The following is a 474,699-nucleotide window of genomic DNA, read 5'->3' as shown; positions in this document are numbered from 1 at the left end:
ATTTTATTTTTTTTAATCCCCTTGTGATTATTTACCTCTGCAAAGGCTCCATATTGAGGTACTGGAGAGAGTGCAGAGGAAGGTGATGAAGCTGGTGAGGGGTCTGGAGCACAAGTGCGATGGGAGCGGCTGAGGGACCTGGGGGGTTCAGCTGGAGAACAGGAGCTGAGGGGAGACCTTCTGATCTCTGAACTGCCTGAAAGGAGACTGGAGCATGGAGGGGGTTGGTCTCTTCTCCCTAGTAGCAAGTGATGAGAGGAAACAGCCTCAAGTTGTGCCAGAGGAGGTTTAGATCGGATATTAGGAAAAAATTCTTCCTGGAAAGGGTTGTCAGGCATTGGAACAGGCTGCCCAGGGCAGTGGTGGAGTCACCATCCCTGGAGGGGTTTAAAAGGCATTCAGATGAGGTTCTTATGGACATGGTTTAGTGCTAGAGTTAGGTCATGGTTGGACTCCGTGATCCTGAGGGTCTCTCCAACTGAAACAATTCTATGACTCTATATTAGGGAAATGGAGGCTGGGTTCGGCTCAGAAGGAAAATCCACTTGGGTGTCATCGGTGATCTGATTGACCCTCATGAGTAGGTCAGCCCTGTTGACCCTGGGTTGGTGTGTTGGCACATGGCTGTAAGTGAGCTGTGTGCCAAATGTCCTTCCACCCGCCACATGGCAGAGCCCTGCTCCCCTTCGCTGTGTTCCTGCAGGCACCAAGCCACGTGGTTGAGAATACAGCTTTGTGGTCAATAAAGAAGGCCTGATCTTGTGATTTTTCAAGTGCTGTCTGAGATTTAAGTGATTCACGGTGAAATACTGCTCTGAGTTTGTGGCAAAAGGAATTTCCCTGGGTTCAGCTGTCAGGTCAGCCAGTGGCTTCCTGTGCAAAGCTGCTGGAGATTTAATGTCCAAGCTCCTTGGCTCCCCACCTGCGGGGCAGGCAGCCCTGGGAGAAAGCTCAGGAGCAGCGAGGTGCTCGGCATTCCAGCAATGCTGTGGCCTCAGAGGAGTCCCAGATATATAGCAGCATAGAAAGAAACATGGGGAGCTCTGCCAGGTGCCAGGTTTGGGACACACCTCCCCTTTTGGGCCACTTTTGCTAAAAAAGGCTCACCAAGGCAGTAACTGGAAATGGAACAAATGTGGTGGCTCAGCTTGGTTTCGACTTGAAATTAGAGCCGTTACCTCGCAGCGGGGGGCACCAGCCTTGGCACATCAATAGAAACGTCTGACTTTGGGCAGGACCCTGTCGTGCATCCAGACGCTTTGGCTGGATGCTCCCCTGGGAGCTGGTGATGGCCAACATGGCCAGAACATCAGTGAATCCCTTTCTTACCACTGCATTAAATGCTGCATGAAAGTCTCTGAGGCATTTTTCATCAAAAGTATATATTTATTTATAAAAAGGAATGGAGGAAAAAATAGACCAAAGTGCTTTTTTTTTCTATAAAACACAGTTCCTTGGAGGTTGAATGTCCTAGACCTGAGTTCACATGGCATTGTAGTCCATAGCTGTAGATGGCTGATCCAGATCTGATACCAGGGAAATTTGGAATTAGGTGGTCAGCACAGGATTTTTCCACTGATGACTAAGGGACTTAACCACGCATCTCCTACAGATTTCGGTTAGAGATGTATGGCCAAGTCCCTTCAGTGGCTTAAAAATTCAACGCAGAGAAGGAAAAATAAAGGTAATTTTTGATTCTAGGCCTTAATTTGTCTCATCATCTGAGCTCATCTCTGTACAACAGACAAACGGGCAGACCCTTGTCCGGTGTAAAGCGTGTATCTCACCCATGTCATGTACACACTCCAATGCGTGGGTCAGGCTGAAGAAACCCTTTTGACTCCTGTTCTAGTATCTCTTCAGTGTCAGGTGCACAATACCAGAGGTTCATGGCTATACCTGAATTTTCCGTTAAACTAAATCAGCAGTTCAAGCGAATTCGAGGCTCCTCATTGCTGTGCGTGCTCACTTTTGGTTTCAGAGCCTGTGGGCAGCTGCTGGGGTGTAACTCCGAGCTGGCTCTAAGGTACCTTTTGACACCACAGAGGAGAGGTCACACGGTGACACAGGCAGTGGGATGGCTTCTCAATGCTGAAGCAGATTTTGACATGAATGGCAAGATCAACCAGTAAGGAAAAACCCCACAATTACCTCACACTGAGAAAAAGACCTTTGTCTGGAGCAGTGTCCACACTGGTCGCCAATGTCTTCTCTGAACAAGTAGTTTCCCTCAGCTCTAAGCCTACGCGATTTTTTTGGCCTTATGTTCACAGTATCACACAGTATCACAGTATGTTTGGGATTGGAAGGGACCTCAAAAGATCATCTAGTCCAATCCCCCTGCTGGAGCAGGAACGCCTAGGTGAGGTCGCACAGGAAGGTGTCCAGGCGGGCAGTGGTGCAAAGTGTATTCTATTTTCTGCCTCAGCTTCCCCCAAATTTTGAAATGGATGCAGTTCTGAGATTTCCCAGCTATGAAACTCCAGCAAACTGTTTGACTTGGAGGTTGTCTTTTTTTTTTACTTTTCCATAAAGCTCTATAACCTGCCGTGCTGTGAGAACAGCACCCCGTTTTGCATTAAAAATAATCTGGATATCCAGGTCTTCAATGGTAGGGCTGAAGCTGAAAGTAGAAACCTGGAAAGTGTTGCTGTGAGCTGACAGTCATTTTTAATTTGACTTGCTATGAAAATCTGAAAGATAATTTAATTATTACTTTAAGGTCTGGCTCATGATTTTTAAGCACTTCCAATCCATACTGCTGAACCTTCTCCTTATTTTTGAGCCACCTGACAGACTGATCCACTGTGAGCAGCTGCGGCATTTGGGAAGTGAAGCTGCTAGAAGAGAGCATGTTCTCTATCTGCTGTGATGGTCCATCATCATCTTCAGCAGACAAATTAATCTATGGTGTATTTTTAAAAAGCACCAAGAGGGTTAATGTCAGCCTCTCACGGACTCTGCCTCCAGGGCAGTTTGATGATTTTCCTTCATGACAATTTTATACCAGGGTACACTACTATGTTTACTTCTGGCAGATGCATCACATCGAAGTGTATCTGGTGAGCATGTTCACTTGCACTCTCCCCTTTGTTATTATCCATTCAAACACTGCAGCTCAGCTGTGCCAAAACAAATCAGCCAAATTCTCCTTTGGACGGATCTTTTGTTCCTTCTGGCAGACTTCAAGGAGCCTCCTTTGAATCTGAAACATTGCTAAAACTACAAAAACAATCTGTACCACAAAAAAGCCCTCCTGGCTCCTTTCCTGTGAGCGTGTTTTGGCCTGGTTTCTGCTGTTTGGTTTATACTTTGTCTATTTCATTTTTTTTTTATATGCAACTGATTGGTATCTTCATTTGCTTTCAATATTGTGTGCCGGTTTGCTGCATGTTTGATTCTGAACCATCACCACCACAACCCCGGAATCTTTTTTTTCCAGACATACCTCATACATAGAGAAGAGCTGTTATGGGACAAGGCCAAATTTAACAGCAGCAGCACTGCCCATGGCTTATCTCCTTCACTAGACATGAGCTAATTGGTATAAATAGTAGTAAGGGAGTGTCGCTTGCGTGTCTGGCATCTGAGTAGGTGCAGTATCTGTGCAACTAACTTTGCACAGGCAAGGAAGAAAGCACCAACACGCTCCTCTTCCAACGGCGTGACAGCCAGGCAGTCACTCATTGTTTTACACCGAGGGTGGTGAAACACTGTCCCAGGTTGCCCAGAGAGGTGGTGGATGCCCCATCCCTGGAGACTCCCAGGCCAGGCTGGACGGGGCTCTGAGCAACCTGAGCTGGTGAAGATGTCCCTGCTCATGGCAGGGGTGGGACTGGATGAGCTTGGAAGGTCCCTTCCAACCCAAACTATCCTGTGATTATACAATTGTAGCCCTTGGTCTGGTACATAGTGCTGAGTTTCTGGGGTACCAGCAAGAACCCCCAACATCCAGCTCTTTCTTCAGTTCTACGCATTATATTACCATTCCAGGCAAATACACACCTCTAAGTTCTTCAACAAATCTCTGCTAATGTTGTTTTTCCTTTGTGAGTGCTGCTTCTTTACATGTGAGTTCCCTTGTCTTTGCACACCAGTATAAAACTGCTGTAAAATCTTCTGCATAAAACAGGAGTAAATTCATAGTCTAGCCCCAGTCAACTGCCAAATCAATGCAAATGACGTTGTGTACTCAATCCAGTTAATCACACAATTGCCCAACACAATTCCACCATGGAATATCACTGGAAAACCCTTTTTCTTTGAGTCTCTGCAATGAAGGCACCTGTGAATGCTGTTAAAGATGATGATATTCCAGAAAGTTTGCCAGGAGCTCCAGCACTTAATGGCACTTTTGAGAAGGAATCTGTGAGTAAGAGGAAACACATATGCCAATTGCTGGCAGAGGAATAAAATGCACAAGGTTTGCATTAAGAAAAAAAGCATTCATGCTTAGTCCTCTGTAATACAGTAATAGCAGCAAAAAGTTTTTTTGGATTTGAAGTGGATGCTGAATAACAAGCCTTTCTGATTTTGAGCATTAACAGATGCTATAAAAGCCAGCAGCTCTCACTATTCAGTGGCTGCCTTATAACTGTATATGAAAGTTGTGCATGTGAATAGCTAGTCTGAGAGCTTGGAAATATTCATTAGAAATGGGACAGCAGGCTATGCATATCACCTTGTTTACTAAAGTCTTTTTTGCAAAGTCAAGAGCAAACCCTCTTGCTGTTAAAGTAATTTTCAAGCTTCTGATGTAGTTCTGTTTGTTTTGTTTTGTTTCGTTTTGTTTTTCGTTTTGTTTTCAATACCATTTGTCAGGTGGGTTGCTGCCAAACACCGTTTCCTAGTTGGGATCTGGCAGGAAAGGTAAATGCTTTGAGGTATGGTTCCACAGCTGCCTAAACTAACTAAGATCAGCATCACCATGCTGCTCCCAAAAGCAAAACTGTCAGAGAGATAATTGCTTAATTTAGGGAAGAGCACTGGTACTACTGTGAGAGGGTAGGACATTGAGCAGGAAGGGGGGAGATGAGACTGCAAGAGCAGTGACACAGAATGGCTTAATAACAGGTCATGGAGCCACAGCCTTTGTAGAGATGGTGCCTGCATGAAATTCTGCTTCCTCTGAAACAAAGGGCAAGACAGCAACAGATTCACTCACACCCTGACAACATTGTCCCCATCTTTGACCCCTCCATTTCCTTTCCACACTGTGTACATAACTTTGGGGATTAAAAAGCTACAGAAGGAAGCCAGGTTCCACAGGCTTATGCTGCGGAACGTGACGCTCAGCACATTTGAGGCGTGTGGACCCCAGCTGGGGAGAAGCTGATCACCAAAATCCTCATTTGGGCCTTCAGGTACCTGATGCTCATGGCATGTGTTTTGGCAGAACCCAAGGTAGTGGCACCAGCCCCAGGAGCTCGGTCCTGAGCCCAAAACTGAATCTCATGTTGCGTCCCTCCTTACCGAACTACAGCTTTGACTCAAGGAAGAATTAAGAGGGGAGTTCTGGTTTAAAAGGCCATCAGGGCTTGCCTGTCTGAAAGCCGGTCCTACCATGACAGCCAGTGGCCCAACACTTCTGTGCACACATGGGTTTTACAAGTGCTGGCAGAGCTGCCCTCTGCATCAGAAATAAGGCCCACTGGCTATTCCCATAGAAAGGAAGGGCAAAGAGGGATAGAATTAACGAAAAAGGAAGTAAACAATGTATCAGGAAAGCATAGGGAACGTGTCAAAGGTAATCAAGCTGCTGTTGTGCTTCACGGGACCTGTGTCATGTGAGATACTTGTTGCTTTGTTACAGGCAAAGGTGTAAACTCTGCTCTGTTGCAGCCTGCATCAACCACACCAGGAAAGTCAGCTTCTCCCACTGGAACTGGAAGCCCGAGTCAGCCCTGGGCTTTCGGTGCTTTGTCCTTTCAGCCATTTTTAACCCTTAAAAATCAGGGCAGGTAAATCCAGACACAGCAGCCAATGCCCATTTGTCACCCAGTGACAACGCCACCAGGCAAAGGCTCTGTGCAAATCCCGACTCTGGTGAGACACGGTGGCGTGAGCTGTCCCCTCTGGTGGGCTCGGCATGCAGTTCCGAAAACAGCGAAGGCACTAATTAGCAGCTGGCTGGTCCCAGGTGATCGCTCAGCACCATGGGCTGGGATCAGGATGGGATTTGATGCCGCAACAGCCCTCAGAGCAGCAATTCCAATCTGCACTCCACAGGTAACTCACTGACTAGGAGACTGTTTCTTTTCCTTCCAGCACTGTGTTTTGCTTTCCACAGATGCAGGCTCCCTGGGGTTGGTGGGAAAGAGCTAAGCGCCATGTAGTCAATATACTGTTGCCCACCATGGTCCAGAAAAAGCTGGGAATCATTCTCTGAATTTGTGTTTGTCCATATTGCTTGTTCAGTGCGTGGAACTGGTTCTACAGCAGCAACCTTGTGCTCTGTGGAGGATTGTGACTGTCCCAGGTAAAAGGGAAACTTTCAGTTGGTGAGAGGTGGGAAGGAGCTATCCTAGGGCAGGGCAGGACAGAGGCACTTGCCACAGATGTTCCTCATTTGAAGAATGAAGGAAAATAATATAAAACTGACTTTTCCTTAATTTCCCCTCTGCCTTTGCTTGATGTCATGCCTGAGGGCTTAAATGTCATCAATATAAAAATATATACTGCAGGTCTGCAGGTGATGGCCCTGGGCCACAGTTTGAGAAACACTGGCAGCATCTGCTTCCCAGAGAAATTCTCCAAGACGCCTTCCTTGCTTTCCTCCTCTCCCCCACCCTCCCCTATGGCTCTATGACTGTCTGGCTGCTTCCCTGGGGCATTTCAGTCCTGAAAGAAGTCAGGGTGAAAGCCTCTCTCGCCAGTTCCTGGGAAAGTAACGTTGACGTCTGGCAACAGAACAATATCAGGAACGTCGCAGGTCTGTGTTGGCTTCTGCAAGCGCAGAACCTCTCCCCTTGGCATTCCCATCTACACGGAAACCAGCAGTGATTCTCAGGACTTTCCATTCCCAGATGCTGGCAGCAGTCTCACACACTAGCTAAAGCAAGAAAGCCCTTAGCAATGCCACTGCCCTTCGCGTTCTAGGAGCAGTCCTCGTTGGAATGGAGGCCCAAGAGCTCCTCAGCCAAGCTGATGAGACTATTTTCTTCCAGGGCTGCAATCAGCCGCGCTATTGTGGCCTTCTTCCCCTCCGACTGGATAAATCTGAGAAGCATCTGATAGGCTTGTTCATATAGTCCCTCTCGGTCATATTCGAGGGCCAGGTTATCAATGACAGGATCACGCAGGGCCCGGCAGTTCTTCTGCAAAGAGCGACCCACTTGCTTCCATTTCTTGGACACGAGCTTGGCGAATTTCTGGTGGTCATCTGGGGTGAGCGTTCTGTTGGCTGAAAGGGAGAGAGGGCAGGTAAAACACGGGGGTTTTGTGGCTGCCGTGATGCAGCGTGAGCCAATACAAGGTTTGCTCGTTATTCTGTGGATCAGGGAATCTGTTTAGGGTCCACAGCACATCATTAAACTGCTGTAGAGCTGGTCTGCTTGTCCTCCGGTGCTTTACCACCAGAGCAGGACCATGAGTTTGGAGCAGAAGTGCAAGAGCAGTGAAGCTAAAGGACTGTCCCACCATGGGCAGGTGCTGTACACACAGCTCTGAAATCCTCCCACCACACCAGAGTATCTGGGCTTGCCCCCCACCCTGCAAGCCTTTTTTATTATTATTTTTTCCCTCATGGTCATCCTTTTTATTTGTTTCAGCCTTTCAAAAACAACTTCTGACCAAGTTGCCTATTCCCTACCTAAGCATCCTCAAAATACTGAAACACAGACAGGAGTCCTCTCTCCTTGGCTCTTTAGCACTGAAGACTGTATACATGGCTTAAGCACACTCAGAAATGACCTAGCTGATGTCAAGCTAAAATTGCAAAGTGAGACTGTCTCAAAGCTCTTTGTAGGGGACAGATGGCAGAGAAAGCCACTGTGCTGCAGGGAGCCTGGAAAAATCAGTCCTGGTGGAAAGCAGGACTGATGGCATCCGCAGTAACCTTCCCAGTCCGATCCAACCTCTGCTCTGAACTAATCTCAACCAAATTACACAAAGGAAGAGAAAACTACTCTGTATTCTTCCTTTTGGTATTAAGAAGTTTTAATATGTGAGGAACATGGAAATGACACAGGCTCTCGAGCATCTGGTTTTGTGCCACCCGAGAAAGGAAACAAGTTGAGGCCTGATCTGAGGCAGTTCGGCAGTATCCTAGGACAATTATAACTCCTTCCTTACAGAATGCTGAGAAATCCTTGATTTATCTGAGGTAGACCCCAATATGTAGTCACGTTAACCTTCCCTTTCAGGTTTTGAGGCAAGGAGGACCAAGGGCTCTCTTGGTCAGTTCCAGCTACTCACCGAACTGTTGTCCCTGAAAGATGAAGGTGACTTGTGGGGAAAGGGAGCTGCCTGGAGAAGGAAGAGGTAGAGATGGGGAGTTCAGAGATGCGCAGTCTTTTACAGCAACGTTGTTGTTGATGCCCTCGTGGACAATCAGGCTCTTGAGGCATTCCTCCAGCTCTGTGATTTCTTCGTCCCGCAGGCGGTCAGGCTGTAACGCAAACAGCATCAGTGATTCCTGACAGCTTCACCTTCTCACAAAGCTGTAGATGCTCAGCTGGAAGGTGCAGCTAAACATGATGGTGTTGAGAGAAGAGCAATGAGAATAACTATAGCCTAAGCTGTAAACTGATCAAATGAGATAGTCTAATGGAGTTCTGGCGGTAAATCTGTGAATACGAATCTGTAATGTGGTATGAAACAGGCAAACTCCCCGTCCTGGGTTTCTCACGTGCACCAGTGAGTGCTTACAAGTTGCACAAAACTGCTACTAGTCCATGTTTACTTTCAGCAGCCCTCTGCAAGAATTCACGTGCACTGTGTGGCTTCTCTGACTTGCTCCACATGAGGGTCAGACCCACAGAATGGGGTGACTTGATCCAACAGCTCATGGCCACCAAAGCAGGCAGCTCCTGCTACCCCCCTTCTCTCTTTCTCTGGCCCTTCTTTCCCTAAGTTTTGCGATTTTTGGATCCTCCCCAAGGCATTTTTTCTCACTAACCAAGAGAAAACTAGTCTGACCTCCAAAAAGCAGGTAATAAGAAAAGGAGTAAAAAAGACAAAACACATGTGAAGCCTCAAACCTGGCAAGTGCTCTGACTCAGTCCAGTGTTTAGCTTACATTCAGCAGGCTGGGACCAAGTCCCTGGGCACTGGTGGTTGTGCCCAATGTCACCTCTCTGACTGTTGCACTGTCAAGCAGAGGTCAGACTGAGTCAGTTTTGGGGAACTAAGCCCATCTCTGTTGTCCAGTCAGCTAGTTCAGCAGACGGAGGGAGCAGCAAGCAGAAGTTGACTGGGCATGGGATATCACATGTTGTTTGGTCCAGGGCTGTAAGGCTTGCATTTCATTCTCTGTGCTTGCAGAAAAGCAATCCGGCAATAGATGCTCTTGTGCCTAATCTTCCTGAGTAGATGGTTGCTATCTGTTTCTCAGGACTATCTAGAGGGAGCCAGAGCTATAAGGTATTGCTAGTTCCAGGTGGAATGAAAGAGGAGAGAAAGGCAATGAGTTTAGTCATGTCAAATGCTTTGGTTTTGTGGTGAGATGAAAAGATCTCCCTGTTCTTGCTAGCAGGGTTAGAATGCCAGTGCCAAAGTGTGTGATGAATTAGACACTAGGTATAACCCCTGAGAGACTTTGCCTTCAGAAGGGCCGCCTGCTCCCACTGGCAGCAGATGCTGCGTGTCCCCACCCTGTCACACATCGTTGGTATAATGTGCAGTGGTTGCACTCAGGCTCATGTCTGGGCACAGGTGCTGTTGCTGCTCTCTGTGGAGGTGGTGTGCGAGACAGGGCAGGAAGATGCTGAGCAGCAATGGTTCCACACAGGACTGCTGTCCTCTCTCCCTGCCTCACAGGTGTGTTGAGGAACACCTCAACTCTACTGCACCTTCTATAATTCCTCCTCTCGGCAGTGGTAACACTCATACTAATTGTTATACAGAGAAATCATAGTGATTTAGCAGAATCTCTGTAGGCTGCTTTAGGTAACTCTATTGCCCTTCCAGAAAAGTGCACAGCTCTTCTGTGGGCAAGGGCAGAGCTGTTTCTCCATATGATGGTTGAGAACTGAAGGATGGAGAAGTCAACAACCCAGCATTCTGCAGCAGAGCCAGATTTGCACCCACCTTCCATGCTACCGCTCCTCATTGCTGCCCAGCCCTCTCCCTCTCTCATTCACCTTTTCTCTGTAGATGCACTCCAGGCAGCGATCCTCATCCTTCAGCATCTTGTCGAGGTTCTCGTTGCCAGCCTTCAGCTCCGTTTCAAGAGGCACTGTGGTCGTGGCCAAAGAGAGCTGGAGGTGATTCTGGAGGGACTTCTGGAGCGCTCCTTCCCGGTAACTCCGCAGGAACTGGCGGCAGTTCTCCTGCTTGAGGAACTTGAGCTGGACGATCAGGTGCGGGTGGCTGCAGTGCACTTTGAGTATTTCCACACTATTCATGCTGCCGGTGGAGTCTGGCAGGGAGAAGTGAGCAGAGTCACTATCCAGGTATGAGACAGACAACCCAGACCCACTCCCATCCACCACTAAGCCTGCAATGGAGCGGCTTTTGAATTCTCTTCTCTCTCTGATAAAGTCCTCTGGGACAAAAAACCTGTATGTAAAACCAAGAGGAAAGGATTAAGTTTTTGCTGCCCTGCCATCATCAATCCTCGTGAAATATGGAAGCCATATGGTACTACAGCCCAGGTAGTTATTCTAACATGGTTTAGTGGTGGAGGCTTTAAGTTTGAGGTTCCATTTCCAGGACAGAAATGGCTACACTAAACCAATAGCACAGGGAGGTTTTACAGATGAAAGTGTATAGTTCAGCTCAGTGCTCAGTCAGACTTCAGTCCTTGGGACTGGACTTTTAAGCAGTGATGAAGGTCCCAGAAAGAGACACAGCGTTTCCTCTCCACCTCATGCCCAGAAGTACCTTTCGGCTGGCTCAGAGCCTTCAACACATCTCACAAATGGCAAATGATAGTTTCGGCCACAGAAAATGAGGATGCTTGAGACTGGGACTTGACTTGTTAAGCTCTTTTGCACAGAGAATTAATTAAGGGTAAAATTTAAGCAAGGAGAAGTCATGGATGTACCTTCTAATGTCAGTGTGGGGGGAGCATGAGTGACATGAAAAACAGAAATTGGTCGGGCTTTCATTCTTCCTCCTCCCAGCAAAATTTAATTTTGATTAGCTGTGCACATCGACCTTGTCTCCACAGGGATTTTATATGCTGATGATGACAGTTTAGAATATGTGTTTTTCTCGTTTTTGCAGCAGAGGCCTGTGGGAGGCTCACTGTACTGCTTCCAGACCCAAATTAACCTCTTGGCCTGTCATTTCACAGGGCTAGATGGAGGTGCCAGCTCAGACTGGCGCCACATCGGGTATTTCTAAACCACGCATTATTTAGACATCCCAAGAATCCTAAAGCAAAGCAGACTTGTGTGCTCCACATTAGGCAGGACAGGTGACCTGGCATTTAGAAGTATGTGATCTAACAGTGGCCTTACAGGGTTCACTGAGCCCTGGCTGCATCAGAAAGTCTAGTTGGGACCAGATGTGTAACTGGGACAGGGGGCTAGGTACCTAAAAGCAGCATTTTAATTCACCCTGGCTGACAAGAAAAGTATCTTTATTGCTTCCTTCATGCTTCATTTTTTGTGAGTGCTGGTTAAAAACAAGAGGTTCCTTAAGAAGGTAGAAGGGCTGGGGAAGGAAAAGCTACACAAGCTTGTTAATGTCTGCACACAGGCTGGAGTAGGACACAGCTTTATAGCTACCTCAGAAGAGAGGACTTTGCACACATTTCTTCACGGAACTTCAGACGGCTTCAGATTTCATGTCCTTTTTAGGTCTGAATAAGCATGGTAGGATTTAGTGGTTTTGTGGGCTTTCCTTTAAATGCGTGAGCGGATTCACATTCCAGTGACACAAAGCACGCATAAATCGAGCCTAACTGGACAACTGTGTTGGGCTTCCTGCTGCTTGACATCTTTGGATTGAGCTGCAAGATGAGCAGGCCTGTGATGGATAAGCTAGCTGACTTCGTTAGACTGATGATTACCAGAAGAAATTACAGCATAGTTACACAAGCCCAGTTACATTGTATATAGGTTCAGCTGTATGACAGGTAAAGAATACCATGAGAGTCATTCTAGGTAAATATTATAAGCTTTTCAAATTACTATTATTCTGCAGTCAGACTGGTGCGAAGTCGGGTAGACAAACACAGTTTTAAAGCCATTTGCATCTCAAGTCTTTTTCTGATATGAATACTGTTAAATACAGTTGAAGCTAATGTAGTTATGCCTGTTCATATCAGAAAAGAATTTACACTGACTATCACTCATTTTAAAAATCGGCTTCTCAAAGTAGAAATCATGTTTCTGTGGTGGTATAAAGACAGAAATTAAATCTTCTTTCATAGCAATTGCAGTATCTTCCCCTCTTACGTAAATGGGTTTAAACAAACATTCATAAAGGATGATAACTCGTAGGAAAGTTCAGGTTGGAAGGAAGCCCAGGAAGTCTCGAGCCCAACCTCCTATGCAAAGCAGGGTCAGCTCTGAGGTCAGACCAAGTTGCTCAGGGCTTTATCCAATCCTGTTTTGAAAACTGCCAAGGATGCAGAATACACACTCACTCTGGACAACTGTTCGACTGTCCTCATTGGAAAAATGTTTGTCCTTATGTCTGGTGTCTACTTCTTGTTTCAATTTATGCCAGTTGTCTCCCATTCCCCATGCACCACTGCAAAGCATGGCTCCATCTCCTCCTCCCCATAGGCACTGGCAGGCTGTTAGCATGTCCCACCAAACCTTCTCTTCTCCAGGCTGAACAGGTCCAGCTCCCTCAGCCTCTCCTCACACGACAAGTGCTCCAGTCCTCAAGCATCTTGGGGCACCTCTGGTGAACTTGCTCTACTTTACTGTCTTTCCTAAACACAGTGAGCACCAGCTTTCCTTACCCAGGAATGTGAGGTTAAAGAAAGGCATGGCTTTGCACGAAGAGATGAGACAGTGTGCCAAGATATCAGAGAGGATGGGTACCTGTTAATGCCAGCGTCAGCGCCTTGAACACGCTAGGTTTCTTCTGGGAGCTTTCGTAGAGAGATGGCAGAACGATGGTCTTGGACGTGGACTGGAGGAAGAGATAAGCACTGCCGATCCAAGGAGCGCAGCTGCCTGCCATTTTCAGCACTCCGCGAAATCACACAGGTGAGCTGAGAGACCAGAGGGAAAATGGCCTGATGCCAGGTGAGTGTTCAGAGCAACCATTAAGCACAAGCATGATGGGATTATGGGGATTTATCCCTATTTCCTAGACGAGGTGGTGAGTTGTTAAAGCAAGTGTAACCATTAAGGAGTTTAGTTATTCTGTAAAGCACTGCACAGTGGGACGTGATAACCTCAAGACTCAGCAACTTACAAAGCTCTGCTTTAGTTTTCCAGCAGAGTCCATTAATTTTACAGTTTAAAGAGACTCTGAAGCAAAGAGTTTGAGTCCTTGTGCCTCTGACAGCCAAGCCAAGACTCATAATGGGGCGCCCCAGGGAGCACTCAGCAGCCCTTGTTCTGGCACGTTCACACAGACTGAAGCCTTGTTGCAGGCAGAGGCATTTTGCCCAAGGTCCTGGTCCCCTGATTGTCCTCACTAAAGGACATGTTGCAGAGTCCAGGGCTCATGCAGCAGGACACTCTGGGCTATCTCTTTGCTCATTCATTATTCTGTTCACCTCTTGCAGCAATGCACCTAGAAGATGGCACATCCATCTCTACATTCTCATCACGCCTGTTCCTCGCTGGACAGCTAATGCAACCCGTCGAATGCAGCCGCACCCGACTCTGCTCCCAACGCAAAGACAAACCACACCACCTCCCAGGCTAATAGGGATACCTGGAATGGAAAAACTACTAGATTGGACAATGCCAGATTGAGGTGCAACAGCTGGAGAGCACTTCTCTGACAGCCCAGAGACAGGCATGGCCACCTCTCCTTCCTGGTGCATACACACAGCACGTCCACAAGCTGGTCACTGCAAGTCCCCTGAAGCCATAGAGAGCAGCGCTCAGAGCTAGCCCTGCCATCCCATCATGGTGACAAGTAGTCTGGGGCTACTGGCTCAGTCCTGGCCCCAAGTCCTTCCCCCTCTCTCTGACGGCTTGCTTGCACCTCTGTCCCATGATCAGTTGCTTCCCTGCAGACATCCCTTCCTTCCTGCTTTCTGCCCTGTTGCTCAATCCCAACAGCCTTCCCTTGGCTGCCAAGCACTGGCCTGACAGTATAACTGCTGGCTACATCACTGTCCCTTCTCCTCAGATGTCCTTTAGCTTGTGGGTGTGAAGGTCTTTTGTCACTAGGGGCTGCCAGACTGAGGCTGACCTCCCATGGACAGGCTGTCCTCCAGGTGGTAGCTGGGGCTGGGAACCATTTCCATCCCGTGTAGCACGTCAAACAGAGCACTGGGATGTATGGCTCACTCTGTTTCCTTACTATATCCTTAAACTGTCCCAAGCATGGAGCCTTTTGCTTGTTCAGAAAATACAGGAAATAACCAGTGAATCTTAAAATTCAAAAGGAAATTCAGGAGTTCCAGGAGTGCCTGCGGGATGCTGAGTGTTTCCAGGCCAGGAATTCCCATGTCACACAGGCCTTTTAGAAAAGCATCTCATAAAGAAAAGGAGGATGTGTTGCTGCTGCAAAGCCCAGGTCTGGTCTGAGCCTCCAAACACCATGAAGTTTGGGATCTGGGCACCCATCTCCTAGCATTTCGCAGAAGGGTAACAGAAAACTGAGTAACATCTTAGGAAACTACAGATGTGGAATATTTAAAAGATTTAACACACAGAAAAAATTATCTTTTGCAGTGCAAATGCCAGAGAGCTCCCTACCAGCCCAGAGGCACATGAAATACAAGGATCCTGTTTCATCCTGGTCCTGTCACAGCAGCACAGATCCTGCTGCCCCTGCACCCCCTCCCCACACAGACCATGCTCTTGCTCCTCAGCAACTGCCTGGTTTGACTCAGCAGTGCTGGGGAGTCTGGAAATTTACACCAGGCTTGCAAAAACTCAGGTAAGGAGCCCTTTGCTGTTGTGCCACTCTGGTGTTATCACAGCAAGTTTTCCAGCCCACAGTAAGTGCTGCCTATAGAATGGAATGGAATGGAATGGAATGGAATGGAATGGAATAGAATAGAATAGAATAGAATAGAATAGAATAGAATAGAATAGAATAGAATAGAATATTGAGTTGGAAGGGACTTTCAAAGCTCATCCAGTGCCACCCCTGCCATGTTGCTCAGAGCCCTGTCCAGCGTGGCCTGGGATGTCTCCAGGGATGGGGCATCCACCACCTCTCTGGGCATCCCGGGCCAGTGTTTCACCACTCTCAACGTCAGGCGGCTGCCTTCCTGTAACAGACTAACTGGGAGGGGACTCTATTTTACAGGAGAGCTGGGGCGGCGAGGCCGCAGCAGCCACTAGCCCTGGGCACCACCTTCTCCCCGCTGCCGGTATGTCCCCACTGGCTCAAACACCGTTGCCTGCGGACCTGTCCCGGCACCGCCGTCCAGCGAACGGGGCAGCACCGCGGGGGGGGCCGGGGAGCGCCCCGCCAGCCCGACCGCGCCCGGCACGGCCCGCGGCCCCCGACGCCCGCAGGGCCCGACGCCCCGCGGCTTTCGCGCGCCCCCCGTCCCCCGCCCCGGCAGCCCCGGGCCCCTCCAGCGGCTCCGGGCGGCTTTTACCTTCTGCCACCGCCGCCGCCCGGCCTCGGCGCCGCCGCTTCCGCCTCTGCGCGGCACCGCCCGCTGCTCCGCCGGGACGGGCCGGGCGGGCCCCGCTAGGGAAACCGGGCCGTGTGCGGGCGAAGGGGGTAACGGAAAAGCAACAGAACAAAACAAAACAACCATTGGAATGCCAGGGGTCTTCTGCTTACCATGAATGTCTTCTGTTTTTCTCATGCTGCCACCAAAATCCACCCCAGAGCTGGATTTCAGCCCACGTTACTCACATCAAAACCAGCGGCAAGGCCAGCAGAAAATGCTGCTTGCTGAGGTCTGAGCGGTTCTTGCCGCGCCTTGACACCTCCAGGTCTCTGCACCACAACCCGGCTGGTGGCTCCGGCGGCAGCTGAACGCCCACACAGCTTCAGTCACTTGGTCGCTCGTGTAGGTGAGGATATGTAAGATGGTCAGAAATTATTCTGTTTGGAAACCTGAAGAGCTGCCCACCGGCTGGGACTGCTGTGCATCCCTATCTGGTAGGGATGGAGGAAAGCGGGGTTGCTTGAACCCCCTGCGTAGCTTGTGGATGATGGCACCGCAAAGCTGGTGGGTCACTGCCGGCACTCCTCAGCTTTGCCCCATGACGCTGCTAATAAGGGTGAAAATGAAGATTGTTTGGGTTAATAATTGCTGAACAGTGGAGGAAGTTCAGATCTTACACCCTCCCTTCCCTGGAGCTCATTATGAAAGGGTTTCCCAGGATAAGTTGATTGTGGAACGCAGTAACCGCAGCTTCTGTAACAGCATCCAGGGGAGTCTGTTTTCTCAGGAGGGAAGAGGGTTGCCCAGAGAGGTGGTGGATGCCCCATCCCTGGAGACATCCAAGAGTGAACTGGGCTCTGAGCAACTTCATCTAGTTGAAGATGTCCCTGCTCATGGCAGGGGAATTGAACTAGATGACATTTCCCTTCCAACCCGAACTATTCTATGATACTATGTTAATGATGTAGTTTCTTTCTCCAGGCAAATCCATCAGGTTTGACGATCATTGCCATCCAAGAGTGCAGTGAGCGAAGGAGGAAAGCTCCCAATATAAATGAGCAGGGAGTCAGACACCATTTGTGAGAGCAGTGCTGGTGGAGGAGACCTCTGGGACTTTGCTTAGCAAGAGCAGAGCAGCGTGATACTGAGCACGGTGAACAGGTGAGGACACCTGGGCTGGGCCTCGCGTCTCCTACAGGAGGGGTAAGATGGTGGTGTCAGTAGAGCTGCTGAATTCTGCTAGGCGTTCTGGTTTAGTCCTTCCTGCAGTGATTCCTGGATGATCTTCCACCTCTTTCTGAGAGAGATGAGGCTGTTAACTCCCCTGTACTCCTCTGACAAGCTGAATGGACAGGTAGAGAGAATAAAGCAGCTTTTCTTAAGTACATGAGAGGTTTTGTGACAAGCAAAGTGAGGAGCTGCATTTGGGTCTCCATCACTCAACCTTGAGTAGCAGCCTCCTGCCCAGGCTGCATTTATCCTACCACAAGCAGAGGGGTAACAGCAGCTCCCATGGTTGTTCCCAGCTGGTGAGAAGCTGGCATGGGCTTGGGTCCAGAGTTTGTGGCCACGTGCTAGTGACCATCGCTCTGGCTTGGCAGTCAGTTTGTGCCAACTCTCTGGGGAGCTAAACTTCAAACAAAAGTGAAAAACATTATTAAAAAATTACATATACATATATAAAGATGGCTATATATTTAATGGTATTTTACAACCACAGTATTTTGATAATATAAACTATTTTTTTTGCCAAAGGAAAAGCATAATTGAATAAATCCCTGAAGGGGTTAATCCAGGCTGGGACTCTTGGGTGCTCTCCTTTGGAGGGTCTGGGCCACATCCAGGAGACCTTCAGGGTCAGTAGCCTGGTGGTGCCAGAGCTTCTGAAAACCAGGCATTTACCTGCTGACAGTTCAAGAAGAAGCTCATGAGTTCATGCATTTAACAGTTAACGGGGTTAAAAAGACCAGACATCCCAACCTTCCTGTATAAAACAACAAGCCTGAGGCAGTGCTGATTCCCAGAGCCAGGCAGGAACAACAGGGACCATCAACCACACATGTCCTGTTAACATTTTCTACTGGAAGCTAGCTGTTTGCTGTATATTGCAGGGGTAAAAAAGGAAAGGGTAGCTGAGACCCGAGTTTCTCTTCTGCTAATGCTTGCTGAGTTTGTGCTTTCAGGGAGGTTCCCGTGTGGGGAAATCAAAGTGCTTGATAAGCACTTGGAGTTTCACCCTCTTGTTTCCCACTCGGGAAGTAAAGATGCTGGTGAGCGGAGAGGCGGTGGCTCAGAGCGGCTCATCCAGCACAAGATTTTGTGTGTTGGGATTCAATGGTGTGTGTGGTTGGGGAGAGAATGGGCTCTGGAGCCCTGTGCTCCCCCCAAGCCTTGCCCGTAGGGAAGCGGGGTGTTGGGTAACAGGGGGGGGGACAGGCGGTGAGGGAGGAGGATGACAGAGCTATTATATTAATCTGTGCCTTCCCATACAGGAGAGCGCAGCATCCCGGCTCCCACCGCGGGCAGGAAAGGCGCCTCACTCTCAGCTGCTGTTTTCCACAGCTCTGCTGCTATTTTTCCGCCTCTCCTCCTCCGCTCCTCCCTCTGGTGCACAGTCCGCACTGGGAGCCGCAGCCAGGGGAGCGCGGAGGACGAGAGGCTCTGCTCCGAGAGGTAACGCTGGGCCCCTCCCCGGGCTGCCACGGCTGGGGGTCCCCAGGCTGGGGCAAGAGGCAGTTGGCCCGGGCGCGTTGGGCGTCTGGCCCGGGTTTGGCACCGCCTGTTCCTGCTGGGGCCACGGCTGCTCGCTCCCTGTTCTGGCTGCCTGGGGCCTGCTCTGCCGAGAGCTGACAGCTCAGCACAGCACCCGGCAGCTCCTCCATCGTCTGGTTAATACATCATGGAGATCCTCGATGGCTCATAACAGCCGATCCGAACCCGGCTATCCAAACCCGGCTGTCCGCACTGGGGCAGGCACCTGAGGTGGGCCAAAGCCCGAGCGTGCTTCTTGCTGACTCAAAACCATGCAATTACTTAAAGTAACACTGATAATTTTCCCTGCCTTTCTGCTCTCAGGCCACGTTTTTAAGCTTTTCTAAGCAATCACCACAGCTAGAAATGCACTCTTACTTTCTGAAAGACTCAAGGTCCTTTTCACATGACTCCAAGGGCTTGTATTTTAATGAAAAATATAATGAAAACGAAAGGAGCTGAACACATAAGATTTCACGTATGGCAAAGAGCAGTTTAACATTTTGACAAATGTGTATTATTATAGAATATGGTAGTAAAAGCAGCTATTAAAAAAAGTAGAAGAGCAGAGTCCAAGCTGTCAAAGTGGTTGTCAGAGAAAATAGTGAGTTCCCAGGAAGGAAGCAGGACGGTATCGCTTGGCAGTGGGTGGAAAGGGGGTTGTTGCCGATACGATGGTAGATAAGATAGTATAGCTGCTATGCTACTGCCACCTCACACTCAAAATAATGAGTCACACTTCAAAGCAGCATATTCTAGAAAAATGCGCAATTGTGTTGCTCTCTGCATTATGCTTTTTGCATCACTGTTCTGCACTTGCTTCATGTTTTTCAACTCTTACCCTGTTTCGAGGATATCTAGAAGTGCAGGTTTTCATTTAAATGAAACCTGCGATGCTGGGATAACGCTGTGACTCCAGGGGGCGTGAGGGCATGCCAGGAAATTCAGAGGGAGACTGGGAGAATTGGCCCATGCTCCAGTGCCAACCTGAGAAGGGGAAAGTTTGCAATTAAAAATCCCTCACTTGTTTATGAGAGGGTTGAAAAAAATCTATCATGCTGATAGTTTTATTTGTGCAGAAATCAAGAAGGTGCGTACCACACATTTTGCAAGAAGGTGAATGAAAAAGCTCAGTAATGGTGTGATGCTATGAACCTCAGCCTTCTCGGGTGCTTATTCTTTTGCATTATAGTTCACATGGAAGGGTAATTAAAATATAGTTTCCATTTCTGTGTCAGACATGTATAAATGCTGAAGTCACCGTAATAAAATGTTGGGTTTTTTTTTCAAACTGCCCCATATTATCATAGAGAAGGACCACTCTAATTAAACTACCGGTTCTATAATACTGTAGGCCTTCTCTCACTATCAGTAAAAAATGGGTATGTGAGGCTGTTTTCTGTACAGAGCTCCTGCTTGCAAAGAGGTTCCCCCCTGCCCAGTTTGAGAAATCTGTCTCAGCTTTTTGAATACCAGTGCAGCGGTGCTAGAACATTCCCTTGCATTTTTATTTCTCAGAGTAGTGAAACCTCACTGCAGGAAAAAGACTTTTTCTGCCCCCCCTTCCCCCCCCCCCCCCCCGCTTTGATCTGACATCTTTAACTCTTGAAAAGTACCATGCAGCTTCTCTGGATTGATTGGAAAAAAAAAAAGTGCAAAAAAATTGGCCAACAGATTTTCCTCATTTTTATGTTGCATTTCAAAATTTGTTGAAATTTCATGTTTGAGAAAAAATATTAACCTTCTTTGTGACCCAGTTGCATTGGTTTGATTTGTGAAATAACTCCTAATATGTATGTCTTTCCCCCCCCCTTTCTCTTTACAGGGACTTTTGAGAAGTAAGTGCAGTTTTGGAAGTTTTTCCCATTTTTAAATCTGCCTGAATTGGCAAAATGCCTGCTCCGGTTCCAGAACTGTGGAATTACATCCCAGAAGAAATCCTCATCCAAATTTTCTATTATCTTTCTCTTCGAGATAGATACACAGTCTCCCAGGTGTGCAGGCAGTGGGCTACAGCTGTTTCTTCGAGCTCTGTTTGGCATTTCACAGAGATCAGGTAAGAGGAGCAGGTTTCTAATGTCCAATCATCTCTGCAGGTGTAACAAGATCATTATGTTTCCAGTGCCTGCCAAACACTTACACCACTCTACTATGATATTATTGACATTCATTTTGATTTATGAGTGTGATATCATCTTACATGACTAGCACCTTTTTATATAATAAAAGAAAATTGTGTTATATACTGGGTTTTTTTAATTGCTGATGATGATTTGGGTTTTACAGGAAGTATTACAGTATGGTGCTCTAAGTTGCTGTTTGAAAATGGCAGGAGACAGTTACTAGTCAGCATCATCATGACACATTTCTCTGATGTGTCTTTCTGAGGACTGACTTTTCTCACCTCCCAACTCCTTCAGTGTTTGGCCTTATAGTGACTCTCCAGACATCAAGTGAGAAGCATCTAGGGTACCTGTTGATGTTTGTAAAAACACCAGTAAAGGAGAGTATCTGCTCTGTGCTTGCTCAGCTCAGCTTTCACAGTGACTAAGAGTGTGTTTTACCCTTCCAGCTGTGATTCGGAGGATGAGGAAGGCATGCTGCAGAGCCTGCTCCAGTTCCTCAGCCAAATCAAACACCTGAAGATTGTGTTTGACCAGTCCAAGAAGGTCAACAGAGAGAATGTGACACGCATCTTGGATGTGCTGGCAAAACAGAACCACAAACTGCAGCAGTTGTGCATTGTGTGCCACGGGGAGAACCCCTATTTCTACTCTGGCCAGGACATCCTACAGAGCATACGGAATATATGTGACACTGAAAACCAGATAGACCTTCAGCATATTGATTTTCGACAAATGCCCTTCACTCTTGATGGTGAGCTTGTTGAACTCTTAGCTACCGCCAACCCAAACTTGCACAGTTTGTTCATCAACAACCGCACCCTGGTTTGCAATGTGGCACCAGACACTATTAGGAAAGTTCTCAGAGCGTGTCCCAAACTCTCAGCCTTGGGGGTTTACTACGCCAGTTTGTCTGACGATGTATTTCAGGAACTGCTCAAGCCTGAAAGAGCAGCTTTCACCCATTTAGACATCTTCTGTGAGCGCCTGGACAAATATATACCAGTCATCTCAGAAGAGCTCTGGGCTGCTGTAAGTCAAAAGCATCCTCAACTCTGTGTAGACCTCGAGTTTGATCACACAGTCCCTGCCTGCAAAATACCGCTAATCCTAAAGCTGAATATACCTGTGAGCACGCTGCAACTTAATACCTATAACTACATGGTAAATCAGATTAGGTTTGTCACCCAGAGCTACAGCAGTACTTTAAAGAAGCTGACGCTGCAAACCACGTCCTCGGAGGACTTAAATTCCTCTCTAGTAGATCTGGCCAGGCAGTGTAAAAATCTGGTGGAGATCCACTGCTACTGTGTGGTCAGCCAGGAGGTGGTGGAAGCGTTCCTCACGCACTGCCCCGCTCTGAAACGGTACACGCTGAAGGTCACCAAGGAACGGCACCCCTGGAAAGCAGTAACAGTTCAGTGACCAGCTCCTACTGACCTCCTGGGGAAATGGTGGGGATCCACAAGAGAACAGGGAAAGAAGATTTAGGGTTATAAGGAAAACGCTGCAAAATCCCCTCTGCTCTCACAGAGAACATGCTGTTTTGCCAGCACTGGCTGTTACATATGATGCACAACCATTCTGCAGCCATTAATAACTGTGGTCACCTGATGGAAAATCCACTCTAACCTTGGTAATTCCTCTTGTGGCATTTCAGGGATGGTGAGCTCACCCATTATCCAGTTGTCAGGTAGCTTCCAGCTTCAAAGGATATTACAGGAGCTGAATTTTCTTAGGAAATACAAGCAGGAGAAAAAGCACTTAAGGAAAAACATTGACAAGGTATAATAAAAGGTACATGGCCTGAAACTTCCCGTGTCCATCTTGTCTTTCTGTTGCTCAGGAATGCAGATTTCCAGGTCATCATTTGAATGCCTTTTGCAAAGACCATTGCTTTCATTTCATGGTTAGTATTTCTTAGGAGAATCAGGAGAGTTAACAGTTTTTGCATCTGATACCTGCATTCACATGCAAGTTATCTTGCATCTGCATTAGAATATGTGTGTGTTGGTCTGTTGTACCAAAGATTTTGGTGGATGTTATTTGAAGAGTGGTTTCTGAGTTGAAATAATTCTGGCATAAAGATACACTGCAAGCACCTACTTAGAGCTATCAAAAGCATTTATAATAATAATAATTATAATAATAATAATAATAATAAAGCATATTTTAATCTAGATTCTATGTGTAGCTGTTTTCATCACCTTCTCTTCTGACCTAAGAGCCCAGTCATTTCTCGTGACAAATAATATGGGATCTGTAGCCAAAGCAACTTACAATTTGGACTTTTCAGAATCTTGCCAAAGATGTGCAGCCCTGAGGTCTGGCCGAACCATGTTCATCTGTGCCAGCCAACGTTTAGGACAAGAAAATTCAAAAATAACAATTTGGGTGCCTTCGCAAACCTGGCATTGCTGCACCTGGGCATCCCACAGGCGCTGGGCAGGCGGGTTCACTGTGGTGACGTGCGAACCTCCCAGCCTAAGGTGCACAGCACGTGTTCCCTTTGCATGACGCTGCGCATTTATTCACAGCTCTGCGAGATCGGCTGCAGTGCATTTTCATTCTGTGTATTGTTCTCCGGGGCTGGTGATGTGATCGCATTGTGCTGAGTTTTGAAGAGTGCGAGCAGCACTGCTGATGTGACTCCCTGGGAACCTACTTTTCCACTGGCCCCGGGATAAAATTGGGTGATTCATTCTGTGCGGGACGCAGGCGCGTGCAGGGAGGCAGGCACACCGAGAGCGATGGGGTTAGAGGAGCTGGGACACTGAAAAACGATGCAGGATTCCCCCAGCTCTCTGGTGATGGATGGGTACTCCAGCAATGTGCCAGCCTTCCTAACCAAACTCTGGACGCTGGTGGAAGATCCTGAAACGAACCATCTCATCTGCTGGAGCACTGTGAGTACAGCGAATATCGGGTGTCACCGACTGCCCAGGACCAGGGGAAACTGAGGTGCGACGCCCAAGTGATAAAACAGCTTTGCACTTTGCTTTTCAAGTGCTGGCCAGCTGACTGGGAGAGTGAGAGGACAGGTAGTTCACTAGGAGGCCTTTGGGATATACTTTACATTATTTACTTGCAATGTTGTGGCTTTTCTGTTTCAAAGATACAACTGGTTTGGGAATATTTCAATAATAATATTTAGAAATTTCACTTGAAGCATCCTAGAGGATGTCTAATATTGGATCTTCTAACAATCCAGACTAAGAGAGAGAAGTTTTTCATGCTGCTTCAGTCTGCAGTTCCCTAAAATTTTCTAGAAAAGGTGTAAAACCCTTAAAAAAATTCCACTGCTGTTTGTATGATTTCACATGTGTTTCTCAGCAGCCTTTCACAAACGCCTTGGGAGAAGTCAGCAGATACACAGCATTCAGATCTCAGGCTGAAATCTATAGTTTAAGCAGATCTCAGACTGGTGCCCTAAATCACTCCATATTTTTGAAAATCTCTACTTGATGTTTCAACTATTCTGTGTGATGATCTTGGCAATGTGTGTCTGTATTGTCTGTACAGCTTCACAGGGATAGATTGCTTTGCTTTGGCTTCATATTTGTCACTGAGGTGTTAATATACTGAGTGCAATCAGAGAATTAAAATGATTTGTCTCCCTTGTACAACATTTTGATACCATGCTGTGCTTTTGACCTGATTAATACGCACGGCAAATAACGTGATTTGTCTTCAGCAGGGAGTTACCAGATAAGTTGTGTGCATAAACTTGTTCTCCAAAATCCAGAATCTATAACAAAAGCAGGTTAAAAGAAAAAGAAAGCCTAAAGCAGTCTTTCTGTCATGTGTTTGTGTCCAGTAGAGTTTTCATTCAAAACTTGAGATGAGGTTTGAGCTGCATTGTTATCCAAGGCAATGGTTGCTTTCAGATGTTGGTATTACGTGGCCATAACTTTGAGAACCACCAAGTTTCAGTATCCTGTGTTTTAAATAAGGACTTTCAAACTAGGAGGGACTTTTTAATACGTATAAATAGTCCCCCTTCTGTTACACTTCTAACATTGTTATTTTTGATTGACCACCACCACTACGCTCTGCTTTCTTGCAACCTAACGTAGGCTACAGCTGCATTCATGTGAGGTTTAGGTAAGGCTTTTAGATGTCTAAATTTCTCATGTTGCATGTTCCCATGTCTCCCATGTTCTTCCTCTTCTATCTATCAGTGTTGTTGGAGCTGAGAAATTGTCTGCATGCCTAAGATTTCTGAACATAATCGGAACTCTTAGAAAATAGGACCTATAAGGACTTACGAATTCTTTCTTAGCATGAAGCAGAAGAGATGGAGAGGAAATGTGGTAATAGTTTATATATGTGCCTTGAATTGCACCAGAGGAGGTTTAGATTGGATGTTAGGAAAAATTTCTTTATGGAAAAGGCTGTCAGGCATTGGAACAGGCTGCCCAGGAAAGTGGTTGAATCACCATCCCTGAAGGTGTTTGGAAGATGCATAGTTGAGATTCTTAAGGACATGGTTTATTGACAGTGTTGGGTTAACGGTTGGACTCAATGATCTTGAGGGTCTCTTCCGACCAAAGTGATTCTGTGAGATACAATGGAGGCTATGCTAAGGTGGAAAGGAGAAGCTTGCCATCTGCGTTCATGGTAGATTGGACAAGAAGTAATTAAATGAATTTTTGAAATGGAAGATGCAGTTAGGAAGATCTCCTAGCAAATTCCTGGAGTAGCTTGCCTGGGCTGGGCACAGAATGTCTGCTGTCTTTGGTCTGTCAAAAACAGTTCAGAAAAGCATCTGCCAAGGCTGATATGCTGCAGAAGCGGTTTTGCCTTGGGCAGAGAAGTGTCTTGCAGTTTGTGCTCCCATAATATACGAGAAGCAAGGCACAGCTGCTGCCTGGGAACAAGCTGGCACATGCATGGTTCATTGGTGTACACAGTCTCTTTTGTCTGTAGGGACACTTTCGGGGTCCACAAGTTTCTGAGAACACTGCAGCTCTGAATTCAAAGGAATGACCTCTAAAGAGAGGCTGTAAGGAGATTCTCAGGTACACAAAACCCTTGTGTTTCTCATTGTACATCAGCCTGCCCAGCCTGGAGCACACAGCTGTATCCCAGAGAGAGCGAGTGGGCAGAAGCACAAGGCAAACAGGATAAACCAGCTCTGTCTCCAGGGCAACCTTTGCAGTGTTAGGAAACACTGGTCCCTGCTGTCAGGTCTGCAAGCTCAGTCTGTGAGCATCATTCCAGCAAACGGGTTATTAGTGACTCTGTTTAAGCGCTTCATCAGCCTGTGGTCCTGCTGCATGGGGTTAGGAACGATAGGAAAAACCCTGGTGATGGTCAAATGGCACTGTCAAGGCAAAAGTGATGTTCAGTGTTTGCAGCAGTGAACAAGAAGAAGAACTCTGCAAGTTTACAAAAATGCCATGTGTGCCTCAAACACCTTGTCTGAAATCGTGATTCTTCATTCCTCCAAATGTGCTGTCACTCCTATCCAGAGCAGAGAGAGGATTTAAGGTGGCCCCCCTGTCCCCATATCCTGCAGACACCGAGGCTGTTGAGGTTGGGGATTCAGAAAACATTGTTCCTCAGTGTTGATTACAGATGAAAACCAATTGACAATTCTTCTGTCTCTTAAAAAGGTTGCATGAATTGCTGTTTGCAGAATGTTTCAAGGCAGCGTCAGTGCACCGTGTCTCACAGGCCCTCTCTGTACCAGCTCAGCTGCCAGCACGTATTACAGAAGGCCAGGCAGGGACAGCATGGCCCTGCAGTGCGTCTGTCTCTGCCAGCCGTCCCCAGCAGTTTGCATTGCTTTGCAACCACAGATCCTGGCAATGCAACCCCACAAACTGTTATTTTATCTGCTTAACATGCCTGTTACTATCTTGGACTGTAAAGCATGGCTGTTAACATTTTGCAGGTTGCCCTTGTGGCTGTGTGCTTTCCAGAAGTAATCAAGAGAAGGTACATAGCGCTTCTGGATCAGTGTTGGTGTCTTCAGAGATGATTTGCTTTCTTGTCTTGCTGTGTTTCTTGTGCTGTACCTCCAGGCAGCACTCCCTCTGGGACTGCTGTGCTCTGGAGCAGATGGGTTGGTATTAGACCTATACAAGCATATCAAGAGGTTACAATGGCAATTCTCACTTTCTGAAATCTTCTTCAGACATAAGAGTCTTTTTTTGAGGTCCATGCAAGTGAGGATGATCACAGTCTACCAGCTATTTTGATGCAGAAGTCTGCAGTTTCTTTCTCACATCTAAGGCTCTCAACTAAGCAATGGAAAAGCTCAGTAGAAAAAGTTCAGAATTGCAGTCACAGGGGACTGTTCAAGAATGGAAAGGAGCACATCCATCATTGAAGGCTGTTGTCACTCTTTCAGCTTCAAGGTGACAATTCAGAGAGCATGACTTCTCTCACTGTAGGACACAAAGGAATCGCCTCCTCCTGGGTGCCTCTCATGGTCATGGATGCTCCTCTGACTTCACCTCTGTCCGTGTCTCCTTTGCAGAATGGCACCAGCTTCCATGTGTTTGACCAAGGCCGCTTTGCCAAAGAGGTGCTGCCCAAGTACTTCAAACACAACAACATGGCCAGTTTCGTCCGGCAGCTGAACATGTGTAAGTTCAACCTCCAGCGCTGAGGCCGTGGGGGTCCTACAGACATGGGGGGAGCGACAGAATATGCGGGTGGGACAAGAGGCATGGAAGAGAACTGCAGATAGAAAAGCCGAGATCTCACATATCTGTGTTATTGTGGCATTACTGATTTTGCCAAAGAGTATGTGCCTCTGACATCCCAGGGGAGTGATTTACCTGCTTTGATCTCAGATTCCAGCATGACATTTCTGTGAGATTACATTGCAAGATGTGAGGTAAGAAATTTCAGTTACCAGGTATTCTGCTTCTCTTACATCAAATTGATGACCTATTATTATTTCTTGTCCATTTTATTCTATATGGAGCTCTTTCCAGCAGCCTGATACTGCGACACCACCGTCAGAAACTGCTGCTTTTGAGGGTGGCATGCCCAGAGCTTACCCGCCTCACCAGCCCTGTCACTGAGCTCATTACAGACAGTACTTCTGCCTGCAAACCTTGCCTTGCTTTTCAGACATTTTCACCTCCTCATGGATGTTTAGGTGTAGTTTTTAGCCACATCTAAACCACAACTGTATTAAATATGGTTCTTTTCTGATAGTCTTTGGAAGTTTTTAATGACTGATTCACAAAGTTCCTCAGTAAAGTTTTAACTTTGCTATTTAACCATGCAGTAGCACTATTGTAAATTTTAGGCCAGTCTTTAGATACCATTTAGGAACCTTTCTCAGACTTCACAGAAGTACTCAAAGTAGATTTGCAAATGTGCATGTGACCCGTTTATTTTTTTCCAAAACTGGTACCTGATGCTGGTTTGTGCCTTTGAAAAACCTTCCCCTGAATCCCTTTGGCTTGCAAATCATACAAGAGATTTCTCAAGAGCAGATGTTTCAGCTCCTTGCAGACAGACTGACATGCCCAAGGGACTGATGGCGAGGCTTTCATGTTGTGAGCCAGTGGGATGCAGATGGCTCTCCCTTGTGCTGGATTTCTTGTAGATATGGCCTAAAAATGTGCCCAGCCATGGGGAGGGGACATGGCTGTGCCTTGAGCGCTGGAGCGGCTCAAAAGGTGGGGGGAGTGAACAGAAATGTCTTCAGAAGTAATGGGGGTGGGAGGCAAGGAGTTAGGCTGCCAGCCCTTCACCCGCACCCTCTCCACGCAGATGGCTTCAGGAAGGTGGTGAACATCGAGCAGGGGGGTTTGGTCAAGCCCGAGCGGGACGACACCGAGTTCCAGCACCTCTGCTTTCTGCAGGGCCACGAGCACCTCCTGGAGCACATCAAGAGGAAGGTGAGGGGGGCAGGGGGGACACACACTGGCCAGGTCCCCCCGGGCGGGAAGGCTGAGGCGAAGCAGCCCCCGTTCCAGAAGGTTCCATACTACCAGTGTGGAGAGGCTGCGTGGTGCTTTTTCAAAACGTCATTCCACAATATGTCCCGCAATTTAACAAATGGTCTGTGTGGAGATGTAGCTCCCTTGTTTTGCTTTAAACCTGCTTTCTCTTTATTTAATTTGTTTCTCCCAGGCGTTCTGCCAGCAGAGGAGCCGTGGACACTTGTTCCCTGTCCCTCAGACATCTGGAGTGGGAAATGCCTCATTTCTCCCCGAGCAGGAGCCCTGTTGCTGTGGCTCTCTGCCCTGTGCCTTCCTAACCCTCCCATGTCTCTTTTTAGGGGAAGATTGACCAGAACAGCACCCTGTGGCGATTGTGAGGGTTTCTACCACAGTTTCTGCCTCTCTTGATCACCCCCAAAATGCTTGTTTGCTTTCAGATCACAGGCTGCTGTGCTATACGCTGCTCAGCATAACTCCAAGGTCACCCTCTGGTCTGGTTTCTGTCCTCTCCATATAAATGTGTGGTTGGAGGGGATGGTCCTCGGTGTGCAGGGCTTGGCTTTCATCAGAGTTTTGTCTGTGTTTTTTTTGCTCTGTTGCTCAGCGTCATGAGACCTTCATGTAGTGCTGCATGGCTGGGCTGGCTTTGCACCGCTCTGCTTTTGAATCCTTACCTGCTTTTCTAGATAAGTACAGCGTAACTCCTACTGGGTCTCCCAACAGTCATCTCTTGTTATTAGAGAACAAGTAACCTATTCCTGCCCTCTGATTTCTGCCTTTTAAGCTGTTACTGATGCCCAAAAAGGGCTGTTCTCTTACTGAATTAGCATGGCAAATTCAGAAAAGGGACTTCAGTGAAAGTCTTCTGAAAATCCAGGTATAATATATCAATTTGAAGCATTACCTCAGGCTCATCCCTGAAAAGCACAAGGCTGGCTTTGGTCTCTCTGTAGTTAAAATAGAAGGCTTGAATCAAACAAGCTAGTTCCATTTCCCCCAGTACTCCAAGTAACTTTTTTTCCCCTGAGCTGATTTGAAATAAGCCCCACTCTGGCAGAGAAGGTTCTGCTGCCAGCAGACCCTCTGTATGAAAGGATTTGCCCTGCTCTTTGCTCTATTTTATCCCTTTGGCCTTTGCAATAATACCCTAAGGATATTTCAGACTCTTGTACTACACATCACTTGTCCTAGCATTTCAGTGCATCAGAGCCCAGCTGGTGGAATTCCTGCTCCTGAACCACAGCAATGACACTGTTTGTCCATGGCCCTTCTTGCTTCAGCAAAATCCACCTTTGATTTTTCCTCCTCAGGTGTCAGTGGTGAAAAGTGAGGAGACCAAGATGCGCCAGGAGGACCTCAGCAGGTTGCTATACGAGGTACAGATACTGAGAAGTCAGCAGGAGAACATGGAGTGTCAAGTGCAGGACATGAAGCAGTGAGTTGAATTCTACTCAGGCTGCTTCTTATGGACGTTTGCTTCTCGAGAGCTGTTGATCTTGGGGGAATGCTTGAAAGAAGGAGTGTTACACACCTCCCTTCCAGGGAGCACATGCTGAGCCAGTGACTTATCATGGGGACTAGATCTGTTGAGACAATAACATGTAAGATTTCTATGCAGACCTGATGATCTACAAAATAAAAACTAGTGCTCAGCCTCTCTGTCTTCTGTGAAAGGGAGACATATTATCTTAATCTACAGGGTGTTTCAAAAAGATAGACCAAATTTCAAAGCTATAGTGATTTCAAATTGGGTCCATCTTTTTGAAACACCCTGTATATTTTCCATTTACGGATGAGGAAAGCACAGTGGAAGCTGTGCAAGAAATAGTTGTTTAACCTGGGAACTTGACTTAAATAACTGTATTCCCTCCAGATAGAAATGATGGTAAAGACATAAATCTCATACCTAGAGGAGTCCATGGCAGAAATGTGGTGTGCATACTACAATTATTAAAAAAAAAATATTTGCCTAAAGTCTATAAGAATGCAAGAACTGCTGTAGTGTTTAGGCCATCTCTCTGAAGACTGTGTCTTCTGATGTGGCCAAAATTGTTGTATAAGAGCAAAACAAGCATTTGCAATGTTCTTGCATGTGGCTGCCCGACCTCCAGCTATCTGAGACCCTGGCATTTTCTGAGTCAGACATGGTCACAGCTTTATAAATCATGTACTTGGAGGGGTTTTTATTTGCCTCCAGAATTGTAATCCTCATAGAGAACTTATATTTTTCAAGTGCTTTTTAAGCAATAAGACTTAAAACCTTCTTTTATAATGAAAGCTGATATTCATACATCACTAGAGGACACTGGCATCCTGTGCCTTGAGAGAACAGCGGATACTGTGAAACTTCATTGCAACTCAACCCCTTATGTGCAACAGATAAATGTTTTATCCTCCTTCAAATTTTAATGACTCCCACACTTAACGCATGAATGAAATAATTACATCCAGGCACAGTGGCAATGAAAGAGTTTCTAGGCTTGTATCTTATTTAAATTTTAAGAAACTCTGGTATTGATGATTTGGCCTTGCATTTAGTTTGTTCTCCCTTTTGATTTGCTTGCTCCCTCCACCCATTTCTCAGATGTCAAAATTGCATTCAGCTGATGAAAATAATACATTTTTTTATAGACTAAGACAAATTAGAAATCCCAGGCTGAAACCACAGTAAGAAATTTACACTGGAGAAGAACCCTTAGAATGTAACTCCAGTGCCAGCTACCAGACTAAGGAAAGCTGCTTTGCTGAAAATCCTGTCAGTACCAGTACAGAAACTTCACTGCAGAGATTCTTGTTGTACAAGTTGCTTTATCAGGGCAGCTACTCTGCCCTTCCAAGCCCTGGACTTTATCTTCCCTGGTCTAGCATCAATCCACACTAGAAAGACTAAAAATCAAAAGAATTCGTAAATTTCACCTGTATGATAGGTTTTGCTGGCCTGTCAGTTTTGGTACCTCCATATATTCTTGAGATAAATTAACTGGCAAAGGCTTTTTCAGCATGGACTTGGCTGGCACCCAGGTCTGGAGGCAGCACAGCAAATAAACTGCATCTCCCCATCCCAGCTGCTGGCGCTGACTGCTCCAGGAAGCCTGTAACTCTCCTGTGTGCTACATTTGCAGACAGAAAATGACTTCTGCAGTTGCAAGTTGGACACAGGTCTGTGCTGGGTGAAATCAGTGACTCCCTTTAATAGAATCATTACAGTCCTCCAAGTTCAAGGCCCTCAGGTGCAGAAGCATCTCTTTAGCTTCTCCAGTCACTCCCAGACATGCCACCATATGCATGAGGTTTCAGCAGGCAGAGTACATAGGATCTGTATCCGTAGGATCTCCTGGTCTCTGTGGGCACTGGGGGTGCTTGTGGAGGGGCTGGATTTTCTTCCTGCGGGAAGAACAGCCTCAGTGATCCAGATAATTCTAAGTCACGAATCAGGCCTTGCTGAATTTCTGAGTTTGGCCCAAAGGTGCCACTAAAATTAAACACACATGTCCTCTTGTTATCCTCCCCTATAAACTTTGGCTTCTATTTATTTGTTTCTCCTCCAAGCTTTGGTCTTTAGTTCTTTTGAAGTGAATGAAAAACAAGGAAAGTAATAGTGTGACCTTGGTTACGACATCTGAAAAGTGTCAAACACTGCAAAGCAAGACGGACTTCGCACAATTGGGTCTTTTGTGTATCATAGCAGCACCATGGGCTGTTGGGATGTTTCTGTGCTCACAGAAAGTTTCTGTTTCACTTTCAGGCAGAATGAAGTTCTTTGGCGAGAAGTAGTTTCTCTTCGGCAGAACCACTCGCAGCAACAGAAAGTGATCAACAAGGTAGTGGTCATACAAACTCCAAATTCACTTGTACTGCACGGTGTGTGTTCTCCTCTGACTTTTTTTTTTTTTTTCTTGTCCCATAGTCTTCTCCACACTCTCATATCGCAGTACGTTTATTTTCCCTGTCTTTCAAATTGTGTGATGTTCTTACATGTCCTACGGAAAGCGGTCATTAACAAAGCATAGATTGTGCCCTTGAGCAAAAGATTATAATTTCTCTGTCAGTCCTCTCTATGACATTAGAAACCACTTTTCTGTCAAAGTTCTGAGAAAAAGAGTACAACTTCACTAACTTTCCTGTAGTGTCTGTGTTATGGTTGTACCGATGCCTTTGGGCTTCCCAAATCTTTCCTCTTTCCCTCATACAAGAGAAGAGCCTCCCCCTTGTGTCATCATGCCAGTCGCAGGCAGCAGAATTGGCGAGTCATTCCCCCAGTGGGGACCTATAGTGACTCTTACATTTTCTAGTGCCACTGGTATAGTTGAAGAATTACTGTACAAACTTCTAAGGCCAAAGGAGCACTGCAGAGCCATCTGCCTGCCTTAAAATCTAGCATGAGCCATGCTAGAAAAGGCCTCTCCAGTGATTCCCAGATGGTGCTGATGTGACTGAGCATGTCACATTTCCCACTCCCCTTGAGACCCACGTTCTGACACACACGTGGCATCACAGGGTCATGGGACTGGATGGAAACGCATGAGGCTTCAAACCTTCATCGAGCTTTGAGGCTGGACCAGCCACACCACTCATTGTAGAGGCATTTATGCAACTCTATTTTGTTACATTGAGCTATGAGTAAGAGACAACTGTGATATATAATAATAATGCTCTCTTTGTCTGGAGGTCGAAACAGAGCATTAGGCTCAAGCTGACCTGGGAGTATGTTGCTAAGTGATTCCTCTCCAAGGCACCCTGTATTGTTTTTAGTGTCCTGGTGTATCAACACAGAATTGCACTGGGCTGAAAAACTCAACTGAAAGTGCTAAGGCCTCCATCCAGGGTCACCCCTATAGGGGGGTGGCATCTTTCACTTGCAAAGTCTTTATCAGGCTTTATAAAGCCTGTCTAAGTCCAGGCCTGGGAATGTTTGCCTGTGCACTTCACAGGCAGATTCCCAAGTCTAGTAGGGCTAGCTGGAGTTTAGCATGCACAGAGGTGGAGAGAGAAAACGCTGACCACCCAGCAGCCCTTGCACAAAGCAGGCACCTGGCTGTGTTTCTTGAAAGCCAGGCAGGTCGTTTGAATTCTTGGAAAGCTTAATTCTGTTTCAGGCTTCGATGCCTCATGCACTTTGGCTCCTGTATTTCATGGCTGCTCCCAGCTTTGAGGTGGCGTTGGGAGGGAGGAATGCGTGAGATAAGAACAGCTGTGAGTGCAGGGAGTGCTGAATCACTCTGCTGATTAACACCGGATTTTGATCTCTCCTGACAGCTGATTCAGTTTCTGTTTGGCCAGCTCCAATCCAGCCCCAGCAGCACTGGGATAAAGAGGAAGCTGTAAGTACCCTTGTGTGGTGCACACATGCTCACGGGTGCATAATGCTGCCCCCTCACTAAAAGCACAAGCTCAGCTCACCCAGGCAGGCGGTCACCGGACCAGGGCACCATGGTGATGGGAAATGAATGGCCTGAACTGCCGAGTCAGACCTGCTGACATGCCCCATTCAGTGGTCTTTAGAGAAGCACCGTGTCAGCTCATGACCTTTATTTGGGGAACACAGGGAGTGATGGGAGATTGGAACACTAACTCGTGTGAGGGTAAAGGGCAGGACCCCACTGCTGGTCCTACAGGTTCCAGTTTTGCCGCTTGTCATCAGCAGGAGCAGGGCTGAGACCAGACAGCCCACAGGCACCTTTAGTTTGACCCACAGTCACTGAATGGGGGGGTGTGTCCAACACTGGTTCCATGGCATGTACCTGCAGGCCTTACAGAGAGAAAGGTGGACAAAGATTTTAGCTAAGGGCTATCTTTGGAGTCATAAATAAGCTCTTCAAGGAAAGTGAATAGAAGAGCCTGAATTAGGAAGCTTAGTGCCTCCCAGGAGAGCAGCCAAGTATTTCTTGTTCTATGGTGCTTGTGATCTAAAGAGTGGAGAGGGGCTACTAAGAGGAATTTGCCTTTGTGGCTCAGGCTGAGGGCAGGGACCTGCCTCCACTTCCCACCTCTATTACCTGGTAGCCTTTTGCAACTCAGAAGCTTCCCCATACCTCAAAGAAAGGAGACAGACTTCCCAAGAATGGCTGCTCAAGGAAGTTAATTTTCTTTGTCAATGTCCTTGTTTTTGGCTTTAACTATTTACTAAATACAAAGCACTCCTGCTATAGGACCCAGCACACAGACCTGCTTCTTGTTGGCAGTGGCCATCTGTAAAAGCCTGACAGTAATTTTTTTAAAAGCCTGTATGCAGTGAGTTTAGGCTTTGCTTTGTTTTGTGTCTCCCCCTGCTTTATTACTTACTTAGCAAATGGCACGGGTTCCTTTTATGCAGTGCTGTGGATGGAGATATAGCTTTGCCAAAGAGGCACTGAGTGTGAGGGAGCTGATTCCCAGTATTGCACTAAGAATTTCAGACCAGCTACCTCCAGTTAAACAAGCTGAGGATCTGATTTAGAAATTGAAACTACTAGCCATTAGAAGAAAATATGAATTGAATTTGTTCAGTTCAAAATATGAATTGAATTTATTTTAGTTCCATCTTTCAAATAAGATATGGAAAACCCAGACTGTCCCCTCTCTATATGGCTAACGCCCTTTTTTAATGGTGACCTCCTCCAAAACTGTTGTTTCCCTTCCTTCTTCATAACACTGGACAAGACAGTACATTACAGCCGAGGAAAAACGGAGCACCCAGGGGAAAAAAACCCTTAGCTGAGAGACATTTATTATATGAGCAACCAGGAACCAGTCAGTATGTGCGGGGAAAACAAACCTGTTTCTCTTCACAGACCTCTGATGCTTGACAATGGCATCTCAGCTCCACAAGTGTCCAAGCTCAGCCGGCATTTGTCTACAGACCCCCTCCATGAACCCTATTTCATACAGTCGGTAGGTTTACACCAGCCTCTGAGCTTTGTGGAATTTCTTTGGCCAGGGTGGAAAACCGTTTGAAGCAATAATACCGATTACAGAATAAATGGTTTGATGAGAATTTAGCAATGAAGCAGATGATAGGCTTGCAAAGCCGAGTGACATCTCTTATTTCTTCAGCTCCCTTGTTTCAAGGAAGGGTGTTCATGTGGGAGGGAAGGGCAGACCCCACATCCCAAACTCTCCGTGGTGTTACCCCAGCCTGGCTCACCGCAAGGGCAGAGAGGAAGAACTATGTTCTAGAAGCAGGTACTATGATCTTTCTGAGCAAAGCCAGATTTTTGCAGTCGCTGGGGGATCCCCTAACCCACCAAAGCAGACACCAGGCACAGGACATATGCAGTTAAAATACTTGAGCTGGCATGAGAGACCCATAGTCCCATGATGGGCTATATTGGATCTTTCTCTCCAGAGGAAGCTAAACAGACTAGGCAAAATGTCAGACATGGTAAAACTTTACAGTAGCTGACACTTCAGTCATGCTGCTTATTTTACACCTGCATATCTGTGTGGCTGGAGGAAAGACCAGAGGAGATTATAATGTTGTATAGCAGGTAAGAGCTTTCTTGGTTTCCATACAAGGAGGACTCAAGGGCACAGTGAGTAAACTCTTAACTGTCTCAGACAGGGCCTTGGACTTGTTCTGGTCCTCAGAAGGATAAATCTACATGATTTTTGCTTTCCTCTTAGCCATCAGCAGAACCTGCCTCTTGCTTAAACAGCCCTGCAATTGCTGGAGGACCCATCATATCTGATGTTACTGAAGCATCACCATCAAACATAATAAATATGCAATCCCCTCCTGAAAATGACAGGTAAACATGTTTGTGATTAAAAACCAGAGAGTTGGATGTGGACACACATAACTTCAAAAGAGATTTTCTGGCTGTAGTTCTACCAAAATTTCTGTCTGATTTGCAAATCTCTATAGAGATGGTGGGCTGGAATATTGTTTTCCAGTTTGTGGTGTGGGTCAGATTTCCAGAATTAAGGAGGAATAATTTTCAAGACAAAGTCACAATGTTCATGCCGAGAACTTCCACTCACCTCTTTGAGAAGTATTCCGTATTTCTTTATATTTTGTTCTCAAGACAGCAGCTGCCTCAGCCTTTATCAAATAATGAGATACTAACACTTGGGTTTGTTGAGAGAGAAAGGAAGTTTCCTTTTGGTTTTGACAAAGAAGAAACAGAATCAAACTGTACATCTTTCTGCTCATGAGAACAGAAAGGTTGCATCACAGCAACTTCCGATGTTTGACAACTTTTCTGTGAAAAGATCCCAGCAACTTTTAAGAACTGAATGCAGAGGTATTTTAGTGCTTATCTCTTCCTGCCACAGACAGGCAGTGTGTTTAGGGCTAACAGCAGAATAGCTACAAATATGTCAGTGGAAAGTAAGTAGACAGATGAATCATGGAAACAGTTTCTCATGCGTAGAAGCAAGGCAATTATACTCTAGCAATTGCCTGTAAATCTGCATAATCATTGAAACCATCACTATACTATTAGCTAGAAGCATGTGAAGAGCTCCAGATTGAAAAAAACAAAACCAAAAACAAACCCAAAACCAAACAAACAAAATCACCACAACAACAAAAACTAGAAGCCATTTCTGAAGCAGAAAAATGTTAACAATAACCTTCAAGTTGTTTATTTCTACTAATTACTGAGTGCCCTCTGGTGGCCTCTAATCTATGCTGTGTGTGGGAATCGGAGCCAGACACAGCCCCAATGGGTTCAGGAGTGTGGTGTTTCCTAATTCAATGTGAGCTTCTGATGAGAGTTTAGAATTCAACAGATAAGAAGATGATCTGAAAGGAATGCCGAGGAAGGCTTTGTCGTGTCACATACCATCCTGTATGTGTGACACGCTCGTGTGTTGTCTTGCATCAAAACTAGTCTGTAAGTGTTGGGGGATCATTTTTCAATATGTGTTTCCATGCCCTATTGATCTATGTGCCTTTGTCACTTTGGCTCCAGTTGTGCAGTTTCACTGAGAGCTGCAAAGTCTCCTCTAATTAGTACACAGTAGATTTTCACATACAAAATGCTACTGTTCAAAACTTCATATGTCTGTCTAGGGATAATGTGAAGTGCCTTTCACAATGGAAAAAGGCAAATGGCTGCTTCCAAACGAGTAAAACATCTGACTGGGATTGTCAGATCTTGGTAGCTTCTGTTCCAAATCCTGTGGGGCCACAAGATCCTGACCTGTGTCACTGGGATCTCTAGAGTGCTTGCTGGTCCAATACTAACTCCAGCATGGGAAGGTCTTACTGACCCTGATCCCCTTCCTGTGTCTAGGGTGGAGATTTTTTCAAGAGAACCTCTCTAGATTAGTGACCCTTTAACCTGCCTCAAGCCTGAATGATCAAGACATGGAAGTGTATTTTCCATATTTACAAAACAGTCAAATTAAGCAAATTCATTATGGCTGTCACTGATGAAATGACAGAAGATATTCCAGCTGAGCATGTTTCTGGAGCTTGCTGAAAAGAAAACAAGGTTGCTGGTTTCTTTTGCCCATCTAGGGGAACGGAAAGACACTGTGGGGCAGTTTGGAAGTGGAGGTAAACCCATGTGCTATTGCCCTTTACAGCAGCACGGGGACTTTGTGGAGCAGATGTGTGTGTGGTGCTAACTCTTGTCTCCAATACAGAGAGAAGTGCCTCATGCTGATCAAGGAGGAGCCCGTCAGCCCTGGAGTGAAAGCCACCACTGAGCCTGATGTCCCCCTGCCAGGCTGCCGGGCTTGCTCTGAGCCCCCTGTGCTGCCAGTGGCCATGGTTCAGTCGGTTTTGGATGGCAAAGGGAGCTGTGGTGCAGCACCACCAGGGACCTCACAACCACCTGAGAGAAGAGGCAGAAGGGCATTGCTGGACAGGTGAGGGGAGTGAGAGAGAACGGTGGCCCTGCATGTTTCGTGGCAATTTTAAGTCACTTAATGCAGCCCGGTGAGCTCCGTCCTGCACCTGTGGCACCTGCTTAGAGGACCTTTGAAGCCCAGGGGACAGTTCACAGGGGTAGAGGGTCTGTGGATGACTTGCTTGAAGGACCCAACAGAGGAAAACCTGAAAGATCATGTGCATCGGAGTCATAGGAGTGGGAAGAGGCTTTCTGCAGCAAGAGGGATCTGCCAAAGGTCCAAGTGAAAGCTGAAGTCCAGACCAGCATCCATGACTGCAGATTTTCAGGGCACCAGGCTGCACTGCACCTCCAGTAGCTTGTGTGCCCTCTGCTGTTTGTTTTCTTGAGTCTTCAGTTACATAATCATGAGGAAATATTTGTCAGTGGTGCCTCTCTGCAGTGAATTAAGGTGTGACTTGTGTGCTAACATGCAGACGGTGATGAAAGTGACAGTCTATCATCATTGTAACCTCCACTCTATAGTAGGGCATGTATTTGAGAAGATGTCAAAGCGTTTATCAGGCCCAGGCTTGCTGTGAAGTCAAATAGACTTTCCTCTTTAGTCTGTTCTCTCTCTGCAGCTCCTCCTACCACCTTTCCAAGGTGACTTTCCTGAGTCAGAGCTAGATCTGTCTTCAAAGGGCAGCCAGGCACTGTGGCACCATCATGTGGGCCACATTCTGGAGAGGTGCTGGGGAACTGATGCTGCAAGAGATCTTGGTTTCCCCATCTCTGACTAAGAGCGAAACCCCACAAAAAGTAGCTGCCTTGCTGTGCTTCTCTCCTTGAACTAGAGGGGCTCAGTAAAATGGTAGGCAGTCCAAAGCAAGGCTTTATAAAAGGGTATAAAATCATACCTTAAAATAATGAAATTACAAGTGAGGTCACTCAGAGGGATGGAGAGTTGCGAGCTTGTGTTCAAGTCTGTTACAAATGGATGGAGGTGTCATCATTCTGAAGCCAGAGCATGCAAGTAGCCTGCATGTGACAGTCACCCCAAGAATGGTGTCCTCTTACGAGTGGGATTAGCACAGTGCCATTAGGCACAGCCACGGGACGAGCTGCATGAGCAGCCTTTGGAGCTGTGAGGCTGAAATCCCACCAGCACCAATGTCACGGGTGAGTGTATGGCAGGCTCCACCAGCAGCAAGAAAGCGAAGTTGACTGCAGAATTTGTTCTTCATGGCAACAGCAGCGATGTGAGGAGGACTCAGGGTAAAGACCTCACACTCGGCAGAGTTAGCAGTTCTCTTTCCCCTTGGGTCTTTACAGAGAACCAAATTCCTCCTTCTGAAAGGTACTGGCTACTTTAAAGCATTTTATTAGAAGAAAAAACATTTTATTTTAAAGACTCTGGATTTGAAGATAATTTTTAATAGGATTTTGGGGAGGTTAAACCCAGCAGGGCCTCACTTTTGCTCCTTTGTCTCAATTTCTCTGGTAAATGCAACCTGCAGGCTGAATGCCTGAATGCCTGCAGGTACAAGTCACTCCTTTAAAAAACTTTAGTTTCGTTTAGCCATCTTGGACCCACAAGGATAGGGATGCAGCCTTTTCTGGATACCAAGTGCCTCTCTAGAGGGATCTCCTCTAAGAAAAGCTTTGATTTTCCCAGTCTTGAGGAGATGCGCGTAGACTGTCCATCCCCAAACCACACACATCACTCAGGAGAGGAGCAGTCTCACTCCTTTTACCATCAGCCCAGTCCCCTTTGTGCTCTGCTGGGTTGTATTTCTGGGATCAGTCCAAATGAAATGGCATAAACCCAGGCTGACGGGGCTCTTGGTTTCAAAATGAGATTTAGAGAATATGCCTCACGTTGGAAGGCTGCTCGGTCCTGCTTTCTCTATGTATTTATGCACGACTCACTGGTGGCAATATTTCTGCTTGTGTTTCCTCAGAACAGATATTTCAGACCCACTGGAGGGCACCGACTGGAGCGTGGAAGGGCTGCAGCTCCTGCTGAGGAGCCAGCAGTACGGCCTGGAGCCCACCAGCCTCTTGGATGTGAGTGTCGGGGGCGGCGGAGGGGAACGGGTGTGTGGTACCCAGCGGGCTGTAGATCAGATAGGCCACGCTCTGCATCTTCTGGTGTGGCACTTGGTCTGTCACACCCTGCAGATAGAGTCACAGCTCTGCTTTCGACCGGCTCATAGGACCTGGCAGGGCTTCAGACTTTAAATTATTATTTTTTTATATATATTTCTTGTGAAAAATATACATCTTTGAGCTTCTAGAAGGACAAAACATGATACATTTGGTGAAGATAACATCATGAGACCTAGTACATTTGCATAAAATAGGTTTAATACAACTCTAGCTAGTTCTGTAGTTACTTTGGGTGAATTAGTTTATTTTTTGTATATTTTGCATCTTAGATACTCCTAGATTATGTTTAGCTCTACAACCTGCCCCATTTCCTCATGTTCTGAGAAGTGTAGCTGATGCCAAAGTTTCTCTTTGCTGAGATATTTATCTGTCTGCAGTTCTCAGGTCACTTTTCTCTCAAAATGAGTGGTGGCTTTTTTCACTCTCTCCTCATACATATAGTTAGTATAGGAAAGGTTTTTGCCAATAATCAAATAACTGTATGTAGTGAAAGTAACCTATATGTCAAAGATATGCTCCCTTGAGGAGGTACTTCAGATACAGACACATGGTAAACTTACACGGATAAACAGGAATGAAAAAACTTTTTTAAAAAAGAAAATCAATCTTATTATCCTAAATCAAGTTCCCAAGTGTCTGTGATTGATTTTGACTTTACGGAAAGCTTTTCTAATGGCCTGCTCTATCACTGACTCCATTGGTTTCTGTTTCTTATTTCTCATTAGGAGGTGTTTTCCTGTTACTGACACACTTTCTCTCTGTGCAACTGAACGTCACGAGAGTGAGAATGAAACATAAAACTGTGCCCCAGACCAACAGCTCTTTTTCCCAGATTGCTCAGACTTCTCAAGAAATTGCCGCTGAGGCAATGATGCAGCAGCAATCTGCCCTCTGCTACTGCATTTTGGAATGCTTTTAAAAAGTCACATGAATCTGGAAGTGTCCTAGGACCCAAGAGCAGCAAAAAAAAGGGCTGGGCTTGCATATGTGGTGACACAAAGAGCTGCCCTGGTTTACAACATGGCACCGGGTGTCTGTGCTGTCCTTCCACTGGCAGGCAGCAAGGGTCCAAATCAGAACTTGTGCCCACAACATCCCTGGATGTTCTGGCTCTGCTACACATCCACACACACAAGCCTTTGCCTGGAGCTTCGGGTGACATGTCCCAGCAGCCAAGGCACACGCTGGTGTTGCCTTCTGGCAACCCTGCCAGCAGGGCCACCAACTCCAGCAGACAGGCAGGGCAGGAGCTGAGGGTACCAGAGCCCTAATTGGATTTTTCTGCCAACAGGTCTTTAATCCCAATTTATCTTTGAGTGAGTGGAATTTGACTGAAATGGAAGCCAGTCTGTCCCCGGTAAGAGATGTGTATTTCTGAGATATGATGATGATGGTGGTGATGATATTATTATTATTATTATTATTATTATTATTATTATTATTATTATTATTATTATTATTTTGTGAAGCAGAGCTTGTGGATAACTGAAGAATGCTTAGTTATTTTATAGCCAGGGGGGAGAGTGTGGTAAAGCACAGCAAGTACACATCTCCTGAGGGCAGGCTGGGAGTATTATCTTATACTCATGACCTGTCTGTCATGCTCAGGCAGAGCTTGTTTAGAGACATATTGATGTCCTGGAGTCTGTGATTGAAACTGGCCTCTCCAAACTTTTTCTTGATGTGAAAGCCGCTTCTTACTAATGCCATAGATTCATAAAGTGTCTTTTTGACAAAGCCCTTTACAAAATATGCCTTGATAAAGTACAGCCATCTCTGTACATTTCAGGAGCAGTAAAACCACATGCAATTAGAATAGAGGTTCATGCATGCCCATAGAGAAGAAACAAGGGGAAATCTAGTTTGGCAGTATTTGTTTGGAACTGACATTGACACAGACATTTCTGAAGTGCATATGGTGATGTAATAAACAGTGAAGGAAGTGTGGGTTTCATGGCTGGGTTTTTTGCCTACTTGATGGACGATGGATTTTCTGAGCCCTCACTGCCAGCCAGGGCAGGATAAGGCCTGGATGGTTCTGCCGTCTCTACAGACATGCAAGCAAAGTATAGTTTATTCTAATGAGGTGTAAGAGATCTGTAAGCCTTCTTCATGATATCACGCTCTCTTTTACATTTTGATTTAGTAAGTTTGCATTTACTAGGTAACTCCACTTCCTGAGTATTAGGAAGGAGAGTTTCTGAAGAGACCAATAATATCAGCAAGTCTTGGAAGCAGGGAGTGGTCTCTTTATAAAAGGATTACATGAGAGAAAAGGCAGAGAGGGAGGCTGCAATGTTCAATAGCTTAGTCCCTGAGGCCACTGAATTTCCTAGCAACTGGTGCAGCCTATCCTTGCTCATCATACAGAAAATCAGGAGCATAGAGAAGCCTGGAAGTAATATCTGCAGCAGCTCCACACCTAAAAGCACTGTGCAAGCAAAAGCTACTTTTGACAGTCATAGGTAAATGGAAAGAAAATTCCTTTCGGCTTTGTTGCTGGCTGAGGACAGTGGGTTTGCTCTGTCTGACAGCTGGGCAGGGACAACCACAGTGACACCAGCGTGGCCTCCTCATGTGACATGAGCTTCACACCACATTAACCAGGACTAATAGGGGATTAAATCTCCCTTAGCCCTCTGCTTCAGGCATATCTGCCCCTGAACACACACTTCTGGTTGTTTTACCAAAGTACAGGCGAGGCTGGGAGAAGAGGTGGGGCAGGGAGGACAGCTCGCGTTTCTGGTGGATGTTGTGCAGTGTTGATGAAGCACTGCTTTTCAGAAACGGCCTAGTTCTAACAAGCTCCCCTGTCTTTGTATAATTGTACATTGTAGTTTATATTTTTGCATCAAGATGCAGCGACTCACAGTGGATCTGGAGAAGAATGCAACTGAGCTGTCCCCTAAAGTGTTCAACCCACCGCTTAACGCCTGCCCAGGTAGGAGCACCAGCAGCTCTTGCGGACTTGGGAACAGGGTTGGAATTAGGGTGTTAAACATGTCAGCAGCTAGATGCAACATCCAGCACTGACCATGTGCCACTTTGAAGGAACAAAACACGTTCATTATTTTACTTTCGTGATGATCAGTCAACAATGTTTCCACAATGACTACTAAACTAGTTACTGAGGAGCAGGAAATGCATGGGCGATAAACTGAGGTTTAAATGTAGTTGAACTGCCTCTGTTCCTGCTTGTGTCCACATCGTATCTATCAGTGTCTCCACTGTTTTATCTGCCTGTTCATTGTCACCTAAGAGCAACGTGGTGATCTAAGTGAAAGGGGTGGTAAGAGCTGTCAGGGTCCCGTTTCCCCTGGCCCTTGCTGCAGAGGTGAGCAGGTAGCTGCCAGCAGCCAGAGACAAAGGTTGTGTCTCAGTTTCTCCAGACCTCAATGGAGCTGTCCATCTGATATTCTCGCCCTCACTCACTCTGATAAGTGTGTCATTTACCTTACATATGAATCTAGAAGTGTTTGCCTGGTCTTGGAATAGTGACATATTATGATTTTCACATGTATTCAGCTGGGCTAGACCTGAAAGAGAAGCTTTTGTGAGCCTTAGTTTGGTGCTGTAGCCACCTCACCACACCTCAGACTTTTGATGTATTATGTGTAGTTCAAGGACTTCCAGTCTCCACCTTAAGCTCAGCGTCTTGCAGGAGCACCCAAGGTGTTTAAAAGCCCAGCTATGCTGGAGAGAATTATTCAGCAGGTTGGGGCTGAGTTGCACAAGAGGAGCATCCCGTTTGTAAAACCTTTCTGGGCCGTGCACAGGCGTGATGCTGGAATAATGGGACAACTGGCAGATGTCTTCTGCAAAGATTAGAAGAAACAGACAGTTCTTCAGTGGAGAAACTGCTCTTACCCACTTTTCCGTGTCTCCAACCACTTGGTCATCCCTCTTTCCCTTGTGAGGCACCCCCGCATTCAGGCAGAACACAGCTTGGCAACCTGCAGAGATTCTCATTTATTTTAATGGGCTTTTGAGTGAGTCCAAGTTTGACTCAAGTGTTTCCAGCCATTTTCTGCCTGGAGTGACACCTTTCACCTCCTTTTGCAGTGGGAATTTGCCACTTTTCAGTTCTTCATATGTGAAGTCTTATAACTTGCCTTCCAGAAACTGAGATTTCTGTTGTCTGTTTGCATTCCTAGGGAAAGATGTCGTTCTTGAAAGTGCCCAGCAAATCCTCTTTGATCGTCAGTCAATCTTCGGCAATGACCTCATCAGCTTGCCTGAAATTTCATCGCTTTATGTTCCGTCTGAAAATATGGCTTCTTACCTCTCCTCTACGGGTGTCCCCGGGGATATCCCACTAAACCTGAGCTCTTCAACTGACAACAACCAACGATTTAGCTTCCAAGAAACATCGTCTCCCTCCCACCCATCCAAGCATCCACAGGTTTGAATGTAAAGAAACAAAAGTGATTCAGAAACCCACAAGAGAGGGGTTTTTTTGTGCCCTTTCTTTTTGCGTAGATGGAAATGGTCAGTAGCTGTTGCATCACCCTCCCTGCACCTGGATTTCTGTGTTTGCCCAAGATAATACTTTTAAAACAAAATTCTGCTTCTGGCGCTTGGTCCTGTGGGGAGTGAGAACTTGACAAGATATATTTTTTTTAATGCTTTCAGAAATTTCAAATCTTCCAGTGAAATTTAAGTAACAAGTAGCTTGAAAGTATATCAGGGACTTCATAAAATAAAGTCATCCTGACTAGTGTCTGCAATGGCATACTGTTGGATGTTACTGGAGCAACACAGATGAGCTAACTTGCCTGACCCTTCTGGATGCTGTTTTTTAGATAGGAAAATACTCATATATGCCAGTCCAATGCTCTAAATATATTCTTTTATCAATTTTCTGGTTTCGATGGGTTGTACTTGTGCCTCTCCCTTATCCTCCTAGGGTGAGGAGGAAAATTAAGATCTCTCAGGGTATGCAGAAGATCATTTTCTGAGTGACCACTCCAATAATATGTCTCTGGTGCCTACAGGAGCTACATACCATCACAGACCCCAAAACATCCCATAATGAGTTGAGAGGGTTTTGGGGTTTTTTTTGGTTTTGTTTTTGTTTGTTTTTGGTTTTTGGGTTTTTTTGTGTGTGTGGTTTTTTTTCCAAAATTTGTTTTCTCTGACATAAAGGCAGGGAACCCCATACTTAAAAAAAATTAAAGGGATAGCCCCTTCTGCACACATAATTTTCCATGTGCAAAGAGGACTGAGGGAGCGCACTTCAGGTTTTGGTGCTGGCTGAGTATTCCATGTCCAGCCCAATGATTTTTTCCTCAGCCTTGACTTGTTCTGTTTCCCCTGAAGATGTGCCTGTTGGTTTATTGATGTATAAAATCTTATGAACCAATTCAATCTATTGGATCCCCTTTTTAGAAGGACTCAGCTGCTCAATGTAGGAGAGAGGCAGAAGGGTTAGGCCACCATGTCCCGCTAACTTTTCTTCTGTCTTTTGTGCATCTGAGACCAGCCTCCAAAGGCTGAATTAATCCTCCTCTTCCATGTGGTTTCTGACAACTGAGTTTCTCAACAAAGCAGAGCTTTGTTTTTTATGCCGTAGTTCTAGTGAGAATGTATTATTTATCTCAGTATCCTCTAATTCATAGAATCGCTTGCGTTGGAAGGGACCTTTAAAGGTCATCTAGTCCAACCCCACTGCTTTTTCTTAGGAAAGCTACCCAAATGCAGTGAGGAAATTCAGCTAAGTCAGGCCTAAGGGCTTAGTCAGGGAGGTTTAAGCTGTGCCAGTATTAGTTGAAGAAATGCTCTGCCGCCTTTCATTGCTGTGATGATTCTTGGTTCTAAACCATATTTCTGAGCATCTTAAACGGTCAAGTAGCATCCACCCCAAAATGTAGTCAATTGGTCAGATGAATGCGTCTCAAATTTTCCTCAATAAGACAAGGACATTTGAGATGGACCTTCCTGTCACAGCCCTTTCCTCCATCCATTTATCAGTATGTGAACAGATGTGTTAGTTCATAAACATTCACTTTTGACCACATTTTTCCCCAGCTAACTCCTGTGTGCTGGGAGCTCTGTCACCACCTTGGCAGAGCAGTCTTTGCAGAAGCGAGATTGTGAGAGCTTCTGAATTAATTCCAGCCACTGATTTTGTGTTCAGGACTAAGGGAAAATTCAGGCAGTGCCCATTGGCCTGGTATTTAGATAATGTGCTTGAGTGTATCATGGACAATGTTTTCCTTTTTGACGGATTTCTGCTTAGAAAGTTCACCTAGATCAGCCCATTTGCCACTTTATTTTGTCATTTCCAGTGATGAAAAGTTGTTGAGCTGTGCTCTGTTTACTTATTTTCTCATAGGTAATTTAAAACTGTCTGGTGTCTCATATCACCTGACAGTGTATGTCATCTCTGTTTGAGATTTACATCCTTCTCTGAACCTCCACACTCTAGATTACCTTGATGTTAACACTGAATGTATTGATCCAATAAGCTATTTAAGCACGTGCTTAACTTCAAGCTCCTGAGTAGCTTTCCTGTATTTTCATGAAACATATCACATGCTTGAGGTTAGACAGATGCTTTGGTGTCTTACTGGATTGTCTAGTTGGGGTTGAAGAATGAACCATCCTGGGAGAGCTACTTGCAAGGAGGCAGCGGTGCAGCTCAGCTGAGGAGGGTGTCTGACATCGCAGGCTGCAGCATTTTTGAGAGTGCCAAGCAGCAAACTGCACTTGCTGCGAGCAGCCCCTGGGCATGGTTCTTGGGCATTTCTTTAGGCTTTTTGCTCTACTATAAACATGAGACTGGAGCTTGATGGTGAGAGAGGAACCTCCAGGAACAGCACTGGAGAGCCGTTCCGGTGAAGAAGCAAGCTTGTGTTCCTTGGCTTTTTACATTGTTAATTTTACTTGAAGGTGATGTGCTGAGACTGCGTTTTTGCACTATGCTGTACATTTGTAAAATTTTACAGAAAACACTAATTAAACGTATTTCCTTTTTCTCATTTAGTCCTGCTCTGGCATTTCTCTCACTATTGTCACCTACCCCTCACTCCTCTCCTCCTTCCCAAATCTTCACCAAAAAGTGAAAACAGCTTCCAGGAATTCAGGAGATTCACCTGTGAGATAATGTAGGGCCCACTGGTGGGTTGTGATTGTTTGTGGAAAAAACAGGAGCTGGGGAGATCTAACATCTAAAATGTGGCAAAGTAAACGCTGCCCAGAAAGCAGCTGATATTTTCAGACTAAAATGCCAGTCAGTGTGTGTATATCAGGTAAAGTGTAGATCAGAGTAAAAGAATCTATAGTTCTTGAAATGACTTGCATTTTTTATCCTTTTATCATTTTTTCCTTGCCTCCAGTGATAACAGAGCTCACGCTTCACTCTTGGAATTACTTTTTTAAATCTTTTGTTTATAAACATTTTTTAAAATGTGACTTGATAATACGGTTCTTCCAACTTATTTGTTCTTAGTGTAAGAAGCAGGTGCCAGGACAGGCACCAAAACACAGCACAAACAATGCACAACGCAAAGCCCTCCAAGCAGACCTTCTCCAGCTGTCTGTCAGAAAAGGGAAGAAGATAATTATTGTAGAACCAAGCCCACAAACATTGCTGGCAACATTTGCGGCCTTCTAAAGAGGAGGTTTCTATAGAGATGCTTTCAGACAAGCCTGTTCTCCACAGGCTCTTGCCCATCCACCCACCCTGTCATGAAGGCCAAGGATTTTGCCAGCGTGTTTTTACTCATGGAAGGTGGAAAATGGCTGAAGTTTAAAGCAATTGTGTTGTCTTCCCTGAGGGCTTTTACGATTGTTTTGTGTTATGGTTAGAACCAGTTCTCTTACCACCAGATGGCACCTAAGCCCAGCTAATTAGAATTTTTCAACAAGCCCATAGTGATTATTTTTAATGAAGACATTACAAGGCACGCTTAATGATTTGTAGAATTGGAGATTTGCAGAAATATGAAAAAAGACATCCACCTAAAGTTGGGTACGATGAAAGAAGTGAGGTCACCTAAAGTCGAGCTTCTACTGCTGTTGCGATTGTTGATTATATCATAAAACCAACATCAGCCCTCAAAGATGATGCCAAATCTCTTATGTTGTGCTTAAACAGTGTACAATTATTTTTTAACTGACCGGCACAGCCACCTCTGTGTAAGGAAAATGAGAGCCGTTAATGCCTCAGCAGAATTGGCCAAGAGTTGTCCATTTCCCCCAACCCTTTTTGCAGTGTCCCAGAGGAAGCGCTGCTCTCCAGCAGCCTCTACTTCAAGTTTTATTCTCTAGCTCACAAAGGAGAGAAGGAAAAAAAAAAAAGGAAGGGAAGAAGACAGAAGTGGGCTGAGGCATCCATGCTGCTGCCTTCCATTTCACTTTGGCACAAGAATACCACTGCGACGTGAAAGAGAAGCTGATGACAGAAGTCCTTTGGCTGGCTTTTGACACCAGAGCTGTCTTTCTGCCATTACTGACTGGCTGGTTATTTTTCTGTTATATTCAAAATCCAGATCTTGAGACAAATCTCACAATAAAATCAATGAAAACAGTAGATCTAAGTATATGCTTCATCAAAGATTGCCCTAAAAGGTAAAATGATATTTTTTTCCATGCATAAATGCTATTTCTGCATCTGGTTTTGCATAAACAACCATAATGTCTATGAATATTAGATCCGTAAAGGACCATGTTAAGAAGCAATCTTGATTTGTCATTGAAGTCCATCCAGTATGACATATACTGGTAAGGAGATTATACAAGTTAAAAATATTTGTGGTTATGGTAGAATCTTTATTTAGTTCAAGTGGCAGAAACATATAACATTATGGATTGAAACCCTAGGACATAAACATTCAACTAAGTAATTTCTAGAAGTGGAATTTAACCTTAAAACAGTAGTGCCTTCACTTTCAAAGCAGTGAATGCTGCCGGCTGTCCTGAAGAGCTTGGAGGTGAGGGATTTCCAGCAGCGCTGGCAGTGGGAACACAAGGCACTTGTGGGTTACAGAGGATTTGGGGCTTTTTCATGCTGACACAATCAAAAGTTCTGCCCCTGAGGTCAGATGCTGTTGACCACAGCAGCCTCTGACTGATGATAACACTCAGTCCTCCTGTTGAAGCCGATGGTTTTTATGCCACAGGGTTATGCCAGTTTTAACTGATGTCCCATTGCTGAACTCTGCACTTTGAGAGGAACCACATGCAGCCAGCCAGGCACTGTCCTCCAGCTTTGGTCTGGTCTCCTCAAACTGATTTATCGAATCCACTGTCACGGTCCTCATCATCCTGTGCTTCGTGGGGACATCCTTTACCCTCAGCCAGGCCCTGTGCTTCTCCATCATCCCCATTCCCTGTTAAAGCATGAAGGCAAAAAGCAAATGAAACTCATCCATGGTCTTTAATACTGCAAAGAGAAATGTAGAGCTCAATTTTTAAAAAAACATTTAAATACAACTCGGCAAGAAATGATGTGTAGAAAAAGATAAAATAACATTTTAAATCCTAATGTATTAGGATTCCCGCATAAATAAAAGAGGTGATTGTTAACTAACAACGGATTGAAAATTTTTTCAACAAGAGGTGAATAAATCCTTAATTTTAGTGTGCATGTGCCACGGACCTTTTTATCTGTAATTAATACGTCACTGTAATCTTACCAGGGCAAGTAACTGTAATCTTACCATCCTCTTCACGTGGGCTTGGGTCATCTAGTTGATTGCAGACTGGTGACAATAGCAAATTACCCTTGGGCTCAGTGATAATCTCTTGTATCAAGGGTTTCAAGGGGGTTCTTTGATTATCTTTGGTCTCTGGGTATCTTTCTGAAATAGCAGGCTCTGTAAAGAGGCTTTGAACAAGGGGTCTTAAGTTCTCCTTTTCATGCTCTTTATGTATCTTACACACACTCGAAAAAATTGCTGTTGGAACTTCTTCTATTGAATTCTCAAGCATGCTTGTATTGTTTTCCTCTAATGCAGAATCGCTGTCATTTGTCATTTCAGAAATTATTTCAATCTTTGGGAGATAGTCCTGCTGGTAAAAAAATCCAAAGGTAAACAATGTAATTGAAAACTTATTATTTTAGATGTAAAATCTAAAAGATGTGTAAATATCTCTTGGCTCCACATAACAGCTGTCAGCTTTGATGTGCTGTTCTCCCAAAATGTATGGTACGTCTGCTTCACCCATAGCTCTGTTTCTTTGTGGATGAACCTTGGATTAACTATTTCTCAGGCATTAGCAATAAACTGACCATAAGCTGTTAACCGTTCAGAAAAAGAAGTCTGGATTATGTTGGAGGGACTTGTACAAACACGTACTGTATCAGTCTGAAGCCAGGCAAGCGTGAGTCAACATCAGCACAAGAATCAAAGCTGCACTTTGAGTCTTTCTTGTTTTGTTCTTCTTTTTTTTTTTTTTTTTTTCCTGTTTCTGTTTACAGGCTTTTGCCTAGATCAGATTGAGCACAGCACAATGCTAATATGGGCATGAACTGCCTAGTATCTGATCAGCCCCAAGTGGTGCAGAGGAGTTTCAGTCTCTGTGTTTTCAGTTGAAAAGTCTGATTTTATTTAGTAGCAGGCACTTTGTTCTATCTGCTCAGTCCTTTGCAGCATATTAGTACTGGTAAAGTGTATTGTAAGAGTAATCTTAACTAAAACACTACAAGCTACTAAGAAATTAATCTTATTTAACTATTGCATTATTTGATCCTAGTTTTTAATTCTCCTATTTTTGCAACACAATAATATAAAAAAATCAAATTAAAAACTATCTACAAGTAGACAGAGAAGATCTGCTGCAAAATCCCTTTTAATTTATAAATGCATAACTGATTGCATATCCCAAAGCAGTATTTCACAACTGATTATTCTCATTTGCAAAACATTTGTAAATGTGTTTAGAGGCACTTAATCACTGGAATTAATAAGAATCTTACCTTTTGAAAAAAGATTTCCTCTTCTGGGGGAAATTCATTTGTGTCTATATCTTCTAAATCCGGCAGTTCCTGAGGACAGTCACAAGATCATTAATCAGTGGGAAAAGCTACTCTAGCCAATAAAATATGACATCTCTATCTCATTGGCATCTTCTTCAAAGCAATGCTTTTCAGGGTAAGAGGCCACAGCCAGGAACACAGCACTGTCACCCTCTTTGAGATGACAGTTTTCCTCTGTTAAGCACATGTGGGAAAAGGAAAATTCATCTGTCTGCAGAAACAGCAGATGGGAATGAAATTTTCTCCTTTGCTGTGTGATTATGAAAAAAGGAAGATAAAAGGATAAACAGCAAAGCATTAACAGGATTTTAAAAGCAAACATGGTTTATGTCTATTAGCTGTTTCTTATCTATGCAATAGACTTAATATCAACTGCAACCCATCAGTATGGGTAATACCCAAATCCAGGATCTACAGTATACCGGATCTGAAGTTCCCACAAATTGCATCCAATACATACATCAAGATAAAGTTTCTTCAGTGTATCCAGTTTGATTTGTTCATTTTCAGCATATTCATCCAGTTCAGGAGGCAGGGCCTTTTCAGTAGCTGCCATCTCTCCTGGTAGATCTAGAGAATAAACAATAGCCAGTGGCAGAGAACTAACCGAATAAAAGACTTTCTATAATACAGCAAGTACTGTGACACCAGACTGCTGGGGACCTGACTGCCATTGCAGAATTCACAGCTGAATCCCGTGTTTTGTCTTTCAATCATGTTCTTGGTCTTGCTTATATTGTATAAATTAATATTTGCATTTTGCAGTAATGTATTCCACATATCTACAAAAGCATTCTTCCACGTGTGAAGGCACATGGCCACTTCTAGAGTGATTGTGCATTACCGTCTGTCTTCTTGTCGAAGTTTGAGTGTTCATAAGGGTTTGATTCTTGTGCATCCTCTTGAATTCTAGCTGGAATATTTCCAGATGTGAAATCTGTGTTATCTCCCCTATTTGGTTGAAGTGTTATCACTTCATCACGAGCATCAAAATTTTCATTTCTAAATTTCTCAGTCTTCTCTTCAGTTTTTTCCTCTTCTGATACATCTGAAGTCGCTGATGTAGTAGCATTTTGATCACCGTTCCCTGAATTTGCAGGTGCTCCTACAGAAGAAACAAGTTAATCAAAACTGCTGAGTTAATGTACCATTACTCATTCTAAACATATAAACTTTACTACACAGCCTTAATCGTTGGGCCTAAAATAGCAGCAAAAGCTCCTGCTTTGAGCAGCTATGTGTGGATCAGTAGTCCTTCCAAGATTGCAGCAATGTTGTGGGTTGTGCCATTTCAACTCCCTACAAATACAGAACACCCCAGCAAAAGAAAAGCTCATATAGAGAAAACACTATAGTAAATAATAGTCTGGTAGCTACAGTTAACTTTGAAAAGACTGACAAGTGACTACATATTTAAATATATGCTTGAGCGTTTTGATGGATCAGTGACAGATGCTGAAGTTACCCTTTCCTTTATGCAATCTACGTGCTCGCAGAAAAAAGGTTTACTTGTTAGTCTCTCATGTTTCATTTCAAAGCCTGTAAAACTGAGTTGGTATAAGATAAACACTCCTCTGTACTGTAGCCCTGCCTTCTTATTTGGCTTCAGTCCTGTTTATCCTGAAACAGACACTCTTCTCTAGAAAGGTTAGGCTGGGACCTATTACGGGTTATAAATGTACGCCTGGTTGCTCTGGTGAAGAGCACAAGAGCTCAAAACTCTGGGACAGAAAGTGGTTTGTTGTATGGGAAAAGAAGATAATTCATAAATATCTTCCAAAAATTGCATCAGCCTGCTTATGAATGTTTAGGGACTCATCATTTATTTTAAACATTCAAATTGAAGCATACACAGACATCTTCCGAAATAGTAACCACAAACCTTCCAGGATATCTGTTCCATTTCCACATTCTTCACTTGTGCCTCTTTCTTCCATATATTTTTGTCTTTTCTTTTCCGCTATGTTTCGCCTGATTGCTGCTAAAGCATCGATGCTATCTTGGATTTTTTTTCTCTCTCTGGTTTCCCATTTTTCCCTCTCTGCTTTCTCAGCTTCAAGCCCTCCAACAGCCCAGGCTTCTGCACAGGCTCTAATGAAAACACAAAAGCTCACTGTAATATAGCTATAAAAGTCCATCTTTACAATGAAAGAGAAACTTAAAATAGCTGGCAACAGCATAAAATAGCTGCTACACACAGACTTGGTGTAAAATGATTCTGTTTGAGAATTAATTATCTTGTGAAAAAATACATGTTTTCTTCTAGGTATGTTAGATATACAGCTCTGCAGTATAATAGTCTTGTACTCAAAGTCACCCACCCTCAATAAATTACACTGGTCAGTCTTCCTTTCCTTCTATGGCAATACTGACAAAAAATGACGAATGATCATTAGTATTTGAGCTGTGTTGCTGTGTTAAGAATACAGCTCTGTTTCTTACCTATCCTTTGGGAAAACGGGTCTGTCATCCAGATATGTTAGTTCTTTTAGTCGAACAGTAAGTGTTTTTCTATAATTAGCGATTTTCCTTATCACTTGATTTCCCATCAAATTCAGCACACGCTAGAGAAACATGGGAAACAATTTTTAAAGTTGAGTAGCAAAAAAACCCCGATCTGGAGATGCACTTTCCCTATTATTTAAAAAATAATAAGTGAATAAAACATTCTTGGTATTACAGGTAACCTACAAAAACCAATTAATGTTTTCTGAAGTTTTTTTTTTTTTTTAACAAAATTTTTTGTGCGCTAGACTACACAACAAAACCATTTAATAGGATTCATCCATATACATGATACAAACCCTCAGCTATATCTGGCTTACCAAATTAGGCATGGTCTCCAGAATACTTATAATATTTGGATCACTTAGGTAGTTGTGGGAAAGATCGAGAACAGAAATACTTGGGCATTCTTGCAAGTGCTGTATGTCCTCCACTGTTTCTAACTTGTTGTGAGCAATCTGCAGAGTCTGCAGGACTTTCAGACAAGCTGTCGGACAGAAAGGCAAGAGTTATTGCTTCACAGAGTTTTCTGGAGCAAGTAGACAACTGCATTGCCAAAATAATTGTTTCTATCGAATTGTGGGGAGCTTTTTCTAAATCTGTTGTTCTGCTATACATACTTTTTGGCAATGCCTCCAAAGCTGCTTTCTTCACCTTAGGAAAAATAGTTGTTTGGTTTTAGGATGGTGGCTGTTTTCAATTTATTACAAGCTAGTGAGTTACACAAAAGCAAGGGCTTGTGTTTCAAATTACTGCAATGTATACAAATGATAATTTAAAGGAGTTGTGTGTTTTTTTTTTTTTTTAATTTTCTGCTGTAGATAGAATAAATCCTTGAACAGGCAGAAAATATTTGGTAATCATGTCTGCTACTGTCAAAGCACATCATAACTGTAAAGTAAATGGGGAAAACCGGATTGCCAGCCTGCCTGCAACACAGACAAGTACTGAGATGGCATTAAGAAGTGAGGAAAGACTACTCAATTGTTCTAGGTATCCACAAGAAAGCAATTATACTATATCTTTTCTGTTTTCTCATCTATTTAAATTGGAAAACACATAGGTTTGACTCTTCAACAGAAGCCTTGTGGGCTTTGGTATGGTTTATTGTGCAAAATTTTAACATAAATAAAACCCCCTTGAAACTACTGCCACTAATAATAGCTTAGCTTAGTCTATCCATAGGTATATGGGCTCGTTATAACTTAAAACATGTGGCACAAACAGTTCTTACAGAGATTCTCAATGGTCTTGACATAGTTGTTACTGATATTGAGAGCATCCAGTTTTTGTAAAGCTTCAAGGTTTTCAATTTTCTTAATTAAATTGATTTGCAAGTAGAGGCAACGCAACTCTGTCTGAGCCTCCAAATTCTCGATTTTTGTTAAGGCATTGCATTCCAGCCATAAACACTTCAATCCAGTATACTCTTCCAGATTCTCCAGGCGGTCAAATCCTGCAGGAAAAGATGGTTTAAAACGAAGTTGCTTTAGCTGAAAACAAGTCTTTGGAAGAGTAAATTTAACTAAACCAGCACCACTGAAACAGCCTCTGAGAATGGCAGTACTCAAATTGACACTAATATTTCCACTGAATCAATAGTAAAATACTTGGCCCATAAAGAGCAAAAATGTATAGGTACCTATTCTAGTCTGTATCTCAAGCAGCTCTTTAGGTTCTCAAATAATACATATTGAGAAAGCAGCAAAACCAAAGCTAAATGTAAAAGGTAGGATTAGCATGTCCCATTTATTTAAAACTATTCTCATGCAAACCTGAACTAGCTAACCATATTAGCAAAAAACTGCTCATAGATCACAAGAGTATGATCCAGGTTCATTCTAGCAACTTGTTTTTATTTCGGTAGTATCTGAGAACAGGCGCCAAGTGTTTACTGTTTGTTTTCTTCCTGACCACTTTTATTTGGCAGTAAAAAAGTCCCCGAAGCTGGGGTACAGGTTTATAGAAACACATTTAAGAAGAAATACATATATTTTCCTCTAAATGCAACCCAGAGCGTATTTTAAGACTTTTCTCAGAAACTACTCTTATTGGGGGTGAAGTGTCCGTTAATTCCTATTGATCCTTCAAATTACTCCACAAAGTGAATTAGGTCTATAATCAGTTCACTTTTCTACCTGTATATTGACTAATTTTGTTTCACAATTTCATTATTACATAAAATTAAATTATGTTTCTAATTCAAAATATTAGATACCTTACTTCAGTAAGCCATAAAATAAATTATCTGCTAAAATGCTATTTAGAATGATAAAATTAAACAGTCAGGTCTGCATCTTACCTTTATAATGCAAGTAAAGTGTATCATTGAGGTATGGGGTCAAGTATAATTTCTGCTGTTTACAGATGTCTCGCAGAATCTTTTTTGTCATTCTAAAATAACAACGGAAAGCAGAAGCAAAACACAAAATGTATTTCAGTGCACGTTCTGAAACCTTTGGGGTTTTTTTTAACAGATTTCAATGCAACTCAATTAATAGATTTTAGGCAAGAGAAATGGCTACGGCTTTCAAGACTATACTCAAAAAAGCAGTAGGTTTTTTAGAGTGGCTTTCCATCTCTACCTGTTTGAAGTGAGTTACCAGGCTCTTCTGCTAAAAAGAAGAGAGTAAGCAGGGAATTAGAGAGTCCATCTTCTTGGAAAAGAGCAGCAACATAAACTCTGGAAGGTTTCACCAACAAGTAAACAGGTACAGGAACAGAAAGTAAATCGTTATTGTCACTTACATATTACTGCATAACTAGCCTACATGACCAGACTTTCAACAATGTTATTAAATAGTACCAAATATGATTTTTAATTTTATTATTTGCCTGCAATGTGCTTAGTCAGAGTTAACACGGGAATAATCTTATTTTGCAACTATTAATGAGCAGCCATTGCAGCATATGCTGGTTTAGGCTATAACAAAATTAGAGCCAGAGTTTACAAAAGAGTTGTATCTTATTGTTAACCATCTCTGGATTTCCTCTGCTAAAATTTATCTTGACAACTGTAATATTTATATTATGATTAATTAATACAATGCATTGTCTGAATTGATGCTGAGAAATGTCTAAATCTTCTGATAAATCACCCCCAAAGGAGTTTGCACAATTTTCTCCAGATTCACTACCACCTCATGTATTTAGAATGTAGTATGCTCCTGAGGCCATAAAGAAGCTGTACAGATGCTGGGAAATCTCAACAATTCCCAATTTATTGATCAGTCTCAAATTCATCTTCAAAATTGTTCTCTTGAATTAATTTGTTGAATAGCAAAACTCCCATTGCCCTCAATATGTCAAGAGTTAAGTAAAAAACATCCACAAACAATGTATTACCTTACACCGGCCCTCTTTTCTTCTGTCCTTTGACTGAATGAGCTGGTTACCGATTTGCAATCACCATCTGATTTTTGTTCATTTGGTTCTGCTCTGGATGTGCAGCTGATGGCTTTGTCTTGAATTTTAACATCTCCATAAGAAAACAAGTTGCAGTTAAACAGCACAAGTGGGGAAAAAGTGTCATGTTGGCAATTACTTTAGAGAAATGTTGAAGAGCACTTGAATATGAAATTCAAGAAAAGAAGTGCTCTGACCAAGATTTTTGCTGACATTTCTAATGAAAGGAAACATAACTTTTTTAGAAGGTAAAGTAGTAAAATAAGTAGCAGCAAAATAAACTGTTGAAATCTGCATTATTTTTTTTTTTTAGATCTGCAAGTCAGGTAGTGCCCACTAGTCTTAAGATTATTATAACATACAGTAACAATAAAGTAATGGTTCCAATGTTCTCACGGTCTTAGACATCTACTAGGTATTACAGTTAATTAACAATAATTTGAGTTAACAAGACTGCTGACTTTGCATGTAAAGAGACTACAGTTATGGTGTATCTAAGTCACTTCAAGCACAGTTTGTTAGTCTAGCTCTTCTACAAATTTACCCTTTTGCACTCCTTGGAAGGTGTCTCCAGTGCTATACTCTTTAGACTGCCCTTGATTAATTGCATTTTCAGTACTCTTCTCTTCAAATTCTTGTTCTCCACCTTCTAGTTGCACTTTTAGTCTGTATGCTTAAAAAGACACAGTGCAAACAAGGTGATTGTGCCAGCTCAATTAAATATGATTGTAATTAAAACATTTAGAGATCAGGCTAGCTGTATGATTGGAACACAGGAGAAGGTATCCCTCCAGTAAGAAGTAAAGAAAAAAAAGGTACAAGAAGATAGCAATTGAGTAAGCCTCAGTTATGGCAAGATTTTCAGTGACTTTGCTGGGAGAATGAATGCATATTACATCCAGATGAGTAACAATAGACTTGATGTCTAGGCTTTATGTTCACTAAAGTTCCCTAAGTTAGTCCTAGCGAGTCAGCTGGACAGGCTCACCTGCATGAACAGAATTGCCTTCATTTTCTGCTCGGATGTCATTCACAGATTCCTCTGACCCCTCTTGCACAAGAACTTCCCCTCCAAGGCCTTTGTCTGAGTCTCCAATTTGCAATTCCATTTTAAGGTATGTGATTTAGACAAACATCAGCCAAGCCAGTATTTGATTTACAATCCAACTTCTCCAGGTAAAATGTCTAATGTTTTAGAAGGAGAACCTGTTACAGATAAGAAAACCAGTATGAGTAATTATGAAGCTTGGACGGAGCTGGCAACCTGGGTGAAGATGCCAAAAGGCAAGGACAGTTCATCTCCAGCCCTGCCCACAGCAGATGTCACTCAGAGCAGAGGACCACGGCTGAGCCTCCCGAGGCAGAGTAAGATACTTTTTTCCTTTCAAAGCTGTGGAGCTGAGGACGGGTCTCCTTCGAGCTCTTGTGTAACACTTGCCTCACTGCAAGCCGGGTGGGCTCCTGAGACCACTTTTATTGTCCTCACAAGGGCTGCAGATGCTATCAGGTTTCAGCCCTGCGCCTTTTGCTGCTGTAGCCCGGGAGCTCTCCAGACCAGGTGTCCCAAAGCGCGCTGCTGTGTCTCCCGTTAAACCTCCAGCTCCCTTTACCTGACCCGGGCCGCGGCTCACGGGGTCGACGGCCCCTTATGGCCTCTCCGCGGTATCTGCTAGACAGCAGGACAGTTAAACAGCGAGGGACAGGACGGAGGGGAGGCCGCTGAGATACCGCCAGCGTCAGTGCCCTAAAGCGCCGCCGTCGCTATGGCGACGCCGCGCGCCGGCCCATAAGGCCCCGCGGCCGCTCCTGACGGCCCCGCGCAGCGGCGCAGGTGGCGGCGGGCGCGGGGACAGCGGAGACAGCGGAGCCGCGGGAGGGTCCGACCGCACCGGCGGGTCCGGCCCCGCGGACGCGGGTGAGACGCGAGCGGGTAGCGGCCTCTCAGGGCACCGGCTCTATGCGGGTTTTCTCCCCGTGGGCCGCGGCTGGAGGACTTGGTTTCCCTCCGTTACAGCCCGGCTGGGGCCAGGGAGGGCCTCGGGCAGGGGCCTCGGCGCCGGACTAGGCCCTCTTGTCGCTGGGGCTCGCCGGGCCAGGCCCGTTGTGCCTCCCGGGAGGGGTGAGGCCCGCGGCCCGGGCTGCGCTGAGTGTGTAAGGGCCCGAAAGCAGGTGCCGGCTCCGGTTGCAGATCGGGTGCTGCCGAGGATGTGGCCGTTGGGTTTTGTGCTTGTTTTTGAAAAATATATTCGTTAGTAAAAAAACTTGTGAGGCACAGCAGGCTTTCTACTGAAAAGAGATACTTTTTGCTGTCCCGTCTACTGTCCGATTTGATGTTAACGTGTTCCGGGGCTCCCGGATTTTGAAACATGAAGGACGCGGTGGATGTGGTGTATTTGCTGGGAAGGGGTTTAGTGCCTTGTGACAGTGCCAGGGGCTAAAGTTGAGCTTCTGTCTCTGAGCCTGTTTGTCCCTCAGGTTGCTTGGAAGAGCGTGTTGTTTCTTGTGTGCTGAGCTTCCTCTCCTGCTGGTTATCCTTGGCTCTTTTGCAGGTGGATCTTAATCTTCCAAAATCAGTTTTTACATGTTGAGCTTCCCTTATCTGCTTGAATTGTTTTATTTACAGTATCATTGATTGGTGTCATTGTAGTATAATTGACTAGTAGATAAAAACCCATCAACAAAGCCTAAAAAGCAGCTAAACCAGTAAGGACAATGGTAGGTGATACCTAAATTTTAGCAGGCTGGCTTTTCTGCATAAAAATGGTGCTCAGACTGTAAAGTGCTGAATTTCAAAGGTTATTCATTCAGCCTGAAAAGTTAAGTAGCCCCAGAGGAGATTGTAATTGCCTGTGTTTCTTTTACTTTTTTCCAGGCTTCTGATCATCATGGCTGCGGTGGATTGTTTCAGCCTCTTGTACAGAGAGATCAGTCGTTCCTTCAGTTTTTACATGGAGGCCCTGGCTGTTGTTGGAGCTTGCTACACAGTCAGAAAGTGTGTCTCTCTTGCGTTTGACACTTACAGCATGCTTAGGCTGCATTTAATTCCAAAGCTGGGCAGCAGGATTGATCTTGTCAAGCAGTATGGAAAATGGGCTGTGGTCACTGGTAAGAGACTGAAGCAGCATGTTGCTTATGTGCCAGTAGTGTAACACTTGCCAGCTTATACTGATGGGTGAGCCTTATGGCACAAGCTGGGTCCTGTGTTAAGTTGCAAGTTAATCTGCTTGAGCAGGGACAGTTGTTCAGTGCCTTACTAAATGCAATTCCTCGGGAGACAAGTAAGCTCAGTGTGTTGACTAACCGCTGGGAAAGATTCACAGAGGAATTTTTCCCAAAAATTGCAAGGTACACTGCAAATGCATACAGGTGTAGACAGATGTGGACAAGATTGTTTTTTTGTTATGGGCTTTTGCGTGTGCTCATTTCTTCAGTAAAGTTAAAGTCATGTACCTCTGACATCCCCACCTTTCATTAAGGCTCTACTCTAAGCTCTCTGTTGTTGTAATAGAAAATATAAAACCTGTATATGGGGGGATTGCAGCAGTTTACTACCGACAACATTGCCTTTATTACAGTGGTTTTGAGATCATCATGTTCAGTGCCACATGACCTTCAGAGAAGGTAATAAAGGTATAATGGAAAGAATTGTCAAAACAGAAGACCGGGGCTGCTCTGATTTTAACTTTGTTTTTAATGTTCTGTTACAGGTAGCACAGATGGAATTGGGAGGGCGTATGCTGAAGAACTGGCAAAGCGTGGTGTCAACATCATCCTAATCAGCCGAAACAAAGAGAAACTGGAAGCGGTATCTAGAAGCATATCTGAAACCTATAAAGTGGAAACGGATTTCATAGTAGCTGATTTCAGCAAGGGGCGTGAGTCTTACCCAGCCATTAAGGAGGCTCTGAAAGACAGAGAAATTGGGATTTTGGTGAATAATGTAGGAGTATTTTATCCCTACCCAGACTATTTTGCCAACCTATCTGAGGATATGCTGTGGGACATGATCAACATAAATATTGCTTCTGCTAACATGATGGTGCATATTGTGCTGCCGGGCATGGTAGAGAAGAAGAAAGGGGCGATCGTCAATCTTTCTTCTGGATCCTGTTGTCAGCCAACACCAATGTTGACAATCTATGGAGCCTCTAAAGTAAGTTGAGGTGTGGTGTTTAATGGTATGCACTGAAAAATAAATGCGTTGTTGGTCATAAACACATTCAGCAAGGATATCGAAATATACTTGAAAGTTTTCTAGGAATTTGTTCAAATATCAGAGGTGAACATTACATGTAATATGCAGTAAACTCTTTATCCTCACCAATACTTGGCCTTGAACCAAAGTCAGTGCTATTATGAGTAAGTTCCAGCATAACAGTAGTTCTAGGAATAATGTTACCTTCTTCAGAGGATTGATAGACAAAGTGAAGTGGCAGTTCTGTGACTCATTGAAAAGGTCAAGAATTTAATCTCTCTCCTTGATCTGAACTATGTAGACATACCTCAAGCTACTCACACACTGGTATTTGGTAGCAAGAAGGGCTGTAGTCATGGTCAAACCACCACTATGACAAGGGCTGTGGCCAAATCAAGCCACTGTTTCACCTGACACCAAGGGGCAGAAGGCTTCTAACACCATTGTCTGCGCCATATTTGGGGAGAAAAGAACTTCCCCCCCCATAATTATTCTTCATGAGGAGATCCAGTCAATAATTAACAGGATGGGGCAGCTGGGTGATGCTGGGAGTATGAATGCACGTGAGGATGCGGATTTACACTTAATGACTTGCTGCTGAATCCACAAAAGCAACTGAGATTGTAGAAGGATCTCATTGTGATCCATGTCTGAACACAAGCAGTTATCGCTCCTGGCTGTTGGTGGCTGCTCTCTGTTTGTATTGGGTCTGGCTGAGATGGAATTAATTTTTGCCATGGAAGCCTTCATGGTGCTGTGCTGTGTGTTGGTAGTTATTTTCTTCAGTGTGAAAACTAGTTTCTGCTGCAGAGTATCTTGCCCTTTGGTTATGCTAAGTGCATGCGGAACTGCACTCAGAACTAAAACAAAACGCCTGAATGAAAGAGAACAATACAAATGTACCAAAGTTTCTTCCCTTAGCTGGCATCGTTAATCCAAATCCAAGATCAGCGATCCAGTTTACAGCCTGTCCTCTGAACAGTTCCACTGCTATGGCAGTGGGAACAAGCTACTCCAGCATCCTAAGCCTCTTTGTGTGTTAATAGTGTTTCGTGTTTGAAGTAGTTTTTTTATTTTCTTTCCTAGAGCAAGCACAAGAGCATGAACTAAAGGAGATGATACAGATAGACATAAACAAATGCACGTTTAATTTGGCACAAGGGAGTTGCAGGAAGTAATTAAAAGGGCTTCTGGGGAAGACCAGTAGAATATGAAATTCACCTGTAAGTGTATTAAATAATGGGACTTCCTTTTGACCGCAGTATGTATAGTTAGCTTTGGAGTGTCCCCTGCAATGTCCCCAGACTAAACAGGGTGTTTGTTTTAGATGAAATCAAAGTTTCTGTATTGTTTTTAAGCAGAGATTGTCAGACAGCTTGTTAAATTCAGATCAGAGAGTTAAGAGGTTGCTTTGTCCTGCAAGTTACTGTACTGTTTCAAGTTTTTAGCAAATAGCAACAAATAGAAATGTTGGCAGTTCTTTAGAAATGTGTTTATTTTGTACTATTTATTCAAGGGTTTATTTTTTTAGCTGATGTATCAAATATGCCACAACTCTTCTGTAATTTTAATAAAACTCTGCCCTAAGGCTTGATTGTTTAAAAAAAAAAAAAGCCTCTTTCTGCTTTTGTCTTTCTAGAGCTACTTGGACTATTTCAGTAGAGCACTACATTATGAATATGCCTCACAAGGAATTTTTGTTCAGAGTTTAACCCCATTTGTAATTGCTACAAAAATGGCAGCACACAGCGGCACTGCATCAAAAACATCTTTCTTTGTTCCTTCTGCTGAAGAATATGCAAGTCATGCTGTTTCTACTCTTGGGTTATCCACAAGGACTACTGGTTACTGGAAGCATGCAATAAAGGTAATAGAATTCATTACACTATTTTATGTTTGTCAATAAAGTAAAAAAGCTGGTGACTTTCTTAGGAGTCCAAATGAAAATTGTCAGTATTCTGAAAAAGTACCGTATATATTGTAGGACTTAAAGGGATTATGCCATATTTTTTCACTAATTCTGCTTTAGAAAAGAATGCTCAGGCATGCCTGTTTTTGCAATGAGAGAGTGAATCCAGTTCCTACTTGAAATGTGCAGCAAAAAATGAGAAAGAGACAACTTTTTATTCAAACGCTCAGAATATCTAATTTTACTTGGTGTCTTGCTGACTGGGCAAGTGTTTCACTGTCTTCTATGAGCAGAAGTAGCTTTTTTTTCAATATTTATTGAGCATATTTTTGCTTTGGGGAAGAGTGGGTAGGAGGATGGAATAATTGCGGAAAAAGAGAAAAAGCCCTCATTTTTATCCTAAGCTACCTGGAAGCAGGTCCTCTATATGTTAGGTTTTCATTTCCGGGGGAAGACTGTAGGCTCCCAAGTAATTTTATGAACATTTCGTGTCCTATTTAGTGGCTTTCTGTAGCATTAAGTTGAGTAGAAGGAATTGAAGTCGGGATAAAAGAATAAAAGGAATAAAAGAGATGGGAAAGATTATGGCAAGGTGTGGCAGTTAAAGGAAGTTGACAGTGTTGCTGTTGCAAACTTGAACAAATCACTTCAAGATTTATTTGCAGAACCTGAATGTTCAGCTGTGTGCCCTACTTCCAAAATGTCTAAATACTTCTACTTCCAGGGGGCTGGATATAAGGCTTAGTTGCTGATGTTCAAGCGGGTTTTGCCTTGATTTAGTTGTAATTTGACAAACGGTTTGTTTGCTTGTAATATAATGTATTTTAATCTGTCCTTTCTTTTTCTCTCTTTGTGCCTCTTCACAGTTCACTTTGGGTGAGTGCCTACCTGAATGGATTTGGGCATGGTCTGCAATGTATTTTTTCAGAACTATACGCCAGAAAGCTTTAATGAAATAGCAATATCCAGATGTTCCACGTAACAAGTACTATATTCCGATCAGAGTGCTGCAAAATGTTTTAGTGAACCTTGGTGGGCTTACTGTAGCTTATCCATACCTTGCTAAACAAGCTGCGTGTAATCTAATCGTCAGAAGTCTGGATCCTCTCTGTATCCTTGTATTAAGTTGTTCATCTGCTGCTTTCCTCCACCATGAAAAGCTGATCCTGCCGAGGTTAATCTCTGTTCAGTTTCTCTCAAGGTAATTGGGCAGGAGTAGGTACAGTTTTAATTCTGACAGTAAATGACTGCCTCTTGCATAGTGCTATGTGATGTCAGCTTGTGAAGCTGATGGAATTTGAGAATTCTCCAAATCTGTCAGAAACCCAAAAAAAAAAATCACGTTCAAAAAGACGATCCCACTCAAGTGTGTTCTTTCGTTATTATGTAGTTTTGTGTGACTGTTCTAGCCCTGCCTGTACCAGCCGCAGCTCAAGTATTCCTGGTAGGAATTAGGCCCTGCTCAGCCACATCTCAGTTATCAGATTCTCCTCACCGCCCGCAGCGGGAAGCGGCTCCCACGCCGGTGGCCGTTATCGCCGGTGGCCGTTATCGCCGGTGGCCGTTATCGCCGGTGGCCGTTATCGCCGGTGGCCGTTATCGCCGGTGGCCGTTATCGCCGGGCTCTGTCGCGATAAACGCGCGGCTGCGCACTGCAGCACAGACGCTCCGCGCATGCGCACTCCCCCTGTGGGGCGCTCGCGAGAGCCCTGTGGTAAACAGAGCACAAGATGGCGGCGGCGTCCCGGGAGGCGGCAGCGGCACGGTGAGGCGGGGGGAGCGGGGAAGGACAGCGGGACGGCGGCACCGCCGATTCCGCCGCGCCCGTTCTGTGCTCGGGCTGAGGGGATCGCTGTGTTGCCAAGCTTTGGGGGGCGCGGGGTGGGACGGGCAGCAGCCGGGCCTGCAGCACCCGGTCGCGGTTCCCGGTGGTCACTTCCCCGGTCTCAGGGGCTGCCTCGTCCCCCGCCGCGCTCCGGCGGCTGCTGCGCGGGGCCCTCCCGTCTGTCCAGCCGGCTGTCGCTCCTCCTTAGCCTTTCCCGGCCTGGGGGCGAGTTGGGAGCACCAGCGGCTCTCCCGAGGTCGGTGACGGGCACAGAGCAGAGGGGTTCACCCGTTCGCTGGCTGGCGCTGTGGGTGGGAGCAGCAAGATTTTGCTCCCGGAACGGGCTGAGGGGCTGGCTCCTCGGCTGCCCGCAGCGCCCGGGCCGGTGCTCTACGGGCCGCCATCAGCCGGGGCCTCTGCGGGGTTCCCATCGCTCGGGCTGGGTACCCTCTGCTTAGAAAAAGTGGGGAATAACTCCATACCTCGCTGTTCTAGGAGCTGGACAAGTTGGCAAGTTTAAATCCCTGTCCAGCACTGCACAGTAAGGTTATTAAAGAGAATAAAGTTGTGAGTGTGCTGTTCCTTTGCTCATAGTTTCCATCATATTTCAGCATCGTGCTTACATAGAGTCTGTTATCTGTCATAAGGATGTTTATTTTCCTCATTTGTGTAGTTCATTTATTGCTGATTGGGTTATAAGCCTACAGGTGATAGGGTTGGCAGAATGCAGCCAAGATCATGTGCTGTAACTGTGTCTAGTTTTGGGGTGAAGAGGAAACTTTGTAATTGCGGACAGTTCACAGGCTGTCATGGTGTTGTCAATTAGATGGAAATGGAGGGGAGTTCTGTCCCTGTTACAAGGAAATACTTGAGAAGGCTAAATAAAGCTAAATAAAAATGAAGTAACAGCTGTCACATGCAGACTCAATTCTGTTGTTGTGCTATGAGGTCAGCCCATCGTTCTCCTAAATAGTGTGAATCCCCTAATAAGGCTCCTACTTTTCAGTCCTGGTCACTGCAGCAAGTTATAGTTCTGTTTTAATTCTCCACATGGTGTGACAGATGAGACATAAATGTTTCTCTTCGCTATCTCTTAATGGCCTTTTCTATAGTTTCTGGTTAAATGTTTGGAATTAAAAAAAAAAAAAAGCTAATGTTACAGTTCTTTTCACATGCTTCCCTGCACCTTGGAACATAAGGAGAGAGACTTCCCCTCCATTTGAAAAAGACTTGCAACACTTTCCTTAAACTTCACAGTATTATGTCTGCAATCCCAGCCCTTATCTTCTCAGATACCTATATTGTAGTAACACACATTCCTGAAAGACTTTTTTCATGCTGATTTTCTCTTTCAAGCACAGGGACTGCAAGTTTGCTTCCCGTAGTATCTCTTGTCCTTACCAGAGTTTGGCATGGAGTTTGAATCTGATTCTCTGTGTAAAATGATGTACCATAGCAGAATTTTTATTTTCTACATTTCTGATTAGAAAAAAAAAAAACAAAACCAAAACCAAACAAACCCCAACAACAAAAAAACCCCCCACAATCAAAAATAAAAACATCACATGCTTTTTTAAGTGGCTGTGGTAGAGTTTGGTTGTCATCATAACCTGTCCTGTTGTCAGGTTAATACCTCAGTGTTCCACACGTGTTCTGGTGTGAGCAAAAACGAGACTTCAGCATTTGTGAAGTATTACTAAATGAAACGTATGCACAACTTTTTACATTTTATTTCTAATTCTGACTGCCAAAGGTGTCTATCTTTTGTGATTTTTCAGGCTATACAGTTGCACAAACGTGAATCTAATTGTTTTGTGTATCGCCCTGCCTTACAGGTTGGTTTGCAGTCAGCTTTGGTAATTCTTCTAGGGAGCTAACTGTGCCATGAAACATGGAGTACAGGACTCAGCTGCCACATCCTGAGTGACCGAATCCTTTAATACAAAATGGAGAAGAAGCGTAGAAAGAAATGAGCCTGTTTATTAGGCTTTACCTCAAAATACCATGAAATCTCTACTTATTTTGGACACAGCTTTACAAATATCCAGTTGATCAGCGCAGTGAAAACAACGTTTACTGAAATGAAAAAGAACTAGTTTATAAAGAAGAAAATTGTGATTTGAATATATGGAATTTTTGGAATGAAACCATTTTCTTCTATGACCATGAAGTTTGCAAACATCTGGTTTGTTCTGGTTGTTATTTTACTCTGTGGCAAAAAACACTTCGGTACCAGACTAGGGAATTCCTCTCATGAGGCTCACGTATGTCCTGGATGTTCTCACCTTACTTTGAAAGTGGAATTCACTTCAACGGTCGTGGAGCATGGTAAGAAAAAGTTTAGCAATTGTAACATTTGAAGAGTTTCTGTAGAAGCATATTGTATGCTAAATTCTCTATATTCAAAAACAAGAGAAAGAACAGAGGGGGAAATAAAGAGGATGTTAAAAGTTAAAATGGAGTGTGAAGGCTCAGGTGGGCAAGTCTGGTCACTTTGGTGTGTTAGGTAGCTGTTTGCTTTGCCGTGCATGGAAACATTGCAAAGATAAGCAGATGAAAGGCAAAGTGAGGCAGATTTCACTGCTGATACGGCAAAGGATCATAGTAGAATGCCTTGACCCTGCATCCATTTATTGCCTCAGGTACCTGTAATATTCCCACAGTGAAGCCGTGTGTGTGCCTGGGTGCCAACAGACAGGATGTTGCGTTAAAACTCAGTACCATGTAGTGTTTAGATTCTTTAAATCCTGTACGTCAAGAAGCATATTTGAATTGGCATATCGAATAGTTTGTATTGCTGGATGTAACAGTAAGTCTGTTCCCTCCCCTCTGGTCCCCGCACATCATTTCACCTTTTCACTTTTCCGTGGTATGTACAATTCTACCTTCCTTTCAGAGTTTTTTATCACAGTTTGCAGGTTTACTGATTAAAAAAAAAAGGTATTCTGTAGTCCAGACGTGAATTGCAGATTTCTGAAAGCAACAAAAAAGTGCCTCAAATTGTGCATATTTGTTCTAGATCAAGAAAAAAAGAATTATTTGGACTTTTGCAATGTGAATGCTTGAGTAAGCTACTTAAACATCAGTTCTGATAAATTCTGCTCTTGTTCCAGAGTATATTGTGGCTTTTAATGGATACTTCACAGCTAAAGCTAGAAGTAAATTTATTTCAAGTGCACTAAAAAGTAGTGAGATTGAGAACTGGAGGATTGTGCCTCGCAACAACCCAGCCAGTGACTATCCTAGTGATTTTGAAGTTATTCAAATAAATGAGAAACAGAAGGATGGAGTACTGACGCTAGAAGATCATCCAAACATCAAACGTGTAACACCTCAGCGGAAGGTCTTCCGATCACTCAAATATTCAGAGTGTAAGTAATTTTGTTTGTGGTTGCATGAGATCTGCTTTGGAAAAGTCGTCTCAGTTTTATTTCAGACCATCAGCTTAGCATTGCACAAATGAGAAGTGCCCTGCAATTTTTAGTTAATTTAGATAAATCTAGTATTTTGACCATAAAATGATCAGGATTTTGTCATACCTTTGCTAAAATGTGGCAACAGTTCCAACTACAACATAGAAACATTTCTTTTGCAGCGGTCATTTGCCAGAGATTAGGGAACACTATATCTCTAGTAGATATAATGGAAACTTTTATTTATTTTCATCAGAGAAGATAGATACTCGCTTATCTGAAAAAAAATTGTTGTAACAGTATGACACATATATTTGCATGAAAAGCTAATCTGTGGTTTTCCTTACACTCTATTTTCTTCATTCTCATTCTGTGTAGTTGATCCAACATTGCACTGCAATGAAACCAGATGGACTCAAAAATGGCAGTCATCTCGTCCCTTGAGAAGAGCAAGCCTTTCTTTAGGTTCTGGCTTCTGGCATGCAACAGGTCGACACTCAAGCAGGCGTTTGCTGAGAGCCATCCCACGCCAAGTTGCTCAGACCTTGCAGGCAGATGTCCTCTGGCAGATGGGTTACACAGGTCTGCTTTTGTCTGTTACCTTAGAATGATTAGCCTCTTTGAAAACCAAGTGTAAGGAAAGGCTAATTGGCTCCTATGTATTAGTTTCTTATTGGGTACCAGTTCCAGAAAGACGGAGAAATACTTTGTTTTGAGAGGTATTGTATACTTATAGGATTATCTTCTGTGTATGTGTGTGCAGTACTGAACAGCATTTTGTCGTATTTATGCTCTGTGGTGGAATTTCTGAATTGAAATATGAATTTTCTTTAAGGTCTGTAACTTAGCTTGTAAATTGTGTGCTATGTTAAACACAGAAGTTTTCTTTAACTTGATAGACTAGATTTGCTGTGGAACTGAATCAGCAAAAATGATGCTTTTCTATTATAGGTGCTGGTGTAAGAGTAGCAGTTTTTGACACTGGTCTGAGTGAAAAACATCCACATTTCAAAAATGTAAAGGAGAGAACAAACTGGACTAATGAGAGAACCTTGGATGACGGTGAGTTACTGTGCACAATTGTTAAACTATTCCTGATACTGGCATATTCTGTTTTCCATTGTAAAACTGTCATTGCTGCTGTGGTACTAACGTCTGTTGAAAGGATATATATTGAGATTTTAAGCTTAATTTTGCAGTGTCCTGAGCACTTTGTACTCATACTGAATTCAACAAAGAGTATTAAGGTTCCAGGAGGGTGTTGCATTAAGTCCCCTTTGACTTACATGTGGTGTTTCATCGTAGCATTTGGAAAATGTCAGGGCAAGAAGACATTAAGCAGGCATAAATACGTTATTGAAGTATGTGGAGGTGAGAGCAGAGCCCACCTTTATGTAGTTTGCTGCTTCACAGTGTGTACGTATTTCCATACTTACAAGGGACAGCGTTTTCCTTGTTTACTGCACAGTCCTCAATTAACAAGGTTTTGGCACCATCCTGTGAAGTTTTTCTAAGTTCTTAGTTTTTCTAAGTTTTCATCAAGAAACACTCTGCTAGCTCATGTCTGTCAACATTCCAAATAACTTCTTATTTACTGCAGTATATTTGTGTTCCTTTTTCATATGTCGACCTTAACTTGCTCTGACTGTATGCTTTCACAGATTATTAACTTCATACAGTCTGAGTCAGTGAGTCCGTTGATAATTTAGTCTCTTTACAGTTCAAGGTATATGCTCAGCCTTGTGTGCCCCTCTGTAGTTTTATCATGTATAGTATTTATTTGCATTGTAGCACTTCCTATTAGTTCTGTGCCCAGATGGTTGCTGAACAGGCAGAGTGGAGTACAGAAATGTAATGCAGGCAGTCCAATAAAGAAAAAGCTCAAGTATTTTTTGAGGAGAGAAAAAAAAAGTGTTTTCTAGTCTTATTTTTAATCTTAAACAAAATACAGGTATTGCAGAGACAGGATAAAAATATTTTAAGAGATTTACTTAAAAATACATTGGCTTCGTGACTTCTGTTTTCCAAAAGAACCTTTTTTTCTCATGATTGCTTTGTGTGGCTCTTGATTTCATTGGTAGCAATCAAGAGTGGATAGACTGGAGAGTTTCATGAGCTGGTTGCCTGGTTAGACAGTGCTGGAAATTCTGGCCCAGCTCAACCCAGGAGCAAAATATGATTCAAGAAAACTAGGACCGAACCCAGTATTTGTGAGTTTTTGTGAAGTCTGTTAGACTGATGCGATGTTTGGTATAGGCAATGTTTAACGGTGCAAATCCTTGATGATGAAACAGTTTGTCTTCTAACATCTTATTTTGTTTCTGTCTTTCTCTGATAGGTTTAGGCCATGGGACTTTTGTAGCAGGTGTGATAGCCAGCATGAGAGAATGCCAGGGATTTGCTCCAAATGCAGAACTGCATATTTTTAGAGTGTTCACCAATAACCAGGTACCTATTTTACATGTGTTTCAATTTCTGCCTTTCCAGATTACTGCTATATTAAACCTTTCCTTTGGGAATATTGCAAATACTTGTAAATATTGATATAATCTTTTTTATAAGTGAGAAAGATACATCTTTCTATTTATAAGAGACTTAATACAAGATGTCTTACAGTTTCCAAATCTGGTATATTTTTCAGAAATAATGTGTGGAAGTCTGATCTGTGTAGTGCTGGAGCAGTCGTTCAAATGTACACTAGAAATACTAGAGGACCATTGTGCTTTATTTCAGTGTTTTTTTCCTCCTCTCTGAAGTCTCTGTTGTCATGGAATCACTGGCTTTTCCAATGATAGCTTTTTCCCCTGTATTTCTTACATAGGTCTCATATACATCTTGGTTTCTGGATGCCTTTAATTATGCAATTTTGAAGAAGATAGATGTGTTGAATCTAAGTATTGGTGGGCCAGACTTCATGGATCACCCCTTTGTTGACAAGGTTGGTATGAGGAAATAAAGTGGTCGTGGTGTTTATATCCCTCACACGGATGCTGGACTGGCGGAGCTACTTCTTTGTCACAGTTACTGACAGGTTTCAGTGCTGCTGGCAGTTTCTGTGGAGTTTCATTTCCGTTAAAGAAATTCTGTACAGTGTACAGGCTTTTAGGAATATATTTAAGGATTATATTACAAAATATATATATTCACAGAGCTGTGGAAGCATGCACTTTTACAAAATACAGTATGTACTGCTATGTGTGACTCCCAAGCAGGCTCTTAATCAAGAAGCTTAACCAAAATCCACCCTTTTTAAAAAATCTCTACATGGTTAATTTATTTCATGGTGAAAATATGTGTAACGTGAATTTAGCAGCAAAACCTTTAAGAACAAATATGTAAGAAAATACAGGCAGTTGATAGAGCTATGTGATAAGACATTTGTGTCACGATAAGAAGGAATTAGGTTTTTCCCTTTGTAAATTTCATTGTTCCCTGAGTTGTCTTTCAAAAGCACTAAGTGATTTAATTTACATTTTTTAAAGGATAAAATCTTTCTTTGTAAAGGGTAATTAAGGGATTTGAGACACAGAAATTCTTACTTTTTTTTAATGATAACCTGCATTGAAATTTAGTTTGACAGTGACTACTCTCCCCAGAGTATTGCTGGAGGGAGTTCAGAATAGCTTGACTTTGACATTTGGTGTGCTTTGTTATGGGCAGGAGTTTTTCCTTTGGTGCAATCTAAATACATATTATCAGCAGCATTGCTGTCGAGGCCGGGTTATTGGTCACATAATCTCAAGAACTTTCAGAACTTAATATTGAATATATCAGTGAGAAAGAGGGGTTGGACTAACCATTCACTTATGTCAGGCCCCACGCAGTGTATGTTTGTTAGAAAAGTCTCCTTTTTGGTAGCAGAACCTTATTGTGAACATTATTTTTTTGTAGGTATGGGAACTGACAGCTAACAATGTCATCATGGTCTCTGCTATTGGCAATGACGGCCCTTTGTATGGGTAAGTTTCAATGACTGCTTCAAAGAAAAGTAAATATGTTATTATTGTGTGGTTTTGGAAGTAGTTGTGCTTGGTCAGGAAGTTTTCCCTCCTCCTTTTTTCTGTAATTTGTTTATAGAAAGTGACTCAAGTTAAACTCTTTCCACTATCTTGATCACTTGCTGCAGTGGTACAGCAATTTTTCATTGAAACAGTGCAAAGTCAGGGAAAGAATGGCAGTACTTCCAGCAGATATTTCCCTGTTGGTGAGGGCAGACATCTTTGGGTACTAATCTTGGGCTTAAAGAATATAGGAGGGATCAAGCCAGAACAATTTGTGGCATATTTCTAAAATGAATGCCTAAAAATAGATTTTGTTTTGTCTTCAAGACACATGGTTTGGTAGTTGCTGAATTAGTTACTGAGTTCTAGCTGCCTGAAAAGTTGCTCTCCCTTGTAAAGTATAACTGTATTAGGTAGGACCAAACTTTGTTGCTGTGGAGGTTAAAAAGTGTCTGACAAAAATCTTATGGCTATGTCTTGGGTTTTGCCTTCTCTTTTTATTTTTTTTTTTTTTTTTTTTTTTCCTTCTGGTGTTTCTATCTCCTGACTTGTTCTAGGACTCTCAATAACCCTGCTGACCAGATGGATGTGATTGGAGTAGGTGGCATTGACTTTGAAGATAATATAGCTCGCTTTTCGTCTAGGGGAATGACCACTTGGGTAAGACTATGGCCAGCCACATCAAATCAGGGAATCTGCAGCCAAAATAAGGGCCTTGGAAAGGGAGCATTTTTGAAGGGGCAGTACCGTGCAGATGGTACATGTTGGAGCAACCAAGAATAAAATATTGCATCCAAGGTCAGAATAGTTAGAGATCGTAAGTCTTCAAACAAGAAGCTTAGAGTTCTTTGCAGGCTTTCTCATCATTAGTCTTGACCACTATTGACATTCTTGATGTATTTGTAAACTGTCCAGTACCTTTTGATTTATGGTGAGGACTTGCCTGTGTGGTTTAATCTGCTAAAATGAAGGTCTGCTCTTCTCCTTTAGTTTAAAAATCCTGGGATTTCCAACTACTACATGTAACATTGCACTTACGTGCCTGTTGAACTGAGGTGATGGGCACTGCACATTTGATTGCAGATGAGTTTGCACTGTGGTCTTGATTAGGAGAACTATTACGTGTCTCTGTTTGTGCTGTGTCTCATTCATTAGCCAGTTAGCCATGTGGCTGTTTTGTCAGTGGTTTTATGCTCAGCATAAATATTAATCAGCATTAATGTTAACATTAAAACAGTGAGAACTTGTGAAACAACAGCTTTAGGTGTTACTTGCTGTTCCATGATGCTAAACCTCAGCTAATTTAGTCAATAATTTTACTTCTGAATGACCTGCAATTAGTTGCACTGCGCAAATGAAGCCACAGGTATTTATTATGTATTAGGGCAATAATCCATCTGTTTTCTTTCACAGGAGCTGCCTGGAGGTTACGGTAGAGTGAAGCCTGATATTGTTACTTATGGCTCTGGAGTGAGAGGTTCTGGTATGAAAGGTGGATGCCGCTCTCTCTCTGGGACAAGCGTAGCATCTCCTGTGGTGGCAGGTGCTGTTACTTTGTTAGTGAGGTAAGTCTTAAATAAAAATCTCAAAATATGCTGATGCAGGAGGGTCATAAAAGGCCCTTAAAGGAATTCAGCAAATAAACCTACATTGTGTTTAGATGTAGGAAAACAAACTTAAGGAAAAAATCAGGGTGGTTCTGCCTGAGACATTACCTTGTCTGAGTGACTCTGAATTTCCTGGCAAAAACTTTGGAACTGTTTCAAATATTAGTTAACATCCTTAAGAATATAACTAGGGAGAAGAGTACTTTGAAGTAATTCAGTCACATTTTTAAATCATTTTGAATTGCTGAGCTTCTGTCAATTGTGTTGGAGAAGAACGGCTGGTCAAAGTAGGCACCTGTAGCAGAGAATTATGTAAGTCCTTGTAAATTTTATAGGATTCAGGGGTTTATGGCTGTTATCCGGTTGCGTAAGTCATCTGTTGCACGCTGAAAACTTGAAGATAGGAGTTGCAACTCTGTACTTTGTGTTTGTCATTGCTACTATGTAAGGATGACATGAACCTTTATTTGAAAAACACTTGTGCCAAAAATTCAGTCATTATATTTCCGGCTTAAAAAGATGTGTGTTAGTTTGAACAACAAAGCGATTTTTCATTCCAGAAGAGTCATGTTGTGAAAGATACCAGCAAGTTTTCAGTTACAGAAGCTTTGACTTTCAGAATGTTTTATTTAACATGTGAAAATACTACCCTGATAGTAATGACTGCTGGTCATGGAGTACATTGTAAGGAGAAAAATTCATGTAATATTAGTTTTAAAGAGAAATGTGTCAAAAACTTGTCACTTTCCTGCACTTTTTCCAGTGAGAAATCAGGTAATAACAGGCAAATATGAACTGTAGATGTTACTCACAGCAACCTGATTTTAGATCTCATTTTCTTTAAATCAAGTTAAGGCAGAATGATAAACAGGACTAGCTAGAAACTGAAATAACCACCACCTAATGTGATCTTTTGTTTCCTATTTCAGCACAGTTCAGAAACGTGAAATGGTGAATCCAGCAAGTATGAAGCAGGCACTTATTGCATCAGCACGTAGACTTCCTGGAGTCAACATGTTTGAACAAGGACATGGCAAGTTGGATCTTCTGAGAGCTTATCAGATCCTCAACAGCTATAAACCTCAGGCCAGGTTAATTTTAATCCTTAATTAATCAATGCTAACACTATAATTTACTGTATTTCTTGTAAGAGAGTTGGTGATGCATGTGCAGCTCAGTTGAGCAATCTGTGCTTATGCAACAAAGAGAACTTGCACAGATCTTATGTAGTCCTGACACATGAATTTTGACAAGGGTGGATGAAAAGTCAGTGTATTTTCTGCCCATAGTGTTTATAAGAGCTAGATTTATTTTTTCTTCTAGCCTCAAATGTTATCAATAATGGACCCTACAACACTGTGGAAAAGTATTTAAAATTTAACTTACCAGAGTAAGAACATTCTCACTGTGCTGAAAAGTTGCTTTTGTTTTGTGAAAATCTTTTCACAAAGCTTAAAAAAAAATATGGGGGGGGGGGAGGAAGATTTTGGGGCAGACTTGGGAAGAGAGGTGAGAGCTTGATACAGTAACCATGACTGGCATGTTTTATCTGATATGTTCTTCTGGTAATTGATCTTTTTTTTAATTTTACCTCCTCCATTCTTCTGTAGTTTGAGCCCAAGCTATATCGACTTGACGGAGTGTCCCTACATGTGGCCCTATTGTTCTCAGCCCATATATTATGGAGGGATGCCAACCATTGTTAATGTTACTATCCTTAATGGTATGGGAGTCACTGGGAGAATTGTAGACAAGGTAAGACTTCAACATTATTCCACGTCTTGACTATTAATGTTACTAAAAGCTTCCCAGAAAAGCCTATTTTATCTAAATCAGATTTCGTTCTGCTGAGATCAAGAGGTGCAAAATGTTTGATTTTGAAGGACGCACCCAGATTAGTAAGATTTGTCAACATGAGATGTCTACAAGATTTTGAACAATGCATTGGTTTCAGGGGTGTGTAGTGTTTTATCTTTGTAAAACCAGTTGTATCGGCAGGTACTGAGAGTTTTCTTTGTATTCTCTGATTGTATTTAAAATCTTCTGGATAGGCTTTCTTCATATTCTTTTTTTTGTTTGGTCTGGAGCACGAGCAATCTCAGTAAAGGATCATCTGTGGGTCAGAATGACCTGAATGTATTGACTTACCAAGGTCTGCTGCAAAACCTGTTTTTCTACACCAGTGATGTTGAGCATGTTCGTTAACTAGGGAGGTCATTTTCTGTGGTGTGGTTTTTTTTGTTTGTTCTTATTTTTTATTAAGTTTAAAATAAGTTTAAATGTAGAACATATTGGGGAATTGATATAAGTTAAACAAGGCAGCTGTCCTAAAACTCTTGTCAATGTAAATGAGCTTAATTTCAATATTTTATTGTGAATCTGCAGTCCAGTTTGGGTTCAAGCTTGAAGTATATGAAGCTGTCGCCCAGCATCATTAGCTTATGGAAATACTCATATGCAACTGGTGTAATTTGTCTGTGTCTGTTACAGCAATAGCTTTCTTCGTTACTAAAAGGAAATTTTGTGTTGTTCCCAATAAGTTCTTGCACAGGACCCCAGAGTGTTAGAACAGTTGGGCAGCGTGTTTGCTGTTCAGACAGCTTCTGCCTCTGAGAAGCCTATAGTCAGATCATTAAGGCTGTCACAGTTAGGCTGATTCACTGACACAACACAAACCTTCTGGGCTTTGTGAACATTTTTTAATTTTACGTAAACTTCAGAAAAGCTAAGAATATTTGTTTCTTTGTGCGGAGGCAGAGGGCTATGTGCAAAAATTAGTGAGTGAAAACACTGTTTTACTGATGTTCTATATTCTTCATTTCACAGCCAGATTGGCAACCCTATCTCCCCCAAAATGGGGATAATATTGAAGTGGCTTTCTCCTACTCTCCTGTGTTGTGGCCTTGGTCTGGATACTTAGCAATTTCCATCTCTGTAGCAAAGAAAGCAGCATCTTGGGAAGGAATTGCTCAAGGTCATGTTATGATCACAGTATCATCCCCTGCAGAAAATGAGGTAAGTTCTGTGTATTTGGGTTTTTCTATGTTAATAATGATTTTTTAAATAATTTTATTGCTTCCCAATATACAAATACCTTCTTTTAAAGGGATTACTCTGGTCCTGTAATTTGAAACATAAGTTGAATTGGGGTCAGGAAGTTGAAAACTACAAATTATTATCTTTAGAGCAGGATTAACCTGTGAATTTGATATGCTGTAGAACCAGAAAACCTTGCTATGAGACTGACTTCATAATTGCATTTGTTGTGAATTTTAAGTAATGTGTTTTAAAAAAGAGATTACTTAAACGTATTTCTTCTAGAACAATGGTTGTTCCTGAGAAGTTTTGAAGGTTTTGAATGATTGAACCAAATTACAGTTGTAACATATTTTAAGTATTTTACATTCTAAGCATGGTTCTATAAACTGTTTAGCGTAGAAAAAGAATACTATGGTGATTTAAGGCAAGAGTATTCTCTTTGTCTGGAGAGCTGGTACTGGTAACTAAAAGTAGATTTGATACCTCACTTCTTTTGGTCTTTTACAATCCACAGTTAACTGATGAATGTTTTGTGGGGAAAAAGGATTTTACTGTAGTTTGTTCTGTCCTTCAGTCTAAGAATGGTGCAGAGCAGACTTCAACTGTGAAGCTTCCAGTAAAAGTGAAGATTATTCCTACTCCACCTCGTAGTAAGCGAGTCCTTTGGGATCAATATCACAATCTCCGTTATCCACCAGGATACTTCCCCAGGGATAATTTGAGGATGAAGAATGATCCATTAGATTGGTATTTATCTCAGGTTCCATTAAATAAGTATTTCTTGATTGTGTGTTAATGATATGGGATAACTTTACTGAATGCCAGAGAGCTCTGGCCTTTTCAGTGTGCCATGGGATTATCTTTTCTAAGAAATCCATGAAAAGCGCTTGGACTCTGCATGCTTTGGTGCAGGATTTTTTTATGGTCTGTGGTTTTATTCACATGAAATGAAAAGCTTCTAAATGCACATTTAAAACACTGAGATTTTTGTTTGACTTTCAAAGTGTAGCATTTTTGTGCCACAATTTCTCCCAGGAAGTTAAGGGGAATGCTTAATTAACTGCTTCAGCATTCATTTAACAAAAAAAAAAAAAAAAAAAAAAAACATGAGAAATTTGGAAGACTGAATCCTAGAGAAGAAGCCCCATGTCTGTTGAGGGAGATTGTCATCAAAGCAGGGTGAGGCTCAGCTGACCTGTTGTCTTTCCTAGATGGAGAGGGAAAGCATCCATAGGAAGAACTGTGCAACAATGTATAAGTGAGGATTGAGTGGGTCAGTGACCAAGACACAGGCTTTTGGAAAGCTACTTTGAGCATGCAGATAGGTTAAATGGACAGGAACTCTCTGCTGACTTTCAGCAGTTATTTACAGGTGATCTTGTGTACTTCTTCCAGTTAGTTAAAACTGCTTTTACTGGCTCTTTTGTGAGGAGGAAGTTTCGTGAAGAGCACATGGTTTTAATGCAACAGTATTTCTCAGTGGTGTGATGCAAACATGTAGAATTGTGCTCAGTCTCTGGCTTTGCTGTATAGCTCTTCTCTGTAGTACTTGCAACCAATGTCATTTGTGAAGAAGAATTTTGCAAAGAGGAGATTGTGCTTTCAAAAAACATAACTTTTAGAAAGGAAGGTAGGAAGTTACCTATAATTAGTTATTAAATTGGATTTCTGCATGCCAGATCTAAATGTCTCTAACACCTTTCTCTTTTCCTAAGGAATGGTGACCATATCCACACAAATTTCAGGGACATGTACCAGCATCTGAGGAGCATGGGGTACTTTGTTGAGGTTCTTGGTTCTCCATTTACATGTTTTGATGCAAGCCAGTATGGTAAGCATGAGTTAATTGCCTTGTTCTTCACACTGTTGACTACTTCCTAAAATGGCCTGGTTTTGGGGAGACCAAAAACATTGTAGGGGCTCAAAAAAAATTCTCATGGTAGTAGAAGAATATTATAAGTGTGGGTGTATTTATTATTTATATATGGATATTTGGTTGTGTAAAGTGTCGTTGCAGAAGCTTGCTTGGGAGTTTAGTAGAATTAGTGCAGTTTACTATCCTTACCATAAAAAAAGGAGAGGGGAAGCCCACCTCTGAGTGGGTTAAAATCCCCTGTCCGTTCCATCCCACAAAAGCAGAACTGGATTTGCCAATTGAATGTGGTTTCTACAGGGTCTTTATCAGAAGACTTTCCAAATGCAGTCTACCTGGACTTGTAGAATGGCCTGGTTGCAAGGGACCATGGGACATGGGGACAGCGTCAGTGGTTGATCAGGCTGCTGATACTGTATAAATTTACTGATCCTGTGTAAATTTGTATTGTCTCTGAGGATGGAACTTCTACCACCTCTCTGGGCAATCAGAAATTGAAGAAGCAAAATAGTTTGGTATTTAGGAGCAATCTAAAATAAACATATTTTCAGGAAATAGTGTTGTATTTTTATGGTTGTGTTTCTCAGTGCTGCAGAGAAGATTGTGCTTCCTTGTTCACAGGAGTGGGAGAGAGTTATGTGAAAGTGGCAATGGCACTTTAGTCAGGCCTACTAAAATGGAACTGTAGTTTATGTGAAAGTGGCAATGGCACTTTAGTCAGGCCTACTAAAATGGAACTGTAGTTTTCAAGATCTGAATCAAACCAAGTGTCAGAATAGTTGTTGTCTACCTGGCTGTAAATCTGTAGTAGTGAGTGGAATACTTTTTAAATTTGGGGCAGTGAAAACCTTCTTATTAGGGTGCATTTACATTAGCATTTTAGTTTGGATCAGCAGTGGATCTCTTGATAATCCTCTTCTGCCACAGTTTGGTTCAGTTTAGGGAGCATTTGGATGAGACCAAACTGCAAAATATACACCTGACATATGTGGGCATTCAGTTCGTGAGACCATACACCTGTAAAAGGCATACTGTGCTGGCAAACTATTTTTTTAAATGCATTTCTATACTGAATTGTCTTGTATGCCCCTTCCTTAAATGTTATGTCTTTAGATGAGTTGCCAGAACAGGGCGCATGGACCAGATGTTGTACTAAATATGCACTTTTGTTGGCTTTTTCATGGGTTGCGTGAATAGCGATAATGTCACAGCAAACAGCCCAGTGAAGTCTTGTTTTTGCTTTTACACCCAGGCACTTTACTGATGGTGGACAGTGAGGAAGAGTATTTTCCCGAAGAGATCACCAAGCTGAGGAGGGATGTTGATAATGGGCTTTCACTTATAGTATTTAGTGACTGGTACAACACATCAGTGATGAGAAAAGTCAAGTTTTATGATGAAAACACAAGGTACTGATTTGTGTCACTTCTTTGGGAAATAGAACACCATAGAATTGACATTTTATGCACGTATTACCCTAAAAATCCCAAACGTGATAGGCTGTACTTCAGCATTTTCATGCTACCTGTAAGAAGGGACTACCAAGGGAGGAAAATTGTTAAGCAGCAGTTTAAGGAGAATAGTTACCTACTTTATCATGATTGCAGAGGCTCCCTTGCTAATGTAATCTTCTTTAAAGCCCAGAAAAACATTTACAGTGAAAAATAAGAAATGAAGGAGCACTTGTGGAGAGCAGAATAGAAAGAAAATGTGGATTGCAAACCAAGTTACCAGGTTGTGCACCCATTACTGAAATTGTTCCAGTTGATCATATAGAGGGAAAATGCACTAGTATTACAAACAGTGAGGAAGAGCCTGTTTTGTGTTACTGTGAAGCTAGAAAGATGTGTTCTGCAGTTTGTGAACAAGTAACATTTTGCTTCATTGGAGAAGCAAATGACATGACTATCGTTTTTGCCTCGTCTTAGCCAAATTAAGAACATAACACTGAATTTCTTTCTAGCAAATTAAAGTTTTCCATGGAACTGGAATGCATGGAGCACTTTATATTAGTATTACTTAACTTTTACTGAAAAGCATTTGTGTCAAGTGAGACAGCTGCTCCCATGCCTCTGGAGTTAAATAAAGCTTTGAGCTGTAGTTAATTATTGATGTGACTTTGAACAAGTCTGCTTGTGGAAAGACACCTGACTTCTCATTATACAGACCCTGGGATTATATTCTCTACACTAATAAACTGTGTTACACTGTAATTATTATAGGCAGTGGTGGATGCCTGATACTGGAGGTGCTAATATACCAGCTCTCAACGATCTGCTTTCTGTCTGGAATATGGCCTTTAGTGACGGGCTGTACGAAGGTGATTTTACCATGGCAAATCATGAAAGTGAGTACTAGAGTGTGTTGCTGATGCAAGGTATCATTTGGAAAATAGTTTTCTGTAAGAATGAGATTGAGTGAGAGTCAAGAGAACCGCTCAGATTCAGTGAAGAGAGTCTCATAAGCACACTGAAATGATTACTTTCTTCGCAGACTTTGTGTGAAAATTTTTTAGCACAGATGATGAATGTCCTCGGTTTAGAATTTGAAGAGTATTGTTGAGGTGTGATTGTATTTGTCTGGACTATAAATATTAGTTGTTAAGATGAAGCCTTTCCATTTAATTTTGCAGTTACGTGGAATATGCCGATTTAGACGTGCATCACAAAATCCTGAGATGTTTTCTAAACTGCTGTTTTTGTAATCTTTTGAACTGTTCCCCCTGAAGTGAACGTGATTGATTGGTTCAATTCCAAACTTTGTGGTTAGGCCACAGGTCTGTGACCTTACTGTTTTCAGATTTCCTAGGTCTAGCAAGTCTGTCTTTTTATCTGACCAGATCACTTGGTATTTTCAACCAATGTTTCCAAATCTGTCTTCTGAGAGGTTCACTTGGAATGTGTACATGAAAAGAGAAGGCACCAAGTGAGGTCTCTGTGTGCTCACCAGCCTGGACTAAAGGAGATGGGTTCTCTGTAGTATAAATAATGACCGCTAGTGTGAAATACTACATTTCTTGTGGCAATTGATTAAGGTTTTCAGTTTAAAAAATAGAATGTCAGTCCCTTAAATGGAAAGATGTGAAAAGAGTATATAAAGGTGAACTTGTGAAAGCTGTGCTTAGAAGTGCCTTTTCTGTGCATACAGGTATTGGTCAAAATATGCAAATTCTAAGCCACATTCCTGGGAATGTTTTTCTTCTGTGCTTGATTTAACAGCTCACTGAAATACAATAGGAAGGGAGTGTCATTTTTAGTCTAAACTTCAGTTTTGTGATGCCTTTCAGTGAATTATGCATCAGGATGCAGTATTGCAAAGTTTCCAGAAGATGGCATTGTCATTGCACAGACTTTTAAGGATCAAGGTATGCTCTTCCTTGGCTTTCCTCTGTGTTTTAAGTAGAACTTTGGAGTTGGTGCACAAGTAAAGTTATAGAGTCAAAAGGTGTAAAAACAGTGAATGTATTAAAAAACATTGATAGGGTAGGTATTTCTTTGTTTTGCCTAGAATACATAGTTGGATGCCTAAAAGGCAGCTGCAGTATGACTGCATACAATTTTTATATAGTGCAGCAATATCCAAGTGTATATATGCAGACTTTTATTGTGTTTGCTGTATGTAAACACATCTGTATGTGTGTCATGCACCTTTGGAGGGAATTGTGTCGTAATTGTGTTACTTGTCCATGTTTCTCACAAATTTCAAGTGCTACTGAAATATATCCCCTAATCATTGCCAAATTTGGTGTGAGTATTGTGGTAACTGTGCCGATCTGAGGATATAAGTAAGGAAAATTTTGGTAGACAAAGCATCACCTGCTAGGCAGCATGCTTTTCCTCCTGCAGTTTATTAGAACTTTCAGTTCACAGGATATAAAATGGTTGGATGGATTTGTAAGATACAAATTGCAGATTTATAGCCAGATATCCTCTGGGTTTTGCTGGATGTACCGATTCATACTGGAAAGGTCCCTGTGCTTTTTTGGTCTTTTCATCAATTATCTCAGTTATAATTGTAAATATATAGCAAATACATCTTTTAGGTTACTAGTTTATTATTTGGATACTTGCAGGGCTTTTGGAGGCAGGCCGTTAAATGATACTCCTTCAAAAATTACTGTTTACAGTATTGGTATTAATAGAAGTGTTTCCGAAAAGGCCGAGAAACAGATATGTGAACCACAGCAGGGCTGGACATACTGAAAACTGGTTCTGCCTGCTGGTCCAAAGAGCAACTGGGCTGAGGAGGGAGTAAAATTTGACAAAGGTTAAAGCAGGACATGGAGGGTGGGGAAAACTCACGTGAGTTTCATTTCTTGTGTCCCTACTTCCCTACTAAACAACACTTTTCTTTGTTCCTGAATTGAATGCTGAAGACACGAAGTGCAAAGGTAACTGGTAACTGCAGAGCTGCAGGGAGCCCAGCAGTCTTTAAAATGGACTTCCCCTGAACAACTGCTTTAAATGAGTTAAATTAAAACCTTAAAGCAGCTGCTGCTTCTCACAGAGAAACAAATGTTTTAATTAATGGAATGTCTCTATTCTCTTTCTTAGTTCCATAATAAAGTTTCTTTCTTGGAAGAATAGTAGGTGGGCATGGCAGCAAAGTAAGTTGGCGAAGTGCGCCCTGCACTGTGGTGGCTGATTCTTAAGTTACCCATGTCTTGTAGAATTCTGCAGAAGGACTACAACAGCATGAAGGAATTTTTAAGGCAGAACCTTTTAATTTTAAACCTGTCGCTGAAAATACTGAAAATTCATATTGAAGATAATCTGGATTGAGATGTCTTTTTCTGCTTTTCCACCAAAGAAAAACATTAACATCAGTAGGAAACTTCCCAATCAGGGTCTTGGGGCTGTTCCATTTCTATCCTAGTATCCTGGGGTTTTTGAAAACATTTTGCATAAATGTTTGACATGAAGAGTGGTATAGCTGCATTTGTAAATTTGCAATGTCAGCTGTGTCAGTTTAGGGGTAAATTGATGTTTATGCTTTGCAGACTATGAATTTATTTGTGTTTTGCTTTAGGTCTTGAAGTTTTAAAACAGGAGACTGCTATAATTGAAAATGTCCCTATTTTGGGACTTTACCAAGTTCCTTCTGAAGGTGGTGGCAGAATCGTTTTGTACGGTGACTCAAATTGCTTGGATGACAGCCATCGACAGAAAGGTGCGTAAACTTTGGCACACAGGAAAAGTTATTGTCTGAAGCTGGCAACTGTCCTGTGTGATTTTTACAGCTCCTGTCAGAAGTAGGTGGTTTCTATGGACTCTCTAGATTTTCCTAACTGGGAATTAATTTCTATTTTGCAGCGCTCTTCCAAAAATGCTGTAAGGTGCAGTTACAACAGAAGAACACCTCCCACATTAGATAGCCCTCTGATAGATGGGAGCATTTCCCCCAACATAGGCCCTTTGCCTGTTTTTCCGTTCCACAAGCTTTAGGAGCTGATTTTGGGATGTTTTTTTTTTTTTGCGTGAGAGGTTGATTGGTGGGGTTTTTGCTTCTTTGGAGCATTTTTGTTTGCAGAAAGCACTAACAGTTACACACACTTGATTTATAGTTGCAAAGAGGCCATTAGGGAATCCCTTCACTTATTCCCCAGCTGCGTTTTCTGAATGTTTATGTAGTACAATGGATTTTATCTTTTGAGTTTGCTCCTCATCGTGCCTTGCTCCCTTTGCAGTGTTTGCCGTGTTCCCTTTGCAATGTTTCCTGTGAGGATATATGGTAATGTTCAACATTTCAGTTTTGCGTTACTGTTTTCAGGTTATTCTGCTTTGACACAAACCAGCTGGTGCAAATATGTCAGAAAGTAGGAATTTCTGTTTGGGTTTCAAAATGTTTGTTTTCAACTCAGGGCAGCAAGTGTGTGAGTTGTGTGTGTGTGCAGCTTTCATGACTCCTATAGAAGCCACCCTGAGTGGTTGGTCTTTATAAAACCTTTTTCTAGCACTTTGTCTGATCTGACTTATAAAATTTTGAAGAGATTGATTTGGTTTCTCATGACATGTAAAGCAAAAGCTGGTAGATCTGTGGCTCGAGAGGCTGAAGATAATCCAATGTGAGGTCTTTTTTTTGCATTTCCACTGACTGTGGTGTTCAACCTGAATTTTCCTTTTGTGATGAAAAGTACATTTATAATTTTTAGACTTTTGTCACCAACATTTTAAAATTTTGGGTTATGTAATCCATCTCTTTCCTAATTTATTTAAGTTTAAAGGAACTTACTGCCTAGGGGAGCTCTCCATCTGTAGCTCATTTCTTTCTCCCTCAATCATTTTCTTTTTCTTTGAAAGTTCTCTGGTTTCTACTTATGTGTCTATGGATGGATTCCAGTGAGTTGCCATAACACCACCATATTGGCACCTTATGTGCTTGCTGTAGGTTATTGAAAGCATGTGGTATAAGAGTAGATATGTAACTTTCAATTAAGTAACAGAAAACCATGCTTTGTGACCTCCCTAATGCTGTTAAATCCAGTGTGATCTGTGAAGCAGGAAAAAGTGGAAGGCTCTAAAGAAATCTTTTTAAAGTAGCTTTTTAATTGTGAACCAGGAGCTATGTCTCCTGCAGAGACATCGGTGGCTTTAACTGAGGTAAATTCCTAACATTTGTGAATATAAATCCTTACAATCTGATTGATCTCTTTAAAAATCAAAGGTGAGGGTTTAAGGGACACCAGGATTATGGAGATTAATTCCCATTCCCAGCCAACTGTTCCTGGGGGGAGAAGTTCTGAGAAAAATAGTTTGCTATGTAGTAGAAAGAGCTGATAACACATTGTCTTACTCCCGAAAATGAAAATTTTAGAGAATTGTGATGTTAACTAGCTGGACTGCTTGTTTGTTAGGAGTAGCTCTGGATTAAGGTGTGGTAGTAATTCAGGAGGGAGACAAAATGAGGGTTCACGTGGTGTTAAAGTGCAAAGGAAAACCACGATCACGTATATTGTGGACTTGATTCCCAGCCTGGTCTGTGCCACAGCTGCTGTATGTATTGCTTTTGCTTTAGCTGGGATGTAGCCAGAACCTTTCCCTGTGGTTTATTTATATATTTGTTTAAGCTCGGGAAAGCAAATGGGTCATAACTTCCCACTGAAAACACTACCTTGTTCTTACTTTTCTTTGAAGGGGATTTATTTTGTCCCTTTTACAAAAATAAATAAGGTGGTATTCTGTTTCCCTCTTAAAAGAAGCTCAGAGATTCCTGTGTACTCGGATGGCCTTGCACAACTTGGAATTCCCATATTCGATACCTGTTGCTTTATGCCCTACTCCCCAAAATAGCCTGATTTGGTACACAAGGGAAGATATAAGTCTGAACAGATTATTTTTGTGTTTGTATATATTGGGGGGCAGGATGTGGGGTGCATGTTCAAAGTTGCATCTTTCTGGAATTGGATCTAGAACTTCAGAAGAAGAAAAACAAGAGCCAGAAAAACTGATTGTACTTCTAAATGTTGTTACAGCGTTCTTAACAGAAAGATAAGTAATTTTAAATGTGACATAACGCATATCTTCTTTTGGGGCTTGGGGCTGTGAAATCCACAGATTGCTTTTGGCTCCTGGATTCCCTCCTGCAGTACACTTCTTACGGGGTGACACCACCAAGTCTGAGCCATTCCGAAAATAGACAGCGACCGCCGTCGGGAATGGGCTACTCTCTCCCGGAGCGGATGGAAGGTGAGAGCCTTAATTACCGAGCAGATTCCAAAACTGAGTGAGTGTCAGGGTGGAATTTAGGAAGGCTCAGAGAGAGCCCTTGAGTTATCTGCCAGTAAGGTTAGTTTGGTGTGAGCTTGACAATGTTCTGTTGTTTTACAAGAAGAGAGCACATACGATAGGGATTTGTCATGATGTGGTTGTGATTTGATTAAGGAAAATGTTCTGTTTGTAGCGTAGGAATTTTCAGCTGCCTAGTTCTGCTAGGGCGCATTCTGGTTACGGGCTATGGAGCAAGTATAAAGCATTCAGCCTTGTTTCCTGTGCCACCAGCAAAACTTGAATTGCCTACCGTTGTAGGTGCACAGTCTTACTGGTTTGTAAGGTACCCTTTGGTTAATTCTAATGGAGATTTTGCTGCAAGTCACCATTACTGTAAAGAGCTGCTGGTTTTCCAGCAGCCATGTTTAGCTGAACGCAAGCGTTGGTAACTCTTATCCTACCAGTCTTTTGGTAAACCAGTCTGTCTCTGCTCTGAGTTGCAGGTAACCATTTGCATCGATACTCAAAGGTGCTCGAGGCTCACTTGGGAGACCCTAAACCCCGGTCCCTTCCTGCTTGTCCTCACCTGTCCTGGGCCAAACCACAGCCTTTGAATGAAACTGCCCCCAGGTTAGTATACATCTTTCTTATACAAGAAGTCTCATCTTTGAGTTCAGCTGAAAAATTATTTGTTCCATCTGCTTTTGAAAGGCACAGTTGGAATGCCTTTCCTAGAGAAATACCAAATTGCAAAGAAGAAATAATGAATAATGCTTCTCCAGTGAATAATTCTGACTCACCTTACAGCTACCCTATGAAACTGGGGGAATTTTAAAAATAGCTTCGCGAGTCAGTTCACTGTTGTGATTGAGTGATCCCAGCTGAGTGAATGATCTTGTTTAAATTTCTCATCACTGCGTGCCTTTGAAATAGATTTCTGAAGCAGCTTCTTGGGCAGCTTGCCTAACTCTGCCTTCTGTTGTATCACTTGTCACTTGAAGGAAAAGTCATCACCATATATCCCATACTTGTCTGCTGGGCTGCTAACTTTTGGGAGTCTGTCTGCAAGAGAGAGGGTTGTTAGTAAATAGTTGCCAATTTAAGCGTGTCCCTGTGGCATTCAAATTGAATTTTGGAGGCCTGCAAACTGCAGAACCTAAAAAATGTATTGGATGATCCTTTTGGTCCAACCTAGTGAATTATTTGTAGATTCCATCTATCATTTTCTCTTTATGTTCCTACAAAAGTTATTGCATTACTGAAGTGAGTGGGCAGACACCTCTGTCTTTGAATTTCCTCTAGCAACCTTTGGAAACATCAAAAGTTACTGTCAATTGACCTTGATAAAGTGGCTCTGCCCAGTTTTCGACAGAACCGACCCCAAGTGAGACCATTGTCCCCTGGAGAAAGTGGAGCATGGGACATTCCTGGAGGTAAACATTGAAAAGTTTGAAAGTCAGTGTTTTACTTTCCTTTCTGTATAAGCTGTGGAAAAAAACAAACAAAAAACCCATGGCACAGCCAGAGAGGCCACGTGTTTATTTTTGGTTGTGAAAAACATCCAAATAATAGTGTGGCTGTGTTGTAAAAGGCTGACTGATGAAGGCTGAGAGAAGTATTTTTGCATGTAAGTAGTTTATTCAGAAGAAAGCATGTGTCATATACTGGGAGGAGTATTTTGGCAGGTGCTTTTTGGGTAGGTGAAGTTTGTTTTGGTCCTTTCAGACCCATGGGTGTCAGCAGCAGTCCCTGTCCTTGGGAGCTCTGAGTAGATACCTTCTGCAAATTAAAATTCCTTGTGTGAGTGCACAGAGGCAGAATCCAGAGAGTTTGTCTGAATGGTGCTTTGGGCAAGGTGTTACGCCAACAAATGAGCACTTGGAGCAGCTTTCGGTGTAATGACGGGCTACTCTCCTGTGCAAGCTTGGCCACGTAGGCCCAGCTGGAAGTGGTTTGAAAACCTCACGTGTGCTCTTTTCCCAGTCTGAGCTGCTAGACTAAAAGATGTCTGTAAAAATGAACACCCCTTTCCTCAGGGAATCAGGATTTGGTGTGATTTATAAAAATTACTTAGTGGTAAAATTACGGTCAAGCATTTGCATCCCTCTTCTAACACGGAAGGTTGTCAGTGCAGGGGAAATCTGGGTTATGCTTTCCTGTACCCAGATAGGTGAAGGTGGAAATGTTGGTGTTTTTCTGTTACATTAGCATCCTGTCTTATTTTCACTAGTCAGTCTGCAGTTACTAATCTTCCTGTCTGAAATGTAATCTGATTAATAGCTGTTTCATGTTTGAACAAGGGTTCCTGTTGGATCATTTTGGTAGGTAGTGTTAACACTCCAAAGACATCATAGCTCACTCGGGCGATCATCAATCGCTCCAAACCTCTTTGGCTTTCCAGGTATAATGCCCGGCCGGTACAACCAGGACGTAGGACAGACTATTCCCGTCTTTGCTTTTCTGGGTGCCATGGTGGTTCTGGCATTCTTTGTGGTGCAGATCAACAAAGCGAAGAGCAGGCCAAAGAGACGGAAACCACGAGTGAAACGACCGCAGCTTATGCAACAGGTTCATCCACCAAAGACACCTTCTGTTTGAAAGCTCTTGCTTGCCAAAGATGACCTTTTACCGGTTGCTTTCCTGGGTGATAAATCTTTCCCAGTGAAGGTGCCGCGAATGCGGCACTGATCGTACTGGTGATTGGCACCTGACATCATCTCATAGTCTTTGGTTTTTGGAGAGAAAAAAAAGGACCTCAGTTTATCATCTGTACATAAAACTGCAGCTTTAAGCAGCCGAAACCACCAAAGACTTGAATACTGTTTGAATGGCTGCTTAGTCACTACATATCCCGAAAGGGGGAAAATGGACCTTTTTTTTTAAGCTGACCAAACTAAAATTTATTTGTTTAGAGGCTATTTTCTATATTTATTGTTGGGGAGGGCGGGGGGAAAAGTCACTTTAAGGACCTCTGCTAAGGAAAACAAGTGCATTTTTTTGGATGGAATGCAATTTTCTAGAACGGTATTATGCTGAAGAGTATAATGTACACCATTAAAGGAGGGAGGGGGCAAGAGAGACCAGTACAAATGAGCAAGACATACTCCTGCAGTTTATTTTTATAAAGCCAGCTACCATGATGTTTTGTAATTTTTGGTCATGATTTCACCATTGTTGGTGAAGCAGATTTTCAATAAATATGTTATCTATATGAAGCTAAGCTAGTGTGCTACATGGCTTCTCTTTCTACTGCCAGTCACAGAGAGCAAGTTGTTGAGTAGCGAATGTTTTCATGTCTTCCCTCTTCCCCTGATATCTTTACCCTTAGCAGCACCCCAAGCTACAGACTTTCCTTTGGAGCACTCAGTGATGAGCTGTGTAAGAAACTGTCGTGTGGATGGTACCTAACGGCATCGTGTGGTATGTCACAAAGCCAAAAACCCTCTCTCCTTTGGTTTATCCTGCCTGAAAGCCAATGACTTGTTAGAGGCTTAAGTAAGGACGCAGGCATGAGTTGCCTTTAACCATGTGGCATCGCTTAATGTCACTGTCATTAAAATAGGTTCTCTCTTCTGAAGCGAAACTGTGAGGTTTTCCCTGACAGCTGCTTTTATCGCTGCTCCAAACCAGAGTACCTTTTCCTGGGAGGACCAGGGAGCTGGTGGCTGCCTGGGTCGGTGAACTGGGCAGGGAAGCAGTTTGTACTGGTGAACAGTCCCGGGTGAGCTCTTGGGCAGCTCAAGCTCCTGCACAGCCCTGGGCACGGCTGGAGAGGGACAAGGTGCCAGGGACAGCCCCCCATGGCAGTCTGGCTGTGCCTGCCCTGTTCGAGGCTTATGGTCATGGATGGTGGTGATGGGCCTTGGGAAGAGCACAGCAGGAGAGGACATTTCTCCATGTAACCTGGTGCAGACCTTCCAAACCACGGGCAGGGTTTTGCAGTCCATGAGTGTCTTGCAAAAAGACTTGGGCAAACCTGTTTTCCCTTACCAGGAGAGCCGTTGGCTTTCCCCAGCCTGCCTCTTCCCTTCTGAAGATGAGGGTGGAATGGAAGAGGTGACATCTTGTTGCAGTGCCAGAGAAGGGACCAGGCCTTCACTTGGGAGCCCTTAGTGAAAGCTCCCACTTTTGGGAGTTGAGGTGGGGCTGCTGTTGGGATGGCAACGGTGCTGACATAGAGGGGCTTTGTCCATCTCACCCATGGCATCAGGATCTCACGTAGGACCAACAAGCAACAGCTCTGCAAGTTGTACTGGTTGCGAAAGAACTGTCAGTAACGGTGTAAAATCTCAAGGGCCAGACCTCAGAAGGGGTTGAAGGTAGCAAAGCATAGTTGTAGTCGGCGTTTTCATTTGTCAGAAACAAGGACTGGCCATTTGCGCCTTTGTACCTTTGTCTTTGAATGAAGAATGATGAAACAATGTCTTCTAATGAAGAATGATGAAAATTCATCAGCAGCCCTTTTTCCATCAAAATAGGTAACTGCCCAGGGGACACAGCAGCAGGTAAAGCTGCCAACCCATGGGGACCTGTGGGTCTTGCCTCACAGCCTGGGGGCTGGAGCACCAAAATAAATGGGAGAAAGGGAGGAAAAAATATGAGCAAGGGTGCCCAGAGTTCCTGAGCAGAGAAAGCACTCAGGGCTGCTGCGTGGGCATGGGAGGCAGGCTGGGTCTCTTTGATATGGGGAGCTCCTGTCAGAGGGAGCCTGGAAAGCTTTGGTGTTGGTGCTAACAAGGAGGCTCACTCCTCTCATCGCAGCACTAATGAGAGATTACAGCTCCACTGCAGGCTTGAAACTAGAGTCAAGTTGTATCAAAGCGCCAGTCCGAATTAAGAGCCTTTCCTGGTGGTTGGTATTTTACAGCCCAGTGGCCAATTTATAAATCGTGGAGGCCAATTATTTCCAAAGTCTTTGGTGTGCAGCTAATGAAGGCCTGGAAGGGCCCTTTTAAACGGTTGTAAGCCCCGTAGGCAGCAGAGATGTAATGGAGGTGGCAGGCACAATTAGCCATCTCTAATTCCTTCTAGCAGCTGATTAAAGTCTCTTTATCCATCTTACTGAGATCAGAAGGGCACATATTTGGGAAATCAAAAATGCATTAGGGGCTGACAGCCAGCACTGGGGGCTGTGCGCTGGACCCCAGGGCCCTGGGCATGTCCTGGGAGCAGCACAGAATTGCTGCGTGTCCCCTATGTAGGGGATGGGGCCTCATCCCTGTGGGGTGCAGCCTTTTCTGTGCAGGTCCCTGCAGCATCAGTCACCCAGTCCTGTTGTCCCAGCACACCTTTTCCCTGCCTGTTTGGGGTGGGATGGCTCCTGGCAAAGGTCTCCCGAGTACAGGAGCACACCTGTGGGTTTTAGCTGCTGTGGGGACACCAAGGGGTGCTGGCCCTGGCCTCACCCTGCACCTAATGAGTGCTGAAGCGTCCACCAGCAAGTGCTCTGAAGGGCACTTGGTAGAGCCACCTTCCCTCACCCTCTATGTGCCGGGGATGCTCCAAAATGTCACGTGGCAAAAACTTCATGGATGGGGGGAGCCCGGCTGGAATGGTGAGCACCCAGCCTGCCCAGCTCGGTGCTGGAGGCTGCTGGTTTTCTTATGGTCTGCTCTAGCTCTTCGCGACTTGGGGGTGCCCCCAGACATCGGGACGCGGACTGCTGGCCCCAAGCCGTGGGGACACACGAACCGTAGTTCCCACCACTCTCCAGGGGGGCTTTGGGGCGATGCCCACCCCCCTGCACCCCAGCTGGGGTGGGATCAGGACGGGGCTTTCCCGGGGGGTGGGGGTTTCCCACGGCGCCTCCTGCCCCATCGCCCGCTGCCCCCTCTCCACTCCCCGCGGGGGCGGAGGGTTCGCGGAGCCCCCGCGCTCACCCGCGCCCGCCCCCACGGGGCCCGGCAGAGGGGGGGAGCGGTCCCGCTGCCCGCCCGGCCCAGAGCTCTGCTGGGGAGGCGCCGGGATGGAGCGGCCGGCGGGCGAGGGCCGGCCCCTGCTGCCGGCGGCGGGCAGCGCCGGGCTCACCTCCGCCGGAGCCGTCTTCATCATGCTGAAATCCGCGCTGGGCGCGGGGCTGCTGAGCTTCCCCTGGGCCTTCAGCAGGGCCGGGGGGGCCGCCCCTGCATTCCTGGTGGAGCTGGTAAGGGGGCACCGGGGGAGCCGATCCGGGGTGAGGGATGAGGGGCTGTGGGCAGCAGCATCCCCAAAAGAAGCCGAGGTACTTGCTGGTGCCAGGAAAGGGGCAAAGGGAGGGTGAGGTTCTCCTGGCTCGGGACAGGGCGTCCTGGGGTGGTGGGGACCCTCATGTCTCGACCCAGGCTGAAAGGGAGAACAGGGGTGCAAAAGTTACTGCTGCCTTAGAGATACTCCACATGCAAAGCCATGCTTTTAGCTGGCTTTTAGCTCAACCTAAAATAAAATTGGTAGCAGGTCCCCTATGTGCCCAAAACACCCCAAATCTAGACCTGAAGTATCACGTAGGGCTGTTTCTCCATCCTTTTGCTGACCTGTGTTACCCAGGGCCACAAGGTGACCTGGTCCCTGACCATGGCCCTGCTGGGTACCCCTGGGTCCGAGGGGTGACAGGGAACCGATGTAATGCTTCTTGCCGGGTCCTGTCCCTACAGGGGTCACTGGTCTTCCTGGTGAGCGGGCTGGCGGTGCTGGGCTATGCAGCGGCCCTCAGTGCCCAGCCCACCTACCAGGGGGTTGTCCGAGCGGTGTGCGGGGCAGCAGCAGGGAAGCTCTGCGAGGTTTGCTTCCTCCTCAACCTCTTCATGATCTCCGTGGCCCTCCTCAGGGTGGTGGGTGACCAGCTGGAGAAACGTGAGTTGTCCCCCCTGCCCCATGGTTGGGGTTTGCCCAGGACCGGTGACTCTTGAGAGGTGAGGGGAAGGTGGTCCCATGAGGGCTGGGGGCAGCCCCAGGGTTTTTTTGGACCCCTGAGGGTGCGGGGATCCCTGGCCCTGCCATGGTGTGATGCTCCTAACCCCCTTGGGCCACCTTTTGGGCCACAGCTGATCCCTGCTGCTCCCCACAGTGTGTGATTCCCTGTACCCCAATGGGACGTTGAGTGGGGCCCCCTTGACACTTCCCTGGTATGCAGACCAACGCTTCACCCTCTCTGCTCTCTGCGTCCTTGTCATCTTCCCGCTCTCTGTCCCCAGGGAGATTGGCTTCCAGAAGTACTCCAGGTACCTCCTGGGCTGTCCCCGTGGTGGCCCACCCCTGTGCCCCACGCCATCTCCTCCCAGGTCCCTGCAGGCCGAGGGACTCCCTCCCACCCGGTCTGCATGCTGACACTCCCCCTGTCCCAGCAGCATCCTGGGCACGCTGGCTGCCTGCTACCTCACCCTGGTCATCGTCCTCAAGTACCACCTGCAGGCAGAGAGCCTGGGCTCGCCTGAGCCCCCCCAGCCCTCCAGGTAGTAGGGTCAGCCCCGCATCCCTCCCACCCTGTCCCCTGTGGGGCCACCAGGAGGTGGCCCTGGGTGAGGGGGTAGTTGGGGACAGCACTGGCAGGGTGGTGGGTGGGTGGCAGCCCTCTGCCCCAGCCTTCACTCCAACAATTGCCTCCTTCTCCCAGAATCACTGAGCACGAGGTTTGCATGGTGGCATCAGGGCTTCACAGCTAATGCCTTCAAGGTCCTCTCTGCCTCTGGGGGCCTCACACCCTTTGCTCTGTGTTTCCTTCCCCCACACTGCAGGGCCTCCTCCTGGGCTTCTGTTTTCAGTGTCATCCCCACCATCTGCTTTGGCTTTCAGGTAGGTCACCCTAGCCCCACTGTCTCCAGCTGCTGGGGCAGTACTGGCAGCCTCCTGCAGCATCCCAGACCATGGGGACCCCATGCAAGGCAGGGGACCCATGGCTGTCACCAGATATGGCTGTGTGGCAGGATACAAGTCCCTGGGCACAGGGGAGAGCGGGACAGGGCACCCGTGCGTGGGAGAGAAGGTGTTTGGGATGGGGATTGTCACTGTGGGCCCCAGCGCTGTGCTCCTGTGTCTTGCAGTGCCACGAGGCCTGTGTGGCCATCTACAGCAGCATGCGCAACCAGAGCTTCTCCCACTGGGTGGCTGTCTCTGTGCTCTCCATGCTCATCTGTCTGCTCATCTACTCCCTCACTGGTAACACCGGCAGCTGGAACCCTTCACCCTCTCCTTGCCCCAGGGGTCCCCTGGCCCTGGAGCTCTTCCATCCTCCTCGAGGCTCCTCCATCCTTGTCTCCAGCACAACCACCCCTTCCCTGGACGTTCCTGCCACCCTCCCTCTCCACAGGGATCTATGGCTACCTGACCTTCGGTGAGGCTGTGGCAGCCGATGTCCTGATGTCCTACCCAGGGAATGATGCGGTTGTCGTCGTCGCCCGCCTGCTCTTCGGTGTGTCCATCATCACCATCTACCCCATCGTGGTGCTGCTGGGCAGGTGAGCTGGGTGTCCCCCCACGCTGGTGCAGCTCTGCCAGGTGCCCTCAGCCCCCCATTCTCCCTTCCAGGTCAGTGGTGCAGGACTTGTGGGCAACCCCCAAGCGCAGGGCCACAGCGGTGCCCGAGGTGCACGAGCAGCGGAGCCGGGTGGTGCTGACAGTCGCCTGGATGGCCACCACACTCGCCATCGCCCTGTTTGTCCCGGACATTGGCAAGGTCATCGAGCTCATTGGGGGGATCAGTGCATTCTTCATCTTCATCTTTCCAGGCAAGAGTGAGCGGCGGGAGGGACAAGTCACTGGTGCCAGGAGCATCACTGTGGGCAGGGGGCTGCGGTGGTGGGTGGACCCATGCTGGCCCCGCTTTGGGAGTGCAAGGGTGTGCTTGTGGAGGATGCTGTGGCAGTGAGCGGTGCCGTGGCGGCATGGCTGAGCTTCTGCGTTGGCAGCAGGGCTGTGCCTGGTGTGCATGACTGGGACCCGCACCCTGGGGCCACGCAAAAAGTGAGTGTCTGCGGGCTTGGCGGTGGGCAGGGGCAGGGTCCTCAGGGGTGCATGCCAGCCAAGGTGGGGTCCCTGCAAGGGGGGCACCTGTAGGCTCTGAAACAGCAACACTTGCTGCAGGACGTGGGGTGGCAGGGGGGTGCAGACCCACGGGTGGTGGGGCTGGGGGTGGAGCCGGGGAGGCAGCAGGGATGGGGGTATGTGGCAGTAGGACAGGGGCTGGCTGTGGCTGCGGGAGTGAGATGAGCAGTGGGGGTGGTGTGGGACTGTACACCCTCAGTGATGACTGTACAGTGGTGTGGGACTGTGCACCCTCGGTGGTGACTGTACAGTGATGTGGGACTGTGCACCCTCGGTGGTAACACTGGGTGCAGGCAGAGCTGGGAATGACCTCATGGTAGCAGCTGCTGGCTTTTTGACCAGGTTTGCGAGTCGTTGCAGCAGGCACGGGACAAACTGAAGGGGCTGTTGGGGCCTTTGGCTGCCCACTGGGGGCAATGCAGAGGGGCATGGCAGAGGAGGCTGGGACCCCACCAAGGGTCCCATGCCTGGGGAGTGTGTTACTGAGGGCCAGCCCTGTCCCACCGTCCCCCCTCTCGTGTCCCCACAGGGCTGCTCTCATCTCCTGGGGTGTCATCTCTGTGCTCGGTGGTGCCTTTGTCTGCGGGCAGAGCGCTGCCCTGGCTGTGCTGGGGCTGCTGCGCTGAGGGGCCATGGACCTCCCGCATTGTACCCCAAACTCTGCCCCTCACCATACCCTCAAGCCCCATTGTCCCGGACACAGCTGCACCACCAGATCCCATCACGGTTTTATTTGGCATCACTGTTCCCGTTGTACAGCAGCTAATAAATACAGGACAGGATATTGGGGAGGACCCCACATGGCGCACCCCAAGGGATGGTGGGGTGGGGGGCAGGATGGGCAGCGAGCGCTGCACACGCACAAACAGATACACATACAGACAGACATACGGACCCTGGGAAAGGGGAGGGCAACCAGCCCCGCATCTGCAAGGCACCCACTGCCACTGTGCACAGGCAAAGGAAACCTCAGGACTACCCACACCCCCCCAGGACTAAGGGGCACTCTGAGAGCAGGGACACCCCCACTACCACCCTGGCTCTCCCCCAGGGACAAGGTTCCCCATCCCTGCAGACATACACACACACTGCACCAGGTACAGACTAATCCCCCTGGCCCACTCCCTGGGTGTCTCTGGGGACCAGCAGGGACCCTCAACTTACCCTCTGCAGGGGGGCTGCAGCCTCACACTGCCACCCCTGCCTCTCATTACCTCCTACCCCCACCTTGCCCCCTGCCCATTGCCTGGCTGCCGGCACCCTGCTTTCCCCACTGCCCGTGCGTGGGGGATGCCCCCCAAACCGTGCCAGCCCCTCCTTGGCAGGCTCCAGGGGGACACCCCCAGAGACCACCCTGCTCCAGGGAGAGGTGACCCAGGTGACGGGATAGCTGGGGGGACACCTGTTAGGTGCTGGGGACACACACGGGGGTTTCTTTCACTGCAGACAGGTCACACCAACACCTCCCATCCACGTCCATGGAGGGGGTCACGGCCACCCTGCAGCGGGGTGAGCACTGGCGGGACCCCCAGCACCGGTGGTCACTCTCGGCTCAGGGTGCACCACGCAGCTGTAGGGGAATGGCACCCATGGGTCACCCCACCTGGCCCCACAACACCCCAAACCCCCACCCAGCCCCATCCATGCGGCCACCCCACACCCGCTCCCCAACGGCAGGAGGGTGCCTGGGGGTCTCCATCCCCCATGCCACAGGGCAGTGTCCCTCCTACCTGGCACAGCCACGCTGGATACGGCCTCGGGCTGGCTCAGCGTGTCCACCTTGACGTGCTGGAAGCCCTTGCAGGTGGCACTCTGCAGGTGCCTGTGTCCGGGCAGGACAGGGTGGGTGACAGCACATTGGCAGCTCACAGTCCCCCAGATTCACCATCTCAACCTCCCCTCCCCGACCCTGGCAGCTGTGGCAGGGGTTGAGTGCCAGCAATCCTGCTCACCCTCCTCTTGGGCAAAGCAGCTTGGCACAGTTCAGGACAGTGACACCTCCCATCCCCCATGCCCAAAGGCATCCCTGGGTGGAGATGCAGAGATCCCCCAATTCCTCCATCCACCTTACAGTGACAGCGCTTCATCCCTACCATCAGACAGGGGATGGAGCTTGAGGCTCAGCAGCTCCAACACTACTCCATGCCCAAGCAACCCCACCAAAAAATGAGCTATTTTTCCCCCTTCCGCCCTTCCCCTACCTCTTCCAGTCCTCCTCGGTCTCCCAGAACTCATAGACGATGAAGGTGACCCCATCAGGCAGCTTCACCGCAGTGACACTGGTGGGAGCAGGGAAAGGGGTGAGCCCCAAACCACTGGGCATCTGTCCCCTCACAGGCATGCTGTAGGGCGGCCACCACAGGGTGAACCCAGCAGCCCCTGGCACTCCCCAGCCCATGCAAAAGGGATTGGGTGGCCAAGCATCACTACAGCCCAAATCCTGGCTGTTTTGCCTCAACCCTTCACTTCATGGGGTGCCCCTTGCTGTGAGAGCAGTGCGACAACCCCCAGCCCACCCCAAGCCCCCCCAGCCCCACAGCGGTACCCACTGGAAGCAGTCCCGCTCCCCAGCCACGCTCTTCAGGTACTGCTTCAGGGAGCTGCAGAACTCGCCCAGGTGCTTGTGTGACACCGTCATCTCGTTCCGCACCAGGAGGAGGTACTGCCAAGCCCCCCCAAAAAACACAGCAACACATGAGACCCCAAAAAACAAGGTGAGCCCCCCCCGCCAGACTGATGCCAGAGACACCCCAGCACCCCGCAGGAGCTCTCACCGTGCAAGCCGTGCTCTCGCTGTCCGACAGCCGCTGCTGCAGGTCAAACCAGAGAGTCTGGGAAAGAGCGACGGGGGGTGGGCTGAGGCTGCCATGTCCCTCCCAACCTGGTGGGTTTCTGTCTCCAGTGCTTGGCATGAGGGGCCGTGCCCCCTTCTCCACAGGGCATGGCTCCAAGAGCCATTTGCACCTTTGCGCCCTCCCATCAGGACCCTCTGCAAAAGCTCCTAGTGCAGCCAACATCACGAGACCACATCCTTGCATCAGCCCCTAAGCAGCTTGTCATGGTCCCTGAATTGCCCTGGCGATACAGAAGCAGGGGTGCCCACCCCTCCTCAACCCCTGCTTGTACCTTCCCCAGCCCCAGGCACGCTCTTATTTCCTTTGGCAAGCACTGGCATGGTGGTTTCTGCCCTGAACCACAGCTTTTCCCCCATCCTGCTCCTTTCTCCCTTCTGCCCTGCGAATGCAAACCAGGAGGATTTCAGAAACAACATTTTCTCCTTCAGTCCCTAGATGGAGTAACACTGCCTCTGCAAGAGACATTGCTTTCTTATGTCGTCTTCTTGTCTAAAAAAACCCCTCACAGTTAATCATTCCACATTCAACAACTGCCATCAGCTCATCAAAGTAACTTCCTCCAACTCTGCCACCACCAGCAACCCAGTCCCCACCCCCAGCCCATGCATATCATGGTGCAGGGATGGACATGGCCACCTCCTGGTCACCTCCAAGTCTCTTGTGGCTGTGGGGACATCCAGGGGACAGCCCCACTTGTGGAAATGCTGGCCCTTACCTTGTCCTCCAGCCTGCCAATCAGCTCAGCCAGTCTGTTGATCTGACCCTCCAAACCCTCCGCCTTGGTGTCAGGGGAACCTACGTGGAGCCGGGAGACAGCATTTTAGATTGGATACTAGGAAAAGCTTTCTGGAAAGAGTTGTCAGGCACTGGAACAGGCTGTCTAGGGAAGTGGGGGAGTCAGCATCCCTGGAGGGGTTTAAAAGACACCTAGATGAGGTTCTTAGGGACATGGGTTGGTACCAGAGTTAGGTTAATGGTTAGACTTAATGATCTTGAGGGTCTCTTCCAACCAAAATGATTCTATGATTCTATGGAGTGAGAGGTGCTGGCAGGCACCCCCCAAGAGTTCCACTGCCCTCTGGGGAAGCTGAGCATCACCTCCATGCTGCCACTGGGACCATAGCTCCCGTCCCCAAGCACCCAAGGCCACCCCAGGCTGCTGGTGAGGCTGGGAAGCGGCCACCACTTACCAGTCGGGAAGCTCTTGCCATGCTCCCTGGGGACCACCCGGCTGGTGGGCGAGTAGCTGGGCACAGGGCTGTCATACCAGCTGTCCATCAGGCCGTGACCAGCCTTGCTGGGGTAGTGCCTGCAACCAGAGAGCACATGGGCCATCAGGGAGCAGAGCCAGGCACGTCCAGCATGAGCTGGACCCGCAGAGCCAGCGCTGGAGCATCATTTTTGGTAGCTCTGCCGCCAATGTCAGACCCCCTTGGAGAGCAGCAGTGCCCGCACCTGGCTGCAGACAGCACACTGAGAGCTGGGGACCTGATAGGCACAACAGTGACCAGCATCGTCCCTGCCCTCCTGTCCCCCTCCATGCACCAAACTCCCTCTAAAGCACAGCAGCCAGGTGCTCTCTCTGCCCTCCTCGGCTACCCAGGCAATTTCGGCTGGCTCTTTTGGTGCTGAGGGAGCAGTGTCCAGGTTGCTGTTGTCCCCAAAATCAGCAGGTGTGAACGTGAACTTGTACACAGGGATGTGATGAGCTGATCCTGAAGAGCATCCCCAAGACAAGGAAGCGAGAACAGCGATAAAGGTGGCAGGAACATCCCTGTCACTACAGGCTGTGCAGTAATCCCATTGCCAGCGCTGAATAATCCCTCGTCAATAGGCAGGAAATTAGGCGAGAACAGGCAGAGATTTCTTTTTAATCACAATTTAATGAGGTGTCTCAGGCTTGGACGCTCTGCTCCTGCACTTCGTTTTACAGCCCTTTATTCTGGTGCTTTTTAGGCCACCTCTTTGTCTTCATGCGGATGTGGGATGTGTGAGATAGAAAATTTTTTATGGGGTCTTTTTTTTTCTTTTTTTTTTTTTTTGGCTGTTATCACCATGAGAAAACAAGTACAATACTCCTCATTACAAACTGGGCCCACACATCAGCAAATAAAAGCCAGCAAAGTCTTTCATGGGCTCTAATTGCTCTGTCTGATGTTGGGCTCATTTCCTCCTCATTGTTTCCCAAGAGCTTCTACTTTTCCCACATGTTTTGTACAAGGTTTGCTGCAGACCAGTGGTTTCCTTCCAAAATGGGGAGAAAAAAGTCATGTGGAGTGATGAAACCCAGAGCATTTCTCCTGGGAAAGCTGGTGAGATGTCACCAGAGCTGCCCAGGGTCTTACCGTGTCCCAGGGAGCAACAGCTCCTGCAAGATGCTGGTCTGGGACATGCTTGCTGCTGATGTTAAAACCAAAACCACCAAGACCTGGCTGCAATGAAACATTCAGGTACTTGGTGTGGTGTCGCAACTGGGATTTTCATGCTCTGTGGTCCAAGGGCCTTTGTCCCCTCTTCCCACCCACGGACTGGTGAAACCAAGGTGACCATACCCCCGCCCCGGCATCCCCTGGCCTCCTGGTTTGCAGGTGTGGCAGGAGACAAGATCTGCTTCATGAGCATCTGATGAACAGTTTCCGTGGCAACCTGTCCTGGTTACAGCTGGTGACAGTGATACTCCGGGGAGGCAAGTGACACTGTGACACCAAGTGAGGGCTGTGCTGAGGTTTGGACTATGCTGCTAGGTACTCCTTATATTTTAGTGCTGGCAGCACTTGAGAAATCTTGAAACCATCTCCTCCATCTTCCAAGCTGGGTAGGATGTGCTGGGCTGCAGGGATGGGGATGGTCCCCTCCTCATGGGACCCAAGGATGGTGGTACCAGTCTCTTGTGCACAAGTGCCCTTCACCTCTGCAGAGGATTTCATCCCTGGGTGCCCTCACAGGTGGGACAGCATCCCCAACATGGGACACTGCCCATGGCAGGCTGGCCCCAGCACACACCAGGCACTTTTTTTTCCCCCCGAATGGGACCAGTGGCTTTGCTGGGAGAAGCAGCCCCATGCACCCAGCACCACCCAGCACAACCCCACGGGCGCTTCCCCCCTGTTTGCATTCCCCCTGCACCGCTGGCAGGCAGAGTGGCCAAGCAGGACCCTTTGGGCTGCAGGAGTGTCAGGGACAGGGCAGGACAGAGCGCTGCAGGAATGCCCTGAGAACTCTCAGGAAGCCGGGAAGGGAGGCAAAGAGAAAGGCAATCGCTCACCCAGCTCCCCTTTGCTCCTGCACACTTTCTACTGCATTTTCCCTCACCCTGCAAAAGCATCCCCAACTCTCCCTCCACCCCGCTGTGCCAAAATCAACCAGGAAGCAGTGAGGAAGGAGGACAGGAGGTGCTGCAGACCTGCTGGGGTTGGTTTGCTCGTCGATGGCATCCACAGCACTCTCCACAGAGCTCAGCAGTGACTGGGTCTGGTTCGCCGTCTCCTTCAGCAGGAAGCGAGTCACAAACTGGTCCACGTTGCTGCCACTCTCGTACACCTGCCAAGGCAGACAGGGAGAGCGGTGAGACCCAGCGGGCTCCCCAGCTGCTGCAGCATCCGTCCAACATCCCATGCAGAAGCTGGTTCCCTCCGTGTACTGACCGTAAGGGCCACGGGAAGAATGAGCGCGTGCTGTCCCATATAGCATAGAGCCCCTCCAGCATTCGTCACCCCTGGAACAGATTTATAGTGGCTGTGATGGGAGGAAGTGTGGGCAGCAAGGGACATCAGCACTGCTTCATTTATAGATAAATCAAGCAATGCGAAGAGACAATTACTTAAAGCCCATAGTTGCCCTCTTTATTGTGACAGGACAAGGGGTTGTGACAGGACAAGGGGTGATAGTTTTAAACTAAAGGAGGGGAGATTCAGGCTGGACATGAGAAAGGAGTTTTTTTACACCGAGGGTGGTGATAGACTGGCCCAGGTTGCCCAGAGAGGTGGTGGATGCCCCATCCCTGGAGACATCCCAGGCCAGGCTGGACGGGGCTCTGAGCAACCTGATCTGGTGAAGATGTCCCTGCTCATGGCAGGAGTGGGACTGGATGAGCTGTGAAGGCCCCTTCGAACCCAAACTATTCCGTGATCCTATTAACTGATGGGCTTAAAGCACCCAGGGCCCTTGCCCAGCACAGCCTTGCTGTGCTCCATCCTGCTCCTCCACCTCCACTTCCTGCCAGGCATGGGTAGAACTAAGACACCAGCACAACCAGTCCAAGCAGTTCAACACTGTCTCAACACCACTCCAACCAGTCCAACATCAGCCCAACCAGTCTGAGCCCCAGTCCAACTGGACCAAGACCAGCCCAGCCAGGCTACTGGCCACACTCCATCTGGCTGAAGTTAACCACTCAGCATTAGAGCTAAAATAACTTGCAGTGAAAGGAAAAGCTCCTCTAAACCCAAACTTGCCAGCACCACTTTTTCCCCAAACTCCCTCCAAACCACCGGTGCTAGGGCAGCATGTAGCCCAGGCAAACTGCCATCAGACAGCCCCGTCCCTGCATGTTGGCACCTCCTGGCATGGAATTTCTGTGGGACTCACAAATTTTTGGTGTCACGAGATGGGGATGGACACTGCCCAGCTCCCTGCATGCCACCAGCAGTGACCAAACTGGGGGGTAAGACCAGAGCACGATCCCAGCACCACCATTTGTGTGAGCATGCAGCGGCACAGCGTGAGTACCCCAAGATCTCCCTGTGTAAATTATTCTTGTTTTATTGCGAAGCCATTAACAAGGGTTATTTCCATGGCAACCAGCACAGCTCCGTAAGAACCCGGAGGGGCTTTATCTCATATTTTAAATCATAAAAGAAGAATGAGCTGAAGAAAAACACTTATAAGGAAGCTGGTTGCCCAGCTGATTTCTCACCCCTGATTTGGTAGGGGAGCAGGAGCTTCTTTATAGCTTCTTGAACATCCAACTAGGTTGGCAGTTAATGACTGACACAAAAAACTGCGGTGTTTCTAGGGGACAAGCACGACATGGTGATCATCACCAGATGGTGATGCTGAAGCAAACTGCTATGCAGTGTACTGTGTTCATGATCTCCTGGCACCCTTGGGTGGCAGGGAGGGAGGCGTAAGGACAGCTGGGATCGATGCACTACCTTGCTCCTTTGTCAGTTCAGCCCATCCCAGTACACCAGTAAAACGGGGATGGGACTGGCCCAGGGTGCTCCATGGGCTGCACCATATCTGCACGAGGAGTAAGAACTGAGACGTTCCTTGGGCTTGGGGGATGCACTCAGCAGCGTACATGGGACCCTGCCACTTTCTGAGCCTTTCTCCAAGCAAGACTGCGCTCCCCTCCCCAGCCCCAGTGCTCCCCAGCACAGCCCAGTGTGCTCCTCCAGCACCACTGGTGCCTGATAGCCAGGAGGGAAGAAATCAGCATTGGTGTGAGATACAGGGAAATGCATCAGAAGACTCAGGCAGGAGAGGATGGGGATCTGCCTGGCCAGGGATCAGCAAAGCCTCATAAATGCAACCCTTAAGTGTGAGTGAGTGCCTCCGAGTTATCTCCCTCCTCCACAGCCTGGCAATGTTTGAAAACGAGGTCAGCCAGCTTAGAAAAACCCACTTGCCTGCTGGTTGTTAGCACAGAGAATCGTAACACCCTGAAACCAAGCACAGCCGGTGCAGCACCGCTCACCCCTACACACAGGCGCAGGACGAGGAGCGCGATGGAGCAGTGTCCCCATCGGGGCTGCCCCCAGACTGTCCCTGCCTCACTGAGGGGAACCAAAGATCGATGTCTCCCTCAGTCCTTCCTTCAGGATTTTGACTTATTTGACCAGGGAGTGGAGCAATGAGTGATGTGCCATGAGATCACGCAGCTTCCCAGGGCTGGCTGCCCGTCTTTGCCTGGTATGGTTACTACTGGGCTTTTGCATGCCAAGTCCTCACCCTGGGGACGTGGTGCCACCATGCCGAGCTTGGACATCTCCTGACAAGTCCTGCCCCGTTTTCCCTCACCCCATGCAGGCAGAGAGAGGGGTGAACAGGCAGCCCAGGGCCATGGATACAGCAGCTGGTAGAGAACCACACCGGACCCCATCCATGGTAGGAACAGGCGCCATTGCAAGACAAATAAACAGCGACAGAGCCAAGGCAGTGATGTGAAAACAATTGTTGAGCAGTTAAATTGGGGAAAAAATTTTGAGCACCTTCACAAATATTCCTGGATAGCTGGATGATCTCTTTTCTCCCTAGAAAAATACAACTAGCTCAGAGTGTGCAATATACACTATGTATATGTATGTGTGACTTCTTTCCAAGCACTGTATTATACATATATGCACAGACACATAAATCACATCGGACCAATTCTGTATAGATAGTTTATTAAATTCTCTGTCAAGGTACTTCATCCTTCATCTTCCTCTGCTGGCAGACTTTAGAAAGAGCCCCACACTGGGCCAAATCCACCCCTTTGCTCAGGCAATTATTTTATCATTTAATACATCTTCCACTATCCACACTCTGGCTAAGGAGGGTGTATTAAATCGATAAATCACCTTGGCAAAGACATATCATTGCATTTGGGATCTGAAACAATTTCTTTTGTGGTTTCCCCCCTCCATGGCTACTCCCTGTGCACGTGTCCCTGCCTGCAGCCAGCAGCCTGCCCATAATGAAGGCATAAATATATTAATCAGCCGCTCAAACAGACTCTGCTATAATTACAGATAGGTTTTGATTAACTCTCGCAGCCAGCCCTGCTCTGATTGCTGGTGCTGGGGATCTGATTGCTGCCTTGGTGGCAGGTGGCTGCTCCCATGGGCTGGGGGCGATGTCCCTCCTCGTGTATTTAACATTGACTGGAAGGCCTCGGGGAGCTGCTGATGCTAAACGGGGAGCTGTGCGCGCTCCTCTGAGTGGCTGATTGGATTATTCTTTTAATTAAGAGCAGCAGTTTTCTGGGACATGATTTACCCTGTCAAGTGTGGGGGCTGGATGCAAGCGCGGGGTAGGCTGGAGCTGGGGGCTGCACCCGGGTCCCCGTGTCCCGAGAACCCCACTGCTGTTCCAAGCAGTATTGCACTGCAAAGACACAGTAATTCCCCATAAACGTCCCTTTCCAGTGAGAGCTGCAACACCACTACCTTGTCCTCTTCTCTGATAGTCATCCAAACCATGTACCACATACCCCATGGATGCTCCAAGCCCATCGGCTGATTCTAAACCTGCTCCGTGCAATTTATTCCATTCAGTTTCCCTTCCACAGGTGCAAAGAGTTCACTGCTGCTTTTCCATTTCAATCCATACATCAGGTAAATCAGGCAACGTGCTGCTATTTACCTCCACGTTTCTGCTGCTCTCCAAGACCCTATAACCTGTCTCCTGCAAACACCACAAGTCAATTTCCTGATCAACCCTCCCTGTACCTTGTATGAACAGATCGCCCTCTGCAGCACGGGAACCTGCATCTTTTGGAAAATCATATTTATGAACACACAGGCTATGCTGAGTGCTGTCTGATCACGTGGACTTAACTCTGGGTGCTAGAATATATGACTGCAAGAGTATGCAGAGTTAAATGTTGGGATTTTATTACCTAACTACAGCCTATCATCTCAGTTCAGCTTCAAGAAAAATCGTATAGATGATTCCCATGTACTCTTAAATGAGCCTAGCTCCCTACACCTAGGTGCTCGGGATGGATGTTGAGTACAAAGCTATGTCAGCTGTGCAGAAGAATATCAGGGTGTCCATGAAGATCTGATACTTTTTGGCAGGCCAGTAAGTCCAATAGCTCTGAAACTAAACAACGTGGGGGTTTTTAACCCCACTTAACTAACTCTGGCCATTTCCCAACCCAGTTGTGACATGTGCTCTCAAGAGCTGTGTCTGAAATGTGTGTGCTGAAAGGTTTTTCAGCAATCCCTTGGGCTCTCCTCTAGTAAATGTCTTATTTGGTATTGCAAAAACAAGTCATTAAGAAGACCAGCTCCAAAGGAATCCTTCCCATTATCTTATTCAAACATTTGTCAGTCTGTCCTAGGGAGATTTAATGAGGTTTATTCTTATCAGTTCCACCCTGAAGAGTCATTTCCTCCTTGCTTTGCCTGAGAAGTTAAAATATTTATGGAGATAATATAATAATTGCTGCTCAATGAAGCCACTTTGTGCCGGAAGCTCTTGGAGGGACACAGCTCCAAGCCTGCTCTTTTCCATCCAGCTGGTCCATTAGTTCAAGGCTAGAAAGAATTTGTCACCACAGATCCTACCCTGCTGCAGAGTGTTTTGCTGGCAAGCCTTGTTGAGGAAGGAGCAGGGTGGCTGCCAAAGAGGCTGAGGAGGGTGAAAAGATCCCAGATCCCACTGCTCTCTTCACATCACGGGCTTTTTCTGTGCCTCTAAAGCACATCCCCATGCACAGAGAGCGCTCACATTGGGAGCACAGGCTGCTCAAAGGCAACCACAGCTCTTCCAGCTTTCCATTTCCTTATGTACCCGCCCAAATTCTGGCACAGATTAATTAAAACACCACTTGGATGTGTTACCTGTGCAAATCACAGCTGGGATTTTTGTGCCATTGAGCGCTTGGACTTGCCAACACCAGATTCAAGCATCCCTCATTGGGTATTGCAAACTGATGGCCAAACCTGTGCTCTTGCAGTCATGTTCCTTGTGGGAACTGAATGACTGAAAAAGGAGATTTTCGATGTTGTTGAGCATCTCAAAATTTCTTTGCTGGCATTTTTAAAGGTCACTATTTAGCTTGTTAAGGCTACAGGATGTAAAATATAAATGATTCTGTGCCACCCACGGACTCGGAGACCCCCCAAGACAAGCTGGCACCTTCCCTTTGCCTTGCAGCATTGTAGCCTGACCAACGAGGTTTTCCAGTGCTGGTTTTCAGTGACACTGGCCAAACTGGTTGACATTTATCAAGCCTGGTGATACTGATGGCTTCTCCAATTTTTATTCACTTCAAGCACCACCGAAGCACGCCCACAGAGTGATGGCACCGAACTGAGGAGGCTTTTCAAATGGAAACCAAAGCCAATTCTGTTTCGCCCACACTTTTCCTTCAGTTAAAAAAAAAAACAAAAACAAAAAACAACCAACCTAACAACAAAGCCATTCCCACATTGCCATGCCATGAAACACCCCTGTCAAACCTCATTCCAGGATGATGAAGAGGTTATCTTCCACCCACTCACCCTTTAAAAAACAGGCATGTGTTGCGCTGTAGCCTCGGAATGGCTGATTTAAATTCGTAGCTCATAATTGCCTGTTTTCTTCCGAAATATATTTTCTTATAATCAGAATAACACTCAGACCTGCCTCTCGCTCCTTTTCCTATTCCTGACTCTTAAATCCCTTCAAAAGCGGAGACCCGAAACTGATTGCCTGGCACATAATCAGTAGAAGAAACCTGAAGAGAACAGACACTTAAATAGTTGATAAATGAAAGCATTAACATATGAAAGACCCTCAGCCTTCCTGAAAAAAACACAAATGAGACACCTGTTCAGATAAAAAACCCAGTGACGGCATCACATGGGTTTTAAAAACCTTTTGCTATAAAAACCTCCGTCCTTTTATAAATCTCAGTATCAACCCCTTCTCAGCTCATGTTTGCCTTCTCTGGTCTTGAAGGTCTCCCACCACAGACCCTTCCCAAGCAATATCTCACAGGGTTTCCTTCTCCTCGTTTTTAGAAATTCCCCTTCCTGCAACATAACCCTGTTATTTCTCATTGTAGTCATGTGGATGTGAAGGCCACGTAATTTTGGCCCTATCATGTGCTATACAACGCACATCTATGGATCAAGATATGGCATTGGCATATGGCATTTTTGTGCCCTGTCCACTTACTTAGCAGGCAAAAAACAGACTTGGAAAATTAAAAGTGTGGCCTGCTACTTCTGAACACCCTGCCTATAATTAGCCTTTCTCTTAACATAAGCTCCTAATTAGCTGTATTTACTACCCACAAGACTATAAATTAATACATATTTTATCTCACTTTTCCAAGGAAAGTACAGATTTTGTTTTCCAAATAGGACCTACCCAAAAGACCCTGCAGATGTATTGACGTGGGATGGTCAAGCTGCTGAAGGCTCAGCCTGGCTGTGCCAGCTGGTTATGTGTTGTCTCGGTCCCTGCCTTTCCTTTTGATGGCTCCTTCAAAGCTGTTCGCGGGCAAGAACTTTGGCAAGACAGCAGTACTGACATCTGGTGGATTTATTCCCTTCACCATACAATTTATCTAATCCCAGTAGAAATGGCCTTAAAATGGGAGAGGGCAGGAGGAAGACCTACAGGAGGCCCATGAGAGCCAGGGCAGCATGAGCAGGACCTCCAGAGAAGATGCTCTTCCTTCTCAGAGCAAAAGGAGGGACATGAATTTTCAAGCAACAGACAAGCAGAAGAGCAGTGAATAAACATCGTCAACTAAAAATAAGCTCCAAGAGAGACCTTCTTAAGATTCATCTCCCTGCCAGCCCTGCTGTGCTCTCCGTCCGTCTGGCAGCCCGGTGGGATCTCACGCACAGCCCAGCAGAGCTGGCAGGGAAATAGCTCCGAATGGCATCACACATAGAATCGGCTTTTTGGTCTGGAGTCTGAACAGGAAAGTTGGGGAAAATTCAGTTCTTGCAGAACTGGAGTAGCACTTTTGGCTTTCATTTACACTGCAATGTTTTCTTAAATTCATTTCAGAGAAGAGCTGCAGAAATGCTTTCTGAGAAGCTAAACAAATATGCCTTGTTTCCGTTTAGATTATTCTGGAACTATAAAGTTTTCCAGAAATCCATGTCATTTTTCACCATAGAAATGGATACTGAAATTGTTCAGAAATGTATCATTCAAAATATATGGAAACATGACTCAGCCTTTACCAATTCATCACCACACTGCCACTCCTTCCTTTTTTCAGCCAAAACCATTCGCCGTGAATACATCTTTAACTGCATTATAGGAGTCTTTCTAAGCTGGCATTTCATCATAAAATCACCCATCCAAGAAAGGAGTAAAAAAACAGCTAATAATCTTTAAAACAATTCCAACCCTGTCAGGACCGAGTTCTGTGCTGCAAAGATGACGATGGATGCCAGAAAAGGCAAACTAATCACCAGCAAAGGGCCATTTGGGCAAACATCCTGATCCCTAGAGAAGGGTCAAATGCTTCCAAGGGGGAAGACCATGACAAGATGGGCAGGATCTCCCAGGGCTCAGCCAGGTACAAAGGAGATCAGCTGTTCCTGTGTTTGGCAGCAAGGAAACCAGAGAAGTCCTTTGCCGAAGGAGAACCTGATACGCACTAGGGTATGAATTCACCCAGGAGAAAAGATCTCTACAACTATCTGAAAGGAGGTTGTAGCATGGAGCGTTTTGGTCTCTTCTCCCGAGTAGCAAGTGATAGGACAAGAGGAAATAGCCTCAAGTTGTGCCAGGGGAGGTTTAGATTGGATACTAGGAAAAATTTTTTCATGGAAAGAGCTGTCAGGCTTTGGAACAGGCTGCCCAGGGAAGTGGTGGAGTCACCATCCCTGGAGGGGTTTAAAAGACACGTAGATGAGGTTCTTAGGGACATGGTTTAGTGTCAGAGATAGGTTAATGGTTGGACTTGATGGTTTTGAGGGTCTCTTCCAACCAAAATGATTCTATGATTCTATAAAGATGAAAAAACAGATGTTCTGTGCTGCAGTGGTGCCCCATGGGCTTCAAGCTCAAACCAGGGGAGCTCAGCTGACGCTCATGTAACCATCATGGCTCAGAGGGAGCCGAGATGGAGCCAGATGATGATATCCATGGGAAGCCCTGAGCAGCTCATGCTGCACCCAGAGCTGCTGCCACCGTGCTGCTGTTACACCCTCCTATGGGCCAGTCTCCTGCTGCAGCAAAGCGCTGCTCCAGGGCCTCAGATGACCTCAGTATGAACACCAAGTTTGTTAAGCAGAGCAGGAGAAAACCTGCTCAATTAAAACGAAAGGACAAGATAAAGGATTAGCTGGAGAGTGGGAGGAAAAGATTAAGAATTATTTTATCTTTAGGTGTCATCATTCAAAAAAGAGCAATATCATATTTGGCAAGCTTAATTTTTGCAGGTAAGAATGCAAATGAGAGCACTCTATACGGCTGTTCTGGACCATGCTATAACCCGTCCATCATTTTTAGCATTCGAGACTGGCGGCAGGTGGTGGTTGCGCTGGGGCTGTAACGGAGCTGCTCAAACACGCGCTCCCTCGCAGGGCGCTGGTGGGGAAGCCCCTGGTCATACTGGCATGGGCAGAAGGGAGAGGACGTGCCCTGCAGCGGCTCCTGCTGAGCCCCAGAGCCCTGCATCTCCTGTGCATTGTGACTACATGTCATGAGGCAGAGACAAGAAGGGGGAATTGCAGCAGAACAATTCAACTCACAAATAATGTATGCAAACCTATTCACCCATATGGATACAGCTCTGAGCTTCCTTGCGCTGCTGGAGCATCAGCAGCTGTTACTGAAGGTCAGTACATTCAGTTTTCCCTTTATGATTCTGTTATCTAAATAATGATGCTCAGGGAAAAATGTGTTTGCAGCTGGTTTGGGTACATAAGACACATGTGGTATTTGGCACCCTGACACAAGAAGGCTTTCAGGGGTTGTGTGGTGTGTTACCACTTGGTCATGTTTGCGCTTTCGCTCCATTAAATGAGATAAAAAGGATTTTGGTGAGTGACAGACTGGCAATGGCCCTGGCAGCAGGCGAGCAAGGAGTAAAACACTTTCACATCTCTTTTTGCTCCCCTCCAGGACCAATGGGGATGCTGAAGTTCAAGCAGAGGGTGGTCCAGGGCCACCCACAGGTTCTCAGACCTTCTCCATAAACCTCTCCTGCTGCCCCTCTCTTCTCTTTGAAGCCAGTCTCTGAATGCCCCCTAATTTGCCAGCACCCCGTCCCCTGCTCTGCTCACCCTGTCCTGGTCCTTGCCAAGGCAGAGTTGCACAGCCATTCCCCACACTGTGTCAATGAGCATCAGAGAGATCAGCTGCATTTATTTCAGTATGTCCATGGGGGTTATTTGCAATTTCAGCTCCAATTTTGGGCAATTTTGCTTTACAAGTACTTCCCTTCCAGCTGGCACAGGGCATGCACCAAAACCGGTCACCAGCGCTTCTTGGACCTGTCTAGTGCCCAACAGGAGGTTGGAACGATTTGACCTCAAATCTGAGCTGCTTCGTCCTTGAGGATATTGTTCACTCGGCATTTTTTGGGACTTCTTTGCAGCTTGCTTTTCAAGCCTGCCTCACCGCCAAAGGTCAGCTGTGCTCATGTTTCCATGCTCAGTGCTTCAAAATGCTTATTTGACATAAGCGAGGAGCAGGAGCAACCCCAGTGCGGCCGGCGGTGGAAGCCGTACCTGGCAGGAATGGGGCTAATTGAGCCTCTTGGGTTCAAAAACACAAAATATGCCTCTTTTTTTTTTTTAACCAAGCTAAAGCACGTTTCCTGCAGTTTCTGGGTGAGGGTGCTATGTCCTTCTTGGTCACATTGGTTTTGATATTTGCTAGCTGCACTATAAAATGGTAAATTAGAATTATATAAAAACATCTCCTACTGTCAGCTTTTTTTTTCGGATCCTGAAAGTTTATTTCCTTTCTCTCCAATTTAACTTTGCATTTGCCACCGTCATTGGCAGTCGTTTCAACACAGCACGGACATCACCATATTGGAAAATAATTACAATGACAGATTTTGTTTTGCTGTATGAGACCTTCCACTATTGAATCTAATTACTGCTGATACTTTATGAGCTCCTCCAGCACAAGATAATTGCTGCTTTCTCTTTTTATGAGCAAGAAATAATCAGCTGTCTTTTAAGGTGAGAAATACAAACAGCAATTAAACACCACGGCTACCCAGCCTCTCTCGTCAACAGGCACCTCTCGTCAGAAAGCCAACACAGAAGAAGGTTAGGCTTCATTTATCATTTGCTTTTTCTAATGGAGGGGAGAGGGAGGGAATAAGGAACATTCTCAAATGAGCAACAGCTTTCTCCAGCTGACAAAATGCTTATTTTAATACAGAGAAGCAGGAGTAGCTCACAAGTGAAGCAGTTTGCTCACGAGTCTGTGTGCTCAGCATGAGCACCAAGCCCTTTGCAGGGTCTGGCCTTGGGGAAAAGCTGCAGAGACACAGCAACAAGCTCCAGCAGCGAAGGGCACAAAACAATGCTCAGATCCTACCAAACCTTGTTGCTTTGGCAGGCTTTTCCCTGATCCAGTGTTCCTACAAATATATTTGTATGTGCGTATCTCCTACACATCCTGACAGCAGCATGAGGTCCATCACACATGGAGGAGGTGGAGCAGCAGGAGACCTGGATGGAGGGACCCCCTCAGACAGCTGGAAGCTCAAACCAGCTTTTGCAATCCTGGGATGGAGAGTCTTCGCCCTGGGGCTGGGGCTTTACCCTGCAGGTGTGGTCCCAGCCCTGGAGGAAATAAAACACCCCTGCGACATTCCCCAGGCTGGGGTATGAGAACTTATACGGGCTGGAACCTGGTGGGAAGACCTGATTACTTGATCAGTTCAGAACCTAAGAAGCCTGCTTCTGACACTTTTGGCAATACTGACACTAAAACCAGCAAGACTAGTAAACAGGTACTTTATTTTTTAGGGAAAATATACAGTGAAAGAATCTCAGATCTCAAAAAAAAAGAAAAAGCAATGATGTTTTACACTCAGGAAAAGCTACTGATGCTGCCTGGAAGTCTGTCTTATCTGAACACTGGAGATAAGTTTCTGTGCCACCTACAACACAGCTTACTTTCTGGCTTTTTGGTTTTGTTTTGTTTTTGTTTTTTTTTTTTCCCCTTCAGTTCCTTACAAGAACAAAGCACCTGTGTTTGAATAATGCATTGATGTACCACTTTGTTCACAAAATCACAGCAGGGAGATGATGTTTTTCATGAAACACCTCTTTGCCAGTTCCTCTCTGTGACCGAGTCTTACTCCGTCTGCTCACTCGCCAGGCAGCAAAGAGCAACACACCTCAGGGGCTGATAAAACGGGGGCAGTGTTTCCGTCGCCTGGCTTTAGCCATCTAGAAGGGACATGTCTGCATCTGAGATCTCTCAGAGTCACAGGAGGAAGATGCCTCCAGCACTCTGGATCTCATTGGTCCCATCCACAAAACCATGATGGGGGTGACCAGCTCAGGTTTAGGTAAATAACCTTGACCCATTGCAACTAAGGCAGGTGAATCCTGTCCTGAGTAGCTGAATCAAGGAGGGAGAAAGATGCTCTTTTCATGAAGGCAGAGGGTTGGGATTATGAATAACCATCTTGCTTCTGCTGCAGATTTCTAATGGAAGGTAATACCCACATGCTCAGATGCCTGACTTATAAACAGAGAATAAGCCATTCTCCTCTTGCAAAACAACGGAGAAATCAGCCATACATTTTAACCTTGCATTTGAAAAGCAACGGTGGAAGGCATCACAAATAGCAAGTTGGAGTGAATTACTGCTATTAGCATGTTAACATGTATTTAAAATACATCGTTTGAAAATCTGACTGCCAGAAAATTTTCTAACAATATATATAAATGAAGCATGAACAGGCTTAGCAACTTAATGAAAAAAAAAATGAACTCTTACTGTTTCCAGGGTTTTTTTACTCCCTCATAATATGTTGATAAAAAATTCACAAACACTTTAGATCAGTGTTTGGTCAGAAACTTTTGTCTTTTGTTTAATATGGCAAGACATCAAGATGTGAAATATGTTCTTTCACTTTCCATGCTGCCATCCTCACACACATCAAAAAGGATGGATTTGGATAAAGTGAGGAAATTAGGGTCTTTACTCAGCAACCAGAGGAGTGAGAAATTTGCTGTTCTAACTTCTAAAACTTCTTATCGTTGCTAAATCTCTAATGTGGAGAAATTTAAGCTTCTCCTTTAGCTCCAAAGATAAACAGAAGGGAGATTTCAATTTGGATTACTCAGAGGAGGAATGGAGTTGAATCAGGAGGTTCTTACAGGTGCTTGGCAAAAGCAAAACCGCCCTTCTTGGCTCAGTCCCCACCAGTGATAAGAAAGGGTACTTTTCACTCATCATGGCACAAAGGAATGATGCAAATATGGCTGGAGGTAGAAGTGGGAGGAGGATTGATTATGGTGAGGTAACAAATATCACTGATATAGCACAGTTGTTTTATCAAGTGGTATAGAAAGGATAGGAAAATGGTTTCAAAGGAACAAGACCTCTATAATAAACACCTCACCAAATGAATGGTGCACATCTCAGCAAGGATGTTTATCTGATACATCAGCTCAGATTTTCTAGATATTTGTAAATAAACTTCAGTGTGCTTCTTGAGCAGTGTCACTGTCCAGTAATCCATCATTAACAGTACCATTAAGGTACATGGTGGATTTTGTTTTAAGAAGCTGGAGGTACCCTGCACATGTAAAACAAACATTTCCGCTGCAGTCCTTCAAACACACGGACATCTGGTTTCTGACACAGCTTTGTGCACATGAATGACCATATTTCTGGAACTCAGGATGCCTTCCAACACACAAGATGTACTTAATGTTTCCAAAAGCACTCCCAGTGATGCACCTTCATGCTTCAGGCAATGCAAAGTATAAGCCATAGCACAGCCAAGACTTAGGAAGGGTGCTGAGAAGATACAGTGCTCTGCCACAAAGCCTCCCCACTACCATCTACTGCACATGACATTGGCACCTTGGTTCACAATCTGGCCAAGATTTTTACAATTCATTTGCTGTTAACACCAAAAAAATCTACTGTCCTTCTGTTGCTGCAATGATCCACTTACCACACAAATGCAAAAGCACAAGGAGATGACACTGCTGAATAGGATGAAAACCTTCAGATTTAGATGCTTGATTAATGCAAAATTTGCACCGTTCACTCTGAGCCGGTGGAGCACAAGGCGCAGTAAGCAGGACTCACCCGTTTGGTGTAGTCCATCGCCTTCAGGATGGAGAGGTTCAGTGTCTCCAGTGAGGCCAAGACATCTTCATAGTCTCCCATATGGTCAGCAAAATAGTCTGGGAAAACAAAGAGGGACATGATGGAAACTGTTGATGTAACATCACGCTTCAAGGCTATGTGACCAAGAAAGGTCTATATACTGGCAGAAATTAAAACCTGAGAGGGTGGTTTTAAGTATATTTTTATATTCTATATTCTGAGCCAAAGTCACATTTTGTCCTTCAAGGGTGGGAGGTGGTACAATTCCTGTGAAGTTTGGGACCATTGTAAAAAAGAGATGTAAGGCACAGTAACTCCCACAGTCACAGGCTTCTGAGGGCAAAGTCTGCCTTGAAAGGAAAAGAACGCAGCTGCAAGCTGGGCCTGAAAGGACGTGTTCTCCACGGAGAGGGAGGGAGTCCATGCTGTCTCTGTGCCATCCTCAAATCCTATGTTCAGTTTTGGGCCCCTCATTACAAGAAAGACACTGAGATACTGAAGCAAGTTCAGAGAAGGGAATGGAGCTGGGGAAGGGTCTGGAGCACAAGTGTGATGGGAGCGGATGAGGGACCTGGGGGGTTCAGCCTGGAGAACAGGAGCTGAGGGGAGACCTTCTGATCTCTGAACTGCCTGGAGCATGGAGGGGGTTGGTCTCTTCTCCCAATTAACAAGAGACAGGATGAGAGGAAATGGCCTCAAGTTGCGCCAGGGGAGGTTCAGATTGGATATTAGGAAAAAATTCTTCCTGGAAAGGGTTTTCAGGCATTGGAACAGGCTGCCCAGGGCAATGATGGAGTCATCATCCCTGGAGGAGTTTAAAAGACACGCAGATGAGGTTCTTAGGGACATGATTTACTGCCAGTGTTGGCTTGATGGTTGGTCTCGATAATCTTGAGGGTCTCTTCCAACCAAAACGCTTCTATGATCCTCAGCCCTCCCGTGGGAAGGGTGATCTGCACCAGGCTGCACTGCAGCTCCAGCAGTGGCCAGATGCAATCCCAGCCACTCTTCACTGATGCAAAACACAGCCAAAATCGGTGTGTCCCCAACGTGGCCAATGGCTCCATGACCCATTTGAACCCTGGTGCAGTTTCATGCAAGAGCTAGAGTCCTGAAATCAGCCATTCACAACAGAAACAGTGAGAAGTGAAGCCTGATGGTGAGGTGTGCTGTGATCTTGCAGTGTAGACACAAAGTTACCCGGTTTCTGGGTGATTGACAGTGATTACAGCTAAAAGCTGTTCCTTAAAAGTCACCAGCACTGTTCCTTAGTGCTAAGACACAAAGCTTCACACCAAGGTGACAGCTCTGTGGAATGCAACAAGACAAACGCCAGGAAACAATCCCACTAATTAGGTTCTCTTGGCTTAATTAGAAGTGTCTATAGCTATTTACAGCCCAAGAACGTATCCAAGGGGAAGAAGATTTGGTAGAAACTGGAATGTCACAGCGTGATTGACAGCAGCTGTTTGCTGTTGCATGGTTGCCAAACAGCTTATTCTCACTGCAGCATGTTTGTGTTATTCTTCTTATTATTACTTTACTTGGGAAAGAAAAAATGAGCAGATCTTAAAGGTGAAGAAAAACTATTTATGTAGGTCCTGAAATGAAAAGCTGGGCCCCTGTATTCCAGGAGAAATGAGCTGTTGCGGGCAGAGCACAGCCCCAAGACCAACCAAGGAGCACAGCATTGGCTTAACCAAAGTACTCAATGCTACCATTTTAACCTTATTTATTCACAGGAATATCTGAGATCAGCTCTTCCTATCCCACATGGTTATTGCTCATGGCTCCTACACATGTGCAGAGAGCAATGGGTGGATGCTCAGGAGATGAACAACACTGCAACCCAGGGCTGGTGTGGGAGGAGGCGGGTGCCCCCACCCACCATCCGTTTCTAAAGGGTTGATGTGTGTCTCCCATTTGTAGAGTACATCTCAGTTCTCTGAACATGCAATGTCTGTGTTTCATTTAAACTGAGGAGTGGCAGGTACAATTTGGTAGCTGTTCATGCATTTTATGGACATACTGAGTGCTTCCAGCTCCTCTGGGGGTAAGAGCTATAAAACCAAGTTTAAGACAGTCTACATGCTGGTGATCATTGCATTTGTCAGCAGGAAAAAAAAAAAAAAACAAACAGAACTTCATAAGATGCTATCTGATATGGATTAAACCATACTGAATTTCTCTTACAAGCTGCGGGGATCAAGAAATCCTTTAAAAAAATGCTCTCAAACTCCTACAATACACAATGCATTTCAAGAGAGAGAACCCAGCTTCCATTTTGCCAAAACAAAGTTTTATATTTAAACTACCACTTAGAAGAGCAGCAAGCAAATAAGAAATGGCAGGCAAGGGTGGGTATTCAGCAGATAACGGCTCTAGGCAGGATCTCGTGCTGATTGAGCCTTCCTCCAGCTTCCCGCAGGAGGTGATGGGTTTATCTGCCTCCTCTCCTGGCAGCTTCATCCCCCAGAAAGGCAGCAGGTTGGGATCACGCTGGGCAACAGCCACGCGATTTTCTGATTTTATCAGACTGATGGAGAAAGCAATGTGGGGTCAAGCAATGATGTTCCTATGCCTGCTTTTCCTGGCAAAGCTGACAGTAGGGGATGGGGAGTTTTGGTCTTTTGGGTCAGCTGGCAAGGTGACCGAACATAATGAGAAAGGAGCGATGGGAACAAGCCCATCATATTGTCAGTGAGTCAAAAGGATTTTATGTTTCTTGTGGACAACAAGAGGGGATAACGAGCTGAAAGATTGCTGGAGGCTCAAGTGCTCAATATCCTGCAGGGTGCTGTGGTGAGAAAGGTGGGGTGTTGGTGGGGTGCTGGCAGGGGTTAAGTGCACTGGGAGGAGAAAAACCCTGTGTAACAGCCCAGTGCAGGCAGAGCCACAGGCTTAAAAGTCTTAAAAGTGTCAGGAATAAGGAGTAACCACCTGGTGCTGGCACAGGCATCCAGCAAACACTGTTCTGGCTGCTCAACGTGCTCTCAGCCAGACCTCTGAAGGCTGTAATCAGTGGCAAGGTGATTGATGAAGGTAAATGGTGAGGACCTGCCGAGGTGTCTTTATATGTTCTTCTGCATCCTGGCATGGAAGGCAAGGAGAAGAGGCAGGTGAACTCTCTGTAAGGCCACGCACCTCTGTCTCTCCATCTCCTCCCAAAAAGATGGGGCGCAGGAAACGTTTTCCAATACCAAGTATCCATGGAAAAATACACCTGAGTTAAGATCAGGAGCCCTGTGCATGAGTCGCCTCACATAAAGGCAAAGCCCTTGAGAAATACTGGCAGGAAATATTCCCTTTCTGGTCAAGGTATGGGATAAAACATTACCAAGGATTTTCTTTTTGGCCTTTAATTTCTGTGAGCTGTAGGTGTGTAGAAGTGGTGTACTCCTCAGGCAGCCTGCTGGAAACATGTTATGGGTACTGCAGATGGATAGTGGTTTATTGAACTTCAGAGCAGAGCTGGAAGCCATGACACTGCCACAAATTAAATTCTGGCATGTTACTGAATAGGAGCCAGGTGCTCCACTCAGCTCTGACCCCAATTGTGTTGCAAGAAAATGAAGAAAAGTTTTGTCAATTTTCCTGTGGAATACAGGGTGAAGCCGCAGAAGTGCTGAGACCCCCTCAGCTCCGCAGCCACCACGGCCCTGCCAGCTTTGCAACGGGTTTCATGCATCTGAAAGCACACATATACATAGCAATTGCTTTGCCCCAAGAGAGGGACTACACTCACCGCACAGCTCTTTGGTGTCCACATTGCTGGAAAAGGGGGTAGACAAGGCAGGGGAGGAAGCAGGAAAAAAAAGAGAGAAACACGATTTTAATGTGAAGGACAGAAGAAGGATACATTTAGGATTTCTGCAGGCTTAACCTCAGACACCCACCCATAATGTCATCAACCACTCAGCATCCCCCAGCTACTGGTGACAGGTTAAGGAGAAGGCAATGGTTGGTGCTACTCAGGAAATCCGCACACATCTGCATCTTCAGCATCCACACCACTGGGACAGGTTCACACCTTATTTTGGATATTCCCTGAGGGGGAAAAGGGGACTTGTGCATCCACCTCATGGGTGGACCTGTGCCTATACGGGACCTAGAACAGCAACTCCTCTGCTTTCCTCCCAAATATCCATCCTGGCAACACCCTGGTGATGTATCCAGTGCAGCACAGGAATGTGTTTGTTCTCATTTGCTCAGACTAAAAATTTGCACAATTTCTAGATGGATCAATTGTCCCGATTCTGAGCTCACAAAGCATCCACAGAGCTGTGCACAGTTCCCACCTGGGACTCCCTCCAGAAAAGATTGCACTTGCTTCTTAATACATGACCATTCAGTTTATGTAACAACATGCCTGGGGAGTAAAGATTGCTACTAATCTCTTTGCACTTCAGATTGCCACACAATTATTAGTGCCGTTCAAGCACTGGAATGATCTCTTAATAATATTATATTTTATGAATCCAGCTGTTTCTTTAACTAAACTCATCCCTGCCCTGTCTGACCTGTCAACATAAGTGGATTAGGGAAAGAGATGTTTTCAATACTGCTTTCATCCTCCCGCAGCCCTGCCCAGGCTCGGAAATCATCCCAACCGTTTGCCTGTGCCCTGACCGACCGGACCTGGGCTCTTCCCTGCCTCCATGACCCAAAGCTTCCACTCGCCGCTGGCCTTCTCCTGGGACGTGACATCCTTCTGAAGGGACGACGCACGATGAGGAAGCGTTAATTTGGGATTGTTCTTCGCTACCAAGGCCATGCTAAACCCTGTCACTGAGGATTCATGACACAAAGCACAGTACCTTCGGAGCAAGCTAAAGTACCCAGGGAAATCTTGTCTCTGCTGAAATCTTTTGCCATCTCCTGCAGCAGGCTCAGATCCTGTGCGGGCAGAGCAGCCTCGCTGGGCTGTGCCTGGCAGCAGGATGGGGCACAGGCTGCATTTCCCACTCAAACAGCACTATAAAGCATTTTCTGCTTTAGAAGAGAGATGAGTTTAGGAGATTTATCTTTCTCTTTTGGTTCTGCTTGAGAAGATGGCTCAGACATGAGGAAGAATTTTTTTGCAATGAGAGTGGTAAAATACTGGCCCAGGTTGCCCAGAGAGGTGGTGGATGCCCCATCCCTGGAGACATCCCAGGCCAGGCTGGACAGGGCTCTGAGCAACCTGAGCTGGTGAAGATGTCCCTGCTCATGGCAGGGGTGGCACTGTTTGATGTTTGGTCTCTCTTTCAATCCAAACTATTCTGTGATTCTATAAGACACAAGTGCAGGGACTGTGCTGACCTCTCCCTACATGCACTTCATCCCCAAGGTGCCAGGTACACTATGGCTAAGCAGAAACGCACATGTGCGCTGGTGATACCTGGGGAGGAAATTCCCCAAATTCACAGTGCCATCTGTGACAGGGTTCTCCCCAAAAGCAGAGCCACAGGTGATGGTACTGGTGATCCCTTCACTGCCTCTCCTGAGCTGTGGAACCTGCCGGGTGCTGGAGGCGAACACGAACATCTTGATCCTGTGAGATGCCAGCTGCCAGAAAGGTGCTACCCGCTTGTCTCACGCTGTAAAAGCACATTCCCAAATCACACACCCTTTGGGGTAACCAATGTCTGTCACAGCTTAAAAAAAGTCGTCTCTCAGCTCAGACACATTTGCAGAGCAGGATACATGGTGTGGAAGCTGCTGGCAGCAAAGGCGCTGGCACAAGCTGCAGCCCAAGCTGCAGGTAGCATGTGCATCTCTCTGCAAAATGAGCTTTTGCATTGCTTTGTCTTAACTCCCACAAAAATCAACCACCTTTCACAAACCCTAGATTACTTCACTGAATCCTACAAACCCCATCAGGGATGCAGTGAGCTAAATTTCCCTGACTTCCCATTCTCATGCTGAAATCCATGGAATATGCAGATCCCAAACCCTACCCAAAAGAGCCGACTCCTGACTGAACAGTCCACGGTGCTTTGGCAGCAGTGATTGCTAACCCAGGGCACAGCAATTTACAGGCAGAGAAAATTCAGAAAGCAGGAGATGCACCTCCAGCACTGGCACAGCCCCATGCCCACCTGAGGACCACGGCTGGTCTTTCACCAAAGCTCTCGACAGCACCAATACTGTCAGGCACATGCACAGGAGGAGTTTTTATGTCAACATCGCCCACAAAGTGCTTAAATAATGTTTTTCAGAAGCCAGTTAGTGTTTATAAACACCTACCAAAGTGATTATGGGTTTGCAGCTAGGGCATGTCACTGAGAAAAAAGAAAAATCCGTTATTGCTTTCCACATGGTTTTGCATTGTAATAATTGATCTGCTGCTGCCAAAAATGGTCTTTTATTTCCTCACATCAATATTACTAAACAGTGCTCGAATGTTAACTTGGCTGAGAAGCTGCTTTTAACTTTAAGCCATCTTGCATTAAGAATAATTTCAAGTAAAGAAATTACTGAAGTCATGAGCTGACAATAAAAGAGATTATAATATTCAGATGGAAATTTATCAGGAGAAATGAATGGGCACTCGAGCAGGACTCACAGCATTTCCTGGGATGTTTACATCCCACAGGACCGTGTCTGTCAGGAATGTTGCGGAGATGCAGTCACGTCCTAATCAGTGTTATGGGGGTTTTGTTGCCCAACATGAACCCCGCATGGCTGGACACGCAACACCAGGGAGGGGCACTACCTAGTCACAAAACCATTTACAAGCAGCTCTGGCAGTTTAACGCATTAGTAACTAACCAGCCCATGGGTTGCTGCCAGTAGGATTTTTTTTTTGATGGAATAAATTCAGGATCTGGGTTTCAGGCCTCATGAAATGGGAGGTGGCTGCTCCCCATGAAAGCTGCTCTTCAGCAGAGGTGTTTGGAGTGGTCATATATTGTGAAGCCCTTTGAATTTCATTGCAAACATTTAGATGAGCATTAGCTACTAATTTTCTTTCAGCCGCCAAATAGCCAACCTTCCCATAAGACTCAATGAAATAAAAAGAAAAATCACAAGGTGTTCTCATTTTTTCCAGGAAAAAAAATCAGCTACCAGAACACTTCGCTGTGAATTAGCTTTTAATTTTAAGCATTCTTACATTAATAGCATGACTAGTTAAAGAATTTATTGAAGCCATAACCCAACTAAGTATAATATAATAATTTTCAAGTGAAACTTTAAATTAAGAGATCATTAAAGACTTCTGTGTTATACAGGGGTTTTTTTTCTGCATAGTGGAGGCCGCTTCTATCGGATTACTTTCCAAAACAAAAGTCTTTCTTACATCAAAGTAGAAAAATAAATAAATTCTAAGTCTTTTGGTTTCAAACCTTCTCCTCTGTTTTCCAGCCAGTGAAGCTGTGACGTGGAGAAGCACAGCCTTGCACCCCCATTCTTGCTGGGGATGTGCACCCTTTGAGATTACTTTCCAAGGCAAAGATCCTCCATTTGTCACCTGGGACCTAATTTCTCTGACAGATATAGGAGCAAAACACGAGTGCTCAGCTTTCAACCTAGAGCATCTTCTGAAAAATTAGAGTCCAAGCCATAAACTAATGTGGCCACATAAAGGACTGTTTATTGCTCACCACCCACCATCGTTTAAATACACTGGGATAATTTGACCAGATAAACATATTGGCAATAGGGAAATAGTTTTCCCTGCTGGTTTGCATCCAACTATTTCAAAGAAAAAGAAAAGTCCTCAAAGCGTGATACTCCCCCCTCATTCATAGCAGTTTAAAGAGCAACAACCGTGCTGTGAGAGCATCTCCTCAGTGGGCTTAATTAAGTGATTTTGCCCAGGGAATAATTTCTGCCACACGAGCAGGAAGAGGCTGCCCAGAGTAATCACTGTGCCTCCTGCACACTCCAGAAAGAAACATATTTCACCCCAAAAAACCCACCCAATGTTAAAATGTGAGCAAGCAGCTTGATGAGCGCCTGAGCTAATGAGGATCCCCAGGAAGTTGCCTCTTTGCCCTGCCACATCCTTGATTGCAGATTATCCAGCAGATGAGCCTTTATCAGAGTTGCCCTATACTGACTTTCTGCTGTTTTTCCATGGGTTCAAAGCACTTATAAGCTTTTTTTCTTCTCTACTTGCCTTTCCTGAAACACACTGCCATTTTTGAGATTTTCTCCCAGAGAAAGGTGGGGTGGCAACACCAGACAGAGGGCATATTGTAGAAAAGGTGTCCAACTGCCCAGGGATTACAAACTCAAACTGAGTATCCCAGCAGCCAGACCTCCGGGTGGGTGCTGGTCCCCCACATATCCTCCAGTTCTCAGGTCAGAAGATCCAGCTGCATCGATCCAGATCAGCCCAACACTTTGAGTGAGTCAGTATTTTTCCAGCAGGAGAAAAAAAAACAACTGAAAATTTCCCACAGTGATTTGCTTTAGCTCGTAAGAAGCAAGCCCAGTGCAGCTTACCCAGACAGCACCCCAGGAGTTCTTCAGGACTCAGCATGGCAAAGCCAGAGCTGTCCTGGTCCACTGCTGGTGACAGTCCCTCTACTAGGGACTAGAGTCCTGCAGAGGTTCCTTCAAACCAAAATGGCTGTGAGACTACTGCCTAGCATCTCTCTCTTTCCTTCCCAGCATCTCCCTGTTTTCCAGGCTTCTCTCCAACCATGGAATCAGTTAGGTTGGAAAAGACCTTTAAGATCCTCAAGTCCAACTGTAAACCTAACACTGCCAAGTCCACCAATAAACCACGACCCTAAGTGCCACATCTACACATCTTTTAAATACCTCCAGGGATGGTGACTCAACCACTTCCAACCACTCAACCAATTATAGAGAGGAGCAGGAAAGTTATGAGAAGACTGGAAAGATAAGGCGAAGGAGTGGAGCACGAAATTCCCTTCTTCAGTTTCAGCTCAGCCAAGGAAAGATGTCCAAGGCTCTCCCAATGGGTGGCACAATCAGGAACATAACGGGAATTCAGAAGTAGCAAATACATCAAAGTCTCATCTTCACAGCGTATTTCTCATGCAAATAGCTGCCTGGATGTGCTGCTTGAATGCCACTCAACACCTGATCGGCTTCAGCTGAAGATAATAACCCTTTTACTTGGCCAGATGAAAGGTTTGCATCAGCAGCCACATGGCTTAGTTGCTTCACCAGCACAGAAAATGGAAGTTTTTTCTGAAATCATGTTCTACTTTTATTTCCATCTTCAATTCACAGCTTTGGGTTTGCTACGAGGCTTCAAACAAACATGGAAACAAATTATCCTCTAGCATTAGCCACCTGCAAAACTCACTTTCATTTAGGAAAGACTAAAAAACATGTGCAGCTGGAAAGTATTATTATATCTGATGATACGCCTTCTAGTCCCAGTAGCAACAGCACTGTGTTATCTCAACAGCTCAGAAGTGGAAAATGTACATCCAGATGCCTACTAAGGGGTCACAGATGGTCACTCTTGATCATTAGTTTCTGAACTCAAAGAAGCATTTTTACACAAACCCCAGAGCAAGAGAAATTATACCAGGCAGAGCAAGAGAAATACCAAACACTGGATGCCAGCCAGGGGTCGAATAACTTTAATTCTAAAGAACTAAACGATTTCCAAGCCCATGATCATTCTCTTCCAGAGAACCCTTTCCGAGACCTACCCAAGGACCTCCTTCACCTGCCCACTGGCTTTAAAAACCTCCACTCTTATGGCAGGAAGTAAAAAAGGACTTCCAAAATTTGAGATGCCACATGCAAAGGAACAGCATAAACCATATGCCAAGGCTGTCCACAACCAGAAGTGCACCCAGCCAGCTGCAGCTTCCAATGACAGAGGCAGACAAGTATTCACAACATATGTCAGTTTTGGCTTTAATTTCCTGAGCCATGACAAGCTGGCAGTCAGGGCTCTGGTGACCACCTGGCTCTTACTTTAAAGGACGGTCTTTATCTCTGCTTCCTGCATGAAATAAATTGAAAATATACTTTGCAATGCACTTCAGCAGGAATAATTCAGAGGTGCATATACTGGTGCAGGCACATGTGCCCTGCACATGACTCAGTACAGATGAGAAATAGAGTGAGCAGCAAGTCTTAAAAAAACAGCAGGGATTATTCATTCAGCTCTGCTTTTTCCAGCAGGACAGAAAGTACCACCTATTTAAATACCTAGAGCGGATGGCTCATTCACATGAGCTGAGGCTGGGTTCACTATTCACTGCAGACAGAGGTTTCCCCCTAAATTTGTGTTATGTGAAACAGGAGCGTGTTTGCAGAGTCCATATGGATCACCACTGGAATGTTTCCAGCACTGGAGCATGACGATTTACGTTAAAACACCCACAGGGAATAGCTCCCACAGGGGCTCCTGGCCTTCTCCAAAGGAAAACTAACAACTTCATTCTTCCCTTGGCACATGTTTCATCATCGAGCATTTGGGGAGCACAGGAAGAGGGTCTGAAGGCCCAGCAGTGAATCATGTTTTTCTTTGAAGTGCTAGTACCACAGAGAAGAAAAAATAGGGACAAAGAACTGCCCAGAAATAGAGAGAAGGAAAAGGAGAATTTTGTATGAAGTTTTCACATATATATTACGAAGAGCCTCATCATCCGTGGTGCATGATTGGGGATTATAATGGTTTCTAGGTACTCTGGGAGACAGTTTCTTTCCTCCTACTTGCCCTTGCTATAAGCAGGATTTTGGTTCACCCATTGCTTTGAAGGCTGAAGGCTGTTGTCCCCAAAGACGTTTTGCTCACCTAAACCCAGGGTGCAGCTCCTTCCAGCTCCTTGCACAGCTTTACTCTAGGACTTAGGCAGATGATGACCACGACAGGGGAAGTTTCACTTCTTTTCTACAGCATATGGCCACAGACACTAATGCTGCTCAGCAAGACAGCAGGTGAGCAGCAGGAGGACTGCACAGCAAACCTTTATTCAGACCCATTGAATATTAATATTTTAATATTAATATTTTAATATGGCTTTCTATGGCTCCTTGCCTTGATAAGCCATCTGCATTCTCATTGATACAGACACTGCCCAGATCCAGTTTTGAAACCATAAGACCACATTCATTGGAAATGCTAGCACCCAAAGTCGTGCACTAGGGCAGCAGAGCCCTCATTGCAAGCCAGTTATTTGTAAAACACTGATTTTTCAAGGTAAACTGAACTTCAATACAAACAAGCACACAGCAAAATTGGCAGGCTCAGGATAAAACACACTCCCTGACTCATATGAATTGATGGCTGTTCCCTCCCTACAAAACAAGTCCCGGTGAGGTTGCTACAGTATCACACAGGCCAGGACGGACCTGCTGTCCCTGCAGAAACAGACAGAAACCAGAAGGTCCTGGTTCCCTGCTGAGCCCTGGCAGGTAGGGCTGTCACTGCCCAAACCAGACAGAAAGCATTTCAGCTATCCACATCTGTGGTTTCAGCATCACCAGAGATTACGTGACCTTCTAGCATTATGGGGAAGATCAGCAGAAGACCTTAACCCTCTCCTCCTTCTCCTCCCCAATGTGGAAAGCCCTCAGCAGATCTATGAGTGTGGCTGGTGGCTCTCCCGGGGATAGACACATTCACAGCCAAGTGCCACATGGCCTTACAGCCACCGCACAGCCCAGGGTGCAGGGTTTACAAGCACGTCTGCTTGCTGGCATCCTTCCCACCATGTCAGAAGATGCCGAGTTGAGCTCGGAGCAGCTTTCATACCTCAGCAGAACGGTGCGTGCCTTATGAAGGCTATTCCAGCTCTGATTGAAAAGGAAAAGGGGGAAAAAAACCCAAAAGAATGGTTAGCACTGAATACTAACTCCTAATTGATTTGTCATGATGCCAAATCCCAAAGGTGGGCGGCACACTTTGGGGAGCAACAGGTCCAAAGGAGCTTGGACCTGCTCCAAAAAGCCTGCGACAGCCGAGTGCAGATGTCCTGCCTGGCAGCACGTTGCAGAAAGGAGGTTGTCATAGCACTCAGCGCGAGCAGTAATTAGGGATGTGATGGGAAGACATCTCTTCTCTAGCCCATGACCCGCAATGCAACTGTATTTTCCTTGTAGCAGTAATAAACCTCGTAAAAACTATGTGAAGAGGCTATTAAACCTGCTAAAGCGAACCTCTGAAGTCCAAAGCCATCAAAGCCAAAGTACAGACACAGCAGCCAAAGGGATCTTCTGCCCCTCTGATTTTGTCTCGGCTGCTGGTTCTTGCCTTGCACGATCCATCCCCGCCTGTCCCAGCAGAGCCCCTGACCGCAGCCATGTTTTCACGCTCACTGTCCTTGAGCAAAGGTTTTTGGTGTGGATTTTCCTGGGTTTGGAAAGGGAAAAAAAAAATCTTCTGCAATGATGGCTTATAATTTTTGGAGCCTCCTGCAAGTGACCTGCTGGCCCCACAGGCCACGTGCCCTGTTCTCCTCACCATGGCCAAGGGGAGTGCATGACATGCAAGGGATGAAGAGCAGAAAGCTCACATGTGCACACCGGGGCTTGGTTTGGCAATAACGCCTGCTAGCAGCAATATTCCCTCTCTTGCTTGTGCAGCTGATAAAACCCATGTGGGCACTTTGTCAGGGCGAGGAGGATTAAGCACCCCTCATTCGTAACACCCTCTTTCTGCAGCACAACTCTGAGAGTTTCCATTTGCTTTCGGAGAATCTACATCTACCATAGAGACCATTACAACATAGCTCGTTATCTGCTTAGTTTGTCATTTTTAAAGACTCCCACCTGCTGCTCTATTTCAAGGCCGGTTCAGCTCCTCATTCCCTTGGCATACGGATTTATTCTGCAGTCATGGACATTTATGAAGCATTTATAACATTTATAACACCAGCCTGCCCTGTACAAGCCTCCATGCAACCTGATTTCCTAACTACAGCTGCGGGCAGGTGTCAGAAACAGGACGGTGAAGACCCCAGTTGTCTCTCCCACATCCTCAGAAAGTCCCAGGCTGCAAACCATCCCTGATGCAGTCTAGATGCTTTATTTCATCAGTGGTTTCAAAAACACCAAATAACATTTTCTATGCAGCAAAGTATTTGACAGAACAAAACATCCAGCTCTAATCATCAAGGCCACCAAGGAAAGTGAGTGGATAAAAATGAAACAAATGTTCTGGTTGCTGTTGGAAAAATATGCTCTAAGCTCTTGCTAGTTAAAAGAGAAATAAATGTCACTTTGAAAAAAGGCACCTGCAGAGTACCAGACATTTGTTTGTTCATTCATCACCAACTGCAATATGGCATTTTGGGCTGTCAGCTGGTGCTAGACTGTCTTGCTTTGTCACACAGCTCTGGAGCTGGGGTTTGGGTACCACCAATGAACCGGGTTCAGCATCACTGAGGCTCTGGCCTTCCTGCCCTATCACTTCTAGAAACCAAAAATACAGCATAAAGTTGCAATTTTTCCACAAAGCGCTGATCATGAATCCAAATCCCCAAACTCTGTGGAGTGCAGGAGAAGCCCAAGGCAAAGAGGTCCCACGGCTGCTCTCCCTGCCTGCCCTCCGCAAGCTCAGCACCTCGATGCCCATGGCCACCTGTGGTGAACACAGCCCTCTGCAACTCCAATGGGGGCAAGGGCAATTTCTTTTTCCCCCTCTCTGTATCCAAATGAGCCACAAAGGATCTGCATGTTAAGAGCCCACAGAAAAAAATTTTGGGTGATTAAGGCATGCTCCTCCTGTGTATCTCTTTGTATCTTGTACATTTCACAATTTATTAAGAATAATCAGCGTCTTCTCTCTTTGCTCTGACATAGGTGGACAGAACCTCTAATCAGGCACTTGCAAAAGAAAATCTCTTGAGAAGTTCATAAAAACTCCAAACAAGACGACAACACAATAAAACGCCTGTTTACAGTGCAATTGATATCCTGAAAAATAGATCAATGCAACACGCTGATTTACTAAACTTAATCCAACAGTTGGTTTCTAAGCACAGTCACCACCTTAAATAAAACAGACATTTAGTACAGTACTAAACATGTTCAAGTCTCTACATGTGCCAAACCACTAATAAATTGCATCTAAACCCTCATCTTTTTTGGGAGCGGTGGGGTGGATGACTTGATCTTGAAAATATCACTCTGCCCACAAGTACATCAAAGAAAAGAGAAGGCAGGTTTAATTACAGCCTACAAGTAAGTTAGCTGCTAGGAGGGATGGCACTCCCAAATTTATTAAGTTGCTGGTTATTATATACACACTTGAGGCCAGTGTGTATATACACTGGCTGTATCACATCTCATTTAATTTATTCCCAAAAAGTGCCAGGCAAAACTAGGACTATAATCCTCAAACAGGGCCGGGGAAAACTAGGACCATAATCCTCAGAAGGATGGGCTGTACATTCTGTGGTCAGCACAGAGGTGGCACAGGTGACCCCTTTTGCTCTCAGGGTATTTCCAACAGCTCTGCTTTGGAAACACAGTGAGATTTTTTTGGTGCTATTTTCATAATTTTTAAAATTTCAGCATCCAGGTCCCATGCAGAGCCTGCACCTCTCAGCCTGCGTCCTGCGTCACAGCCCACATGTAAACAGAGCTCCTCATCTCACATAAGCGTCTCACAAACTCTAAGCACAGCAATTGCGTCTGAGCTAACAACGCATCAATTTTGCTGCCAGGCGTGTTCAAGTTGATCAGCCTCAAAATAGACCTTTAAATACCAGCTGTTTGTGATGCAATTGGACTGCTCCATAATGTCAACTCTATTGCTGGAATAGTTATTCTAACTATTTTTGCTTAGTATAATAGGGATTCCATCTTGGGGGCAAATTTTTTTTTAGAAGTAGAAAGAAAAGAATGGTTTCAACCTGTGATGCTCATTTACAAAATCATGACCTGGCCCTCTTGCCATAGAGTGCTCGTTAAAGCGCTTTAAAATAGAAATTAACAAAAGGTTTTTCTGGATGGGCTCCCATCCACTGCTCAGCCTTCGAGGTTTCCCAGTCTGGGCAGTTCAATAATATTTTCCCAGCTGCTTTGTTAAAATCCACCAACATCCACAAGCACATTACAGCGTTCAGACAGAACCATGACATGCATGCCCCGCAGCAGTGGCAGTCAGAGCAGCTCTGGGGTATCACTCGCTTGCATTTATGCAGCATATCTGTTTCTCCGAGGAGCAGCTGAGGGACCTGGGGGGTTCAGCCTGGAGAACAGGAAGCTGAGGGGAGACTTTATCACTGTCTACAACTACCTGAAAGGAAGTTGAAGCATGGAGGAGGTTGGTCTCTTCTCCCAAGTAACAAGTGATAGGATGAGAGGAAATGGCCTCAAGTTGCACCAGAGGAGGTTTAGATTGCATATTAGGAAAAATTTCTTCATTGTCAGGCATTGGAACAGGCTGCCCAGGGAAGTGGTGGAGTTACCATCCCTGGAGGGGTTTAAAAGACGTATAGATTAGGTTCTTAGGGATGTGGTTTACTGGCAGTGTTGGCTTGATGGTTGGACTCAATGATCTTGAGAGTACTTTCCAAGCAAAATGACTATGATGCCAAGCAGTGACTGGAGGGGGTCAGGTCATTTCCTCACCAAATACCACCGCAGGGAACTTGGAGGCCCTTGCGAAGCCACCACTGCTCTTCAAGTGCCTACCATGACAGGGACAAGAACAAGATACGTGTGTGAATCCAGTGGTACACCATTTATAAAGGTGGAAAAGATTTATGCATGCAGAACAGGGACTGGAAATCACTGCCTGGATTTTGGAGGGGTTTCGTGCTGGACCCTGCAGGGCTGAGTCACCCAGAGAAGAGCAACTTGCATCCGTTTGACTGAACGCCCTTGTTCTGCTGACCCATGGTGCTGGTGTCCTTGTCTTTCCTGAGCAAGAGAGCCAAGGGACACAGTGATTTTTCACCTTCACAGGAGCAGGTTAATGGCACTGATAACTCCCTGTGGCTTCCACTGAAGCAATACTCCAGCTGTTTTCTCATAGAGACAAACTTCCCTTCTTGGCCCTCTCATTTCCATCAAAATAAGTCATTTATGCATGTTTTTAACCTCTTGTTATTTCTTTTACCTCAGTTTACAAAGCACACCATCAAAACAAATTCCTTCCTTATTTTTTGACAGTGGGAAAGAGTTAATTTTCTTTTTTTTCCTTCTTCCCCACAAACTGCCAACAGTATGAGTCACTCAGAAATGGGCTTTTTTGATGAATGAACATTTAACATTTTGCCTATTTCTACTTTATAAGGAAGCCTGGACTAATCTAATTCGTATTTGTAATCTCTGTAATATTGAACTGCAAAAGAGACAGAGAAAAACTATATTGTTCTGAAACCAGCTGAATGACGTGCTAATTGCCAGAAGCAAATGGTAAGACATTGAGAACATGAGTTAAAATTAAATCAGCTTCCTCCTTCTTTTAGATTTTGTGAGTATCTTGGTTGTCACCAAAGTTCTATGTAGAAGAGGAAGAAATCAGAGCAACAAACGTTCAGGTTTGGATATGTGACACACAACTCGTAAAAGAATAGTAAAGCAAGAAATCCCTGTACTCTGTGCCTGTATTTTCCCAATATCTTTGTTTCTGATGTATTCTCTTATCCCATCACTGAAAAATGATTTAAAAATCCTTTCCCCAAATTCAGTCCCAAGGCAGACAGCTTGTACCCTATGCACACTCATTCAGAAAACACACACAGACAATTTTGTAAAACCAGAGGTTAAAATAAAGCATGATGATCTCTTTGAATGCTTACATGACTCGAACACAAGCAGCTGATTAAAGAATTAAATAGCTTAGTCACTTTTATGGTTTCAATGCAAGATCTTGGTATCTTTCCATTCCCCAGAAAAGGAAACCTCTGATGCAGAACGGCCCTGCACAGTCCGAAAAAGAAGCCGCCAGGCTCCAATCCCAGCAACAAATCCCTCCAGTGTGATACTTCTCCACTCCATTTGCACAGATAAATCCTTCCCAGTCCTTGCCCTCTCAGTAAACCCCATCCCGCAGCTCCCAGCTCCAATCTGCCTCACTGCCAGATTAAACAGGCTCCCTCCAGGGATCCCGCTGAGAGACTGCCTGGAAAAACACCTGGGAAACATGATTAGAAATAGAAAAATGTTCTCAAATGTTTGTTTAAATGAGTTTCTTCGCAGTTTTTCCAGCTTTGTGTTTCTCCCAATGACCTCCCCTGCAAGTTGGTTTTTTTTTTTTTTCAAAAGCTCCTTTTCTTTGGTGAGCCTGAGATGTTTTATAGCACTATCAGCACGCAGCTGCTGAGTACCAGCTTTGACATCAAGCATTGCTTCACTTAAATGAAAAGTAGAGCACAGTATAGCATAAGTGACATGTCGGTACAGAGAAGAATAAGCCAGGACTCAAAAAACTTCTTCCACAAAACCCACCAAATGCCCAGGCTCTCAAGAGCCAGAAATTAGGGCCAGACATATAATTTTTGTGTAATAATTTTGTCCCTTTCAGAAGAGACAAGAACTCTCTTGAATCAGTTAATCAAAATCTCAACTGATTATACCATCCGTAGTTTGTTTCCCAGAGAGCTAATTGAGAACATTCAATATTCAAAAATTAAGTTGGTTTCAATGAGCACATCCATCTCCATAGCGTGGGCTTCAGCTCCCAGACGAATCCGGCACTTCACTGAATCAGGTTTCCAATGTAAATAGCCAAGATTGAGGAAGGGGGTGGGAAAAAAAAAAACAGGAAAAAAATACTCAGTCATAATCATCATTGTTCCTTGCCCAAGAAGTAGAAGGACTTTATGTTCAACTTTGAGAGGACTGGACTGCAGAGGCCTGGAGAAAAGCACAGGCAGCATGAGCTGAAGCCCACAGTAAGCTCTATCAGGTGGAGTCTCTCCACACCAAAGGACAACAGACCAAACATAGATTGTGGGAAGGCAGTGCATCTCAGAGAGTGAGAACAAAAAGTGAGAACAACAGACCTTTTCCACCAGAGGAAAGTAGTTACTGGAGCAGAAGAACCGCAGGCTGCTGCCTGATCAAAGGTACTGAAGTTCTCCGGGTCTGGAGCAGGGCTGTGTGCTGGAAGGAGGGTGTGAGAACCCTGTGTTCACTTGTGGTGATGTGAAGATCCATTTCTGCACAGGTTATCAGCTGGAGCACAGGATGTAACTTTAACTAGCACACATCAAGCTTCCTTGCAAGATGTTTGCTGCTTGATGTTCACTCAGGAACAGATTTTGAGCTCCTTTGCCTTTGTCTCTGACCTCACTAGAAAGCTGCATTGCTCTTATACAACACCAAACCAGGAGTTTTCAGAGCTCAAAGTACCACTGAGCCAGAGACCTGCAGGGCAGCTACCAAGACATCTTCCTTTAGCTCCTCTCATGGACAACAGCATCAGCCTGGACCCCAAACTACACCAGCAGCACCTTGGCAACATCTCCTCCTACTCTTTGGATGCTTCTCACCATTGTAGAACATTAAGTGCTGTAGCCACAGGCACTGGGTATTTGCACAGCATCTGACATAAACCAATTTTATTCTCTAGGTATTGATGCAATCAAAGTAACAGGGAAACAAAACTCATTCGTGCAAGCTATCAATCAGCCCAATTTTGAGAGCTTCTGGCCCCACAAATGCCCTGATGATGTTAGCAGAGGGTAGAAATTAGACAACAGCTGGGTGGATTTTTCCCAGCTGAGTGAGAGGAGGAAGGGGCTGGGGAGGCCAGGCAGGAGGAGCACACACTGCCGTACTGCCTCCCTCTCCTTAGAGCCTGGCACCAATGCTCTGCACAAAACACACACAAAACCAGCAAGTCACAACTGCAGGAGAGAGCTCACTCCTGCTCGTATCCCTCTCTATCTCTAACATGATCTTAACAGCTTCTCCTACACAATTAACAGCCAGTGAAACAGACCTGCCCCTCCTCATTTGCTCTGCTTCCATCAGCCTTAAGTAAGCAGTGCCCACAGTCAGACCCTGAGGAGCAGCTGTCACACCGTGCCAGCCCAAACCTGGACCCATCTCCACCAGCTTCACTTTGCCAGGCAGCAGGTTGGCACTACCAGCATCTCTGCTTCGGATTGCAGCTGTTTAAACACTCCGGATGGGGCCAGGTGTCCCCCACCTCCCTGCAAAAGCCAGGGCAATCTGAAGCTCCCACTCTGAAAATGGCTGGAAATGGCACGGCTGTGCCAGCATAACATGTTATGGGCTGAAATGTTCCACTTCACAGCAGGACTAATTAGCACAGACAGTGAAGTTCATCAGCATCATTACTTGCTTCAGAGGGTGGCCCTGCGCAGCTCTGGGGTTGAGCACATCACTCAGGTTGGTGGCTGCCCTAACTGGAGCCCATGATATCACTGCACCCCAAAGTGACCTCAGATTACTCCGATTTATCATACAGCTCCGTGTGGTATCTGTGCAGCTGAGGGAAGGATGTTTTTCAGCATCTGAGGGTTCACGTTTTCTCATCCATCCCCCATCACTGCCCCTCTATGTGCAGCCTCACATAAGCCCCACCAAGGGCAAAAGGTGGAATGCTGCTGAACATGGTACAGGCTGGAGAACCCCATCATCTTCAGTTCTGTATTTGTCACAATCCTCCAGCAAAAGTGACAGTCTGGGGAAGCTGTGACAGGCTTCTGAGAAGAGATACCGCTTCTGTTAATTATCCTACATGCACACTCCAACCTTTTCTAGTGTTTGCCACTGGAGAGAAGAGCTCATTTAGAGAGAGGGGAGAAAAAAAATAAAGCAATTAAAAGAATAGCTATAAGCCTAGAGAAGAGATAATAAATGACAGAGCAGCAGAATGCTAATGCCATGTCCTTAGCTCCTTGTGAATGGACCTGTACAACTCCTCAGAGAGCTCCTGCTCTAGTGAGATCTCTCCCCAAAGGATTGTCCTCTGCAGCTATGAAAAGTCTATGAGATGTCAGAAAAGGAATTTTGAAAACCCCCTGCCAGGACTAAATTAGTTTGTCAATGGCCATGTCTGACCTCCCCCTGCTTTCACAAGGACTGAAGGGTGCTTCTTCCACCCGAGGGGATGCGGAGCACGGGTAAGCACTGGCCCAGGGAGCTGGAAGAAGATGGAAACTGTGGGTCAGACAGAGCAAGTTTCATCCAGTAGCAAAGTAACATTTTGACAGGGTTTCATCTGGTCATTTGTGACCCTAAAACTGTTTGACTTTCCACTTGCAATGACTTTTTCCTTTAAAAATTGATACATAGCTTTAGAAAAGGTAAGGAAGTTATAGATAATTCTGCAAATACAACAGGATTTCCCAGGTGAATGCCAATCTAACGTTCTATAAAGCCCTGATCCACCACTGAGCCAAATATATATATATATTTAAATGTGTGTATACACATAATTTGTGCAATTCCAGCAGCATTGATATTAATAGTAACATATCATTACCTTCCCATTAATCTTCAGGCAGCTCCCTGTAAAGCACTGCTGAAACCTCCTGAAACAGCCGCTAAAACCAAGAATGAAAAACGGCCTAGCAACATCTTGCTTTTGCCTCCTGCTCCGGCTGGGAGGAGGGAAGGAGGGCAGCCAGCATGAGCAATGGAGACAAAGCATCATTTGATCACCGTTTTTAAGCAACAGCAGGTTTATTAATACGATTTTGGCAAAGAAAGGATTGAAATACATTTTGCACGTTCCTGTTGCCAGGTGAACTAACCAGTGATGATGGGACTTACAGCGCAGCTCTCATACCCTGCCACAGAGATACCTGGTGATAAAACCCCAGGGCAGGCGCCTGGAGCCCACACCCATCATGTCACATCATCAACCTCCTAGAGACACTTCCCCAGCAGTCAAGAAGAAAGAAGGAGCCTCATTAATGCCCCTGGGCTATTTTGAGGTATCTCATTTCAGTTCAGCATCCTCCTAACCACACCTTGCTGCCAAGGAGCGGTTTTACTGGAGGACTGTGGGTCCAGAAACAGGACCCCACTTCCCAGCCACAGCAGCACAGCTACTCCTGCATCTGTAACCAACCTCATCTTTCATTCACCTGCCCAATTTTTCTCCTTTCCACCATTTTCCCAACTAAAGCAAGTCAAGAAACCGGTACAGACATTAATTTTGTCTACTCAAGTACGGCAGTTCCCTGCTCCTAAAAATACTCCAGGAAATTGAATCAACATTTTGTAATTTGGCTGCTAACAGCAATTACTAATAATCAGCAGGAACATAATTTTCTTCATTTTCTACTCTAGCTGTAATGCAATTTCAATAGCAAACTTTGTTTTGTGCACTAAACAAACATGATGTGCAATAAGAGAAAGACAGAGATACAATGGAATATGAAAAACCAGGTTTAAAGATAATTAAACTTAATCAAATAGCAAATAATTGACATTCAAAGAGCCTTTTGAAAAGACAAAGATAGTATCGTTCCTATGTTCCCCTGTAAAACAGAAAAAATGCAAGCTCCACTCCACTCCTCTTGCTCAGTGGCAGCAGCACTCGAAACTGCAAACCTAATGCTTGGGTATGTGGAGGCTGGAGGCAACATCCTTCCTGCCCAACCTCCTACAGACTTGCTGGTGTACTGTGCAGAGAACAGAAGACAGAGCAAGGTGAAGAGCACACACACAATTGGAAAGACTCTGATAGATGCAAGACTGCAGTCAAGCAAACTACTGGTTTCACGTGAAAAGCACTTCTGCGCAACGAAGCCTGGCTCTGAAATGGGTTTTCTGGTGACTGAAAGAGCTCTTGCAAACAAAAAGAGAGGAATATTTTCTTCCCCAAAACTGATAAATTTGCTGTGAGTGTCTATGCTTTCCAAATCAATAAGCAAGAGCCAATCTGATGCAAGGATTTAACTTGGAAGGCTGACCAACTCATTGCTTTTTCTTTCAGCCAAGAACAGCAGATGCTACACTGCTCTGTGTGAATATTGGTCTCTAATGGGTATTGATGACTGGATCAAATCAGCTTAGCAAAAGAAAAATGCTACTGAATTGTGAGGACTCTTGCCATGCTCAGGAGCTTCTCAGCAAGACCTCGCTTGCCGGCAGCACTGTTGCATGACACTTAGAAGTTGCACATGTCCTCTCTGTCCAGTTTTGAAGACATCCCTTACTAAGGGTTGGAGTCAAGCTGCATGTTCTATACAGTCCCCAAGCAAAACTGGACTGCAATCCAGTTTCCCATTTCAAGAAGGCCAGGAGAAACATCCACACACACTCAGACACTCCAGTTTACACATCAGCCATCTGCATCCTTCCAAAGGCCAGATGAAAGTTGACAAGCTCAGGCAATGCTATAAATTACTTCAGATGAGAGTGCAGGTGAGCACCCAAGACCCAGATTTAACAGAGAGCCCATCCAGGAGCATCACCTGAGGCTCAATAAATAGACCCACAGAGCACAAGGCAGCATCTAGTGTCTATTGAACAGGAACCATTACAAGGGAAGGATCACTCTCAGCTCATTTTAGTAATAAGATTACTGAAGTTCCTTTGATTAATTATTCAGTTAATAGTATATATTAAGCTGGTCTTTGGCATTTCTCATCTTGGAATACACTTTGAAAAGTACACACATTGGAAAGAGGGGATTTTGAGAAACCTCACATTTGTTTTGCTTTCAGAAACATCATCGGCAGCAGCTCCTGTAGCAGGTTGATGAGTTTTACATTTGCTGCTTTGGTGCCAACACACTATAGAGTGATTGCTGCTTTCCAGGGGATGTTTTGGATGGGCGGCAAAGCGTGCAGCACTCATGCAGGTAAGACTTAATCTACCTGCTGCCAGAAGGCTTTATAATTAACCAGACTATTATTTTTTTAAGCACTTACAGCAAGACTTCTTATTTGAAATTGGATTCTCTTTACATCTGCTTTTTGGACAGATTTTTTTCCTCTCTAGAGGAACACGAGTCACACTGGAATATAACTCAAAGCTGCCTTTCATTTGTATTTCCAAACAGCCTAAACTACTCAGGCTTTTGAAGAAGGGCTCCTCTTGGAAAGAGAAAACCCACCGGTGGGCTGTGTCCTTTGTGCCGGTGCCCAGCACCGTCAATAGCTGCTGGCAGGGGGGTTCCCACCGGGCCCTGCTGACTCTTCGGCTTCATGCCAAACACAAACACCGCAGGTGCCAGACACTTGTCGGGGGCTGACAAACATCTCAGACCCCATGAAAGGCAAGGGCAGTCAGAGGGAGTGCTGAGGGAGAGATGGCAAAAGGCAGGTAGAGGGGCTGCCAGAGACTTTGTCACCTTAATCTGACAGCTTGGCACAGCCTGCAAAAGCTTGATTCTCAGTGAAAGCAGTCAGCTGCCATATCTAGTGTTCAACTTTGATGCAATGTAAACCAAAAGCACACCTAGAGCTCTCCTCTGCCATCATTTTCCCTGCTGCCACTGCAGCTGCAATGCAGAAAGTGCAGTGCTGCTCATGGACCCATCCACTCGCCCTTTCTGCCTCACCTGGGCTTTGTAGGGACAGAAGTACAGCCACATGGGGCTGCTTGGATCCGAGCAGAGGCAAAACATCTGCAACAGCAGCTGCAGGGCTTGGGCTGGCCCCTGTGCAGCTAAATTCCACCTTGAAGAGAAGGGGACACATTTCTTTTAAGTGCTAGAGCAATCACTGCACCAGGGGATATTTTGGATGGGAGGCAAAGCAGGCACAGTCCAAGCGCAGGGTACACAGAGTAAGCACAAAGAGACAAGACCACAAATCATTCCAGCTTGTTGTGTGTAAAATAGCTGGATAGGACAACGCTTACAGACATTCACACTGTTACCTTTTATAGCACAGTGAAGCTTTTAGATGAAGTGGAAAAGCTGAAGAGCCATTGAAACACCCCCAGGAGTAAAACTAAGCATCATTTCAGATGCCATAATGATAATGTTGCACTAAAGAAAATGGTCTGAAAAAATACACCAAGCGAAAGGGAGTCATAGTGGTCATCACGAGGAGACACAATCCAAGCAGAAATGGAGATTTTGCAAAGTTTTGCAAGGCAAGTTGCATCCCTGCAGCCTCTGGGGGGCTTAGCACTGCTGCTGCATGCTAATGCAATGATCCAAAGTCTCTGTGAAATGGGAGAGTGTCAGTACAGGGAACTTACTTGGTGTTGTCCGAGTCAATGGTATGAAAAAGCTTCTCAAGTTCTTCTTCATTGAGTGTTCCATCAGAAAAAAAGGCCTGGAACTCCTCCAGAGACAGCTTCCCATCATCTGCAAACAGCAACACAGCCACTGTTAGGGAATGGGCAAAGCAAGGGACACAATTGAAAAATCAAGAGTTATGCTCAAATTTAAAGATTCAGAGCAAAAACTACCTCCAAGTGCTTCTGCTGAACTGGCCCTTAACCAATGCAGAGCTCACTGGGTACAGGATGGGACCCAGCAGCTCTGGAGCTGGTGAAGCTGCGTTGCTCCTGGGTATGGATGCACTGGCTGTTAGCAACTAATTGGGCTATTAACCCAAAGCATGACTCAAACCCAAAGGGGAAAAGTCTGCAGGTTTCATCCTAAAGCTGAATTATATTTAAGAAATCATGGAGCATTTTGTCTACCATATGTTCAAATTATGCAGGATACTCATTAAGGGACATATAAAAGACCGAGGGCTGGAACTAATGACAGATCCAGCAGCACCTTTTGCCATCCCCAGCCAGCTGCATCTTCTCAACACAGCACATCTCCCTGCTCTGGACAGAAATACAAAACAGCAGCTACCAAGCATAACAAGATCCATCTTGATTCAGTTGTCAACTGTTTAAACACACAAGGACTGTGTCACCTTAATGTTGTGTCTTTACTTCTAAAGGGACCCAGTGACGCACGAAATCCATCTGCCCAGCCATACGGGCTACAGCTTGCCGGGTGCCTCTTGGCAAACCTACCAGCAAGTGAAGGAGTCACAAGACAGAGGTTTAATAATGTTCTCCTGGGCACCTAGAGAGGAACTTGCTGTAATTTCAGCAGCAAGCTCCAAGCTCATCCTCAAATGTTTATTTTGATACAGACCCTGGCGAGAAGTGCACAGGCACTTTAACAACCCCATCTCCAGTGGTCCAAAGAGACCCTGCAGACAGTCAGTGCTCGGGGGAACTTGTTTCCGGTCTTACATCAATGATTGAAAAATAACATCCAGATTTGAAAATTCTGGCCATACACTTTGCATATTATTTTATATATTGGCCTCAGCACAAATTTAACACTAGGCTTAATGCAGTCTACTTTAATGACCACGAAATTTAAAAAAAAAAAAAAAACAACAAACCAAACAACAGATCAACATACAAGGGAATATAAGTAGGACTCCTTTGCAACATTTGCTGATGATGTGAAAAAGGCTTACACTTAACTGTTAAATCTGGAACCTTTCTCTGTGTGCTGTGGACAAGTACAGCACATGTTTAAAACCATAGCTGAAAGTGAGAATATCTGGAGAAAGCTCCTGTGAAGTTCAGCAATAAAGCAATGGGAGAGAGGCAAAAGAAACTTTCAAGAAACTTTAATTTACTTCTAGTTTCTTGTTCGAGGCACTGACACTGAACTCTGGTGTGCAGCAGTGCCCAGGGGGGGAATAACTACCCCAGGTCACGTGTTATTTAGAGTCTTTCCATTCATATCCACAGAAGGTTCGTAGACTAGAAATGCTACCTGCTTTGTAGTAGGAGAATGTATAATTTATTATTTAATCAAATCAATTATAAACCTTGTTTCTTCTCTTTCAGGAAATGAAGCTAGAGGACAAAATTAGTCAACTTACCACATACACATCAATATTTCTTCCCCAAACTATATAAGTCTGCTGCTCCTAAAACATACCGGCATTGCCAAATGCTAACCCAGTTTCCCTTGTCTGACAAAGACAAATTTAGACCATTGATAAATGGAGTCTAAGATGTCTATTTAATTGGCAATTACTAATGGAACACAGCAGGAGAACAAAATCTACAGCAACACTGGGTGAAAAGGGTATCATTTTCAGAGCACCACAATGGCTATAGAGAGTGCTCAGCTGCCTATATTGTTTTTCTGCATTCCTTCCCTAAAACGTGACCACTTTGCAGCAGCTGGGGTGCAGAATACCAATGCACAGCTCAGAGGAGGGGTCCCAGATTTGCTGTCTGCTTCTGATTATGGAAAACTAAAGCATCTGTACTTGAACAAGTATCTATTGCTTGAAGCATCCCACCAGTGTCACCTGGAGGTTAAGCCCTTGTTGAAAGAGATAAAAATACCGTTCCCAGAGCAAGAGCCCCATCCACACCACCCATCTCCACCTCTGCACATCACACAACTGGATGAGAAGCTTCCCCCAGAGTGCTCCTATTTATATGGTATCCTAGCCAAGATCAAGGTTTGGTTTCTTCTTATCCTGACTGGCAATGAATCTATGTCTTCAAGCACCATGATCAAAAAGATAACAGAATTTCTATCCCATGAGGGCTAAACAGTTCTTTATATACGGCACACTTCAGTAAACCTTAAACCAGTGCTTGTTCACCTCAAACTTGTCCTTCCACTCAGAGGTGAAGCAGCATTAAATTCCCCCGAAAGTCACATAAATCAACACACAGACAAGGAGAAACAGTAAGATGAAGTGATTTTTCAGGAGACTAATACAAATTTCAGTTTGCCCACCTCTGAAAGGCACAAAGGTGTTTTTAAGTTGAGGGGAAAAAATTCCTTTATGTAGTGTATATATTATGACATCCCTTTTATTTTACTCTTGCTTGACTTTTTTGAGCCATATATACAGGCCACATTTTTGCTGCAACCTCTGAAACCTCAGTGTTCAAAATCTGAGCCAAAATGCTGCTATGACTCCTATCTAACAGCCTGGGGAGTTGGAGGTGAGAACAGGGAGGCAGGTACCAACTACCGTGACAGGTTGGATCGCGGAAAACAAGCATGCACCAAATTTTCTGTGGCATTTAACAGCTCAAATTACTACAGGGTGAGCAAAGGATCTAGAGAAAGGAGGTGACAGTGAACTTTCTTTCATTTTTTGTTGTTTGGAGACCCCACAGAACTGGTTAGCCCTGGCAGAAATTTGAATAAAAGCACATATCACTTGTAAACACTACTTGGGCTTGTTATCCCCCAACAAACACCACCACAAAGTACCAGTCCGCTTAAAGCTGATTGTTATTTAATACAAGCTTGCATAGTTCTCTGCAAACACACAAAGCGAGAGCCTTGCAGAGTAACGAGATAATCCTTGAGCTGCATATCTATAATTGTGAACCAGCCTGACAGCCGCAGGTTGCTGGAGCCCAGTGGGCAAGGAAGCCTTGGGGGAACTTGAGTGATAAGAGGAAGCAGACTGGGCTGGGATTTGGCAGTTCAAATTAAACTGGTAGAAAATCCTGGGCAAGGAGGGTTGACCACAACATGACCGGCACCAGGCCCACCCGCCGGTGTGTGCTGTGATAAGAGCTGATGGAGATGCTGTGCTCCAGGAGCAGCCTTATCAGGAAAGTCACAGGAAAGCAAGCTTCTTCTGAGAGCAGAAGTGTCTGCACTCACCAAGGTGTGGATAAGACTTCCAGGAACCTGCTTTTTGCTGAAAGCTCCTGGGTATGAGAGAGGGAAATTCTCCAAATGAGCTGTCAGGCATCACACCAGAGTGGCAGCATCAATTTTACTGTTCAACCTCACCCATGTCCTGCCCTGTGGGAACTCGTCTGGGGACACTTCAGCCCTAGGTAGCTACTTTTGATAGGAAGAGAAATAGAAAAATCGAGATTCTGCACCAAATCGCAGTAAACAAAATAAAGCCTCCAGCACTTTTAAGGTCTAGAGAAATCTTTTTGCCTTTTTCACCTGGACGACCAAATTGAAGGCAGGAAACCTACTTCCACCTTCTCACTCCCCTCCCCTGTAAATCCGGTACTTGAAGTCAACACCTAAGCTGGCAGTGAGGACAAATGCCACCAACTAGAAATTGCCTACATCAGCACTGATCGTCTGAGAAGAGAGATAATCAGGCCACAGCTATTCTGCCATCATTTTTTCCTGAGAGAACAATCTTCATTTTACTCTGTCTTTTCAAAATAACTCAATCACAGGCAAATTACCAGCCAAAAGAGTCATCAAAGCTAAAACTAACCAAAAAGAGAAGGATATAACAGAGAACATCAGAAAGCCCCAACTGGGATTTTATTATTGCACCATTTACCATCATGAAAATCTGAAGAATTTGGAGGCGGCTTTCACACCTTCTAACTCGCACAATCAGGCCCTGCTCACCCACTAACTTAGCCAGTAGAAAAATCAAACCAATATCATAAATCATCCAAAATATGGGAAATCTGATGGCCAAGTTTTTGGAAATTCACTCAGTGATACAAATAGCTTAAAGCATGTACAAAATAAGGTCACTGTTCTGAGCCTGATTTTGCTAAATCCATTTTCAATTACATCAGGTTAGACTGCTCATATATTTTCTGGCTATATTGTGAATATATTTCATTACTTATTTTTATTACTTTATGAGTTCTAAAACGCTTTAAGCCTCCCCCCTTAGTGTGCAAGAGCCAGCTGAGCTAAGGGTAAGCAAATTGGATTTTATTGTGGCCTGTGAATAAAAATGATGACTGCATTTTTTTATTTCTTTCTTGGGAGTGTGTGTGCAGACACATAAAGCCAGCAAGAATATGGACTGGCTTCTACCCTGGACTTTTCATCCAGCCCCCTCAGAATTCAGCAGGAGCAGCTTTGTTGATTTAAATGAAGCTGAATATAGATTTGAGTTTTCAGTCCTGAGCTGTTAGGAAAAATTACCTCCAGGTCCACAGATCTGATCTGCGATGGATCTGAAAGATGCAGATCAGACACTAAATGTGAGACTTCAAAATATTCCCTTTTAACAGAGTTTTTAATCTGCAAAGCCTGCCTCAAAAGCTGGATGTTCTCCAAGTTCAGGCAGCTGGACTCATTTGGGTATTTCTGCAGTGGGACTGCACTGATGGGGATGTCCTGGGTAGCAAGTCCATAGTTTTTTGCCCCGTTTCCGTGTGCCACAGCTCCACCTGTAACACTGATATACCCGGAGGTACCGGGAACTGCACCCTGAGAATGGGCTGCAAGGGGAAGTCATCCTGAACAGGGGAAAGGATAAAGAAAATAGGTTCCTAAGCCTGGAGAAACCATTTCACCTACCATTTTCAGAAGAATTCAGTGTGGGTTTTTTTAGACTATTTATTTTTACCTAGATGCTGTCCTGATGAATGTCTTCATATCATAGAATCACAGAATCATTTTGGTTGGAAGAGACCCTCAGGATCACTCAGTCAAACCATTAACCCAATTTTGGTGTCCCTAAGAACCTCATCTATACATCTTTTAAACCCCTCCAGGGATGGTGACTCCACCACTGCTCTGGGCAGCCTGTTCCAATGCCTGACAACCCTTTACGGGAAGTAATTTTTCCTAACATCCAACCTAAACCTCCCCTGGCGCAACTTGAGGCCATTTCCTCTCGTCCTATCACTTGTTGCTTGGGAGAAGAGACCAACACCCTCCATGTTACAACCTCCTTTCAGGCAGCTGTAGAGAGTGAGAAGGTCTCCCCCAAGCCTCCTCGTAGCATCTTAATCTGTGGCTTTGGGAAGACTGTTAGAGGATCCTAAATCAGGCTTGCTGAGCTGCCACTCTTACGTGAAGCCACGCAGGCCCATGTCCCCTGCAACACCCAACAGCTGTGACAGCACCTTGCATGGCATCGCACAACCTTTCTGCTGCATGGAGAAGCGGTTTGTTCACTGCAGCCCCCGATCTGCTCCCAAAGCCATCTGCAACTCCTCTGCAGCCACCTGAAGATTATCCACCCGTTTCGACTCCAGTATCACCGTGTTACTTCAGGAGCAACTGAATTTTGTTGGAAGCAGGGCTGGCAATGCACCTCCAGCTTTGTCTGGAGCTGCAAAGCCACAGGAGCTCTGCATGAGAAGCACAGTCTGCACTTTGAGGGCTCCTTACAGGGACAGTGCCATCGGAGAGGAGCCCCTGCAAATGTCTTTGCTAATGAGATGTAACACACACCATTAAAAGGGAATTACTACAATTATAGTAATTTTCTAGTGAAAGGAATTTACAGAATGACTCCAAAATCACCTATTTTTTTTTTTTTTAAGTTAACTAATGCCCAGCCCAGATGTTTTCTCACAGGTTGGTACCACACCAAGTAATCTGCATGGATAAGCCAAGAGGCAGAGGGATGTTTCCAACACAGCTGATAACCTCTGTTTGAAACACTCCTGTGTGTTTCCTTATGCCATCTGGGATTGCTGATGGGATCGACTGGTTGATGCTGCTACAGGAATGCAAAGGCTGGCACAGATGAAGCCATAGTTTCCCATACAGAAAAAAATAATAGGGATTGAACTTCAGGAGCTGAGGTTTTGCTTACTCAACTCATTGGAAAACGCTTGATAAATGCTTTTCTTCTTGCCATTCACACAGTTTCTAGGTGATGCCTCCTATTTTCTGCCAGTGACGCCTCCACAGCTCCCACGAGCGTAACCCACCACGCTCCTCGCTCCAGCGCAGGCTGTGCTTGTGCACCAGAGCCCAGCTGCAAATAACACATGCAGCTTTACTCTCCACATCACCTCTTTCTTTTTGCCACATGTTAATACAAACCTTTGGGATATTTTTATTTTCCCAGGATATCTTTCCTTCTTATGCTCAGAGGAGGCTTTATAGAAGCATAAATTGCACACAGTAAATGAAAGAACATCTCTTAAGAAGTCAGCCAATACCCCTCCCTAGTCATTTACCCCAGGAATAAAGCTGAGCTCTTCCTCAGTAATTTGAAGGTACTTCTCTCTGTATCAAAGCACGGAGATCATAAACCAAAATATTAAGTCAATTTTGGCCTATTCTTCCTGCTCTGCAGCAGATGATGCAGTTTTGTGGTACAACTGGAACTGCTGCATATTCAAAATCCCTCACAGGCACTGATACAGCAGGACTGAGGCTACTTTTTGTGCCAGTGTTAGCCTTTTCATGTCCATTAAAAATGAGAAAAAAAACTGAATTTCATTTCAAAATGACCACACTGGTCAGCATAAGATGTTGAAGAACTACTTAAAGCCTGGTTCTTGTCTAGGGTGATGAGTAATACTGTATGTACAAAGCAGAAGATGGTTGGCAATCTTCTCTGTAGGACTTGGCCCGGGCAAAAGTGAGGATTTCTGTTGTAGTCAGAAACCTGCACCACGTTCTCACCAGAAATAGTCTGGGCATCCAGGAATGTCCATTAACATGCCAGAGTTTTCCCCAAGCTGTTCAGCTCTTATCATTAAATCAAGCCTTTTGTCATCCTAGAATTAGAAGTAATTTTGAAATCATTTTTAATAGCAGCTATAGATAGATATCAAATGTAGGCCGGTAGGCAGGGAGGCATGCAGGAGCAATACAGCACATTTTATCCCGCTGTCTTTTGCAAAGACTCTATTTTTTTTCCATTTCCCAGATAATCCTCACCCTGCTGTAATGAGCCAATTTAAATGGGTTTGGTTTTGGTTTTATTAGTTCGGTTTTGTTTTGTTTCCTGCACTCACCCAATATATTGACTTCAGATGTTTTATCACAGCTATTTTGGAATGCCTTCCGAAGAAATTCCCAGTTCTTTACAATTTAAATGCTGGGGTCGGACTTCCCCAAGGTGCAAATAGCCTGGCCAGGTTCAATGCAACTGCTGCTTAACAGAGGCTATAACAAAAACTACCCAAATATTTAGAAGAGGATTCAGGCAGAGATGCCAGTAGCCCACAAAGCTTTCTCCATCCACCGTTTTCCTACAGAAAGCAGGAGGTAACCTGTTTCAGTTTTCCTCTCACAAATTAGATTTCTTTTCTTGCAATTTAAAGGAAAAAGAATGTCAGCAGCTGATTCCAATACATTTGCTTCACATCTGTAGCAGCACAAGAAAATATTAAATCAGCCCCTCCATGCGCTGCTGCTCTGTAATAATTTATGAAAACCGCAGGTGATCTGTTCCCCGGGACACTTTGTACATGAACATGCTGGTCTAGCTCAGGGCAGACTAGTGGGAAAACGTTCGGGAAAAGAAACCATAGCTTGCAGTAAGCAGCCTGCTGGTAAATAGTTCACGTGAATTGGGAACACCTGGACTCTCGATGCTGCCACTGGGCTCCAGCCTGGGCGGCCAAGAGTGGCTGGAGGGGAGGCAGCTCAGATGGACACGAACCAAAGGGATTTACTGGTCAGTGTGGTGAGACACAGCATCTCAGGGCTTCTTCAGGCTAAATGCTAAAACTATATTGCATATGATTTAAAAAAATACAAAGAGATGAGTGACATACCTTCTCCCCCCTTTCTTCACTCTCCCCCATCAGCAGATCTCCATTTCCAAGCTGTTCCAGCCACCAGCAGACCCAGCTCAGCTCCAGACATATAACTGCCGTTGTCTCTCCATTATTTTTCAGCTTAGTTGGCCTCAGCCCATCTCCTTTATATTGGGTGCTATTAAATGGCTGACTGACTTTGAACAACTTCAGCTTTTTAGCACCTTTGATTTATTTGCCCATTCAAACCATTTCCCCTGAGAGTTACAAAAGCACGAGCCACCACGGCAAAGCAGCAGATTCCTGTGCAGAGCTTGCGACCTCCTGACCCAAACAGCCCAATTCTCTCTCCCAAAGGCTTTGATTCTCCACATATTCAAACATCTGCCTTGCTCCCTCCATCATTACTAAGTCCTATCTTTCTCTCTGATCCCAGTCATTGTCGTCTTTTTCCATTAATGTGTCTTTGTCTTCAGCATCTTCCCTCCCCACATTTCCCACCTTCTTTTTCTTTTTAAACTCCTGAGTGCAACATGCAATGACATTGTAGATACAGTTATATAAAACTAGAATTTCTGGTTTAGGGGAGATTGTATGGAGAGAAAGTGGCTGCAATATCATCAGCCTCTACCACTTGATCCCCAAAATTTCTGTTTATTGCCAGGCAGCCTTGCTGCAAACCCTTTCTCCAGTCACACTCCTGAAAAGTTGCGTTTCAAAAACACCAGTAAGCTTTCCATCACCAAACTCCCAGTCAAAGCACACAGGCTACTGGCAGCCTCTTTAAATGTTTGATCTAAAGGGGAAATAAAACACAAAGACAGCACAGCTTGTTGTTAATAAGAGACCACTCCGTAACCCAGCAATCCCAAAGCTGACTTCAAAACTTTCTCCTTCCACCTAAGACAAAATTCTCCCAAGGAGACCTTGCTGAAAGAGAACAGAACCTGCCTCCTACAGTGCCCTAAAAATGAGTATTATGCACAGGAGGTACTACAAACCATGAAAAATACACTAAAATAAGTAGTAGGAGAAAAATTAATATTTAGATACATATATTAAAGTACTAAATAATATAGCTGCTATTTTCCTACGCAACAAATAGTTACTTTCTGTGCATCAGCAAACCACAGTGTTATATGTAATTCCCTGCAAGGTTAAGTATTTGTTTGTGTGCACAATAGAGGTGGCCTGGGAATCAGAGAGCCGTATTTAAATCTGCTACTGAGCTCTGCCACCAGCAAAGCAGAGGAGTGGTTTTATCTGGCAGACTTTTTGCAATTCCCCACACACACATCAAAAGCTAGACATGGCTTCAGGCTGTTGTGAGTCTCTTGCCATGTCAGGGTCCTCCTCCAGAAGCATCATGTTGGATACACGGAAAGGCAGAAAGCTCGGGGTGATGGGCAGGGATGAAAAAGCCCAGCAGCACACAGTGTGTTCTCCTTCAGGTCTCCTACAACGACGAGATGGGGCCTGAGGGAGCTCATGTCTTCCTGAACTCCAGATTACCTCCACCTTACCTGAACAAAAAGCCTCTGAGAAGCTACCATGGGTACTGCGGAGTCCCGTCTCTCCAGGGTGGCTGAGGACAGACCACGTACACGCACCAGTGCCTGACCTCCTGCTCCCTTCAGCAGCAAAGAGGGAACCCTGGGTTCTTCAGTGGGACAAGTCAAAATAGCTCTTCATAATCTTACCAGGTCACTTTGTTCCGGTATCCAGAAGGGCAGCCAAAAGTTTCATTTTGCCGAAAAGCAGATCCTGGAGTTAATCTCCCTCCTGCATCAAGCCGGACCAGGAGAGCACAACTGATACTCTCAGGAAATACTGTGTATCCCACCGGATTTAGGGAACAGTTCAAAGACAAAGAGCCCCACAGCTCTGTGCATCGACACCAGCAGCAAATCCAAACCACAGAGCTCACCCAGCATTCAGCCACAGCACGTGTGTGCTTTGCCAAAGATCGGGTGACCAGGAAAAAGAGAAGGAAGAAAATTTTAGATGGCAGGTTCTTCATCTTAAGTCAAATTGTGTGGGGAAACACCATCACTTGCTGAGAGTAACTTCTCACACATTCCTAAAACACATGGCAGTCTGTGCAGGGCCCTCTCACTCGCAAAACAGCAGGAAGACAGGCAGCCCTCTGACCAGGGAGGGGAGAGGACCATTTATATATATACATATATATATATATATATACACACACATATATACCTGCAGCAGAGCAGACTAATGGAGCTGCAGACTTGTAGCAAGCTTGCCCAGCAAGTGTGTACACAGTCATTTCTTTAAGACTACAATATTGTCCAAATTTGGGTGTTATCTCACTGGAAGAGCAAGAAAGGAAGATCTTGGCATCATACTCACATCCTCTGCCAAATTAGTGCCCCTGCTTCTGAGTGGAGACAACCCAGGAAACAGATTTGGAAAGGCAACGTATGTAATTTTGCACTGTGCCCCAACTGGGAACACATTAACTGAAAGGGCACTCTCGGCTCCTGACAGACTACCAGTACAGAAGTTTTCAAACTTGATCATTAAACTTCAGCAGAAACATCAGAAAAAGTGAACCTGGGATGATACATCAGGAAGTTTCAATCAAGCCAAAGGAGACGCCGACACCACCAACCCAGCACATCCCAGCTCTGCAACAGCCTATTAAATCCAGATTTCTTGAAAAGCTCAGAAACAGGCACCAAACAGCCTTAATCCCCCTCTGCTCCTCATTAACCAGCCATTCTCACTTGCTTTTTCTTCTCTAAGGTGCGGATGAATATTTCAGAGGGCCAGGGTAGAGTTTGTACTGTTTTCAGCTCATTACACACAGAATTTGGCTTCAAAAAAAAGGAACGGGCAAGTGTTTGAGCAAAAGAGAAAAAAAAAAAAGAAAATGTATAGTGTTGCCTCTCAAAAGTGTGGTCCTGCTGTGGCCAGAGTGGAGCAGGGAGAGAACCTCACTGGGGTTTAGGGTGTTCTTGGCAGGGCTTGCAGCACCACACTCAATCTGGACTCAGCACAGTTTAGATGGGAGAACTGGTGCTGCTGCCAGGCAGTTCAAAACCCCCCAAAATTCTTTATGAATGCAATTACAACATTTTATTTGATTTCCTGAACTATGATAGCAGAAGTTGCATTTCGACCTAATCAAAGGATTTAGTACAAAAACCAGAACCAACCCCTGGGTCCAACGGCTGCATTGGGGTCCCCATGACATGGAGCGGTCTCCCCATGTCAGGAATGGGGCACCCAGCCATGGGCAAGTCTGAAACCTCATCTGGTTTCTGACACTGGCAACAGTTACACCATGACTTTGTCTGCCCCATGTAAAATAAGCATTATCCTGTGCTTAGTAAAATAAGCATTATCCTGTGCTTAGCAAAACACCTGCAGCAGATGAATAGCACTGCTATAAATGACCTTTTACTACCACTGATAAAAGGAAAGCAGCGACATCATGGCTATTTTGGTACCACTGGAGTTGTTGACTGTTGACAAATTAGCAGCAAATTACGGTGGATTAGAGAGCTACAAACTCATTGCTTTCTGCAGTCCCATGAAACAATATCCAGATTGTGTTGGCAGCATCAACAGTTTTCCATTCAGCTAACAAGCTGCGAAGAGATGAAGACAGCAAATTAAACTAACTCGAAACTCAGATACCTCATTTGCATTCTCAGAAGGCAGCAAAAGTTACCCTACTGTGTTATCATTTGCAGCACCTAGGATATCCAGCTCCTTGTGCCAGGACGCAATATGCACTCAAATAGCAAATCAGGACCTGAATAATTAATAACTTGCTTCCTTGCCTTAACCCCTGTACCGTGAAATCCAGGTGTAAGTCTACAATACGGATCTCTTGTAACACAACCGTTTCATTTCTTGAAACTCAATGGTCTCTAAAATTCCTGTAGAAAAAAAGTGTTGGGCTCTAAACCCAACTACTGCTCACGTTTGATGGTCCCTCTCCAAGAAACTCCTTTGCCAACAGCTGAATCTCCTTCAGAAACGTCTTCTGTTGAGTAATTTTTGCTTCAGGACCTGGTATAAAGGAGAGCCCGAGCGATCCCTCCCCATGGGATGCTCCCGCGGGTCCCCAGCACCGCCATCCCCAGCTCCTCAAAGTCGCACAGGAGAGCAGCCAAGTGAAACCTCAGTCGGTCCAGCACTGCTGCTCTTTAATTTAATGCTCCTGTTTTTCTGCTTCTGCATTTCTCATTTATTTTCTCAGAAAAAATGTAAGCCCTACGCTCAGTATCTCCAGCTATTTGTCCAGGGCCGGATGGGTGTCTCAGCACTGTCAGAGATATTTAATTTCTTTAAAGCAAACAATGAAGATCTTTTCCACAGTCGATCAGCTGGTTTGCTTCAGCAAACCAGCTGAGCAGCACAGAAGCAGAGCAGTCCTGCAGGGAAGGTGCATCTGCTCTGAAAAGATTGCAAAGAAAAAAACCCTAAATACGTTTTTCTGCTCCAGTGAATTAAACAAGCACATCTTTAATCACATGCTTCTGCAACTAGCTTTGATCAACGCTGCAGCATTAATATATTTCCTGTTTATTTTTTTTAGTTGTTCATTTCAGAAGTAGATTAAAAAAACCCAAATAAATAAACAAAAAAACCCGGACTGTCATCAGGCTTTCTGGTTTTAAGGGAGGGAAAGATATTTTGCTGTGTTTTTCGCAAATGCCCCATGTTGTAGAGAATAGACAATAAAATAAAAAGGAGAAAATATAGATTTAAACAAATGACAAATAAAATAAGAACAAGAGCCACTGCAGCATTGAGCTGCACAAGGAAAATATACTCTGGCACTGGTTTAACAAGTAGGTCACAGTGCAGCACTGAGAAAGGCTGAGACAGAGCACCCCCAAAGCGCCCATTCGATGTGCTCCACTCTAGATTTAATTGCAAAAGCAGCCAAAGCCCGTTAGTATCAGCTTGAGACGTAGAGGGAAAGTTGTGCACCCACCCAAGACTCTAAGCAACCCCCGACCCCTCCTGTCGCAGCGTCTCCCAGTCAGCTCCTTTCAGCCTCCGTCCCCAGCATCCACTGGCTCTGGGGCTCTGCAGTTCAGCCTGACCTGCTTTAATGTAGCTAAACTAAAATGGCGAAAAGTATTTGAAGGACAAAGCCATTGGAAAAATGCCTGCAAGTTTGTTGTTGTTGTGCTTTGTTTTCTTTTGTTTTGTTTTCTAGGGGAAAATGGAGTCACCTGACACCTCTTCTTAAACAAAGCTTTCAAAGGAACATCTGAAAATCCCAGACACAAAGTATTTCAAGTTTTGTTTCAATTTAATACTGACATTTTCCCCTGAACACTGACAACAGACTCTCGATTTTTATTTTACTTTTCCCACGGCAAGCCTGAATAAGTTTGCACTGAGTTCCTAAGTGTGAAAAGAATATAAAAACCTTCTATTGCAGTTTTTCATTGAAAACTCAGAACCAGAACCACATAAGCTGATAGAGGTGACCAGTGCATGGGGGCTGTTTCCTAACACAGTGCTGGGGAAGGGTCCCCCCTCTCTCTCACCCAGCCCTGCTGCAGCTCATTAAAATGCTTCTCCAGGAGAGCGGGTTTCAGAGAAGCCTTTGTGAATTTTTAATGCCGTGTGCTACTTAGCTTTTGCTGAATCCACATTTCCTCCATGCCATCTCAGCAGCATCCACTGCAGCTACTTGACCTGCAGCAGCAGCACGCAGCCTTCAACAGCATCACCGATAACCGGGGCTCAGCCGGATCCCAAGGGCATGGCACACAGGGATGCTGCCAAACCTTGCTGCAGAGCTCTGCAATGCAAAACTCCCCGAGCCACCAGCCAGGTTTAACCCAGATTCAAGTGATGCACCCACAGAGACATACAGCAACACTGCTCATATCAGCATGTCCAAACCCACCAGCACAGCCCTGTTTGCAGTCTCTGCACAGGGAACTGCTTGTTCTCTTAAGTTCTTTTCTCTTTAAGGTCATATGATAGGAGAAGCATGAATCGCAGAATCATAGAACAGTTTGGGTTGGAGGGACCTTCAAAGCTCATCCAGTGCCACCCCTGCCATGAGCAGGGACATCTTCACCAGCTCAGGTTGCTCAGAGCCCCGTCCAGCCTGGCCTGGGATGTCTCCAGGGATGGGGCATCCACCACCTCTCTGGGCAACCTGGGACAGTCTTTCACCACCCTCAGTGTAAAAGGCAATGAAGGTGATGGCTGGAAGGCAGAGGGGGAAGTGATGGATGCATGAGTGAGCAGCTCGGAAGCCAATGCACTGTACTGAATGAGGAGGAAAAGGGGAGTGCAGGCCATGAAAGTCAAGAGAGACAACTTGTTAGACATATGGGTGAAGCATGAACCACCTTCTGCTTTTGGCAGAACAGAATCAACACAGGTACATGTTGGCACTGAGGGGCTCCAGTGTTCACTGTGACGTTCAAGAGTTCACAGGATTAAACACACTTGTTCGAGCTGTCTTCTCCACTGGTAACAAAATTAGTGGAATCTTTTTGTAGTTTAAAGAAAACAAAACAAAACAAGAAAAAACAACCAACCAACAAAACCAAAACAAACCAGCACCACCAAAACAACCCCACCAAAAACCAGCAGCCCCTAGGTTTCACAAAAGTGTCATCCCAGGACATGTTATGCAGTCTACTCATGGGAAATCCTAATTGCTGACTTTTTTTCGCAAAGCTGGGAAGCTCTGAGATGGGGAGCACAGCCATGCTCCATTCTGCTCAGGACTGGAGTCACTTTGCACATTGAGATTTTACTGCAGGTTGCCTGGCTGGGTGACGTAAATACTCGAGGGAACACTATACTTCTTTGAAATACTCAATATTATGAGCTTCAGCTAATGGAATAGGAAACATTAGGTTTAGCCCTTGATGATATGTCCTGTGATGTTCAATCAAACCCTCCTCATGCGGAGGAGGTGATTTATTAGGAGAGATCGGACCCATTTGAAGCAATAAGCATCCTGGTGCGGGAGAAGGCTCATCTAAGAGCTTCATCAAAGGAGCAGATTACAGAGATGTTTTCTGTCTCCCAGTGCTAACAGCTCACATCTCACTGCCAAACCTGTCACGACAAAGCTCTTCAGAAAGCAGACAAACACTGTCACAGCCTCTGAGGAGCACAGCTCTCTCTGGGCTATCCTATGCATCCAGGAAAATCCACTACCCGCATTTCCAAACTGGATTTCTAGACCAGTTCAATGGTCTATGGGTGAAGTTAACAGGACAGTGAAAGCTATGGGTGAAGTTAGTTAACTGAATTTCTGAGCTACCTCCATCCTTAGTGACCTGCTTGCCTCGTTGTACATGAGGTAGAAGCGTCTGTCTCATTTACTTTTTTTTTTTTTTAAAAAAAAAAAAGGACATAAGAATAACCTAGGATACAGGAAACAAAACACACTCTTTACAAAAAAAGAACAACTGGTGTTGCTGTGGGTCTTGGTGCAAAACCTCAAGCAGGAGGAGGTAGCACTGGCCCTGGCAAGTCCCCAGTGAGCCCCGCTGAGCACATCTGAGGGCAATCGGTGATGTTGTTCCCCTTCAGGGAAACCTGAGCAAACCTCTCAGCCAAGAGAAAAGCTGAGTCCTGGCTGAGGAAGACCAGGAGGACTGTGAGGTTTGGTGCCATGCATTTAAAGGAGACCTCTGACCAAGGGCTGAGGTGACATTTGCCATGGGAAATAGCACGACATCTGCTGTTGCCTGCTATTTCCACCCTAACTAAGGAGAAGCTCATCCCAAACCTCATCTGTCTGTCTCATGGAGCACACTGATGTACTGTTGCAGAGAGAAAGGCAGCTGGAGATGATCAGCTCTGTGGTTTCCTACCTGTCAAAGTCCTGTGGGATGTTTGTGCTGCAGAACAACTTGCTCCTACTGCAAGATCAGCCTCCATGAATCTGCACTGAGTGCTGCATTAGCAGTGCTGGGAACAGTTTAATCCTCGTTTTTGCTTTATAAAAGGATCAAAATGGTCAGCGTGTTGATAATTCAAATGTTTAGCAGTCCTGACATCCAAGTATCAGAGAAAAGAAATACATACTGTAGGATTCAATCTTGAATACCAAAATTGTAGAAGAAAGGAGGTAAAAGGGAAAAAACCCCTACTTGTGCTACATTGCAGTCCTGTTCTGTAGTGATTTATGAATATCAGAATACTGCTTTCTTTTATGTTGCCTTGGTTATTCGGTCGCTCACTGTATGAATACATTTGCTCAGTTCAGTGCAGGGCTCTCAGAAAGAGCACAGAGGGAAGGAAGCGAGTGGCTCCAGCTACCCACACTTTCAGATTCTGGATATTTAAAAAAATGCAGATCAGTTTGCCCAATTAATCTTTTTTCCAGCCGCAGCCAGACCCCAGCTGGGTTTTGCACTGAAGAGCCCGAACCTGCAGCCAAGGGAGGCTGTGGCTGGGGAGGGCTCGTCCCGCCACGGTGGGACAGGGATGTGTCGAGATGCCACCATTGGACACATCACCTCATGGCCCCCAGCTGTTAGCAAGGCAGGGGGGCACATGCATTTGCCCTCCTCCACTCCTACCCTGCTGTACCCCTGCTGTTAATTGCTGCTTTGGTCTGCATAGAAGTGCCCTCTGCCAACAGACACCTTCTGCTTCTATTTCCTTCACCCAAACCCACACTCAAGCTTCCAGGAAATCTCTGTTTGCCCACTTGCCCCTTATTAGCACCGCCAGAGGGAGGAGAAATGGGAAAAATATCAGATATCCTCACTCATCTGGGTATCCGCATTCTGCAAATCTGCCTTTTTTAGGAAACACATCTACAGAAATTGTCTACCCAGGCAATTAGGCACCACCACACCCTGACGTGAAGGACAGGTCAGGCCAGTAAGTACAGTCTCTGACTGCATTTGCTTAACAGGGGTCATCATTTTGCTGGCTGCTGACCTTTAAAATGTCAGGCTCCTCATTTAGAAAGCAACAACTGGTTTTGAAAAGTTTTAAGTGTCTGTGTCCTGCTCCGGCCATGTCTGCAGACAACATTTGGCAAGAACATCCGCCACTGCTCACTTTTTTTTTCCCCTCATCTCCCCAGAATCTCAGTGTTTATCACCTCATCTGCTCATAGTGCTCTTGCTATAAATGATTTCGATATTCCTTACTATGTACAATCCCACTTCTTTTCAGTTAACTCTTCTTACAGTTAAATGCTAGAAAGCCATTTTCCCCTCTAGTTTCCAGCTTAGAAATTCCTTTCGTGAGATCTAAACTGTGCTGTTTTCCAACAACTAGATTATAGGATGCAGGGAAGAGGAAAATAGCCTGGTTCCTTTCTTTGAAAAATATAAATATTTTATCTTGTTTTTACAGTCATGTGCAAGTACTTCCAATTACAGTACACACTTTTTTCCCCACTGTTTAACACATATTAAGCGTTATTAATTAATATCACTATCACTCCAGCTACAAAAGTATAACATTCATGCATGGTCCCTTCCTGCCCCTCCATCCTCCCTTTTCTCTTACCCCACCCCACGGGGAAGCCACAGAAGTTGGTGTGTTGCACATTTGCCATCTGCAGCTGGTACCAAGGACGCACTGCCTTGCCCCTTTTATCTCCCACAGAGCCAAAAGTAATCCCTCCAGGCTCTATTAGGAATAACAAACCCACTAAGTAGCGTCAGGTATTAATTCCTAACTGGTGTGTCTATTATGGATTAAGAAAGCAAAAAGCATATTATACCATGAGGAGCTTATTAATGTAAACACACTGATTTTGGTTAATCTTGGACTATTTGCCAATATTAATTCAGCCTTTTTCAGCAACTGGCATAAGAAAGGAATTGATTGTACTACAAAGGCAAGGAAGGAAAATCAGCCTTCCCTAACAGAGTGTAGCATGTTTGAAAGCCACCAAACCAGCCAGCTGGAAAAGTAACATCTTCATGATAAACAGAAAACCCTTTGGAAAGCAAAACAAGTTTCAGCGAACTTATTTTTATTAGCAGACCAAGTGCAAACCTGTGTTTTGGTGCTGGCAAGGCAGATCAACACATAACCAAACCACCGTATGCCAAAAGAATACACAGCCTCTGTGGGCTCCTGGAGCCAATTATTTTGGCTTAAGGAAAATAAATCTCATGTTTACATGCCCAGCACCAGAAGTCGCTGAAAGCCGCTCGCTCTGATCATTACCAAAAACAGCACCCCAAAATCCAGTCCCTTTCACAGACTGAGGTTAGGAAGCGATGGGTAACAAAAGGGGTGAAACCACTTGTGCCTGCGCTGGGTCAGGCTGGTGCCTCAATATCAGCCTCTAATTAAGGCAGAAACTTGGCAGCAGGATCTGATCTTGGATCCAAACCCAAAGCCTGGGCTGAGTCGTTTCTTGAACCGGAGCCCAGCATGTACCAGCCCTTGAATGTTTGGCATGAGCATGGCCAGAGCATCTTCCCTCACAGGTGAGCTCCAGCCGGGACCTGGCCGAAGCACAGGCAGTTTTACCCCTCTGCACTGAGGCTGCACAAGGGTCACAGAAGAGAAATTTCCACTCTAAAAACAATCTTAAATTATTTCCACCTGTAAAACTTTCTGAAAGGACTGCAGGCTTTTTCCAGAGTGACATGCTACCTTCCCACAGCACCGATAACCAAGCATAAAACCAAAGACACTTGGGCTCCCGCATCTCAAGTCCATGAACATCTGTTTTCACACATCCTCCCAGGAAAAAAAATCCTCTAGATTGTCCTTGCTGGGAACTACAGATCTGGATGTACCATTGCTTTAGCTTTGGACATTTCTTTCCCTGCTGTAAGTTAGTAAGATAATTATTTCCCTTTCTCTAATGTATATTTTCTGGTTACCCATGGATTTTAAAAGAGAGAGAAAGATAATAGGAAGAAACAGATACACATGATTTGTAGCTGTTTCTGGCCAATTGCCTGAACACAGGCTGCCAGAACATATTTTCTCACAATTGTCTGGCAAAAATTGCTAGTGAATTACAAGGATTACTTGCAGCAGTGTATTTGTTCTGGATTCAATTTTTGCCTTATTTAATTTTAACAGCTATAATAAAGCATCTTCAATAAATACAGCTGATCTGCAAAAGATACCTAATTAAAAGCGATGCCAGAGCCAGGTGCTGCTCCTTGCTCCCACGCTGCCGAGAGCAGAGGCAAAAGCAGTGATTTTCCTCCATGCAGGATCTATTCTGCTGTCCCCAAGGGAATTTCCCAGGCATTAAACTGAAAAGCAAACACTGGAAAGTCCTTCTACTGAGAGAGGGAAATAGCGATAGAAGCTGTGAGATTTAGGTGGGTTGGCAAGAGAAGTAACTCAAGCTGGGGGTCACATGTGATGCCTGCCGGGGTGGCAAAGTGATTTTAAAGAGTTCCTATGTGCTTGTCACCTCCACCAAGTGTGTATTGCCACTGCCACGCTACCTCTTGTCACTCATTTGTAAAACACTGTTAACACACACAAACCACATCGCTGATCCAGTTAAACAACAAGGTAAAATATTGAGGCTGGAACATCTCTCTGCCAAAGGCAGCATCATGCATAAGTGCTTCCAAGGGTAATTAATTGAATGCCAATGAGAAGCTTTGCATAAAGTCTTCTCACAGCCACCTCATGCCTTTGACCAAGCACAGTTTGGGAAACACTTGCAATGGTGACACCCCATCAAGGAACACATACGGGCAGCAAGGATGGTAATACTGAGCAGGGAGGAGCAGCTAAGTTCCTTCAGACTCATATCTAGCAGTAAAAGTAGGTATCACAAGGATTTAAGGACCTCAAACCAAAACTACATCTAGCTTTAACACACAAGAAAGCTGCCAGCTCTGTGTCTGCTGCGCCTGAGAGATGAGAAGGAAGAGAAGAGAGCTACAGAATGTGGTCAGAGCCCCATACTTTGTAGGGTTCAACTCCCAACACTCAAAATGCAAATGTCCACCCTGGGAGCTTGTCCCTGCACCCGAGCCATGTCCCATGGTCACTGCTACACATCAGCCAGGTCCTCAAAGCCTGCAGTCAGCTGCACCCATTTAATCTGCTAGAATACTACAGCCAGCCAAGTTAAAAAGTCCTCTCCAAGCATTTTAAAATTTCATCTCTGCCAAAAAAACAACATGAAGAATTTAGCAGGAGGAATACTGATTTGCTGGATCTACTTTGAAAAGCTTCCTGGATACAGCAACATGAGATATTAATGAGACAGATCAAAAAGCACTCCAGGTGTCAAGCCCTCAAGGTCCATCAGTTCCCTGGCTTGCCATTATACCTGGAGCCTTCTCTTTGCCTAATGCTGCCATTTCCACACAGAAAAGATCTTCCTGTAGACGCTCTCCTCTCCTGAAACCAGAGCATGGCATTACAGTAAGATTGGGCCAATGCACAAAGCAGTATGTCTGTGAGCTCACGGCTTCACTGCGGTGGGGGAAGCTTCCCCCTCCCCACTGAACCTGCACTGTTGTGTCCCCATCTGCAGGTATCAGGTGTGCCTGGTGCAGCCAAATCTCAGCAGGCTGGGGAGACACAGCAGGGTGGTTTTGCACGAAGACTGACCCATCGGCAAGGAAAATGTATGAATATAGCTTTTCAATTTAAATGGCTTTCAGGATGGCTACAGCTGCTGCTCTCTGGGCCAGCTGGCAGCATCCAGTGATCTCTGTGCTCCAGAAAAGCCAGCGCAAGAACCACCACTTTGAAGACACTATCAATAAAGTTCACGTTTTTTAGTTAGGGATCACAAGTAGATAATAGCTCCATAAACATTTCATAGTGCCCTTTGCTGGCTGTCATGCCATGTAGACACATTTGCTGTGCAGCCCCTAGTTAAATCTCTCAACTTTGGTTTCAGAAATAAATGTCTTTAAAAATCCTCTTGGCTAATCGAGGGACTTTTCAAAGCCTTCTTGGGAAACCATGATCCCATATTGCCATCCTCCACTACTTGTGACATCATAGCCATTAAATTTGTTGCCATAATATATCCCATTCACTCCTGTCCAGCCTGAAGTCTCTAATGAGGGTTGCAGGAAAAAACCCACATCTTCCATCCCACAGAGAGAAGAAGAAAATAAACCCCATGTTCTTCATGTTATGTCATATGTCAAGCCTTAATTGGTGCACTTCAAAGCAAACTAGGGGTGCTGGGAAATGCTAGACTCCCAATCAAATGTTCAGCCTCAAATTGCCAGGCTTTAAGCCGTAACTCCTGCTCAATGTACCCTCCCTGTGTCTCTCGGGGACACCTGAGCACTGCTGTTTGTCTCCAGCTATCTGTATTAAAGGAACTGAAAGGAGGAGCCAAGCAAGAGAACAATACAGCAGAAAAAGTGCATTGCCTATAGAAATGGTCAGGCTCCATCACACACACACAGGAACCCACCTTAAAGGCTGAAGACAGCTAGGCTGCCCCTCTTCCCAATGTAACACAATTACATTAATTAGTCAGAGTCCAAACGCAGACATTTCTTTGCCCTGCCAAATCAGCATTTGCTAAGCATACAGAGCGAGAGGTTTGATGAACCGCAGGAAGATGCTCACGGGCAGGACCCTGAACCTCTAACAGTGATAAACACCGTAAACAAGGTTCAATTGATGGGTGAGGCTGGAAATCCAGGCACTGGGGCAGACTGGTAGGTGGTTTCCAATGCAAAAGCTTTGATCTAGCTGACTTCCCCACGTCTCACCCCTCCAAGTGAGGTCCAGCAAAGGGGCAGAGTCAGCAACAGCACAAGGGCTGATACTTCTGCCCAGACAGCACTTGTAGGAAGAAAATCCCTCAGCTCAGCATCACTATCTCAGTTTTTTTGATAGAGTGAAGTACAGCTTAATAAGAAAGCGTGAAGGTGTGAAAGGTTGTGTGTTTGGGTATTCAACTGCCTTTGACGTTCAAATCCATTTATCATCAACACAGAAATGTCAGGAAGCCTTGAAGGTTACAGCAGTTATTGACTTTTACCATGGGTTTTGCTCGGCAGCTGGATTTTTTTGAGAGAGGGTGGAGAGAAAGGCTCGGCAGCCACAAGAAGGGAAGGTGCTATGCAGAGAGGGCAGCCAGGAGCTACCAGCACAGCCCCAGGGTGGATTAAACTGCGAGTATGCTTAACAGTCACAAGGCAGCCAGTACAGCAGACTGAAGAAGACCAAATATTAGGTGATGCTGACTTTTAATTTTATTTTCTTTACATCTTGCTTGATATTCTAGCTGCAGATTTTACAGCAAAAGGGTGAGGACACAGGTGACAGCCACCAGAACTGCAATGAAGCTTGAATAATGAGGAAAGGGCATCCTGCACGATACCACTTAGGCACCTGAGCTATCAGATACCAAGTATCAGCAAGCCAGTCGCACGGAAGGGCAAGCACTCAGTTTAAACAAAGCAACTTTTCTAACGGTGGATAATCCTCCCATCCCATTCACTGCCATTCCCACCTGTGCAGGTCACATTCAGACCAACAGTGTCACTCTGCTGTCCATTAAGGCTTTTGTGATACCTTTTATTTTCACAGCCTCTGCTCTTGACAGGGAAAGCTTTAGGACCAGGACAGGAATAACAGTTTTAGAGACTAATGGGCTATAAATTGATGCTGTGCAGAAATACGTGGGATATGGACATTTCTGTTGTTGAAATTAAAGCTCATGGGCTGGCTACACCATTGGCTTGAGTCCATGGGGGAGTTTCTGGGCTGGATCCAGACCTTGCCCAGCTCAAGCTTTGCCTGGCTTAAGCTTTGCACTAGGTAAACCACACAGGGGCTCAGAATAAAGCCAGACTGCTGCGTAACTGATTCTAACATGCATTTGTTAATGAGAGGTGACATGGGAAGAAAACCAGGTCCTAAAAAAAAAATCTCAGCTCTTTACTTCTGCTGCACATAGTGTGCACCAGGTAACTTCCTATCTTTGTTGCAAGAAAGACACAGCCCTGAAAGGGCACAAGCAGCTGAGAATTGCCCTTTCAAGCCAGTCAATGATGAAAATCAAATCCTAAATTTATAGGTTTAAAGGACAGACGGAAGTGCTGGACACATCTAATGACAGCCTGTACCATCTTTCAAAATTTCTACATTATCTCAAAATTCATCATCTGGTTGATAGGTTTGTTTATTATTTTGAGAACAGCATGTCCTGATTTAAACAGATGTCATCTCTTCAAAACCATGTGCTGTGAACTTTACAAGGACTTGGAAAGATAACTGAATATACAATAGAGAACGCTAGAAAATTAGACAAGAATCCAAATAACTGAAAACAGATCTAAACTTTCTCCTGGTAAATAAAGGTCATTATACAGTTTTCAAGATGCTTTTTGGCTTGTCACATGAAATCTAGGCTATCTAAATGCAAATATTTATTTATTAATTTTTAAAACAAGAGAAATACATCTAGACTGGTCTTCAGGTCATGGAAGAAGCTACCAGATTTATCCATACTTAGAAAACCTGATTCATCATTGCATTTTTCCACTTATATGTGGGTGGCTGCTAACACAGGTTTTGTTATGCAAGAATTACAAGTATTCTCAGTTAGAACTAATGATTTAATTTGGACGCACCAGTGAGATATGAATAGCTCAAGGTTCTCCCTGTGCATGAGGAGCAGTAGCTACAAGGAAGGTAATTACCCAGGTCTGGAAGAGAAGTGGGTTTGATGAGTGGTAGCCCATTATGGCAGGAACTGCGAGGCTCCCAGGAGCTCACAGAAAAAGCATCATTTCAAAACAGGTGCAGAGTTGTGGCTGCAGGAGGAAGAGTTTTCTGTGCAACAGGAGGCTTGTTAGGTGTGTGTTTGCCTTTTTTTTTAATGTGTATATAACATGGAGGTATCACAGACCTATCCTGGCATCTTTTTAACATCTGATAAAAGCACCCAAAGCTACAATGTCTTCATTTTTCTTCCATTATGCTTTTGGTGCCATATTATTGAAGGCCCAGCTGCTTGCCACCATTGCAAGCATATTTTCCAAAGGCAAGAGTATTTTCCAAAAAGGCCTCAAACTGATGGGGAAAGGTGAGAAGTACTTCAAGTCTTCAAACCACCTTGTGGACAATTACCATGCTAAATTCTGATCAAGTAGTTTTCTAAAAATGTTTCAATAAGTTAACAAGGTAATTAATAGTAGATGCCTACTACTTTTAAGCTCAGAAAAACTCCAGAATTAGAGATTTTTGTCCAGCAATCCGATACCATAAAAGAAAAGATTTAAAAGATAGGCAGGTGAGCAAGCTGAATGGTGACAGCTTCTCGGGATTCTAAAATAAGGAAGGGACTAAGGTGCAACCACCACTGCAGGCAGGACACCAAGCAAGCAATATATGACATTTGGCACACCTCGTTAGGACGTAAAGCATTGAAAGTGAACAGTAATAACTGGGTCTTCAGAGCACCTGCTCAGTTTTCTCCTTTGCTTTCTCCTGTGTTTGCCTATGCTCCCACATTGCCAGAGCTGAAGAGGTATTTTCATCCCTTTTTGCCCCAATTTCATATTAATGACTCAAGCTCAGAAAAGGGCACTCTCAGAGCAAGAGGGGGAAAAGGAAACAGTTATCTGGGTCCCATTTCTGCTAATTTGGGCCCTAAGCACTTCCACAGGACAAACACCCATTCCTCCTGTTCTGGGCTCACTAGAGGTGATGGAAATAAGTTCTCCAAGAGGAGGCTGGAGAGTGTGGGCGAGACTTTGAGAGTTATTACCATTAACAATCCAGCACATTTCCCAGATGCCCAAAGTCCTTTCTCAGAGGAACACTCTGCCTACAAACAAGACACACAGCACTTGGGAACGGGTGGAAATTGCTGTGACCTTCACCCACACGCTCCTTTGGACACCCACCTGTCGAGGGTTAAGATTGCGGGGTGACAATCAAACCCTGGCAGATGTGTTGTTCACCTCCTCTCCCCCCCACTTCCCCCTTTTGTCCCTCCCTCTTCCCCCTTCCCACTCAGGACAGGCAATCGGGAGGGAAAGAAGGACAGAGAGAAGAGAGTTGGAAAAATTAAAGATGTTTTACTAATGCTACTAATAAGAATAGAGAAAATAATACAAAATATACAAAACCAATCTTGAAAGTCTCAGCAACTGCAGAGCCAGCACCCAAAGTCCTGGATTAGACTCTGTAGCCAACCGGAGCTGGATTCAGTCTGTCACTAGGCCTCAGTTCGCAGGGACGACCAGCAAGGTCCTCTCCTAATGTCAGCCATGAGGAAAAAGGGAAGGATCTCCCACTTTTATATGAAGTATTCACGTGAATGGAATGTTATACACCGTTGGTCAGTCTCTCAGTCACCAGTTCCTCGTTGCCCCTCTCGCGAGATGTCCATCCGTGCTTATCAATAAGTTTGCATTCCATTGCTAGGTTTAACCAAAACATGTGTCGAGTTCTCCAGGAAAATGCAGCTAATATGAAAGCTTTAGCTGACAGGCAAAAATTCACTAAAAGAGAAACTTGTTTTTTAACAAAACCGGGACACCACCACACCAGGACTCTTTCGGGCCTCTCCCTCTGCTGAGGGCACAGAGCTTTCCCTGTTCTCCCACCACCATCCCTTAATTAAGAAACCAAATCCATGGAGGAATCTCAAGCCTCAGTCTCTTCATTTGCATACTGGTGATTCACAAGCCAAATTTCTACTTAGGTGACATTTATGCCTCAGTTCCTTAACAGATCAAGTAGTGTTGGGTTAACAGTTGGACTCAATGAGCTTAAAGACCTTTCCCAACCTAAAGGAGATGTGCCTGATACTTTATGTTTACTTGGTTTTCTTTTTCTGCCTTTTTCCAGCTTTTGAGCTCAACAGACCAAGGGGACAGCAGCGACATGAGGCACTACGGCCACAAAGCCACCAGGCACAGCAGTGTTGCTGGTTTATACACACGAGGAAGAGCTGGCTCTACACCCAAGGACACAACCCCGCTGCCAGCTAATCAGGCTCCTCCAGTTTATTCTGATGCTGATGGCCAAAGGTGTTTATGATCCCCACTGGTGAGTGGCAGTATATGTGCCCCCGTTGTTTGTAGCACAATTTGCTATGAGGCTTGCAACACTGAGATGTGCAGAGCTTTACTGACAAAGAATAACAGCATAAATCTCCTTTAATGGGCTCCTAAGTGACTAACAGATATCTGTGTGCAGCTATTTAAAGGACAGGCCCTACTGGGATAGGAATGGGCACAATTCCATTGCCCTTGATGGCTCTTAACCAAGAATCCCTTTCCAACCACCTATTCCATTCATGCTTCCTTTTTTGCCTTTATTAGCTCTGCTACGTCCTCTACAGGCCGTCAGCTGATCATCCAGATCAACTGAAAATTCCTCTCAGCATTTGCACTCCAGATCTCTATGTTAAATTTATAAATTAAATTAGTTTAACCCATGTTCACACTTCATTGTATTTTTATGACAGGAGAAGCTATTCAAGACATCATGTGTTGAATGGCTTCATTCCAATCCTCACCTCCCCTAGATCTGAGCAATTCAAGGGAGAAGGGCAATATTTGGGGCCAGTTCTTGATGCAGAAGTCACAAGAACACCAGCAATAAGAAGGTGCTGAGTTGACTTAATCGTGATACTCGTTCATCCCTGGTCACTCTCAAGTGCAATACTGCACCACTGCCAGCTCCTTCTGCCATTATCTATAGGAGCTTCATAACCTTATACAGAACTTTTGGCACATTTTTCTTCTGTGTCTCTCATCTTCCACGGCAGAGATCCAGAGAAATCATATAACTCCCAGTGCCCAGCAAGCCAGATCCATGGATGGGGCAGACCAATGGCTGTTTCCATTGAGGAACTTGAGTCATTTTGGCAAAACCTCCAAAATAAACCACAATATTAAAGCTGGATGCACTTTGTGTTTAGTTACACTCAAGACACGGGAGTTGGGTAGTTGCAGTGACTGGAGATTTCAAGATAATAAACTCCAGTTTTCAGGAAGCAATGTTTCTATAATGAATCGTTAGCAATTAAGCAGTTCTGTCAAAATAACAGCAACTTAATCTGTCAAAGAGAATCCTGGGCTATTTAACTTACAATTGATTAACAGCTTTCTAATGAGAGGATTAAAATACACAGTAGATAACCCAGATGATTGACAGCTCTGCCTCACCAGCCTAAAACAAGATGCCTCCGTTTTCCTACCACATGCCAATTAAATCGTTAAGTATTGTTTACTGGGACTGGGAGGATTACAAGACAGTAGGTGGATTTATTAGCAGAGAAAGGAAAAACACTCCTACACAGAAGAAAAAGATTATTTTGAATGACTAACAGCCATGCCCCTGCAAAGCATGACTAGAGCTAGCTGAATTATTTACTGTCAGGAGGTTACATCCCAGCCCTTCTCCCTCTTTTTTGGGCCATTTGCCAGTTTATCTAGACATCTCCAATGTGTTCACCATTTCAAGGTGTGCTATTCAGACTGCTTGCTGAGTTTATCATACAGATAGTTGCAAGTCTAGCTGATTGGTATTATCATGGAGGAAAAGCTGGGGAATTAACTTGCATTAGAGAGGGAATCTCACTTCGCCGGGGCAGCAGACCAAGACGTCTTTTAACAAGCAAGAGCTGCCTCATTAGCAGTCGCTTAGTACAGGCAGGCACTGAATCAGATCACCTTGATACAAGTACCTGAACATGGCAGGAACAATAATGTGTTCTAGCATCTTGCACTGAGAACATCCAATTTTACATGAATTAACAATTTATGCTGAGGATCTTTGGAAGGAAGGGGAGGAGGGAGAAGCTCTTGAATTCACACAATCAGGCTCCATAGTTACCGTGTCTGAACCAGCCACGTTGCTTTAACACATTATGCACCATTTTTACAAGGCTACGGGGAAAAAAAAGATCATCAAGATACTGAAAAGATTTATAAATTTAAGACCTCTTGACTGTAGGAAGCTGCACATTAAATGGGACAACTCCTTACGCTTACAGTCTCCCCCCTCCCTTTGCCTTTTAGGTAAACCTTTAATCATCTGATCTCCCAATGGTAAATGTTACATGACATGGTCTATTTAAACTAAAAGGTAAGAGCTGAAATTTTCTTCATTTTTTTTTCCCCCATTTCTGTGGGGCTCCCACATAGGTCTATGAGAGCAGTTTTAGGGCAAGGGAGGATGGCAAGAATTGCCAGTTCTGGGTAAAGTTGCCAGTGCTCCCTGCCCTGGGAGATCTCACCCTGTTTGCCATGAGCACACAGCACCGAATAATGATTTGTCTCAGCTGATTAATTAAAAAGAGCAAAGTCCCTGCCAGACAAGAACCTTTGCAGATGTGAAGACAGCAGAAGCCTATTAACAGAGCAAAATATTTTGGGAATCTGTGAGCCTGTGTTTTCAACAGCCTGTCCAGGGCTCAGGGCCTGTTCCCGGGATTCTGACAAACATCTGAAAGTGTAAGATTTTGTTTTTCCAGTGGAAGGATCTGTACAGCACACAGGCCACCTGCAGTGAGACATGCAAGCAGCAGGCTCTTTCTTCCACTGTTCCTTGGAGCTGTACCACGTAAAGCCATGAAGGGACGGAATTTCAACAAATCAATACATTAAAGGCCAGGATGTCAAAGAGAAAACTGTGAAAGAGAGATCCCTAAGGATATTAAATACAAAGATATTACCTCTGGCTCTGGAAACCTCTGAGCCACAGTTTGCAGAGAGGTCGTAGCAGGAGAAATATTCCTGCACATCTCCTGCAGCAGCTGCTGTGAGCTGCGGGGTGCTGGAGGGGCAGCTGTGACCCCAAAAAGGTGTGGGGGAACATACCAAGCTAATTATGAAGAGCAGCAAACTCTGTTATCAAGAGTTAAGCAAATATGGACAGTTGCAGGATGTACAGTCCTTTGAGAAGACAGCCCCAGGGTCACAAAACAACCCTGGTCCATGGGATTGGAAAGCAACCACTCCGAGACTGATACATGCTCGGCCACCTCACCTCGCAGGAATCAACATGGGGGTAGAGCTGCCACTTAAATCCAGACTACTTGGTGACAGCCTGTCATCCAGGTCATAAAAAGGAAAAGGCAGCATGCTGTTTGCCTGGCAGCATTAGTCCCATGGAGAACACCGTGTTTTGTTGTCCAAACAATGTAATTGTAGGTCACCTGCATTGCAAGCAATGAGAGTGGAAGCAGAGATGGATATAACTTACTTCAGAGAACATCTGGCTGTATTAACAGAGCTGCCTGTGCCACCTTGCAGTGCCCACCCAGGTTAGGAAGAGGCAGGACAAATTTCAGAAGAGCAATTGCAGCTTGGATTGTCGCCAGGGACAGGGGGCTCCTTTTCTACCTCCACTCCGGGCCTTTGGTCTCCTAATCCCCGGACACCAGACTTGCTGCACCCCAGCAGTGACAGCTCTCACCCTTCGCAGTTCCAGTTTCTGCCCAGCAGTGTCTTTGACAGTGAACCACCAATTTAACTGCAGACATCAGGGCAGGTCTTGTCCTGCTGTCTATTTGTACCACCCCAAACTTATTATGAGTCCTGACACATCAGCCCGTTGCCTTTACATCCATTAAATGTTAAGCATCAACAGCTAGTGGGTGGCAGAGATGCCACTGCCAATCCACGCTAATTTTTTTTGTGACCTAAACAATAAGAGGTGCAGTTCTTCCAATCTGTGCAAGCATCCCTGTTTGAATTTTAATTGTGATATTACTGGTTAACATGAAATAGAGGTGTTCAGACAAACAGCATCCAGGAGAACACCTGTGAAGAGGTGAATATATTTTCATGTCTGCATGGCATGGCCAACCAAAGAGACTGCTCGTCCCTGAGCAATGCTCCCCACAAGCACTATGTTAAGGGGTATCTGGCCCCCCAGGAGGGTACATCTGCTGCACTACACAGCAGCTCCACGGAGAGGTGCTTGGGTGCCCAGGGAGGCTGAGGGACACCAGAGCTCTCCTCTGGGGTATTATTCTTTGCTTCTTTCCCAGGTGAGGGGTAGAGATAAAAACAACAGGTTTGCCCTTGCTGATGGAAGCACTTTGTTTGGCCTTTACTTGTTATTCATGCTAAAACACTGAAGGAGCATTTGCCCATTAATAACAGAGTATAAGGTTGCTAAACCAGGAGACTTGAATGGGTTTCAACAATGGTAAGGGAACTGGTCAGCAGAAGTCACCAGCTTTCCAGAAGTATATCTTTCTTCTCAGACACCCATGACCAGAGTAGACCAAGTGGGTCCAAAAGCTCATTGTTTCCCCAAGTTACCACCCACACCACAAAACACAAATTCATTACTTGCTGCTAGCACCTACAAAACACACCAAGAGCCATCCCTGTACTAAAATTGTACTAAATCCCTGCATGAAAATTTAACCCCCACGACCTTGTACATGGTAAAAAACACCAAAATGGCAGCTTTGTCCACTTAGCTGTGTTGGAAAGACATGTTTGTCTGCCTCTGGCAGGCAGCAGCTCCTTCCATCATGCTGTGGTCAGCAGGGAATACCAAAGCTTCAAGAGCAACTTCCGAGCTGCTCCACTCACCCGTCCTAGAAAAGCCTTAATATTGGCTCAACAGCCAAGACAAGATTTTGTACTTTGATTTCTGATTCTCCAGCCCCATCGCAGCTGTTATAAATTTAATTGAGACTAAAACAAAAGCACAGCATCATTTGGCAGAGCTCAGAAAGCAGTCACTGGAAATAACTACATCAAGACCAGTACATTAAAGTGCATCCTTTCAAGCTTTGTTCAGCAGAATAACATTTGTTATTGAAAAGAAAAATCACTGCTTTTGATTTCAGCTGCCCTACATAGAGTCTTGTCCTGGAAACTGGAAGGAGGCAGGAGGGAAGCTAAACATGGACTTAGCAAGGAACAGTTTCATAGGTCAAAGTTTGGAGTGGCATTTTCATCTTCAAACTGAAATGGCAATAACTAAGCATAGATTTTAGCTCAGTATCTGCATGCAACAAAGACATTGACAATTGTAGTCCAAAAACCTCACCAGACCTCTCCTCATGGAGAGCAAGCGGCAGGCTGGGCTTTATGACAAGCTGGCAAGCCTGGCGCTTGGCTCCAGTGGGGCAGGCACACCAGTCAGCAGAAAGCAAGCAGGCAGCATCTCACAGAGGCAGCATCTAATATTTCATCAGACAAAACCTACGGGTCTCCAATTATTCAACAATTAAGTGCTCAGGAGGCTGTGAAGTGCAACGGTCTGGGTGTCAAGAGCACAAATTTATTTTCCCCTGTAAGCAGCACTTGGAGTGCTCTCCCCCCACGCCAGGACCCCCAGCACTCCCCTTCCACTGTACAACAGCTCAGCTTATCCAAGTAACAAATTTCAATGTCTTATTACGGTGTTAGTTGTTATAACTAAAGGCCCACGTTAACAGGACATTTACTGCTTATATGCCAGCCAGCTCACAGCATCCCTCACTGCCTTACCCAGGGGCAGTGATCACACCTACAAGGTCTGGCAGAAATCAGGTATCTCCCCTTTAAATCTGGTGGGGGAAAAAGAAAATAAAACAAACTCTCCCCTGTGCTCCTCTGCACAAGCCTCCCATGCGTCCTTCTGCACACATACTCTGGTTTGATGCATATTTAATTTTCTTGTTGTACAACAGGGAAAGAATAGAGCCTAGCTTGGGATTTTAGCTAGGAGCTAAAATTAAATGGCTACTTTCACCCCATAACTATGTTATCTCACAGCAGAACAAGTCTCCTTTCAGGATCCCAAGTCATTTAATGAAGACACCTCCATGTTATTCCCCATCTAAGGGCAAGACTTAGCTTCAGCAAAATTGTTCAGCTTTCTATAGGCAGAGACTGAAAACACACATCAGTACATGTTGCTCCTCAATACGTGTCCTTCAGGAACCAGACTTGTATTCACAGATCAGGTAGGTCTGTGTTGCAAAGCTATTCCTAGATTACTAAGAGGTGGATCCTCACCATTTAGCTGTCTTTTTTTTCTCATGTTCTTTTTTTGTGAAATTGCTACAAATCTTGTGGATCTCACCATAACTTGCATACTAGCATCACATCTGCTCTAAGAATATATCTCAGCCAAAGAAACAACAAAATATTTTCCAAGACTTAAACAGTATTACCATCAAACCCTGTAAACTGAAGGACATTTAAACAGTTGGGTATTACTACCAGAAAAAATGGTAATACTGACAAAAGTTCAACCCAGAAATGTGAAATACGAATGTACAGACTTACCATTTTTGTCAGCTCTTCTGAAAATCTAGAATTGAAAGAGAGAGAGAAACGTTTTTACTATGTTGTTTGACTTGAAAGGGTGAAACCCTTAGCACCAGCCCGTGTTCTGCCCCACATGATAGACAACCACCTCCAGGGGAGAGCGGCGGCAAGTTTGGCTTTGGAATAACCGGTGGAGAAAGAGCTAACTGGCAAAGGAAAGATAACACAAAATGCTTCCAGCATCTCCCGTATCCCTCGTGGAAGAAAGCCAAAACCAGGGATCTAACACAAGGGAAAAAAACATTTCAAAAAAACCCAAAACTACAACAGCTGTGCATCAAGCGCAGCCAATTTCTCTAGCATCAATAATCTCTTAAACCAAGTTTCACAGTTCTGCATTTCTGAAGCAAATTATTTACCTTTTTTTTTTTTTTTAAGCAAGTTTCCTGCGTGGGAAGGAGATTATATTTAGACTTAAAACTACAGTGTGGAGGAACAGCCCCCAGAGAAGTATCAGATAGCACTTTTAGGGGAAAAAAAACCGCAATCATGTGTACAGTAGAATTTGCCAGGGAGAAAGACAGAAACAACTGTCATTTTTCTGACTAGTCTTATCTCAGGAATAGTCCCCTGACACAACACAATTAATAGCAAAAGGCTTGTGCAAGGGCTGAAATCTTATAGGTTCCTGCTAGCACAGGGTTGGCTATAAATTACCAAAAAATTAACATGCTCATGAACTGGACAGAAAAGGGAAAACATTATCATTGTCTCTTCAGACCTGACCCTATTAATTTGAGCAAGAGCAGTGATTTTGGCTGTACAAAGGAATTCCCCTGCGGAGGGAATAAAAGCAGCAGCAAGACAGATCAGAGTCAGCCATAAAATGGAATAGCTTATTTTCTGGGTCATAAAATCACTAAAAAAAAAAAAAAAAAAAAATCAGAGGAGAAACTGCTGCACAAACCAAGAAACCCAAGAGACAAACTGAATTTCAGAATATGCTATTTAAGTGAATATGGCTTAATTAAGGAACATTAATCATTCTTTTGCCCCAAGTTCTTCTTAGGCTGCATAAGGCAAAGTCAAAACTGGATTTTCTTGCATACTTCAGCACAGGCAAACACCCTCTGCTTAAGCCAAACCCAAACAGTGGGAGTCACTGAGTCGCAGCTTTAAGAGAAGGTCATAAAAACCCTACAAGTATTATAGCTTGCAATCACTCCTAAATTGCTTACTTCCTGGGCTGGCTTTCTTCTAACTTCAGTTAGAAGTTTTGGGGGAAAATCCTACCTGTCTCCAAACTTATGGACTTCATTGAGGTTAAACATGGGTTTTGAAGTACTGGTCTGTCATGGTTTGCCCGTGGGAAGTCAGAAGGAAGCCAGCCAGGACAGGCAGGACCCCAACCCATGTCATGGCTTTGGCGCATGTCACCCAGCCTTGCACAATGTGCCCTGCTGGCATATGAAATATACCTCTTTTCCTGGCTTGGACACCCCAGCTCCTCACTCCCCATGAGCACCTCCAGACAAGGCACTTTTCTTTCTAGACACTGCTTATTTCAGGGTTTGTTTTTGATTTTTTTCCATTGCCACATCCTTCGATTACCATTCCCACTGCTTAGAAACAAAGACGTGACACCAAGTCTAACACAGAAGCAGCAATGTCCATTTTAAGGTGCTGTGGCAGATCAGCACCCCACTAAGCACAACTGTCCGAGGGAAAAAGGAAAGCAAAACTGATCAGTAAAATGTAGCTTAAAGTGAGAGAAAGGCCCACTCTGCAGCACTCTGTGGAGCCACCAACCTTGCAATGAACTCTTGGAGCAAGAGGAGAAAAAAACAAGAAGAAGAAAGAGAAGAAGAAGAAAAATAATAATAAGAAGAAGAAAAAGAAAAAAGGAAAAGGAAAAGGGAAAGGAGAAAGAGAAGGAGAAGGAGAAGGAGAAGGAGAAGGAGAAGGAGAAGGAGAAGGAGAAGGAGAAGGAGAAGGAGAAGGAGAAGGAGAAGGAGAAGGAGAAGGAGAAGGAGAAGGAGAAGGAGAAGGAAAAGGAAAAGGAAAAGGAAAAGGAAAAGGAAAAGGAAAAGGAAAAGGAAAAGGAAAAGGAAAAGGAAAAGGAAAAGGAAAAGGAAAAGGAAACGTTAAGAAACTGAAGTATTTATGTCCAGCTTCACTAAATGAACTTTTTAGTGCTTTAACTCCTGTGGATACTCCTAGAAAGTATGACTATTTGTATAATAAATGAACATGTTGATGGGAGAAAACATCATCTGTGTTACCTACCAAGGTTTATTCTACAGGACCAGGCTGGTTAGTTTTTATTGCTAATCAGCAAGATTTATTCTTCCAGCTTAATTGGACTACCTAAAATTTGCACACACAAAAGAATTTAAAACAGGACTCCTGTAGGGAAAGCAATTTAAGATAAAGTCATCTGTCAACACAGGCAGTACATCAAGGTATGAACACTGGAATGAGCATCAGGAGGCTGATAAAGACATAATATACCCTGTGATAGCTTGGTAATGCTGCCAAAAATGCTGCTTCTGTGAAGACCCAGGATTTACACTTTAGCTGAGCAAACAACAGTGCTCTCCCACGCAGAACCTGAAGATGCCCTCCATTCAGATCCTGAATGAGTTGTTCCACTGGGAAGGGTGTGCTGTGCTTTTGGTAAGGAAAAGGTGTAAGATCTGGTGATGGAAGGGAAACCACAGCCTCTCATCACAACTTCTCTACAGACCAGGGGGGCTAATTCCTGAGGCCAGCTCAGTGCCAGGCTCCCAGAGAGCTCAGGGCAAGGAAAGTTGCAACCAGCTCCAGGAAGAAAGGAATCGTAGAATAGTTTGGGTTGGAAGGGACATCCAAAGCTCATCCAGTGCCACCCCTGCCATGAGCAGGGACATCTTCACCAGATCAGGTTGCTCAGAGCCCCGTCCCGCCTGGCCTGGGATGTCTCCAGGGATGGGGCATCCACCACCTCCCTGGGCAACCTGGGACAGTGTTTCACCACCCTCAGTGTAAAACATTTCTTCCTCACGTCCAACCTGAATCTCCCCTCCGTTAGATTAAAACCATCACCCCCTGTCCTATCGCAACAGGCCCTGCTAAAAAGTCTGTCCCCATCTTTCTTATTGGCCCCTTTTAAGTACAAAAAGGCCACAATAAGGTCTCCCCTGACAAGCAAAGATGCTCTGTCCTCTCCAACATAAAGGCTGCAAGGCAGTCAGCCCCGCAGTCACTCTCTGCAGGCTTGCAGTCACTCCATCCGTGCTACTCTAACTCGGCAACATTGCTTACACTTAGTCAAGGCAGCAGCCCTGGAGGTCAGCGAGAGTGGAGGCGATGAAATATTGATTAGAAACACCCTGTGCTGCCAGGCCCTCAGCGGCGATTGGCTTCCCACGTCTCCACCCCAGCCGAGGACCATCCCTGTCGGCCGAGGGCTTCTCAGAGCAGGAGCCGGCAGCACCACAAAGCCTCACCAGGGACGCTCTTTCTGCTCCATCACCCCCAGTTTTCCAACTGTCGGGCAACACGCCACTTTAGGATGGTAAATGAGAAATTATCCAGTCCAAAAAGTACTACAGCAACCACCTCCCCCGTCAGCTATGCCTTAAACCTATTAGGCAAGTCTCCTGAAGCACAGGCTAAATCACATGGTGAGTGCACAGGATGCTCACAATATGGGCCAGATTAACCCATTTTATAGGATTTACACAGGTAATGCATGCAGTTTTGTCTGCAGCATGCTTATTACATTTACCTAGTGTTTAGATGAATATAAAATCTATTTTATTTAAAGCAAGGACCTTCTGTCAAAATTTCCAATAGCTTTATTTTTTTAATGCATATTTTCGCTGCACTCTCAAACGGCTACTACAGATATTTGGCTGCCAGAAGCAAGCAATTCAAAATGCTATGGGTAATAAGAAACTTGGAAAAAAAATATATGGTTTCAAATTTAAACATTCAGTTCTGCCTTCTCAAAGCTCCTGGATGAAAATGTGTGACACTGGAGGCTGCGTAATGGAGGTTTTCTCAGCAATTTTATAAAATTCACAAAATACTCCCTTAACAAGCATGAAACTTATTACAGAGTTTGTAGAGTTATAATCCCTTCAGCAAGTTAATATGATGTTGATTTAAAACAGCGTGCAACTGAACTAGAATTTTGGTTTTCATCACAATCTCGGTGCAGAATTGAGGACAAACAAAATCTAAGTCTCCTGGGTGAGGAAAGCCTACAGATGAGAAAGCATTCAGATAGCCAGATATACCTGAAAACCCAATTATTCTGTTCACTATATTCCTACATTCCTGTTCTTCTTTTCTGTTCTTCTCCCTACAAGTCTCAATATCTCATTCGGAGCTGAGACCAAGTTTTATATCAGGTATTGCCTTTGGCTCTCTAACTCAAGATACCAGTAGGAATTTCCTCTCCTACAGCTCTTTCTGGTAATAACATGAGAAAATAATGAACTGAAGCCTTGCAACTTTGGACTACATCTTTAGACATCACCGGGCTAACAACCTTTCCCCATTCAAGGGGAAAGGTTTGTTTTGCTGTTTCGCTAAGAAATATGTGATTGGTAGGAAAACATTATCCCATTTGGAGTGGCTCCCTCTCCAAAGCAAAGCTGATACAGAGCTCTAGGTCTCCCGGCATTTTTCCCACTTCAAAACACCTCTTTTTTTTTTTTTTAATTCCCCTACCGAAGAGCAGTGAACACCATGTCCTAGCCTCTCCTTTCATTCTTACCTTCTCCTTAGCCTTTATCTAGTTTTCCTAAATAAAACTTGCACGAGACAGGCAGGAGTTGCATTATATATTACCACTTTCACAGCACTACAAGGTATTTTTCCATAAACATTGATTGTGGGTGCAGCTTCATTTCAAGCACCCACTTAAAAAGCCCCGAAGAGCAAAAGGGAAAGGACCGACTCTTCCGTGCAATTATGTACCTTGCAGTGAGCCATCCTCAAAGGCACAGAGCCCAGCCAGCCCCTGTCCCTGCCGGCATGGCTCAAGGGGACGATTTCAAACCACGGATTTCACGTAGGAGGGATGAAGAAGGAGGAAAAACAAAGCTTTTGCAGCACTCCTGGTTCACTCAGAGAAGTGAGAAGGTAAACAAAGACACAAGAAGGGGACTGAATAAATTAAAAAAACAAAACAAAACAAAAACCACCACACCCCACCAACCAACCAAACAAACAAAAAACACACACAGAAGGATAAAGGTCAAAGCAGAAGGAGATTGAGAAGGGGTTCCTGTGGCTGCGACAGCTTTGTTAGTTAGGGCTGCACTGGAAACTGAATCATTGACAAAGCAGTTGGAAAACTGTGCCGGTTCTTGGATCTACATTTGGAAATGCACCCTTGGCACAAAGCAAATTCTCTGGATCTTCTAGCCGAACACTTCAGTCAGTCCCATAGGGCTGAAGAAGTGCAAATCAGATCTGGCCATGCAAGAGATGGTACAAGAGGAGCCATAAGCAGGAGAACTGGATTTGAAGTGATCTTTCTGAACCCATCGAAGAAGGAAAGAGGCAGATAAAGGTCAAAATTAGTTTGCAGCAAAAGACAGAGCAGATCAAAGAGATTAACCTGACCTGAAATGAACTGCATTTAAAATAAAGCCAAAAAGTAATGTCAGAAAGAAAGCAGGGTTGCCACCACCCCTTGGAGCGCACAGTCCAGCCCTGGGGATGCTCACCATACCCACGGCTGACATTTATTTTAGGTACCAAGTGGGAGATGGGTTCTTCAATGGGCTCTCCCTGGTGTCAACCAGACAGGGCACCTCTGCCTGCAGTTGCTGTGGCTGAGCTGGTCAAGCATTTGGAGTTCACCCTCCTGCTGCCAACCAGATTTTTGACAATGACGTGAAGGTAGAAAGACTTGAATAAGGACCAGCGGTAAATCAGCATCCAAGTACTCCCAGACAGAGCAACACCTGTCTAGACAGTTCCCACTCCTTGGGCGCCATCTGCATCAGCTCCATATCGCATGTGGACTCATTTACATTCAGCAAACATGATCTGATATAGGCTTACTCCCACACATGCTATAGTCTCCTTTTCGTAAGTCTTGTGAAATCTGTGGATTTGTTCTGGACTGGAAGTGCCACCATCACCACACGTGGATTCAAGCAGCACCATGACAGTTTTAGTTTCCTTTTAATAAAGGGTTTTCTTCCTCATGGGCGCAGAGAGAAGCTCAGAGCATTTGGAGAGCATATTCAAGCAGCCCAGAGGGCAGAGAGAGATTATAGCATTACCACAATCTCACATCATAAACTGTGGATAGACCCTAGTTATCTACATCAGATTGCACATGCTGCCAACCCTGAGCGTTTGGCCTTTGCAGGTGGAACAGCTGTGTGCGATCCAGACCCACGGAGCAAGCACCCAGAGGTAAAACCCAAGGGCCAGGGCAGGATGGGTACAGAACATTTGCTCAACCCCACCACCTTATGCTGGTTTGACTAACATTGTAAGAGCTGACCATTAAATGCAGACTGGTGTTTTCCAGGTTCCTAGAGTGACACATCACCTCCACTTGATCTGTTACCACCACTGAATAGCATCTGTCACTCCCTTGTTTTACTTGCTGCCTATTTTAGGCAATGTTTGGCACTTACGTATATCTCCTCATTAGATTGTTACCAGGATTTGGTTAATATACAATTTTAGCTATTTTTTTACACTTGGGAACCTATGATTTTGAGCTGAACTAGTAAATATTATTCAACCTTTTTTAACGCTTTACCTAAAAGGACACAAGCAAAATAAAGGAGAAATACTGAAAACAGCCCTACGTTAAGATTTGTCCTCCAAGTGGCAGTAACCCTGTTGACGGCAGAAGACATCTAACCCCCTTGTCGTTTTTTGTTCTTCCTCAGCCCTCAGTTTTGCCCCATAACACTGGATTTGTTTCTTTGGTGGAAAGGGTGTAGGGAACTTCATACTGACCCACCAGATGCCCTCACAGTCTATAGGGTTGAGTCAAAAGAAAGGCAGAACAAAAGAGGAAGAAAAAGTGACTAAGGTGCCATTCGAGCCATCTTACCTGATTCCTAGCCAAAACCAAGCTTAGCCCTCCTTCCCCAGCCACCAGTGAACTGCCCACACAGCACACCAGCTCATGTGAACGTGTTAGTTAAATCCAAAATCTTACAGGTCTTTTATTCCATTCCCCAGCTGGGACTCCCTGCTTCGCCAGCACAGCCACCTAACACAAGAAAGTGAATGAGTTAATCAGAAAACCTGTTCTCATCCCTGAGGATGCAGTGGGATCCCGTTACTTCCCTGCTAATGTCTGAAAATTAACCTCAATGTGCATTAAACTCTTTGTATGAATGTGGGGGTGTCACAGTGCACTTGAAGAGCCTATTACAGCAAAGCTCCAGCTACAAATGATGTTTCTATTGTAACAGGAGAAAAAGGAGAGAAGGACTTTTAAGGCAGGAAGAAAAGAAAAGAAAACAAAACAAAAACCACACCACCACACAACCCAAACCTCAAACCTTACATTTCCAGCATGCATTTCTACTTTCAGCAAGTGAGAAAGGGCTCCCAATCCCATTGTGAAAGTGAAAAAGGGTCAGGAGCTGCAAATCCAGCTCTATTGTATTTCCCACTGGTTAAGCCATTCTGAAAGTTCATGGCTCATTTTCTCAGCTCAAACCTCAAAGTAGGGAAAAAAAAAATCTAAATAAAGATGGTAAAGTTGAACAGATAAAATAACCCTTTGGTGGGAAAACAGTCCTAAATCCCTCTTGTAGAAACTTAACATTTATTTCCCAACTGCATTTATGTTCTGAAGCCTAGATTTCAGATTGTTGCAAAATTTTGGTAATTTCAGGGCAGGTTAAAAAAAAAAGTAGACTTAAAAGACGGTATGAGGTGCATTTGTCCTTTCAGTTTCCCCATGGAGCAGCATTCCCGCAGCTGCCCACCTGCCAGCCCATTTCACCAGACACAACCACCCACTGAGTGCTCTGCTCTCCGAGCTGCTTTTGGCAGCTCAATAGATCCAGTAGAACTGCTTCATTCAGGGAACTGAAACACCTATCAGCCCATGGTGCTCAGAGGATTAATGAGTTTTCGACTCAACAGTCCATGCCAATGCTCACCAGGGATGTGGTAGAAGATTCATCAAATTATTTAGAAAATGCCAGGGCTCACCTGGAAGAGCTACTGTTTCCTAACTGCAAGGAGGCTGGCAAAGAGCATGAAGTTATCCTTTACTACAGTCAATGCCTCGGTAGCTTATTTTTGCATTCACTACATTTTATTAAAGCTAGGAGATAGCAAAGCTGAGGATCTATGTGTTTAATTACTAGGTGCCGCAAAAAGACTGTGTAATTACACCGTTTGCACTCTGGTTGATTCCACCCCATTTTCCTAATTCATTTAAGCGCAAATAGCCTCGTTAGCTCCCTAATCAGGAAGTCTATAAATACCGCAGCCGAGGCACTAAACACACCCGTGCCTGCCCCTCCCAACCTGGTCCCACACACTTGCAGGCTTCCAGGACCACCCTGCACAGACCCTCACTGCTACAGCCCCTCAGGGACTGGGTTCCACGACCTGGGTACATCTCTGTGCCCAGCTAACCTGGGGCAACCCATACTACAAGACTGAGAGGTTTGCAGGACCTGGAGTCCTGCATCGCCATCCGGTCAAGCTAATACCAGAATTAAGGATCTACAGAGCATCCCCATCCCAGCTGTTTGAAGGGTTATAGGACCTAGGGAAAGGGCTGCAGGACATGGCGTGCAACCCCATCCCCAGCCAGTCCAGGGGGTGGAGGAAACAGGGTGCACCCCAATGCACAGCAAGCCCAGAGGTGCAGTAACTTGGCAAGGGGATGAAGGATACAGGCAGCATCCTCATGCACAGCCAGTCAAGAAAAATGCAGGACCCGGGCTGAACCCTCATGCCCAGCCGCTTTGTGAGCGCAGGACCCAGGGAAGTGGGTACGTGATCCCAACTGCACCTCCATGCCCAGTCAGTCCGGGGGATGCAGGACCTCGGCTCGTTCCCCATGGTCAGCCAGCCTAGGGGTGCAGGATCTAGGCTGCACCCCCACACCCTGCTAGTCCGGTAGATGCGGGACCTGGGCTGCGCCCCGTCCCCAACCAGCCAAGGATGCAGGATCTGAGGAATAACCCTGAAACCAAGCTGGTCGGGGCATGCAGGACCCGATAACTGGGGTGCAGGAGCCGCGATGATTCCCTTGCACATGCAGCCTGTGGTTGCAGGATCCGGGCAAGCGGGCACGGGAGCTGGGGCGCAGCCTCTTGCCCAGCCGGTCCGGGACATGCTGGACCCGGGCGCAGTCCCGCGGATGCAGAACTCGGGAGATAACGCCGATCCCGAACTGGCTGGATGGATGCAGGACCGGGGAAAGGGATACGGGACCTGAAAAAGGGGATGAAGCAGCTGGGCTACACTCCCACGCCCACTCAGGACCCGCGCAAGGGGATCCAGGTACCAGGCTGCAACCCCGTGCCCACCCAGTCGAGGGTTACATGACCAAGGGTACAACCCGTCCCCAACCGATCCGGGGGGCGTGCAGGACCCGAGGAATAACCCCGATCCCGAGCAGCGCATGAGCCGGGCAGGGCAGGAGCCGGCGTGCCGCTCCTTAGGAGTGCGGACCCCGGGGTGCACCCCTGGGCCAGCTCCGCGGGGACCACTCACATCGAGGATGACGGAGGTGCCCTTCCTCTGCGCCGTGGCGGTGCCCGGGGTGAGCAGCTCCCGCTCGGCGACGCCCTTGTCGCTCATCCTGGCCACCACCCAGCGCAGGAGCCCGTCCAGCCCGCGGAGCGCCGGCGGCGGCTTGCGCAGCAGCCTCTGCACGCCGGCCCGGCAGGAGCGCGCTGCCTGCTCGCACATCGCTCAGCCCGGCCTCATGCCGGAGCCGGGGACTTCCCCCACCTCCTCCGCCTCCTCCTCCCACCGACACACGGCGGGCAGCGGGCAGGGGTGGGCCCGCGAGGGGGACCCGGGCGGACAGGGGGCTCTTGCAAGGTGGGGGGGACACTTTTAGGTGGGAGTGGGTCACCCTGGAGCAGCCCCGGTGGGTGTTGCCTGCGCGCTCTCGCCCCCACACAGCCCCCCCCCGCTAAAACACTAAGCAACATTTTAGTCATTTTCTGTCTAAAAAGAGTATTGCTCTGGCACGTCCTCTCCCCTCTGCAACCTCCCTAACCCCACAACAGATTTTAGCAGCATTTTTGTAAAGACAGCAGAGAACAATTTCTTGGTGGGAAATAAAACTTGCTCCCAACCCCCTACCCCTACTCCAAAAAGCCCCTGTAAGACAAACAGCCAGCAATTCCAGCGGGGGTATTGCAGAATTCGTGGCTACAGAGCTAATCACAGTGCTCAGCTGGACAAATATTTCTAATCCTGTAATTCTATATTATGAGGATATGCCTTTGTGATGCTCCTGTTCTCCTTGACCTACACAGGTCAAGATCTGCACTTGCAGCAGGAGTAGTAAGTCTTCTGGCCAAAATGACACTAAATCATTTCACCTCCTCCTCCACACTTGGGAGATGCTTTCAGTTTGAGTTCAGACCCAGAAGAGCACAAAAGCCAGAGAGCTCCAACCCAGACCATCTTGGATGGTCCCTCATAGCACTGGAATGGCCACAGGCTCCAAATGGTCTTTCCCCCCTGCCCACCCACGGCAACCAGACCCTCTCATTGGCTGCTCTAGGGGACTTTACACCCCACAAGGGCCATGTCCTCAGGTTTGAACATCTCTGACACAGGACCCAGTAAGCCCAGCACCCCTGTGCAAGCATTACACACTTACCACACTGACCCTATGCCTGATCTACAAACTAGGAGCAGCACGATTGCTCCAAAAGGCCTGGCCAGCTACTGCTTTAAGAGTAAAATAACCAGCCAAACATGATTTGTTTAAAACAAGCTTATATATTGCAGTGCATTAGAACCCAAACCCCCCAGCGAACCCTTCCTGGAGGTATTATTCAGCCTCTTTTTCCCAAACATCCATCTTTATTCAGGCAAATTAGGGTGAAACTTCTGTTTTGAGGTGAAAGGTGGGGGAATGTGCATTTTCGTCTCAGCTGCTGCTCAAAGAAAAGTGAATGGGAGCCCAGTTCTCTCTGCTGGAGTACGTGGGTAATGGCTGGAGGCTTTTTCAAATAGATGGGGCAGAGAGAAGCGCAGCAGCGGGCCAGGACGCCTGTGGGCTGAGCCCTTCTTTCACTGAGCTCTCATCTTTCAAGGTTTCCTTCTTCTCCAGCAATACAAAAGTAACGTGGGGAAAATGAAGGAACTTCAGGGGGTTTGTGCTGGCTCATGAGAGCTGTGTGGAGAGCTTTAATAGCTCTGTGTTCATTTACAGGGATGCTCAGAGCAGGCTGGTGTGCAACCCAGCTGTCGCTCAATCCCCACCTACATCTCACAGCAAAGATAATCTAAGGCAAGAAACATTTTACCATCCTTGTCATGGGGATGCACCAAGTGCTGGTACAGATCAGCTCATACCCCTCACAGCCTGAACTATTGCATTCTTTTGTACTTACACAATCCTCAGGGTATTTACATGCGTCTTTCTCCTTTAGACATCCCTCTACTAAATGGCTGGTTCAGACTGTATTATTCACACCCAGTTTAGGATTAGTATATGCTAGTTATTTAAAACTATTTACTAAACGAGTTTATAAATAAGGTTCTTCGAATTTTCCTTCCTATGTGCTCTGAAGATTCATTACTTAGCTTGGATGTTTGGGGCTATTTGTGTGCTTTTGTCAAAAGTAGTTCTTGCTTATGGCAAAACCAGCTCTATGGCATTTAAATACTCGTTTTTCCTCCTAAATGGATCTAGATAGAAAAAGTTTCGACCACTCAGGCATCAGCAAGAAACCAGCTGTTCACACTAGGAAGTTTAATTTGCCATATTTTAAGGGCTTGGTTCTACCCAGATTTCCATGAGGTTTAAGTCTCCCTTTGAGGAATTAATGGAAAAGATGCTTCTGTACTTATCTGAGGCAGGTGAGAAAGCCCAAGGTAGAAACGCCCAAGGCGCACACTCAGGCTGGTCCCAGCCCATGTGTCATACCACAGCCAAGGGGGAATGCAGAGCCACAGACCTCAGGTTGGGCTCTGTGTGCCAAAACTCATCCCCCGCTTCTTGCCAAGGGTGACACAACACTGCCTATCCCGGGCAAGTCAACACAACTGCAGCCAAGGTGTCAGGGCTTTGCCAACCTTTCCCATCACCCTGTGCTATTGGTTGCAGCACCGCCAGTTGCCATGTGAGGAGACATCAGCCAGGGCCAGAAGAAGAAACCAAACAAGTTACGGACGAGTGGAGACAACAAAGTTTAGACACTTGCCTGCCTCTTTAGCCAGTCAGTAGAGCATCCCTTTAGCTGTTGATCCCTGGTATCCAGAACACTTTTTTACCCTTTCATTAGCACAGGACCACCAGCAGCCACTGGTGGCCTTGAAAGCTTTATGCATATTTATAACACAAATGCTGAGTGGACACAGTTAAATCCAGGCAAAGTACATCCCAGCGAGTGCAGCAAACATTAATCACGGGTCTTGATAGACCCAGAGCAGTCAGGCCATGCAGCACGTGTCAGCAGCAGAGCCCAGCAGAGCCGGCTGTCACCACTGCTGACCTGGTAGCATTTTCCCTTCCAGGCTGCTTTGCAGGCAGAGAGCTCAAACCCTGCCAGATGGCAGCGGGGGTGAGCTCCAGAGGGAAAGACACCTGCTGCAGCCCCACCTTCTCCTCCTTGACATTTAATGGTGATCTTTCCCCTGGAAAGTGCGTCCCAGACCACTAAAGCCTTATAAACAAAGGATAAAGGAACAATGGGAAGGTTGTTGAAGGCTGGGAAACATCAGACTTGTTCACCCTCACCCCCAGCTTCAAGTTCAGAAATTCAGAGCTCTCGAGGAAAAGCTCTTGCCATTCCAGTTTCAGATCTGATTTTGGCCCAGCAGTTTTTCCTCCCCAGTGCTTGTGATGTTCAACACAAAGCATCAGTTTACCCATATCACTGATGATATTTGCTCTACAAGCTCTCATAGGGGGCTTATTCAGCTGCTATACTCAATGTTTTCCAGCAGCTTCTGGAAAGACTCCTGGAGAAGGAGCTCAAACCCCGTGCTGTTATTTCAGATGAGAGGCCACCTGAAGAACCCAAAGGCTTCTCTAAACGAAAGGTCTGAGGCAGAGCAGAAGTCTTGCCTGCACCCCAGCATGGCAGGCAGGGACAGAAGCTTTCATCTCCCCTTTGAATTCTACCTTCTCTCCCCTGCCCCTCTGCACACAGCAGGGAGCTTTATTTAATTAAAAACTTCCAACAGGCAGGACCCGCAGCCTCGCTTGGTGCAAAATGTCATGTATGACTTACTAATATTTACTAATGACTGAGGAATTGAGGTTAATCCAACAGTTCAATGGCCATGAGAGAAAATGGTGACCCGGTTACAGAGAAGGGAATTAGGCAGAGCAACCCTGCCTGTCCAGCCCGGAGACCAAAACCCTGCTTTAGTCCCTGCACTGATTTATGTTTATTACAACGCATAATGTAATTGCCATGTGATTTTATAACAAATTTATACCCCAGCTTGAAAACGCCACACTGTCAACAGCATGAAGGTTAACACACTGGTCTGAACCAAAGGAGAAGACCTAGGAAGACCATATACATGTATGATGTATGCTCACCACTCAAAATACAACAAACCTCCTTCCCCTCTGCAAGTTTGGGGGTGCAGAGCTCACAGTTTGGAGGACACTGCTCACCCACACCACTAACAGTGCATCGAGTCCACTCCAGTCCCTGGGATCGGGGGTTTCGGATCCAGGCCCTGCAATCAGAACAGGAGCTGAAACAAGTATTGAGCTTCAAATTGAGCATTTCACATCACATCGGTTCTTGCTTTAAGACAAAATGTAGACTTTGGTTACAAATACCTCCAGAGTGGCTTCTAACCACAGTTGTGCTAATGAGCAAAAGCCCCTCTTCTAAAACATTCCTGCTTGCACCAAAATCTCTCTTCATCAGGATTTGGGGTGTTTTTTGTGGAATTACTCACCCCACCTAATGTACACAGGTTGCCGCAAATAGAGACTGGGCGCAGCGTTAAAATTCAAGTTATTCCTGGTCCTGTTCCGAAAGGCAACCCACAGACATCAGAAAACATCATAAAGAGTTACCTGGACTAACCTCACCCTCAAATCAAACTCCTGCAACATCAGGAGATGCTAGTCCTCAGATGCCTGGGCTTCCCCAGAGCTCTGATGAGCAGGGTTCTCCACAGCAGGATGACCGATTACCAACATAAGGAAAAAAAAGTCACATTAATAATGATAATGATAATGATAATGATAATAATAATAATAATAATAATAATAATTTTTTTTTTAAAAGCTCCAAATCTCATGATATCTTGCCAAGACATACACGGGCTCATCCAAGAGCCATGAAGCTTCTCCCAAGCCCTCAGCACCAGCACTGGGCATCCTGTGAAAATCAGGACACTTGGGCCAGGGCTGCACTCCAGCTCCAGGCACAGCCTTGGCTCCCAGGAAAACTGCACCTTTTAGTGGAAACCTTCATACCCAAAGAATATTGCAGGTTTGATGTTCTGAGGTGCAGGGATGCAGGCAAACAGCTAAACCCCTTCTGCTGATGGCTGGTACATAAATTCAGAGGGTGGTGGTTGGTTTTGTTGGGTTTTTATTGTTGTTTTTTTAGCCTGCTTGTTTGGGAATTAAGGGGACATCACCCAACTTCCTTGTTTTGTTAACTGAGAAAACGAGTATTTAACACGAAAACCAACCCATCCTTGCTTAAATTTACAGACCACTGACTTTGTGTAGTCACAGGGAAGAGATATTGCAACAATTTTCTTGCATGTTTATGGCTTGTAATAGGGTTCACATAAAACAGACCAAAATATTTTTCCCTTCAACATGCAATTGAGGTCAGAACTGTTAAGAACCCTTGGACTAAGTTAATCCATTTCTGATGACCGTTCAAAATTACCCTTTGTTTCTCGTGCCTGGTACACCTCATATTGGATCATATATAAGAGCATAAAAAGTACAGAAATGGGAAACTGTAGACTTTTAAATGTATAAGCCTGTGTGTGGGCATGACCACCAATTAAAAAAACACCTAAATTATTGCACCTAAATAAATTACTGCGTCTTAAAATGGGCCTTGCATTCTCCCCAGTTGCAACATAAAACTGTTAATTTATGTTATTTTAATGGACTAAATGTGACTGTAAATGTATTTAAATTATAGCTATCAAACTTCTTCATAGCAAAAGTGGGGAGGGAGGGACTGGCATGTTTCCCATAGCTCATGCCCTTGATAATTAATTTCCAAAGTAATTTTCTCCTTTGCCCGGTAAATACCACCTCTGGCTTGCATTTGTGAGAGGAAAGAAGATTTCCCCAATATATTACTGACAATAAATATCATTAATGACTGCTCAGAGGGTACAGTATGACAGCTTCCAGTGTAAGAGGGACTCCCTCTGGGGTTCCCAGTGTAGGCGTGATGGCAAAGCCCCTGGGAAGAGTCTCAGGGCTCAGCTGGGGCATGGGCACCACACTAGGCAAGAACTGCCCAAGGGGATGCCCAGTTTAAAGAAATAAAATAGAAACCTTTCTTATTCTTAGCATACTCAGCCTGTGGCTAGAACTGCGAACACATGGAGGTTATTCAAAAGGGCATAAAGCTTGCCTGAGCGTCCCTTTGCCTGCAGCACTGCTGCTCTGTCCTCAAAGCGCTGAAGAGTTTGGCACGTTGTGCGAACACTCTGGGGCTGTGGGAGCAGCTGCTGGGTGGCTGGAATTTGCCCTTGGCCACTCTGGAGACACTCAGGACCAAAAGTTTCACATAGCTCCAGGGTTTGCTGGTGTATTTACCTGGGCAGGTGGCCATTCTCCTAGATGGGATCACTGGGGGTGAGGATTCGCTGCCACAAACATTGGCAGTGAATGGGGGTCAGGGTAAGCACATGGCCAGGCAGTGAGCATGTGGGGTGAGGACCAGAGATCTGCTAGGGCTCCCCAAAAGATACTGCAGCTCCCAGGAGAGAACCGAGTTTTCATGTACAGCCCATCAATTTAGTACCATACTCAAGGCTGCTCCTTACTGCTCGAGCACCAGGTACACTCATTTTTCCCCAAAAATTTTATTTGTTCTTATTTGCTGTCCTCAAAGTAACAGAAGTGGGGAAATCATTTATATCTTACACCAATCCAGTAATTATTCACTAAGAGTTTGGGTGAGTAACATCTTCCATTTTTCCAGTCCTGCTCACTGCTGGACAGAAAAAAATTCACTTTATGAGCGTGTTATTGGGTTTCCTGGCTGTGAAGCTATTTTAAAATACTGCTGTGTTTGCCACTTTGGGATCAAACTCATGTAATTTAATGGGTTTCAGCAAGGCATCGACAGGCCCACAAGGCAGCTATTGATTTCCCACAACAAAGGGCTGCTCTTGAAATCATTTAACAAGATCACCAGTAAGTGACTTCGAGCTGCAGGTGCTGGGATGTGCATGGACAAGAGCTCACTGGAATCTCACAGGAAATGACTCCCCAGATGAGGCAGCTCCTGACCCAGCAGCTCCTGGGGAGCATGAAGACAAGCAGAGCAGCAAGTGCCTTTCCCAAAGAGGTGGTGGATGCCCCATCCCTGGAGATATCCCAGGCCACGCTGCACAGGGCTCTGAGCAACCTGATCTGGTGAAGATGTCCCTGCTCATGGCAGGGTTGGGACTGGATGAGTTTTGAAGGTCCCTTTCAACACAAACTGTTCTATGATTCCCCTCCAAAGTCCCAAAGACCAGAGCTAGAAAAGGGGCCACCTTCATCCCGTGGTCGTCACCCTCCTGGAAATGTCACACCTGTCGCCTGTGTGGCTCCGAAGGGCTGCACACCCGCAGCACGGCATGCAAGGACATCTAGTGCCTGATGCTGAGGCTGCAAGGAGGGTCTGGCTTTCAGCAAAGTGGTTTATTCTGGTGATTTATTCCTCTGCAGCAATAAAAAGTCCCTGTGGGCCCAGTACCAGTGGTGCTCCAGAGAGCGGGGTCCTGGCAAGAGGGTTGCTGTGAGGCTCTGACGTGCATTTCACCCATCTGCAATGTCTGAGGAGCAGGAGCTCCCTGGCAGCCTGTACCCCTTACCTGAAACACAACTCCTCTGATAAGTCCAGTCTGGGCAGTTTTGGGCCGTTTCCCCAGCTGAGCTTCATGGGGTAATGCAGGTTAAGGCAGCACAGCTGATCAGAATGTGAGATTTGTGTCTTCAACTACTTGCAGTTCCCACCTTTATATCCCTATATCTGATTTGTGGGCTTCTCAAAGTCCAGCACAGATAGAGCGTCCTAACAGAACGCTGCATCTGGGGACAGAGCTGACCACGTGGTTTGCAGCATAAGAAACTGATCCTGTTTTCAGGGGACATACCCCCACCCAAGCTACCTGGGGCCAAGCTGGTGCATTAAAGCTGCTCGGGCAACACAAGGAGGGCTTGTTAAGCTCTTGTGCAAGCAGAAATATCATATTTCTGAGGATTATCTAAGCCATCCATAGTTGAGGAAGTTGGACAATCAAGACTTCAAAACCACCTCACAGGGCTAAAAGGTCAGAGCATCACAGATTGACACAAGGGTATATCAGCAGTTTAGGCACAAGCATGTTTGCATAGTACCTGCTTATGTCCCCGCAGAGCCCCAGGACTGGGGACAGCAGCAGGGAGGGCAGCAGCCCAGCCAAGTGCTGCAGAGGGCTGCAGCCAAGCTCAGATACTCGTTGCACTGAGGTGCTGTGAGCAGACACCCCTGCCCACCCTGTAACATCCCCCTCACTCTGTAAAATCGAGATATTCTTTAAATGAGACTCGGAGAAGATGGGTGGAGATAGTGAAGGTCCCACTGGGCAATGCAGTTCAGTGAAGAACCTGAAATAATGATGAATTTGGGATGTCTTAATCTAGCCCATCCCTGCAGGTGGGGATGCATCCTTTCACACTTTAAAGGACCTTAACTCTGCAAAAAATGAACCTGTGGCATGGTGAGCTTAATAAATTGTTCATCTCTGTGCTGGTGAGCTTGCAGTCAGGAGAGGGAGCTGTGCTGCTGCGGGACAGACACATGGACACTTCACAGAGGGCTGAAAGCCTGTTTTCGAAGAGAACTTGCAGCATAATATGCTTGTGTTTCCTAAGTAAAATCTTGATTCAAAGAGGTTTTAATTAAATGCATCAACATTTTAAAAGTTGTCTTTCCCACCACCAACTGCATCCCAAGTCACATGCACACAGCTTTTATCCTCATAGTTGGGTGTTGAATCACACGTTCAGAAGCCCAAAACTACTCCCTGGCAAAACCTGTCCCAACAGCTTTACCGCACTGTGCAAGTCCAGATCAGTGCTTCAGGACTGGCAAGACAGCTAATCATGTCCTTGAAGAACATGCCTGCACAGCCCGTACCTAGATAATTGCATAATACAATGTCCAAAAAGTTATAATGGAGAAGATCTCTGTTGTTTCTGTGTAAACGCCCCAAGGATTGCTGGCAAAGTCTGGGCTGTCTGCTCCTGCTGCCAGGTCAACATGCCGCACCATCAGTCCAGCAGAGAACAGCATCTTTCGGGAGCTCCTGGGCAGGGATTTCCAGAGAAACCCCTCTTCCAGCACAAGTAATCGATACCGGGAGGGGATTACCCTTTCACTGTCTGCTACTTAGTGATTTCAGGTCGCAGGGTGGCAATCAAACTCCAGGTGATTATGACTTTGCAACTTCTGGAAGATCATGGAAAAAAGATCCAAAGCAAACCACAAATTTAAGTGGTAAAAACCCTATTATAATGTCTTTTCTGATGATACCTCTGGTTTTCTTCCTGACAGAGAAAATGTTGCATCCATGGGTTATTGCAGACCCTCATTTGGGTTCCTTTCTTTTCTGGGCAATTTTAGAGGCGTTCCCCTAATGTGCCTCACCTGCTGTCTCTAGAAGAAATCTGGTGCCTTGCAGTAATATTTCTGAGGGTTTCTCTCCCAGGTGCACACTCTGAGTCACAGCAGATTTACTGCTTCACCTTTGCCTCCAAGATTATGGCAAGTGACTCTAGAGCCCATTGCAGACTTGAAAACCATTTCACATCCAGCAGACAGATTCACTGTGCAACACTCCTGTCCTGCTGTATATTCTTTATGGCAGTGAAGCATTTCTAGCTACTAGTCTCAAACTTGTTAAAAAAAAAAAAAACCAGACTTGTTTATTTTATAGCATTACAGGGCACACCTTAATGGCCCATTGCAGACATAAATTACATAAAGACTTTGATTGCAGAAGGGAAACGTGAATCTCCCACCAACTGCTCCTGAGAGGGGTGGACTCAGTTCAGCCCCAAAGAGCCCACGAGCTGGAGGACACCCGGGCTGTCTGTTGGGGAGAGGTGGAGCGAGACCAGGAGAGGCCACAAAACTTGGGGAAAAGCCCTGGGCTGGGTCAGCCGGCCTGGCTTGGCTGCACCGACCGTGTATTGCTGCAACTAATCTCGTTGCTAGGAAATTCAGAAATCACAGAGATAAATTATCAGTAGGTGCTGGAGGCATTTGGTTGGAATTACACTTGCCCCATGTTGCAGTCCTGAATTGTGGGGGAAAAAGTCCCTCCAGGCAGCCATCTGGGATTTTGGAAAACGACTGTATGGGTGATGCTGGGTTACTGAACCATCCCCTTCCCCAGCCCCAGCTTGCTGGCCATCACAACATCCCTGACAGCAAAGCTGCCTCCTACATCCCCTGCCACAGACATCAATGCTCACCCACCCTGGCAGGCTGCACAAAAGCACTGGATGCTCCATTTTTATGGCAAAATACAAAAGCTTTGGCTAACAGAATGGTTCAGCGTGTTTCCAAGTCCACCTGCCAAGCAGAGGTTCCCTCAATGACTTTTGGGGATGGAGTTTTGATAACATAACCCCATCATGCATTCATCCTCCCCTTGAACACTTGCTGCCAATGCTTGATCTCTCATGATGGTTCATATGCCAACGTTATAAACAAAGCTCACAACACCACACACTTAGGCAGCAGCCTGGCCTGGTGTCAACTACAAAATATCTACAAGTATGGGCAGTGCCCTCTAGCTCTGACAGATGGATTAGATGCTGCCAAGAGGCTGTGTTTGAGTCCATTCCTTCAACAAATAACAAATATTTTATTTTAATGTTTCCTGAAATACAAGCACCAGCTCGCACTGGGAAGTGTGTATGCTTGCAGTCACACCAGGTAGTGAGCTGGCTGGGGCTCGGTGGTCCCTCCTTGGGCGAGTAGGCTGCAGCAAATACAATAAATACTGTGCTTCCTAAATCAGCATGAGGATGTTCACCTGTGCCCTGTGCTGAAAGGGTTCACAACAGCCAAAAATGGAGAGAAGAACTGGAAAGAAAAAGGCATTAGGTGTACCTGTGGCTCTCACAAAGGCCAGTTTGAACAGATCACCTTTATGTGACCGTGAAGCGGAGCCGGGTGCCATCCATCGCAAGGACACATTGAATCTTTCTCATGGGCAGGTTGGCTGCCTACTTGCAGCCACTGTAAGGATTTTGAGGCCAAACTGGGCCATCAGTCAGATTTCCTAGGGTGAGCTGTTTATTTAGAATATAATTCCCATTTGTTGTTGTAAGAGCTGCTAGAAAATAAAACAAAAAAAAAATAAACCACATTCAGGCAGTGATTTCAAGGTGAGATTGAAAGGCTCAGGAGAAGAGAGATGTCTGGGGAAATGGCGAGAGGAATTACTCGATACGGACTCAAAACTCTCATAAACCACAGCTGAAACGAGCCCAGATTCCCTGTGGGAGCTGGGGAAAAATCAGAGGATGCGAGCTGAGAAATTGCATGGAGAAATTGAGGCTGTCAGGTCACCCTGTTATCTGTTTAGGCAGCCTGTTCTGAATTTATTAAATTAAAGGCTGTCAGCATGAGGTAACCATCACAAGCAAACCATGTTTCCATGCATGAATAGCTACGCTCTGATCTCAAACCTGAACTGTGTTGAATTTCCATCAGCAGAGCCTGATGCTGCATCAGGAAACAGAAGAGCCATGTTACAGGGCACCCAGCATCTGTCCCATCATCTGCTGCCTTGGGCCAGCCCTTCTCTGCAGGGACCAAGACCTCCTTTGTGGTCCAGTGTTCTGAGGAAAGAGCAAGGACAGAACTACAAGTAATATGCTACTAGGGAAGAAAATTAAAAAGAAGAAGAAGAAGGAGAAGGAGAAGGAATATATCCCCTACCAACAGTAGCAAAACAATACCATCTGAACATCAATATTCCTCTTCCCTGTGTTTACCTGCATGCACATCATTAGTCATCACCCTTCTTGCTGAGCTCTTTCCATGTCATATAAACTACAAAGTAATAAATGATTTGTGAAATATCATCCTGACAAAGCTGAGTATTGGGGAATCAGAGGAATAGGGAAATTGTATTTACATATAGAAAACACTTAGTATTAGTTCCTTCACCAAGCAGGGGCCATTTGGACCTTCTAGCCTCAGAAAGAGTGAAAATTTGGGGCTCAGTCATTCAGCCCTTGACAGAATAAGCACTTTTACCCCGTGCATTATTCACAGCCTATTGGGACTGCTCACATGTGGAAAAGGGGAGAAATGGTTCCATCTATAATGATGTTTGGCCAGAGCAAGACTTTATTGTTTCAGTTGCAGGATTGCTCTCAAAGCCCCAAAATTTTCCTCACCCAACACTGGGGAAGCTGCTCCAGAAGAGCTGCATCGCTTCCTTGCCAGCGAGCCTGTTCCCAGCACATGGACGGAAGGAGATCTGTTACGTTATTTAAAGGAAAGGGAAAAAAGTGCCTTTTGTTGGAAATGGATGTAACAGAGCATGGAGGAAGGTCACGGGGGACAGGCAGCCTGGGAACGGGTAATTCCACTTCCCTTTGATTTGCTTTCCTTTGTTTCGAGGTGAGAACATTTCACTTGGCCCGCTCTTGTGGGCTCCCCCCTTACATCATATCCAGATTACTCAGTGGATGAAGTATTTGGAGTGTTACATCAGACAACATTTGTTTATATAACTTTATCTTTTTCTCAGACACTTGCTTCTCCATCTTCCTGAAAAATATTTATATAAATATTTATATAAATATTTATCTTTTGGGAAACATGAACTTATTCCTATCAACCTCGGGACATCAGTCACATTAATGATAAAACAGTACAAGTGGTTGCTTCAGACTGCAACAGCATTGCCTGGGAAGCCTTTTTTTGCTTCTTACAAACACCAGTTCACCAAAACCAGAATTATGCAGGGGAAGAAACCAGTTCTAGTGAAACTCAAACCTGGAAATGTCTCTCAGCCTTGAGATGGAAGCGCTATCCAAAAAGGGAACCAGAAATCCACCCTAAAATCCCAGAGGTTACAGCATTCACTGCAGTGTCAGAATGCTGCCTCTGAGGCTTTGCTGTGAATCCCCAATCGAGCACTGCCTTCTGTCTCTGTTTCTAATGAAAAATTTCCAAAGGTCTTGCTTCCATCTCTGTGTACTATTACACATTTGATCAGGTCAGTATATTGCAGAGGTTGTGTGCTGCCTGCTTTAGCGTGCTGCTTAAGCCGTCTTAGTTATACTCCAACCAGTAAAAATAATGCCGATTATTCACGCTCCTGAAAAATCTCTTTCGCTTAAACTTTTGAAAGTGCAATATGGGGGACGCAGTGTGTTTTTGCAAATAGGTTACTTCAGGCGGTGTGAATCATGTGTAATTCATTCATACAAAATGTTGTCCTTCCCTCTCACTGCTCATTAATTGCCTTAATTTCCTGGGCAGATGCCAGAGATGCCGTGACAAGAGCAGCATTTACAGGAAAGCTGCTCCAGCAACCCCTGTGAAAGGCAGTTTGGCAAACAGGTGCTGGAAAAGGCTCAGGGAAGAGTTTGATTTCCACATCTGAATATGGAATCGATGCTCCCATTGCAGCACCCAGGCCGTGCCGACACCATCCTTTCCAACCAGCTGCAAGAAAACCGCAGGAAAACTGCTGGGGAGCGGACACCCCGTATCTCCAGTTTCCTCCTCCTTGTGTTTTCCACATGCAGGGTCATACCCTGCCAAACATCTCCCACCTGCACAGCCCCAGACCCACGCAGACACCTACACGTGCTGGGGGGCGCTGCCGGCTCTGGGCAGAGCTGCCTCCCACCAGCCTGGCAGGAGCAAGCCCATGGCACATCCCACCCGCAAAGCTGCTCAAAAGCATCACCTGTGAAGTCCCTCCAGCTCCGAGCCACCACGTCAGCATCTGCTGCCATGGCTCCTTTTCCCAGGCTGTGGTTTGATGAAACAGTAAATCCAGTGCTGGCATCCGAGTAACCAGAATTAAGAAAAAAAATAAAGGAGAAGAAAAAGAAAACTCAGATGCACAACACAAGGAATTCACATGGCGTAACTTTCCATTAGTTCAAATATGCTTAGAAACAACACATGACTTGTTCAACTCTTTTTTTGCAGCTGCCATTGCAGCTTGGGAAGACAAACCTCTCAGCCTCCTCAATGTCACGATACCCACCACACGTACCCTCTTCCTCACAGCTGGACAAGGCTGTACAGCCCCTGTGTCCCTTGGGTCCCCTGACCAGGATGTACTGGGAGGGATGGGCTGAATCCAGTGCAGCCCACAATGCTCCTGGTGCTGCAGCCACTGGGGCATCCGCCTTCAGCATCCCACTATTTCGTCATTTGCTTGGTTTTTTGCTTCAAGTTTTAACTGAAAAGTCTATTTATTACCTCAGAAAAACACTAAGGAATTTTTTTCCTGACATACAAATTGCCTGGCTTTTTCAACTGAAAGATCTATCGGTTGGTTTATTAGCTTTGAAAGCTATCTATGCCTCTGAGACCTCTGCTGACTTGGAGTTACGGTAATACGGGACAACTCAGCTATTAATGCCAAGTTGCAAATGAGGTTTGCTCCACTGGGCTGGCTCTCAAAAGAAATGAATGTTTTAGGCCCGAAACTGTGTCTGTGGTCTCATAAAAAGCACAGCTCTCCTGGTTTTCTATTTCTTTGCCATTAAAGGAATTATTTCATCCTGCCCTTTTCTTGTCCCCTGGTTAAAGTTTGCCTCCCTGACAAAAAGTTCAGTGGGCTATAAAAGCACAGCTTACCCAATATAATAACCCCAAATCCACACTTCGTCATCAGCAGTAACTTTACACGCTTGCAACCCCTGTTGAACCTCCTCTTCATTCCCAGCTAGCAGTTATCTGCTATTTCACTGAACAAACCCCCTCTGACCTGGCTCCGGTCTAACACCGCGGTCAAACCAGCTCTGTTTACCCCCGGAGATAGCTGGGTTGTAATCAAACACCCCGGCTCAGCCATGGCGACCGCAGCACTTTGCAGTTGTGTCCCAGTTCATAAAGGTGGTTCCTGCAGTTGTTTCACCAGCCCCTTCACTTCCAGTGAGACTGAGATGTGGAAATTCACCTGTGGGGGTAAATATCTTAAATAAATAGCGTTTGCACCTTCCAAACAGGGTTTCCCGACTGGCGGTAATGCTGGTTACACAGCAGGACCATGCTGTCTGTGTGTGCGTGGCTCAGGATTACCCTCCTTTCCGTCATTTCCAGCTTGCTGCTGCGTAGCCATAAAAACAGACATAACCGTCAGCAGTGCTTCCAAGAAATGAATGCAACCAGCAAAAAATTGGGCTGGAAAGCAAAATCCATTCTGTTTCCTTTGCAGAAAGTTCATGGGAGCTGCCTGCTCTGGCCTTCCTCAGATGGGCTCCTGTAAATTGATATATTAGTAGGTCCTGCTTCTCTGAGCCAAGCTTTGCAATACAAGGGCCCATATGATGAGAAGGGCATGTTCATATAGCAAAAGGCAGAAATTCTGTGAGACATTTTCCTTCCCACGCCGCAGCAGAATCTGTCTCTGAGCTGCAGAACAGAGGATCCAGGTTTTATCCTGGCCCTCAGGACTTGGTCCCCAGGGATGGCAAAGGAAGCTCTTCCTGGGCAGTGGATCCGTGAAGCTTTCCAGGCTCTGGCAGGAGGCAGGATCCAGTCAGCAGAAGTTGCGCTCCCCACTCCCTAGGCAGGAGTTTGCTTTGACCCTCCTGGCTTACTTCAGAGCTCTGGAAGCCAGAAGTTTTCCCCTGGCGCCTTCAGGCTTGATTCTAGCTTAAAACCCCTTCTGCTAGAAGCCCCCCAAACCCTCCACCCCAAGTGTTCCCCAGTTACAGGCAGCTCAGCCCGACCCCAGGAGCTGTCAGTCGGCAGCGATGTGCTGGCTGCTGGCCTGCCCGCAAATAAAGCAGGTTAATTTAAGCCACCACATTCTGCAACAGTCTGACAGCTCCCCGAGGGTCCTTATAAAGCTAAGACTTAGGCAATCATTGGACTTGCAATGTATTGTAATGCTCCGTAGAGCTTTGAAATAGAGTGGTCTGGCCAAGATGTGGTTGGATTTAGTACCGTGCTCAAAGACAGAAGTGTGGCCCAAAAAAGTGAATGCTGAACAACCAAATGGGTACTCAAGACTATTTATTGAAACAATTTCAATCCAGATGATATGTAAAAGATGGCTTTTTTTAAAAAGAAGGTACCCTTCCCTTCGTTTAAGAAGTGAAAGCTCACAACAAACATGCTCTGATATCTTGTAAATCCTTCACCAAAGCGAAAAGTAGAAGCAGTAAACTGGTACTGTTAATGGCATAATAAAAGGTACCTGAGTTTAGACTTGTACAGTCTGTTCTGCCACACCCACAAGCATGTTTATTTAAAACACTTCAGCCTTGACTACAAGCACTCACTAGCACAACAAAATAAAAAAAAAAACCACCCACAATTCCCTTTTTTTTTAATCTTCTTGTTGGTAAACTTCAAACCCTTGTTTCTGTTCCAGGTGCATAATTTTCCATGGTTCCTGGTGAGTCCAGCAGGTCCCAGCAGCTTGTTCTGCAAAACCACAAACTGCGGATTGATCAGTTTAAGGAAGAAGCCAAAGAGGCCAAGGAGCCCAGAAGGACAAAACATGGATGCCCGATGTGGAGCCCTTGCTGATGCTGTGAGGTTTTCCTGAACATCACCTCTTAGGTTTGAATTTAAAAAACAAACAAACAAACAAACACAAAAATCACACACCTGCTCTACCTGAATTGAAGAGAGCAGGGAGTTAATTGCTTGAGGCTTCTCAGATAGACCTGCTCTGGTCACTGTGGCTGCAGAAGGTCCCTGCTGGGCATCATGGAGAGAACATCAAAGGACTAATGTGGCAGAGAAAGTAAGTAGAGTGGAGAGTGGGCTCCAACTCCAGATAGCCAGCTAACTCCCCAGGGTAACCTCCTCACTGAGTCTCACTTGCAGCAATGGAACGGTGGTGAAAGCATTTGGTATTTCACCTGATGAAGCTGCTTCACTGCCACGGGTGGCGTGTGATTTGCAGAATGCCCAGGAGGAGACTATTATTTTTTCCTGTAGCTATCACATGCTGTAGGTTGAAGTTACAATGCGTGAGTGAATCCCACAAATAACAAAGCTGGTATCTGATGACTGTCACAGCTGTTTTGGAACAATGATTCATATTTGTCTCTCTGGATACAGAAACCTGAATGACCACTCGGATTAGCACCACACAGCCTTGCCCTGAGAACTCGATGATGAGTAAACCACCACCACTGTACTCAGACTCTCCGCTTTGACATCCCTCCAGGGCAGAATGCAGGATATTTTCTAAGCATCAGTTGTGAATCCCTCACTTCTCTTTCTGGTCCTACACAAGGCAGGGAATCAGCTCACCCCTCTTGGGCAAGAAAGCTGCCTATTTAAAACACAGTCGCAGGCTCTTCTGACATAGACCAAGGCTACTGCCCTAGTTAGGAGCTCCCTGGTGCAGGGCAAATTAGATCACAATAATGCAATGTGGGATGCACGAATGATTAACACGATCACTGCGATTTTGACCTCAGCGCTAGGTAGAGCAGCATTTCACTTGACACCAATCCTACACCCTTATTCCCAGGATGCTCTGATGCCCCTTGGTTTTTTAAGATGCCCTTTGGCTTTTGTTCTCTGCCTCACTTGCTTTTGATGCAGGAGACCTGGCCCAAAATAGTACTTTTAGGAAAGTGAACACTTTTTTTTTTTCCTCTCTCTAGCAAAGGTCCACTGCTGGGGAGGAACAGCACAATCCTGCACTGCTTGGGATCTGGTCTGGAGGAACATAAAGTTGGGCAAAACAAGTACCAGCTCATTTCATCTCTCTTGGCGAATGCTAAAAACACACAGGACATTACCCATACTCAGGAATCTCCACATTGCCAGGAGAACAGATTCAGGTGAGCAACTGCCACCTCATTTAGAGTAATGCTGCCAAAGAGAGCTCTGAGGGCATTGCCAGCTCTCTGGCCGGTGAGCAATTCCACAGCCCAGGAAATCCATCCACACCACACCTCTGGGCCCACAAAACCCTGAGGGCCCTTCCAGTCTCAGCATTCAGAGAAGAATGAGCGTTGTTTTTTCAAACACACTGAGCCAGACTATTCTCCAAGCTGTGCAGTAAAAATAAATAGAAACCACACACAACGAAACACAACCGAGAGGCAGTAGATAAGCTGCAACAGGGACACAAAATACTTAAGAAAATACCCCACATTTCTTAACAAAGGTGGACAAATGTTGAATGGGACAACTAAATATTGATAGTGCGACCTCCATCCTGGAAGATAGTCAAAGCCTTCCCTGACAAGGTACTGAGCAACCAGGTCTAACTTCAAAGCTTGCCTTGTTTTAATGGGGTTGGACCAGAGAACTTCAGCTGTCCCTTCTGATCCAAACTGTCTTATTGACTTACTGGTATAGGCCCCAATTCAGGATTTTTCCCTGACAGAAGGTAACAGGAGAGACATCCAAGATCCCCTAGGCAAGAAGACACTTGACAAATAGCTTGCTTCGCTATTGTGTTTTAGCCTCACAAAAGAGACAGAGACTGCCAAAGCACTCTACAAGAGTTTGCCATCCTACTGGAGAAAGGAAGACACAGAGAAACAAACCCATAGTGTTGTGCTCCGAGGGAGGGAAAGATACAGGATTTAGCAGGTGTAAAGCACACCCTGGTGCTTGCCGGGAAGCTGATGAAGAGTTCGTTAGATTTTCTCTGAATCAGAGGTTCAAAGTCAGATGTAAAAACCAAACACAGGCGAAAGTCTGAAATCACTTTATTGAAAAGAGTCACACAAGGTCAGTGGCAAAAATATCCAAGGCTGATTCTTTTGCAAACAGGCACTGTCTCCACACACTCAGCTTTACAGGGACATGTACAGCATCCTGGCATGTCAGTGAGTTTGAGTGCAGCACAGGGAGCAGAGTCTGTCTTTACATCAAAACAGATCAGCTATGACTCTGACTTTTCCTGTGAGAGGTATGAAAGACCCTGTAGGTCCATTGAAAATGCTGTTTGCAACATAAGGCATCATTCCCACACACCCCAGCTCATTCAAAACACTCATTGAAAGCCTGTAACAAAATATTTTGCCAATAAAAATATTTTAGAAAACTAGTATAAAAATTACTTTATATAGCATAACACCATCAAAAAGTGACTGTGCCATTTCCCTTTTACACAAAAAGTATTCTTTAAAAATCGCATTACATTATAAATTCACACAATATATAAGATATTGCATCTTTATGAAATACTCTGTGCAGCAGAAGCCCCATACAGTACCTGGGTAACCACATGACAGACCAATAGCTCCCCTTTAGTTCTGCTGTCTCTAGAGCAGCTGCCAAGAATCTGGCCCTGGCAATTGTAGGATTTTGAAAGTAAAAGGCTGCAAGATGGCAAACCAAGGGCTTTTAAATCAGTACCTTCTCCTTCTCAAGAAGGAGAAAACATCACAGGAATCTCTTGACTAAAAAGAGTAACATGTAATAACATAATATTTGTTGCTGGTGTCAGTGGGACAAAACATTTTCAACTGTTTCTATGTCAGTTTTCATTTGCAGAGTACCCCTTCATGTGTCAGAGAGGTGCCTGCAGCATCTTTCAGTGATTTCTTGTCTAATAAGAACATATAGCCAAGCCACAGGAGCAAATAAACCAATGTTGGCTTACTTTATTTCATGAACACACTGTAAGACACTGACAGACACAGGGTTATCAGCCTGCTGCCTGGAAATAACCAATACTGATTGTTCCCCAATTCAGATTTCAGCCATCTGGGAAGGTGTTGCATAGAAGAGCAATCACTATCTTGGCCCCAACTTTTCCAGGCACAAGACTGAAAGCCCCTGCAGCCTTCATGCACAGCTATGCATGAAAGGAGCTGAATCCCCAGGGACTGAAGGTACTGCTGTGTGTGGAAACTCACTCTGTATTTGGTGGCTTATTCTTTCCAAATAACTCAGCAAGAACTTAGTAACTCTGCACAACCTTGGAGAATACCAAGAGTACACTTTACATTTGAGGATGCACAAATCAGATGATTTGTTTCGCTAAGAAAACAGCAGAAACCCATTTAGACACAGTTCATGCAGGGATTTTGCTTTGTTAGGGTGGATTTTTGTTTGCTTTCTTTAACAGAGAGCTGGCAACAGCCAGAGCCCCTCCCTGAACAAATCGTACAAAGTTATCTCCAGCGAGAGGTCCTAGAGCATAAAGCCCTTTCTCCTGAGTGCATTCATAGGTGAATGGGTCAACGTCTATGGGATTCCTCTTTGAATTGACTGGTTGGTCACTGTCCATTGCCAAGTCAATGCCATTATTTGGCAGAAAAGAGAGGTTGGGGTTTGAGCCAGTTAGAACAAGAGCCATGGAAATTTTATAAGCTTTCTGGCAGCCATTCTTGTCTTGAAAGACACATTTCTTGTCACTGCCAAAGGACAGCACATGATGTTCAGGAAGGCTAACGTAACGTTCATAGGGCCCAGCACAAGGAGCTGACTGTTCTTTCATCATCTGATGGACTTTGTGGTATTCAGGGTACATCATTTTGGGGAGCTGGTTAAAAATCAGACCCGGATCACTGACTCGTCTCCGAAAAGCATGGAGTACTGGAATATTGCAATGGTGAGCAAAAAGAACTGCATCAGCAGCTGTCAGACCAGCACCGACGATCAAGACTGGATCTGACATGATGCCAATGCTGTTGTTCTTCACTGCTTCCTCTAGGGCAGACAGCTTGTGATGGACATAGGAAAGGTTCTCTCCCTTGACCCCAAGCCAAGTAGGACTATCATATGTTCCAGTAGCCAAGACCACATTCTCTGCATAAATAGAGAACAGCTTTTTATCACCTTTCACATTTTTGAAAAATCCATCCACCTGAAAGACCTCTGTACTTTTCTCATTGAAGCTCCAGAGTGAGTCACCATTCTCCGGCAGATCTTGCTGTGTGTGGTTGGAGACACCCTCTGCACTCACTTTCCTTACAGAGGTCACAACAGTACCACATCTGAAGTTCTTCTGCAAGCCTTTCTTCATCACATAGTGTTGGTAATATTGAGCAATGTCTTCTGCTGTGGCTCTATTGTTTCTGAGGCCTCTGTAATATAGTACAAACAAAGGTCAAGCACCAGTTAAGTAAGAGACTGGAATTTCTCCTCTGTTCCACTGAACACATCTTAGAGCCATCTATCCTGGCACTACCAGAGAAGACTTATCTGGTTTCCTTAACTTCAGCAAAGTTATTCCTGGTATACAGAGCTAACACAGGACCACAAGCTCCTGGTCAGAGGCAGCTTTCTGTAGCATGAATTCCACCCCTAAGAACATGGTTGCTCATTTATGCCTTCTTCTCATCTCGCTTCTATTCCATTTTTAACTCCTGGACTTTTAAAGTTTAACTGTTATACATCTCAAAAGCAGAAGGACGTCAGAGATGGCACAGTAGCTGAGCTGATTATGCTTGCCATTGGGGACAGCAGCAGTAGACTGAGAAGTCAGATGATCGTGCCTTTCCTAAGCTTTATTCAGAACTCATGGCCACTGCAATCCATCTCCCCAGTGGGTGCTGATGTCACATACCAAGCAACACTGCAATTTTACCGAATCACTGAATGCAAACCAGAGTTTTACTGGGAAGTGAGACAGTGTCCCTTCTCTCACTAGAATCATCTGTAACAGATGTGTAGCTACATTCAAGAAGCCCACATCAGGTTCCCAAATAGCCTCTGGATGTTTGCTAATGATCACATCATAGATAACTTACCTTCTCTTTTGCTTTAGCCAGTCCTTGAACAGGAGATCTGGGAGTCCCATCCATTCTCCTCTGCTCAGGGTAACCATAGAGCCCTCAATAGACTGGAACAAGAAACACAGTAAAATGAATTTTAGGCATTTAAGGTAATAAATGAAATGCAATTTTGTCATGTTTCAATACGGCAGAGATTGTTAAATCAGTGATTTCCTCTGACCTGCTGTCATGGATGAAACCATACATGTTGTCCAAAGAGAACAACAGAGTGGAAGTATAAAAGCCTCTCAAGCCTTTTTTTCCTTCTAAACTTTTGCTTGTTTGCACATAAAATCAGACATGCCTGACTGGCTTATTAGAGGAGTTTTTGGCTCTCCAGTCAACACATTTGATTGTCTAACAATATGCAGACCTCAACAGTTAGGCTTCAATTCACACACCTGCCAGGCACCTCCAGGAGCGCTTTTGCCAAGGACCAGGTGGGGGATGGCTCTGTCAGGCTCATGCCACCACGTGAGGACAGATTCTGCTGTTCCACCAAAGTCTGTGTCTGGACGCTCAAGAGTATCAAACAGAAGAGCCACAGGGCTGTTGGATCGTCCCTCCAAGCCTTCGGACAGATATTCCAAATCCTAAAGAGAGGCAGAATCAGATGCTCAAAATGTATGTCCTGCCAGGCAGCAGATGGCTTGTTACTCCAGTATTTCTAGTCAGTGACTTTGGTGTTCTGTGAAGCTCATTTACTGACACAGACCCTGTTATTGCCCAAGGACTACCTCAAGGATCTTAGCAGCAATGATGACATTTCATACAAGGGAGATATGGACAACAAAAAGTACTTTAGGCTCATTCTGTCTGTGTACTTTGAAAATTCAAATTAGGTTCTCTCTTATCATAGTAAAGCATCCTAGAGGTAGATGATGTTATACTGTTTCTCTCTACACAAACCTGGTCCAAAAGGGAGACATCTGGTGCCTCTTCCAGTTTCCTCTGAAGAATGGGATGAGGATGAACAGCGTCTCTTTTGAAGTAAGGGGTGTAGCCTGACAGCAAATACGAGAGACAGATTCCTGAAGGTCCATTCCCTAAAAAGACACAATGGAGGAGAATTTATACTCCTACAGGTAGAGAAGTGTTTTACTATCCAGACCAATTCAAAGGATAACACACTGCTGTGGATACAGCGGACTTCCCATTCCAGGTTGACCACTGATCTAATGGATGGAGTTGGAGAAGTCATTTTGCCCTCCTATGTCCCCTTCTCCTCCTCAGTTGCATCTATTTGCACTGCAAGATCTTCAGAACTTGCTGAAAAAACATCGGGTTAAACAAGCCAGAAGCCACCTGAAAGCTCAAGTCCCTAGCATGTTTATGAATTATTGCTCATTAACTTACTTCAAGGTTTAGAAACTGATCACATACTGACTGAGGGCCTCAGCTCTCCTTGATGCACATGTCACACCTGTGCAGAGTAGTTCATTGTACACAGGTTACAGAATTAGTCCAGAAAACAGGGTGACTATTAAAGTGAAGGGGAAACAGCTCTGCTCAGTAAGAAATCCTGTCTAATAAGGGATATTTGGCAATAACAGCTTTGACTAATATGTCTTGTGGCCACTTTCAAATGGTAACCAGCCCTACCACAGCACTGCAGGCAGTGTGCTAGGGAACAGTCCCCCTGCAATGCCAAGACAACCCCCTAGAACACAGCCCTCTGAACAGATTGCTGGATGACTGGGCTCCTCCTGCTGACCAGCCAACAGCCACTGGAAAAACTTGATATATGTGACTTCAAAGCCCAGCGAGAGTAGTCGTGGAAAGTTTTCATGTGGCTGTTCTCCAGCCTGTTTAATGTTTTACAGTGTCGGCATAACTAGGTGTCAACTTCTCTGGCTGCTCAGGCTTTGCTGCCCACTAGAATGTGACCAACCACCATTACATAATGTGTAATGTGACGATGTAGGGGAGGAGACTGAAGTGACACAGCAGACTGTGTTGACATAGTGCCTGTGCTGTACGCGGGAGCGACTGGAGCAAAAGCTGCTTCTTGGAGATCTGAGATAGAGGGAACCTCGGGCTGTAACACCCACAGCGAGCTGAGCTGTGTGAAGGGCAGTATGCGCTGGAGCTGGGAACAAAGTCTGCTGTGCTGAGCAAGGACCAGATGCTGCAGATCAGTGTCTGGAATATTCCACTTGCAGGAAAGTTATCTAAACCCAAGAGTAACAGAAATTAAAAGCAAACTAAACTGCAGCTATAGTAAAATGTAACACCTTTTGGCTTACTCCTTTGCTTTAGGAAGTACAAGGAGGCACCTAAGGTAAACTTACTCATTTAAGTGCTTGCTCAGCAACACAGACAGAGGACTTACTCTGAGCCACATCTAAGTTTCATACGGATGGGCGCAAGCCGAGCTGCCTCTGGGGCTCAAACTGTTCTAGAATGCAACTGCTTTCAGGAGGCTGCCAGCACGGCAGAGTCCACAGCCTTCCTGGAGCAGGGCCTGGGAAGCAGCTGGAACCTGCGTGCAGTGTCCAGCTGCAGTGGAACAGCTGAGCTGCTGCAGCCCACCAGCCTCCTCAGAGTGCACACCTTCACACTGGTGCTTCTGAGGCCTTAGTGACATCTCCACACTCTTTAGGCACACTAGGGATGTACCAAAATACCCTCCCTCCCACTTAAAGACTTGTACAACTGGGCAGCACAAAGTCACTGTTGGACCAGAACTGCTGGTAGTGGTGCCCTTGTCAAACTCGCTGTTAGTGAGGATTAAGTGTGATTTATGTGATGTACTAATTTTGGACTATGCTCTCTTGGGGCCTATAAATTAGATGACAGATAAGGAAGGAAGCCAGCCCTGCAAGGCACTTAAACACATGCTCAGAAGAAAAGTGTCCAACACCTGCACTCGAGCACAACTCATGGTCGGTCACAGAGGGAAAAGCACTGACATCACCACTTCTTTGCTCCAGGAATCACCTTGCATTACAAAGCTCCACTCTTGCAATGGAGACAAGACAGTTAGTATATAACCTGTTTGCTATATAATCTGTAGCTGACTTGTATTTTTAAAAATCTATGAAAAATTTCCAGAAACTTTAACAGCATCTGAAGCACTTTCTGAACACAAGACTGGGAAAAAAGATCACACAAACCTACCTCCAAGTCAAGCAGTACAGATAATTACTTCACAGCAAGTTGATTAACTGTTGCAACGAAAACATTTCAAACCCTTCAAAGTATCCAATGGAAAAAAAAAAAAAAAGAAAAACACAAGTCCCACTGAACTGATGTCCAGAAGGTTACCAATTTTGATATTAAAAAACGTGTGTGGTTTAGTTTGTCAAATACCCGGTTCCCTACTTCCCACAACTCCTAGTGGTCTTTCTCCTAGTATTACCGAAAGTCTGGCTGTCAGGGAAAGGATGCAGAAACAGTGGCCAGGCATTTCTGGTTTGAGTAAGAACACTTAGAACAGGAGCTGAAGACAGCAAGTGCAAAGCAACGACAGCACTAGAGAACGCAGCAATGCTGGCAGGGGAAAACTCACCTATGATCACGACAGGCACTGCCTTGAACCTCCTCTTATTTTGGAATCTGTTCAATAATGCACACGTCTTCCTGTCTGGAAGCATTTGGATCCTGGAGTCTACCTGCTAAAACAAATAAGTTTTGAATTATTTGGGGCGGGGGGTTGGCAAAACACATTACTTTCTATAGCCCGCAAACCCAGGTTGATCTAAATTATTATCCCTGCATTGCAGACCTTCACATTACACTTCCATACTCAGGACAGGCCTGCTTATCTTTTTCTCCTCTTGCCCCCAAAACCAAAGGATGATTCCCTGATTATACCGCAAAAAAAGAGAGAGGATCCTTATCTTTCTTTTCCACACACAAATTCCAGGCCCTCCAGAACAGATGGCAACTTCAGTAACCTCTGACTGCAGTAACTGATGTGGTGCAGCTTGTTAAAGAAAACTTCACTTCTGCCCATACTGTGCAGAAAAACATTGTTGCCATAATTATCACAAACCCATTCATGAACACACTGTACTTTTCAAGGGAACTTGTGCATTTATTAATAAGTAGAGCAAGCCTCACTCAAGTTCTCTGCTCAAAGACTAGAAGTCTCTTGGCTGCATTTTCAACCATGTACCATTCCATCACTAAAGAGTTTTTCGATAAGTGTTAGTTTAGTTCCTGTACTTTCTTTCTTAATCTTCCAGAAAATGAAGAGTTCTAGGTCTGAACAAGTAAACAGCAAGTCTTTAAACAAAATACACAACAAATTTACCACCTTGGAGACTAGTAATTGGAGCGGAATATACAAAACTCCTCTGTTTGTTGTGTAGGTATTCAATGAACAGTGAATAAAATTTTTTGCCAAGCCTGGCAGAATCCTATTATGTCAAATAATGACTTCTCTAGTTTTCTAGAGAATCCAACTATACTGTCACTAATATAGAGAAGTTAAAAAGCCTTCCCTCCCACCTGCTGCCCAGCAAAAGTGAAATTTTCAAAATTTGGCATAAGCTTTTAAGCTCTTCTACAGAGAACAGTCTTTTCTACAAAGATTACTCTCGGTTTGGAAAGCTAAGTAAAAATTCACAGAATGGCACGACTCTGTTCAGTGGGGCATGCTCTCCACACCCTTTTCAAGCGCAGAAAGATCTTTGGCAAGCACACTGCACACTCCCATAAGTGTTGGCACATCACTGCCTTTGACACAGGTATTGTGGCAAATGTCATCCCAGAAGCGTAATGCTCCACTTTAAGCCTGACATTTACATCACCAGCAACTACAGTACTGCGGTAAGACCGCGGTGATTGAATGAGTAGCCAGAAAACCACAGGTTAATTTAGGATTTGCAGGATCTCAGGCTTCAGGATGCATCCGGTAAGTGCATTTGCCTGCAAAGATATGACAGCTCTCATATTCACCCATATACAGCCATTGCTGCGCTAGACAGAGCTTTTCCAAGAGAACAGGGCTCATCCAAGTGGAGAGACACACAACAAGGCTTACAAGTTGAATTCAAAACTAACCGCTTTGTCCAATTTTTGGATCACAGTTTACTAACTCTTATTGGTTGCCTATTACCACTTAACTAAGCATTAGTCTAAGACTCTGATGCATTTTGCCTGACAGGGCAAGAATCATTTAAAATACATAATAATTATGCTTTCTAATTTAAATCTTTTCAAGTATCTAGCTTCAAAGAGAGTTGAATTCCAAGGAAACTGAGGTTCCAAGGTAGATGTACACTCTACAGATGAGCATGTCCCTGTGTTGTGCTCATACTGAGACACACACCAGCCTCTAAAGGCAGATTTAACCCAACTGAGGCAGCTGCAGCTGCCCAAGTGTTTCCTCAGCCTTTTATGTAAGTTCTGCCACATCAACCAAAACCCGCACCACCTTCCAGCAGATTATTGTGTAAGGGCAGCAAAGCTCTAGAGTTGCAACTGGTGTAAGACAGCACTAGCACCTGGGATGGCCAGAGACACCAAAGGAACAGCATACTGGTGTGACCAGTAAGGTATTCCCTCAAACCAGCTAAACCACAGTACCTATCTGAAAGCTAGCAGAGGCTTCTTCTCTATGGTAACAAATAAATTCCTCTCCGTGGCTGTACTACACAAGGAGAGAAGCTCTTACTAATTTTTCGTAACAGAGTGCACACCTTATTTCTGGGAAACTATTGGGATTCTGGAGGAAGGAAGCAAAATCTCTGGAAGCAACCTTCCAGGTTTCTGTTCTGCAGCAGTCTGCAGCAGCATGCACAGAAACACCGTACACACTCTCTAGACAGTGGTATCTCAGCGCCATCAGTGGGATCTTTGCTGGAAGCAAGGACTGCTGAACCAACCCCCTACAACACATTCTAACAGTTCCAGTATAGCAGCAAAGCCGGAATATTAAATAACAAGCCTGCAAGCCCATTTGTAAGACTTGGGTGCAAAGTCATGCCATGTGTGCCAGCATTTTTCTGGAGCAGCCTGAAGGGGACAAAAAAAGGCGCAAGACAGAAGAAAGCCTGGCAGCCCTGTCTGCTTTAGGGGAAAGGTGCCTTGGCTCCTGGCCATTGCACGATGCCACCCGACCCCCCCGACAGAGCAAAGCCAGCAGCTGCAGGCTCAGCGATAGCCTTCGCCTCATTTGACCCTCCTCTTCCATTCTGCACCTTCTGACACATGGAAAAGGACCATTTACTGGAATTAAACCAAACCCTAATGCCTCGAGGAACACAATTGTTATTCTGATGAAATTACTAGATCCATGCACATATATGATCATTTTTAGCCACAGTTTTATTCAGGATCTGGGTTCACAAAACCCCATCATGACCATTTTAGTGCTACATGCTTTGTTTCCTGAAGTTTTGACACTGGACAATTCTACTAACACAAAATTAACCACCAGAGATGCTACTGTTTATTGTAGCATGTCAGTACAAATGGGAGAAGTCCCACCGACATCCTATAGCTGCCATCTCTATAATTCACAGTTAATAATTATTTTTTAAGTAGAAAATGAACCAGATGCTAAACCTGTATATAGCTATTCCCATCCTGTAGACTAAGAGTTTGACTTCTGGGGGTAAAACTGAGCTCAGAGCATTCCAGGCATTTCAGTTTCAGGTTCAATGCTTGCTTTTCCTTGCATTAGAAGACAAGGTGGATTACTCTTTTTTTTGTTTGTTTTTTCAGTCTTAGAATCAAGGGACCACATATACCTTGATAACCTGTACAGCTAATAGAGTGTGTGGCAGATGAAAGTCTGTTCTTGCAGAGGCTATTGGAAAGCATACAGGACACTGAAGTTCTTTTCAATTCTATACAGAACTAGTTGGCAGCAAGAGAAAGTCTGAGCTAGCAAGAAACCCAAGACTGCTCTTCCCACCATCCTTTTATGTAGAATAGGCTGCTGGACACTCACATTCAGTCAGCTTAGTGACACTGACCCCATTTCAGCTCCTGCTTTAGGTTTCCTACTTTAAATGGGTGCCTCTTTCCTCTTCATTTGGGAGCAAGCTGCAAGCTCCACAATTTGCTGTTTCCAAAGCATTTCAGCATCTATGTGATGTTACATAATTGTTCTGGCTGGGAAAAGCACCCAGCTCGTTCTGGGCCAAACGCTGCATACCTTCCTGACACAGCCCTAAGCCTGAAGGGACTATAACTCACATAAAGTCGGTCAGCATGGCCCCTAGTAGTTCCAGGCTGCACAACTGAAATGGATTTTAAAGTAAGAAAAAGCAAAGACACATTTAGCAAGACAACAACACTAAATGACCTTTAACAGAAATAAAAGCCAAGTTACCTCAGCCATATGCAAGCAGCTCTCCCTGTAACATCAATCAGACTTCTGCTCAAGGACCACCAAGTGTGGCCTCTACAGCACATGGGGAGAGCTCCAGAGCAGTGCAGTCAAGTACATATAAATAATGAAAGAGACTGAAAAAGCTACTGTGACAGGTTAAAGTAAGGACAATGCTAACACAAATGCAACAGGTTTCTTCAGTTTCTTCATCAACCCATTCATTTAGCCAGCGGCATTAAAAATTTAATTCATTAGTGGTTTTAAAAACCGGAAATCTCAATATCTTTTACATTTTATACCTGCCTACAAGTTTGAGAAGTTTGGTTCCCCCCCCACACACCTCCAGCTTGGATTATCACCCTTACATGCCAGGCCAGTTACCCCACAAACACAACTCAAGTAGAAGAAAATTCACCTTAATGGTACACTAAAATAATACCATTCTAAAACCACCCCTGTGATATTCAGAAGGCAATGTTACAGTATGCCAGACAGAGCTCTCCACATTTACTTCTAGCCTTCTTACCTTCAGCAGCAGGTCCGACAAGAAGAGAGATCTTTATGAAAATGCCTGTACAGTCAGGAAAACCAACCAAACCACAGCCTTCAATCTGCCTCTGCTCCAAGAGAGCTGTTTAAATATAGTAGGCTACCAGCCCTGAGAGGAGGAGCTGAAATGAATGGAGGCGGAGCGAGGAAAATATTTATCAGCGTGAGTCAGCAGGAATATTTCCCTTCCCAGCTTGTGAATGAATGATGTAGCCATGGTCCTCAGCAATACTCAGCTGACTCCACCAGTACAGCAAAAGCAGGCTGGTGGCAGCCGTGCATGGCAGAATGCCCGCATTCAACAAATATCTTCAGTTTTAACCCCCAGGGCAAATTAAAACCTGAGACTTTCATAAAATGCAATGCTTTCTATGGCAGAACTGTTCTTTTTTCCTCTGTATTCAAAAGAAAAAACTGCTAGTTACAAGTAGGAATAAAAGTGATAGGATAGCACTGGATGCTTGTTTTAAAACTAGTGATCTTTTTGGCCACAAAAGGACAAGAAAATATAAGGACTTTCTTCCTACCTTGGACAATTTGTGGTTTTAGTTTCACCCTATTATTATATCATAGACATAGTGGGCCTGAAAACATAGGCTTCAATTTATTTTTTGTTTTTCTTCAGTGAGATTAAGTCCTATAAACCTGTTCCACAGTATCAGTAAAATGAGTGAGTCAGACTACTTCCTGTAAAATTTACAACATACCAGAATTTAATCCAAGGTATCTTACTCAATCCAGTAATCAATCAAGTCTGCTAAATTTAAAGCGCTCTTAACAAATGAAATAAATTTCTGCCAAAGTGTTCAGTTTGAGTAGTAAGTGCTGCATATTTTAATCTCTGGGGTCATCTATTTTGAAACTACAGCCTCCAGGGAATCAGGATGACTGCTGATATCCAGTTAGGATGTATAGTTTTAACCATGTGATATAAAAAACAGTTTATGAGAAGGAATTCTATACTCCTACAATCCACAAAGTAGGATACTTCATAATCTATTTTAATTCCACCAAAATAAATTGTTTTAATAAATACAAAGCCATTGTTTTAGTTAAAATTTAACTAAGAGGGGTCCCTCTGAAAATCTGATTCAGTAAATACTTGTCAGGCTGAGAGGTGGTTTTTCTAAGGTCTCTTTCAAGTTGTCTGGGCCTTTATCCAAGGCAGCATTTGCCCGGAGCTCTTACGTAACTCATACTATTTGTTGTGTGGTGGGTTTGTTTGTTTTGTTTGGTGGTGGTGATGGCAGGAACAAAGGCTTTTATATGCATTATCCAGATATTTATTGGCAGGTAGAAAATGCATCCATATCAGTCAAGGAAAAATTAAACTTCCAGACAAACTAAGGGATTTGTTTGGCTACATGATTTAAGACTGTCCTGTTACTAGGTTTTTCAAAATCTATCTGCAGTACATTACAGCAGTGTTGCATGTTAAAAGATGTTCAAGTCCATACTTGCTCATAGCATAATAGAAGAGGAAACCATATGATGGTTTGGCAGGCTTTATCAGCAGTAAAATCAGGAATACTTCCTATGTGTGCAAACCTGCAGAAATAAAGCTGTCTTCTACGTACAAGAAGTGGAAATCCTCTCAATTTCCCACTAGAATTTGGAAAACTAGAATCTCTATTACCTGTGCAAATAAAGCCAATATGTCTTTCCAAAACCACAAGCTCTATAATATTTTGCACATTGTACAATTCTTTATAGGAAAATGTTTATGTACAACAATAACCCACTGTCCTTTATTTGCTTGCACAATAAGACCATTGAATACAGCAATTTGGAGGCTCCATTTTTATAGATATCCCAAATACATCACATGGATTATAAATCAATGTCACTGCCTTGTGTACCTTATCTGGAAACAGATAATTCAGCCCAACAATTCGTCTGCACAAACTTTCCAGAAAAGGAAGTAGTTGTGCAATCTGCACTTGGCCTGGCAGCCAGCCTTTGACCTGCAAATTGATGAAATTCAGTTCTATTTTCTTCCTGATTTATTGCAACCAGTATCATTCAGATTAGTTAACTGCCCAAGTAAAAAGCTTGTATAGAGATTTCCAGCATGACTTTGCACTAACCCTTTTGATGGTTGTCAGAGTGTGCAACTAACAATACTAACTTATTTCTTTGCACATCTTTGCCTGCAGAACAGAGGGGCAGACTTCACTGGTGGTCATTCATTCCGCCTCCAAGTCACACTCTGCAGTTCACAGTATCAGCGACCCTGGGTGCATTTGATGACAAGGTCAGTTTGTTTCCCTTTACATCAGCACGATATAGTTCTCAGAACTCCAACAAGCTGATGCTATCTTTTACCAAGGTAAAATTTGAAGAATATGCCAGGAAGCATGGACAGAGCCATAGCACTGTTCTGGGGTAGAATTTTGCACCTGAACCATTCCCTACTAAAAGAAATTTCCTTGTTATTGATTGACTTTTCACCTGAGGCCATTAAGTTCCACCCATCCATGCCCTACTCACACAACCTGTCAGCCCTGATTCTGCCATCTCCAGATTTGGGGGAGCGTAAGGAGCAGCATCCCTCTGGTGTCAGAATTGATCGCTGCTGCCTTTGCTGCTGACAGCTCCTGGCAGAACACTTCTCACAGCACCTCTCGAGCATCCACCCTTCCCTCTAGCCAGACTTAAACCTACCCAAATTGTGCCAAATCATCGTGACTTACTACATTGTTTCACACATTAGAACTTCATGTTCTGCTGGTTTTTCATAATTAGAGGAACACTCCCAGTGTGATCCTCCATTGGCCACAGTACTGCTTTGATGCTTTGGTGTTTCTTTCAATTATGGCAAACCAAAAACAAATTCTGCATGTTTTTTGTCTAAGGGAATATTAAGTGCTTCACCCACCCTTCCAGTGCAGATCAATTAGTCTAAGGCTGAATCTCAAACACAAGCACTAGAAGACCTGACCAAGTATTTCAGTTCTATATGATTTCCATGCAGCACCTGAAATCCAGCTTCATTCTGCTACTGCCAAAAGCATCTCCATCTTTTTCACACAGGAAAACTGGCACTTACAAAACTGTATGTTAGCTTATCTACTACTACTAGAACCCACATATTTAATGAAAATAAATGATTTGACATCAATACTGAAACATTTAATCTGGTTTCTTTATGCTTCAACTAAAAAAAAAAAACAAAAACCAAACACATTTGTCACTGGCACCATAGCCTGGACCCACATCAGCAAGATCCTCCCTGCAGATGTCCTCCAAATCAGAAGATGCACATGGCCACACCACGTCTGTCAGCAGCTGGATCTCTGAAGTATGTTACTTGCCCTGCTAGAAAAAGCAGCTTAGGTAACTCTGCAAGTGTGAGATGCAGTTCTGCTCCCAGTTATACTTGTGACTTCCTACACGTGCTTGTGCTTTCACATGGTTTCCTCTAAGAAAGATTTGGCACAGCGCACGTGTCCTACTTTCCCATGTCCCTGTCAAGGCCATATCTGTCCCATGTTCATACTTTTTTTTGCAGTGTTTAGGCAGCTGGGTCCAAGGGGAGAGAAGTGAAGGTTCACTGCAACTGGTTTTTATTCAAAGTAACACTGACCTCCCAGGCAGAGAAAGGACTGAAGTGGTTTAGTCTTAGTAACCTGGCAAATTGTTTGAGGAAAGTAAAAAGCAAAACCTTACATTTTCCTGGAACTATTTTAAAACAATGAATTTTGCCTTTCTCTGCTCTCAGCTTATTTCCTTGAAATCATTCTCTGTCTGTTCTAAGAGGGTTGTCTTCTTAAAACAATGACACCTAACCAAAGATTTTCACCCCCCTTCATTGTCCAGAGGCATCAGCCACTTCCAACACTGTGTCTGGAAAACATCTGTTAAGAAATAAACCTGGGGAGGTGAGAATCATACTACCCATGAGGGCTATGAAGCTCTATCTGCATTTATGCAGTCACATCTTTGGGTATTCTGCAGTAAAAACTTGTGTGAGTGCCCTTGTGCATGCTAAGAATGCCTTATTGGGAGATCTCGCACATCTTCTCTAACCAGGCTAAGGGAACAATAATGGAGAGCATTAGCAGAGACCAAGCCAGCCTGCATAAACACACCCTGCGAAAAAGATGCTCCTAGCAAGTAAAGAGGCCCAATACACTATGAGATAGCAGTGGATATCTTGCAAAAATATAGTCACTCTGAGGTCACATGTGAAGTGCCCGTGTAGAGCAGTAGTGCAGAACGCTGGGTGGCTGAGGATACATTCCTCTGATCCCCCTTGGAAAACAGGCCAAGTTGACCATTCTCTCCTCAGGTGACAGCGTATGGGGACGGCAGCCAAATCTAGTGTGCTTGCTGCTTCCCAGCACATATGCTTCCTTTCAAAAGCTAGTAAGATGCAAAGAGGTACAGTCCTTTGGCTCGAGGGATTACAGCCGTGTTTGTTTCCCAGAGGACAGGCCCTTGCAGATTTTTTGTTCCCCAAGTGCAACACACAGAGCAAAGCTCCGCTCGCGTGCTCTGTGCTCAGACATCCATCATGATCTCAACACTGGTGTGGTTTGGGGAAAAAGTAAACACCACATGCACTTTCATTTCGAACAAACAGCAGCTATGACCTAGTCAAAGATTAAACTGCACATGAAGCTAGTATGGAATTTTCCTCTTATCTTAATGTCAATATATTTATAAATATTTACAGGAGTTTAGGATAGCAGGATCATTTGAAGACACAGTCTTTAGTCAGTGTTCTGTTATATGCTTTTAATCTGTACTGGCATTTGGCAACTGATAGCTTAATTTAATAACTGCTGCATCATATTACGATGTGTCAGACTAAGTAATTGGCAAGCATATGCCCAAAAGCAGAAAGTATCCCACAAAAGTTAATGCACATGGTTTCTTGGCTGGAATAACCAATAGAGAAGAAATCTTGAAATAGGAAGTACAACCTAACTGTGCACACTGGGCGTCTTCTCTCTATGTATTTTCCCTCAAGGAAAAGCAGTGATTTTTGAATACAAGGGGGTAATTCAAACCTGGAAAAGGAGCATGTAAGGCAATGAGCTTAATTCGGTAGCATAAAATTTGATGAAGCGGCTGCAGAAGGCCTTTGCAGATTCTTGGATTAATTCCTTTGCCATAGCTTAAGCCATTCTGCAGCTCTTTAGCCTAACTTTAGTTTTCTTCACTTTATCAAGATCAATAATCACTTAAGATAAACTATTTAGTAGCGTTCATGAAAGGCTTAGAAACATACACAGTTGGGGTTATCCAGAGCTAACATAGCCAACATCATTGATTTCCTAAAAGGAAAAAAAAAAGGCATTTCTGCAGCAGACCCCAATAGTTTTTAGCTTTGAGCATTTACAAAAGGGCCATGCTAGAGTTATCCCACAGCTTCCCACCCTCAGGGCTAATTTTCACCTTCCTCTGAAGCAGTTGATACCATAAGAGGTAGATGCTGCTTAGATCCAGGTCACCAATTCCAATTGTTCCTGCTTTGCAATGGTTCTTTTTCTGCTGTAACTTTACGAGCCTCTGGGACATTCTAACAGATTGTAGCATGCAAGTCCCTTACTCTTAACAGGGCTTTCATGCACATTGAAAGATCAGATGAAGTGATATATTCAAAGTTTTCCTTAGACCAAATTTCCCCTCACAGTAGCACCACATGCCACAACATGGAACCATTCCACATAAAACTGGATAAACCGGTGTCTTTTTCAGAGACAATCTTATCACTTAGTCACAGTATAACAGTAATGCATTAAATTGTAACAAAATTATTTCATAGGTCAAGGTTTCTCACCTGTGATTGACAGCTCTGTTTCTAGACTAGTTTAAGGAGGCTGGAACATGAAAGGAGCTGCCACTTGCTGTAAAATGTCACGTGCTATTTTGAAATACATGCACATCTTCTGGGGTCATTTCTGTGGTGTAGGAACATAAAAAAATATTCACTATGAACTCTGAAAAGATTTGGCACAGTGAATTTACAGGAAAGAAAGAAGCAGGATTCCTGCACAAGAATAAAGCCATTCAGTAACTAATTCCCCAATGCATTTGTTTTAGAAATACCTAGCGATTTGGGTAATTCCACATTTAGCTGACAGTCATCCATTTTTGCACATGTCTAAGCATAGAGCTGAGCACAGGTCAACGAAACAAGTGTGCAATGCTCTGTAGCAAGAATTATTTTTCACTACATGTATTCAGCATCTAGAAGATTAAGAACCAAACTACCCTGAAGATCTTATTGAAGTTGCTTTTCTGGGAGAAATTTCACTAAAGGCATTTTACTTGCTTCTCCTCCACAGCTACTTTACCAAAAGCTTATTATTCCTGTTTCAAGTGTATTTTTTGCTTTAATAACTTTGGGTTTGGTTTGCATTTTTGGTGTTCTTGTGGATTTTGTTTGTTGAAGTGTCTTTTGGTTTTTGTCTACCAGGCAGCTATTTCTACACTAGAGATGGAAGACTCTAAATAAGTCCTGTGCCGTTGCCAATAATTATTCTATAGAGAGAAATAACTTATTTATAATCCATTCACATTTTTGGCAGCTGTCAAACCAGCTGCAGCATGCCCTAATTTTTCTCTTTTTCCATAGTGAAATTGTCCCAAGCAAGGATGAAAAGGAAGGGGTGGTTTTGGTTCCCTGATCAATATTTGTGAAAATGCCAAGTTGGAATGATCAAGCTAAACCTCTACCAAAGAACCTCAGGGCAGCAATATTAAGTGACCTTTTACCTGGAGGCTGAAGTCACGCAGCAGAGCTGTGACAGTGAAATACCCAACTTGCTCTGTTTACCAGTCCAGACTGACAGATGCTCAGCATGGCAGGGTGGTGTGGCACCGAGGTGACCAGAAGTGCAGGCTTTGATATCAGCTCCCTGGGAGATCTGACCGGGGTGTCATGTGAAGCCTTTGTTTGCACTCCTGGCACACCGAAGGTTAACATTCAAGGCTATCAGCAGTAACTGCAGACCAGAGCTGCTCTGCCTTGTTATGGGGAGCTCGTGTCCTTGTCTCCACTGCTGCGGCTCTCTGTGCCTGAACACATACCCAAGTTGTCATAGAAGGTAACTAGAGCTCGCTGTGTTTGCACAAACATAAGTCGGGCCAGACTGACCCAAAGGGTCCATCCAGCCTGGTTCCCAACCTCAGCAGTGGGCAGTAGCAGACACCTATAGAAGGGAACAGGACAAGGATGTGAAGTTTGTCTTGTGCCTTCTCCTACCTCCAGCTATTTGCAGCTGAGTGAACTGGCTGAAATTGGCTGAGGTTTGTTCACTTGCTAGTGCCTTTCATTTATTTTTGTCTAGCTCCTAGTAATTTCACATGGCCTCTAGAACTTGTATTGAAGGGAGATTGCACAACTGATGCCTCTCTACGCCACTCAGCTCTATACACTTCTATTATATTTCTCTCAGTCTCCTCACTTACTCCCACTACAGAAGCTATTCCATACCCTATATCAACCTGTTCCACCTCCTCTAGATGTTCTCCAGATCTCTCATATGCTGAGATGAAAAAAAGAGCAACTCATCCAGTCATCTAAGCATGGGTTATGTAGCAGCCCTTTGGTTTGGCCTCTATCCTTTCCTAGCACTAGATTTGCTTCAGTACCAGTAAGCACTGAGCTGACAGTTCCACAGGACTATTTATCATGACCTTAGATTCAAGTTCAAGCTAGTCCCTACTCTGACTGAGCTTCCTTGCCTGGGCTGTGCCAAAGTATGAGAGAACACAAAAGAATTGTGCAAAAGTGTGAAGTAATACGACAGTAAAGAAGCATTGCACAGCTTGTTCTTCAAATCAATGCAGCCACGCACATACCTGATAAAAAGCAAAGTGGAAAGCCTTGGAGATTATCTGGATACTTCTTGTTCACGAAGAAACCTCAATAAAATAACTGAAGGGCATGTGGGAGGAAGCATGTTCTCACCTCAGGAGGGAGGTGGCCTTTGGTAAACAGAGCAGAGCAGCATGAAGAGCTCATATTGCACTGCATTCCCTGGCCTTCTCTCGATCTGCTCTTATTCTCTCCCCTGGAAAAAAAGGATACGTAAAGAGCTTATACAAAGTCACTCCTAGATTGGCCTCAGGAGTGGCTGTTATTCATGCACATTTGAAAGAGGCAAAGTACCTGCACAGTCAGTGAATGTGCTGAGCCCTTAGCTAACCCGGAACAGACACAGTGGGTATTGAGCAGCACCAAGGTAATGTGCAGGACTTTCAGGTACTCCCTGTCACACACAGACGAAGCTGTTGAGCCTGGGACAGCCAAATCTTCTGTGCATCTGCTACCCACACTGCAATGGTAAATCCCCTTTGGCATGCAGGCTTGCTACAAAAGCAGCCCATTCTGTCAACCTTGCTTTGAGTTTTGCTTCTCCAGTTCAGGCCAATAATCCCAGCAAACAGCTAAGTCACTGTTGTATGACATCATTCGCCATTTATTGTCTCTTATCTCACCTTCCACTGAGGCCTAACCTTATAATCTTCACTCTTATCTCCCTGCAGTGTTTCTCTACCCTCTTCTCACCCCTGAGCCCACTGAATCACATTAAAAGCTTTTCTATTACTGATCATGAAGAAAGCCAGTCAGACATGTCCCAGCAGCAAAAATAAGGCATATGCCAGTTGTCAATTTGCTCATGTTTGACGTCCCTGCTATGGTAAACTGTAGTGGAAGCATCAATTCACAGGTTTTTGGCACTCAGCATTCAATGCCTTGCCAACTTAGTACCTCAAAAAAACCAAGTTGCACACCCTGCCATGGGCACATTTCGTGGCACTTCGTAATTCAGCTCCTGGCCCAAAATCCCTGCAGCATGCTGACTGGCACTGCACAATGCACTGCAAAGGATGAAGACTGCAGAGTTGAGAACTGAGTCTCTGGACAAATGCTTTCCACTGAAAGTACTGTTGAGAGAATCTATAAGTTCAGTGAAAAACATATACTAATTTCAGTTGCATCTAAATATTATGAAACTGTAACACCAAGAAAGCACATTTTATTTCTTCACTTACATGTTTGGTTGTTGGTTGGTTTGGCTTTTTTTTAATTCTAAGAATTTAAACTTAAGATGAAAAAAATCCTAAGGAAAGTAACGTTTCACTCAATTCTAAAAGGAATTCTCATTTTCTCACATCACTTACCAAAACCACTACCATCAGCATACATGAGTACACCTAACACTTTATTTGACTCTTCAGTTCAGCCTGTGAATAAAAATATAAACTATGAGCCCAACTATATTGGGAAATAAACAGCACTTCATACAAGCTTTGCAAGGTAACAAAAACTATTGCTGTCAATTATCTTGAGTTACTTTTCTGTTTCATGGATTTCAATTTGAATTTAAGCATACAAGTGATTACAGAAGAGCAGCTGCATTCATGGTTAAGGGTAGATGTAATCAAGTACTTTTGTTGAGGAAAGTATTTGTTTCAATGCTCAGGATGCTCAGGTTCCAGTCAGTAGCCTGAAGACAGAATGGGACAAATGTAGTTTCAGCAAAATAATTTCAGTTACATTCATCTATAGAATTATGCAAGCTTGCCATGTGTGTCTCTGATTTATGATTTTTTTCACATGTATTAATACAAACTATTACAATGGGACATAATTTTAGAAAATATGTGGGTTTTTTAGTTTCCCATATAACCTTGCTGCAGGATTTCCAGTACCACTTAGCTTTCATACCCTGCAAGTGAACCACATTCAGTATGAAATCTTGATGGTTTTCTCACTGTTCTGTCATTTGGGAAAGCATAAGCAAACCTGCCCTGCTGTCACAGCAACGCTGTTGGTGTTGGAACGTCATTAAAAGTTGGTGTCATTACTAAGCTCTGTCCTGGGAATGCACTCAAAGATTGTGCAGTTCATCACAAATACACAAAAGCATACTAGAAAAAAAACCCATCAAATAAGCAAGTGGCACATACATGAGCATGTAATAGCAGAAATCCTCTTACAAAACAGGAGAATTTCATAATATAAGGAAAACCTCTAATCTTAACAGGGTGTCAGTCTGTCACACAAGTATTGTATAGGTGTGACTGGGTGTCAAATTAATTCTTTCAATCATTGAAGGACACAGAAACAGTTCACAGATATTAAGTGTCTCCTTAGTAACTGCCATAACAGAGCCAAGGATTGTCCCCGGGTCCCCCGGCCTGTCCTTCAGCCACAGGGCTACATAGCACAAAAGTTACCCAGATTTCTTGCTGCGCTATGAGAGAACAACCTGTGTCACACACATTTCTCTGTGCCTGATCACAAATAATGAGAATCTTACTAAAAAGAGCTAAAACTTTCTAATACAATAGACTAAGTGATTTGTAATCGTTATTTACAACACCAGTTCAATTTTAGCTATAGAATATTATCCACCAGGAATTAATTCGTATTTTTGCATGCTGTGAGTGGGTTTTTTGGCCCGAGATGCCGTTGCAGCCGCCTCAGCCATGCAGCATGCTGCAACACACCAAAGCACCGCTCAGGCACGTTCTGCTGTGAACAGGCATCTCTTCTCCTACAGTTGCCAAACCCTTCAGGATCACCAGGATAGAGCACATTTCATATCAGTCATTCTTGCTGAAAATCCTCCACAGTCCCTGTCTAACAGGCCACTATAGGAACAGCCTATGACTTTGATATTCCTGCATCTTTATAGCCACATTATTTTTCAGTTTCATATCTCTTGAAGATGTTGCGATTTTATACAGAATTTCCGTTTCTACAGAAACTTTGCATATTTTCCAAGATGCAAATATTTATTTCCTAATATATATATGAATAACTAAAACAAGCAGTCTATGACAGCAAGTTTGTTGAACTTTGTGTTAAAACTACTTTTATACTGCATTTATTCTGGAGGAATGTTTGTCCCACAGGTTTTGATCTTATCTTCAGCCTCTACTGAGAAATTACTTCCATGAACTTTGGAAGGTCAACTTGTTAAACATCTATGCACTCTCCCCTACTCTTCCTAATCTTCTAGAAATAATAATTAACTTAATTTTCTGAGAAGGTGATGGTGACTTTACTACCCAATTCGCATCATGTGTTTTGGATTACTCATATACTTCAACTATGCTGCCTCCAAGGGTTTTTCCTTACAAAAAATCCGTACTGAAACTTACCAGGTTATTTCTTCTGTTCCTTATTTCTTCAGCCAAGAAGCAACATACTTTTCTAAAGCCTGCAAAAGATGGCTTCATGCCCTGGTGCAGGTATAAGCTCATCAAAAGCAACATGCCGCAAAGCAGCAGAGAGCTTGCGTTTGGGACTCTGTTGGGAGATGAAACAATTGAGTCAGGCAGGACTCCACACCAAACCTCTTCTGCCTAATATCAACTCCTGTTCATTAAAGATTCTGCCAAACTCTTTGTAAATCAGTTGCCCAGTACCACTTTGGGAATAATACTGGCATATTTGCTGGAGCAGAGCAGATATTTCAGCAGCTTGTTGAAGGAGTATTTGGTCCATCAAAAGAATGTGCCTAGCACGGGAAGGCAGGTTCACTAGTTACACCTGGCAGAGGGAGAAAAAGAGCCTTGAGGGAAATCAATCCATCTCCAGTTGATCAGGTGCAGCAACTCCTCAGAGGAAACTTGCTGGTGTCAGCAGCAACCGGCTTCCACCAGCGGAGAGGGGTATCACACAACACATCCCATTCCACAGGACATTGCTCACCACAGAATTGCTCTAAAAACTGGGAAGTACAGGTCATAGTCTATTGCATTTGAATAACACTAGCCCACGTCTGCAGATATGCCTTGTCTACTGAGGAAGTCACCTGTTGGGAAGCCAGCAGGTCCCATACATCCCTCTAACTCAAAACCAAAACCTTGCTGGTTTGTTTATTTAAACTTCTAAACATAAAGCTGTTCTGAAAGAAGTCCAAGACATACAAGAAGTGTCTGAGCAACACATTAAAACAAGCCTGAATTTCAAGTTCATAGAGTTTCGTTATAACAGCCTAGTATCATGTGTCACAGAGGAGTTCTTTCTGGGTGAATATCACTGATGGATGAAAAGGAGTCTGTTAGCTGAGATACTATAAGATAGCTGCCAGAATTCCATACAACCTTAGCCAGTTCCTTACTTTCAGAAGTACACTCCTCATAAAAACACAGGATCACATTCCTCCTGGTTTTACTCAATTTAGTGTTGAGCAAGGCAGTCATTCTTCAAGGGATAAAACAATAAACATTTTTTTCAGCTTGTAAACGCAGCTCATACATGTTAATTACTCACTTCAATCTCTTCGTCTGAAACACTAACAAGAAGGAGGCTGTTGTGGGGGAAGGTGCCTGTCAACATTCCTGACAACTTGCTTTTGGAACGTCCTGTGTGTTTTGTTTTTAAGAAGGGTCTGAGCTAAATCACACCACATTAAATAGAAAGGCCTGTTGAAGCAAAGGTAAGCATTCCAATTAGTTTCAAGGCCATTTGGAATAGCCTCCCTATATAACTGATATATTGTTATAGTTTTGTAATACAGCAAAAGGTACAATGTTTTTCCATACACCAAAGTGGTAATCTCAAAGTTTTAGGAAGAAACCTGCCAAAGAGAAGATTAACCAAACTAGGATCAGATTGCACCTTTTCTAGTAGGGCTCTGCATTTTCCTAGAAAACACACTTGTGTTTCTAAGCATGGAAAAAGGCAAATTAATATTAAAAGTGAGCATAAGTCTTTTTGAGAGCTTTGAGGTTGACCAATCTCCCTCCATCCCACAAAGAAAAGCCCAGAAATGTGCGTTCCAGTCCATGCAAGTAGATTAAATACAGTAACACTAACCAGTTAAGATATGGCTCGGTGGGGTGCCAGTCCCTCTCCATTTCTCCATTTCTTGGGGATGTGCTCCTATCCTTTCTTTGGGGAAGCCTCTACCAAAGCCATTTATTCAGACTCTTCTCAGAAGAGAACTGAAAGAAGGTCCGTGACCACTCACACAATAAACTCCCAGCCCCACATGATGCAAGAGTATTAAATGTTTGTGCAAAACACAGAGTTAATAAATAAAACCAAATAGATTAGAGAACCCTTAACCTGCTTGCAGTTGAATTTATGGTAGCAGCTTCTTTAAGTTGTATCTGCAAGCCTTTTCTTCCTCTGGCTCACAGCAGCAGCCTGTGCAAATAATTCAGAGTTGATCTGAACACAAGCCTGCTGCAGTCCACCACATGCTGCTTCCATTTATGTGAAAACAGGAGTTCAGAGATCCCTTTCTTGCTTTCAAAACATCTTCAGCTGCTCTTTCAATTCCCTAACTGCTGCTGAGAGCAGCACAGATGGGCTCTACTTTCTCCAATTTAACATCTGCACAAAAGCTGGGCAGGCAACTCCTCAAGTGCCAGTTTGAGACCAATAGGTACATTTTTAACCTTCCAGCTCCAGGGTTTTATTCATGCTGACAAAGCCAGGATGCTGTCCTCACCCACGCTGATGAGACCGTACTGATCACTCGTCTCTTAACTTCCTCCTCCCTGACTCATCTTATTAAATGTCTGCCAGCAAGTTGACTCTACCTTTGCTCTAATTTCCCCATTTAGGATGTTTTATTAGATTAAAACAAACAAAAAAATCAAGTTGTGTCTGAAAAGTTCTGTTTATGTTATAAGCTGCATTTTACCTGTATCTCATATACACCCTGATCAAACGAGGAATGGGCAGATGGAAGTCTCCTCATCATGAGTGATTAACGATGAGCTATTTCTTACAGTTCAAAGATTTACTCAGTTACACAGTTTGTTATAGCTCTCTGGATGTTCTGTGTTCCCTGCCCAATGCTCAAATTGTTGGAAGATGTGACTGTACCACAGTCACCTTGCAGTAGCAGAAGGAGCTTTACTTCTGTCTGTCCTGTGCTTCAGAGCACTTTTCAGCTATGCCTAGATATTAAAAGTGTTAAACTCAGAATATTATTTTAAAAGCAATGGGTAGAACGATTTAGAAGTCCTGTGTCTTGACACAATCACTCCAGCATTAAACCAGTTACATCCCGGTCCCTTTCTGTGGCAAATAGGAAAGATGCAGAGGAATAACAGGAGACATCTATGTGAAAGGAAGAGTTTACATTATTGGTTAGCAAAAGCATTACCTGAGAGATAAAAACAACCCAGATACTAAGGTTATCTCCAGACCTGATTTATATTTGATAAGTCACTTGAGCCCTCTGAACTTCCCATCCTCTGACTGAAGTTATATTGCGCAGGCAGGGAATATTTTTCAGAGCATGTGATCTCATTTTTCTCCATGCTGTATAAACAATCCTTTTTACAGCTTCAAAAGCGAATACAAACAGTTTAAACAGATCATTTCTACAGACCTATAATGAAGAACATCTGATTTTTTACCACATAATTAGAGGCCTTTTCCAAATATGTAAGTATACTTTTCATGCATCTGGATGAGTAAACTGAAAATCCCAGTACTTGGTATATTAACACTACAACAGAAACTGAACATATTCCAGAATTACATATTCAATGTTTCTTGAGGGCTTTCAAAGTTATATACAGTTACATTTGTATTGAATCACTAAGATATATTACACTCCATGAAAGTTCTGCCTCTCTTCCTGTGGTATTTCATTGTCATGCATCTAAACCCAGCATGGTCCTTGTGAACTCCAGCTGACACACTCAGAAGACTTCTGGCCACACATCTGTATGCAGTGGCGTGCAGCCATACCTCCTAAAGCTTTCATCTCATACAGCTTCACAACAGGACTGACCAAGCCATATTTAGACTGAGATTTCCAAGGAAAACAGCTTAACAAGTATAGAAACTGAGCAGGATAGTCTGAATGAGGCTATGCGACGTGACTGCATTTACAGGGTCCATACCTGCAGATACAGGTGTCCATTCTGATTCCAGCCCTAAGACACTGAAAAAAATCAAAGGCAGCACATTACAAATGGAGATATACATAATGCAGTACAGTTTTGTGTGTTACTACTAAAGATATTTAAAGTCCAGTTAAAAAATAAATTCAGCTATACTATCACGGTCAAATTCAGATTTTATCATTACAGCCTGAAGACTTAGCAAAAGACAGTAACATTCAACAAGCTGCTGGCTCTCAGCCCAGTATTATTTGCATTATAGATACCTAACTATCATTAAGATAGTTCACTTAGCCCAGTTCAATCAGAAATCACTCCACTGCAGCTAAAAGAGCTCAAAAGTTTCAGAGATTACACCCTGGGAGATACTATGGGTTGCAGTAGAATCTGTAGTTTAATAATCACTGAAAAAATAGTTTTAAAATGGCCTAAAAGCAAACTTAAGTGCCCATCATTAGGCATTCTCAGTCAAAAACACGTGCAAGAGTTTCAAGTTGCTAACGCTTCACACTTCCAGGTTTTCTATGAGAAAGATAACATCAAGGAAATAAAAACTTTGTTCACAACAGCTGCCTAAGACTGCTTTCAAGATTCACTGAAGTGTTAACATAGAAAGGAAGGGTTTATCTCACACTACATTATTAGCACTACATTTAGTACAATTGACAACTAGATGTTATTGCAACACATAGTTATCTAAGGCTTTATTTGAGCTTCTGTGAGTTCCTACCTTGGCAGCTCCACAGAAAACAGTTACATATGCAAGATGCCCACGGCTAGCCAGAGATCTGAAATGAAAATGTATTTATAGAGAGGAACACTCAGCAGAAGATTCAGATCCAATTAAGTTGTCACAAATGATCGCACTACTCTACAATTCCAGATGAGTTTCAAGAACTATTTAACCCATATTTGATCTTGTACTATAATCCTATCAAAAGCAAATTAAAGAAATATTAAAGTAATTTCATTTTAATTAATGCTTATATTTAAAAATTGAGTCAGCACTGCAGTTGAAGCAGCCTCGGCATAGAGGAGAAACAATCTTAACAACTCCCTTGTGCTTGTTCAGTGAATTTAATCTCATCACACAGGTTCATATGCACTTTGAACAACCTTAAAATCTCAACACAAAAATCACTTCTATAAACTGTGTTCCAATGCATTCCTCAAAGCCATGCTGTAATTAAGAAAAGGACTCTCAGGACATGGTTTGGTGATACAAACCATCAGCAACAGAAACAGCTAAGTCACCCTATTTGTCCACCTTTCCGGTCAGTGGTTTCTCATCCTACCCATTGTCTGCCCTCAGCTGTATAAACACACTATTTATTGTGACAGTCAATTAGAATTAGGAGCAAACTCCCATTTAAAAATAAAAACTTGCTTGCGTCTTCTCTAAACCAGTAAACACAAATCCACTTTGCCTTGTGGCTCCAACCACTATATTAGTCATCACAGGACAAGTTGGGTTCTTGCTTTGATTTTCATCTCATGATTAATATTTCTTTACTTCCAAGCTGATTAACAATACTGAAAAATCAAGGGAATGAATGAAAATAGTAGCTGCATTTGCAATAAAATAAAGCCTTAAACCAGTCCTATGTGAGAGTGCAATGTCAGCTATCATGACAGACTTGGTCGTCTTCTGGCTTGTGAAGAAAGGTGCGAGGGCCACTGAGCAAGTGCCAAGCTAAGCCACATCACATGTCTAAGGAAGTCCAGGACTATAAAGCTTAACACTAACAATAGCCACAAAAAGCTGTTTGAAAATGTTCTGAATGGCTGACTGTTAAAAGTTGGAGACCTCAGGACAGTGTCAGTGAGATAGATGTGTAGCCAAAACAAGTACCTTAAAAAATAAAGTTAAATAAAATAAAATTCGAAATCGAAAAAGAGATTGCAGTAAAACACACACTCCCCTCCACTGTTGCAGCCAGCTCTGCTGACAAAAATATCAGAAACCCATTCACTGAAAAAAACCCTCTGTCCTCTAAAGTAAGGCAACAAACTAGACATGGAAGACTATGCCAATGAAGACACTGCATCCATATTTCAGGTGTTTCCATGACTGACGATGAAAGGTCCTTTCCTGGCTCTGAGCGGTATGTGGGTGGGCCTCAGAGTCTGAGTCCATTCCAGAGGCTGTTTTGGGGGGCTGGTTGTTGTCTGTTGGTGGTTGTTGGTGTCTGGGTCACCAGGTAGTTCTAGATCAGGTTCTAGGATGTGTTCTAGCTTGCTTGAAAGTTCTAGATTGGGTAGTAGGTCAGTTGGCGGTTCTAGAGTTGGGCTCTAGGGCATTTGGAAATATTCTAGATCACTCCGTGAAAAATTTAATGAAATATAACAAGGGCAAGTGCAGAGTCTTGCATCTGAGCAGGAACAACCCCAGGTTCCAGTATAAGTTGGGGAACGACCAGTTAGAGAGCAGTGTAGGGGAAAGGGACCTGGGGGTCCTGGTGGACAGCAGGGTGACCATGAGCCAGCACTGGGCCCTTGTGGCCAGGAAGGCCAATGGTACCTGGGGTGGATTAGAAGGGGGGTGGTCAGTAGGTCAGAGAGGTTCTCCTTCCCCTCTACTCTGCCCTGGGGAGACCACACCTGGAATATTGTGTCCAGTTCTGGGCCCTCAGTTCCAGAAGGACAGGGAACTGCTGGAGAGAGTCCAGCGCAGGGCAACAGAGATGATGGAGTGAAGCATCTCCCGTGTGAGGAAAGGCTGAGGGAGCTGGGGTTCTTGAGCTTGGAGGAGACTGAGGGGTGACCTCATTAATGTTTAACAATATGTAAAGGGTGAGTGTCACGAGGATGGAGCCAGGCTCTTCTCAGTGACAACCAATGATAGGACAAGGGGCAATGGGTACAAACTGGAACACAGGAGATTCCACTTAAATGTGAGAAGAAACTTCTTCATGGTGAGAGTGACAGAGCCTGGCCCAGGCTGCCCAGGGGGGTTGTGGAGTCTCCTTCTCTGCAGACATTCAAACCCGCCTGGACACCTTCCTGTGTAACCTCATCTGGGTGTTCCTCCTCTGGCAGGGGGATTGGACTGGATGAGCTTTCGAGGTCTCTTCCAATCCCTGACATTCTGTGGTTCTGTGATCCCCTTGTCTGATTCTCTACACTTCTTCTAGCACCATGAACTCCTAAGACTCCTTCATCCCACTGGCACCTCTGATAACCCCTTTCTTCCAGGCTCAGTACACAGGCTGCAAAAATGAGGGGTGGCAGCAGCAGTGGATGCTGCCTGGCTGCTATGGGAAGCAAATTGCAGACAGGAGCTTGCACAGCCTGGAGTTCCAGGCAAGTCTTAAACACATTGACTCTCAAATCTAAATGTTTCAAAATGTCTCAGATGAATTTCTGTTCCTTCTGGGAATTTTCTGCCTGTTTAAACTATCTTTCACTCTTCTGAAGCCTTAAATAGGCTATAAATGCATTGTTAAGAAATGCTCCCTACTTCCATTCAGTGTGAAGGCATCTCCTTCAAACCTCATAATTTGCTTTCATACCTAACAGCAAGATATATATGATTACTTGCTGTATTATTTGCCTTTAATGTAATTAACTTGAAAAACTATAGCAAAACCTTCCTGACCGACAGATCTTTCAACATACATGAACTTTACCCAAACGTACCTAGCTCTAACTTCAGTAATGGCCTTATATCCTGTGTCTCTCAGCTGCCAGAGTGAAAACTTTGACTATTTGTGAAGACATACAGTATAGTACTGGTCAATAATGTTCTGCTCCCAGCTGCACAATGTGCCCACAAGCAAAGTACTGCTTCAGGTCCACCAGAACATCCTCAGAGGGCTAAGATCTCTGCCTGACTTCAAAAAGGAAATGGAAGGCACTAAGAACATCCATATTCCTAGAGAGCCTGAAGACTTTATTAATAGCCAGTTTTGTTAGTCAAGATTTAGACATTAATTTTCTCTCATTAGAGAGAAACATAAAGTTTCACTCTATCATTTATATCCCAATGCCAGTGTTACAGGCAGAAAGGGCTTCAAGTATAATAGATAACTTCTTTCAATTGGATTTTTTAACCATGATTCATAGCACAGTACTGCTGCCAGGCACATGTTTTAATAGAAATGGAGAACAAGTTAGTCTGAGAATCGCTGTGTCTGTTCGGGGTTCAAGTAAGTTTAAGTGACTTTTCTTCTTTTTGGGAAATGAGTAGCCAGCTTCTTTAACTTCTAGTGTACTAACTTGAGCACAGTACTATATGGAGATGTATTTGTACCTTCCAGTAACTGGTGAATAAATGGATTTTTTTGTATAGAAGAATTTTTATATTAATTCCTAATGAGATAGGAACATGCAAAGATATTTTCAGAAATAATATCCATTGGATGAGGGAGCTGTTTTCCCACACCATGAAAACACTAGAATAACTTTAAATGGCATTCTTGTCTCAGCTCATATTGAATCCTCTATCCTTCTCCATCCTCCTCATTCTGAGGATTCATTTACTTAGGAATCTTATTTACCATCCAATAAATATTTACTGTACTTAAAACTAAAATACACCCAGATTAGTGTGCTGTGCTAAATAACAGTCAATGTCCTCGTTGTTTTCAAATACAAGTGTCCAAATAAAAGTACAGCAGAGTTAAGTTGAAGACACATGTATAACAATGTAGTTATGTGGAGGAAGGGAATGTAGAGAAAAAACCTTCCTACAGAAATTTAGATAGTGAAAAAAGTAACTTAAGTTTTCCTACTCAAGACAGTGTTAGATAACTGGAGGCAAGGGAGTGGGGAAGGAAAGAAAAAGAAAAAAAAAGGAGAAAAAAAAAAAAAGGAGAAAAAAATAAAAGGCAGAAAAATAAGTTGGTTTTCTTGTTCCAAAGCATTCCAAAACCACGCGTCCTTGGAACAGTCTGAATAACAAATCCCCCTTGTACAAAGCTTTTCTGGCACCCTGGCCCAGATCTGCTCCTGCTCTCTCAGCTAATGCCACACTCACATTCTTTTAGCCCCTCACATTGCTAAACATATAACTTCCATTTACCAAAGCAAAATCTTGTTTGCACATTTTTTTTCTACCTACTGGAACATATCGAGGCCCAGATGATATTGATGAGGGCATCTGGGGCCTCCACCCACGCACTGTCGTCCCACTGGCCCAGAAACTGCGCTTAAGCTCCAGGCCTTGCTCTTAGCTCTGGTCTCAGCCGTGCCTGGCCTAGTGTCTTTCTGCTCCTGTCTTGCTCACAGACCTGTCTTACTGCTTGGCACTTGTGCAGTGACCACCAGACCCCTTCTGCTCTCCTGTTTGGGTATGGGAGGCCTGCAGCCTTTGCTGGGAAGGACAGTCTCTGCCTGCTCCCCTTCCCTTGCACAGCATTCCTTCTTGCTTCTCACTGGCAGCGTTTGGTGAGTAATGTATTAGAAAAGCAAGCTATTGTAAAGCTGAAACACAACGAAACTCTCCCAAATGAAAGGCAGCTCAGGAAAAATGTAATTACAAACCTCTCCAGGTAATCTGAGCAGGAAGAACCTAGGCAGGGTTTCCAGTTTGGTCATGGCTGGTCCCCTAGAAGGTCTCCAGAGGTCCCTTTCAACCCCAACTGTCCTGTTCAGCCACACTGAATTCAAGATCATGTTAAGTTATCCACAAGTATAAATTTTAGCCAAGGCTTTCTTCTGGATAGGAGACTGAAATAAAAAGGTAGATTTTTTGGTCTTCAACAAGTGATGGTGGATAATTTTATACATGAATCACAGCAAAAAACATAGCAGAAAAGAGGCATTTTAGCATCCCATATACTGAAAACTAGAGAGAGGATTTGGAAGAACTTCCAAAGATACAGGAAGGGGAATGATCAGAGGGAGGGTGGACAAGCAGGAAATCACTGGAGTCAAAGGAGCAGGAGGTTTCAAAACTGTTTCAGCATGATCAGGGATCATGAGGATGCAGTACCACTCCTGACTGAGTTCATTGTAGACCTTGGCAAGAACAACTATCGACTCAGGAAATAGCTCACATTTTTTTGCTTCATTTAAGTTCTAACTAAAATGTTAAAGCAATGCTTTGATTTTGGTTGGGTGTTGATGTTTTCTTTGTGGTTGTTGTTTGCTTTTGATTTTTTTTTTTTCCTTTCAATCACTAATCTTTTACAGCTCAAGTTATGCCTACACACAGAAGTTTCTGGGCAAAGTTTCTGAAAGCACATAAGTCCCTTGGATGCTTCTAGAAACACTCATCTCCATTGTTTTGCATTGTCAGTATTGCAGACAGCTGAACACTTAATCTGGTCCAGACATTCCTGACTAACTGGAAGAATGATGGCAGCACATCTCTGGTGCAACTCACTTGAAAACACCAACAGGTTTTTGCACTTACTGTCATTCTTTACTAAATTTTATTCTATTACTGCTGCTCTCCAGCATGTGCTGCTGAAGGACAGTTATATAAAGGACTCCACAGCTCTTGCCTGATAGCTATCAGGTGGGAATTTATCCAAGGTGCTTAGTTTCTTAAATAATTAGAAACAGAACAGACTAGAATGGAACAATATAAAGGACGTTAAATGCCAGGGACAAGTGCCAAAATCACTCTGGAAAAGTGTTCATATTAAGACTTCCTGGGACAGTTTGGTTTTATTTATTAACTGTAGGAATTTGTTCCTCATGCCAACACTGATGTGTCATCATAATATGTAAAAATCTACTATGTAAAATTGGTGAATTTCCAGGAAGGAGTTATACAAGCTCCATGCATAGGGTGATGATGGAATCCATATTCAGTCCTGCTTTAAAAATGTTCAGCTCACACTGAATTCGTCAGGATCCATAATCACTGGAGGTTCACCCTCTGTATCCATTGCAGATTTGCAACCAGCATGGGCAGATCCACATGTTTGTTAGAGGTTTATGTTTATATTTTCTCCATTTGTGCTGGTAGCTCAGTTTGATAAATAGCTTGGACTGGCTTTTCAGAGAGCCTGAGGACTCAGGATACCAAACAGAGCTGCAAGCTTAGCTACAAAGAAAAAAGAGAGCTTGTGACTTCTTTTTAAAAGAAGAGCTAAGGATCCAGTATTCCAGAGGTTACTGTTGAAAAATGTGGCCTGAAAATGTGAAGCAGTGGATAATATAATCAGTCGCATGAGGGTCTTGCTTGGTGGGCTGAGCAAGGGGTACAGAACGGTCCAGAGTAGCTTTGATGTTGCTTAGTCTCAGGAACTTGGGTCTCAATGTCACCACACACCTCCTGAATTCTACAGCTCTCCTTAGGCAGATTAAGGACACACTTAAATAACCTACTAGATTGGAGCCAGAACATACAGCACTGTATAGCCAAGCCCAGAAATTTACTTTAATAATAACCTGGCTCAGCTGTGATTGGAAATAATCTCCATGTAAATGCTGTTCAGAAATGGTTTGGACACTGACCCTGCTACCTGTTTGGCACAGGTGAAACCCCCCTTTTTTTTTCCTACACAACCCCTTTCAGTGAGGCTTTGACACTTATGTCTCTCATAACCCAAATTTTGGTTTTAAATCATTTTTGCATTGCTCTCTGGGAATGAAGGAATGCAACAAAACTCTTCCTTGCACCTGGGGGGGTCTTGCACCGTCTCCCTCTTCTCTGTCCCCCCGTCAGGTCTGTGCATCCTGACTGACCTCAATGCAGTCTTTACATTTTGAAAATAATAATTGCGAGGTCTCTGTTCTTTTTCTTTGCTTATCCCTTGGTCACTGTTCTTACAGGATTATGTCTGGGAACAGACAGATCTGGTGCTGTGCTTAATTATATTTCCTTTATATTGAGGAAGTTCACCACATTTCCAAACACTCTCTAAAACCATTATTAAATTGCTAAATAACTCCTGATAACACTCCAAAAATTATTGAAGTGTCGTGGGCTCACATTTTTCAGGATTGCATAAAAATGCTCATTTGCAGATTTGAATTTAAAGTTACCAATGAATCTTTCTGCTTAAATAAGGAAAAACAAAGTCCTGACAGAGTAACACATTTCTTCATCCTTCTTCCAGGTTCAATAGTCTGCACAGGGTAAAACAGGGTGGAATTACTTTTCATCTTGACAAGCATCCCAAAAAATCTCTCAGACGCCTGATGCTATTGAATCAACATCACCAGATCTGACACTCCACCTTGGACTCTTCTATCCAATCGCTCTTCAGAATGGTGCTGAAATGTTGCAGGGAACTGTAAGGTGATCAGTGGTGTGAAATGGGTAAGTATTTTTAAATAAGCAAGTATTATTAAGGCATAATGCATAAGGAGTAACTGAACTGCAAATTTATGGCACATGAGCTGTTCTTTAGTAACATATTATTCAACATTTAACGTGTACAATGAGGAAGAGGTCCTTTTGTATTATAATAAGTAATTTTCATGTTCAGAATTGTTTGATTTGAAAGGTAAAATATTGTGTGAATTGTGTTTCTTTAAAATGTTTTCGTTGCTCAAAGGAATATCACCAGTTTGTTCTGAACTGCTTTACTTATCCCATTTACTGCTGTTGTGCGTTTATAAATAGGAAAGAGTAAATAATTTGTATGTGAAAGGGACCCACTTGTGATACTTGCCTAAAACACTGGAAAATATAATAAGACTGATGCTCTTCCAAGTTACAGTTGCTGTTTTGCACAACTACTTTAGGCCTAATGTTTTCTCTGCAGAAAATGTAGTTTTCTATGTAGTGGATGTAATCTGGCAACATCTGAAAATGCTAATGTATTTAATCTAAAATGATATGAGTATCTCAGATATGATGAATTTCCATCAAATCCAAGGCAGGTCTTGAATTACTGCCTACTTGAATTACTGCCTACAGTCCTGGTCCACTACTCCAGGACTGAGTCTCCTTCTCACCCTCTCCCTTCCAAACTGTTCAGGTCTGTGGCAGACTTCCAGATGTGCTCCAAATCAGTGTCTCCCAAACAGACCTATCAAGTGGACTCACCCCAGCACTATGACCTGAACTGCCCCAGGATCAGGCACCAGGTACATGCAGGGCTCCTCTGGTTCCTCAACAGGCCAAGCAGTCCCAGGGCTCCACCTTGCACAACGTGGGCAGACCAGCTCTGAGCAACCCACAGGGCATCTGCTTGAGGATCTCCACCACGAACTGGAAGCCAGAGCCTTTTGGGTGCCCTGCCTCCAGTGAGACACAAACCTGGGCTGACTTCTCTGTAAAGCTGATTCTTGTCAGTTCTGTGGGTGTTAAGAGTGAAAGACGTGATGTGAAAATAGCTGCCAGTGTTATATCTGTGTGAGTTTCCTGGCAGCCTGTGAAACTGTAAAGACCAAGTTTTTCAAATAACTGCAGGATCCAGGGAGTACAAGTTCCATATATACAGCTCAGCTGGTGCTTTTTCTCTGTTTCTGAAACCCCAAAATTCCAGGGAAATGTTTATTTCATTGAAATCCCTTTCACATGGCACCATTTATCCAAATAATGCAGCAGTGACCTCTGCTGCATGGCTGATGCTATTTCATATTTGTTCTGCTGAATTAACCCCGCTGTTAATACTCTTTTAGATAAGCTGAAACAACAACTTTTTCAAAAACAAGTATTCTTGCCTCAAGGTAAGAGCATTCTTCTTTAGACTAACAGGAAAGCTTCAAACCACAGAAGATTACTTTTCGAGTTACTGGCACGAATATACCACAACTACATTTTAGCGCTTTCATTGGTTATCAAAACCAGTATTAGCATTAAATGAACCTTGAACTACCCTCATAAAAATGTTCCTGTTAATTTTACTAGTAAGGAAACTGAGGCACAAGCACTGGGTGACTTGCCTGCAGTCACACCAAAAATCAATGGCAGAGGCATCAAATTCAGGATAAATAATGATTTCAAGCCCTGTTCTTTAATCTCGAGATCATCTCTCTCTTCCCTGTGCAGGATCAGCAGAATACCCACCAGTGTAGAAGGCACCTGTCACCCCTGTACCTTACACTCCACACTGCCCATGTGACAAAGCAACACAAACTGGAAAAAAGACAGGACACTTGTTTTCAGTTCTTGCATCTATTTGATCATTTGAGAGCACAAATCCCATAAAGCAGTCATAAGCCTCTTGATTTGATCTAATGAAGTACTCAGCAACCATAAATTCTGCTAAGTCAGCAGAAGCAACGCGTAAAACACCCCGTCCTGTCCCCTTTCCTCCCATTAATAACTCCTCTTCTCCCTCCACTCTGTTCTCCAAGAGACCAGGACCTGTCACTGTATTGTATACATGAGGAACTTGAGTCTGGACGCTGCAACAGTCCAAAATTCCTGCACACTGCCCAGTACAAAGAAGTTAAAGCTGGCAGGCAGCAAACTGTGTGATCCCGTGCTGCCTCTGTGTGGTGGAAGAAGGCTGGAGCAAGCAGCAAACCCAAACCCTCCAGCCAGAAGCAGGAGGCTTTGTGGCAGCGTTGCGAAGTTATTACTCATTCACTACAGCCAGTGACAACATCCAATTCAGCTGATAATGAGGATAAAAGATTTTTCAAATTTTGAATCTCAGATGTGCAAAGGCAAAGGACAGCGCCCAAGTGCGGCGAACTGGCTTGCTGGTGATATCAGAGAAATGCTGATGCCAGCTGTGGGTTAGAATTGCACCTATGGATTTCCTCAGGAAAGCATTGGAGGGTAGGATTTCTTAACTAAGAAGGCTCTGACTTCACAGTTTAGACTACTGAGCATCCAGGAGTACTATAAAGATCTCTATTTATACATCAATATCAGGAAAATACAAGGTTTTTAAAGAATATAAAATGAAAGCTAGTGCAATATACTGTATTGCTAACCAAATATAGCTATTCTCAAAATACTGAACACAAATTCCAGGAGTTCTGCCAAGAACATGGCAAATTGTTCTGCTCTCAAATCAGGCTTTGCTGAAAGAAAGAAAAAACAGACTTTCAAAAGAATATACTGAGCGACACACTAAAAGAGCCCAGTCTTTCTGCCCAGAGGCAAAAGGTATGTAGATGTGTCTAATCATATGGGCTTGACTACAGTCAACAGCCACAGTGATGACAATTTAAAAAGAAGCAGATGAACCCTGATCTATCCTGGTGGCTTGTTTTTGGATAATCTGGCTCTGATTTTGTTAGCACTATGCATACACACATGTCCATGCTGTTTCAGATTATAAAACATCTCCATACCATTCAGTTTAATCCCCTAGCTCCTATATTGCAGGTGAAAGCTTTACCTGAGTAGCACACCTCTTCTAAAAGGTATCTAGATGTTGTCCGAATAAATCAAATGGCAGACGCTCTATTCCTGTGCCTGTTTGGTTTTATTCCCATGGTCAATCCACCCAGTGTTACAAAGGTGTGCCTCGATTTCACACTGCCCATTTCTGCCTCCAGTTCATTACTATGTCCTTGTTTCTTCTGTAAAAGCTTCTCTGGCCCATCTCCCTTCTTCCTCCTGGAAGAACTTTAAACCTGTAAACATGTTGTTTCTCAGTCTCCTGATAAATGAAACAAACATCATCGTCTAATGTCTTGCTGTGAGGTGGTTTTTGCCAGCCCTCAGGTTTTCTAGCAAATAATTCTTTGCTGTTTCCAGTTTTTCAGCATTCTTTTCAGAGATATGCTGGAGCTCTGTGCAGATTTCCACCTTGCTATGCTGTCTACACAAACATCACCAGCCTGTTTCCATCTCCCTTGCCTGCAGTTTGGAGGTGCTGCTTTCCAGGATAAGTCTTGTTGTCTAGGCTAGCTGATGTTTGTTTTTCTTTTATTTTTTTCTCCATGACGCATTAGCTTCAGCCCTACCTTTATAAAAATATGCATTTTGCTGGAATGAGCCCAGCAAGCAAACAATCTAGCTTGCCTTTTTTAATGTTCTGCTATTCTTTGCATCAATCACAAAAGTCTCCCATATTTCACATTTGCTGTGAGATTAGATGATAAGTGTCTCAGGTCCTCTACAAGCCGCTGTGAAGCCTTGCTTCAGCCACAGCCCGAGCAACGAGGTCAAACAAGGGAAGAAAAAGAAAACTTGTGGAAGAGGCAGCAAGAGAAAACAGCAGATACACCACACAGCCCAGCAAAGGAAACTATATTCTCAACATACAAACTATCTGTTTCAGGGCCAGAAACAAACCAATAGTTTTCCATGCTATTTTTTAAACTGTAATATTGCTTATTTTCTGCCTTACATATGCAACAATGCTAAGCATCTTGAAATTAAACTTTCAAGCAGAACTGAGAAGAAGGAAATGCAATTATGTTACCACATGGTGAAAGGGACAGTTTTCATTCTAAAGTTAATCCAAAAATAGCTCCCAGATCCTCAGAACGAAAGTGGATGTTTTGCAAGTAAGGCTGCAAAAATGTACCAGAAAACCCCACTGATGAAATAGCAGGAAAAAACCCACATTTTTCCCAATACTGAAATGATAGGAGAGAAAAGTAGTAGTAACGTGGTAGCTGGACAAAATTAAATGATGTAAAGGTGCAAGAATGTAAAATAAAAATAGATTTTTGTTTAATACCTTTTTGTCCTTGTGGATACAGCACTGTGAACTCAGTGTCTTTAAAAATAAGCTAAGTTTTTCAGTTCTCAGATTTTAATTCTTGGGCTAGCACATGTGACCTCATGAAATTAAAGCATCATTGTCTTTGTGGTTCAGCCCATACACTGAGTTTTCAAAGTGCGCATAGTATTTTATTAGAAGACAAAACAGAGCAGCAACCTTTCAAATGGAATGTAATGTGTCACAATATCGATGTAGTATATTCATGTGACAAGGGTAATTTAATTTTTACTGTCTTTATTCACCTTTAAGTATCTCTTCTCATTTCCTTATACCCCTCCTGTACATGGAGTACTTATCTCCTACCACCACAAGCCAAGCGGTAGCCAGCAGACCCTTGTGACTGGTCACTGTCTGACCGTATAAAAGCTTCACGAACAGGATAATCCTTCTCCATCCGCCAGGCAGCTCTGAGGCCTCAAGACAGCTTTTGTAAAAAGTCATATACAGTGTTTTATAATCGCTTTTGTCATTCTACATACTGACCAGACCTGCTGTCATGTACAAGAACAAAGCCTTCATCTTTTAAAAGTCTCTAGCAGACAGTAATGCGTTAACGCCTAGTTGAGGAAGAAGCAAGCTCATATGAAGCCTATTGAAAACTATTTAGAGAAACTTGTCTTATTCTCATACTTCCCTTATGGCTTTCCACTTGCTGATGAAGTTCCTCTAAACAGATCATGGTTGTTTTCTCTAAGATATCACAAATATGAAACTTGCAATATTTGCGAAACAGTCCCTGTGCTAAACGAAATGAAACTTATTTGCCGGTCTGTCAAAACATGCTTTTCTGGGAGTATCAATAAAAAGAGAACGGAGAAGATGCTTAGAGCACTACAGTTAGAGACTTTTTCAGAAGATATAACAATGTTCAATTTTGTAGCTTTGGCCAATAGATAATCAGAATTGGATGAAAGCAGCATTATAGAATACAATACTATTAAAAATACTATTTTGAAGATTGGTATTAGACATTCAGTAACACATCATACCAAAACCTACTGAACAATTACAGATTCAAAATTTACCATAGATTAATAAATCCACTTTAAACCCTTTAATACAAACCCAGTACTTTCAAAGGGCCTCCCTATGACTACTGGAATTTATCTTCTGTCAGGGCCCTGAGAGCACCACCAGTCACTGATTGTCCTCGTCAGCATCATCTGGGACCTCCACCCACGCATTGTCTGCCCATTGGCCCACGAACCGCATTTAAGCTCAGGCCCTTGCTGGTGTTTTCTTTCTGAGCTGCTTGTTCATGTGTTTAGGCTCAGCTGGTATCTTGCTGGTTGGGATTTGCCCTCTTTGCTCGGGACTTGCATGTTGGCTGCCAGGCCTGCTCTGTTCCACACCACTTGCCTGGGTGCTGCAGCCTTGCTGGTAAGGACATGGTCCCTGCCTGCACCCTGTCCCCACAGCTCCTGCTCAAAGCAGCTCGTTCATGCAGCTCCATGATACTACTAATAATGCATGTTGGCTAAAAGGAGCAATACAGTAACTTTCTTTTGGTTAAACAAACATTCTAGTGGATATAGCGTAACATCAAAATAGGCTAAGTCATTATGGTAGCCTTTCTCTTATGGTTTGTTTGTTTTCATTTGTTTTTTTGTTGTTGGTTTGTTTTTTCTCTCTGTGAGTAAAAGTAGTAGAATCAAGCCCATTGTCCATTCAGTGGGCAACATTAAGAGTCTTGATGCATTTTCTTTACTTCCTCCCATCAGGTGTTTATATACATCGGTAAGATTCTCTGAGCCTTATCTTGAAGCTGAGCAATCTTCATTCTCTCAGCCTCCCCTCATATGTCAAATACTCAAATTGCTTAATTATCTAGTTATCTTCCTGACCCTTTGCTAGACTCACTCCAGTATGTCTATCTTATACTGGGAAGCCTAGAACTGGGGATGCAACTCCACATGTGGTCTCACCAGTGCTAAGCAAGATCTCTCTTGACCTACTGGCAATATTCTTCCCAGTGCAGTGTCTCACCCTTCTTTGCCACAAAGGCACATTGCTGGCTCACATTCAGCTGCTTATCTATGAACGACACCTAGTTTCTCTTTCTGCAGAGCTGCTTTCCATCTGGTTGTTCCCCAGCATGTACTAGTGCCTGGGGTTGTTCTTCCCAGGTGTGGAACTTGGTGTTTGTCTGCTCCTTCCTTCATTCTGTTGTTGCGTCTGAGTGGCAGCACTAGTGCTGCCTATTGATCCAGAGAGTCACTAAATCTGGTGTACACACTGCTGAATGTATGCTGGTGTATTTTGCTTTAAGAGGAAAATGTATTTCTGGAGACATGCATACCATTGTGGAAATAAAATTAATGCCAGAAGCATGAACTTGAGCCTATATTTGGCACCTACATAGGCTGGAAAGACCATGGCTTTTCCCTAAGCCTGCTGGTGTTAGGGGTCATCAGCTTCTCTTGCACAATTTCTAAATGTTTCCTTTTTAATGTTTTCCATACAGCTGTTTGTGTTGCTACCTGCCTTCCTGTCCATGTTCTGCCTTTACTTTCACAGGAGAGATGATAGTGATCTCCATGGGCTTTCCAGTACTACTGAAGCCAAGAGGAAGAGGGTGTATATGTCACTTCAGGACATGGATAAGCCTTGGTGTTTTTTTGTTTCTCACAGTACAAAGGGGGAATTCACAACAGGTCATTTCTGTCGGTTGTTACTTCCTGTAAAGAACACAATAGAACAATATCTGCCCCATAAAGCCTGTTTTCACTCATGCCACACTGCTATTTTCAGCTTTAAAAAGCAAAAGGCAAAAAGTCTGCAAGGTGATATTGTCAGAAGAACAATTTACTTTCCAGGTTCCTTTGCCTGTATTAAAATGGATAGTTTGATAATTGAGAAGTTAAAAAGTCAGAATATCAGTCCCAGAAGACTGCATTATTGAAACACTTTCTCAAACCATGTGACTATTATTATGGTTTTGGCTCACACGTCTCTGCTACAGATGAGATGCCGGTTTCCAAAGAAAGCTAGCGAGATAGCGGGACAGGCACCACTCTAGAGCACAGAGCACTTGGGCTCTCCAGCCTGTTCGGATGCTGCCTACACATCTCTCACCATGTCCCTGTTCTCCCATCACTTTCACAAGAGAAATTATAGTGATCTCCATGGGCTAAGCAACTAAAAATTTCCTGGAAGAGAGTGCTAAGCAAAAGTCAGAGATTTCAGTGTTTAGCTTCCTTTGAGGAGTTTATATGCAATATTGCCATCTTAAAAATTCAAAGATTCAACCTCTCAAACAAATATGTTTTGAGTGAGACTATGTGTAATAAAAACCAATGTCTTGTGTTCTTTGTAGTTGTCTTCCAAACTCTCGGGTCTGTAATGAAGAGAGCTTCAGAGCGTTTCCATTTGGCAGCCTCAAAATGAAAGCTAAACTTGTATTTAGCTCCTTGTTCACTGCAAGATGTGTTAGAACTATTTTATTAATAAACGTTGAACAGGATTGAAGTTACATAAGTGTATATACGTATATTTGTATAAAAAGACCTGCTTTCTCTCTTTTTTTTTTTTTTTTTTTTAGGTGCTATCTCTTCACTTCACTTGTGCAATTAATGGATTCTAACTCAGCTCAGATTTGTCAGGTTGACAAAGGCTTCTTTGATCTGCAAAGGGCAATCACGCATCATTGGAAAGACTGCAGGGAAACCAAGGTAAATCCTCCTTTTTTTTACATCCCTGATGTTAGTTGGCTGCTTTCCACAGAAGAGAAGGAAGTACTCATCTCCAGCCATAATGGACTTAATTCCAATTTAGTGTGTTAATGACCAAACTTGCAGAATATGAAAGCAATAGAAGTCAATTTTAGTAGAGCACATTTTCACCATAAGCAGAGTGTTTTCCTAGATGACTGGAAGTCCACTGACTTTTACTGCAGCAATTCAGAATTCTTTCTTCATGTCACTAAATGCAAGTGGCCTAAAAGCAGATTTGATTATACCAACATTTAAAAGGAAGTCACCAGCAATCTGTATCTTTCAGATCCCTTTAATGTACATGTTGTTGCAACTCCGAAAAGAAAAATCCCCAAACAAACTAACCTAAACCAGCCTCACGGTGGAAAAAATGTTGAGGTTAGGTCTGTTTTTTTAATTCCTTGTTGATTATTTGTGCTTACTTGCATATTTTCATACTTCAGAATTGTCAGGTAGAGAAAGCAACACTTACAGTCAAGCCAGTTAAAAATCTTGTGCACTTCTCAGCAGAAAATCCAGGAGGCAGGCATAGCGATGGTAAAAAATGTTAGTGCTGTGCTCTTCTATAGGATGGGCTTCTTTGGGGGATTTGATGGCTATGGCTGCACTTTCTCTCTCCTTGGAACACGTATCCTTAGCAGTGCAAGGAGGGAGTGCTCACTATGTTCCTTTGCCTAGAAGACCTTGAGTTTTCCTTAGTATGTGTAAAGGCTTTGAAAGCCTGCTTATACTCTCTCACATACCGATGCTATACATTCACAGCAAGGTCATACAATCTGGGCCTCTGTCATTTCACCATTACCTTACTGGAACTATTTATCTACAGCTACATAATTGACGGACCTGGAGGTTTAGCATTTCTCCGCCCTGTCTTAATATTTAGTACATCAGGTTCCAAATCAGATCGCAAACACTTGAGACGTGGACTAGGGCACTTCTTACAAACCATTTAATAGATTGAGCTATGATGCCCTGAGCTCTCTGCAGTCCAGGAGTTGTTCATCTTATTTACATTAATGATGAATTGTGTAATACTTGTTTAAAATTCCACCAATTCCAGTTGGGTAAAGAATTAATAAATTTCTGTAGTACAATTTAATTAGCAGAGGTGCTTTGCACTGTTCGTTTTACAGAAACTGCCTAAGGCCAGCAACTGTGATACTCCTGTTTAGTCATCTCATTAATGAGAAGGTGGTGAATGTTACGACTATTTTCCAAAATAGTGTGGTACAGGTGTTTGAGGAAAGAATTTTCTTAAAAATAAAAAAAGCCTTACTTCAACTGCAAATTCATGAAATGGACACCATAATTTTTTGTCTTGAAGTACCCCGTTAGAGCGGGCAAGAACAGTGCCTGTTGGAGTCTTGTCTTTTAGAGGAAGATAATTATATCATTGGCTGTGCTCATGCACTATAGCTTAGGTTTTATAAATACAGAGCATTTGAATCCCACAAATTTGAAGACTAACAGCATTTTAATATTCCTTGCAAGACCTCCTGACGTACACAAGGTGTCAAAGAAATGGCACCTTAGAACCTACCTCTTTGGCAACAGTTGTCCTGTATAGGTGCCCAACTGGAATAACCAGACTGAGAAATGATGATGGACCTCTTCGGAAATATCAAAGTGTAATATTTACTGAACACGCATCAGAGGCTTTGGTATTTGGGTCATGGTAATGCTTCGATCTTCTGGTACTGTGTCATTCTTTTATCACGCATACTCTATCAATGCGCTGTGGCCCTTTAATGCTGCTTCTTGTAAAGCTTCCAATTTGTTTTAAATCTGTAACTGGGTTCGCTCTGTGTGGCTATTATGAGGGGGAGAGCTATAAACCACTCATGTCAAACTGTGTTATCCTTTAGGCATGACTATAATTTCTACTTTCAGGATGTTAAGAACGTGTTTGTGTTCCCTATGTACTGTTTCAGCTTGTGAGTGAGCCATGAAATCCAGTTTGGATTGAAAAAGCAGATGTTTTATTTCTTCTTGCATTGTTATGGTTAGGTTTTAAAAGACCTTCTTTGGACCCTTTGAAAAGTTTAAATATAGTTGTTTTTTACTCTTTGTTCTTTGACACTCAGAGGCTCAGAGTTTTGCTTGTCTTCTGAACGAAATAAAAACTGGTCTTTGGACTTTTTAGATCCATGGCTCATCTGAAAGTCTTGGGCTGTCATTTAGCATGAACAAATGTACATATGAGAAATAAAACTCTGTCTCCAAGTTCATCCTGCAGTTAATCAGACTCTGTCTGCTGTGTGCAATTCCAATCCTGCAGTGAGGGCTGGATTCGCTCACTAAGTAAGGAATCCTGCAGACACTTGTATAATGGGCATCTTAAGTTCTCTTCAGATCACCTTCCTGCTCGTTGTTGCTTCCCCTTGTATGTGGTCAGAAGAGCACTCAGTTGTGTTTCTATTATGATCTCGGTCTTTCCCTGTTCTTGATGACAACACACAGTCTCTAGGCATCATCTAGGCAATCCTACTGGATTTGGCAAGAGCTCTCTGTACTTCTCCAGTATCTCTGTATTTAGGTATCTGTATGTCAACGAATAAATCCTATACATAGGAGATTAGAAAGATTCAGTGTCTGTCTTGCCCGTTATTCCTTGCTGGAAAGCTTTATTCTGTGTATTTTCCACAATTAACAGGAAAATAAAACACAAAGAATCCAACAACCTACTGACAGTCAAACTAAAATTTAGTTTCCTTAATTTCATCTAATTACTGCACAGCCCTTGTGTGAGCTTATAGAGGTCTTCTCTTTGCCTGTTATCTATAAGCTTGCATATTATGTGAGAGGCTTTCAATTTCTCTGGATAAATTATGTGTAGGTAAAATACTGATTCTTTTTAATTAACGTGCTCAGTAATAATGATGTTTAATCAGCTCAGACCTGCACTGCAAATTGGCCTGTACATTTCTGCTTTCTCCAAATATGGATTAAAATTAAGCTTTATAGTTTCATAATGAGGCTTTTTAAGCTGAAAACAATAGTCAAAAGGAGTAAAGAAATGCAGGATTGTTCCAGCACTCTGCTTCCCCAGCATGTGATATCCTAAAAACATAGAAGTACCTAAGGCTACTTTAAGTGAAAAAGAATTTCTGCAAAATTACAGCCTTCAAACTCTTTCAAAGCTCCCCCTAAGAAGTTTATTTTATTAGTTGTAAGAATTTTGAACAGCTGTGATTGTGCTGCAGTGCAATCCGAGCCTGAAAGGCTAATACATTAAACAGGGGAAAACATTTTCAATTCACTTTCTATAGAACTGTAGACTAGGAACACAAATGGATGCGGTGGTGATAAATCCAAGGCAAGGGGAGGAGGATCCTGTGGCCACAGCAGCCTGCCATTCTTCCAGCCTTCTCCAGGACTGTTACAGCCCACTTGTTTTACCTTTGCTACTTCAGCTCCCTCATACTGGTTTCGCTTTTGGAGGGGGCATGGAAAGCTGATGCTGGTCAGATAGCTACAGCTGCCAGGAGTTAACGCATTGTACTTGAAAGCGTACTCCACACTTCCTACTTGTAGTGCGCTTCCTCTTGGGCCACAGAGCCCCGGCCACATGATTTTTAGACAAAAGGGACTTTCCTGTGATCACAGGAGGATTAGGTAACTGCCCTACTGCTTGTTCCCTCCCTGTTGGGGGGTTAGGATTTGATCCAAAACCAACAGCAGTCCGTGGACAGAGTCTCATTGACTGACACTGTTTTTAAAGTCAGACTCTATAAATAAAGACAATCTTCATGGAGCAGGAAGTTTGAATAAATGAGATCAGCTGAAATGAGTGCTTTCTCCTGAAGTCTCCATTCTACATCCAACAGTCCCATCAACCTTTAGTGTGAACGTATATGCCAGGGGTCTAGCAGGAACACAATTAGGCCTTACACAGCTTTCGCAAAATGAAAGATAGTCTGGACTTTTGGCATTTTCTAGCCCAGCATTCTCTTGGATCAGGTCCGCTGTGGCATTGCACAGCTGAGTCTAGAAAACCTGAAAGGATGGAGACTCTGCAGCCTGAGTGGTCCCTTCCAGCCCTGCATTACCCACCTGGCGAAAAAGCTTTTTCTAGCATCTGGCTTGAACATGTGAAGTAGAGATATCTACCTGTGGCACTGGTTGTTGTCTGCTACTATGGAGAAGAGTTTGGTTCTGTCTTCATTACTGACCTTCGTTACTTCATTACTGACCTCTAGTAGACCCCCTCAGCCTCCTTCACCTGACTAAACAAGACTGGCTCCCTCCACGTCTCCTCAGAAGACACGTGCTTCAGGGCCCCATCTTGGTAGCTCTTTATTGCATTCTTCCCAGTTTCTCAACATTGTCTCTGAACTGAGGGCTCCAAAGCTGACTGCAGTATTTCAGATGCAGCCCAAACATTTCTGAGTACTGAGGCACAGTGACTTCTCTCACTTTGCTGACTGCATTTCTAACAAAGCCCAGTATGCAATTTCCTCACTTGTGACAAGAGCACACTGTTAGCTCAGGATCAACTCAGCTTCCACTGTAACCCCAACAACCGTTTCAGCAGGGCTACTTGCCAGCCAAATGACCCTTAGTTTTTCTTTGCAACCTAATGTTACCCCTATGTTTACCTGCCCTGTAACCAGAAAAAAAATGGCAATTTTAATCCTGTTTTAAGATCAACTTGACCAAAAAAGTTTCAAGGGATTTTGTACTCATGTTGTTGGCTTGATCTACTGCAGAGATAAGCATCAGGTGCACGATCTGCCTGCAGCTCTACATGCTTCTGTATCTAGGCTGTACCCACTATGGTGTTTTTCACTGCTCGTTTTCCCTCTTGGCATTCCTCATTGTGGAAAAGGCAGCAATCCAACCTCTTTTTCTGTAATTGCTCTCATTAATTACAGGCAGTTAACAAATGAGCCTGAAAAGCCATCTGCAGTCACTAAAGAGTTACGGTTTGTATATCCGACCAGGAAATTTTAGATGTTTGCAGGCAGCCAATAAAAGGAGAGGTCAACAACGCAGCTGACTCACGCAGGAAAGCTGTGTTTGAACGCAGTTCCTAGCCAACTCGCTCTTAGTATCTGCAGCAGTTTCACTCCACCGTTCCACGCTTTTTATGCCTGTATTTACAGAGGTAAGTCGATTTTTGTTTCCAATTTCTTCTATTGAGATGTCTGAGTATTAGCACAATATAGAATTTTGCTCATACTAAGGAAAACATCTTTTCTATGAATTACTTTTTTAAAATTACCTTTATAATTAGAAACTTGAAATAAATACTTTTACAGCAGTCTCCCTCCTGCCCAACTAGGAGAAGATGACAAAACTGTGTTAAGACTTTTAGTGTCTTACTAAAACAGAATATGAAACCCTTCATTGCAAAGGTCTCCTAAGAAATATTGGCCTTGTGGTTTGATAGTGAGTTTTTAAAAGGGTCCAGGAGTAAAAGCATTCAAAAGAGCAGAACTATTGAAAAAATGGCTATGGTACCAAACTTGCAATGTAGGGGGTAGAGAGAGAGTTTGTTATCTGTAATTCCATGATTGCCCTATATTCCATAATTAGTCCCTCTAACTGCTTCATGGATCTGGACAGCACCCTTGATAAATAAAAGATCTCTCATTTTAGGGTGAAACTCTTGGAGATTCTCAGAAAATCACTCTCAGTCTGGGTACAGAAAAAAATACACAAACACAGACACAGGGACAATGGGGCTTGGCATGTGATGGTTTGTAACAGAGGAAGCTTGAAGTGGTTTTAGTTTTGTTTTTTGAAAATCTCCAGTTAAATTAGGTTTCGCAAATCCAAATAGGAGCTGACGACTAGGGGTTTTTTAAATCTAAGTAGCCGGTTAGCAAGAGTTTAAAAAACTGTTATAGTTTTACTTGATTCAATTTCAAATAGGAACAGATAATTTCAAAAATGGTTTAGATGCTATATTTGTTGTTTGATCTTCCTTGTACTATGTTTGGAGTTGAGTAAATTATTTTGGCTATTTAAATGATTATTTATCATAGTGTATAATAAAAATGAGACAATTTTGCCAGCCTTTTGATTACCTCCTTTATATTTAGGATTTGTAGATCTGTGTGGTCTGTCTTTGCAGCTTTAAGTAGCTTATCTGGAAATTTCTTTCTTCATTCAGAAGAACCTTCTAAAATTTTATGAAATTCTTAACTTGCCTGTCAGCCTCATAACCTTATTGGATTTATTCTATAAGAAAAGCACCTAAGGCAGGTACTGCTTTCAAACTACAATAATCTAGCAAAAAGTTCAACTGTGCTTTCCTACTAGAATCAAATACTGTTGAAGCTGAATTGGTAAATCAGCTGCTGAATTTTTATTTGCATTTTGATTGTGATTAGATGCAAAAACCGAGCTTAGTACCCCCCTGTGATAATGAACATGCCTGCATGGCACAACTGAAATACTGAGATTGACTGAAAATATGTTGGTCATGAACTAGAAACAGATCAGCCACAAGCACAGGCTAATTTATCTTCAGGGCTTTGTTTCTATTTATTCCTGTAGAACAAGTGATCTGCTCAAAGTCAGAAGACTTTCAGGCCTTCTGCATCCCAGAAGTTCTTTTTGTAGAGCCCATCTTCCAGGACATAATTCGCACTAAGCAGTCCTTACTGGTTACTTCAAGTTTTTGGCCCTGTTACTCCAGTTCCCTCATGTGTTCCCTTCTCCAGCCATGGTCTGCTGGATCCTGAAGGGAATATTGCAGCTTGAGTTCTTCTGACTCACTGACCACTGATCTTGCAGTAATCCTTACCAATGGTTTTATTTCATCTGCTTTCCTAGTTTGCTTGTTTTTCTGTTTCACCACTGACTTTTGGTTCTCTCTAGCCTAATACAGCTTCACAGAGGTAATTAAAAATGTTACTCACACAGTAACACAGAGATGCTTTGCAGAAGTTATCTCTAATCCATGTGCTATGCAATGTGTCTGAGACATTGAGGTGGTCTTAGAGAGGTATTGTATAGAGAGACTATTGGCTAAATTAGTGGCTGCTATAAAGACACAGCTCCATTTAGTAGAGTTCTGCCAGGTTACAGCAGCAGGAAATATGCCTTTTACCTTGCTTTGGCATTGACATGTAATACTGTATTAAAGAAGATACGCAAGAATGATGCAGAACACACTGACATGAGTTATTCAATAATTGCCTTTTTTATGGGAAGTGGGGAAACTTTGTCAAGTGTGTACCTGTAAGATTAACTGGTTTGTTGTCTATATAATTCAGTATCACTTTAAAATCACATTTTATATTTTAAATAATGGCCCAACATTTCAAAGTCATCAGATGGCAATAATAACAAGGAATTAATTAGCACCTTACAGCTTCAGATGGCAAGTTACGGTCCAGACACTCCTTTGCAATTAGCACATTTTTCCTGTCTTTATAAGGAAAGTCTGACGCAGAGTGGTAAAAGGAAACCTGTTGGATTAGAGTAATAGTTATTTGGGAAGAAAGGGGTGGTACAACCTCACTGAGCTCTGGTAGTAGTGACAAAAAGTAGTCCTTACATTTTTTTTCTTTTCTGTCATTTTCCCCATCAAGCCAGCTATCAAGAAATGGCCAAATCATTACCTGTAGTAGCCCAGGAAGATTTGGATAGCTTTACTTTGACCAGGACAGGCTCAGGCTTTGCACTCAAAGCCTTTCATATTTCTTGGAACACCCACGTCTTGGTGAAGCTGCTGACCAGCCAGGCCACTCCGGAGAGGTACGTGTCTTATTTGGCCCCTTAACGCTGCAGGTGGGCAACAGAGACCTGCAGCGATGGCACAGAATGAATCGTGACATGCCCAGGATCATCTGATCCCTACACACATCCCCATTCCTAGAAATCCCGACTAGCCAAGAGGCAAGCTGGGGGCAAGTATGCTGAGAAACAAGCTCTATGGTCTTTTACAAATGTTTATAGAAGTAGAGCTTAATCCTGAAGTGATTAATTATCGCTACTATAATAATATCTACCAACCCTGAAGATTAGTACTCAGCATGCTGTGATATTACGGCTTTATGGAGGTCCCTGAAGAGATCTCAGTTGAATTTAATCTACAGCAGCAGATACAGGTGAGGGAACAGAGAAATGGGAGGAAGGAGGGACAATGGTCAGGGTTACAGGGCAGTGAGATGTGTACATGTCGTAATTATAAAAACAAGTGAGCAGGAACTGATGGGCGTCAGCCTGCTGACCACAAAATTCCAGTGTGCAACAAAAACACAGAAAGTTCCCAATTATAACCACAAACTACTTTTGATGAAGCAAGACCGAAACATTTTAGGGAATGGACTGACCTGTTTATCAAAAAAGGAGTGTCTGATGTGCATCTACAGACTAGTTACTCTTGTAAACTGAGGACACTACCATTCCGGTGGATTTTGTTAAAAGTAAAATACCAAAGCATCCTATTTGAATACATAGTGTTTAATTTGTTCCATAATAAAGGCAGGGGAGGAAAAAACAGCATTTCATACAAATAGTTTTAAATTGGCAGATTAAATTGTCAGTAATACTTCAAAACCAAATGCTGCCAGAATTTGGGAACAGTTAAACATTTTAAGAGTCTTTGGTGGTTGCAGGGGGTGTTGCTTGTTTTTTAGATTATGGAAGTCCAGCAATTTTGTAATCGGAACCAATGTTATCTGTTCGGTAGCTTACTTAAAGAAAAAAGTTTCCTCTGTCCTCTGTCTGCATTTTCTTTTTTCTTTAAATCAAATACCCAAACAAAATAGTTGAAGTTACAGAAAACAACATTTTGCTTTGCTTTGGATTTAACCTGCTATCCCGATTTGGCATCACAGGGAGTGGAAGTTGGTACTTCAGGATCTAACAGAAGTCAGACGCTATGAATCTGAACGGCTCCTGCCTCCTCTTGGGATTTACCAGTACCGAGGACTGGTGGGAATAGTGACTGAATGGATGAACAATGGATCCCTCCACTCGCTCATCCACGAGCTACATAAAAGTAATCTTTTATGTGATGAAATTAATTACAAGGTCAGCCAGAAGAGAATAACCAACATGAAAATTACAGACCACAAGTCACAGTCAATCTGTTCTTTAACTTCCGTATTGTATTTCTGTTTATTGTCAAATGAAAGTGTGAATAGGAACCATTTCACACAACCAAAACATGTATTTTGTGTTACTTAGCATCAGCTGTACCCAGAAGTTCCATCTCCGCTACTCCTAAGAATCCTGTCGGATGTGGCTGAAGGGCTCCATCACCTCCACAGCCTGGGGCCAGCGTTCTGCCACGGCAGGCTCAGACCTTCCAATGTGCTTTTGGATACGCAGTACAGAGCCAAGGTGGGACCTTCTACTTTTAGCCTTTTAATGTAATATCCAGTGATCATCCTATCGTTGCATATATTTTCCCTAACAGCCAACATTTAATATAGAGACTTGAGGTATTGTTTCTAAGATTTACTTTTTCTCCCATCTCTGTAGATATCAGATTATGGTCTGACCAGCTGGTGGAAACAACAACTGAGGTCAGACCTGCAGAACTGCAACCAGAGGAACTGCCAGGACTTAGTGTACCTCCCTCCCGAGATACTCGAAGGAGGCCTTCCTTCCCAGGAAGGTGACGTTTACAGGTGAATGGGATTTTTAAGGGCAGGTCATACCTAGTCCTTGTTACATTCTATAACGTTGCTGAAATACTTACCTTCAAAGACACTACAGTAAAAACACCAGATCTACATAGTGCAGTAGGATAGTATTCCACATGAGACCAATTACAGCAGTGAATTAAATTTGAAATCCCCCATATTTGGTGAAAAATATACCAAGCTTAAGAGCAGTTCTCAAAGTTCACCATAGGAATTATACAACAGACATAAATGTTTAAAAAGTGTAATATAGACGCCAAAATTTTTTCATGTACATTTAGAAACCTAATAACTACAACTCACATTGTTTCTAAGCATGAACTGTTGTTGGCTTTAGCTTTGAGAAGAACTGCTGATGCCCAGATGAGGCCTGGATAAAAATAAGACCTTTCTCTCCATTAAAGTCATATGGAATCTCTGCTGGAATAATTTACTGAGCCAACTCAATAATTCCTACTTTTTAACTAAGGTGTTTTATACAAAGGAGGAAGATTTCCTACTAACACACGTCCTTTTTGGATTTGTTACATGCTTTGCAGTTGCATCAATAAATAAGAGAACCTCAAATTGAACCTATTTTCTGCATGGACATTCATCTTTACAACCAGCATGCAGAGCCTCTGGACTAACCCTATAAATAACTTTTAAGCATGACCACTCTGCTGCTCTAGAAGCTTTTATGGAGGCAGCAAATTTAAACTCCTACTTTATTGTCACAGAGGCAGGCTCTAAGATGAGTCAGATAATGCATACACTTGAGGAGACCTATAAATTATGTGACTAATCTGATATTCATAAACACAAGATTTTTGCACAGGAAGAGAGTGGTCATTTATTTTCAGGTGGCATAATTCATCTTCCAGCATGTTATTATATAATTTTAGATGCTCAGATGTGACTCAGTGCATGAGATAGGTGCATGTCTAGACAGTGGTGCAACAAACAAAAGTATGTGTCATATGAAATATTACTTAAGTACCTGTAAGTTACATGTGTGTCCACATTTCATTAATACTTTCCTAGAGGGTACCTAAGTAAAAGCACTTTCAGATTTTATGCAGAAATAAGGCAGAAGAGGAGGTTCTTCTAAACATTGCTGTTCAGTACTACATCAAGATATATGAGTAAACAGATAAGTTTATCCTAGAACTCCTTCTTCCCCTTGATTGCTTTGCTTCTGACTCATCCTACTTTCTCTCTTCCAGCAGCCTCCTTGCTCTGCCTCTGATTTTGCAGATTGAGCTTTTTATCAAACTCTACTTTATACCATCTGAGTTGTGGGTTATATATGTAGATCTATGGTATCAATGGAATACTTCCTAGGATGTTAGAAAAGGAAAAAGGCATTTGGAGCTCTATCAAAATTTGCTGAAGAAAATAAAGACACAGTGGGTCAGAACCAAGTCTTTAGTGGGTTGACTGATGTGCTTGTCAGTATCTGCTGAAAAGTCCAGCTCTTGCAGTTGCTGTTTAAATTACTTGAAAACAAAAATGACAAAGGAGAACAGAAGGTTCTGAAATTCGTAAGAGCAAAGGGAGATAATGTGGTAACCTGAAATCTAACTGATCCTATGTTTAAAAACCCCCCCCCCCAAAAAAAATCAGGTTTTTTTAAGAACAACTCATTTGAAAACTGAAGCTTAGTAATGCAGAAAAAAAGGACCTCATCAAATTAGGAAAGACTTGGATTGACTTTGTATTGAAAAATTCCTTTCTCTTAAACCAATGAACTTGCTCTTGGAGAACATAGATACAGATTGCAAATTACTGAATGGTCTTTCACTGTTTTGTTGTTGTTATTTTGCCCCAGCTTTGGAATACTGTGTTGGGAGAGCCTAAGCAGACGGAAACCTTTTGAAGGTATTTATCCCTGTTGTTCGTGCAGACTTCATGTTGCCCTTCTTGTAGGGAAATTATGATACAACCAGCACAGTTGCTCCAGATGTCCCTTTGCCTTCTTTTCCTGCTACAGCACAGAGCTCCACGTTGCAGGATGTAAAGATTAGAATCATTCAACAAATCCTCAGTGTTTCTGAAGAAGCAGGTGTTTCTTAGGTGAAAGTGTGAGCAGTTTTAAAGAACTTAATTTGCAAAGCATTATGTAATAATTGTCACAGTCTAGGAATGATACCTGTTTCATGGCCTGCAAATCAACTAAAGGCTTCTTTGCTATGGGCTCCATTCTGCATGGCAAAATAGAAGGACTGATGCATTTACAGGCTGAGGACCTTTCAGAACTACTGCACAGAATAGCATCCTAATGCTCACACAGCTTATGGCTGCCATCTTGTGGCTGCCCAAAGTAGATATTTATGGGGTTTTTTTGTACAAAAGGACTTATAATGCAGGCGTAAGGCTTTATGTAAAACTGTGTGCTTAGAATATACTCATAACATTACATGTATACATAAGGTATCTGTGCATGTAGTTTACAATGCATGTACACATAGCCATTTGTGACTTATTATTTGAACAGAGTTCTTTATTCTGATCCAGCCTGTTGCAGTAAGTAGCTTTGATTATTGTTAAAGGTTAATGCATCTATTTTACAAGTGTGTTCACGTTTTGTTTTTTTTTTGCTTTTAAAAGCATTGTTTTAAAATGCACTAAATAACTTCTGCTGAATATCATTTTAAGAGAGTTCTGAGGTATTTAATGTTTTTTGCAGTGACATTTTTCCTTCAAATTGCAGGTCAGACAACCCTGCTGGAAGTTCTGACAGGGATCTGCAGCAGTTTGCGCCCTGGCATTTCGGAAAAGTTTATACCAAGCAATTTGCCAGAGAGGAGCAGATTATTGTACCTTATCGCTCTGTGCTGGCATCAGGATCCAGATTCCAGACCACGTGCTGCAGGTAACATGCAGGGTTTGCTTTTTTTGCAGGATTTGTTATGCAGATACTCTTGAGAATGTTGCTCTAGCGCTCTATATCACTGACAGAACTGATGTGGAAGGCAAAGCAGCCTTCAGATCATCAGAGTACTGTAGATGGTTTTTCTAACTGAAGCTTCCTACCAGAGGTGGGATACTTATCTCCAAAATTGTGTTCAGTATAAAGTAAAAGTGAGTGCAAATAAAGGAAGTGATATTGTTGGCTATATACACAGTATTTGAACAAATATCAACCTGTCTTGATTCCAATGCATAACTAGTTTCTTTTTGAAGTGTGTAATCCTTGTTTACTTTAGCAGAACTGTTAAATTTATCTTCTGTTTCTAAAAAGATAGCCAAGGAATGTTAAAATTATTATATTTGAGGATTTTTGAGCAAATTTTCAAAGTTGCAATATGCAAGTGCTGAGGAAGTGTTTCACATAGACCTTTATTGCAACAGATTTATACAATCATGTGTAAACCTTTTGCAAGTAAGTCCACTACATCTGTATGAACATTTAAGAAAACACGATTTTAATGTGACTGTAACTGTTCTTTAAAATCAGTTCAAAAAGAAAACCAGTAGGAGGTATGAGGTGGAAGTTCTATTAAACTAATTTTGTGTAGTTCATCTAGTTACTCATCTTAATAGTGGTTAGTTGCAATACACTGAAACCTAAATATATACACACTTCTGTATGCAATGTGATATTGAAAAAGCTTTATTCTCCCTACAGAATGTGCAGACCTTCTAAATGGAATTTTGACTAGTATAAATAAGGAGGTAATTTCCACTGCAATCTACAATTTGATGGATGCAAAGGTGAGTGGAAAATTAAGTTTTGGTCTCCTACGAGGACATTACCTGATTCTTTCAATTACAATCTTTGTGGTCCAAAACCAGGAGAGGTTTTGTTTTCATTGTTTTATTAGAAATGCCAGAGAGCTGGAGAGTACCCTTCAGCACTTCAGGTTCATTCAGGTTCATTGTAGAATATAGGTATTGTGAGGTTCTCTAGCAACCACGTTGAATGCTACCTGGGATTATAAAAATACGACAGTTTCTTTCTGGTCACCAGCTGCAGTCAGACCGGCAAACCCATGTGAGTGAAAACAAATATCAGCCTCGAGTAGATCAGATTAGGGCTAGAACCAAGGTTATTTTTTGTTGCATGTACTGGTAAGAAGGTATTTATTCCAAAACCAAGACAGACCTGCTGTTTAGAAACTTAAAGACAAAACAGGGGTTTAAAAAAACTTGAAACAGCAGAAACAGTAACAGGGTAGAGTTGTGTTAGATTCTATATCTGCTTACATGTGTTAAAATGCAAAATTGCTCTGTGCAATCCACTGTTACTATATATCAATGTACCTAAGAATATAATATGTATAATATATACATAAATTCTTGCTCCTGACAACTGTGCATTCAATAAACCATATGTATACTGACTCGAGTTACTGTGCTATTTTTTCCAGGAGACAGCACTTAATGCATGCAAAGGTTCACAAACATACACACTGCAGACGGGCATGTGCAATTCAGAGGTGAGTCATGACATGAGAGTCTTACAACAGCACTTCATAAGCTGCTTGTTTCTTATATTCTTTATATTCCAAGAGAAAATTGCTTAGAAAAGGTTTTGGGGCAAAAGTTTCTAAGAATTCTTCTCTATTTTGATTTTTTTCAGGTCATCTGTTCACCAAAACCCAACCATGGAATCAGCAAGAAAATTCCTTTTGTAGTGCCAAGTGTGTCAACTATTCTATTTGATAGCGATGCAAATAATGCAGGAAGAGAAAATATTCCTGAGGCGGTTCTGTCAAATACTATCGAACAGAACACAACAACAAAGAAAGGTCTCTATCTTGAAATGTATTCAGCTCCAACTTTTCTTAGAAAAGGATAAATATGACCAGTTTTTCCATATACATGTTATTTTCCATGTAAAATTGTCCCTTCTCAGACTACAGCTGTGTCCTCTACTGGTATCACCTGAAGCATGAGTTCACTGTAGAAAACCAGAGGTGCCACAATCTCATTTCATTAAGTGTATAGATCAAAAAGCTTCTTCTGGTACATTATTTTAGAAGCCTGACCTGTAATGTACAGCTGCCTTTCCCTTGCACATCAAATACTGCCTGTTGGTTTTGACTGAACAAGTCCCCAGTGGGAACCACACTGCCACCAGGAATAACTGGTTTTTTGTAATCTGCTAATAAAAAAAATGAGATGTTTTAAAAAGACTGTGCTGCCAGGAACATGTGAATGATTCCTGGTAATCACCAATCTATGTAAATAACTTCCTTTGCCTTTCCAATGTGGAGTTTTCCTGTCAAACTGTTCAAATGTGTGTCAAGGGATACATTTCCTTAAAAGCTTTTTCGGTATTCCTCATGCCTTTAGATACAAGAGTTGAGTCATAGGAAGTCAGTTCACTTGTAGGAACATCTGCATTTCCATTTCAGTTCTGATTAGTAGCTGTCAGACTTAAGGACAGAATAGATATTCCATAAGTTCGAAACTAATTCCTACAGACAGTTTGAAAAAGTCAGATGTGTGTAGTAACATATGCCAAAATCTTTCTAGGCATACTGATGTATTAGCAAGGGCCCAAAGAACAGCTGATAATAACTAAATGCTCTTGAGTTAGTTTTCACTGCAGTTCCAGTCCTCTGCAGTAGCTGACATACGTATAATGTTCTGTTGTTGTTCAATTCAACAGTCTCATCTTACCTTAAACTTTTTCTAGATCACCCAGCAGGCTCTGATAGCAGAAAATCCGATTCCTTTTGCACGATTCCTCTGTTTGGTTCAACTACAGGCAAAGACAGGAGCCAGCATAAGGACCCACCACTGGCTCCTAAGCACAGACCACAACTTACGCATCTTGAACAAGCAGTGACAGGTAAGACCCCGTTTCCCGTTTGAGGTGGCAATATTCTCCTTGGCCACATCCTGGTGATTAAATTGTTCAAAGTTTGGAGTACGCAGATCTCTCTACATTTTGTGCACACTTTCATGTGTTTAGTGTAATAACTTCTCCAGAGTTGATAAAAATATCGCATGAATCTACTTGTGTGTAGCTGCTCTTATGTTCTGAGAAATTCAGACATTAGGCACTGAGAACACTGGCTTGATCTTTTCCAGGGTCATATTCAGGCTGAAAACAGTTCTGAAAAGGCCATAATAAAAATACAAACAAAAAAATAGCACACATCAAATGTGAAAGACACTAGTTGTTTAAGTCTGGGATTATTTCTTTTTGTAACCTTAAGCAGTGTATTCTATACCTCTACAAAAGTAGCTATTGATTACAGAAACAGGTGACTAGGAGGAGGTTTGTTCAATTCCTTACTTACATGGTGTCAGTTTTTCCTACTGAAGAGAGCGGAAAAGACCAACTTCTGATGTGTGAAGCCTGCCTCTGCCTCACAAAATTACTTGATAACTTTTTGCGAACTGGCCTAAGACAGTTCTCGCATCCTTCTCCATTTCAATTTACTTGTGAGTGATGATGTAATTTCTGGATAAATCAACAGACTAGTTCATGCAGGAAAAATTCATCACAGAACTCTACTGGGAACAGTCAGAGATCAGAATGACAGAGGCACGTTCTGCAAAGCAACAGTGCCTTTTGGTTTTTGATTTTCTCTTGATCTGTAGTATTTACTGCATGCTATAAAACCTTATGTCACCATTAAGTGTTCTATTCAGTTTGTGAAAAGAGATGGAACCCAGAGCTCCTGATCACTCTGCCAAGAGTGTTTCTTTTGCTACTAGATTGACTTTGACATATATTCAAGTTCCCAGTTTCACAATACGTTTCAAACAGCCCTGCTGCCCTGAACGGCCTGTTTTCTCATATGTCTCATACATGCATAAAGTTTGATATAGATGCTAGCAGAACAGTGTGTGACTTGGAAATCTCCTTCTTTTACACAGTCTGACCATTTAATAATCTTCAGAAACATTTTCTGTAGTCTCATCTTCATGAGTTTTGAACAAAGATGAAAGTACTTTGGGACTAGCTTTGAACACAGAATGCAAATAAACTAACTCTTGCTACTCCTTTCCTCTACTGCATTTATATTTCTCGTGTTGATGCTAACACTTGCTAACAACTTTTGGAAGAAAAGAGCACTTGGTTAATCTCATTTTGTTTCCTTTTCACTCAAGATCTTTGCTGCAAGCGAAACTGCTGCCAAATACTCTCCTGCCAGAGACAGACCATACTGAGCTGCATGACGGAAGGACGCCTCAACCACATCCTCGATGTCCTTCGCTCGCAGCAAACGTTGTCCCGAATGGATTACGAGACAATTACCTCTTACCCCACAGTGACTGGGCGTGCTCGGGCGTTGCTGGACACTTGCCTTTGCCTCGGAGAGCGGGCGGCACAGGTTGTAGTGACTGTACTCTCAGTGACAAAATGCAGTCCTCTGGGACGAGGCAGCCATTGCCCAGACTGTCCTTCTAAGGTAAACAGGCTGTTGTTGTGACATTTTGCAATTTGTTACATGGATCAGAGCAATTTGGTAATTTGGAATGGCAATGATTCACATTAATGCTTCATAACCCGTTGGCTGAAGTCGATCCTTCCTACGATCCATGATTTTAGTTCTCCGGTGGAAAAAGCTAGCTGGATTAAAAGGTCAAGTCAACCACTGCCTGTAGAAATTACCAAGACTGGTATAAGAAATTCTAATTTGGACCTCAGAGCTGGGAAGAGTGCAATGTGTACCAGAGCAAATACAGTTCAAGTCAGATGACACCCTATTCCCTTGATTTTTCAGAAGGGAGGAAAATGGATCATTACTTTTTGGATTACGTTCTTACTATGGAAGAACGGCTGTTACTAAATCCTTCCAAATAAGGACAGCAAACAACAGGGTGCTGGATGAGGAGAAAAAAATTACTGCCTTTCACTGAGCTCATATCTGAGGCAGCTGTTAAAATCTTAAGAGAATCAATAAATATTTCTTCAACGGGGCCTTAAGTAAGACTTGGAAATTTTATCTTATCCATATAAATTATTTTATTTTCATTCACAAATGGTCCTAAGCTCTGAAAGTGGGGCACTGATAGCAGTGCTTTGGAAAGGTGAGGCTTAAAGTATTCACTAAGTGGAAAAACATTAATACATCACATCCATGCAGTTCTTTAGGTATGTCTGCAGTTTAAATGTAAAATTAAACAAGGAAGAAGTGCCAAGCTGATTGTTTTGAAATAGTGGTTCTGCTGAGCTACAAAGGAAAGTGGTGACATTATTTTAATTCTACTGAAAATGAAGTTATATCCTATGCTGTTTTTCTGAGGGCACAGTGGCATTCCTTCAAGCTTCACGGCACTGGATTAATATAACTTGTTATACAATCTACAAGTATTTCAAATGCAAAACCTGTGCTGTTTCTCTATGTTGCGTTTGTTCACTGTGCAGTTTCAAACTGAATTCAGTAGTTTAATATAGAATCATTTCAGTTGGAAGAGACCCTGAGGATCATCGAGTCCAGCCACAACCAAATTCTAGCACTAAACCACTTCCCTAAATGGTTTGAGGCAGCCAGTTTTTTATGCCTGGACACAAGGAGGCATCACTGAAGTGGGTCAGGCCTGCATATTGAGGCTCCTGTTCCTTTAGAAAGGCATGTGTTGCAATTCCACATTTCTTCTTCTTTGTGGGGCTATTTTTGATGGAGTTTGCTGTGTGATTTTGTCACTTCTTAACACCTCCCTCAATGTTATAGTTTGGTTCTGCTTGCGAAGCCTCATTACTATTGGGAACGCACACTTCTCCTTCTAGGAGGGGCAGCAATGTGCTGCCTTTGCCCCCTTATATTCCTCAGAAGTCGCTGCATTCCACATCCAGGGCCTCACACTGTTGAGCAGAGGCACCTACTGGAAGGCTGGTGGGTCACTGCACCTGGGACTGGAACCCAGGATCCCTGATTGAAGAGGCCAGTGCCTGGGGCTCCTGGGGAGACTGGGGCTCCTCTTGGGCCACTGGGGCTCCTTTGGAATGGCAGGTTGCAATTTTCAATACAGTGATCATGCATTTTCTAGGCACATCTAAGATATATTTGTTACATCATATGCTACGATGGTGCTGGAACCACAAATGTAAATTTTTTCATGTAAGTTCATTAAGAGTGCCTTGAGATAATATATTGTTACAATTAAAAGCAATGTCTATCAGAATGTGTTGAAAAATGTTTGCCTATTAAAGGAGCTAAACATGTACTTCACTCTTGAACTTTTTTTCAATCTACACTCTAAGTGGGAACTTTGAACACACTAGATCAGTCTCCTAAAAAGGACATCTCGCTTGTGAGGAAAAGAACTGCTGTCGTGGTATTTTGTGTGTTTAGAAGGCATAAAATAATCAGAGTCAAACAGATAATCATTCACCTGTGGGAAATATTTACACTTTTAAGATGGGAAACTGGCAATACTGTTGAAGCTTAATTATCAATTTTCAAAAATTATTCCATTCAGTTGTTCTTGCTGGACATTTCATACTTCTGTGATTGATGTGCCAGTTGGCAGGCTATGCTGGTTTTTGTCTTTCTGTTTTTGACATAGAAAGAGTTTTGGCTTTTTTCTTGAAACAGCTGCCTACTTGAGAATATCGTTTCATGCCAGAACTAAGCCCAGTCTTAATTGTAGAACTGGCATCAAACCAGTGGGAGCACAAGTTATCTGTTTTTCCAGACAGATTTTAGTTCTTTTTGTATTTAGCTTTCCAATTTAACATTTCTAATAGGATATGACCTTAGAAATGGATATATTAGTCATGCTTACTCAAATTTTTTAAGATAACCCAATAAGACAGTTTGCAACCAATTACAAAACAAAGGAAAACTTGCTACTTCATGTTCAAGAGAGCTTGAACAGAATTCTTTAACTATGTTGCTTAATAGTCAACTCCATCCACAATCAGATTTTTGCCATCTTGCTCAATCAATGTATGGTTAGATTTTTAATTGATACTTTGGCTAACAGTATTGTCATAACTAGCTACACTACTGCCAAAGCCCTGCTATAAACATACTTAAGTTGATGTAGCCGCATGCATGGACCTCCTTATAACTCCCTCTTGTGTAATATAAACATTTAAATACTAGGGTTTGACAGCTGCAGCTGTTGGAAATATTTAAGGTTAGTATTTGAAGGGATGCTACTAGTTTACTGAAATGAAACTGCTGTTGGTATAAAAAGTTTTGATACAAAACTAGACTACAGTGACTTGAAACTAGCATAGTTTCATTTTGTCTCACCAAAAATACATACTCTTATAAGTTCTATAACATGTTGGCTATGTAACAAAGATATTAATGTGTTGATCACTGATGTGAAATATAAAAATGCTTAAAGCTTATGGTATTCTGCTTGTATTCAGCTAGTTCTTTAGCTGAGATTTATATTGTCCTCCTCAGTTCTGCAGCTTTCTTGCTGTCACAACACAATTTAGAATAAATTACACTGAGCAAGAGTAAAAGTAGAAGAATCGAACTGTTCTTTAGCATCTATGGGAAGAAACGATACTTTAATAGAGTTCTAGGAAGGAAATATAAAACATGGGTAACCCTAGAAAACAGCAAAGAGAATAATAAAAACAAGTCACTTCAGGACTGACCATATAAAGTGATCAGTAAAACTCTGTCTTGCAGTTACTTAGGGAAAAAAAAAAAAACAAACAACAAACCCAAAACACACAAACAACAACAAACAAAAACCAAACTAGAATTAATAGATGTTAAAAATGGTAAGTCATATTAAAAGTTTATGAAGCTATTTAGATTTATTAAAGGAACCATAAGTGGAGTAGGCAGATGGTTACTTTTCTGTCTTGATTGTAATATGTTTTTCTTCTCGGTGCTGGTTGCAGCTGGCTTTTGCTGACTTGTAAAAACATTACTGTCCCTTGCCCTTTTTCCTATCTATACACCTCCTTTATCTTAGCTGGGATACTTCCTGCAATGTAAGAATGTCTGCACTAGAATGTGAGGTTAATTTGTGGAAAATTAATCTGAGGTACTGGGATGAGTTGTCTAAGATTAGTCCTTCCAGCAGAGAGCAAAACAAACAAAGCTATAAATACCACTCAATAGTTGTCACCTGTTAAAAATGGGGTTCCAGAGAACAGAGGAAGACAAGTACATATTCATAAAATGCTAATATGCAAAAAATTTAAAAATCGACTGCTAATATACAGAGAAGAATTTTACACCAGGTAGGTAGCCTAAAATGTATAAAACCTAAAGCACTAAGCAAAACATACTAAACCTCAAGGACTTTTATCAAGTCTGAATTCTATGCAACCTTGTAAATACTTCCATGCGTGCGCAGCCTTAGTTACTTGAACTAATTTAAGATTTCTAAGGAAGGTTCAGTGCATATATAAATACTTGTGGGACCGGTATGTTAGAGAAGGACCCAGCCACCATCAGCGTGGGAACAGAGAAGTTAAGTTTCTTTACTGCTATTCATTGATTATAGTGCTAAACAGCTATTAACTATGATCTCCCTGAGTAATATATGTTGTCTCTAAGACTGATGCAGTTTTTATGCCTCAAGAAAAATGTGCTGGAAATATTCCCCTTCATTCTATTCCTACCCCTTTTGCAAAATGTTATACTGGAGCTCAAAAGGCCTGAGCATAGTGCTGAGTTTGTTCTTTATCAAGGGAAGTAATCCCTTGCTTGCCTTGCCGGGTACTACATTCCCTTTACTGAGTGTGCAGTTGACTTGACAGCTGGCATGTCAGCTGGGTTAAACAAAAATCCTGGATTTTGAAGGTAAGTCCATCATAAATTAAATTACCTGACAAGGTCTGCAAAGAACATATTTAATGAGTTATTTGTGTTACATTAAAGTTAGCGTAGCAGCGAAAAAACATTAATTGCACAGTTATATTCTGCTTGTGTTGAGGACAGGCTGCTGGTAGTTGCAGCATTGCACTTTGCTTAATCCCAACATGACAAAAGTGATAGACGAGAAGCTCAGATGTACAACTTCCAGCGCTTGTGCTGATGTGATAGAGATTTGTGATCAGTATTTTGTTATTTCCTGTCTTTATTTCCCAAGTAAGAGTTAGAGAGACCCATAGCCTTAAACTGCCATCTTTCCTGGGCTTTCAGATTGATGTTTCCTCTTCCACACAAGTAAGAGATGCATCAGGTGAAGAAACTGTGGAATCCTTCACCCAGGCTGAATTAGATCACAGTTAGTGATTTAGAAGAGAAACTTCTTCACCCCTTGAAATGGGATAACATTCCAAAGTCTTGCAACACCTGTTTCCAGGTGTTGGTCGTGAACTTTCCACATAGTGACAGCAATATCCATACAAGCAGAAAGTGCTGCAGAATTTCACCCTTTCAGAAGTAACCTGGCTGTACTCCAGAAAGTTCTGTACAATTAGTCCTTTCTTTAGGTTTCATAGGTAACAGAATGACTGCCAACATTATATTTGCTTTCTTTTGTTGACCAAAAAAGGATCAAAGCCTTTTTTTCAACTCAGTGGAATGTTACCTGGGGGAAAAAAAAAAAGCTGAGAGAAGTGACTAAGGAATATAATGTGGGGGGGGGGAAGTGCTAGACTTTTGACCTTGGAATAGCTGCAAAATATGTTTCCAGCAGAACTGTCTTTATGCCACTTAGATGTGTTGTGAAAACATCCTGTCGCAAAAGAACAGGAAACTGGAAGGAAAACACTGAGGCGAGTGCCTGCCACGGCCTCTGGTGTGCGTGCAAGGTGCCAAAGGAACCATTGTTTTCCATTCCATGCTGACAATGGTTTAGCTGGAAAAGCGTATTCAGCTCTAAGCACAGACTGAGGAGAGCCCAGAAAAGAGAGGAAGGCTGATAAGCAGTGAGAAAACCTGACAAGTAGGGACAAGTTGATAAAATTGTGTGTGTTTGGTCTAGCAAACAAGAGGTGAAGGGAAGATAGGAGTCTGGAGCGGAGGCAGCGAACATGCGGTGATGAAACAGGACCTGATCCTAACCAGTTGTCTGGTCTTGCGGCTTTATGATTCTGGAGCGGCTTTCAAGTCAGCGCTCAAAAAGATTTAAAGGCTGTTACGAAGGCAGACTCCTTTCCCACACCCAGAGCAATAAGCAATATTCATGTAACTTCTTTCCCTGAGCCAGAGTGCCTTAGTTGACAAAATTAATATAAACAAGTGATTTGCTAAGACTTTTCCCTTGGCCTGTTCAGTTTATTTACGCAAAACACAAACGTTCTAAGGGAGAAATGAACGCCTTTTTGCTGGATGTTAAACAGCATGAATATTTATACCTGCTCTGTAACTCAATCAGTGTTTATTTCACTGAAATCTCTCTCTGAAGTTATGTGCCTGTTAGCAAGTCAGCCAGCAGGAGGACAGAATAGCGAAAACCTGAATTAAAGAGTTCCAGGGATTATTTCCACCTTCTACAGTGTTTCTGTGAATTCTAAAAAGAAAAGAAGGTGCTCCTACATTTTTGCTTATCTGCAGATAATGGTTTGTCACCTTCTCTCAAATACAATGAAAATCTTTTCCATCTTTATTAAAAGGCAATCTTTATCAAACAAGATTTCTGTGAATCCCTTAAAGGTTTGCTGAGAGAGGCACTTTGTCTATTTTTACAATGGGATTTTCTTCATGTTAATATATTTCCTCCCTCTTTTTGCATGAAACCACAGGAACATAAAAACGTACAACATACAATGTGAAAAATACAAGCAAAATCACAGAAAAAAAAGTTGACCATTATTTGTGCTGAACTGGTATGACCTCACACAGAAATCTGGTTGTTTTTCTGATAGACTGCATGTCTCAGACAAGTTTTACTAAACCCTGTACGAGACAAAAAGATTTACAGCCAAAGAAATACTTCAACTCGGGGAAGGTTTCTGCAAAACAAGCCAATACTCCTGTCTCCTCCCTCCTGCGCTGGGTCCTGCAGAGCTGGTTCAGATGCAGCCTGGCACCTCTGGCTAAAACCTGTTCTCTCCGCTAAAACCAACTGTATGCTGGTATTCAAAGCCGCAGATAGATTTGTTTTAAAGACATCTCCCACTTAGGTATAGAATTAATGAAAGATTCAAGAGAGGAGAGATTTGGATGCTGTTTTATATTACCATGTCTTTCAAAACCAAAAATTTGGATAGTCTTTGATTTAACTTTCTATATAAGATAAAAAACAGGGTTTGATCTCATCAGCTGTTGCATTTTATTTTAATGTGTTCAGTAGGAATGTTTTCTGTTATTCCATTACTAGTATATCAATATAGCAATTTTATTTGTTCTTGTCTGAGACTTTTTTTTTTAAATCTGATAGCAACTCCCAGTTTCTTTGCCCAAACCAGCCCCCAGCAGTGAAAGCTGTCACTTGTTAGTGTTCCTTAATGTTCATCTTTGGTAGCAAGAGCAGATCCATATACTGCGGCCAGGCCTCTCCTGCTTGTGACAGTGCCAATTAACTGTACCAATTACTGTGCTCAGTGACAACTGCAGAGGTAAAGGAAGGTTCACTACGGATTTGTTACTTTAAGGTATGTTTGGGCACATAGAGAGGATTTTTCTTGTCTGTTTTTACAGCTGGCTATTTTATCACAGATGTTTCTTCTTGGACAAAAGAAGCCTTTCTAAAGAATAAAATTATCAGGATTTCACAGCTGTAATTTTACTGTGCAGAATATACTGAATGCAATGCAGCTGTCTTCTGACTGTTTCAGTACAACCACCTCATGTAAACCTGTCTTTGTTTTTTGTATTAATGAAAAAAAGATTATGGGCAACCAAAACGTGTGTTATTCCAGCAGAGAATAATCCAAAAGAACAACTTCTCCAGTGATACAACGCTCCAGTAATAAAATTAGTCCTTTGCAACAAGGACGGAGTTGTTGATGCAGTGTGACACTGAGCAACCTACATGATCATCTCATTTATGTGTGAGGTGACGACACTTAAAGGACTACAACCATAAAGTTTTTTGCATGAGATGACATTGATGACCCATCTTAACAACTAACCTGGCCATCTCCTATATGTTCAGAATAAGCTGAGGTCTTCCAAGTTTTCCCATACTACTGACACCGAGGTAAAAATATCTCCATGACCTCCACAAGCAGTAATATGACATTCATCACTGGGAGGTTTAGTTTCCCTTATCATACTGAGCTCTGACATAGAAGCTCAAGTGCTTGCTCTCCCTTCACTTACCCTTCCAGATTCATGTGAATGTGAAGACAACGTCACCAATGTTGCATAAGTGATCATAAGTGATCATTAAATCAATGCTACTGGTATTCAAAATGCTCTCAGCTTGTGGGATTTAAACTAAGAAAAACAGTACTGAAAAAAACCCCAAACAACAGCAGTTAACTTTAACAGTAACTACTTCCTGCTGGAACTAAAATATACCTGTAAGTCTCTGCAGCACAACTTTGCTTTCAGAAGTTTGATTTATGGCACTTCCCAGTATGTGACTGGGGAGCTGAAAAGGCTTTTCATAGTTGTGGGGATCTTGCATAACTTGTGAAACTCCTGGTAGCTCTTAATTAGTCTGCTATGATTTGCTCTGTTGGAAACTGTATGTACCGAGTAATCAAGAGCCGAGTGTGGAACAAAGGAGCAAAGTGCAAAACACACACAAATAGACTGCTGAGAAATCATTTCTGATAATTTAGCAAAGCCAACCATAATTTTAATTTTAGGGCTGAATACTTTCTAATATTAGCAAAGAATGGATTAGAAATTGGAACAAATGTGCCGGCAGACAAAAGACTAAATCCATTAATAGGGCTATCCTATTTACTGCAAAGGCAAATGGACTGGCAATAAATCCTGCTGTGTTTCAATAAAGTGCAATTTCCCAATCTTCAAGACTATTAACATTAAAATATTTTACAAGTCAATTTTAAGGTGTACTTTTATATATTGAGACATTCTGAAGCTCTTGCTCATGGAATACGCAGTCTTCGGCAAGCAGTCGCAAGGCAGTTCTGATCTCGTATTTGTGAAACAACATGGTTTTGTTTATTTTACAATGAATGCCTATGCTATATAAACTCTAGAATCAGAACTTGTTGAACTCTCACCATTTCCATGTTTAAATGAGTACTCATTAATCTGTTCCCTCTACAGGCAAACCGTATTAATTCAGGTCAACATACATACGCATATTTGATTTGCATACATTGTGTGGGAATCTATACAGAAAGGTCTTTGGGTTTATGTTTTGGAAAATTTTAAAGACACCCTAAATTTAGAGCAAATACAACTACACAATTCTGCAGAAGTGTGAAAGTTTTGGGAACAGACTCCTTATCATCTGTTTACCCAGCAATTGTTCCCACACGGTAAAGTATTGTGCTATTATAAATAAATAAAACGGGACGGAACTCTTTTCTAAAAGGTATAAATTTATTTGTATTGTACAAACATTTCAGGGTAATTCAGTAATTGGGAGAAAAGTTAACAGGAGTGCACTAAAAGCAAAGACACATCAGTGGGGTTGTACTGTGGCATTCTGGATCCAAAGCAGCTCTGCTAAGGAACATCTGATTGAATCTAAATTGCAAAGTTTGGACTCAGCATGATAATACAAACAAAATTGTGACATTGGCTCCAGCCTCCAGTAACTAGCTGCTTGCAAATAGGGTATCAGTGTAACTGAGTATTATCAGAATCTTCTAAGCTTCCATACTCCTGCTTTTAATCAGAGAGAGAGGTACTGCAAGTGTTGGGAGTATATAAAGGACTGACAATAATACAGTGGAATCTGTAACAGACAAGAACTTAGCTGTTTTGAACAACATTTGAGCAGCTGTATTAGAAGGCTGAGAGTTGCGTAACATACACAAAAAACCCCAACAGATGTCTTCAAACCGTCTTGGCCAAAAGAAATTTATCTAAATACTATGCAAGTGAGTTACAAATGCTACCACTAAGGGCTTCATCATCTGTGCATACCCACATACTAATCTGGGACCTGAAACAAGAAAAAAATATTTATTCTTAGGAAGCTATTTTTTACAGCTAGAAATCCTCCTTAGCTTCTTTTTATACATAACCATTTTTATTAGCCTTCAAAAAACACACAGACAAACAGCATTATCTTTAAAAATCCTTACAGCTTTTTAAGTCTTGGTGAAACAATGATTCTAACTCCTATATTGTTTTCCAAGGAAATGAAGACAGTGACTCACCCACTCTCATTAATAAATAGCCAGGTCCTTATGAAGTTAATTAAACATAGATAAGACAATTTGGATCATCAAAGGGTAGGGTCGCAAAGTTGAATGATTTAGTTGTCTAAAAAATTAAGTAAAACGATTTATTTTAAAATATCTACAAAGGATTATTTTTTTCAAATAAAACCCTGAAACTGAATGGGAAAACCATGAGGTAGAGAAGACAAGGCTTCCATAAATGAATACCCAATGTTATGAATACCCAATGTTACTCTTCAGAACCTTCAAATAAGAGTGCAGTTGGACAAGACAGAGCCATCCCACAGTTTCTGGTCCTTAAAGGCGCATATTTTCCACTACCTCCTCCTCTTCCTTTTCTCTCTGCTCCTAGCTTACTCCGTAGTTGTACTATTGTAATTATGATAGTAAAATACTAACTTTCACATAAGTATTGTTTTCTGCCAGCTTAGTGAAGAGAATTGGCTCACAGGGGGGGCCAGGCAAGTGCCAGAGCCAGTCAAATGCTGAAAGCCAGTGGAGAAGGAGGAGATACGCAGCTAGGAGCAGAGGAAGATAAATTTAGAAGCCTAAATTTAGACTTTTTTTAAATTGCCTAGTATTTTGGTGCTTGTAGTCACTCTCATTTATAAGTGATACTTACTCTGCTTAAACCACCTACAGCAGAAATTTGTATGATGGAAAGAGGAAGATAAAAAGAAGGGGCAAAGGATCAGCTAATTTGTTTTTGTAAACAGATGTTTGTAAAACAAAACACTCAGCTTTAACCAATGACAGGAAACAGAGGCACTTACACTCATTTTTGAGCTGTTTTTCTTGGTCTCCCGAAAGACTTCAGAGTACATGCTTGACACTGTTTGAGATGGTGAAGGTTGAAAACTACTAAAAAGAACCTCTGCTTTTAAGTACTTACAAAAATTGTCATTTGCTGGGATCTGGCTAATGTTCCGTATCATTTTATGATCCCTACAAATAACTCCTGTGTCCACGGAACGTCCACTTCAAAAAAAGCATGAGAGTGGTCCCAAGACTCACTCTGTGTGACAAAATTTCAAAAGTAACCAACACATGGCTGGAAGCAATATCTCCATGGCAGTTAACAGCACAAGTTCCATGTAGCAATGAGCACTACATATATATACACAACACAACTTCAATGCTGACCTCTAAGAAGCTCAGTACATGCCCATTTTTCCATGAATTAACTGCATGAGCAACACATTCTTGGGGGACTTATGCAGTAAGGATGTGCTTAAATTCACCCTGCACATCACAATTAACTTGCTAATAAGCACAAAGACGATGATGTGGCTTCAGATTCACTTAGATTTAACAGGAATTTTTACCTTGGCTTTGTCATGTTCTAAAACCATTTAATGAATATCCTGTGGATTTGGTTTCCCTTAGTCTGATGCAAGTTCAATTTTGTTTGTTTAAGGGTATTTAATCTGTTTATTCTTCAAGTTTTTTGAGTTGAGCTACATTTTCTAAGATGCATTTAAGTGGAAATATTAGTCAGACAGAAAAAGCAGACAGGGCAAAACTCAGACTTACCAAAACTCAGTTGGACTTTGTTCTCAGTAGCTAAATGAGGTGTGATGTTAACTTGATTAAATTAGTATCAGATAAAATCCTAGTGGAAACAAAGTCTTTTTTTAGGTTTTCTCTGCTAGTGCTTAGAGAATGCACACTCCTGTATGAATGTAACTTACCAGTGGCCGTTTCTGCAGTATCAGGGATGAGACATACAGTTTGTAGAGGTAATCTTTACCAAGAAGACAATAAATATAGTAAGGAGTCCAGACTTACATTAGCCTTCCACAGTAAAACTGAAGAAGTAATTTATAAAGTTATGAACCTTGCCAAAATGGATGAAAACATTTATTTGGATTATTATTGCAAAGTTTGTTTCTGGTCACTTGCAAACACTTCAGAAGCATCGATTAGCCTTATGATGATGTCTTAACCTGGGTCTTTCATACCAACCTCTACAATATTTTAAGTTCTCAGAATTCAAATGGTGAACTTCTATTTTGAAATCCCCAAATGGGCATTTTTTCCAATAAATCTCTTTCAAGTTTCTAAAATAAAATGTCATCAGCTATACTTCCAGCATATGCCTACTAACTTGCTTCCTATGTCTCTTCATCTCTCACCTATTTCTTGTTCCTAAAGGCAAATTTATAATTGGCTCATATTTTATGAGTTCATTTTTCAGAAGAATGAGTGTTATCTCCAGTAGATTCAATTTATGAGAGAACTCAAAAGGCAGTCTAGCAATAAGTGAAATCAACTGCATATTTTATACTCACACTGAATCAATTTTTCGATTAATCTGCGAGACGACCATTGCAAGTATCCATCTACCGGAAAGATGCTGTGTTAGTGTTACAGAAAATAGAGCACTATCCATATTTGTAACGAGGACTGAACACTATTACCATCTAATAACTGCTCTCTGGTAAATAGTATCTTTATAACAGCAATCAGTTTCATATTGTACAAACTTGAGGTATATTCCGGGGATGTCTTGTATAGTTTTCCATACCTAGCTATCTTCTATCAGTTCTGTCTATGTGGCTTAAAAACAAAGAAGTTACATATCAGGGCTGTTAAGCTCCCAGAAGAAGGCAGACTGGTTCTGTCTGCTGCTTTGCAACACTGTCAGTAGTTTTAGGAGGTAATAGATTTAGTGTAGTTACCTCTGCATGCACTTGCACAAGACCTAAACACAACAAAAGCCAAACAAAATGTTGAAACAAAGTTAATTAACGAGTTGAGATGATCAAGGTCCTTCAGATTATGACCTGCAAATGACAGTTCGTTTTGCTATGGTGCTGTATAGTTTGGAAATTAAGTCTAATGTAGTTGTCTCCCATATGTGCACTTAAAAAGCCAACTTCTAACAAAACTTTCTTCATTCACTGTTGTCCAAACGCAACGTAAAGAATATCTGGAGATGCAGAGGAAGGCAGCAGTCGCTTTCTATGCTGATCGTCTGGCACAATTAAGTTAAGAAAAAAAAAAAAGGCAAACTTTGAGAGAGGAAGCAGCATGGAAATCAGGAATGTACGCCACATGGCAATAGGACTGGACTCCACCATCGCATTTACTGGCACATTCATAGATATTAAGACTGCACAGTTTGTCTTTCCATGTTCTTTTACCACCTTATACTTTTGGTTTTTTGTCCTTAAAGTTTTTTCCCCAGTGTATCTTATGGAAAAAATCCACTGGTGACTCATCTGTTTGAGACTGTAGATAATAATCATGGTCTGGGGGAGGGATAATTAGATTGTTTTGAGCAAGACAAAGACTATCATGTCTCCTGAGCCCCATTGTCTTTCCAGACACTGACCTTCTCTTTGCCTAGCAGGGAACAGCCAAAAGGACACTAAAAGAACATTAAGAGGGGGCTGTAGCCTGTGGTTCACTGGCTTAGACATGCTAAAAATATTAATCTAGTAGATGAAGAAAAATAGGGAAACCTTCCTTACATTATCCTGGATAAGCCTGCTGAACAGCAAATTGCTTACTCACTATTATTTTCAGATACCTCTGAGCACTTTTAATCATTAGAGATCCATTAGATGCAGTTTATTGGAGCCTAACTTCGGGTGTGGCTGTGCCCCTCTCGAGGGCAGGAACACGCTAATGGTGATATTTAGGGGTCCCCTTTTTATTTCCATATCCACTATGACTGGCACTTACCACCTAATAGTCTTACCCCAAAATATCATCGGGAGTTAAGGGCTTCGACTCTCTAAGGCTCCTCATTTTCGAGCAAACTCATGTGCATCATGTGCATGTAACTTCGTGCCGTGTCATCCCCCGGGTTTCGCGGGAGCTCCGTGTCCCCCAGACCCATCAGGACTGACCTCTACCTGCGGCAGCCCCGGGGACAGGCCGCGGGCCCACGGCTCCTCCACTGAGCCGTCAGCGATAAAGCCTCTTCTCCATCTTGCGCCTGAGGAAAAGGGGAAGAAGGAGGATGGTTCCTGGTAAGAGGAGGGGGAAGCGATCGCCCTTTCAGCGCGGGTGAGAGGACTCGCCACCCTCCTCACCCCCAGGGCTGAGGTAAACCCGGCGGGGCCGCGCGGCAAGCCGGGCCCTGCGGCGTCTCCTTCAGGCAGACGAGGCGAGCGGTTTCCTGTCAGGGGGAGTGGAGGCGACGGCGCCGGGCCCGGGGCCGTGGGGCGGGGCGGAGCGGCCGCCATCACGTGTCGTGTGGCAACGAGCGAGCATCCCCGCGAGACGCAACGGCGCGGCCGGCGGGAGCGGAGGTAACGCGGGCGGCCACGCCGGTACAGCCGGCGGGGAGATCCTGCGGGGAGATCCTGCGGGATCCGCGGGGGGCTGGCACCGCGGCGGGGAGATCCTGCGGGACCGTCGGGGCGCTGGCACCGCGGCAGGGCGCGATCTCCCTCCCACGGCGGGGAGGCTGCCGGGGCGGCGGGCAGCCCGCCTGGGCGCGGGGGGCTGTGGGCAGCGCAGCCTGCGCCGGGCGCGGAGGTTTCCGGCGCCTCCGCCGCCTCTACAGCATCCGGGGCTGCTGGTCTTGCCCCCGCTGGGAGGGCTGCAGGTGTGAGGGGTGGCAGTGCGACAAATGTCGTGTATTTTTTAAATTTTATTTTATTTTTTTAAAGGGTGCCTCAGCCCCTGTGGGTACCTCAGTCCTGACAGCCCCGGGAGGGAAGCGGCTGCCCCGCGCCTCAGCCCTGAGGTGTCCGCCGCTCCCCTCCCCAGGCTGTCCAGGAGGCGTGGATTATGTCTGAACATCGCCTATTTTATAAGGAGAACGGGGCAACCACCGCTTGGGGAGAGAGTAGCGGCCACCCAGGGGAGAAATAAGCCCAAATCCCCCTCCCATGGCGGGATCCTGAGGGCCGGTGTCCTCAGGCTGTTGTCCTCAGGCCGTTGTCGCCGTCATGTCGCGCACATCCCCACCGGAGGGTGGTTTTCTGCAGCCACGTGTTTTATTTAGCTTGGCAGCAGGCGGATATGAGGGTGGGTGCTCAGGTCGGCTTATACCAGGATGTTTTTTTGGTGACAGGTACCTGTAATTATACCTGTTCTGTTAATACCCGGCTTTCAGGAAGAACTGAAGTAGGTTTACTAATGCCCTCAGGCGACCATGGCTTTGTTTACTGGCATTTGGTAGTGATTTTGATTTTTTTGTGTGGTTTTTAAGTGATACATATTAAATGCAATCTGATTAGGTGTGACTGTAAGTTACAGCTGAAGGGTACACATGGATGTAGACTTCTACGTAAGCATGTGGTTTCTGACATTACTTTTCTCTGTTTTGAGAGGTTTCCAACATAAATTATTTTAACAAACTCTATCATTGTCCCTTCTGCCCTTACTGGGGGTTATTGTATAAATTTCACCAGGTGTTTCTTTAATTACGTCTGCCTTGAGTGCTTTGAACTTCATTTCAGTCTAAATCAAGACAGTCTACTACAAGGTCCCTAATTGTGAGCTTCTATTTTTTTCCCTTGGAAATATAAAAATAAATGAGAAGTGTGAAGGACATATTGCCATGTTATTTTTTTACTTGTAGCTAGTGCAGCTCCCTAACTTTAAAGTGACTTGATTTGAAATCTAGGTTAATGTTACTGAGGTGGATTTGTCCAGGATAGGTACTTTAAATTTTGCGAAGTGTCTGAAGTATTGTAACTGAATATATGTTTGTAAGCTGATTATAGGTCTTTCTCTCATTTAATGTTCATAGTCTTATTCAGGATTTGTCAGAACATGTGGATAGTATGTGTATTTACTGAACATCTCTTGTGCAGCTGTGTCACAGGTGTGTAAAGTCAGGACTTACTACCAGCACTGATCGACTATCAAGCGAATAATTGATGTAGTAATTCTCTTTCATACCGTTTTACATGATAAACACACCTTGTCGTTTTTAAAAAATGTTACAGCCAGTTCTATTTGATTAAAGGTTTATGTTGTTTTTGTATGGCTAAAGATAGTGTGTTTTCCTATGTGAGCACAAAAGACTTGGTTGAACAGATTAGATCTTTACATTGGGAATGGCTTTTGTTACGAGGGCTTCCTGTCTGCTGACTGTATGTATGGCAGGGAAGTGGTTCTTCTCTCACCAGAAACAAGAAAAACATATACTAGACAAACTCTAAGCCTTTCCCACTTAAGTGTTCAGACTGTTAACTGCCTGTTTATATACATTGCAAGGAATAGGCATTTCTGGGACTTGGAACTTTTGCTCTGTTGGTGCTTAACTCTGAAGACTTTGATGCTGTTTGCCTGTGTAGGGCAGTCTTCACTCTCATTCGAAGGGCCAGTCATTGCATTCAGAAATAGGAGTATATACGTAAAGTGATGTTACAACAAGATCTGGTTTATGCAGGCAAGACAACTTTGAAAGATAGAGGCACTAGAGATATTTGCTAATGAGCAGGAATTGTATGAGTATAGCAAAACACTGTAAGCTTTTAGCAGTTTGGTATTTCGCATAGGTCATTAACCAGCTTGCAGGTTCAGCCCCAGTTGAACAAATGACGGTCAGCTGCTCTCCTGCTCAGTGGGAGAAGAGGGATCTTGGCAGATGGTTCCTCTTTCCCTTCTGTTAAAGGAGGGCCAGCCTGTAATGTGGTGTTAGGACTGTGCTAACTGCACATTAACCTTCATCAGTTCCATTGGTACATGGCTGGAGTGCGACATGCTTTATCAGAATATGTATTTTTGGTGAGACAGTGAAGGACTCCTTGTGTCAGGTCTCTCTGTCCTGCTTGCATATCAAAGATTTCTATATCAACAGCAGTGTCCTCTCAGTAAAAAAAGTATCTTGCTCTGTCAGCAAAAAGATTCCTCACAGCTGCAACGATCAGCAAAAAAAAGTTTAAGACTTTGTATTGCACAAGGGCGAACAATGAGGAAATCCACATGTTAGTTGTGTGAAGGCATAAGGCTGTGTTAGCCATAGCAGTCCTGTGGCAAGGCTTTGGGAGCATTAGAGATCATTCTAACAGTGTTTTTTGCTGCAGTATTACAGGATTGTTGTATGTTAGAAAATATATACTGTTCCTTTCTGGTTGCTCTCTTCCAAGCCTGTCTTATGCTTCAACAGCAGTGATGGTCTTGTGACAGAATAATGTATTTTAATATGTGTTTTTTCCTCTGTGTTCCTAATCTTGATATAGCTTCTAGTTTTCTCTAGTCTCTGCTCCTTATTTCTTTGTAGTTGTTTTTTGGTTTTGTTTTGTTTTGTTTTCCAGTTGGTCAAAGCTGCTCAATTTAGTTCAGTTAAGATGAGGTGAAGTGCTTGTAGGAAAAAAACCTGCCAATTGTTTTGTTTCTATCATAGAAGTGGTGTAATAAGGCACACAACTCAGGCAAATACACAACTCCTGCCCTGAAGGCTTCAAGGATATAAAACAAACAAGGTTAGAGCAGAAAATGAAATGCCAGATCTTGAGTCAGCTGTTGCACACACCTTCATGCAAATCCTAGCTATCAGTAGATACCTGAAGTTGGGAGTAACAAAAGCAGACTCAGAGAGAAGGAAAAGTTCTGGGAGACAAAACAAGCTAGGCTGAGAGAGATTGTAGTTGTTCTTTTCCTGGGTAGAGCCGGGCAAGAAACAGCCAAGGTCATCAGTAAGGAAATTGTATAGAACTGCAGTCACGTGCTGCTAATTGAGGTGAAGGGCATAACACTGACAGGGTCTGTAGTTCCAAGTAATTAAATGTACGTCTGAACTTCAGACCATGAGGTAAATCACGGTAACTGGTAGTGCAAAACTGCCTGTGTGTGAACACATCAAATCATCAAAATGCCTGAGTAGTCAAAGTTTATGCTTCTGAACAAGTTGTACTTTCAAAGGTGTTCTAGGAAGAAATGGGATTGATGACTAGGATATAAGGAGTGAGAAATCATATAGCTATGATTTACAGCTATAGGTCCATTCTTAACATATTACTCAGTTTTATGCTTTAGCTGGAATTGCTGAGGATGAGCATGGCATATTTTCAAACTATCAGTCAGATGTCATAATAATAGCTGTAGTATTCTTATTTTTTCCACTGAGCGATTTGCCTTCTGAAATACGTTTTTGACTAGTGTCATGTCTGAGTCAAAACAGAAATGAAAAGACACAATTTGAAGTTGAGTGTTATTTTTACAGGTCACAAGTTCTCTTTAAATCCACCTTCTTCTGGTCAAATTAGTCATGAAGGCATCTGCTTTGATTAATTGTCCTGCTGTTTTACATATCTGTGCTTTCTGACGAGTGTATCATATTTGCAATTGATTATTATAATAACTTATTTACACAGTAATAACTGATCTTTCTCTTGGAAAGCAAACAAAATAATCTTAGAAGCTCATAGACCACGTTTCTTTTTGAAGACTTAGGTCTACTACACCAGTAACAGAAAATCAGCCAGTGTGTGGTTGCAAATGAATTTGGCACAAGTTAGATGGAAGAATAAATAACAAGGACAACCAGTAACAACTGGTGAGCTGAATTTTCTTTCATTTTCCTTTGCAGTTTTGGACACACTCATCTGTAGAAGCTGTGTGGATCCCTCTGTCCTAATTAGTCTAACTTTTTTTTTTTACATGCCTGATTATAACACTAGAGCTTTCAAGCTCTGAAATAGTAGAGTTTAGTTTCTTGAAGGTTTTTAATCTAATTAAAAGTGTGGAATGTAATGACTTATGTGTGTGATACTAGCTAAGATGTTGATTTATGTAAATCATAAAATATTCAGTAATTAACCATTTTTAAAGTGTTTCTTTGAAATATTGAGGGGAAAATAAATCAGAAGGCATCTGACTAAACAGACTGAGGACCTCATTTTGCATTATTTAAAATAATACAGTCTCTGTTTTAATGTGGAAAAAGCTAGAAGATTCATGAGTTGGAGATGAGTGATGTAATGTGTTTCAGTAAATGATTTGTACTCCATTTCACTCCATTCCACTTTTTTAATGATGGAAAATAATCTTTTAGCATTTCCACATCTTCGCGACTATTCTAGTTCAGGGATGTCAAGCTGGGTTTTCTGTACTGTAGTATACAAGTGTTGGCTTTATAGTAATCTCCACCCCACCACTAGATCAGCTCCTTTATTCTAATTGACCTAGACTTTTAAATTTTTTCTGTTGTAAATGGCTAGCATATGCACTGAGGGTTTAATGAAGGGCAGGGCAATTGAGTGGTAGTACATTCTGGTAATTATGTAGGGCCTATTCTTGATAACCTAGTAATCAAAGAACCATTTGCAATTTAAGCTGATTTCCATGCAAGACTGTTCCTTGAATAGATTATTTCTTACTTGAACGTCTATAAAACGGGCCTTACTCAGAATTAGTGCTAACTATCAGTATGTTCTTATGCTAATAAATGTTATTAGCAGCAATGCGCTTTTGGAAGGCATGAAAGGATTTCCTGGAGACTGGAGAAGAGGGTGGCTCTTTCCCAAACAGGTCTGAAGCAGAGGAAAAAAATTTTCATTTCTGTGTTATCACATACTGTTAAATACAGTTGCTAATGGAGGAATTTGGATGGAAACTATCTGTTGCTTTTTTCATGTACAGCCTGCACTCTTAGATAAATGGGGGAGTGGGAACTGGGAACAGTTTCAGGGAGAGAGTGAGTTATAGTATCAGTTAGAAGTTGAGAGTTGGATCAAAGGGGTCTGGAGTAAGTATATCTTCATATTGTCCTTAGCAAGAGCCCGCACTGCACTAGTAATACGTGCAACCTGTTACTGGATCATTCATAACTTACATGTGTAAGTACAATAATTACCTTATTTTTTGTTTTAGAACTGCAAGAAATCTATGTCCATGCATGGAACTTCCAGCTTGGTCTTACAGTGCTTGATTTTTTGTATCACCTCTCTTTGCTTCTGTCTGTTCTTCCTTTTCAACGTTGGAATACTTTAATTCTGACCTTCCTTAGGTTTTGGGTTTTCTGTTTGTTTGGTTTGTTTTTGTTGTTGTTCTCCTGAAGGCAGAAGTTTCTTTCTCAGCTTAAGTTGTATTGAAATTTGTCTCTTGCTCTGTGTTTGTTCGTCTTTCAGTTTATTTTAATTGTGCATGAATTTACCTTTGTGTAAGAAAACGTATGAAGCAACAAAAGGGAATTTCTCAATTTACGTTTGTAAATCATAGGGTGAAAAGGTGGAAAGAAGATTTAGCAAGAAAGTCTTGGGATTAAAAAAAATGATAACTATTTCAGCTGTCTCTGTTTTGTTTTAGATTGTGATTTGGAGTCGTGGAGAATTCACAGTCTTTCCACAATGGAAGAAAGGACAGATTATACGAAGTCGCCTAGTTCACTGGCTGAATACAGCCCCGTCAGTAAATCAGACAGGACAGATCCAAGCGACAGCTGTGAAATGCAGGACGGAAACCAAAATACAATGCAACTGAAGAAAGAAATATCTTTGATAAATGGGATAAGCCTCATAGTAGGCAACATGATTGGTTCAGGTATCTTTGTCTCTCCCAAAGGAGTTCTCATCTACAGCAAATCTTATGGATTGTCTTTAGTAGTTTGGGCAATTGGAGGGATTTTTTCAGTATTTGGTGCTCTCTGCTATGCTGAACTTGGAACCACTATTACAAAGTCAGGAGCCAGCTACGCATATATCTTGGAGTCATTTGGGAGCTTCATTGCTTTTATTCGTTTGTGGACCTCACTCCTAATTGTTGAGCCAACTAGTCAGGCAATTATTGCCATCACCTTTGCTAACTACATAGTTCAACCTTTCTTCCCTTCTTGTGATCCTCCGTATTTGGCTTGCCGTCTCATAGCAGCTGCCTGTGAATGTAAGTATTTATTGAAATTTACTATGGTATTTTTTTTTTACTCAGGATTAGGCTTAATTGAAACAAATCCTATGAAGTCCAGGTGTTGTTGCATACTGAATCTGCAATGCTTTGAGTTACTGTGGGGAAGAGAACAATTTCCAGCATATTAATAACTTGCAGATAGTCAGTGAATTACCATTTTCTCATTCAAAAGCTGAAGAAGATATTTAACTCTTCCAGGTTTACTTATGTGGGAAAAATGAGGGAAAAAGCTTGTTTTCCCTCAGAGAGGTATGTTCAATCAAACCTCAAGATATTCTTGGTGTGGTCTAAGAGTTGTTGCAGAATAGCTCTTGCACTATAAATTCTGCTGTAATTTATTTTACAATAGCTTCTCAATGTAGATATGCCTAAATAATTACTCTGTTAGGGTTTCCAAAGGTCATTTATTCAAGACTGTTCTTTATGCTCGTGATTAACTGTGACATCAATACAACAGTACCTGTTGTAAGGCTGTTTTGAAAAGTGGAAATTTTGTGTGCACATAAAACATCGAAATGTTTGTGATCAAGTAGCCAGCTCTGTTAGTCAATATAGAGGAACAACTGTTCACATGCTTCACATCAGGACTGCTGGCCGTCCTTTGTCATGCAGCGATCATCATCGTGTGCTGTAGAGTCTGCCGTCCCTCTTGACCTGATGGTCCTGTTATAAAGCTAATACAGAACCTGCGCGTTTTTACTGCCAACAGTATGCTGCAGGGAGGAGATGTGCTGCTCCTGCCTGGTTCCTTTTTGAGGCAACAGGGAGTGTGTTGAAATGGCTGTAGTGTTGTTCTTTGTTACAGTTATCTATGTAGGACTAGAAGAGGGCAAATACATGGAAAACAGTGGTGTGTGTTTCAAATATTTGTCCTCTAAAACTAATTGTGAAGATTATAGCTTCCCCTTCAATTTTTGTTAGTTAATTTGTTGGGAAAATGCTAATGTGCTGGTCCAGGTAGCGGGAAGAATAATTACAAACTTCTTCCAAAAAGCTGTCAGCTTGTTCAGTTCTGTTCCCTTCATCTCCCTCCTTCTCCCAAAAAAGTGTGGCCAGATGTTGTAACAACTTCAGGAAAGAAATGAAGGACCCAGAATGTCATGTTCACATTCATTAAATTGGTCCTGTCCCAAGGCATCCTGGCACAGATTCAGGAGTATGAGGGCATCTGCTCTTGCATTTAAGATATCTCGCATCTGAAGGCAGTTAGCCCTTATAAAAAACAGTTTATCAAAAAGCAAGTATGGTCCATTTTATGGTTTAAATGCTTGTCCTGCCCTGTTCTAGGCATCAGTGCTGAGACTGTCACCCTGGTCAACAACTTAATTGAGTTGTTCTGTTAAAGCCTACACTTCTTCCTGACCCAGCAGGGCTATGTTCTGTGTCACATCTTTACCTCTGGATAAGATTAACACTTTATTAGTGAAGTTGCTGGGAGAGAAAGTCTGCACGTTGGTTAGGTACAGATTGTATGTGAGAATGAGTGGGTTTGTTGTGGGGTTTCTTTTTATTTGTTTTTTAACTGTAGTAATAACAATACTAGATCTAATGTGAATTTGTCTTAGTGTTATACAGCATTACTTCATCACTCATTTTGGAAATGGGGTGATATGTGGGGTTGTAGAACTGAATTTGGCAGTTCTCAGGAACGTTAGGTAGCTAAATGATAATTAAGTTGAAGAAAACATAGTAATTTCAGTAAGAGAAAGAGGGAGGGGATGTGGCTTGTTCAGGATCTTGATTATATTTTTTTCTTTTTTTTTCCTTTTAAGATACCAGCGACAGAGTAGCATTTAATCTGAAGTAGAGACCAAGTCCAGCTCACTAAAATAAGAAGTTAATAGTAATTGCTGCTAATGAAAACTGCATTAAAAAAAATAATACCGAAGAGCTGAGATCAAGCAGAGTTGTTTTTTTCCTGACGGCTCTTTGGGAGCTGCAGCAGTCCTGACTTCTGAAATTTGATACAACTGTTTTTTTCCCCTCATCTTACCAAGCTCAGTGGAATCTGATTCAGCTATTCCAGTTGGCCAGACTGTCTAGTATACTAGTGCCATGCTTTTGAGATCATTACCTTTCTTTTGTTAGCTTTTAAAAATTATTACTTTTCTGTTCGGTAACTGTGCGAAGTACATTTTTATCTTAATAGTATCATGTTATTCTTGGATTATGGGAAAGGAAATATTTTATCATATCTTTTAATTTAATTTTGATTTGCTACTACCTTACTTCTTTAAAGTATAGTTTTTAGTTATATGCATATTTAAAACACATAGTACAAAAAAATCGTTTGGAGATAAAAAGTACAGTAGAATAGAACCACCTTTTTTTTTTTTTACTAGCTGGAGAAAAAAAAAGATTTGGGAAAAATATTTAAACTTCTGGGTTAGTGTCAATAATGTGATCTGGATAAGAAGAATATGCACTGAATTAGTATTCTGTTCAATAAAGAATACTGAAGATACTGAATCCTATTCGATATTCAGCAAGAGATTGACTGTCCACTTGAGGAAAAAGTAATACATGCAAAGGCAAAATGTTGATACCCATGAGAACAATGTGTTTCAACAACAGCTTGAAAAGTGTTCATTGGGAAAGTTGATCATATGAGTTTAGTCACCCACTGTTACTAAAACAGTTGTGAAATCTGAAAGTCTCACTTCAGGTTCCATTACAACCTTGTGAAATAGGTCTGACGCTGATTTATTTTGAGATAGAAGGAGGAGTATATTCAGAATGTTCATCAGTTCCTCCCAGTTCTTAAAAATCCAGATTAACGTTGCATTAGCCCTGAAGCATACATTATTTGATCAGAGTTCAATACAACTGGAAAAGAGTATTGAATTGCTTATGACCATGTTCAGTATTGCAGATACTCCACAGATGTTAAACTCATCCTCAGACTAACAGGGAAAGGGGAAAAAACTTTTTCGAATACTCCCTTACTATGTTTGCCTGAAGGAGTTTCTAGATAATCTTTAATTTATCAGAACAATATTGATAAGTTGAAATGAATAGTTTCGTGTAGTGGTTTCTTCAGGATAGTTGTAGAGTACAGCTTTGAGGGGTAATGTTAGGTAAGTGAGCATATTATCAGAGAATGGGAAGATATTTCATCTTTTGAAACAGCATGTATTATGACTCTTTAGAACATCTGTTTCCTACTGTTTTGTTTAAACCAGTGTGTTTTCAGTACCAGTGTATTTTGCTTAGTTTAACCTCAGTATTAGTATAACAGGTAAGTGCATATTAGATTATTATCTAAAATACTTTAAAAATTAATTAAACCGAATGTTGTTCAAATAGTATTTTCACTTTTTTCTTTTTCTTTTCCCCTAGGTCTTCTAACATTTATAAATTGTGCCTATGTTAAATGGGGAACACGTGTGCAGGATATATTTACTTACGCTAAAGTCACGGCTCTTATTGTCATCATCATAACTGGACTTGTTAAAATATGCCAGGGTAAGCTTTTAAAATTAAAGCCAAGGTTTGTATTCATCAGTTAAACTGAGTAACTGGTCTAAAGGCTGTAAAATACCTCTATGTGTTGTCAAATGCTTCAGAACAAGCATGATACAGTTATTTCGAAAACATCAATAATACCAATGTTAGGCATTATCATGATGTTATATCATGAGAATGTATCCTATCTCAGTTAACTTTGAACTGGGTAAAAGAAGGTAGCTGATGGCTCAGCAATGTTGTGCAATTTACAGCCTGCAGTGTGGAATAGTAAAGGAAATTAAAACAACAAAATACAGAGTTAGCAAAATACAATGGGAGCAGAGAAAGCTGTAAATTTCTGTGAGGAACATACTGCTTTACAATGGGATCAGCTGAATTGTTTTTTTACAAAATGAATTTAGTGCAGGTCTGAAAGTGACTTAAAGTAAAAACAGATTTGTAAGAACATGCAAGTAGATTTGTGAAACAGCAGCTCTTTTGCTCTGATCCAGAGTTCTTTTATAGCTGTTGAGGGTTAGAAAGTTGCTGTGGTTTTGAATTTTTTAATTTTTTGTGTTAATTTGTGTGTGCATTGGGCATTGTGCCTTCAAATTACAGAAATTCTGAAGTTAATTTTGTTCTTATGACTTCCTTTGGAGACAATTTATTGGTGTGTTATCCTAAAAAAATTACCCTGCTTTCAAACCTGCCATAAAGGTCTTCCCTTGGCAATCTGGCAATTTGTGTCCTTTGCTCTCTAACTGGTTATTGTTGAAAGTCCATCAGCAGGGTAATTATTGTGAATAGAAGAAGAATATACATACGTGAGCACCATGCTGTCATTTTTAATCTTGAGCACATCTGCCCGTCCCTTGTTTTGCAGATTCTGAGCTTGTTCTCTACCACCTTCTTGACATTGTCTCCCTTCGCTGTTTCTAACTCAGCAGTTACTTTGCTTATGTCTGTGGCAAGGGAATAGCAATGTCTGATTTGGGTAAAAAAGAGAAAGAAGTGAAGGTATTTCTGTATATACATGTATATATATATACATACATATATACACACATATATACATACATATGTATATATGCCTGTATATGTAAAATAGTCTGAATATATAAAACTGCCATTGATGAGCTTGTCTTGACTTGCTTGAAGTCAAAAGATGGCACAAGTTCTCACAAATACTGGTGCAAAATAGGCTTTTTCTTTTACCATGGGAAAATTTTATCTCAAGTAACAGTAATATTTTATGTTCTGTTAATTGTTCTCAATTTTCTATTTTTAATAGCTAAAACTTAAACATCTGTCTAAGTGTTGGGTTTTTTGTCTTAGCTATCTAAAATAAACTGTAATCTTTGTTTTCTTCATAGGCTAAATGATTGAAAATTTAAAAGTATATAGGAAGCTAGAGTGAATTATTTTATAAATATATATGTTATAAAAGGTACCCTTAGCCTGAGTGCTGTCATTACCAGTTGTTTGTAGCTTAGTCTGAACTTAATGTTCCTGAACATGTTGTGCCATTGTGTACAAACTGGGTGTTTAATTACAGAATGGTGTAATTCACAGAACATATGTTTTAGTAGTTTAAATGCCATGCTTATTCTCATGGCTGAAGTACAGAGCAGAACTGGAAAAAGGGTTTAATTACCAGCTTTTAAGGAATTAGGGTTTCTGAGCCTTTTTTTTTTTTTTTTTTTGTATTTGTGTGCCCAATTAAAAAAAAAAAAATTACTTGGTGTGTTTTGTTATCCTGTACTTCACTGTGTCTCTTCCATATACAGGCCATACATCACACTTTGAGAACTCGTTTGAGGGATCCTCTTCTAATGTTGGAGACATTTCCCTCGCACTCTATTCTGCCTTGTTCTCTTACTCTGGTTGGGATACACTCAATTTTGTAACAGAAGAAATCAAAAACCCAGAAAGGTAAACGATTTGGGCTTTCTAAACCTGGATAGTTCCCAAGTTGCTCATTTTAGGGCTTTCACTAATGAGTTCTGAGCCTATAGATAAATGAGTAGAACTGCTCTATAAAACCAAACGTTCTGTGAAAAACTATCAGCAAAGATTTGCTAGTTTTAAACTACATTAAAAATGAAAAAAGAAAAAAAAGGAAAATCTACAACAAACTAAAACCAATCAGGTCATTGCAGGATGCTGTATTCAGTGCTTGGTGAGCTTTCAGTTCAAGAGGTTGCTGCTATTAATGACAAAATGTGTTATTGCAGAGAAACAAACAGTCATGTAAGTGTAGTCTGGACTGTGTTTATCTGTGCAGTAATTCTGATTTCATATTTAAGAATGTTATCTTTTCCATGAATTTATGCTCTAGAAGTGTGACTAAACTAATGTTGTTCAGTCATGTGTCCGTAAGCAGACACCTTTTATCTTTTATGCTAAAAATAGAATCTCATTTGATCATTTTTACTTCCTATTATAAGCAACAGCTCAAATTGCTACAACTGGAAGATGAAGAATGGAAGAGAGATTTTTTTTCAGTTCTCCCATCTGATTTTGACTTTGGCAGTTTGTTCTGTTATCTCTGAGTTCTATGCTGTGCATTTATTTAACCAGAAAAGTTATCTAATAAAAAGTTAAAATAGCGTAGTATTTTAAATCTAAAAATAGCTACTTTTACTCAGACTGCATTTCAGGTTGAGAGTGTGTCCTTAAATTGTCTTGCAAAGATTTGTTATATGTATTCAGAAGAGATGTATATTTTGTGTTTGCATCAGTCATTTGGCCCTTCAAATTTTTATTCACTGAAAGTGCTCCCCTTCTGAGTGCTGTTGCAATGTCTGTTTATCTTTTTAAAGTTAATGTATTGTTCTGTGTTATCAGCTGGATAATTCTTGCATTAGATGCATCGTTTCAAAAAAAAAAATTTTCTCACAGGATATTTAGCTGATGAAAATTTCTTTAGATTCATTTGCCTAATACAAGCTTCTTTCTTGGTAACAATTGTAGCTGATGAAGTGAACATCGAATTTTGGCTTTCTACATTGACAATTCTTGAGAATAATGAGATGTTTCAGTCTTCTATACAATTACTCCAAGAATTACATATTTTTTTGTATTCACTTGACTCATACTGCCCTCATGCTTGCCTGGTCAAAAGTTGCAAACCTCAAGTTAAATTTGAAATAGGCCCTTGGCTTTAATGTTGGGTGATGCAAAATCTTTAAAGATGCTATTTCAGCTTTTTGTTGCATTGCATAATATATCTGAATTAATTTTTAAGTGATTTTCTAATTCTGTTTCGTCTCTGCGCTGAGGTTCACAGATCTCCTTGTCTGAGTGCGTAGTCAGAACACCCAGTTACTAATTCACTGATTTATATGGAGGGCATGTGGTGTTCATTTGCTTTTCTGCTTCCACAGCATCGGACAGACCCAGCTGGAGTTCTGGGCTTCAGGAAATTTTTGACGAAACTTCTGAAGTGCATTTCGTTTTTCTGTTTTGTTGGGCTTTTGTTGAGTTGTTGTTATTGGAAAAGATATTCATGGCAAATGTTCATCTGTGTCACCATCTCATGTTTAATTTCAAACTAAGCAAATCTAAGAGTAACACTCTCAGTTCTGCTTTCCTTTTTGAGACATTTGAATATCCCTACAAGCTTCGGGGAAGCAAAAAGGCTGAGCAAAACCAGAGCCTAAAATTAAAAGTTTGCTTCTGCTGTGCAGAGATTCTCCCTGTGGAGTTGCAGACTGAGGGCTGTGAGTTTACCTCAGGTTTAAGTTAAAAGTTACCTGTTTACATGTAGAGGTTTGCAGTGTTTTCATGTTACTCAAGAAGTTTTTATTACTTTCTAACCATGTGTTTGCTAGTAAGATACAAATAAATAAGTTTACTTTGTTATTAATGGATTTTTTTCTTTTTGCTGGATTGTGGGTTTGTGTTTTCTTTTGCCTTACAGGAACTTGCCATTGGCTATTGCAGTGTCTATGCCAATTGTGACCATTATCTATATTATGACCAATGTAGCTTACTATACAGTGCTGGATGCTGAAGCTGTTCTTTCTAGTGATGCTGTGGCAGTGGTAAGTTGACCACGTGGTATTGTGCTGTATTATTTACGTTTCACCTTTTAGGGATGTGTTTCATTTTGAGGAACAAAACATGAAAAATCCTTAGCTTATTATATCACTTTGCTGAATACAGGAGGACAGAACAACTCATCATGAATAATTTAACCTTAAATAGAAAAGTAGTTAATTAAAGAGCATATAGAAATAACATGTTATGAGGTTTATTAGAACAAGCACAGATGCAGCTTGTCAGTGTATTTTGAAAAGGAACTTATTAGACTTGTGCACTTTGAGCTGATTGTAAATTAAACTCATTAGTACATAACTGTCTTCTCTGTTCCTTCGTGCTGCATTATTCAGAAAGCTGGAGCAGTACGCAGGACAGTATTGTACTGAGCTACATTCTGTTGAGCTAATAATTGATGCAATTCACATTTGTAAATGCATGTGTTGCAGCTCAGCTATGACAAAGTTTAGCTTTGTATCTCCTTTTTAATAACTTTAACCACCGTCTTACCAATATTGCATTAATTGCAACAACTTTTAATATTTTGGAATTAATTACTTTTGTATATGGCTGGAAGGTTGAATCCAATTAAAATACATGAGCTGCTTAAAGTAAAAGATGGTCAAAATGTGGTTTAATCTTACAGCTAATCAGTCAACGAAAGTGAAGAATTTTTTATGCCCTGTAGCTAATGAATTAATTGGATAGTTCTTGTTACTATACTCTGCAGACTTGAGACTTGGAAAAGTTAATATTCTTTTTGGTTATTTAAACTAGAGGAAAAGAAGTGGCTTTCCTCCTTTTTAGATTCCTAACTGGCTTCTAAAATGTAAGTAGGCAGACAATGGAGAGTTTTAAATACATCAAAATGAAGGAAATATTCACTCTGTTCTCGCAGAGGATTAGTATGATTAAAAACTGGCTTAGCAAATAAGCAGACTCTTGTTTCAGGTATTCAGGCACATGGTTCTGCAAAAGCACTTACTTGACTTTGCTTCACGCTTGAGAAATATTTGTATTTAATGTATGCATTCAAAATAGTTTATGGTAAATATGGGCTGTAACTTGTTATTTCAAAATGTATTGAAAGTAAATAAACTTTGCCTCTTTTTAGCTGGAATATGGAAGTAAAAAGTTGTCATAAAACATATTGTGAAAAACTTGGTAAAACACTTCAGAATTAAATAAAACAAGGACAGCTAATGCTTATTTTGAATTAGCATATGCGAAGTGGTAATAAAATCTCCAGGAATATTTATTTCAGTTGTAGGTTATGGTATCCCATATAGACTCACAGGATAGTTTCAAGGGACCTCCAAAGCTCATCCAGTGCCACCCCTACCATGAACAGGGACATCTTCACCAGATCAGGTTGCTCAGAGCCCCCTCCAGCCTGGCCTGGGATGTCTCCAGGGATGGGGCATCCACCACCCCTCTGAGCAGCCTGAGCCAGGATCTCACCATGTGAAGTACCTTCCAGTGACTCATAATGGAATTTTAAATTCCTGTCTAGAATTAATTAATCCAGACAAAACTAAAAGCCAATACACAGTCCACTGTCTGTCTTGACTTCTGTAAAGCAATACACTATTGTTTTTTTCCTAACAAGGCCTTCTAAAATACACTCCTTTGACAGCAGTGAAATCCAGCCTATCTCCTAAGAGTATTCTGTGTTGACTCTGCTGGTCCTGGCCTTTATCATCGCAGAGGTTTATACGGCCTTTTGGCGAATGGGATCAGGAAGACTGATCCACCCTGGGAGTTTGGGGGAATGACAGGATTGATTCACTGTGGGCCTGTCCAGTCTGTGTTGCTGTACACAGCAAGTAGTAGCACTACAGCAGTGAGTGGTGGCCACATAAAGGAAGGACAAGGGATACGTGAGCCTTACTACACACGTGAAACCCAGGCCTAAATGTTTATGATTTTATAGACACTTCATTTATTTATTCTTTGACATTGTTCTTGACCAAAAGTGAGTATAAATTTATTTTTCTGTGGGTGTATATATTTATGTATATACACATGCTGTGCAATTTTATATGAAATTGTAATACTCAGAACTGGACAGATAGGTCTTCTTCCCTGGTACAGGATGCGTCACAGGTGGAGGAGAACAAAGGCGTATTTAAGAATGATATAAAGTACTTAGTCAGTCAAATTGCATGCAGAGATACCAGGCAACCAGGATAAGAATGAAAAACTATGTTTGCAATTTCCAAAGTTATTAGGGGATTTACTTCTTCTGTTAGTTTTAATGGAACTTAACAGAATTAATGACTTTGGAAATCTAGAGCTGTACTTTTTCACTGGATCTCAGGTTTGCCAAATACTTGTGCTTAAAAGCTTAACTAATGTTCTATCTAAAGGCATTTTTGCTGAGATGTCTCATCACCTGGCAAACAATCTTCTTTGGATTGCCTGTTCTTTTAGAATGATAAGGTGAAAGTGCAGCTGAAGTTTAATACTTAACACATGACTCATTGAAGATTCCATTTTGCTGCTGATATGAATTGCTCGGTTTTATGAAACCAACTTTAAGCTTGATCTACTAATAGAGTAGCAAGTAGTGTGGACCTCTAGAAGGATTTTTGTAGAGCAGAAGGGTTGTCACTGAGGACCATACGCATACCATACGTACTTCAAGGGGATTTTACTTTGGACTACCGTGAATGAGGTCCCACGGACCAAATGCTGATGCGGGGTTGGATTGCAGCAGGTAATGGTATGCTCTTGAAGCACATCTTCAAATTTAGCATGTTCTGAAAGGGGAGCTCCCTTTAGTTCCAATTCTCAATGTGACCCAAAAAGCAGTAAGGGATATTAACTGGGAGAGTTGCTTCAAAAGTGCACTTGTGATCCAACATAAAACACTCATAATGTACCCACAGTTTTCTAGTGAATATGGAAAAGGAGCTAATGACTATAATGGTCTGTATTTGAAAATCCTCTGATTCCTATCAGAGTTTCACAGTTCTTCTGTTTTACCTCCTTATGCAAACCATCACAACCCTTACCGCTAAGTTTTATGCATATGAAGCACTTACTCTGTAGCGCGAACACACTGAACTAAAGAAAAGCAGAAATTTCATCTCACCTTCCCCTGTAACTGAACTATTGTTTGCATCTGAGAGAACCGTTGAGGGTTTTGTTTGTGAAGAGGATGGCTGGCCATACAAGTACTTTTTTGACTGCTTCATCTTCTAACAGGAAAGAACATACGGGCTGCTAGTGCATAGTTACCTGCTTCCTGTGTTTGGTCATCTGGAGTGTTTTGATTTGACTTCATGCAATAGGTGATATTGGGCACCTTACTTTTACTTGGAAAAGCTAAAAATGATTCCTGGTTGAAGCAAACGGTTGTTCTGCATAGCTGGCTGTCATCTTTCTTGGAGCTGTACGGCTTTTGTTAGTAGATCAGGGATAAAGATGATGACTTTGGTTGCATCTTTGAATACCATCTTGTGAGTCCAGCATTGATCAATCCAGTGTACCCTGGTGTGCTCATATTCTAGAGCATACTTGCTTTGCTTTGACATGCCATCTCCCTCAATGAACCAGGGATGTGGGAGATTGTGTGTTTTAGCTGTTTTATTCTTCTTTTGTATATAGTTTAACGAACAATGAGTCTCTTTCTTCTAACTGAATTCATCGAGAAATTCTTGAGTTACTCTTAGACCTTCTGGGTATTACTTACGTTCCTTCATTTGGCCACTCACTGGCTTCTTTCGCGAAGAGGAAAATCTATTGTCTTTGGCTGCCAGCATCATGTCCCCCTTCTTCGCTTGCTTTGGCACCTCCCAGAAAGGTTCCTTTGGATGAGATGCACATTCTGTACCTTATCGTGGAAGAACTCTTTGTTATGAACAGGCAGTTGCTTTTAGAGAGAGCTGTTCAGTGAGTCATTTGCCTTTCTTGGAGCTAGCTGTAATTCACTTCTAATGCAGCACTCCTGGTGCCAGTTATGTAGAAGTTCTCTGGCTTTGGAGGCCAAGCTGAAGAGGTGAGCCAGAACTTGAAAGAGTGGTATGTAAGATTTTCAATATGAGAAAGGTAAGAGACTTTGAAAAACATTGAGCCCCTATCCTACAGCTAGCTATTAAAAATGCTCAGAACAGGATAAATACCTGAGAAGATATAGATCAAGTATCTTCAGCACCTCCATGAAGATAAAACCAAAACTATTTTACTGTTTGAGCTGACACCTGTAATCTTAATGTGGGCCATGCAGAAGAGCCATGTTACATGCAGTAGACATGCAATATATTGAGGGAGTAGAGTAGTGCTGGTTTCTCTTACCATAAGATTGTATTGAGTGACCTAAAGATGAAGAGGGAATTTCATGCTGAACCTTGCACTGCCCTGCTACCTTTGTCTCCCAGAAGAGGCATTGTTAATAACACAAGGAGATAATTATGTCTGTCTGAGTAGAATCAAATCAACAGAATGGTGGCTGAAACAAGAATTACAAGAAACCTGATAATATAAATTGCTTTCTGTTTCACATTTACAATTTTCTGACTCTCTTTTCAGTTGATGTGCACTCTGTAGTGTATGTGACATTAAATCTAATTTGGTCAAACTGAACAGACGTCTTACAGTATCTTGACAGATGTAATCTATGGGAGTGGAAGAAAACTTCATCTACTCAGTAACATTTTTGCATGTGTGGCTTCCCGATTACCATAAATCAGAGTTTCTTTCCTGTAGGAAATAGCTCCTTAAAGGCCTGAGAAGCTGAAGATTGAGAAAAGAGACTGTAGTTCTGACTGCCAAATAATCCTGTAATGTGGCAATGTATTTATACTCTGCCTCAAGATAAAAGTCAAATGAGAATTAATTTCACTTCCAATATATTAATCTCCTTACTGCTCTGTATGACTTTTAGGGTAAGAATGTTATAGAACTGAGCCTGGAACAGTTTGCACGTGTGAGAGGATCTTGAAATGAGCTATGTAAAGAGGCACGTGTGAGAGGATCTTGAAATGAGCTATGTAAAGAGGCACGTGTGAGAGGATCTTGAAATGAGCTATGTAAAGAGGCTCTGTAGATGCCTTTTAAGCCTTCCTAATAGAAACACCTTATAACCTTTGGGTATAGTTTTGTGTAAGTTTCTCATTCATGTTAGACTACATTATCTTTGCATTTATCCATCTGATTAATACTGTTCAGTTCTTTGCCAGCCTGGTATGTGCTTGCAGCTCCATATGCTCGCAGTGTAGTCTGACATGTTTTGTGTGCCTCTAAGTGCACTTTTTGTGTGCAGCTAAGTGTGATGAAATGGTTCTCATCTTGTGATTCTTAACATAAATGTGGGTCTTTCTTACCATCTCTGTGCCCGAATTACTGGATGTAAGGCAGTATCCTGTGTATTTTGTTATGGCTGCTCTTTATGTGGGGCAGTTACTGCTGCTTTTAGTTCAACCTGTTTGTATAGAACTGTTGTTTGGGCCTCTAAAAGGACAAAAAAGGGTTCTCACACACCATTCACAAGTTATCAGCTGATGGTCATGAGATCAAACTAACCCAAGATAAAAATGTAGTTATATCAGTCATTCATGTCTTGAAACAAAGCTGTAATTTGTTTTTTGACCATTCTTCTGGGAGTAATGTAGCACTTTAGTCATGATGAAATAAATGAGGGTAGTTCAGCTGAGAAGTGCATGGCTGGAACCTTCTTTCTTCATTTTGATTCCCTGTTGATGGTTTGGAAAAAAAAAATCAGAACTAAGGGCAATAATTCCAGGTGCATATCTGTCTACAGCATGCGTGTATATATGTATATCTTACATGTCCAATGGATGGGAGGGCGTTCAAGAACTTTATCTGTAATTGCAAGTGCTGTATCAGCCACTGAATTCTCTTACTGTTTCCCAGCTGTTAGAAACAGTTATAGTTCAAGTCTGGACTACAGGACTTGTCAGACTGTAGCAGAGATGACAATTTAATATCTTAATCCTTCTCGCTCTTTAGACTTTCTCAGAAGAAACCTGAGAAGAAATCCATCCCCATAGTGGTGGCTTTCTCCTGTTATGGTGGACTAAATGCTTCTGCTATAGCTGCCTCCAGGTAGGCTCCTCTGTCATCCTCCGCATACCTTTGCGAATGCTCCATTCTTTCCCGTTGCCAGCTCATTTGTTTTTATAAATGCACTTCACTACTCCCAGAAGTAGTGGTAGTTAAAGTGGAATCGGTCAGGTGCTCAGCTCAGAGCCCAGGTCTAGCTCATTTGTGGAGGATTCATGACTGTACAATTGCGATTTTAGCAGAAAGCAGCCACTAACTCTTCTCCCTCCCCTTTTTTTACTCTCTTGATACAGTGCACGTGGTGAATGTGCTTGATAACTTGATTGCTTTTTGTACTTTTCTCTGCCATTCTTATCCAAAATAACCCTCTGACATATGCACACAGTTGAATGCTTATTGTGGCCACTTTTACTTACACTTCAGTAACAATTTCTGCAAGAAACACTGTAGAGATCTTTGGTCTTGTCATTGTTCACAAGAGAATGTAGCTTATCTTTGGAGAAAACATTTCTTGGCATTGTTAAAATGGGACCGTTGAAGGATTTATGACTCTGTACTCTGAAATATAAAAGTGTGTTTATTGTCTGAGTAGTAATACGGAAACCTGGCTGATTTTTGTGTTGGAAACAAGGGTGAACCCTCTCAGAAAATACCCGCAATAAAGGCAGGGGGGTGTATACTTGTCATGTTAAGCAAGTTAGTATCTCTAGAAAAGTTTAGCCAAACTTCAGGTACCTTTCAACTTTATTTTGCTGGAAGATCATTTTGCAGGCAGATCTAGTTGGCAAACCAAGCTTAACTTTTTGTATCATTCTGAAGTGAAATGCTCTTTTGCATTACCTTACTTAGGGAACAGTTAAGCTCCTGAAGTTAATGCTCCACCCTTTGCTCTCTCAGGAATTCCGACTACAACATTAAAAAGTACATTCAGAATGACAGTGTTTGGTAAAGGCTGTCACTAGGGTTATTCTCTCTTTTGAAGAGTCTGGCTTGGACAGAATTAGGGAAATTAATTATTTAGACTGAGCTGGCTCAACAGTTGTACATCATATAGCTTGCATCCAGAATACATTGAATTTGTAATGTCTCGATCTATGTATAATTTGTGGAAGTGATATTGTAGTTTTGCCCTAACTCTTCATGGTTTTTACTGCTCATGTGAGTGATTGCTGTTTGTTAAGATGTGTGAAACAACATTAGCATATTGTAGAAAGACTAGATCTACATTATAGGTTGGAAATGGCCTTTCAGTTAGTCCCACATCTGGCATTCCACACTAGCATTCCATGCTGGGCCATTACTAGAAGTTTCAAAAGGAAATGGGAAATGCTTGTGAAGAGCAAATGCCAACCTGCATTTTGGGGGAAAAAGTTTCTCTAAATGACATATTAGCTAATTTGCATCCTGCAGCATAAGATTACATTCATATGTTTTGTCTCTTTTCTTTAACTTTAGCTGTTAATATTACTTACCTAAGTGCTTATCCTTTAGGCAACCTTACTAAACATCTTAATTCTTTAACATCTTGAGTGAGTCCTGTATCTTAGCTTTGTATATTAAAAAACCAAAAACCAAACAAAACCTTTAGCAGTTTTAAGTGTGGTGTCTAGTAATTTCACTTGCTATTTGTCTTTGGAAATCAGCAGTAAAGGTTTAAAACATCCCTTTAAAATATCACAACAATTGCTTATTAGAATTTTCATCTTGTCCTCATGCTTACTTGTTCTGGGGAGGTTGTCTTAATTCATTCATTGGATCATTTGGGAGACCACGTTTCTCAGAGCTGCCTTTAGATCCAATAAGGATCGGAGAAAAGCACTTTGGGTTCTACTAATTATCTATTCTTGAGCAGCAGAAGTCTTTTATATACAATAATGTAAATTAATAGTTGCTTGTTCAGTTTCAGTTGACTGAAAATGAGTAATCCATGGCATACAGAACATGTGGCATGATCTTTTGCTAGACTGGTGTTCTGACTTCAGCATGTACTATAATTCATACATGGATTAGTTCTTTTATACTTTTCTCATGTTGTTTTTTGTAATTTCAGGGGGAATCTGTGCACTTTTCCCCTGTGTTGAAGCTCCATTTTGAGGGAAACTATACTAATATGTATAAACCAAAAGAGCTCAGGACGAGAGGTGCTTTAGTAAGAATGATGGTGACTAACACTGTTGGTGCGTTGCCTTGGAACCTTTTGGCGGGGTTCCCATTGAAGTGATTAGACACTTTTGCATTGTCCCTTAGCAGCAGGATATCCTATCTGCCTTTGCTGAGCCTCAACTAAATTACACAAAAGGACAGAAAAAAAAATGCTTTTGGTGTAGATGATGGTGTGCAGCTAAGCAGAGTTGGATTCTGAACCTTCACGTGGATAATGTGCTGAATAAAGCACTTTGTCAACCCAGACAAATAACAGGAAACTTTAACCGGCCAAGATTTGCTTTATGTCAGTAAATTTTTCTGCATTTTATGGTTTAATGATTGACGATATATGTGAGGTTTTGCCTCATGAAAATCAATCACTCATGTAATGAAAAAAAAAAATCTATATTAAGTCATTTAGGCTTTTTTTACCTACAAGAACATTCAGTCAACATAATGCACTGCTTTTGGTGGTCTTGTTGCTGGAGTAATTAATTAAAAATTTGACCACTGTTAAATCCAACTAACTTTATATGCTACGAGCAAAAGCCAGTTCTGAATGTTAATCCACTTTGACTGAACTTCTTAGCTCGTAAATGTTATGGTGAAAACCAATAGTTACAATGGGAGGTCAAGGGGGAGGTTTTTTCAAAATACTAAAATATTAAAAACTGAAGAAATTTTTTGTAATAGAAGAGACAAACCTGCAGAAAGCTGAACTAGTATATGTGCTTTTTATGTCTAAAGATCTTGAAATCAGTAAAGCAAGAGAGAGCCAAGAAAGTGATTTAGAGAAAGGTTCATAAAGAGGTTTAGATGACTGCTGCCTGCTGAGGTGGAAAAGATTCTAACAGCCACAAAATCTTTGGGGTTTATTTGAATACCACTTATACATAAGTATGCTGTCTAATGTAGACATGATCCTTTTGCTACCATGACTGTTAGTTTTCTTCTGTACAAGAAATCATGGAAGCAGTTTAGCTGTCTGTAGGTAGAATTGGGATAGGAAGGCTTCCACCCATGTCCTCTGAACACAGCATGAGCGGATTTCGGTTCAACTCCAAACATGCTGGTGTTCAGACATGTACAGCGCTCAGACCAAGATGGGATTTAGAATAACTGTCAGTCTCCATGTATTAAATCTATTGATTTTTCAGACATTTTGTCTGATATTCTAAGTCTCTCTCCCTTTTTTCTCCATCCAGGAGGTTGAACAGGATTGACCAGAACAATATCTTGCAAATTATTACCCATTTTCATTATAGATCCCAGATCACTGGCACTTGATGATTCTTACCACTTGCTGTGAAACTTTAATGCTCCCAGCGTCTTGGTTTCAGAGCTCTATCATGGAAAGTCACTACATTTGGCCTGAAGTATTGTCTAGCAACATTAACAAATGACTGCTAATTAGATACTTGCTCTGTCATTTGCCGTGTTGTGAGAGTAGAGCCCAAAGGCCCTGCTGGTGGAACTGAAGGGAAAAAAAAAGTTGCTTAGGAAATTGAAAAAGAAGGAATAGAAGGAATAAAATAGAATCCATAAAACAGTAGGTGTGGTGATGGCTATGCTTATCTTCTGCAATATGCACTTCCCTTTTGGGATATGCAATAATATTTTTGTCCTTTATTCTCTGTAGTCACTATGTTATGCTTGAGTTCTGTAGTTCAGTTAGATAATAAAATGTATTAGGATTAGTGAGTAAATTCTAAAAGCATTTTATTTTCCTTTGTGAGTAGAAAATGTGAGTTTACGTGCTTGGCTGAAGAAGTTTGGACTTAGAATCCATACAGACATAAAAGTGCCATGTGCTTCTTTGTGCTGCATTATGGATTGTCCATACTATATTACTATTTTTCCACACTTATTGCAAAAGCTTTGATGTCATTGTTTTACATATGCTTTGTTGCAGTTATTTTCATGTTTCCTTTTCCTTTTCATTAGACATTTGCTGACCAGGTATTTGGAATCTTCAGCTGGACAATTCCCATTGCTGTAGCCTTTTCGTGTTTTGGTGGACTTAATGCTTCAATCCTAGCGTCATCAAGGTAGTACATATCTCTTTCTTTGACAAATGTTCATCAGTATTTTCACCTGTTACTGTTATCTATTATGAGAGTGGCAAAAATACTTTCATAAATGAACCTATAATGAATAGCCACAATAAAATAACAGATGTAAATAAACCTCTGTGTGTGTGCACATACAGCCTTACCACTGCCTTACTTCGCCGAAGTGTTCCTAGCTGTCTCTAGAGCACAATTAAAGATCAAATGAATGTTGTCTGTGTGGTGAGTCTTCAGGCCCTCTCATTAGTTAGATTGAGTTATCTTCCATTTTACTTGGTACAATAATTCTAGCAAGTTCTTGTTTTCAGATGTGTTTACTTAAAACTTACTGACTTTTAAAAACCTTAGTATGTTTTAAGTTTTTCTCTGAGTAAATTTTTTAAAGTTGCTACTGCTATTAAACTGCAGTCAAAAAGCTTATGATACAGTATAGAAGCTTTCCTCTGAGTACTGATTATGGATGTGGCTAGTGAAAGTTACAAATCGATTTATTCAGGCATTTTAACATCTTCCTGTCCATTGAATGTATGTGCAATATCTCTGTACTAAGAACAAATATGAACATAACCAGGTGAAGTCATCAATATAGAATAATTTGCAGTTGATAATAAAATTATGTTTGTTTTTTGAGCGCGTGGTTGAGTGAGCTCTTTTTAGAGACCAGGTGATCTCTTCTGATGGGCATTGAAAACTATTCTGCTATAAGCTGGGATGTTTTCAGTGCTAGATTTAGAGTGTTTTAAAACAATAGAGATTTATTTGTGTTACTGTAGATGCTTTCTATTTAGGATTGTTTTTTAAAAATGGATGGTAACAGCATGTTCCTGAAAGCTCATGTATCTTTTAATGGTTGTTGTAGCATGCATCTTTACAAGAAGGGTTGAACCTGTGTTCCAGTTTAAAGGATGGAAATTAGTGGTGTAAATAGTTATTTTGACTGGTATTGTCCTTTGATTTTCTGTAATACCTTCTCTCCTACCTGTGGCCTCAGAATGTTTTCTGATTATTTTTTTTTCAGGCTATTTTTCGTAGGATCTCGAGAAGGTCACCTTCCCGATCTGTTGTCTATGATCCACACAGAGAGGTTCACACCTGTGCCAGCACTGCTCTTCAATGTAAGTCATTTTTGCTTTGCTTTTCAGCTGTTCAGATGTGACTATATGAATTATTTACAGGAAAACTTCTAAAAAATTACAAGAGAGAATTTTGGATTTACTGTCATTGAGGTGATAGTTCTGAGAGTGTGACTTTGGAGGAATAAAATCATGCCAAACACCAAGGAGTATAAGGTGTTACTTTAAGACGAAAAGCAGCATAAACAATAAGTTTCAAAATTATTTTGTTCCTCTCACTCTTGTTCTTTTCTGACAGTGTGCTATGACCCTTATTTACCTGGCTGTGGAAGATGTCTTCAAGCTTATTAATTACTTCAGTTTCAGTTACTGGTTTTTTGTTGGTCTGTCTATTGCCGGGCAATTATATCTACGTTGGAAGGAACCAGATCGACCCAGGCCTCTTAAGGTAATATTTACTTACTACAGAATTGTTTAAAATCCCTCTCTTCCACATAATTTAAAATTACTGTCTAAAATCTGGACCATACATGTTACATCTCAAGGTTACAAGTTGATCAGGCTTCCGTTTTATATTGTACCATGAGAGCTAGCATGCCTGCTAGGTAAGAAGCAGTGATTGTTATCATAGCATGCACTCATTTATTGTTCGTTAGTTCAATCAGTGTCCCTTCTGTCAACTGGAGAATGTCTCAATAGGCTAACATACCCGTTTGCCTTTTTTCTTGGATTTGAAACTCTAATTAGGAATGCTTAATTAATACTGTTAATGTGGACCACATTTAGCTCTAATATTGTTTCAGTTCAGTATCTGGTCCTTTTAGCACCTTTCATACTTCTAAGTTGATAGTCTGCACGAAAAAGTAATTCTTGTTTCCTGAGTTTTATTGGATTTGTCTGGAAACACTTCATGCTGTTGTACAGTTTCTTTCAGCACAGCAGACTGACCATACTTGATTGTTTTTGCAATTTTTAGCAGCAGCTCTATTCAAGAATAATTCTGCAATTTGCTTATGGTTCCAAATAGCCAGAAGTATAAGAGGAAGAGCAGGTAATTTGCTAAAGTGAGGTTGGGAAGGAAAAGTCTGTAATTTTCACCAAAATGTTTGTAACCATAGACAATGAATATTTTAGTAACATTCTGTTGTGTTTGTTCTGTTTGCAGCTGAGTGTGGCTTTCCCGATAATATTCTGTATATGCACGGTGTTTCTGGTGGTAGTGCCACTATATAGCGACACCATAAATTCCTTGATTGGAATTGCCATTGCTTTATCTGGAATTCCAGTCTTTTTCTTGGGAGTCTATTTACCTGCATCAAAGAGACCTCAGTTTATCAACAAGATTTTACGTAAGTTTCTTTGTAGGTGTAGGTGTTGTTAGGAAACAGGGAAATAAGTGAATCTGAGTTTGTTGATGAAAAGGGTTGTGGTCCGCAGCCAGCAGCTAAGGACCCACAGAGCTGCTTGATCACCAGCCCCCCAACAGGATGGGGAGAGAACAGGAAGAACAAGGGTGAGAAAAGTTGTTGGTCAAGATAAAGACAGTTTAGTAAGTGAAAGAAATAAGCGGAAAAAAAACCCAACCCTACTGCTGCAAAGACAACCACTTACCACCTCCCACAAGCAGACTCATGCGCAGCCAGTCTCCAAGCAACGACTGCCTTGGAAGACACCCAGCACATGCACACGCTTCTTCCTCTACTTGTTTTTAATGCTGAGCATGACATTATATGGCATGGAATAGCCCTTTGCCTAGTTTGAGTTGAGTTTGATGTTATCCAAAACATAACATCACATGGGCTGCTCTGAAGAATGTTAACTGCATCCCAGCCAGGCCCAGTAGAGGGGTATACTGATAAGTTTTCACCTCAGATCTTATTTACTGTATGTTTGAAAAACAGCCACTTTCTACAGAGTTTGTCCTCAGTTTTTATACATTTCTCTGTAATCGAGCACATGAAAGTAATTTTCGTAAGCAAGGCTGATGACTGTAAAAGGGCTGGGCAGTGTTTGTAATGCAAGCTGCCTTGCTTTACTGAATCAGTTGTTTGAAGATGGGTAGATTTTATATCAGTCACAGATGGCATTTTGCTTTCTGCTGCATTGCTGCAGTTAAATTATACATTTATCTCCAGCAGTGCACTGTTGTTGTTGTTACTATGTGAGAAAACCATGATGAGGGATGTGGAAAGGATGTTTTATAGCATAATCTTAGAATGCAACAGGATGTGGTGCTGCAGTAGCTAGTCAGCGAGTAAATACTCAGTGATCTTGTCACTTTCCTGTGTGCTATTTGAACATCTTGTTCTATTTTTTTCCTACCAATTTTACACTCTTCGTTATAGAGAAAAAAATATTTTACTTTGGTTACTTGGTGGGGTGCCTAAGAAGAAAAACACCCTAGGATATCAACAGAAGAGTTTTAAACATCTGTTTAAAAAAAAAATGGAGTGGAAGACACTTCTTTTATTTATCATTTGTTTCCCTTAGAGAAGCGAGGCAGCATTCTTGACAACTAACTTTCATTAGTCAGATGCATGTTGTGTAATTAGTACTGAGATAGGTGGTTATTCTTCTGATTTATCTCCTATTGTCTCTGCAGGTACAGTCACACAAAACATGCAGCTGCTCTGTTCCTGTGTTTTAACAGAGATGGATACAACTGAGAAAAAGAAGTCAGAAATCAAATCCAACTAAAATTTCAAAGCCGGTACAAGAAACAGGAGGGAGGATAAAGCAGTTATGACAACAAAAGGGAAGAGAAGGAACTGGAAAAAACCAGCAAAACTGCTTCCAGTGGTCTTTCAGAAACACCGAAAATGTACTTACTTGCAGTTGGATTCCTACATAAGTTGTGCCCTTGTGTCACCCTCCTAAACTGTGGCATGTTTTCAGGGTATGGTTTTATTGGATCATGATTACATACTCATTTCAGGCACACAAGCTCTGTGTCAATACTGTTCCTTCTTCAGAATTGGTATTAAAATGGTAAGAGCTAATGGATCAAATCAGATTTCTGCAGAACCAGGCAGTGAAGTAATGCATTTTTAAGTTAGTAAGAAAACCACTTTGACTCAAAAGACCAAAAGGCATTTCCAGCTTAATTCTGATGGATGTTTGCATGAAGTGATTTGCAGTGCTATCTCAGTTCTTATCCCAGAAGACAACTGGTCACAACAAACTACCTGATTTGTCATTATTAGCAGAAAAATGAATAAAGTTGTGCTGTATTATTTAAAGACTGAATCAGCCTTTCTCCCTTAAAGATCAGTATTTTATTCCATAGGCTGTGTGGAAATGTGGTTGCAAGGGTTTAATCAACAAAGCACCTTGGTGCTAAAGCTTTGATTAACATTTGATGATTCTTTTGTCCACATGTGCATCTTTGTTGAACTAAATCTTGCAGTCACAAGAATATGACTGAAGCAAATGCACACTTCAAATGGTGCACCACATTTGCATCAGCCACTTGAATAACAGTGAGAATATATTGATTCTTGTACTGACTCCCTGACCACGGTTATCTTAAAAAAAAACCCTACAGAAAATGGCAAATGGTGAAGACTAACATAAAATGGAGTCTTGGGCTACCTTTAAGATAGTTAAGTTCTAGCTGAGGAACTTGTGCAGAGGTGGCACGTAAACATGTAGAGTCTTTTCAGTATTTAATGAAAACTAGCATGTAGCTATTATAACACAGCTTTTAAATCTTGCATATGATTAGACTGAATTCAGTCTAAAGTTGAGACATTTGTCTAGTGGGCAGCATAGCTTTAACAGGCCAGGGTTGTGGCATAGGTAAATAATAGCCATATTAACCTTTCTGTGAAAGCAAGGAAAAATATTTTGACTTCACTACCTTGACATCACCAGCTGGAACTAATTAACCTAAAGTCACTGCTGCAACCTACAGCTCACGACTGATGTAGATCTAACATCCTGTTAGCTCATTTTTACCGACTGAAGTAGGAGAGTGCCAAAATCCTTTGTGTGTCTAAACAGGTAAGATGATTAACTTGTATTCATCTTTAGAGCAATTTAAAACGCTGACATGGCTTCAGCCATAGCAACTCCTATAATCTTTAAATGAGTAAAGAAAACGTAGTCAAAAATTCTTTATTTATAATGTAAATGCACATATATTGTTCTACTCCAACAGTAAAATTACTGGAGAGAGAGCCATGAATAAAACTGAAAAATCAAGGCATTTCATATGCTCAAACACTTGTAAAGAAGGTAACTTTAAACTTAGGAATAAATACAGTAGAAAGCACTAGGACAGAATGCCTTTTTCCAGGACTTCCACTTGCCATCATGGTAGACATGTTGATCTTGTGAAACCTGACACATCAGTCATGATGAAAAGGGCTGCTGCCAACAGTGCTGCCATATGTACCATATATAAGGTGGAGGTATTGTCAGTACAGATAAAAATGCTTGGGTATGCAGCTTTAAAAAAAACCCAAACCAAACAAAACCTTCAGAACCTCAGCATTACAGAATGGGCAGAAAAATCTACTTTAAAGCATATAGTATCTTTTGCTTGGAATGGGAATTTGTATTGTCAAGTGGCATATTCATACACCTCTGTTGAATTTTGACCAGCTAAGTTGGCTGCTCAGATAGTAAAAGGTTTTAGCTTTTACTGGAATCCAAATCTAGTATCTAATACACAACCCTAGTCAGGAAGCGTTAGGCAGAACAGTTGCAAAAGGCCAGACAGGCAAAAATTTAGCTTAAAGCTCATCCATGTAAATATTGGTTTCCTGCTGTCCTAATGAGCATAACTTTTACTGGAAAGTGGTTTTCCAGGTTTTTCTTTAGTTCAACATTCTTATGAACAGCTATCAGCAGCCATCTGGATTTTCTGTTCTACTGCTACTGTAGAATTTCATCTTCAGTAGGCTTTTCACCTTCAAAAAAAGGGCTGTTAGTCAGAATCCAAATCCTGCATCTCATCGTATCCAAATTCCCGTATAATATCCTCTCGGTATTTATTCCATGTTCTTCTCCTGTAACATTGGTCCTCATCACTGAAGCTCTCTTCAGAATCTAAAGGAAGAGCATCAACACTTTCAGATTATCCCTTCCTTTTATTTAAACAAATAGGTTAACCAGACTATTGTAAGCTTCTTGAGTAACTCACATTAACAAATACAACATGTGAACAGCTTCTGTATTAGATGAAATTTGAATTGTGCATGGAGTGCACTGGGATGGGGAGTTAAGAAAGAAAAGACAGTGTTTCACAAGCATGTAGAAAAAGTCAAGTATTCCTTCTCAAAGCAAGCAATCTTTTGCAAGTGCAGCAGCCTGAGATGGAGTTCTTAATTTTGACTTTGCAAAGACACCAGGGTCCCTTGTAGTTCCAAGAAAGATGATCCTTCTCTAAGCAGGTTTAACCCATTATAAAACCAGAACACTAACCCAGCAGTGCTCAGTTAGTTGCTTTTTATAGAGATGGCATGTAAAATGGATGAGATCTGTATGAATGCAAACAATATTTATGACAGGCATACCTCTTTCTTCATCACCATCTTCATCAGGTAAGAATTCATCTTCATCAGGATAATCATTACGCCAGTTATTTTCATCATTTTCATCATCTTCGTCTTCATATATTTCCCCTGGAACATGATCATCATCTACCTGCATGTCAACACAAAACATTCACTATAAATACAGACTCTTGGCATTAAGCAGTTTATCATCCACCTATACAATACCATACAGATCATGAAGAGCCAAGAGATACTACCACAAGCATAAGTTATTCAACAGCTGCACAAAGCACATTGTAGAAAAAATTTTGTTGTCAGTATATTCACCACAGCACAGCAATCTGTTTTAGGTGAGAAATCAGTTAAGTCACCTTCCAGTTTGGCCTTTAAATGCCAAGACTGATGTCTAACCTTACTTCAGCAGTAGCGTAATAGATCAAAGAAAAAGCAGCTTCAGGTTCCTGATATGCAAATCCATTGACCACAGTATCTATACAATGAAAGACTGAAGCATACATTTAACTTCCCAACTCCACAGTCACTGAAGGACAATTCTATTACAGGAAAATATCATAAGTCAAGTCCTCAAATACTATAAAAGTTGTGTGTGTCCCCTTGCTCCTTTTTTTTTTTTACCCAACGGCATTTTCAACTACATATTAATGAGACATGAATTAAGTTTACATTTGTGTGCCAAAATTTAGCAACTTGAAGCCAGACAAATTCTTCTGACTACATGAGCACTATCTCTTCAGTTTTCAGGGTCATAATTTGCTTGATTCAACAGTAACCTGGAGGAACACAGAATTAGCAGCTACGAAAAGCCCCCCACAGAACTCACTTGAGCATACATGCAGTATCTCAAAGGATCTTTCTTCTCATGGCAGCTCTTAATGATAGCACTCTAAGTCTGTTTATTTGTGACGTTTCTACTTAAGAAAGATCCAGTTTCCCACATGCTTACCAGTTCATATTCTTCCCTGTAGGGCTGTACAGAAAGGATATTTTGGATCCAACCCAGAGTTGATGTTTCCATATAATAGATGTCATAAACATACTCATCTTCTTTCTCAGGGTGTTCTTTTTTACCATCTTCAGAAATATTTAAACGCTCACGGATCATCTCTACTGCATTGCAAAGAATTACATCTGGATTGGTCTTCTGCTGACAAAAAATAAATTAAAAAAAGTGTATTTCCACTGAAGCCATGCACACAAAGACTTAGTTACAGCCAAGAGCTCCCTAAGAATAATATTCTGAAACCTTAGACTAAAACACGTTCCCATTGGAATGCCAATATTTGGAACAATAGCAACCTAGAACAGAAGGACACCGAAGAATTTTCTAATTAATGTAGTGCAGCCACTCACACCTTGTTTCAGATAATAGGACAAAACTTCAGAGACAAGTTCATTAGAAACTATTGGAAGAGATGTGACTAATCCCATAGAACCGTTCAAATATTTCTGATGACATGTTGGTTGAAAACACAAGTTTTAGGACAGCCTGTGCTTCGTAGAGCATTACACTTGCCACACTGCAGGAAAGATGTGTGTATAGTAGCACGGGTAACATGCAAGCAGATTACAGTATTATTTTCTCACTTCAACATTAACACAAAAGAAATTTCTTCATGCTTTCTCCTTCCTAATAGATTATTTGCAATGTATTTACTTTACTGACCTGCACTTGCAGCAAAAACTTGCCTGTGTAGGCCTTCATATTTTTCACTGCTAGAGCTTTTCAGAATATCGTGTCCAACCCACAGTGGTGTCTCCTGAACTACTTAAATCATTCTGAGGAATTATTTTTTATACAGCTACACACCAGCCTTTTACTCACTTATAAACACTTACAGACTAAAAAAGAAAGCTTACTTCTTGCTTTCAACACTTACTGCTAGCTCTAAAAGAGGAAAAGTCTCATGCTACCTCAGTTTCATTTCTGTTTTTCTAATCAGCAGTGATAAATAACAGCTAACGAACAGATCTCAAATCTCTCAGCTACTTCCTTATTAGAAAGCAAGAGTTCATACTAAAGTTTGATGGCAAAGCCCTGAAATAACCTGTAAGAAACTCTGAAGGATGGCAGCTCTCACCCAAGCATCTTCATTAATGTTAAGCATGTTAAGTTTTCCTCAGAGCTGTGATGTGCTGCATAAGTAAAGCATCCACGTGTACTTACACACATTGATTGAATTACTAAACAAAGCATATATAGCTCTATTACTGTCTTTTCCATATGGTGACGAGTCTCTTTAATACAAAATCTTCCTAAGACTCTGTCTGCAGGGCAATCCTGCACAGAAGGGTGAGCTTCTTCATGCTTAAAACCATCCTAGACATTGAGCAGATATTCTTCCAACTGCAAACATAAGTTTAACTCATAATACCACGGAAAACATAATGTAGGGGCTTAAGCAGCCTGTCAGACACCTGGAGTACTGCTAAAATATACAATAAAACTATATATTGGAATTCTGAGAATGGAAGGCTCAAAAGTATTGGTAGTGAATCTTGGCTACAAGTGACATTCCAACGCATCTGGGTGGATTAATGAGTTAGATTTTTTCTTTTCTAGGTAGAGAAGAAGTTAATAAAAAGAGCACAAAAATCTCAGAGATCCACAGGACAGATGAATGTGAGGATTTATACATCAGAACTGGGTACAGAAAAACCAGGGCGGTACAAGCCCTTCCTGTAGCATCCAACTCCACATGGCTGTCTGTCCCAACAACATAAGTGCACTTAAGGATCCTCATGAAAGCTGCTCCCTGTCCAATATTCCAACTTGTAAATACCTAGCTAAAGCTCCTATTAAATAGTGGAATACTTACAATGCAAAGAAAACCTTTGACAGCAGTCAGTCCACATCTAACAGTCAACAATGATACCAAAGTACTTTGAGTACACTAAATTTGTTTGCTGACCTGTGGGTTTGCAGCAGTTACGCTGGCATCTCCCGCCACCTCCTCTTCTTGTTCAATATCAAACAACTGGAATTTCCCACAGCAGTCCGACCCCTTATCCGCAGCACCGCTCTCCTCTCGTGATGCATCTTCCTCAGCATCAGACGTGGCACGATCAACTGAAGCCTCACCATTTAAAACAGGTGCAGCTGTTTCAGTGCAGTTCGGTCGATGGCTGGCTACAACACGATAACGGTTTTCCTTCCTTTTCACTTGCTTGGAAGAACGAAGTTCCTGAATGATTCGCTGAGTGCTTCCTAAAGAGGGTCGCAGACTTTGAGCCGCTTTGTCTCGAGTGATCACTTCTTGAACGTATTTCTGAACTGGTTCATTCTGGATAGAAAAAAGAGAAGGAATATAATAACATAGTAAGTCATACTCCTTTCTAGAAGTGATTAGTAACTGCTTTTACTGGTGCTTCCTTTTGAGGAATGGAGTACCAATATTCCTAACGACATTCAAGTAACTTCTACTACTGCTTTAAGCAACACAACCATCATAATATTCTCTTGCTATAAAGAAAAAAGGTATTTGTAAACAGTAAAACTGTTTCAATTTTAAATAATATATTTTGTGATACAGAATAACTCTCCAAAGAAAAACACGTGCCTTTGGAAAACTGATGGTCCTAAATTTAAGGCACAATATCCTTTACAGCCTCCTATAAAGAGCAGTTCCCAAGAAAGGTCAGTTTTATCCAACATAAAAGGTTGCACAGCGAATGAATGTTGTTAACCTCACAGGGCTGAGCTTCAGCACCAAAACCAGCAGAAATTCAGGCTTCACGTATTGACCATTCTGTAGTCTGTACGTGAAGAACAGTCTATAAGGGTATAAAAGTCAGTGCTGAACACAGCTTGTCACGATGGTCACTCTGCGCTATGTTCCTTCCTTAACAACATTCAACAAAGATGATGGAGTGGAGCATCTCTCTTATGAGGAAAGGCTGAGGGAGCTGGGCTCTTTAGCTTGGAGGAGACTGAGGGGTGACCTCATTTATGGTTATCAATATGTAAACGGTGAGTGTCAGGAGGATGGAGCCAGGCTCTTCTCAGTGACACCCAATGACAGGACAAGGGGCAATGGGTACAAACTGGAACACAGGAGGTTCCACTTAAATATGAGAAGAAATGTCTTCCTGGTGAGGGTGGCAGAGCCTGGCCCAGGCTGCCCAGGGAGGCTGTGGAGTCTCCTTCTCTGCAGACATTCAAACCCGCCTGGACACCTTCCTGTGGAACCTCAGCTGGGTGTTCCTGCTCCGGTGGGGGGATTGACCTGGATGAGCTTTCGGGGTCCCTTCCAATCTCTGACACTGTGCGATTACCGGCCTGTTCTCACAGGTTCACTGCTGCGCAAACAGCCGGCAGTGACAAGAGGCCGCGCTTCGCATCGACCCGCCGTTCTCCAGCCTACTGGCAAGAACTTCGCACCCACAAGAGATCCCGAAAGGGATCCTGTAAACCCGGGGAAAGCTGCTGCTTCCAACAGACCCCTCAGCACTGCAACAGGGATCAAACCTCCCCCGCCCGCCTGAGACACGGCCTCGGCCCGCACCGCCAGGGCCGCGGTACCTTGGAGGACACGGTCGCCACCAGCTTGAAGAGGTTCCTCTCCACGGGCTGGGCGCCGCTGTCCGTGCGCAGCCGCTTGCAGGCGAGCAGCAGCGCCTCGGCCGGCTCGGGCCCGCCGCGCTTCCGCCTGACGCGCAGCACGGCCGCCTGCTCCATGGCGCCCGGGGCACGCCGGGAAGGGCGGGGGCGGATCTTCCCGCTCCGCCGCGCGGGGCACGCCGGGAAGGTGGCGGGCAGCGCTGTGGGGTAGGTGGAGGCCGTCATGTTGGGCGCTGTGGGGGTGCTGCCGGGGATGGGAGATGAGGCTGCGGCTTCCCCGGGCTGCCGCGCTGGTTGCGGGCAGGGGATCGTGAAGAACGTTTTCGCTGTCTGCCGTCGCAGCCCGTTCCTGAGGTGGGGGAAGGTCCGGGCTGAGGCAGCGCCTGTCGCGGCCGGGCTGTTCCCTGGCTGAGCAGCCGCTTTGCTCCGGCCTCGGGCTCCCACCGCGGCCCGTTCACGCCGGAGAGGCCGCCCTGCCGCTGCCTGGGGATTGCGGGGCCTTCCTCGGGGTGTGGGGACTCCGAGAGCATCGCCTGGGAACAGGGGCTGTTCCTTGAGAACTCACTGGTGACCTTTTTTTCCCTGGGCTGGGTTCCTAAGCAGGGCTGGGTGACAGGTTTGAGCCTGAAGTTGCACCAGAGGAGGTTCAGATTGGATATTAGGGAAAATTTCTTCATAGAAAGGGTTGTCAGACATTGGAACGGGCTGCTCAGGGATGTGATGGAGTCACCATCCCTGGAGGGGTTTAAAAGGCGTTTAGACAAGGTTCTTAGGGACCTGGGTTAGTGCTGGAGTTGGATTATGGTTGGACTCGATGATCTTGAGGGTCTCTTCCAACTGAAACAATTCTATGATTCTTAAAGATTCTTATAGAAAAAGTACAAGGCAGTGACCAGTGCTTCTGGCTGAGGCAGATCATAGAATCACTTTGGTTGGAAAAGATCCTCGAGGTCATCAAATTGGTAATAGGGAGAGTATGTATACATATCCATAGCTGAGTAATGTCTTTAGTTTTCACTTGTGGTGTTTGTTTGTTGTTTTGTTTTGTTTTCCATAGCCAGTATTTTGGGTATTATAGTGAGACCAAAGCAGCAAAGCCACACATAATACCTAAATAACACAAACTGAGATTGATCATGAAGACCTTTTGTGGAAGAGCTAATCCAACGACCGGTGCAATGGAGTGGGTAGAAGAGGATGAGAACTATGACTACCATCAGGAAATTGCAAGGTATGCTGGAAAAAATAGCTTGTTGTTCCACTAAAGCTGCAGAAAAGAGCAAACTAAGTTTGTTTTCATGACAGTTTGGGGTTTATCTCTGTAGAAAATCCAAGGGCATGAGATGAGCAGACTGTAGGACAGTCTAAGTGTTACAGTGTCCTGTGCTGTACAGGGCAATACTGCAAATGAAGAATTTTTTAAAGTATTTTCCAAGGCATTTCCTTCTGAATTTTTTAAACGTTTTTTGAGGTGCTTATCTTAATGCTGACTGTGGCTGAGTTGTTGCAAAATACATTGTCTAAATTCATTTTAAATCCCCAGCATGACAAACAGTTGCCAATTGTCTGTTCCTGTAGTAGCTTTTTAAGAGCTTAATGTAACAACCAGAGAAATTTGGAAGGTTAGATTTTGGGGTATTTTTAAGTAGTGCAACCCATGAAGAAATGGGGATCAAAGGAATTTAAATCTTGATAGCAGATGATAGAGCAGTATTAAGCTTTCATTGCTGTGCGTTGCTCTGTATGAACCTCAGTCTGCCTCAGCTGTTACTTCACAACTGTTTGTCCATAGGTCTGTGTATTGGTTCCATTGCTGAAGAAAGGATATATATCAGTGGTTAATTAGTTCATTTATATGCTGATGACCAGATCACTGAAATTACTCTGGGAAACAGTTCAAATCCTCAAAGAACATGTCATTTATCTGTGCATTTGTGGGCCATGGGGACCAGTTGCCTTAATAACAGAAAAGAGATTATGCAGATTATAACAGCAAAGAGATCTAATAGCTTTGTAGTGCTTTGCAGTATGTGGTATTTTGACTGGATTTTTTTTTATTGTAGATCACGTTATGCAGACATGCTTCATGATAAAGACAGAGTAAGTATAGAAGGAAGAAACTTGAATGGTGAGAAAACACTGACTGCCTTTCTCTAGAATAGCTGTCACTGCATGATTATACAGGTTTTTCTGAAAGAAGAAATGTTCAAATTTGTACCCTTTAAGGTACCAGACATGCTCTTAGATGAACAGATGCTTTCTTACATCTGACTATAGTGCTCTAGAAAATATATTGCATTTGTAAATTATGCATGCACTGTAAATAGCTAATTGATCAATGATGAGTGAATACTGTGATGAAAATGGTTGGGCTTTAAATGGATCCCTCCAAAACCACTTGCTTTGGTATCACTATAGCATAAAGAATGTCTGCAGTCTTTCTTCTAACGATAAATCCCAGTCTGAGAATGCAAGATTTCTGCACAAAAGTTGAAAGTATAAATAGATGGAAGGTCGCTGATGTTTTTGTTTGTTTTATTTTTCCCTCTCCACAGAACACAAAGTATTACCAAGGTATTCGTGCTGCAGTGAGCAGAGTAAAAGAGAGAGGTGAGAAGGCAATTGTTCTGGACATCGGGACGGGCACAGGACTCCTGTCCATGATGGCAGCTGCAGCGGGTGCCGATTTCTGCTACGCCATTGAGGTCAGCCTGTGCTGCTGGTTGCACATACTTTTTCATGCATGTTCATAACCTCTTTTTAGAGATGTAGTGCAGTTGTTCTGTCTGAATGATCAGTGCTGTGCATGCATTTGCTATTTTATATTGTGGTTTCTGAAGTGCAAGTTTTGTGGCTGAGTAGAATATTTAAAATTTTTGAGTTTAAAAACTGGATATGATGTTAAGCCCTTTCAACACACTCTTCATTGTTGTGCTGTTTTCAGGCTATATACTTTCTCTATTATTTGTTCTAAATGAAATAAAAATTTTCTTCACAGTTATGTTGTTAATAAAAGCAGATTTTTTACATACTTGACTGTTTCAGTTTTATGTATCTATTTGTTTTATAGCTTGAGCACATGTACATGTTTTGGGGCCTCTCTTGATGCAAATATACCTTCATTTTTAAAAATAACAAGTTTGTTTAATGTAAATGCTAAAATATTCTTAATGTGTATTCTTGTCTTATAAATGTTAATTGGAGTAGCTTTTGGAGACAGCTGATGGTTTGTAACACAGACATTGGAGCTCTGTGAACTTGTGAAGTGAGGCTTGCTGTCTTGTTTCAGGGTAAAGAACTTCAAATATAGGGAAAGATACAGAAGATGTTAAAATTTTTGCAGGACTTTTTGAAAGTTGAGCTGATTTGTTACACTCTTTCTCTGTATAGGTTTTCAAGCCCATGGCTAATGCTGCTGTGAAGATAGTGGAGAAAAATGGTTTTCGTGACAAAATCAAGGTGATCAACAAGCACTCCACTGAAGTCACAGTTGGCCCAGGTGAGAAGAATAGGCTGGGGTTAAAAAAATTGGCAAGTACCTCAAAAACATGGAGATTTACGTATTTTTCTATTTTTTTAATAAAAACAAGCAAATCCTTTACTCTCTAGAAAGTACATTGGCAATTTACTTCAAAAGGACGTGTTGTAATAATATTTCAGTAGTCATTTGTATTTCATAGTAAACTTCTAAAGGAAGATAACTTGCAGATTTCAGCAGGTTCTGTAACAAGAATAAGGTTTTTTTTCATTACTCATGTTTTCAGGATAGCATCTTCTTGAAAGACATGCATAACGTCTTGATATTACAATACTAAATTGTGTCTTTTAGATGGAGATATGCAATGTCGTGCAAACATCCTGGTTACAGAATTATTTGATACAGAGCTGATAGGAGAAGGAGCCTTACCAACCTATGAGCATGCACACAAGTATCTTGTACAGGTAAAAATAAAAACTGATAGACTGTCAAATTTATCCTAGAAAAGCTCTTTTTGACTTTTCTTGGAGTAAAATAGAGATTATATTTTATTTAAGCTTCTGCATCCTTTGTAAATGTGCCACCAGATATGCTAATTTCTTATCCAGTGAATAATTTACTAGATTAATTCCTAGAACAAAGCTATTGGAGTACATATTTTACATCACAGGCTCTGAAATCACGTTTAGTTGCTTTGTGTTGAAACCAATAACTTGCTGGTTAACAAATGTCTCTCAGAAAGGCATGCAGTTCTGATTTGGAGCTTTCCATAGTACTTTGTTTCAGTGGCAAATAAGCCCCAAGAAGGCTTAAAAAGTGAAATTGTCCTCCTAAATTTGATGGGCTTCATCTGTCCCAGGCATTGATTGTTGGTGGTTTTTTTTTCCTAAGGTTCTCTTGCTAGTCTGCATGCTTTTTGCCTGTGGAAGTACTTTAAACATTGTAATCAAATTAATCAAATTTTTTTGACATATAATCTGTAGGTTTTAGGGCTTTCTCTTTTACCCTTTCTGTTTTTTTCATTTAATTAAAATGTGGATGGCAAAACTTCATTTAGGTGTCTAGGTTTCATTTCACCAGTTTTGCATACAAAGGCAATAGCACTCCGTAACTTTTTACCGCTCTCCATGTATAACTCTAAATTGTAGTTTTTGTAAAAACATTGTTATTGGACTTTACAGTTAGCTCTTAGTTCACGGTGGTTTTTTTAGAACTTACATGTTTTCTACTCTGTAAACATGGACACAAAATTGTCATTGCATAAATATTTGAGACATTATTTTTCTTACTCGTTGTATCGTATGTTACAGATAGACAAAGAGAAATCACTCTGAAGTTACGAAAGTCTTTGAAATAATTTGTGCTTAAGATTCCAAAGCTCCCAGTTCAACTTTTTTAAAAATTGGTTCACATCTCAATTGATTTAATTCTCATGCATGTTAATAAGTCAAATGAGTTGAATGTGTTTCCCCTTTGTTTTGAACTCTCAGGAGGGATGTGAGGCAGTGCCTCACAGGGCAACAGTCTATGTCCAGTTAGTGGAATCCAAAAGAATGTGGTCCTGGAACAAACTGTTTCCTGTTCGTGTCGAAGCAGAGGATGGTGAAAAAATTATTGTCTCCCCTTCAGAAGTGGAGAAGTGTCCAGGTGTTCCTTCTGTTTGTGATATCCAGCTGAACCAGATGCCTTCAAGTGACTTCACTACCCTTAGTGATGTGGTGACAATGTTCAGGTAAGGCAGGCATTGTTTTCTTCAAAAGTTATGCCTTTTATGAAAGTTGTATATTTAGCTTACGAAGCTAGCGAGAATTTCTGAAGAATGCTGAACTATTTATTTTTTACAATTTTGTGCTTCTCTGCAGTGTGGATTTCAGTAAGCCAGTAAGAAGTGCTTCTACCTGCTACAGAGTGCAGCTGGAGCCTGTCAGATCTGGCACGGCACAAGTTGTACTTTCCTGGTGGGATATTGACATGGACCCCTCTGGGACGATAAACTGCACCATGGCTCCATACTGGGTAAAATCCACTTCTGAATTCCAGGTAAAATACTGAGCCTTTGGATACTATCATCAAATGACTACCAGTAATTATCCTGAGTAAATACCATACTGGGTGTTTTAAGCAGCTGTCCCTTAAACATGAACTTTGCTAATGTTCTAGGTATTTGAAGATGCTAAGTAAACAAATGTTAACTTCAGTATGCACCCGTTTTAGGTTTTCTTTAGTGTAAAACTTAGATGTAAGCTTTAATGTAAATCTTAAAAACGGAAGCTGTCTTCCAGACTATTTTATTTTAAAGAAATAAAGATTTCCACATATTTTTCCTTAACTGATCTCTATCCCTGGTCAAAATATTAGTCTGTGGTTTGCTTCTATGTAGTTCTTCTATTAAATCTGCAAATAAGTGACAAGTTTGTGGTAATATATTTATAGTCCCATAAAAAGGCTGGCGTGGGAAAACACTGGGTTGATACCAGATATTGAGAGGAACAGGAGGTCACTATTAAATTGGATTCCTGTGGTTTTTTGTATGAATGTATTTATTTGTAGGATCAACTTAGTCAAAAGGAAGCAACAAAATGATTGTTTGCACTTAGTGTGTTCGAGAATAAAATTTGAAACTATCAAGCTTCAGGGCATTTGGTCAGCTTAGAATGACCGATCAGGTTGAAATATTTGCAGTGCAGAAAATAGCTTTTTGAAATACAAAATAGTCATGCTGTTGTATCAGAGTGACACTAAGTGACATAATTTTATGCAAGAGGTTCCAACCACTGGTCACTGTCAGCAATTCAGCACAGGTTTCTAACATAAGTGAACTATAGAGGCGAAACTGTGTTAATAAATGCAAATTGTATTTTTGATTTTTCATTTGAAATACAAGCTTAGCTAGTCAGCAAGGCAGTGGTGTCAGGATTATTGCATTGTAACGAATCTATATAATATATGTCTTCAGTATATGGTACTGGCCCTTATCTGTTTCACATCAGCAAGGCTGGATTCTTTCAGCTAGTCGTATATCAAAAAGTTGTGCTCATTCTTACTACTTGATTTCCTGCTATTTGTTTACTTGCCATTTATTATTCATGGATTAATTCCGAAAGTTTTCTTTGTCAACCCTTTTCAGTGGAGAGATCACTGGATGCAGTGCGTGTATTTTCTTCCCAATGAGGAGCCCGTTCTCCAGGGTGAGCAGCTGTACCTGACTGCCTGTCGGGACGAGTACTCCGTGTGGTATAAGCTGCAGAAAGCCAGGTAATAATACACATATGTGAAAAAGGTTGATATTTTATTCCAAGCTCAAGTATTTGCTGTTCTTAGAAGAGCCGTTTTGTAGACGAGCAAGATAAGAACCTAATTACTAGAAAATTATTAAAAGCCACTTTATGGGCAATGCACAGGTGAAAAAGAACAAGCTGTGCATAAAAAACACAGTTGAGGTTTGGACTGCAGGCTCCTGCTGTGTACCTGGTGGCATTCTGTGACAGAGGAACAAAACCACTCGTGGTCGGTTCCTGGAAATCCTCAAACAGACCTCAGCTGAGCTGGCATATAGGTGGAGGAGTGAAATAATTTGAATTCTCTTTCCATTATGTGTCTTTTTTTTTACTTAGGAATCCAAAGAAGTAACTTTTTTCTAAAAGATCAAAGCCTGAAATACCTAACCATGACAGTTAGTGAGGAAATTTGGAGGTTCTTGGGTTTGTCTTCTAAAAAAAGATGAAAGTTGGCCCTGGAGAACTAGTAAATTTGAACAAGTAACAGTGGAATCCATATGCATTAATCCTAGTAAAGGTACCTGTTTGTGAAAACACGTTACTGATGCTGTAGCTAATACTTTGTTGAATTTTTTCTAGAGAAGAGGAGAATAAAGCAGATGTTCGTGTTGAGAGCCCTGTTTGTAGATGTCAGGCTCATCTGCTTTGGAATAGACCACGCTTTGGGCAATTAAATGATCAGGACCGAACGTGCCAATACGTCAAGTCTTTGATGAAAGTGAGTGCGTGTTCCCTGTAGGGCTTTTAGCTTCTGTGATAAATGCGTGTGTTGTTTTATTTGCAGTAATTATTTATAGAATTTGTTTCTTCCTTGCTAAAGGACTTTGCTCACCAAGTATGTTTTATTTACATCAGCAGATACAAGTTATATTTTGTCATGAAAACTTTGGTATTTTTTAAAACTTAAGCAGCCATTTTTGCATAGGAATTTCCAGCAGCACTGCGTATTTGTTAGAAGGACTGTTGGTAGTTGAATAAAGACACTCAATACATTTTTGTGCAACCTTTTTCTGACTTAAATCAAAGGAAATATATGAACATTTCTGAATATTAATCACTGTATCTCCCAGTCCTTATTTGATATGGAGGTGTATAAAGTGCGAAAAAAATGCCACCAAAATGTCTAGAATTGAAAACTTTGAAATCTTGAACAGGAATAAGAATGACTTTGTTTTCTGTAGGTTCTGAAAGCAGATAGTGTTTGCCTTTGTGTCAGTGACGGCAGCCTGCTGCCGGTGCTGGCCCACCACCTCGGAGCACAGCAGGTACCCTACACCTTTCGTTTTTCTGATCTTTGCGTTTTAGCGTAGTATTTTTAGTGTTCTGATATAGTTCAACATTTCCAGGCAATTATTTAATTATTTCCAGTGCCTCTTCAGCGACAAGTGAGAAAAATGCTCCCATTATGTTGAAGTGGAGGGGAAGTTCATCTCTGATCAAGCTGAAGTCTAGGGAGATAATAATTACTGGTTTTGCCAGTGTGTAGCCTCGAATGAAAATGGTGTTCCTCATTCCCCACGGATTCCTGTTTGCCATCTTGTATCTTGGTGCTTTTGGAAAAACTCTTTCTACTGACCTAAGTGCAGGGCAATTCTTTTTCTTTTCCAATTCCGTAACTACAGTTATTATCTAGGTTGACATGGAAGGTCTGTAGCAGCAGGATAGGAGCAGTAAGGATCCCGAATCTGGGTGTAAATGAGAGCCCAGAGCCACCTGTGTATAACTGACTCAATGTGTTCTCTCATGAGGCTCTTCACTAAAATCTGTTCTAGTTGGACTGAATATCTGGGAATGTGTACTGTAATATAAACCAGAGGAACATGCTAGGCAGTTCACAGAAATCAACAAACACACTGAGTTAAACCAGCAATCCGTGGCCCTTGTGTTTGTGTCTTCAATAGCAACTAGTCCTGCTACAGATAACCAGGGCAGACACAGAGATTTCTGTAATATTTTCCTAGCTCTGTAGCACCGTATTGCTGAACTATTCATTGGTTTTGAATTTTTCTCTTTATTTCAAAAGGCTGACATGTTGCGTTGCACATCTGAGCTCTTCCCAGCTGATTCAGTCAGATCATGTCCAACACAATGTTTTTACAAGGAGTAAGTGCTGCTGGAGGCTGGTTCAGCACAGTGGCAACATGCTTGCATTTGTTCCAGTGTAAATATAATACATGCCTAGAGCAAATGCTAATATGCTATATGCATCTTAAAAATGGAAAACAAATATTCACATTCTGTTGGGTTTTTTCTTTATGGCTGTGAAAACAGTGTTGTTTACCCTATAGTTATTGCAGATGTTTTTGTTGTTAAAAGGTACACGTCAGTGGGCTGTAGAACAGATGCATGGTTCTTACGAGCTGTGTTCACTAGGGCATCAAAATAGTCCCTTCATTGTTTACATTTTCTTTTAATTAAAATGTATAAAGCTGGTTGACTGTTGTATATTTTAATTTAGGTGTTTACGTTGGAGAACTCCACTGTGTCCTGTTCTGTCATGCAAAAAGTGGGTATTCCATTTTCTGCTAAAGCTATAAATTAATTCATGGTATTTCTAAGGCCAGAGCCTTTGGTTGTCCCGGCATCAGTTGCTTGGAGATTAATTCAGTTTAATGAACGTATTTGATGTTACAGTCTGACAAGGCTGTGGGAGGTGGGATATGTTGGGTGGGGAGAGTTATTCCTATTTTTTCCTGATAATTGTCCAGAACTTTATGCAGATACCTGGAGGAACAGATCCCATCAGAGATACCTCCCCTCTCAAGGATAGATATCCATCTATTTTGGTATGGGTTTGAGTCTCAACTGTAGCTTTTGATGAAGATGGTATGCTACTACTTTTTTTTTTTTTCAGTTTTTTAAAGCAAATAATCTAGAAGATAAAATTAAAATAATAGAAGCACGTCCTGAGTTGCTGACATCTTCTCATTTGAAAGACCAGAAGGTATGTCACAGTTCTCCAATACTGAACTGCAGTGGGGTGGTGGGGAGCGGAAGGTGACAATGAATCTTGTTTTCCTACTGACCTGCTGTAACCACCATGAATCCCATTATATCCCAGTTCAGATCAAGTGTAATGAGTAGGTGGTTCAGACCTTGTCCCACTGAAACTCAATGAGGTGTAGCCTAAAGAATGTGGGAGGGTTTTCGCTTTGTTTTCGTAAGGGTATGACTTGCCCCTCCGCGTGATCTACACCAGCTGAGAGGGCAGTTAAACTGGCTCAAGTGCATGTGTTCTACTGGGCTGCAGCTTTTCTTTCTCAGGCCACTCAGAAGATTGCAGTCTGTTTGGATTCGGAAGTACTAACATCCATAAATTAAAAATTTTGACATTCTATGACTCACTACAAAGCCTTCCAACTTAAAACTGCAATATTTGCTCTCAAACTTTGTTGCAGGAAAATTACTTGTAAAATTTGCTAACTAAAACCCCAAAAAGATGTCTGTGTACAGCATGTGCAGTAATTAAATCCTTACAGAAAAGTACAAGTTTTTCTCTAGATGACTTCATTTGCTATATTGCATTTTCAACCACGGAATATGTAAACAGCTTGTCTTATTGAGTTGTTTTCTTTTTTATAATGCTTTTTATCTTTCTGTGCCCAGATTTCTGTTCTTGTGGGGGAGCCGTTTTTTACTACAAGTTTGTTGCCGTGGCATAACCTGTATTTCTGGTACGCCCGGACAGCTGTGAGCCGGCACCTCACCAGCGATGTCACTGTCCTACCTCAGTCTGCATCTCTGCACATGATGATTGTGGAGTTTCAGGTGAGAATGTTTAGAACTGTCCGTAAGGTAGTTACAGAAATTCACTTAAAATTGAGTACTCCTACTGGATTTTCTAATGACAAGTTTATCTCTCTTAGTACTGTCCACTTGGATATTTTTTGCACTTACACCTGAGAAAAGAATATTTGACATCTTAAAGATGAGTTTTGCTGTTTAAGCCATCTCATCAGAAAATTAACTCGAATAGTTTTACCATTTTAAATAAAACGACTGGGTGTTTTAAAATACTTCTTCAGATTACAGAGATATTGCTGAAGCATGTAGCAATGTGGTTATTTACAAAATTAGATATTCTGCAAAATAACAGGTTTGAAGTGATGCTTTATAAGACTCCAGGCAGAATTCCTCATTGAGTTTTTTTACCACTTGAGCTGTGCACAGTTCTGAATTTGAGCATAACAGGGGTCACATCTTAAGAAAAAAATGAATTCATGCTGTATTCTGGCCTAAATTACAACAGCATTTATTTAAATTTACAGTGCTCTTGCTGCCGTCTTGTAAAGCAGGAACATTTGAGGTTGCTATACGCAACAATGAACAGGCAATAGAATTGATATATCCACAGCTAGTGAACGTTCTTGTTCTATTAAGAGACCATTAATGCAGTTATAGAAAAGGCAAAAGCTGAACTGAATTACTGTCTGGCCAGTGGATTGCTAAAGTCAACAAGGGCACAGTGTGAAGTGCCTAAAATGATTTTACTGATCTTTGGAGCGCTACAGGATGTTTGATGTAGCTGGGAGCACTGACCTGTGCTGGGCAGCGGAGGTTTGATGGGGGCAGATCCGTGCTGCGCTGAAGTAAACCCTGCACAGAGGTGGTAGGAAGCGTGGCAGATCGTTTAGGGCGGCTGAGAACAGTGGCTAAAGAATTAACTGACTTGCAAAATACTTTCCCAGAATCACACTATCATCTTCTGGTTCTTGTGGTTTAGGAATGTATAGGTAGTAAAGAGTCTTTATCTGGCTTGTTAACAAATTTCTGATCTACAGGTACAATTATTTAAACATACTTCCTTTAATAAAGCCAAACAAAATCCTGATTTTCTTTTTAGGACTTGTGGAGAATCCGGAGTCCGTGCGGCACCTGTGAAGGTTTTGATGTCCGGACCATGGATGACATGATTCAGGTAAGAAGTCAAGTCCCAGCAAAACAGAACAAAACTCACTTTAGCTTAGCACCCTATTTAGTGACTGTTGAAAAACGTGTACGTTAGGCAGAACACCGTTGGTTTAGTTTTTCATAAATATGGTGGCTCTTTAGTTCTTGCAAAACAGTAGCTTTAGGGGCATGGGTTTTGGGTTGTTTCTTCTCATTTGTCAGGCCCTCAAGTACTTTGCAGTTTTTAAAATACTTAGTTCCAAAAAGAAATATACCATTCTCAAAATACTATTCTGAGCTTGAAATCAGATCATCTGGGAGCTGTTCACAGATGAATCCTGCTGCCCTTGCTTGGCCTTGCAGGTACTTTTGAAAGAGAAAAGGGCTTTTTGACTTCTGAAAAATGTATATGAAGGGCAAGATTTATTTATATCCATTTCTAGAGCTGTATTGTCAATACCCATATTTGAGTTAGCCCGTTAGATGCCTTCGTAGTCACTGTGGAGGAGTACAGGCGGTTCTAGAGTAGAATTCATCTCAAGGGAGAAGAAAAGTTAAATTCATTGTATTTTGAAAGTGCCTGTTTCTGTCTCACTGCTGAGGACTGTGGTCACAGCAGTTCATCCACGTAGTACGAAAGCTTAAATACTCTGGGCTGAGGACACAAAATTACTTGAAAACGAGGACTGTTTGCCTTTGGATTGTTTTCAGAAAGTTTTATTATTTTCTTTCTTCAGAATTCTCTGAATTTTAGGGAATCCAAGGAAGCAGAACCTCACCCTCTGTGGGAATATCCCTGCAAGTCACTCTCTGACCCCCAGGAAGTTTTGACATTTGACTTCAGAGAGACTGTCCCGCCCCAGGGCCTCAGCACAGAGGGTTCTGTAAATCTGTTACGGTGAGTTTCCTCATTGCAATAGATACCTTGTTATCGTCCATTTCTTTACCTCATATTAAAGCTCTTTGTGTATTACAGTTAATTAGTGGGAACTTTACTGTTTTTAATAATGTGACCTGAAGTTGTGGAAGTTACTGTGATACACATTTCCTGTGCCTCTTCACAACAGGGTATAACAGAAAGGGTACTTTCTTAGATAGTATGCCTGTCTTTAAAAAATAATGTTTTTCTAGATGTTACCATGATTTAGAACTTAAATAGGTTGAGTTATAATTTACATAAAATAAACCATTGTTTGGATGTTTTTAATATTTGTTTGTTCCCTGTTGCTGAGTTCTTCTTGAAAAGGCTCCTATTTAGCTTTCCGGATTGTTCTGTTTAATAGCTTTAATGTGTGTACCATTCTTCCTTTTAACTGTAATTCCGACAGCCTTGATATTTGTCATGTCTTCTGAGATATTTTTCACTGTAAGTACAGATTGCACTTAATTCTGTTCAAACTTGAAATGCTGTTAGGAATTAAAAATCAGGGGGAAGTTATTTTTAACTATCTAGAGATTATGTAACTCAAACACGTTAAGTTTCTCTCTGTGAAACGAAATTGAAGGTTTCACATAATGCAGAACCATCTGGGTGGGGTTTCTGTGCCTTTGCACCAGTTGTTGTTTCCAGGCACCACCCCAGTGTGACCGTGCTCCTGGTGGAGCAGCCGGATCAGCTGAGCTGTGGTGTGTGGTCAGTATTTCCTCACAGTTCAGCAGCAGGAGAAGCTGGGGGTCTCTGACAGGAACACTGAGCTGTGAGTGGTGCACAAAGTAACAGGTGTTGATCCTCCACCTCTGTCCAGGAAAGGCAAGAGCCACGGAGCCGTTCTGTGGATGGAATATCACCTCACTGCCGGCACCTCCGTTAGTACAGGACTGACGCAGATTTCAAATGAAAAGGTATTTCTTCAATCTGATTTATTATGCCAAAGTCTATGGGATTACAGTGCTGAAGAATGGGTCTGTGATGGCCCCACTTGGTTTACGTAGGTGCTCTTCGTTACACTGTTTGAACACTGTATAGACAGAACTACTAGAACCATGTGTTCATATTTTTGGGGGATCAGGAGATATACCTTAAATGTGAGAGTCTGAATTGGATGCAAATGCTCCCATAGTTTGGAACCAAACTCAGAACTTAATTCTACTTTGAACTAGCATCATATTTTAGTCATACACATCTATTTTCTTAGTTTAACAAAAGAAAAAATTTTTGAGGGAAGGAATAAATATTTTCAGTATTCTATATAAATATTCTTTGACCAAATCAATTTTTTCCTCTACAGTGTAGCACATGGTATTTCAAGTTATGCATTCCTATAACGGAATGGATGGCAATGCAAGTGATAACTGTGTGATCATTGTATGCTGAACAGGGAACAAAAACTCTTACTGCATTATTACTGTCTGGCAATAAGATGGTGGAGTTTTGACTGCTTTCACTTTTAACTCTCTCCTGTAGGGAAACTGCGAGTGGAATCCCCACTGCAAGCAAGCTGTCTACTTCTTCAGTTCCGTTATTGAATCAGAGACTCTGTCAGAATTCCCCACTGCTGTCAAATATGCTATAAATTTTGACACAAAGACAGGAGAGATTGCCATGGATTTTAAGCTATTGTAAAATACTTTAACTCATGTTCCTAAATTATAATAAACTTATATAGTATTTTTTTGTACAGCAGAGGGATTTTTTTTATTGTGCTCAGAGAGCAAACTGACTATTCTGAAATGTATTGAGCTGGTCTTGGAGCAGCGGGCGTGCAGTTGAAGATGCTCAGACTGGCCACCTAAGGAACGTTCCTTGGGGAATTCTGCTTCTCAGTTCTTCTTTCAGTCCTACATGCTCAGGCTTTTTTCCACCAGACACCAGACAGAAAGACCGTGAGATGACCAAGGACATAACCAACACCTGGGGGGGGGAAAAAAGAATGAATAATAAATGAAATACATTTTAAAAAGGTGTTTTGAAATCAGGTGTTTCTTAAGCAGATGCTTTGCCACCTCACAGTATCACAGTATGTTTGGGATTGGAAGGGACCTCAAAAGATCTTCTAGTCCAATCCCCCAGGGGTACTGTTGTCATCTTTTCTGTATGTATCAGTTTTTAAGGCCCAGTTTCCTTATGCAGGTTCATACTTTGCTACAGAGACAATAAATTTATTCTCATGCTGCTGCAAGTCTTGACTAAGCTGGGTCCCACTGTGGTAAATATCACAACAAACTAATCTTGAACTATCCTGCGTGCCGACCCTTTGCACACCACTCAGCTGAGACTTTGTCATCTTTAAATACAACTGCATCAATTTGATTGTGTGCTGTAGAAAGATAAAGGTGTGGCTGCCCCAAGGAGTTTTTTCAGTTCTCAATATTGAAGAGGATGGGTGCTAAGAAAGGTAGAGCCTAAATAAAGAACTAAAGGCAAAGTGATTACAAATTTTCACCCATGTATCATTATGTAAAATTGCAGATAATGTTCTGACAGGTTAGGCCATGTTGCTGCCATACTCACAGCAAAGATGAACACGCAAACTGCCAAGGAGAAGTACAGCTGCTCCATATTAGAGAAATTAACAGCAAAGGCAGAAAATGATTTTGACAAAATTTTTCTTCTTCTAAAGGCAAGAACACTGTACCCAGCGTGAACAGAGTTCGGTGTAGAGGGCCACTGGAGAACATCAGAAACCTGCACATTAACTGAACACTGGTTCTTCTCTACTAGAAAAATACACTACACTGTTGTACTCACTAGAAAAGAACCCACTCTGCTGTATTCATGGCTCTTAGAGGCTCGTGCACAGCACACTGCGCAACTGGGTACGAGTCAGGAGCGGCCAGTGCACCTAAAGCCAGAAAATAGCCTAAACGAGGCAAGCAAACCTCATAAATAACTAGAAGTACAGTCAGGTTTTACGTATCTTTTCTTCTTTTCTAACTCAGAGCACTTCAGTAACATCTACAAGAAACTTTTAAGTTACACATTAATTTGTAAATGCATATTAATCATATGCAAAGGAGATACTGACATTTTTTAGAGACCACTGGATGACCATGAATACACTTACATCTGTTGAAACACACAGCCACGTGTCAGCCAGAAAACGGCACTTTCTTCATTTGCCCATTCCTACAACAACAGAAAACCCTGGAGTTAATGGTTACGTACTTTGCTATAGGAGAAAGTGTTAAATGAACAGAAACATAGGAACCTCTTGAGCAAAAGTTTCAGGAATGAGACCCCAGGACTGAACATCAACCAAACAGCAAACCATAAACCATGGGGAAATACAGAGACGGGTAAAGATGGAAGTTCCAAAAAGGGTTCTACAGTATCTGAAATTAATATTGTAATGAGCTCTCTGTAAATAATACATCATCTTTTGAACAAGCTAATGCTTTATCACCAAGAGTCTTTATCGAAGCGTAATTAAGCTGCCGTGTTTGTGTAGCGGTGTCCCCTCACCCTGAATCTCTTAACACTCATTGATTTCTACCAGACACTCATTGGAAGAATTAATTTATTTATGAACTTGTCATTACAAGCAATTGGTTAAGAATTAAATCCTTAAAGATTTAATTATGCCCAAAGATGAAAGATTTGCTAATTATAGTATTTTATCTAACTGAAGCTTTGTATTACAAATAAAGTTCAAAGGTTTAAGACAGTCGCTCTTTCATTTGGGCAAAAACCACTGCGATTTTCCCCCAAGCGAAGGAGACACCCGGAGTACCGGCTCACCGAACCGTACAGGCGCGGTTCCTTACGCTGCCCAGCGCGTGCAGCTCCTGCTGCTTTTCTGTGCAGAACACGACCCCGGGTTCAGCTCTGCGTCCTGAGGAGGAAACTGCGGTGAGCGCGTCAGAGCCAGCAGAACCCCGTGGGCGCTTTAAGGTTGTGCCGAGTTTATTTCCAAGGGAAAGAAAAAGCTTAATAGTGATTCTGTCAGCAATTTCTGCCTTCTTCCTCAAAACCTAAGGGACTCATTGCCTTGGAAGCTGGAAGAGTATAAACAAAATTCAGCAGTTTTAAAATACAGCTGCTATATCTATACCGAACATGTATGTTCTCAGCATGGTCCAAAGTGTTATCTGAGGGGAATCCTGCCCACTGAGATGTTCGAGAGCAACACACAGAAGCAGGAAAACTGGATTTGTGCACCGGCTGTTTCCTTAGTTCTTCATCTATGAGAACTGACGTAAAATCAAATTGGCTATATAAAAGAAAGGAAGTTTTCCTCCCCTATTCTAAATGCTGATTAAATGTTTTCTTTAAACGAAACAGCGGATTATCAGAAGACACAAATAAAAGCACTTGCTAAGACCTGAAAACAAAATCCACAGAATTTACTGTGAAGCATTTGTACAAAAGGCAGAACTCACGAGAATGATTTGTACGTGCTCCCCTAGAAACACCACACTGAGCGAGGCAAACACGGTCACCTCTGTCCAAATAATATTTCAAATTTCAAACCCCCACATTCTCTTCAGTTCACTTAGGTACTTTTTTTGGCTCTCAAATATCCACAACACAACTGAATTTCCCCACTATCATTGCTGATAGTAGAGCTAATTCAGTGATCTGACCAACACAAACTCTCTGCTTCAGAGTTTCTGAACTTGCTTATCACGTAAATGATAACGCAGCCTATCAGGGAAAAGTCGTATTAACAGCAACATGTTTCACAAGAAAATAAAACTAAGCAGAACTGGAACAGCACAGAAGCGTCCAGAAAAAGATTCCGTACCAAAAGGAGCAATTCCAACCAAAGGATTTATTTTTTGAAGATACTGACGTTGCTGAACAGCCGGTGCAGCTCCCCAGCAGGGCAGCGGTGGCCGCCAGAGCCTGGTCCGTCAGGCAACCTGTGCCAGCTTCCAAATCTAAACCAAGAAATACGTCAAGATAGATCTTTTTTTTTTTTTTGAAAAAGACTACTGAAAACTGATGTTCATTAACAACTGCTTTCTCTTTCACAGCCTCTCACCATCTTCCATCCATTACATGTTAACCTGATAATCCTAAATATCATAGAATCATTTTGGTTGGAAGAGACTCTCAGGATCATTGAGTCCAACCATAACCCAGCTCCAACAAAGTTCAGCCCAGAGGAAACAGAACCTTAATTCTTTTAACTGCCAAAATTAGAATTATCTGGAAATAGGATTTTCATTAAAGGAAAAAAAAAAATCCATATTTTAGAAGTTAATTTTCATCCTTTGCAAATGGTGTAACTTACAGCTAAATCATTGGAAATCGTAACTAACTCTCCAAGTTTAAACACCAAAAAGCTGAGTTCTGCCAAGTTACTGGCCTATTAATCCAGTAAAATCCACATTCTTAAAATAACCTCTTCAGAAGAAATGCGGCTATATCCATCTGTTCAAGCACTGAATATTTTATTATGCCTTACAGAACCACCAACGCATTATAGAAATGTCATCTAGTGAGGTTTTAATTCCTTTTATATCCGTCTGTCTAAAGACATCTCTGTTCCAGAGCATGAGTTAACAGGTAAACCAACACCCTACTGCCATTCAACAGCTCGCTGGAAGTTTGTATTTCAAGTAGCATAAAAGAAACACTGGCAGGTTCCAGAAGCAAAAGTAGCAAAACCTATAATACAATCTCAAGAGCGATGTGGCCGCAATCCACGTGTGACAGCAGCTGGTTACACGGGCAGTGCTGGTAGGGAGGTTGCCTTGAACCCATTGATAACACAGCACTAGGAGTTAATGAGATGATCAGTCCGTTTTACTGCATGAAAAGAGGATACCTCACAATCCACCCAGTAAATTACTGGTTCCTAACGCACATTTTCAAATCAAAGATGTTGTAAGTCTTGTCAACCAGACATACAGGAGGATTAATCCTTCTCCATGCACCTGTAGCTTTTCTTGTTACACCCGAATAAAACAGTGGGGAATATTTTAAAACAACCAACACAAATACAACAAATTAAAGCCAACACAACCTGTAAGAAGATAAATTTATATCTATCTTCAATTTCTTTAAGCAAATAGCCAAAGCTATTTATGTCAGTGGAACAACACCGGTGGAGTCTGTAACAGGGTCACATCACTTCAGAGGTGCACGTCTGGACCCCAAAAAACACTTGTGAAGTTCAGAGATATCTTGGATCTAATGTCCTTGCATATTAGGCAGTTCCTTTTTATACGCCTCAGTTGTCATTTTAGGATTAATGGCAGACAGAACCAAGTTGGGTCTGATACTCCAACAGTGAAAAATGATCTTACAATGGGCATCAGCGTAACTGCAGGGTAACCAAACTCAAAAATAAAACAGGTCAATTCCCAAAGATTTACCCATGTTATCAACTCTCTGCTCAGAAACTACCAAACCTGAGAGTAATAGTGAGAAAAAAACCACTTTTTTTTTAACATAAATTCTACTAAAAACATATAGAAATCAGTAGAAAATTATACCTACTTTAAACCAAGCCATAGAACTTTATGGTAAGGATATAACTTTGTGCTCCATTTTATAGACGTGCCCAGAAATAAAACACCAGGCCTCTGTTGAGTTTTATAGCACTTTTCTGTCAGAATTACCAACAGTAGTACTCAAATATTACTTGTGGATCAGTCTGCCAGCAGCCCTGAAGCTAAAACTGCATTGCATAAACCAGACATTAAATAATTTGGGATAACGAACAAATTAATAAAAAGTCAGTGGCTGTTTGTCAGTGATCTGTGAACAGACAAAGAGGTAAATTCACTGAATTAAATCTGGCTGTGAATACTTAACCCAACTTTACTGCTTTGCTTTTAAGGGGCTGCCTGACAGGCTTATAACTCTGCAGCATTCCTGTCAGGTAATTTGTGCAGCATTTTTTAGCAACAGTTAAATTAAAAAGCCCTTTTGGGAAAACTCAGTGAACTCAATAGAGCTGAAATCAACACCATTCTGCAGAAATTGTTGCAAAACTTTCAGGTAGATCCTCTCCCCCAGTGTCAGCCCCTTTGCAGTGCACCCTACAGTCAAAGCAGCATCAGAAGCGTCAGTCACAGCTGCAGGGACAATCTGCAGGGAAAGAACTTTGGAGACCCTTCTAGAGCTGGTTTGTACCTGGCAGAACAGGACAGCACGAAACTGAGGTTGTTCTTAGAACAAGCCGAGGATGTTGATGCAGCTCAGCTAGGAACCAAATTACGCCAAGGACCTCTCCAGTAGCTCAGTGCAAGGAGAGCCTAAATGCTTTTCGACTTGGCATTTGAGGCACTGTCCTTCCTCTGGAACAGGCAAATCGCCCACAGAATTAATATGGGAATTCCATCTCAACTAGGAGACCACAGCTGACCTAATACCCCCACAGAAAAGATGATCTTCCTGTCTAAATATGTTAAAATACTGCTTTTTGCCACTACCTTATGCTTACACCTCCACTTAATAGGAAGCTAAATACGGAGAAGTGAATGACATGGAAAGCAGGACAGAGCCCACCCCTCCCCAGACAAACAAACACGTCCTGAAAATCCCAAGTGAGGCCCAAGCAATGGAAGTGACCACAGGGGGCGCAGCCAACACTGACAGAGCCTCATGAACACAGGAAGATCCTGACAAAATGCCCTTCAGGAACAAAAGCCTCTCAATGAAGGTGTCTGGGGTGGTGAGATGAACAAAGTTCAGAGCAACTTGAGTTCTGTCAGACAAATAACAGACATGAATCTCAGAGCAAGCGTCTCGACCAAGAGCTCCCCTGATCTTGGCTATGTATGCATCCAGGAGCGGCTGGTTACAGCATCCTCCTGCCACACACACCATGCAGTGTGTAGGGAGAGTCAGCCTCATGTACACGTTTTCCAAACAGATTAGTGACGTGAAATAAACTCTGTAATTGCATTTGCTTCTCTTTAAAACCAGGAATACTAATTTTTCCAGAAAAACAGCAAATGCAAGTTAAAATCTAATCTGCAAAGAATCCAAAATGCGAGGTGTCAACTTACATCAGAAAGGATGGAGTTATCCAAGTGAAATGAAATATTAAAATGCATTTCCATGGTTTGGACTACTTTATTATTGTCTGAATGCACCTTTTACAGACAGGTGTCTTACAAAGACGGTCAAGTTCTTTCTTATTCTTAAAAAGGACACAGTCTATACCTCTGAGTTGAAAATAAGGCTCAGTTACAACAGAGATTTGATAATTGGTCCTGTTCCCAGGTTACACCCCTCTGTTTTCACACTTCTGGAGCCCAGTGTTTCCACACAAGTTAATCACAAACAGCCCTCACTGTCAGCAACAGCACTACTCTCAACATGATTCAGCCATCAATGGAGTTATTCTCTTAAACCCTTCTTGCTTTCAGGGTTATTTCTTACCAGGGCAGGACTGTGGAACATCAGCATATACCACACAGCATCCTCCTCTGTGATGCACAGCTCTTTTTACTGTACATTCAGAGCAGACCACGCAAAACATCATATTAGGTCACCAGATGCTCAGGAGAACTACTGAGAATCTGACGTGCCTGCTCTGACTAAATTTTACCCACCAAAGTAACAGGGGTGGCAGGGGAGTAGCTGCCTTAAAACCAGGTGATGAGGCAGATGCAGGAGAGCAGATTCACACACCAGTCCGAAAGCCTTTGAGAGGGCGGTTTAAAAGCCCAGGGAGCACTGTGCTCACAATTCAGATTTTGCTTAGCTACTTCAGTACCAGTAAAATTAGCAGAATATTAAAAAACCCCTAATTTTGATGAAGTTCTGCATGAGTTTTCTGCACTTAGCAAATAAAGTGCCTCTACAGCTTTTGCCTTAAAACTGAGCCAAGGTTACTACCAGCTTGCTCTTGATATAAGAAAGCCATGTATTTACATCTGCTCTCAGAAGGAAGAGAAAGTGGTTTGCGAAGTTTCCATTAGCACACAAAAGCAACAACATCTGCTGGGAGTTTTAAGAGGTTTATTGCTGTCACTTCAGCAGCACCTGGGCGCCCCTGCCCTCCCCAGCACTCCGGGTACGGTGTCCAGAGATGAGGGGATAATTAAACCACACAACAGTTCCTGCGAGATTTCTGGATCTATCAAAACACATTCCACTCTTACTTAGCTGAGGATAGGTAACCCGCCCATGCTGATTCCTCCTTCCATACATGTGTAAATAGTATCGTAGAACTCATTAATCCTTTCATACAATAAGAGCCTGAAGTGGCGTTTTAATATGATACAAACCTCACGGTGAGAGCACATCCCTGTGCTGGAGCTGCACCACCATCTAGAGGCTTTGAGCTAGAAAAGCCACACAAAACACACAAAAAAACCCACCAGGAACTGCTCTCAAATGCTGTAAAAAACAAATCTCTACCAAAAAAATATATTTTGAGCAAATTTTCCATCTAACATTTATCTACAGAGTAACTGTAAAATTGCTTCATAAATGCCTACATGACATACAGGTTTTCTTAAATACTTTCTCAGTTTCTGATATTTGGATTCATGGAGGTAACAGAAGAACAAATAAAACTTTATCAGCAGTCAGACTGGGAAAGATCTTGATCTCATCCACTCTAAGTGACACGCTTGCTACAAGGCCTTTTTCAGGTGGAGAAAGGCAGGACCTTCCCTACAGTTTTGTTCATAACCTTCACAGTATCACAGTATGTTTGGGATTGGAAGGGACCTCAGAAGATCATCTAGCCCAATCCCCAGCCTTCCCAGGATGACTAACTTTATTCTGTTTTACTTAATTTTCACCTTTTTAAAGAAGGTCTCTTAACAAGAACAACAAAAACAAAAATCAATCAGGCAAACGGAAGAGAGTTTTAACTGAATAGTAGAGATTACGTACTTTTTTTTCCTATTTCACACACAGGAGGTGCTGACAACAACTGATTGCTCACTGCAGAGCTATTAAAAGAGGAGGAGATGGACAGGCACAGCCCTGACCCAACTATTTCTCCATCCACAGACACCTCAAACCTCATTTTGACTACACCCCCAAAACTGAGCCACCAAATAACACTTTTGCTCCTGAAGCCTTGTGGGGATAGCAAAGTTCAATCCTTTTGGTACCTCTATGAGACTCTGAGACAGCTCCTCAGAGACTGAAAAACAAGAAAATTAACTGAGAATACTCACAACGTGATTGCTCCACAGTTTGTGGGCAATAAAGCCAAACTGTGCCTCCCGTCCACTGGTTGATACATGACTGACCAGCAGCATGACTTATAGTGACACATCTACATTGAAAATTAAAACTTTTGTACACCTGAAAACAACTTGTATTTTTTTTTCAGTATTGTGTCAAAATAATGATGTAACACCAAATAATAGGTAATTTGTTTTAGCTGTTTGTAAGGGCTGTGTGCTAAGAATGGACCCTAAGCTTTCAGCTACTGTGCCATACTATCTGCTTTTACCAATTTTCCTTGGAGACTATTTGGCTAGAAATAAAAGCACAGAGGAAAAAACTGAAAGAAGCAACTATACGGTCATCAACAGCATGAGAATGAGTTCATTCCACTTTGTAGGCCAACAAAACTGAAAACTGGAGATACCCTACAACATGGGCAAGGGAGCTGTCATAATAGCTGGTAGACATTTACAGCTACTTGTAATCAAAATTACTGGTTATAGCAATCAAAATTCTTCCTCAGTTGTATCGACTGATGCTATTTCATAATGGCTGGCAGCAAATCAAGGTTGTTTACAGCACTTCAGTGTAGCTCATGTCCCTCTGTGCGCTTGACTCCCTCTCTACCTCTTCCTGGGTCTCCAGGTTCAAGCATCAAGGAATCAAAATCTTATGTACTTACCAGCAAAATCCTCTTCCTAGTTTCCAAATGCAGAATTACATCTTCTTTCATAGCCTGGGGAAAAAAAAAAGTTTTAAGTATTTTCTATCTTTCGGTTGATTTTTTTCCCTCAATCTTAACTATAAATGCAGAAATTAGTTCAAACACCAGACTACAAGTGTAAGCACATGAAGTTTAAGCTTCTCACTTGCTACTTTTACTAGTGAATATTTAAACTTATTCACACAGATAAGTATTTGCAAGATCTCAGTCCTAGATTATGAGGAGTTTCTGGTTCTCAAGTAGTATCACTCTGTTCCTAATACTATAATACATTCACTACTATATACCAAAAGAATAATTACGTTGTTTGGAACCTGGATTCTCAGTTAAATTTCAAGTAACCAAGAAAATATTTTCATTTGTTGTTACGTGTCTACATCTGAGACAAAGCCTACCTGCGTGTCTGCAAAAGCCTGTGTGTTCCAGCCTTTCATGCTGAGCATAAACAAGGCTTCCAAGAACAATCCTGCATCATGGTAGCTGTCCAGTTCAGTATTTTTCACAAAGCTGAGCTGATATTTTTATCGGTTTTAAAGAGACACAAACACATCTTGTATCCATGAACAGTCTTGAAAGAAGCTTTGAAAATTAAAAAACAGCAAAAGGGCAGCAGACTAAGTAGAAAAACTCCTCCTTCTCATTCTTCTAAATCCACGGAATTGCCAGTGCAGTTACTGGGGGCAGGATCACCACTATTCCTTACAGTATGGTATCCTGCAGTGTGCTGACTTTAGCTGACCTGTAATAGCAAGGATCACTCCTTGGACCAGCATCGACAGTAGGACCAGGTTTATACTGTATAATCTATAAGTTTTCATTTAAGAGCATCTACTGACTGTATTAAAGCAAAACTGCCCAGCAGATGTTCCAGTCAGAATCAATAATCACGCCCCAGTGCTTCCAATCACTCAAAACGTGAAAAAATATCCCTGTAAAGATACCTCATTTCCAAAAATTCAGAACACCATACTTCTTATTGTAACAAAACCACACAGGTGCAGCAATGTAAATTTCTCTGCTCCCAGACGAAACCATTCACACGGCTGAGGCAGCGACTCACACAGACCAGTATCAGCTGCAGGCATGTGCTCTTGATTGCCTTCCATAGCATGGTGGGGCAACTAATAAAACACCTGCTTTTGAAAGAAATATACTGGTATTTCTGATAATTTCTCCCTTTCCTCATAAGGCAGATTTTCAAATCAGTTATATGCCTCTGAATGCACAGCAACTTCAATGCTTCTGATTTATGCTGGCCCAGGCCAGTCTGAAACTTAATAAAAGCCTAGAATAATATTGTTGCAATAGATACAGCAAGCCCACACACTGAAGTTATTTTCTCTCCAACACAAGGACATAAACTGCATTAATTATGTGCTGATACACTGCTGCAAGTTTCAAATACAACTGGGTCCTTAAGAGCTGCAGATTAATAACGACCTTGTTAATTTGTTCTTAAGACTTCTCTGTTTATTAAAAAAAAAAAGGGGGGGGAGAGGGGACATAGGGCTGCTAGCTTCCCAAAACACCAAACTTTGCAACCCTGTCACCTCTTTAGAACAGAGGAGGTAACAGTAACTCGAACAAGACCCCAGAAAGCTTCACAATCCAGACAGAAGGCTGGGTGAGATGAGCCTCCTCCCCTTAAAAAGATGCGTGAGAATCTTTTGAACATTTCAGCACAATCCAGGGTGTGCATGGAGAAAGGTGGCTCTTCAAAGGTCTTGACCGTGAAGTTTGTTCTCCTGCTGCTTTGGTAAAGGAGAACAGAAACACACAGGTAACTTATTTACACTACAACCTTGAGAAAGTGGCCTACAGTGATTTGAAAAGTGTAGGAAGCAATGGCAGGACACATTCCTTATGATTTATGTGCCCATAGACAGTGACGGTAGCACAGACTGGAAAGCTGCTACCAGCGAAACACACACCCTGTGCACCACTCAGTTTGTAACACCTGTGGAAAAACAGAGCAGACCAGGCAGCACTTATACAGGGGAAAAAAAATACTTAAAAAAAAAAAAAAAAAACAACTGTGGCTAAATTAGTATATTTGGGATTTTATCCGTAACCGCCTTAACTTTAAAATAAAGTAACAAAAAACTCCCCCTACCACAACAATTAAGGCAACTCGAACTGATTTCACCTCACCTGCCAGTCAGAGTCCACCACCAGGGCTCGAACACGCGACCCACGCGGTGGCTCCGACTCCTCAGGGACCGCGCTCGCACGCGCTGCCGCTCCGCGGCGTCACTTCCGCCGCTCCATAGCAACGGCGGCGGCCCGGCCATGGTAATGGCGCAGCTCCCGTCGGCCCAGCCGCGGGACGGAGAACGGGGAGACCGGCTGGGGCGGGGGGAGGCGGAGGGCAGAGCCCCGGGGCTGATGTGGGGAACAGCGACCCCGCGGCCTCCTCACAGGGGCCGCGCTGGCCGTTGAGCGGGAACTGAGGGGGCTGTGGTGTCCCCCCCTTATGTCCGCCTCTGGTGTTCCCCCGGTGTCCTCTCTCCCCACAGGCTGAGGTGGAGGAAACCCTCAAGAGGATTCAAAGCCACAAAGGGGTTATCGCGACCATGGTTATAAACGCCGAAGGTAAAGTGTCATCTGCTTTCTCCAAGGGACACACTTGGTAGCGGCAACAAGTGTGGTAACTCTTAAAACACGGAATTGCAGATTTTGAGGTGTTAACACACTCCACTTAGAGCGTTTTACAAAGGTGTCATGATTTCCAAGAAATGAGCGTTTCATCTTAAGACGTGAATGTTTGCAAGTAAAGAGCCCTGACAAGTCTTCTCTGAAGAGCTTCAATAACACAAATGATCCATTGTGAGCTTGCAGACTGACACATTTCTCAGGGCAAAATCACCAGTGCAATCTAATGCAAAAATAACCCAGTTTTCTCCTGTTCACAGTATTGCTCAGGTTTGCCCTCCCGCTCGGCTGTGCTGCTGCAGTGCCTCTTCACCTGTGGTAGCTCCGCAGCATTGAGGGCAAGCTCACGTACAGCTGGGCACAGTTAAGACAACAGCATACTTTTTAAAAGGCTAGTTTGGATTTCTTTGTCTCAATTTTGATTTGCAAAGAGGAAGAACATTCCACTTCCCTTTTTCACATATTAGACTATTCACAGCAAGGTATAAAGTCCCCCCAGGTCCTGTTCAAACTTCCTCACAAACCTGTAGAACACGTGGCCAGAATGAGGCCAACAAACACGACTAGTACAGGAATTTTGGGTTTAGTTTATCATTTAGAAATGTTTTGGCACCAGATGCGAATGCGAGACAGTCTGTACTCTGTGAAGATGTATTCAAGGCACCACAAAGTTGCATTCCACAAACTAAACCTCGAACTAGGTGTGTAGTTACAAGATTTTTTAACATCTCCAAATAGCCATAATGAGCATTGGTCAATCTAGTTACTTCAAATCTTTCTGTAGAAAATTAAATTTATTTTTTCTCTATCTTGAAACATTTAAAACGAGTACACAACTCAAATTAATCACAGTAAAAATACTCAAACCAGTGGTGTGGTGAGGTTTCTTAGGCTGTTTAGGTTTCCTAAAAAGGTGAAACCTTCTGTTCTTCACTAACGTAAGCAGTTGTTTACTAAGATTTTTGTAATAGGTGTAGGTACACTTAGGTGTAATAGTATGCAGGGGAAATAGGAAGTTAAAGATTCCTGATACAAATACTGCCTGTTGTTTATTTTAATGCTCCAAGCTGATTTGTTCACTGAAACACCATGCCAAATGTACACAGTTTATTTGGAAAATCTCACAGACTGTTGCTATCCTTCACCATTGAGAAGGATCACACCACAGCATTTCTAATGAAGGATTTATTTGCCTTTCTCTAATTTGGGTGGTAGAGGCAAAGAGAATTTGTTCTAAAGTAAGCATAGCTCAGCTTTAATCTAAGTATGTCACTAGTATCAACTCATTTTCAAGTTATTAGACCTTGGAGGATCATTTAACATTTACCATTTTCATTAGAAGTGCTGTATTTGTTGAAGGAATCATTTAGATACAAGGTCATACAAACTTGACATTAATTCATGGCTGCTTTTAAGTGACTTACTATTTAATGCTGTGATTATATAGATATTCTCATGCTAATGTAGTGCTTGGGAACACCTGTGTGTTCCATTAAAACATTGGTTTCAATCTCTGTGTAATAAACATCAGACTACACATCCCACCAATGCAGAATTATTTCTCAAATGATGACACAGATTTTAAGTGATTCAAATAAAGCTTTTCTAGGACAATTATGGAATAGTCTACTATCTGAGATGGTTCTATTATTTCTTTTGCTCCCTTGCCTCTAATTATTTACCTGGCATTCACTATTCTTACATTCTAATTCTTTCATAATCAAACTCTTCAACTTAAGTGCTATTGCTCTACTTATGTATTCCTATCCTGTCCACCTGGAAGATGCCATACAAATGTATGCAAAGAGAAAACTGCTTTGCCGGCTTGTAATCTGTTGTCTTTGTTAGTAGGTCAAATAAATTTTTTATTAGTGAAATGAGCTTATTAAAGCAAAACACTTTTACACTTTCATGATTACTGTGAACCCTCTTTTTAGTTTCACCTGATAGCCTATTAATATAAAAAGCATGATTTGGCAACACATCAATAAACAATTATTCATTAAATCATCAAAAATTAATCTTTACTTATGTGTTCAAATTTTCCATAGTTGGGATCAATACACTGTGTACTACCAATTGTCAGTGTTTGCTGGTAATTGGAAGGGCTTGTTCCAGGAGTGGTTTTGCTTGCCACATGCAGACATGCTGCTTCTGCCCTTGGGCTGCTTTCGGTATTTCACTGTCAGTGTGTAATTTCTATCACTGCACATGCTGAACGCTACAGTTAAAGTGGGGGTTGGATTCTTGCAGCCAAGATACAAACTCGGTGACAGTGTTTAAGCTGATGAGGCACCATAACTGGTTAAGTGCTACAGAATGGAATTGGATGGGTATTTAAGAGCCTTAAACAGCAATTAGGCTCCTTCTAAAGTTTCATAAGGCAACTCAGTGTTTAATTGCCACTGATCAATATAAATTATACTTTTTAAAGTACGTAGATACCTGAAATCAATGTAACTCCTTTCTGCTACAAAACAGAAAAAAAATTAAATGCTTGTTTTTTCTCTTATGATCTGCTGTATATGAAAAATATGCAACTTAGCAGAATGATTATTAGAAAATTATTTGTTTCCAGGAATTCCAGTAAGAACAAATCTTGATAACTCTACAACAGTCCAGTATGCAGGTCTTCTTCATCAGCTCACCACAAAAGCTAGGAGCACAGTGAGAGATCTCGATCCTCAGAATGATCTCACCTTTCTTAGGATCAGATCAAAGAAACACGAAATTATGGTTGCTCCAGGTAATACTTCTATGAAAAGAACAACAGTATTGTATGTCCTTTTAAGTTTCTTTTAATTCTTCATGAATAAGGCTACAGTAGAAAATGCATTTTGAAAACTAGTATATGAAAATATAAGCATATATTCACCACGTAACCAGATGTGTTAGGATTTTAATATACAGAGTTTATAATGTTCAAGCTTGGAGGTAACCAAACAAGTCTGAACTGATTAATGGTCTGGCTTCTGTGGGTTTCCACAAAGAAAAACTGGACAAATACATATATCAAATACTGTGTGTGTATATATAGTGTTAAAGGTAGCAGATCCATTTTAGCTCCAGACAGATGCAAAAAATGGTTTGTTTCTAAAAATTATTTTTTCCCCTGGTATGTTATCATGACTTCCTAGCCATAGGTGGGATTTGTGTCACAGATCAATGTGCAGTATTATCACCAACGTTATTTGCCTTAAAACAACCAGGGAAATGTAGCAACCTGTTTCTCACTCATGTTAAATACAAAAATATGTTAATTTGTTAGTTGTGTCTCTAAAACAAGGCCAGATGAGCTGTGGTCAGCAGTAGAACGTGCATCAGGCAAAGTGGAAGTGACTGTCTGGGGCTGAGATCCCGATGGGTGCGCTGGCTAATTGAGAGACTGATGGGATGCGGGATTTGGACAGAAATCAGGAAGCTTCAGGGATGTCCTGAGCACAGCCCTGGGCAGGACGTGGGCTGTGAGCTGGCAGTGACGGACAGCTGTCACCGGTCATCCTCCGACACTGATCTCACAGCAAACGTAGCGCAGAGGTGCTGCACTGGCTGTGCGTTACCTCACCTCACTGGAATTATTTATGATGCTGCTATGAAACCAGTGTATGTGAGAGAAATCTGGCACTGTCATTACGTGTTAACATTAGTCATCAGATGATACTAAGATTAAAATTTTAGTTTGGTTTCTATTTTGGAGCATAAACCTAATGCATTTTTTAAATCATGTTTTTTGCTTATTGATTTAAAAGGATACACTTGACTCTTATTTTGCATTTGCCCTTCGCTTACTTTTGAGCTGACTTTGACTAGTAACCATTAAAGCAGGTTGACCTGAAAATAAGTGGTATAAAATATGAAGCTCTTTTGCTAACAGGGAAGATCAGTTGTTCAAAGACTTGATTGTATTTTAATATAATAGAAGGTGGCAAATGAACCACATGTGATTTATATTCAGTTGCTTTTGGATGAAAGTGCCGATGCAGGAGTGCAGCTTCTTAACTGTCCAAAGCAGATATGATCCTGCTGAATTCACTGGATACTTTCAATAAATGTTTCATTTAAAATAGATAATGATAAATAGCTATCCCACTGCATTGTTTCCAAAACTTCCCCAGGCTTTTAGAATTAGTAGGCAAAGCCTGGCATGCTTAGAATTTATTCATAGTAGAAGTCTATTCAAATATTTTCTGCTTTTTTCATGTCTAAATGGGGTTCTCAATTTTGAATAAACTAGTTAGCGAACTGAAAGAAGTTCCCTGCACCTGCAAAAGAGGCTGCAGATGTCAAAGGTTTTTTATTATAACAAGTGTTAGCTTCCAGGTGCTTATCTTGTGACTTTTTTTCATCTTGTTTAAACATCTTTACGGCTTCTTGAAAGCAAACCTAACTGCTTACTGAAATACTTTTAATATGGTATAGTAAAGGTTTATGACACAGATTTTTTTTATGTGTAATCTGAGATTTTTGTACAAAGTGCTTACACTTTCTAAATGTTTTTTATATAAATGCCATTGCTTTTGCTTATGTTTAATAAACAAAATGTTGGAGAAGAATAGATGAATAAAAAATATTTATAAGGAAATAAGATAAACATATTTTAACTAAACATTTTTATATCTTTTTGCAGATAAAGAGTATCTCCTGATTGTTGTTCAGAACCCATGTGAATAGTCCCACTATGGCAATATTTTTAGATGGTGATATAGTTCTACTGGTTAAACTACTATTACTTGTTGATCTTTAATATCAAACATAGCACTAAGTAATTTTACATAAAGTGTAACTGTCATGACCAAAATGTTACCAATTTAAAGTTTTCAGTTGTAGCTGTATCAATTTGTGTTTGAGAAAATCCTAATGCATATATCAAAATATTGTGTGTTTATCTTGATACTCAGAAGAGCAATAATAAAGCAAAATGCTTAAAACCCTTGTTGATGAATGCTCAAGCTATTCTTGCAATTAAATCATTTTCTTCAGGTTTCTAACGTTATGTTGGAGGATAAATCATACCTCATGGGAAGCTGTAGATCATGTGTGTACCTACAGGTATAAACATGTCCCTCTGAACCAGAGCAACCACAGTTACACGTACCAAAGAATACACATGTCGTTCACATCAGTCATGATGGACTGGATACTGCCCTGTCTTTAACCCCTGCTTTTTAAGTTTTCTAAGGGAAGACAGGTGAAGGAAAAGCAATCTTTTATTATTTCCCAATTTCTACGGATGGAAACAATAGCTTCATTTAATATTTACAGTATTGGGAATTTCAAGCTAAGTTGAGCCTGCACTTAAATGTAGAGCTGCTGTTAGTTTGTTGCTAAGGTAAACAGGGGTGTAATTAAATCAAAACTTTTAATAACTATTCAAGCCTTTACATATAATATAAAAGCCGTAAACCTTAGTGACATGGGACAGAGGGTGGGTTAAATTTTATAGATTAATTATTTAAACTCTGAAACTTCAGATTGTCTTCAGTTGGTCACAAGATGGGGTTTTTTTTCTAGATATAGGAAGGAAGAACAACAAATGTGTGGGGTGGCTATGAGGATGAAAGGAAAAATGAATCTGTTGAGTACCACTCAGGGGTCTTTGTAGTACATCATATGAATTGTGGTTGAGGTTATGAAACTGATAAATCACTGTATGCCTCAGTGGATACGCAATCAGCGATTTCCTATTAGGACTGTGTTATCTATCCCTCAAAATTTACACCCAGGAGACAATCAAACCTGGTGCTATTTTTTGCAAATTGGAGTGTTTGCTGTGACTTTGCTGAGTAGCTTGGAAAGGCTGTATTTCACTGACAAACCTGGGAGGGTCCTGCTGCTGGGACATGAAGGTGTCGGAGCGTTGAGATCTCCAGGGCAGGCAGATCCCACGCCCAAGTGGTAGGAACCACGGAAAATTTGGGGACGCTGTGTATTAAGAGGAAGGGAACCCAAAGATAGAGAAGCCCAGTGAGATGGGAATTAAGCAGAGCAATCCAGCCAGGCAGAGCTACTCAAAATATTAGGGATATATAAATCAACGGGACACTGTTGGTGGCACTTAAGTGTAGTCAGTACTGTACCAGAATGTCCTTACCATTGAGGGGGGTGTTTAATGGTCACCCAATATACCGACAGGGAGTAAAGCTTTAAAAATTTGTTTTCTTCTGTACTTGCGATAATTTTAAAAATCCAACTTATTTATTGCTATATAGTAGAAAACATTTATTCTACTAATATCCTGGTATGTCAAATGCCTACTGATTCAAAACCCAGATTTTTCACTTTAGCACCTACCCAAAAGTACTGCTGAATTCCAACTGCTGTGAATGTGTATTTAGGGCTAATAGTTTTGTTTCTGTAGTTTTCTCTAAAAGCATTAAATTCCATAGAGGTTTCACCATATACATCCAGAAAACTGCCAGAATTACAGTCACTGTTACACTGTTCTATTGTCAAAAATAATATTAGTGTTGCAATTTCTGGCACCGTTGAAAAATGTCCTTCAGCCCAAAGAACACAGCAGAGCACTGCAAAGAAAAGCTCAGTGTCTGCCACTGTTCTTTGATTTCCGCCTTTTTGATACCTGCGTTACTTCCCTTTACAGACTTTAATCCAATATTTATTAAGCAGCTGATGACTGCTGTAGCTTGGTAAAGCACTCAAAAAGACACTTAAGCCAAATCATTAAAATTGAACACGCTAAATAATTTTGCTGGAAAGTGTTTTTATGTGGAAAAATAGCCTTAAGCAGATGCACATAGTTCTCCAAGGGTCAAATACTGCTCACAAATTAGTTTTTTTTGCTGTTCCTATGAGAGGCACAGATGCAGCTACAAGGGCAAAGTTTGGTCTGTTTATGATGATGTGCACAGTAACAAACGCTGTGCAAACACATGGGCTGAGCTGTGCTGCTGCCAGCTACTCTTACCAGGGCTGCCTTGAAAACACTGTAGTATTGTACAGTTTTGGCAAAGTCTTCACCAGGAAGCATAATCTGAAATCCTTCATTTTGTTCCCTGGTAATTCGTTCCTATTTTCTGTTAGCAAAAGCAAGCTGAACATGTATGAAGTTTTCATTTAGGTCTTTCAGTAGGAAATGGAAGTGACAATAGTTACGTCTCTAACAGTCCAAGTGGAAAACCCTCGTCAGCACATTGATCTGGACACAGGTGGAGCACTGAAAAGGAACAGAATCATTCAGACAAAATACAAGGAAATTAATTTTAAGTTACTTGATCACCACAGAAGCGTTGCACCAAGTCATTTAACCTCTCATTTCTGTGAACCAGAAGAGATTCTACTAGATAACAACTGACTGGGGGGAGGTTGAGGAAAAAAGTCGCATGAAAGCTACTAATTTCACAGATGATCATTTTGTCAAGGGAATGTTGAGAATGTCAAGAATGGCCGTTGTTCATTGAAGGGCAGCCTTTGGGTTGAACTGTAACATGCTAGTTAGGCAAACGGCCAAGGAATAAATTATGTCAGTATCTTGCATTTGAGGTCCCCAAAATAAACTAAAATAGAAAGATTTCAGAAGCCTCCCACTTCTGGAATAAAGCACCTTGGATCTTCCTTCATATATAGTTTTTCAAAATGCACAGTCCACCATGGGACAACCGCTCTGGCCAGTTGATTCAATCAAGGTAGTCGTTCCTTCTCCTGTATTTTGCTCATCTGCCAATTAAATGCTTTTAAATATTTCATTTAATGCACATTCAGTGCATTTGGTAGTCTGGCTTTCTACAAAGTTACTTGGTTTTTTAAAAATACAATTATCATGTAGTCCACATTATATAATGCATATAGAAGTATCAAATGGTGTATTTTTTAGTTCTACTTTCAGTTTAACTAGAAGATGTATGTATGTTATTTGATTGCATGTAACTATGGGATGCAATGAGAGTGATTCACCAACTGTGCAAGCAATAAAGCATGTGGAAGATAATGAATTTCTAACTATCTGCCACTTGTGCAGACTGGGAGGAACTTGTGTATTTGTATTTTGTCAAGTCTGGTAGGGGCCTTCTTGTGACAGGATCTTAGAAGGGAGTGTCACAGTGAGGAGGGTGGTATTCAATGTTAAGTCAAAATGGTCTGAAGTGGCCGGTGTTCATTAAGGATGTTCACAGTTCATCTAGGAAGCACTAAGACCATATTATGAAACTCTCTTACTGCTAATGAATGAACTATCAGACTACGTACTTTGTCATGTATTAATTGTACTTGCCAACATCATTTCAGTGAGTCGTTTCTCAGATTTACTGATGACACGAGGCTACAAATTAGACAGCATTTTGTATACAGCAATGTTATATATATGATGGGCATATATGTATATAAAGCATGTATATATTATCACTGTTAAGCTCCTGAGAAATGTTTGCTGGACCACCCTGGATTCTCTGAAGAAACTATCTGATCATAAGCATTAATAACAGTGAACGTAAAAAGCGCAGATTAGGGAAATATCACAATCATCTGAAAATGCAGTTAGGAAATAATATTGTTTTGAGGAGTTATGCAGGTACTTTTGGAACTAAACAGGGACAGCAGCACTTTCAATACCAGAGGCTTTCCCCACATGAGGAATCAATCCCAGCTCCAGTTCCTCAACACTGCAGGACACAAGGTCTGGAATGGACTCTCAGAAAAAGTCACAGTTTTCCTAAATAAACTGTTGTCATCCTTTTAATTATGTTTTAATTATTACATTACTATCTAGAGACAGCAAGATAATTCCCCTATTGATTTTTCAAATCTCAGGCAGCTAAATTAGAGTAGCCAGGAGATTTCCAAGTTTGTGTTCCCTTTGCCTGGCACCTGAACAAATTAAACCTCTCAGTTTGCAGAAAAATTAGGTCATAACAACAAGGCTCACTGTGGGACTTCACAGGAACCACGGGAGAAAGGAAGACTGATGCTTGGAGAGAAAGCCTAGAATGTCCTAAGTTAATTAAGCATAACAGCAGAGGTACATCGTATATGTGGTCAGATCGTAGCATTGATTTGAATCTCTCTGAATTTCAGGATGTTCACATTTGGGAACACAGTGGGACTAGAAACAGACCCCTGTAAAAAAATACAGCATCTAGCAGGAAAGTAAAGGCCACAGGGAAATCTGAACTGATTCCTTGAGCTTTGTGAACAGTTTGAGAGAGAAAAGGTTAATTGTCCTTCGGGATGCAACCAAGAAGAAAATTGGTTAGTTCAAATAGACATAATTTTCAGCCACCTCTGCAAATTATCCTGAAATAATAACAAAAGCACTCAGGATTTATTTCTGAAGAATTTTCAATCATTACATTGAACAGGGTACGCTATTTTTAAGAGAAACACTGATTTATGTCAAAATTCTTTGAAGTAGATGCACAACAAGAGGGAATGAGTTGGAAGTGCCCACATCCCCCTTTGGACAGCTGGGGCTCCCAGCTCAGCGCATGGTTTGGGGTCATGCTGCAGGAAGGGGTATTTGAGTTCTTTCCTAAAAGTACATAAGTCTGCCTTTGACATGAGTACCCTTTTAGTGATTTCAGTGAAATTGCTTCTATCTAAAGCAGTTAAAGTGATACACAAAAGATACCATCACTTTGAGTGTATGCTGATTGGGTCAGAATCTCGACGTGCTTTCACTGCTTTGTTTTTAAAGATACTGAGCAAGGAGACAACTGCGCTAGACCATTCTTTGGTGAAGATGGAAAGAAGTCAGCATCAGTTATCATCTGGCAATAAGTTTACAAAGTATTGTTCAAAAGCCATGATCACAAAGAGCAAAATGGCTAAATAGAGGTTCTGGCTAAGAAACTTTTCTATAATATGGGTCATCATTAAACCACTTTGACGTAGTGGTTTGCAAAGTGGTTTAGGAATGCAGACAAGGAAGTTATGCTGAAGTACTTCAGATATCACAGGAGCTAAAAGGACAAGCAAAGAAACGGTTTGCCTTGGTATTTATATATGTAAACCTCAGTTAATGAAGATGACTGCAAAATATGACAAGGGATATATTCATCAGCACTATTCAAAGAATATAAAGTGACTTCTCAAACATGGAAGGAAAACTCCAGGATCCAGTAAATTATTCCTTGTCCTAAAGGGAGTCTGCATGTGTCACATGAATCCATTTCGTTAAACTTGTTGCTAATCTTCCCAAAAGCTCCCTCAGAATGTGGTTTCAGGAGCAGTGTCTGCTTCTTCCACACTAAACCACAGTGCCAACCGTGCGATCGCTGCTGAACTAAGTATTTAAACATATTCATTTGCTAAAATCAGCTGGAAATCTCATAGCCACCTTCTACAAGATTTCTGTGCTACGCGTGGTCTGCAGCATCTCACTACATCTAGTTCAGGTTAAAACCTGAAACAGTATAGTCAAATAAAGATAACAATTAATGACAAGACACTTAAATTAGTAATGAAGCTGCACTGTTTCTGTACGGAATTCTTCCTGTCAGCTGTAAAAAGCTCACAGTTTCTTTCTATTCTACTGATTAAGTGCAGTGATTTATAAGAGCGAGTGCCCAGTGTTAGAATTACCCTTTCGTCTGCAAGAAAACCGTGGCTGTAAGTCTAGAGCTCAATATTGGCCAATGGTGACTGCCAGCACGTGGGTTCAGATTGTGGAGAAGAAACTGGAAATGTTCTGATCTCTAAGCCAGTGAGAATGGAGTTGGATGGAAAACTGAGATGTGTTCCTGGTTAAGTGAAGATTTTATTTGCTGTAACATTTTGTTAAAGGAGGTTTATAGCTAAACCACAACCCAGAGTAAGAAGAGACCGACTAATCCGCAATCTTTACGATTCCAGATTATTGTAAATTGTATTCTCTGGGGACTTCCCCCATGTATTATCTCAGGAGCATTCACAATATCCTTGACTTTGTTGATCTCACATGACAAAACCAACCTCGGCCTACAGAGCTAACAGTCCGCAGGACCAGTTTTCTTCTTTCTACCCATGTTTCAGCAGAATAACTTCACTGACTTAAAAGAAACCATTCTGCATTCATACAAGCTTTACTTTCCCCTTGTGTGTTCCACTTTGGAAGAATTTCAGAAATAAAAGAAAGACTCATGGTTCAGCAAACCGCAAACAGGAGAAGTTACAGTCAAGAAAATTTAGTACCCACACAATATCACTGCATTTTTTTCAACCAGTTCTAGTCCTCCCCTTTAGGGAAACAGAAGAACTATACACAATTTCTATTTATTTACCCTACTGCAATCCATTAATAAGAGCACTGTAACTCTCCCTTGGCTACCAGCACTATTAGTTTCCCTAATTTCTTGCAGAGGTGCCTGTGCTAACGCACGAGTACAATACGCTGAGCTGTAGGTTCTTTGTGAACGCAGGACTTGAAATAGGTTGTAGTTTTCAGACAGACCAGCTATGAAGCCGCCAGCCTATTGAAAAGACTAGGCACTACTGATATACCAGTTATCTGCAACATTTAATACCTTGCAACCTCAGTGAAGTCAGCGCCACGATACGCAGCCAACTGATAGGTCTCTCTTGCAAAATGGGGATGTTTCGCTGGGTTTTAATGTATTTTGCACTCACAGTATCTTAAGGTAATGCATTTCACCTTCTTCTTTGGGTTGCAACCTCAGAAAACACATTTTAAAGACACCAGATCTTGTTTTCAGCAACTCATAGATAAGCTTTTCACCTACTTTCCCTCCCCTGCTGATGTTCTCTAAGATAAGGTATGAATTTTTCCTATTGTCACAGTTTTATTACTCAGAAATTTATTTTTAAGTGTTCCGTTGATCATCATTTCCTGTTGAAGGAGGTAATGTCTATTTGCACCATTTGCATTCAAAATAAGCAGAGCTACAAGGAGAGAGCAATTTATTCACAGATGCCGTTACTTCGGCCAGATGCCATACTAGAAATCACTCTAATTTGTAGTATTGATATCAAATGTATCAACCCCCCCCGAAAAATTCCTAAGCCCTTTGGGTGTGGAAGTAGGTTCCCTGAATTTCCAGGGAAAGGTAGAGGAAAAAGGAGATCCATATTTAGGAAGAGGAGTTCCATTTTACAGTGTCTTTTTTGACTTCTGCTGTAGATCATACTCAAAGACAATATTTACACAGTGCCTGTGGATCAGATAAGCCTGGGGAATAATGGATATACAAATATTAAATGTGCACACTAGAAAAAAAATCATCCTCACATGAAAATTTGGCAACTGAATGCTTAAATTAACATTAGCATATTCAAATCAGGGCTTTTGTGAGCAAGCTTGCTATCTTCAGCTTCTGTTTCACAAAGAATAACAAAAGTGGGTATTTTCTAAGAGCAGAGGAAGGCATTTCAAATAACGTTATGAAAATAAAAGGCATGTTTCCTAAACAAATGCACCAGCATAAGCAAGCAATGGTCTTTCCTTCACCCAATACCCTTTACTACTTACAAGTATTAATGTTTCTCCAAGAGATAAAGGAATCTAGAAGGTGCTTCATAATTTCAGCTCTACTCAGACACCCTTAGTGACAGACGTTTCTAATATAGATAAGAAAGATGGAGCGGATATTAAAGTGGAACATCTCCCCATCTATTCTTTGTTATTTTAGCAGAGATTTACCTCGAGCACTTTCTCTGTGTGGTGGAACTGGTGTCAGTTATTGCAGATGCCACCAGGGTCTGCCCAAGAGGAAAAGGCACAGGTGTGTGTTAACACTCCTGTCACTGGGAGATTTTATATATCGCACATTGAAATATAAGAATGGGGAGGTGTGCCAGTGGAGGGGGGAACTGGAGAAAAGAAGGAAGAGCGGAGTTATTCACCTGCTTGATAGGTAAATATGGAGGAAAACTTTAAATGTTTCAAATTATGCATATAGAGACTGATATTTGCTTTCCGATATGGAATGTTGAAAAATAATATATTGCAGGCAAACATGGGAATGCTTTTCTAGTTTTTAGCAGTTTTCTACTGTGGTATCACACCATTTTTTAATGGCAACATAATCCCCTGTGCAACACAAACCTGGGAGCAAAAGCTTGCATTTCTTTTTATTTTTATGTATATTTAGCTCAGGAATCCCCAGTGATTCGCAGCCCACAGGCTGAAACCGGGCTGGTTTGCTGTCGTCTGGCCATTAGATGGCAGACAGCAGAACGACCATGGCTCTGCATCGTGTCCTTGAGTTTATGAAACAGGCAGGAAAATGCCGCTGCTCTCTAAATTAGCTCGTTTCACATCCACGAACGATAAAGGACTCGCCATCCCAAAGGCCTCTGAAGTCCCTCTCCTTTTTACTCCCAAATTCTGTAATAAAAACATGTAACAGCCATTTCTCCCTCTTTCCCTGACAGGCAGTTGTACTCAACTTTAAGCAGAAAGCATTGCCCTAACCTCCATTCTCTACCATTTCTGCACTCATTAATCTCTGCAATGAAGTAACTGGTCTCATCTGAACTATGACTGATTTCCCCATGGCAGGATTTCTCAACAGTATGAGAAAATGCCCAATGTTGCTCTCCTCCTAAAGAGCTGTTCAAGCAAGACACTCCTAGGCTCCGTTTGGAAGCAGCACTGCAGTGTTTGCAAGGGTGTTTATCTACCAGTGCCAAACAGACTTTGTTTTTCACAAGTAGGTGGTAGCAACTACACACACCTGCTGACATCAGGAGCACATCTGCAATGCACAAAACCAAATACAAGCATGGAAACATGTCTTGTAAGTGAAATCTGTTTCTGTTCCTTAGTTAGAGGCAGATGAAAACCCACTTCTTGGTGTAATTGTGTTCTTAATCTTCAAAGACGACGAAAGATTAATGGAAAAATGCTCCCTTTTTTCACATCAACAACAGGAAATTTCCATCTATCGTAATCTGAATGAGGTGTGACTGGTAGTGTGACTTTCTCACTGGCTAAAGACCTGTGAACACATTCAACGACAGCACAAGAGATCTTCACTGATATAAGCTGTGGAAAAGGCGCTGCATGTACATCCTGATTACCTATGGCCTCTATCCCATATAAATGGCACCAAATCCAACCAAACCAACCCATTCTGACACATTGCATTCTTTTTCACTGAGAGTTTCTAACTGGAAGTCCTGCATACATGAAAGCTGCTGTAAGACAAAGGAGTATCAGGCTTGTGCATGCTTTTTCAGCAGTCTAACTTCATGATATGTTTGAATAATATCTGTATGAAGCACAGCCAAGTGTAAGTTAATGGGAACCTTTATCTGTGGGATACATTTAGAGTGGGGATAACGCAAATACACATACACCTGCACACACTGCACATACTGTACATACTGTATTCCCATATGTCAGCACTGAAAGCATTGCCAGCTTTAGCAAATGCGGTCAGGGTGAAGGATTACGGAAGCAAACTTACAACAGGGGTAAGGGGCATTATAAAAGTCATAGTGATTTACAGAACTACAAAAATTATATAAACAGATATCAATATAATCTGTTAGTCATTTACAAGCTGTATCCCATCCAACAATCAACTTCCAAAATAATTTCTTGAAAAGGCCAGGACACTTTGCAATCATCCTACATGCAGAAAAAGAAATGAATGCTTATGTGCTGTTACCTGAAGCACAGAGAGAGATGCTTCAAGAAACATAAAAGGCATAAACCCTGACTCTAAAACTGAAAGAGGAGAAGCCCAACATAATACTTTGCAGAACACTCTTTCTCTAGTTATGCTTCTGCACTGTAACTTCTCATAATTCTATTATTTGAAAAGGTGTTGGGCCGTAGATATCCATGTTGGTTCACCATGCCCAGGTCAGACTGTGCAAATGGAGGCTTTCCCCGTAAGGCCCCAGTATGTGGTGATAAATTGTAAAGGGGCTGAGTGCGCTAAGAAGTGAGAGGTGGGTAGACACCGTATTCCCCCACTATGAACTGGGAACACTTGTTTCACCTTCCTCCCCCCACGGCAACAACCGATGGTCAATCGATATGCGAGGGTCGCTCAGCTGTGCACCCTGCTCGGTCCCAGCCAGCCCAGCCCTGGAGCACGGCTGGATATTCAGAGAACAGACACCATCTGAGTCAACAATATGAGGGGCCGGATTTGAAGTTAAGCAGCCAAGAGCCCGTCCCGCACTCAACAGTGCTCCACACATCAAATCAGCCTTCCCCACTCACACACCCACGGCATCAATGGGCTGGGGATTCGCTCCTCTGCTGCAGAAACTGTTACTCCTGCGTATTAAACTCAAGGGCTGTGTGTTACATTATCTTGATCAGAAATGAATACTTTGGCATGCTGAGATTTGAAAATTTGCCCAAGAAATGGAGACCGCAGCTGCCAGTGCCTAGGAAGGTGCTACAGGATACTTCAGGACCCGTCCACGGTGCAAAGGTTCTTGCGCCACATTCTCCCAACAGAGCACAACGTCCTCCGCGGCCATCCCTGGCTGTGCTGCTGTTATGGAATCTGTCATTAAATGTGGAGCTTATTTTTAAATTCGCCGTGTGAGTAATCAATAACACTATTTTATTTCATTCATAATGTTAAATTAAGAGGTATTTTGTAGCCTGTATTCCACATCCTCTGGAAATAATTTTAACAAATACTACAGCAGAGTAAGTGTGTTTGCTGCACAACTGACATCATCTACTTATGCTATCCTTCAATATACAGCAGGATATTTATATGAATCCCACATGTGGGAAACTGTTAATAGTATAGCACGCAAGAAATCCTAGTGAATAGTGTCATAATATATTATTCATTACACACAGTGCTTGAAGACCAAGAGTTCCCATGACCACAATATAAAACCAGTTTAGTCATAGTATAAACTATGGGGTCAAACACACATCCCAACGTAGTTAGCTACCCTATATGTTACCACAGAAAGCTCAGCAGCACAAGTTATTGTTCAGTGCAGGATGACAAGCCGTGAGCAACACATACTGCAGGTGTGACCATCCGCAGACATCACACTTGTGTCTGTTTATCTCCTCGGGATCCCATACCCCAGATTTCCAGACCTAACTCCTGTGCCATTAGACCCTTAATTCTTCCTCTGTTTCCTTGGATTGGAGGCAAAGATTATCTTTTAATACATCTTTGTGTAGCAGCTCTGGAAATTTTAACTGAGCTGAAATACACATTCAGACATTGCTGAATTGTACACGCTAACGCTGGTGCAGTGCTGTGTTATCCTGAAGACACTCATAATACGAGCCAGAATGAGTTTTCAGAAGTGCCTACATGACTTTAAAGCCCAAGTGTTTGAATCACTTTTGGCATTTTTCTCTGAGATTTTGCAAGCCAAATCAAATTATGAACTTGCAATTTTACGGACAAAAATATTCCTGCTTTAATTCTGCATCTGCAATTTAGCCCAGTTGGATGTCTTAGAATTTTTCCACAGTATTAGTATGCATGTGCCTGTGTTATCACTACTGTTACAAAACTGTGTACGTACCACCCTTTTCTAGTGGCTCAAAAGAGCTCAGCTGGATATTCATGTATAATTATTTTCACACAGTCATCCTCTGTCTGGGAGAATTTACATCGGCCCGTCACTGGAAACAATCGCTGTAAATTATTGTTGGCTGATGTTTTACACATACAATGAACAAATGCACAAAGAGCACATGATGGATAAATTCAGCTAACATATTTTTTAAACCATTTTTCTTAGTTCTAGACTATACATCACTGATTTAACAATGTTTCTATGATGGAGTGGGGGAGTCTCTGTAGCTTCAGCAAGAAAAATACACCTTCCTACTGCAGGGCTCGTTTCCGTCCATGTATCTGAATTATTAAATCAGCTATCACTGTTCTAAGGTAAATGTTCATGACTTCTTTTTCTACACCATCTATACTGGTGGTTGTATTCGCCTTGCTATTTTTATGCTTTTCTCAGACATCGGCTGGCTTTTCCCCTTCATTTCCGCCCTTATAACTTGACTGGTTCCTCTCATTAATACATTCATTTTTTCTTGCTACAGCATTTCAGTGCATTTAGTTCAGATTTTCCTTTCTGGCTTTTTTGTTGTTACATCAACCAAATCCTTATCAACAAATTCCTTTAACACAGATCTGAAAAATAAACCCATTATTATCCATTACCTGTATAACTTCTGTGCACAGCTGGCTCTGACCCACGTTGTCTACAGCAAACACCACTTTCTGCTCCATGTGGACGGAGCTCGAAGTGTGAGACTTTCCCTCACTGCCTCTGTACCGTAAGCTCAAACCACCAGGTGCTGGAAATGTAACCCGAACCAGAGCACCGGCACTGAGGCTGTGCCAACAAAGCCAATGGGGCAACATCCTCAGTGTCATCCTATTGATTTTCATGGAGAAAATCTGGATAAACACCTCTGAGCAACTCTCCGGCCATCTGGTTCTCTCCCACTTCTTTCCAGTGGACCTTTCAAGCACCGACAATAAAAACCAGTTTATCTTCCTAAACAATGTGCAGCCTCCTGAATCTGCAGATGCACAGCAAAGTGAAGGTTCCCCTGGAAGTGTAATCATCCATGTGATTACAGAGTTTGCATGTAGGACATGCATTATACAAAGCCAGGTGTGATGGGGCTCCTGTCCCGACTGGCAAAGACTGTGGAAAGGCACCGTGCTCCAAATGTAACTGCTGGGACGTGCTCCTTCCCTGCAGTTGTCCGGGCCACCAAAGGCAAGCCGGTGGCTTGCTGACCATCTCCTCATTAAATTCAAAGAAAATTTGGTTGCTGACTTCATCAGGAGGTGCCTCAAGCCTTAATGGCTTGGAAAAAAGGCTTTTAACTGCATGTCTTTTCCTTGTATTAGAATTTTAACAGCATCTCAAACACCCAAGAATTTTTATTTTGAACTAATTTAAAAAATGAAAAGGAACTTAGAGGATATTAATTAGGATTAGCACTGAGAACTTGCAAAGCAATTTCAGCTTGGTATGGCTTGAAACAGCTGCTCTATAGACCCACGAGAGATGAAGTTTCTGACGCAAATAGCAAACAGTTTAAACTTACTGCTCTGCTGCAGCAAACAAACAAGGAGGACACAAACAATGTATTTGGCTTGGTTAATTGATATTATTCTAATAATGGTTTCCATGACCACCAGCTGTACACTTCTCTCTGGCTTCTGCTTCTTCAAGCCTTTACGGCACTAAAATAATCTCACTTCTGAGCAGTTAGAGCCCACCAAAATTCTCTTTAGAAATTACTACGCCTTAAAAAAAAAAAAGCGGTTTTATTGTTATACCAATCATTATGCCTTCGGATCATCTCAATGACTAATAGCACCTATTATGACTTTTAAACTTGACAGATGTCAGCTTAGCACCATGTTGCAAAGATAATCATGTGTAACTTATGCTGTAACTAAGTAAATTGCAGTAAACAAGCAGCAAAAGTTGCTGTCAGTAAACAGAGCAGACGACAATTCTAAAACAAGGTCTGTGGTTTCCAAACTGTCTGCATTTCATTTTAATCTTTCAGAAGAAGTAGCACAGATAGACCTTCGTGAGCGTGTTTCCTACTTAGTCTTACGGATCATTAATTATAGTTCTAAAAAAATATACAATTCTGAATAGAATTGGCTGAATAATTCATTACAGTTACGCTTGTCTGCGAGTGTTGTCTGCAAGTAGATCATGATCATCTTAGCTGTATTCATTATTTAAAATTATTTGCCAAATGCCTCCTACAGATAGTTCTTGATCTGTAGTTATTTGGGAGCTGCTAGTTGAAAATATTTAAAATTTATATGCTGGGCATTCATAGCTTGATATTTGGTCAAAAATATATATCTACTCATTTGCTTATGTATGCAATTACCATGCTCACAAAATCACTAAGGCATCCCCATGTAAACATAGACCTGAATTAATAAGAGTTAATACCATGAAACTTGGGCACTGCCCAGCGTGTGTCCATCAGGCACAAGCCACGTGTTTCCTCCTCGAGTCAAGATCCTTCTGCTCCACAAAAATGCAAGAAGAGCAAAGATCCTCTTGCCTGGAAAAGTGTCACAGAGCAGAGACAGATGGCAGGGACAGTGTGGAAACGGCACTGGGATCCTCTGCTTGCAGGGACAATTGGTTTGGAACTCATGTTCCGAGATGAAAAACAGGTGAACTGAAATGACTGAATCCCACCATCGCACGCATGAGGCAGAAAACTAAATGACTGAGATAAAGACAAACTGTCAGCTGAAATGCCAGTCTGAAATCCCTAGGAAAGACATTTAGCCAGCTTGGCAAAAGCAGGTGTGTTCCAGATGTGGATCTTTCAAAGACTCTTTGTTTATGCGGACAACGTCCAAATATTGCAGGAGTTTTAAGTATTTGATGAGCCAGAATCTGGTAGCAGATGCTCCAGCATAAACCCATCTTCTACCACTGAGGGCACTGGAATTACTCTGGATTTACTACAGCACAAGGGAGATGAGAATGTTTCTGAGTGATAACTTCTGCTCTTTGATGATCTTAAAGAAACTAGGATTCCTTGGACATATTTATCATAATTAGTACAATTAAAACATCTTTCGTGTGTACTTCAATGCAAACCACCTATTCTGCTCTAGTTTGGTGTGAAGCTTCTTCTCAGTGCTGAAGCCAAGGCCTCAGAAGTATAATTTGAGCCATAGATAAGTGCAGGACCAAACAAGCATCAGATATAAGCAATTTGCTAATGTCCTCTACTTCTCCTGCCCTGAAAGAAGATGGAATGGAAGGTAGTAATGGGAGCCTAAAAAGCAAAAGGGTAGTGGAAAGGCAGCACTTGAAGAAACAGATTCCCCAGGCAAAAAAGTAGGTCAAATTATCTATACATGCTCTGAATGTAGACTATTGTATTTTAGATAGACCAGCAACTTTGGTGGCATCAGTGTGTCACCTGAATAACTAGTGTAGCTGATATCTTTCACTAAACAGAATAGTAAGCTTCTGGAAATGAGCCACCATTATTTCTAATGCTGTTACGGTTGGAAGAAACATTCCCTGTACATCAAGTCAGGAATTTACACCTTTTGTAAGAGAAGATGCACCATTTTACATATATTCATAGGACCTTAGAGTAAACTTAAAATGAGTCCCACCAGGAAAAATATTGATCTGTACTGAATTTTCTCTAGTGGTTTATTAGGTACAGAATACTAAATGGGCTGTCACCCACATAGCTGCGTGCGCACCATTTGCCAGATGTTGTTTGTGTGTCCACAGCAATGTAGTGATATTAAAATGTACGAAACTGTGATTTTTGCCGGCTGCTCAGCAATCCCGCAGCCTCCGCCGCGCGTCCCGGCCTGGCACAGGCTTCCAGCACCACGCACTTAAGCAGACATTAACTGCAGGTTTCACTTCTTCATTGACCTGCAGTACAAGTCAGTTATTGACTTCATTTTGCTCAGATGTTCATTAAAGCTTGGAGTGGGCAGAATTTCATCTGTTTGATTCTTGCTGTTTAAGAGTGTCCGGGGAGAATATTTACAATTGGTGGGTTGTGACCACCTACTTTTAAAGGAAAACCACAGGTTTTCTCAGCAGTGAACAGTATGTTACCCTGCTCAAAATGTGTACTCGTTAAAATATAGAGTTACACAGTGGCCAAGTTTTAGTGTGGTCTTAGAGAGGTGCTACTTCTGTTATCACCTACCTCATTTAATGTGTTACATTTTGATGATTCCTGCCTCTTTAGCATCCCTTCCTGTTGTCTACCCCATTATCTGATGGTCCATTAGCACCACTTAGGTAAGAAAACTGTGTTTAATGGTAAGATAATACCAGTCAATAATTATGTTTCCTTTTAATAATTAAAATAGGAAACATTTTATCCTTTGATATTAAATGCTACATGTTTACATTGACTCAGTTCTGGCCATCCACAGTCACTGACATTTGTATTTCTATAGCATATTAGAGGGACGCCTCAACATTCCCCATGCGATACGTGGCTGCAGACTCAAATTTGTCAGGATCTTAATAGAGTTCCCATCAGGGATTAGCCTAGACACCACCTGCAACAATTATAAATCATCTTGATAGGAGAAGCCTGGGAAGTGCATTTAGGACTATGCAAAGTAAATCAGACTGGGCCAAACGCGTCCTGTCTGCTTCTAAGCACCAACTCTCTTCTCCACACCCACCGTGGATGCTCAGCTCCTTCAGCTCCACCAACCTGGACCCTGCTGCCTCTCTCCTTGCCAGGGAGGCAGAAAGTATTGATTTTCAAAGTACATCTTAAGAAATTTATGTGGTTTTATGTGCCCGGTCGCTGTGAATGCACACAGCTAATAACAGCATAACAGCATAACAGATCTAATATGTAGCTACTGTAGCTTCTATATACAAATGGCATCATCTGAGGTTTTTGCATGCTGACCCTTCTTCCATTCACAACTCCAGCACAGGAGGGACCTCACTCTTTTGGTCTCTTACAGACAAAGAAGAGAAACAGAAGTGCAAATTCTCATATGAACATATGGGGAAGAAAGAGAAAGATCCTCTATTGAAGTCAATAGAGCTATGATGATTTATGCCCCCAGCAAATCAGCTCCTTAATCTACAAAAGCGGGCTGTCAAAGAGAGGCCTGGGCAGCTGGAGCGAATACAGCTGTTTAACAGCCCCTCTGCTCCATTTTTGCCTCGAGCATCATTTGCAAAAGCAGCCAGCAACAACTCCAGTTCTCAACCCAATATGGATTGTGATGGTTGCTGGTGTATGAAGCAGAACACAAGTTAATTATCAGATTCTGGGTTAGGTTTGCCTGTCTGGCAGTTAGAGGAAACCTTGGCTTGATGTGTAAACTCAAAGAATATGTTAAGGAAGAAAGATGAAGGAAAGTAAACACGGAGCGCAGAGACTGCAGCCAGCGGGTTTGCCTTCTTACACATGCAGCCCACGGTCTGCAACCTGTTCCCTGCAAACAGCTTTAACTCCACAGTTAAAACTAGCATATGGAAAAGATACTATAAAAAGCAACTGTATTGATGATTTATAAGTCTCTGGCTCACTGTTATCAAGCATGGAGGGTCTTATCTTCAGGTGATTTGTTCATGGCGCTATCTTTACAGAACAGTAAAATGTGTGAAATATCTGTCATGATAGCATGCAAATGTCCCAGACTGTCCCCTCTTCGTAATGGATGGCTGAAGACAAATAACAGTGGGTAAGGAAAATTAATGTCTCAAGAAGAGATTAAAAAGGCACTTACATGAGCTGAGGAAATGACTGTGGATCTTTGCAGTTCTGCATGTCCCACCTAAAGATCTGTATCTTCCATATGTTTAGCTACAGATTGAGGTTATTGCTCCATGAGCACTAATCACAGAATCATAGAATGGTTTGGGTTAGAAGGGACCTTCGAGATCAGCTGGTTCCACCCCGCTGCCCTGGCAGGGACACTTTCTAATGGACCAGGTTGCTCAGAGCCCCGTCCAGCCTGGCCTGGAACACTCCAGGGATGGGGAATCCACAGCTTCCCTGGGCAGCCTGTGCCAGTGTGCCGCCACCATCACGGCGAAGAATTTCTTCCTTATATCTAAAGTAAATCTACCCTCTTTGAGTTAAAAGCCATTAACCCCTTGCCCTATCACTATAAGGCCTTATAAAAAGTCCCTCTCCAGCTTTCCTGTAGGTATTTAGATATTGGGAGGCTGCTATAAGGAGCCTTCTCTTCTCCAGGCTGAACAACACCAACTCTCTCAGCCTGTCCTCATAGCAGATGTGCTCCAGCCCTCTGATCTGACTTCAGCCATGAGAATACAAAGGCTCCTTATACCACGGGAAAGGCCTGTGCAGCCCAGCCCAGCGTGGCAACTATGATCTCTAATTCTTATAATGCCTTTCTCTGATCAGGCCATTTGCCCCTAAAATTTAGCTTAGCATTTCCTTTCTCAATTAAATTCCAATACCGTCCCCTCCAACATGGTTTAGCTTAATAGCTATAATACCTAGGGAAGGTGAGATGCAGACCCAACCTCCTGCAAGTAAAAGAGATACCCAAATACAAGCTCCAACAGCCGACTACGGCTCAGTTACTAGGCTATTGTAAGGCCTCACTGTGATGCCTGTTCCCCTTTTGACAAACTTTAAAGAAAACAACATCTATCAGTGTATTTTGGCGTGAAGATCACTCAATGAGGGTGAAACTGTGCCCTGGGAAAGTCACCCAGGAAAGATCTCCATGTGCCATGGAGGCACCTCATTCCAGATCAGGACCAGATGCTCAGTCTCATCAACACATTTTGATGTCCTAGATTATCAAAGATTTTGGGTAGTATGCAAGAAGCTTTTTTGTGTCTTGCATGGAGTTTTACACAGAAAAATGAGTTAATTTGAGAGTTAAGAGAGTTAATTCCAGAGTTACAGAGTTAATTCCAGCACAGCAGGTGCCCACCCGGGATGACAATTTTAGCCTGAACCATTCCTGAATGCTGGAGCTAGGGGTGGGACCAGCTTCATCAATTCATCCTTTTCTTCAGCACTTTAAAGAAGGGAGAGTATATTTGCACACACTTGTCACCCCACAGCCAAGCTCTGCGCCTTCTTCTGTTACTCCAGCCGCAGCGAAACCCTCCTGAGCCATAGGGCGCACACCACGAAGCAATCCTATCCGAGCTGCGTGGAAGGGGATTGTGACAAAAACCTGTCCTCTGCCAGGCTGGAACACAAAAGGTTCCTCCGATGGCTGCCTGCGCCCACAGCCCTGCTCCCACTAATAATCCCCTCCTCCATCATTTAATAACCTTCACCATAGCGAGGTTCGCCCTCCCCCACCACGCGATTCCCTTTCCCATTCCCCAGACAAGCTATGACAGCCGCAAAGAAGAAAGATTCCCCGGTGCATTGTTAAAGGCTGAACTCCCCAAGCCAAAGACAGGCTCAGTTAACATTAAAGCCTTTTCCCTTGTGAGCAACCTGAGCCGAGATTAAGGAATGAGCCCACACTGTCAACCTTAACCCCGATATGAGGCTGGTAACTAGGGCAACAGCATCTCACAAATAAACCCTGCCATGCTATTTTGTCTTCTTACACTGCAACACAAAATACGATAGGTAAGAGGATGGGTAAGTAAAAAACCAAACATCGCCCACTCCTCTGGCTCATATTTTAGTCCTGGAGTTTACTAAGAGCTACAATCGGTTATTTATTAATGCTGACATTAATGCAAAAAGATAATCTTTTTCACTCTGTATGCGTGGCGTACACCAGATGATGGTGTGCTCCTTTCTCACTTGGACTCCAGTGTAATTATTTGCAGAAGGTAGCACAAAATGATCTTCCCCATATTAGACTCAAGCTGCTTGTCTGGTTTAGCTTGATCTTTATTTATAGACACTGAGTCTGGGAGCTTTTTGTATGCGGAGCAGGACACAGTGACCTACTCTGGCTCAGTTATACAATAGTTTCAAAGCAGACTTAGTGTAAATTGACCCTAATCTGATCTTGAATTGTAACACATTATAATTCCAAAAATAAAACAGCATTTATCTCACTCTATGCAATTAATTTACTTTCACAACTGGAAATAGCCAAAGACGGATAAATCTATGTGTTATTTAGCAATTCCTTAAACTTTTTTGAAAGTCCCTCATTAACTATGAATATTACAACAATTGACTAATATGTTATCATACCACACAGTTCGGGAGACCTCTGTAATATACGTAGCTCAGCTTTAGAGCCAGTTTCCAAATGCAAATGCTGTATTCAGAGAAAGCAAATTCAAAGACAAAATTGCCAGGTGGTTTTTGAAAGCATACCCTTGCCAGATTTGCAAGGAGACAGAGACCTGTGCACACATTACAGCACACAAGTAGCACTCTTTCCCCATCAGTATTTAAGCCCGCATTTTACAACTCCATCCCCACAAACACTTGAACCTGCGAGTACCTTCCATGAGCATCTTGATTGTACTTTACAATTGTACTCATAGAAAGGGAATACAAATGAGGTACAAACCTGGCTCATAAAATTAATTTTCAAGCCTGAATCAGTATTTGCAGATATTTTTACAACATCTGCTTAACTTGATGCTGAACAGCAGCTGTATGAAAACACAGAGGCATGTTTGGAGTGGTTTTTAACAACTTTGAACAATAACTCCCTGCCAAACAATTGCTGTAAAAGGGTCCTAGTATCAATGGAACATGGGTCTATTGCATTCTTCCTTTATATCAGTATTAACTAATTAATTGGCCAAACTGGTTATGCAAGCTATTCAAATCTGGCCTTTCTAGAATGCCATAGCTTGGGTTCAAAGTGATTTCTTATATGGTAATAAGTATACTAATTTATAGTAATTATTTGCATGGTAAAAAAGGACTGAATCCTGCAGACTGGCTTGCTATGAGCAGATCATTCTTCCCAGTCAGTTGCCGGCTGAAGTCCTGTACAGATGAGATTGTGCAGAGGGTAACTAATTGACATTCATCTTTACTATCAGTGAGTAACACACAGACGGGTTTGGCATTGTGCAATGGCAGTAAGTGTGCACGCTTTCAAATGCAGCTATTAAGGTCCATACTGATAGTCCTCACATTATGCAGGTTATAAAGCATTTATGGATGATTAGAAGCCACCTTCGGAGATACTTGTCCATTCCTCTATATATCAAGTTATTCATTCTCCATTTGTCGAGTAGAACACAGCCTCCTGCTTACTTACAGTATTTGGAATATTTCACTTCCATGTGTATATGGGGGCAACAACTTTTCCTGTTGCTGCTATTTGTTCCTGGAAAACTAACTGTTCATTTTAAACTATGTTTGTCTGACACCTTTTGCAAATGAGCATTTGTGTATTTTTTGTTTGGGTGTCAGGTACTCGATTCGTATCAAAAAACTGTTGATGCGAGGCCCTCGGAACAAGGACGGTGCTCATGTTCTGTGCGGATTTGTATGAATTAATGATGAAACACTGCACCGTTTGGAAGGGCATTCTCCTTCAGATTTTTTGGCAGCTTGTTTCTGGGCAAAAATACCTCTCTGGACACTGGCAGCATGTTATCACATGGAGACGCAGCATCTGATCCTGCTGAGATACCCACAGCGAGCTCCAACACAGAGTTCCTCGCAGCCCTTCCAAAGCATTACCTAACCTGCATTTTTCCCAGACTCGGAGTAGAGTTTGTTTGTTTAGATAAGGTTTCAAGGACAACGTACGGGCAAGAAAAAGGTCTTATTGTTGCCATTCTGGTTTTCACCATTCCCTTTGAGTCCTCCATAGATGCCTCTTTCTTTCCCAAAGGAGGTGAGGGAAGAGACCCCTGCAAGGGAAGGCCGCAGGGAAGGGGAAGACGACTTGTCCCAAGGGAGGTCTTGGCCATGGTGTGGGCACCAGTTTGTCTCTGCAGCTGCTCCCCTCCCTCTGGAACGGCCTTCCAGCCATGTCCCAAATCCAGGCACGGAGTATGGGATATTGAACACCCTTTATCTGCTGCTGTGGCCTCTCCGTGCCGCACAAGGGCTCTGGCATCTGACGATGGGGTACGCGCAGGGTGGGGGTGAATCCTTGCTGCCTTCCGCATGTACAATTTAGGAGCAAAACAGATAGAAGGGAGGCTCCAGGACAAAACTTTTAAACAATATTAAGTCTTACTCAGTTGCATTGCCATTAATGTGTTTTAATAGGCACCAGTATTTCATTTTTTCTTCAGAAATAATCCTTTTAAAGACATTTCTGTTTGCAAGCAGACATTGGTTTTGGCACACTAAACGTACCATGGAGGAAAGGCTCTATTGTATGCTGCTTTATCTGGGAGTGAATAAGGAATGAATTGTTCTAACTTCAGAAGAGATTGAATTACATGTGTTTGGCAAGAAGGGAAATAAAACTGAAAGTCGTATTTCTCCAGAAATTTTAAAAAATAGAAATTAAAGCTTCCTTTAATTGAAGTACCTTTGCTCTGAATAAATATTTTCGTTCTTTACCCATAATACAAAATACCTGATTGAATGTGTACTAATGAGCCTAAAGTAGCTCATGTTGATATTCATATTGTTTTTATTTACTATCATTTTCTAGCCTTTTCAATTAAGAATTGAAGAAATTGCAAGAAAAAAATAATCCCAAAATATTCCTTCAAAGATATTTTTCAAACTATATAATAACAATATAAAGATAAATCCAGTGCAGAGTGAAAAACACTATGTGTCTCTATGTGAACCCTCAGTAAAATTCTGTCTTGATAGCATCTTTGTTCTCAGAATGGTTATGGCGCAATTATTACTCAAAGGCAAGTAACCAGGTTGCAAGTATATGGTGAAACGCTCTGAAGTAAGGAAGAGCAATTTACTATGGCACACATTCACAAAGAAAACACAGAAATCAGACAACCAAGACCCCACACAAACAAATGGTAATAAACTTCGAATCCCACCAAAATAAATGAGAAAATCACAGACTGCAGGACTGCACAGATGCAGGAACGAAGCTTTTCAGAGGCACAATTTCTGAAGGTGTTTGAAATAGCACCTTTTAAAGGTCAGGTTTTAAGACAGTCTAAAAACTGGACCCCGACTGAGTACTTACACCTCTATCTGAAATAAATTTTCTGATACAGATGGTTGGGGAGTTTCTGCACTGACTCTTCGGCTCCAGGATAAAATAAAGGCTCCAAGATTAGCAACATGCCAAGAACAACCATACTCAGCTCAAGCTGTCTGTGCTATTATGACTCTCAGGTATCGTGATGTTCTGAAGACACATTCTTGACTTAAAATGCACTTTTATTTCGAAACCAAAATTCAGGAGGCAAAAGCTCTCTCTCCTCTCTTTCTTGATTATAAGGCTTGAAGTCCTGGCTAGGACAGCAGCCATCTGAAGTCAAGAGATCAGAACCTCTGGGGAAACCAGAAAGGCCTTAATACACAAGACATCTCAAAACTTTTCCCTAATGACAACACCTGGGTGCAATATGCTGTGCATATAGCATTTTCTCTAGTCTTGTTAACAATGCCTGTATTCTAAACACCTTTGGGACACAGTCTACCTCCCATCTCACAGTTTTCCACACCATTCAGGAAAAGCGCGCCAGGAGCTTCTGCTTGATTAGATCCCTGGGTAGTGCTATAGCTCTAACATTTATTAAAGAAATAAATCTGAAATCAGTAAGACTACCCCCCATAGTCTCGGAGTCTTCAGGCAATATGCCTAGACCTGCCTTCCTAAAATACAGTTACATCAGTCGTTAAAAAAAGAGAATCCACAAGAGGGCTGAACCAGGGAGCGAAACAACCTCCACTTCCAAGGGAAATCTCTTCATTTTAATTACCAGCACACTCCCAGTGTCCGCTTTACCTGCTCCTTCCCAGCATACCAGCTCCACAAAGGACTCATTTTCCCCTATACCAACCCAATAACAAGAGTATTTATATTGCAGGTACTCACTAACTACCCCAAACAGCCCTTGAAAATCAGGAGAAAGAAACATAAAGCAACCAAACGCTTTTCTAATCTACAGAGCAAATGAAAGGATGCCAAAATATTGACTGTCAATAATTTATCTTTTATTTGGTATTTTTAGTTTACCTTTCACTTCATGATCTCAAATTTGTTGATGAAGAAAGTAATGCAAACATAATGCTTTTGAAGCATCATTTTCATTTTAGGAATTAAAGTTTTTTAAAAGCAGTTTACTTTTCACTACTGGTAGCAATCACAATCTACAAGTAACACAGACAGACAGGAAAAAATCCTTTCCTCAACAGGAGGCTCACTATAATTTTCACCTGAAAATTACTATCTAATCTCTATCTAGACTATGAACTACTCATATTTTTTCTTAAAAAATGTCCCTTTCCCTGGCCAGATACCTGTGCCAAGACTACTCACAAAGCCGTGAGTCCAGCGCCGGCTGCCCAGCCCTGCCGTAGCTGGCAGACAGCACAATAATGCAGTGAACCCAGGGGGAAGATTCTTCCCACCTTTCCAAGAGAATAAGGACCGCAAGTTTCACTCATCTTCACTAGGAGTTACTCCCTTAAATTATCCAGGATTTTTTAACCAAGGTTCATCGATCGTGCAGCAAAGAGCCACCACTTTAAAAGCAAACCCGAGGTTGAGGAGCGATGGGGAATGACCAGAAACCTCCCCATGCAGTTCAGATCAGAAATGCCAAATGGCTGCCCTGAAGACCCAATAAGTTGCACCTTCGGCAGCTGACTGTCCCCACAATTCAGAGCGTGCTCAAAGCCCAGCCCAGCATCAGCAGCCCAGTTGTGAACAACTCCAGGTTCCTCCAGCCAGCCTTTGGCACATGTGTCCCTGCAGGGCTTCACGTGGGAGCCCATTCAGTTTCTCTGGGTAGATTTCAAATGTCATTTTCAGGGGAGAAAAATAATTTGTGCTGTACATTTTTTCAAGCGCTATAAGCATTACTAGCTCGGCGTAACATTAGTCATACCCTTGCAGTCCATCAGTCCTATAATCACCGCTTTACTATGCAAACACTATCACTCATGCTTCGACTTTAACTAACTCTTTTCTCAATGCACTCAGCCTGTTTGAAATCTTGCTTGACAGTTCTTTGATATCTATACAGTGTATTTTCAAGCCCTCAGCAGCAAAACTGAAGCATATACAATCTCCCATTATGTTGAACCTTATCCAATTGAGGGGCTGAGTTTAGACTTCCATTATTTATGAACTATTAGTTTCCTGAGCTAATCAAATAATTTCACCTAAATAGTAGAATAGGTTTTACCTTGTAAGACAGTGCAATACTTTACAATCCTTCTTGACAATCTGCTGCCATAGGCAGGGACAAATTGCTGTGCATGTGCCATTCAGATTTAAAATTGATAATGGACAAACAGAAGATAAACATCCATCTTCCAGACATGTTATACCACACAGAAAACAAGCAGTGACAGGAGTGTTTAGGCACAAGAAATGTCTGGTGGTTTCAAAAGCAGTCTAAGGCAAATACAAAAAAAGGGATGTTATTCTAAGAAAATAGTTTCTGTATGGGGAGCTATTCTAGCTATTGTAGAAACAATCTATTGTGTAATGCTTAATGTGGTCCCCTAGGAAAATTTACACATATATTTGCTTGGAGGACAACGTAACTGGTCACGTAAGTACAGCATTGCCATGTACTGGAAGAATCACAAACCAAGCCCTTCAAAATCACGAGACAAACTTAGGAATTGTGAAGGTGTCTGTCTTGGGCCTTGCCCCTCATTCTGCTCTTGCCGTTCACGTGGGTTGGGCATTTCTCAGGCACCTCCATTCACTTGTCTTCAGGTGGACCTTGATCTCATGCTCCCCTGGTTCGGCTGCTGTATCCGTTAACATCTCCACCTTCCTCTCCCTCACCCTGACTACGAACCACAGCCTACATTGAGATTCCCAACTCAGCACCATGCTCAGCTTCCCCAGATATTAAATATGGTTTGATCACAGCACCTGGACATGACCACTGGAATGAGCGATCATATCTTGGTCTTGTTCACCTAATAGTAAGATTCTGACAGGAATTAGTGATTTACCAAAAAGATATATGACCAGTCTAGTTTTGTTGTGTGGTTCTAGATTATTTTTGTATCAACACTGGTCATATTTAAAGCTTTTTAATCCAGCCATAAATCTGTTTTCTGAAGTAAAAGCTCAGATTTGTATTTAGAGGATGAGCTTCTACAAACATCAGTATTTCATCATTCATGATAAAAGTGTGAAAGCCAGTAGTACTGTAAAGCCGAAGATAGAAGAATCTGGCCTAATTCTAACACCATGCAAAAATGGTTTTCGCATTAAACCATTGATTTTTTAAATTTATTCTTAACTTGGAGTTTTCCAAGGTTGCTTATCTGTTAGTTCACAGAAGTGCTACCCTGAGCATGACAATTCACAGCATCTCCAATTCCTGGAAAGAATTTTTCTTTTTTCTTAGTAAGATATTTTCCACCCAGTTTCTGCTGATAAAAGAAATATTTTCATAGACTGATAAGCTCAAATATTTACGTTGATAAAGCATTAACTGCTTTATATGGTATGAATAAGTATGGGTAATTATGACCTCACTGTCAAATTATACATCTGGCTTTGCACAAAGCTCTCTGCTGCATCTTCTGGAGCATTTTATAGTGAATAAAAATACATATCCACAATATTAGATTTTAAAACCACTGCAGTCAGTTGAAAACAGTCCACCAATATCATTGGATTCTGAAGTCTACTGCACATTTCATCTGCAAAATTCTTGACTCTTGTCTCTTGACATATCTCTCATCCATTCTGAGTCTGATCTGCAAAGCCCTGAGCATCTATATACTCAAGTCCTCATCCTATATAAGCCTAGGTGTATTCCTAAGGTCAGAAGCAGATGAAAGAGCTTTGCGAGTCAAGCTCTAGTAGATTTAGGACCGGCAGTTTAAAACATGAGTGTTTCCAGGCTTCTACCTCATCCTTTGGCCAGAGGTTAATGTCAGCCAAATGGGATGTAGTTATGCTTGATATGCCACAGTTTATTGCCCAGGGTGTTACTTTAAACCATCGCTGCTGATACATGGATACTTGAAGGGCGGTGGGTGGGAAGACAGGAGTGATGGTTCTTTAAACCACAGCGGTTAATCCACCAGAGCTGTAAATTGTGTCTTTACCCACCTCTGAAGCTGGCCACGTGATTCTAGGTCATACTGGGAAATCCAGTAAATGTAATTCATGAAAGCAACTTAGTACTGGTGTTTTATTTTGATGTAATATATAATTAAATTTCAAAGTAGTATATTTTTCTTTACTTCCAGGATTTTTTAGCTCTGAGTTACTGTTTCATATTACTAAACGTCAACCCAGCCCAAATGCCATTCCCCTGAACCACTATACTCATCATAGATGTGAAGTTCTTTAGATATTTTTCATGCCAGAATTATTCGGCTGGACTATGAAGTTATTCCATTAAAAAAAAAAAAAGCCATATTGGGAAAGCGAGCATCTAAAAATGAGATGTAAAGCCTAAAAGCAAGGATTTGGTTACATGTTGGCACTGTGCTTTGCAGAAGAATCTATTTAAACGTGCTATGCTATGTTCACCAGGAGAATATTGGAAACACATTCACGAACTAAAGTCTGAGTCAGAACAGCCTCTTGCTCAAGTGAAAAACAAAAACAACAGCAATGACACAGAGCCAGAGTAAAATCACTTAATTTGTGTCTATAGGCAGAATGGTTTTCCTCTAGTCTGTAACTTTAAAATTAGGCACATCAAACCTTCAGCTTATGGATGATTCATTTCAGACACAGTCATTGGCTATTTTCAATCAGTGGTGTTATACCGGGCAGGCCACCACTTCTGATTGCTGCTGCCCTCCTGCTCCACGACGCATTGAACACAGACCTATTTGCAGGTCTCTGCTCTACAGTTGCCATCTTCATCAATACCACAGAATATCTCAGTTGGAAGGGACTCAAAAGGGTCAAGTTTGAGGCCTTCAGTGCCAAAAGCCCCACATTTCCAGAGACACCATCTTAAGATCTGTAAGGAACCCAGCTCCTCGGAGCATCAGAACCAATGGGAGAGTTTGCTAGCACAAGGAATGCAGCCAAGAAAAAGAGAAAACTCACCCTGTCCTGAGTGTGTGCGGGGGCCAGAGAACCCTCCTGAGAGGTCTTTATCATGTGGTGGCAGCCAAGGACACCCCGCACTGCCACTGCATCAAAGGGCATCCCGAGAGCCACCTCCTGCTCCACTTCCATCGTGGTGGGGGTGATGGGTACAAACAGCCACCTGCAGCAACGCCCACACAACTCCCACCATCACTCACCCCTCACCTGAAATAGTGACAATGTTTTATGGTTACATTAGGAGACGTTCACTCTGCTGGGTGATAAATCCTCCACTCAGAAGCTCTCTGCAGGGTCTGAGGGTGACGTGGTTCGAGATTGACTGATTCCCTGGTTTTTGGGGTGGTTTTCTTGCCCATGCTACCATATGATCTACTGAAAATGTGGGGATATGTGTCCAACACTGGAGGAGTTACAGGATATTATATTGTTATAGGATGTTGAATTAAGTCTTAGAATAGAAAGCAATATGAAAAATCATTTCTCAGTTAAAAAGATCCATGGAAATATTTTCTCTACATTGCTACTGACTTTAAACTATACCTGACCCCTATAAACAAAAGATATGTGAATTTGTAACCAGTGACTGCAGCAGCATTAGCAGTGTTAGGAACGTGTAAGCCATGTTTTATACATGGGGACTATTTAAGCCAACAGCATAGACATAACCACATCTGTGCAGATGTACCACGTTATATGCCCAACTTTTACAACAAATTTAAAATGATCTTCAGAGGGAGACATCCTTTTTTGATGTCCCCACATGTAAAACCACTGATCTTACCCAATATTGAACCCTGGCGGGCAGGACGCGGGCAGTCAGACCAGCCTAGAGCTGGGTTTGGAAGGAGGCGCAGATACACAGGGAGACCGAGCTCTGCCCAAAGCCAGAGGAGACAAAAAAAGTTTGGCTCAGACGAGGGTTTAAAGAGGAAGGCATGATCACACTTTGGGCCAAGAAACTCAAATCTACTGAGCTGAAGGGCAAGTAGAAAGCACGATGAGAAGCCAAGTGATGGGTCAGGAAGCCAGGGCGCATGTATGACAAGCAGGATTTGCACAAGGGATCAAAGGCAGCCAGTGGAGCCCGGGAGGGCTCAGCGGAGGAGGAATCAGAAGCAAAACAGAGCCTTACAGCTTCAGCCAAGGGACACATGGAACTGCCAAGAACAGCTGGAGGTATCTCCCCGTCTGACGGCTGCCCGGGACAAACCAGCAAGAGCCCCACGAGCCGTGGCTCAGCCAGGATTGTCACTGGGCTCTGCTCCCCGGGGCCCTGCGGACCCACGGCAGAGCCCAGCTGTGCTCCATGGGCAGAGCTGCTCTGCGATCGCACACAGATGCACTGCAAGGGGGTTTAGCCATTCTGGGGAACACTGTTCCCAAATTAAACATATCTCCACAAGAGCATGAAGGAAACACTTCAGTGTATCAACAACACAAGGCATTTTTCCACACATGGGGTTTCCCGCTGCTTTTTTCATCTGCTGTTATTTTCTTTTTCAATTACACAAGAGCCACTCTTTCTAGTAATTGTTTTATTGCTTACAGTCTTTCAGGGAAGATCTGCTAGTGCCCTGCAAAATTTATCCTTGGCAGAAGATATACCAAATATGCCAAATGAACCTGCCTCTCTAATGCTTTTATCATTATCCTTCTCTGGATATGGACCTACTTTCCATAAAAGGTGATATTGTATACATTAAAACTAACAGTAAATAATCTGATTTTAACTTGCAGATGTTCTTATCAGCCAAGAAGATTGACTATTGCCTGCATTATTGATTACAGAAAACATATCAATGCACATTGACTCTGGGTTGCCAGTGGAACCCCTTAAAACTAATGACTTTCAATTACTCGATGCAGCAGTGGCAGATGTGACAATTGCTTATTCAAATATTGATTCCAAAGATCGCATGAGTGACGCTGTTTGAACTTATGGAGCACTAAACTATGCCTTTCAAATTGGAGATGCACCTTTCGGTCGCTGATAGAGTTTGTTTCGTTTTTAATTTCAGTCAATAATGGGGTGTATTTCACTGTTCCGAGTGCTGATTTGTAGGCATCTCAAAAGGAATCTCTCCAGGACCTATAGATAATGGCTGGCAACATATTTGTCGACAAAATAAGTAACCTATCAAAGTCCATAGTGTTGTGCAACTTCCTTAACAGGCTGATAACTGCTTATTAATTGCAAAGGGTTTGCACGTCATTAAAATGGTCTATAAAATACACTGATGACAAAAAACATAGTAGCCCGTAACATTTTACTAGGCACTGAAATGTAAGGATTTTGTGGGTATTAACTACAATTGCAGCCTCCGAGAGTTTACATTTCTGTTCTCAATATCCTTTGCTTATTTTCTTCAAAGTGTGGAAAGAGGTGTGAGTAACTTGACTGAAGCATTATGTCTTCTTCTGTTAATTTATACAGAACTTTGCATTATTTATGCTCTCAGATTTTTTTACATGTTCTTGTTGTATCATGTTATATAGAAAAGTTTGTTAATGAAAGGGAAGAACTGATCTAATAAAATTATGTTATTGAACAACTCTTGCAGGTGTTTGAGAGAGATGACTATGTAACCTTGGGTATGTGTACACGTACACATGAAAACACACATTCACATTCATATTGTATATAACTGAAAACACTAATACGATGTACTTACTCATTTGCTTTATCCACTCCAGGCTTACAGAATAGCATGAATATCTGCCCTTACTGTTCCAAAAGTTGCTAATCTGCAATTAAACTTGATCTAAAGCTCCACACTCACAACCAGTATACAGTGGGGTTTGTAACCACGTAATTCTGAGCTTGAGATGTCATCAAGAGAATTGACCCATGCCTGCATGTGTCTCATTAAGGCTGCCCAGATATGTCATTTCCAATTTTTCATGTTGACCCTCCCATCCTCCTTGCTTAGCTGAAGTGTTCAGTCAACTCCATCCTGCCAAAAAAATTCTAAGCATACAGCTGATCCTGAACTCTTCTCTTGACCTTTTGTAATGCTTAAAATAGTAGATTCTAAGAAATTATTCAACTACACATGGATTAAACATTCCTTTTCATAACCTCCTTTAGTGTTTTGCATCAAATGTTCAATACTTCAAGATGACAATGAATGTCCTTAATGAAATGATGACGTTGTTTTATATATGTATGTGTAATTTTCAAATATATCTTACTTTGAAAAATGTGCAACAACTGTGGGCTATGCTCTAATTTGTAACTCTTTGTTACAGGATTAACACTAAATCAGCAGCTCCTCTGCGTTTGATCCTGTGCTTTGCACAGCCAGGTCCTTACGCTCTCACCGTGCTCTTGCCAGGTCATACGAGACCGAGGAGATGCCAAGGACTCAGATACAGAGCCACTGCTGCTTGCTGTGTTCTGCAGTGAACAGGGCAGATCCAGAGAGAGCCTGTAAGGGGGAATGTGCCTCTTAAGCTGCCGGACGAGTCAGTCCCGAGCACAGGGCAGGAGGAGCAACTTCTCCCTGCCGGATAAGGACAAGGCTAGAGGGCTGTATGCCAGACCTAAATGTGGTTATTGCCATGGGTCTCTAGTTAGTATGGACAGCACAGATGAAAAGCCTGTCAGCTTTGAACCTCCATACACAGTATGAAGCACATACCAATTCTTGACTGGCTGCTGCTCTTCCAAATATTGTGATTTTGGAAGCTGTTTCTGAGGGCTTCTCCAAAAAATGACATTTCAATTTAACACTATGGTATCTGTAAACTACAATTTGCAGTCCAAATTCTGCTCTCATTTGTCCTTGCAATGTCTGCAGACCAAGAACAGTGTTACAGATTATGATAATCACCTTTTAAATTAATCAGGTATAGCCTGCTAGGGCTAGTTCTTAAGAAGCCTTATGGAAGTGGATGTCTTTCCATATGAATATAACCACACATAATGCCCAGCTCAGGAAGCCTCTGCAGGACAAGACCTAAAGCTGTGACAGTGACCCAGTGAGCTGCACTGACACATCACCTCCGAGAAGGACTTCAGCCTGTGCCACCACTCACACTGTTCAGTATTACACGTCCTCACTGCAGACAAAAGCTCTTCCTGCATACATCGGATGGCTCTTCAAGTGACAAACGAACCAGCTGTGGTGGCTTTTCCTAACTCGTTTTTATCCAATAGCAAAAGCAGTTGTATGCCAACGGCCTGATGCAGTTAGGTTGAAATGCACTGGTTCAGATGCTGCAAAGCACGTACATACCAGTGCCATTGATGCCAATGGGACTGGAGACAAATTTGCCTCCTAAGCACACAGTTACGTGCCCCACAAGGTTACAAGACTGCTCAGCATCTTTCACTGCTTTGACTCCAGCTAAAGTTCAGATAAAAGGGAAAATCTTTTCTTTCACTACAGTCCTCACGCGTTGCCACAGAAGTGTACTTGGGAAATAAAAACCCTTTGGCTGCTCGTGAGAAAATTCCCTCAGACAATCAGTGCATATCATACTTTTGCTGTAAGATACACAGGATCTCCTACAAACTTCCGAGTAGGAGGCAAAGGGTAGGAGGAAAAACTACTCCTCCGAAACAAGCTGCTGAGGCAATTCATTGTGCTGCTGCATTCAGACTGAAACAGTCATCGCCCCAGTATCTGAGTGCCTAATTATTGCTCTTGAAAAGTAAAGCAAGTGCGAACAACATGAGATTTGTCTGCCAGTTCAGATTTTTGCTGGAGGGCACTCAATGCCTTTATCAGAAACAACTGGCAGTATGGCTTCACATCACATATGGGCCCAGAAGGGCTACTTTATACATCTCTAAAGAAAACTGAGGGCTTTGGTGGAGACACTTTTAAGTCTGAGAGCATGAAGAGCTCCTTCCCTGCCAGCAACTGCCTCTTCTACAGATCATCAACAGTCTTCAGGAGAGGGGTTTGCTTCAGAAAATACGTGGCTGTCAAAAGATACAACCTACAACTGCCGTTACTCCTGCAATGATGCGGTTTTCTGAATTAACATTAAATTACGCAGTGCAACCCCAGTGCTCTGCCTGAAGCGGCACAGAGCTCAGTGTCAGCTAATTAGATACCTGGTGCTATAATAAGTGTCTCCATAGCGGGACTGCTATTGGCATATGAGCAACTAGTTAACTTTAGTTTGGGTATTTTCAACTACACCGCAGTCTACATGTATCCACAATGTGATTTAAACAGAGCAGGTCTAAGCTATAACACTCAGCAGAACCTTCAAGCAGATGTAAACCTCTATTTGCCAAAGCTGATACTTGTCTCTTTTGCCACACTTCAGCTACATCCCTTATTGCTACTTCCCACTGAAAATCCTTTGGACAGAAATCTGTGGTAAATGCAGATTTCCAGGTTGGGAGGGGAAGGCAATATGTATCAGTAAGAAGTACTGTATTATTATTTTACTTACAACTTACATGATTCTAGTCTAGTTTCCTTCTTGTGTGGTACAACATACTCAGATGCATTTCTGGTTAAAAGAGTGGTATGAAGACAAGACATTTTTTGCCCTCCAGCAGGAGTGCTGTAATTCCCTACACACCATTTACCCTTTTAGGAATGGATCTTCATAACTATTTCTGTATGGCCTGATATTTATCATCAGAAAAATCCAACTATATCGTAGACCTCTACCAAAAAAAAATGTTGGTCCTGTAGGCAATGGTAGACATTATTTTCCCCTTAATGTTTTCTTAACACTAATTATAGGTGATATGAAGTTCACATCACTTAGCTACAGGACAAAACTGCTCAGCAAAAGCCTGTGTGATAAAGCCAAGTATTTCGTCTGGTAAATACAAAGGCAGGTACCGATCTGTAAGAAAGTCAGCTGCATGTAACACAGCACTGGATATTGCATTCTTAGCAATTCAGTAACAGAGAAAATGCTGAAGAAAATCAGCAGCAAAAAATTCTCAGTTCCTGATTGTCATTTACAACAAAAGCACCTTTAAACTTACGATACTGTAAAAGAATATTGAGTTGGGCATAACCATAATGTAATATGCTGCTCCTCCAAGGCCCCATCCCTGCCAGCACGGTATAGAGGTGACTGGTTAGTCAAATCTGTTTCCTTATAACATTATGTCATATTATATTCCATTTCAAAATAATCTTTAAACATAAGAGATTTGCCCTGAACGTCTAATTTGCAGCCCATTGTCCTTGACCTCCAACAGCAACAATGAGGAACGCTGTCAGCATCCCACTCCTAGAGACAATATAATCACATCAGGCAAGGAAAAGAGTCGATGACAGTCTGACCCAAAGCCGTCCTTGCTCAGGAGTTGACTTCTCTTGCCTACACGTGTGAACAGGAATCACTCTCCTCAGTGCTGGCTGAGGAACATGAACTCATCAGCATCTACCGCCTGCATGGTTTCAGTTCAATGATGAGAATAAATTTCTTTTTGAGCTATGATCACCTCAACCCCCACTTAGAATTACATTCTCGCCTGGTGTATATCCACATAGTTACACGGATCCTCTCAGCCCAGTCTCCCACCCCTTGTGCTGCAATTTCAGCTTTCGGAGACTCCTCCAGGCTTTGCTCTGTCTGTGGTGTCTGGAGCACCTCATGGAGTGCCAGAAAGAAAATTAAAAAGCTTGAGAAAGCATGCATCTTTCTAATAAATGACTCCTTTTCACAGCAAATTCAACAAAGGCTTGTTTATCATTATGGTTTGTCATCACAGAACTAGATGTCTCTAGGTTTCTGTGTCAGTTTGCTGAATACTCAACATTTCATGAACGAAACCTGCATTTCTGCACAGGCCGCCATCCCATTTATAGCTTTTAGAAGGAAACAGACATCTTTCTGAAAACAGTTTTTAGCACCCCAGGCTTTGCTATAGTAAATCAGATCAACAGGACAAAGTACTTTTGCCATCTTGACTTTCAGAGTTTCGCTGAGATATAATTCACAACAAATATATTTATGAATGAAAATTCAACTATTTACATAGATTTTACAGCCATGGTCATTAGGAGGTGCGTGTGTCAACATTTTAGTTTTCCAGCTAGCGCCATTTCCCAGTCTTGGTTTGTCCCCTGATCATCACACAGCCAAGTCTTTTCATACACAGACATGATGTGAGGAGTTTCTTCACCATCATCATCAGGAACTTGAGTCCTACATACTTATATTCAGTAACAACTGAAGAATCAGGGGCTTGACAAAGCTAGTGAGAGGCTCCAGCTATTCATCCCAAAGGTGTATGGGAATTTTTAAAAGCCCACAAACCGTTCTCTCTACCTTTTCCTCAGGGGTTACCATCACTGTATCCACATCAGCAGAAGCAAATAAACAGTTTCTGGAAACTAACTACCAATATTAGTAACTTGCTATACTGCTCTTAACCAAATTTGGTGGTAGATTAGTTGCATCATACTTACAGTTGGACAGAGTCTCTCAGGAACATTTTTGGGTTGGCAGAATTAACCAGTCTCATTCAGAATCATTGCGGGGCATTTAAATCATGACTCCCAACTCTACACACAGAGCCACTACATCTTCAGCACCAGTGAACAAATAAGTGTCTCTTGTGTTTCCCTGAAAAGATTTCTTTCAGCAGCCGTTTCCCCTGAGCCACAGCCTGGCCTGTCGATTGAGCCACGACTCCCAGAGCAGGACCCTCATGAAGCTGAGCGTGGCTCCTCCGAGACCAGAGCCTTTGCTGCTCCAGCACACAACCGCACTGTTACTTAGAATCATAGAACCATAGAATGCCAGCGATTGGAAGGGACCTGGAAAGCTCATCCAGTGCAATCCCCCCATGGAGCAGGAACACCCAGCTGAGGTTCCACAGGAAGGTGTCCAGGCGGGTTTGAATGTCTGCAGAGAAGGAGACTCCACAACCTCCCTGGGCAGCCTGGGCCAGGCTCTGGCAACCTCACTGAGAAGAAGCTTCTTCTCAAGTTTAAGTGGAACCTCTTATATTCCAGCTTAAACCCATTGCCCCTTGTCCTACCATTGTTTGTCACTGAGAAGAGCCTGGCTCCATCCTCCTGACACTCATCCTTTGTATATTTGTAAACATTAATGAGGTCACCCCTCAGTCTCCTCTCCTCCAAGCTCCAGAGCCCCAGCTCCCTCAGCCTTTCCTCACACGGGAGATGCTCCACTCCCTTCAGCATCTCTGTTGCCCTGTGCTGGACTCTCTCCAGCAGTTCCCTGTCCTTCTGGAACTGAGGGGCCACAACTGGACACAATATTCCAGGTGTGGTCTCTCTTCAGGGACACATTCTCAATCATGTTCACTCTGATTTCTCACCGCTTCACATGCTGGAGCAATGTTAAGTAATATTAATTCTGTTCATGCAACCTCTAATAAATTCAGTTTCACAGTGCATCGTGTGTCATTTAATCCTGTAATTTTGTAGGCTCTCCAGACTAAATCTGACTTTAACCAGTTTAACGCAACTGGCTCTGAACCAAACCAAAATATTGACTTTGAGGTTGAATATGTGGTCATTTTTTTTTCCTAATTAAGGCCAGAATTAAACCAGTAATGTTCAGTTAGAAGGTCATCCTAAATGGTAGGACCAAGATGGAGATTTTCTTCTTTCATTCTGATATATCAAATGGAGATGGAAAAATTCCTGAAATGTTTTGGCTTTGGCCGTATATCTAATTTGTCCTCAGATGAGCCTGCATGCATAACTGGAACTACAGCAGCAATACTGTTATTTAGGCTAATATTATATTTGCTTCCTAGATGGTCTGCAAGAACAGGAGGGTATGAATTTAGCGTAGTGAATTATACAAACTGAATTATATACATGTAAAGTATCGTAGGATGAGAATCTTCACTCACTGTGATATTTGGTATTGCAAACATCATTATTACTGAAGTAATCTATCTAAACCCACATACTTCTGGATGTTAAAGGAAGAAGTGTGTCATGGTCCCTGTCCTTACCTCTTTATCTGGACAACACTGTGCAAACATGGCAAAAGTTCCATCAACTTTGATAACATCAATACATCACCCTTGACTCATGTATTCAGTGTGATGTTCAGTAAAGTTCATTCCAGTCTATTAAAAGACACTCTAAATAAAAGAATGTGCAGTTGACTTCAGCCAGGCCTGAAACAGACATTACAATTTCTGAATTACTTTCTTAACCACAATCTACTAAATCAATGATCTCTGGATCAAAACCATCTCTCTTTCAGCCTCGTAATTACAGAATAAGATCCTTCATCATACCATTATTGTGGATTAAATTGATTCCACATACTTGCAGAGAATGGTATTTTTAAGGCCCCCATCTGTTCCGTTTTCCTTGTCATGTTCTCCTGTCAGCTAAACCGTCAACCTTTCACTCCTTACTCAGGCAACTTCTGAAAATGTTGGCTCATCAATTCAAGTGCATAACCCAGGCAGACATCTCCTGTTGTAACTTAAATGACCACGACGCATCTGTAGCGCAAATATGTCAAGAGGAGGCTATGGTAAAGACAAAGTCAGATGAGAAAGCAACACACCTTTTCTGACCCATAATCAAATACATTTGTTCAGATTCAAAAAATAGAAAATCTCTGAAAGAAAAAAACCCCACAAAACTAAAAAGGATAACTGCACATGCTGATGATGCCCTGGAATATTTTAACTTGCCAAGATATGCTGGGTTTTGTGAAGCTATTGTGCTTATTCTTGTTGTTCAATAAAAAATAATTAGTTGCCATGGTAACTGCCACATCATGTCATGCTTATGTTGTTTCTGGGATAAAGAGCACCTTCTTCAAAAAAAAAAGTCATCAGTTTGTGGTAAAATGCTTTCACTTTTTGTCATATCTTTGAAAAATAGTTTCACTCTATTTTAAACTTCCTGTATGGATATGACAGCATATGGTCAGATAATGTTCTTTTCCCTTTCCATAGTGGAATAAGCCATTTGTATCTTCATTAAGGAATTAAGCAACCATCATGCTAACACAGGATGCAAAATATTGCAGTATCTTTTTGGATATTCCAGGTGCAGCTTTTATGCAATCAAAATAATAAACCAACTGTCTCAGCGCACACCTTAGTAACACATTTCATAGACTAAGCTGGTGTATCGATTGAACTTGTATTAAGTGAAATGGAAGGGGAAGCATTGGTTTTTGAGTAAAGCAGTAACAGATTGTGCACAGATTTATGGCTGCTCTAGAGCATAAAAAGCTTTGTTAGCAGTGCAGGTGAAAATAAGCAAGATCTGTGAGGTCTGGCTATGGCTGGTCCAGCAATACTGTAAAACGTGTCATTCCTGCATCTCCTCCATCTCACCTTCCATCACGCCAGGACAGGCTGATGTCTTCCAAGCTCATCCGGGACCTTGCAAATCCACCCCGAGGGTTGGTGGCTGGAGGAAAGCAGATCACAGCTCACGTTTCCCAGCAGCCACAACATCGCTTATCACTTTCTCTTCCTGTTAAATCAGTGGTATTCATTTAACCATAAGTAGCAGAGCCAAAAAATGTCGTTTTCCATTATCAGAAACCCATCTCTTTGTGTGACTACCCCACAACCTCACTTTTCATATACTCGATGTTACCTAAACAGATTCTACACAAATAGGATAGCTGGATGCCACTGTGTCGAAGTCATTCTGGTCATCTTCCAAGATGGTCATACAATGTGAGCTCATTCAGTATGAGCTTTACAAACTTTATTTGTGTCATTTGACTAGCTAAGTCTTATAAAAAAATATTACTTCTTCTAAAAAAGAAAATCTGGTATTCATTGAACGACGTACTGAATTTTTACAAACAGCTGGACCCACGGCAATGCTGCCTAAAAGTGATTTTCAGCAGACAAGCCATTACAGATGAGGACGGGGAAGAGAAAACTGGGAAAAATGGTTACTAAGGCAGAACACAATCAATAGCGTGTGCCTTTGCAGAATGGTGATGCATTAACATACCTTTAACATTAACAACCATTTGATTCAAGGTGAAGCAAAACACATCTAGGTGCAAGAACCCGAGGAACTGCGTCTTCATTCCACCGCTGTGCTTAGTACCCATTTCTAGAAGTGACAAGTGCAGAGCCACAAAATACAACAAATATCAAAGCCTCAGCACCTGCGAGAGGTGAATATCAGCCACAAACTCATTTATATGCATACAAAAAGCTACATTAAAATAATGCTATTTCTGTTCTATTTCAGACTCTCCAAATGTCACATTTACAGCTGCACATGCAATCTTAATTTGTCTTCCTTGTGCAGGCAGCCGGTGCATTGGGGCGGGCAGCTTGTCAGAGGCAAAATGTGTCCATGTCGTCCACAATCACCATACCTGTATACATGGAAATGAATAGAGCTTCCAGCATCACCGCAATTCTGAAATTCTTCTAACTCCTGTGTGGATTTTTACCATCTCTCATATATTAATTACCAGACTGAATTTTTAAACGCTCAGATTAAATAAAGCGTTTGTGGCAGATACAACTTCTAACCTGCTCTCTCTGCTGTGAATGAATTCCAGGAGGGGGATTGATTCCTCACTACTTAAAACAGGTTCCGCTCACTGGGGAACAGGGCAAAATATATATATATAACCTCACAACAGGGGAAGGCCATTATCTTTGAAAGATTGTACAGCATTTTTAGCACCGCGTGCTCCAAAAGTGGGGTTACAAACCAAGACCAGACCCTGAGCGAGATGTGGCTGTTGGGCCCTGCAGAGATCGGGGATTTGGGCAAAACAGCTGGATTTCCCCAAGGAAAGAAGGGAAATGGTGATTTTTAACATCTCCCAGCTTGGTGAAATCTGAAATCTGACCAGTAAAGGCCAGTCTGTAACCCTGGCAGCTTGGTTTTCTGTTTTGTTCTTGGGTTGTTTTTCCTTGCTAAGGGTATACAGATTGCTGTAAGCAATAATAATGCTTCCAAAAAAATGTTCAGACTTTTCACGCTGTATAATATTAGTTGACCTGAGTGCAAGAGGTCGGTTCCACTGCTTTTAAATTACAGCCAGTTTTTATATTAATACACAAAGATCTGCATATTTCTGGGATCTTTTTCTTGAAGCAAGAGACTTGATCAAAAGTCTAACAAAGAAAGAAAACAAGATCTAAAAATAAAAAAAGTTGTCATTATTGTAATTTTGGGGGAGGATTTTCACAAATGCTCCTTTGCTACTTTTAAAATGTATTGACAGAATTTATGCAAATTTTTGCTGAGATGGTTATTTAAACATTTAACTGAATTTAAGTATTTTAACATTTTGATCATGATTATGAGAAAATTTGGAAATTATTTCTAACCAGGAATAACTCTCAAAACAAAAATTTTAAGTAAAAATGTAGCTATTCTAAACACCTTGGAATAAAAATAACTTGGAAACTATAAGAATATTTCCATGTGCCTGCACTTTTTCAGTCATCAGACCAGAGGGCTTTTTAAAAAAAATTACATTTTAGGACTTCTTTATTAACACATGAATTTCACTTATACCATGATTTTATAATCCATACGTTTGACCCATTTGCCATTAACTACATTTCAACCCTACAGCCGAGCAAACAAAGCCGGTATTTTCCTTCCGTGCCGCACTCCCGTGGAAGCACAGCGGGTTCGCGGCCCGTGCAGGATGCCACTCCCTTTCCCCAACCAGAAAACATGAGTCAGACTATTTAGCAAGAAGCAGGAGTGTGCCGGAGAAGCATTTTAGTGTAGCATGTTGTGTACTGGCAGGCGGGAGGGGGTACGGTTTCAGTCTGATTTTTATTTATAGATTCATTTACAGGATATGACTAATGGTCAACATAAATTGGAGATGAAGCCCAAAGTAAAAGTGAAACCTTATTGTTTCATGGGAGAAAAAAACCAATAGTTATACAGCCTGAAAGAGCAGAGCGGAGTTTAGAGGTTGTCATGAGCTCTGATCGCTGGCCCACTTGGCTGTTCAGCCAGAGGCTGGTGGCTGCTCTGCAGTGTCCTCAGCAGCAGGGTAAGGACACACATGCCCCATGGCAAACTCTGTTTATGTCTCTGTTTTAGAGGCTTATATCCTCTTTGAAACTTACCCTTAACCTAATTAAATTCTTTATGGGTTTGCCTGCTCATGCTGTCCCTACACAGAGATATGCACACACACACAGAGTTTACTGGACATGCCCCAATGTCCTGGCACACACCATGGGGGCAGAAGGGCAGGTGCAGCTACAGTACTAAAACAAGACATGTGAAGGAAGATTAAAAGTCTTTCTCAATGTGGGAATCAGAAAACAATCAGTATATGTGATCTAATATAAAGCATCACCACCAACATTGGCAGGGAGACAGTCATGCACTACAAGGAAAACCTGTGCGGTGCAAACCCAGCACAGCACAAACCTGCTCAGTGCTGCAAATTGGATATTAGGAAACATTTCTTCACAGAAAGGGCTGTCGGGCATTGGCACAGGCTGCCCAGGGCAGTGGTGGAGTCACCATCCCTGGAGGGGTTTAAAAGATGTATAGATGAGGTTCTTAGGGATGTGGTTTAGTGCTAGATTTAGGTTATGGTTGGACTCGAAGATCTTAATGGTCTCTTCCAATCAAAATGATCCTATGATTCTACGCAGACAAGGTCCACGGCACATTGTGAGCACCTTGTTTATGGCTTTTCCAAGTTTCCTTCCATCAAGTAGGCCTCACCTGCAAGAAGCGCTGCACTGCAGGAGCCGGGCTGGCAGCACAGCCCTTCCCCAGCATCCCAGAGAGGCCTTGCAGCCACACCGAGACCTGCGCTGCTCTTGCTCCAGCCCAGGCAGAAACCAAGTCACTTGTCTCAACAACAGCCCAGCTGTTGTGTTGTCAGTGTGGGGTGTCGACATACCCATGTCTTCTACCCAGCCCTTGCTTATCTTGTTTGCACATTGAAATTCAAACAAAACGTACCTCCTCCTTAGTTCATTCATTAATTAGTGGGAAAAGACAGTCTTGTAGCAATAGCTTGCAAATCAGAATTCCCCATCTCTGATTCTTTTAAGGGTTTTCTAGGTTCCCCCATCTGGTAACAAGGTCTGGCCACCTACAAGCTACCACATCATTTCACCTGTTAGCGCCTGGGGCAGCCATCATCCCTTAGCGTGGGTCTGAACAGGTTGCACCCCAAAAAGCCCTGATTTCAAGTGCAATCTCCTGGTCCAGCCCTACGGGTGCTGAGCAATAAATAGCACTCATAAGCGATCGGTCCATGCGACGCTCATCTGGTGTGGCTGCTTTGAACACTGTCCAAGTCACCACCATCACCTCTTCTGCACTGGGGTATCGGGAGGGACACAAGGAAGGCAAAGAAGGCGACAGTCATAAAAATGCTCCCTGCACTTCTGGCTCAAAAACCAATAATCTTCCCCTCTGCTTTCATTTTTCAAATTACATTCATCTAGTTCTTGTGCTGTCTCATTTAAATCATACATGAATAAATGTTGCCTAAGAATTAAGCATTTCTCTGAGAGACTCAATTTAGCCGTTAGCCACGGTAAAATGTTTTGGGATAATTTAGTGGTGGGCACAAGCAATGAAAATCATATGGAAACTGTCAAGAAATAAAATAATTTTTAGCCCAAAGCTGTATTTATAGAACAATGCTTAAGTCTCAAAAAGTGAGATCAGATTACCAGTTCGCTATATGAAAAAAAAAAAGCAATAACAAAAGCCTTACATATAAAGGTGTGATGAAAGAGATTAATACAGACCTGAAATCAGTAATCTGAAAGACCACTTTATCATACTGTGTCTGAAAAACATTGGGGAAATATTGATTCATTGGTTGTTCAGTATTTGAAAACATCACACTTCTCATTACACACATAGCAAAAGAAAGGTCGTTCTGTTTTAGCTCTGCAGTGACACTGTTATCACTCTAAATTAACCCAGCACTGTCTTGAAACCGAGAGAATGCAACAAGTTCTATTCTTTGGTAATGGTTTAAAAAAGAAAGGCACAGACTTCCAAAAGTGCTGTGAGTCGACATGGCTTAAATATCTAAATGCTCAAGTAAATTCTGAATTAAGTTCCTGATTCTGCCTGGTTGCTTTGAAAATCTGAAAACAGGATTTCTATCCAAAATATTTCTGGGCATTGTCATTCCACTATTTTAACTCCACAATCCACACGTGATTTATGAAGTAGGGACTACATTACACTTAACGCATTAGCTATTCGATTAGGATTAGGTTTCTCATTATTCACATTAGAGATATCCTTATCAAAACCACACAGATGGGAGAAGATTTAAGAATTATTCTTTTCGTATAAATTTAGAGAAGTCAGGCAAATATTTCTTTATAAATTGAATGGAGGTCTGCTAAACTGCTCAATGGTTTCTAATTTCTTTCAATCGCCAAGCAAATAAAAGAAGCTCCATTTCCCATTTATTTCATAAATTTCTGTGCAAATAGGAATAAAGATTTCCCACATGGTCAAAATGTGAAGAGAAAATGAATTAAAAAGCCAAATTTTCAGACTTTACTGGACTCTATGGTCTCCACTGGAAAGAGACGTTTGCTTTCCAGTGACCTTCCTTTCACATTTCCCGCTGCTGCAGAGCAGCCTGGCCGTGAGAGGTTTGGCCACCAGCGCTGCCCTGGAACAGCATTTTTTCCTGTGCACAAACCCCTGAAAACTGACAGACCTGCAGTGGAATGGAATAAAGGACAACTCCAACTGCCTTAATATTTCCTTAACGTCCCTCCCTGCCCTTGCTTTAAAATCATAGCATTATAGAATCATTTTGGGTGGAAGAGACCCTCAGGATCATCAAGTCCAACCATAACCTAACTCTGGCACTAACCCATGTCCCTGAGAACCTCGTTTAAACGTCTTTTAAACCCCTCCAGGGATGGTGACTCCACCACTGTCCTGGGCAGCCTGTTCCAATGCCTGACAACCTCTTCCATGAAGAATTTTTTCCTAATATCCAATCTGAACCTCCCCTGGTGCAACTTGAGGCCATCTCCTCTTGTCCTATCACTTGGGAGAAGAGACCAACCCCCTCCATGCTACAACGTCCTCTTCCTACAATTCCATTCCTCTTCCTACACTTTTTCTTTCAAATTTCTTCTGTACAAGCACACATTTCAATAGCTGAGGAAGCTTTCTAGGATCAAATCTATGCATTTTTAAGCAAGACTCTTATGCCAATTAGTTTTCATAGGAAACATATTTTGCTTAAATATATATATATACACCAAAATGTCATTTTACACTTAAACAGTGATGGTTTGTATTCTGACAAAGAAAAGTAACAGAATACTTTACATGTGTGTGTAGACAGCAGGAGACAGCAGCCAAGCAAGGGCCATTAGAAGTTTAGCAGACATCATTATGTACGAGATAGATACTTCTTATTTCTCAAAAACATGAACAAATTCCAGCACCACTGTTCTTTCTGAATGGCACTTGACCCCCACATGGGCTGTTCACATCATCTTGAGAAAGGCTTGAAGAGTAAAGCCCCTGGTGAGCCCAGGGTGATCTGAGGATTGAAACAGCTCAGGTCAACGCTGCTCCATGGACAACTCTCATTTCTTCGACAGCAAGAAATGTGATGTTGTCAGGTGAAAAAAACCCCTGCTGTTCCTGGTATCATACAACACTCCTGCAGGGTAAGAGCTCTTCCCAGTCACTTCAGTGAAGTAATATGGCTGAGAAAAGGTTTAATGGCAATTTCAGGAACAATATTAGCAATTCGGGAGCATGCAATTGTCTCTTTTTTTGCCCCCGTTTTATCTCATTGCTGCCTCTTCAACTTTGGTGGTTGTGAACATGCTTCTGGTTACAATCTGTACTTCGACTGGTCCCTACCACTGCCTACAGTGGACTAGGTGATTGTACTCCCATCACGCTTAAAATACTGCTAGCAACTCCTTGCGCAGATTAAAATTCAGAGATTAACGGTTTTGTACGTTCAAGGGCCAAGAGGGGTCAGCCTGGGAACCACAATCCCTCTCCTGAAATCAATTCCAAATAACGAGGCAAGGAATAACATTCTCCTAACACGGGTAAGTGCCCGAGAATGCTGCACCCGCAGACAGCGAGCAGAGCGGTGCTGAAATGCAGCTGGGTGCCGTGCTCTGGTGGCCTCGGTGCTGCTTCTGTGGTCACCAGATCCTGCCAGGGAGCCGCAAGTGAAGATGCATTGCTTTGTAGCAGATGTCCTCAGGCGATTCAGCTCTCTAAACCACGGCACTGACAGGGCACACAAGCACAACACCAGGAGGTGTCCCAAGTGCAAGAGGCTGAGCCACAGCTGCAATTCCAGGAGTGGAAGGACGGTGTTGGGGAGGTCATGCTTCTGTCAGCTCCGGTGGGCTGGGACCATTTCGCTCCACCGACACAGGCGTCCATGAGCACGCGTAGGAAGCCCAGATGAAAACCTAAGTGAGGTGGAAAGCTTTTAACTCACCAGAGGAAGGACATTCTCTTTCCTCTACATCTGTTTCTCAGTCTCTTCATGGTTCAGCCACATAAACACATGTCCCAGTGCAGAACTGGAGACAGTGACCCACACGGCCCCACCAGTGCTGGAAAGCTCCTGGACGAACTGCAGCCTCTGGTACAACTTCTTCTTTATCCAGCACAAGACTTGCCCACCACCAACATCCTTCACTGGTATTAAGTATTTTACAAGCAGCGTGCATTACTTTGCTCCTGTGGTAGAGCCCCCAAGACTTCACTGTCATCTTTTAAAACCCATTTAGATCGCAGCCAAAAAGCTTGGGCACACGTGTGTCTCCCTGGGCACTCTGAACCAGTTCTCCTTGGGGCACGACTTCCCGGGAAGGCTTTGCAGCTGGGTTGGTGCAGGAAAACATGCTGTGCTGTACTACAGAAAATGGGTGTGGTCTTGTAAAACCAGCAATGCTGTTTTTTGTTAGTGAGGTTTTTTTTTCGAAGCCATCTACATTCCATTAAAAAAACCAAACAAACAAAAAAGAAATTGTGCACATTTCTTCTCCACCATGAAGCATTTGCAAAGTCTGCCTTCCCAGCTTGTTCTGTACAGTGAGCTTCTCTCTGCCTGTTTTGTTTTGGCTGTTGTAATTTACACAGTATTTCCTCTCCCTGTGTAGATCTCAAGGTTATGCTGGGGTCAGGCTGTATCTTTTGCAAATCAGGATGTAAACAAGACTGGATAACTCATGTGATACGGCTCTGCCCATCCCCTTTTCTGCTTGGGATTTTTTTTTTTTTAGATTTATATTAGCATCAAAAAGGATCTGGGATCTTTTTAAAGATCCAATTTCATTCTGTCCAGCACCCAGCAAATTGGCTACATAGCAGGGAAATGCCAAGTGCTCTGAAATAACCATAGCGAAGGAAGCTATGATAAGAAGCCCAGTGCACCAAAAACTTACCGCAAGAGCAATATCCTGTCAACTAGAATTTGCTCATGTAGTAAAAAGAGCTTAAATTTTATGTTCAAACAGAAACATCTCCATAAAGCACCTTTGCACACCAAAAAAAAAGAAAGGAAAAAAGGTTTGATTAGGGATGGAATAGGCTTAGAATAATTCAGGCTGGTGAATCCTTGCCAGCTCCACTCCTCCACACATTCCTGACTGCATTCTGATCTCATTATGCGCCCGGCAAGAGCGGGAGCTTCACTGGAACAGTTCTCACCCATCTGCATCCTCTTCTTGCTTCTCCAACTGCAGGAGGATGTATATTTATAACCCCTTTCGAGATACTGTGTGGATTCACAGCGCAAAGGCAGCACATGGTGTTTGTATGTCGGGCAGCTCGAAGCCATGGGAGAGCTTGCATAGAAGATGCACACGTGTATTTTCCTGTTCATCCGATTTTATGATGTGGAGGCTTCATAAAAATGACTACATGAAATGCCCTAATGCCTTGCAGTTTTTGAATTAAGACCAAAGCTTATACTCAAACACCAGTTTTTCCTCCCACAGGTACTGAGCATATCTGGATGTATCAAGTGAGGTCCCCCACAGACCTGTCCTGGAACCAGATCAGTCCAGTATTCTCACTAATGACTCAGCTCATAGAAAGGGCAGTGCAGAAGGTGTGGATGGTGGGGCAGGTTGTGAATGATTTAAAACACTCTTACAGAATTCAGAACAGCCCTGATGAACTGAGGAAACAGCCTTAAATCAAGCAGAGGAACTCAATAAAGGCAAGTGGGAAGTAAAGGAAGGAGAAATCAAATGAAAAAATGCAAAATAAGAAATAACTGGTTAAATAAGGGTACTGCAAAATGAGTGCTGGGAGTCATGGACCCCAGGTGGGCTATAACTCAACACCATGACACACTCAACAAAAAAAGTAAAGATCATTCAGTGATACATTAACAAGACTTACGCATGTCAGGCATTGGAAGTAATTATTCCCTTTCATTAAGCATCAGTGAAACTTCTCTTAGGGTACAATTTGGAACACTGTATTTTACCAAAAATGCAGGCAAATTTGAGAGGAAAACATCCTCCTATATGGAAAGGCTGAATTTCTTCTCTGTTTGTTTGGTCTGGAAGAGACTCAGGAGAATACAACAGGAGCTTCCAACATAGTAAACAAGAATATGTGATAGATAACAGAAGAACTCATTTAATTCAGAGCAAGCAATACATAAGCTACGTATTAGGAAAAGTTTTCTAAGAATTGTTAAGAGCTGCAGAAGGATATCTGCAGGGTATCTCTGTGTCTGCCTAATTACCCTTGCCTCTCAGCACGCTGATTATCCCAGGCTGGCTATGCAGTGCTGGGCTGGTGGTCTGTCCAATGTCAGAGCCGATGCTCCCAGTGAGTTGTTCTCTCTGCACCGTGAGATGTTTCACAGCTCCATGCTGCATTCAGATGACGTCAAGTTCCCCGCAGGACTCCATCACTGCCATCCAGTGTGCGACTACAACAAGTCGAGCTGGTCCAAGATTTCTTGCCTTGCCTGCCCACACCAGAAGAGTGGAGGCAAACACTCCTTGGTACAGGTTTCAGCCAAGGACACAAATACTCAAAGGCAAGGTGAACAGCACATCAGCTCAGCACACAAGGGAAAAATCAGAGGCCTGTTTCCAAACCCTGGGAATGCAGCTCACTCTGCTTCATGCAGAGCTGAGGTGTCACCAGGGAGGTCCCCAGCAGCATCTTGTCTTCTTAGGGACGTGCATCTGCCTTCTCTTACTCAGTGTTGAAGTTCACTGGCAACCCTTGTCTCACAGAGAAGCCAGATCCATCCAAGGTTATGATTACAGAAAAGATGACAGCAATTCTTCAGCTGCTTATGACAATAAAAACATTTTAGCTTGTTTGGGCAGCATTCAGGACTCCGCTACTCCTGCGCTCAACCTCTGCCCATATACTCTACCCGCTTTAGCTGGCACAGCAACATCATGGGACAGGTTTCTCCAAGTTCTCTTACAGTCAGTACAAGGGAGCCTTGCAGGAATATCCCAGCCTTTCTGGAATAAAGCAACATGGGCAGGCTGAGGATCATGCCCCAGATGGAAGGCTTCCTAGCAGAAGTATCACCAGAGCTGCTGCTGGGAGCCTGTCAACAGCTTCCGTACAGGTTACTGCCATGAGCATGTTCTCAGGGCTCTTCTTCAGGATGTGACAGCCCTTGTCAGAAGCCCAAAGGACCTCAGTAGTTCTGGAGAGGAACAAAATATAAAACTCTCTTTGTCTCAGAGCTGGAATGCGACCCAATGTGTACATATGGGAAAAAATAATTGGAATAGACAAAGCCATGGGCAATTGGGCAGATGATGTGCCTGAGAACTATGAACATCTGTTGTGTAGTAAATATGCAACCATCAGCTTTTCTCCATAGTCTATAAACAAATTGAAATAAAAGAACAGGACGATAGCTTTTATTTATATGTAACTGTCTATCACAGAAGTCCAGGAATTAACAGACCCTTGTCAAACTCTAACTTGACAGCTCAGCTCATTTGCAAACCACTCTTAACACTCTGCAGAGGGAATTTCCCCCAAAACAACATGGATAAAACGGCAGATTCATGGGGCCAACACTCCTCTGCCCTCTCTTTCTCTGTGAATCCCAGTGCCACCTCCCCTCCTTTAACTCCCCACCTCTCGAACCTGTGGACACCCTCCCTGATGGATCTATTGCCTGCACTGATCAGCTTCCACCTTGGGTGCACAGGTGTTCCCAGATCATACCACCCGCCGGGGCTTCAAACAAGCAAATTCAGGCTTTCTCTCACTTGGCAGGAGCTCCCTAAACCTCCAGAGCTTCATATTTCTCATCCAGCCTCCTCAGACCTCTACCCTGCCATGGTGCCTATGAAGACAACGGTTTGGCTGCTTTGTGTGTTGAATATTACGTGATTTCCCTGCACCTTTTACCAGCGTCATCTGTGGCCCCCCTCCCGTACTTAGAGGACAGGTTTTCTGCAAGGACACCCGTTTTGTTCTGTGTATTTGTAATGCCTGGCACAGCCCACTCTCTTCCAAAAGCGAGGTTTGCGGGTGCTGCGGTAACAAAAATAAATAAAGGCATCACCGTTAATTCACCTTCTCTTTCTATACAGGAAATTGTGATTGGCAGGAAGAATTTGGGTCAGACACACATTTTGTGCTGTCTCATTGAAAGCAACAGAGCATTAGCAGATGTAACTGGCAATGTTTAAAGCTAGAAAGGACACAGAAAAACAGTCACCAAAACTCAAAACCACTCCCTATTACAAAAACAACAAATTATTATCACTGAAGCAATACTTTTATACTGTTAAAACAAGGTAAGCACACTTCACTTACTACAGCTTAGTGGCATACTGTCAACCACAGAGATATTTTATGACTATTATTACAAATTGGTGCTTTTCATGAATAGATTCTTGGCCAATGGCTGAAGCAAAGCACCGGCAGAGGATAAAGAGCCTGCAGAGAGCTTAGCTGATAAAAGAATGGGTTAAAGAGTAACTATTCTTGTTTGTGTGACAATCATCTTGTGAGACTATTTCCTGTCTGTGCTATTTTTGGTTTCCAGTGAGATCGTCCTTACAAGAATATGGAATTAGAATTTGAATACAGGCATAGTAAGAGCACTTTGCATGTGTGCCCAGCCCTCCTCCCCTGCACACCTCGGGCAGGGAGCTCCACTGCTCTGCAAGGTCAAATTATATCAATAAGGCACTGCAGGAGAATCTTCTACATTCCAAAATTGGTTAGAGAAATTAAAACCCATCTCCTAGGATTTTCAAATCAAGGAATGTTGCTTATTTTATATTTAGCATTATATTTATGACTCATTAATCACCTTGGCTTCAAAATCTATGTCAAATGAGGAAACTATTACACATAGAACATTTGCACAGGATGGCCAGTTTCTGCCTGTCTTTAACCACATGGTCTAACGGAATGACAAGCCTTCCTTTTCTGCAGAGAGAATGCGAAATTATGGACAAGTCCCTGCAATTGTGGACTGAGTTACTTAACCTTTCTGACACCAATTGTCTCCCACAGGTCTCTTTTGGGCAGGACCAGCTCTCAGCGTATGCTTGCGGCAGAAGGAGCTTTACTGGGCCGGCTAAGGGAATTGGTAACTTTTGGTGCAGTGTGCACGGTTCTGGTGTGGTTTTAGCTGGTCCTGCGTATCAGCTGTGTCTGACCCCAGCAGAGGGGCAGTGCACGGCAGCTTGTTTGCAACATCCCAAACCAGACCTCGGTAATGGACCCTCGTGATGGTGGGGTCCAAACAGAAGTGACATCCTTGCTGCAGGGATATCCATGGCTTGGGACAAGAGCCAAGGGGTGATGGTGCAGGCAGAGCGTGGGCAGTTTGGGGCAGCACGGTTCTGTTTTCCAGCAGGACAGGTCAGGACTCTGGTGCTGGTGACACCAAGTCACAGAATCACAGAATCGTTAGCGCTGGAGTCATGAGGCAGCAGCTGACCCGACCAGCGGGATGGGAGCTGGTATTTCATTCAAGACTTTAAAAAGGCGCTTGACTAACTCAGTTTTGTTTTTCATTGATGTAAGTTTTAACAATTAACCTCCCAAGGGAACTAGAGGATACACTTGAAAGTCTGTTCATGTAAACAGCTAGAAAGGTCTGTTTGTTCTGCTCCTGCTGGAAGTGACACTCCTGCTGAAAAATGTAATGCACTTCTTTATCTTCATGGTATTGAAAATACAAGGCATTGATTGTGCTTTCAGCAGAAGCAAAACCACCACAATTAAGTCAAACCTCTAATGTTGGGGAAAAACTGGGCTGTAAGCTTTGCTTATTGAGAAATCATTAAAGCATCACATCTCTCTAGTACATATCCATAAAAGACAGGGCAGAACACTGCTGTTACAGGATTATAAACCACATACCAATGAATAAAGACTTTATATTTACTGACTTTTCTAAGGGAGTTTTAAAATGTAGCCTTGTCAATGAACGTTCATATAATAACATTAACATTAAATACACAGTACTCATTAAGCATAATTGTGAAATTACTGCTCTAGGTTTTCAAATCTCTTTCCAGACATTAAGGAATTGATCCTCGTGCTAGTCGGTGAGGAATATGACTATTTGCACAGCACAGTAAATGGAAGCAGGAGGATTAAGCACCTTCCCTAAGTTTTTTAGGGCTACGTCTGCGCTCTGTAGAGCAGCACAGTCCTGGCGGTCAGACCATTCAGAGCAGAGACCTGGTTGATTTGGCCGCATTACCCTCAAACTCTTTCTCAGCTGTGAGTTTCCACAAATGTCAAGGTAGGGAAGGAGAGGCGTGCACTCCCCGATCTTGTCTCCATGTGGAGAGTCTGGACACGGTCCTGGCTCCTCAAGCTCAGACATCACCAAACACAGAGGAACAAAAACTAGGACCAGAATTCATGACAGTTCATGGCACTGTATTTTACAAGAGTTCCTTAAGTATCAAGAGCTTAAAAAGAAATCAATGTAAAATAAAGAGAAATATTAAGCAACAGCACAGATGAAAGAAATTACAGGTGTGGGGAACCAATCTGTTTGGCTGTGTTTCTCTCCGAACTGTAAAATGCACTTGGTTCACCTACAATTTCATCCTCACTTTCCTACTAGCGCCTTGACTCTGCCTAATTCCCAGCAGACTACAATAGGAAAGTCACCTCACAGTAACAATTGTAGCTTAAGTTGGTTTTGCCTAATTGAAATCACATGACATGGGCATTCCACCAAACAATTATCAAACACCACGTTCAGACAGTTTCATAAAAACTCTTTGAGTTTTTGAGTGCTACAATAATAGCAGTTCTTGCTGCCTGTGAGCTCTGCATTGGCTTTCACAGCTCAGAGGTGCAAGAACTTCTGGACTTCTGTACAAGACATTTCACAAGGCAGCGAGGTTCAGCACTGCAAGAGACCCATGGAAACTCAAACCCTTCAATCCCAGCCTCTCCAAACCAAGCAGCAAACCAGGGAAAACAGCCCAAGAAGCTTCCTGCCCCAGTGGCCTCCGTGGCTTATTGCAGAGCAAATTCAGGTAGCCAAGAAACATTTAGCAATAGGCAATGACAGCAGAGAAATGTTAATGGGGTGGGGAGGAGAACCTCTATCCCAGAAACACAGATTCAGCAGAATGCAGATGTCAAACTTTCACCCACTTGCATGTTCCTAGGAAGAAGCAGAACCTGCTATATTGAGTCCATTTTAAAATGCGCAAATGTCTGTGGGGCAGCAGTTTGGTGTGACAACTTCACTCAGTGCTCTGTGCCGGCCTTACCTGGGGACTCTGAGCCCACCCTACAAGTGTTCACTTTAATCCGCTCTGAAAGCAGACTACACCAGCTCATAAAAAGGCATTTTTGATGTGAGATGAGAGTGCCCCAGAGAACTTTATGTTCATGTGCCACCGCACTGCGCTTTAATTTCCCCTAAGGGTTCCAGCAACAGGGCACGAGCAAGTCCCAGTAACATTTCACCCAGCAGTAAGTAGTTCCTACTAGACTCATTTAGGTCTTTTTAATGGTTCTGATTTCATTCATTATTTTACTTGTTTTACTAAACTGAGATCAACTCTGTTTCTTTAGGACCCAAATAAATAAATGGATCTCAAGGCATCTTACTAGAGTCCTATCACAAATACCCTCATTAGAGGAAATGCAAAGAAAGCATTTGTAAAAAGAAATCTCCAGAATGGTGTAGAGGAAATGCCATGTCTTTGAAAGAAAAATTTAGGGTGTTTCTCCTTCTCAGAATCCACTGGGTTTTGTTTTAGGTTAAAACTATTAATAAAAAGGATGTTTTGGTGAAGAGCCGTGTTACTGTAGTTTTCTGCAACAAACTGCTAAGAATAAAAGTGTCTTAATTTCCACTAAAGGACAAGATGCTTTGGGGGGCAAAGGAGGAGTATTTGCTTTGTAAATGTGAAAATATTGGTTGAAATAATAAAAGCTGATGTGGTGACACATATCAACACAACATTTATTTTTACTCACATTTCTCCTGAGGTAGCATTACCTCCTCCCACCCTGGGCAGCAGGAGCTACAGATGTGCAGTACATCAAAAATATCACGTCCTTTTGAAAATTAATGATAGCAAATAAAATAAAAACCCAAAGGTCATGAATTGAACCTTGGGATCCAATAATTTCCAAAGAGCACAGATAACGAGGTGTTTACCCCTACATGGATATGGAGATACAGAAAAGGTTTCCATTCTCTGGTCTGCAGGCTCTGTATGAAGCTCAATGAGATTAGGGGTGCTCTACGGTTACTCGAATTTGCACCAAATAATCTCTAGGAGCTAAAGGGGAGTCAAAGATAAGCAGGACAAATGGGCATCCCTGCATTTCTTACAGGCATTTCCATTGTTTTCCTGGTTTTCCTGGCAGGAGAGAGAAAATGCTGATAAGAGAAGCAAATTCAGCTCTTTGACCACATCCCCCATGCAGATAAGGAGACGCTTTCTGGACCAACACCACCTGCTTTAGACATAAATGTACCTGAGAGATTAAACACAAAGTGGCTCCATTATGCGTCTGTAATCTATTTCGGCTCTCGCAGGGAAGGGGAAGCGCGAGACTCGGTTTTGAAAACCAGCTCGCTCTACCCCGGTCCCGCAGCGCCGGCACATCCGAAAGCCGGATCAAACCTAGGCGGCCTTTTGTCTTCTCCGGAGCCAGTCTCCAAGGCCACGGATTCTGCTGGGTTTGCTTTCGCTTGGAAATGTCGTGTCAACACAACGGCAGCTCCGGCTGCGGGCGGATCGGGGGAGAAAGTAGGTCAACACGAGACAAGCTGTTCCCGAGCAGCGTTTCTCTCTCCTTTCCCTCTTTGTACGTGAAGAGTGTTAAACCAGCCGCTTTGAAAAGCACACAGGCGTTCACCCGGTCAAACACAGGGAGAGACGTTTTGCTGAATACGTCGCAGTCCTAGACGATTATTTTATTATGCAATTTAGAACAATGTGCCATGTTTGTAATAGGTTTCATAGGAGACGCCACTTGTTAGTTCTAAAATTTAAATTAATTACCCAAACGCTGTTTTGAGTATTAGAAAATACGGGGAGTATGTTAGCAAGACTAAAATAATTATAAATATTAAATGGATATTCATGAAAAATGCAAATTTTTACACCGTTCATGTTTTCGTGTAGTGGAAAATGAGTTTCACAGTTGTATGTCAAAAGAACAGTCAGAAACTGCTTTTTAACTCAGAACACAGTGTGTTCACTAAAAAGGCCTTGCATGTTCATCAAACAAAAAACTATAAGGAAACCACAAGAATCTCTGTGAGCTGCCTCAACCAGCAGCGCTGTGCCATGGACACGATCTGCAATGTGCAGAGATGCGTCCTCGTTTTTCAAATCTGATTTACCCTTTACAAATAACTGTCCAATTATGCTCAGGTTATAAATATAAAGAAGGAAGCGAGGAGTGCCCATGGATGGATTAGTCACCAAACTGTCCAAAGGAGCAGATTAACCCAGTATATGATTTATCACTCTGAATCATATTTGGAACCTTTAAAGTGCAGAACGGTGGTTCCTTAAACTTCTCTAGATGGTTTAACTTTAATCTCCCTATATGTGTCCTAAGTCTCCCATCCTCAGAAAACAGAACAAAACATCACTATAAGTTTATGCATGTCAGTATCAGGCATTAATTTGAAATGTTCCTCTCTCAAACTACATATATGATGTAGTACTGAGGGTACAAGTTGTATTATGAAAGATCTGCCTTACTTTCCTAATTCAATAAATACTACTAATTTCAAGAGGAATATTCCTGAGTTAGGAAAGCCAGATTTGGAGCTGGATCCCATTCAAGTCCCCTGGAAGTCAATGGAGCCACTCTCAATGATTGTAAAAAGAGAAGGACTGGGTCTGTGCCCATGTCTAGTATTGGATATGTATTTTTCCATGGTACATATTTTTCCTCTATATAATGCAAATTTTTCTCTTAATTTCTTTTTTCTCTGCTTAGAGTATTACTTGTTGTTAATGAGCATTAAATCCATCTTGGTTTTATCATACTCTTTGAGTCTCTGTGTAAGTACTTCAGCAAATTTTCCCCTTAATTGCTACCCACTGTTTGAGGGAAAAGTAGCCATAATTTGTTCCACTTTTGGACACAAGCTACATTTCAGGCACAGCTTCAGAAGAAGAAAGCATATTCTCTTTTTGTTCTAAAACATTACATCTATTGGACCCATTACTCTTACTAGGGCCAATGATAAATCCTCCAGTGTCTGTCAGGTCAATGGGACCAGACATGATGCAGAAGACATGGGAATAGCAGGGGAATTTCTTTTTCATGCAAGTCTTGTGGTGCAAAGATCTGCAGGAGAAAGTGCTGAACAACAAGTAAATGGAATTTTATCTTCAGGGTAGCTATTTATTTATTTGCTGTACTGTTGTGCTTGTATGGTCCAATCATGGACTGGGACACAATAACGCCAGGTCTTATACAAACACAGACCAAAAAGAGAAAGCCCGCCTCAAAGAACACTCTTTCTCTTATATATATAGTTTACATACACAAACAGAAAGAAACACACGACAGTTTATCATTGGAATATCTGTATAGACAAGGTTTCAAGTAAACAAGGGGAGAGTTGACTATTGCAGCAATAATATTTCCAAAGAAATTTCAGAGTAGCAATTAAAAAGAGGTGGTTTTTTTGAGCAATGTGGAATATGCTTTAGCCAGATCTATCCTGGAAGTGTCTTACTTAATTGCTGTTACATTACTCAAATTACTGCCTTGAAGCTCCAGCCAAGATCAAGCCCAAGTTCTGGTAAACAGGCACGATGCTTTACATCTACCCCAGGTGAGACACGGGCTCCACCCTGCCATTGAGGGCTGGAGTGTGTCCAAGGAGCAACAGGGCTGGTGAAGGGTCTAAGAGAACAAGTCCTGTGAGGAGCGGCTGAGGGACCTGGGGGGTTCAGCCTGGAGAACAGGAGCTGAGGAGAGACCTTCTGATCTCTGAACTGCCTGAAAGGAGCTTGGAATGAGATGGTGTTGGTCTCTTCTATCAAGTGATAGGATGAGAGGAAATGGCCTCAAATTGCACCAGGGAGGTTCAGATTGGGTATTGGGAAAAATTTGTTCCCAGAAAGCGTTGTCAGGCATTGGAACAGGCTGCCCAGAGCAGTGGTTGAATTGCCATCTCTGGAGGGGTTTAAAAGACAAAATAGATGAGGTTCTTAGGGACATGGTTTAGAGATGGACTTGGCAGTCTTAGGTTAACAGCTGGACTCGATGCTCTTAAAGGTCTTTTTCAACCTAAATGATTCCATGATTCCATGAAATGGTTACATGAACAGGAACAAAATTATTCCCCCACTTCAGCAGTGAGACACTTATCTGAGCAATTCCCTCAATTGATGAGCTTTAGGCAGCCTCTGCAGGAAGAAAACGCTGAAAAGGGTCACAGAACTGACCTGGCTGTACCCTGGTCTCCAGGAGCACATCTCAGAAACGCTGGACATGAGAATATCTCCTGTTCTGTTATATTCTTTGTTTTACTGTTGTCAGCATCGATTGAATTTTACAGTAATCTTCCACATATTTTTTTCTTTGCTCCATCTCTCCTTTGCTTCTAGCAATCGTGGTTGTGTCTTCCTTTATGATTTGCTTAATATCAGAGGCAGGGAAAGAGATACTCGATCTGATGTGGGAACACTTTCTCCTTTGTATCAAAGAACCATCTGCTAATTTCCAAAATACAAACAAAGTTTCTGGATGTGCAAGAACCCCTGTTGGGAAGCCAGGCACAAACAGTGCCTGGACCACGTCAAGGAGTGCTGTGTTTATTCTGGAATGCACAGCGCTCTGGGTTTCTTTTATCTTTGGGTATTTTTCCTCCATTTTCTCATTTTATTCATCTAAGCTCAACATAGCAAATAAGCTCTAGCAAAATAAAAAATACAGAATATTTGTAGAATGTTTTTCCTATGGTAAAAAGCACTTTTCTAGACAGCAGCAGAGATCATATGGAGCAGAAACTATTATTCAGGCTGGTGCAGGAAAGACTGAGAGCCCTACCTCCTCCAACCTCTCTGTTTTGAAGCCCTGCTCTCTGTTGACCCTCTGTTTTCTGAGCAGTTGGGTGACACAAGAGTCAAGTTAGTCCAACAGCTCTTTTCATCCTCTCTCGCTGCCTCCTCTACGCACCATGCAGGGCAAGGCACAATGCAACACTGAGGAAATATCTCAACCTTGTGCTTTTTTTCAGTTGTTCTGCAAGTGAGAAAGGGGAAAAAAGAAAAAAAAGAGAAGCAAGAGATACCTCCCAATCTGCAGCGAGCAGAAGGACGTGCAGCAGTTGCTGTGGTCGGCCAGCTCACTGTGGTCTCACCGCACACCGAGAGAACAAACATCGCCCTCCAGAAGACACAAAAAAGAAATCATCCAGGGGGAATTTATGTAAAGCGGTTAAATTAGCAGCAGGGTATGTTTAGTGTTGGGACCTTTTTCTTAATTTCAGCTGGTACTAAGGCTTTAAAATAGCCAGAAATATTTAAATACCTGTAGAGAGACCTGCTAACCTGTTTCCTGAAAACTGGAAATCTATATGGCAAAGATAAGGCTGTGGACAAAATACAACTAACAGAACACTCAGAAAACAGGCTACTGAATGACCTATTTCTTGTAAGTTGGACTAAAATGCATTTACATTGGGAGGTTTTTGGGTCTATGCTTTCATACGAATTTAGCATTTGAGAATATTACCACACTGACAGGCCTGAAAGTTAGAGCAGAAACAGAAGCAAGGATAAACTAACCACATTTTTTCTCTTCATCGTGCCTCAGCTCAGGTGAAAAGGAAGAAAAAACAAACCAAACCAAAACCATACAACCTAAAACACTTCAAAGAAGTCAGAATCCCCAAGGGAGTCTGCACAGACAGCGGGGTCTGGCACACAGGGCCAACGTGACACGGTGCAGCTCTGCAGTACAGCACCGCTGTGTTAGTTGAGACACAGCTCCATGTGAAGGCAAGTTCCCCGTTTCTGAGCCCAAACCAACTCCCAGAATGACAGGAGGGCGTTTTCTAGGCCACATTTCCCAAGCCTGACAGATCTGGGAGTAGGTCACAACATGCCAGCTCCCTGTGTGTGTGCCGGTGGTGTGGAGATCACGGAATGTCCTGAGCTGGAGAGGACACACAAGATCATCGAGTCCAGCTCCTGCCCCTGCACAGGACAACCCCACAGTTCACACCTCTGTGTCTGTGCCCACTCCAAACTCCAGCTCTGCGCAGACTGTGATAAGGGTGTAGCTGTAGTGCCAGGCTATATAGCGATGGACACGTGCCCATCAGAAGGCAGACTGCGGTCACCAGCTTCACCACACAGAGCCTGCACAGACGGTTCTTGTTGGTAACAACTTCCATTCCAGGCACCAGCTGCAAGAACATGAGATGGTGGCGCAGAAGCCCTGACAATAGCATCAACTCTGATGTGTGCAATCTTGTATTTTTGAAAAATAAATTTCAATTTAAACTTGCAACTAAAGTCTGATGCATTGTAGACATGCTACTGCAAAGATAAATCAGGAAAAAAAGCCACTGTGTTGTAAAATCCCAAGATGCAAATGTAAACAAACATGAGACTGTGCAGTGTCTCACCAAAGCAGGTCTAAAAATTGAGAAATCTTTTAAACATTGCAATAGTCTCAGATACCACCAGTGAGTCCATGCACATAGGTATGTGTATGCTTACACAAGCATCATGCTGGCACCAATAAGAATTAAGTATGCGTTATAGTGTGTCACCTAAGCTGATAGTCCAAGGATTCTTGTACAAATGGTCATAGTTAAACTAAAGACTCATATTTCCTGCAAAATAGACACATGCTGGATTGAGAGTGAACTTTTCAATGTGTAACTTATGCGTAATAAACAACAAAATTCTATTTTCTATGATGTCCCAGACAACTATTCAGTAACCTGAAGCTACACCTATGCTAATATTTGCTATATACGCAATGGTGTAATTTCTGCATCCCCCTCCTTCCTTTCTATCCAAAAAACCACTCCAATATCCAGGCTATCACGTAACATCTTTCTCCTTGTGAAGGGACTACATGGAATATATGAGGCCAGAGCTGCTTTAAATAGTTTCCATTGCTCTGTGTACACAGTGTATGATATTTCCCTACCATCCTCCAGCAGTTTTCCATTGCAGGCTTCAAACGTCACCCAGCGCCTTATGCACATATCAACTCTCATATACCATGGGGTAAATTTCAGTTTCACTTATGTTGGCAGAATCCCACTAAAGCCAGAAGGATTGCCTGGGTTTATCTGAGATCAGAAGGCAGCCTCAAGTTAAGCTGAGCTACGTAAGTGTTTGGAAGCAGCAATTATGTTCTACAGCAAAAGACAGCGGTTTCAGAATGTAGACTGACACAGGAGTTAACATTCCCCACACATGGATGTACTAACTACTGTTGTTACTTGGCCTTGGGAGATATTTTTGATGAGAATGTAATTTTTGTTTTTCTTTCATAAGATAAAGCCAAATTGCTGATCATTTTGAGTTTTTAATAAATAAAATCAACATTGCATCTGATACCATTAAGAGTGGGGAGAGGGGGCTTTCTGGATAATAGCGCTGTATTATGGCAGAATATCCAGATACGATCAGTGATGATAGATTAAATAGATTAGAGGAAAGAAATAAAATTCAACCCAAGCTCTTACTGCAGCAGCAATGAACTAGAATTCTTATTCTCTTCTTGTCCCAAATGACTTGGCATGGCTTGGGCTCTCAAACAACTGTCATATTTCACACCAGAAATGCTGCATTCCAGTTTAAGTTTGCGTTTTAAATTCAGTTTTGTAAGGCATTGTGGGATTTTCCAGCCTGAAAGGCATCATATATAAATTTAAAATATTATTATTATTTCAACATTATTTATGGGTACCATCTGTTCATAACTCTGTTACTGTCTTCTCTTTTTAATGTTCTCATCACAGACTGCCTTGCTTATTACTTGCTAAATTGGTCAGAATTCAGTTCAGGCTATCTTTGAGTTATATGTTTACCTCAATGAGTGACTGCCAAGAATGATGTTTATGGCATATCTTGCATTGATTTTAGAATTTCTGAAAGTAATAAAGCACTGAATGAGGTACATTTCTTCTCACAAATTAGAATCTGTCATATTAATAGAGTAATGCAATCCTGTCATCGCTTCTATTTGTTTCTTTCATCAGACTGATAGAGAGGTTAACTTCATAACTGCTTGTTTATAAGGCCTAGAGAAGACTGTTGGTTTATTTTTAAAAACTTCAGGAATAATCATTCCAAACCTGATTCTGTTACTGCTTTGTGTGAAACAACCTTATTGTCTAAGGCACCAGGTTGGAAGCCACGAGGCTGCAGCGAGAGGGGATGCGGTGCTGGGAAGGGCCGGTGTGGCAGGGTGGGCTGTACCCCGTTCCATCCTGGATACGGCACCCGGGCTGTGGGGTCAACGAGCTGAAAAGCATTTCTGTGGTTCCTGGGATGGGGACAACTTGAGCACCATGTCCTCATTACAGCTCTGCCTACAGCCACGCTTTAGTCCGTATTTGCTCTTTTAAAATCTGTCCAAAATATAAACCTTTACATCAGCTCTTGTCACATCAGTTTTTACGAGCTTTATGCAAATAATGTAAAATTCAGGGGGGGAAAAAAATCTCCAAATAGGATAAGTGAGTTTTTATAGAAACTATGCAGCAGATTCACTGAATAAACTACTATCCCCACCAGCAGCCATTGCCACACTACAGCTGCCTGCAATTTTTATTTTCTTGGTTTTAACTTCATAACTCCACTTTCCTTTTCCCTCTTGCTTCCTCTTGGCTGACATGTTCTATGGCTGCTGCAATGATCCTCCAGCCAGGAACGCTGGGTGAGCGGCTGCCTGTGGATCGGTGCCAACGCTGCGCTGCAAACTGGAAAGCGGCTCAGCCCGGCTTGTACCCGCTGCTCCTTCCAGCTACAGATAATACACCAGAGCTGCTCCTCAGGGACGGCTGACTGGGAACTCCGGATTTGCTCCCATTTGCCCTGAGGACACATCAGCATTTTGGAGGGCTGTACACAAACCCCACGCCCGGTGCCAAGTTGAGCTTCCTACTTCTCTTGTTGGGTTTTGAGAATGCCAGGGTGAGATCTGGGAGGCATCGATTATAACCCTGAATGAATCTCGCAAAATAAATGTTTTGTGCATTTTTGTAGCAGATCACCCAATAATAGCACATAGCTCAAGCAACTAAACAGAGCACAAGTCCGCTTCCAATGTGTCAGATAATAATTGTGCTGTAACACCACAGTGCATACATGAATAAATACAATTCTAAATTCAATGAGATATTTTCCTTCTGCTGCTTCTCCTGCCACAAATGAATACAACAGCAATTAATTACTGTGCTCAGCAACTCCCTGCAGCAATTGTGTAATAGATTCATTTTCAGTCCCTTATCTCGTAACCTTTCAGATAAGTTTCATGGATCTGGAATGGCAAGCATAAAAATATATGGTTTTGTTCATTTAATGTTTGTAAATGTTACAGCTCTCAGACACCAGCCATAACTTTCTCAAAGTTCTGCTCCACAGCTTTAAAATACTGCAGTATATGTGAATATTAGGATTGTTTGAGCTCACAACTAAGTGTAAGGGATCTTTATCAGAGATATTTGCATGTCACATTTTTATGGTAAAACCTATTTATATTTAAATTACTAACATTTGAGAACTAGTATGATATGAGTTCTTACTAGCTGTCAACTATTTAGGTGGCTAGGACTATACCGGTGTATCCCAGCCTCAGTGAAGTCGCTGGGAGTTCTGCCGCTGACTTCAGCAAAGCTGGGATTTCACTTAAGTCACTGTTCATGTATCGCTCCAGCAAAAATTAAAGAACTGAACCTAATATGCTGCCATTGCACATCTACTTTTAAAAACAATTATTTTTAGGATGCACCATTAAAAGTTTCTGAGCACTTCAGGCATTACGCAAAGGACTTTCATATCAAGAAAACCACAAAGCTATTTCCTGATCAGATCTGTCAAGCGTTTAAAGTCCGATGAGGTCACGGGCCGAGAACACGGCACAGGACAAACATTGCACAGGCACTGCCTAAGTGATGAAATGCGATGTAATACTACGAGTGTCTTGATGACAATATTATCTCCTGTTGCACAGATGGCTCAGAAAAAGCCAAATTTCTCTAGTTCTCCAGGGCAAATGCAAGTCCAAGAGGGGAAAGCACAGGAACTGGGCAAAAATAAGTAGGGAGAGCAATGTGAAATCCAAGCTTTCTGAACTGGAAATGAGTCCAAAGATCCTTGGGGAAATGACTTTCTGGGCTGAATGAGCAGCAAGAGTAGACTTCGCAAAGCTGGAATACAAACCTCCTGAATCTTACAGACCAGGTTTCAACCCCGAACAGTACCACATATGCAATATACCAAGAATAATTTATAGGAAAAAAGTAAGTCTGAGCTTTCTGACTTGAAACACAGCATGGCCCTGTGCAGAGTAACGGACTGGGACTCAGTTCTGTTTCTGCTACTACTGGGCTGTAAAACCAGCGCTGCCTTCAACATCCTCCTTCAAGACACTGACTCACTCTGCTAGCCAGATGTATAGTGCCCAGCAAAAAAGCTTTTGCAAACAAGTTATTAAAAATAGACCATTCATACCAAAAGTTCTAAGGTGCCCCTAAGCCAAGACATCAAGAAGAGTATTACCATGAGTTAAAACTAGTCATAAAGTATTTGTAAGAATCAAATGCTAAAGAAAAAGAGAGGAAGATAAATGCATTTCCAAAGTTCTGTCCAGCTTTGCTTCTCGCATCTCTGCTCTGATTAATTTATTAAAGTTGAGCTCAAGACTACACATGACATACTAAACTATGATTTCCCTTCTCTAAGGAGAAGTCTTTTATTTGGTTATTTCAACCTGTTAGGTTACTATATAGTACACCCCAAAAATGGAAGAAAAAACGAGTTTTCCTCCTGCTGAATAGTCTTTGGCTTAATCTTTTTGAATATAAAAGCTGACAGTGCACCGGGTCTAGATCTAACCATATCCTTAAACTGGACTGCACAGTGAGTGGAGATGCTTCTGGGTCTGGCCTTTGCTTCTGTAAGCTGAACACCACTGCACAGATTTCTTGTTACTGTATGCAATAGCATATACAGTTGACATTGCACGATTTCACAGTGGGATTTCTCCTGTTGTCTTAATCCATGTAGGTGCCTACAGTGCCTGAAGTCTGCCCTTGAGGGACATGGGATTTACCAGTCCGGACTCCATATTTCGCAGGGCTTAACCAGCCACTTGGCATCTTTCAGTGAGGACAAGAGCCATCACTCACAGACGGGTGACTTGGCACATCAGGGATGATAAGCAACACCACGTGCTGTTGTGTGACTTCATTAGCAGTGTCTGGAGACCATCCACCGTGGAAGGCGCAGTCCTTTATCTCTGCAGTTGTTCAATGAGCTTTGTTTACAACCTTTGCAGAGAGGCCTTATCTTCAACTCTCCACGCATGGGGCTCCCATGGGCCAGTGCAGCCACTCCCAGAGTCATGGTTATTGTCTATCTCCAGTCTTTCCCCCAAACCACAGACTACAGCGCACTGGGGCTACACTATGGATCTGAAATACAGAGAGATTCAAAACTCGTTTCCAGCTGGCTTCTGTCTAATCACTCCTCCACTTGAAAAAAAGTGGCACGTAACTGCTGCTTTTCTCTTTGTACCTGAATCTTTAACCTTACATTCTTATTGTAGAGATTTAGTCAATGGAGCCAGGCAGTTTTAAAAAAAAGAAAGAAAAAAGAAGAAGTTTTTGTACATCACATCAAAAAGCAATCTTTCAAAGACACATGGTTTGTGAAAGATTTTGTCCAGTGTCAGTGCATTACTAAACACTTTTCCATGCTGCCTGAGCCTCTGGAAACAATTGAAACCTGAGAAAACACAAGGGATATGTCCTCATTTTCTGTTATATTTTCTTAATAGGATGGCAGGTGAGTCAAAGTTGAGACTGCATTTGTGCAGGAAGTCTATGGATCCAACTTTAATCATCTACAAATATCAGTAAGGCAGAATAACAGGAAGGAAATGACCAGAGGGTTGATTATCAAGAGATCTCATATTTCTGTACATCTCCATGTAATCTTAATTCCTTCATTTCAGTCTCCTCTTCCATATAGATGATAACAGATCACAGAAGCATTGTAGGCATTAACTACTTAATGTCCTTACTTTGCCTTTGAAAATGTAAAGCTCTTGTTGCCTAACAGTTCAGGTGGATGTCCAAAGGGATTTACCAAAGTACTTAAGCAGGTTAAATTCCTACATCCCACTGACTGTTAAAGACTTTCCATAAACCTGACACTATAAATGGAGTAGCAACAGGGAGAACACTGTCACCCCATCTCTATACTGGCCAGGACACTGGAACAGCTTTTTGGATTCTCTTCTAATGACTGCACCTTAGTCACAGATGGCCCATTTGCTCTTGGCTGACTTACTGATTTGAAGGAGGTACCTACTGGCTCTGTCTTCCATGCCTTGAACCAATAACTACAATCATGAGGAAGCTTACACCCTTGAAGTGCTTCTGTTCAGACAGGGTTCATGAGTTGAGTGAGACCACGGGCTAAACCAAATGGCGGACATCAGCAAAAATAACACATCCATGGACCTTAACATGGTGCTGAGGTACAATGTGCCAGGTGCTCTGCTGTAGCTACCAAATTACTTGAATTTTTCTTGGATTACTCTGTATTATTCCGGCATAGCCAGCAGGTACAGACTCCAATAAGCAGGACCCCTCCCAAACCACAGACACCAATAAACCAGCCACAGAGGTTCTCTAATTGTATTAAGCTCCTGCTATAACTGCTTGCATTTCTTCTGTCTATTAAAACGTTCCTTCTGAGCCACTTTCACCATCAGCTCAGAGATCTTGTAAGGAGGGTTCAGAGATGACAAACTAGCCAGGCTTTTCCAAGAAATCCAGCTGTTCAGCCCAGTGACACAGTCTAATACGACTGGTCAAAGGTGTGCGTGCAGACTGAACAGACCCAGCTACAAGCCACCTCCACCGGCTACAACCACAGCTGCTGCGTAGGTCAAGGTCTCCTGTCAATGAGCATCCACTCTGTTTCTTAGGTAGGTTTTGCAGTCTTTATTGTCCATAAAGTGGCAATTTTGGGCTACCTGCACCCAGTTGAACTGGTTTCAAGTGTCAAAGGTAAGCCTTACCCCTGGATCAAACGGTGGATGTAACCCTAGAAGCAGCTGGAAGTCAGAAAACTGGTTTTGTCATCAGAGAGGCATAGTGAAGGATAAAAAAAATGAGGTTTAAATTACACTTTAAAATGAGCTAGAGAAGTTGGCTGATGCGGAATGCAGCAAATGCTTTACCCTCTGGTAGACAGTGCATCTTACCAAGGGCATAAAATGGTAGAGCTCAGGGTTTTGTCCCTCTATGATTACACATATCCAGGTGTAATTTGAATTTTATAAGCCTTCAAGCCCAAATTGTCTTAGGAGCTGCTTGTTTAAAAGAACACATTTCTCTTTGCACATTTTGGTCAGCACTGTAATCAAGGGAGACACATATGCTGGATCCTGTTCAACTTAATAGATAGAAATTTGGCAGTAGAGTGTTCTCCATATGGGGTTTTCAGCTGTAGAAAAGCTTCTGCCTTTGCTATAAAATAGATTGAGATTGTTCCTTTCCAGAGTAGGATGTCTCTTCATCTAGATGGTTGAGGAGAACTGGATTCAAATCTGAGCTGGCTCTTTATGTGGAATTGAGCACTAGTGAAAATAAAAAAGCTGGTTTTCAAAGGGTGTTCGTGATGTTCCCCTAAATTCTGAGGGTGTGATTACCCACTTTGTCTTTATTGTATTTTTTGGCTTAAGTTTTATCAAGAGCACCCAGGGAAATAGATTGGCACATCTGTCAAATATAACTTGTAATGAATAAATGTGTCTTTCCAGGCACTGACCTAACCGTGAAGGTGCAGAGTGGTGTTGGAGGCTTCAGCGGTCTAATAAACAATAAAGCATAGGACATCACACTGAAGTTATTTCACCAAACAAATTATAGTGGGATAAATGTAAAAATACAGTTCCTCAATATACTTCAAGTATAATGGCTCCATTGTACAGGTACAACGTTCCCATCAAAACAAAGAAGTTTAGCTTGAAATTAATTTGTGTAGAAAAAGCCTAAAATTGCAATAGTTGCCAAAGGGAAAGCAAAGAACAATTGTAAGGACAGGAAAAAACCTCACAATGAGATCGCCGGGAATAATTCCAAGAGCATGAAATTAATGTAAATCACAACTAGCGCCTGTGAAGCTAATGTAAGAATCTGTGAGAAAACAGAATCAAGTCCAATAACCTAAATATGAATCACTATAATCACTGAGGAAAAAAAAAAAGGCATGACCACAGCAGAGAAATTTAATAATATCTTAACACTGAATGATCAGTAAAGGAATAAATACTTGCCTAATAATATTCAAGTCATATGATAGTATTTTCTTTCAGGAATGGTATGTGTTAAGGATTATCTTATCTCAGCAGATCTTACAGAAGCTACACACTCCAAACGGATCCCACTGGAGCTTTCGGAAGATGCATCTTTCCTCGCTGGCTAACAGTTACCTCCTATAACGGACGGCACCAAGAGCGTTATCAGGTACAGCAGACAGATACAAACCTACCCAGAAAGCGTTTAACACTCCTGCTCCATCACTCGCAATGTTTGCAAGTCTCCTTTCCTTAAATGGTTGGTTTGTGGCAGCTCCTCAAGGAAGAATAGCTGAGCCCAGCATGGCCTGCGCAGCGCAAGCAATTACAATTCTTTCACTGCTGCTTTCATTTAATTGATATAATTAACGTTTTGAGGCTCAAAAATATAAAAAACCACAACTCATTGGAGGATTTGTTCTTCAAGAGTATGTTGAAATGATATTTGTGCTCACTAAAAGAATGGAAAAATATTACCCTCAACTAGTTTATATCAGAGACTGGTTCATTCTTTGAAGGTGTTTGTGTCTTTGCAACAGAGGTTGGGATGAATTAGAATATATAGCGTCTTCTGAGATGGTGTCTGTGTTTTCTCAATGCTGGCCTGCTTTGGTGAGGCATTGGCTTTTGTTGTCTAAATGGGCTCAGATATGTCATTCTTATTACCAAGGCTTATTTAATTCATTTACTAGGTCATTGCTTTGGATAAAATATGCAAATTGTACATATTAAGAGTGATATGAATTACATCAAGCACTGCCATTTATGTGGGAAATTCATCAAATGTTAATGTAAAATCTATAAATAGAAAGAATAAAATAATAATAAAACATGAATGTGCAGCAAGCATACAAAATGAAGATCCTTAACTGCCCATTTATTAAGCAAATAAGGACAGCCAGTGAGCAAAAAAGGCAACAGAAAATGACTGTGTGTTACAGTGACACTGATAACCATTTAAATCAGGTCCCCAGTATCCTGACAGGGTATGTGCTTGTGAATGGGGAGAATGAAAATTCATGTCATAAAGGAATTCCCACAACTGTGCTGGTTAGAAAGTGGTAGGAGAGATTTAGAAAATAAGCCCACGGATTTAGTCATTATGACAAAGCTAATGACAGATTGCTTGGGCACCACACCAAACAGTTGGCAAAAACTATAAACCCAAGAATAGTGTTTTATATCATTTTGAGTCTGTATTGCATAATTCTGTGATTCAAATGTTGCTGCTTGCAGGTACAGCCTGGGATGTTACTGGCGAGTCATAAAGTGGTCTGAATCCGTAACAATTCGTTTTTCTCACATTGTAAGAACAAACAGTCACTTATCATTCTAGTGTCTGGCAAAGAAACATCCATAGAATCTCATCTGTCCCTACATAATTTGGCATAACTGGCAGGTTTTTCTAAAACAGAATAACTGAATAATAATGAAGGCCATTAATGATGATTAGAAACATTACAAAGAGTGAAAAAAAATTAGTAATATAGTTTCTCATATCCATAGACCGCTTATGAGAAGAGCATTTTGCAGAAATCATGCATAGTAATTACTCAAGGAGAGAATATCAAAGGTAAGTTATTTGAATTTTCACTCTTTTCTAAAAGTTCTCATTATGTGGCCTGAATTGCTACACTTGAGAAATACTGCTCACTTCTCCCCTTTTTCCTAGTGATTCATACGTGTCCCTACTCAATTGTTTTAAATCAAGTTCTCCCTTTCCTATACATTGATAACCATTTCCAACAACACACATACATCCCTTCAGGAGTCAGACATCAATGTTCCGCGTGTTAATTTTGCTCTTACGACTGCCGCTTTAAATGAAGCGATTCTTCCTTTAAAATTCCAGATGTCATTAATTTCTTTTATCAGTCTCTAACAGAAAACATACTTAAAGGCTTTTCAATACATGTTGCTAGCCTTTATAAACCTCAACCATAAAACAGCGAAGTGTTGCTTAACATCTGCTCATCCTTGTAACAGAGACGGGGAAAAAAAGGCCCCACTGCTCCAGCAGCAGTTGCGCAGCTTTCGCAAACAGGTTTCGGTATTTCTGTGCTATATGTTGCACAAGCAGAATAATAAATCACTGAAAATGAATTCCCCTAACAATCAAGTTTATATAAGCATGATCCTCTCAAATATGATCTGCTCTTCCTGGTTTACATTTGCCCATTTTGAAATGCGCGATTTGTGTCACCACAGAGGGCCAAATCCTGCAGTGTTGGTTTATTCCTAATAAATACTACTTAAATCTTAAGAAATCTAACTTAAAATCCATGTTAGGGAATTAACAGCTTTACATTGAATTTGATATTATCTGGATAAGGTAATTAAACAGAAAGCAGGTAGCCTGCCTCCTTCTCAACCAGAGTTACAGGATACTTGCCCAAGTCATGATTCAAGAGTGTTATACAAAACATATTCAGTGTATTTATAGGTTGAGAAAGATGGCATTCTTTTCGTTTGGTTGATTACATTTGGCAGATAAAATAGGAAAGAGGACCGATATTACTGATGCTTGGACAAACCCTAAAGCACAGAACAAAAACCTTATTCCTGCACTCAAATGTGACAGGATATATGATCGTGCTTTACATGGAGACTCCATTTTTGAACACTTTTTAAAGAGGAATAATTAAGATGTCCATTTTAACATTAATAAAGTGTTACAAACTGTTTGAGAACAGGTGCTTAATACATTGCTAATAAGAGCTATTTCTACTGCCTCTTCCCCTATACTTTGCTTACTTCCCTACAATTCCTATTACTGCTGCTCAGTATATTAACCCCATGTAAACATAACATTAACACAAAATGTTACCAGATGTTTGAAAGAATCTATGAAAATCCTCCCTTAGGTTCTGTAGGCTTGAGTCATTAACCTATAAATTCTTTGGTTTCTTTTCTACTTAAACATTATAGGATTTTTCCATAAGGATTTGGTGCTCTCAAAGGTAAAATCTCACTTGCCTACTAATGCATGAAATCTCACTAAAGTCACTGAAACTACTCGTGTGAAAAGACATACCCATGTTCATTATCGAAAGATTAGCCATTTGGGCTTAAGGAAACTGTACACGAAGTGCCATGGCGAAAAGAACTATTCTCACTCTTTCTCATTTACATGCTAAGCAAATTCGTCCACCATTTGCTTCCAATTTGATAACTGAGCAAAAGCATAATAACTCGAAAGAAAAAATACGTAATTTACTTTAATAAACCACGGCTTCAGACTACAGGTACTCAAGGATCTATTTCTTCTGTCCACCTCCATGGATGGATGGTGGATGGACACCTCCATCTCTCCTTAGTCACCTTGTGGCCAGTTTCTCCATCTGTGGATACCATGGACAATCACTGTGCAAACCAGCTGAAGAATTCGGGAAAAACTCAAGGGCAAAAGAACAGCCCAAAATAAAATAGAAGCCTACACATCCCAATATAGGTATTCTCACTAGGGCCCAACGCAGTTACGTGCAGCTCCTAGTCACGTTCCCAAGAAGGAAAATCCAGCCCAAGACACCCACAGCCTCTCCTGATGAGACTGCCTGGAACCCGCATGGTGCTTCCCAGAAAGATGGCTGGGATGGACGGTTGGGAACTGCCGAGTCTTCCACAGAAATCAAAGCTGCTTCCTCTCGGCAGCCTCGCAGGAGCAGATCCTGGCAGTCCCGCTCCCCCCCGTCCTGCAGCTCAGGAAGCAGAGCAGCTCCGCACCAACTAGGAGACCTGATTCAGCTGTCCCGAGGTCAGCAAGGATTCTGGTGTGGCTGTATTAACCCTTACTGCTGAGCCCTGCTACGTGCACTTTGTACTCCAGGCACCATAAATAATACCTTTCTAAAACTCTGCCTGCAAATTCTAAAAACTAATATCTCCTTGGGTGCGTGAACCGACAGCCCACCTACCACTTGACTGAATCTCCCCATGCCACGCTACACCAGGATCACTTTATGTTCAGCAAGATAGCCCCGGGCATGACATTGCCCAACGACAGCATGAGGGGCAACGGGCACAGGCTAAAACACAGGAGGTTCCACCTGAATATGGGGAGAAACTTCTTTACTGTGAGGGTGCCAGAGCCCTGGAACAGGCTGCCCAGAGAGGTTGTGGAGTCTCCTTCTCTGAAGAAATTCAAACCTGCCTGGACACCTTCCTGTGCGATCTGCTCTGGTGACCCTGCTGTAGCAGGTGGGTTGGACTGGATGATCTCCAGAGGTCCCTTCCAACCCCTGCTGATCTGGGCTGGAAAAGCTGCCACGTGTGGCAAGGGCTTGCTAAAGGAAGGGTTCCCACAGCCCTCCAGAGCTCCGGGTTTGAGAGAACCACCCAAGAAACAAAGACTGCAAAAGAAAGGTGCGCAGAAGGAAAAAAAAGAGGCAAATTGCTCAGATTAAAGCTGGTTCCCACATGGAGAAAGTCACCAGAAATTAACAGGTAGGACAGCAAGAGGCTACCGGAGGCAACTCTAAGCACTCTAAAACCTGGTAACAAAATAGAAAATCATCTCCTTTTTATAAATTAGTAGTCCTTTTAGCACCTTATAGCAAATATAACTGGGAGAGATGCATAGTAAAATTCTGGAACAAAGTTTAATAAATACTAAAAAAGATACCAACATTTATTTAAAATTCATTCATTATTTTCCTTGACAAAATATCTATCAAAAATATTTATATCCCTTCTGAAATTCAAATATTTACTATATTTATTACTATTTAATCTTGTACACCTTGGTCTCTCTAAGACTGATGGAAATTCTGCCAAGTTTCATTGCCATTGATGCAGAGCCTCTCACAGAATATTCCCACCTTATTTCTAAGAAATGTTTGTGCCCTGGTCTAGGAAACATCCAAACATCCATGTATAAATACTTATGATCTACTCCAGTATGTTTTCTTTTTAAAAATGTTTATATGCATGCCAAATACAATAAAAACACTGAAAAAAGAAGAAATATCCTATCACTGCCTAAGTAACGGTAGAGTGCAAATCAGTAATATTACAACATACATATTGCCTATTAAATTAATTCATTATAACTTATTACTGGTCTCATAGTACCTAATGCACAAAAGAAAATTCACGGTAAGGTTAAGAAATCAGTACTCGCTTCATGCAACAGCATAGAGTTTGACCATCTAACGTGTTTCTGATGCTGTGGAAGAATTTCAGCCCGTAGTTTAAAAATAACCCCCCCTCCAGACTTGGTCACAGCAGTGCTATTATCCATTACAAGTAAGAAGCAATGAAACGACATGAAATCTGGCACGGGGCCCAGACCTGAATAAGGCTATTGCAGACTCGCCTGACACTGATAGATCCTCTGGTTTCCACACAAGTATTCTAAGTTTTGATGGCTGCACCAAAACCCCACAATTCTGTGCTCCCTGCTCTGAAAAAAGGCTGATTCACAGCAAGGTGAGGTGGTGCAGCCAAGCGCTGAGCACGACCTACAAGCAGCAGAAAGGACTCAGGATGACGTTGGTACCAATACGGAGATTTCTGGTCAACTGCTGGACTGTGCGGACCGAGAGGAGCCTCAGGACCTGCTCTGGAGATAAACCAGTCTCCTGCAAAGGACTAGAACCTGAGTTCAGAGGACGGGCAGCAACGTGTGGTTAGAATATGAAAAAGTACGGTTGAATAATGCATCATCATGCTCTTTATAATATTATTTCTTTCAAAAAAAGAAATACAAGAAGCAATTATAAGCTATTTTGATGGGCTCGTAATCATCATTTTCCACAGAAACTTCAGAGACTGTCAATGTAATATACAGAAATATCTGAAATGCTAATTGTCACTACATAATTGCTACAAGGCTGAAACATGTTAACTAGGAACCATCTGGGTGCTCAAACAACTACATCTTTGAAAATAACACAAAGAAGGTACTTCAATCCCCTTCTACAAACCTAATGAAGTACTATGCAAAGAAAACAGTACACAGAAGTCAGATGAGTACGCCAGCTCCGGAGGTACCCAGTACAGAGCAGAATTCATCTAGGCAATGGTACGATTCTGTTATCTGTTTTTAAGAAAAGAAATAAAAATCCCATTGGTATAAAGGAAAACTGCTGAGATGGATGGGGTGGCAAATGATCCGTCTTAAGAATTTTTGGAAGTACTGTTAAAGAGGCGGATTTCTTCGAGCCAAGCAAAACAAAAGCTGAGAAGATGGAGCTACTGTTTCCAGATATGAGAAATAGGAAGAAGAGCTGCCTAAGTAAAAAGACAATATTAGCATTAATCACAAATGTTGCAGAAATCTGAAGGACATATCTAATAAGCAGTCAAGTTCTGAAACAAATGTCTAGCAGGTGTAACAGAAAGAGGAGAAATCTAGATAGTTTTGAAATGGAGCTTTTGCAGTGAAGAGGTCCATAAGCAAAATACTATTCTTACAAATTAGAATGGTTGCTAATTTCTCAAAACGAACATCAACATATTACATTTAACACAAGAAAAAGGTAAAATCACTTCAGCAATATGAAAAAGAAAACTACCAAAAGACACAAACTTCCTGAGCTTCATAGTTATTTCTCTAAAATGGGTAAAAGTTACTCCTACAGTGAATGTGTTTCCAGTTCCATTTCTTTCAAATACAAAAGCTTTCAGCTTGAAATATCAGCGTCACATACACTTGAACTGAAATGGTACTAACAAATAACATCCTTTCTTTTTTTCCAGCTAAGTATAGAAGTGTCTGCTAAAAAGAACAATTTGCTGGCTAACCTGAGCTGGTGGGATCTTTACAACTAATCATAGCTTTCCTTAGCAACACACTACATGGCTTACAAATGTTAAAAGCAAAATATTACCATGGAAAGTATAGTACTTGCTATTTAAAGTTCTAAATGTTGGTTTAAAGTGAACATCTTTTTGAGGAAAATGAAAGATTGTCAAGATATCAACCTACAGTTCTAACAGCAGAAAACTGCAAAGTCGTCTTTTAATAAGTGTCAACTGCCTGAATCAATTAAGAGTCTGCCTCTTCTACATCATTACTAAAAATCTTTGCTGTTTTGCTTGCTATTTGTAGTTATTGTTAAGATCTCTGTAATACGCTATGAAGTGCCTAAGTGTCAGCATGTTCTGCCTGATATTTCCCTTCTGGGGTCAGATTTCCTTGGCTCCTCCATGAACACAGCAGTTGGCAGATACTTGAGTGTGGCAGCAAAAGATAACAAAGAGTAGTCCAGTCATTGATTTCCCATTACATTTCCATCTGATAGAAAGATTACACTTGGCCATTACCAGCAAAGAGAACTTGTTTTATTCTGGGTAACCCACGTTCAGATTGATTTTCCCTAAAATAGATTTTTTATAATGGCTCTTTCCTGTTCTAGATCTGCTTTTAAGGAACAATTCCCAACATGGGAGGAGGAAGACCAGCATATGTGTTAGGAGAAATCACAGTTGGAGAGTTCAAACCCTGACCAGGAAGGGACATAGGCACCAAACCCCCAGAAAGGAGCTGAGTTCCCAAGGAAAGGGCATCACACTGCTTTAAAACAGGCACTGGCTTAAAATATTAAAAATGAACCAAAATTAACTACTGATGTTTCAAATACAGCCATCGGTAGAAGACCAGTCCAGAATTCAGCATTAATGGAAATATCCTCCATTATCTTGTTCTGTTCCATGTATTTTTGGTAGTATTTTTGCTCTTTATTTGGCAATACTGTCCAGGAATGTCAGACATCCACACTCAGTATAATTTTGGTAGCACTGCAGAAATAGAAAACTGAACACACTGTAATTGAAAAGGAATCGAGCAGTCTAGTTTCATCACTAAAACCGAGTGAAACGCATGAAATGGACAAACTGCAAGGAGGAAGAAAATTAAATTCAGTTCTTCTTTCAGTTTTAATATCCTAAGACACAAATTACAAAACATGGTATGTCACCAGCTGCACTCAACAACTGCAGCAAAAACCCCCGGCTGCCTGCTCACGATCCCCCAACGTGCAGAGAGTGGGAGCAGCTGTCAAGAGCCAGAGCCCCTGTGTCCCCAGAGCTCCTGCACATCCCCAGGGCTCCTGTACATCCCCAAAGCCCCTGTGTCCCCAGGGCCCCCACACATCCCCAGAGCCCCCGGGGACCTGCAGCCAGGGCTTCCTGAGCTGAACTGACATCAGCACTTTCCTGTTTCAGAGCCCTCAATGGACCTTTCTTTCATGACTTTTCTAATAGTTTTTTAAACCTTTGTATATATTTTTTGGCATGTGAAACATCCTGTAGCAATGGATCCCCTCATTTAACTGTATGTTGCACAAAGCGATTTACTTCCTTTTGTTTACTATCCAGCTGCAGCACAAGCGTGTTCCCGGACGCCTCGGAGGTGCTGTGCTCCGAGTAAGGAAGAACGTTTCCACCTGTGCCTTGCCCTTCCAAACCTCTGTCCCACGACTTCTGGGCACCCCCTTTTCCTGCTCAAGAGATTCAGACTGTGTCCCATCCATGGCCATTCATACTTGACCATTCCAATACCCTCTAATTCCATACTGGGTTTTTAGGAGCAAGCTGATAGAACTGCACATCATATTCAAAAATACAGGTGTGCCATTGAGTACACTGGCCTACAGCAATATTTTATTTCATTTGCCATTTTCTTCCTAATAATTCCTGATGTTTTATTAGCCTTTTTCACTGAGTCAAAGTGTTGAGGTGACAGTTTCAGGGAACTATTCATAAGCCATTCTCAAAACACTTTTTCCAGCTTTATTGTAACTAACATTTTCAAAAATAACTTAGCACCAGGAAACCTGATCAACTCACTACTCCTGGTCACTTCTTTAGTTTAGACATGAATACATTAAACAGCAGAGATTCCCAACCCAGATGTAGGGAGGACAGCACTAGTTCTCTTTCTAATGAAAAATGAGAAAACTTATCTATATTTATTCTAATATCACTACTATCAGCACCTCAACACAAGACGTCTTCAGCCTTGGCACCACACTGGAAAAAACAAATCCAAATCAGGCTTTCCTTCAGAGTGAACACCAACGCAAACAATTCATTCAGCGTTTCTGCCATGTCATTTTTGTTGCATGTATATTTTACATACCTGTTGGACATGCAGCTTCTCTGGCAGAATCTCTTCTCTGGAGAAAAAGGAGTTTTTCTTCAAGAAGTTTATGCCTTCAGCAAGTCGTTCCTCAAAATCTACTTAGGTCTGCCTCATGGTTTTATATTTATGTATGGTCTGGTTTTATATTTAACCAGCCAAGGCTATGCTCTTTTTCCACCTCCCATTTTGAGACAGATGCTTTTTCACTTATAAAAGACTCCTTTTGCTCTACTGTTCAACCATGCTGCTCCTTTTTGATAGTGGTATATATTCACTCAAAGCCTCTAAAATAGCGTAAAAGCCCTAAGAAATATTTACAAGGAATACTACCAACTCATTCTGTAATACAATTATATATACATTACTTCGAAACACTGTTTTTAAATACAATGAAAGTGTAAACAACCTATCCTATTCCTTATATTAGAAAAACACCATTGTTATTAATTTGGAGGAGGGGTTTTAATGTTGACATTGAAGCACTTGCAACTATCTAACAAGAGAATTAGAGACCTGAGACATTTATTACAAAGAATGGAAACTCTCTCACAACCACCATATTGATTCCCTGAGACTCAGCAAATGAAAAAAGGTACCTTCCCTCACCTTCTTTGGTGAATAATTGATTAGCTCAGCCTTAAAAGGGGCCATTTCTCTCCCCTGATTGCAGGGGGAGTTTGGATAATGAGCTCTTACATTGACATCTACGCTGTAGATCTTTAAAATTAGGCAACATAAATCCTGCCAAGAAGAAACTCACATGTGACACTTTTCTACTCACTATATGGTGGCAACAAAGATGACACGGTCTGGGAGATGTGACATGCTGTCACTACTATTAGAAGATATTTCTGTGATGGAGTGATGGTCCGTAGCATTTTTCAGATTTAAAACACACTGAACATTCCCATCACACCTGTATTTAACAAGGTCGTTTTAGCTAAAAACATTGTGACCAGGTTTAAGTCAGTTGACTGCTGGACACCCACCTGAAAGGCTTGACAGTGCAGTGAACCCAGAACAATCTTCTGACAGTGACTTTCAGTAATGGATGGGTTTTCAACCTGGAAACATGGTAGTACTCATTTATTTTTGAATTGCAGAGCCTTGAATCCTTGCTCCTCATGATTTTCAGGTATACAGTCCAGGTAGAAGACTTAATTTACTGTCACTGGTGTGGAATTTATATTATTACCCATGGCCACAGCATTTATTATTGAGATTGTGTTGGGAAGCGATCCTCAGTCATTCCCAGCTTCTTAGCTAAGCAGTATAAAACAACAGTCAGCATCTTCTCTGCCTGTTTTTTTCCAGCTGTAACTCTAACTCCAGCTGCTGTTGGCACTGACCTTTTCCATTACTTGCAAACAAGGTCAGCATTCTTCGTAGGCCTTTTACATTACTCTCCTATAGATCAGTACGCCTGTAGTTTTGCCACCCAATATCTGTCATGTTGGCAATAACTGTGCTTTTGGAGAATGGAGGTTTTGCAAGTGGTGAAATTGAGGAATATATCTTTTTTATGGTCACTTTCCAGACGCACTTCAAAGCCAGGTCTCCCATGGCTTCTACCATTAGGGACTTTGTGCACCCATGGAGACTAATAGAGCTGAATGTTGCTATAGAAATTGCTATATTAACTACCATCCCATGGATTGCAACCTCTGTTGGAGCCCAATTCTCCTCAAATTGCAATCAGTGGCAGAACTCCACTATTATTTATTTGTGGGGAAGGGTCAGATTCATAGAAAACCCTGGACAAGCTTCTAAATAGCTTCTCGAAGAGAAATGAAATATATCATTTGTCCCTAACGTGCTCTCTCTGCCAGCACAGAACGACTGCACAATAAAGTGCTTCGCAACATACCAGTAGAATTGAAGAAATTCTCTTGCCATCTTCAACAGCATCCACCAAATACAACAGAACTGCTCCAGTTGTCAGTGAAAGGACCTCTTCATGATCTGGAGGGCTTGGGAGGCGTGTGTATCTGTGGGATCGGGCACATTTAACAATTCTAAGTATTTTAATCCTTTTACCTCTACGGATCAAATCTGTAATTTTCAGTCCAGATGATTCCATAGAAACATCATCATTTCTATCTTGTGCGTTTTTCTCATTGTTCTACTTTTTCAGCATACCTAGTCCAGACTCCCTTAACAGCCTGCTCTTGATTATAACACCCACTATAACATTATGTCCAGTATTCAGTGTATGCAGTCCATGCATTTCTCTCACAGCATTCATATGAAACACAGGCAGCAAAGCAAGAGGCACAGGCACACAAAACAGTTTGGTAAGGGAATGCAGAAGACCTTAGAAGCCTATAAAATGCCTAATGGTACTGCTGATTCAAAAGATAAAAATTGCCTTATGCAACATTAGTATTAAATAAACATAGTAAAGGTGATATGAACTGCAATAGCCTTATGTGCTTGAACAATCATTTGAGCACGAATGGTTAGCGCCAATGTATTCCACTTTGGGTTTTGTTTTTACATGTGCATCATTTGTAAATATTTAACATGGCAACATCTAGCAAACTCTGCTATTGCAATTACAATGGGGACACTGAGTCAGTATTTATATCTTTCACAGATCAAGGTCCAGATATCAGCATTTTCTTCATTGTTTCAGACAATTCCAAGATTTCTACATTATTCCTCAAACATATGCACATATGTCCCTGGTATCTTGCAGCCTTCACATAAGTGGTCCATGAACTTCCAGTTATTATAATTTGTAAATATTATTTTTAAAAAAAATACATGAGGCATTAAAAGAAATAAAGAACAATGAGCCAATGTTTGTCAAGCCTTATAGCATCATCAGTCACACAACAGATGCAGTTAAGTCACAGTATTTTACCCCGAAGCATATTATTGCTGATCCTCTCTCTAAGCAAGCAAGCTAAGCTCAGAAGTTGGATGCAGTCCAAATCTTTCCAGTTTTAAATAAACTTCTTCTCTGTTTTGCCCTATTATTCAATAAAATGTTCCCAAAACAATGTGTTTTTTAAGCTATAAACAAGTTAGGCATTTAAATAATTGAGTTTGAATGAAGGAACAGAGAATCTGTTAAAGGCTTGCGTTTTAAGTCAATAAAACCGAAAACAATTCTCAGTTTTAGTGCTCAAAGGAACTTCCAGCTCCTAAAAAAGAACAAAGTCCACTTATACTGAATGATCTGCAGACACAGTCCAGCACTTGCCAGTCCTGCAATGGGCAGAAGAGAAGTATGGGGCGAAAACAAACAAATCTCCCACATTAGCTATTCTTATAGACTAAAAGTTTCACATAATTTATTAGCAGGTTTTCCGCTTCGTTATTTTCCCATCCTTCTCTCTGATCCGATAGAGAGGCAGTGTTGCTGGGATGCACTCAGAGCTGTAGAATTTCCCTGAACGCCCCTTTTATCCCCGCACAGAGGACACAGACTTCAACCAACGTCAGAGAAGCCACAAGGCTGTTTAGATACTTTCTGAGTATTAATCCATTAGTTTGGAGTCTGTATTGTAGGAAGAAGCCTCTCCCAAGAACCTCTTATCTCTGTTCCATCGGGCCGCCTGTCTTCAAAACCTGCGAGACCGGCAGTGCCAAGCCACAGTCACACGTTCCATTCAAGGCAGAAATAATGCAAGGGAAGATAAGATGACATAAGTATTTTATGAGTTATAAAAGAAGTATGCGATGTAGTATTTCCTAAGCATGGTTTGCAATTGCATTGAGAATGGAACTGGAATCTTTTCTACTTGCAAATAAAGAAAGTTTACCCCAGTGTAACAATCTACATAAATTCCTATGTACAACAGAAGAACCACATTAAGGATCTAAAATTGGCTGTAGACATCATAAGGTGCTGTGCTGGCAGCTTGCACCGAGATGAGCATCACTGCAGGGCAAGTTCCAGCTATGGTATGAATTTGCCTATCTAGCATCTAAAGATCTGGGCAAAGCACTCGGCACACAAATACACACCTCAGGAAAGAGGAGAGGGGGAAAAGCACTAGTTCCTCCTAATGCATGTAGCAGTCATTTGGGAAATCCCCCCAAGGACTTTGCTCTGAAAATTATTGGGCAAACGTGTCTGAGAATGCGAATTTCAAGAGTGCCGTTAGAAGTGAAGCTGCATCCATCAAAAGGAACTGGTTTCCTGTTTCTATTCTCCTTGCCTTTCATTTTTCAGATGGGTAAGTTAGATAATGAAAAGCCATTCCAGACCATTTTAGGTATTGCTGGGATGAGGTAAGGTTGTTATCTATTTGAAGGAGAATCATTTTTCATTGTCTGCTGGTATAAATGGGTAGAGACTTTTTTGCTTTCCCTTCACATCCAACTGACATAAAAATCTGAACATTCACCAAAGAGCAGTACGGAATGCATCCATTCCATTTGCTTTAGCCCACAATGAAAGCAGTAGGGATTGGTGACTACAGCTACGCTTCCCCTTGAAAATTTGGAGTGTAGAAACTTCACATTTTTATGTGGTTTCATATTTTTATTCTTTAACCTTTTATTTATTTCCTTCTCTCCTCATCAGTTTTGCAATACACATGGAGTGTAAACTGAAGAAAGCAACTACCTCATCTTGAAGTCTGACTTTATCTACAATAGCTAATTGATATAATTAAGACCAGGATCTCAATTTCAAATCATATTTAATGATGGTTCTAGGTACACATGTCCCACACACTACATCATAAGCTTGGATCTCATCCTCTCAGTGTATCACCAACATTTTATGCACCCTTTAAATTATTGCCCATACAACGGTTGAGCCAACTGAACTCTAGTTAACAGTGTCTATAACAACATCATTTCTCAGGGGGACTTGGCTGAAGACACTGACAATCCAATTCTGAATTATGTAAAATTACTTGAGAGAAAAGCCAACGAAAAAGCCACATGTTTCATGGTCTTTGCACATTTCTTAATTCTCTAGGCCTTCCTCTAATCAGTCCTTTTATCTCACAAGTCCTTCAGAATCCAGACTAAACTCAGCAGACCAACCCACTGCTTTTGCCTATTGCAAATAAACATCTCTTACAGTCAACAGGCAACTGAGCCAACTGCATATTGTCAGGGGCAAAGAATCCTCATTCTGGCATATCAAGCACTGTTAGTCAAGCTAAAGTCACACTCACTTCGCAGCACCAACTTTGCTGATGAAGTTTCTTGTATATGAAACAACGTCACTAGTAATTGTCACAAAAAAATTTTAAAAACCTACAGTATTTTATTAGTGCAGAAAACCCCTCTTCTCTGAGGAACAACAACTCACCTCATTCCTCAAACTACTCAAGTCAACTTCTGAAACTACCTGAGCTGTTTTCAGAGCTGAATTGTGCTTTTGGTTTCTAAAATTTACATAGACTCATTTTTCAGGGAAAATGCATTTGTGGATTAATGAGCCCAAGGCTGTTTGCATCAGTCTTTGAGGGAAATGGATCTGCCATGTGCAATCTACTGTTTCTCATCCCGGGATGAGGCTGCTGCATTTAACCGCACTCACATCATGCTGCTTTACGGGGAAAACAGGTTTTGTCAAATCAGCAGTTTTTAACTAATCTCAAAAGCTCTGGGTTTTTTGCAGTTAATATAAAAGTTGCTACAAGAACGAAGATGAAGGTTATTAAAAACAGGAACCTTTGTAAATATTTCTAAAACCAAATTTGTATTGGGCAGATTGCCAAAAGTACTGACTGCAATGGGAAAGGCAAATACTTGGTTTTCTTAAAAACATGCCATTTATTAAATAGCCTAATTCTGGGCTTCTCTTTGGACTTCTGAAAGCGCCTTTCATCCTTTCACACTCCAAGGCCAGAGGGGAAAGTTCTGATCAGCTCCTAAGACAGTAAACATAAATTCACCCAGCAAATCCCGTATCTAACCTAAAAACCTGTTGGTGATCTAGGGAACTGCTCACGTACAGCCCAGAAACCAGACACTGATGCACGACATGGAAAGCCCTGGGGATTTTCAGTCCCTCTCTTCCGGACATGGTCCTCACGAGCTCCTGTGTGGCTACACACCCTGCCCTTCCCCTTCCAATATTCAACGTTACAAAGTGCTCTTCAGTTCAAGTCCAAGGCTTGTAACTGATTATCTTCCAGTACAGATCGCCTGAAAACAGAGTGACACAGCAATAAGCAACAGAGCTATCCCTCAGCAAGTGCAAAATTCATAAATATTATATTTGGCATGGTTTTTACTAAACTCTCAGTGGTCTCAGTTCCGCTTTAGGACTGGCACAGTTCTTTGCACCTGTATCAAGTCAACTCACAGCAGTGGAAATCTGGCACAACACTGTTTTGCTAAGTCAAGTATTGTTAAATTACACAATATTAATTTATTTGATTCCATTTGTCATTATGCAAACAGCCACCTTTTGGAACAGCACTTACAGCACGACTCCATCATCTCATAGATTTTCTCAGGACAAAAAAGTAAAAATAATGCATCCTCTGCAGCTCTGGCACTGGGATTTGCTTTGGCACGGCATGTCCTTCCCCAGTCTCTGCCAAACATCAGACCATTTGGATAGAGAACATATCATTTTCCACCATAAAAGCAAACCAACACAGAAATAAAGGCGCAGTGAAGGGAGCAGGACTGCTGTCTCCTCACGTAGAGCACACTGCGACTGCAACACAGGCTTCCAAATGTGGGACGGCTTTCCCAATACAAATATGTAACCCTAAAGAGACTGTCACAGGAGTAAGCTGTGGAATTTCTATTATTAATTTTCTATTTTATTAAGATGCTTTGGTCTTCTGAAGCTCCCATGGTGACACCTGGATAGCAAAAAAAAAAATCTCAGAAACAATCCCTAGGTTTGTATTTCCTTTTCTTTTCAAAGGAACGAGCGTAAAGAACAGCATCCCTCTGGCCTGCAGGCACCTCTCCAGCCAGCAATTACAATTGAAAAGAATTACAGCTGCAATCTAGCTGAAGAAATTGTCTTATCTGCTCCACGAATGCACCCTTGGGAGGATTCTTAAATGCTATTTTATATCCCCAGAGAAGAGTAATGCAGAGACAATGATGAAAAAGGCATCTGTTTTAGATGTGTGTAGTTGTAACCACGAACGTGGGCCCTGTGATCTCTGCCTGTGGATAGTATGACTACTGCTCATTAAAATTTTATCATGGGTTGCTCCAGATCTTATTCACTGTGTAGAAACTCAAATGAGACCCAAACATAGTCAGTCTGGAACCTCCAGAATAGGTGTTTGAAAACAGTGGAGCAACACGCCATAAAATCTGTCCCATTTATGAAAAAAGATAAAAAGTCTTTAAATTTATGTGACTGCTGCCAGCTAGGTCTTCCAGTATTGATGCAGTGTAGGTATTACAGTATTTCACCAACATGGACTTTCCCAATGACAAGGAAGACAGGAGATGCATTCTGAAAATAAGTTTCAAAGAAATCGATCTAGAAAACTTTCAAGAGAATTTTTCACTCACAACTCTCTCTTCAAAAAGCATCTCTATTTTTTGAAAAGCAAAGTACAACAGAATCAGTCTGGAAGGGCTGAAAGTTCTCAGCCTTCTCTCTGAAATGGCACAGGTTACACGAAGCCTTCTGGTAGAACCATCTTTTGGCATCTCTGCTCCCTGCTGCTTGGTTCTTGCTCCTTGAGCTTTTACATGAGCATATGGGATATAAGATCCCATTCTCTGTAAAGAAAGCACCCTTATCATGATTCAGCCACATCTGAAGTATCAACTCCAGATCATTCCAAAATGAGCATTCCTGAGCCAGTCCACTCAATTTTAATAAATCTTAAAGCAGATTGGGCTGGCTTAATCCCAAAACCACAGAGAAAACTGTTAGAAACAGTGTAAAGGCAAATTTACTTAAACTGGTTCTAAAAAAACGATAAATAGTGAGGTCGCAAGGTATTTTCTCATATACATTTAGTCAGCTGTTAGTCAGTCAAAACACATTAAAGCAAGGTGGCACTTTCTGTTTAGTTTGTCATATATTTGGGTATTGAGAAGGAAGCCATTTATTCTTCAAACAACCCCCAATGTATGCAGAGAGACCGGTTTTCCATAGATCACCTTCCAAAATACAAGCTTCGAAATCTTGTTTCATCCCAGCCCCCAAAAGGCGCAGAGAAACATCGCTCTCATTAAATACCCACCTCTAATCCCACACGTCTAGTCAGTGGTGTTAATGATCTTCAAAGGTGTGGACTGTGAATAAGTCTAGACATGCTAGGAAGCCGTCCTGGGAAGCCAAGTGCTAAAAATTGGCAAGAATGGATTAAATGAATAAACTGTTTGGAGGTGCACTGAGCACCTGCATCACTATTGTTTTCAGTTGAAGGTGGAACTACTCAGCGGCTCTTCAAAACTAGAACATATACAACGATTCAAGACTGAGAAGCTTTTTGCCAGCTAGACCTGGCCTCTCAGAAGGTTCTGGTGTCTCTGCCACCCACCCGAGACGTGGGCTGAGAAGAAACCACGACTGCGGCTGGTCTGTGCAAGGAAACTCAGCGTGGAGACATCCTCACCAGCACCAGCCCCTGCTGAACACTGGTCAAGAACCAAGTCCAAAAGCTGTATCAGTGTGATGCTGTGCCCAAGCTAATTAATGAGCTTGTGAGCAGAGCTCATTAACCTAGTTTCAGTCCTGTGCTGACTCAACTGAAATACTCCCATACGTGGCATCTGCATGAACCCCACTGTTGTGGGCACCTCTTCCAAGACATGCGGCTCCACACACGTGTCTCCTGACCCAGATGGTACAACAGAGGAACTGGTAGGAAAGCAACGGGATGCTGCTTTTGAAGACATATAAAAGAGGCTTCTGCATTCACTGTTTACTAAACAAATCCTGTGTATACAAAGAGCAGAATTCTGTACTTGTGATGAATGAAAAGTATTTTCTAAAAACTAATCCTCCCCATTTTAAGACAGAGGATATAATTCCCTGCTGCTTTCTGCTTCTGTTCATGCACATCCTCTGCCTGAGTTTTCTCTTACATATTTTTGGGAAAACGATGATATGAATTTCCCTTACCATCACTATTTTTGTTACCAATAACCAAAGACTGTTGGTTTGAGCCACGGCGCTATAGTTCAGAACATCTCACACTATTTTCAAACCCCAAAACATACTTCTTGCATGACCCAGATGAACCCATGATGTCTTTGTGCCTGTTTTTCTATCCATAAAACATGGGAAATAACATTCCTTTGTCTTCTCTGTGTTGCCTTTTTTGGAGTGCTTATACAGCACCAGGTATCAGGTGTGGTAGTTAAGACTTCTCTAGTGAATATCAGCAACACAAAGCACAAAAAAAATCCTTCTGAATGGTCTTTTGTAGGTACTTGTCACTATGGCATTATGAAAAAATATAGAGCAAGTCAACACTTCAGGTTTTCTTAAACTGAAGTGACAACCCTGCAACTCATTAAAAGGACATGCAGTTATTTTTGAATACTCATCCAAAACCATATCGTTAAGAAATTCTGCATTGTAAATACTGCTCAGGACTGAGTTTGTTGTCCAGCTTCACCAAGACAGCAGATAAGACAGAACAGATAAGAAAACTGAAACTGTGGAGAGAACATTGATTTGGAAACAGGAGAAAATGTGATATACTACCCTAGCAAGAAAGCAAAAAGACAGAGATATCCCTACACCTTCCAACAGAATAGAGTAGAAGTTTGTTTGTATAGATTCTTTTACTCTTCCCAGTACCTCGTTCAGAAGAGTTTTTCACGTTTCAGCACCGAACTTCTTACGCTTAGCACACAGCATACAATCAAAGTCACATCCATTTGTACACACATATAGAAGAGCATTAGATTATTATATTTGCACATATAATAGTCCATTTTCAATGTTTTCTGGACACAAACAGTTCAGAAATTGCAATCCAATTACACACTTGTACAAGCAATTACAGTTCTACAGATCATTCACACAGAATACCTGGGTCATTTGAACAAGTATCTTCAATTTACAGTGACAACTTACAGGGACATGGTTCTAGCAGCTACATCTGGTCACAGAGACCTGCTGCTTTTAGCTGACTTGGGATTTTTACCAAATAATCTGAGCCCAACTCTTTTGACTTCTTCTCATACAGAAGGAGTTTAAAAATCACAAAACCCAGTCATGCCACCAGCTAAAACAGAGTCTTCAGACTGAACCAGCTCAAATGATATGATACTTCCATTGAATTCAGCTCTCATTCTATTTTTACGGTAAACCACTTCATACAATATTCAAAACATAAAAGTATGACCAAATTATAAAGTGAAGCGCACCATGTGGGAAGCCAGAAAAGATGGGTTAAGTTACCAGGTGATGTTTATTTCTGTCTCCTACTCAGTCATTCTCACTATCTTCTGCTGTGCTACATTCTGCAAAAGATACACTTAATAACCAAAAAATATGATGCAGGAAGAGGCAATAAGGTGGAAGGGGAAGGGAAGGAAATTAGTGTCAATATTATCAAATTAATTATGTATAGAGTTGAATAGAGGGATCCAATCAGAACATATAGTTCCATCAAATTTAAGCAGCTTGCAAAATTAGACTGATTTTATTATGATTTTATCTGAATGTTTTGTTTTGAAACAACTACATTTTGAATGGTCTTGAGTTGTGGAAAACAGGAACACAATTCTGTACACTTTTCAGGATCTTTTCCCCTTTGTGCTCCTTCCTTGCTCAACACAGCAGTACTAGCACAGGGCTCACCTGAGGCTGATGAGAAATCCTGGCTCTTGTCCTGACTATCTCCCATCTCTTATTTTTCACTCCTGTAAACAGAGTTCTGCTGGCCACTGTGAACTTGAATCCAAAACACATATCGGGTTTTTCCCACTCCTTCTGTGTATGGTTAGCTATTCCGCAGCTCTTCTTTCTTCTAAAGCCTTCCTGTTGCCTGCCTGCCCCACTTCTCCAGACCTCCTGGGACAAGCAGCACATCAGCTGTACACCACCCTTTGTCAACAACCAAAAGCAGTAGGTAAAGCTCTTTATTCCTAAGCTCTTTTTTTAAGAATAGACCACAAAGAGGTAGAAAAAAAAGGACTCCTTTTATAGGTGAGCTTGCTAATTCTGGAGACAAAACCCAAAGACAGAGATGAATATGAAGGACAGAACTAGCAGATGGTTGTAGGCCCTGAGGAGGACAGGTTTAGGGGAAAAGCTTTCTTGACCTGCAAAAAGTGGAGGGTGGCTTGAGGAGGTGCAGGTTAGAAAAGTACAGCTAGGACAGGTTCAAGGGCAGAGCTGAGGGAGGAGCTGGGTCTGACTTAATAGGGCAAAACTGTCCCAGAGTCTTGTGGCTGTGCACAGGTAATATAACATCCACGGGAACAGGTCTGGTTTGGACTCTGGAGAGCAGCATCATTCAGATCAGTAGATGTAAACGATTAAACCAGCTGCAGCACCCCAAGACCTCCTCCCCAAGTACCTGAAAATATTAACGGTATGTCTCTGATATACTCAAAGGAGCAGCAGAGATCTGAAACTTCAGCAGGAAGAACAAGAACTCAGTGTCTTCTCAGAAAAACAAATGATTGAAAATCTTGAGTCAGATGTTCCAAAACAATCTCTTGAGGCTGGCAATACCCTTTCTAGCTGGTATCAAGGACGTGCTGCCTGGTATTTTCCCAGCATTTTAGTTTCTGCTTTACTTCTTCACTACTGGACTCTCCACACTGCATCAATATTGGCATTTTCAAGCCCAGCTGGGGAGCTCTGATCTGTCCCTGAAAGTGATCACTCACTCCATGAAGAAGGTCAAGCCTTTTTTGTTCCCCAAAGAAAATGCAAAACATTTTTCCTCCTGAAGAAGTCACAGGTGGAGGAAGGAGAGAAAATTTGCCTCAATACGCAACCCAGTCAAATTAAAACCTCAAAGAGGGAATTTCCCATTATCACACACCCCAAGCAGCACACCTGCTTTCAGAAGGAGAGATGTGAAGCTGCGACCAGAAGCGAACAGACCTTTCAGCTGGTGATGCGAAGCACAAAAAGACAGACAGTCGCACACGATCCAGAGCCTGTGAAATCGGTCCTGCCAACAACCCTCAGCTTTGGACTCCACACACCCAGACGTTCTCCGCCGAAGTGAATAATGCTGCAGTGTTTTACAAAGCCATGAAAAAACAACTAGAGTTGCTCATTGTAAGAGATAAAGAAAAGATAATGGCAATTAACCACACAGAAGAGATCAGCTTGTGTGGACAAAACAGAAAACGTACTGGCAGCAGCTTGCTCAGAAATGTGCTGCAGATGGACGCCAGCATCGGGCTGCTGGGATTCTGTCACAACTGGGTTTTTGGAAATGAAACAAATCAGTAACTAAGAAATCACACTCCACATTAGGATTAGGGGAATTCCCCTCCCTGTGTGAAGGAAGGATATACAATCATCTCATGCTGGTTTGGGATTTCTAAATGCAGAATGAAATGCCACTCATATCACAATACTTACATAGTGGAATTACTGGTTAGTGTCATTTTAGAGCACATGACGATGGTATTAACAAGACACCCATTACAACTGGCTAAGATGCATGTGAAGTTTTTCTCTGTAACTAACAGTGGCACACCATTTCATATTGATTAGCAGCATTAAGCAAATGACAGTCCATGGAACAGGTTCAGGATAGGTGTGGGTCTTAAAATAAATGCATAACTAGCAATCATTACTTACATAAGATCACCCCCCAAACCATAATAACATACTGAATTTTCAGAAGAAAAAAATGGAGATATAATTGTCACTTATAGATAAATGTGTTTTGGTTTTAAAAGATGATTGTAAAGTATTATGTCAAATCACATTGCAGCTGTAGTATTTAAAAAGCTCTAGCTGCAATGTTCTAGATCATAAATTACATTTGATTTCATTTTTATCATTCTGAATGGGTTATGATTGAAATGAGTATGTAAAGTAATTGCCCAGGCATGCCATGCGCCACCCTCCCCCGCCCCCAGGATCTCCTGTAAACAAACCAAGGTAATGCAAGGGAATATTTGGGGAAGAAAAGTTCGTAAATCAAAAATACACCCTTTTGTCAGTCTCTGTAATTTTTCTGTATTATTTTGCAGCCAATATCTGCAGTATCTTTCATTAGCAGAACAGCCAGTGTCTGCATCTATGGGTTGCAGAAACTAATTACGTTTCTCCAATAAAAACTTCTGTTCTAAAGAAATTCATTGAATTGCCACCTATTTTGTACTGATTTACCCTCATCTTCATTCTTAAAAAGAAACTGCCAGGCCCAGTAAACAGGCACATATATTCATGAAATCCACCTGCTCTCTTTACTTCACAATGGAACTGATTTGGGACACGTCTGCTGTTCTTTTGGAAGGTGTCACCGTGCTCCATACATTTCGTGATAAACACCTTCAAAAACTGTGCCTTTCTGTTTGCTTTGTCTGAGGAGGGAGGGGGGCAGAGGGCTCAGTACTCAGATGAGAGCTGGGCTACCGGCTGATTGACAGTGTAATAAAATATCCCAATCTTTCTTTGTTATCTCACACAAAATAATGGAAGTTAGCGTTGCTTCAGCAAAATGAAATCGGCGGCTCTTGACACTGCAGTCAGCACTCTCGCACGCAGACAGAACACGTCGGGTCGGGGAGGTCTGGCACTCACCAGCATGCCTGTGGTTTGCCAAAATAGGATTTATACAGATGCAAATATTAATATGATTACAAAGATTTACTAATAACATCAGAGGAAAAAAGAAAACCAGGGAGAGAATGCTTAGTCATTAGGCTATAGCCTGATCACTAAACTTAACACCAATGGTTAGTTTGAAAAAAACAAGGCAACCTTTGGGAAGAAAGCTCTGGTGTCTGTGAAAACACACTAGTGAGATATTTGCCTTTCATTTAGATACACAGAGCAACACACACAGGAGCATCACAGCGAGTACAGCAGGTGAATGTTGCGTTTAACAGCAATAAGATCAGGTTTAAAGAGATGGCAGCAAGCTTTGCAGTAGATGCTTGGGTTGCTCTCCTGAGTGATCGCCTCCAGATTCTCAAGCCCCTTTTGTTCAACTTGTAGGGAGCCCTGACCAGCACCCAGCTCAATCAGCGGCAGTCGCAGGAGCTCACAGCTGAGCCGCGCACAGCTGGATCTGCTCCGCATCTGCAAGGCCAAGGAAAGACACTTGGTGGATGAAGGCACCGGAACTGGGGTATCTCTGCACCCGGGTTTGTCAGTACTGAGGGTCTGCACAGCAAGGACAGAAGGGAGTCAACTCACAGGGCATGAGAGGTGGTCGGCAATGTAAAAGACCTGGAAAGCCATGGGCTGGATGATCTAGAATCCCATTTCCTTGATAAAGAAATACACATATTAATGTCCCTCAAACTTGATATAACATTTTTCCCACTTCTCTTTTGCTTTATCAGTCACGGAAGCCCTACACATGCCCCAAGCACTGGCAATTCCATTGGAAATACCAGTATCACACGCATGCACTTCAAACCAAGAGCTGTTACATTCTCAAGAAGACTTTCTCAGCTATCTACAAATTACACATGGGTAATGCTTAGCAAGAACATATATGGATAAATTTAAAATTAATTCCATAGCTAAAATATTTTTGGAAGTAAAACTGTAGTCTAGGTTTGTTTCCATGACTCAAGTTTGTTTTGATACCACAGTTCAATACATTGTTTTGATCATATCTCAACCCATGCAATCCCTCATGCGTATAGCAACTAATTTAAAAAGCCCTGAGATGGAACAACTATGAACACATTAACAGAGCAGATTAAATAACCTATGGCTATGTGAGAAAAGTATGATTTACATGACAGAATAGACATTTTCTTGGCTTCAGGAACGTTTAGAAGGAAAAACTAAGATTCTCGTGGTACTTTTTATTTTCTAATTGCTAGGACTCCTATTTTGAAAGCTTGTCCACTTTTACAGTTATATCAGTTGGTTTAACAGACAATCATAACTCTCCCGATAAGACATCCTTTTACATAAAATACTATCTAAACCATGGAAAATAGATATTATTACTTTCTACAAATGCTATAGATAGCAAAACTAAGGTCAGCTGGATATACTAATACAAGGCATATAAGCAGGCCACTAAAAGTCACATCAAGCATCTTCTGCCCAAATTTCATTTAAAACATACTAGCTTTTTCAGATCCTCAAAAAACTCCTTTCCAGAACGTGAAATACCCCACCTAATTAATGTGATTGCCAAATTTGTGTTCAAACCATGGCTTCAAGGACCGGGGATGGTTGTTCTTGTTCAAAGAGAATGCTGCTGGGTGAGAGAAGGTCTATTCCATGTTCAAATTCCCTGTATAGCAACAGACAAGTCACTAGGGGCAAGATCCAAATGGAAAGCCATCCTTCCACGGTTTTGAACCAGTCACTAGTTCCTTCTAAGCTTCAGCTCTCCCTCCATGAAATGCATATACAAGAGATTCCCACCACACGTTAGACCGGGTAGGAAACAGAGCTAGAGAAGGACACCTTCCAGGACAAGCTCGGCTGAACATAAGGCCATGCTTTTCACAAGCCATTGAATAAAAGGTGGAAAACTACACACATTTTTAGGTCATTTGTATTAACAACAGTTTAAGGTGGTATTAGCAAGACTTAGAATGCTTTCTTACTTTTTTCTTCCCCATATATTTTTTGCTGTGATGATGCCCATCTAAATCCCAGAGAGATGCACGGTTCCACTTCTTTATCATGGCTTTGCTCTCACCAAGAACGGTCTCGATGTCAAGTGACTTATTCTGCAAAACTAGCACTTCTACTCCAGTGCTTTGCACACCATGGAAAAGCAGTGGTGCCAGGCAGCCTAGGGAGACAGAGGCAGCGACCCACTGCTCTGCAAAATTAAGAGTGCAATGGGATGAGAAATCTCAGGATCAAGAGGTAGAATCATCATGTGAGTTGCTTGGGTAAAACAACAAGTTCTATGTCCTACAGCACAAAGTGGAAACCACCCATTTTTTGTATAAAATTATCCCTGTTCTTGATTGTTAAAACTGACTGTTAAGACTTAGCTATCATTGAATTACTTTCCTTAGCAATAGGCTTAATTTTTGGTTATTATGTTCCCTGCTGTGCTCATTTTGGATGTCCTGTGACTGCTGATTTATCTCTTCATACGTCTCTATGTTTCTCATCAATAGATTTCAGTGCTAGGAGGCCACCACAGGAGACAAATGGGAGTGAGGGAAGGGAGAACGTGAGGCATGGTTGCTTCTGTCAGAACTCAAATGAAAGCAAATCCTGCTCTGTTACATCCTCATGTAGATTTATCCTTCAAGCTGCAACCACTTTCCAAACATGTACCAATAAAGATACAGATTCAGTACAGCTATTGTTGGTTTAAAAACAAAAGAGTAAATTATTTGCTTGAAGTCACATGCAAGATCCGTGAGAAACAAGGAATTAAACCCAAAGCTCTTCAATCTTATTTCATCTCAGTCTGCATTCTTGTGCAACACAGAGCTAAGCACAAAAGGGTTAATCGCACATTGACTTACACTATCTCTGGTCTTCAATGGAAAGTGTTTTAGCTAAATTATTTCCTACAGGCAACAGTCTTATCTGGTTCTCTAATAATCTAATGAGTTTTATGTCATTTACAACATAAACTGAGAACTGAAATGATATGGAGTTTCAGCAATATAATAATAAAAAAATTCAACTTTGATTTGCCTTTGAACCAAAGAGTAAAACCAAGTTCAAAAGTAACAGAGATGTGAGTTTAAACATCCTTGGAATGTCACTAGTGCATGTCAGCATTTCTGTTTCAGCTGCAGCGGCTCTGCTATGGAAGACGCCGCCTTCTGCTGCTGACGATGTGTGAATACTAAAAACACACAACTACAAGAAGGTTTGATACAGCCCATTCTTGTGACGTTCACATTTCATCCTGATAATGCTGCTTCTTCCATTGATGTGGTAGCTTCTAACAGTGATGGTAAGGAAAAGTACCTCATATCAGCTCAGGAGGCGAGTCAGATAACTGCTGTTTCGGTCCTACAAAAGACTTGAACACACATCTAAGGAGCATAAAAGCAGCACATCACCGTCCACAAGCTGGGTGAGGCCAGACTAGAAGGCCAGCAGCAGCATCACTTAAATTGACTGTGAAACTAGAATCTCAAAAAATTTCTCAGTTTGTTTTAAAGGCCTCTTTTATCTTCCACTAAATTAAGTATAATTTCTTGCAAGAATGTGTATGAATTATTACAGCTAAGTTGCAGACAAAGGCATAGATCATAGGAATTGCAGGAATTTACAACTGTGGATGTAAATTTGTCCATCCTGACTCTCGTACTGTCAGAGAAGGATCAGCCGAGACTCAGAGGGATGGGACTGACACTGGCACAACCCAGTGGCCTCAGATGCTCCAATATCTCTGGATCTGCCAAGTGACTTCATTTCCAGTGCAAGCACTCTCAGTACAGGGATCACACAAGGATTTCTCATTGCTCTAGAAAGGGAATTGTAAATCAAAACACCAAAGTTTGCCCCCCGTTTAATTGGGGCATAAAAACCAACAATAGGCTAAAGCAGCTTCTCCTGGCCAGCCTGTGAGTGCCTCATACCAACAGCCGAGTGCTCACACAAGAAAGTATTTCTTCTTGGAGACAGCTCTGTCAGTGTAAATAAGGACTCTTTGGAAAAAAAATAAGATGTATCTTTTGGATAAAAAGCTCTGGCAGGCTAAAATAAATTATTATATTTAAAGGTATTAAAAATATGCCAGCATCTTAGAGTGCGATTTTGTGCACGCGCAAAGTCTCGCTCAGAGTTTTTTACAGTCAGGCTCTCCCTATTTAAAATATTACTGAGTTTTGCCTGCAGTTTTCAAAAAGTTCTGCTGAGAGCTGTCCTAAAAGTGTCTGGCTGGACTGCGCAAAGTCATCCACCTTGCAATGCTTCACAGCCATAAAGTCAGCCCAGCTGCAACGGCAGCCAGGGAGGTTTTGTTTTCTGTCAGAAGCCTCTCCAGCCTCCTGCCTGCAAGAGAAATTCTGGGGTTACCAGGACACCCATTCTTCATAGAGTTGATCTGGTTGGAAAAGGCCTTTAAGATCATGGAGTCCAACCATTAAACCAACACTGCCAAGTCCAACTCTTAACCACATCCCTAAGAGTATCATCTTCACATCTCTCCAATGCCTCCATGGATGGTGACTCCACCACTGCCCCGGGCAGCCTGTTCCAATGCCCCACAGCCCTTTCTGGGAAGAAAATATCCAATCCCAATATCCAACCAGCACCTGAGAAGCCAGAACCAGAAAGACGGAATCCAACACACAAACAGTAACGAGATCCGGTGATGATTCAAGTTTGTCCTCAAAAAAGCAGAAGCGGCCAAATTCAGCAAAAAGAACCCAGTAGGGTATGTGGTAATTTGTTTACTGAAAATACTTCACAGTAATAAAATAAAATTCTTCCGATAATTTTCAGTAGAAAAAACTCAACATCACTATCTGAGAAAATGCTGCAAATATTTAAGAACAGTAATAATTTATAATGCACATACAAGAGGTATTTACTAAATTTTATCTGCCCATAGACGTTTACTTAGTTGAGCATTTTATGCCTATCAACACGTGAAAATATTCTGTACACTGAAAACAAAATCAGAGTAAACACTTGGTATATAGTAGGTCATCACAAAACCTTTAAAGAGCCTTGATAAAAACAGTTATATCAGGTTATTTAAAAAAAAATATTGTAGGCATTGTCAAACAACATATCCCTACGGTACAAGCTAAAATTAACCATAGCAGCATTATAGTTAATAAAGAGAGGTTATTATTCATTGATATTGATTAAATACAAAATGTATCTATTACAGCTCTATTAGGCAGGCTGTGACCACCACAAATGCACTATTATCTGCTAAATATAAACCTTATTAGAAGAGTTTCCTACAAACAGTCCTAAGGGTAAATTTAATTTTCCTTCAATTATCTTAGGTATGAAGTTGAGAATTGGGAGAGGTTTTCAACAGAAGACATTGCTTAAAATTCTCCAGCAGTTCTACGCAGCCATCCATTTTAAAACTGCCATTTGCACTGTGCTTGTCTTTAGACTATTTTATCCTTTTTTGCCTAAGAGACTTTTAATGAGGGGTTTTGTTAATTTAGAGTTCTATTTCTAGAGGTATTTTTTAACGGAAAAGTGGTTTTCAGGAGTTTATTGTCCTATATTTAGAAAGATGTATTTTTATAGTAGTATGTTTACATATCACTACTACTAGAACTGCTGTTTTACACACACCCTCCCAATTGTGTCATGTAGTTAAGTATAAAAATAAATGTAAAAAATTACACTCAGTCGTAAGGAATGTGTACCTGCATATGTTTCCTTTTGAGAAGGTCTGTTGTAGGTTTGTCTCTCCACTTTTTAAGTGTGATTACTATCTGCTCATTTTATCAAATGCAAGTTAAAGAACCATCCGCAGCTTTTCAGAGTTTACAAGAATGAGGCCTCTGTAGCTTCCCACATGATGATCCTATAGGACACAGCACACCTGCTTTCCCTGAATAATGAATCCCCAAAGATTTTAAGTGTGATCCGTTCCAAGAAATCAAAACGGTTTTTAAACAGCTTTTACCAGAAATGGCTATTTTGCCATATACATGCATGCAAATGTGTGCATGTCTAACAAACATATATATGTATTATATACACATACAAGTATATATCTATAAAAAACACATCCTACATGCACATTTACATGCATAGCACAGCAGCTACAAAGAAGCTCAAAGACCGAGCTCTGGGTGGGCTTGTGGACGTTTACTCTTTGCTTCTGGGGTGATGTTGGCCCCAACTCAAGTGAGTAGAGATCGATCGATGTGTTACTGTTCATCATCCTGAGCTGACCTGTATTTGAAGCACTGAAAAAACATCTGGGGAACGTCATTCTTTGAGCTTGGCCAATCCACATCCAACACAGAAAGAAATGTGCCACCCCAGAGTGGCAGAGAGGGGACAAAAGGCACAGGGTGGGTGACAGGTACCCAAGCCAAGGGACACTGTGGCACTGGGATGATAGCAGAGTCACAACGATATTTCCAGCTGGCCAAGGAAGACTTTTATCAGCGGCTTTATGTTAAAAACAGGAGGAAAAGAAAGAACCAATTGTTAAAGCTGAAACTCTACAAATTCAGATCAGAAATAAGGCACATGCTATTAACAGGGAGGTTAGTTAATTATAGGAGAACCCCACGTTGTGGTAGATTTCTCAACACTGGATAATCTAAAAACCAACACGCACTGTTTTTCTAAAGCTTATGGTCTCCCTCCAACAGCAAGCAAAGCTGGTGGATTCAAAGCAAGAGAGAAGGGAGTTGTACAATGTGTGTTATGCAGGAAACTAAACTTGCTGATCCAAGCAACCATTCTTAATTTAAACTTTGTGGGAAAAGGGATGGTTTCACAATGTGCAATTAATCAACATCTATTTACTGAATTGACGTGAAACCTTTCTACACAAGATGCCATAAAATAATGTTACTGAATTAGGCACATCATTTTCCATAAAGGAAGATTATTTTCGCTGAAATGTATTGGATTTTTTTCATGAAACCTTAAAGAAACTACAGAAATTTCACAAAACTAGAAAATTCTCTATCAAGAAGTAAATTTTCAGCAGAATGATACAAGATATTTAAAAAAAACGAGATAATTTCTTTTACAAAGGAAGTCATATTTTACCAGAGAAAAATATGAATAGTGGAGCAATACTTGATTAAATCCAGTAGAATAAAGAAGCAATAGAATGGGCAGAATGATATATGGAGGACCAGAGCATCTGTGCACCATCTTGTAATAAATATGGCAAGAATAAAACATTAAAGGGGCAATGGAAGTGGGTGAAGAAGTATGAAAGACAATCAGGGACAGATTTTTTTAAGAGTTATAGTGTGTATAAAACTTCAGCTCCGCTGGAAGACAGAAGAGAATCAGCCTGATAAAGCAGAAGAGGGGGGTGAAGGGCACGACGAGACACCTGAGAGCACCGTTTGCTGCAGGGGTTGGTGACATATGGAAAGAAGCAGCAAACCTACCACTATTCTACTACGTAGTAATTTTCAGCATGCTTATTTGGTTTGGGAGAGAAAATAATAGGTTCTGAACAATTAATTTTGCATTCTATCAATCAAGTGACAAAGTCCATGGAGAGGTCATTTGATAGATCTTTCAATAACACTTGGCCATCAGTATCTTACAGCAGGAACACCCACAGTGGTTTTCACAAGGCTACCACACAACACCAGAGAAGGAGGACAAAACTGGTCAGCAGTTTGAGTTCACTCTGCTCAGCTGGTAAGCAGAGCTGCGCAGGGAGGGCACGGGGTACGCACCCAAAAGCGTCCTGCGGCAACTCACTCTGCAGCGTGGAAAACAGAATTTCCACTCGTTATCTGAGCTAGGTGCCCAGGAGAAAACACATTGCTTCTCAGAGGAGTGGAGGGTTTCACTTCTTCCCTGGGAGAAGGGAAGGACTCGGGATCAATCCTGTGTCTAGAGCAGCGCTTATACTGGGACAAACTGGAGTTACAGCCTGGTTCTACCCAGTGGCAAATGAAACTGTTCTTTTATGAAAAATAAAAGATACTTGTTCAATTTTTTTAGCTTCATAATAAATACAGTCCACTTGTCAGAACAATAAAATTTAGTAGGTTACCACTAACCACGTTATCTGAACAGTTTAATTTCATGCCACAAGAAACATTTGCATCTGCTGATTAAGATCCGCTATTTCCACTTAGCACCTCATGACAGAAGTTACCTGGAGCTAGAAGAAAGGCACTGAACTTCTTTTAATAAAATATTAATATGAATTAATTCAGTGGTAGTAGTAATTGTTACTGAGTTCATTCTTCAAAATTCCCATTTTAATTGACCATCCCAGTGCTTTATTAGTGACTTTTAACAGACCTTGTGAAATGGATTAAAGCAAAACCTCTGCAAGACAAAAAGATGTGCTGTGTGAATTCCCATCACTGCAAAAAACTGAACTGTTCTGTTTACAAAATTGTACCTGATGCTTCTGTGTGTCATCTAAAAGCCAAGTAAATCTGCACCGTAGTTTGAAATAAGATTTCCTGTTTTAATGCATGAGTAATGATCACTAAATACTGCAATTTTGTATCATTAAAAGAAAAACAGAAATTATGTAGAAGCTTAGGGGATTTTTAAGTACGTTGCACATGGCACTAACCTCCTTCAGGCAGCAAGCAGCTTCTCCTTGATGCTCGTTCCCTTCTCCATCTCTTCCCTTCTCCACCAGCCAGTTCCACACAGGTCCAGGTTGGGTGATACACAGAGAGGTAACTCCATGGTCACTCACACCCATCCTCACCCCACACGTGCTGATGGCCAGAAACAGTAACCAGATTTGGCCAGAAACAGCTTCTGCTGCACTAATGAGCCCCAGCTGAGGCTCGCTGGGGAAGGGGTGAAAACCATGGCACTGAATTAGCTGCACCTGCGGTGGGTGAGACCCAGGGGTTTCTGTTCTCAGTTCTGTCACTGACTCATTGTGCCACTGTGGGAAATTAATTCCATTTTGTCTGTACTTCATGTTTCTCAGTTGCATTTATATATATGTATATACACACACACACTTTTAGCACTTAAAGAGGTTGCATGTTGAGATCCTAGCATCGGCATTTTATAACAAATGCAGTATTTTAAACTTCTTGGAACATTTTTCCATATACTGAAAAGCTGTCCAATAGCAGCGGCCTGACCTTTCAAAAGCATCACCAGATTCTAAACCAAAGGAAAGGTTATTTAAACATTAGTTTAAATACAAAAATGACCAGGATATGAGGTAGATTCAGATGAACTACTCATACATGTACCTTTTTTGTTAAATATAACATCATCTTCTGGGTGCATCTCCAGGCACTTTGAAGGCAGAGTACATTTACTCTTTCAGCTTCACAAAATATTCACTAGGAGAATTATGGCTACCATTGGTCATTTCTTTTTTTAATCTTTTTTTTAGAAAAATAATTAGCCCCTTTTTCAGCCTAAATGTCTTATTCCTTGGCGATGCTGTCTTCCAACTTTTAGAAGAGGTTAGAGAACAGATGTTGCACTAAATACTTACTTTTTCTCAAGAAAAGACGTGGCAATAATGCAGAGGCAGTTTTTCTAAACTAACTGATCTAACCACAGCTTCTCAACTTTTATTTCTTATTTTTGTATGTCAGATCTGAGGGTGATTATTTTGCATTACATACGCATTTGGTGGAAAGAAACTTGATAATTGATTCAAAAAATTCTAGACAATCTTTGTGACTTACATTATTCTATGATACTGTGAATTTAAAGTCCATTAGAAACAGGTTTTGAAAATTCAATAATTAATGATCCTGAGAAAGCCAGATAGCCAGGCAAACACTCAGATAATACTTGCCTAATCTATTTTATTTATTTGGGTATTTATATGGCAGTGATTAACCCTGACATCATTAATCTTGAATGCGCAAGAAAATGTTTAATTTTCATTATTTTGCTTCCAGTATTTGCTTCTGCTTCTACAAACATCTCAAGACATTTAGCATCTTGCAAACGCTTTGGAAAATAATTTGTTGTTAATGTCTCAGACAGATTTTTTAGTTTGTCTCTATTAATGAATGTGAACATTGAACCTAGAAAGTAAGGGCATCTTTTCAGCATCACTGGCAGTGCTATATGAGCAAAAGCATCTTCCACTGGATTTCACATTTGGAGATCTAATCACACCCAGACACTCTTGAGGAAACAGCACAATCCCAGCAGTGCTCTGTGAAAAGCTCCCATCCCAGTTAAACCAGCAGTGTCTCAGGTATAAATTGTACCACGAGGCACCTTTATCAGCTACATAGGACCTGAATAACCTTTGAGCCTTCCATGGCAGCTTATTTCCATTGGCCTTTGGTTTCAGCCCAATATTTTTTTCTGATGATTCTTACTCGATGGTACACACTGTGTATTATAAAGCTTGCTGTCTGAAGTAGGGGGTTTGTACAGTATTTTCAATAGACTTGATGAAAATCCCACTGAAGCCAATGAAGAAATTCTCATTGACTCTATGCTGGATGAAGGCCAGGAAAACCGCTCTGTGCTGTTATTTTTGGTTACTGTCCATGTGGCTTCACCTTTTATTAAACTGCATATTATTCACTCACCCAGGAACTTTAACTCCAGAAAATTCGGTCTCACAAACAACTCCAGGTGTCCATGAAACTCAAAGACAAGAACTGACACCCTGACTTTTCACAGGAACTTGTACAAGATAGCAAACTGCTTAAAATAAAATAAAACACAGATGCAGCAAACTCCCAGCTCTGCAGTTTTCATGAGAACCAGTTGTTGACACATGTATCCTTAACTGCATGGGGACTCACCTTCCTAGGATGGTGGTTAAGGAAAAAAAAAATCCCGTTAAGTAAGAAATGCAGCTTGCAGAAACAGTGCCTCGTGGGACAGGAGTATAAAGGAGAAGCTGGAGTCTACAAAGACACAGAGGAAGGGGAAACCAGAAAAAAAACAATAAGAGAGAGCACAGCTGGAGCAGGCAGGCTGGAAGTGATGAACAGACAAATTCAAGAAGGAAGGTAGGGACTGGATGTGAACGAGTAAAAGGCATCTGTGTGGAGTATTGCTTGGTTTGACCTTTACCCAAACATCTTTATCATCTTCCCCCCAGCTAATAGGACAAGGGTTTGTGGACTCAACCTTGTCATTCTTCGGGAGTAGTTCAACTGGTGTATCTTCCTGGTAGGGCTCCCACTGCTGTGTTTGCGTCCCAGCTGCAGTGGGTTCAGGCCTGTCCCTCTGACCCACCAGCTCCCCCAGTGTGGCCGCTCACCTGCTGCTTACAGCAGGAAATCTCTCTGCTTTGAGACTAGAATATAGATTTGTACAAATGCTGGATGCCTGGATATCCCGAACAAATGGCCCTTTCACAAGAATGCTGAATCATTTATGCAGAGATATCGCTGCATTATTGCCCACGTGTTGCAGACCTGTGTGCAGACGTGCAGTGTGTCTGACCTGCTGGGATGTGTCACATTTGCTCTGCAGACCCGTGAGCTGTGCAGCACCCGCCACTGACCCCGATGCCTTTGGCCCCCCAGGCGCTGGCGGGTCCATCCAGCTTTGCTTGGCCTGAGGGGGCCCTGGCATTGCTTTCTGCCTCGGCCTTTCTGCAGCATCAGAGTGTCCTCTCCTGTAGATCCTTTCACCCCGGATTCACAAACTCTCCCTTTATTTTCCTGTCCTTCCTAGGCAAGTGTTTTCCCTCTTTTTCAGCTGGTCCTACAGCTAAAAATACCTCTCCTGTCAACAAGGTAAAGGCCTCTGTGTCTGCCCCCTTTCTCAGTGATTATTTGCATTCCTACCTAGAAGGCATCTGTGGTACTGAGGTCTTAACACACAATCTTGTAATCCAGTTTCCAGGGAAATTACCACCCTCTAAATAGCTGAGGACAAACCTGACAGTCATGTTTATTTAGCACTCAGCTATCGCACTGTCCATTGCTCACACTGGAGTAGGTTCTAATGTTTACTGACCCTTTGGTATCACCAGCCTGTAAAATGCATAGGCTGTGGATGATTTCACATCCACAGGGGAAAATATTATCAGACAGTGCCTTCATAACCTCAGACAGAACTCATAGGTAAACGCAACCCTGAAAAAAACATGTTATTGTTACACAGAACACCATCAGATTATCACTACCCTGTGATAATCACTCTTCTTGGTATGGAAACTGATCTTGTCCCACTTAAACCAATTTGAGTTTTGCTCCTGAATTCAATGAGTGGAAGATAAAACCCAGAGAGGGACCAGAATACAAGAAGGAAGCGGAAGACAATTCACCATGGAGCACGTAGCAAACCCTTCATTATAATTCTGTTCATGTGTAAATGTTCAGGATGGATATCCAGAAAACCTGTATGACCTCGATGAACCCTCAGTGCCAGACAGGTGCTGGTGACCAAGCAGAACATCCCGACGGCTCGGTGGGCGTTTGCAGTAGTTCTGTTCCAGCTTCTCACGCTCCCTTGAGACTCATCTGTCTCTGACGTTAGCGACAAGGGAGACAGAGCAGCTGGGGAATCAACAGGGACAAGCTGGAAGTTATTCACAGGTGTTAGCTGAGAAAATGGGAAACCCGCAGAGCAGGACAGTGTGCGCAACTCTGCATCTCAGAGTGTGTTCTGCTGTAATTAGAACCAGAAATGTTTGCTACTAATTTTCAGCTTTTGCTGTGAGCAACAGCACCTGATCTCAGCAACTGCTGTCCAAATATTCTAAAATTTCTGACACAGAGATTCTAAACTCTCAAAGAAAAACAAAAGGGAAAAGCACTATGGCACTCTTCCAATTATCTGCAGAGACAAAATCTACAGTGTTTCCGGCACATCAGTTTGTCACAGCACCACAACCATGGTTTCAGATGAACATGGGATGTTTATGAAGATTGGAAGAAGACAGCTGAGTTACATCAGTCTTAATTCCATCTTCAGTAAGCTCAGCTAAATCCTAAATGTATTTTTAAATTTACTGATGACTCTGTCCCACTTCTATCCTTGCTTCAACTCATCTCACTGGACTCCAGCCAGTCTGCGATCACTTCACCTCCTCGCAAATAAACAAGCAGAACCGAATGATAATTATACTGACCATCGTTACCACCATCCCATCCTTGACGTCAGGTCTGGGAGTGGGACACACCAATACTGTCCACAGATCTCAGTTTGTTCCTAACCTTATAATTTAAATTGATCACCTGAGTAAAATTACACAAGAACATATTGTACTTACAGGATTAGAGAAGCACTCGGCAGATCTATGAATACTATATCCTCAACAAATTGCCTATCAATTAGATTTGTAACATCACACTTCTTACTACAGCCCATAATTGGATTCACACTTTGGAAGAACACTCCCTGTTATCCAGTTCACAAAACCTGGTGTAATTTCTATTTTAACAGTTCTTCTCATGCTCATAGAAAATTATTAAGTAAAAAAAGTATGACTCCTTTCTTTAGACAAGTTGAAACGGATTGACTTTTAAATTTATCCCCTGTCTTTTTGGTGGCATATTCCAAATGCAGTTTGTTCATATATATCCTAAATCCACTCCAGTTTCATAATTTTGATAAACGAGACAGTAAAAATACGAAAATACGTCAGAAAAAAAAAATCTGAACTTAGCATTTCCATAGAAATAGGCCTAATTTTTAAGATAGCTGTATACTAAACTGGGGCGATTAACTGATCTTAACACAGAAAGTACAATTCAAGTATCAATTCAAGTCAGAAATTTACCTGGCCTCTCACACACACCTTTCCTTTGTCTATGTGGTTGCACAACTCCATGCTAAGTTTCTGCACCAGCATTTTCATGTGTCATTCCAAACAAAAAAAGAAGGTTTTGGTAAGTGTTCTGTTCCCAAGACTGGCCTTAATCAGCCCCGGAATGCCTTCCCAGCAGGTTGTCGCTCTCAGCCTTCTATTAAGGCTATAATTAATTCTGCAGTTCTAAATGTTCCATAGCTATAATTTATTTATGGGTCCAACATTCTCCTCACATCTGAAATAAGATTTTCAGCTCTTTAGTTTTTCCGAAATCTTCCCTTGATCCTTCTCGGTATATATGGCTACTACATTTACTACATTTTTATCTCTCTGACATCTTCAGAAAAGGCCTCTGGTGGAGAACTTTTCTAGTCGAGTGCGTTGTGATAGTGTCACCCAGAGTAAAGGTCTGTACTACTTATTTGCTCTGAAGGGCTGACTCATCACTATCATTTGCCTTTCCCTCTTTCAATGTGTCTTGAAAAACACACTAATAGTTCAATTATCACCAGATACCATTGATTTTCATTAATCTCTTTTCTAAAATTTAGAAAACAATGCTAGAAATGCACATTATGGTTTCTTGAACTTCCTAAGCAAGGCAATACCAGGGCCTCAATATTAAAAAACTCAGTAAATAATCACTGTGGTGTAATACATTTATTTATTTTAGACACTACATAAGCAAACCAATCAAAGTGAGTGGTTTAGGACTTTAGACACACTCACAAAAAGCCAAAAAATCCCGACCAAGCAGCCCAGCCAGCACAAACACACCCCCTGACCCAGCCCACAGGCACCGCCGCAGCCCGCACTGCCAACCAGGATACTCACAGTGAAATAATCTCAACAAAATGAGCCTAAACTGTGTCTTTTTTAAGATTAAGAGCGTGCATGCCTACTAGTATCTCAATAATACTTATTTTGCAAACACTTCTAAAGATGCAAGCATAAGAACCACATATTTTTCAGATGTTCATGTAGATGCAAAGACGCTGTGGTCCAAGGGAGATGTGAGCAGAAGAGCCGGCTTGCTCCTCTCCGTTGCGACCCTGGTATGTTGTGAAACAGCACGTTTTACTTCAGCTTGGTCATTTGTGCAGTGCATAGTGCAATTACGGCTGGAGACTCTGGTAACTGTTCTTATTATCTGTATAAACTGTCCATCTAGCAAATGCTGCTCGTATCCTGCATTCCTCTGACAGCTACACTAATGCTGATCCATGACTATCTGGTCAGTGTAGTTGGTACTGGAGAGCTAAAACTACCCCAACTGAAGAGAAAGAGCAAGAATCATTATGCCTTTTTTTCCCAGTAATAGGTATTATACAACTACATCTGAAACATTTCTTTGGAAGCCTCTCTGTTGCCTCCGCACGTGATTCCTCTGTTCGCAGATGGAGAGCAGCGTCTCCTCTGGTGTTCTGCCCTACCTAAAAACTACCCAGCTCACCCAAGCACGGCTTCTGCAGTTCAAGAGTGGGGAAAAGATCTCTGGTACAGCAGTGCCTGGCAGTCAGAACACCTCTCATTCTCACCAGCTTACAGCTCCCGAAGAAATGATCCTCTGTGTCTTTACACATTATGTCAGGGCACAACTGACAATATTATGGGGATTACGTATGTAGTGTAACAAGAGTTATGTTTGCTGATCATGTGTTAAGAAAACAGGAAAGTCACTTGGTTCGGTTTCAAGTGTGTAGGCAAACCCAAAAGCTTCTCGGAAGTGTCAAGCAGCCGAATCCCAGGCAGTCTGCCGCACTCACGGAACCATGCAATGCCCCAGAGAGCCCGAGTCTCCTTTCCAGGTTTATGTCACATTCATTCTCTCAGCTCACAAACACATTTGGTTCACAGAAAAAAAAAAAAAAACAAACCAACAAGGAATGGCTTTAAATGACTCATTTATACCTCATCCAAATTGCGCTCCTCTGCAATGCGCTTGCAACGCTTCTTTTTCCTAAAAGCTGCCACCCCATTCAACTCGGAGCCTGTTCTGCTCACAGCCCTGCGACCGCTGTTTTCCTCCGGGAGATCAGAGCTCCTGGAGCACATCCGAGTAGTCAGCCCAAGCCAGCATTTCACCCCAGTGAAGGAGTGCGAGTAGGAGGGGGCGTCACAGCAAACGAAAGAGTTACCATGGATGCCCACTGAGGAAATAGGGTTGGTGTTCCCAGCTAACAGATCCCGCTCATGACACAGCAGTGAGAAGGAAATTAAATGGGAGTATCAGAGGGAAAGGAATGTGGCACCAGGACCCAGAATCAAATAACATTATTGGAAATTCCACTATGTGAGTGGGATCAAGAAATCAACCTGACTAGGGCACAGTAGTCTCTGAGAAATCAAGGCCAGGGCTGATGTAGCTGGCAAGTCAGGAAAAAAAAACTTCAAGACAAATGGTTTAGTTTGGATATTAGGAAATAACTCTTCATGGAAAGGGCTGTTAGGCATTGGCACAGGCTGCCCAGGGCAGTGGTGGAGTCACCATCCCTGGAGGGGTTTAAAAGGCATTTAGAAGAGGTTCTTAGGGACATGGGTTAGTGCTAGAGTTGGGTTATGGCTGGACTTGATGATCCTGAGGGTCTCTTCCAGCTGAAATGATTCAATGAGTCTATAAATCCAAAAGAGAACAGGCAGGGTGGTGAGAGTTTCTAGATGCCTGTGAGTAACACATGTAGTGGTACCAATGAAAACAATGAGTGCTTTGAAATTCTGAATCACCTGTGACAGTCACAGTGAGAGTCCCATGCTACTTATTTCAAAAGGCCACAGAAGAGGAACAACTAACAAAATAATTTAAAAAATTTAACTAGAATATAGGTAAATACTGGCTTCAAATAAATAAGTCTATTCATAGTTCTAGAGAGGAAAGTATATCTAGAGATAAACACACCGCTGAGTTCAGCCTTGGTTTAGGAAGTTTTAGGCAAGCACACTGTGATTTCTAGATATACAACAGGTCGGTACCTGAACGTCCTGCCAGGCTCTCCCAACCAAATCTCCCTGCAGCTCCAGCACGTGGGGCAGGTGAGTTCCTACAGAATGGAAAACAGAATACATCTTTCAATTTTATTCATTTATTTCAACGTTACTCAGTTCTTTAAACACCTGTAATTGAAACTCCTCACAATCACTTAAATTCAGGTAGCAAGAAAATGCTACTTCTGATTAGAAAACTACATTGAAATACAATTAAAATAATTAAATGTGAAGACATGTATTAACTATCCTTATTTTTTACATGGGAAAAATCAGTGCCACCTGAGAACTAGTGTATCCAGTCATTTAAAATGCATCATTCCTCCAAGCCAGGAATGTCAAAAATGATCTCCCCACATATTCAGCTACACAGACTTTTACATAAATCACTGCAGATATCACCCTCAGGGAACTGAGGAAGAGTTGCCAATTCCATTCAGTAGGCTCACAACAAAACTCTCTCAAAACTGATTTTGTCAAACCATAAGATCAAGGGACGTTTTGAAAAAAACAGACTATTTTGCCGTATTCTTCTCTTCCCACTTGTGTCAAAAGAGATTTCCAGAGAATACAAGTTAGATAAATAGTTGCACCTGAGTTGATTACTAACCCCAAAGCCTATTGAATTAATCCAACCCTTGACAACCAAATCAAGTCATTTTGCTGTCCACACAGTGACAGATGCACAGACTGAATCAGGACCCAGACTCTCCAGTGAAACATCGTGCTATCAAATCAAACAGGTTTTACTACACACGCTGTAAGAAAAGGCAAACTAATGCAGCTAACAAGTTTTAAAGGACTGAATTCCTGGATGCTGAGTAACACGTGTTAGCAGCAGAATAAGCAGCCTAAGAGAACAGCAAAATGGGCATTTACCCCAGCGCATCGCTGAGTGAGGAACAAGCACCAGGAAAAGGCTCCCAAACAAATGCCACCGAACTTTCAAACAAATCTGCTCCGACTGCACTGCAACCTTCTGTGATTACTTTCCATGAATATTGTATCAAACGAAGATTGCTCACTGGAACACTGAATTTTAAAGGAACGTTGCACAGTATCTGAGGAAAGTGAACTATGAATTTTTAATTTAAGTATTCACATCAGAAACAAGTCTCTAAAAGTTTCCAGTCTTCCAATCAGATAGGCATTCTGTGTGACCTATGAGTGCCAGTAATACTGTTTTAATCACAAATGCCAAATAAGAACAATGACTCCTGACAAGCATCAGACCAAGAATTAATGAGACATGACTTGCATTTTTCCTGAAACTAAAACATTGGAATTCTCATTTTAATAGCATAGTATTTTTTAATCTCCTTATTCAGTTTTCAGGAGAAAAAAAAATACAAAAAGAATTACAATTCTATCCTTCACTGTCAACCACATTGCAATTTATGCAACTCCAACCCACTCCAACTCCTACTTAGACGCAAAGCAGCTGATCCAGCTGATTCAAGCCAGCTGAGAGCAGAGGAGGGATCCAGCGGATGGAATTCTTGGAGAAATAACACAACTGCAGCTCCTTGGCTAAATCCAGCAACAGGGATTCTTCTCATTCTATTGAGCCACAAATGATGCTCAAACTTCGCTAGGCCTTAGTAAATGCTATCACATCATAAACTTACATGATAGCAAGTCTATTGTTTTTTTTCCCATTCTGAACCTTGTAAGATATTCTTGCAACAGAAAATTATTGAGTATCACACACTACCAAAATAAAAAAATGAACCAGATGTTGCTTAGTGCTTCCCAAACAATTCACATTTTAGCTTACAGCATGCAGAAGAAGTTACAGCTGAAGAGGAATTTAATAAAGAATGCTAAGCATCTAAACCATGGAGCTATTACAAAAGCATTAATGAGACACTGAAGACAGTAATTACTAATTAAGAAAATAATTAAGAGAACATGTGTGCAGAACATAATGACATTTCCATACATTGTACAATTGATACAAGGACATATCATAAGCTTAATGCTACCACTGTTAATGATAACGGTTTACTATTTTTTCAGGTACAAACAAGACCAGTACGCTACTGTGTAGCTCGTGGGAAGTGCTCTCCTCCAAAGCCAAGATGAGAGGAAAGAGAACATCAATCACTATGTGATTTATTTGAAGAGGAGAACACAGAGAAAAAAGAATTCCTCTTTGGTGTGTCTTTATTTTTATTAATTTCTTTTTGCTCCCCAGCTTTAACTATGGTGCAGTTTCCGCTGTAATGGGAGGAGAGCAGGAATCCCACCACAGCCACTGGGAACATGTCGATGATCTCAGCTGAATCCCAGTCCCAGAATCACAGAACATCAGGGATTGGAAGGGACCTCAAAAGATCATAATCCAATCCCCCTGCCAGAGCAGGAACACCCAGATGAGGTTACACAGGAAGGTGTCCAGGCGGGTTTGAATGTCTCCACAAACCCCTGGGCAGCCTGTTCCAGTGTCTGTCACCCTTACCGAGAAGCAGTTTCTTCTCAAATTTAAGTGGAACTTCTTGTGTTTCAATTTGAACCCATTACCCCTTGTCCTACCATTGGTTGTCACCAAGAAGAGCCTGGCTCCATCCTCCTGACACTCACCCTTTATATATTTGTAAACATTAATAAGGTCACCCCTCAGATCATCCCATCACACACTGGTACCGCTGAGAGCAGCTGTAGTTCGGGGCAGCACAAGCAACCACCACCCAACTCTGACCATGTGGGACATCAGCCACATGTCACAAGGAAGTCACGGAGCTGTTGTAGCAGAGGTTATGCTGAGCTGGTCAACCTGACTCCACATCACTCTAGAGAAGTGATTCTGGTGCCCCAGGGATGCAGAACGGCCCATCTGAAATAAAGCTCAGGGCCAAGCTCCATTTCTGGGGCTTTTTGCAGCTGTGCTTCCAAAATAACGTGCTCTGCAGACAACGGGGAAGAGGGAGGGTGAACACAACTTCAGCCAGGAAGAGCTGAAGCCAGTGATCTGTAGAAACCCAAAAGGGATATTGGCTGCAAAAACAGACCAAAAACCACTGTGACAAAACGTATGAAAAATCTAGGCCAGAATGAGGGGGAAATGAATTATCCACGTGCCAATCCACGTAAGCTCAGCCCATTCTTCAAGTCTGGATTCCTACGGGCACTAGTAAACTGGACAGCAGCTTTTACACGCTTTAGTGATTAAAAAATCAGCTGGATTGTCAGTGGCTGGACAGGTATGAATCAGACCATAAAGAAAAAAATCCTGGTGAGAATCTCGTATTCTACCAGGCCTCAAGATTATTTAACATACCAAGACATATGTCACGGGCTTCCAGATTAAAGTTTTCATGACCTTTGCTAAATATCATCTTTCACTCTCTTGCTTTGTTCATGTGGTGACCCATGAAAACATCAATTTTTTTTTCGTAAACAGCAATGCACAATACCTGCTCTCCATTGCCATGTGTATCTTCTCTGTCACTCTTCCTCAGTCCTCTACAACATACACCCTGAAAAAATGTTTGCTAAGAGCTACAATAGCCAGAGCCATTTCATGCTAATATTTCATGCTCTGATTATCCTTTTTCCAATGCATTACCTTTAAAAAAAAATAACCTGGTCAACAACACTATATACCATTCATTTCTGTCATCTGAATGTTTTGTGCTTATTCATGATACTGCTCTTTATTTCTTTGGTTGATGACACTGTCATCTGTCACCTCATCTGTCATTTACATCTCATTAATATCAATTGTGCCCTCAGGGATCAGTTTTGTCATCAGAAAATGGCACAGAGGGTCTGCAAATGGAAGGAGTACCAAGAATCTGTGCCAAAAACAGTAAAGAGACATCTCACTTCTCTTTTGCAGACCCCACAGATGCTCCTGTACATTGTGCATTGACACTGTACTAGGCACTGAGGTATAAGGTATATAAGTTGTATTTCATGATCACGTTGTTTTGATGGGAAAGGTGTCTAACCAGCAGAACAGGATGCTGGCAGGGGCTGCAAACTGCTGCTGTGTCCTGCCCAGGACCTTGTCCACACTGAAACAGCAGTTACCCAAGACAAGGCTTGATGATTCACTAGCACGGAACCCCTGGGGCTACTTTTCAGGGCTTCGTTTCCCAAGAAAAGCTGAGTGGCATGTGATGTTGGTAAATTCTTACACACCATGGAAGTCTCTACATTGTTATACAGTGAGGCTCTTGGGAAAAAAACCCTAAAAAGTCCTCTTCCAACCACACCATTACAGCAGTGCTGCCAATCCCAGCCGCTGGAAGAAGTGTGAGACAGCTCACCAGGATCACTGGCCTGGCTTAGTCATGGCAGATACCTGATGGGCTGACCACTGCAAGCTTTTCTACAGAAGAACTTAGCTAACTTCCCTGCAGACAAAAGCTCTGGGTTTTGTATATCTGTATGACTTTGGAAGATGAGGATTTAAGAAAACAAACACCTGATAAAACTTGGCAGCCTGCTGGGTTATCACGCTCATGTGCTCTTGAGTGTATTGTGCCGTGCAGCAGTGATCCACCAGCACGTTCGGATCCTGCTGTCTGCTGATTTCTATTGTTGAAACACAGATCACAGATAGTTTTCTGTTTCTCTCCGACCTTCTTCCTGGAGGTAAGTCACTCTTGTCTTTTTAAGCAACCATCAGTTGCCTTTTCTCTGATTAAAAAGCTCATTCACCATATGTATTAAAAATTCCATTGGTTTGCATCCACATAGAAAATCACAGCTGTAATGGCAAAATTTTTTGTTCTATCGAAGCTACTGTAACGCCGCCCTCATTTCAAGTTGGCCAGTGCTGCACTCACTGTAGCCATGTAATAAACCAATTTTTGAACTACTATATGCTTGGTTCTTGGTTCATTGGCTCCCAATTATTTTTAGGAAAATATACTGTTGGCCACTCAGTCACTTGCCTCTACACCTTATTAGTCTCAGCACTGGGAGAATCCTCCACTGATTCACAAATAATGCTGAATAGCAAGCTGTACAGACAGCTGCCTAACTGCAGAAAAATGAACTTACATCCTATTTTATTGCAAATAATGTCTACCAGATTTTCCAAGAGGTATGTATTTCATCCCTCCTCCACTACAGTTGCCTACACCTCCCAAAACCTTTATCCTAATCTCACTCGTCACCTTCTGATGGCTTTATATATGACATTAGCATCTAGTCTGCCTCATCTTCTCCACGTCAGCGGCCGTGTATCTCATTGTGCTGCTGCAGTTTATCCATGAGGCCCACACCTTCCACGCTGCACCAGCGAGATGACCGCTCATCCAGATAATCCTGGTCAGCACTGTCACAGCTTTGACAACAGACGACTGTACCTGTCACATTAGATAAGCTATCCCATTTGCTTCACATTAAACAGCAGGGCAAAACATAGATATCATCTGTCACCCGAGACGCCTTGGTGAAAAGACAGCTCTATCACACACAAAACCCATGAAGAGCAGAAAAAGCCCAGCAGCTGGAGGAACTGTGTTTTAATGTTTAAAAGATTCCTCTTCTCAACGAAAGCTAATTACAAGGCAAAATCACACATGTGCATATAAATGAAGCCACTTTCCTAAGACCACTAAGAATATAGATTTTGTCAAAAGAATTAGAACTCTCAAGTTATTTCCTTAATTTTATGTATTTTGATCATTTTGATTGCAATTATCTCAGTGTATTACAAACCTAAAAATTTCACTAAGTAAAAAATCAGATTTTATATCAAGAGAAGTTTTTTATGCAAAACTTTCAGGAAGAACTTTGACTTTGTATTCACTTGTTAATGAGGATAAAAGCAACTTTAAAAGTCCTAGGAAAACAGCCTAAACTTAAGAAGAAAGCGCAATCTACAAGTAAGATTGTAGCAGTTCACCTCAAACCAAGTGTGAGTTACCAGCTTAAGTGAAGTTCTACGTTATCTCATCTGAAATGCTTTTCCACTCATGCTATGCAGCTTATTAGCAATCAGATATTTGACTGGAGTGTGTACATGCACAAAGCCAGTTACCTTTTAACCTGAGCAATAACACCATCGCAGCAGGGAGCCATGAGGATGGAAACATTCAAGATCCTGGAGCATCCATATATTAAACAGCAAGAGAATCTTAATAGAATTTTCTGCCTCCCACCAGCACATTCACTCAGGAACTCTGGGAATGCAGTGAGCCTCACAGGTACAGGGCAATGTTTTTAAAACCCTCAGAGCGGTTTAGGAATTCCCACAGGATCTGGGCCGAGTCACTCGGGAGTGTTCAAAATTGCATGCAAAAAACTTTAGGTCAGGAGTTGGTTCCTGACACAAAGCACTTCAGCTGGGTTCCAGCCCAGAAAAGATGGAGACAGATGGAGTATGGCTTTTGGAGGGCAGCGGGGACTCTGGGAAGAGAAGGGTTTAGATTCATTCAGAGAAGACACCATTGCCCAACTCAAGGATGGAGCAGAAGCCGTTGGTGTATTAGCTGCATTGTCCTGCCCAGCAAGAGCAGTTCTTGCTGCAGTGGCCACAGGGCTTGTTGGTTTTCAATGCCTGGAGCCAAAATCAGCCAATGTAGTTGCTCCTTCAACAGCCCTTTAAAGTGGGTTTGTAATTTTCTTCACACAAATACCAAAACCAGGCATACCCATTGTGACTTGAGGTGTGCTAATGACCAGCTAGATACTGCTGTGATCAATCACAGATGTAGCAGAAAACTAGATCTAGACGGTGGAACTCAGAAGTGAATATCTTAACAAGGGCTGGGTTTTGACTTGATATTTTGCTTGATCTTAACAGATTAGAGTCCCCTTCTGTGAGCTGGGGATGTTCTGGGCCGTACCTGCAATGGCAGTTATCACCTGCTCTGCAGGAGAACGGCCAGATTTAATTAGTTTACACTTCAGTGTTCTAGAGATGGAAATTCTATGTCAGGTCAAACTACTACTATTGCTTAAGTACTATAAAGCAAGTGCAGCATTTCAGGTGACTAGAAAAGAGGCACCGTATAAAGCATAACAAACATTTCATGGTTGGGGCTTCTGCTGCTACACTGTTGTTGTTTTCGTTCATTATTTAAATTCAGTGTTGACAAAAAGTCAGTTCGTACTGGAAATGACTGTTTAATATTTTAGGAACTTCATGTTTTTTTCTTTTTTTTTTGCTCCTTTGTTTATGTACTTGGAGTAACTGACTGTTCTTTGAAAGGATGGATTCATTTTTAAATATGAATCACACAGTAATCTTACGAGGAAGGAGGGGTATTAGTCATAAAAACAATTGTGTATTTAAGCACAGAAGAATGAGCAGAGCAGGACAGTGGGGGGTGGGAGGCTGAGATGGACACAAGGCTGCCATAGCTATTTTAATCAGCAAAAGTAACACCGTAGTGGAAAAAAAATAATAAAGCACTAAACCAGCTTCATAGCCAGCAGAGGGAGCCAGGAAAAGCCCTTAGTATCCAGAGTTAGAGAATAAAGACAAATTAAAACAGATGCATCTTTTTTCACATCGTTTCTCTCACCTTCATCTCTCCGTAGAAAGCGACGCACTCTGGGATTCCTGACAGAGATCGTCCATTTCCAGGACTTCAGTCATAATAAATGCTATGAAGTATCTTTAAATGTTTCAGACTTGCTTTCCATCTGAGACCAACAGGATTTATACAATTTATAGACAAAATGGAGAGCTCTGCATGGACTTGGATGACTTGCCTGCTGTGCGCTTCAACCCTGATACCCAGGAGAAAGTTCTCCCGCAGTGTTGTGCAGAGCTGAGCCACAAAAAGGATGCGTGCGCTGACCCATGGCTCATTCGGCTCCCAAAATACCTCCCCATAGGTGATTAGATTAACCCTCAATCAAGTAACCGAAACACTGATACTGCACCTGAGTGGAGAAACGACTAGTACTGGATTAGCAATGGGCTCAGCCATTGCTGTTATTCATCAAATAGGACAGCGGACAATTTGAAGCCTTATTCAGCCAGCAACACAAATGACTGAAGAAGTTACTGGAGAGATTAATAATATCACATAAATCAACTCCTTTTCTAAGCAAACAGACTAGACCACCATGAGTTGTAGGAAAACCCAGCCAGCTTCTGGCATAGCAAGTTGTCTGAAAATCTGACCCAGAGCTGGGCAAATGCTCCTTGACAATAAAATCCAGAAAACTTCATGACGGGAGGGAACTTCCTTACCTTGCATCACTTCAACATTTTTTGGGTGCCCAGTTTGGGCCCTGCTCTTCAGTCACAAAATCACACAGGTGACTTTATTTAAGCAACTAATCCAGAGTCGGAATGGTCTGGTGTTTCAAAGAGCTGCACCAGTACTTTCTGCAAGTAGGAAGCAGGACTGACTTTGGGTAAATTGTATATAGCTGCTTTTTTCCCCATAAAGCAAAATGCTTGTCCCAGAACATCTTATTTTTTATTTAGATGATCAGACTAGCTCCACTAGTTCCAGTCTGACCATTGCTTTATCTTGGCTGGTCAAAGACGTAAGGTTTTGCAGGGAACGAGTGATGTCGCAGGCATTCTTCAAATTAAGTTTTTCAGGGTTTCTGAAAACAGATCTTTGTCTAATACTGACAGAAAGCTATATCACATTCTTAACCCTCCAGGTTTACAAAAAGCATTTGAAACATACCATAATATTCAGGATAGCATCACTTGACTTATCGCATCTGAAGGACTTCAATCAACATTGGGTACTCACAATACACTGGCTACAGTGAGCCACGGACAAGGATTTTTTTGGAAACTATTATCTTGTAAACAATTGTGAAGTACAACTAGAATGAAGCAAATGTCAGTCTATTCATGAACAGGCTTTTAGCAGAAAAAGTTGAAATATGGTTAATAAAACTCAGCTCTTCTTAAGCTGACCATATTCTTCTGTGCCCTTTGGACCGCCAGAAAAAAAGTAGAAATAGGCATTTTGAAAGTCTGTAACTTGGTTATGAGCACACTCAGGACAAAAATGATTTACTGAAGCTTACGTCATGTGCTATTATTTTCCACTACAACACAGAATCATAGTTGTTCAGCCCATAACAGCGATATGCAAACATCTTCTGTCCCGAGCATTTGCTCTGTGGCCAGGAATACAGAGCACACTATGTTCTCAGCTCTCAGCGCAATGACAGGGGAGTATTCTGCGGGCTGAGCAGAAAAGAAAGGAAGAAAACGATCATCCGTAGCTTGTGTTTAGATAGAGTCTTCTTCTGTAATGACATAAATGTTACATGTTTGGTAGCACACTTTGGATTGCAAATGCCGCCTGATCTAGCAGACTCATCCTGAATGCAAGCGTATTTCACTTAGTCCTCGCTGTCTCATCTTATTATTTTCCTTTGTTTTTTCCCTGAATATTACTGCAAAGTCTTGTGAGAATATTTTACAATGCTGTAAAATTTATTATAAAACTGAATTACCATTAAATACTTAATAAACAGGTCTGAACTACTTTTTTTTTTTTACAAATTCAGTGATTATAATAGTTCTGGTGTTTTTCCACTTTGTAAAGCATGTACTTGTTCCTAAGAGATACCGAGATGTGTGTCTTACCAATGTTCCTAACCTTAAAAATAGCAGTAGTAACACACAATATAGCAGTTGCTTTGGTAACTGATTTCTCTCCCCTTTTAAAGGCTGAATAAATACTTGTGTAATACACATGTAAACCAGCAGTGGGTATGTGACTGCATGGGGTCTGAAGCAACTTTTATACCATAATCCTTTCAGTGTTTCCACGCATATGGAGAAATGTTGAGGTATGACACGCTTACTGAGTAAATAACTTGTGTAAATATGGCATGTTGTGATTGAAGGAAAGTATTTGGAAAACTATGATTTTGAGTAGAAACCGCAAAATTAACAAGTGTGGTGAGAAATAAAACTTCAAATAGTTTCACTCCACTGGTGATCTTCACCTTAATGAGAGAGTCCCAACTGTAAGAGAACTTGGGGAATGAAATAATTACATCATGTGTATTTTAGGCTGATTTCAGCAGTGGAATCCAAGCCCATTGCTTTGTGATTCCGGGGCAAAGCAACAAAAAGAGCCAAACTTACAGTGCACAAACGATTCAGGTCTGGTCTGCAATCCGCTAACATCGTGGGCTACTCACCTTTCAGAGCAGCCACAGTTCCTGCAGTGAAATCCTGCTCTGCACCGGGTACATGGCACATATGCACCACAATATTCCAAGGAAGCAGATGAATCTCCCTCCTATCGTAACAACCGGCACCAACCCAGGAATCAAGGGGCAAGTAATTCCAACTGACTCCATCACCAAAGTCCAGTTGATTTCAGTGAGAGGAAGGAAGACACCCTGTGACTCCCAGCAACATGAAACACATGACACTAAGCAACAAAACTTTCACTCAGAAAGCACCCATGACTAATTTAGAAATGCAAATTATTTTTACATATGCATAGGCATAGTTGGACACAGCACAGAAAAACTGACAAATCATGCCATCGTGTTATACCAGGAAACAAGATGGTTTCTCCCCCTATGAGTGCAAATCTATTTGATCTCAACTAGTGTAATATCTTTCTAGTGACTTCCTTAAAATAAAACACTATTTTATTACTGAGAGCATTAAAATGCCATGTTTATATGGCAAAGATTTAATTAAAATTCATATTGTAATAATAATTTAACAGTGAAGCGTAGAACTAAATTTCTTTTTTTTATAAATTAAAAAGGGTGCATTAGCACAGATACATGTGTCATAATTACACCATCCCATCCCATTTGTGAATGAAGTGCAGGTCAGAGCAGATGACCCTATTGCTATTGAACGGCACTCAGTGCTGCCTGGCAGTACCCAAGAAGGAAGGAGTAAGGGCAAGTATTTTCTAGGAATGATTCTTTACAAAGATGTAGTCAACAGTTCTAATGTTTCTAAAACTAGATGCAAGGCCCATCAAAGCCAGCTGAAGGATTCCTATTAATTTTGGCACTGGTCCCTAAGAAAAGAGGTTGCTTTGGAAAAGCAGTGGTCCTGCCTTAAGTATTTTAAGAACGTAAGGATGGTGGGTGAAGCAGCAGCTTCAAACTCTCCGAGGTCCTTCAAGAGTGACAACATGGTAAAAGGAAACAGAACAAAACCAAACCGAACCACAAAACAGGCACAAAATCAAATATAAAGAGGTACATAGAAATACTCTGTCTTATCAAAGTCGTTAGTAAATTGGACATAGGTAGTGTCTGATACACCTGACAAGAGTGACTTAGTGCATCAACTCCAGAAAATTTTTAATTCTTCTGCATTGTTTAATACTAAAAATCGACCTCTGGAAAAGATTGCCCCATTGCTACCTGAAAGGGTGATACTTCAGAATGAAAAGTATCATGGTTTACTGTCTCCAAGTGCAAAATCAGATGTTGTCAAACACCATCCTTCTCATGGGCACGTTAGAGCAGATATGCAAATCGGTTTTCAAGGTGCTTAATTTTCAACATACATGTCCATACTTACACATCGGCCTGCGCAGGTATTGAGAGATCATTTCACTCACTGTCATCAATTATTTCTCTGTGTGTGACAGTGCAGGGATCTAAAACATCCTTTTTTAATTGGTTTCACACTTCCAGGCACCCATGATAAAAATTTTAATGTTTTCAAACAGCCACTTCATGTAATCTGGTGTCTGGTGGGACCTGTGTTCATTTAATGCTTGTTACCTGTGATTATCACGTCTTCTCCTGTTTCTAACGTTCCAAACCAAGGTAAAACACGGAGCGTCATTGCCCAGCAGCGTTACCAACTGCAGTTCTTCCCTTTCAGCACTACAGGCAGGAGGTTCATGTGATCTTATTCTCAACAGCAAATTACTTCCTGTTGTGAGTTCAACTGTTTGAAACGCTCTGCAAAGAATCCTACGCTACAGGAAATAGTCCTGTTCTATTTAAATATTTGCTAGTTATACAGATTACTTCCTTTCCAAATTGCTTTGCGTTTTTACTTTTTCAATTGTTGAGCTTAATTATCAAACTGCTTTCAAGTACTTGGAGATTTTTTTTCAGAATACTATTAGTTTTAAGTTATTTCTGTAAATAACACATGTAGTAAACATGCTTTTCAACTCCCACAAAAGTAATCTGAAAATAACTACAGCATCAGAAAAACACAGAGATATTTAAAGGATAAAGTGACAACTAAACAGTGATTTTTCCATTCTGATGAAGACAGACCATGTCATTGCAACCCTTAAAAAATCAAACCAGCTAAATATTTCCTTTCTTTTTTTCATGTCAAAGCCAAAACATATTATAATTTTATTTTAAATGGTAAAGAAGATAGTCTCATGTTAGATTAAGTGCATTAAATGAGTACTGGGGATATTTGATTAAATGTTTCGGAGGTAAATGCACAGTGACATGAGCCTAATGAACTACCAACAGCTCTGATCTGATCCACGACACCAATTTCAGGTTATTCCGAAAAGTCACTGGAAAAACAACAACATATTTTTAGGATTAGCTCTGCTACATGCTTGCTGAGTTGACAAGCATGCACCAAGCCATGACAAAAGCAGTTCTATGGAAGTTGAGGAGTTACTGAACTCCCTCGTTTACATCAGGATCTAATGACAGGGGCTGGGTGAGGCGACACGGGTGCTGGCACGGGCACGGGCACGGGCATGGGCACGGACAGGAGAGGAGAGGAGAGGAGAGGAGAGGAGAGGAGAGGAGAGGAGAGGAGAGGAGAGGAGAGGAGAGGAGAGGAGAGGAGAGGAGAGGAGAGGAGAGGAGAGGAGAGGAGAGGAGAGGAGAGGAAGAAAAAGGAAGAAAAAAGAAAAGGAAAAGGAAAAGAAAAGAAAAGAAAAGAAAAGAAAAGAAAAGAAAAGAAAAGAAAAGAAAAGAAAAGAAAAGAAAAGAAAAGAAAAGAAAAGAAAAGAAAAGAAAAGAAAAGAAAAGAAAAGAAAAGAAAAGAAAGAGAAAAAACAAAAGAGAAAGGAAAAGCAAAGCAAAGAGAAAAGAAAAGGAGACTATATGATCATTCCGTGTGATTTTAATCTTTACTTATTGAAAGCCCCAAATGCAGATCTTTACATTTAAAGAAATAAATATGTGAAATAAATTATTTCCAGGGTCGCCGTTTTTTTAACACCATCGACTCCATCATCTCGTTGCCCAATCAGGGCGAAGTCCACAGACTGTTTTCATCCACAGAAAGTAAAATCTTCACAAAGGCTAAAAGTCCAGACGTGAGGGCAGCCTTCTGAATTACACCAAAGACCTGCGTTATTTGTCAATTTACAGGAAATTTGTCTGCTGTGCAATACAATTGTGAAACAACTAAATTGTGTAGGAGGAGGACAGCATTTTGTAAAAGAGGGGGATGGCTCTGAAAAATAATATAGAAACCTGCATTTAAGAATGCAGGAAACTCCCTAAGTTTCTTATGCAGAAATGAATATATTAAATTATAGCTTCTTCAGCAGCCAATGCCCAAAATGTCATTGTTAGTAGTGTCAATACAATTCACCTTCTATTTTTTATTTGCTGAGTTTCAAAAACTTAGTCTACCCCTTTAATTCATCTTTTAATTTCAGTCCATTTACCATGTTTTAATCTCACAAGGGCAAAAAAAAGAAGGGTCTGGATTAATGAATTTTCTACAAAAATGCTGGTAATTATTGACAGCAAAAGTACCGTGCAGTTTTGGTATCTTTTTTGTGGGCACCACAAATAGCCTTTCCCAAGAACTATGTGTTCCTGACTTATGGCATTTCAATCCTGGGACTTTTACAATCATGTTAAATGTTGTTTTTTGTAGAGCAGTCAGCTACAGATCACAATGGAAACAGTTTCTATTGATGGAATTCTAAGCCAATTCTTCCTTAAGAAAGAAGTATGCATTCCTATCTAGAGGAAGGAAGTGTAATGAATTCACAAAATCCATGTTTACTGATGAGCGAGCCCTAGTTGTGACTGTGATGAACAATTCCAGTCGGAAGGAACGCGAAGGGTTACTAAACAGAATATATTGCAGGATGAAAGAAAACCACAGTATTTTCGGTCAACAAACCAAAGAAAAAGAGGGTCGCGAAATTTAAGCAAAGGTCAAATGCTTACGGTTTTCCTTTTAATTACAGTGATAATTTTATATGACTATATTGAAAACAAAAGCAGGTGCCCAGTCATTGCTGAGAAGGTGCTGTCTGAAGGTCAGATCCTTCTGCAGCTGCATAGAGGGCACCTGCATTTCACAAAAAGGGCAGAACTGGCCCTGTGGTAGGAAAAGAAAATACCTCTAACATTTCATCTGGTTTCCCCTCACCTTCTAGATCCTTAGTACATCATTATACTGAACTTATTCCATAAGGTTATAAATCTGAAGGGCCCTGGCTTTGAATAGACGGTCTCCCAGAAGAACTACTATATAACCAGAAAAGAAGGCAGCATTTGGACGTGTTAGCAAGCTTTGTCCATATTTGTGCCACATTTTCTGGCAAGTAAATGGTTTCCATTATTTTAAAGGCTGATAGCATTAAATAATGGGAAAAGCCATGAGATACCTCAAGCACACAATGATTCTCCATATGTTCAATGCAGGATCAGTCCTGCAACAGTCACATGAATGGGCTCATTGTGCTGCCAAATTCTTGTGGATTAATATTGACAGCAGCAAACAGCCGTGCAAAAGGACACATCTCTGGATACATGATGAGACTGACTCCAGAGGAGTCACTCCTTCAAATGGAGTCATCTCATTCTGTCAACACTAAGCCTAAAGGAACTCCGGTTTTTCTTCCTAACAAAGGATATCCAGGTAACCTCTGTGTCTTTCCCTCTCCAGATATGTGTTAATGGTGCAGGCAGAAATTTAAAAGTGTGTTTAACTGGAGAAACTGATAGTTTAATACAAGTTGGAACATTCACATTAATGGTACTGTCCACAAAGTAGGTTCCAGAGAACTTCGGTGAACAGCATCCTACCAGTGCAGGAAGGAATTTTTGCCTGCTTTTAAAAACACAGTAACTGAGTATTCAATAACTAATGGAGACAATGACTCTTTAGCTCTATGAGCTGCTAGGTATCTAACTGAGGAATATTTTGAAAACCACCCTACCTTGCTGTTTACAATTAACTACAGCCCAAAATAATTCTCAAAAAAATACCATGTTGCTTCAGCTTACTGGGAAGAAGTATGACAAGTGGATTGGACATCAATATTATTCCCAGATAATGCAACACAATTTAGCAATCTCTCTCATTTTTCCAGAAAGCTGCTCAAATGAAATATGCAGACAAACATTTCCATTGCTATTGCAAAGAGGAGAAACTGCTGTGGTTACGATATTGTTAGACATCAATTTTCATACACTGAACACAAAGATCACTTGTGGGGCTTTGTCTCATGCTCCCTTTGTGCAGTCTTCTTACTACATAGTTTCAGGTCCACATCACTGCCCCTCTCCTGCTCCAGGATCCTGTAATTCACCCACAAATGGCTGGATCCTTTGGTTATCGGCTGCATTAGGCCTGTGGGGTTCTGGAGCTGGGGGTGGCCATGGCAGGACACCCAGGCAGGGAACCACACGTCCTGGCAAGGGATCTTGGTCAGAGCTCCCTGCCTTACCACCCACACAGAACGGGTACATAACACACGGGCTGGGACCCCGGGAGCCACAGCTGCCACAAGGTCTGACAAAGGAATTGTCGTAATTCCAGCAGGGACACTGAATTCTGGTTCCTTAACAGATCTGGGCTTCATGCCAAGTTCTTAATAAATCATAATTAGGAGCTCAGATGTCGAGAATTGGTACAACGATCAGATCCAAGCAGGAAATTTGGTTCCAATCCTCTCACTTCACCAAACAAGTGGAAGAATGACCACCCAGCACTGAGAAAAGCTCAGTTTAACAATGCACATCGCTCCGTTTAACAAAGTGAATTGCACTTACTAATCTTCCGCTCTCAGAGCAATATCTGTCTCCTGAACAATCCTACTTCATCATGGCAAACTAGTAAAAGAAGAAATTATTTTAACCTTGGCATTAGAATTCCAGATAAGATACTTAATACCCACAACTGGACAAAGAAATAAGGTCATGGGAGACATTCTGTTCTGAACGCTGTTTTTCCCTTTTTATAGATTTGTGATCATTTTGGAGACCCAGAAACACAGTAAGGAAACTACTAAACAGAAGCAGATCCTCTGCCTGGTGCAGAAGACAGAGCAGATTTGGGAAGGACGGAGCTCCCGGACCAGGCTCCAGCTTGGAAGGTCCCGCAGGAGCCCTCCTACAGTCAAGGGTTTCTCCTCCAAACCCATGGCCTTTGTATAATGGAACACACAGCCCAGAACGTCAGAATCCATTCCAAGAATTGTGCCAGATATCAGTTAACAAGGAGACTCATTTTTACATGTTTTATAAATGCTGATGGCATTTATATGAAGGCTTTGGGCTTTGCTGGAGAATAAGTATGAAAGAGCCTACTTTATTTCCTCCGCTGAGGTTGCTTTTCTGGTTCCAAGCAGCAGGACTGCAGCAGAGTCAAGATAAAAGAGTAGGTCATGCATAATTAAATATTAATTTCTACCAAGTTTTTAGAAATGTCAATAATATTATTCTCAGTATGTGCAAGAACTTGACTATTTCATCACTCTTCTCTTGAAATAAAATTTCATTGTATTTTCACCTTTTATAATTAACAGATTATCTATGTAAGGTATTTTTTTTAATTAGATTTTTCTTAAGCTGTATTATTTTCCTCGTCTAGTAATTTTAGACTGGCCACATATTTCAAGTGAGTTAACATTATTTTCTCTTGGTAACTTTTTAAAAGGAATTCCATGTTTGGATGCATTCTGCTAACACTCAAGTCACTGTGTATTCTACCACTGACTTAGATGGGGAAAATTAAACCAAACCCAATATTTCTGGCAAATGTCATCCCCTATGCCTGGTTTTGAGCATGCATCTCATTTTATCGGTTATAAATAGATGTCATATCTAGCTGAATCACATTCTTTGTTGTTAGTCAGTTCTTTAATAGCAAAATATTTGACCACTGCAACATTCTTCTACTGGAATTGTTAATGGAAACCTTAGTGTAGTTCCCATTATGTATTCAAACCTCTTGCCAACTTCCTCTCAGCACGTGAAAATCCTTACTTGTGAGCAACATCCTTCATAGACTGGGAGTATCCCAAGGAAGGCAATAACTGCATAAACCGTGGTTACGCTCTAATATTCTCCAAAGTATAAAGCATTAGGCAAAACAGATGAGAATCGCTTTTATTGATACCAAATTCTGCAATGTTTGAGATACCCTTTAAAACCAACTACCAAAGGCGGACCCTTCTTAAAGTAACTCAATCAGAGTCCAGTTAGCAACACAGTGATTTGATCAAAAACACCGTCTGTTTTCATCATAAACCTCATTAATTTTTGCTGAATTTGCTTTAAGGAAAATTTTAAGTGCAGGTATAGCGTCTCTTTTAGGAAATACAGGATATTTGTTCTTTAGGGTAGAAAAGTTGAGGAACAGATTCACACACATCAGTGATGTCTCCTTAAGTTTTATGGGCATCTATGTTCCTCTAAAACACCGAGCAGATGGCTCACAAGTTTTCAGAAAAGATCACAAAAGTCAAGCTTATAGGTCAAACCATCTTCTCTGAATATTAACAATAGAAATAGCTGTTATTTAAAAAAAAAAGGGGGGGGGGGGGGAGCCAACCATATTGAAGTACTCCAATACAAAAATAACGGGAAAACTGAAATGCACTAAATACCTCCTCAGAATTGAAATTGTTCACAGAAAGAGTGGAAAAATCCAAAAATCATCCCAAGGGAAAGGAAAAGGTGATTAGGATTACACAAAAAGGAGTTCAGGAACAGTTGTTCGAACCCCTTTCAAAGCAGGGATATGGAACAAAATGAGAAATAAAATTCATGTCCTAGAACACAGTGTAATAATCCTGCAGGCTAAAAACATGATGGCAAAATTCATCTCATCTGAGCAGTGTTTGTGTGCAAAACTCAGGAGATGAAGCTACAAAAATAACTGGTGCATTTATGACTCCTGTAATGCCTGAAAGACACCTTAAAACAAACCCCAAAACATATTAACAATGACTCCCACCAAAACTGGAAACAAGGTTTTAGAAGTCAAGTTCAAAACGGCTTTTCATGGTTTGAAAGTGTTTTGTGTGATCAAACTCTGCCATTCACTCATAGAAAGAGCTGCTCCGTTACCCGCGGTCGTGCCTGGCTCGAAGGTCGGGGCAGTTTTCAACCCCAGCTCCATCACCCACAGAACCTTCTTCATTTTGCTTTCTTATTCGTGTCTTCAGTGCTTCTCATATCACAATGCACAATATATGCTCATTGGAGAGAAGTGATTCTCCATGGGCCCGGATTTCGGGTGCGGAGCAGAAGGTTCTGCCATCAGCCCCCAGCATCATTGTGCTGGTGCCACCGGCCCGGAAGATACAAATGCTTTTCCATTTTTTTTTAGAGCTGACTCTTTCTAGGTAAGTAACTTACTCACAGTGCAGCTCTTTCTTTCTTCACCTATTGAAACCTCCTTACTCCTTAAACAATTTCTAAATTAATTGTCCCAATCGTATGCAAAGGATGGACTGGGTAATGGAATCTTCCCGCATACAAGGAAATCTCCCAAACAGAAGTGATAAGCATCAGAATTTTTCTTCTCGGGGCTCAGCTGAAACCAGAAGTTGGTTCAACATTACAAGCTGGCCACAAGGTGTGGCACCCATTTTAAATGGCATGGCAATGCTTGGAATGTAAAAAGAACTCACACAGACTAAAAGACGCTGTATTCTACCTGAGGTTTTTCCATTATAGATCTGACATCTTAATGATAGGTTAGACTCGAATATTCCTGTATGGAAACATTCTTTTGGAAATTAAAAAAAATGATGTTGTTTGGATGCTTTGAGAGTTTTTTCCCCCCAAATCCTACACGATTTTCTAGGAAGTTATACCACTGCTACACAATTTTATGAGGTATTTCAAAAGTCTACCTAAGGTATCACTTACTGTTCGGTTCTAGGAGTCATTTTAAAAGTTTCCATGGCACTTTATTAAATTCTTGTAGAATCCTACTATTCTTGTTCCTATTAAATTTCACAGCATTTTTCCATAGGGGTTTGCACAGTCTGTTAAAGGAAAAGCCTGGAGTCAGTATAATCTAATTTGGACATTCTGATGAATGAATTTAAAGGGGAAAATTGAGTCATCATTAATTTATAACACATTGCCAGACTTAACAGTAAATACTGTTCCCCATAGTTTTAGAAATATCTATCACAAAGCTTAAGCTCCAAGTCTTTTACTAACTAGTTTGCTATTACAAACAACCAATCTCAATGATTCTGTGCTGGCGGGGAGAACTAGGTATTTACAATGGATCCTAAACCCTTTTTCTTGAAAAGATAATTTCAAAAGTCAAAATAATTTAGCTTCTTCCCTCAAATATTCTTATAGGAAAAAAGCTACTGTTATATAATTGGAAAGCAGAGACTTTAGTCTGAAACAAATGTATTTTATGACTATCCAGGATGAACAAACAAATTGGGGCAGAGAGCTAATAACTTATGCCAGCATTGCTCCATGCATCAAGGATCTTATATGCTCATGGGAGGGCATTACAAAAATTAGACTAATGTAGCAGAAAGAATGAGTTTGATCTTCCGTTACAGCATTATTGTATCACTATTGCTTTGCATTTCAGGCAACTTCACAACGATCCTCTTCTCAAAGAGTGAGGGAAGTGTACCTGCTGCTTGGAATTCATCAGGCTTATGTTGGATCGTCAGACTTTTGAAAAACACGTAGCAGATGAGAAAAGTCGTATTTCCTCTGTGCTTGCTCCCTTTCATGCAGATGGCTGTGTATTGGAGGAGAGTACTTAAAATCTTCTCCAGCCTCTTTGATCAGGTTGTTAATCGTTGTTTAATGAGCTTCATCCCTGCCTCAAGACCATTTACAGGATTCTCTTCCCTGGGACGTGAGCATCAGAAAGGGACCGACCCAAAGAGTCTCCAGCAAGTGGGATGGTACCATGAAAACATGGTGACAAGTATCAGGAGATTATGAAAGTCAACTCAGGATTCACATTTTGAACTAATTATCTAGTTCAAGAAGTGAAGGCAAAATTCACATACATTAATTATTATTAATATTAACAGTAAAGCCCAGCTTATAGGCATGATCCGTAATCTGCTTTGCAGTGATCACAGAATGGCAGTCACCTTCAGGAAAATAACATGCCACCACATGTATTATAAATAACAGTTTTTTAATGCTGAATATATGTACTTAGCATTTCCAATAAGCATTTAAATGAAAATATAAAGAAAGTGACTGCTGTTTTATGGCACTCTTCTTCAGATGTCAGGAACACAGTTTCCAAAGGTGGTAAGAAATCAAAACAAGAAGTAGTCTGCAAGGTAAATGTTTTACTGAAGTTACTACACTCAAGGCAGGCCACATCCTATATCCCTATCTACAAATAAGACCATCTGCAGAAGTCTACCGGAGTATGTAGCAGATGTTGCAGTAGAAACGTTCCTGCAAAGTCTGGCCCTTTACAACACAAAATTCAGAAAAACTTCAAGAAACTGCTCATTTAAATGAACAAAAAATCTTTTAGTGACCCCCAGTTTCTTTCATTAACTTCTAACTCAGCTGAAAAGAAACACTTACTGCAAAATAATAACCAATGGTGACCTCAAGGAAGGTTTGTTGCTGAAAAACACCACATGGATTCTTCTTTCCATTTCACAAGTTCACTGGTTGAGTAGGCACTTCCCAATACTTTCCTGAATTTTTTACATTTGTACATATATCAATATATTATAAAAGCAACTTCTCACATATATGATGGAAAAGTGAATACACCAATTTTGTACTTCATACATTTTCTCCATCCAGTGCGTATTTTGTGGACAAACCTCAGAGGCACAAACCCCAGTAACTCCTTAGCATAACAACAGTATATTAATAACATCAATGGCATAATAAAACAATAATAGCTTAAGGAACATCAACATTTTGTCACCCATATATCTCCCATGAAAAAGAATACTAATATAAATGCCACTGATAAAAGCATGATTTTATTCTTCTGTCATGAACAAAATATCACAACCATATAATTAATGCCAGTAAACCCACCGGCTGTGTTCGTGCGCTGCTTTTATCTGCCTTGGGAGGAAATAATTCCAATGGTTTTCACCATATGCAAGTCAGTTTTGCTGCGACTCTTTTCAATCCAAAAAGAAAAGCATTGTTTAAAAATTCATTAAATACTGTATTTTCAGTCCAGAGTCCTGTACACAAATAGAAGGGGATTCACGGGAAGGGCAGCAGAACTCGTGCATCCAGAGGATTGGTGCTGGGGCTGGTTTGCTGCCATAACAGACGGGACTGAATTCACGCTGTCACTTGCTCTGCTCACCAAGGCCTTAAAAAATGTCTTCCATTTTCATTTGTATGTGGAATTTAAGCCTTCAACAGTAAAGAAAAAAATACAAAATACAAAAATATTGTGTTTGGTGAAATATAAAACTGCAATGGGTATCCTAAATAATAACTCTCTTTTTTTCCTATTAATACAGCAATATAAACTACTGTTTCTTTTTCATTTACTAATTTACTTAAATATCTTTTCTCCCCAGTGCTGGATATAAACTGTAGATTACAGTTTTCATGCTGTTTCCCTACCTCTCTCTTTCAATATTTTACAGACTCAGAAAGCGTCAAGTTCAGCTGTTCTGCCATAGACTCCGCAATTTAATGTCAGTTGACTTGGTATAAATAAGCACTTCTAATCAGTTTACTTACATTGTATTTCTCCCAGGTTGTGGAAGAGAGATTGATACTGCATTTTTGAGTCATCAAGGATGTGTGACAAATTAGCTCACAGTAAAAATTGTATTTAACAATCAAATGTTACTTCAGAGTGCAAGGTCATAGCACATAAAAGCTCTGGCCTTCCACTAAAGCAGATGTGTTTATTAAGATATCTTCTGTGATTCAGTATCAATCCTAAAAACCAATTTTGTTTCCTGAACAGAACAGCATCATTATTTATTGCTTTTTACATGGAAACACCTTGCTGCTCTTTGCATATGAGTCCTACTTCTTAAAGAAAGAAGTAAAAAAATTACTTGTGAATATCAGTTCCAACCTTCATTGCTGGGTACAAGACCTCATAAAAGAGACCTTGCAATGCTGAGATACTCTGTATGTTCTTCTGCACAGTTAAGATGATGCATCAAATAATAGGCTTACAGCAAAATGTCTTCTTCTGGAAGAAAAAAACTCTTTTCCATAGAGAAGAGAATATGGGAAACTTAAAACTCCATAATAAATGTGAAAAAACTTCAGGAGCAAAGAAGAATTAAATGCAAACTGCTGAAGTCTCTAAACTCTGCAGCAAAGCTCTGTTGTAACACCATGAAAGAAAGAGGTGGAGAAGTGGACAAATGACGGTAAATTGAATGAAGGAGGAGGTTATAAGGGAAGAAAACAGGTAGTATGTCTTCTGGAACTGAAATCGCAGGAGAACACCAGAAAGTTGGAAACTGAAAACAGAAGTGGAATGAAACCTTTATATGCTGCGTGAATCACTGTTTGGCTTGAAACCAGGAAATAATTGCTGGAACAGGCAGCCGGTGAAAAGCCATTAGAGGACCCTCGGCAGGAAACATGATGACTGGGGAGAAGGCGCTGGACTGGCTCCGGACAACTGCCACTGCCGGTGAAAAAATCAGGGAAAAGAGGAATGGAGGAACACAGCCCTGCTCACTGTGAGATGTAGTACGGCAACGGTCTGATCCAACGAGCTACAGGAAACGCTGCACCCAAAGAATCACAAACTGACTTGGGAAGAATGAATCTGCCTAAGTCAAAGGGTGACATTTAAATATCCAGAACGGAAGCAAAAGATTTCTTTCCTCCATCTTTCCATGAAGTGGATGGCTTCATCTGGTTTTAAAATTAGCACTTTTTTCCTATTAAAAGAAAAAAAAATCCATAAAAGTTGGCTTTCCTTGGAAAAGCACCGATTCATTTTAAAAAAACCCAACTTATCACTGAGAAATACACAAAAGGCTTTAAGTTTTATTATGGTTCTGGATCACAGCTGCAGTTTGAGAGGAAAACCAAAGAAGGCAATAGCAGAAGGTAAGGTACCCTGGAAGCACTTCCAACTCAGAAAGTGAGGTTTTAAACCAAAAACTTTTGACTGAACATTTCTGGGGTTTCACTGCTTACTTTTTTTTTTTTTTCAAAATAAGATCAAAAAGTATTCCCATTAGCTTTAAAGGCAAACTTTCAGAACAGTTGTCTTTAAAGAGAAGTAGAAAATTATTTGGCTTGACAATTATAAGTACAGTTGAGTAGGACATTTCTTTGAGAAACAGCAGGGGGATCAGACTGCATTATAGTGGTTTTAGTCAAAAAACTGCTATTCTCTCCCACAAGCCTGTCAAGAGTTTAAAGCTGAAGACATTACTCCACTATTTACAAAAGCATAAGGCATAAACTTTTCCTGAATATACCATTTCTGTGAGGTTTGATGTCAAGCACGCCAGCACTCCTGCCCAGGGAATTCCTGCTCTGAAGAGCCCAGGTGACCAAAGGTACGTCTGACCATTTGTGCAACTAATAAAAATATTCAGTCCTCACTCTTGGCAAGTGTGGCTTCTGTGTGGCCATTAAATATTACAATATTCAGCCTTTGTAACACTCATGAAGACATAGCCAAATGAAGGAGAATTTAGCCCTCGGCCATTAATTTAATTAGCTTTTCTTCTGTTTTCTCAAGCCAACTCTACTGGCACGTACAATTTTCCTATTTTTTATAGATAACACGGAGCTGAGTAAATTGAAGCACCTCAGAAAACGAGTATGTTTTGGTGGAAATAGACATTTCCTGTGCCTACTAATGTCTTTATAATTTCACCTTCTTCAGATATGATAGTGGTCTCTTTCTTTTCTCATAATGTAAATTAGAAGTACCCTTATTAACTCAAGAAAATAGTAATGGTGAAAGAGAACAAACAGCAAGCCCATTATACGTTTGCACTATATACAAATTGTGTTCTTCAGTAGAACTTGTCACTGTGACCGGTCTCTAGAAATTAGAGCTCTAAGGAGAAATAATATTTACCCAGGATTTCAAGATTTTTTTTTAGTTTAACTTCATTCTAAATTAAAACCAAAAGCTTTTAAAACTGTGTACTCTATCACACAAAGAGCACAAAGAACAAGACGAGTAGGGAATGATATTTCCCCCGAATACTCCTAAAACAGAGATTGTCTTTTATGAAACAGCTGTTAATTGAGGTTTCTTTCATAAATTTGTCCAGTTGCTTTTTGAATTTATGAAAACTTTTGTTATCCACAGTGTCCTCTGGCAGAGGGACCCTCAGCTGAATCCCATCGGTTTAAAGGAGCATCTTGGAGCATCTTCTTTTATGTTTCTGAACCTGCCTGCTGCTGCTTTCATGACCCAGATCTTGTTGGAAGCCACGGTGAGGAAACCCCTCCTCACTTTTTCCATTCCACTTCTGATTTTAGAGATTTCTACAATATCTGTCATTTACAGGCTAAAAGGTCCTACACTCATTGATTCTCCAAGAGAACGCAGTTTCATTCATAGAATCATTTAAGTTGGAAAAGACTTTTAAGATCCTCGAGTCCAACTGCTAACCCAACGCTGCTAACCCAGGTCCCTAAGAACCTCATCTATGCGTCTTTTAAACCCCTCCAGGGATGGTGGCTCCACCACTGCCCTGGGCAGCCTGTGCCAATGCCTGACAACCCTTTACAGGAATAAATTTTTCCTAATATCCAATCTGAACCTCTCTTGTGCAACTTGAGGCCATTTCCTCTCATCCTGTCACTTACTACTTAGGAGAAGAGACCAACCCCCTCCATGCTCCAGTCTCCTTTCAGGCAGTTCAGAGATCAGAAGGTCTCCTCTCAGCTCCTGTTCTCCAGGCTGAACCCCCCCAGGTCCCTCAGCCGCTCCCATTGCACTTGTGCTCCAGACCCTTCCCCAGCTCCGCTCCCTTCTCTCAACTCGCTCCAGCACCTCAAGGTCTATCTTGCAGTGAGGGGCCCAAAACTGTCCCCAGGATTCAAGATTTGGCCTCCCTTGTGCGCAGTACAGGAATGGTCACTGCCCTGGGCCTGCTGGCCTCACTGGTGCTGATTCCTTTGACCTGGTGTGCTGTTGCCATGATTTTCCACCTTCTGGAGTTCTACTACATTGTCTTTGAGGTATAAAACCAAAACTTTATATACAGTGTTATGGATTAAGGTGTACAACATGCAGTAATATTATAGCGCTTTCTGGTTTGTTTCTATTTTTCTCAACATCCAATTTTCTTTTCTTTTCTTTTTTTTTTTTTTGTAACTGGACCACTACTGAGTATTAAGGTGTCATACTGAGCTGACTGATACTCACACTACTGATATTCCGACCCTGCTTTGAGCAGGCGGTTGAAGTATCATTTCTCTAGATGTCTTTTCCCATTCCGACCGTTCACCGAGTCTGTGATTCAAGCTTAGGGGACAGCAGGTGAAATATTTCTATTTTGGCACTGTACAAGATCCCAGAATCACTCCTGTCCCAGTGTTAGGCACAGCTTCAGCAGCCCCCATTCAAGAAAAATGAACGCAAACTGGATCGAGCACAGAAAATCATTACTGAGATGAATGGGAAAGGCAGAGCTTATCTTCCATGAGAAAACTAAATGAACTTAGGTTCAGCCTAGCAGACTGAAGCCTGAAAAGGTTTATGATTGATGTCTGAAGTACATTAGAGAGGTAAATACTGTGAATGTCTATTTAAGCTGTAAGGCAGCATGGAATTAACAACCAACCGTTCAGGTATATTAACCATTCTTGACAAAATTCCAGCTACAAAATAGGGAAAGATTATACCAAGGTTTTAAACAACATTTCCATCTGTCAGTGATTCTGGCAGTACCAAAGCCAAAAGCTCATTATATTTAATATGGAGTTTACTGAGTTTTGACATTTTTGTGAGCTCTTTCTTTCTTGAAACTAAATGATGAGGAAGACAATGCAATTTCTCACTGTGCTTTAGCTTTCATGTAATTTCACACTGTAATGGAATATGACACTTTTGAAGTTTTTCCATCCACGTCTATCTCAAATGCAGTATATACAGTTTGAAACTATTAGCTATAGCAACAAGTAAGAGAGAGGCTTTCCACCAACTCTGGATAAAACTCTCAACAATTTAATGAGGAAAAGCTTCAAAACTCTCAGAACTGTCTATACTGAAAAAGAAAGGCAACCCCAGAGAAATACAGCTCTTGGAAAAAGCAATTAACAACTTAGAAAATACAGTTGCTAAATCCTTCTACGGAGATGTGACAAATGTTTACAGCACTAAAGCAGCTGTTGTTCTATTACCTCACATAAAGTCCCCTATTAACCACTCTGGAAAATACCAACAAATTGCTTACCTATCAGGTCAAAAAATTCAAGCCAACAGCTTGTATTTTGCCTGTTAAAACAGAAGAAGTAAGTACAATCAAATTAAGTAAACTGAACAGGTTTCTAAACCTGCTTTTTAAAACTTGCTGTTCCCTGACCTCCCTGGTCACGATGCATTCAAGCGATCCAAAGGTGGGGCAGAGTCTGGATCCCATCGGCCTCAGCCCTCGGGAGATGTTGCGCTGCTGATGTGTCAGAAGACCCAGCGTGTCAGATTTTATTTGAGCTGCAAAAGTCAAGCTGGTAGTTCGGAAGCGGAGAGCATGGGACATTATACACCTCATAAACTCTTTTAGTCAGAGTATTCTACGCAAAATATTTTGAGTCACTGACTTTTCCAGGACTTGTGAAGAACCTAAAAGCTCAGATGGCTCCTGCCTACTCAGGATCAGCTTTGTGTCAGACCTCTTCTTCTTCCCTGCACGAGGGCCATCAGGACACATGTGTATGTGATTTTTTTTGTGGAACATCACATGCAGAGTCATGCAGACCAAGGCGAGAGACTTGTTTTGTGAAGAAAAAGCAATAGAGTCTCTCCAACATCTCACAACTGAAAAAAAGTTCTTTAATTTCAAACATGAAAAAAAAGTTGTTACTTCCACTTTTCAGAAAAATATCAGCGTCTCTCAGGATCATTTTACTCTTCAGTTCACAGAACAATGGTTACCACATTGTCTCTGGAGAGGACACAAGCGTCCCTACAATTCACATTTTAATTCTGATTTTAATTGCTCTCTATTACCAAATCTTAACCTCACTAAGGGAATAGGACATACATCACTGGCCTCAGGGGAGTCAGTTTGAAACACTTTTTTGTACATAAATTATTTCTAGAATATGCGCGTAAGACACACAAAAGTGTGTAATACTTAAATCTTTAATTACTATTACTGCAGATTACAGGAACCTCCCTCTTATTCAAATGAACTTCTGACAGGCTTTAAACACATTACTCTTGTGTGGTGGAATAGATCCCACCGAGCAACGTCCAGTCCAGAAAATCCCTGTTCCGCCTACGGAGCAGCAGTGATGGCAGCTACCTTGCAAATCTTCTTTGGAGAGGTCCTGGGGGACAGAAAACGGGCCAACAGGTTCAAGGAAGGCTCAATTGTCAGCGTCTTCTTATGGATCTTTTTCACTGTTTTAATTTTATTGTTCAACAGATTGTGTTTGAGAGTCATTTGGACACCTGAGCTGATTTAACAGGATAATTAACTCATATAGACTTTAGTTTCTGATGAAAAATTTTAATTTGAAGGTGAATACATTTATCTGCCCAAGTATATTCCCAAGCCTTTTTTCTATGTAATTCTCCTGTCACTTATTGAAATTTACTGCTTAAAGAATACACTTAAATATTTCAGCCAAGGGATCTGGCTCAATCCCATCTCATTTGATGCGAAATCTTTCAAGGACTTTGCTGGAAGTGGCCGGGTTCCTAATGGTTCCCTGAACCAACACCAGCTCCAGGGGCAGCCATGGTAATGCTGACTGGCTGCCATTTCACTTCCACAAATATTTAGCCAAGCACCACTACATATTTTATATTCTTCCTCAGTGTCAACAAACCCTAAATATTACATAATTTTCTACAAACTAATACAAGTTAAAGAAAACTTCCTTGGAGTTTCCTGGCACTCTGGATGGAGCAAAGGCCAAGACTTCAGCTCCAGCTTCACTGCGCTGCCACTTTAGCCATTCGTTGTCTTTAGCTCAAAGATTTATGATCAGAAATGATTCAAAGACTATAATACACATGTAATCCTCAGTAACATATATCTAATAACATAAACATGATGAATCTTAATTTACTTAGATTCTACAGTTTTAATATTCTGTGGCCAAGATTTACTGACATGTTGCAACCATTAACTGGTTATTCTTGTACTGGTCTGTATGGAACAACTAAGAGAAACGATATATTAGCCTTGTCTCGGCAATGCACAAGAACTTCCAAGTATGCATCAACGCAATAATCTGGGACTGCTTCACCCCAAATACTAAAAAAAAAAGTGGAACTAACACTATCATCTAGATTTCACTCTACATTTGGCTGTATCAACATATGCCATATTCTACTTACAATAAATAGCTCTTCTATTTTCATGAGCCGCAGCTATAAAATTCTGGTCTTAGATAAAACAAGCTGATTTCAAAGTTATCAGTTATGGAACATTACCGTAGAAACTTAGATTTTCAACTTCTATGTAACTTCCCAAGTTGACTTAAGCATTAATGCATTAAATTGTGACTATGGTCAGATAATTGATCCAAACCTAGTT

General features: G+C 42.4%; 14 protein-coding genes and 2 long non-coding RNA genes across 34 annotated transcripts; 9 read left to right on the top strand and 7 right to left on the bottom strand.

Annotated features, from left to right (window-relative positions):
- Positions 1-1,365: 1,365 nt before the first annotated feature.
- On the bottom strand, positions 1,366-16,128 carry TRADD (TNFRSF1A associated via death domain). Of its 2 annotated transcripts, none has more exons than XM_071814204.1 (5): positions 16,054-16,128; positions 13,164-13,336; positions 10,302-10,579; positions 8,416-8,608; positions 1,366-7,402 (listed from the first exon to the last, which is right to left on the bottom strand). In XM_071814204.1, exons 2-5 carry the CDS (start codon positions 13,303-13,305, stop codon positions 7,095-7,097), a joined length of 921 nt encoding a protein of 306 aa, XP_071670305.1. In that variant the 5' UTR covers positions 13,306-13,336; positions 16,054-16,128; the 3' UTR covers positions 1,366-7,094. The 2 variants fall into 2 exon arrangements, with proteins under 2 accessions (XP_071670305.1, XP_065704618.1); XM_065848546.2 differs by lacking the exon at positions 16,054-16,128 and adding an exon at positions 15,863-15,926.
- FBXL8 (F-box and leucine rich repeat protein 8) lies at positions 15,477-22,937 on the top strand. Of its 6 annotated transcripts, none has more exons than XM_065848314.2 (4): positions 15,477-15,628; positions 16,865-17,044; positions 20,460-20,690; positions 21,207-22,937. In XM_065848314.2, the coding sequence occupies exons 3-4, from the start codon at positions 20,527-20,529 to the stop codon at positions 22,180-22,182; spliced, it is 1,140 nt and encodes a 379-aa protein (XP_065704386.1). In that variant the 5' UTR covers positions 15,477-15,628; positions 16,865-17,044; positions 20,460-20,526; the 3' UTR covers positions 22,183-22,937. The 6 variants fall into 6 exon arrangements, with proteins under 6 accessions (XP_065704386.1, XP_065704385.1, XP_071670303.1 ...); XM_065848313.2 differs by lacking the exon at positions 15,477-15,628 and adding an exon at positions 16,152-16,289 and having other exon boundaries at positions 16,852-17,044; XM_071814202.1 differs by lacking the exon at positions 15,477-15,628 and adding an exon at positions 16,201-16,289.
- A 603-nt stretch (positions 22,938-23,540) lies between these two features.
- On the top strand, positions 23,541-45,028 carry HSF4 (heat shock transcription factor 4). The gene is made up of 13 exons (XM_065848560.2): positions 23,541-23,663; positions 27,245-27,353; positions 28,498-28,625; positions 29,981-30,105; positions 32,416-32,491; positions 33,927-33,991; positions 35,441-35,540; positions 36,273-36,397; positions 38,244-38,468; positions 40,393-40,498; positions 41,892-41,957; positions 43,457-43,541; positions 44,755-45,028. The coding sequence occupies exons 1-13, from the start codon at positions 23,541-23,543 to the stop codon at positions 45,006-45,008; spliced, it is 1,587 nt and encodes a 528-aa protein (XP_065704632.2). The 3' UTR covers positions 45,009-45,028.
- A 4,323-nt stretch (positions 45,029-49,351) lies between these two features.
- On the bottom strand, positions 49,352-59,235 carry DNAAF1 (dynein axonemal assembly factor 1). 3 transcript variants are annotated; one of them, XM_071814198.1, is made up of 14 exons: positions 59,102-59,235; positions 58,480-58,697; positions 58,036-58,164; positions 57,432-57,564; positions 56,389-56,480; positions 55,321-55,542; positions 54,407-54,573; positions 54,024-54,145; positions 53,464-53,672; positions 52,426-52,686; positions 52,042-52,151; positions 51,522-51,590; positions 50,263-50,614; positions 49,352-49,932 (listed from the first exon to the last, which is right to left on the bottom strand). In XM_071814198.1, the coding sequence occupies exons 2-14, from the start codon at positions 58,598-58,600 to the stop codon at positions 49,826-49,828; spliced, it is 2,094 nt and encodes a 697-aa protein (XP_071670299.1). In that variant the 5' UTR covers positions 58,601-58,697; positions 59,102-59,235; the 3' UTR covers positions 49,352-49,825. The 3 variants fall into 3 exon arrangements, with proteins under 3 accessions (XP_071670299.1, XP_071670300.1, XP_071670301.1); XM_071814199.1 differs by having other exon boundaries at positions 50,263-50,611; XM_071814200.1 differs by lacking the exon at positions 58,036-58,164.
- A 104-nt stretch (positions 59,236-59,339) lies between these two features.
- On the top strand, positions 59,340-64,948 carry HSDL1 (hydroxysteroid dehydrogenase like 1). Its single transcript, XM_065847955.2, has 5 exons — positions 59,340-59,406; positions 60,364-60,596; positions 61,199-61,644; positions 63,326-63,553; positions 64,462-64,948. The coding sequence occupies exons 2-5, from the start codon at positions 60,377-60,379 to the stop codon at positions 64,552-64,554; spliced, it is 987 nt and encodes a 328-aa protein (XP_065704027.1). The 5' UTR covers positions 59,340-59,406; positions 60,364-60,376; the 3' UTR covers positions 64,555-64,948.
- A 309-nt stretch (positions 64,949-65,257) lies between these two features.
- MBTPS1 (membrane bound transcription factor peptidase, site 1) lies at positions 65,258-90,279 on the top strand. The gene is made up of 23 exons (XM_065847948.2): positions 65,258-65,360; positions 67,256-67,748; positions 68,534-68,791; positions 69,212-69,415; positions 69,785-69,895; positions 71,172-71,281; positions 71,655-71,771; positions 72,725-72,792; positions 73,392-73,494; positions 74,248-74,399; positions 75,371-75,532; positions 76,052-76,196; positions 77,268-77,456; positions 78,055-78,227; positions 79,196-79,311; positions 80,606-80,762; positions 81,576-81,700; positions 82,640-82,717; positions 84,382-84,522; positions 86,907-87,038; positions 87,563-87,689; positions 88,362-88,492; positions 89,461-90,279. Exons 2-23 carry the CDS (start codon positions 67,562-67,564, stop codon positions 89,655-89,657), a joined length of 3,183 nt encoding a protein of 1,060 aa, XP_065704020.1. The 5' UTR covers positions 65,258-65,360; positions 67,256-67,561; the 3' UTR covers positions 89,658-90,279.
- A 2,743-nt stretch (positions 90,280-93,022) lies between these two features.
- SLC38A8 (solute carrier family 38 member 8) lies at positions 93,023-96,854 on the top strand. 3 transcript variants are annotated; one of them, XM_071814194.1, is made up of 10 exons: positions 93,023-93,201; positions 93,689-93,887; positions 94,102-94,255; positions 94,382-94,486; positions 94,769-94,826; positions 95,075-95,189; positions 95,341-95,488; positions 95,559-95,758; positions 95,942-95,993; positions 96,604-96,854. In XM_071814194.1, the coding sequence occupies exons 1-10, from the start codon at positions 93,025-93,027 to the stop codon at positions 96,698-96,700; spliced, it is 1,305 nt and encodes a 434-aa protein (XP_071670295.1). In that variant the 5' UTR covers positions 93,023-93,024; the 3' UTR covers positions 96,701-96,854. The 3 variants fall into 3 exon arrangements, with proteins under 3 accessions (XP_071670295.1, XP_071670296.1, XP_071670294.1); XM_071814195.1 differs by having other exon boundaries at positions 94,379-94,486; positions 95,404-95,488; XM_071814193.1 differs by having other exon boundaries at positions 94,379-94,486.
- NECAB2 (N-terminal EF-hand calcium binding protein 2) lies at positions 96,791-182,256 on the bottom strand. Its single transcript, XM_065848658.2, has 13 exons — positions 182,011-182,256; positions 172,312-172,336; positions 139,937-140,045; positions 119,664-119,689; positions 115,898-115,995; positions 102,333-102,469; positions 100,120-100,238; positions 99,645-99,724; positions 98,849-98,905; positions 98,624-98,736; positions 98,276-98,353; positions 97,805-97,896; positions 96,791-97,644 (listed from the first exon to the last, which is right to left on the bottom strand). Exons 1-13 carry the CDS (start codon positions 182,206-182,208, stop codon positions 97,616-97,618), a joined length of 1,161 nt encoding a protein of 386 aa, XP_065704730.1. The 5' UTR covers positions 182,209-182,256; the 3' UTR covers positions 96,791-97,615.
- DYNLRB2 (dynein light chain roadblock-type 2) lies at positions 157,139-339,937 on the top strand. 2 transcript variants are annotated; one of them, XM_071814196.1, is made up of 4 exons: positions 157,139-157,142; positions 334,869-334,944; positions 337,583-337,750; positions 339,632-339,937. In XM_071814196.1, exons 1-4 carry the CDS (start codon positions 157,140-157,142, stop codon positions 339,673-339,675), a joined length of 291 nt encoding a protein of 96 aa, XP_071670297.1. In that variant the 5' UTR covers position 157,139; the 3' UTR covers positions 339,676-339,937. The 2 variants fall into 2 exon arrangements, with proteins under 2 accessions (XP_071670297.1, XP_065704218.1); XM_065848146.2 differs by lacking the exon at positions 157,139-157,142 and adding an exon at positions 334,576-334,644.
- OSGIN1 (oxidative stress induced growth inhibitor 1) lies at positions 200,580-211,524 on the bottom strand. Of its 4 annotated transcripts, none has more exons than XM_065848370.2 (6): positions 211,429-211,524; positions 207,126-207,231; positions 204,524-204,660; positions 204,016-204,207; positions 203,591-203,682; positions 200,580-202,924 (listed from the first exon to the last, which is right to left on the bottom strand). In XM_065848370.2, exons 2-6 carry the CDS (start codon positions 207,208-207,210, stop codon positions 201,931-201,933), a joined length of 1,500 nt encoding a protein of 499 aa, XP_065704442.1. In that variant the 5' UTR covers positions 207,211-207,231; positions 211,429-211,524; the 3' UTR covers positions 200,580-201,930. The 4 variants fall into 4 exon arrangements, with proteins under 4 accessions (XP_065704442.1, XP_071670290.1, XP_071670289.1 ...); XM_071814189.1 differs by having other exon boundaries at positions 207,126-207,228; positions 211,429-211,512; XM_071814188.1 differs by lacking the exon at positions 211,429-211,524 and adding an exon at positions 210,903-211,032.
- LOC139829043 (uncharacterized) lies at positions 219,275-224,355 on the bottom strand. Its single transcript, XR_011741259.1, has 4 exons — positions 224,245-224,355; positions 222,582-222,729; positions 220,593-220,655; positions 219,275-219,478 (listed from the first exon to the last, which is right to left on the bottom strand). It is a non-coding gene; the product is annotated as an uncharacterized lncRNA (long non-coding RNA).
- LOC136107277 (receptor-interacting serine/threonine-protein kinase 2-like) lies at positions 247,540-261,344 on the top strand. Its single transcript, XM_071814187.1, has 12 exons — positions 247,540-247,657; positions 250,095-250,260; positions 251,346-251,500; positions 251,699-251,853; positions 251,995-252,143; positions 253,969-254,018; positions 254,851-255,012; positions 255,769-255,854; positions 256,511-256,579; positions 256,723-256,891; positions 257,785-257,940; positions 259,212-261,344. Exons 2-12 carry the CDS (start codon positions 250,109-250,111, stop codon positions 259,532-259,534), a joined length of 1,626 nt encoding a protein of 541 aa, XP_071670288.1. The 5' UTR covers positions 247,540-247,657; positions 250,095-250,108; the 3' UTR covers positions 259,535-261,344.
- Positions 268,424-273,432, bottom strand: LOC139829030 (uncharacterized). Its single transcript, XR_011741209.1, has 2 exons — positions 273,297-273,432; positions 268,424-273,199 (listed from the first exon to the last, which is right to left on the bottom strand). It is a non-coding gene; the product is annotated as an uncharacterized lncRNA (long non-coding RNA).
- Positions 273,427-302,109, top strand: SLC7A6 (solute carrier family 7 member 6). 3 transcript variants are annotated; one of them, XM_065848199.2, is made up of 11 exons: positions 273,427-273,515; positions 277,612-277,720; positions 279,472-280,044; positions 283,408-283,533; positions 285,303-285,447; positions 287,438-287,561; positions 297,673-297,776; positions 298,816-298,912; positions 299,169-299,318; positions 300,036-300,219; positions 301,473-302,109. In XM_065848199.2, the coding sequence occupies exons 3-11, from the start codon at positions 279,513-279,515 to the stop codon at positions 301,565-301,567; spliced, it is 1,557 nt and encodes a 518-aa protein (XP_065704271.1). In that variant the 5' UTR covers positions 273,427-273,515; positions 277,612-277,720; positions 279,472-279,512; the 3' UTR covers positions 301,568-302,109. The 3 variants fall into 3 exon arrangements, with proteins under 3 accessions (XP_065704271.1, XP_065704270.1, XP_071670293.1); XM_065848198.2 differs by lacking the exon at positions 277,612-277,720 and having other exon boundaries at positions 273,432-273,515; XM_071814192.1 differs by lacking the exons at positions 273,427-273,515; positions 277,612-277,720 and adding an exon at positions 278,981-279,002.
- Positions 302,973-309,087, bottom strand: SLC7A6OS (solute carrier family 7 member 6 opposite strand). 2 transcript variants are annotated; one of them, XM_065848650.2, is made up of 5 exons: positions 308,912-309,087; positions 307,302-307,673; positions 305,336-305,536; positions 304,390-304,519; positions 302,973-303,922 (listed from the first exon to the last, which is right to left on the bottom strand). In XM_065848650.2, exons 1-5 carry the CDS (start codon positions 309,065-309,067, stop codon positions 303,801-303,803), a joined length of 981 nt encoding a protein of 326 aa, XP_065704722.1. In that variant the 5' UTR covers positions 309,068-309,087; the 3' UTR covers positions 302,973-303,800. The 2 variants fall into 2 exon arrangements, with proteins under 2 accessions (XP_065704722.1, XP_065704723.1); XM_065848651.2 differs by having other exon boundaries at positions 305,336-305,533.
- On the top strand, positions 309,065-323,496 carry PRMT7 (protein arginine methyltransferase 7). Of its 2 annotated transcripts, none has more exons than XM_065848143.2 (18): positions 309,065-309,157; positions 310,008-310,181; positions 311,014-311,050; positions 311,506-311,655; positions 312,341-312,449; positions 312,780-312,892; positions 313,919-314,160; positions 314,291-314,468; positions 315,556-315,683; positions 316,286-316,424; positions 316,888-316,971; positions 318,165-318,212; positions 318,561-318,650; positions 319,313-319,474; positions 320,550-320,624; positions 321,334-321,494; positions 322,342-322,438; positions 323,001-323,496. In XM_065848143.2, the coding sequence occupies exons 2-18, from the start codon at positions 310,087-310,089 to the stop codon at positions 323,157-323,159; spliced, it is 2,067 nt and encodes a 688-aa protein (XP_065704215.1). In that variant the 5' UTR covers positions 309,065-309,157; positions 310,008-310,086; the 3' UTR covers positions 323,160-323,496. The 2 variants fall into 2 exon arrangements, with proteins under 2 accessions (XP_065704215.1, XP_065704217.1); XM_065848145.2 differs by lacking the exon at positions 309,065-309,157 and adding an exon at positions 309,189-309,304.
- Positions 339,938-474,699: the final 134,762 nt, after the last annotated feature.

This window comes from Patagioenas fasciata, chromosome 13 (genome assembly GCF_037038585.1).
Source record: "Patagioenas fasciata isolate bPatFas1 chromosome 13, bPatFas1.hap1, whole genome shotgun sequence".
NCBI lineage: Eukaryota > Metazoa > Chordata > Aves > Columbiformes > Columbidae > Patagioenas > Patagioenas fasciata.
The sequence above is the reverse complement of the archived record's forward strand: the minus strand, read 5'-3'. Positions and strand labels throughout refer to the sequence as shown.

Coding starts and splice junctions, on each gene's coding strand:
- TRADD (XM_071814204.1), bottom strand. CDS start 13,305: ATGGCAGGCAGCTGCGCTCCTTGGATCGGCAGTGCTTATCTCTTCCTC. Junction 8,609..10,301: donor AGTGCATCTACAGAGAAAAG/GTGAATGAGAGA, acceptor TTTGCGTTACAG/CCTGACCGCCTGCGGGACGA. Junction 7,403..8,415: donor CTTTCAGGGACAACAGTTCG/GTGAGTAGCTGG, acceptor TCTCCCTTTCAG/CCAACAGAACGCTCACCCCA.
- FBXL8 (XM_065848314.2), top strand. CDS start 20,527: ATGCCTGCTCCGGTTCCAGAACTGTGGAATTACATCCCAGAAGAAATC. Junction 20,691..21,206: donor TGGCATTTCACAGAGATCAG/GTAAGAGGAGCA, acceptor TTACCCTTCCAG/CTGTGATTCGGAGGATGAGG.
- HSF4 (XM_065848560.2), top strand. CDS start 23,541: ATGCAGGATTCCCCCAGCTCTCTGGTGATGGATGGGTACTCCAGCAAT. Junction 35,541..36,272: donor AACCCTATTTCATACAGTCG/GTAGGTTTACAC, acceptor CTTTCCTCTTAG/CCATCAGCAGAACCTGCCTC. Junction 40,499..41,891: donor AGCCCACCAGCCTCTTGGAT/GTGAGTGTCGGG, acceptor TTCTGCCAACAG/GTCTTTAATCCCAATTTATC.
- DNAAF1 (XM_071814198.1), bottom strand. CDS start 58,600: ATGGAATTGCAAATTGGAGACTCAGACAAAGGCCTTGGAGGGGAAGTT. Junction 54,146..54,406: donor TGGAGACCATGCCTAATTTG/GTAAGCCAGATA, acceptor ATGTTTCTCTAG/CGTGTGCTGAATTTGATGGG. Junction 53,673..54,023: donor CCCGTTTTCCCAAAGGATAG/GTAAGAAACAGA, acceptor TGTTTTCATTAG/AGCCTGTGCAGAAGCCTGGG.
- HSDL1 (XM_065847955.2), top strand. CDS start 60,377: ATGGCTGCGGTGGATTGTTTCAGCCTCTTGTACAGAGAGATCAGTCGT. Junction 61,645..63,325: donor CAATCTATGGAGCCTCTAAA/GTAAGTTGAGGT, acceptor TTGTCTTTCTAG/AGCTACTTGGACTATTTCAG. Junction 63,554..64,461: donor ACTGGAAGCATGCAATAAAG/GTAATAGAATTC, acceptor GCCTCTTCACAG/TTCACTTTGGGTGAGTGCCT.
- MBTPS1 (XM_065847948.2), top strand. CDS start 67,562: ATGAAACCATTTTCTTCTATGACCATGAAGTTTGCAAACATCTGGTTT. Junction 73,495..74,247: donor CTAGGGGAATGACCACTTGG/GTAAGACTATGG, acceptor TTTCTTTCACAG/GAGCTGCCTGGAGGTTACGG. Junction 78,228..79,195: donor AAGAATGATCCATTAGATTG/GTATTTATCTCA, acceptor TCTTTTCCTAAG/GAATGGTGACCATATCCACA.
- SLC38A8 (XM_071814193.1), top strand. CDS start 93,025: ATGGAGCGGCCGGCGGGCGAGGGCCGGCCCCTGCTGCCGGCGGCGGGC. Junction 93,202..93,688: donor CTGCATTCCTGGTGGAGCTG/GTAAGGGGGCAC, acceptor CTGTCCCTACAG/GGGTCACTGGTCTTCCTGGT. Junction 95,489..95,558: donor ATCGTGGTGCTGCTGGGCAG/GTGAGCTGGGTG, acceptor TCTCCCTTCCAG/GTCAGTGGTGCAGGACTTGT.
- DYNLRB2 (XM_071814196.1), top strand. Junction 334,945..337,582: donor CATGGTTATAAACGCCGAAG/GTAAAGTGTCAT, acceptor ATTTGTTTCCAG/GAATTCCAGTAAGAACAAAT. Junction 337,751..339,631: donor CGAAATTATGGTTGCTCCAG/GTAATACTTCTA, acceptor ATCTTTTTGCAG/ATAAAGAGTATCTCCTGATT.
- NECAB2 (XM_065848658.2), bottom strand. CDS start 182,208: ATGTGCGAGCAGGCAGCGCGCTCCTGCCGGGCCGGCGTGCAGAGGCTG. Junction 172,337..182,010: donor GCACCTCCGTCATCCTCGAT/GTGAGTGGTCCC, acceptor TTTCAATTCTAG/ATTTTCAGAAGAGCTGACAA. Junction 119,690..139,936: donor ATTGACTCGGACAACACCAA/GTAAGTTCCCTG, acceptor CCCCTTTTCCAG/CAATGTGGACACCAAAGAGC.
- OSGIN1 (XM_071814190.1), bottom strand. CDS start 208,327: ATGACATTTGCCACAATACCTGTGTCAAAGGCAGTGATGTGCCAACAC. Junction 204,661..207,125: donor AGTGCCTGTCGTGATCATAG/GTGAGTTTTCCC, acceptor GTGTCTTTTTAG/GGAATGGACCTTCAGGAATC. Junction 203,683..204,015: donor CTCCTGGAGGTGCCTGGCAG/GTGTGTGAATTG, acceptor TTCTTGTTCCAG/TCTATTGAGGGCTCTATGGT.
- LOC136107277 (XM_071814187.1), top strand. CDS start 250,109: ATGGCCAAATCATTACCTGTAGTAGCCCAGGAAGATTTGGATAGCTTT. Junction 256,892..257,784: donor GAACACAACAACAAAGAAAG/GTCTCTATCTTG, acceptor AACTTTTTCTAG/ATCACCCAGCAGGCTCTGAT. Junction 257,941..259,211: donor TCTTGAACAAGCAGTGACAG/GTAAGACCCCGT, acceptor TTTTCACTCAAG/ATCTTTGCTGCAAGCGAAAC.
- SLC7A6 (XM_071814192.1), top strand. Junction 280,045..283,407: donor CATAGCAGCTGCCTGTGAAT/GTAAGTATTTAT, acceptor CTTTTCCCCTAG/GTCTTCTAACATTTATAAAT. Junction 283,534..285,302: donor ACTTGTTAAAATATGCCAGG/GTAAGCTTTTAA, acceptor TTCCATATACAG/GCCATACATCACACTTTGAG.
- SLC7A6OS (XM_065848650.2), bottom strand. CDS start 309,067: ATGGAGCAGGCGGCCGTGCTGCGCGTCAGGCGGAAGCGCGGCGGGCCC. Junction 307,674..308,911: donor TGGCGACCGTGTCCTCCAAG/GTACCGCGGCCC, acceptor TTTTCTATCCAG/AATGAACCAGTTCAGAAATA. Junction 303,923..304,389: donor AGATGGTGATGAAGAAAGAG/GTATGCCTGTCA, acceptor CTCTTCCTTTAG/ATTCTGAAGAGAGCTTCAGT.
- PRMT7 (XM_065848143.2), top strand. CDS start 310,087: ATGAAGACCTTTTGTGGAAGAGCTAATCCAACGACCGGTGCAATGGAG. Junction 312,450..312,779: donor TGAAGTCACAGTTGGCCCAG/GTGAGAAGAATA, acceptor TGTGTCTTTTAG/ATGGAGATATGCAATGTCGT. Junction 314,469..315,555: donor AATCCACTTCTGAATTCCAG/GTAAAATACTGA, acceptor AACCCTTTTCAG/TGGAGAGATCACTGGATGCA.